This window comes from Eleutherodactylus coqui, chromosome 1 (genome assembly GCF_035609145.1).
Source record: "Eleutherodactylus coqui strain aEleCoq1 chromosome 1, aEleCoq1.hap1, whole genome shotgun sequence".
NCBI lineage: Eukaryota > Metazoa > Chordata > Amphibia > Anura > Eleutherodactylidae > Eleutherodactylus > Eleutherodactylus coqui.
This window is the reverse complement of record NC_089837.1, coordinates 369,522,468-370,095,777: the sequence shown is the minus strand read 5'-3', so window position 1 is coordinate 370,095,777 and position 573,310 is coordinate 369,522,468. Positions and strand designations below refer to the sequence as shown.

Below are 573,310 nucleotides of genomic sequence, written 5' to 3'. Positions count from 1 at the left end.
GCGTCATCAATAGTTGATCGGCAGGGAACCCCGACTGATCAGCTGACTATGCGCCCGCTGCAAGCGCCACAGTTACACAGGGAGTCGCAGTGGAAGTCTCTGCTCAGACCTCTGTCTAGTGGCCAGCTCCTGTAACTGCAGGCACCGGCAACTACACAGAGGTCAGACCAGAGACTTCCACTCCGACCCCTGCGTAACTGCGGCGCTTGTCAGCGGGCGCACAATCAGCCGGTCCTGAGCCGATCAGTGATGACGGATCCTGAGGAGAGGGCATCACTAGTTTTTTCTACAGAGATCCTCTTTAAAAGTCACTGGTGAAATATGATTTATAATCCCATATAATTTAAGGCTTGCATATCATCTGGTGTTTCCATATTTCTGTCCATCCCCGTATATACAGCCCAATACCGATATGTAGTATACATACACACACCATGTACAGACAAGCACCTGCATGTATACCCTATACAGCTACACCGCCGCTACCTCATCCAGCTGCGGCCAGTCAGCCCATAGAGCGGACTAGTGTGAACAGCGACATACAACAGTACCACAGCCTCCATTATAGCACTGACCGCCCCCAGCAGCAGGCAGAAGGCTCCTGGTACAGAGGAGACCTGGAGGTTACATCCCATGCAGCAGCATGATGGAGGACCCCAGGACCAGCCGCCTACAGCCATGTTCACACTACCCATGCCGCATCCACACATCATCCTCCTCCTGCCGCCGCCCACCTGGTCTCTTGGTTGCTGAACTTCTTGGTGACCACCTTGCCCAGCTCCAGCCCCAGGCGGTCGGCTACTTTCTGGGAGAGATCCTGGTGAGAGCTGCCGCTGAACAGCACGATGTTAGGCATGGCGGCTGCGTGCAGGAAGAGAGCTGCGGGAGGACGGCGGCGGTGCTGCGCGGCTGAGAGGCTCCGCTCGTCTCCGCCGCTACCTCGGTGTAATGTGGCTACTGCTGTGGAAGTGGCGAGGAGGGAGAGGAGGGGGAACGGGAGAGGAAGTGATGGCTGAGCGTCCTCCTGTGCCAGGACCTCCCTCTCCTCCCGGCGGCGGCACCTCCTCCATTACCTCACGCTCCCGCGCACCGTGCTGCGGGGGGCCGACGGCGGCCTCAGCCTCCTTGTTTATAGTCACAGGTCATGCCTGCCGTGTGCTGCTCGTCCATGCTGGCTGCCATCGTCATCACTGACTGAACAATGGCTCAGACGACGTTTATTACAGGGGCACTAAAGAGCCCTCAGCTTATAATGCAGTGTAGGGGGCAGATACTGGCATCACCTCGTCACCAGCCCTTACAGCGTCTGGTGGCCGTTTGTAACGCCCGCTTAAAACGCTGCCCTGCCTGAGCCTCCATTTATTTCAATGGGGCTACTCAGACGAGCGTTTCAAATGCGCGCTGAAACGAACGCTGTATGCTTTATTTTCCTGCCCTCAGTGCGTTTTGGACGCACCACCTCACCCATCGCCACCAAAAACGGCGTTCTAAAACACCTTTTTACAAACGCCTGTGTGAGAGCGGCCGGGTGTACACCCGCGTTGGAACCTCCGCTCAGCGGTACCGCCGCAGATCCGTCTCCAAATACCGGAAGAAAGCGCTGCATGCACTGCTGTTCATCTAAGCCAGGCAGCGGAGCAGAAACCGAATGGCCCCCATAATAGTCAAAGGTGCCCGTCCAGCGCGTTGGGCTGTTTGGTGAAACGGAACCGTTCAGCCACGGAGATTCCCCTCTCCTGCTCCCCGCTTGGAGCAGGAAAATGTGACCCGGCGCAGATGAGAGACCACCTCAGTCATAATAACCCGCTCAATTACCAACAGCCGCACACAGAACAAATCACAGACTCGCCTATATAACCCTGTTATAGCGTCCCTCAGGTCCTGGAGAAACAAAGATGGCTGAACTGCTTCTCCGGCTCCCTGATGTGCGCTGTGCATTAGAATGCAATATGGCTCCTTCATACTGGTGAGCACGATTTTGCAGCAAGAAAATCACATCGAAATCGCCATTTTGCTCATGAGATGTCTGAGCGTCAGTGATTCTTTTTCTTGCAAAAACATTTCTCCTAGAGATGAGCGAGTATACTCGCTAAGGCACATTACTCGAGCGAGTAGTGCCTTAGCCGAGTATCTCCCCGCTCGTCTCTAAAGATTCGGGGACCGGCGCGGGTGACAGGTGAGTTGCGTCGGGGTGCAGGGGGGGGGGGGGGGGGAAGGGAGAGAGAGATCACCCCTCAGTTCCTCCCCGCCGCCCCCCACTGGCACCCGAATCTTTAGAGACGAGCGGGGAGATACTCGGCTAAGGCACTTCTCGCACGAGTAAAGTGCCTTAGCGAGTATACTCGCTCATCTCTAATCGCTGCCACTTGCGATTTTCTCGTGATAGACAATAGGAGTTTCTAATGTTAACATCGCATCGCACGAAAATCACAAGTTCATGTTTTGCGATGCAATGAAAAGGAGGCTCCATTGGGAAACATGGGAGATTAGGGGAAAAAAGCGCAAAGCGTAGAAAGATAGGGGAGGTGTAACGTCCCATAGCAACCGCAACTCGAGGCACAACACTGAGGAGATGGTTGGGGTAGAGATGCCATTTGTCACGGTAGCTCTACCAAACTCCTCCCCAGAGGGACGCGTACGGCCTGAATCAAGGCACCACTAGGCCTCTTCCAGGCGACGCTGGGACAGCGGTTACCTGTATAGTGATGTAGTGGACTGCAGAAGTTGTCACTCGTGACGCCACCGTTTTTCTATACCGTTGGTTGTCCGGTGAAAAATAATTGAGCCCACACACAGTTATAATAAATAACTCAATCACTGGGAACGGGCAGTGACTGGAACTTTACTTCTTTAAGACAACCTTCACACACCAGTACAGGAAGAAACAATTTCAGCAAGGTCAGGGAGTAGCACAAAGGATGAGACCAGGCCTACAGTCCTAGTTATCTGTATTACGGCGCTCCTGGACAGACACACGCTCTGAGACACAGGATGAGACCAGGCCTACAGTCCTAGTTATCTGTATTACGGGGCTCCTGGACAGACACACACACTGCGAGACACAGGATGAAGCTGGGCCTACAGTCCTAGTTATCTGTATTACAGTGCTCCTGGACAGACACACACACTCTGAGACACAGGATGAGACCAGGCCTACAGTCCTAGTTATCTGTATTACGGGGCTCCTGGACAGACACACACACTCCGAGACACAGGATGAAGCCGGGCCTACAGGCTGAGTTATCTGTAAGGCTCCGCTCCTAGACAGACACACCGAAGGTGGGAAGAATACTCCGCTGACACTTACTTGTACTCAGTAGACAGAACACTGCACAGCGGGCTCCTTTCTTCCACTTACTCAAGGTAGGGGTCCTGGGATGGGAACGTCAGGATATCTCTCCTCAGCCTCCATTCTTCACCACATGAGGGTTGAAGCCCGTTACAGCCACGTACATACTGTATACAGCCCGGCTCTGGACGCCACACATCATACACAGCCTGGTACCGCCACATACATACCGTATACAGTCTTGCTTCAGGCACCACATATACCGTATACAGCCCAGGATCGACATGTACAGAGGGTGAACAAAAATATGGAAACAAAGCTGTAGTCTGCTTCTTTTTCATCACAATGGTACGCAACGCTTATCTGTCACTCTCCACACATTTCCATCCACGCTGATGTTCATTGGATGAGCTTTTTCCAGTCTCCTACACACTTGCGTTTTTAACATTAGAAAGTCCCATTGACAATCGCGTCAAAAAAATGTAGCGATATCGCAGTGTTAAAAAACGCATCGCACAAAAATCGCAAAGCACAAACTTGCGATGCGTTTTTAATAGAGATGATCGAACCTACTCGGCCACGCCCCTTTTTCGCCCGAGCGCCGTGATTTTCGAGTACTTCCGTACTCGGGCGAAAAGATTCGGGGGGCGCCGTGGGTGAGTGGGGGGTTGCAGCGGGGAGTGGGGGGGGAGAGGGAGAGAGAGAGGGCTCCCCGCTGCTACCCCACGCTCCACCACGCCTCCCCCCGAATCTTTTCACCCGAGTACAGAAGTACTCGAAAATCGCGGTGCTCGATCGAGTAATTACTCGAAACGAGTATGTTCGCTCATCTCTAGTTTTTAACATTAGAAAGTACCATTGACAGTCGCGTTAAAAAAAAACCGTAAGTGGGAGTGAGCCCTTAGAGCTAATGTGCACAGGAATAGCCCTTAAAGTACCTCCCCTTCCACCATCTCCTCAGTGTCTTCCTGTCCCTATGGTGGCCAGGTGGAGCAAGCCACGGGGGTTACTAACAAAAGGCACGCCGTGCTGAAGATCCCCTGGAGGAAAGAGGCCGGGTCCGCACACTGCTTTCCCGGCCTGTGCCGCCATGGAGCTATCAGTCACCTTGTAGTGCGGGTCTCCATATGCAGGTGTGCTTCAGATACGCGTTGCTGTTGCCTGTGTCTCCGGTAGTTCATCCTGGCGGCGGTGAGCAGCGGCGTTCCTCCCAGCATAGAGTGATGACTTCACCCAGGACAGCGCGGTTACATCACGCGCTGATATCTTTCTCGCAATCCTTCTGAAAACCCCTGGATGTGAGGCATTTTCACATGGAAACAGCCTCGCATCACTGCGGTATTGAAGGAATCCCCTGGCGCGGCTGTCACATTGATTTCAATAATGGGCGATATTGTAGATTATTTTTCATCCCAAGTTGGTTTGAGTGAAAACATCACAAATGAGAATGAAACCATTGCAATTCATTGGTTTCATAATTGTGCGTTTTCACTCACTCTCGCATCACACAGAAATTGCGCAATTTTATCGCCAATGTGAAGTCGGCCTTATAAAGTTGCAATTTCTATGTTTCTTACAGCTGACACTTGTCCACAACGGCCCCGATCATTTGTACTGCTGATCGGAGCTGTTAACCTTTAACTGCCCTGACCAATGTTCGGTGGTCCTGTACGGCCCCCCGTGATGAGAACCCTGGGTTGCTGCACTGTTGGAAGTGTGGCTTGATAGAATGCCATCCAGATGGCTGTATAATGTTATGCTATGGCACTACATCATACTGCAGGAGCGATCAAATCAGCACAAGTTCTTGTCCCCTCTGGGGATTAAAATAAAAAGTAAAAATTAAGTTTAAAAAAGTTTAGCTAATTATTTAAAAGAAAAAAAGATAGTAAAAGTAAAAAAAAAAAACACTTTTGCCATATATATATAATACAAGAATCTACCGTATTTAACGCTCTATAATACATACTTTTTTTCCCTCCAAAGTGGGGGGGGGGGGGGGGGGAAGTCGCTGCGTCTTATAGAGTAATTGTGCCGAAATTCATCATGATCACGAGTTTTACGAACGACCGCAATTTAGTTCAATCACAAATGTGCGATCAGTTAGCGGTTTTCTCTCCTCCTCATTGCCGCGCATATGTACCACTGATTGGTGGTGAGCGCTGGCGGGAACTGCTGCTGCTTCCCTGACTCCACCAAACGGCTTCTTCCCTTCCTCCTGCCGCACACAAGTGCCGCTGTGACATGGAGCTCCAGTTTTCAGACCTCTGCTGCTCCGTCGCCCGGCACTATCTCCTGCGCTGACCCTGGGTGAGTTCAAAATATTTTTTCCCTCTCTAAAACGGGGGTGCGTCCTATTGTCTGGTGCATCTTATAGAATGAAAAATACAGTAAATAATACAAATAATGAAACAAAAAAACATTTCGTATCACTACATCCGTAAAAGTCAGATCTATCAAGGTAATGCATTATTTACCCCGCACTGTGAACGTCATCAGAAAAAACAAATATGCCAGAATTGTGCTTTTTCTTGGTCACCCTGTCTCCAAGAAAAAATGTTATAAATAACGAAAAAAAGTCGTATGTACTCCAAAATATCATCAGTAGAAGCTACAGGACATCTCACAAGAAATGAGCCCTCGCACAACTATGTCGACGGAAAAATAAAAAAGTTATGGTGGCAAAAATTAATTAAAAAAAAATAAAATATTTTTGAAAAAAAATAAAAGTAGTACAGCAAAAATATATATATAAATTTGGTATCATAGTAATTGTTCTGAGCCATTGAATAAAGTTATTAGGTCATTTGTGTAGCAGTCTGCGCACCGTAGAAACCAGACGCACCGAAAGATGTTGGAATTTCGGGGTTTTTTTCCATTTCACTCCAATTAGAATTTTTTTTAGTGCCATTGAAAAATACAACTCATCCTGCAAAAAAAAACAAGCCCTCAAACATCTACATTAATGGATAAATAAAAGAGTTATGATTTTTTTAAAAAGGGCGGAGGAAAAAACGAAAATGGGAAAAAAAGCCACGTCCTCAAAGGGTTTGGGGGGTGTACCAAAATCGACTTTTATTACCTACCAACTGGATAAGTGTTAAAAGTCTGATTGGTGTGGGACTCACTGTTGACCCCCCATGGATCCCAAGAACAGGGGTCTTGCTTGCTCTCATCACTGCAGACTCACTTCATCCTCTGCACTGCGCTACAGACTGAATGGAGCTGAGGTCGTGCATTTGTGGTATCTCTTCATTCATTTCACTAGGGTGACTGAAGTAGCTGATCACTTCTATTCTGGCAATTTGTGCCAGAAAACTATTGAATTCTTGACAGTAAATCTGCCCCAGTGTGTCTAGGCATGCTTTCTGAATACACAACTTTTCATATTTCACTCTGGTAGTGATTGAGATGATCACTTGGTGAATGCAGACGGAACAGGCCGGAGATCGCTTCAGCCACTCACCTCCATTCACAGTAAACAGGTAGCATTCATAGATGTATGTAGCCAAATAGTCATTTAATTTTTATACCCTTAGAAACTGAGTGACGAAAACTAATTATCATTCGCCATTCAGTCGCTGCCAGCACTTACATTTCCTGGTTCATTCAAATTCCCACGGTTCAGCAAGAATCTGAACAATATTGTTCAGTCTAAGGGCTCCTTTCCACTGGCGAGGTAATCGCACGTTTTCAGTGCGATGCGAGAGTGCGAGCTTTCGCAAGAAAGTCCCACACATGTTGTTCTATGAAAGCCTTTCCACTAGCGATGTTTAAGGGCAAGCTGCGATGCGAGGATTACAAATCGCAGCAGGAGGATTGTTTCAGCGTTTTGCATTTTTCTGTCACCCATACAGTGCAATGGCAAAACAGATTCTCACATCGCAACGCAAAAGCTTGCGATTTTGCAGCGTTGCGATGCGATTTTAACATTGCGATTTTCTCGCAACGATATCGCTATCGCCAGTGGAAAGGAGCCCTAAGGGCGCCTTCACACTGGCAAGAAAATCTGTCGATTTTTCTCGTGCTGCGAGAGTGAGTGAGAACGCATGATTATGAAACCAATGAATTTCAATGGTTTCATTCTGATTTGCGATGTTTTCACTTTCTACGATACTGCAAGAAAAAACAAAAGCAGCATGTCCTATCTTTCTGCAACATTGCCTATTGTTTTCAATGGGGCTGCAGAGCTGGACGGGGAGCTGCTGGGGTAGGTGAGTATTTAGGTTCTCTTCATTTTAACCCTTTATAATTTTTTTTTTTTATTTCACAGAAAACCCCTTTAAATCCACTGTAGTACAGATTCCACTGCCTGGGTTTGCCAATGGTGAGTTATGATCACTGATGCCAATTTCAAAATTTGAAATATTGTGGCTATAACTTTCAAATAAGCCTTCATTCTTTGTTACTTGAGAAAGGGGCTGTAATACCCAGAAACACGTTGTTTATCGAGAGGTTTAATAACATTTCATTGCTTCTTATTGACAGGAGTCTTTTGATGATGTCTACTTATACTGCTTGGATTTCTGACTGCTCCTTGAGCTGGAGACCTGAGTAATCTGAGACAAACTGGTTGATGTGAATGTTCGATCTGCTCGGTACGTTGCTATGGACGTTCTGCTTGTCTAACAGTGTTTCTTTAGTGACCAATATCAGACAATACTCAGCTTATTAGCCTCTCAGCTTGATTGACAATGTGGCTACAGCATGACAACAGGTAAACAATGCTGTCTGATACAATTCTGGCTGCAGAATGAATCAAAATTTTCTTGGGAAAAACCTGGAGAGCATATTTAAGGGTGCGTTCACACGAAGCTGATTTGAAAGTCTGCAATTGAAAAAATCAACAGCAAATGTACACCAAAATTGGCATCAAAATGTGCACCATTTAGAGCAGGCTTGGTCACAGACTTTAGTGCGGATCCCAAACAGATTTTACCCTCTCAACTGAAATTAAATTGTACTGGTAAAATCTACTTGGCTCAAGAACCAATCAGAGCCAGCACATCCTGAAGGCAGGGTTTTTGAACCTCCTGACCAGGAAGCGCTGGCTGAAGACTACAAACAAGTGCCGCAAAACTGCCAAAGGAGAAGTGCAGCAGAGCGGACAGCGCCTGATAGGTAATGTATTGTGTTTTGGTTTCTTTTTTAATGCAGCCAGGGCTTATTTTCAGGGTAGGGCTTATATTTCAAGCCCCCCCCCCCCCCCCCCCCAAAAAAAAATCTCAGCAAAAGAGTGCTACAAAGTTACACAACATTGTAACACCAAAAAATCTTGTTATGGCCGCCAGAAAACGCAGCAATATCGCACAGAACACGGGTACGATATCTCTGCGATTTTTCTCGCGGTGATATCGCTGTCGCCCGCGTGAAAGAGGCCTAAATCTTTTTATCTTGGCAAAGCTTTGCACTCACATTATTTGTATGTAAGTGCTAATTACTATAGCCAAAGTCTTTGTGAGTATTCTTTTTTTCTCTGAAATTCAGCGTTTTTTCCTCCTTCAGACTTGTGATTGTCTGTTCATTCAAAGCCTTGAAGTGTATCAAATTTAATAGGGCTGTAATGTAATTACATTTTGGTCAAATCACTGAACATTCTTATGACATATAGTTGGAAAAAACTGTGTCATGTGGCAGCCACAAGATACTCCAATGTACTAAGCATATTGTAGCCATGAAGACAGGGAGAGCAAAGCAATTAAAATGTTCAGATAGGAAATACTGGAGAAATGCTGGCCTTTTTGTTTAAATTTACTTGGTTACTTTTAGTTACTGATAAAAAAAATGTCTCCTTGATTGATATGATAATTGGGGTTTTCTGGGGCCATAATACTGATGACCTGCATTCAGGATCATCCATATCAGATCAATGGTGATCTCTGCACAGTGTAAAGAGCTATGCTTATCCTGGCATATAGCGGCAGAATGATGGCTGTGGTTAGCACTGTTTTACATTCACGCAGGGCGCAACAGCTATGCCCTCCACGGTCATCACCAAAAGTCACACCGAAATATCATAATGTCCGAAATGGACCAACATATGCATGTATTTTATCACCAAAACAAGACAAAAACAAAATACAGGAGAGGGAACGCTCTCCGTAAACAATTTCTGTTTGGCGGACCCTGCATAAAAGCTTAACAGGGATGGCCCCGCATCTCACACCTTGGGGACCAAGCCTATCCCTATCCCTGGGGCCAAACTAATCCTAGCAACGCATCGCAAAAGTGTGCATTTTTGACATAGTGCTCTCGTGCGTTTTTTTGTTTTCTAAGCGTGAACATTTCCCCAGATGCTCTACTCATTGCTTGTAGAGTAGCTCCGCCCTCTCAGATTTCTGGGCGATTGTTTTAAAAATGACAGCCTCCAAATTCAGCTGTCAGTTTGTGAGGTAAATTTTAGCAAGCAGCCAAGAAATGTCACTACCAAGCAATGTCGTTCTCCTGAATTGGTTTGTCTCCCATATTTTTGGCGAGCAGCCTATGATGCTGGAGGAAAGAAGACGACGCAGACACAGATACTGGGTCCATCCTATTTTGGACCAAAGACCGCTAAAAGGGGACTTCCGTGCTCTATATGCAGATCTGCATCAACACCCTGACAAATTCAAGGTGTACGTGCGGCTCTCAACCACTACCTTTGATACCCTCTTAGAAAAACTGTGCCCCGACTTGACGTACCAAAATACTCATCTACGGCATTGCATCTCAGCAGAGGAACATCTTTTAGTCACACTACGGTCAGTTTGTGAGTGACGTATACTGTGTGACTGTCTGTCTCGATGCCTGTCTACCTGTCTGTCTCGACGCCTGTCTGCTGGCTCTCTGTCTATCTGTCTGGGTCTCTGTCTCGTTGTCTGTCTATCTGTCTGCCTGTCTGTCTCACCATCTGGCTGTCTCCTGGAACTCTGTCTATCTGTCTGGCTTCCTGTCTCGCCACCTGTCTGTCTCTCAGTCTGGCTTTCTGTCTCGCTGCCTGTCTGTCTCTCTGGCTCTCTGTCTACCTGTCTGGCTTCCTGTCTTCGTGCCTGTCTGTCTCGCCGTCTGTCTGGCTTCCTGTCTTGCTGCCTGTGACTGTCTCACCACCTATCTGTCTGTCTGGCTTTTTGTCTCGCTGCTTGTCTGTCTGGCTCTCTGTCTATCTGTCTGTTTGTCTGGCTTCCTGTCTCATTGCCTGTCTGTCTTGCTGTCTGGCTCTCTGTCTAGCTTCCTGTCTCGCTACCTGTCTGTCTTGTCTCCTGGCTCCCTGTCTGGCTCTCCGTCTATCTGTCTGGCTTCCTGTCTCGCCGCCTGTCTGTCTAGCTCTCTGTCTCGACGCCTGTCTGTCTTGCGACCTGTCTGTCTGTTTGTCTGGCTTCCTGTCCTGTTGCCTGTCTGTTCTGCTGTCTGGCTCTCTGTCTATCTTTCTGCCTGCCTGTCTCGCTGCCTGCTTGTCCTGCCGCCTGTCTGTCTGTCTCGCTATCTGGCTGTCTGTCTGGCTTCCTGTCTTGCCACCTGCCTGTCTATCTGTCTGGCTCTCTGCCTATCTTCCTGGCTTCCTGTCTTGCTGCCCTTCTGTCTCACCACCTGGCTGTCTGTCTGTCTGGCTTCCTGTCTCTCTGCCTGCCTGTCTTGCCTCATAGCTGTCTGTATCGCCACCTGGCTGTCTGTCTGGCTCTGTCTATCTGTCTGGCTTCCTGTCTTGCCGCCTGGCTGTCTGGCTCTGTCTGTATCTGTCTGGCTTTCTGTCTCTGTCTATCTGTCTGGCTTCCTGTCTTGCTGCCTGTCCGTCTTGTCACCTGGCTCTCTGTCTATCTGTCTGGCTTTCTGTCTCACCGCCTGTCTGTCTGTCTGGCTCTGTCTGGCTGGCTTCCTGTCTCGCCACCTGTCTGTCTCCCCATCTGGCTCTCTGTCTATCTGTCTTGCTTTCTGTCTCGCCGCCTGTCTGGCTGGCTCTCTGCCTGTCTGGCTGCCTGTCTCTCTGTCTCGCCGCCTGTCTGTCTGTCCATCTGTCTGGCTTCCTGTCTCGCCACCTGTCTGTCTCTCCATCTGGCTCTCTGTCTATCAGTCGGGCTTTCTGTCTCACCAACTGTTTGTCTGGCTCTCTGCCTGTCTGGCTGCCTGTCTCGTTGCCTGTCTCTCTGTCTCGCCGCCTGTGTCTGTCTGGCTTCCTGTCTCGCCGCCTGGCTGTCTGGCTCTCTGACTATCTGTCTGGCTTCATGTCTTGCCACCTGTCCGTCTCGTCGCCTGGCTGTCCATCTCGTCGCCTGGCTGTCCATCTCGCCGCCTGTCTCTCTGTCTGTCTACCTGTCTGGCTTTCTCTCTCACCGCCTGTCTCTCTGTCTAGCTATCTGTCTCTCTGTCTGGGTCTCTGTTTATCTGTCTGGCTTCCTGTCTTGCTTCCTGCCTGTCCGTCTCTCTGTCTATTTGGCTAGCTTCTTGTCTTGATGTCTGGTTGTCTGGCTGGCTTACTGTCTTGCTGACTGTCTGTCTGTCTCGTCACCTGTCTGTTTGTCTGGCTCTCTGTCTATCTCGCTGGCTGGCTCGCCGCCTGTCGGTCTGTCTTGCTGTGAAATAAACCCCTGCAGTGATTTGAGGCTATTTTTAATAGGAAAACACCAATTTCTGAAGCAGTTTGAGCACAATATTAGACTGTGAATCATAGCGCTATTCTGCTTTTACCGGTTTTTGTTAACTTATTGTATTGTTTTCCATGCAGATTCCTTGCAACCAGTATATCATTCTCCGCCTTACAATTTGAGTTCCTGCTGGGCCTTACACCTGTTGCCAGAATTCTCCAAGCCACCTTAAAGGCTGTATGAAGGAGAATGCAGCCTGAAGTCCTATCACAACCTACTACTTCTGATTGGCTAAAAATAGCAAAAGGCTTCTGGGAGTTAACTAGTTTCCCACATTGTATAGGTGCCTTGGATGGCAAACATGTTTGGGTCCGAAAGCCTCCAAATTCAGGATTGAGATACTTCAATTAAAAAAGATACTTTTCAGTGGTGTTGTTGGCTTTGGCCGACAGCAACAGCAAATTTATCCTTGTGGACATAGGGGCATATGGAAGCACAGCAGACTCATGGGTGTTTCTATCGTCAAGAATTGGACAACGTCTGGAGCAAGAAGCTTTACACCTACCACCTCCTCAAAATCTTCCTGGAAATACGTGTCCCGCTATACCATATTTGGTCTTGGCCGATGAGGGTTTTGCGTTAAGCCTGCACGTCATGCGGCCATATCCCCGGTGACAGCTTACTACCCCTAGGCGCATTTTTAATTATCGTCTATCGCGTGCCAGACGACATGTAGAGTGTGCTTTTGGTATATTAGTTTCACACTGGCACACATTAGATGGCGCCCTACAGTTGTCTTCCAAGGGAGCTGTTGGCGTAATCAAAGCCTGCGTTGTCCTACATAATTTTTCCAGAATGACTGATGGACCCTTTGAAGAGGAAATCCTGCAAATTCCAGCAACAGAACTTCAGCTGTGTACATTGATAACCGGCTACTTTAATTCTGCAACAACTGCAGTACCGTGGCAAGAAGGATTCATGGCTAGGGGTGTAACAATCTTTATTGTAATTAATATTCCATTTTTCAACAGTGGTTATGTAAACAAATTAGTGGTTTGTGCATCTTTAATTTTTTATGTTTTCCATATTTTTGGGGTCGGGGTGGGGGTTCAGTGTGAGCGTACAAAATCTTCTTCCTTTTTTGGCATTAAAATCATCATTATGTCTATGATTTCCGTCGTTCCCCCTTTAATTAAAAATTGTGTTTTGTGAAAAAAGTTGGTCTTTGCATTTTATACTGATTGTACCTTTCACCCCTTAGTAACCAAGCCTGTTTGCACAATTTCCTGACATGTGTCACTTTAACATAGAACTTTGTTAAGGTTTTGCATATCCAAGTGATTCTGACATTATTTTTGCCACCTATGAGACGATTTCTGTAAACCAAAGCATTTGATTGATCTGCGAATCAAACACATGCGGAATCCACTGTTCCTATCTGCTCTTGTGAGACTGCTTTGGGGCTTATTAACACAAGCGTATATTGGCCGGCGTTTTCACTAACGGCTGACATACGCTTCCATCTCAGCAGTACCCCCCCCCCCCCTTCCCTCTCCTTCACCGCTCTCTGCCTCTCTCCTCCACTCCAGCGTTTGCAATGGGAGGGGGTGAGGGGCGGAGCTAAACTATACTCTGTCCCGCTCTCATTGCAAACGGCTCGGAGTGGAGGAGAGGCGAAGAGTGGTGAGGGGAGGGGGAACTGCTTAGATGGAAGCGTATACCGGCCGTCCGTGAAAACGCTGGCCGATATACACTTGTGTAAATAAGCCCTTAGGCCTAATGTCCACGGGCATGCATGGTGGAATCCCACAGCGGTTTCTACATGTGCCCGCAGCCATGAGACAAGAAATGACAGTATAGTCATCTGTCCAGATGCTGCGGGTCCCCTCTCTGTCCCAGGCCGGATCTTCTTTCTTCTGACTGGCAGATGTGCTAGGCATGCCAGCAGTGTGCTGCTCCCATGCACCGTGCTCACTTTTAAAAAAAATCTCCAAGCTGAATGTGAAATTGTATATGGCGGAGGGCGGCCTCTGGGCCCCTTTTAAGCGCAGGGGCCTGGTCGCCATTGCAACCCAGGCGACCCCTGATAGGACACCTAGGATCATAAAAGAAAAAAAAAAAACAACATAATTTCCTTCAAGAAAAACTTTTATTAACACATTTTGGTCTTCAAAGTTTTGATCTTTTCAAAGTATGGCGAGAAAACTGCAAACAGCCGAAAACAAAAATAAAATCAACGACATTGAAACAACATACATGTATTTACATTTCTAGATTAATGTATGTGGCAGAGGTACTTGGCAAGGCCTGATCAGCCACACCTTGCCCTGGATGATGTTGCAATGGCGCTGCTTCTTGATCCTGAAGTTGATTTCTCCCTGAAATTTGCATGGGCATTTGGGAACTCTGCCCTGTGCGTGGGAGAAATGAGCTTGTGGGCTGCTGCACATAGTGGTAATGAGAATTTTGTGGCGAAGGGCCAAACTATTGAAGGGGGGGGGGGGGGGCAAGTATAAAGTCATAGACCTCGGTGTCCACATAACGGCCAGCAGGCTGCACGCCTTCTAGCTTGTCGCACAGGGAGAGCTTCCTGTGAGGTCGTTGCTCCTTGCTGGGAGGTCAATGCTGCCCCCACATTGGCTGAACCAGCTTCGCTGGCCTGCGTATATACAAATGAGCTGGCATTGCTATCTGAAGTAGCTTTCTCTTGCCCATGGATGTTATCAGCAGTCCTGAGAAAGAAAGGGTAAAAACAAAGGAAATGGGTTAAGCGGGCACACTCTAGAACAGTGGTGGCAACCCTATGGTACTGGTGCGAGAGGCAGCAAGCAGAGCCCTCTCTGCTGGCATGAGCCACCGAGAGCTGCTCACCACAGTAGTGATTACGGCTGGGGTGTCCTAGCTTCCCGGCCGTTAACCACATAGTGGTGCTGCTGTCAGCGCTGATTCCAGCACACTCTCTGACGTCAGTGTATGCAGCCAGGATCCTTCTCCCCCGAGTCCTCTCCTCCTTAGTTCTGCAGGAGAGGAAAGGGAGGAAACATTCCAGGCTCACACAGTGACGGCAGTGTGCACCGAGGATCAGCACCGAGAAGAGGGGGAGCAGCGCTGACTTTATAAGTGTATGGGGTGGGGGGATATTACTACTAGGGCTGCTGAACGGGTCACTTTTACTACTGGAGCCCAGTTGGAGCATACCGTTGTCAGCGCTCCCCGACTTCTGGTTCCCAGCGGCTAACTCAGGTTCGGTGCTGCTGGTCAGGTGAGGCCACTACAGGCCGCAGAGAACCAGAAGCAATCGCGCCCTCAAAGCATATACATAGAGACGAAAATCCTGAAGAGGTCGTAGAAACACGAGCCTCTGTGTAAAATAGTAAGGTCTTCTTTGAGACCCACCATCCTCACTTTTTTGTTGGCGTGAGATCTCTTTTTTTAAATTGATCCCTACAACTTCTCCACTTCCTTCTCAGCTCTTCCACTGCAAGAAAAAAAAATTGAAAGTTGGTTACCTTGTTTTTTTTTTTATACCTTAAAAAAGTGTGACAGCGGCATTTTAATTCCCTGATGTTCGGGTATTCCGTACAGTTTCCCCGCAATGAGATAGCCTTCTGAAAGGTCCCAGGGCTGTCATGGTCATCCCTGTGGGGTGGCTTGATAGACTGCCTGCTAAATAGCAGTATGATGTAATGTACAGATGAGCGAGCATTCTCGCTAAGGGCAATTACTCGAGCGAGCATTGTCCTTATCGAGTACCTGCACACTCGGAAGAAAAGATTCAGGTGCCGGCGGGGGGCGGGGAGAGCAGGGGGGAACGAAGGGGAGATTTATCTCTCCCCCCCGCTACCCCCTGCTCACTCCCGCAACTCACCGCTCACCTGCGCCGCTACCCGAATCTTTACTTTCGAGCGGGCAGGTACTCGCTAAGGACAATACTCGCTCGAGTAATTGTCCTTAGCGAGTATGCTTGCTCATCTCTAATGTAATGCTATGGCATTACATCATACTGAAGGAGTGATCAAAGCATCGCAAGTTGTCGTGCCCCCCGGGGACTAGAAGATAATGTAAAAAAAATAAAGTTTACAAAATATATATAATAAAAGTTAAAAAAACATATTTACAGTAAAAAAAAATCTAAGTAATAAAGCAAAAAATACATATTTGTTATCACAGCATCCATAAAAGTCCGATCTATCAAAGTAATACATTATTTACCCTGCACGGTGAATGTCGTTCGAAAAAAAAAACTAAAGAACGCCATTAATGCGCTTTTTTGGTCAACATGTCTCCAAGAAAAAATGCAATAAAAAATGATCAGAAAGTCGTATATATTCAGAAATGGTACCAATGGAAACAACAGGATGTCCTGCACAAAATGAGCCCTCACATAACCATGTCGACGGAAAAATAAAAAGGTTATGGTGCGCAGAAAATGGAGACAGAAAATAGTTTTTTTAAATTAAATATCTTAAAAAAAAAATACAAGTAGTACAGCAGGTTAATGTAAATTTGTATTTAAGCATTCTCAACGTGTACTTACTCACTGCAGTGCGTGAAGCTATTGGGGTTCGCAGCCATCGCTCCCCGAACATTTCTGCAGGCACCTCTTCCCAGCTCTTCGGTACGGCTGTCCCATATGCTAGGATGCTCCTCCACTGATGTAATGAGCCTCTCCTGATCTATACTTGGCATTTTTGATGCTAAACTGTCTGGCAACTAATAACTCCTGAGAGGATCTCACCAAAAATGGCTGCTGTCTAGAGATGAGCGAACCTACTCGTTTCGAGTAATTACTCGATCGAGCACCGCGATTTTCGAGTACTTCCGTACTCGGGTGAAAAGGTTCGGGGGGCGCCGGGGGGCGGGGGGAGGCGTGGCGGAGCGGGGGGTAGCAGCGGGGAACAGGGGGGAGCCCTCTCGCTCTCCCTCTCCCCCCCCACTCCCGGCTGCAACCCCCCACTCACCCACGGCGCCCCCCGAATCTTTTCGCCCGAGTACGGAAGTACTCGAAAATCGCAGCGCTCGGGCAAAAAAGGGGCGTGGCCGAGTAGGTTCGCTCATCTCTACTGCTGTCCCTTCCTCCATGCACTTAATGGCTCTGCTTTGTCACACTCACCAAAGAGCCAGGCACTCCCACTTCATTTACATAGCTCCACAATTTGACAGTAAAAATCGCATTGCATCGCTTCCAAAACGCAAGCTTTCGTGTTGCGATGCGAGACACCTGTCTTTCCATTGCAGTGTATGGGCGACATAAATAAGCAAAATGCTAAAACAATCTTCCTGCTGCGATTTTTAATCCTCGCATCGCAGCTTGCCCTAAAACATCGCTAATGGAAAGGTTGTCATTGAACAATATGTGGGGCACTTTCTTGTGAGAGTTCGCACTCTCGCATCGCACTAAAAACGTGCGATTTCCTTGCAAGTGGAAAGGGGCCCTAAGGGTGAATACCCACTTGCGTTTTTCTTGCGTGTTTTTTTCACACGATTGTCAATGGGACTTTCTGAAGGCAAAAACGCATCGCAAGTTGGTGCTTTGCAATTTTTGTGCGATGCGTTTTTAACATTAGAAAGTCGCATTTACAATCACGGGAAAAAATGCAGCGATATCGTGTGAAAAAAGCGTGAAAGAAAAACGCAAGTGTGCAGGAGCCCTAAGGGAATATCTGCCTGGAATTTAAATGTTGTTCTTCCTGCATTTGCATGGGTTTCCTATAGGTATTCCAGTTTCCTCCCACACTCCAAAAGCATACCAATAGGTTAATTTAGAATTTAGGTTGTGAGGAAACAAGTCTCCCTAAGCAAAATATTTTATTTTACTTTTTTGAGTAAAATTTAAAAAATAAGTTTGATGTTCGCGGTGAGATCGGGGGAGCCGTGCAGGTGTCATGGCAGCTAGGGACCTTCTGAAAGGCCCCAGGGCTGCCTTAGCAGATTGCCTATCAAGCTGTTCCCGTGGGGTGGCTTGATAGTCTGCCTGTCAGAATGCAGTATGACGTAATGCTATAGCATTACGTCATACTGCAGGAGCAGTAGCATCAAGGATCAAAGCATCGCTGGTTGTGGTGCTCTAGGAGGACTAAAAGAAAGCGTAAAAATAAGAACAAAAAATTTTACTAATTATTGAAAAAAAAATAAAGTAATAAGAGTTCAAAAAACCTCCCTTCTGCCATGTTTGCAATAAAAAAATTCAAAATAATAAACCTAAAATATGTGTTTGGTATTGCTGCGTCCGTAAAAGTCCAATCTATCAAATTAATGCATTATTTTACTCACAAGGTGAACGTGGTATGAAAAAAAGAAAGAAAGCCAGAAATGCACTTTTTTAGTCACCCTATCTCCGAGAAAAAATGTAATAAAAAGCGATCAAAACGTCAATTGTATGCAAAAATGGTACCAACGGAAACGACAGGACATACCGCACAAAATGAGCCCTCACATAACTATGTCAACAGAAAGATAGAAAAGTTATTGTGCACAGAAAATGGACACAAAAAGTAATTGTAAAATATCTTTAAAAAAAAATACAAGTATTACAGCAAAAAAAAAACTATACAATTTTGGTATCGTAGTAATCGTACTGACCCGCAGAATAACGTTATCGGGTCATTTTTGTTGTGGCTTGTGTGCTGTAGAAACAGAACACATCGAAAGATGGTGGAATGTTATTTTTTTCCATTTCTCTCCACTTGGAATTTTTTAAAAGTTTTTCAGTACATTTTATGGTGCAATAAATAGTACCATTGAAAAACACAACTCATCCCACAAAAAGCAAGCCCTCATACAGCGACGTCAATGGATAAAAAAAGGAGTTACGATTTTTTTAAAGGGAGGAGGAAAAACGAAAATGGAAAAAAGCAAAAAAGCTCTGTCACTAATGGTCAAGTCAAATTTCTTGATACCTCAGAAGAAGTCTCAATCTGGCTGGACCCCCACCTGACCTCTGCGGCCTCTACGGCCTGCTCTCCTGTAAGAAATTAACCACCAAATGCTACAGTATCACTAACGTCAGAGACATTGTGCTGAGTGACTATTAATACCCTATGTTAGCTTGTCCTCAGTTTTTCTCTTACCTTGGTGTAATATACAGGTTACCCCTCACATTTTCTGTGAGTGCCGAGGGAATGTACCCTCCTGGTGTCCTTTAGCCGTAAAGTAGATTGCATGTTTTATCTGCTGACTAACCCCCACTACTTTCTTGGTTTGGGATGTATACCTCTGCAGGTTTGGTTTGGCTGGAAAGGTGGGAAGAGGGAGGCTATTAAGACTGGTGTGCTACCTCTGATATCATTACATTACTCATAGGTATATACTCCTGTCAATGCTTTCTCTTCTGGGACCATGGCTGGGAGGGATTTATCTATGGTTACCTAGAATATGCAGTGGCTGAATGATAAGATTAAACACTCATAGTAACATAGTATGTTAGGCTGAAAAATAACATATGTCCATCTAGTTCAGCCTATTACTCTCCCCCCATGTTGATCTAGAAGAAGGCAAAAAACAAAACAAAACAAAGAGGTAGAAGCCATTTACGGGAAAAGAAATTAGAGATGAGCGAGCGTACTCGGAAAAGCACTACTCGCTCGAGTAATTTGCTTTATCCGAGTATCGCTGTGCTCGTCCCTGAAGATTCGGGTGCCGGCACGGAGCGGGGAGCTGCAGGGGAGAGCGGGGAGGAACGGAGGTAAGATCTTTCTCTCCCTCTCTCCCGCCTGCTCTCCCCTGCTCCCCGCTGCGACTCACCTGTCAGCCGCAGCGGCACCCGAATCTTCAGGGACGAGCACAGCGATACTCGGATAAAGCAAATTACTCGAGCGAGTAGTGCTTTTCCGAGTACACTCGCTCATCTCTAAAAGAAATCTTTCCTGACTCGAATTTGGCATTCAGAATAATTCCTGGATCAACAACCATTCTAAAGTAATCACTGACTATAATATGTAATATTGTATTGCTCAAGAAAGACATCTTCTATCGAATTGGTCATCACCACGTCCTCAGACAGAGACTCCTATAGTCTCACTGCTCTTACAGTAAAGAACCACTTTCTATGTTGGTGTAGAAACCTTCTTTCCTCTAGACATAGAGGATACCCCCTTGTTACTGTCACAATCCTGGGTATAAATAGATCATGGAAGAGATCTTTCTGTTGTCCCCTGATGTATTTATACATAGGTATTAGATTGCCCCTCAGCCATCCTTTTTCTAAACTAAATAATCCCAATTTTCATAATCTCTTTGAGTATTGTAGTCCGCCTATTCCACTGGTTGCTCAAGTTAAGTTTAAAGTTAACCAAAATCCCCAAAATCTTTTTCCTTATCAGTGTTTCCCAGTGGTTTCCCATTTAGTGTGTAATGGTGACATCTATTTCCTCTGCCCATATGCATAACCGTACATTTATCAGTGTTAAACCTCGCTTGCCACTTTTCTGCCCCCAATTTATCCCGATTCATTCTGTCCTCTCTTGTGTTAATTACTTTGCATATTTTTGTATTATCTGGTTTTTCGCTCAGAAAAATTAGACTACATATAAATAAAGTGGATATGGCAATTAGAATAAATTCACGGATCAACATCCAATCTGTAAAAATCTAGTACATGGAATGTTTCAAAATATTTCTTTCAAGAAAAGCATCCAGGCCCCTCGTTAACTGCTTCAAAGATTCAACCATCACAACAAGTTCCATAGTCCCACTGCTTTTACAGTAAAGACACCCTGTCTAAATGTGGAGGAAGGCCCCTTTACTTGGTTAAAAAGCAAAGTAGAATAGGTCATTAGAAATATCTCTTCATTCTAGTATTTCTACATTGTAATTAAATCACCCCCAGGTCATCCTTATTCTAAACCGAATAACCCTAAATTATGGCGACCTGTCATACCTAAGGGTGCTTTTACATGGACAATCTGTCAGACACAGATGTCCCACAGATCACACTAGCGATTATATCGTTCCTGTGCTTTTTCACAGGAATGAACATCTGTGACTGAATGGAGGTGGAGCAGGCCGGAGAACATTCCAGCCCACCGGCCTCCATTCACAGTAAGCAGGCAGTCATTCATAAGTGAACAATGGCCTGTTTACACTGAACAATCCGTCGTACAGTTTTCTGAATGCAGAAACTTAATGATGAACGAGAATTGAACGAGTTCCTATTTGTTGTTTACTCTGAATGCATCATTTAGATTCTCACTGGATCGTGGGAATCCGAATGATAATCATTTTGTTTAAAAGCACCTTAAGGCTGGGTTCACATAGGGGTGGATTCCCGGCGAAAAATCTTGCGGTTTGGCCGCAGCGAAAAACCGCGAAATTTCCGCCGGGAGAAGCGCTGCTTCAAAACCCGCGGCACTTAGCCGCGGGTTTTGAAGCGGCCTGGCCGCTCGCTCTTCCGCTGTCATTCAATAGCTGAGAGCTGCCTCTAATTGGTCCTTGCGCTCAGCCAATCAGAGGCAGCACTCACTCACTCATTCATGAATTCATGAATGGGTGAGTGAGAGCTGCCTCTGATTGGTGAGGGCTGTGACCAATCAGAGGCAGCCCATTTAGCAGGCGTGGATTTTAAATCCCCGTCTGCTGAATACTACACATAGCAGTTCAGGAGAACTGCCGGCCGGACGCGGCTGAACTCCGGCTGCAGGAAAAAGGTGAGTATACTTTTTTTTTTACACATTTTAGGATGGTTTTCAGGGAAGGGCTTATATTTTTAAGCCCTTGCCGAAAATTCATCCCGCGCTTGCCGGCAGCCCATTGCTTTCAATGGAGCCGGCTGTATTGCCGGCTCCATTGAATTCAATGGGCAAGCATCGTTCTTCCCTGCCACAGCTGTTACAGCTGTGGCAGAGGAGAAGGATCTTTAGTATATGTTCTCAATGAGGTCGGCGCTGCTGCCGCCAGCCCCATTGAGCGCATATATAGAATGCAACAAATCGCAGAACGCAGATAGGCGCGTTCTGCGAATCGTTGTGTCCTATAATTTATCGCATGTCCGCATAAAAATCGGACGTGACCGATCCCATTGCGAAGCATTGGGTCTATATCTACGCGGATCGCATGCGCATACGCAAATCGCGGGAAAAAACGCCCGTGTGAACCCAGCCATAGTCTCCCTTCTCTGCATCTTCTCTAGTCAACTATGTCCTTCATATATATATAGGTGTCTAAAATTGTGCACAATTTTCCTTGCATAGTCTGACTAGGGATTTGTAAAGAATCAACACAATGTTCTTATCTTGAGCATCTATGCCTCTTTTAATGCATCCCATTATTTTATTTGTCTTGGCAGCAACTGCCTGGCACTGGTTACTAAAATGAAGTTTGCTGTTTACCATTGTTTCCAAGTCTTTTTCAGTGGCGAGTTTACCCAGTGTTTTGCTATTTCAAGCACAGCTTTGCATTTGATTTTCTCAGCTCAAGTGCATGACCCTAAATCTATCCTTTTTACACGTCATTTATTCTTTCTCTGTTGAAACCTCCTGCTTCCTCAAATCTCTCTATAATATATCACTCTTTGTGATAATTACTTTACAGAGCTTAGTATCATCTGCAAATATTGAAATTGTACTCTAAGTCTTCTGCAAGGTAATTTATAAATATATTAGAAAGTAACGACCCCTCTAGTACCTGTGACTAAATTTGAGGATGTAGCACTATAAACCTGGTGTGGTTGTCTATCCAGAACACTTCTGAGAGCTTAGTCAGCACGGTCCTTTGAGTCTGCTGCTGCACATCCTTGGAAATTCTCCTGTTCCCTCTTTGGAACTGGTGGCCAAAGGTAATGTCGTGGTGCCGACTCAATCGATGCTGGATGGTGAGGGACAAACATCTCCATTCTCTTTCTTAACTGATATGCTGACTGGGCTGTTAATCATGCCAGCCAGCCTATCAGTCATTTGTTTCGGGTAGTTATTCTAGCTTCTCTGTGTACAGGATGCCAGTAATACCTTTGTTATACATTTATATTCAGGTCCAACTCTGAGGCTATGCTTATTCTGCCTTATTTGCCTTAAGAGTATTTAGCCTTGTACTCTTGTGTGTTTCTTTCTGTGCCTTTGTTTAGGACTTTGGTTTTTCACTATTACTATTTATTTCACATTTAGCTTCTACTTACTATCGCTTTTATACTCAGTCCTCAGTTTTGTTCATTTGGCTATCTGCTCCATTCATGCCTTACGCATCTCTCTCCAATATTCCACCTAGGGACTTGTAGGGAATCAATTTAGGTTCCTGTCGTGGGGTCGTCCTTATCAGGCTGTGCACTCTACTTTAAAGGGAGGGTTCAGACGGAGCAGATTAAAAAGAGATCTTTGGCCTCACTTCTATATCTACCCCAATCAGTTTCCTAGTTCTGTATGTCTAGCTATCTAGAAACCTACTGGGTTATACATCATTCAGCCTGTCTCTGTCATCTGTCTTTGAATCTGTTTGTCAGTCATGTCAACAGGTATGGTCGGATGTGACGGTATTACCAGAGTGAATGTAGGAAAAAAGTGGTAGTAGGCGCAATTCTTTAAAAGAGGCACGAGATGTGATGTTAAGCTTGACTCTTGTCCACGATAATCCGTCCGCGGGTAACGCAGTGAACGCTTTCCATAGCGTTGCTATGGAATATTTTGTTGAGTGAAATAATATCCATATCCATATACAATATAAAAATATCAAATAAGATTAAAATAAACCAAAATAAAAATTTGAACTAAAAATATATATAATATAAAAAAATTAAGGCCTCCCTCACACAAGTGTTTGCAGAAACACAGCGTTTTTCAACACTGTGATTACTGCACTTTCAGCAGAGTTGTCATGCATTTTTGACAATGTTTTGGCTGCTTTTTCAGCTGTGCTGAAAGTCAATACTCACCTAGCTGGCGCCATCCCTGTCCCTGTTGCTGCTCTCTGGAGCTAACAGCACTTGTCATCGCCGACAAAGGATCTTTTGCTAATGATGGTTTTTGAAGACCCTGCCCCCAGCAAGTGATTGCTCTGATTGCCTGAGCCCGCTGAGTTTCAGCAAGCTCAGCTAATCACAGCCAGCGCTGGATGCACCAATCACAAAGATTCAGTGAATTCGGTGCTTCTGAACCAATCAGAGCAATATTTCACTGAGAGGCAGGGATTTTAATGCCCATCACTAGCAACAGATGCTTGGTCGGCTTGACAAGTGGCCGGCAGCCTGCCCGGAGCTCTGTAGAACAGCTGCGGGGATCCTGACGGCGCCCGCTAGGTGAGTATTCCTTTCTTTTAGGTAGTGCATTGCGTTTAGAGCTGCAAAAAACTTGGTAACCACTGCCCTTTCATTTCAATGGGCGACGCAGGGCTAAAAATGGTCAAAGATAGAACTTGCATCACTGTCAAAGTGCAGCATTGAAGACACTGCGCTTTAACGCTTGTGTGAACACCCCCATTGAAATGAATAGGGGCATTGTACAGCATTCAGCGCAGCGCTGAAAAGGCAGTGCTAAACGCTGTACAAAAACGTCTGTGTGAGGGATTAGTATTATTGGAATTAGAATAACCATGATATATATATATTTGCAGTTAAATAGCTGTTGTTACCAATGCTTATATTAATTCTGATGTTGACTCAATGCTCTGTTGACCTGTTATTTTTTATTTCTTGCCTTTTTCACACATACTCCCTAAAAAAAACTATATCTTTTTTATTTTTCTGTCAACGTCGCTACATGATTCCTTTTTTTTGCAGAATGAGTTGTACTAATTAGTGCTATCATTTGTTGTGCTGTATTATGTAATGATGTACAAAGACAGGGCAGGCACCACCAAAACTGCTAAAGATAGCCGGTGCATAATGGGACACAAGAAAATCAATCTAATCCCATGTGAAAATGAATTTGTGGGAAAACATGAAAACACACTGTTGTAGGTATAACATATCACTCCCAGGCAGGTGCATGATAATACCGATCTGAATGCAATACATTGGCATGAATCCTGCACATGTGCAAATGAGATAGCCCAAACAGCCCTATCAACAATATACACACATAAATAAGTGCATGCTCCAAGAAAATAAGTCAATTAGGGATATGTACCAACTATGCCAAGTCCAATTTGATGCGTATCAGATGAGCGTTAGCAGTATGGAATATTTACTTATCACAGTGGTACATAAAATTCAATAAAAAAATCTAAGTTCAGAGTGGTGCGATATAGGTAGATAGCCACAATGTGAATAATGGGGACTAAATGCTGCCATACTGACAAGCAAACCAGTCAGCAGATTAGAGCTGGCAGAGAGCAAGCACAAGACAGCCAACACGTCATTCCATATACAGTGGCTATAAAAAGTCTACACACCCCTGTTAAAATGCCAGATTTTTGTCATGTTTAAAAAAGTGACAAAAAAATGAATCATTTCAGATTTATTTCCACCTTCAATGTGACCCATCATCTGTACAATTCATTTGAGAAACAAACTGAAATCTTTTAAGGTGGGAATAAAAACAAAAAAAAAAGTGGTTGCATAAATATGCACACCCTAAGGGCGGACACCTACTGGCGTTTTTTTCTCCACTGCGCTGCGTGAATAAGTGAAAACTCTCGCAGTGCGAGAAAAAAAACGAGATATCGCAAGTCGTTTCAATGGCGCCAGTGGCAGCAGCGCTAGCCCCATTGAAAAGATATGGAGAATACCGCAGACTTCTGCCACAGCTGTGGCAGAAGTGCAGCATGCTATCCCATTGCTTTCAATGGGATCGGCGCTGCTGCCGGTCCCATTGAAAGCAGTGGTTTGTAGCAAACCCTGCAGTATGATTTTCAGGGAAGGGCTTGAAATATAAGCCCTTCCCTGAAAAGCATCAATAAGTGGTAAAAAAATAATTAAAAAAATTACTCACCTCTCCGCTGCTCAGACGCGTCCTCCGGCTGGCTCCCTGACACTGCTGTCCAGCACTTTCAGCAGGCGGGGATTTAAAAATCCCCGCCTCTTGAAAGGGCTGTGCTGATTGGCTGAGTGCTCAGCCAATAGCAGCTAGTGCTTATCTATTGGCTGAGCGCTCAGCCAGTTACAGATAGTACTTAGCTATTCATGCAGGGATAGCATGCTGCACTTCTGCCACAGCTGTGACAGCTGTGGCAGAGGATTCCTTCATCCCCAGGGTCCCCACGGGGATGAAGGAAACGCCTGCCACAGCTGTCACAGCTGTGGCAGAAGTCTGCGGTATTCTCCTTATCTTTTCAATGGGACTAGCACTGCTGCCGCTGGCCCCATTGCAAAGACTGTGATATCCCGGTCTTATTTCGGCATCTTTCTTGCGCTGCAAGACGAGAATTGCCACGTGCTCTTGCAGCGCAGGAAAGAAAATATCACCAGTGGGTGTCAGCCCTCAGACTAATAGTTTGTTGATATACCGTTTGACTCTATGACAGCATTCAATCTTTTTGAATAGGTGTCTATCGTCATGGCACATCTTGACTTGGCAATCTTTGCCCACTATTCCTTCCAAGGGCGCTCCAAACGTGTGTGTACCGCCCTCTTCAAGTTAACCCACAGATTTTCAATGGGATTCAGGTCTGGGCTCTGATTGGGCCATTCCAAAACTTTGATCGTCTTTTTTTCTTTTGTTTTGGAGGGATGCTTTGGATCGTTGTCGAGCGGAATACTGAAATTCGTCTTCATCGTTTTTGCAGAGACCTGAAAGTTTTGTGCCAAAATGGACTGATTTTTGGAACTGCTCATAATTCACTCAACCTTGATTAACCCCTTAGTGATGAAGCCTGTTTGCGCCTTAGTGAAGGAGCCAAATTTTGGAAATCTGACATGCGTTATTCAACATAGCATAACTCCGTAAAGGTTTTGCATATCCAAATGATTCTGACATTGTTTTTTTCGACACATGTTGTACTTCATTTAGGTGGTAAAAATAGACCAATATAATTTGTGTATATTTATTAAAAGTACCAATATTGGAAACATTTTGAAAAAATTGTCATTTTTTCACATTTTCAACTGTAATATCTCAAATATGTCCAAACATACTGTACAAATTTTTGATAGGATATATATTTCCATCTGTTTACTTTATTCTGAATGCACATTTGAAAAACTTTTGTGTTTTTTTTTAATCATTTAGATGACGTACAAATTTAACATTACTTTTCAGCATTTTGAGGAACACTTTGTTTTCCTGCACCAAGCCAAGTTTGCAAAGGCTCATGAGTGTCAGAATAATAGATACCCCCCCCAAATGCCCCAATTTTAAAAACTGCACCCCTTAATGTATTCACTGAGGGGTGTCATGAGTATTTTGACCCCACCATTTTTTTCAGCAATTAATTCAATTTAGAGGAGAAAAAATAAAATTTCATATTTTTGCAAATATGTCATTTTAAAGATATATTTTTTCCTATAGTGCCCATGAAAATGAGGATTGACACCCCAAAATGGATACCCCTGTTTCTCCCGTGTTCAGAAATATACCCATTGTGGCCCTAATCTTATGTCTGGTTGCACAACGGGGCCTAAAACGAAAGGAGTAGTCAGTGTCTTTCAGAACATAAATTTAGCTTGAAGGCGTTTTAGGCCCCATAGCACTTTTGCAGAGCTCTTGAGCAGCCAAAACCAAAGAGAACCCCCACAAATGACACCATTTTGAAAACTAGACCCCTTAACGAATTTATCTAGGGCATGTACTACCCATTTTGACCCCACAGTTTTTGAATGAATTCAAGCAAAGCAAAAGGAAAAAATTGTGATTTTCGTTTTTTTGTCAATTCTGTCATCTTAAAAACAGCTTGTTTTGTGCAGCACACACATGAATGAAGCCTTGCACACCAAAATGGATACCCCTGTTTGTCCCATGTTCAGAGACATACCCATTGTGTCCCTAATCTTTCGTCTGGATGCACAACGGGGCCCAAAATGAAAGGAGTAGTCGGTGGTTTTTAGAACAGAAATTTAGCTTGAAAGCGTTTTAGGCCCCATAGCACACATGTAGAGCTCTTGAGCAGCCAAAACCAAAGAGAACCCCCACAAATGACCCTATTTTAAAAACTAGACCCCTTATCGAATTTATCTAGGGGTGTACTGCCCATTTTGACCCCACAGTTTTTGAATGAATTCAAGCAAAACAAAAAGGAAAAAAAATGTAATTTTCGTTTTTTTGGCAATTCTGTCATTTTAAAAACAGCTTTTTTTGTACACACATGAATGAAGACTTGCACCCCAAAATGGATACCCCTTTTTTCCTGTGTTCAGAGACATACCCATTGTGGCCCTAATCTTTTGTCTGGATGCACAACGGGGCCAAAAATGAAAGAAGTAGGGGGGCGTGGCCGGCTAATGCAGGAGTGAGTCGCACCTCAGCGCAGCTACCGCAACAGACCCCTATTTGACCGAATGTGGATGACCCAGGCCAGGTTACTCACCAGCATGACGAGAGGGAGGAGAAGAGGAGCACCGAGGACCGCACCGGACGACTCCGGGAGAGGAATCACAGCCTATTTGAGAAGAACTCCGGGTGTGGAGTCCCGCGCAATCGCACCCAACATGGCGCCCACAGCACATCCGGCACGGCAGAGGAGCTCCGATACAGAGCAGGAGCGGCCGGCCGAAGAAGAAAGGCAGGATAAGACCGGCGGGGACAGTGCGCCCACAGACACACACAGACCCGACATCAGGAGCCGTGGAGGAGCCGCCGGAGCCAGCGGGGAGAAGCCGGAAGGAAGAGAGGAGCCGATGCCTGCAGACAGCAGGGTCAGTGGGGGAAGAAGACGAGCGCCCGGCCGGGAGCAGACCACATCATCCGCGGCGGCGGGAGCGGTGAGTGGGGCGGACGGATCAGACTCCGGAGAGGGGAAAGCCGCACACAATGCAGAAGCTGAGCACACCAGAGCCCTAGCGGCCCCCCCGCATACCCCCCCTCAGAGCCACACAGCAACACACGAGCTGGAGGACTTGGCTCAACAGGGCAGAGCCCAGATACAACCCCTCATGCAGGAGGGAGCACCAAAGCTCCAAGGGACAACAGGCTCAGTCCCTACCGCCAGCATGAGGAACCCTGGAGCCCACACCATCCATGGGCCTCCACATCCCACAGTTCTAGGGGGATACCCCCACTCAGCAACACACGAGCTGGAGGTCTTGGCTCAACAGGGCAGAGCCCAGATACAACCCCTCATGCAGGAGGGAGCCCCAAAGCTCCAAGGGACAACAGGCTCAGTCCCTACCGCCAGCAAGATGAACCCTGGAGCCCACACCATCCATGGGCCTCCACATCCCACAGTTCTAGGGGGAAACCCCCACCAGCACACACTCCCTCAGGGCAGCATATCTCCACCACTGGCAGGCTGCACAACCCCGCTGCACGGCCCCATAACAACCCCCAGCTCTCCCGAAGAGCTTCCCAGACCCAAAGACACCCTTAATGGCAGTCACTTGGCCTCAGGAACCACCACAGGGACGCAGCCACACCACGGCACCCCACAGCCGCAAAGCAGTGTGACACAGAGAAGAGCTAGACAGCCCATCACCCAGGACGCGGACAAAACTACGGACCCCATCCCACAGCCACACACACAGACCCCAAAGCACAATAGCAGTGGCAGCGACAGCAACAGAGAGGGCCAACCACCCGAGCCCAGAAGCTCCCCGCGGAGTGAACCCGATAAATCTTCTCACACATCAGAGGCAGAAGACAGCTGGGATTGGAAACAGCATCTCAGGGCATTACCGACACAGAACCATATCGACGCTCTATTCCAACAGCTGGAAACTGCCCGCAAGAAGGATGTGGAGGCGCTCCAATATGAGATTCGACAAATCGGGCAGAGAGTCGAGGCAGTAGAGGAGGTTCAGGAGAAGATTACGGAGACCCTCGAGACACATAACCAAGAGTTACACCTGCACTCCCAGCAGATCCTAGAGCTATACACACACCTAGACGATCTGGAAAATCGTCATAGATGAAACAACTTGCGCATAAGAGGCCTCACAGAGGATGTCGAACCATCACAACTCAAAAACTGGGCCCAATCCTTCTTTAATAAAATCCTGAAAAGACCAGAGTCAACCACCCTGGAAATAGACAGGATTCACAGATTGCTTGGCCCGAAATCCTCTGACCCCAGCAGACCCAGGGACGTAGTTTACCGAATCCACTTCTTTAAGGACAAGGACTTAATTCTCCAAAAATTACGCCCCCTAAGAGACCTATCATTTAAGGGAGCTCCGCTCCAAATTCTTCCAGAGCTCTCGCGTCGAACTCTACAGCTACGCAAAGCTCTGAAGCCCGTATTGACACTCTTACAGGAAAGAGGGATTCCATATAGATGGGGTTTCCCCTTCCAATTGCATGCCTCCAGGAATGGCAAGTCCACCACTTTCAGAGGGCTGGGGGACCTGCCGAACTTCCTGGGCACCCTGGAGCTCCCGCCGGTCCGACTCCCGGACTGGCCCTCCCCATGTACCCTTCCAGCGATGCCCCCGACGAACACTTGGCAGCCAGCGCCCTCAAGACCTAGACGCCGCCGTAAAGAAACACGTCAGGAAGGGGGAAACAACACCAGAGACAAAGCGACAGAATGACTGTGCTGAACCTATCTACATCATACCATACAACCTCCTCCGTCTTAACTCTGTCTCTTTGGCCTACTTATCACCCTCTGCTCCCTTCCCTATGCAACACCTTTCTGGGGGAAGGTACCATCAACCCAAACTAGCAAGGGGGATAATTCGACCCAACTGGGTCTGTGAACATCCACTTCCACTGCAAAAATTCCCGGTTTTTGAACCCGGGAAAATATTACTGTAGGGGGTCGGGAGGCGGGAGGGAGCTCACCCTTCCTTGGCCCCCACTCTCCCACGTAGGGCTAACAGCCAATAAGAGCTGTTATTTACTGCCTGACCTAGGCAGGACACTAGTGAGGGGGGTCTTTAAGTACCCCCCCATTAGTCATAGTTTAGTTTCATGTTATTTGTTTCTCCCGTATATAATTCCCACCCATGTCCTTTCCTCATGTATCACTTCCCATCCCTTCCTCCCCGCCGACCCACCCGAGGGGAGACGAGAGGCACGCTCCCACCCTTGCTCCAAATTATAAATGGCAAATTTAACCTTTTGCTCATTTAACACCAAAGGCCTAAACAGCCCCCAGAAGAGAAGGCAGCTCCTTTTTCGCCTCCACAAAAAAAAGGTGATGGTGGCCCTATTGCAAGAGACCCACTTCATGGAGGGGAGCGTGCCGAACTGCTCCTCCTCACACTACCCCACATGGCTGCACAGCCCCGAACCCTTGAGAAAGGCGGGAGGGGTCTCCATTGCCCTGCATAGGACTCTCCAGAACCAACAAATCGATACCCTGATTGACTCAGGCGGCAGGTATATTTTTCTTAAAGCAGAAATTCTGGGCATAATAATTACATTTGCTAATATTTATCTCCCCAACCAGAACCAAGTCTCCTCTGCACTGAGAGTACTGAATGCTCTCGCCAACTTCGCGGACGGATCAAAAATCATTCTGGGTGGCGACCTTAACACGGTAATGGATCCTGCCATGGACTCATCATTGGGTAAGTCCTCCGTCTCCCGAACAGCAATCAGGACACTTAAGAAAAAGCTAGACACGCTTTAGTTAGTAGATCTCTGGAGAATACTGCACCCAGAAGATCGAGATTACACCTTCCACTCAGCGGCTCACAACTCCTATAGCAGGATAGACTACCTCATGATCTCACACAGCCTCTTAGATAGCTCCCCCTCATGTTCACACGGAGATCTGCTGTGGTCAGATCACTCCCCAGTTTTTGGAGGCCTGGCAGGTTGGGGATCCAGTCCAAGACAACAGTCCTGGAGACTCAATGATAACCTGCTAAGAGACCCTTTGTGTGTCTCAGCTATCAAAAAAGAGATAGAAACTTTCAAAGAGACACATCAGCTAGACCAGACGCCCGCACCAATTAAATGGGAGATGCTAAAATGCATAATAAGGGGCGTGCTGATCTCCCATGGGGCCAGAATCAAAAAAGAAAAATCGTCCGCCCTGACGGGCTTGATAGCCTCTCTGAAGACCAGGGAGTCCTCTAACAAAAGACAACAAAACGAGGTCTTGAGATTGGAGATCTCTTCAATACGACAGCAGATCCTAGAGATCTTAGACCAACGCTCCCTGGCCTTTAGGGATAAGCTTAGAAAAGGGTCCTTCGAATATGGGGATAAGTGCGGGAGACACCTAGCCAGAACCCTCCACCCCAGGTCTCCCCTCACTTATATACCCAAAATCCAGTCAACCAGAGGTCACCTGGTCCACAATACCAAAGACATACTGGAAGAATTCAAATCCTACTATAATAAACTTTACAACATTCCAACAGAGTCCCACTCCTCCACACAAACCCTAGGCAAGGAGATAGAAGCTTACCTGGCCGAACATGCCCCAAAGGGCTTGACGTCAGCAGAGGCGGAAGCCCTAGAACAAGACTTCTCCCCACAAGAACTACTGGACATAATCCAAAACCTAAAAGTAACTAAAAGCCCAGGGCCAGACGGATACACGGCCAGATTCTACAAACTATTTGTGGAGGAACTCTCCCCACTAGCAATAGAGGCATTTAACACGGTAAACAGAGAGTACCCATTCCCCAAACAATCATTACAGGCGCACATCGCGGTCATCCTCAAACCAGGGAAGGATCCCTCGGCCTGCGGGAGCTATAGACCGATTTTATTAATTAATGTTGACATTAAGATGTTTGCAAAACTGATAGCAAACAGATTACAGAATCTCATCCCCGGCCTGATCCACTTGGAGAAAGTCGGCTTCGTCCCAGGCAGAGAGGCAAGGGACAACACCATCAAAACAATGTCCCTAATAGCTAGGGCCAAAGCTACAAACAACCCGTTATGTCTCCTGGCAATAGATGCCGAAAAGGCCTTTGACAGGGTGAGTTCGACCTTCCTCTCTGCCACATTAAAGAAAATTGGACTGGGCCCGCGGATGCTCCAGTGGATCATGGCACTATACCGAGATCCTACGGCTAGAATCAGGGTGAACGGGACCCTGTCTGACCCGTTCAGAGTCAGTAACGGAACGAGACAGGGGTGCCCCCTTTCCCCCTTCCTATACATCCTAACTATGGAAGCCTTAGCCAACGCTATCCGAAGCAATAACTCAATAAAAGGCCTCAGGATAGGCTGCTCAGAACACAAAATGGCTTTATTTGCCGACGATCTGCTATTATACCTATCCAATCCCCGAATCGGTATGCCCGTGCTTTTAAAAGAATTTGAAAAATTCGGGAAAATTAACAACTATAAAATCAACGCACAGAAATCCGAAGCCCTGAATATCTCGCTCCCGCGGGCCGAGGCCTCCCATTTGAGGTCAGCACTCCCCTTTCGCTGGGTTAACTCACACATAAAATATTTAGGGACAAATATTTCAGCGGACCCGACCTCTGCCTACAAACTGAACTTCATTCCCTTTGTCGAGAGACTCGAAAAGGACCTAGGCAAATGGAACCCCCTCTACATTTCATGGAATGGACGTATCAACGCAATAAAAATGGATATACTACCCAGATTCCTTTACCTTAGCCAAACTATTCCGATCGGGCTCCCAAGAGCTTTCTTTATAAAAATCAGATCCCTAACCACAAGATTCGTTTGGAGGGGTCATAAACCGTGACTACGATACTCCCTACTGACGAGAGAAAAAGAAAGGGGGGGCCTGGGTCTGCCGGATTTCTCCCTATACCATAAGACCAACATCGCAAATTGCGCGCTAGACATCTTTAAAAACATTGATTCAAAGCTCTGGGTGGAAATAGAACACTCAGGCAGAACTGACGGGCTGTACGGAGCCATGTGGATACCACTCAAGTGGGTTAAGTCCATTCCCAACATCTCCCCCTTCAGCCTCCAACTATTCAATACTTGGGCGAGCTTCGCGCCTAGACTAGGATTGGTCACAGTCCCAGGCCCATTAACACCGCTTATAGCAAACCCCCTATTCGAAGTCCCGACAGGCCAGTCGGGGCTGCTATCCCTTCCAGTAGACCCAACTCCAAGACTAAGAGATGTGATGACACAGACAGGACTGAAGCCCATGACTGAGATATTGGGTCAGACTCCACCTCAGCCAGGTTCCTGGCTCCATTATCTACAGCTGAGGGGTTTTGTGAGCTCGCTGACGCCGAAGGTGAATCTGACGGCACCTCTTACGGAGTTTGAGCAACTCTGCCTATCAAACTTAAACCAGAGACACATGATCTCCAAGATATATAAAATGCTGTTGGGTCGGGAGACGGAGGACGAGATTCTGAAATACAAAGAGGCCTGGGAGCGGGAACTGGGTGAAAACTTCACCGAGGAGGAGTGGTGCAAAATCTGGGCCCTTACCCATAAGGTCTCTCCAGCAGGCAGAGTCCAGGATCTTAATTACAAGATAGTCTCCAGATGGTATAGGACCCCGGACCAACTACAGAGAATTTTCTGCCACTCCTCCCCGGGGTGCTGGAGATGCAGCGGGAGCAGGGGAACAATGGCTCACATCTGGTGGGAATGCCGCCCAGTGGCTGACCTCTGGAGGGAGGTGACAACCCTGTACAATTTTGTCTGCCACACAGATGTGACGATGACACCTGGACTAGCCCTGCTCTCGCTGTTCCCGTGCGCTACGAGAGTAGCCAAATCAAGTCTCCTAAAACACTTTATAATTGCAGTGAGGAGGCTTATCCCGAGGTTGTGGCGCTCCACAGCTGTCCCTACAAGGGGCATGTGGGTGGAGGAACTCCACACCCTTATGAGATTTGACGAACGTGGTGCGGATGTGCCCAAACTATGGGAAGCATATTGCAAGACATGGCAGCCATGGGTGGCATTTAGGAGCACAGACGACCTCAAAAGGTGGATAGATCAAGGCTCACTTGATTGAGATCCCTCTTCAAGAGTACAGACAACATCTGATACTGCCTCAACCGTCTCCAACCACCTAGCCCCCATACCCACCCCCAACCTTCCTGTTATCCCCATTCCCAGTACCCCTGTCTGTGGTTTAGTTTAAGAAAAATTTATTTAGTTAGGAAAAGAACAGTTTCAACAAGAGTTCAACTTAGGTGCGAGATGGGACGCCCAATCTCGCGCAACAGACTAAGGTCAAGAGGAGAGACCGAGTGGGGGGGAATGCCACGGTGAATACGCACCCCATACAATAACAGACACCCTCACAAGAGATAGCCACATTCCTATTCAAACCTCCTCCTCTCCTCTCTTTTTTTTATTTTCTACTCTTGGTAGAAGCAGTTGTTTATAGTGCTGTTAAATAGATAACTACCTTTATAGTTATCCCTTTTTCCTACTCATGTGAATTGACCATAACTTGATGTCAAACAATGACAGTTTTGCATTTAATAAAATTTATTTGAACATAAAAATGAAAGGAGTAGTCGGTGGCTTTCAGAACAGAAATTTAGCATGAAGGTGATTTAGGCCCCATAGCACACTTGTAGAGCCCTTGAGTGGCCAAAACGACAGAGAACCCCAACAAATGATCCCATTTTGAAAACTAGACCCCTTATCAAATTTATCTAGGGGTTTACTGTGTATTTTTACACTACAATCTTTGAATAAATCTAAGCAAAGCAGTAGGAAAAAAATTAAAATTTTTATTTTTTTGGCAGTTGTATCAATTTAAAAACAGATTTTTTTTTGCACAGCACACAAATGAATGAAGACTTTCACCCCAAAATGGATACCCCTGTTTGTCCCGTGTTCAGAACCATACCCCGTCTGGCCCTAATCTACTTAAATTACACATGGCTAGGCCTATAATGGAAGGAGCACCCGTTGGATTTCAGGGTACAACGGAATAAATTCCAGGCCCCATTGCCCACTTGTAGAGCCATTGAGCATCCAAAACGATAAAGAACCCCCACAAATGACCCCATTTTAAAAACTAGACCCCTTAACGAATTCATCTAGGGGTGTATTGTGTATTTTGACCCCACAGTATTTGAATAAATCTAAGCAAAGCAGAAGGAAAAAATTACGATTTTCATTTTTTGGCAATTTTGTCAATTTAAAAACTGTTTTTTTTTGTACATAGGAATGAAGACGTTCACCCCAAAATGGATCCCCCCATTTGTCCCATGTTCAAAAACATACCCCTTGTGGCCCTAATCTATTTAAAGAACACATGGCAAGGCCTGTAATGGAGGGAACACCCTTTGGATTGCAGGGCACAACTGTATACATTCCAGGCCCCATTGCCCACTTGAACGGAATAAAAATTGACACCTTAAAAAAAATCCCCCCCCTGCACCCTTTTCGGCATTCCCCAAATCTTAGATAAAAGTAATAATATGAGCTGTGTAGTATTTCCAAAGACAGGGGTAATTACGGAGGCTGGTTGGGATGGGTACATGGGGGAATAAAACCGTGTATCCCCCCTCCTCTCATGCTTTTTGGGGGGTATTTTGTGACCTCAGTAGCGGGTATGGGGTGTAAAAAGTGGCGCTCTGTGAGTCTCCGTAAGCTTGATGAGGTGCGGCGGTCTCACACAGAAGACGCTCAACAAGCTGCTCCTGGAACTGCAGGAAGGTGAGCGTTCCTGGGGCTTCTTGTAAATTACGTATTACAGGTAGCGGTCTGAATAATACCAGGCTCACGCAGCCGTAGGTGGAATCCGCTTGTGGAGGCCTGCAGCGGATCCCATCTGTGAGCCTGGCTGTGACCCTGCGTATGGCCACGTAATGTACTGCGCATAACTGCCTACTCCCACAGGCGGTCATGCGCAGTACTTTTTTTTCTGCTTGTATTTCCTGCACCGTCGTTTAGCGATGACACGGGTACCCGCAGCCCGTACACAATGTAGTTGCGTATGGGCTGCAGGCGTGTCCACGACCATGGAGCACAATGGGCTCTATGTTGCGGATATCCGCAGTAAAATAGAACATGCTGCTTTCTCTTTTCTGCGAGTGGATTACGTAATTCTGACCCGCTAATGTGAGCGGAATTGTGTAATCCAATGCGATTCATCTGCGTATTACCGCGGATCAGACGCATGTGGAATCCGGAATTCCTATCCGGTCATTTGAGACCAACCAAAGATAGATCGCTACCTTTTTATCACGTGACTGGCAACCGCTCAACAAGGTTACTGCTCCAGGCTCTCGCTGACCGTTGGTCGTTGGGGGTAAGGAGATTTTAAATTTCCTGGGCTCCCCGCCTCCTGCGCATGAGTCCGGTGTTTTGTCGGCGGTCGCATGTGCAGAATCCGGGAAAGTTCACGGAGGAAGATTGTGTCGGGGTGCAAATATGGAGGCCTCAGGTAAAAAGTTTCATCTCATCTCACCGATAGCATCGGTGAGGGGAGATGAAGCTTCACATTTTTTTTTACTTTTACGTGATCGCCATTATCCATGGGATAACGGCGAACACGTGATCAGGAACCGCTCACCGCGGCCCCCGTGAAATCTCGAGGCTCTTGGCTAAGTTTTGTAGCCAGGAGCAGGGAGATTTTAAATTACCCTGGCAATCCACGGCTTTTGCGCATGCGCCTGCCATTTTGGCGACGGGCGCGTTCACAGAAGCTGGGCTATGGTCCGTGGATAAATCCGCGGGCCTTAGGTACGTCATTTCATCCTCCCTCACGGATATGATCCATGGGGGGAGATGAAACATAAGCTTTTTAAACTTTTTTTTTACTTTTTAAAACTTTTTTTTTAAACTTTTTACTTGAAATGATCACCGGTGAAATCTCTCTGCTCCTGGCTACACATGGCAGCCAGGAGCAGAGGGATTTTAAATTTCCCGGGGCTCGAGCCCCTCTGTGCACGCGCCTGATGATTGACATCGGGCGCGCATGCGCAGACAGGGACTTCGGGTCCCGGAACACCGGGGACATCGGTGGACCTGAGGTGAGTATTTTCACCTCCCCTCATGGATCAGATCCATGAGGGGAGGTGAAACTTGTACTTTTAAAAAACTTTTTTGAACTTGACGTCTTACGTCTGGCGCGCATGCGCAGAAGAGCAGCGCCGGGTCCCGGAGGACCCATTCACCACAGGACATTGCGGACAAGCCGGGTGAGTATTTTCAGCTGCCCTGATGGATCCGATCCATCAGGGCAGCTGAATCTTTAACTTCTTTCACTGCTTCATTTACTTTATTGCGATTGCCGGGGGGGGGGGGGGGGGACTGCCCGCAGCTCAGGATGACAGCTCCATCCTGTCGGCTACCTGCGGGCACCGACAGCATGGAGCTGTCACGTCCTCAGCCAAGTGGGCATTAATCCTAAGAGGACGCATGTTTCTACGATCTCTAGGATTAAAGCCCACTTACTGAGGATGTGGAATCCCGATGGGGCCGTCACTAAGGGGTTACAGCCCCAGTTCCAGCAGCAGAAAAACAGCCCCAAAGTATAATGATGCCTCCACCATTTCATTTCCTCTAGACCAACAAGCTACATGGACATTGTCTTCATTCAGCCTAACATACTATGTACTATGTACCATACTTCACTGTAGGTATACTGTTCTTTTGGTTATGTGCAGTGTTGGCTTATATTTCAAGCTCCCCCACCTCGAAAATCCCGACAAAAGAGCACTACAAAGTTGCGCAACTTTGCAGCAACACAAAATCGCGATATCGTCAGAAATGTATGTTTATATTTTTTAAAAATTACAAAACTCTCAAAAAAATCATCTAATTAAAAAATATATATATTTGGTTTCATTGTGTCTGTAAAAGTCCAATCTATTAAAATACAGTCATACCTCTACTTTCATCGCCTTCTTTTTTCGCTGGTTTCAAGTTTCGCTGATTCAACGCAGGATTCTGACTCTTGTTTCATCGCCTGCTTCTAGTGTCGCCAGCAAGCTCTGATTGGCTGAGCCAGTCAATGCATGGTTGTGATTGGTTTTCGGCGCTGGCTCGATGCCCAATCACAGCAATCTATTGCTGGAGGCGGGGTTCTCAAACCTTGCTTACAGGAATAGATGATCTGTCAGTGCAGGGGATGCCTAGAGCAGTGCCAGAGACCAGCGGCCAGAACCCGGACGGCAACTGCAAGGTGAGTGTAGCTAGGGCTGATTTTCGGGGTAAGGCTCATATAGTAATGTAGTAACATAGTATGTTAGGCTGAATAAAAACAATGTCCATCTAGTTCACCCTCTTTCAACCCCCACCCCATTGGTCCAAGGGAAGGCAAAAAAAAAAGCCAATTGAGCTCATTTGGAGGAAAAAAAATCCTTCCCAACTCCATATGCAGTCAGAATAATCCCTGGATCAACGTTTGAGTTCCTACCTAACTCCAAGACCTGTATCAACAACCCTGCTGGTCACCTAATGTCTATTTCCTGTAATTTCATAGCGCTCTAAAAAGACATCTAGTCCCCTCTTAAACTTTTGCCATCACCACGTCCTCAGGCAGAGAGTTCCACAGTCTCACTGCTCTTACAGTAAAGAACCCCCTTCTATGTTGGTGATGAAACATGCTAGACGTAGAGGATGCTCTCTTGTTACCGTTGCAGTCCTGGGTAACAGATTATGGGAGAGATCCTTGTATTGTCCTCTAATGTATTTATACATAGTTATTTGATTGCCCCATAGCCGTCTTTTTTCCAGGGTAAATAATCCCAGTTTTGATAGCCTCTGAGTATTCCAGTCCTCTCATTCCATTTATTAGTTTAGTTGCCCGTCTTTGAACCCCCACAAGCACTGCAGCATCTTTCCTGAGCATCAGTGTCCAGAACTGTAAGCAGTATTCCATGTGAGACCTGACAAGTGCCTTGTATAGTGAAATAATAATGCTCTCGTCCCTCGCCCCTAAACCTTTTATATTTCAAGCCCTCCCCCCGAAAATCGGTGTGCAGTTAAGGCCTCCTTCCCACGAACGGATTTCCGCCGCGTAATACGCGGCGAAAATCCGCTGCGTTGCACGCAGCTATTAGGTTCTATTGAACCTAATAGCTCCATGCTCACGATGCGTAATTCCACCGCGGAATTACGCACCGCGATTTCTCCCGTCCTCACCCGCAGCATGCTCTATTTTCTGCGGGTGAGGACGGGCTGTACGCACTGACGGCTTCCATTGCAGTCAATGGAAGCCGTCCATTCACGCTATCTCCCGCTGTAACCAGCGGGAGATAGCGTGAAAAAACGCTTTCCCCGCCCACCGCCGAGCGTCATATGACGCCAAATGACGCGGTCCGGCCGCGTCACGTGACACGGCTGGTGACGCGAGAGCGGTGGGCGGTGACGAGCGGTGACGAGCGGTGACGCGGCGGTGGTGGGCGGGGAAGCGATTTCACGCTATCTCCCGCAGGTAAGTATAGGGGCTCTGGGGGGCGCCGTGACGGGCTTCACAGCGGAATATTACGCTGCGGAGCCCGTCACGCTCGTGGGAAGGAGGCCTAACGCTGCCAAAAACGCAGCATCAAGTTGTGCAGCATTTTCAGCAGTGCTGTAACCGCTGCCCATTCATTTCAATGGACAATGCAGGGCTGAAAACGCTTGTGTGAGCAGGCCCATTGAAATGAATGGGAGCATTGTACAGCGTTTAGCACTGCGCTAAAGAAGCAGCGCTAAACGCTGTACAAAAATGTGGTTTGGTGTTCTTTTTAGAATGTCTAGAACAAATTAATTGGGTTTACATTGATTCCCCTGGAAATAATTGCCTAGAGTTTCATTAGTTTCAAGTTTAACCGGTTGTTTTCGGAAGGATTACCAAAGAAACTAGAGGTTTGACTGTCATGCATTATTTATGCCGTACAGTGAGTGTCAGAAAGAAAAAATAAACAATGCCAAAATTGCAATTTTTGAACACCCCATCTACAAGAAAAAAATGGAATAAAAAGCGATCAAAAAGTATTATGTTCTTCAGAATAATACCAGTAAAAGCCACAGGATCTCCCGCAAAAGTGAGCCCTCACTCAACACTATCAACGGAAAGATAAAAGAGTTCATCAGAAATATGGCGACAGAAACTAATTTTTTATTAAAGAACATTTCTCTTTTTAAAAGTAGTACAGCAAAAAAACTATGTAAATTTGGTATTTTTGTAATCGTACTAACCCTCAGGATAAAGTTATCATGCCATATTTGCTGCAGTGTGTTCTTTCTAAAAAATAGACCATCCCTCCAAGGAGTGCAGAATTAAGTATTTATCCATTTCACTCCACTTTTTCTCATGTTTGAGTAGGCCATGTGCGTGTTTGTTTTCATAAGTACCTGCGGGTTTATATTGTAGTGTGCCGTTATATTTTCTGCTTTTCATAATGTATTACAAATAGCCCTTGTTTCATGTGATTGTGTCATTGATGCTCCAAGCCTGGTTGTGTCCTTGTACTCGCCTGTTCTCACACAAAGGATATAAATATTTAATTAACGTCTCGGCCTTGGTGAAGACGAGATGTAAATGGCAATGCTTTTATTCTTGTGAAATGGAGGAGAAAGAGAGATGATAGACACTATACAACAAATGTTATGCACGGGGGGGAATAATAATCCCATCACTGAATGTGATATTCTTGGGATGACATTCCTTTGGTGTAAAACAATTCATACTTTAAATAGTTTCCTGTCTTGTTTTCTTGAATATGAACATTTCTCTGTGACTGATTTTTACATGAGCTGTGCTTTGAAGATGAGCAATGTTTCAATCCAAGCTCCATTCAGCTAAGTGGAACCGTGCCTTTGAAATATATGGCTATTGTGAACAATTGAGAGAAAAATACTAAGCGGCAGGCAGATCAATAAAGAGCGTTCCATGCTTATTTTAGAAAGCTTTTTGAATGCGTGCCATTTGAGCAGAACTACACTCTTCTACAATAATCAGAAGACAAATACATAGAAGTCAAACATGTGAAAATGAGGTAATGTGCCAAGTCGGACATAGTTTTCATTTGCTGTGTAGATAAATATTAGATTTCTTCCCAAGCCATTTTATTCTAGGGAGAGATGGATTGCAATACTCTTCAAGAAAAATGCCACTTTCAATAATCCCTATTTCGTGAATAACAAGAAACATCTATATATGTACCTGTGAATGGCACTAGTAGCTTTATTGAAAATATTTACTTTTATAAACTCTCCTTCAGAAATATCTGTTCCATAGAGCTAAACAGGTTGTTTCTGCAACACGTACAAGGATTTCTTCAAGCCTAATTAAGATGAACGGAAAGGTAAAAGTTTCTGCAAGAAATCTCCATACCCTTAGGCTGGGCTCAAATGGGCTGTGGAGCCGGCTATGACCCTGCGTACGGCCGCTTATGTCGGCCAAATTGTACTGTTCATACACCTGTTTTTTTTGGTTTATCTTTCCCACGCCATCGTTTAGCGATGATGCGTATACCAGCCACCCATAGGCAATGTAATTACGAAATATGCAGTGAAATAGAACATGCTGTGTTCTTTTTTGTACTCACGTATTACACAATTCGAACATGCTAATGTGTGCAGAACTGCATAAGGCAATTGTTACATTCGCCCTGAGCGCAAGACAAACGCAAATAGCGACTGGAGGAAAAGGATTGAGACAGGGGAAAGTCACATACACGCTGAACACCATTATGAAGTGATCTGCAAACAGGACTTGCAAGCAGACATCCAACAACGACTGACAAACACCAAAACACTTACCTAGAATACCAACATGCATAAGCAGATGGAATAGCTAAAGTACGTACGAGGTATTGGTTCGAATTTTCGCCAGGGTACTTAAGCTCACAAGCCCATGACAAGTATCCTTGTTGTCTCCTACTCTAATAAGACAGCTACTCCATGAGTCCTGCCTGCAAGCAGGCTGATCGTCCTAATAGGGACGGCCCCACGCTGGAACCTAGGAGCCTGGCTCTCCATACATGGAAATGTTATACAAGCAGAACAGGACACTGTTTACACCAACAGACGAGGGGAACCCACCAAGAACCTTATGCATGCGGCAACACCAAGCAAAACATGCATGACTCCAAACACCCTGGACCTGAGAGGGAATGAGGAGAAAGATAAATGACTAGCGCCCTCTAGAAAGAGAGGCTGGTATTTATGTGCAGCAGACCACCGGTCATGAGCTGGCTGAAGCAATAGACACCAGCCAGCTCAATCAACACACACCTGTGGAAGTGTGCTACTGGGAACCCATAGAACTACAGGTCCCATTAGCACAACGTGACAGCAATGTTGCCTGCGAGTTACCGCGTATCACACAGGCACACAAAACCCACATACTATTTGGTAAACATACAGTTGTGCGAGTCCAGCCTTAGGATACAACCACATAGACATAATTACCACAGCAGAAAATCAACTGCAATTTTTGACGCAGATCCGCATCAAAATTATTGTCATAATCTGCATGTATTACTGACAGATTTCGGTGTGGATTTTGTTTAGATTTTACTATTTGTGTTACAAATGGTAAAGTCCATACTATATGTCAATTTCTCATGGGTTTTTCTGTATCATGTGGATAAATTTTGTTAAAGGCAACCTGTAATCACCTATGAGCATCACAAACTAAGTTGTAGTGCTCACAAGGTAGGTCCCAAGGAGTCCAGGGATGTACTTTTTATACTCACTGTTCTTATTGTTCTCTATGGGAGCGTGTGTGCACATTCTGTCGAGATGAGTTTGCTGTACTGTCTGTGTGCCGACTTCCATGGGTGATGTTGCAGGAATGGGGAGCCAGTAAGTATAAAAAGTACTTTGCTTGACTTCTAGGACCTGGCCTATGTGCATCATAACTTAGTTTATGGTTTTCATAGGAGGTGACAGGTACCTTTTAAAATGGCATTCAAAATTCTGCATGGCAAATCTGCAGTATTTTCGCCATGTGTGAACATACCCAAAGGCTCCACAATGTGACTGCATACTGGTACTGCACATACATTTTAAGATAGCAGCATTCATAAAAAGGAAAGAAAGCTGAGATAACTTCCTAATAGGCCACTACTTGGAGGGACCAGTATCTCTCTTTGAGGCATTAGAGAATATACTTTATTTGTTATTTAATTGGTATTCAAAGCAAGAACTTTTATTATCTTTCCATTCGGTATATCTATGTAGAACTGGTATCTACTAGAGATGAGCGAACGCGTTCGTCCGAGCTTGATATTCGTGCGAATATTAGGGTGTTCGGGATGTTCGTTATTCGTGACGAACACCATGCGGTGTTCTGGTTACTTTCACTTCCTTCCCTGAGACGTTAGCGCGCTTTTCTGGCCAATTGAAAGACAGGGAAGGCATTACAACTTCCCCCTGCAACGTTTAAGCCCTATACCACCCCCCTGCTGTGAGTGGCTGGCGAGATCAGGTGTTCGCCTAATATAAAAGTCGGCCCCTCCCGCGGCTCGCCTCAGATGCGGTGTGAGTTAGATGAGGGACAGTGCTGTTTATACCGGAGCTGCTGTAGGGAAAGAATTGGTAGTTAGTGTAGGCTTCAAGACCCCCCAAAGGTCCTTATTAGGGCCACTGATAGCTGTGTGTTGGCTGCTGTTAGCAGTGGGATTTTTTTATTTTTCTCAAAATCGCCTCTGCAGACCGTTGCACCTGGCATTAGGGACAGAAGTGCTGCATAGGCAGGGAGAGTGTTAGGAGTGAGTGTAGCCTTCAAGAACCTCAACGGTCCTTTCTAGGGCCATATTTATCCGTGTGCAGTACTGTCCAGGCTGCTGTTGGCTGTGCTGCATTTTTTTTGGGCTTCTCAAAATCGCCTCTGCAGAGCATTCCACCCTCCATTGATACTGCAGGGAAAGAATTGTATAGGCAGGGCCACAACACAGTTATTATTCATAGAATATACGCAGTGCTGCCTGTTGGTGGGAAAAAACTGAAAAGAAATCTATTTGTCCAGCCTGTGTCCGTCCTTACGGGCGGTGGAGACGTGTGAGCTGCGTGAAAAACATTGCTAAATCATACGCACCCAGCTACGCTTTACTGCTGGCTTCGCCATTTGCTTTCCTTAATTGGGAAAAAAAATACCTGCTCTGCCACAGTTAATAACTCTGCTACCCTCACGTTCTGTGACACATAAGCAGGGACACAGCGCAGTTATTAAACTTCTCAGGTTCATTGAATATACGCAGTGCTGCCTGTTGGTGGGAAAAAACTGAAAAGAAATCTATTTGTCCAGCCTGTGTCCGTCCTTACGCCTGTGGAGACGTGTGAGCTGCGTGAAAAACATTGCTAAATCATACGCAGCCAGCTACGCTTTACTGCTGGGTTCGCCATTTGCTTTCCTTAATTGGGAAAAAAAATACCTGCTCTGCCACAGTTAATAACTCTGCTACCCTCACGTTCTGTGACACATAAGCAGGGACACAGCGCAGTTATTAAACTTCTCAGGTTCATTGAATATACGCAGTGCTGCCTGTTGGTGGGAAAAAACTGAAAAGAAATCTATTTGTCCAGCCTGTGTCCGTCCTAAGGGCGGTGGACACGTGTGAGCTGCGTGAAAAACATTGCTAAATCATACGCAGCCAGCTACGCTTTACTGCCGGCTTCGCCATTTGCTTTCCTTAATTGGGAAAAAAAATACCTGCTCTCCAAGAGTTATAATAACTCTGCTACCCTCACGTTCTGTGACACATAAGCAGGGACACAGCGCAGTTATTAAACTTCTCAGGTTCATTGAATATACGCAGTGCTGCCTGTTGGTGGGAAAAAACTGAAAAGAAATCTATTTGTCCAGCCTGTGTCCGTCCTAAGGGCGGTGGACACGTGTGAGCTGCGTGAAAAACATTGCTAAATCATACGCAGCCAGCTACGCTTTACTGCCGGCTTCGCCATTTGCTTTCCTTAATTGGGAAAAAAAATACCTGCTCTCCAAGAGTTATAATAACTCTGCTACCCTCACGTTCTGTGACACATAAGCAGGGACACAGCGCAGTTATTAAACTTCTCAGGTTCATTGAATATACGCAGTGCTGCCTGTTGGTGGGAAAAAACTGAAAAGAAATCTATTTGTCCAGCCTGTGTCCGTCCTAAGGGCGGTGGACACGTGTGAGCTGCGTGAAAAACATTGCTAAATCATACGCAGCCAGCTACGCTTTACTGCCGGCTTCGCCATTTGCTTTCCTTAATTGGGAAAAAAAATACCTGCTCTCCAAGAGTTATAATAACTCTGCTACCCTCACGTTCTGTGACACATAAGCAGGGACACAGCGCAGTTATTAAACTTCTCAGGTTCATTGAATATACGCAGTGCTGCCTGTTGGTGGGAAAAAACTGAAAAGAAATCTATTTGTCCAGCCTGTGTCCGTCCTTACGCCTGTGGAGACGTGTGAGCTGCGTGAAAAACATTGCTAAATCATACGCACCCAGCTACGCTTTACTGCTGGCTTCGCCATTTGCTTTCCTTAATTGGGAAAAAAAAATACCTGCTCTGCCACAGTTAATAACTCTGCTACCCTCACGTTCTGTGACACATAAGCAGGGACACAGCACAGTTATTAAACTTCTCAGGTTCATTGAATATACGCAGTGCTGCCTGTTGGTGGGAAAAAACTGAAAAGAAATCTATTTGTCCAGCCTGTGTCCGTCCTTACGCCTGTGGAGACGTGTGAGCTGCGTGAAAAACATTGCTAAATCATACGCACCCAGCTACGCTTTACTGCCGGCTTCGCCATTTGCTTTCCTTAATTGGGAAAAAAAATACCTGCTCTCCAAGAGTTATAATAACTCTGCTACCCTCACGTTCTGTGACACATAAGCAGGGACACAGCGCAGTTATTAAACTTCTCAGGTTCATTGAATATACGCAGTGCTGCCTGTTGGTGGGAAAAAACTGAAAAGAAATCTATTTGTCCAGCCTGTGTCCGTCCTAAGGGCGGTGGACACGTGTGAGCTGCGTGAAAAACATTGCTAAATCATACGCAGCCAGCTACGCTTTACTGCCGGCTTCGCCATTTGCTTTCCTTAATTGGGAAAAAAAATACCTGCTCTCCAAGAGTTATAATAACTCTGCTACCCTCACGTTCTGTGACACATAAGCAGGGACACAGCGCAGTTATTAAACTTCTCAGGTTCATTGAATATACGCAGTGCTGCCTGTTGGTGGGAAAAAACTGAAAAGAAATCTATTTGTCCAGCCTGTGTCCGTCCTTACGCCTGTGGAGACGTGTGAGCTGCGTGAAAAACATTGCTAAATCATACGCAGCCAGCTACGCTTTACTGCTGGGTTCGCCATTTGCTTTCCTTAATTGGGAAAAAAAATACCTGCTCTGCCACAGTTAATAACTCTGCTACCCTCACGTTCTGTGACACATAAGCAGGGACACAGCGCAGTTATTAAACTTCTCAGGTTCATTGAATATACGCAGTGCTGCCTGTTGGTGGGAAAAAACTGAAAAGAAATCTATTTGTCCAGCCTGTGTCCGTCCTAAGGGCGGTGGACACGTGTGAGCTGCGTGAAAAACATTGCTAAATCATACGCAGCCAGCTACGCTTTACTGCCGGCTTCGCCATTTGCTTTCCTTAATTGGGAAAAAAAATACCTGCTCTCCAAGAGTTATAATAACTCTGCTACCCTCACGTTCTGTGACACATAAGCAGGGACACAGCACAGTTATTAAACTTCTCAGGTTCATTGAATATACGCAGTGCTGCCTGTTGGTGGGAAAAAACTGAAAAGAAATCTATTTGTCCAGCCTGTGTCCGTCCTTACGCCTGTGGAGACGTGTGAGCTGCGTGAAAAACATTGCTAAATCATACGCACCCAGCTACGCTTTACTGCTGGCTTCGCCATTTGCTTTCCTTAATTGGGAAAAAAAAATACCTGCTCTGCCACAGTTAATAACTCTGCTACCCTCACGTTCTGTGACACATAAGCAGGGACACAGCACAGTTATTAAACTTAGATAATTCATTCACTAGAGGCAGTGGGGCCTTTCGTTTTCCAAAAAGGGCAAAAATTATATTTGGCCTGCAGTCTTGCGCCAATTTATTTCCTGCCTGGGAAATCTAATCACTGGTAATACAGCATGCTGAGGGGTAGGGGTAAGCCTAGAGGACGTGGACGTGGACGTGGCCGAGGACGCGGAGGGCCAAGTGAGGGTGTGGGCACAGGCCAAGCTCCTGATCCAGGTGTGTCGCAGCTGTCTGCTGCGCGATTAGGAGAGAGGCACGTTTCTGGCGTCCCCACATTCATCGCCCAATTAATGGGTCCACGCGGGAGACGGTTATTAGAAAATGAGCAGTGTGAGCAGGTCCTGTCCTGGATGGCAGAAAGTGCTTCGAGCAACCTATCGTCTACCCGCAGTTCTGCGCCGTCCACTGCTGCCAATCCGAATCCTCTGTCTGCTGCTCCTCCTTCCTCCCAGCCTCCTCACTCCACTACAATGACACCTGCTCAGGAGCGGGAACACTCCCAGGAACTGTTCTCGGGCCCCTGCTTAGATTGGGCAGCAGCGGTTCCTCTCCCACCAGAGGAGTTTATCGTCACTGATGCCCAACCATTCGAAAGTTCCCGGGGTCGGGGGGAAGAGGCTGGGGACTTCCGCCAACTGTCTCAACAACTTTCTGTGGGTGAGGAGGACGATGACGATCAGACACAGTTGTCTTGCAGTGAGGTAGTAGTAAGGGCAGTACGTCCCAGGGAGCAGCGCACAGAGGATTCGGAGGAAGAGCAGCAGGACGATGAGGTGACTGACCCCACCTGGTGTGCAACGCTTACTCAGGAGGACAGGTCTTCAGAGGGGGAGTCAAGGGCATCAGCAGGGCAGGTTGCAAGAGGCAGTGCGGTGGCCAGGGCCAGGGGTAGAGGCAGGGCCAGACCGAATAATCCACCAAGTGTTTCCCAAAGCGCCCCCTCGCGCCATGCCACCCTGCGGAGGCCGAGGTGCTCTAAGGTCTGGCAGTTTTTCACAGAGACGCCTGACGACCGACGAACAGTGGTGTGCAACCTTTGTCGCGCAAAGCTCAGCCGGGGAGCCAACACCAACAGCCTCACCACCACCACCATGCGCAGACATATGATGGCCAAGCACCCCGCAAGGTGGGACAAAGGCCGTTCACCGCCTCCGGTTTGCACCCCTGCCTCTCCCCCTGTGCCCCAACCTGCCACTGAGATGCAACCCCCCTCTCAGGACACAGGCACTACCGCCTCATGGCCTGCACCCACACCCTCATCTCCGCTGTCCTCGGCCCCATCCAGCAGTGTAGTTCAGCGCACCGTTCAGCCGTCGCTTGCGCAAGTGTTCGAGCGCAAGCGCAAGTACGCCGCCACGCACCCGCACGCTCAAACGTTAACCGTCCGCATCGCAAAATTCATCAGCCTTGAGATGCTGCCGTATAGGGTTGTGGAAACGGAGTCCTTCAAAAGTATCATGGAGGCGGCGGCCCCGCGCTACTCAGTTCCCAGTCGCCACTACTTTTCCCGATGTGCCGTCCCAGCCCTGCACGACCACGTCTCCCGCAACATTGTGCGCGCCCTCACCAACGCGGTTACTGCCACGGTCCACTTAACTACAGACACGTGGACAAGCACAGGCGGGCAGGGCCACTACATCTCCCTGACGGCACATTGGGTGAATTTAGTGGAGGCTGGGACAGAGTCAGAGCCTGGGACCGCTCACGTCCTACCCACCCCCAGAATTGCGGGCCCCAGCTCGGTGCTGGTATCTGCGGAGGTGTATGCTTCCTCCACTAAAGCACCCTCCTCCTCCTCCTCCTCCTCTGTCTCACAATCAAGATGTGTTAGCAGCAGCATGTCGCCAGCAGTCGGTGTCGCGCGGTGTGGCAGCACAGCGGTGGGCAAGCGTCAGCAGGCCGTGCTGAAACTACTCAGCTTAGGCGATAAGAGGCACACGGCCCACGAACTGCTGCAGGGTCTGACACAGCAGACCGACCGCTGGCTTGCGCCGCTGAGCCTCCAACCGGGCATGGTCGTGTGTGACAACGGCCGTAACCTGGTGGCGGCTCTGCAGCTCGGCAGCCTCACGCACGTGCCATGCCTGGCCCACGTCTTTAATTTGGTGGTTCAGCGGTTTCTGAAAAGCTACCCACGCTTGTCAGACCTGCTCGTAAAGGCGCGCCGGCTCTGCGCACATTTCCGCAAGTCCCACACGGACGCTGCCACCCTGCGCACCCTGCAACATCACTTTAAGCTGCCAGTGCACCGACTGCTGTGCGACGTGCCCACACGGTGGAACTCTACGCTCCACATGTTGGCCAGGCTCTATGAACAGCGTAGAGCTATAGTCGAATACCAACTCCAACATGGGCGGCGCAGTGGGAGTCAGCCTCCTCAATTCCTTTCAGAAGAGTGGGCCTGGTTGGCAGACATCTGCCATGTCCTTGGTAATTTTGAGGAGTCTACCCAGGTGGTGAGCGGCGATGCTACAATCATTAGCGTCACCATTCCTCTGCTATGCATCTTGAGAAATTCCCTGCAAACCATAAAGGCAGCTGCTTTGCGCTCGGAAACGGGGGCGGGGGAAGACAGTATGCCGCTGGATAGTCAGGGCACCCTCCTGTCTATTTCTCAGCGCGTACAGGAGGAGGAGGAGGAGCATGAGGAGGATGAGGAGGAGGGGGAAGAGACAGCTTGGCCCGCTGCTGACGGTACACCGGCTGATTGCCTGTCATCCTTTCAGCGTGTATGGCCTGAGGAGGAGGAGGAGGAGGAGGATCCTGAAAGTGATCTTCCTAGTGAAGACAGCCATGTGTTGCGTACAGGTACCCTGGCACACATGGCTGACTTCATGTTAGGATGCCTTTCTCGTGACCCTCGCGTTGCACGCATTCTGGCCACTACGGATTACTGGGTGTACACACTGCTCGATCCACGGTATAAGGAGAACCTGCCCACTCTGATTCCCGAAGAGGAAAGGGGTTCGAGAGTGTTGCTATACCACAGGACCCTTGCGGACAAGCTGATGGTAAAATTCCCAGCCGACAGCGCTAGTGGCAGAAGGCGCAGTTCCGAGGGCCATGTTGCAGGGGATGTGCGTAGATCGAGCAGCATGTACATCCCAGGCAGTGCAACAGTCTTTAAGGGCCTGGCCAGCTTTATGGCTCCCCACCAAGACTGTGTCACCGCTCCCCAGTCACGGCTGAGTCGGCGGGAGCACTGCAAAAGGATGGTGAGGGAGTACGTAGCGGATCGCACGACCATCCTTGGTGACGCCTCTGCCCCCTACAACTACTGGGTGTCGAAGCTGGACACGTGGCCTGAACTAGCCCTGTATGCCCTTGAGGTGCTTGCTTGTCCTGCGGCTAGCGTGTTGTCGGAGAGGGTGTTTAGTGCGGCTGGGGGAATCATCACCGATAAGCGTAGCCGCTTGTCAACCGACAGTGCCGACAGGCTAACACTCATCAAGATGAACAAAGGCTGGATTTCGCCAGACTTCTGTTCTCCACCAGCGGACAGCAGCGATACGTAAGCAATACGTAGGCTGCACCCGCGGATGGAAGCTACGTTCTCTCTCACCATCCAAAACGGGGACATTTGTGCTTCATCAATCTGTGTCTAATATTCCTCCTCCTCCTCCTCCTGCTCCTCCTCCTGAAACCTCACGTAATCACGCTGAACGGGCAATTTTTCTTAGGGCCACAAGGCTCACTCAAATAATTTTTCAGAACAATTTTTATAAGTTTCAATTAGCTTAAAAGCGTTGGAACTTTAACTTGAACCAATTTTTCGTTACACTGGGCTGCCTCCAGGCCTAGTTACCACTTAAGCCACATTAACCAAAGCGATTCACCTGCCATCTTGGTTGGGCATGGCCAATTTTTACTGAGGTACATTAGTACTGTTGGTACACCAATTTTTTGGGGCCCTCACCTACAGTGTAATCATAGTAATTTCTATGTTCTTCGCCTGCACTCATGGTACAGAAAGGTGTGTGGGGTTGGCCTACAGTTTAGCTACATAAATGTCACTTGTGCCTTGGCTATACTAAGGCTACTGAAATGGAACGAAGACTGCGCTCCCGCTATACTGCTGCTTCAGAATTGTTACTGGGGCCTGTCTTGAGTGCTACTATTGCTTACATGGAACGAAGACTGCGCTCCCGCTATACTGCTGCTTCAGAATTGTTACTGGGGCCTGTCTTGAGTGCTACTATTGCTTACATGGAACGAAGACTGCGCTCCCGCTATACTGCTGCTTCAGAATTGTTACTGGGGCCTGTCTTGAGTGCTACTATTGCTTACATGGAACGAAGACTGCGCTCCCGCTATACTGCTGCTTCAGAATTGTTACTGGGGCCTGTCTTGAGTGCTACTATTGCTTACATGGAACGAAGACTGCGCTCCCGCTATACTGCTGCTTCAGAATTGTTACTGGGGCCTGTCTTGAGTGCTACTATTGCTTACATGGAACGGACACGTGGAGAGGACACGTAGTGCCTCAAAAACATCCCCCTCCTCCTCCAACAGGGAAAACATTGTTGGCAAATGCCTTTGCATTGGTTCGTCTGGCGGCAGTCCAAGAATTTCACCTTTACCGACACTACAAGAGAGCCCCCCCACCATCCCCCCGCCACGGCCCACTTAATCCTGGCCACATTCCGAAAACCAACAAAATACAACCGTGGTACTAGGTCCGCAGTCACCACCACATTACCACCAACGCGGTTACTGTTAAGGTGCATATAACCACGGACACGTGGAGAGGACACGTAGTGCCTCAAAAACATCCCCCTCCTCCTCCAACAGGGAAAACATTGTTGGCAAATGCCTTTGCATTGGTTCGTCTGGCGGCAGTCCAAGAATTTCACCTTTACCGACACTACAAGAGAGCCCCCCCACCATCCCCCCGCCACGGCCCACTTAATCCTGGCCACATTCCGAAAACCAACAAAATACAACCGTGGTACTAGGTCCGCAGTCACCACCACATTACCACCAACGCGGTTACTGTTAAGGTGCATATAACCACGGACACGTGGAGAGGACACGTAGTGCCTCAAAAACATCCCCCTCCTCCTCCAACAGGGAAAACATTGTTGGCAAATGCCTTTGCATTGGTTCGTCTGGCGGCAGTCCAAGAATTTCACCTTTACCGACACTACAAGAGAGCCCCCCCACCATCCCCCCGCCACGGCCCACTTAATCCTGGCCACATTCCGAAAACCAACAAAATACAACCGTGGTACTAGGTCCGCAGTCACCACCACATTACCACCAACGCGGTTACTGTTAAGGTGCATATAACCAGTCTGACTGGGGCATGCAGACACCTTGACAGAATGAATAGTGTGTGGCACATAGGTTCCCCATTGCTATGCCCACGTGTGCAGCTCCTGATGGCGGTGGCACAGGATTGTATTTCTCATTGCTTCTGTACAGCATTGTGGGCTATCGCCCCGCCCCTATTAAAGAGGGTCGCTACCTAGCCGTGCCAACCCTGTGCAGTGTGTGCCTGCGGTCCCTCGTCGTGGCAGACGCACTTCTAAATAGACATGAGGGTGGTGTGGCATGAGGGCAGCTGAAGGCTGCGCAGGGACAGTTTGCTGTGCGCTGTGGGGGGGAGGGGGTGCGGTTGGGCAGCATATAACTCAGGAGAAGTGGCAGTGGAGTGTCATGCAGGCAGTGATTGTGCTTTGTTGGAGGTAGTGTGGTGCTTAGCAAAGGTATGCCATGCTAATGAGCGCTTTTCAGAAGTAAAAGTTGTTGGGAGGGGGGGGGGCCCACTCTTGCCGGTATTGTGGCTTAATAGTGGGACCTGTGAACTTAGGATGCAGCCCAACATGTAGCCCCTCGCCTGCCCTATCCGTCACTGTGTCATTCCCATCACTTTCCTGAATTGCCCAGATTTTCACACATGAAAACCTTAGCGAGCATCGGCGAAATACAAAAATGTTCTGGTCGCCCATTGACTTCAATGGGGTTCGTTGTTCGAAACGAACCCTCGAGCATCACGGGAAGTTCGTTACGAATAACGAACACCCGAACATTTTGGTGTTCGCTCATCTCTAGTATCTACCACTATATGTTTACTCTAGGGGGTAATAAAAACCACTGTATAAAAATATGTTTTTATACTGTGGTTTACATTCAGTAACAGAGTGGTAATATTATTTAGTCACTGTGTAATGTTGTTTGTATTCAGTAACAGTATAGTAACATTATTCAATCACTATGTAACATACTGTAGTTCCATAGTGGTATTGTTGTTAATGTTGATTTCTTTTTATGGTGTATTTTGTTCAATAATAGGTAGATTACAGGTGGAGGTGTATTATCTGCAGATGTTCTTGGCTGTCGTAGATCTGATACACCAATTCTGGGTCCTGTTTTCAGCCATCCAAGATGGCCAACTCAGTCTTCGGACTACCAATGCACTATACTATACCTGCTTTCATATGGGCCAGGGATGCTCACATGATCAGGAATGCCCAGAGAGCAGCGCAAACTGTGCATTACATAGTTAGAAAATTGCTGCTGCTGTATTGGACAGCTGAAAATGGGGCTCAGAAAAGGAGGATTGCAGGGGCGGCAGAAAAGAACAACTGCAGATAATATACCCCTCCCACTCCTGTCCCAGGATAAAAGTTTGTTCTGAAACAGGAGGGTCACTTTAAATACTACATAAACATTTAGCATCACTGTAAATAGAAAGTGTCATCATCTTAACTAATGCTTTCTCATACAGGATAAATAAGTGAGGCCACGTTCACATGGCAGTATTCTAGTCAGCATTTTTCATCAATATTTGTAAGCCAAAGGCCCCCTGCACATGCGCGGAAATTCCAGGGACTACCCGCAGAATTTTCGTCCATGCCCGCTGCCATAGGATTGCATTAAATAATGCAATCCTATGCAGACAGCCATGATTTGACTGCGTGAAAACACGTGTCGAAAACAAATCACAGCATGTCCTATTTCTGTGCGAGCCTCGCAGAGGCCCGTTCAGAAATGTCACTAGTGAGGAGCTGGCTTGGCTCTGAGCATGCGTCGGCTGGGTGGCAGCCGGCACATAGCAGAGCAGGGAGACGTCGGGAGCAGTTGAACCGCAGCGGTCACTGCAAGGGCACTGGTCGGATCCCACTGCGAGAATTCTTGCAGCGGGATCCAACCCGGCCGTCTGCAGGAGGCCAAACAAGCAGTGGGTCCAAATAATAAAGAAGTGAACATCTTTTTAATACTTTTTCTCTATGTATGTTCCATCCTGGTCTTGACGTAGAAATACTGATAGAAAATGCTGATCAAAATACTATTGTATAAATGTGTTTCTAAACCATATTAAGCAATAAAATACAGTTGCATACAAAGCATAGACGTAAACAAGAAAAAAAATGATCGAAAGCAGTCAGACCCCAAATAGTAACACTTCTATTTTCCACCACCAATCATCCTGAAATATGAATGGTTAGTGTAGAAGAATAGCCTGCATTATATGTTACATAAAAATGCAATACCATATACTGTTACCTTGCGGCGTTTGCGGCTCCTCCCGGGGCGCTGGGTCCCGCGGTCGGGGCGTGTCCCCTCGGCTTGTGGTCTGGCCAGTGGTGTGCTGGTGGCCACCGGTGAGTGCAGCTGTCGTGCACGAGCTCCCTTTTTATGTACTGTTGGGAGTTGGCTGCCTCCCTATCGCGGCCTCTGGGCGGAGGCTTTGGTTTAAAAGTCTGGCAGTGATTGCAATCACTGCCAGTTATGGCTTTCCCTCAGTGTGCTAGCTAGTCTGCCTCTGTTGTTCTCCTGCTCTTGTCAGATTGTCTGCTTTACTTTCTGTTATGAGCCAGGTTTTTCCATCTGCCTCTGTTCTGGTTATATTGTTCGTGTTGGTTAGTGTGATCTGCCCTTTCTGTCGGTATTCTACCCTTCCATCAGGTACGCCAGCGTCCCTTTCTCAGTCCCTAGACAGCGTACGGACTGCCGCCCAGTTGCCCGTCTGGGGTTAGCCAGGAGTGGAGGCAAGTAGGCAGGGACACGGGTTGTGGGTAAGATCCAGGGCAACCCGTGCTGGCGTATCCAGGGTAGTTTACCGTAACATATACATGTTAGGGCTCTTTCAGACGAGAGTAGTTTTCATCGCTGTTAGGGGTCCTACCCACTTTCGTTTTTTTAATGCTGCGATACCGCTGCGTTTTTTTAACGCAATTGTCAATAGGACTTTCTAATGTTAAAAACACATTGCAAGTTTGTGCTTTGTGACTTTTGTGTGATGCATTTTTAACATTAGAAAGTCCCATTGACATTTGCATTTAAAAAAACGCAGCGCTATAACAGCGGGAAAAAAAATGCAAGTGGGTAGGAGCCCTTAGCAGCAAGAAAAGCTCACTGCTTACTACGCTGTAAAGATTGCGTGAACGGGCTGCTCCATGCTCTGTGAAGTAGCCAGTTCACACGATCCGAGGTGCGGGCTGAGTGCTTTCAAGGCTCCCATAGGAGCTTATGGAAAGCATTTAGCAAAGATAGAACAAAGCCCTAGGGGGCTTTCTCTTTCTGCCATTATACAATGGCAGCATCTGCTGGCTAGAGACAGTACTGCAGTATGCGACATGCTGGAGAGGCACCCGACAACAGAGTGGCCAGTAATATACAGTAAGAATACCCTGCCGGACGTCTTTCAACATCGGAGCTGTACAGCCTTCAAATCAGAATGTCTTCAAACGTCAGACAGTGGATTAGAAAGGGTTAAAGCCCTCTGTATTTGTTTTGTGTCTTTTTGGTGTGTTTTGTAAACATTGATACATTTTATTGATTTTTAGTAATTTTTGTATGGTCCATAATAAATGTGTATTTGTACATGTAAATAAGTGGTGTGCAGTATACTATACATTTATTAGTGAAAGTAGCAGACTGATGATCTAGATATGTGACCCCAAAATGTAACCTCAATAGTCTGTCTTGTTTTGACCTGTCACAATTAAAAGCAGATGATTTTCTACCTGTTGTTGCACTGACACATTACAGTCAATTCTTTCTGCTTTGCACATTGTAAAAGTTTGCATCCAAACCAGCTACAATTCTTAAAGTTTTTCTGGTTTTATGAACGCTTAATCATTGTTCCAAAATGCTCAATTTCAATGATCTTAAAGGGGTTGTCCCGCGAAACAAAGTTGGGGTAAGCACTTCTGTATGGCCATATTAATGCACTTTGTAATGTACATTGTGCATTAATTATGAGCCATACAGAAGTTATTCACTTACCTGTTCCGTTGCTAGCGTCCCCGTCTCCATGGAGCCGTCTAATTTTCAGCGTCTAATCGCCCGATTAGACGCGCTTGCGCAGTCCGGTCTTCTCCCTTCTGAATGGGGCTGCTCGTGCCAGAGAGCTGCTCCTCGTAACTCCGCCCCGTCACGTGTGCCGATTCCAGCCAATCAGGAGGCTGGAATCAGGAATGGACCGCACAGAAGACCTGCGGTCCACCGAAGGTGAAGATCCCGGCGGCCATCTTCTCAAGGTAAGTAAGAAGTCACCGGAGCGCGGGGATTCGGGTAAGTACTATGCGTTTTTTTTTTTAAACCCCTGCATCGGGTTTGTCTCGCGCCGAACGGGGGGGCTATTGAAAAAAAAACAAAAACCTGTTTCGGCGCGGGACAACCCCTTTAAGGCCTCATGCCCACGACTGTGGCGGACACAGCGCCTCTCAAAGGCAGCCTCACCTCTCCAGTTCCACCGTGCCAGTTCCGTCCGGGGAGCCAGCATTCATTAGCAGCGCAGCGCATGACGTAGCCGGCGGTGTTCACAGGGGAAGCATCGCGTGACGGACGGCTTCCATTGACTACAATGGAAGCCGGCCGTGCATTTTTCCACGCCAATTAGAACATGCCGCGGTTTCTTTCACACTGCAGAATTCCACGGTAGAATTCTGCAGCGTGAACATTGAAAGGCAGAAAGCTATTAGCTGCGGGATTGCGCCGCAGTTTTCTGCCGCAGAAATCCGTCCGTGAGCATTAGGCTTTAAAGTACAAACAATTGTATGACATTTTACAAATCAGTTCCATACGTTTACATTGAGGCATTTCCTTGTAGTGGGTATATGTCAATAACACTACTTTATTTCACACTTTTCTTTATTATAAGTATTTACTTTTCTAAGAGACCTTTGTTCTTTGCATAGCTCAGTGCTGTATTGTAATATTTACATAGTGTAGCTAACTTTGCATTTGTAAGCTTGACCTATGATCCTCTTTGGACAACTTTTGGATCTTTAAAAAGCACCTGCTATTGGGTCCAAATTTTTTTTAGTAAATTATTATACTATTCTATGAATTTTGTTCTAGGCTGCCTGTTCACGGCCATGATGGAATATCGCTTGGTGTGGAGCGGGGAGCACTGACAGGTCTCCGCGATGAGCCTATCTAATAGATAGGCTCACCATGGAGAGTCACGGCAAATAACACCATGCCGCGTTTTTAATCCCGCGAGTGGAGAATCGCTATAATTCTCCCGTTGTGGATGTCGGGCTGCACTTTCCATAGTTCTCCTATGGAAAGTGTTCACTGCATTACCTGTTGCCAGATTATCACTGCGGATAACTCAGTGACATATCGCTCGTGGACAGACAGCCTTATTGAATTTTTTTATATTCAGTATCTATATTTTTGTATTGCTTACATAGTGTTTTGTATGTAATATTGCCCTTGGAAAGTGAGCTTTGTGCTACCAGTTAGCAGGGCTGGTTATTTAGTATTTTCCTTTCTTCACCTTTAGGATAACATCACTGATGTGTTGCAGAGATTTGCATTCTGAGCTGCTTGTTTCAAACTTACTTATAATGAGAGCTCAGCTAATAGCAGAAAGTTAATAACACTGCTGTTATTGTAAGTACAGCATGTTCCCCAAAAAGAAGCTTCCCCTGCATGTTAACTAGTTGTGAACTCTAAGAAGTCATTGTTCCTTGGTGCTGCTTCACACGACCATGTTGTTACAGCACATTGTGCGCGTAGGTTTTGCGTGCGCAATATGCTGTACCAATCTGCCATAGGCTCCAATGCTGCCGATCACACATATTGCACGAAATATGCGTGCAGTAAAAATCGCAACTTGTTCTATCTTGGTGCGTATTGCGTAGGCATATACGCCAGGATGGCAATCGATACCCTGCAGCAAGCATGCAATGTCATTGCATACCTGCTGCGTGCCATGTGACTGTCATGCAGCGAATTACACTTGTGTGCTGCCGGCCTTATAGACAACCACTGCAATTAATTTGCATATTCGTTGTCATTATTTCACAAATCATCCCAGACAGATATTTGTCCAGTCTTTGTTTGAGTTCTCGTTCAATGAAAGTGTTCAAACAAAGGCCTGACAAATATCTGTGTTGGATGATCTAGTGAATCCTGCACTGAGCAGGGGTTTGGGCCAGATGACCCTGGAGGTTCCTTCCAATTCTACCAATTCTGATTGGCCAATTCATAAATCCCACCTCCACAATGTGATTGGTTCTTTAAACTCTGCTAAGCCAATCAATGCAGAGCTGGGAGAACCAATCACAGCCCTAACATTAGTTCATCGAACGCTGCATTGATTGGCTGAGTAGAACTGGATCAACCAAGCAGAGCTATCGCTTTCTGGAGGCGGGATTTTTGAACCCCTCAATCAGGAAGTGATCTTCTGTGGGCGAATGAGTATTGCCCGGCGAAGCTCTGGACAACAATAGGGGGACCCGGACTGCATCTGCTGGGTAAGTATTCCTTTTTTTTCTGGGAATGTAGCTTGGGCTTTTTTTAGGGGTAAATCGCTGGTTCATGAGAACCGATGCAATAAACAAGGAGGCTCCATAGGGAAACATGGGCTATAAAACCTCACAAATCGCGGCTGTATAGAGCACGCCGCAACTTTTTTTCTCGCAACATCGGATCAAACAAAACATTGCTAATGTGCAGGGACCCATAGGAAAGCATGGGCATCATATACATACAATTTGTAGCACTATCGAATCGCAAGAAAATCATGCGACTTTGTCGCCAGTGTGAAAGCGGCCTAAGGGCAACATGCTTGCCTGAACCATGTAAGATGGCACATGCTCTCTGTTCCTCCATGTCTGTCTGGATTGTTTTATAAAGACTAAAAGCGTTTTACCCAATGCTGGACTGTTTTGCTGTGCATCAGTTGTGGTTTTCAGCAGTCCTTGCATGGGAGCGACGCAGAGGAGCTGGTTTCTGGTTTGGATAGCCTTAAACTGGGTATACACTGTGTTTTAATGTGCGCCAAGCCTTTCTGTCTGAATGGGTAAAAACAGCATTCAGAAGGAGCCCTGGACAGAACCATAGACTTTCAAAAGTCAAAATGAGACCAACCTCCATCCATTAGAAAGAAACCGAAACCTGATTAAATGGAAAGCAAAGCTCGCATCCTTGGTTTCCATTTGCCTTATTAAAGTCTCTGGTTCTGTTCAGGATCCTGACTCTGTTAGCTTTTAGATGGAAAGGAACTGAAATGCTGTTTGAACCTAACCTTACCTATTCACATGGGACCTTAAAAATACGCAAATAAGAAGCTTCATGGCAGTGGTATGTGTAAGGGGAGCATCCCATAATGTGCCATATTCTGGCCTTCTTGGTGCCCAGGGGCATCTCCTGGTGGGCTCTACTGCATGGCTTGATCTGCTGCTTTCTTGTAAGCGGCACATACACTGAATCCTGCCAATATACAACATGACTTTCTGTTCTCCCTGTCACATTTCTCAGTCTCTGGGGGTCTCCTCTATTCTTACTTCTCAGCTACATCCACTTCTGTCAGTTGGCTGCAGTGTTCTATGGGGATTGATGAGTTGATAGTAACTTTACATTATGTGCTGAGAGAATAGGGACATGGTAGTCCTCCCTTGTATGTCCAGCTGCACATCCCAGGCCCCTCTGGGAGCGCAGGTCACATACGGTGATAGTTGCACTAGTGTTCTACATCCAGCAGCTACAAAAAGAGCTCTATCATACATATGCAAAATACAGTAAATGCAAATTTAGAAAGATCCCCCTGGTGCTGAAATGTTGGAAGTGTAATTGTATTAGACTGTTATGGTTTTAAGAAAATTGCTAATATGAATAATATTACTATTTAGCCAGAAATCACTTTTTCCTTTATGGATATGCATCCAATTCAGTTCAGCTTTAGAGAGACCCCGTAACTGTATTACCGCAGTAAATCTTTGCATTTTCCATTAAATAATTCTGGATTACCTTTTCTCATAACTCTCCGATGTTAGTACTGACTAGATAATATCAGATTGTGTAGGGACCCCCAAATGATAGTATTCAGCTTTCAATTTATTCATACATTTCTAGGTGAAGTAACAGAGTAGTGCTGTAATGCAAAGTACTAAGAAAAGAAACTTCAGAATTGTTATATTATAGGGGATAAAAGTCTTTACTAAAACACAATGTCTGGAGACCTGACAGATCCTTGTGCACACGGCAACTTTGCAGTTCTGTTTATTGAGCTGTAAAAGGCTGCCATATGGGTACGTAAGGCTTTTAATTTACCTTTGTAAGCAATGGATTTCATAGAGATGCATGCAGAGTTTCTTTCTGCCTAATTCCATATGAATCCAACAGAAGAAAACTTGTACCGCGCTCAACTGATGCTGTTTGTGTGGTGGCTTAACACTTCGTGGTTGAGCTTTTGTTACTATCAGACTTTGATTTATATATATGAAAGAATGTCTTCACATACAAATCTATATCACCAACTGACTCACTGACTGACTCACCACTAATTCTCTAACTTCCATTCTTTAGTTGCTAAATAGGAAAAGTAAAGGGGTCACAACTCGATTATTCAATGCTAAGAGCAAAAGTATTGGCACCTATGTAATGTACCTAATCTAATTCTCTAACTTCCCGCTGTCAAACAAACATGACATTTGGCAGGAATATTCTTTAGGTCCTACATAGGAAAAGTAAAGGGCTCACAACTCAAAAACTGTAATGCTAAGTGCAAAAGTATTGGCACCCCTGTGTAATGTACCCAATTTAATTCTCTAACTTCCCAGTGTCATACAAACATGACATTTGGCACAACCATTCTTTAGGTCCTAAACAGGATAAGTAAAGTTACCACAACTTGATTAATGAATGCTAACTGCAAAAGTATTGGCACCCCTATGTAATGTAACTTCCTGGTGTCGTACAAACATGAAATTTGGCAAAACCATTCTTTAGGTGCTAAATAGGAAAAGTAAAGGGGTCACAGCTTGTTTATTTAATGCTAAGTGCAAAAGTATTGGCACCTCTGTGTAATGTAGCTATTCTAATTCTCTAACTTCCCGGTGTTGTACAAACATGAAATTTGGCACAACCATTCTTTAGGTCCTAAATAGAAAAAACAATTGATTATTCAATGCTAAGTGCAAAGGTATTGGCAACCCTATATGATGCAACTTCCTGGTGTTGTACAAACATGAAATTTGGCACAACTATTCTTTAGGTCCTAAATAAGAAAAGTAAAGGGTCACAACTCCATTATTCAATGCTAATTACAAAAGTTGTCTCTATACGGATGATGCTGCATTAGTGGCTCGGCATGGGTCTCCCATGCCAGGGAGAGCAGTTGCTTGCTGTCAGACGACAGCCAAACGCTTGCTTTAATTGTGGGGACTGAAGAGACCTTTGATTCCCAGTATTTAACTCATTCTACGCTGCAGTCAATGCGTCCACGGCACGTTAAAGGCAGACAGAGGGAGGAAGCTCCCTCTGTCATCCAGCGCAGAGTTTAAAAAGCAAATTCCCCTCGTTCAGGTGCAACTATGCTCCATGGCGGCAAGCATAGTTGTGCCTACAGCCGTCTGAAACCACCCTAATGGTAGTATCATGCTTCATTCATATTTAGTTTTATTTGTGCACATATTTTGTAACTGGTTCAATGCCAAAATCCTTTTCAGAATCTGTGTCTTTTTCAATCCCATTAAGTTTAATAGAAATCTGCACCATAGTTCTCACAGAGTGGATGTTTCCACAAAACAATTTTAAATTTGTGACGTCGTAAAAAAACAAATATTACCACATTACAAGGGGCCGAATCCACACATGGATCTACATCATCTTAAAATACAAATCTGCAGCCGAAATCCGAGGGTCAGTTTTGGATTTCTGCTGTGGATTATTTGAGAAATCAACAATGGATTGTATTTAACTGAGCTTTAAACGTCTGAAAGAGTCACTGGATGGGCCATGTCATTTACACCAGAAGTGACATGATGCGGCCATAAAAACAAGGCAAATGCCTAGTGGAGCCTATAGGGAGCAGGTCTACAAAAGGGAAGGCCCATTTAAACTCGGTAAAGCCCAGTAGGGCAGCGCCATCAACCTTCCCAGCAGAGTGTGATATTCTTCATGCCAGCTACAAGAGTTCTGTTGGTGAGTGCTGAATATTTTAACTCAATGTGCCAATTCCAATCACTATTTGTGCCCAATCAGTCTTATTTTTAGCTGATAGCAGATATTTTATACTTTTTGTTAAGACTCATTTTACCAGATTATGTAGTCTTGATTTTGATCCTTTAGCCCCACCTAGTGGCCACACTTTGTTATTATTCACTCCTATATAACAGTTGACTCTGTTTTATGGCAATACAAACTTAGCTGTCATATATTGCATGGACATACCCCTTCATTGACTGTATCTTCAGTAATTTCTAAACAGGAAGGAAGTTTGTGTATTTTTGTATATATTAATCTTTAATTAAAGTATCTGCACATACTCTGATTTTCTGTGTTTTTTTGTTCTGTTTGTTTTTAGGGTTCATTCACATGGCCGTATGGCTTTGGTCTTTATATGTGTTTTTTCTGCGCATGTAAATTTTTTTATGCCCTTGTAGCATGTGTGTCTTGAGCGTTTTGAAAAAATGCAAGAAGCCCAAAGTGATGTCAGTTTTGTTACAACCCAGAGAAATCACTGCACACCCATACACACCCAAAGACTTTGATGGGCAAATTTGGTCTGTAAAATAGGACATGCCACGATTTCTTGATGCAGACCATAGGTCAGCATAAAAAAGACTCGTGTGAATACAAAGTTTAGTTCAAGGAGTCTATATTCTGTCTGTGTTCAGTCAATAGAAAATATGAACTGAATAAGGGATAATATGCCCATGTGAATTATTTCTTTGTTATCATTGTTTCTTTTGATTGCAGTGACAACTTGAGTAATGTCCAAGGGGTCGGTAACATTGATAAAAGTATTGCATTCACAATTGCTGTCTTTCAGAGACGGGATGGGCTAGGGTACAGGGAAACAGATGTTTGGGGTCGCCTCTGTTACGTCCGGCTGGCGAGCTAGGGTGCCACGCCTCCGTGCGGACGCAGGATTGTGTCCTTTTAAAACCGCAAACACTCACACAATGTTTGCCAGGACAAATTGCACCACTCCAGGCATAGATTGAAGGACCCCTTTCCCTTACTAATCAGGGAAAGTGGGGAACCCCTGACTAAAAGTAGGGTAATCGTCCCGATAAGGTCGGCCTTTATCTGGGACCTGGCTATCCCTGATCAGTAACCTGGAGAAGCAACACTTAACACATAGGACACGACAATGTTTACACACACTGAACACCGAACAGGATTGCACATAAAGCATATGTCTGGCCACTTGCACAGACATACCACACACGTCATATCACAGACATCACAGTTCACACCAACATACTAGGTTGTGCATACAACATACAAGAGGAACCCCACCCAAAGCTCACATGTATAGAGATAGTAAACCATAGCCAGCCCAAGTGTCTTCACCAGGGGAATGAAGAGTCAGCCACCGTGCTGACATAGGGAGCAGTGTCAGGCATCACCCATCTGACACACACATAGGACATCAGATGTCTGGAGGTCGTACCTGCCCAGGGATAGGGAGAAACCTTTCGGGCTACCTGCACCTGTGTGGTTACTGTACCACACACTACACAATGCACGCACCCCAGAACACAAGGAGGGGAGGGACAGCAGGTGCCCAGACCGTCTTTAGGGGAGGGGAAAGACACTTCAGCCAAAGCATGCACGACCACAATGCTCCGAGTGGGATTAACAGTGAAGAACTGAAATGACCAGCAATCTCTCCCAAGAGTTTGCTGGTAGTTATCTGCTGTAGACAAGGGGGATTGGCTGGTGGAGAATACCACACCCAGCCAGCTCAATAAACTCCTACCTGTGAAGGTGCGCACAAGGAAACCTGTAGAACCACAGGTCCCAGACACACAACCTTAACAGCCCGGTGTCCTAACTTGCACAGTGGCCGCTTTCCTTTGCTGGTATCTGTACTTGTACAGTTGCCATTATACAAATATAGACGCCAGCAGAGCAAAGCAGCAGCTGCACAAGTACAGATTCAGCAGAAGAAATCGGCTACTGTGCTTTCCTCTACTGGAGTGCTGATTTGTGCTACAGCCGCAGCACAAGTTAGAATGTCAGGCAGCCCTGCCGGCTACAGGATGTCAGAGACTGGGACCAGGACTCTCAGCATTCCGACACAGACTACGGGATGACATCACTGCCGCCTGCTAGGTAACAGGGTACTGTTACTATTAAATAGGCAATTGGGGGCGCAGTTACTACTAAGAGGGCACTTAGGGGCACTATTACTATTAAGGAGCACAATTACTACTAACGGGGCACTTACTATTTGAAGGGCATTATTACTATTAAGGGAGCCCTATCACTTTGTAAGGGTCACAAGTAGTGTTGAGCAAACTAAAACAGTAGGACCCTATTTCAGGTCGAACTTTGCTAAAAGTTTGGTTCAGCATGAACCCAAACCAAGCTTTTAACAATGTTCTTCCCGAAACAGGGTTCTACCTGTTCAATGTCTGAGAACCATAAAAGCCATGTATAACACTCTCAAACTGCTATATAATCATATATAGAAAAAACTTTTCTAATAGCTGCGCTGCACTCTCAACCCTAAATGTACTGTGGGAATAAGCTCCTAAGAACCAAGGTCAATAGTAAGCTGTAATTTTATTCCCCATATTCCACATACAGATATGTTAAAAGCAACGCGTTTCTGCGTCCACTGACGCCTTTATCAAGCTAAAAACAAGACTGTTATAACACTCATATAAATACATACATAAAATACCTTAATCATGTGTGCCGATGTAATACATCTGTTTCCTTTTCGCTGCTCCACGCTGAACGCCGGTCCGACGTGTGTAAGCAGAAGGAGGAGTTCCCCAACCTACCGGTCTACGTCATCTGACAGCAGATCCGGAGTACGTGCGTTCCACCCTGTGCGCTGCGTCTCACGTCATCACTAATGATCACTAATGTGATGGCGCTCTCCCTAACTTTTGTTTCAAACTGCTATATAGGGTTTATATGGCTCTTTAACGGTGTTATACACTAGTTTTAATGCGGCTCAGATGAGGAGGTGTTGGGACCACTGGATACATGAGGGTATGCACACAAGGTTACCGGGCTCAAGACACCCTCAACAGACCACTAGTAGAGAGGATCGTCTGATCATCGGACAAGCACAAGTAGCTCCAGCTTGTTGTCTGCCATCCAGAGACAGGTGGCCCTGTCATTACAGGCCCCTGTTTCTGTTGGAACTATTTCCAGGCACTTGGCTGAAGGATATTTGGTCTCAAAGTGCCCATTACATGTACTGCCTTTGACATTCACCCACCTCTGTCTGTAGTGGTGTCGTGAATAATGAAACTGGACTACTATGGAGTGGAACCAAGTTGTCTTCTGCAATGAATCCAGGTTTGGTTTGGGTGTTGATGATGGCGTGTTTGTGTCTGAAGACCTAGGGGTGAGCGGCTCAATCCTGCCTTTGTTGTGGATCGCCACTGCTCCCACTGCTGGTGTGATGGTCTGGTGGGCCATTGCATATGATAATCAATCACCCATAGTAGTGGCTCGATGGGTGATAACAGCTCAGCAATATGTTTAGGACTTCCTACAGTCACATATGTTGCCTCTCATGCCAAGGCTACCAAGAGGTATTTTCCATCAGAATAATGCTCGTCCGCACACACAAGGGGGTTGCAGGAATCCTCCATAACATTGCTACACTTCCATGGCTGCCCTGTTGCCAGATTTATAACTAATAGAACATGTATGGGGCTGTCTGGGATATCAACTCTGACAGCCTAAGAGTTTGCATGATCAAGAGACTCAGTTACAGCAAATGTGGACCGATATGCTGCAGGATACCTGTATGCCTCCATGCCTGCCCATATTATACATTGCATCTAAGCTAGAAGCAACCTAGCAGGGTACTAGATCCTCCTTTCAAGTGTTCAGTTTTTCACAATAAATTATGCTTTTACTCCGATGTTGTAATCACTTACTTATATCGATATTACAATCACACATAGAAAGTTTCATTCGATTCTGACAATTCCTTCTAGGTGCTTGATTTTTTTCTTGACAATGAGTGTATATAATGAGATTAGTTCTGGTGCAGTATTTATGTTAAATAGATAAACAGGATTAGGGTGTGGTTGGCTGTGTACTCTCAAATTACACCCAAACACATTGGCCATTGGCTGCACAACATTGAGAATAACTTCTGTGGCTACAGGTCAATGCATGTGGGCATGGTTTGACATTGTGCAGTCATCTGCACCATGTGTTTTCACCTATAGGATGGGTCTCTACTTACGGGCCAGTACTGGGTGCTTACCTCCCAGAATAAAATTTGCCAGACAGACCATGCTGCCTCCAAATGTTTTTCTGCTAAATACTCTTGTACTTATACATGTCAATAAAATGTCACATCAAGCAAAAGGACCTCATCTTCAGAGTCCTGTGATAGTATTTACTATTTATTCTGGGACTGGCCACCCTTTACTAGTACCTCCCTACCCTAGGTCTAGGTATAGCCCTTTCATATCTACTAAGAGACTTTTTTTCTGCCCGATATTCGGGCAAGAATGTTCATAAAAGCATTCTTTTGCCCAGTCTTTGGGCTGTGTGACAGTGGTGCCAGTCACCTGACAAACAAATAAATGTTTGCTTCTCAGTTAATCACATCATTTACGTGCACAGAAAATAATAATCGGTGGCATATTTCCACATTGTTAATAGGAGATGTGCTGCAAATAGCAATGAAACAGTCTGGGACAGTAACTATATGAACAATCATTCAACCCCATACCGTCTGAATCACCCTATATGGAGCCAGTTAAATGGGCACCACTCTCGTGGATTGGCACTCGTGACATGGTCTGGATCAGGCCACATTTAAAAGCTTAAAGGGGTTGTCCCGCGAAACAAAGTTGGGGTATACACTTCTGTATGGCCATATTAATGCACTTTGTAATGTACATTGTGCATTAATTATGAGCCATACAGAAGTTATTCACTTACCTGTTCCGTTGCTAGCGTCCTCGTCTCCATGGTGCCGTTTAATTTTCAGCGTCTAATTGCCCGATTAGACGCGCTTGCGCAGTCCGGTCTTCTCCCTTCTGAATGGGGCCGCTCGTGCCAGAGAGCTGCTCCTCGTAGCTCCGCCCCGTCACGTGTGCCGATTCCAGCCAATCAGGAGGCTGGAATCGGCAATGGACCGCACAGAAGACCTGCGGTCCACCGAGGGTAAAGATCCCGGTGGCCATCTTCGCAAGGTAAGTAAGAAGTCACCGGAGCGCGGGGATTCGGGTAAGTACTATCCGGTTTTTTTTTAAACCCCTGCATCGGGTTTGTCTCGCGCCGAACGGGGGGGCTATTGAAAAAAAAACAACCCGTTTCGGCGCGGGAAAACCCCTTTAAGGACACACAGTCAGGTCAGGATGCAGCTGTGATTTGGCCATGAGCCGGAGCAAGTCCACTTTTCCTTGCTTTCTATGGTAATGTTAATGTGCAGCACAGATGGAGCTCAGTGATGTTCTGATTTCATCAACTGAGGATTAAGCATTTGGATGCAGGTTTCTCTGCTTGTTTTCAAGCTTTCTGTTATATTTTGTGCAGAAAGCACATGTTTCAAATTATGTACAATTAATCTAAATGTAACTGGCTATCAGGCTCATTAATACATTATACTAGACACCAGTATTATCAATGTGATCCTCAAATGCACATTTAAATAAGCATCACAATCATAACGTGTTGACAAAAACAGCATGCAGTCAACCACTTCTAAATCCTGTTGTCCTAACCCTAAGAAACGGCAGTTTTTCAAGGCTGATCAATTTGATCTGAGCAATTTATTTGTGAACAATAGAGAATATGATGTTCATAAGACCTAATAGGGTGTATAAACAGGGGTTGTACTCTTGGCTCTTTAAAGAGGTTTTGCAGTTTTTTTATATGGGTACTGTGACAGTAGTCATCTTAGGGTGCATTCACACTTGTGCCCAGGGCCTCCAGTCTATTTATGCTGTTTGGCTCAATCCTTGGAGTGAGACAATGAAAATGCCAGATACGAGTGGTATCGGTCGGACTCCATTAACTATAACGGGGTCCACTGGCTTCTGGGATGCAAGCCGAAATTTTCATGGATTAAATAGCACAGCATCAAGGCTGAAAGATCTGTTTACAGAGTGTCTGCTATTTCCACAATCTCTACATCTCCTTCTGTCACAGCACATATGTATCTACATTATATTGTGTTTACTAATCATTTGGCCAGAATGTCTCTGAATGCCTGACTCACACAATTGTCCTAGAAAAGCAGAGAGGCAGAGGATCAGATACCGCCTCCCTGCTGATTGGATCAGAGACAGAACAATGCAGCATGGTAAATCAGGGAAAGGAAGTACAAGGCAGTGAACTGCTGGCAGAATGGTAGGCTTGCTACATGCTCCCTGCCTGATAGTGTATTGCACACAGCAGGGCAGAGGAAAAATGGGGAAGAACACCTGAAAATCAGAACTTGAAAATGAAAAAAACTTGAAACATGAAAGTCTGCAAACATCAGCAGCAAATTAGAGGGTAAGAAGAAGCTGTAATATTTTTGAAAACTTGTTGAAAATTCAGGTACACTTTTAATGCTTTGGAGGGCACACTTTCTTGTCCACTTCAAGCAGCAGATTCTGTAACTATTTAAAACTTTTTAATACAGGCAAAAAGATTCCTATTTTAAAATTGTATTAAAGATTTTTAATGCAGATCTTCATCTCGATACGACTTCACATGGCTCCGGTGCACCACTTCTTTAGTACAGACCAATGTTCACAATTCTCAGCTGCCTGTTAATATCACTGTGGTGCATTATTTTATAACATCTTTTAGGCTATGCTCACGTGGGATAGATATGCTGTGGAATGTCTGCTGCGGAACTTCAGCATGCAACAAATAGCAACTCTATGTCTTGCGCATTTCAGGGCGGTTTATCAACTGCCCTGTGGAAATTCCGCAGCGTATCCGTCTTGTGGGAACGGGCCTTAGGTTAGTTTCACACAGTGTATACTTTACCAAAATGCTGCAGAATTCGTGGCATTTTAGCAGAATGACTTTTCGTAAACAGAAGACAAAGCACTGCTTTAGACATGGGTTTCTTTGAGGTGTTTTGCTCCCTAGGACCTCAATAGGATTTTTGATAAATTCCAGTGCATTTTTTGTGCTGTTTTTCAAATTAGAAATTCCGTGATTTGTAGAGAAATCTTTGAATCACAGGATTTGCAATGTGAAAAATGCCACAGAAAACACCACTAACATGCCTTTTCCAATAAAAGACATCTTTTAACAAAAATAACACAACATTACACCGTAAAGATTCCATAAAAGCAAAATAAAAACACATTACATTTAAGGACTTTTTGTTTTAGGGTGCCCACCCACTAGCGTTTTTTTACTGCGAAATTCGCAGCGTTTTTTTTTTCTGCAGGGGTCTTTGGGCTGTGGGACATGCAAAGCTAAAATCGCGATCGCGCAAAATCGCGATATCGCGGTAAATCGCGATTTTGCGCGATCGCGATTTTTACATTACAAGTCCCATAGACCCCCTGCAGAAAAAAAAAACCTGCAAATTTCGCAGTGAAAAAAAACGCCAGTGGGTGGGCGCCCTTATAATGCACTTTTTTATGCATTAACTCCAGAAAAAAAACTATGTGTGATAGGGATCCAAGGCTAGTTTCACACAAACAGAGTTTTTGTGAAATACACCAATTTTTTGTGATGTTCTTCAGGGTTTTTTAATCAGTGTTTTGATTTGGCACTTCTTTGGGTCAATGCCTTTTTAATCGAAATGCAGCATGCTCTCAATGTGGTGTTTTTCCTTACTTTTTTCAATAAACTTCTCTACAAAGACCTGAACAATGCCAGAAAATGTTAGAAATGTAGCTAAATAAAAAATGCCACCAAACCTGCTTGCAAAGAATGCTGTGAAAAATTACTGAAATTCATTGCATTTTTGCAAAGGTTTTAAGAATGCTGAAAAAATAATGGGTGTCAAAGAGCACAAAATGCTCAAATCATTTTCCACAATTTGCAGATACAAACATTTCTAAATTCCTAGAAAACAATTGTTTTGCTTATTATTCTTATATTTATTCAATTCACCCAAAACAAACATCAATTCTGTGGTTATTTTGGTCAGTATTTCGCATCAGTCGTGGAGTTTTGCTGTGAAATGACAATCCAAGTCTTCACGGCACTGTACTTGTGGGAATAAACCAGAAAATGACCAATGTATTAATGGATACAGTATTTAATTACTATGCATCGATAGTAAAAAACGACAAATGTGAAGATAGGAAAATACAGTGCAAGCGATGCATTACATGTTTATATAGGGCATTTGTCCACTTCGTCATAGGTATGTTTTTTTTGCTCTATTTAATATGAATGTTAAAGACTTTACGCTAAAGTTCAAATTTCACAAGGTGACGCTGCTTATAAAATACTAATGAACGCAACAAAATGATCTATCTTTAATTGTTTCACTGTTGTCCTCACTTGTAAGCACCGTGCTTTTTGTCCTTAACGTTCAGTTTTTTTTAATCGATAATGTAATTGAATAGCCATAAACCACTTCCTACCCCAGGATGTATATATATATATATATATATATATATATATATATATGTATGTATACATATTATATATATACACATTTTATGTCCCAGGTGAAAAGGGGTTCACATAAAATGATGTACATTTATGTCATATGGATGGTGTAGCTTGTGCTATCCGCAGCTGACTGTGACTGATTGACGAGAACACCAATCCCTACCATTAACCCTATACATGCTACAATTAATGCTGATTGCAGCAGGTATCGAGGTGATAGAGGAAGGGTGACATCATTGACCCTCTGCCATGAAATCAAAATGGGATGATGCTTTACCATGGCAACTGGAGGCCTAGCTGTCGCCTTTGGGTCTGCAATGGCTTACTGGGTAAATTAATAGTGATAATGCACTGCAGTACAAAGGTACTGCAGTGTGTTATCTGAGAGATAATAATATGGTAGGTTCAAGATTCTAAAGGGACATTAAAACATCAGTGAAGAAAATATTTGCATAAAAAACATTGTTTTTGTGCACCCTTTTTTCTTTAACAAATATTTAAAAAGCTATATCTTTTGTATTGCAGCATCTGTAACGATCCATACAATAAATTAAAAACACTTTTTTTTATACCACACAGCAAACGTTAAGGAGAAAAAAGGAGTCAAAATGCTTTTTTCATTCATTTCCCAGAAAATGTAATAATAGTGATCAAAAACGTTATACGTACCCCAAAATGGTATAAAAAAAACTACAGCTCATCATAAAAAGAACAATTCCTATACATGTCTGTCCATTGAAAAACAAAAGAGGTAAAGGGTCCTTGAATGTAGCAATGCAAAAAAATATATATTTTTGTATCATCATAAGCTAACCAATGAGAAGGAAAAAGTTATGATTAAAGGTCAACTGGTGTAACCTTTTAGATCAAGCTTGCACTGCCCAGGATTACATTGATATTGATGCATGCAGGCGAGCTGTACCAGGTGACTGTGATGCACCTCTTCCACTTATCAGGACAAGAGTATTTTTACACTAGGAAGTATTTTTTTCCATTTTTTATTTTTTTTCAAGTGATTCCAAAAATCAGAATGTCCCAAAAGATGGCAGATGTGCATTATCTTCTTATCATACTTTTGCTCTGTTTATGCTTTAGTCCTGCTTCTAGCAACAAATACCGTTGCAACATACTAATCAAAATATGCAATAAATAGAGATATTCTTTCGAATGTATTTACATGCATCAGTTTTGTGGGGTTATTTTTTGCCAAGATTTTGCACAAATCTTAGCAGAAAAATTTTAGATCCCTGTCCACAGGGAAATTTGGGCCTGCATTCATTCCCTATGCAGAATCCCACAGTAGGTCCCTCCTGGCCCGCAGACATGAGGACAAGAAAATAGGTTCCACTTAACCTGTTCGAACGCTGCGGGTCTCCTCTCCATCGCAGCCGGATCTTCTTTCTTCAACCTGACGGATATGCTTGGCACGCTGGCAGCTTGCCGCACACATGCGTCGTGTACACTTTTTTAAAAAACTCCTGCTGTCCCGTGGCACAGCACAATAACAGCTGCAGGTGTGTCGCGGCACCAGACGGCTTCTATAGGCTTCAATGAAGCTGTGGGAGCTGTTCGTGTAGAAAAAACGTATGCTGTGGGTGGTTTCCTGCACGTGCGATCCGCACGCCTGCGGGTGTCCAATGATTCCTTATGGGCGTGGATCACGCATGCAGGAGACCTACGTGCTTTTATTAATTCTATTTTGCCCCTGGTCATTGGGCCAAACAGTGCTTGTGAATAAATAATTTTAAAGGGGTTGTCTCACGCCGAAAGGTTTTTTTTTTTTTTCAATAGGTCCCCCGTTCGGCACGAGACAAACCCAATGCATGTGTTAAAAAAAACAAACGTTTAGTACTTACCCGAATCCCCGCGCTGCGGCGACTTCTTCCTTACCTTACTAAGATGGCCGCCGGGACCTTCACCCACGATGCACCGCGGGTCTTCTCCCATGGTGCACCGTGGGCTCTGTGCGGTCCATTGCCGATTCCAGCCTCCTGATTGGCTGGAATCGGCACACGTGACGGGGCAGAGCTACGAGGACCAGCTCTCCGGCACGATCGGCCCCATTCACCGCACAGAAGACCGCACAGCGCAAGCGCGTTTAAAATCGCCAGAAAACAGCGATTTTAGACGGATCCATGGCGACGGGGACGCTAGCAACGGAACAGGTAAGTGAATAACTTCTGTATGGCTCATAATTAATGCACGATGTACATTACAAAGTGCATTAATATGGCCATACAGAAGTATATAACCCCACTTGATTTCATGAGACAACCCCTTTAAATTAATTTTATTGCAAAATGCTCTTACCTTTTTTTTCTTTAGAAATTACGCTCATAGACACTGTAGGATTTGAGTTGTCAGTGCAGCAGTCACATGATGTACAGGTAGCTGGGACAAGAGACAATTCAATAAATCACCATATAGGACCACTCCCCACCTACTATGTTGAGCCCTATTTACACACAATGATTGTTGTTTGAATGAATGAACGAATTAATGATTTTTTTGCTTTCAAATGCTGAAATCATTTGAAATCCTCTCCATATCCCTCATTAGCTATGTAAACACTGTATATGTTGTTTGCTCTGGTGAGCGTGTGTTTATGCGAGGAATCTCTGTCCTGAAGGTTTTAAATTAGTGTGAAGAAAAAGCCATTGTCTTTAGCTGGGCAAACAATCACCCCTCCCCTCAAGTTGTTTGAACAAACGCCATTTAAACCAAATGACAAGCAAACGAATTAAAAACTATTTTTATGCAGGCTGAAACTCAGCGATAAATGACAAGTTAACGAATAGTGCACAATGGTTTCGCGTTTACATGTAATGATTTTCACTCCAATTCATTCAAATTTTAAGGCGATAATCGTTGCGTGTACATGGGCCTTTACTTGCTGACATTTGTATGTAAATGTAAAAGCTTAGATGCCTTTGAACCCCCCACTTCAAGTAAGTGCCAATAATTCAGTTTTACAAACTACACCTTGACCTCAAGCGCCGGGATCGGTTTTTACTAGAGATGAGCGAACACCAAAATGTTCGGGTGTTCGTTATTCGGAACGAACTTCCCGCGATGTTCGAGGGTTCGTTTCGAACAACGAACCCCATTGAAGTCAATGGGCGACCAGAACATTTTTGTATTTCGCCGATGCTCGCTAAGGTTTTCATGTGTGAAAATCTGGGCAATTCAAGAAAGTGATGGGAACAACACAGCAACGGATAGGGCAGGCGAGGGGCTACATGTTGGGCTGCATCTCAAGTTCACAGGTCCCACTATTAAGCCACAATAGCGGCAAGAGTGGGCCCCCCCCCCTCCCAACAACTTTTACTTCTGAAAAGCCCTCATTAGCATGGCATACCTTTGCTAAGCACCACACTAGCTACAACAAAGCACAATCACTGCCTGGATGACACTCCAATGCCACTTCTCCTGGGTTACATGCTGCCCAACCGCCCCCCCTCCCCCCCACAGCGCACACCAAAGTGTCCCTGCGCAGCCTTCAGCTGCCCTCATGCCACGCCACACTCATGTCTATTTAGAAGTGCGTCTGCCATGAGGAGGAACCGCAGGCACACACTGCAGAGGGTTGGCACGGCTAGGCAGCGACCCTCTTTAATAGGGGCGGGGCGATAGCCCACAATGCTGTACAGAAGCAATGAGAAATAGAATCCTGTGCCACCGCCATCAGGAGCTGCACACGTAGGCATAGCAATGGGGAACCTATGTGCCACACACTATTCATTCTGTCAAGGTGTCTGCATACCCCAGTAAGACCGGGCTTTTTAATTCATAGACACAGGCAGGTACAACTCCCTATTGTGAAGTCCCTGTGGACCGACAGCATGGGTGGGTGCCAGGAAGCCACCGGCGGTACATAGAAATATCCCATTGCATTGCCCAACACAGCTGAGGTAGTAATGTCGTGCGTAATACAGGTGGGCTTCGGCCCACACTGCATGCCCCAGTCAGACTGGGGTTCTTTAGAAGTGTACAGATGTATTAAAAACTCCGTGTGCACCTACAGCATGGGTGGCTCCCTGGAACCCACCGGCGGTACATAGAAATATCCCATTGCATTGCCCAACACAGCTGAGGTAGTAATGTCATGCATAATGCAGGTGGGCTTCGGCCCACACTGCATGCCCCAGTCTGACCGGGGTTCTTTACAAGTGGACACATGTAGGTTACACTCCCTGTGGACCCACTGCCTGGGTGGGTGCCAGGAAGCCACCGGCGGTACACAATAATATCCCATTGCATTGCCCAACACAGCTGAGGTAACGTCAGCTGTAATGCAGGTGGGCTAAAAATTAATTTGATTACACTGTAGGTGAGGGCCCACAAAAATTGCTGTATCAACAGTACTAATGTACATCCCAAAAATTGGCCATGGCCAGCCAAGAGGGCAGGTGAAACCCATTAATCGCTTTGGTTAATGTGGCTTAAGTGGTAACTAGGCCTGGAGGCAGCCCAGTGTAACGAAAAATTGGTTCAAGTTAAAGTTCCAACGCTTTTAAGCGCATTGAAACTTATAAAAATTGTTCAGAAAAATTATTTGAGTGAGCCTTGTGGCCCTAAGAAAAATTGCCCGTTCAGCGTGATTACGTGAGGTTTCAGGAGGAGGAGCAGGAGGAGGAGGAGGAGGAATATTAGACACAGATTGATGAAGCAGAAATGTCCCCGTTTTGGATGGTGAGAGAGAACGTAGCTTCCATCCGCGGGTGCAGCCTACGTATTGCTTACGTATCGCTGCTGTCCGCTGGTGGAGAACAGAAGTCTGGGGAAATCCAGCCTTTGTTCATCTTGATGAGTGTTAGCCTGTCGGCACTGTCGGTTGACAAGCGGCTACGCTTATCTGTGATGATTCCCCCAGCCGCACTAAACACCCTTTCCGACAAGACGCTAGCCGCAGGACAAGCAAGCACCTCAAGGGCATACAGCGCTAGTTCAGGCCACGTGTCCAGCTTCGACACCCAGTAGTTGTAGGGGGCAGAGGCGTCACCAAGGATGGTCGTGCGATCCGCTACGTACTCCCTCACCATCCTTTTACAGTGCTCCCGCCGACTCAGCCGTGACTGGGGAGCGGTGACACAGTCTTGGTGGGGAGCCATAAAGCTGGCCAGGCCCTTAAAGACTGTTGCACTGCCTGGGATGTACATGCTGCTCGATCTACGCACATCCCCTGCTACCTTGCCCTCGGTACTGCGCCTTCTGCCACTAGCGCTGTCGGCTGGGAATTTTACCATCAGCTTGTCCGCAAGGGTCCTGTGGTATAGCATCACTCTCGAACCCCTTTCCTCTTCGGGAATCAGAGTGGGCAGGTTCTCCTTATACCGTGGATCGAGCAGTGTGTACACCCAGTAATCCGTCGTGGCCAGAATGCGTGCAACGCGAGGGTCACGAGAAAGGCATCCTAACATGAAGTCAGCCATGTGTGCCAGGGTACCAGTACGCAACACATGGCTGTCCTCACTAGGAAGATCACTTTCAGGATCCTCCTCCTCCTCCTCCTCCTCCTCAGGCCATACACGCTGAAAGGATGACAGGCAATCAGCCGGTGTACCGTCAGCAGCGGCCCAAGCTGTCTCTTCCCCCTCCTCCTCATCCTCCTCATGCTCCTCCTCCTCCTCCTGTACGCGCTGAGAAATAGACAGGAGGGTGCCCTGACTATCCAGCGGCATACTGTCTTCCCCCGCCCCCGTTTCCGAGCGCAAAGCAGCTGCCTTTATGGTTTGCAGGGAATTTCTCAAGATGCATAGCAGAGGAATGGTGACGCTAATGATTGTAGCATCGCCGCTCACCACCTGGGTAGACTCCTCAAAATTACCAAGGACATGGCAGATGTCTGCCAACCAGGCCCACTCTTCTGAAAGGAATTGAGGAGGCTGACTCCCACTGCGCCGCCCATGTTGGAGTTGGTATTCGACTATAGCTCTCCGTTGTTCATAGAGCCTGGCCAACATGTGGAGCGTAGAGTTCCACCGTGTGGGCACGTCGCACAGCAGTCGGTGCACTGGCAGCTTAAAGTGATGTTGCAGGGTGCGCAGGGTGGCAGCGTCCGTGTGGGACTTGCGGAAATGTGCGCAGAGCCGGCGCTCCTTTACGAGCAGGTCTGACAAGCGTGGGTAGCTTTTCAGAAAGCGCTGAACCACCAAATTAAAGACGTGGGCCAGGCATGGCACGTGCGTGAGGCTGCCGAGCTGCAGAGCCGCCACCAGGTTACGGCCGTTGTCACACACGACCATGCCCGGTTGGAGGCTCAGCGGCGCAAGCCAGCGGTTGGTCTGCTGTGTCAGACCCTGCAGCAGTTCGTGGGCCGTGTGCCTCTTATCGCCTAAGCTGAGTAGTTTCAGCACGGCCTGCTGACGCTTGCCCACCGCTGTGCTACCACACCGCGCGACACCGACTGCTGGCGACATGCTGCTGCTAACACATCTTGATTGCGAGACAGAGGAGGAGGAGGAGGAGGAGGGTGCTTTAGTGGAGGAAGCATACACCTCCGCAGATACCAGCACCGAGCTGGGGCCCGCAATTCTGGGGGTGGGTAGGACGTGAGCGGTCCCAGGCTCTGACTCTGTCCCAGCCTCCACTAAATTCACCCAATGTGCCGTCAGGGAGATGTAGTGGCCCTGCCCGCCTGTGCTTGTCCACGTGTCCGTAGTTAAGTGGACCGTGGCAGTAACCGCGTTGGTGAGGGCGCGTACAATGTTGCGGGAGACGTGGTCGTGCAGGGCTGGGACGGCACATCGGGAAAAGTAGTGGCGACTGGGAACTGAGTAGCGCGGGGCCGCCGCCTCCATGATACTTTTGAAGGACTCCGTTTCCACAACCCTATACGGCAGCATCTCAAGGCTGATGAATTTTGCGATGCGGACGGTTAACGTTTGAGCGTGCGGGTGCGTGGCGGCGTACTTGCGCTCGAAACACTTGCGCAAGCGACGGCTGGACGGTGCGCTGAACTACACTGCTGGATGGGGCCGAGGACAGCGGAGATGAGGGTGTGGGTGCAGGCCATGAGGCGGTAGTGCCTGTGTCCTGAGAGGGGGGTTGCATCTCAGTGGCAGGTTAAGGCACAGGGGGAGAGGCAGGGGTGCAAACCGGAGGCGCTGAACGGCCTTCGTCCCACCTTGTGGGGTGCTTGGCCATCATATGTCTGCGCATGGTGGTGGTGGTGAGGCTGTTGGTGTTGGCTCCCCGGCTGAGCTTTGCGCAACAAAGGTTGCACACCACTGTTCGTCGGTCGTCAGGCGTCTCTGTGAAAAACTGCCAGACCTTAGAGCACCTCGGCCTCTGCAGGGTGGCATGGCGCGAGGGGGCGCTTTGGGAAACACTTGGTGGATTATTCGGTCTGGCCCTGCCTCTACCCCTGGCCACCGCACTGCCTCTTGCAACCTGCCCTGCTGATGCCCTTGACTCCCCCTCTGAAGACCTGTCCTCCTGAGTAAGCGTTGCACACCAGGTGGGGTCAGTCACCTCATCGTCCTGCTGCTCTTCCTCCGAATCCTCTGTGCGCTGCTCCCTCGGACTTACTGTCCTTACTACTACCTCACTGCAAGACAACTGTGTCTGATCGTCATCGTCCTCCTCACCCACAGAAAGTTCTTGAGACAGTTGGCGGAAGTCCCCAGCCTCATCCCCCGGACCCCGGGAACTTTCGAATGGTTGGGCATCAGTGACTATAAACTCCTCTGGTGGGAGAGGAACCGCTGCTGCCCAATCTGAGCAGGGGCCCGAGAACAGTTCCTGGGAGTCTTCCCGCTCCTGAGCAGGTGTCATTGTAGTGGAGTGAGGAGGCTGGGAGGAAGGAGGAGCAGCAGACAGAGGATTCGGATTTGCAGCAGTGGACGGCGCAGAACTGCGTGTTGACGATAGGTTGCTCGAAGCACTTTCTGCCATCCAGGACAGGACCTGCTCACACTGCTCATTTTCTAATAACCGTCTCCCGCGTGGACCCATTAATTGGGCGATGAATGTGGGGACGCCAGAAACGTGCCTCTCTCCTAATCGCGCAGCAGTCGGCTGCGACACACCGGGATCAGGAGCTCGGCCTGTGCCCACACCCTGACTTGGCCCTCCGCGTCCTCGGCCGCGTCCACGTCCTCTAGGCCTACCCCTACCCCTCAGCTTGCTGTATTACCAGTGATTTGATTTCACAGGCAGGAAATAAATTGGCGCAAGACTGCAGGCCAAATATCATTTTTTCCCTTTTTGGAAAACGAAAGGCCCCACTGCCTCTAGTGAATGAATAATCTAAGTTTAATAACTGTGCTGTGTCCCTGCTTATGTGTCACAGAACGTGAGGGTAGCAGAGTTATTATAACTCTGGCAGAGCAGGTATTTTTTTCCCAATTAAGGAAAGCAAATGGCGAAGCCAGCAGTAAAGCGTAGCTGGGTGCGTCTGATTTTTCAACGTTGTTCACGCAGCTCACACGTGTCCACAGCCCTTAGGACGGACAGAGGCTGGACAAATAGATTTGTTTTCAGTTTTTTTCCACCAAAAGGCAGCACTGCGTATATTCAATGAACATGAGAAGTTTAATAACTGTGCTGTGTCCCTGCTTATGTGTCACAGAATGTGAGGGTAGCAGAGTTATTATAACTCTGGCAGAGCAGGTATTTTTTTCCCAATTAAGGAAAGCAAATGGCGAAGCCAGCAGTAAAGCGTAGCTGGGTGCGTCTGATTTTTCAACGTTGTTCACGCAGCTCACACGTGTCCACAGCCCTTAGGACGGACAGAGGCTGGACAAATAGATTTGTTTTCAGTTTTTTTCCACCAAAAGGCAGCACTGCGTATATTCAATGAACATGAGAAGTTTAATAACGTGCTGTTTTCCTGCTTATGTGTCACAGAACGTGAGGGTAGCAGAGTTATTAACTGTGGCAGAGCAGGTTTTTTTTTTCCCAATTAAGGAAAGCAAATGGCAAAGCCAGGAGTAAAACGTAGCTGGGTGCGTCTGATTTTTACAGGTTGCACACGCAGCCGACACGTGTCCACCGGCGTTAGGACGGACAGAGGCAGGACAAATTGAATTATTTTCCGTTTTTTGGCACCAAAAGGCAGCACTGCGTATATTCAATGAATAACAACTGTGTTGTGGCCCTGCCTATACAATTCTTTCCCTGCAGTATCAATGGAGGGTGCAATGCTCTGCAGAGGCGATTTTGAGAAGCAAAAAAAAAAATGCAGCACAGCTAACAGCAGCCTGGACAGTACTGCACACGGTTAAATATGGCCCTAGAAAGGACCGTTGAGGTTCTTGAAGGCTACACTCACTCCTAACACTCTCCCTGCCTATGCAGCACTTCTGTCCCTAATGCCGGGTGCAACGCTCTGCAGAGCCGATTTTGAGAAAAAAAAAATTTGCCACTGCTAACAGCAGCCAACACACAGCTATCAGTGGCCCTAATAAGGACCTTTGGGGGGTCTTGAAGCCTACACTAACTACCAATTCTTTCCCTACAGCAGCACCGGTACAAACAGCACTGTCCCTCATCTAACTCACACGGCATCTGAGGCGAACCGCGGGAGGGGCCGACTTTTATGTTCGGGTGACACCTGATCTTCCCAGCCACTCACAGCAGGGGGGTGGTATAGGGCTTGAACGTCACAGGGGGAAGTTGTAATGCCTTCCCTGTCTTTCAATTGGCCAGAAAAGCGCGCAAACGTCTCAGGGAAGTAAGTGAAAGTAACCAGAACACCGCGTGGTACTCGTTACGAATAACGAACATCCCGAACACCCTAATATTCGCACGAATATCAAGCTCGGACGAACGCGTTCGCTCATCTCTAGTTTTTACCTTATTTGTTTTCTTTTATCATATGATCATGTTGCCGAAGCTTTGTGGGCCCTTGAATCTTTTGCTTTGGTGCCCTTCTTGCAGATGTCCTGTGTGACGAGTTGTTTTGGTGGCTTCCTCTATCTTGTTTATCGCAAAACCTACCCAGGACTGTGGTGTGGACATCTGTTCCCAGGATGTGCTGGCCATACCAGGTTAGTCCTCTGCCTTTCTACCCATTCATTTGTGCACTCACACTCCCATTTTGGAGCACTGTACCATAGGTTATTGTTCTTAATTTGCAAACAGGGTGGGGGACAATGAAATAAGACAGAGTGCTGCTTTAATACAACCTTGTAATTTCAAAGTTAAAGATATGCTAGCCACATATTACATCCAAGGCTCTCTTCACATTACTGCCATGGCTATAATTTATAATGGAAAAAAATAGATGAACAGCTCCTTGTATCATCAAATTAGGGTGCATATAAGTATGTGTAGTAGTGTATAAACGCATTAATAGAAAAACCGCACTTACCTGGTGCTGGATGGGAAGTCCCTACGGGGATTAAACCCGCCAGCACCTTTGTGTCTCAGATAGCTGATCATACTTTTTATCGTCCTAATCCGGATGTCTGGAGAGATGTCCAGGAGAAATACCCACTGGTCCTCAGTGGTCATAGAAAACAAGCCAAATATTGGAAAAATGTAAAAAGCTCCGCGCTCCAAGAATCGCGATATATTGGAAATAAATATACCAGTAGCTAAATGGTTAAGTATACCACATAACTGAAATATAGCTAATAAATATGGAATACTTAACTATTTAGCTACTGGAACATTTATTTCCTATATATCCCGATCCTTGGAGCGCAGAGCATTTTTGCACATTTTTCCAATATTTGGTTTATTTTTAATGAAGAATTCATTTTCAAATATATTTGAATTTTATCAGAATTCCATTGGGGTTTTCCTTATTTTTGACAGGAAGAACAGCACTACAGAGTATGCTAATCTTGTCTTCAAAAACACAGAAACTCCAGTCCACAAACAGTGTAACATAGTAACATAGTATATAGAGCCAAACAAAGACATGTGTCCTTCCAGTTCAGCCTATTACCCCCCAATGTTGTTCCAGAGGAAGGCAAAAAAAAAATGAGGTAGAAACCCATTTTCTCCTTTGAAGGGAAAAAAAATCCTTCCTGACTCCAATCTGACAGTCAAAATAATTCCTGGATTAACAACCCTTTTGAAGTTATTAATGATTATAACATATAATATTGTATCACTCAAGAAAGGCATCCAGGACCCTCTTGAACTCTTTTATTGTGTCTGTCATCATGGTGTCCTCAGGTAGAGAGTTCCATAGTCTCACTGCTCTTACAGTAAAGAACCCCTTCTGTGACAGTGTAGAAACCTTCTTTCCTCTAGACGTAGAGGGTGCCCCCTTTGTTACAGTCACAGTCCGGGGTATAAACAGATCATGGGAAAGAGCTCTTTATTGTCCCCTGATATATTTATGCATAGTTATTAGGTCGTTCTTCAGGCATCTTTTTTCTAAACTAAATAATTTCAATTTTAATAACCTCTCTGGATATTGTAGCCCAGTCATTCCGTTTATTACTTTAGTTGCCCACCTCTGCACCCGCTCAAGCTCTGATATATCCTTCATGAGTACCTGTGCCTAAAACTGTACACAATATTCCATGTGTGGTCTGACCAGTGACTTGTAAAGTGGTAGAACAATGTTCTCATCATGTGCCCCTAGACCTCTTTGATGCACCCCACGATCCTATTTGCCTTGGCAGCAGCTGCCTGACACTGGTTGCCCCAGTTACGTTTATTGTTAACTAAAATCCCCAAGTCCTTTTCCATGTCTGTTTTACCCAGTGGTTTGCCATTTAGTAATAGTGACATATATTTCCTCTGTCCATGTGCATAACCTTCCATTTATCAGAGTTAAATCTCATTTGCCATTTTTCTGCCCAAGCCCCCAACTTATCCAGATCCTCTTGGAACCACCGTGGGTCTTCTCTTGTGTTAATTTCTTTACATAGTTTTGTGTCATCTGCAAATATTGATATTTTACTGTGCAATCCTTCTACAGGGTAATTACTAAATATATTAAAAAGAACAGGGCCCAAAATCGACCCCTATGGTACCCCACTAGTAACGGTGACCCTATCAGAGTAGGTATTATTCATAACCACCCTCTGCTTTCTGTCACTGAGCCAGTTAGTTACCCACTTATACACATTCTCGCCCACACCAAGCACTCTCATTTTATATACCAACCTTTTATGCGGCACAGTATAATATACTTTGAAAAAGACCAGATACACAAGATCAAGTGGCTCTCCTATCCAGTCTGCAACTTACCTCCTCGTAGAAGCTGATCTTGTTGGTTTGACAGGAGTGATCTCTCATAAACCCATTCTGATACAGAGTTATACAGCTACTTTCCTTGAGGTACTCTAGGATAACATCTTTTAGAAACACTTCAAATATTTTACCCACAATAGAAGTAAGACTTACTGGCCTGTAGTTTCCAGGTTCACTTTTTGGCTGATTTTTGAATATTGGCACCACGTTGCCTATGCACTAATCCAGTGGAACAGACCCCATCACTATTAAGACCTTAAATATAAGAAAAAAGGGTCTGTGTATCACATTACTTAATTCTCTTAAAACCCGGAAGTGTATGCCATCAGGATCCGGTGATTTATCTATTTTAATATTTTTAAGACAGCTCTGTACTTCCACATGGGTTAGGCTAGTGACATTTAGTGGAAAGTTTAATTTATCACTCTGCATCTCACCTAACACTTCATTCTCCTTTGTCAATACACTGCAGAAAAAGCTATTTAATAGATTTGCTTTCTCCTCATCAACCTCTACAATGTTTCCTTCATTATTTATTAAAGGGATGACACTCAGTATTAATCTTTTTATTATTTATATAATTAAAAAACAGTCTAGGGTTAGTTTTAATCTCTTTGGTAATGAGCCTCTCTGTCTCCATCTTTGCTGCTTTTATCTGATTATTACATAATTTATTTCTCTATAAGTTTTTAGTGTTTCTTTACTGTCTTCTTGTTTTAGTAGATTAAACAGTTTCTTTTTGCTGTATATTGCCCCTTCACATCATTATTGAGCCACATGTTTTTTTTTTTCCTATTCTTAACTCTTTTATTCCTATAAGGTATCAAGCACTCTCAGTAAGTAATTAGGATGTTTTTAAACATTACCCATTTATTGTTCGCACTCTTTTATTTTTGAGGACATTATCCCAGTCAATAAGGTTAAGGGCATCTCTGATCTGATTGAACTTGGGCTTCCTAAAGTTTAGTATTTTCTTAGTTCCCTATAAAACTCTCTCTTGAAAGACAAGTGGGAATTTTATATATTATGGTCACTATTTGCCAGGTGCCCCCCCCCCCCAACCTATGCCCCTGTTATTCTGTCAGGTCTGTTGGTTAATATTAAGTCCAAAATGGCCGTCTCTCTAGTCGGGTCCTGTACAAGTTGAGTAAGGTAATTATCTTTAGTGATTGACAGGAAGTTGTTACCTTTATGAGATCTGTAGGTTTCGGCTGCACAGTTTATATCTGGATAAAGTTACCAAAAATAATTACCTCATTGTGATTCGCTGCTTCATCTATTTGCCTCAATAATAGATTTTCAGTGGCTTCTGCTATATTTGGTGGTCTATAGAAAACCCCTATGAGGATTTTATTGTTGTTTTTGCCTCCATGTATTTCTACCTATATAAAAAAAAGGTTTGGTACAGTTTCTACGTATAGTGATTCCACATGTTCATCTCCTTCCCATATATCTTCCCGTAATGTGGGCTTTAAACAGCATTTTACATAAAGACAAAACCCCTCCCCTTTCTGGGTTTTATGATCCCTTTTGAACAGGCTGTAACCCTGAAAGTTCACCACCCAGTTTTCATCCAACCAGCTCTCAGTTATTCCCACTGTGTTGTAGTTTTCCTCAGACATTATTACTTCCAGTGTGTCTTCTTTATTTTTCAGACTCCAACATTGTTCACCATACAATTTAGAAGGTTACGTGATGAAAGTCTGATCGGTAGGAGTTTTACCGCTGAGATCCCCACTCATCCTGGAAATGGGGGTGTAGTGTTCTCCTCTCCTCCTCACGGCAGTCTTGCTGCATTCCTGCAGTGAGGAGATTGAATGGAGTGTCGGTAACACATCCTTTATGCTGCTCCATTCATTTTCAATGGAACTAATGAAGATAGCCAACCCCATTAAAAAAAATGGAGCGGCAGCTGCACATGTGTGACCATCGCTCCATTCAATCTGACATCACTGCAGTGGGAGAAGCTCCCTCATATCGATGAGAAAAGGGGGACATGGGTTACCGCTTCTCGGGAGGAGTGTGAAACCCAGCAGTGATACCCCCATTGATCAGACATCTATCATCTATTCTATGGACAGGTGATAAAAAGTTAATCCTGGTACAACCTTTAACGTAATTATAAGTATATGATTAATTTGTACTCTATCCTGTAAATAATGACAATAGACAGCATGAACAAAAAAATTAATTTATTATATATATATATATATATATTCTCTAGTAAATCATAATACCTTCTTGGATTTGAAACATAGTTCAACATTTTCAGAGCTTAAAAATTATAATTTAAAATATTAAATACTGTTTATTTACATTATGATTTCATTTGCTATTTCTAATGTGACTGGGCTGGAAGGAAAAGAGGAAGATGCAGCAGGGGTTAACTGCTAAAGTAGTAAGCCTGCAGATAATGCAAGATAAGTAACTGAGGTTCATTAGGCTCTTAGATGCTTAATTTTTACAAGAGGCTGCATCACATCAGCATTTTTGCTAATGAGTAATGCCATTCTCTCAGTATGGTGTCTGGAGGAGGGATAGATGGGATGTGTTAGATAGGAGGTTACAAGGAAGTAATGCAATTTACATTGGTCTATACATATGTAAAGAAAAAGGATTATGTATGGCTTTGTTAAGGTAGTTTATGACGTGACTATCTTAGCTTATTTGTTCAAAAGCATTTTAAGAGAACGGGTTAGTGTGCTTACAACGGCAGCCATAGTACTAGAGTGTCGAGCCATAAGTTTAACGCTGGGATCACTGAACATCTTTGCAGATGTCGATTCTGCAGCTTTCAACAAACAAATGTAGTTCAACACCACCTCACCGATTTTTGCTACAATTTCCTGTTGTTGTAATTCTGAGTTCACCGCTTTTACTAATCGCATGCAAGCTTCTGTTAAACAACAGAGAATTTGAAAACTAGAGGTCATTGCTGACAGCATTTCTTCCGGGCCCTTGTCTGCGGTGGCCATCTTCCTACAGGCACTTCCGAGCTGTCTTGATTCAACAGACAGTCGTTGTTTATATTGAGCCAGTTCCTGGTCATGGGTGTCTAAGCTGGCATCTTCCCCCTTTCCAGTGTGGTTTGATCGTATTAGGCAGAGTAACTCATTTGCATCTCTTTGAGCAGCATGAAACCCATCAGGTATTGCATAAACTTTTTCTTTTAGTGCATTTAGTCTAGTAATCTTCTCGTCAAAGTCCATGTTCTGGACACTCAACTCAGTTTGCCCAGCAACATGTTCCCCCTCGGTATGTTTTGTGGCCATAACTATACTGGCTCTTGGAGATTCTGTATCTTTACTTACACTCTGTGTGAATGGAAGCTCTCCTTTTTGAGCTTCCACTGGTGATTGGGGTAGATACACACATGATACTTCTTTAGTTTCATTATTATTACCATGGTCTACCTCTTCAAACTCATCTTCTTCATCATCGGCATTCTTTCCCCTGTTTTGGAAGCAGTAACTAAAGGGGCCCCGACATTTCCAATTGCTTGCATCTAGTTTCAACAAAGGCAACGATCTAGACTGTTTTTGTACCTTTTGCATAGAACCAGTTGAAGTAGACCTTTTATTATCTTTGCTTTCACTGAGTGAATTTACAGAACTATGGGAACAACTTTTGGATATTCTTTTTCCTAATGGAAGTTCAAGTCTCTTTTCAGACCTGAAGGGTCCTGTCTCTACCCCGTCCAAGCACAAGCTTATTGAAGAGATTTTCTTGTCTGTTGCCTCCATGCCTGAGGATCTGGTTATGACACTGCTGCTCCTTCTTAGTACCTTTCTATTATGTGGCATTTTCAAACTCCCTCCCATTATGTTGTACTGGGGTGAACTTATTTCTGCAGCACAGGCCGGGTTACCTTGATGAAAATGGAGAGAGTCTTGATTCTGAGTTGGCACATTTGATTCTGAGCAAACGCTTGATGATGCAATTGGGTCACCTTTTGGGTGTTTAATAGTAGCTGCAGGCATGCCATCTCTTCTTCCTTTTGCAGGCTCTGTCAAAGCTACACTAGGGGTAGTAGAAAAGCAGAGATTTTTGTTAAGCATTTCTGAAAAAATACATCGGAAATTTGCAAATATATGAGTCTGATCAACAAATACTGTATGGTGCTACACTTGATGCCCTATTCCTTTGTCCATGACTATTAAGCTTGTTTCACGCAAGACTATTACTGATGAATAGTAATAGTCAACAATGGGTATCCTAATGGGAAGTCAGAGCATTGTAGATCCCTACGATGTTCTGAGTTTGGGTCAGGAGACCGTGGTCAGTTTGAGACACTTGTCAGTGTTACAGAAGCATAAAAGCGACTGTAGTATGCTTGTGTGAAACTGGCCTTAGCAGTGTTAATTAGGGTGCATTTACACTGCAAAGATGATCATTCAAAAGATGACTTTTGAGCGATCATTTTGCATAAACTACTACTTGGTACTGATGCCTATTACTACCAAGTAGCAATGTGTGAGCCATCAGGAGTTGTAATCAGGGAACAGACCTCCTGCTGTTTCCTGATTACTTTTGCTTTGATATGCCAGTAGGGTTGACAGCTGAAAACAGCTGATACAATGTTATCAGCTGTAATCAGTTCTCCGAGGGCAGAGCACAGCATGCAGTCCTGCTTATCAGCTCTTCTGCTGAAGGATGGTTTTCAAGCAGAACTGAAAACCATAGTTCAGCAGAAGCCTGAAAGATGGGCACATTTAGACACAGCGATTATTGCTCAAAAGACTGCTTTTGAGTGAATTTTGAGCAATAATTGTTGTGTCTAGATTGACCTTTAGGCAGGATTGCAACTCTCAAATACGTGCAATTAAGAATAGTTTTCTCAGACAATTAAAAATGATACATGTTTTCAAACATTCAAATAATACCTCATCAGATTTACTAATCCTGTCTAATAGTGTAAACCTAACCAGCCAGTCTAAAATTGCTATATACCATCTATTCGTTTTGGCACAAATTTGGTGCATGTTGGCATATTAAACTATACCAGCTTCCCAAAAAGTCACCCCCCTTTTCCACCTCATGTTCAGAAACGCACCGTAGATTAGCCTTTTTAGTGCATTTCCTCTACAAGGATTCTTTCACATAGGATGGAATTATCAGTGGAATTTGCCATACTGCGGAAAAATTCCACACTAAAAACCACATATTCAATATGTGGCTTTTGATAAAAAATTGAAAATGGCTTAGTTCTGCCAGCCATTTAGCAGCAAATTCCACTGCGTTTTGCGGAACAATTCCATCCCACATGAAAGAGCCTTAACTAAGTCTAAACTTTGATGGAATATTATGCATCAGAAAGTTTTATGACAAGGTCTATGCTCAATCACATTAGTAAATTTGTCAGACAGTGTTTAAGATGGAAGATGTGACAAGTGCGCTCCAATATTTTCGACATACTGTAACCTACTACTTACTCTCTTTACTTCTGTAGAATGTAACAAGCATAATCTGAAATGATTTGCATTTATTTTTTTTACGTCAGCTTGTTGATATGTATAAAGAAGCCCCTAGAGGTTTTCTTCGCTCCTTCTAAATTCTGTCAATTTAAGTCAATGTTTAACAATGCAAAGAATATCAATTTATTACCTACCCACTCTTTCCTTTATACATTTGCATTCATTTACTATGTTTGAAAGCAAAGGAATGGGAGAAGATACAGGAAAGGGCATCCTACATTATAGTGTTTAGGCATTTTCTTTAAAGGAATGTAAAAACAGAATAAGAAAGTGGATTGAAAGCGGTTTCGCCACCGTAGAATCAATTTCTGCTTAGTAGGGGTCTAACTATATGTACTCCCACAATCCTCAGAATGAATGCTTATGTAGCTCTGCAGCTTCTTCATCGTTTTTCCCTACACAATAATGCTCCCAACTCCCAACAACACAGCCCCATTCACTAACAGGTCACTTTCACATGGCAATATTTTGGTGGCAGTATCTTTACATCAGTATTTGTAAGCCGGGAGTGGGTCCAAAATACAGAGGAGGTGCGTATCTTTCCATTGCACTTTTTTTCTGTAGGTCCCTACTGTAGTGAGGCACAGATTGTCATGTCATCTGGGGACTATTCACAACCAAGTGATGTTTTTCCATATTGTTTTATTGCTGCCATTGTTTCTTGGTGTCTGAGCGCCACCTTGTGGCTATTATGTAATAATGTTTCCCCTGTGCTTGCTATAATTAATGCAAAGGTCTCTTTGATTGGCTGGTGGGATGCTGGACGGTGAGGAGGCTGGAAAAAGGTAGGTGCTGGGACAGGAAATTTCAGTGTCTGTATGCCTTACATGGCTACCATCCCACCTCAATTAATGATCAAATCACCAAATCCACCAGGATACCCAGAAATTAACTACTCCAATACACAGAGAAGGAAGAAAACAATTGTGTACCTCTAGTAGTGACCTACAACTCACAGTTAGAGATACTCAAGAAAACTGCATAGAAACTCCACCATACTCTACACAAGGATAACCGTCTGAAAACCATATTCCTGAACCCTCCTCTTCTATGCTACAGGCAACCTCCAAATTTCAGGAACTTTATAATCAGGAGTACATTGCCCTCTGACACACAAAAAAAGAACTTTTCCCTGGAATATAAAGAGCTGTAAGACCTGCTCACATGTAATGACAATGGACAGAATACAAATCCCCAATACACAGCAGCACTATAAGATCCCCGGGACATTCACATGTTCCACATCCCATGTTGTGTACCTGATCCTGTGTAGTAATTGTCTTGTTGGGAGGCTTTATGTTGGAGAAACAGGACAAAAACTGAAAGCTAGAATGAGATCTGATCGCCACACAAACAAAGAAGAACTGAATTACCTGTTGCGGAGCATTTATCTAGTGACTGACATAACTAGAACTTATTACATATTACTATTTTAAAAGTCAACTTCAAATCTCAACGTCATAGAAGAATTTGGGAATACAAGTTTATAACTATGTTTGACACTCTCAACACAGGCATCAATATCTCAAGAGGCTTCATGCTAGAGTGGAGCATATGAGAAATCTGGAGCAGATAGCACACAGACCTGGTGACCCCCTAACACCAATTTAGAGACCATAAAACTTTCACAACCTTCATCAGTGGACTAATTCAGTATTTGCTCCTCTGCTCATCCTATTCTGGTATTGTTTAAATTGCAAATTAATCACATCATGTCTGTGCCTTTTTCTATATATGTATGTGTGTCTGCATATATACGACTATCTATCTATCTATCTATCTATCTATCTATCTATCTATCTATCTATCTATCTATCTATCTATCCAGCTCACTATAACATCATGTCTGTTTGTTAGCCATTAAAAGGTATCATATCTAAAAGATTACTTGGTTTCTCTTACTGAGGACAATCAACATAGTACCGAATTTTTTACCTTGCAGCCTGAAAAGCACTCAATCAGTACGCTCCAGTTTGAGTCATGCCAAGCTTACAGGGATTCGCCCTACAGCCTCCAGATACGTTAACCCTTGGCAAGGATTTAAGGAATTATGTGGAAACCATTCTGCTAACTGGTCTTCTCCTTGTTGGAGGCTTCTGCCAGTGTTATCAGCTACTCAGGACACTGAAGCCTGTGTTTGGCAGTGCTACTAACTGCCTTTCCTCAGTGTACAGAGGGACAGTTTACAGATCCCTACGGTCTCTAACAAGAGACATTCTGCATACCACAGAACTGGATTCAGGTGAGATGAACCCAGTTGGCTGAAAAACGTTCAGCGTTTTTCTGTACACTGTCTTGGAACTATATGCTCTTTTAATAATATGGAAGATTACAAGTTGTTGCAGCTGTCCTCCTCCTACCATATATTGAGATGAACCCTGAGCCATTCCTTGATAAACTGTATTCGTTTTGTTACACAAGCTATGTTATATTTGTTAAGCAACGTTTCATGAACTCATGCCTCTGTTGTATCAGAAGTTTAAAGGACTTTCTTATGTTCACAATAAAATTAATTCCTTCAGCAATGCAGCATCTCTGACCTCTTTCCCTGCTACTACAACCAGGTCCATCATAGAGCATATGGCCCGTTTGTGCCGCAACATGTTATGATTCCTTAGACTCTGCCTTGGGAATAAGATGCAAAACTGCTGTTACTCTTCACCTAGATCAGGGCCAATGATTATTGCTCTTGTGCTTTCACACAGCAGCGATGATCGCTCACTAAATGGAGGCACAGCGCAGCAAAGATCTCTTTTGGCCAACCGTCTCCATTAAAAATAAGCAGGCAGTCATTCATAGATGAACGACTGCCTGTTTAAATGAGCTGACAGTTGCTTAGTTTTTAAGTGAGTTAAAAACCAAATGACTCCAACAAATGAGTGATTCTTGCACACTCGCCCTATTAAGTCCTGTGTTTACATAGAACAACAGTTGCCCGTAATTGCTTTTTTGAGCAATTACTCAGGGGACTATCGGCCCATGTAAGAGTACCTAACATAGAAGGACCTGCCAGTCAACATCCGGAGGGAGCAGGCGGTGGAAGGAGTGTGCTTATATGAATATGCATGAGCTTCATTGGACTCATCCCCAGTCCCCAGTCCCAAAGTGCTGAAATCAACATAACTATCACTAAACCCTACTGCCCACAGCCCATGTGTGAAATGCTGTCTAAGATCATGTATCATTTGCATGATTTCACCAAATCAATGAAAATATATATCTGTAAAACAATTAGTGATGTACCTGTAGTTTCTTTTATTTTAGAAATCCGATGACATCCCTCTCTCAAGGTTCCAAACAATGGGTCTGCATTCACTGCTGTATGTGCAACAGGCATATTCATCTTATGACAGGCAGTGTCACCTTGTGGATGCAGTTCAGGATATGTTGTCCCATGATTTGAAAGCATTGCTTGTCTTTCATCAGGATTCATATTACTCCCACTCTTTACCGATGCTTCAGAAAGAATAAGTTTAGCATCAGAGGTACACAAAGGAGACTCTACAGGAGTTGCACATGAACTGCTACCAGTACTACAACCTGCATCCACAGAAGAACACTGGGAACTCTGCAGAGAAAAATGTCCTTCGCTTTGAAATGATGACATGTTCTTGGCGATGTGGTACTCACAAATCCGATTTATGTTCTGATCAGTGTCTGTTAATTTAGAAATGTGCTCAGTAGAAGTACCATCAGCTTCAGAGTCACCAAGTTCTTTGGAAGAAGAAGACGAAATAAAAGCTGCATTGGAAATAAATATATCCTCCTGTTCTGAAAGAGAAGTTTCCATATTTGTGTCATCCTTATTATCAGCTTCAGTTTTTCCTACCCCGGAAAACCTTGGTAATGTCTTTACATACACTGAACCTGTTGGTATTTTCTCTATTGCCCCTTTCTCAGTGGTATTATACCATCGTTGATTGTCTTTTCGAAATGCAGTTCTTTCTAAGTTAAAATGACTCAGGAGCTGACAGTCTTTTGAAGGGAGTGTTTCAAACTTTGTTTTTGGTTCACCCTCATTTTCTGTTCTTTTACCTAATTGTTTTTTTACTGTAACGTTTACATCAAAATGTGTTTTTATATCTGTTTCCGGTTTACTTTTTCTTTTACAAGCATACACCAAAGAGCCCATTTGCATTTTGTTAAAATATTCCGTAACAGATTTTGTCTCCATGGTTTCTGGCTCCATTTCTATATTATCAGAATGAAGTATCTGTTTTGAAGGCACAGCTTTTGACTGGAGTTCCGCAGCCTGCCGATTTGCTAAGGAAGAATTAGACTTCAGAGAAATACATCCAGATTGATTCTTAGCTAGTGACATTTCAGCCTGCTCGGGAATCAGAGTATGGTACCCTTCATTGTTGGGTAGTATTGCACGTGCTAAACTTTCCGATTGCTTCTGTGCTGAGGCGAGTTCAGAACTCTCTGTCATTTCTGAGGAATTGGTTTCATTTCCGGAATCTGAAGATGATTCAGGACTATATGCTCTTAATATTGTTACACCTGTTAAAGAGAGAAGAAAATGATCAAAAAATGAGTAAACTGAATATTTTTATTATCTGTTCTGTATCACACCGCAACCATACCTTTCTAAATAAAATGAGTGTTTCATATAAAATGTAAAAAAATATTTAAAAAATAAAAACGGCAGGTCCAATGGATAAAATGAAAAGATGGATTGATTATGATGAACTGTAATACAAATATAAAAATAATGTGATGTCTCAAAGGGAAGATATGATGGATTTGGTACACTAATGAATGAATGTCACAATGGTGAAAGAACCTGAGGTGTCATCTGCTTGACTGTCTTCTGACACAGCCAACTCTTGCATCGCCTGAAGATTTGAAACCTCCGTCTCTTCTAGGATTGTCTCACATTTTTCATCGGCACTTGTTGGTACGGCATCAATGAGCGACACAGGGATGTCATCATTAGACGCACCGACAGCTGAAGCAGACTGATTCTGACAGTCTTCTTCATCAGAGCTATCTCTAAATCCAGGAGGAGGAGCAGCAATAGCCATATTCAAGGAATGTAATAAAAAGTCATCCTCATTATCGTCCCCTTCAGGTGGTGGAAGTGAGGTCAAATCTATGATATCATCACTGGATCCTGACATATTAAGAATATCTGTTCTGGTGTCCTCTGGCACTATTATATCTTCTTCGCAACTGGCCTCATCTTCATCTTCGACATCGTCTGTGGTTTCAGAGTAACATATGTCATGTAAAAGTGGTTCTTCAATTCCTTCTGCGGTGCCAAACATTTTACTTTCAGATATATTTGCATAAACAGCATTAGCAGCAAAATGGATACTTTCAGTATCCGATGTCAAGTCTAGGTCCTTAATGTCGTTGGCATTATTTAAGTAAATTACATTTTGTTTATCCAACATTTCAGGACTTTCATCCAACAATCTTTCATAGCCAAGTGTCTGTGGGTTTATGGTGTCTAGGTTATGGTCACCAAATATGAAAGAAACCTTTGCACTCCTTGGAGAGTCTTGTGCTGTATCAGTGTGTTCCAGTCCCGACAGAGATAGCAATGCTGGCTGAGTTACACTAAGGCTGTTCTCTAAATCTATATGATCACATTGTTTGGTTAGTTGCTGATCAAGTTCTCCTGAATTAAAAGTAGTCTCTATGTATAAACTCCGATGGTCTTTATGACATAGTGGACTTTCTGAAACTTCAATGTTACGTTGTTTCAAGTCTGTGAATATTTGTTGAGCTTCCTGATTTTCTTCATAAGCAAAGATGGTTGATTTTGGTAAATAATTCCAATCACAATCATGATAGTTCATTTTAGTACGAATTTCATTTCCTAAAGAAAGAAAAATAAAAAAAAAGAATAAATATAATTGTAATAATGCTTCTATGCTTAAAAATGCATGTCTTCAAAGGAATATTCACTTAAAATAACATGTACTTAAGACTTTATGAAGCAACCCAAATGCTGTCTTACCTGATTCTCGATTGGCTGTGTTTTTATTTGCCACATTAAAAATCGACCTCCTGGAATCAACTAATAGACGATAGTAACCTGCTGTTAAGCAGGCAAGATTCATGGCATCAGATGATTCCATAAGCAGGGTGATAGGCTGTCAAGATTGAGAACACATTAAGATAGAGAACATAGATTACAAAATAATTATCTTCATTGATGTATTAGATCTGATTGCTGTCAAAGTAAACTAACCTTTGTGAAATATGGTCTACTTTTATGCTATGACTGATGTCCAAATATCTCAGCTCATGCCAACATTTCAATCCACTGACCTTTACAAGAAATATGACTGTCCAAAGAATTGTGGTTCTGGTTCTATAAATCTTAACTTGAATACTTTGATTTTAAATTATCATATTATAGCAATACGTTGCTTTATTATCTGAATGACCTTTATGAGGCATGATGGAAAAAGAGAGAAAGCCTTTTTCACTTTATCCATATAGTCATCCACAAAGGTACAATAAGTTGGCCCTCAAATGATCTTCTGCCCGAAAAGTTTTTGTTTGAAATGGCAAGAATCAAATTTCATCCCAAACTAAACTTTTATATTTAAATTATTTTCACATATGTCAAAAAAAAAAATATATGGCATATAATGTGTACTTCTTCTTGTAATTTTGTTGCATTCATTTGCCTGTAGTTGATATCTCCTCCCCAATGCTGTCCTATCTTAAGATAGTTGGAGGCAGGCTAAATTTTACAAAAAATATCGGGAACTTTTTTTTACTTTTCCAATGACCATTATGGTTTTTATAATGCATCCAAAATCCTGAATGAATGCATCACATATGGCATTTTACTAATACATTGATCACAATATTTAAAGTGGCTTTCCTATGACTTTAAATTGTCTCACAACCACTCTGTCCATCCTGGTTACTGCTGGCCAGGACATGTGACTGCTGCTCTGACTAACTGGTCATAGCAGTGAACTTCTGTAGCCAGTGATTGTCTGCAGCAATCATATGACCAAGTCAGCAGCAACCAGGAAGGACAGAGTGGCTGTGAGACAATTTTAAGTTATGGGAAACCCCTTTAATGTTTTCACCATGTAAAGTTAATGCTATTTATCTGTTCTTTCTATTGCTTAGGGCTTATTTACATGAGCATATATCGGCCGGCGTTTTCACAGCCAGCCGATATACACTTCCATTTGAGCAGTCCCCCCCTTCCCTCCTCCTCCTCAGCTCTCTGCTAATCTCCTCCCCTCTGAGCGGTTTGCAATGGGAGTGGGCGAGATGGGAGTTGTAGCTAAGCTCCCTCTCCCTCCCCACCCCTTGTTCATAGCCAGCATTTGGAGTGGGTGGGGCCAAGTGGAGCTGAGCTCCACCCCATCCCACCCCCTTCCATTGCAAACACCGGAGTGGAGGAGAGAGGCAGAGAGCCGCTTAAGGGGAGGGAAGGGGGGAACTGCTTAGATAAAAGTGTATATCGGCTGGCCGTAAAAACATCGACTGATATACACTCGTGTAAATAAGCCCTCAGGTTGCTGGATCTATCAAAATAATGGAACCCAGTAGCGCCTGACAATAAACCTTGACTATACTTCCAGTTATTTCCAGTTGCACTATTTTTTAAGACCCAACAACTAGATGGAACAAGCTGCTAGAAATCTGAAGAGAACTTCAGAAAAAGAACTTCCAAGATCGTTTAGAGATAAGTCAAAGTGAACACAAATTTGTGTTGTTAGTCTGAAAACATGAAGAATTTCACTTACTTTCACATCAAGAACATGAAGCTCTACTCTAACAGTTACATCATCCTCTGTATACATTTCAATCCGGTTGACATGACTGAAGTCCGCCAGCAGGGCAACTAGATTTGTTTTTGTGTTAATTACGTGGCTGATTCCATATCGTGGACCAACTAACAAGGTCACATCTGAATGTTTTTCTCCCTGCTGTAAATACAAGGAAATGAAAGTGTTAAGTGTTTCTGGTTTTTCGCTGGCCAATCTTTCAAGGCAAGGCTAAAAATATATTGCAACCTGTGGCAAGCATTAGTTGAAATGCATTTGTTGATTAAATGAATATGTATAAGAATAAATGTATTTGAATTTCAAGCAGGCAGGCAACATCTATATTTGTGCAGCTGTGAAAATTAATTCCATAATTTCCATGTATATTTTTTGTAGAAGATGAAGTTAAAATTGCCCAGGAAATATTGATAACCCATTTCCTAGCTTTCGAAATTAATTTCACATTGATTTCAGGCAATAAGCCTTTTGCTGGAGTAACAATTAATTACAGACAACCCAGAAATCTGGATATATTAAATGAATTGTTTCATAAACGTAACTTACCACCAATTTTGCTTTAAAAACACGCCCACCATATAAGCGTAAGTCACTAAGAAACTTCAGATAGTGCACTTTGGCTTGTAGAGCAGACAGCTGAGAAGAGAAAAGAACATTTGCTTTTTCCTAAATCCATTTTATTTAAACAGCCATTCATCCCAAAAAAAAACACTAGTCCGCATTACTATTTGCATTAAGCACTTCTGTCATGTTGACTTTTTCTAAAATCTACTTATGCAGTGATACAGGAAAAGAGGGGGGACTCTATCACTACATCAATAGGTTGTGTATTGAATCCGGTTGGTAATCATTGTGTTTCAAAACCATGGTTTTTATTTTTTTTGTACAAAGTTTTTGTGTCCCTTAGGCCTCATGTCCACGGGGAAAATCAGGCCCGCTACGGATTCTACAAGGAGAATCTGCAGCGGGTCCCTCCTGCCCCGCGGACATGAGCGCTGAAAATAGGAATTTAAAAGAATTAACTCACCCGCAGCGCACCGGGAAGGTCTTCTCTTCCTCACAGCCGGATCTTCTTTTTCGGCCGGCGGATGAACTCGTCACGCTGGCGGCACATCCCCGACGTGCCGCGCGCATGCGCCGGGCACATCCGCTGAGCCGAAGCAAGAAAGATCCGGCCGTGAGGAAGAAAAGACCTTCCCGGTCCACTGCGGGTGAGTTAATTCTTTTAAATTCCTATTTTAGGTCTCCCGCGGATCCGGACGGCTTCCATAGGCTTCAATAGAAGCCCGCGGGAGCCGTCCCCGCAGGAGACCCGCACGAAAATAGAGCATGGTCCAGATTTTTTCATGCTCCATTTTTTTTTAAATCCCTTTTATTGACCATCCGCGGGTATTTATCTACCCGCGGGTGGTCAATGCATCCCTATGGGATGCGGATCCGCGTGCGGGAGAAGAGTTAAAATCCGCTGCGGATTTTAATTCTTCTTTTGCCCGTGGACATGAGGCCAGAGTTTTGGGTGCTGATTCCAAAATTGTGCTCAGATTTTGACAGTCAGGAACAGATTTAGGCCACTCTCACACATAGCGTTAGCAAAACCCCGCGATTTCGATCGCAGAGTTTTACCGCCCTTTTTTAATGTGCATCCGGCCACGGTTTTTTAATGCACCCCATCATTATGATGGGTGATGAGGTGCATTAAAAAGTGCAAAAACGTGGTAAAATAGAGCAGACAGCATTTGAAAATCGCGGCGTTCGAGTGCATGTCTGCGAGGCCCCATTGAAAACAACAGGAGCATTTTACCATGACGTTAAAAACGCTGCGGTAATCACGGTAAAAAGCAGATAAATATAATTTAGAAATGTACTTAGAAACCGGAAATCCCATAGAAAGTAACATACTGATATAAGTATGATAACGGATCACCAAGTGGCAGATATATAATAACAAAGAACTTCCAGAAGTGCCATGAAAATATAGGAATTTAGATGCAATGTTTGCATAAGTCACTTATTTTGTTTATATCCGCTGGTGTTCTCCCTTGGAATATTCCAGAAGTCATCAGCCGGCCTCCACTTTTCTTCAAACCATTTTATACAGTTTTTCACATAGTTTCAGAAATGAAAGCTGAGCTGTGATTGGTTGCTATGAGCAACAAAGACAGTTTTACTGTAAGCACGTTTTGATAAATAAGGCCCATAGTTTTAATAGTCAATATACTCTAACAAAATGGTACAAAACTGAATATCCTACTGTCTTATAATGTCTATACCATCATTATTTTGCCTGACAGACAATTTTGGTTGCCATATTTGGATTCAACACCCTGAATATAGGTAAGAACAGATTTTTAAACAGGAAAATATACTCTTGTAACACTTAAAGGGGTTGTCTATTTTCTGTACAAGTTGGAGCAGTGGGAGGGAATGTTATAAAATAAGTTTTAAAAATGCAGAACTTACCTAGTAACTTGCCCACTGATCTTTGCATACATTGGATGCAGCAGTGACGTGTCTTTACAGTCATGTGACGGGTGCAGCCAATCTCCTGCAGTGTGCCCACCCCAAATGGAACATCAGCAGTGACGTTCTCTATACAGAGCAAGGACTATTATGTCCTAGCGCATGCGATCTGTTTACGGGATAACACAAGCCACTTATCCAGAACAACATGCGCATCTGCAACATTTTGATTAATTTACATAGTTGCTATGGGCAGCAAGGGGGGTAATTAAAATAATAAAAAAATAAATCTGACAACCTCTTTATTCAATTTATATAACCCCAAAAGAAGAAGGAAAAAGGGGGAATTTGACCAAAACCTTTAAATATATTAAATAAGGTTTAGGACGGAAGCGTTCCTATTAGGAGGCTAAACACTAGAACAAGGGGCACAGTCTGAGATTAGTTGTGGGGAAGATTAAAAATTATTATTTAACTAGGTAGTAGATGCTTGGAACAAACTTCCAGCAGACAAGATTGAAACATCAATAGTAAGTGAATGTGAACATGCCTGGGATAAGCATATCTATCCTAAGGGCTTAGTCACACAGGCGCATCTGCGCTCGTGTTACTGCAGGTAGAAGATGGACGCACTTCAGGACGGACGTCTCACTTCATTGCCGGTCATGTGTTCTTTCTTCAGCACTGCGGGGAGTCGTCCGTCTTGAAGTACGGCCGTCTTCTTCCTGCAGTGAGGACTCAGTCGCATGGGCGCATCAGCGCCCGTGTATGGGTGCTGATGCACCCGTGTGACTAAGCCCTAAGAAATAAGTAAAAGGGAAATGATGTAACGCAGACAAGATGGACCATGTGCTCTCTTTCTGCTTTCAATCTTCATTGTTTCTATAGGAGTAAAATATGCCGTTAGTTGGGTGTAAAGGGGCTTTTGGGATGTAAATCAATGGCCTTAGACTAAGCCATCAATATTTAAGCAGTATCCAACCCCTGGGAACCCCACTGATGAGCTCAATAGCAAGGCTGCAGTACTTCTGGGAGCTGCACTTCCCCTTCATTGCTTACATAGCACAGCAACTTGTCTGCACGCCTAACACCTGGTATATGTTTTTTATTCTTAACCCTTTCCAATCCAATTTGTATCCTGGTTTTTCCTAGGGGGCTTACTCTTTTTCTGCTGTTATACAATGGCACTATATGCTGGCTAAAGCGAGTACTGCATGAGGTGACACATTGGATAGGCTCCGAAAGCAGAGAGGCCGGCAATATACAGTAAGAGAACCCAGACGGATGTCTTCCAATATCAGAGCTGTACAGGCTTAAATCATAATGTCTTCACAGGACAGGCAGTGGATTGGAAAGGGTTAAAGTCAATGACAGACATTTACAGATGCATAAAGAAACAAACATTTGGTCAAACTTTTCAAATGGTTCTCTGCTATATTCTAATAGCAATATGATTTAGGATATTTCAATAGGAAATATCATGTTGCTTGCAAGATAAACTATCTGTAGTATAGCCTGCTATTATATGTTAGGTCTTTAATATCGTCTTACTAAAAAGAAAAAGAAACAACATCTTTAGTTTTTCTTTTATGCTTTCTATCAATCTTTCTTTTATTTTAGCTTGATTCACACATTCGGCTTTGGGGGTCTGTTTTCGTACTGGATGGAAAAAAACCTCTTGATGTATATGTCAAGGTGACCAAGGTCAAATGTATGCCAGAAGGCTGACTATATGTTTCAGTAGAACTGTGTAGAAAACAAAGTATACCATAGGGTCATGCACATATACAATATGCGATAATCAGCAAGCACTGTGAATGTTGACCTTACCTCTGGTGCCACAAAGTTTTTATTCAATATAATAGAAGACAGTAGAAAGTTTTGCTTTAGCAAAAAGACAACTTTCATCAGTCAAGAAAGTATCAGGAGATACGTGCAGTGTATCATGGGAAATGTACAGTAGCAAAGCCTAAAATGTCAAAGGTAGTTTGGATCTATTTTCAGGCAATTATGGCAGAACAAGGTATTTCAGTACATTTTATAATACAGACATGTCCAAATCTAAAGCATGAAAATGGATTATTGGCTTCACTTCCTTATAGCCCAAGAGAGAAAGGTGTATCACACAATTTGCAAATACTGCATTTTACTAATTATTGCACACTCCCAGTTGTACAGTTTATTTTCCTTACATGTAAATCTTTTTACCTTTTTGCCCGGAGGAACCAGGTTTTGATTGGCTTTGACAAGGTGTGAGAGCGCCTTCTTTATGTTCTTTTCTTTCATGCTTTGTAGAACGGCAGATGGAAGGAAAGTCTCGAGTCCCCATTCCTTTCTGTTGAGAAAAATAATTATTTCTCCTCCATATTTATATCTAAGCCGGGTAGATCTATAAAGTAAAGCCGTTGTTATATGAACTACAAATGTTTTACCTTCACCCACAGGTAGTTTATAAAATGACTTTATCTGGCCATACATGCTGGGCATTAAAATGAATAATGAAATAATGCATGGATGGGCTGGCTTCATTCTGGCTTATGCAGGGAGATCTCAACTAGCAGGGGCTTAACTATAGAGGATGCAGAGAATGTGCTTGTACCCTGGCCCAGGTGCCTTAGGGAGCCCATATGGCCTCTAATCTCAATATAAGGAGCCCAGTACTATGAATAACGCATTATAGTTGGGGGCCCTGCTACAGGTTTGAGCCTTAGGGGGCCCATAAGTCCTCTCTTCTCCATATAGAGAGCCCAGTACTATGAATAAAGCATTATAGTTGGGGGCCCTGTTACAGGTTTGAGCCTTAGGGGGCCCATAAGGCCTCTCTTCTCCATATAGAGAGCCCAGTACTATGAACAAAAGCATTAAAATTGGGGGCCCCATTACATATTTTGCATTGGGCCTAGAAGCTTCAAGTTAAGCCTCTGCCAACTAGGTGATGACAACCATATGGTCTAATATGGCCATTTAGAAATAGGTTGTGAATATAAGGATACCCAATTTATTAGATATTATCCTGAAAGAGTCTTTTTCTTAATATTGATTTATTCTACATGTAGTCAATATCAACAGATTACAACTGCTTGCATTGACAGCTGTAAACTAGAAAGACAGCATAGTTTATCATATTAATCATGGTACTAGTGACGATAAATTAAAATATTTATTCACCAAAAAGATAAAACCGGCCAAGAGAAATATGATATCCTAGTGACTATATAAAATGGCTATGTACTATGAGAAGTGACTGACATGGATATTCTGAATTTCTGTTCTATTACATGATAGGCTTAGAACAATATAAAAAGTACAGTGGAAACACAAACACATTTCTTATTGATACTTACTCAATATATTTTAATGAGATTTTTTGTGTTTGCTTTGTGGTAACTGTTGCAATATACATCTGCAAGGCTGCCAATCTCAGTGCAATGTCATATTTCAGCTCTGGCCCAAATCGTTCTTGGACTACATCATTGCAGCTCTGTAAGTGACCAACAGATGGGGCATTAGGCTTAGAATTCCAGACAATATTGTGCAGTATTTTAAAATAGATGTGCTTAAGCTGTTGTTCACATGAGCATATTTGCGCAATGTATTACACACCCAAATTTTGCACATGTGATATGCAGTGAACAGAAGCCATTAGTTTCAATGGGTTTGTTCACATGAGCGTTTCTTTTCACATGATGCGCTATTGCGTAAAAGAATACATGGAATGACCTATCTTGGTGCGCAGTGTGTTTTTGTGTGCATTTTTTTTTTGTGTGTACACAAACTAGCAGTGCATTTGCGCACACAGAAATACGCCTGAACGGCAAAAATGTAGGTGATTTTTGGTCGTCCTTGTAAGAGAGACCTCAAAAAGACAAAAAGCAGAATAAATAGAATCGCTGTCAAAGTTCTACATCAAGAAGGCTTTCAGGTTAAGAATCATTAAAACATCAATGTCATACAGCAGTTTTTATGAAAGCGGAGCACAATGTAATGGATAGGAACAAAATCTACTAAGATCACATCCAGTGTGATAGTGCATCCATTTTTAATGATTTACCTTAGAAGCTTGGCATTTCGGAAGCTCCTCTACACAGTAACAAGAACATACTGTAGTGCTGTTTTTTCTAATTGCTAATAAATAGAGATGAGCGAACGTGCTCGTTTAGGACAATTACTCGATCGAGCATCGCTTTTTTAGAGTAACTGCCTACTCGGGCAAAAAGATTCGGGGGGCGGCGGGGTGGAGCGGGGAATAGCAGGGGGGAACAGGAGGGAGCTCTCTCTCGCTTCCCCCCCACTCCCCACCGCAACTCCCCGCTCACCCCCGGCGCCCCCCAAATCTTTTCGCCCAATTAGGCAGTTACTCGAAAAAAGCAATGCTCGATCGAGTAATTGCTCTAAACGAGCACGTTCGCTCATCTCTACTAATGAACAGTATACCATGAAGAGCATATAATGTAGGGCTCACAATGCTGAAAGTTTCCTTCTTTAGATGTAGTGCACACAGGATCTGGGACATGTGCTAGTATAGCGAAGATTATCTCTTACCTGCACATATAAATATTCAAAGGCAACAGGATCCTTCCGAAGTAAGTCAATTGGATCCTTTGGAACAAAGCTAATTCTAAACAGACATCTCATCATATGCGAGCTGGGTCTTTGAGTCACCTAAACATTACAATACGATATTAGTAGAATTCAGAGTACGATATAAGAAAGTATGTACAGTACACCATTGCAACCATTTATTTATGTCTCGGATGCATCAAAATAATAATAATAGATGAAAATGAAGCAGCTTTCAAAAAATTCTTAAATATGTCTGTCTGTTTAGCTCCTATACAAGTCTATGTGCAACAAAGTTGCTGCTGTTAACACGGAACGGTTATCGTTCGGATTTCCACGATGCAGCAAGAATGTGAATGCAGCAAGAATGTGAATGATTTCCTTCGGTGTAAATGCATTCAACGACTGAATGATGAGCGAGAACTTATTCGCTTCTTGTTCGGCGTTCAGTTTTTGCATGTAGAAAACTGAATGACTTATCGTTCCATGTAAACAGGCGGTAATTCACTTATGAACTGCCCGCTTGCTGTGAATGGAGGTAGGTGAGCCAAAATGATCTCTGGCCCGCTCCACCTCCATTCAGTCAGCGATGCTCAGTTCTGCGTAAAAGCACAGGTATGATTATCGCTGGGTTGTCATGTCAGACAGATCGCCAGATCTAAAAGCACCCTTAGGCCAGCTGCACGCGGATGGATTTGGATTGCGGAATCCAGAGTGGGCGTCCGCCTCCAGATTCTGCAGCAAATACCGCCCATAGCATGCTATGGCAAACGCATTTTCCTCTACATGAGTGAAAATTAATTGCTATTTTCCATGTGTGGAGGAGAAATCGCAGCATGTTCTATTTCTATGTGGATTCCGCACATACAGCTTCTATTGTAGTCAATGGAAGCCGTCCGATCCGCAGCCCTTCCACAATAACATTGCGGAAAGGTCACGGATTTTGCGTCATCACCTAGCAACAATGTGGGAAAAGCAAGAATTAAAAAAAAAACTGTACTGCACATGTCTGACGTCTCGTCGTGCCGACCATCCGCAGTACAGCTGGCACAGATGCCGGCTGGGCACAGGGTCGGATTCTGCTACAGGCTCCCACATGCGAAATCCGACCCGGTCATGTGCAGCCGGCCTTACTCAATGGCTACAGATGACAGAACACTCAGTGTGAAGTCTAATATTCCAGCCATGTATTACTCTTCACAATCTGCCTCTTCTTCTTACTAAACAATGTAGGGTGGGGTAATACAGTGGTTGTATATGTATAGCATACCATGCAAATTATATTTTCTGACATATTTGTTTCATTGTTTTTCCTTTATACATTAGCCTGATTGTACTGCTATGGTCTGTAACTGTCACTTGACACAAGAAGAGTACTGAGACTATGGAACTCTCTGCCTGAGGACATGGTGATGGCGAACTCGCTTAAAGAGTTCAACAGTGGCCTGAACGTCTTTCTGGAATGCAACAATTGTACGTGTTAGGCTGCCTGTCCACAGGCGTTGCGATATCCCGTGGTGGAGATCGGTCGCGGGAGCCGCTGCCCGGGAGCAGGAGCCCGAAGACGGATCTCTGCAGTGAGCCCATCTGACAGATAGGCTCACCGCCGAGAATTGCGGCAGTTCGCAGAGTGCTGCGATTTGCCAGCCGTGAGTGGAGAATCGCTATGATTCTCTGCTCGTGGACAGGGGGGGCTGTGCTTTCCATAGCAATGCTATAGAAAGCATGCACTGCGTTCCCCTCAGCCGGATTATCACCGCGGGGAACGCAATGCAAAAATGCCGGTGGACAGACAGCCTTAGGGCGCCCACCCACTGGCGATTTTTTTTTCCCTGCGAAATTCGCTGCATTTTTTTCTCTGCAGTGGTCTATGGGACTTGTAATGTTAAAATCGCGATCGCGCAAAATCGCAATTTACCGCGAAATCGCGATTTTGCGCGATCGCGATTTTAACATTACAAGTCCCATAGACCCCTGCAGAGAAAAAAATGCTGCGAATTTCGCAGGGAAAAAAAAATCGCCAGTGGGTGGGCGCCCTTAGAGTCACTAGATTACTTCAGAAGGATCATTGATCGAGGGAGTTGTTCTGATTGCCTGATTTGGAGACGGGAAGGTTTTTTTTTTCCTTGATGGCTTCTGCCTCATGAGTGTTTTTTGCCTCTGGATCAACACTGCAGGCTAATAGGCTGAACTGCATAGACATATATATTTTTTCAGCCTTCCATAGTATTTTGCTATGTCACACCCGAGCCTGAGCAGCACCAGTATGTATGTCACCAAACAGATATGTAAAGCTATTAGCTGACATTTGTAATTTCATAGGAAGCAAAATATGAAACATGTATTTCTTGTGATTCTGCTTTCATTGTCTTAAGGTTTAGTAAGGTAAATAAACCTGAGTTAGTGTCTCCTGTTCATGTAACAAAAGGAGTTTGATTCCAGCTCCCTCGGTTCTTTGTTCCAGCATCAAGGAGAAGTGTTCAATGCACTTTATTGAAAGCTTTTCTTGGAGTGTTAATATAACATCCTATAAGAAAATCATAATATTTCAATGGAAAACATCTAAACATCTGTCTAGGACTTAAAACATGTTTATCAGTTCACTTTCTTAGGCTGGACTCACAGGAATGGATTTGAATTACGGATTCTGCGATCGCCGTCCACATGGAAGATCCGTGGTAAAATGCGGGCATTGAAAGGCATGTATTTTTGAATTTTTATTCACACTCGTGGAAACAAATTGTGTATTCCGCGAGCGGAAGAAAAATCGCGGCATTCTCTAATTTAGCACGGATTCCGCTCAGACAGCCTCCGTTGAAGTGAAAGGATGCGTGTGTTCCGTCACCCATATGCAATTAACATTGGGTATGAGCAGCGGAATCGCTTAGGTATGAGAATACAGAGAAAAGCCTGAAGAGAGAGAAAGAGAGAGATGTTCTACGACTTTCCAGTGTTGTTTCCCTGTCTGCTCTCTTTTTTTTTTTTGCATGGATGATACGCTGTGCATATGTGTACGTCCACACGGAAAAATGCTTGCATCCGTGATGTTCCGCGAGCATTCAGTATTACTCTCGGCGATGTATCGCAGGTCTTCTGCTGCAGAAACCGCATGTGGAATCCAACCTGTTCGTGTGAGCCCGGCCGTACTCTTTAAACACATGATTTTTGAGGTTATAACATTAATTCATTCTTCTCCATGTAGAGACAAACATGAAAAAGTAACAGTTTTAAATCTTTCCAATCCACTGTCTGACGTCTTCCTACATACTGATTGATACTTATACAGCTCTAATGTCAGAAGACGTCCGACAGGGTATTCTTACCATCTATTGCCAGCCACTCCACTGCCGGAGCCTCTCTGGCGCACACACACACTGACTGTAGCCAGTAGATGGCACCGTTGTATAACAGCACAAAGAGAAAGCCTTTTAGGAAACCCTGAATCCAAAATTGGATTGGAAAGGGTTAAATGTTATGATAAATTAATATTTAAAGATACAGTGTAACATTTCATGACAAGCAGCACAGACTCAATCAGTTGTTCAAAATCATTTGTTAAAGATAAAGATATTAGTAACAATATGCTACTCATTACTACGGGCCTTTTCACATTAGTGTTTTGCTTTCCGTTTAGTAGTTCTGTCGTGGGGACGGTAAAACAGGAAGAGAACATTTCAGTTTTCCAGTCCATAAAAATTCAATTTCAATCCATTTCTACATTTGCCATCTCCATTCCGTTTTTCACACTGGAAGAATGCGGACTACTATGCTTTTGGTTCCAGTTCAAAGAACGGAACCAAAGCAGATCACAATGGATCCAGTTTTTTTTATATTACTGTCAATGGGAAACGGAAGCAAACAGGAAGCTATCCGTTTACTTCCACTTTTTATTTTCGTTTTGTTTCCATTTAGCTGCTCCCTCGATGGAACAGCTAGATGTTAACAAAACATGCTAGTGTGAACTTAGCCTAAGAATATGCTGCAGCATTTTATGACATCAACTAAGCAGCCTATTCATTCTGATAAATCGTTATAAAATCTATATTTTGATAGATCCATATTTTGTTCAGACTTCCATTGCTATTGAATGGTGGGTGATGCCATTGGACAATATACCCTGCAGAATATCATCCTCTGTAGCCTAGTGTGTGCAGTCTTGACTAAGCTCTGTGCAAAATATTGAGTCAACACTATCTCTTTAATTTTTTGGAAGAGAGCAAGTTCACCATGCGGAGTCTCACTGACAGGAACTAGAGTTACTATAATAAGTTTAATGGCATTCACAAGTGATAGTCATTGATTCTATTGAGCTTTTTGAGGTCCTCTTCTGAGAGTCACAGTTGATGCACCATTATGTTCAAGGCTCATAGAAAGTTGACTAAATCTGGATACCACAATCACAGAAAATGGCCGTTACTTACTAGTGAGGAGTGCATATAGATGCATCCTCCTCTCACCATGCAGGTAGCTGACTACCAAATGGAGGAGTGAATTACACCTGTGAGGGCACCGATGAGACACCCACTCACACTGCCTCCTGATAATGAGGGGGGTGGATGCTTGGTGTAAACTCCCACACATAGTGGATACAGGGTGCCAGACCATTCTTATATATGTAGATATATATCCAAATCTGGATACCACCTCTATAAGAGCATTTAGGAATGGGTTCTCTGTAGAAGACAATGGGGTGGAGTTACTATTAACCAGTGTTCTTGCACAAATTGAACAAGAAAAATGTCCTATATGCGTTGCAGCACATTTATGAGTTTTACAAACGTTTGAGACATTGGGGATATTTATGAAACTGTCTAAAAGAAAAACTGTCATAGTCAATCATAGTGCAGCTTTCATTTTGCATTCTGCTCTGGAAAAATGAAACCTGAACTTTGATTGGTTGCTAGAGACAACTAAGACAGTTTTGCTTTTAGACAGTTTTATAAATCTGCCCCATTAGGCCTCATTTATCAAAACTGTCTAAAAGAACAACTGTTTTTGTGGCCAATCGCAACCAATCCAAACGCAGCTTTCATTTTTACATTTTGAGCATGCTGAGAATGCAGAACACATGCTCTGGTTCTTCATTATGAAATGGAAGTAGAAACTGCAAGGATGTACCTGTGAAGTAGGTATAAAGTCAGTTCTCAGTTTGATAATTATTTATGGTGTGATCCCACTGATCTGTACTGATCAGGCTAGAATAGAGAGGGGTGAAGGATATCCTTCCACTACAGACTGTACATGATTGCATCAGCTTAATCATGAGCACTGTGCACTCCAGCAGGTCACATGATTCACTATGATGTCACAGATCACTCTGAGAGTAATCCAACAATGTGAAAATGCCTCTGATAAAATGAAAGCTGAACTGTGATTGGTTGCTATGGTCAACAAAGACAGTTGTTCTTTTAGACAGTTTTGATAAACAAGGCCCATTATTATTCACATGTTGTAGATAATTCCGGACACTTTTTTTTTGCGTATCTCATAAAGGGGCAAGGCTTAATAAAAAGGAGGCTTGGCCTGAATGCAACATCATTTTTGGCACAAATCTGATGTAAATGTCAAGTCTATCTCCTGAGATCTGTTGTACGACAAGTTCTCTAGAGCTTTCCTATTCAGGTGTTGGAGGGTTGTGCTGGGTGTGTGTGTGTCTCCAGTCAGCCATTCACCCTAGGTCAGTACACATAAAGCTGTCTTTCCAGGTGTGGGTGTGGTCAGCTTTCTCTGTTCTCATTATCTCTCTATGTATTGTGTGAGCAGGTTCTATGTGTGGTGGATGCAAGAAAGGTTTGTGTTTGGTTGTGTCGCTGGAGTTCTGGTTAGTGTAGGGACTAGCGGTATTTCTAGGAGCCATGACCTGCTAGCTTCCATATGTTAGCCAAAATGTCAACAAATACCTGGCATTGATAGCATTAACATCTGCTCCTAGTGTTTGCATATGGGCTGCTGTATGGTGTTATTATGGCTCTGTGTGTCTTCTTACTCTGTCTAGTTGTCCCTGTCGGTGGTGGCATGTGTATGCGTCCTAGCCTGGGTGTGTGGGTTCCTAGGGGCAACTGGGGCCCAGATACGAAGACCGCTGGGCTGCCCACTATTGGGGCGATGTCCCACACTCAGGTAGGTTCTTGGTTATCTTCCTTTGTAGAAGATAGGGAGAGGTGTTAATCGGTGGTTGTTTCACCTGGTGTTCCTTATCAATGGTAACGTCCATGTGGGCCCGATGCTCACTTGCCAACATAAGCATAACAGTAAATTAAGCCAATTAATACATGGTGTAGGGTCTAAAAATGCATCAGATTTATCATCCCATAAAGTCACTCTCATAAATTTGGTGTACTTTAAGACTGTCTTATCTAAGTCTGCACTGTTAAACTATCAGACAATATTAGTAAATTTGCCCTAATGCAAACTTACTGAAAGTTGTCAAACCATTTACAGTATCTTTGCTGGGTTTGCAAGGAGAATAAGGGTGTATATACTGTATCATAGCAGCAGCCTAAGTAGTTTCTGTAGGGCCTTTGGAAAGAAGAGGCCCAGTCTTCTTTATTGGTTCTATCCCCATTAATATTAGATAATGAGAACTTATTTAGGACACAGGAGAATGGAGGGGCAGACAAAAACCCGTCACTTTTGTTCTACATGGAAACACCTGGCACTATAATAGGAAACTCAGTTTGATCATTGCTATGAGGCCCTCTCTTCTGCAAATGTCACTGATGGAAAGAAATTTGAAAATGATCATGAGAAATTACCTAATACCTCATTTGTTCAACAGGGCAATAGCACAAGCAAGCAATAAAATTCTATAAATCAGACCTGCACATGAGTTTATGGGCTTCCGACACGCAAAGAAGATGGAGAAAGGCTTCTTTGTAAACAGCCTACATTGTATTTCCTTCATCTAATGTCTGTCAGAGCTGCTCATAGATCACCTTTAGTGTATCCAGTGGAGAAAACACAGAAATGCTACAGATACTGACAACAAAACCAAAATTCTACAACTTGAGCCAAACTCAAACCATATTGCATAAGTAAATTGCTTAGTACAGATTCCTTTAATGACTGACTCCCAATAGTTAATATGTAGTTGCAAAAGCATAAGCAAGAACACATAAATGTACTGTAAATAATAAATTACATTACTGTATCTGTCATCCATCAATTTCTAAAAATACGAATACCTATGTAAATAAATGACCATGATTTTAATCTGTGCTACGGAGCTTTGCTTCTGCATGTGGCATAGACAGATGGCATGGATTGTTAAACAGGAAATGTTAAGCACAATGAGAGGAGTAATGGGAAAGCAGATAGACATATTTTGGATTAGGTAGATTACGGCACCAATTAAACATTGCTGCTGCAATATCACAGCTTAGAGACTCATTGGTCTCCTTAATGAGACAGGGGGAGCGGCAGAGGACCAAACTACTTTAATGTCAATGACAAATCCAAGTGTTGAAAGTTGATCAGAAATGTGATTCCCTCTGATAGGAGGATATTAACACATAATCTACTTATAATGGCATTTCTAATTACGGCCTGACACAAAGGAGGAGAGAGTAGCTGCTGCTAAGTCTGGTGTATGTTTTGTTATGTATCATGCAGCTTGCCATTATGATGAAAATCACATTGCATAATAGCAGTGCTATTCTGAGATTAAATTGTGCTCTAGGTTCTAGAATAAACACAGAAGGAAAGCAGTATCGAATGCACACATAGTATGTCTCTGCCAGGTAGGACTTTCTTTATTGAAATCAGCTATATATGACACTTGTATAGGCTATATTGCATCCTAACAGCCTTGAAAACTATGGACAGTTAACATATACTAGGCCTACTTATCCATTTGAAAGAATAAGACTTGCTATTGTCAGCCACAGGGCAAAATAATATCCTTTTGGGCCCATTTGGCCTACACATATCAGTATATCACTAAAAAAAGGGGGAAAAAAGCATTGTAGACTACACTATTCCAACCTGTGGAGTTGTATGCTTTATTAGCCTAAGGGAGATGGATGTCACTGTATGGTATCCATCATAGGCATCCATCTTACGTCATGAGCTTTCTATATAGCTTTGCATGACATATCTTTTAAATAGTTGCCATTATAGTTTATGGTTGACAGATCCGTTCTTTGGATACCTAACTGTGGCATCTGTCATGCAAAAACTCACAATGTATCAGTTAAAATTAGAGATGAGCGAACGTACTCGTAACGAGTACTTACGCACCCGAGTACCGCCATTTTCGAGTACATCAGTACTCGGGTGAAAAGATTCGGGGGGCGCCGCGGCGGCACGGGGGGTAGCAGTGGGGAGTGGGGGGGAGAGGGAGAGAGAGAGGGCTCCCCCCTGTTCCCCGCTGCTACCCCCCGCACCGCCACGCCTCTCCCCTCCCCCGGCGCCCCCCGAATCTTTGCGCCCGAGTACTGAAGTACTCGAAAATGGCGGTACTCGGGTGCGTAAGTACTCGTTACGAGTACGTTCGCTCATCTCTAGTTAAAATCATCCCATATTCATCTATGTCATACACCAAGAGTTTCAACAAGCTTAGCCATGATAGCATTCAGTTAGAAATTGTGCATGCCTGGAGATGTTGGTCCATCATAATTATGGAAGTTGAAGGAAGATCCAGCACTGTGATAGTTCCAATATAAAATGGAACTTTTATTTTAACGTGGTTTACGCATTTCAAGCTTAACACACTCTAAATCATTGCATTAATGTATTAATTCCCCGGCAGTGATGCTGTAGGTGAATTAAACACATGCTGCTGGGTTCCACCACAGATTACACCGGTTTGCTGGGGTGCCAATAGTACGACCCCCCCCCCCCTTCCCCAAGGATTAATTTATCACCTGGGAAGCCTTCTAGCACAAGGTGACTGTCCAAAGTGGCCAACCTTTTTCAGAATAGGAGCATGCATAAGTGTGCAGAAATCTCCTAGAGCATGCTAAGGGGTTAGGCCTAATAGTACGAATGTTTTTTTTTTGTGAGTTATTAGCTTCATTTTTGTCTTAGCCCTTGTTTTGTCAGTGCAGTGACTCAGTTGTGCCATTATCTATATGGATGCTTGTGTGCAGCAATGTGCTTGTCTAGGTAGTCAGTTCCCTGTCTTACGGTGTCTAATGTCAGTCTGAGTTATTATTGGGTGCAGTAGTGAAGCTGTGTAGGCTGAGGGAATTGGATTGAGTATTACAGATAAAGTGTGCTCTAAAAAATTCAGAGGGTATTCCCCTGTGATAAAGTTACACCCCTACTTAACAAGTCCCTATTGTTTAGGAATTGCTAGAAGATATGTCCATGTTAAATTAGTAACTGGACATAAATAATTTATAAGTATCCAACAAAGTAAATCAAAATACAAGCATTGATCCGCACTCCCTGAAGACGGTTGAGCTAATTTTATGCTTTTTGAGGGGTGAAGGGGATGTCCATTCAACAAGGTCACCATAAATACCTTTTTACTGCTTTGGTCATACAACTAAAGCTATACTACAGAGGCTATGTTTTGAAGACCTGTCTATACAGGTGATGTGGTAACCACATGGTCGCCATGGGTCCAGCTTCAGAATCCTACAGCAATCAGCTATTATCACTAATGGAAACTGCAGCTGTCCATATATTTCTCCCTACATAAGCCGCATGTAGTATTAAATTCTAGTTACTTGACCAGAGTAAGACAAGCTCTTTCTGATGGACATATGACATTCATATGTTCTAACAGGGCAAATGCAAGGGCTGTCCTCATGATAGTAATAATTAATGCAGTTTGGAGGGTCTAACATTATGTAATTTTCTGCATTGATGTATGTCCCTGGTTTTGGTGACACTATATAATTAAAGGGTTTTTTTCCACTATAGGAAGTGAGGGCATATTGCTAGATTATGCCACCTCTCACTAATCGTTAGGGGTCCCATTATAGTGACCCCCACTGATCCTCAGAATGAAGGGGCCGCAGTGCCAGTTAACTACTGCAGGTCCTGCTGGTTTTTCTGCACAGCGGTGCCGCTGGTCACAAGCTGTGCATGGGAATTACAACATAATCCCTTTCACTTGAAAGTAGCCGATCTGCAGTTCCTGGCTGAGAGCGCTGCTGTAGTGGAGAATTGCTGAAAGGAACATTTGACATAATTCAAAATTGAGGTCGAACATACGGCCAAGTGATATACTGATATGCAATAATATTATTACATTGGAATACTTCTTTAATGCAATTTAAACTTCTCTACATAATGAATGTAGTCCTGGGAAACATATTTCTCATCTTCCTTTTTCAGAATACTTTATAAATAAGGCCTACTGAAATCCACCGCCTGCGTTGACATATCTGGTGTAAACTATATACAATCCTTTTTTTATTTATCTGTAATAAATAGGTCCCTTTTACAATATGATTAGAATAGCCTTGTCAATTTGTGGCGTTTGGGTTAAGCAATGTTTCATATGAGAGATAAAACATATGGACAGACTCTGTAAATCATTATTACAAGGTCAAGCTGTGGCAGGCTGAAAACCACATATTTGGTGCAGAACAGATATAACAGTATGTTATTACAACGCTTTATTGAGGCATGTATGAGCCTCAAAACCGTTAAAACAATGAGTGCAGCCGAGTACAAAAGGTTACCAACTGGGTCACAAAGAAAATTAGAGAGGAGCGACAGTCTCAGATAAAACCTGTAAAATACAAGCTGTTGTTTAAAGGTCTGGATACACTTGACTATGAAACTTCGGGAATGATTTTCTTCCTCTAAATTGATCATTGAATAAATGTATATTTTAATATTCTGACTATGTCTTATATGATTGCATGGACAGTGCATAATATATGCTAATTCCCATGTATAAACTACTCAAGTACTGAAGCAATTGTCACTGCTATTTTCTTAAAGCGCTTCCAGTTCTCCATAGGAATTTCACATTAAATACTTAATGTAAAGTTAAAATACCTGATGCTCCCCCTTTTTCATCTACTGCAGTTCTTCTGATTCAGCATCACCTCTTCATTAAGGAACAGTAGAATGGCTGTCCGATTCTCAGACTACACTATGCACTTGCTATGATGATGGGTGGGGGGTTAAAATGTTGTTTTCTCAGTGCAGCATACAGTAAATGCCAGCCCAAAGGTATAGTTAAACCCCGCTCCCCTGCCTCTACCTACAGCTGTCAGCAATTTAGCATCAGCAACTGACATGCTTCCTTTAAAGCCTATTTTATGATACAAAGTTTTACCTGAACATATTACAGAGTTTCTATAATAAGTTAGGCTTGAGGAGTGGAGGTCAATTTTAAAGGTGGTGTACCAAAGTGGTATATCGAATGCATTGTACTGTATACTACAGAAAATGGGATTCTATCCAATCCTCAGTAGAGAACAATAGGGATATTTACTAACTAATCTATGCCAGGACCAGGTGTACATTTCTGTGAATGGGGATGCACTGAATACATGAAGAGTAAATTTCCCCAATATGTGTTGCACACGTTATTCTCTCCCAGACAGGTAGCTGCTACCACTACAAAGACCTAAAGAAGCTGCCTGGGATTGCCTTTGTGATTGCATAGGCATTAAATCTGTCTGTTTTCATGAACCATTTGTTCCATAAAGAAACAGATTGGATAATCTAATGTAAAAAAGCCTACCAGCTTTTTCGTGCACCACACTGTGACCCCTTTGCATGACTTTTGGTAGATGATTTTGGTGCCATTAGATTTGGTCCATCATCACCACCGCCGTAAAAATCATAAAATGTGAGTTTGATACATTGAGTGACCTGTCAGACAAGGTCAAAGTTTCTATGTTAAATCTAGCGGCGCTGTTGTGTTTCAGCCAACAGCGCTGCTAGGGAGAGTCAAGCATTGCTAAGTGACGTTCATATCAAGTACTTACCAGTTTGACTGTTGCCATGTCCCCAAACATGGAAGACCAAGCCGTGGAGTGTGAACAGTTCAAGCCGAATCCTCGGCTCGACAGTTCTTAAAACATTTACCATTTTCCAAAATATTTTATGTTCGCATAGTAAACATTGGGTCAACCTAGTTTAGTAAGAATATGTACAATCCTGTCTAGATAGGATTAGTCATAGGGACAGTTATACAGTAAACACACAAAACACTGTAATCATTATCTTTGATCTTACCTTTATAGAAGTACCACTGTCAAAACGAAAGGATTTGGTTTGCCCATTTTCTAAATATACTTTTAGGACATTTGGCATGAACAGAAGTGAATTGTCTTTGACTGTTTCCTATGAAATGTAAGGAAGAAACTGGTTAATCTAGCATTTCTTCTTTTCCATTATATTTCTTAGGTAGTAAGAAGTATTGTAGTCTTATGATAGACATGATAGTGAGATATCAGATAAGTACCATTGTGAACAGTAAAGCAAATTTGATCTGAGATACCATTGTTAGGCCAGTTTCATATCCACGTTGGAACTCCCGGACGAAATGTCCCGTCACAGATCCGGCTCAAAGTACCGGAAGAAAAAGCGCTGCTTGAAATGTGAGAAAGAAAGAGCCCTATTTGCTGTGCTTTTTCTTCCATCCAAAACCGAGGTAGTTGGGCGGAAAGCAGATGGACACCATTATAGTCAATGGGGTCCATAAGGCGCTGTTCAGTTCAATTCAGTGACAGATCCATTCGACGGTGAGAATCTTGGGCACAACTTTTTAATTGCCCGTGTGCATGTACCCTGATGCTTACAGGTTCTCACAATCATAAAAGCAAATAGCCAAATAAATATACACACCACTTCCAGCAGCACTCCTTTAACCGATCACTTGGGAGGTGTCAATATGATGCGCGCCTCTAAGTGGACCAGGACCATGATCCAAATAGATCCAATACGTAAGGAATTTCAGGCAGCATCAAACAGGTGCAGGTCAAAACTCTCCCATGTGGAAGAGATTCTTTACAGCACACAATTCCTGCATAGCAGCAATGTTTCGACCATCTGAACAGACGGGTCGAAACGTTGCTGCTGTGCAGGAATTGTATGCAATAAAGCATCTCTTCCACATGGGAGAGTTTTGACCTGCACCTGTTTGATGCTGCCTGAAATTCCTTACATAAAAGCAAATAGCAAGATTTTTCCATACTAAGAAAATAGACTCAGCTTTTAGATTAATAGTAGAAAGAAATGTGTCATTAGAAAATGACCTATTGTTTAAAATGAGTTTGTATGTTAAACATTAGAGATGAGCGAGCGTACTCGCTAAGGCAAACTACTAGAGCGAGTAGTGCCTTATGCGAGTACCTGCCCGCTTGTCTCAAAAGATTCGGGTGCCGTCGGGGAGCGGCGGGGGAGAGCGGAGAGGAACGGGGGGGAGATCTCTCTCTCACTCTCTCCCCCCCGCTCCACCCTGCTCACTCCCGCAACTCACCGCTCTTCCCCGCCGGCACCCAAATCTTTTGAGACGAGCGGGCAGGTACTCGCATAAAGCACTGCTCGCTCGAGTAGTTTGCCATAGCGAGTACGCTTGCTCATCTCTATTAAACGTGCTTTTTTAAATCGTGGTGATTTCTTTTCCTTAATTTTCCATGTTATTTTATACTTTAAAACAAAATACTAAAATTGTGCAGTTTTCACTCCAGCCACAGAGCTACATAATAATCTGACACGTCTTGTTCTCTAGAGATGGCTTCTTAGCAGTTATTATCATCGCAGGTAGAAATACAATGAAAGTTAACGTCTATATATGCATAACAGAAGTTCCACCATTCACAATAGGGGATGGTCACCGTTCACCTCCTCCCCCTCCCTGCACATTGACCAATGCATATGCCACAGAGCATGCCCATAACGCATTCCCACAGACGTTAATAATTTCTTTCCAGTCTATTGTTTTTCAGCTTGCAGTATCACACTGGCAACTACACAATATACAGAGCTGTCTGCTTCCAGCAACAAAGCAGCTCCTGAGGATAGGTCATCAATCTTAGAAGTGCAACAACTTTACACCAATCCGTGGCAAAGCTATAGGGGTCGCAGGGGTCACAGATGTAACCTGGTCCCTAAGCCAGGGTGGCACAGAGGCCCCTCTTGTCACTGTAGCACAGCACCCATGAAAAGCCTCCCCTCCCAGTGCGCGGTTTCCCTATCTGCACTAAAATTATCACGCCTCCTGGTTGCAGGCCTCACACTGTTGTTTGACTCCTTCTCCAGCAGCGTGTTCTCAGTGCAGAATGAGTTGATGGGTAAGTCAGCCGAGCAGCAGCAACATGAGGCCCAGAACCGGAAGATGTGATAACCTGCAGATAGGCCGGAGTTACGGTGCACAGGGGCGATATGGATCATGCTGGTGTAACCTGTGTATCTTCTGTATATAATTATATATGTACAGCTGGTATATGTTAATCTATTCCTTTGTATAGTGACATAGACCATGCTGGTATAACCTGGGTGTCTTCTGTATATAATTATGTACAGCTGGTATAAGTTATACATCTTCTGTATATAGTGATATGGAGCATTCTGGTATACCCATGCCATCTTCTGTACATAATTCTATATGTAAAGCTGGAATAAATATTATGCATCTCCATGTATATAGTGATATGGGATATGCCTAAGGAGCTACAAACTAATTTTCATGTAATCCAGGAACGAGTCATGTTTGCAAAGCTTATGCCAAGGGGCTAGATCTTCTATGTAAAATTGATCTGTAGCTCTACCTAGCATAGGTATGTGTACAGGTCCAGATGACTGCAAGCTTATGGTCTAGGTATGAGTACAGGTACAGATGACTGCATGCTGTATAATTTAGGTATGTGTACAGGTGAGGTGACGGCAGGCTGTATGGTTTAGGTATAAGTACAGGTACAGATGACTGCAGGCTGTATGGTGTAGATAGGGGTACAGGTACAGATGACTGCAGGCTGTATCATTTAGGTATGGGTACAGGTGAGATGACCGCAGGCTGTATGCTTTAGGTATGTGCACAGGTGCAGATGACTGCAAGCTGCATGGTCTAGTTATGGGTACAAGTACAGATGACTGCACACTGTATCATTTAGGTGTGGGTACAGATGAGATGACTGCAGGCTGTATGATTTAGGTATGAGTACAGGTACAGATGACTGCAGGCTGTATGGTATAGATACAGGTGCAGATAACTGCAGGATTTATTGTTTAGGTATGGGTTTTGATGCAGATGACTGCAGGCTGTATCATTTATGTATGGGTACAGGTGAGATGACTGCAGGCTGTATGGTTTAGGTATGGGTACAGGTGCAGACTACTGCAAGCTATATGATTAAGGTATGGGTACAGCTACAGATGACTGCAGGCTTTATGGTCTAGGTATTGATACAGGTGCAGATAACTGCAGGCTGTATGGTTTAGGTATGGGTACTGGTGCATATGACGGCAGGCTGTATGGTTTAGGTATGGGTACAGATGACTGCAGGCTTTATGGTCTAGGTATTGGTACAGGTGCAGATAACTGCAGGCTGTATGGTTTAGGTATGGGTACTAGTGCATATGACGGCAGGCTGTATGGTTTAGGTATGGGTACAGATGACTGCAGACTTTATGGTCCAGGTGCAGATAACTGCAGGCTATACGGTTTAGGAATTCGTACAAGTGCAAATGACTCCAGGCTGTATGGTACAGGTACAAGTGCAGATAACTGCAGGTTGTATGGTTTAGGTGTGAGTTTGGGTGCAGATGACTGCAGGCTGTGTGGTTTAGGCATGGGTACAGGTACAGATAACTGTAGGCTCTATGGTTTAGGTATGCAGATGACTGCAGGCTTTATGACCTAGGTATGGATACAGGTGCAGATGACTAGAGTTGCATGTGTGGGCCTCCTAAGAAACTCAGTGATGCTGCAGAAAGCTCCAAGCAGACCACGGTCTGCAGTCATCAAGTGCGCTAAAGAGGGGTGGGGGCCCCAAGCTGAACTTCTGCACCTGGGTCCTTGAGCCTTTAGGCCTCATGTCCACGGGGAAAATCAGATCTGCTGCGGATTTGGGCTGCGAATGCAGTGCGGATGCACTGTAATTGTCTTTTAATTCTTTTTAAATCCGCAGCGGTCCTCCTGCACGCGTATCCGCACCCCATAGGGATGCATTAGACACCCGCAGGTAGTTAAATACCTGCGGATGTCATTTTTCCCGTCAGGCACGGATCCGCGTGCGGGAAAAAAAATGGACATGCTCCATTTTAGTGCGGGTCTCCCGTACCAGAATTAAACTCACCTACTCCGGGCGATGCGGGTCTTCCCTTCTCCGCGGCCGGATCTTCTTTCTTCGGCCCGGCGGATATGCCCGGCGCATGCGCGTGGCACGCTGCCGGTGTGCCGAGCACATCCGCTGGGCCGAAGAAAGAAGATACAGCCGCGAAGAAGGGGAGACAAGCATCGCCCGGAGCAGGTGAGTTTATTCTTATTTTTAGGCATCATGTCCGCGGGGCAGGAGGGACCTGCTCCAGATTCTACATATAGAATCCGCGGCGGGCCTGATTTTCCCCGTGGACATGAGGCCTTAATGTTTAAATCTTTTTAATAAGTTTTTTACACATACCAATTAACAAACTTATAAAATAAAATATATAATAACAGGTATAAGTAACAAATAAAGCATAAACATCCAGATACAACCACATGGTAATCATAGACTCCCGCTGGCTGAATCCTGCATGGTGTACATGGTCCCCATCCTCTAATATACATACACAAATCATCTCTATTGCAAACTTCCTTTGATGTTCGGCTTTCCCCTGGCTGGCCAACCGTTCCAGTCATCATAGCATGGCCGAAATGGTGCCCACAGGACACCAATCAGCCCTTGAGCCTTTAGTTTCACCCCTGACACTAAGCCTTTCCCTATCTCGCATATTAACCACATTGTTGTAAAATATAAAATTAGTGGAGAACCTCTTGAATTTTACCTGTCAGTACTGCTAAATACTTGCCCAATTGCATGAGCTAAATGTCTATTTCCATCCGATGCATTTTTTTGGTCCAATGCACTGTATGCTGTAAGGAGTCTGTGGGTGTCTTTTCTTGTTTTAAAAATGTGTAGGATGAAGTTTATTAGCATTTCTTGGCTCATTATCAATCACAACACTGCGAATTGTATTAAAGTTGGTGATTCACTAATTAATGGCAGATTTCTTTGTGCTGTGACTCAGATAAGCCCAAGAAAAGCTTCCAACAGACAACTCCCTGTTCTCCTTGGCGATTATTTTTCTTATTGAAGCACTAAACAAGCTTTCTATTCTTGTCAATAAGGCATCACATGGTTCTGTGCCTTAAAAAGGTCTAAAAATATTTGTATGAGCTGATGTGAAAGGAAAAGAACCAGATCATGTTCTTCTTGAATGTCCATTGACCTTATCTTTCCACATCTCTTAACATTAGTTGTTTTAGCACTATTTCCCGTTATACTGTATAGAGGTAAAGTAATTGACACTATAAACATTGCTGACCTTATGAATGTGCTATTAAGTCTAAATGGGTCATCTACAGCTTGCTGCAAAATAACACTGCAATCTGCAGTTTTTCCACTCTCTTGATGAAATTATGATTATGCCATTAAGATTTTTTCCCCAGAACAACCAGTGATAGCCAAGGCAGTATATCTGATCGAGTCAGTGAATATAATGACAACTCGATCACTGTACTTCATGAAAAAGCAAACTGAGTACTGAACTCTCTCTTATCTTATAATATACCCTCATTAATGTTTGGCTGTATATAAATGTCATGCACCTAGCAAACAGCTTATATGCATCTGCATAGGGGGCAGTGAATTCAGTGATGTGACATTAAATATACTCGTAAAAAAAAATCAAGCACCTAGAAGGAGTTGTAAGAATTAAATGAAACTTTATATGTGCGATTGTGATCTCAATATCAGAACAAAAAGATAATTTTTTGCAGAAAACGGAACACTTCAAGGGAGGCTCTAGTACCCGGTTAAGCTGCCTTTAGCTTGCATGCAAGATGTGATTCGGGTGAGCATGGAGGTATACAGATTCCATATGGTATTTGCAACATATCCACATTTGTTGTAACTAAGCCTCTAAATCGTGCAAACTCGAAGTTTGCGTCCCAGATGGTCCCGTACATGTTTGATTGGTGATAAATCTACCACAGGATGTCCTGAACATATTGCTGAATTATTAGTGTCCCTCTTACTACTACTAGGGATGACCAACTGTTATATGCAATGGCCCTCCAGATTATCAAACCAGCAGTGGGGGCAGTATGCCACTCTACAGCAAAGGCAGGATTGAGGCACTCAACCCTAGATCTCAAGATACAAACACAGCTATTGTCAGTGCCCAAGCTAAACCTGGATTTGTTGCTGAAGACAACCCAGTTTTGTAGCAGTCCAGTTTCGTAGTTCACGATACAATTGCAAACGGAGACAATGGTGGGTTGGTGTCAAAGGCAGTGCATGGAATGGGCACCATCAGAACTAATGTCCTTCAACCAAGTGCCTGGAAATGGCTCAGACTGACACAGGGGCCTGTAAAAAATTGTGCTGCCTGTCTTTAGATGGCGGACAACGAAACAGTTGCAGCTGCTCGTGGTTGTTGGATGATCATGCAATCCTCTCTACTGGTGGTCTGTTGATGGTGTCCTGAAGCTGGGTTGCCTTGTGTGTCCTGACACATCCACTAGTCCCAATGCCTCCTAACAGTCTGGTAAGAACGGCCCAGGTGGCGGGCAATTTATTGATATAACTATCTAGCTTCTCACATTTCAATAATGCGTCTCTCAAACTCTGTTAACTGGGCTAAATCTCTTTGATCACATCATAGAGATGTCTAGTAATGAACAAGATCTACAAAAGCGGAAAAAGATGTCCCCTACACACAAGTGGCCTCTGAATGCCTTTTTATAGGTCAAGGGTGGAGCCACTTTTAGGGCCTCAAGATCGTTCATCTAATCACACCACTCTCCTATCAATTGTAACTGCAAGCCTAGTTTTGCAGCAAAACAACAATTCCTTCTAGAGGCTTGATTTTTTTGACAAAGAGTGTACATGACAACATATTGCAAAATGTGAGTACGCTAAATATTTAACTATGTATTAAATTAGGAGAACAGTGATAATGTGGGTCCTCCTTCCTAGAACTCAGCAGCAGAACTGAGCTTTCGCTTTGAATAACCCTTGAGTGACTATTCCTAGCCTACTCCAGCTGCAGGTACTGCTTAAACTTTACTCTCCATCTTTCTTCTTCTTCCTCCTTTCCTCACTCAGTCTGCTGGATCCTGTCTCCATTCCCCAGCACACAAGCAATCTTTGACAGTGAAATGAGGCTGAATTCATAGGCAGACCATTGAAGTCATGGGAGGAAGCCATGCTGTTTAATAATGTGCAGTTATTGGAGCTGAAGCATGGCTGAGAGGGGTTTCAGCACCTAGAGATGATGTGCAAGACTCAGTATAGCGGATAACTTGCTGATCAGTCAGGATCTCACCACTGAAACCCCTGCCGATCTTGAGAACGGTAAACGTATGTGCAATATGTTAATTCACAACTTGATTGTACTGTTTATTTACAGTTGTCAGTGAAGAGGACAATCACTATTTCGACAGCTAGGAACTAGCTGTCGAAATAGTGATACATCTGAAGAAAAAAGTGATGATCAGCTTGGTTAAATGCGATCTGGCATATAGCAGAGATGGAGGAGGAACATCGATGCAAGCATCAGCAGAGACTTTGGTCCAAACAGTGGCTCCAGCAAAGAGACAGCTTGTCACACAAGGAGCTTTTGACAGAGTTACATGAGAACAACCCAGAGGATTTCAGGAAATACTTGTGCATGTCTGAGGAGTCCTTTTCTGCATTAACTGAGAAGCAAAACACAGTTATGCGTAAAGCTATCTCAGCAGAGCAGCAGTTGGCGGTGACTTAATGCTTCTTGGCTCCCGCATATCCCTGCAAGACCTGAAATTCACAGCTGCTGTCTCTGTTCCTTCCTTGAGTGCCATAATTCCTGAGACTTGTGATGCAGTAGTGAGAAGCCTAAAAGCAAATTATATCAAGGTAGGTTGTTGTTGTTCCTATTGGTCTTGTCTGAAGAACACTTGCCAACTTGAAGCAGGTTTGCCATTATGAGGCAAATTAACTTGGAGTGGCATTTACAATGGCACATGTTGCGCCTAATATATGAAGAGGTACACACCTCTTCATGTCTCATACACATCTTAGCACCTCCATGTGCCTACACGAAATGCCAGGTTTGGCATAAATTATACTAAACGTGTCAGTCCAGGGTGGATTATTCAAAAAGCCACAAATGTATGTGCAAATCCCTAGTTGCGTAAAAATTTCCAGCTTTAAGTCAGAAGCTTGTGGATGTGAGGCCTTTTCCACTGTAGAAACATCTACTAAAACCTTTCCCTCAGAAACTACTAGATCTGGCAAGGAGAATATTTAATTATTGGCTGTCAAGGGCCAGATTTGTGGACAGGGGACATCACTGCTCCAATATGTCAGGAAGGCAGTTGTCCAGTTTCACAGTCAACTCTCAGTACACAGAGATGCCACAATGGAATGTACAAGTGTGCAGGAAGATATATACCAGTCTGTAGTTCTTCAGCACCATTGAAATTTAAAAACATTTATTAGAACATCTGGCTAAAAACATAGGATTATCATGCCTAGAGAAAATTCATATGGACACTTCATCAGTGCTGAGAAATACATAAGGATAATTCAGAGAGGTGGTTTGTTGTGCCCCTTCCTTCCCTTTTATTATTGCAGATTACAATACCTGTCAGGATTCGAACCTGGGACCTCCGGTGCTCTGGATAGTGTTTCTCCCCAGTGAGCTACCAGCTTTCTGGACAAGCTCCCCTGCTGAGCCTAGCCGTGTTTCATGCACCCGTTCAACTAGTTCCTGCCTCCCTGTCCTCGCCCCGCCTTGCTTCTAATCAGGCTCATTATAAAATCCTGACCCTGCCACTGCACCAGCGTGCGATTATTGCACTTACAATCATGATCAAACTCCTCTTCTCCTTCTTTACAACAAGCGACCTGAGACTTCTGATAACGACTCCTGGCTTTCCTCCCGACAACGCTACCCGCCTCCTCCATCTGGACTGCAATCTGAGACTTCCCTATTATGAATCCTAGCTTTCCTCCTGATAATGTTACCCATCTCATCCATCTGAACCATGACCTGAGACTTCCCAGTAAAGACTTCTGGCTATCCTGACTACTCTTTAGTGACCTGTAAGGCTACTACACCCGTGGCTCCTATCTAATACCATAATAAAATATCAACCACTATGACACTGCAACACCAAAAAACTGACATGACTCTGAACAAGTTAATGACATTAGTATAAAATATTTTTTCCTATTTTCTGTTGTCTAAAGTCTGGATGTGTCCTATAGTTATGTGCATCTTATGTGGTAATTATAAGGAATAATGTACATATACGTCAAGTTACAAGAATATTAATTATTAAATGTCATTGAGGAGTTCAATAACAATATAAAAGAATGCAGGCCTATTGTCACCATTTGGTTGTGGAACGCTTATCGCACTGCCTTCTCTACTGTCCATATAGTATATGCCGTGTATTATAAATGCTGGTATGAAAACATACACAGCTGTGTTATTTATATTCTATTGTCCATATAAACTACAAAACAATACATTGTTTTCATACAACCAAAGTGTATTGTTATTATATTGCTATATTAGAACATGTTCAAAGCTTAGTTACTATAGTGTCATATAAATGTATGCTTCCCATATTTTAAGCTAATCATCCCTTCATTGATTGCATAACATGCATTTGTCACCATTTTCATTGGTTACTATGAAGTTCTATTTAATCACTTCTCTCAATATTAGTGTGGCTTCTATCTTACATAATTTTCTCTATTTTTTATAGTTTGCACTGTCTTGTAATTACACACAGCAGCCAATCTAAGTATACAGAAATTGAAAGTAATGTGAAAGTATGAGGAAGTTGTAGATGTACAGCCTGAGACAAGAATTAGGTATTTAACAACCTACCTCAGATTTTTTTTAAAGGGGTTGTCCCAAGATCAACACTTACCATGTATTCACTGTATAGGTGATAAGTGTCTTATCACTAGGGGCCAGACCACCGGGACTGGGACTGATCAGGGGAACAGGGGTTCCATGTCCTCCATTTCAATAGACAGTGGCGTACTATGCACATTGTAGGTCCATCCAAAGTCTATGTGACTAATGAAAATAGTCCAACACTGTACACTGTCAGTCCCACACATGTTGAATGGAGAGGCAGTGCACATGCTAGGCCACTGTTACATTCAAACGAGCGAAATGGAATACCCGTTCTCTTAGTGAGATCCTCAGTGGTCAAAAAGTTATCAACTATCACTGTCTGATTCCTGGAGGTTGATCTAAAGGCAGTGCCTTTAAGGGCTAACTGCAGTTATACATGGCTGTACTCTAAATGAATTTTCCAATTGTTTCAAGTGATAGCATATCACTTCGTGTTCAGTGAAGATCTGATGCTAAGACCCTACCAATCCTCAAAATCAACCTGTACCCATTCACCTGTTTTGCTCGGGACTCCATTGCAGTCACATTCATGTGATTGCCCCTATGCATTCTTGGGATCAGTGGGGGTTCCAGATGTTGAACCCCACCAATCACAATGCCATAAAATATTTGAGTTATATGACTTATCATTATGTGATGTGAATACCTTTTTAATACATCAAAACTTAACAGCAGTCAACACCAAATTAAAAAAGTAGGGGTAAGCATCACCCATGGGGTAGTGGTTTGAATGTAATTATTTGGACCTCGACTGAAGTTTAATGAGCCATCATAGCAGTCTCGATGATACAACGGACATCACACAAGCTTAAACTAAAATGTTGCAATTCAATCTAATATTTTAAAATGGAGCTATGACAAAATGCAAAATCCATTTTTATCTTAAAACAATCAAAAACTGCTATTTTTCAGAAGGGAAAGCAGCTTTCTTCTTCACGTTGCTATAGCATTGTCTTACAAATGTAAGATTACATAATCAAGTATGCTATAAATATAATGTAATATTACGGAGAACTTGACAGAACTGGATCAAGTTTGATAATTAAATACAGTTAGAAAGATTAATGTTGATTATAACAATATTACATCTGAGTAGCTAGCGATATTCTTACTCCATTGTGTCTCTATTTTATTGTAATATAGAGTGTTGAGCCTACAGTACAGTACAGTGTTATGGTGCCATTGTGTATAAGTCAGGGGAAAAAAGATGTGTACATACGACATGTAATGGAGATGCAAGAATTTTCCAGCTAGATTTGTACGAAATATGAAAAAAATCCCTTGTATAAAATCAGAGGCATGCAGTAGAGCCCTTTTACACGCGACGACTGTTGGACACAGCTCACAGGGGCAATCATAACTCAGTAAATGGATATGAAGCGGGCCCACCTCCATCGACAGTAAACAGGCCATCGTTTATAGATAAACACCGGCCTGTTTACACGAGCCGATCGTCGTTTGATATTTATACCTGCAGAAACTGAAAGACCAATGAATGTTCTGTGTAAAAGGAACGTAAGATAGTAAGAGTCTAGGTGAACATTTAGTAGGTACTAATAATGCCAATAATTAACAACTACCCCCAAAACCTTGCGGTAAATATTAGTTGCATGTAACACTTACGGAGACCTGTCCGTTGATGATCACTTCCTCTGAAAATCGAACTTTAACTGGATTGGACTTCAATCTTGCCTTCTTTGCTGCACTAATAAATGCTGATTTTGGTGACTATAGAAAAGAAAGACACAACATAAACCAGTAATATTGAATCAAGTGATTATTTAATAAGACAAATTGAATTAATTAGTAGAAAATTTATACAAAATATATAAAGAATAGAAGATAGCGGATATGCAGTTTATATTTTTGTAAAAAAAATATAGCAATGTGCAATGTATATATATATATGTATGTATATATATATTTTTTTTAAATCACACACAATGCTTTTAATGTGAGCCTTGACAGTTGACTTTTGCGGGGGAGGTTGCCATCAGCAGCTCAGTTCCCTTGCAGCTCTCCTACAGGGAAATATAGTGTTACATGCAGCTACTCAATTTAATGTCTGTCCAAGTAATATATAAGTGGACTGGAGCCAGCACAGCAAGAGTCATTTCTTGTTAGCAAGTGTCAGTTCTTAGAGAGGAGTATGGTACACAACTTACTGGGTATGGTTGCACAACTGTAAGAAGGATTGACTCCTTGCAGCTTCTGTAACAAAACAAATAAATGTACGATATGTTAAAAGTTAATACACAATTTAAAAGTTTTGAAACAAAATATAGACATTCATTGAGAAAATTTGTAATAACATAAAAATGATAGGCCCCCTGTCCACGGGAGATACGCCGCCGGAGCCGCCGCCCGGCAGCAAGAGCCGCCACCGAATCTTCGCCAGTCAGCCCTATCTGATAGATAGGCTGACGGCGGAGAATCGGGGCAATTTGCAGCATGCTGCGAATTGCCCACCACGAACGGAGAATTGCAATGATTCTCCACTCGTGGACAATGTACCGGCGCTTTCCATAGCAGTGCTATGGAAAGCTTCAGAGGGCGTGATGCACCGGCGAAATCACACCCGTGGATAGGCACCCATAATGAGAAGAATTGTAATGTTGAAAAAGTCAGAGACAAAAAAATACATTGTACAATAATAATATAACAGGAAGGAAAAACAATTTCCAATAACAATATGTTAAAGTGTACTTGCTTCAGCTGTCATGTGCATGTACATGAAGAGTAGAGTTACTTCTGGCAATTATATGACTAGTATGTGGAATTTATCATCAGTTTTCCCCTCTGCAGGCCACATGTCTGATTCTCCGGTTTCCCTAAGCTGGTGGATGTAGAATAGCTGCTGTAATTTCACCCATACACTGCACACACAGAGAAGAGCAACTCCTGCTCCCTGCTCTCTATAACACACACAAGCAGCATGGAGTACATTATGCAGCAGCATTAAACAGTGTATCTGTGTACAGTGCCTTATAAAAGCATTCACCCACACCCCGACCCAACTTGGCGTTTTTCATGCTTTGTTTTTGTTTTTTTTTGGGGGGGGGGGGGGGAGTTGTACAATTTTCTTAATACAGCATGCCTACAGCTTTGAAGGTGCAAAATTATTTTAACTATGATACAAACATTAATTAAGACAAAACAGAGAACTTTAATGTGCAGAACTATTTACCCCTTGAAAGTCAATACTTTGTGGAGCCTTCTTTTGTTGCCCTTACAGTTACAAGTCTATTGGGTATGTTTCTATTAGCTTAGCACATCTTGGACACTTGGATTTTTGCCTATTTTCCAGGCAAAATTGCTTCAACTCTTTCAATTTAGATGTGTTTTGGTGTGCAGCAGTCTTAAAGTCATGCCACAGATTCTTAATTAGATTTAGATTGATGTCTGAGCTTTGACTAGTCCATTCCAAAACATTGAAATAGTTCCCCTTAAACTGCTCCAGTGTAGCTTTAGCAGTATGTTTGGGGTCATTGTCCTGCTGAAGGTGATTCTCCACCCCAGTTTGAAGTATCTAAAGGACTAAAACAGGTTTTCCTCAAGAATTGCCCTATATTTATTTCCTTCACTCCTGGCCAATGAAAAGTCTCCCCACAGTATGATGCTGCCAATGGTATTCTTTAGGTGATAGTAAGTGTTGGGTTTGCATCACACTTAATGGCGAAAAAATTAGGTTTTAGTCTCATCTAATCAGAGAACCTTCTTCCATTTGTTTGAGGAGTCTACCACATGTTATTTGGGTAACTCCAAACATATCTTCTTCTGATATTTTTTAAGCAGTAGCTTTTTTCTGGCCACTCTTCCACAAAATCTCACTCTGTGGAATATATGGTTGTGCCATATTCTTTCCATTGTGTTATAATGGATTTAGTGGTGCCCCAATGGGATGTTAAAGATATTTTTTATCACCCAACCCTGATTTACAACATTGTCTCTGACCTGCTTGGAGAGCTCCTTAGTCTTGCTGAGTGTCTTCCCAAATAATAAACTCCTGCCCAGTGTGGTCACTTATGTGCTTGGTCAAGATGAACCCTAAGGCTACTTTCAACACAGAAGAAAACCATCCACTGTATTTCTACATTAAAAATCTGCATCAAAATACGCAATGAAATTTGCACATTATTTTGTTGCAGATTTGGTAAAGATTTAGCCATAAGATTTCACTCATTACACTGAAATGAATGAAATGTTTTGCAAATTTTCCACAACAAATAGAGCATTCTGCAGATTTGCAACATAACTTAAATCCACAATGGATTTTTTTCTGCTGTTAGTGAATGGTATTTGTACTGTACAGAGTAGCAGAGTTGGAGGCAGAAACATTCTGCAACTAGTATGTGATATGTGATATGTGACATCAGTCTAACCCTATATGTCTATAGCTAGGCAGCAAAAAGGAAACTAGCACCTGTTAAGAACAACACCTGTAAAATAGAATATTGGCAGGGAAATCGTACACACAAAATTTAACAAAAGCTTTTACAATTTTGATAATAATTTCCCTTTAAGATATATTTTGCAATTATGAGAAATCTTCTAGTGACATTGTTCCAGGGTTTACTGACATATTGTGCTTGTCTTTTGAACCAAATAATCAGCAAGATGCATTCATACCGTATATACCGGCGTATAAGGCGACGGGGCGTATAAGACGACCCCCCAACTGTCACCTTATACGCCGGTATACAGTGGAGAAAAAAAAAATAAATTCATTACTCACCTGCCCCGGCGTTCTGTCGCGCTCCGGCAGGATGTCGCTCGCTCCGGCAGGATGTCGCTCGCTCCGGCAGGCTGTCGCTCGCTCCTCGTCCCCGGCGCAGCATAGCTTTCTGAATGCGGGGCTTGAAATCCCCGCTTCCAGAAAGCTAATACACACGCCGGCAGCCATGACATCATTGAATGGCTGTGATTGGCTAAAGCACACGTGGCTTCAGCCAATCACACTATTCAATGACATCATTGAATGGGTGTGATTGCTAACACGTGCGCCTTCAGCCAATCACAGCCATTCAATGCTGTCATGGCTGCCGGCGTGTGTATTAGCTTTCTGGAAGCGGGGATTTCAAGCCCCGCATTCAGAAAGCTATGCTGCGCTGGGGACGAGGAGCGAGCGACAGCCTGCCGGAGCGAGCGACATCCTGCCGGAGCGCGACAGAACGCCGGGGCAGGTGAGTAATGAATTATTTTTTTTTACACTTTTTTTTTTTTTGTATTACCGGCGCATAAGACGACCCCCGACTGCACAGCAGATTTTTCGGGGTTCAAAAGTCGTCTTATACGCCGGTATATACGGTAAGTTACTTTAATTTTGAGTATTAGATCAGAATATGCCATGGGCTTAAATTGACTAAGCTAAGTAAATCTTCTTTCATTCTTTAATGTCTTTCATTAATGTGAAAATTATGGAACACGGGCATTTGAGCAATGATTTGTGTTGCTAATGTAGTCTGAAATACAAAGGCATTGCATTCTGTTATAAATGAGCTTCTTGTGGTGCATTTTAAGAGGCATACTAAAAATATCAATGGCAATTGAATCTGCTTTAAAAAACAAACGGAAGATGCCTAGTCAAGGACATTATATATATATATATATATATATATATATATATATAGTATATGAAACAAGGATGGCCAAAGTATGGCCTAGAATTCAGTGAGATGGTGTTCCCATAATAACAAACATCTGATAAAAGACATCAATCATGATAGATCACTACTGCCAAATGGATTTCTGTGATTCTAATTTCTGACTGCTAAGATTGGCACAGGAAAAGAAAGCTATATTCAAGTGTCTGCTGATTACCTAACATGTAAAGGCTCTTTTGCATGGCCGGATTACTAGACACAAATGTTCAACCGATTATCGGGCTGTGTAAAAGTGACAATGATCAGCCAATGGATGAACGGATGGACACTTGTTTGTCAACTGATCATTGCCTTTTAGCAAGCAGAGAAATGCTCACTGCTCATGTGTCAGTGGTGAAATGCACAGCTGGTTACAGGAGGATGAAGCAATTGTTCATACCTATACCAGGGATTTTTGGTCCATATAAAAGAAATGTAAACGAGCACTAATCAACATGCCTTGTTGAACAACACTCATTATGTTGAACTGAGAATCAGGAAAAAGTGGAAAGATGTGTATTGTTTTATAGAAGCACTGGGGCAGATTTACTAATCCTGTATAATATTTAGACAGTTTGACATTAGACCAGGCAATCTGAAGATGTGACACATTTATCATAGTGGCTAATGCTGTATGATAAATTTGGTTCATCTTGCATCAAGTTTTAGACACTTTAGCCTAACTTTACACCACCTATAATTTGACTTTCTCTGCACCAAAACTTTGGCATGCATTGTTGCAATTTAGTCAAGGAAACATAAAAAAATGATGGCAGTAATAGACCACATTGTCAATTTAGCCCATCCTTAAATCATTTTTTCCATATATATATATATATATATATATACTTATCCCAGGCATGTTAGAATGCATTTACCATTAATTTTCCAACCACATCTGCTGGAAGTTTGTTCCAATCATCTACTACTCTTTCAGTAAAAAAAAAATATCCTAACGTAGCTTCAGATTTATCCCTCAACTAATCTCAGATTGAGCCCTCTTGTTCTACTGTTTAGTTTAGCGTCTTAAAAAACACTTCCCTCCTGAACCTTATTTATACCTTTAAGGGAGGTTCCATCGCAGGTCCAGCAAAAAATACGGGAATAAAAAGTGCTGCATGCAGCACTTTTTTCTTCTGGCTAAAAGCCAGGCAGCTGAGTGGAAAGTGACTCCATTATAGACAATGGGGTCTGTTCATCGCTATTCAGTTCCATCCTAAGATAGAGCCATTCGGCCACAGGATTTCTGAGTCGCCGTACAAATGAATAGGGGTTTAACTACATTCAACCATTGCAAATGGTGAACATTGTACATTGCAAATACTACTACATACATAACCATATTATATATACATATATAATAACATAAAAATAACACCATAATGGATCAAGAATCGACTCAAAAATATGTTAGGGAATTGAGAAGGGTCATCAGAAGCCTGTCTGTGGGTTTCACAAAACCTTTAGACTTGATACCGGAGTACCCCAGGGTTGGAATATTCTACTTGCTTCCAAAACTACACAAAGCTGGCAACCCAGCAAGGCTAATTATCTTAGGTGTGGGAACCCTCACTAAAGGAATCTCAGGATGGGTAGAAGGTGTCCTCAAACCACTGATGGGAAACACAACCAGCTATTTGCAGGACACCATGGACCTACTGAACAAACTGTCAACTATAAGTGCCTCCCTGATGACACCATCCTGGCCACTATGGATGTGGAATCCTAATATTCCAACATCCCGCATGAAGATGGACTGACTGCCTGCCAGGTACACCTTGAGGCAAATGGGGTTGCATCTAAATCCATGTTACAACTGACAACATTCATCCTCACACACAATTATTTCTCCTTTGGCAAAGAGATATTCCTGCAACTCACCAGAATCACCATGGGCAGTAAAATGGCACCGCAACATGCCAACTTTTTCATGGCAAAACTGGAGAGTGAATTTCTGGACTCCTGCTCCAGCAAACCATTTGCCTACTTCCGCTACATTGATGACATGATAATCAGAACTAATAAAATTCCATGGGAGATTCAATGTATCCCACCCCACCATAAACCTGTCATTAAGCTACTCATATACTGAAATCATCTTTTTGGACACCACCATAAAAATTTCCAACAACTCAATACAGACATCCCTATACCGAAAACTGATTGATCGGCCCACATACGCTCAGATGGGACAGTTTCTATCCTAAACACATCAAAAAGTCCATTGTCTACAGCCTGGCCAAAAATGCAACCGGATCTGCTCCAACCCAACAGACAGAGAGGAACATCTATACCATCTTAAAGTGACATTTAAATCAGGGCTACCATCCCACCTCCATTGATGACCGAATCACCAGAGCCACCAGGATACCCAGGAATCAACTACTCCAATACACAGAGAAAGAAGGCAACAATTGTGTACCTCTAGTAGTGACCTACAATTCACAGCTAAAGGTACTAAGGAAAACTGCAAAGAAACTCCATCAAACCCTACACAAGAATGACCGTCTGAAAACCATATTCCCGAACCCTCCCCTTCTATGCTACAGGCATCCTTCAAATTTGAGGAACTTTATAGTCAGGAGTGCATTGCCCTCTGACACACAAAAAGGAACTTTCCCTGCAATGTAGGGAGCTGTAAGACCTGCTCACATGTACTGACCGCAGACAGAATACAAATCCCCAACATGTACAAATTTATAACCACCTTTAACCCCTTTAACAGAAGCCTACATTTTTTAAGTAAGTTCATGCGTGATCGGAAAGTATGAGAAATCTATAGCACATATAACACGCTGGCCTGGTGACCCCCTAACACCAATTCAGAGACCATAAAACTTTCACACCCCTTATCAGTGGACTAATTAAGTATTTACTTTCTCTACTCATCCTGTTCTGGTATTTTTTAAGTGCTAATTAATCACACCATGTCTATGCCTTTTCATATGTATGCATATATACATGCATGTGTCTTCAGATCTATTTAATAAGCCTGAGGAAGAACCCGAAGTAGGTTTCAAAGTTCACTATAACATCATGTATTTTTGTTAACCATTAAAAGGTATCATGTCTACAAGATAACTTGGTTTCTCTTGCCGAGAACAATCACATTTTATAAAAACATTGTTTGATTCAAACTCACAGGTAGTGAAGTACAATTTGGAGAATAGGGTGAAGAGCTTGTCCTAAGTAGTGATGGGGAAGCAGCTTAAGGGAAGAGAACGCAAAGTAGTCATGCAGAGAGCTTGTGGGAACTGTAGTTTTCTCTAATGTTGTCAATCTTATCTTCGAAGTGTGTGGCAAAGTTCTTTGAGAGGAGATATGGGGGGGGGGGGGGTGGCTTCAGGGGAAGGAGAGCGTAGTTAAACGTGTTAAATAGTTGCCGGGGTTGTGGGAGAGGGAGGATATGAGAGTGGTATGCTTATTACCCCTTAGTGACTTGTGCTTTGTAATGCAACATTAATACAGACATGTCAGGAGTTGTAAGAGTTCCTCTTTAAACTAGTTTATGTTGCAAACATATTTATTGAATTTCAAATAAAAAAAATATGGCAACAAACTACCTAAAGTACCCCACGCAGGGGGATATAGATAGCGACATAGTTAAAGGCATTTGTAAAATGCAATATAAAACATTGAAAAGAATAAAACAACACTAAAGGTCACATTGTACAGAGTATTATACACCACTGAATCTAAAGGATTTCGCAAAAGTTGGTAGTTGAGGTATGGTTCTGGATCAATGAGATAGGTCATTATGGTCAATGAAGAACCCTGGGGATGTTCGTTTATTCTTGCTATGAACATATGGGTTTTTAAAATTTGAATATAGTAATGTAGGTTTGGTACTTTGACAAAAGGTAACCATGGATCCCAGATTTTTTCAAACTGGATCACCCTGTCGAGGGGTATGGCCATCAATTTCTCATAGACAAATATCCTATTGATACGTTGAATGAGTGGATCAAAAGGGAGTTGTTGTTTTTTTTCCACTGCTGTGCTATATGAATATGGGTGGCCATGGTGATATATTGTAGGAGTTTGAAAGGAGCGTTGTGAATACCAGCAGGTTTATTACCCAGTAACAGGTTAAAGGGGTTTAGTCCTAGGGAGATGCCAACTACAAAGGCAATGAGGTGAGCTACCTTTTTCCAGAATCTTTGCGCTAATGGGCGATCCAACAATTTCACAACCTCTGAAACATAGATTAGAAACTTCAGGATGAATGACATGGGTTCAAGTTGGGACAAGGTATGCTCTATGCAATACTTTCAGTGAAGATTCAGTTAGGGTACCCTGCTAGCTATTCTTGCTTTATGTTTCACAACAATGATGCCTTCTCTCCAGTGTCCAAGTGGAGTTCAAGTCTTTCCCCCATTGGAGCATATATGGTCATTTTTTATTTTGTAACGTTCCATTCAAGATGTAATAATGTTGTGGAAGAATACATGGGGGAATATTAACATATGTCTTCTAGAGGATTCAGTTCTAGTTTGGTTGAGGGGGGAATGATGGACGAAAAAGAGTGGAAGGTTTGAGTTTTTCTCTGCCATTCCTCCAAAGGAGGCTTAAACTAGTTCAATGGCATCATGGGTTAATTTCAATTTTTATACCGGTTCTTTCAAAACTATTTCAAATATTTTATTGTTTTGTGATTCTAAACTTTTGTATGCTAGTTCAGATAAATGCAAACTAATGTTGTATGTACCAATCTAGTATTAGGTTCTTTATGCTTAAGTTGTATGCAAAGGTGTTTTCTTGCTTTTTTTCTCTGTTACTGACCTGGCTAATATTTTTGACCATGTCCTCTTGTTTGCTATTTGTCCGGATCAATCAAGAAGCCACTGTGAGAACACAGTATGGGGACACGGAATGGTTTGGGATCGACAAAGGTGTACGACACCCTTCTTGTTTAACTTGCGGAAGTGATCATGCAGAAAATGAACTAGATGAATTGGAAATCGGGATGAAAATAGGTGGCAGAAACATCAACAGTCTCCGTTATGCAGATGACACAACTCTGCTTGCAGAAACAGAAGCAGGTGCGAAGCAGCTGATATGTAAGATTAACACTGAAAGTGAAAAAAAGGGCCTTCACCTGAATTTAAAGAAGACTAAAACTATGACAACTGCAAAAAAGGCCAAATTCAAATAAAAATGAACAATGAGGTCATAGAAAGTTTGCGAGACTTCATCTTCCTTGCTTCAAAAATTGACCAGGCTAGAGAATCTATGCCAGAAATAAAACATAGGATAGCACTGGGGCAAAGCGCAATGCTAAACATGGACAAAATCTGGAAAAGCAGGGATATCGTTAGAGCAACTAAACACAGGATAGTGCAAACCACCATTTTCCCCATAGCCATGTATGGGTGGGAAAGCTGGACTGTGAAAAAAGCTGATAGGAGGATTGATGCATTTGAGCTGTAGTCCTGGCGAAAGCTGCTACGTATACCCTGGACGGTGAGAGTAACAAACAGAGAAGTCCTGAATCATATAAGACCTGATATATCACTGGAGGGCAAGATAACCAGACTCAGGCTCACGTATTTTGGCCATGTAATGTAAGCAGAGTTGCTAGAAAAATCTATAATGCTTGGACAGATCAGCAGCAAAAGAAGACCTGGCCGCCAAAGAACACGATGGCTGATACTGTCAAAGCTGATACTGGCATGGATATCACACAACTGAAAGAAGCAGTGCAAAACCAAGCATTGAGGGAGGAGCAATAAGGGTCGCCGAGGGTCGTGAATGACTAAACAGCTAACAACAACAACAACCTGACATCTGCCTGCCTACAATTATACTCTGCCTGCATGTGCTTTGTCTGACAATGTTTCCTGTCCACTACTGCCCTACTAGGTATTAAAGTCTTCAGTCTATCCAAATGTCAGGTGATGCTATCGGAGAGTATTTCTGGGTAGCAAACTGGGTATTCCCTTTGGAAAGCCATATCTCCTTGTGGGGGTTAAGAGTGAAGATCTCACAATCCCTTAGACTCCAGCCTAGCCAAATCTATTAGAGCCCAAAGGATCTAGCTCTCCTGTAAGTCTTAGTATAGCTAACATGATCAATATAAGTATTTGCAAAGGTAAGGGTATATTTTTAATAACAATGATTAATAAACAATCTATTGTGTAATGTCTTTTCCATTTACTATATAGTTCATTCCTCGTGGTTGGCAGTCATGTACAGCAACTAAAATCAATAAGCATGTTTTTTATGATCAAACCATACGTGAGTTTTACAAGTAGCTTGTTCTGTGATATTTGTTGAAACATGAACAACTGCAGTGCCTCAAGACATTATTATAACTTGTGCACATTGGGTACTTTTTGTTAAATTAGCAAATAATCAATAAAACTGCATTCTCAAACAAGGCCCTGGGAAATAAGCTAGAACTTTTGAAAGACAAATCACAAGTGATATCTAAGACATGATGATTGATTTTTGCTGCAATGAGAAATACAGAATTTTCCAAGCAGTGGCAGAAGAAATGCAATGATAGCTGTAGAGCAAGCTTGTGCTTTGCATAGCTGAAAGGGTGCTTAATGTTGCCCACTGTGCAGTGTGAACAGATGGCAAATATTTCCCCTCCCTTCTTTCAACCTGTTTAAAACTATGCATGGTACATAAGCTTTGCGTATTCATTCAGATCGACATTGTTTTGCCAGGCTCTGGCATGCATTTTACATTTCCAATTATTATAAATAACAGTAAAAAAACACTTGTTATCAAGTTAATACGGAATTGAGATCACTAGATTAATAAATCAGAGAGTAATACAGAAATCTGATTCTATATTGGAAAAGTGAAGAATACTGCTGAGAAGAATAAAAAATAAAACACGACATTTCTTATCATTTTCAGTACACTTTCAGTAAAATAAATAAGAACTTATATGCATACTTCCTTGACACACACACTTTTTTTGTTGGTTTTTACCCCTAAAAAGCCGACAGCAATAAAAAAAAACAAAAAACTGACATATGTGTTTATTAAGAGGGTTTCTTGTACGAATTTTTGAAAATTCACACTTATTTTACATGCGCTTTTTCTGCCATTCTTTTTTTAAACCTATAGAGAGGTCATTGTAAAAACACCAGAAAAAATGTCAATGCTAGAGCCTGCTCCAAAAGAAGACCTCCACTGGCCCAAAAAACATGATAAAAAAGCCACCAAAATGTATTGTTTGTAGTGCATTTCTCTACTTAACTTCCGTTAGCATCTGGCCCCAATGGTTTTTGCCAAACAGAAGATGGCAACAAATTCTCTTTTAGGACTATTTAAAAAAAATAACTGCTGTGTGTGAAGTCACCCTTAAAGGAGAAGTAAGGTGACAACTAGAGATGAGCGAACGTACTCGTCCGAGCTTGATACTCGTTCGAGTATTAGCGTGTTCGAGATGCTCGTTACTCGTAACGAGTACCACGCGATGTTCGGGTTACTTTCACTTTCATCTCTGAGACGTTAGCGCGCTTTTCTGGCCAATTGAAAGACAGGGAAGGCATTACAACTTCCCCCTGCGACATTCAAGACCTATACCACCCCCCTGCAGTGAGTGGCTGGCGAGATCAGGTGTCACCCGAGTATAAAAATCGGCCCCTCCCGCGGCTCGCCTCAGATGCGCTGTGACATAGCTGAGGGACAGTGCTATCGTGTTGGAGCTGCTGTAGGGAGAGTGTTAGGAGTTAGTGTAGGCTTCAAGAACCCCAACGGTCCTTCTTAGGGCCACATCTAACCGTGTGCAGTAGTGTGGAGGCTGCTTTTTGCAGTGTTGCACATTTTTTTTTTGGTATATCGGCCGTGCAGAGCATTGCGCCCTGCAGTAATAGTCCAGGGACAGAAGTGTGGAGGCAGGGAGAGCGTTAGGAGTTATTGTAGGCTTCAAAAACCCCAACGGTCCTTCTTAGGGCCACATCTAACCGTGTGCAGTAGTGTGGAGGCTGCTTTTAGCAGTGTTGCACTTTTTTGTTTTTTTGGTATATCAGCCGTGCAGAGCATTGCGCCCTGCAGTAATACTCCAGGGACAGAATTGTGTAGGTAGGGCCAGAAGACATATATTATTGATTGAATATACGCAGTGGTCCTTTTCCAAAAAATATTGGGCAAAAAATCTATTTGGCCTGCCTGTCACTGTGCTCAGTGTTCTGGGTCCGTGTGTGCTGGGGGTAGTAGTTCTCCAAAATCATACGCAGCCAGCTAAGTGTTACAGCAGGCTTGCGCCCAATTATTTCCTGGCTCTGAAATCACCGCTCTGTTGCAGTTAATAACAGTGCAACACTGCAGTTCCGTGACACACTCCAGGGACAGAATTGTGTAGGCAGGGCCAGAAGACATATATTATTGATTGAATATACGCAGTGGTCCTTTTCCAAAAAATATTGGGCAAAAAATCTATTTGGCCTGCCTGTCACTGTGCTCAGTGTTCTGGGTCCGTATGTGCTGGGGGTAGTAGTTCTCCAAAATCATACGCAGCCAGCTAAGTGTTACAGCAGGCTTGCGCCCAATTATTTCCTGGGGTTCCGTAAACGAAGTCAGCCTCCAACCACAGGCCAATAAGCGGCACATTTAATTACAGCGTTCTGTTTCTGCACTACTGCTAATACACCATGCTGAGGGGTAGGGGTAGGCCTATAGGACGTGGACGCGGGCGAGGACGCGGAGGCCCAAGTCAGGGTGTGGGCACAGGCCGAGCCAGTGCGGTGGCCAGGGGTAGAGGCAGGGCCAGACCGAATAATCCACCAACTGGTTCCCAAAGCGCCCCCTCGCGCCATGCCACCCTGCAGAGGTCAAGGTGCTCTATGGTGTGGCAGTTTTTCACAGAGACGCCTGACGACCGACGAACAGTGGTGTGCAACCTTTGTCGCGCCAAGATCAGCTGGGGAGGCACCACCACCAGCATGCGCAGGCATATGATGGCCAAGCACCCCACAAGGTGGGACGATGCCCGTTCACCGCCTCCGGTTTGCACCACTGCCTCTCCCCCTGTGCCCCAACCTGCCACTGAGATCCAACCCCCCTCTGAGGACACAGGCACTACCGTCTCCTGGCCTGCACCCACACCCTCACCTCCGCTGTCCTCGGCCCCATCCAGCAATGTCTCTCAGCGTAGCGTCCAGACGTCGCTAGCGCCACAGTTTGAGCGCAAGTACGCCGCCACGCGCCCGCACGCTCAAGCGTTAAACGTGCACATTGCAAAATTGATCAGCCTAGAGATGCTGCCGTATAGGCTTGTGGAAACGGAGGCTTTGAAAAGCATGATGGTGGCGGCGGCCCCGCGCTACTCGGTTCCCAGTCGCCACTACTTTTCCCGATGTGCCGTCCCAGGCCTGCACGACCACGTCTCTCGCAACATTGTACGCGCCCTCACCAACGCGGTTACTGCCAAGGTCCACTTAACAACAGACACGTGGACAAGCACAGGCGGGCAGGGCCACTATATCTCCCTGACTGCACATTGGGTGAATTTAGTGGAGGCTGGGACAGAGTCAGAGCCTGGGACCGCTCACGTCCTACCCACCCTCCGAATTGCGTGCCCCAGCTCGGTGGTGGTATCTGCGGGGGTGTATGCTTCCTCCACTAAACCACCCTCCTCCTTCTCCTACGCAACCTCTGTCTCGCAATCAAGATGTGTCAGCAGCAGCACACGCCAGCAGTCGGTGTCACGCGGCGTGGCAGCACAGCGGTGGGCAAGCGTCAGCAGGCCGTGCTGAAACTACTCAGCTTAGGAGAGAAGAGCCACACGGCCCACGAACTGCTGCAAGGTCTGACAGAGCAGACCGACCGCTGGCTTGCGCCGCTGAGCCTCCAACCGGGCATGGTCGTGTGTGACAACGGCCGTAACCTGGTGGCGGCTCTGCAGCTCGGCAGCCTCACGCACGTGCCATGCCTGGCCCATGTCTTTAATTTGGTGGTTCAGCGCTTTCTGAAAAGCTACCCACGCTTGTCATACCTGCTCGGAAAGGTGCACCAGCTCTGCGCACATTCCCGCAAATCACACACGCACGCTGCCACCCTGCGGACACTGCAACATCGGTTTAATCTGCCAGTGCACCGACTGCTGTGCGACGTGCCCACACAGTGGAACTCTACGCTCCACATGTTGGCCAGACTCTATGAGCAGCGTAGAGCTATAGTGGAATACCAACTCCAACATGCGCGGCGCAGTGGGAGTCAGCCTCCTCAATTATTTACAGAAGAGTGGGCCTGGTTGGCAGCCATCTGCCAGGTCCTTGGAAACTTTGAGGAGTCTACCCAGATGGTGAGCGGGGATGCTGCAATCATTAGCGTCACCATTCCTCTGCTATGCCTCTTGAGAAGTTCCCTGCAAAGCATAAAGGCAGACGCTTTGGAATCAGAAACGGAGGCGGGGGAAGACAGTATGTCGCTGGATAGTCAGAGCAACCTCATGTCTATATCTCAGCGCGTTGATGAGGAGGGGGAGGAGCATGAGGAGGAGGGGGAAGAGACAGCTTGGCCCACTGCTGAGGGGACAGATGCTGCTTGCCTGTCATCCTTTCAGCGTGTATGGCCAGAGGAGGAGGAGGAGGAGGGGGAGGAGCATGAGGAGGAGGGGGAAGAGACAGCTTGGCCCACTGCTGAGGGTACAGATGCTGCTTGCCTGTCATCCTTTCAGCGTGTATGGCCAGAGGAGGAGGAGGAGGAGCCTGAAAGTGATCTTCCTAGTGAGGACAGCCATGTGTTGCGTACAGGTACCCTGGCACACATGGCTGACTTCATGTTAGGATGCCTTTCTCGTGACCCTCGCGTTACACGCATTCTGGCCACTACGGATTACTGGGTGTACACACTGCTCGACCCACGGTATAAGGAGAGCCTTTCCACTCTCATTCCCGAAGAGGAAAGGGGTTCGAGAATGATGCTATACCACAGGGCGCTGGTGGACAAACTGATGGTAAACTTCCCATCCGACAGCGCTAGTGGCCGAAGGCGCATTTCCGCAGCCCAGGTAGCAGGGGAGGCGCAGAGATCAGGCAGCATGTACAGCGCAGGCAGGGGAACACTCTCTAAGGCCTTTGACAGCTTTATGGCTCCCCAGCAAGACTGTGTCACCGGTCCCCAGTCAAGGCTGAGTTGGCGGGAGCACTGTAAAAGGTTGGTGAGGGAGTACGTAGCCGATTGCACGACCGTCCTCGGTGACGCCTCTGCCCCCTACAACTACTGGGTGTTGAAGCTGGACACGTGGCCTGAACTCGCGCTGTATGCCCTGGAGGTGCTTGCTTGTCCTGCGGCTAGCGTCTTGTCAGAGAGTGTGTTTAGTGTGGCTGGGGGAATCATCACGGATAAGCGTACCCACCTGTCAACCGACAGTGCCGACAGGCTTACACTCATCAAGATGAACAAAGCCTGGATTTCCCCAGACTTCTCTTCTCCACCAGCGGACAGCAGCGATACCTAAACAATACGTAGGCTGCACCCACGGATGGAAGCATCGTTCTCTATCACCATCCAAAACGGGGACCTTTTTGCTTCATCAATCTGTGTATAATATTCATCCTCCTCCTCCTGCTCCTCCTCCTGAAACCTGACGTAATCACGCCGAACGTGCAATTTTTCTTAGGCCCACAAGGCTCGGTCATATAATTTTTCTAAACAATTTTTATACGTTTCAATGCTCATTAAAGCGTTGAAACTTTCGCCTCAACCAATTTTTATTTTAACTGGGCTGCCTCCAGGCCTAGTTACCAATTAAGCCACATTAACCAAAGCGATTAATGGGTTTCACCTGCCCTCTCGGTTGGGCATGGGCAATTTTTCTCAGGTACATTAGTACTGTTGGTACACCAATTTTTGTGGGCCCTCGCCTACAGTGTAATCAAATTAATTTTTTGCCCACCTGCATTACAGCTGATGTACCATCAGCTGTGATGGGCAATGCAATGGGATATTTTTATGTACCGCCGGTGGGTTCCTGGCACCCACCCATGCTGTGGGTCCACAGGGAGTTGTAAATGCATCTGTTTCCACTTCTAAAGAACCCCAGTCTGACTGGGGCATGCAGTGTGGGCCGAAGCCCACCTGCATTAAACATGACATTACTACCTCAGCTGTGTTGGGCAATGCAATGGGATATTTTTATGTACCGCCGGTGGCTTCCTGGCACCCACCCATGCTGTGGGTCCACAGGGAGTTGTAACTACATGTGTCCACTTCTAAAGAACCCCAGTCTGACTGGGGCATGCAGTGTGGGCCGAAGCCCACCTGCATTAAACATGACATTATTACCTCAGCTGTGATGGGCAATGCAATGGGATATTTTTATGTACCGCCGGTGGGTTCCAGGGAGCCACCCATGCTGTGGGTCCACAGGGAGTTGTAAATGCATCTGTGTCCACTTCTAAAGAACCCCAGTCTGACTGGGGCATGCAGTGTGGGACGAAGCCCACCTGCATTAAGCACGACATTACTACCTCAGCTGTGTTGCGCAATGCAATGGGATATTTTTATGTACCGCTGGTGGGTTCCAGGGAGCCACCCATGCTGTGGGTCCACAGGGAATTATAAATGCATCTGTTTCCACTTCTAAAGAACCCCAGTCTGACTGGGGCATGCAGTGTGGGCCGAAGCCCACCTGCATTTCATCTGACGTTAGCTCTGCTGTCCAGGGCACTGCAATGGGATACATTTATGTACAGCGGGTGGGTTCCAAGGAGCCACCCATGCTGTGGGTGCACACGGAATTCCCATTGCGGAGTTGGGGATTCCCAGTTGTACCTGCCTGTGACTATTTATAAAAAAACGCGGTCTGACTGGGGCATGCAGACACCTTGACAGAATGAATAGTGTGTGGCACATAGGTTCCCTATTGCTATGCCCACGTGTGCAGCTCCTGATGGCGGTGGCACAGAATTATATTTCTCATTGCTTCTGTACAGCATTGTGGGCTATCGCCCCGCCCCTTTTAAAGAGGGTCGCTGCCTAGCTGTGCCAACCCTCTGCAGTGTGTGCCTGCGGTTCCTCATGGCAGACGCACTTATAAATAGACATGAGGGTGGCGTGGCATGAGGGCAGCTGAAGGCTGTGCAGGGACAATTTGGTGTGCGCTGTGGACACTGGGTCGTGCGGGGGGGGGGGGGTTGGCCAGCATGTAACCCAGGAGAAGTGGCAGCGGAGTGTCATGCAGGCAGTGATTGTGCTTTGTTGGAGGTAGTGTGGTGCTTAGCTAAGGTATGCATTGCTAATGAGGGCTTTTCAGAAGTAAAAGTTGTTGGGGGGGGGGCCCACTCTTGCCGCTATTGTGGCTTAATAGTGGGACCTGTGAACTTGAGATGCAGCTCAACATGTAGCCCCTCGCCTGCCCTATCCGTTGCTGTGTCGTTCCCATCACTTTCTTGAATTGCCCCGATTTTCACAAATGAAAACCTTAGCGAGCATCGGCGATATACAAAAATGCTCGGGTCGCCCATTGACTTCAATGGGGTTCGTTACTCGAAACGAACCCTCGAGCATCGCGAAAAGTTCGTCTCGAGTAACGAGCACCCGAGCATTTTGGTGCTCGCTCATCTCTAGTGACAACATATCAAGGTTATTCATTGTACAGTGAAAAGCTATTTCAATTTTTTATGTACTTTGTATTGATTCCTCGCTATTTCCAAAATCTCAACTTATACTTATTTAATAAAAACCTGAAAGGCTATGTTCACACAGGGTGGAAACATTGCAGAATGTCTGCTGCAGAAACTTCTGTGGCAAATTCCACTGGGGGGGGGGGGGGGGGTGCTGTGCCAGGGTGCGCTGACAGCGCCATACATTCATAGGTGAGGGGAAATGATGTAGCTACTAAAATTAGCTGAGGATAAGGTGCAGATGTTGACACTGGTTTTTATACAGAAATGGGTTAAATAATATATTTATTGACTATTTATGCACTGGCACTTTATACATAACTTATATAGACATGATTTGGTAATGCATATATGGTAATTTTTGTATGACTTGCTCTTTTCAATGTTTTAAAGCATATCCAATAAAGAGTATTTTTGATTATATTGATGTTTTGCACATTTTTAGCTTTGATTTTGCATTTTTTGTGTACTCAGTTATAAATGGACTTACAAATGTTCTGCTAAGCATATAGGTCTAATTAAACTTATGGCTAATAGAGTAATTGCAGAATGGCAAGAAAATGAACTGAAGTGTATAATTGATGTAATTCACTGTCAGACAGGAATTATATGTAATTTTAACCAAGTTAGTGAAAATTCTGGTTTATCTATAAATAATTTTCATCATTATTTTCAATGGAGAAGTTCGATGTCTAGGATATGTGAAGGACTTGGTCATTTATGGTCACCTACATATTTCTACAAAATGTTTTCCCAAAAAGGCAAATAATTTATCAAGTAACCCATTACCAGAAAATAGTAAATTCCTTGTTACATTTAATGCATAAAAGAGTTAGACAAACATCTCACTTAGATATAAATGATACAGAAAAGTAAATAATAAACGGATGGGGTATGATCCATTCTTTAATAAAATCAGAATTGTTAAGAGAGATGTTCTGGAACATACTTTTTTAGAGTCTACAGGGCTTTTGACATTAAGTTCAAAACTGTAACTAATGTCAATGGTAATACTTCCACAAATGTCAAAAAGCAATGTCCAAAGTGTAATTTGGTCAATACTGGCTTGATGAGGTTTATAACTTCATTTACACAATGGGCCGAACACTTGAACGCGATCCTTGATATCAATCTATCATGTAGACCTACTGTAGAAAATTTCTATTTTAGCTCAAATCATAACAGCATAATACAACCTATATTATTGGCAGCTAAAAAACACAATGGATCACTAAAAACCCACCCACATATTCACAATGTATATATCTATTAAAATGGTTCTCCACAATGGAATGACTCGAAGTACACATGCAAGGTCACCAACAAAGAGAAATATAGGATAAACTCACGTGTTGTTTATGTGAGAGACAAGACATTGATACTTTAATTACATTTTAGTTGCATGTCGAGGGGTTGGGTAGGAGGAGTTAGATAAGGATTAATGCAATGCTTATTGTTATGATTTGTCTGTGATGGTTTTATTGGTTTTGAGAGGCTTTAAATAATATACATAGAAAAGTGATTCCTGCCATCCAAGCCCTAAAACATATCAAAGCCTAAGGTCAGGGAGAAAATAAATGACTTTTGTGACAGATAGAACATTGCCATGAAACGTGACTGCAGTCATTCTCTTGTATTTTTTCCTTTTCAGGTCCAAATGACATTTGCCAACGTGACCATGCTGTATAGTCTCTTAACAGATCGAACTATATTGGTCACAGTCAAAAATGTAAACAGGGAGAAAACTAGACAGGGAGGCTTCACTAATGAAGCCAGAAGCAGTTATTGAAGATAGCTCCCAGTCCTGGTACAAGTTGGAAGGATGTATGCCTACTCAAAGAATAGGATACAGGTCATTAACAAAAACGGTAATGTTAATAGAGCTAGGGTTCTGGTAAATTGGTAAAGTCAAATTTTGGGTTATAATTAGAGATGAGCGAGCGTACTCGGATAAGCACTACTCGCTCGAGTAATTGGCTTTATCCGAGTATCGCTGTGCTCGGGGCTAAAGATTCAGGTGCCGCTGCAGCTGACAGGTGAGTCGCAGCGGGGAGCAGGGAAGAGCGGGCGGGAGAGAAGGAGAGAAAGATCTTACCTCCGTTCCTCCCCGCTCTCCCCTGCAGCTCCCCGCTCCGTCCCGGCACCCGAATCTTCAGGGACGAGCACAGCGATACTCGGATAAAGCAAATTACTCGAGCGAGTAGTGCTTATCCGAGTACGCTCGCTCATCTCTAGTTATAATTAATCTTTAAAGGCTATGTACTCTTGCATGGCCAACTTTTTTTGTGTATTTATTTCTTATTACAGACAAACCTTGTATACAGCAGCCCGATCCTGTAGTCACACTTCTTTCAGTCTGTTCACTATTTTATGCTAACATATTTACATTCAGAATGTAAGACGTAAAGGACAGATGGAAGAGGGTGGGATTGCAGGATCAGACTACACAGAGTTTATATTGTATGTTCTCTATTAGCATTAAGAAGTACAGATTTACATAGGAGCTGTAGAAACAAAACCATAGGGATTTTTAATCACGACCTATTATAAACCTGCTTTGCTTTTCATTTTTAATGCACGTGGACAATAAAGAAAATTGCTTGGAAGGTAGACATAGCCTTTAAGAAAAATACTGTAGTAAAATAGTTTATGAAATTCATTTACAATGCTGATTACTCCAATACTCACTTTCAGGGCTCAGTCACACGAGCGCATCGGCGCCTGTGTTACTGCAGGAGGCCTCAGTCACACGGGTGCATTGGCACCCAGACACAGACGCCGATGCGCCTGTGTGACTGAGCCCTCATAATTATAGATCAAAATTGCTTAAATTAGCTGCAGCCATACTGTTGATTAGATAATAGTCATCAAGTTGTATATTTTTACCTGAATACATTAAAATGAACAAATAAATTTAGCAAAATCAATAATACCTCTGATTAGAATGGGTTCAAGAATAAGTGCCTTTTGTAAAGTGATGTTCAGGTTACTGATAATTTCCTATTAGAGATACACTAAATATAGACCCCTTTCACTCTGTTCACACACATCCATGACTAAGTGCACTATCACTTAGAATATAATAATTTCTATGAGTGGGTGGCAAGTCAAATCATTTGAAACAAACAGGATTTTTCATCTTTAAGCTTTATAATGACAATGGAGAAGCTGTTTGAAACTAGATCTGTGTATTTTCTTTCCCGTGGCATTACAGCAAAACTCATGGAAGGCACTGTCCTTGGGTGACTCCATGTACTTGAGTTCGTCACTGTCCTCCCTCCTGATTGATCCTCATCACTTATATTTAGAGCTTGTTTGATATGGAAACATATTTCATAAAATAAACTGTAAATTCTCTGTAAACCAAAGTATTTTAATATTTTGTGTTCTTACTTACACATCTGTTTTCTCATTAAGGGAAATGTAGTTGGATGGTTTAGTAATTATGAAAAGCTCATGGAAACAAGAGAACTTTGTTCAACTCAACATTGTCTACCTAAGGCTAGCTTCACACGGGCGAACCGGATTCCGCATGTGAGCTTGACTGGTCACCCTGTGTACCTGTGGTTTCTTGTATTGCGGATGACCGTGGCGGCTCGCCATTAGTCATGCGCAGTATAGTTTTTTTTCAATGTTTGAATTTCCCGCGTTGACGCTTAGCAGTGACGTAGGTGCCCATATGCAGTGTTAATAGGCAATGACGCGGGTGCCCTCGGCATATCCGCAATGTCTATTGCGGACAGGCTGCGGGTCGGACGGCCTCCATTGACTTCAATGAAGGCTGTCCGCATGGAGTCCACAGCAAAATAGAGCATGCCGTAATTTTTCCTCCACTTGCAGCATGCGCAATACCTATCCGCAAGTGTGAACAAAAAAGCAAATTAACGTGCTTTGCAATCGCTGCGTTTGCTGCGGATCCTCTGCACGGATTCCACAATTAGAATCTGCCTGTGTGAAGCCGGCCTTAGATTGGTTTCACATCTGCATTGGAACCTCCAGTTGGACGTTCCACTGCAGATCGAGCTCAAAATACTGGAAGAAGTGCTGCATGCAGTGCTTTTTTTCATCCAAAAGCTGGACAGCTGAGCATAAACCGAATGGGCCACATTATAGTCAATGGGGTCCGTTAGGCATTGTTCTGAGATGGAGCCATTCAGCCAAAGGTACTTTTCTGTTTCCCGAACAGAGCAGGAAAGTGGAACCCGGGGCACCAGTGTGAAATCACTTTTAGCCCTTTTCACTTGTTCTTTTACTTTTATGATCTTTTCATTTGGAATGTAATTACTTATTTTATTATACTCTTGAATTATTTAATCTTATTTTCATATGATTTTTTAATTCCTCCTAAAATTGCTTTGTCCATTTTAAGGGGGTCTCACACGAACAGACTCTAATTGCAGAATCCGCGATCGCCATCTGCGTGGACTGTCTGTGGCAAAACACAGGCATTGAAAGGCATGTAGTTTTGATTTGTTCTTCACACTCGTGGATACGAATTGCGTATCCCGCAAGCAGAAGAAAAATTGCAGCTTGCCCTAGTTTGCCACAGACTCCGCATGGACAGCCTCCATTGAAGTCAACAGAGGCATCCGACCTGCAGCCTGTATGCAATTAATATTGCATAGGGGCTGCAGGTACCCATACTTCATTTTTGTGCAGATTCCGCTCAGACGGCTTCCATTGAAGTCAATAGAAGCCGTCCGAACTGCGGCCCTTACGCAATTGACATTGCAGAAAGGTCACGGATTCCACGTCATTGCTAGGCTAGGTGATTACATGGGGAGAGCAGAAGTTTAAAAAAAAATCTGTACTGTGCATGTCCGAAGGCGGTCTGTGCGGACCATCCACAATACAGAAAAAGAAGAGAAACTACAGGTACACGTGGACTCTTTCTGCTGCCAGGGTCGAAATTCGCTATGGGCTCCCGTATGCGGAATCCAGCTCTGTCGTGTGAAGGCGGCCAAAAATTCTTGACTTTCTTCATTAGTTACTATAAAATAATCCAAAATGATGGAAATCCATGAAATTTATGGAGCCATATCTAGTAGTTTATGTGAATGACTGTGTCTCCAGAATCACTTGGATACCAATAATTCTTTGCAGTCAGTTAGACTGTATTTAGGTTTCATTATACTGCTTCAAAAATGAACAATATCATCAGACCTTCAGTTGTGAGCTGGATATTCAACCATTCTGTAGTAGTTGAATTCTGTGGGAGAACTGAACACCTATAGGTTGTCTTGATTGGTCTTGAACTCTAAGGTGTATTCCTATCTTACACATGTGACATATCCACGGGATAAGTTATGATATGCATCATATGGAAACTCCATCTACAGCATCAGGAACACAGAGGGCCAGCTACTTGCACAACTCTTTCCATAAGGACAGTGGCCACTCTCAATGGGTGAACAGGAGTCCTGAGAGTACCATACTTCAGATTGCTAGGACACTTACCTATGATACATTTGTTATGTCATACATGTGTACGATGGGAAGAAGAATTTTGGAAAACTATAATATTATTTTTCAAATTAATTGAATACATGATAAAGAAATACATTTATTCTTTAACAATAACTTAAATGTTAGTCATGCTGAAATTTTGAGGCAGTATACTATTAAATGCATTTAATGGCAATCAATATATGTTTTCACTTTTTTTTACTGCCGCAGAGGAATCCAATTTTAACTAGAAATTAGTTAAAGAGACAGGAACTTTAATTTAGCAATGAGACATTAGACTTCTGTAGCCCTCACATAAGAGGACATATTTGGCTTAGAGAAAATGTTTTTCCATCATTTAGCATTGGCACTTTTTCATTAGCACGTCAATTACGATGAATATTGGTTCACTGAGGTTCCTGAGGAGTCGGTTATTCGACAGAAACACGTTGAGCCAGTGAACTGTAGAATAGAATTTCTGATTATGGTCATCTTTTATCATTTTTTTTCTCAGAATTTATGCTGATTATTGAGTGCTTGTTGATAGAGGAATCACCTGACAAGTGCATCTCCTGACAGGCGTACCATCTGTATCAAATAGACATAGTAAAATCTACACCTGTACCATTTTTGTTATTGGGATGTGGTCCTTCTAAGGACCGTGGTAATACTAGAGGGGGTAATTCACCTGTGGTATCCTATTTTGGCTCCGTATTTTAGAAATCCCATATGCCAATTCTTTTTTTTTGGGGGGGGGGGGGGGACCTGGGTCACACCTAAATAGGGGATAGAGAGTCAGTTTGTGACTTCAACCACATCTCTAGTCTCAACGATTACAAGGTGCCTGGGAGCCCAGATAGGGATATTTCTTTATTCATGTTTTTGTCTGTCTTTTGAGCCTTCTCATTTTATCTTATTCAGGGGAATATTAAAGTTAAAGGGGTTGTCTCGCGGCAGCAAGTGGGGTTATACACTTCTGTATGGCCATATTAATGCACTTTGTAATATACATCGTGCATTAAATATGAGTCATACAGAAGCTATACACTTACCGCCTCCGGTGCTGGCATCCCCGTCTCCATGGCGCCGACTAAAGATGCCTTCTCCTTCCATTAGACGCGCTTGCGCTGTCCGGTCTTATGCTCTGTTGAATGGAGCTACTCCGGCGTACTTGCGCCGCACATGTCTTCTGCGCATGCGCAGACCAGCTCTCCGGCGCGAGCACGTCAGAGCGGCCCCATTGAACAGAGCAGAAGACCGGACAGCGCAAGCGCGTCTAATGGAAGGAGAAGGCAGCTTTAGTCGGCGCCATGGAGACGGGGACGCCAGCACCGGAGGCGGTAAGTGTATAACTTCTGTATGGCTCATATTTAATGCATGATGTATATTACAAAGTGCATTAATATGGCCATACAGAAGTGCATAACCCCACTTGCTGCAGCGGGACAACCTCTTTAAGTTTTAAGGAATCGTGCAGTGAGGGTGTTTTCACTTTTTGTTGAGAAATACATAGTTAAAACATTATATTAAATCAGTGAATGTATTTTAATGTACACGTTTAGTTTTTGTCATTCCATTTTACTTAATCAAATATACAAATATTATTGCTATATCTAATTAGATAAAGTACATCTGATGCCTTGGTTACATATTCTTTATAATTGGGCTGTTATTGTGTTCAGAAATGTATGAATAATATCAATATGTTATTCCAATTAAGCCCACCTAGTAAGAAGTATGCACAATGTGGTTTATCTGCCTGTTTCAGTTCATTAAGAGCAGGAATTTAAAAACAACCTGTCAGTTCTCTTGACATGTCTGTTTTAATAAATGCTCGCATTTCCTGTGAAATGACAATTCTGGAGCATCCTTTCTTTGAACTCTGCATTGTGCCAATCCTCTGTCATTCCTGCTAGAAATTTATGGTCTAACATTGCTCAAAGTTTGGTTCGACCTGAACTCGAACCTTGAGCGGTTCATCTCAGCCAAACTCAATAGAGTGGTGTCTGCGACATGGCAGAAAGGAGAAAGAGCAAAGTTTTTACATTTAAAAAACCAACTTGATACACATAATCATCATCATCACCAAAGGGATGTTTACCACCACCACCTGAACAAGCAGGTTCAGTCATCCTAGACTGTACCCTTTCTCCAGCAGGTACCCTGAGCCCAGACCCCATGGACTTCTCAGTTAGCAGATTGGAGCATTGGCAAGAACTGGCCTAGTTTTCCATTGGTATACTATCTTGTCCACCCTTCAGTGCGGCATCAGAGAGCGTATTCATACCTACACAACCACAGATCAACCTGATGAACCCAGATCTCTTCTCCTGTCTGCCTGTTTGCCTGTTAAATGCTGTGGCACTGCTAATGCAGCCACTTCTGCTATCATCATTGCTGCTGCTACTACCAGGCCTACACAACTACAGATCAAGCAGATGTCCCCCCCCCCCCCCCCAAAAAAAAAATGTTGTCAGCTTTTTTATTTATAGAAAAAAAGCCAATTTCTTTTTTAATTTCCAGGACACTAATCCTATTATTATTATTCCCTAAAATGGGATATTTTTTCACAGCTTGTAAAAAGCCATTGATTCTTTCATTAACAATGCATATTTATAACAAAAAAACAGCAGAGGGCATCTGCTACTAAAGAGGGTTAATTTTTGGACCTTTTTTTAACTTTTAAGAAGCATAGAAATATGCAAGTGCAGTATGTTTTTAAACATCAGTCTTCATCGGTATTCTGGTGACCGAAGGGGCTAAGCATTGTGACCAATCAGAGGCAGCGCTCAGCTGTCATTCAATGAATGGCTGAGCACTGTCTGTGATTGGCTGAGTGCTCAGCCAATCAGATGCAGCCCTTTCAGCAGGCGGGGATTTTAAATCTATTGAAAGTACTTCACTACAGTGCAGGGAGAACAAGCGCCTAGATGCGCTTGAGCCCCGGCAGCGGGGTACAGGTGAGTATATAGTTTTTTTTATTTTTTACTACAGGTAGGGATGATTTTCATGGAAGGGCTTATATTTAAAACCCTTCCCCTTTGCAGGGGTTGCTAACAGGTCATTGCTTTCAATGGAACAACTGGCAGCAGCGGCGGCCCCATTGAGAGCAATGCTGCAAAGAGCTTAATTCATGTGTGTTTTGGCACATGCGTGGATGCGCGGATTAGTACGCAGCTATGCACGTGTAAATGCACGCTCGTGTGAATGAGACCTACGTTTTAAGCTATGGTATACATTCATGTTTGGCAACAATATGTTATAATCACTTGGGGAATTTCCCCTTTCATGCCCATCATTATTATTCAGTGAGCCATTCAATTGATTGTAAAAAATAAGTAATGGAATGAAGTTGGAGACAATGGTATACAAATGGGTAACTGAAACGCCCAATCGCCGGCATTTGAGGGCAGTATAGCTACCTGCAATAGGATCAAGCCTCTACTTATAACGTTATGTAGAGTACATATATTCTTGGAGAGTTTTTTAATTCACATTAGATCTCATACTTAGGGCTCAGTCACACGGGTGCATCGGCGCCCGTGTTACTGCAGGTAGCAAACGGCCGTACCTCAAGACGGACGTCTCTCTGCAGTGACCGGCTTCATTGCCGGTCATGTGTTCTTTCATCAGCGCTGCAGAGAGACGTCCGTCTTGAGGTACGGCCGTCTTTCTCCTGCAGTGAGGGCTCAGTCACACGGGCACTTTGGCACTTGTGTACGGATGCCGATGCTCCCGTGTGACTGAGCCCTTATACTTAATATTAGCAAATATCTGAAAACAAGAAACAATTAAAAGGACCTATATCCTAAAGTACCCTAAAAGAACCTTTTTATTGACAGCTTATTTTTTACAGATCTGAGGAAACTGCAGATGCAATAAATACATGGCTGGTTATTCTGGGCATGAAATATAAAATATCCAAATAGTTCAGTGTAGAGTTTACTGAAAAAGGATCTTATAATTCAGAAAATGTTTCTTTATAAACAACCCTATAAAAGACATAACTGGCAGCTATATAAATAGATACCTAGCTGCTGTCACCAGGAAAACTACAAATGAGTAGAACGTGCAAGAAGTAGTGTGCTGTCTGACTCTGAACATGCATAAAAATAGCATAAAATACTTAAACTAAATGTTTTATAGTCATATTATATTTTTTTCTATTGATTGCTGTTTCCAGAACTGAGAAAGTTTAAAACACAGAGACAGAAAGGACAGGGAAGTGATTAGTACCTAGATGAGATAAGATGAAAGGTTAATTCTTCAACGTCAAATACAACGTCTACTTTAATCTGGATGTTTTATTCTTTTGCATGTTCCTGTTTACAGCAGTCTCTGTATAAACGTATCATTATGCAAGGCATCGCTTGTCTACATTTTATGGGTATAGATGAATGTAATATGTTGTTCCCTGTAAGCAGTCATTATAGGCTGGGAAGAATTAACTGTAGTGTTCTTCAACAGGAATACTGATGGGAAAAATGTCAGACCCATGATCATTACTTTAACACACATATGTTCCTCAATATTCTCAGTTAGGCAAGTCATTATTGATTATAAATTGATACATTTATGTACTTTGCTGATCATACCTGAAGCTATTTGGAGTCCTATTCATGCGTATGCCCTATCTCTTTTCTCAGGATCTTCTTACTAATGGTCTGTCACTGTATTGTCTCTTAGAATCCAAGATATGAGACCGAAGAAGATTTATTATCTCTCTAGTTGATTAATGAAACACTGCCTGGGTTGAAGCAAGATTCAGGAACTGCAGGTCCTGGAACAGGCACTTGTCTTATGTCAGATCTTGACTGGCGGATGCCACAAGTATGACAAGAAAGTTTGCTAATGGGAAGTAAAGACTGTTATGCACACATCTTGAAACACAAAGAATAGAGCATGACCAAGGTGGAAAAGAGCTGGAAATAATCATGGACATGATATATGGGGCTCTTCATATCATTATTACAATCATGGCTTACCAAAGAAAAATAACATGGGTGAAACTGACAGCTTTTAACCCCTTAAGGACCAGGCTGTTTTCTACCTTAAGGACCAGACACTTTTTAGGGATTTTACCCATGTGGCGGTTTATACTGCCCTATTCTTCTGTCCTTTAGCTATCAAAATTATTTTTGCTGCGTTTTTTTCACCGTGACATATAGGGCTATTTTTTAAATATGTTTTTCACTGATTTTTTTTCCGCTTTTTAGTTTTATTCGGGGTAAAATGCTAAAAAAATTATTTTTTAAATATTTCTAGTTATTCTTTTTTTAATAGTATATTTACACTAAAATCAAGTAATGGTATGGGTTCCTCATTTTGTTTTGGACGTTTTGATATATCATATGTATGGTATTGGATTACAGGGCGCTTATAGTGACGGGTTATTTTCTTTCCTATGTAGATATTGTTGTTTTAGGCCTTAGTCACACGGGCGTTTTTTCACACAATTTGCGGATCGCATGACGGATGCGCATCCGCAAATTGCGTGACCGGTGCGCGCAAATCGCCCGCAAATTGCCCAAAAATCTGCTGTCCAGTGCATTGCATTCAATGGAGACGGCAATAGAGACGGCTCCATTTAAAGCAATGCGCTGCGGGCGAGCCCGGGATGAATTGTCGGGAAGGGCTTAAATATATGAGCCCTTCCCTGCAATTCATCCTAAAATGTGTAAAAATAAAAAATATATATATGCTCACCTTCTCCCGGCAGCCGGAGCTCCGCGCGGCCGTCCTGCAGTGGGTGTGAAGGGGGTGTGAGTCAGACCTGCCCCCTGATTGGCTCAGCGCTGAGCCAATCAGAGGCATGTCTCACTCACACCCATTCATGAATTCATGAATGGATGTGAGTCAGACCTGCCCCTGATTGGCGCAGCGCTGAGAGGCAGCAGTCACTCACCCTTTCATGAATTCATGAATGGGTGTGTGAGTGAAACCTGCCTCTGATTGGTCAGGGCTGTGACCAATCAGAGGCAGATCATTCAGCAGGCGGGGATTTTAAAGCCCCGCCGGCTGAATAGTGCCGAGAAGCAGTTCAGGAGAACTGACAGCGGCTGCGGCTGGACTCCGGCTGCAGCGGAAAGGTGAGTATCCAATTTTTTTTTATTTTAACACATTTTAGGATGAATTGCAGGGAAGGGCTTATATATTTAAGCCCTTCCCGACAATTCACCCCGCGCACGCCGGCAGCCCATTGCTTTCAATGGAGCGGCTGTATTGCCGGCTCCATTGAATTCAATGGGCAAACATCGTTCTTCTCTGTCACAGCTGTTACAGCTGTGGCAGAGAAGAATGATTTGTCTTCTATATGTTCTCAATGGGGTCGGCGCTGTTGCCGCCGGCCCCATTGAGCGCATATAGAGAAGAGAACAGGAATCGCAGATCGCAGATAGGTGCAATCTGCGATTTCTGTTCTATAATTTATCGGACGAGCGCATAAAAAGCGCTCATGTGTCCGATACCATTGCAAAGCAATGGTTTTATAAAATCGCCGGACGCATGCGCAAATCGCGGCTAAAAATGCCCGTCTGACTAAGGCCTTACTCTGAAATTTTATTTTACTTATTTATGTAATTATGTTTTTCACTATCTATGTCCCCCAATGACATCATGTAAGACCTTTGGGGGACATTCACATGTTTTATTTATTTTTATTTGACACTTTACTACTGTAGCTGGGGCATCCATAGGAGCCCCAGTTACAGGAGAAAACAACCCTGTAGTGACATTAGTCACTGGCAGAGCTGGCCAGGCTCTAGTATGACCCTGCAACTCTGCTATAGCAGGGAATCCCAGCGGTCACGTGATCCCCCCGGCTCCCGTAGTGAAAGTTACACTTCCACATTCACTTTTCAGTACACAGTGCTCACTGAGCACTGTGTACTCGGGGAAGGAAAAAGCAAAAAGGATTAAAAACATCTCCGGGTTACAAGCTGTTACTGACAGCCCGTCCTGCCTCTGATTGATTGCAGAGGCAAGAGGCTTGAATCCCCGCCGTAATTTTACATACTGCTGGGCTTTAAGCCTGAAACCAGGTGCCGAATATTTAATGTGCCTGGTCCTAAACGGGTTAAGGATAATGTATCTGCTGATCAACATGAAGTCCCCAAATGCTGCCACAGCTGTAAATAAATATGGATGTGATGCATCTGTGTAGTAAACAGTTATTGACTGTACTAATTACAGAATACTACATTTAAACTGCTCAACCTTAGAAATTAAATGTCAATATTCTTGGAGATTGACTGCACATGCCAATAGACACATTCTGCATCAATATACTCCTTAAAATATTTTTCTAATGCACATAAATACATCAGCGATGCACCTGCTATGGTGCCTTTCCTATAATTCCATGAAACCTTTATGGGAATAAGCCATTTAAAAAAAAGTTGCATTCATGTTCTAGTTTTCTAATCCCTAGATAGCTTTAGGTAGAACATTATGCAAGAGATCCAAGGTCTTGTAATTAGGTCTGTAAATTGGTCTCAGAGAGAGACCTTTTCCATGTCATTCAGCAGACAAATATGAAGAACATTCACAAATAAACAAACTAGTTGGATCCACAAATAGAAGTAAAAGTTGCAACAAACAGCAAATATTTATGCTGCAGAATTTTGCTGAAGTAGAAATACAAAATTGCAAAAACTATTTGTAACTTAAATGGTACACTTGTGACCTTTTTTAGATGCAGCATATTGTTATTTACGCTATACGGTATTACTGTATATATAATTTCCTGCTGATGTTTTGTGTTTCATTACCAAAAGCAGCAATTTCCTCCTACATCACCCTGCCCACCTGATCAGCACAAAGGTGACTTTTTGAAATAAAGAAAACTATAGGAAAAAATAAAAAATTCTGACTTTATTTAGTTGAGATACTTGTACAAAATCAAAAGCGTTTGCTTTCACATAACAGACACAATTACATTGTCATGCTCATTCTTTAATCTATCATAAGTCCACAAGAAATACTCCACTGACATCCAGGGAATGTTATCTTACAAAGGAGATTAAATTAAATGTTTTTAAATTTTCTATTTCACGACCTATATTTTAAAAAATCATAATATCCTGTAGTTTTCACAGCGACTACTAAGCCTTATAATAGTCTGTTATGTCATGTTATACAGAGAAAACTTTTCAATAGCCATTCATTATCATAACAGGCAGGATTAACACCTATATATAGATAACACAGGATTCATCATTCACAATAAGTGATGGTCAAAGCTCATCTGCTCCCTCTCCCTCCACCATGACCAGTCACATAACATGCCTAGAGCAAGCTACGTAAAAGTCAATAGGCCCTTCTCTGTCCATTGTGTAAATGACCCATGATATCTGCTGTCAAGCATATTTCTAAATGCTACCATACAGCATATATCTGCAATAAAGGCAAGATGGCTGCCCTCATAGTCAGATACAGGCAATAGAATAAAAAAAATATCTACAATTAGATAGTGGGAAATGTTTCTCTATATGGTTTTAATTAGTAAAAAATATAGGTGATACAATCCCTTTAAGAACATCTGAAATGAAAAATATGCCATTAAGTAGATCAAAACAAATAATGCATCCTTTCCCAGGGCAAAAATAATAATTCTTAAAGTCCACATGCACAAGACATACCCCATGAGGAAACTACTGCAAAATATATAAGCAACGGCAACAATTAGAATACGCTCTATAAAATTATTTTAAAAAAATCTATAGTAGAGAAAAAGGAGAAAGCACAGAATCACTTCAAGAAGTATTACCATTATGCTATATCTATTGAGTGGTTCTCATATTCAAGCCCTTCATTCAAACCTAGCAGGGATACAGACTTAGAACAACATATCCAATACATCTCACGCCGGCATAATCATTTGAAATTATCATTTACTAACTCCAAAGAGATACAGTAAATCCTTATGGGTCTTCACTATGCACAACCTTAACCCCTCAATGCCATTTTTTTGTCATTGTTGCATTCTTAGAGCCATAGCTTTTTAACGTTTCAGTCTAAATAGCTATAGGAGTGCTTTTTTGGTGGGAAAAGTTGTATTTTTTAGTGGCATCATTTTGGGCCACATTGATTCTATAACTTTTATTAATCACTTTTGCAGGGGATTGGGAAAAAAACAATTTTGCTATAATTTTTTATGGTGCTCAGCATGCAGAATAAATAATATAGTAATATTTTTCTCTTGGTCGGTATGATTATGGTGATACCAGGTTTGTACAGTTTCTGTAATATTTTGCTATTTTTGTACACTATAAACATTTAAAAAATATTTGCCTTTATGTCACCATATCCTAAGAGTCATTCTAATATTCTAATAAATTTTGCAAAGGACAAATACTACCAAAAGCACAGGCGTTCTCCAAGGCAAAGCTGTAGAGCAACAGCTATTTCTTGTGCTTTTTGGGAAAATGGGAAGAGGGGGAGGTTACATGGCGAAAGCTGGACTAGGAGAGCAGCAGCTGTTCCACCACGATCCCTTTAAGGGCAGAGTGTGCTCCTTGTGGCAACACGAGAGCTGTAGTATTATATTGGGGACAAAGTAGAAGGAGGAAACATGGTAGATTTTGAAGGGGAGCAGGAGTTGCACCACCAGCAAATGCACACTGTGGGCAGAGTGCGCTACTTGTGGAAATATGAGAGTTGTAGCTCCGTATTTCAATATTGACATATTTTTATTTGGGCAGGGAAGTAAGAGGGGAAAACATGGCAGAAGCTGGAAAAGGAGAGCAGCAGCAACATCACAGGACTTGACTTAATGGAACCCTGAATTCTGCTCTCTTCCAGAAAATCCTGCAGAAGAATGTCTGCCCGTCAGTTTGTGACCTAAAGCGCAAGTGCAGTTGGGTATTGCATAAAACTAATGACCTGAAGCCCACAAGCAAATCTACCTTTGAATAGCTCACAAGAAACAAGATTAAGTTTTTTGGAGTGGATGAGTCAAAGTTCTGATTGAATCCTTTTGAGATGTAGAGGCAAAACCTGAAGCAGGCAATTCAGGTTTTGGCTAACTATGGAAACCTCAGCCCGATGCCTACAAGCAGAGAATCATAGCGATTCTCTACTCTTGGGATTCAAATCGCGGCATGCTGCGATTTGAATCCCACATTTTTCTGCAGTGAGCCTATCTATTAGGTAAGCTCACCGTGGAGACCTGTCAGTTCTGCCCCCTGCTCCCCTGTGGCGGAATAGAAGAAGGCAGTCTGATCTGATCAAGCATGTTTTCCTTTTAATATCCTTTGGATAGTTGGGTATATGTGCGTTACCTAGAGAAGTAATGTCACTAGGGTGTACTATAGGAAGAAGGCAAGCCAATGGAAGTTGTGTGATGCTCTGGGTCATTTTCTCTTGAGAAGCCTTGAGTTCTGGCATTCATGTGTGTTACTTTGACACATACCACCTACCTAGACTTTGTTGCACACCAAATGCATCCTTTCATGGCAGTAGTATTTCATAATGGCCTCTTTTAGGAGGATAATATACCCTACCACATTGTAAAAATTGTTCTGCAATGGTCCGAAGAACATTTACAGAGTTCAAGGTATTGATTTGGCCTGAAGATTCGCCGGATTTCAATTCAACCGAGTATCTGGAAAAACAACTCCAATCTATGGAAGCCTCAGTTTGCAACTGATAGGACTTAAAGGATCTACTGCTAACATTTTGATGCCAGATACCAAAGGACACCTTCAGTGGTCTTTTAGCGTTTTATGCCCACAAGGTCAAAGCTGTTTTGGCGGTACAAGGGGCCCTAAGCAATGTTAGGCAGACAAGTTTTAATGTCATAGCAATCAGTGTATATACTTACTGCTTTTTGATAGCTCACTAAATATTTTATATGATACATGGTTTTCATTTTTAGGAATGTAATTACTCATAACATGTCAGAATTGTGATATTGAATATATTGTCCTAAATCCACAGTGTTCCTTCTACTGTAAATTCCATGTCACAAATCACAGAGCAATAGAGACAGGTAATGTTCCTTTTACCCCTCAGACAGTTAAGTATTCTCTTTACAGAGTTCTATTTTAAGAAAAGAAAGAAATGTTCTTTTCACGTATTAACCCATTAAAAATGCATAGACTGGAGCAGCTCTATGGGCTCAGTAAATCAGATTTTTTAATAATAGCCAGAACACCTTTTTTATTTATTACAGAACAGTGAATAGCAAAGGTCTACAAGCTATTCTGATTGTTTTCTCAGTTTTCCTAGGAAAACAAGCTGATGATGTACTAGGTAACAAAACGGCAAAGGAAAAAGTCATTTCTTACGGTTTTTGCCCCAAGCAGTTGTGGAGGAATAAACAGAAATATATTATGGCAATTCAATATTTCAAATAAATATCTGCATTTTATAGAGACGCCTGCATACAGACCACTTACCTCACTATAGAATTATTATTATACCTAGTAAATGTTATACTGTGATAGGCTTTCAGGAAATGGATGGATTATTTTGTAAGCTTCATCAAGTATTGCCTTAATATCTTTAGCTATGGTCACAATTCTATTGCATCTACTGTGACACCGGTGCTCAGGAAAGATGTAACAGTGCTTGGGGGGGTTCAAAGCAGGGCAACTAAATTAATAAACAGAATGGTAGGACTGGAATACCCAGAGAGGCTATCAAAATTGGGATTATTTACCCTGGAAAAAAGACGGCTAAGGGGCGATCAAATAACTATGTATAAATACATTAGGGGACAATACAAGGATCTCTCCCATGATCTGTTTATACGCAGGACTGCGACGGTAACAAGAGGGTATACGCTACGTCTAGAGGAAAGAACGTTTCATCACCAACACAGAAGGGGTTCTTTACTGTAAGAGCCGGGAGACTGTGGAACTCTTTGCCTGAGGATGTGGTGATGGCAAAATTAAAAGGGGACTGGATGCCTTTCTAGAGCACTATGATATTACAGGATATAGACACTACCAGTGGGGTTGTTGACCTGGGTGTTGGACTCAGGTAGGAACTTTCAAAAAAGTTCATAAACTGCATTATGGGGCTCAAAAGTCAGGGATTGGGGAGACTGGGGAGTGATGTTTGATAGTCACCAGATGCCCCTTTCCAGCACTGTGTCCCCATGTAAACCCAAAGTGACTTTTTTCAGTTTGCTGTATACACAGGCTCTCCCACAGTGATGAATTGGGAGAGCACATGCACAGAGCAGACTGAAAAGAGTCACACAATGCTGCAATGGGGTGCCCAGTGAGTACCAAACACAATTTCCTGGGCTCCCCGTTTCCTGACCTTTGAACCCCATAATGTAGTTTATGGGGCTCAAAGTTCATGACAGGTTCCATTTAAAGTCCCAAAAGGTTCCCTTTAAATTGTCCTCTGCACCTAAGAACACAGCAGTATTATATATGTCCAATGGCAGGTTGGGGCCTGTTACAGATACTACATTGTGGGCAAGAAGCATCAAGTCTATGGAGACCTCAATCCTTGCATAATGTTAGAGAAATTGCATAAAGAACAATTTCTAATCCACTTAGAAATGAGAAGCAATAAAATATGCCAAAACAAGTTTTACATTTCCCATGGTTACCCTTAGCATCTGTCGGCAAGTAAAAGACTGAAACATAAACCATATGGTTTGGAAAGCATTGAAGCATTGAAATCTTTTGACTGACTATACTACTTTTGCCCTTGCTTGAAATGAAGTGGAAAAAAACATTTTATATACATGTTGGGAGAAATAGGACTTATGCATACCTGTCTTAAGAGGAGAGATTTGCATGTCTTCACCCACTCTCCTTAAATAAGGTTTAGGCTTTGCAAACATGCATGGCGCATGTACAGCACCATATTTCCATAATATAGCAACAGTTTTTTTCATCAAACATGGTGAAACATGTTTTCTTCCTTTTGGATTCTATAAGAATCTAGTTCCAGCCTTAGGCACCTTGTGCAAAACCCTTCATGTGCCTTATTATGAATTATGAAGCATATGGAAGTATTGCATGGGCCCATACACATCTGTGGATGTCGTATTAAAGTTCTATATAAATCAAAACCATATAAAGCCATTATACAAGGATGCTCTTGAGACCTTAAAGGGGTTCTGTCATTTAAAAAAAAAAAATCTACACTTATCTATTCCTCCCCAGCCAGTCTACTCACCTCATCTTCTCCCCGCCGATCTTTTCCTGTCTGCTACACTCCCGGGGTGAGGCGGTGGGTGGTGGGTAGGGGTCACCTGCTGGATTCTTCTGCTTCCTTTGACAAAGTGTCTATTCATAGGCATTCTTCTTCCTGCCCGGCAATGTACGCTCTGTCAATAGTGATGTAGCTTTCATAGCCTAGCAGGGAGTGCCGAGCTATTGCCTAGACTTTGCATGTGCGCTGTCTCTGCAATAGATCAGCACTCCTTCCTAGCCAGTGAACGCTATGTCACAGTGACATAGAGCACATTGCCAAGCAGGAAGGAGAATGCCTGCGAATGGACGCTTCATAACAAGAAGACGAGGATTTGGCCAGCTGGAGGTGAGGTGAGCAGGAGGAATGGAGAAGATCAGCAATGAGAAGATACGCTAAGTACACTCCCTGGGGAGGAGTAGGTGAGTATAGAATTTTTTTTTTTAAATAACAAAACCCCTTGTACTCTTTGTTCTTTGGATATATGATGAAACTGATCTACACAATCAAATTTTGTTAGAAGAATTCTTATTGTTTATAAAGTACTTCCAAAATGGATATGCTTAAAGGGTGTGTGCACCTTTAACTGTGTTTATCTTTCAACACCTTAATTCTACATTATATCTATATTTAAACTATATTAAAAACGTTGACTGATCTAGAGCTGCGTTCAGTAGTCTACAGAATACAAAGCTGAAATCTCCCAGTATTCCTTGCTGACTGTACAGAGTTTGCTCTGGTGATTTAAACAAAAGTGTTGTTTATCTAATGTAAAGCCTTGTACATCAAAGGAAAATGCAGCAGGATTAACCTAATACTGAAATCTGCTGGACATGTTATCCTAGTCATTTTAGGCTTCAGAATATTTTCTATCTGTTACCAGTGAGATTTCTTTCATTTCTACTTCCAATGAAATTTGTACCGAGATCAGAAAAACAAGTTGATTTCTAATTACCCAAGTATTACAATGAGGAATGATCCACAATGTAAGAGCTTTTATGTATTTAGTCATAGAATGAAATCAAGTATGTTAGCTGCATTTATTATATAACTTCATTATTGAGAACTGAGGTATACAGAGCTGTATTCTATAATAGTGGGTTAGTTGACTTGGCTCAAGGGCCGATTACTCATAACTGTTTGGACTAGGGTTCACAAAACACGCTGATGTTAACAGCCGGGTCAATAAAGTTGCCCTATTTGAATTTTTTTTTTTAATACTGAATTGTACTTGGCAACTTTAACCCTTTACGTTCATTGGTCTTGTCAATAGAAAAAAAATGTTTATTAGAAATGAATAAGTAACAGAAAAATTAAATTATCAAAGACGTAATATTTGAATAAACAAATGGCTAGAGCTTCATTATTATGCTAGAACAACACAAAAATGTCTAAAGCCCTGAATTTGTTCTATTTTGAACATTTCATGCTTATATGCTAAACTTCAGAATATAAATGTAGGACATCTGCTCCAGTACAGAAGTTGTAAGAATCAAACTTCAGTTCTCTGCTTTCAACTGATTTAACTCAACCTCATTTTTCAAAAGGCATGTGGATGGATTTCTATGGCAGCTAGAGGCCTAACAATGGCCCCCAGGTCTGCCGTGTATGTAAGCCAATTATGCACTGCCAGAGGCACGATCTAATAGCCTGCCTATCACTATAACATTGACAGACAATACACTGCAATGCAGAATTATTGCAATGCATTATGGAAGCCATCAGAGGATCACGTGTTTAAAGCCCCTTTTACACACAAAGATGGCTTTTGAGCGATCATTTTGCATAAACTACTAATTGGTACTAATGCCTATTAGTACCAATTAGTAGCATGTGAGCCGCCCAGAGCTATATTCAGAGAACAGTGGGTGGTCTGTTCTCTGAACACATTTGCCTTGTTCTGTTGCTGGGCTGACAGCTGAGACAATTTCATGCCAAACTGAAAATCATCATTCGGCAGAAAAGGGAAAGATGGGCACATTTACACACAGCGATCATCGCTCAAAAGATGGCTTTTGAGTGAAAGGGCCTTTAGACTGGGATTAATTAATATTATACCACATGGATAACATCTAAGAAAACAATGGTAGTATTAGGGCTTAGTCACACGGGCGCATCGGCAGTTACTGCAGGAAGAAGACAGACGCACTTTAGGACGGACGTCTCTCTACAGCGCTGGAAGAAAGAACATGTGACCAGCTTCATTGCTGGTCATGTATTCTTTCTTCGGCGCTGCAGAGAGACGTCCGTCCTAAAGTGCGGCCGTCTACTTCCTGCAGTAAGTTCTCAGTTAATCAATAAGTTATATGTACCCTTACAAGGCATCCTAAATAAAATGAGCCCACATGAAACGCCATCCAAAAAAATTCGGACACCTGGAATGCAGTGAAACAAAAATAATTAATAAGTAATTTAACCTGATAATGACCAAGCGATGTAAATATTGTAAAAGTACGGCATGGGATTAAAACCCCTGCTCCTACAATCTCGCAGCAGTAGCTTGGGTCCTCAGATGTCAATGACAACCGAGGACCTGGAGTAGAAGGCATGTGCATGCCCCAGTTACAGTGGAAAAGTGTGAAGAAAAAAACATTGTGAATAACCCCCAGAGATCTTATATGACATCATAGCGGACGTAGATGTTAAAATAATATTTACAAAAATAAGTAAAACAAAATACAGAATAAAAAACAATATATATAAAAAAACAACAACAACTGACTGTCAATACCAACCTAAGCTGTCGCTACGTCTGTCCTGAAATCTGAGACTATACAAATTATATAACAAAATGGGAAACCTGTTGCTGTACTTTATTTTAGCGTAAATATACTAATTTTAAAAACTAAAATTTAAATACATGTAAAAAAATATTTTTTTTTAGCTTTTACCCATAATGAAACAAAAAAAACTGAAAAAAATATATGCCCTTAAAAAAATGCAACAAAAATAATTTTGCTACCTGAAGAAAAAAAAATAGGGCCGTAAAACCACCACATGGGTAAAATCCCTAAAAAGTGTCTGGTCCTCTAGGACCGAAACACCCTGGTCCTTAATAGGGTTAAAAATGTGTTTTTATTTTGTAAAATAGTAAAATCTATATTTAGTATGTTTGCCAGAAAACTGTCATATTTTTAATAGTAAATCTGTCCCAGTGTGTCTTGTGAAGTGCTGTGAATGAAGATGGCTAAAGTCAGACTTGAAAAGAAACTGCAGTGTCTAAGTGAATTACTTTGTGTGTCATCTGTTAAATGCTGGAAGATGGTGATCTTGAGAATTGACTAATTCCCAAGTTGTCACTCTATGTTGCAGGCATTGTGTAGAATGCCTGGGCAATCTATATACTGTGTAAGGTTTTAAGGCCAAGTACAAAATTTGTGCTTTTTTTATAATATGCTATATACGTTTCCTTGGCATTATATAGAATACCTAGGCGTTATACAAAATGACAAGTACTACACTATGTTAACAAAAAGATTGGGACCCATAGATGGTGATGAAATTCGATTTTACTCACATTTTTTATACAATGTTGAGCCACAATGACTGCAGTAACCCTCCTATGCATGCTTTCAACCAGTTTCAAATAGATGTGTTGACAGATTTGCTTTGATGAGAGGTTCAGATAGTGATGCGAGGGATGATGGGTGTGTTGGGCGTACACAGATACGGCATTCTAGTTCGACCCAAAGATGCTTGATGGAATTGAGATCCATACTTTGGGCTGGTCAGTGAAATTTGCAGATGTTCTGCTCTTCAAACCAAGCTGCAACACTGCGTGCTGTATGACATGGTGCTCGGTCATGTTGGTAGAGACAAGGAGCTGTACCAAAGTATTGCCACAGAGTAGGTAATGCCACGTTGTCCAGAGTGTCTCTGTAACTATTGGTGTTGAGGGTGGACTTCACTATAATTAATGGCCCTAGTTTTTCCCAGAATCACCATCACACCATAAAAGAACTGCCTCCAAACTGATACAATACCACCTGATACAACAAAGAGATTTCAATCCCTAAGAAGTATGGAACAATGGAACAATAAATATAATATACGACAGTTAATTTTTCTATGTAAGTTGTTTTATTTCCTCTCCCTTAGAGATGAGCGAACGTACTCGGATAAGCACTACTCGTCCGAGTAATGTGCTTTATCCGAGTATCGCTGTACTCGTCTTGAAAGATTCGGGGAGCGCCGCGGAGCGGGGAGCTGCAGGGGAGAGCCGGGAGGAACGGAGGGGAGATCTTTCTCTCCTTCTCTCCCGCCCGCTCTCCCCTGCTCCCCACCGCAACTCACCTGTCAGCAGCGGCGCTCCCCGAATCTTTCAAGACGAGCACAGCGATACTCGGATAAAGCACATTACTCGGACGAGTAGTGCTTATCCGAGTACGTTCGCTCATCTCTACTCTCCCTCTCTCCCCCCACACACCGTTTCTTTCTCCTCCTTTTATACCACCCTTCATATTGCAGCCACTTCATCCCAACATCTTACATACATTTTTTGTATACTACATGCTATACCTTCATCTATAGTACTCATAATCTTATCCATCAAGAAACCTCATGACCATAACAAATGTTCTGTAGCATAAAATCTCCCAAATTGATCATTCCAATTACATTTTTAGTCTGCATTAATAGTTCACAAATTTCATCCCGATTCACCACCAAGTCTATTATTTTAGTTATTGTTTATAAATATTATTGTTTATAGTTTTGGGCACCGATACTCAAGAAGGACATACCAGAGTTTCAGTGGGTTCAGGTTAATAAGTAGCAACTAAATTAATAAATGGCTAGACTACAATACCCAGAGAGGTTATCAAAATTGGGGTTATTTAGTTTAGAAAAAAAAATGGCTGAGGGGCGACCTGATAACACCATAAATATATCAAAGGTCAATACAGATATCTCTCCCATCATCTATAACCAAGGACTCTGACTGTAACAAGGGCACATTTTTTACATCTCGAAAAAAGGTTCTGTACCAATATGGAAAGGGCTTCCTTACTGTAAGAGCAGTGAGACTATGGAACTCTCTGCCCGAAGGACATGGTGATGGCAAACTCACTAAAAGATTTCAAGAGGGGCCTGGATGTCTTTCTCAAATGTAAAAATATTACATGTTATAATCACTAATTCAGAAGAGTCAGTGATCTAGGGGTTATTCTGATTGCCAAATTGAAGTCATGAAATAATTTTGCCCCTAAAATGAGTAAAATTGGCTTCTACCTCATGATTTTTCTGCCTTCCTCTGGATCAAAGTTGTGGTGTAATAAGCTGTATTACATGTATGTGTGCTTTTTTCAGCCTAAGGCCTTAGTCAGACGGGTGTTTTTAGCCGCGATTTGCGGATGCGTCCGGCGATTTTATAAAACCATTGCTTTGCAATGGTATCGGACACATGAGCGCTTTTTATGCGCTCGTCCGATAAATTATAGAACAAAAAATCGCAGATCGCACCTATCTGCGATCTGCGATTCCTGTTCTCTTCTGTATATGCGCTCAATGGGGCCGGCGGCAGCAGCGCCGACCCCATTGAGAAAATATAGAAGACAAATATATACTCACCTTGTCCCGCCAAAACGATGTTTGCCCATTGAATTCAATGGAGCCGGCAATACAGCCGCTCCATTGAAAGCAATGGGCTGCCGGCGTGCGCGGGGTGAATTGTCGGGAAGGGCTTAAATATATAAGCCCTTCCCTGCAATTCATCCTAAAATGTGTTAAAATAGAAAAAAATTGTATACTCACCTTTCCGCTGCAGCCGGAGTCCAGCCGCGGCCGCTGTCAGTTCTCCTGAACTGCTTCTCGGCACTATTCAGCCGGCGGGGCTTTAAAATCCCCGCCTGCTGAATGATCTGCCTCTGATTGGTCACAGCCCTGACCAATCAGAGGCAGGTTTCACTCACACACCCATTCATGAATTCATGAATGGGTGAGTGACTGCTGCCTCTCAGCGCTGAGCCAATCAGGGGCAGGTCTGACTCACATCCATTCATGAATTCATGAATGGGTGTGAGTGAGACATGCCTCTGATTGGCTCAGCGCTGAGCCAATCAGGGGGCAGGTCTGACTCACACCCCCTTCACACCCACTGCAGGACGGCCGCGTGGAGCTCCGGCTGCCGGGAGAAGGTGAGTACATATATATTTTTTATTTTTACACATTTTAGGATGAATTGCAGGGAAGGGCTTATATATTTAAGCCCTTCCTGACAATTTATCCCGGGCTCGCCCGCAGCGCATTGCTTTCAATGGAGACGGCTGTATTGCCGTCTCCATTGAATGCAATGCGCTGGACAGCTCCGGCCCGTTTCTAATGAAACGCGGCTAGGAGCAGATTTTCGGGGTGACTTGCGCGCACCGGTCACGCGATTTGCGGATGCGCATCCGTCATGCGATCCGCAAATCGCGCGAAAAAACGCCCGTCTGACTAAGGCCTAAGGGCTCATTCACATGAACGTGATTTTGGCATTTATTACGGCCGCGATGCACGGCCATGTGACATGTGGTGAATGGAGTCAATGACAGTAAATAGACTTTTATTGATCCCTTCACATTGGCGTGTAAACACTGCGTGTTGTTATGCAAGAGAAATAGATCACAACATACACTTATGTCTGCGTACCATGCAGCGTAAGCCCTATACTTTTGTATGGGCACGTATGCAAACGCAATTCATTGCATATGGAAAGAGATTCATACACAACCCCATTATGAGACAGAGTGGGGAATTAAAAATAAAAGATAGCGTTACACTGAACATGGCTGTGTGCATGAGATACACGGTCATGCGCAATACACTCGCTGCCATATATGGTCTCTGCCGGCTCTCTGCCAGCAAAGCCGTCATGACACAGACCAGTATAACACTGTGGGACACCGACAACGTTTTACACATACGGTTGTGGGAATGAGGCCTTAAACACCATGTTACCATATTTGCATATACTTTTAACTATAATGATCCATCCACACCTGTAAGTGCAGATTTTAATCTCCAAGGCTCTCCATGTAGATACAAGGGACGTGCAGCCTCTGGCCCTGGGCATGCGCTGTTTATGACACAGCGGACACTGTCACTCTAGTGGGGGAATCCCAGGTTTTGACAGCTCACGTCCCTTTTACCCAAACAAGCATGCTTGGGATGAAGGAACAGGTGAGCATACAAGTGTGCTAGTTTCTCTGGCTTCATTACTTGGAGTTTATCAATTTTTAATCTACTGTTTTCCTGAATTGTTTCCCACCAGTTTTTTAAGGGCATTTGTCACACTGTGCTCCTGGGACCTGGTGTTTTGTGGGTTTCCTGGAGCACACTGCTGCAGATGTGGTTGATTTGGCTGACTGATGGTGTGGAGTTCTCAAACCAGCAAATCACCACTGGTCTGCTGCATATAAATACCAGCCCCTTTTACTAGGGGATGCTGGTCATTTATTCACCCTATCTCATTCCCACTCCCTATTCCTTAATATGAGTTACCAGTTCAGGGTGAATATCCCTTGTCTGTTGGTGCGTGTAAATAGTGTCCTGTCTCTTACCATCTAGGGTGAGCCAGGCCCCTAGGTTCCAATGTAGGGCTGTACCTATTGAGTCAATCACACTGATCGTAGACATGACTGGAGTTAAGTTGTCTTGCTAGAGTAGGGACTCATTAGACGAGGACCCTTGTCATGGGCTCGTGGGCTTAAGTATCTAAGGCAAAATACAAACCAATATCTTGTACGTGCTTTAGCTATTCGATCTGCTTATGCATGTTAGTATTGATTGATATATTGATTTCTCTGGACCAAATTTTATGTACTGTGTACTTGGTATATCTAATGGATTATTGCAGTAATAAAGAAAATCAAGTTCTTGCCCTCCTCCATCAAAAGACTTCTCAGCCCAACTTTTTTTCAAGTAAATTATATATGCAAAAATATAAAAGCTGTACATATAAAATTAAATAAATACCCTGCCACCCCTTCCCCACGTATTCTACTTATGTTTTTTAATTATGCTTTTATACTAGCTTTCATTCATAAAATTTTACTCCCATTAATAAAGGTTATTCTTATTCAGAATCAATTATATTTATTACTATTTCATAACTCAATTTCACTTTTATGAGTTTTATATGGGTTTCATTTGATTCTACTCGAGGCACACAAGAATGTTTCAGCCATATATTGATTTCTTTTCTTCTTGGATTAATTGCCATCATTTGTTCATTCATTGATTTGATATTTTATTTTTTCTATTTTTATGTCTCTCTTTTTCACTTGTTTCTCATACTTACAAATCTTGCAATCTCTTCTTCTTGCGTATACATTCATGCCACAATGAGTGTGTCCCCAACTAAGCTAAAGAAAGTGTGCTTTTTGCTGGGTAATATTAAAAGAGAAATTTCAAATGGCATAATTGGAAGTTTGCACCATTACCAGATTTTGTCCTCAGCTTTCTATAGACTATACACAAGCTCTCCCTTAGGGTGCATTCAGACGAGCGTGTTTATGTGCGTACATCCGTGTGCACATAATCACACGTCTATTAGAACCATTAGTTCCCTATGGTGTGTTCACATGTCCGTGTTGTACAGGTGTGCAAATGCACGTACCTGCAAAACATAGGACATGCGTGCACCATAGGTCCGTGCTGCGTGTCAATATTCCCTGCGGGGAGTCTGCTAATCACTGAACACTGCGACAGCACGGTCACAGTGTTCAGTGACAAGGGGACTCCACGAAGGGAATAAATAATCCTCTGCCACAGATGTGACAGCTGTGGCAGAGGATCGCAAAGCTCTCCCATTGAAAGCAATAGGATGCTGCCCCCCTCCGCAGTGATTTTTGGCGAAGGGCTTTAAATATAAGCCCTTTCCTGAAAATCATTCCAATCTGGTGTAAAAAAAAAATTATATATATATATAAATTCACCTCTCCGCTGCTGTCAGCGCTCAGGCGTTTCTAGCCACTTGGGTCCCGCCACTGTAATGAATTTCTTTAAGCAGGTGGGTATTTAAAATCCCCTCCTGCTGAAAGAGCTGCTTCTGATTGGCTGAGTGCTCAGCTAATCACAGCAGCGCTCAGCCATTTATTGAATGACAGCTGAGCGCTACCTGTGATTTGCCACAGCGCTCAGCCAAACACAGGCAGCGCTTGGCCATTCAATGAATTCACGCATATGTACGCACCAGCACAGGCTCGTCTGAATGCACCCTAAGTGATTGTGGCACACAATCTGGTTGGCAGCGCCGACCCCATTGAGAACATATAGAAGACAAATCATTCTTCTCTGCCACAGCTGTATCAGCTGTGGCAGAGAAGAACGATGTTTGCCCATTGAATTCAATGGAGCTGGCAATACAGCCGGCTCCATTGAAAGCAATGCGCTGCTGGCGAGTGTGGGATGAATTGTCGGGAAGGGCTTAAATGTATAAGCCCTTCCCTGCAATTCATCCAGAAAAGTGTTAAAATAAAAAAAATATACATACTCACCAGCTCCCGGCAGCCGGAGTTCCCCGCGGCCAGCCTGCAGTGGGTGTGAAGGGGGTGTGAGTCAAACCTGCCCCCTGATTGGCTCAGCGCTGAGCCAATCAGAGGCAGGTCTGACTCACACCCATTCATGAATTCATGAATAGGTGAGTGAGTCAGACCTGCCTCTGATTGGGTCAGCGCTGAGCCAATCAGGGGGCAGGTCTGACTCACACCCCCTTCACACCCACTGCAGGCCGGCCGTGCGGAACTCCGGCTGCCGGGAGCAGGTGAGTATATATATATTTTTTATTTTAACACTTTTCTGGATGAATTGCAGGGAAAGGCTTATATATTTAAGCCCTTCCCGACAATTCATCCCGCGCATGCCGGCAGCCCATTGCTTTCAATGGAGCCAGCTGTATTGCCAGCTCCATTGAATTCAATGGGCAAACATCGTTCTTCTCTGCCACAGCTGATACAGCTGTGGCAGAGAAGAATGATTTGTCTTCTATATGTTCTCAATGGGGTCGGCGCTGCTGCCGCCGGCCCCATTGAGCACATATAGAGAAGAGAACAGGAATCGCAGATCGCAGATAGGTGCGATCTGCGATTTTTGTTCTATAATTTATCGGACGAGCGCATAAAAAGCGCTCATGTGTCCGATACCATTGCAAAGCAATGGTTTTAAAAAATCGCCGGACGCATGCGCATGCGCAAATTGCGCGGAAAAATTATCTGTACAATTCTTTTGAAAAACAAACTAAAATCTTTTAGGGTGGAGAAATTAAAAACAATTATAATAATGTGGTTTCATAAGTGTGAACACCCTCCTATATTTGAGGATGTGATTGTGTTCAGAATTAGCCAATCACACTTAAACTCATGTTAAGTAGTAGGCAGTACTCCGCTGCCATAATTGAAAGTAACTCTGATTTACACCGTATAAAGTTCAGCTCTTCTAGTAGGATTTTCCAGAAATTTTCTAAGCAAAATCCATGGCCCATAAAGAGCTTACAACTAGAGATGAGCGAGCGTACTCGGAAAAGCACTACTCGCTCGAGTAATTTGCTTTATCCGAGTATCGCTGTGCTCGTCCCTGAAGATTCGGGTGCCGCTGCGGCTGACAGGTGAGTCGCAGCGGGGAGCAGGGGAGAGCGGGCGGGAGAGAGGGAGAGAAAGATCTCCCCTCCGTTCCTCCCCGCTGTCCCCTGCAGCTCCCCGCTCCGTGCCGGCACCCGAATCTTCAGGGACGAGCACAGCGATACTCGGATAAAGCAAATTACTCGAGCGAGTAGTGCTTTTCCGAGTATGCTCGCTCATCTCTACTTACAACACATCAATGGTATCGGAAATAAATATGCACACTCAAAAACTAATAATTTGTTGATGTACCCTTTAATTTCATAACAGCATTCAGTCTTTTGTGGTAGGTGTCTATCAGTTACATCTTGACATGGCAATCTTTACCTACTCTTCCTTGCAAAACAGCTCCAAATCTGCAGGTCAACACACAGATTTTCAATGGGATTCAGGTCTGGACTCTGACTGGGCCATTGCAAAACTTTAATTTTCTTCTGCCAAAGCCCTTTTTTTGCTCATTTGGAGGTATGCTTTGGGTCGTTGTCATGCTGAAAGGTGAAACTCAGTTTTATCTGCTTCACTATAGCTATGATGTTTTTTCAGTTTGAATAATCCACCTGAAATATTTATTGGAATATCACAAGGTTTCTGTCCTGTTCTTATCTTTAGATAATTCTTGCCAAAACTTACTAACAAGCTTACAGGAATGTATCTCCAGATTAACACCTGCAGAGAGGAGGATGTACTGATAAGAAGCTGATATGTTTTAAATTACTATATGTGCTTATTAATTTTAATTGTATTTGGCATAAAGCCACTCGCTTTGTAAAATCTTATAAAGATTGAGTATATGAGAGAATAAACCAAAATGCTACACAGATACCACCATCTCTGTGTGTCCCTGACCGGTCATATCACTTTAATTTGGAGCCCAGCAGCATATAAGCATTCCTTTGAATGTCCCTAACAATAATGCAGCCAGAACTAACACAAAATATCTTGAACAACACCTGTAGGAGTGAATGCAATTATGTCACTGCTTCCATTAAAGCAATGAAATAGCAAAAAGGTGGAAAATTACTGCATTGGAAGAAATGTCTATATATAAAACTGGATGTTCCTGCTGTAAATATTTGTCATCTGTGTAAGCCTGGAGTTTTTTCTCGTACCATCCTATTATGATTCATCTGTATAGGGGACAGGATTGGTAAATGACAGCTTTCGACTGCTGTGTGTAAGAATAATCTTGGAGCTATGGTCCTACATCTCCTTGCTCATAATAAGCAGTAGATGGCAATTATTACAAATACTTTGTGTCCTAATGAGAATCTTTCCTTTCCATTATGGAAAATCATTGCTATCCTTGTAGACCAGGAACTACTTTAGTTTCTTAACCTAAAACTTTTGACAGTTCCAGAAATTGTTACCTTATATAAATGACTGAAAGGTTCATCTCTCAGACATTCCAATTTGAATTCACAGCTGTTCAGTATTCTGTTTGCATATGCAAGAAAATATACTTCCTGCTGTGTATTAATGTTTTAGTACTGGTGGCAACAGACTCAAGGCTATTGCTGGATACAGTGAATTAAAAGAGGAAACATTTCACTTACCTGACAAGGTCGATCACTCGCTCCCTTGGGGCACTGCTGACTGGCTCCTCATTTATCATAATGATCTGGTCTCCTGGGACTAATTTCCCTTCCGAGGGTCCACCTGTACCAGAAAGAAGGAAAGAGGAAGTATAAACATTTAGGAACGTACAAGATACTGTATATGGATGTAAGTAATTGATTAATTCATATTAACAGTATATCATCTGCTAGTCTTCTGTGCTGTGGTTATGGTAAGATTGTATGTAGAAGTTCAAAAATCACAATAACTACAGTAATAATTGTTAGTCATATTTCATTCAATACAGATACATAGTTTGTGAAATAAAATGGGAGCTCCCATGTGAATGAGATGATCTATGTTGTGAATTTCATAATAATTAGAGATGAGCGAGCATACTCGTCCGAGCTTGATACTCGTTCGAGTATTAGCGTGTTCGAGATGCTCGTTACTCGAGACGAGTACCACGCGGTGTTCGGGTCACTTTCATTTTCTTCCCTGAGAAATTTGCGCGCTTTTCTGGCCAAGAGAAAGACAGGGAAGGCATTACAACTTCCCCCTGCGACGTTCAAGCCCTATACCACCCCCCTGCAGTGAGTGGCTGGTGAGATCAGCTGTCACCCGAGTATATAAATCAGCCCCTCCCGCGGCTCGCCACAGATGCATTCTGACATAGTTCAGGGAAAGTGCTGCTGGTGCCGGAGCTGCTATAGGGAGAGTGTTAGGGGTGATTTTAGGCTTCAAGAACCCCAACGGTCCTTCTCAGGCCATAGAAATCGCAGATCGCACCTATGTGCGATCTGCGATTCCTGTTCTCTTCTCTATATGCGCTCAATGGGGCCGGCGACAGCAGCGCCGACCCCATTGAGAATATATAGAAGACAAATCATTCTTCTCTGCCACAGCTGTAACAGCTGTGGCAGAGAAGAACGATGTTTGCCCATTGAATTCAATGGAGCCGGCAATACAGCAGGTTCCACTGAAAGCAATGGGCTGCCGGCGATCGCGGGATAAATTGTCGGGAAGGGCTTAAATATATAAGCCCTTCCCTGTAATTCATCCAGAAATGTGTTACAATAAAAATATATACCGGCGTATAAGGCGACGGGGCGTATAAGACGACCCCCCAACTGTCACCTTATACGCCGGCAATACAGCAGAGCAAAGAATAAAATTCATTACTCACTTCCCCTGGCGTTCTGCGGCGCTGCTGCAGGCTGTCGCTCCCTCCTGGTCCCTGGCAGAGCATTGCTTTCTGGACGCAGGGATTGAAATCCCCGCCTCCAGAAAACACACGTGCCTTCAGCCAATCACAGCGAAAATTTCGTCCCGAGTAACGAGCACCCGAGCATTTTGGTGCTCGCTCATCTCTAATAATAATATAATGCTTTACTTTTTTATAGGCAGTTACAAAGTTTGAGCTAGTGTCCCCAGCTACTTGTTGGAGTATGCCTTCATGAGCCACAGTACAATATAGCTATTCAAACAAGGCAGTCTTGTTGCAGAAATTTCTGCAAATGAATATTAATTCCATTTATTTGAATTTATCTGATTTAGTGACAAGGGCATGGACTTATGTAAGTGAGGTGAATGGGCAGTCAGAGAAATGGCTGCTGCATGTGAATATACCCTTTCACAGCTCACATGACTATGAATGTGCAGGTATTTGCGCACGTAAAATCTGTGTGCCAAACACAGAGAATAGAACCCACTGATTTCAATGGGTTTGTTCTCATAAGGACATTTTGCACGCACGTAAGAAAGTAGGACCTGCTCTATTTTTCTGCGTTTTGCACAGCAGAAATCTCATAGAAATCCATTGGAGGTGCGAAAATATGCAAGGGGAAGGGTGTGACACTGTGCAAAACACAGGGGAAAGAACACACGTGGAGTTTATTAGGCTTTAAATAGCCATGAAATCCATAGAAAGAGTCTGTCTTAAAGGGGTTGTCTCGCGAAATCAAGTGGGGTTATACACTTCTGTATGGCCATATTAATGCACTTTGTAATATACATCGTGCATTAAATATGAGCCATACAGAAGTTATTCACTTACCTGCTCCGTTGCTAGCGTCCCCGTCGCCATGGTTCCGTCTAATTTCGGTGTCTTCTTGCTTTTTTAGACGCGCTTGCGCAGATGGATCTTTTCCCTTCGGCTCGGCAGCATCGGCGTTTTGGCTCCGCCCCCTTGTACGCGTCATCGCGTAGCTCCGCCCCCGTCACGTGCCGATTCCAGCCAATCAGGAGGCTGGAACCGGCACATGTCATGGGGCGGAGCTACGCGATGACGCGTACAAGGGGGCGGAGCCAAAACACAGATGCTGCCGAGCGGAGCCGAAGGGAGAAGACCCATCTGCGCAAGCGCGTCTAAAAAAGCAAGAAGACACCGAAATTAGACGGAACCATGGCGACGGGGACGCTAGCAACGGAGCAGGTAAGTGAATAACTTCTGTATGGCTCATATTTAATGCACGATGTATATTACAAAGTGCATTAATATGGCCATACAGAAGTGTATAACCCCACTTGATTTCGCGAGACAACCCCTTTAAGGGCCATGTGAACTGGCCCTGCGTGCACTAACAGTACAGTACTATGTGCAGACACATGCAACACAAATATTACATACCTCTTCAAACCCCGTCCATGCACAAATACGCTGCGCAGCGGTGAGTGTTTTGCGCATAGCCTCATGTGAAGGCACCCTAAAATATTTTTTTAGATCCCGTCTAGAGATGAGCGAGCATACTCGCTAAGGCAAACTACTCGAACGAGTAGTGCCTTATTCGAGTACCTGCCCGCTCGTCTCTAAAGATTCGGCTGTCGGTGGGCGGCGGGGAGCGGTGGGGGAGAGTGGGGAGGAATGGAGGGGAGATCTCTCTCTCCCCCCACTCCCCACTGCTCACCGCCGCAACTCACCTTTCACCCGCGCCGGCAGCTGAATCTTTAGAGACCAGCGGGCAGGTACTCGCATAAGGAACTACTCGCTCAAGTAGTTTGCCTTAGAAAGTATGCTCGCTCATCTCTAATCCCGTCCATTAGTAGTGTGCAAGTACATAGCAACATAGTTCAAATACCTTCCAAGACATCGTTTCCAAGCAATATTTACATTTACAGTTATATTTATTTAAAGAGTTTCACCTTCAGATAGTTATTTACTAGAGATGAGCGAGCACCAAAATGCTCGAGTGTTCGTTACTCGAGTCGAACTTTCAGTGATGCTCGAGAGTTCGTTTCGAGTAACGAACCCCATAGAAGTCAATGGGCGACTCGAGCATTTTTGTATATGACTGTTACTCCGCTAAGGTTTTCATTTGTGAAAATCTTAGCAAATCACCAAAGTCATGTAAAAAACACAGAAATGGATAGGGCAGGCGAGGAGCAACATGCAGGGCTGCATTTCGGGCTCCAAGGTCTCACTATTAAGCCACAATAGTGGCAAGAGTGAGACCCTCCCCCCCCCCGCACTGTCAGCATAACGATCGTTCTCCTCTGCCACAGCTGTCATTCAGCTGAGAGCTGCACTGAGCCAATCAGAGGCAGCACTCACTCACCCATTCATGAATTCATGAATGGGTGTGAGTGAGAGCTGCCTCTGATTGGTCAGGCTGTGACCAATCAGAGGCAGCTCATTCAGCAGGCGGGGATTTTAAATCCCCGGCTGCTGAATACTACAGAGAGCAGTTCAGGAGAACTGCCAGCTGGCCGCAGCTGAACTCCGTCTGCCGGGACTAGGTGAGTATATATATATTTTTTATTTTTACACATTTCTGGATAAATTGCAGGGAAGGGCTTATATATTTAAGCCCTTCTCGAAAATTCATTGCGCGAACGCCGGCAGCCCATTGCTTTCAATGGAGCCGGCTGTATTGCCGGCTCCATTGAATTCAATGGGCTAACATCGTTTTGCCGGGACTAGGTGAGTATATATTTTTTTTTACTTTTTACACATTTTAGGATGATTTTCAGGTAAGGGCTTATATTTTTAAGCCCTTCCCGAAAATTCGTCCCGCGCTCGCCGGCAGCCCATTGCTTTCAATGGAGCCGGCTGTATTGCCGGCTCCATTGAATTCAATGGGCTAACATCGTTTTGCCGGGACAAGGTGAGTATATATTTTTTTTTACTTTTTACACATTTTAGGATGATTTTCAGGTAAGGGCTTATATTTTTAAGCCCTTCCCGAAAATTCATCCCACGCTCGCCGGCAGCCCATTGCTTTCAATGGAGCTGGCTGTATTGCCGGCTCCATTGAATTCAATGGGCTAACATCGTTCTGCCGGGAGAAGGTGAGTATATTTTTTTTTACTTTTTACACATTTCTGGATGAATTTCAGGTAAGGGCTTATATTTTTAAGGCCTTCCCGAAAATTCATCCCGTGCTAGCCGGCAGCCCATTGCTTTCAATGGAGCCGGCTGTATTGCCGGCTCCATTGAATTCAATGGTCAGTGCTCGTTTAATCGAGACGAGCACCGCGTGGTGCTCGTCTCGAGTAACGAGCATCTCGAGCACCCTAATACTCGAACGAGCATCAAGCTCGGACGAGTATGCTAGCCCATCTCTATTATTTACAAGCAGAGCTTTAGAAATCCACACTGAAATCGAAGCAAGGGGTCCTGGGCTTAACTCAGATCAAAGGCAACATACAACATCTGTATTTAGTTTTCATGTACAACCTGAGTTTGTGGGTTTTCTACCACAATCGAAAAACATTGATAGATTAATGTGGAATTGAGCTTGTGAACCCCAATAGTGAATATTAAGCCATAACGATCTCTGTCTAGTTTTGTAGAACATTTTGGCATCATATAAATTAATTAAATATATTGTTTTGAATATTTTGATCTTGCGTTCATAACGGTTTCTTCACATACATTATTTTTTAGAAAATGCACTTACAGTTCTTGATGCAGTTTTTTGAGCCTAAGCCAGAAATGGATCCAACAAGAAGGAGAAGCATAAGTCCTTCCGTTATAGTTCTTATTCTTTTGTAATCCGCTTCTGTCTTTCCCTTAAAAAAGTGCATCAAAATCTGCAAGTGTATTTTTCAAAAACTGCTGTTTGTCAAGTCACTATTGTTATTCATAAAGCAGAGGAATGAATCCCTGACAATGGCAGAAGGGAAACAAATCACTAAGGTGCTTTTATTTCTATCTGGAATCTGTTCTTTTTTGGGGAATAATGATAGACATTATGGGCATAGCTAAAGGGCTCATGGGCCTGGGTGAAAAAGTTTATGTTGGGGCCCCCAAACTTCTCTTAACTTCTTAACACAGAGGCGTAACTTGAAGTTCCTTGGCCCCAATGCAAAACCTGTAACAGAGCCCCCAACTATAATGCTTTATTCATAGTACTGGGCTCCCTATATGGAGAAGAGAAGTCTTATGGGCCCCCCACGCTTCTGGGCCCGGGTGAAACCGCATCCCCTATAGTTACGCCAGTGGTCCTATCTATTGTGCACCCCTACAATGCAAGGAAAATGTAATAATTAACAGGAAAATAAAAATGACCTAATATAAGAACAACACAAAATGATAGATTTCTAAGAAAAAATTTACATAACCTCCTAGAGGTCATTCCAGTCTTTATCAAACTCATTTGACTTCTGTCAGGACTTTTTTTTATCTTGCGGCACTCATGCAAAAAAAATGATGCCTTTTTCTCTCCTTCTCTCTCTCCCTCTGTCTCTCTTTCTCTGTCTCCTTCTGTCTCTCTTTATCCTTCCTGCCTCACACCCTAGGAGCGTAATATGATTGCTCTCAGTAAGAGAAACCAAGTATTCTTGGAAATATGATATATTTTAGTGGCTAACAAAAATACATGATGATATAGCGAGCTTTCAGACCTACATAGGTTTCTTCCTCAGGCCTAAGAGCTTCTCACGGCACACCAGGGTGCCATGGAACCATGATTGGGAATCACTAGGTTACACCATGGTCTGAAAATTCTAAAAAGGAAAGTGTTCTAGATGTTCTGCTTCATACTTGGTAGGTTCAAGGCTTCCTTCGCACAGACTTTTTTGTGGCTCTTTTGTTTGGCTTGTAAATGTTCAAAAGAAATGGGAAATACAAAGGAATGACTTATACTTTGCCTTCATGCTAGCTTTGATTCAAAAATCTCAATTAAAAACTGCACCAAAACTTGCAGGTGTATCTCCGGTTTAAAGCCAGTGTCGCATATTAGTATTCTGGTTGTTAATTTGCATCAGTATTTGTAAACCAAAATGAAAAGTGGGTCCAAAAAAACAGACGTAGTGGAAATCTTTTCATTACACTTGTTCTCTGTTCATATTCAATCTCTGGCTTGGCTTCTAAATGTGCCAGTTGTTTAGCTCAAAGTACATTGTCTAGTCTGGTTGTAGCTTTCTATTGGCTGAGATGTATCACGTCTATTTTTTGTAAAATATTTAGCCGTTGATTGTAAACAATGTTTATATCCACTGACAACTGACAAAAAATGGGGAAAAACTGGGATAAACAAATTAAAGAGTTACAGAACTTTTCATTTTATAATGATCAAGTTTTATTTACATTAAAGATGAAAACTATTTAATGAGCATTTCCACCAAAATGGAAAAAAAACTAATTAAAATCATAAATCCTTGAGCTGTCCTCTTCTGTCAGATTGCTAAGGATTTAATGCAGAGGTTTCATAATTATGCCTGCTTGTTCTCTTGTTGCTTGCCAAAATGTGACAAGAAATCTCTGTCTACACAGCTTCCATAGGGGTTGTTTCCAATATTGCCCAGATTCCTGAATTACAAATCTGCCTAGTTCTTCAGAGTTATAACCCCCTTCCTTCATCAACGCATAATTACTATCCAGGAATTTGGTAAAGCTAAAAAAAACAACTTCTAAGGAAGTTGTATTGTAAAAATTGAAATTGTTTTGAAGGATTTTTACACAAATAGGATCAAAAGTCTTGTTCACAATTCACATTCTAACTCATTAAATGGGCTGTCTGAAATTACTAAAAAGAAAGTATGCTTTTTTTTCTGAAAACACAACAATATCTGTCCATAGGTTATGGCACTGTTTCTCTGTTTTTGGAAAATCCCGGGCAACCCCCTTCAAGGCTTCATTCACAAACATTTATGTCTGTTTTGGTGGGGTATTTTGGTCATGCGTATTATTGATGCATTTTTGATACAATCCATGGGAAAACACCTTGAAAAAAGCCCATACATACAGCATGTTGCGTTTTCAAAAGTGTCCAGTTAAAACCATAAAACAACTACAGACTAGAGATGAGCGAGCATACTCGCTAAGGCAAGCTACTCGAGCGAGTAGTGGCTTATGCTTGTACCTGCCCGCTTGTCTCTAAAGATTCGGGTGCCGGCAGGGGGGCGGGGAGCGGCGGGGGAGAGTGGGGAGGAACGGGGGGGAGATCTCTCTCTCACTCTCTCTACCCCCCCCCCCCCTGCTTCTCCCTGCTCACTCCCGCAACTCACCGCTCTCCCCCGCCGGCACCTGAATCTTTAGAGACGAGCGGGCAGGTACTCGCATAAGGCACTACTCGCTCGAGTAGTTTGCCTTTGCGAGTACGCTCGCTCATTTCTACTACAGACCCCTTTTTCTTCTCCATCAAAGCTTCCTGAAAGTACTATTATTGTAATGCAAACCACCAAACCCAGAGATGGCCAACAGACTTCCAACTAAGCACGGTAGATATAACAGTACAAGAATGAGGACGATAGACTGTGACTGTGTTGGGCCACTAAACGCTCTATGATAAAATCAATGGCTAATGTATGTCTATACTAAATTGTCTGGCTTTCATTTTATACGGTTTTTAGCAAGGAATGAGTATGAAGCTAAAATGCTGAGTTGATGCACATAAAAGTTTGTTTGTGCAGTATAGGTAGAGATCCTCTAGTAAGACACTTCAACAAAAATAATGATGTCGCTCAAAAATAGACATTTTATACCGTGGAGATTTTTAATTTCGTATATCTTAAATTTATGCTTAGATTCTTTTAAGATTCTGCATTATCAGACAGTATTACTTTAAATAAAATAGCATTTCTAAATCAAAAATATGTGTAGTTGATAAACTGATAGCATCAGCTATAGTTTTTGTGCTAAGTACAACCAGATAGTGAAACATATTCCATTTTTCATATCTGCTTTGATTTACTGATCGTAGATTTTTGTACATACTGTAACCATGGAAGCAGACCATCTTGCCTGACCAGTTAACAGCATTTAGAAATTTGATATGCTTTACAGTAGAACTCATGTGCCATAAACATAGTGGATAGGAGCTGACCAACTGACCCCTAAGGGAGAGTATTTTAGGCATGCTCTGTGATCTGTGCAGAGGTCATTTTGCAGGGAGGGGGAGTAGATAAGCTGTGACTATAATGTATTGTGAATGGTGGATCCAGTGTTATCTATATAATAGTGTCTACTTTTCATTGTAAGTCTGTCTGTGATGATAATGTGATGACTGCTGAAAGGTTTTCTCTATAGTACACAAAGTGTCAGACTACTATTATGCTTAGTGATCACTGTGAAAACTGCATGATATTTGGATTTTTAGAAAAAAAAATGGATTGTAACATTGAAAATTAAGAAAAATCTTAACGAAAATTATTTAAAAAAATATTTCACATAAAATCCTGATTTATATAATAGCTTATTTTCTGATGACACATTTCCTTTAGGTTATTGTATTGTCTGACTAAGCCAGTCTACCTATAAACATATTCTTCTCAGTTGAGCAGGCATGTTCATTCTACAGGTAGACAAGCTTCCATTAGACACTACTGGTATCGATTTATCTCAAGGAGGAACAAAAGTTACAGAATACCCAAGATGTCTCTGTTAACCTACAATTAGGAGACAGTTGAAAATCCCCCATACAAAATCAAGTCAGTACATACTGCTGAATCTACATGACAGTTCGACAATATTCTAATGTTTACAAACAGCTTAAAGGAACTTTCATATGGAGTATAAAAATGCACCCCAGACACATCTACACCAAAATCTGCATGTTGCACATGAGAATCTTCAAAAGGCACGTAAGTTGTACATTTGTCAGTGACGTATTTTCAAATCTCATATGAAAGCACTTTAAGACTCCAGTGTATTGCCTTGTTAGTGTCAGTATCCTGTATTCCCATCTATTCCAAACTTCCCTTTTTCTATGGTATATACTTGTTTGGTCAGTAAGTATGCTGTAAGACAAACTTAAGAAGGAAAGAATAAGAATAATGTCAATGAAAGTCTATATTTCAAGTGTATACTGCATAAAAATACTGTAATTGTCCATACAGGATAATTGTATATATAATCACAGCTAAATAACCCATACTACATCTACAAAGCACACAGTTCTTCAACAGATCACATTGTGCTCAAACTGACAAATGTCAGAAAAAGAACCTTCCTGGAGCTAATAAGGTACTATAAGAAACAGAAGACATGCCATTATATGTCTATACATGTGTTTACCCTACAGACTGTGCACAACATTATAGGACAAAGACAAGCAGTATTTTCTCTAGGATAGTTTTACATTTATTTATTAAAATAAAGACCAAACATGTTAAAAAGGTCTTAAATTCACAATGACCCCTTTAGCATTTTTATTTCTCATTGCCAACTCCCTATTTGCAGTAGATGCGAAAAGGTCCAATACCGGAAAATGTTACAATAACATAAAACAGAGTTCTAATCATTATTCGATATGCAATAACAGTATGATTGAGCATGTCCGACCTCTGGGACCCTTCTCTTCTCAAGAGTAAAGGGGGAGAAAAAAATCTCTTAGCTTTGCTTTCTTTGCTTTAACCCCTTCCCGCTCTAGGACATACATTTACGTACTGGAGTGTCAGGGTATGTATGAAGAGAGGTCGCGGGGCAACCTCTCTTCATACAGTGCGGGCGCCAGCTGTTTATTACAGCTGACACCCGTGGGCAATAGCTGTGATTGGCCACACGGCCGATCGTGGCTATTAACCTTTTAAATGCTGCTGTCAGTTCTGACAGCAGCATTTAAATCCCCCTAACCATGTTCCTGGGTCTCGTACGCCCCCCCCCCCCACGGTGAGATTGGGGGAGCCATGCAGGTGTCATGGCTGCCAGGGGCCTTCTGAAAGGCCCCAGGGCTGCCTTGAGAGACTGCCTATCAAGCCATCCCCATGGGGTGGCTTGATAGGCTGCCTGTCAGAATGCAGTATGACGTTATGCTATAGCATCGCATATTGTAGTCCCCTGGGAGGACTTAAAAGAAAAGTAAAAAAAAAAAAGCAATGAAGTTTTATTAATTGTAAAAAAAAAATGTAATAAAAGTTTAAATCACCCCCTTTTGCCATATCTATATTAAAAAAAATCTAAATCATAAAATAAAAATACATATTTGGTATTGCCGCGTCCGTAAAAGTAGTGCATTATTTTCCCCATACAGTGAATGTTGTTCGAAGAAAAAAATCAAGAACGCCAAAAATGCACTTTTTCAGTCACCCTGTCTTCCAGAAAAAACACAATAAAAAGCGATCGAAAAGTCATATCCAAATTGTTACTATCGGAAACTACAGGACATCCTGCAAAAAATGAGCCATCGCTCAACCACGTCGACAGAAAAATAAAAAAGTTATTGCATGCACAAGATGACCGCAGAAAATAATTGAAAGAAATCAAATGTCTTTGAAAAAAAAAGAGTAGTACAGTAAACAAAACCTACACAAGTTTGGTATCGTAGCAATCATACCGACCTATAGAATAAAGTTATCATGTCGCTTTTGTTGCAGTTTGTGCGCCGTAGAAACAAGACGCACTGAAAGATAGCGGAATGTCGTTTTGTTTTTCATTTTACTCCACTTGGAATTTTTTTAAAGTTTTTCAGTACATTATATGGTACTTTAAATAGCACCATTGAAAAATACAACTCGTCCCGCAAAAAACAAGCACTCATACAGCGACGTTGATGGATAAATAAAGATTTTTTTAAAGGGAGGAGAAAAAAACAAAAATGGGAAAAAAAGAGGCCGCGTCATGAAGGGGTTAATAAACATACATTTTTTTCCCCCAAAATAAGTCCTACTCCAATAATAAGCCCTACCACTATCTGAAGGGGGAGCCTTGAAATATAAACCCTCCCCAAAAATAAGCCCTAGCTACACTAGATTAAAGAAAAAAAAAGCAATACTCACATAGCCACCGGTGCCTGTGTCCCTCACGCTGGTCTCCAGCACTGTGGTAGGCTGCAGTCCTCAGCGCTGACAGGATTCTCTTCTGATGACGGGGCTTTGAATACCCCGCCTCCAGTAAGAGAGTGCTGTGATTGGATCGAGCGCCAGCTTTGATTAGCCATCATAATGACATCACTGAATGGCTGTGATAGGTTCATTGAGTTCCGGCTCTGATTGACTGGCACTCGATCCAATCACAGCACTTACGGAAGACGGGATATTTAAAGCACCATCACCAGAAGAAAATCCTGTCAGCGCTCAGAACTGCAGCAGCGTGGGGACCCATGCGAGGGACACAGACAACGGCAGCTAGGTAATTATTGCTTTTTTTTACCTTATTGTCTATACTCACCTAGCCGCCATCATCTGTGTCCCTCACGCTGGTCCCCACGCTGCTGCTTGCTGCAGTTCTCAGTGCTGACAGGATTCTCTTCTCTTGGTAACTGGGCTTTGAATACCCTGACTCCGGTAAGCACTGTGATTGGATCGAGCACTAGCCAATCAGAGCCGGCGCTCAATGAATGAATCACAGCGCTTACCAGAGGCAGGGTATTCAAAGCCCCATTACCAGGAGAAGAGGATCCTGTCAGCGCTGAGGACTGCAGCAGCGGGGGGACCAGTGCAAGGGACACAGATGCCAGCAGCTGTGTAAGTATAAGACACCCACAGTATAAGACATTGTGCCTCTTTTGAGGCAAAAATTAATACTGTCTTCAATGTTATGGTAAGAAGCACGTATAGCACTGCCATAGGGCTGAAGTAAAAATATCCTCCAAAAATCTAACTAAAATAAATGAAAAACACAGCTCGCGCTTCACATCTTCCTTAGAAATATAAGTCTTTTACATGGAATTAAATTTACTTTAATGATATTTTAATGACCAGGCAACATCTCGAAAGAATTGTTGGGAAACAAAAACAAGGCTTGAAACTTGTGAATTATTTAAATGATTATCTGCCTGTTAATGAATCTTTTATCAGCTAAGCTGACTTTTCTTTAGTTCAATGTCACCCATTTATTGTCTGCAGTATTTAACCATGTCCACAGAGAAGAACAGCGACAATCATGAATAAATATTTGAAGTGTGAATCATTGAATGCAATGATTTTAACCATGCTAAATTAACTCTGAAAGGAATGGAGTCCTCATGATTGAATAGGAAGATGTAGTTGGAAACCCAAGCTTCCAGGACGCTTGCTTCCCCGTTTAAGCATTGTCAGGGTTTGCATTCAGCATGCGTAATAGAAGCAGCTTTCTACAGTGACATATGATCAGTTATCATGACTGCTAAAAATGGCCAAATCCTGCAGTTGCTGACTATATCTTTGTACAATCACAGCAGCATACAGAGGCTATGTATCAGATGCACATTATGTCAAACATCGATTTGTTCCAAACTTAGCACTGCAAACATTGTTCAAATTCATGAGATTTGTAACAATAAAAGTATGAAACGCTACCACTGACACATCTATTGCTGCCTCGGCTGCCTGACAAATGGTGGTGTTGAAGCGGTAAGAGAATGCATGTCACTTATTTTGTATAGTACATTTAAAGGAACCCAATAAGTAATGGAGATGGGAAACTATTTAGAAAGGGAAAATGTTTCGCATTCAAGACAAGCCTCATTTAATAGTTTGTTACAACAACAGTTATTCTTTTTATGGGACTTTGTCGGTTCAGCTTGGGATCTCATTTTCTCAACACCCCACTTCCTACCTCATCAGTCCAGTAAGAGTTAATGTCGCCGACTACAACTGAGGCTGCTGTAGACTATCTCCGGTGCCAGTGCGAAGAAGGCATGAACAAAAACATACCAATTACTTCCTACAATAGGATAGTAGTCTTATTGTGGAACTACAGTTGTCACATTAAGGCATTTTTACTATTGATTAGACTGATGTAATGTGACCAATTAATATGACTTTTACCAGAGGTGTGAGGAAAGGTAATAGGATGTGGGGTATGTTCAGGGGCATAACTAAGGGGGTGCAATGGCTGGGCCTTAGAGCCAGAGGGTGCTAAAAAGGGCCCTCTGTCTAATGGGATGAGACCAGCAGTATAACTGATGCATGATAGCTGGAGGTGTCTGGTGGGCCCAACAGCTTCAAGTTACAGCTTGCTTAGATGTATGGAATAACAGTACAGTGAAATTGGGTTTTTATTTTATATATGCTTAGTTCAATTAATTTGTAGCTATGGAACTTGGAGAAGCTGATTGCATTGTTCTTCATACTTTATACCGTTTGGTAGATGTTAATATTTTTCATACAGACAACTTAGTGGATATTGTTAGGTTTGGCTGTGGTTGTGTTAAAACCAGTTTAGACACATGGGTGACTTTAACTTTGATTTCCAGATATTGTAGCTAACATTAGTCATTATTTTCATGGAATATTATTATTATACTGAGTACCATTGCTGTTCAATTGTTTCTTGTTATATATGATACCTCTGTTTGATCTAATCTCCTATTTTCATTTTATTGAGTTTAATAGGGGTTTTCTAGAGGGTTCCAATTGGAATCTCCTTTCTCAGGTCAGCTATTTCTTTGTCAGTCAGGGTTGTGATTGTAGGGCTTTGTAGGGAGAGTGTTTTCATCACCTAAATGCAACTGCCTGTTTGTAGAGATGCTTTATCTGTGGGTTTATCATTACATTTAGTTTCTTCATATGACTTGTGGTGACTTTTAGCTTGCTTGATATTAAAAGTTATGTTTCAATGGTGGTTCTACTATGATTCATGACATGGCCTGGATAGATTTCTATCCACTGGAATTAAACAATGAAGGTTCCAAATGTAAGACAGCGGGTAAAGGTTTTGAAATTCATGAGGAATTGATACATAGAACATATAAGAAAACTGGATAACTTTTTATTATATAAAGAGTATCTTTATTTGCTGAAACTAGAATATACCTTTAACCCCTTTAGTGGCACACCCGGAAAATCTCCGGGGCTTGCTGCACTGAGCATGCAGTTAAACCCTGGAAGATTTCAGTGGATAGCTCCAGTGCTGAAATGTGCAGAGCACTGAGCTGTCATCTGAAATCTTCTGGGGTTTTTACTGCATACTCAGCGCAGCAAGCCCCGGAGATTTCTCTGCCATAATACCAACTGTCAGAGTAGTACAGTACTTTCAAATACTTGTGAGATTAAATTGCATTGTTGACTCATTTAAAAAAAAACTGTCCTGTGAGGCATGACATGGTAATAATAAACCTGCCACTGAAGGGGTTAAGTGACAGAGGAGAGGTACTTTGAAAAATTAATCTCTATGCATTTAAAGTCCAGTCACAACTCAAAATTTGATGATGAAACAAGATGGGTTCCAACACTGATTAACACAACACCTCTGTCATTAAACTAAGTGATTATTAGGCACCAAGTGCATCAGTTCCCTGCTGTGCCAGAGTCCTCAAGATTTGCTTGCTGCTTTCCGACAATAATCCAAAGAATTCAAATTATTATCACAGAAGAAAATGTAGTAAAAGTGTCAAATCTGAAACATATCATTAGCTACGGTAGTGACTGAAAATGGAGGTTGCACATTTGCTGCATAGTAAGCTAAATGTCACAAATATTAATGGATTATTTGAGGTCTCTATTTTTTCACCTTAAAGCAGACCTGTCATATCCTCATGCAGTCGCGGCTCCACTGACTCTATCACAACTATTCTTCTGTTCACACTTTCACCCATTCCTCCATACCAGCTCTCCTTAGTTTTGGCTCTCAAAGCTTTAAATCTGTCAAGTGGGTGGTCTCCCCTGCTCATTGTCAATCAACTTATGTCACCTATTGACAATAAATGGTGAGGACCTCCCACTTGACACATTCAAAGTGACCAAACCAAAGGAATGCTGGTATGAGGAACAGGGCTGATGAGTATGAACAAAACAAAGGCTTTGATAGGGAACATAACAGCTCCTCTTTAAATTAGTTTGTCTAGTTTTCATGCTAACTTTAAAAAAAAGGAGAACTTAAAAAAATGTGATTCACTGCTTTAAAGCTATAATAGTCACATAGCCCTATTGTATTAATAAAATAGTATGTTCAAATTAAGATGCCTAATCACTGAAAATATCCAGACAGTGGGTCTTTTTTGCTGTTGTAAATAAGACAGTTTTCTGCTGCACATTATGCCAAAAAACAGTCATACATGATTTGCACCAGATTTACTACGTGTTTTTGACACTTTCAGAGAGTTTTTCAGACTTATCAAAAAAAAGTAATGGCCTAGACTGCACCAAAAAGTGCGCCAAATTATGCAAAAATTTTGGTGCAATTTTTGGAGTAATCTAAGCCAACTAATAGGTATTCTAAATTTAGACTAGACAGTCTTAAGATTTAACAGATTTATCATTCAGCAAAGCCACTGTGATAAATCTGGCACATTTTAAGACTATCTAACTATTAAACAATATTTGTAAATAAGCCCTAGCGTGTCTAAATTATAAGTACAATATTAACAAAGCAAGCAATATGAAAATTAGGTTTTAGTTATGGTCCCAAGTATTTGTGATAGTTCAGTGATTTTACATTAAGATGCATCCACACTGCACTGCATACCGGTGTTACTGAACCAGTGACTCAGGAGTTACATATGGGCTCTTCCGCTCATGCAAGTGGCTCCTCAGTGGCTCCTCCGCTGCAGATACTATTGTGCCAGTAGGGGCACCAGGGATGTTATAGCCTTACTAAACGTTTATAGATCAAGATTCCAAATTAACCTATTAGTATGTTTTTGATGTGAAGAAGGAAACTGGAATACCATGAGGAAACTTGCACAAACACCAGGAGAACATAGAAACTCAAGGCAGATATCACCCTTGGTCAGATTGGACCTAGGAGTCCTGATCTGTAAGGCAACAGTGCTAACCTTCAAGGCAATATTTAAAGTAGAACGTGGTTAACTAAAGGCAAACCATGCTGTTACATTTCTAAATAAAATGTTCTCAGATCCATAACATTTGGCGCCATAAATGATTAGAAAATTATCTTAAAACAATGATGAGTGTTACATTAAAGGGGTTTTCAATGACCTCTCCTCAGCATAGATCATCAATAGTTGATTGGCTGGAGGCCTACCACTCTGGACCCCAGCCGACCAGCTGATCCAGCTCCCACTGACAGCGCTGGTATACACTAGGATGGCAGCCAAAGCCACTGTTGTGACCCCTGTGTGGTGTTCGGCGCTTGTAACTGCAGCTGTAGCTCTCATTGAAATCCACTCCCACCCCAGTGTATAGTTGTATTGTTAGCGGTCACCCGATCTAATCGGCCGGGGTCCCAAGCAGCGGGCCCCGGACGACCAACTATTGGTGACCTGTCCTGAGGAGAGGTCATAAATAGTATTTCCATAGAAAACCCCTTCAAAATAAACTATATAGGATTAATGTTGAATGTAAGCTGTTAGAACTTAATGGGCAAAGCTGACAATTCATAGAATTTGAAGTGAACAAATTATAGGGGGTTAACTGTCCCCAATAACATTATATGTGGTCAGCTTTATACTTTAATGAATATATGTGCAATAGCAATAGATCTTTTCCTCTAACTGCATCATAGGTATGTTTCTATAAGCTATAGCTATTAGCTAATATAATGCCCTCATTATGATCTGTTACATCTGTGTTGTAGAAAGAAATACATGAGCCTCCAGTTGTGTTCCTATGTAAGTGTTTGTCTATTTGTATTCTCTCATCGCAGTACTTTATGTCAGCTGTGTCCCAAAATGTGTGACGTCTATCCTCCTGGAACAGTCTGTTACAGGCTACATGCCGCATACGAATGAGGTTTGCTCCAAGAGCCAAGTAAAGTGAAATAAAATGTCTCTGCATGCATTGGCTCATTTATCAGATGTTTCATTTATATTAGTATTTCAGTTCCAAAAATAATACCTGTAAGGAAATGAACGAATTATTTCATTCAAATATTACTTGTTGTGAATTGTATTCCAAGAAGTGTATGTTTAATCTATGATTGACTGCATTCCCTCCCTTACATTCTAATTAATCTCCTAAATGCACTATCGCTCAACGGTAGCAGGATGGCTATTTGGTAAGCATAACAAATATGCACCCAAAAGCAACTAATTACAGTTGTGTGCCAGCTCACTCAGCTAAGTATTGGATAAGAGGTTAAATTACTACCTGGCTATAATCTTACACCACTTTCAAACGGAAGGGTAAATTTTCATAATGCCAGAAACCATATGGGGCTACTTGTAGGATGGAACTGATGTAGAAAAACAATTAGTAAATTCACTATACAAAGGTATACAGTATATCTATTGACCCTGTAGGGAATAGGCTCCCTGGCCCCTTAAAGCATGACAAAAAGGGAATTAACCCTTTCTAATCCAATTGGTATCCTGGTTTTCCTAGGGGGCTTACTCTTTTTGTGCCGTTATACAACGGCACTATATGCTGGCTAAAGCCAGAACTGCATGAGGTGACACGTTGTATAGGCTCCGACAGCAGAGAGGCTGGCAATATACAGCAAGAGAACCCCGATGGATGTCTTCCAACATTGGAGCTGTACAGCCTTAAATCATAATGTCTTTAGACGTCAGACAGTGGATTGGAAAGGGTTAAAGGGTTTATCTGATTAACAAAATCCCTTTTTAGCCAGATCATGTCCATATGATTTTGCAAGTTCAGAGAATGGTCAGACCAACATCTGTACGTGAAACTGATTGTGCAGAAAAGAGAGCAGTTGGGCTCTTAGTATGTTTTTGGAATGTAGGAAGAAACGGGAGTACCCGCAAACAAGAGGAAAACATACTTACAAAACCTATGCAGATGTTATCCTTGGTGGGATTTGAAGCCAGTGTTGTGTAATGCTTCAGTTTTTTTGTGGTGGCATTATAGGAAATTGAACACTTGATGTTGAGTTCCCCAACAGAATACAGCTATTTGCAACTTAATGTTGAACAACCCTTCTAAGAATAATGGATTGCACAAATACTGTACAACCCTTGTATGCTTCTGCACAATTAATCAAAGTATATGCACTCTAATTGGACAAAAAATGACTAAACATTTTGTGTTTAAAGGCAAGTTTCCCTTTTGGTCACTGAACTCATACTCTGGACCATACAATCATTTAACAACACATATAACTATTGTCTGCCAAAAGCCATGTTTTTGGAAACAAATCTAATCATATCTATATTATCTGTCCTCTAATCATTTATCGAAGGATAGAAGAGATGACTTGTGTAATGAAAAGAGCTGAGCTCTCAGCCGATATGGTCTGATTCCCAGGGACTAAGCAAACATGAATATATTATTCTCACTTTGGTCTTAAGTAAAACCAGGCATATAAGAGAATGGTTCTACTACTGTCTGGCCATGATCTTTGGCTTGCAGGGCACCCACCTGCTGGATGGAAAAGGAAGACCAAAACAATTCTACAGTCAAACCAGCTGCGGAGAGCAGCCAGCTCCTGTAAGTCATACTATGCTATTTGCATTGTGCGTCCACTGCCATTCGCTTTGAATGGCAGTTGCGCTATGCAGATGGCATAGCTGCGCCGAGTTGCACTGAGCTGTGACTCATTAACTCAGTGGTGCACTAACATAAAATGCATTGGCACGCCTACACTGGTATTGGTATACTCCAATAAGAAAATAGTTCTATCACAGCAGATATGGCACCCACGACATGACAGTATACCTATGAGTGCATGCATTTCCACTGCTTTGATAAGTGCACACTTCAGCACTCAGCAGAAGTAATGCACATACTAAAAACAGCACATGCAGTGGGATTAAAAGAGTAGCATTTTCCCTCAGGAAGAGAATGGATCAGCATTGAATCTTGTGGGTTGGATAGAGAACAGAGCAAGTATCTCAAAAGGTTTTAACTCTGGGAATCAAGGCTCAATGGTGGTCCAGAAAATAGCTTACCGGTATAATCAAGCTCTGTAAAAAGTAAATGACACTGAATTGTTACATTGAGCCCTAGAGTTCAGTTGGTGCTTTGAAATGTCACTTCATACTATATGTAAACTATATGGCACATTTTTATAGGAAATGTTCATTGGGAGGAACTATCCAACAATGTATGCCACCCAAGTTTCCTACCATTGAGAGCAATTTTGGCAATCTCTGCTCCTGTGTTCAATTTAACCGAATAAGGACCAAGCACCATAAATATACAGTGCTTGGCCCTGGCCTTTAATCCCATGCCACAGTATGAATACCATGGGGGATTAAAGCTCCTACTCCTGTATTCTCATGGGAGCAGGTTGGTTCCTCAGATTTCAACGACAATTGAGGATCTGGAGGAGAAGACAGAAACGTTTTTCAACCACTTCTGCCTACTCTTTTGTGGGCTACATAATGCTCAATGAGCACTATGTAGTGAATATAGACAGCAGAAGTGCCGCTTCTGCTATTTGACTCAGTGATCATGTGATCGCTGAGTGCCCCCTGGCACATCAGCGCTGCAGGTTCCTAGCTGACCCAGATCAGCTCTGCCAGGGATTATTGTCACTACTGGGGGATGTTTTTTCTTGTAACTGGGACTCCTATGGAAGCACCAGTTATAGTGTAAAAGTGTAAAATAGTTAAAAAAAAATGACAGTGTGAATATCTTAAATAGGTCTTATACTATGTCACGGGTACATGGATATTAAAATGAATAGTTACAAACATCAGTTTAAAAAAATTACTGAATAAAATAAAAATATATATTAAAAAAAAAGAAAACAACCTGAAAACAACTGTGGACTTATCTGTCCAGTAATCTAAGACTCTACAAATTATATATCTAAATGTCAGAAACAAAATGGGTAGCCAATCCCTGTACTTTAGTGTTAATATACTAATTTTAGAAATACACAACTATAAAGTTTAAAGCATTTCGGGCCAATTATAAAACAAAAAGAAGAAAAAATATTCAGTGAAAAAAGTTAATAAAAAATAGTCCTATATGTCACTAAAAAAAGGGTCTTAAAACTACCACACGGGTAAAATTCCTAAAAAAGTGTCTGGTCCTTTAGGACCAAAACACTTTGGTCCATAAAGGGCTAAATAAAGAACGCATGAGATTAATTGTGAGATCTAGGAAACATTATGGTAACTAGCTAAATCAAATAATTTCAAAACACTCGAATGGAATTTGTGTACATATTTGCGAATTAAAACAATTTCATCTTTTGATGATCACCACAGAACCCAAGCAATAGACTTTCTTAATTTGGGATTACACTTTTGGTCATATTCCCCATTGGAGTATATGAACGTCAAAAAAGGAGATCTATTACAAGATGTGATACGGACGGGTGTGGAGGCATATGGGTTCTGTATGGTGTCCTGCGGCATATTGGTCCACATTTGCTGTAATTGTGCCTCTAGATCGTACAAACTTGTAGCCTGTCGAAGCTGGCATCCTAGATAGTGATCTACATCTCGCAACCGGGCAGGCCAAAAAAAGTGTGGTAATGTTATGGAAGAATTTAAGGGCATCCTGAGGCTGGTCTCCTTGTGTGCACGCCCTATCACATTCACTGGTCCCAACATCTCCTAACAGCTTAGTAAGAATGGCCCAGGTGGTGGGCAATTCGTTTATATGACCATCAAACTCTGTTAAGTGGGCAAAATCGTTTTGATTGCATTGTAGAGGCGTCTAGTGATCAACAAGCTCTACACAAGCTGAAAAAGAGGTCCAATACACACAAGTAGCCTCTGAGAGCTTTTTTATAGGTGAAGGGTGGAACCACTTTTAGAGCCATTGTCTTATTTCACCACAACTTTAACCATTTACATATCTGCCTGAGATGTAACTAAATGCTGAGTTTTACTGCAAAACAACAATAACTTCTAGGGGCTGGATTTTTTTGAACCGAGGGTGGATATATTTATACAAACACACACACATATATATATGTATAGACATGATGCTGACATATTTCTTTGAACCAGAAGTGCCACTGGCACACCTACCCAGCATCCTATTCCTTAAATGATGCTGTCTACTGCTCCCCACATCACGTTTCCCTGTAATTAGCTAAGGGATTGTGGCATTACCATGGTTTGCTAATGTTACAAGCCAGCACAAGGTCAAAAACAAAAAAGGGTGCCTATTGTATTTCAGTAGGGGACAGCTCCCCCTTCTAAGTGAATGTTTATAGCTGTATAAAACAGGCCTCAGGAAAATGGAAAATATATTCCTGAATGTTGACTCATCACATCATTGTTGATTAAGAACATAACTCATCATATGCAAAAATAGAGGGCCTCGTGTGGCGCAGAGTTAAGACAACAAAATGCAGCCCTAAGCTCTCACTCACGACCTGAAGGTTGCGTGTTCAATCAGGCTCCAAATTGACTCAGCCTTCCATCCTTCCGGTAAAATGAGTTGCCAGCTTTAACCATATTACCTGAAAGCGCTGCAAAATAAGTTGGTGCTATACAAAAACAAGTCCCTTCCCTTATTAAATGGAGTCACTCACCTGGTGTTACAGAACGGACAACAACTGGTTTTTCACTCCCTGCAACAAATCCAAAACCAAGAACTGGATCTCTCCTCATTTCCACATTTCTCGGTGTGGGAGGGTTAATTTGGCAGCCTTCAATTCGGGGGTCTTCAAATGTCGAAGTTTGTGTCAAGTGACTGTGGAAAAAACATATCATACTGTTCAGCTCTTTTGTTTGTAGACCGATAGAACAGAGATCACTCACAATCCTATAGTACATTGTAAAGTAGCCATATTATTCCCATTAGTGGCTTGCTCATTATTTGTGTTCTAGAATTACACATTTAGCATCCAGGACATGACAGAAAGTGTTAATTATCTGAATACATTTAGCTCTGAAGAAACTGTGCGTTATACTTCATTAAAGAGAATCTGTTGGTGTGGAAAAAGCTATACAATTAGCAATTAAGATTAGAAACTTATACCATGTCTTAAAACTACAGTACACTCACAATTCTCTCTAGCTCATATGCAGTGACTGGCTGCTATGTATTAAGTCAAAATAAGCAAACAACGGTCATAAATGCTAAATTTTTATTTGGCTTTAATATAGCAATTGATACCATTATAAAGACTATGTAGACTTGCATATATCTCAATTCCCTACTATCGTCAAGATAAAGGCCCATTTAGACATAATAATTATCACTCAAACACCATCTTTTGAGCAATAATTCTTGTGTCTGAATGTGCCCATCTTTCCCTGTTCGGCTGAACGACAGTTTTCAGTTCTGCTTGAAAATCATCATTCAGCAGAACAGCTGATAAGCAGAACCGCACGCTGTGTCTGCTGTCCATGGTGTTGAATTTTTCACGGGGAACCCGTGGCTGAATAATGGATCTAATTACAGAGTTCAGACCTCCTGCTGAGTTCTGTAACAGCTCCCAGAAGCTCCTTTGTATGCAAATTAAGCTAATAAAGTACTAATAGCAATTAGTGCCTTTTAATACTTTATGCAAAATGATCGCTGATCTTTCAATCTTTTGAAAGATATCTGTGTGTATAAATGGGACTTAACAAACCTGAAAATTAAGTCAACGCAAACACAAATGAGAGAAATGTTAATGTTCGTGAGTTAATGTTTGGTTTTTGTTTGAGATGTCTTTACAAAGGCAGAACCAGAGTGTATGGGGGATGAGCAATTATTAAAGGGGTTCCACGAAAATCAACTTTTATAACCTATGCCATTAAAAGTCTGATCGGCAAGTGTCTAACGAATGATCCCAAGAATGGGGGTCCCATGTCTACCTCTCCCCCTCACTGCTGGCTCAATGCACCCCTGCAGGGAGAAGGAGATTGAGTGGAGTAGCGATCATGCATGTGCAGTGCTCCTCTATTCATCTTCAGTGGGGCTGATGGAAATAGCTGAATACAAGTGCTTGAATATCTCCAGCAGTCCCAGTGAAAATTAAGGGGGAAGCACCACTTATGCTCGACTTCCACTCCATTCAATCTCCTCCTCACTGCAGGGGCTGGAGGATTTTAAATCCCCGCATCCTGATAGATCAGCAGCGCTACAGGGCCGGGGACAGTGCCAGAAGTCGCCGCTAAGCCCCGGCAGCCGTCAATGGATTTCAGGGAAGGGCTTAAGCTGTGTGTATGGGTGTTCATCTAGAAAATGTAGTTGCAACGCTTGATTTAGCCCTTAAGATAAAATAATTGCACGTGTTCTCAGAACTCAGTATGTACAACGTTACCTTGCTTTCCTTTATATTATCTCAGATTTCTGGGGATATTTTTTTTTATCAGTGAATCTACTTGTGGCCATGCATTGCTTCCCATAAATGCATATAAGCTGTTACTTGTATGCTTTTATTTTTTAGATTTGTCTCTAATTATTGATGAACATGGGATGAACAGAATTCTCATGTCATAGACAGCTTTGATAAATCATTCTAAGATAAAAAAAAGGTAATTGAGCTACAAAATTAAGATAATGCATCACAGAAGGGGAAATAAAAAATTAAAAACAATCACAGAAAATGCCCGTTACTTACTGACTGAGGAGTGAATATGGATGCATCCTCCTCTCACCATGCAGGTAGCTGACTACCAAATGGAGGCGCCAATAACACCTGTACTGACTGAGGAGTGCATATAGATGCATCCTCCTCTCACCATGCAGGTAGCTGACTACCAAATGGAGGAGCCAATAACACCTGTGCAGGACACCGATAAGACAGCCACTCACACTGCCTCTTGATAATGAGGGGGGTGGATGCTTGGCGTAGTCAGCTACCTGCATGGTGAGAGGAGGATGCATCTATATGGACAAAATTAAGAAAGGAATTGGCTTCTGTAGGAATAATACCGCTGATACCACTGCAGGCCAATTTATGAATATAGATGAAATTAAGAATTTCTCCTACTACAATCTTCATGAAGACAAGAAATGTAAACTATCTAACTACTTTGAGAATTCTTTCATTTTGAATGCTGTTTTAGATCATCAGCAGAGTATGAAAAGGCAGCAGATATGAACCTGTTTATCATTGTGGAAAGCCAAATGAAAGCATACACATCTTTTATCAGATGGATATTGGTGGTACAAAGGATTCTGCAGAGTGCACTTCAATTATATAGAAATGTTGAAGTAGTATTGTTCGTCTGCAGCAACGCATATTATGAAAGTGAAGCATTAGCGAATCAAAACATACTGGGTCTTTCCATTTCCAAATGGAATAGATTGTATGGTCTGCCTGCTTCTGTCTAGGCAATGTTTTACTGGTACATTTCTAATTACTGGTATGTTGTTAATATTATGGCTGTTCATGTCATGAAGGAACACACAGCAAGGTGAATTTGAAACACTTCGTACAGACATACAGAGGCATAGCTACTAAAATCTCTACCAAGCAGCAGTTTAATGTAGATTATATATTTTTTTCCTATTTTTTATAATGGGGGAAAAAGAGTAATCGCTGAAACAAATATAAGGTTGCATTTTCTGCATATCTGATGTGACTTAAAATTTCTTCTAAAAATTGCTTTCAAAATAAAATCTCTTAGGATTTTTTAAATCCTGCGACTAAAAATCAGCCATGCAGCAGATGCTCACATTTTGCAATATAATGTATTCAGCAATTAGTTTCTCTATGTGCTTCATTATTTTTGCACAGGGTATCATCACAAGGTGAATGTGCTCATTGGATTTTATATATATATGTGCTTCATCCAAGCATGTGCCCATGTATATAAATAGTAGAGGGCCTGTAGATGCGCTTGGTAACCAAATCTCTACTGTATATTCATTTCTTAATCCTAGACTTCCTTTGAATAGTAGCATATAGTATCCAGTGCTAAAGAATACTCCTAGTCTTTTATTTTGTGATTAAATATCTATAGACATGTTTTACATAGGATATATTTTGAATTAGTCATTGGATGAGGAAACAGAGAAACTAAAGAGAACCCATTTATAAGAGACAGCGCTCCAGCTCAAAAACCCACAGAGGTATAGCCAAACTTAGAGAAAAGGTAGGACTTACCCGGTGCCAGTGGGATAACCCAGGGGAAGGTTTCCCACCAACACCTCCACGTCCCGGTCAGCGTGTAACAAATCCACAAATCAGATGGTCCATGGGTATAGTTCCAATATCCCGACTTATAGACAGGAGAGCTTGCCCAGCCAATCGTACCTCTAAGTGGGGTCCGACCATTAAACAGAACATCAGAAGAAAAATAAGTAAAAAGGGGCTCAGTGCTCTAGCAGGAAAAAACCCAATGGGAAGCTGAAGATCAAATTAATGATCTTTAATATCATAAAATCTTGTACAATGCGTTTCGTCGTGAACACCACAACTTTTTCATGTACAATAGACATAAATTACATCGTTCAACATATAAGTAAAATCAGGGACTTACATCCTCAGCATGCCAATGGTCGATAGTCGGGAGGCGTCCGGAGTGTGTGCAGACCACTTCCGGGTGTCGTGACTAGCCGCGTGACGTTGGCACGCACGCCTGACACGCACGTTACGTCCTGATGGAACGCATACATCGGACCCTCTGGATATCATGCCAGTATAATTGATTTCAACAAAAGTTGCTGATCGTCTGGGCAGAGCATAGGTTTCACTGGACCCGATGCACACCCTTAGGGCCCGTTCAGACGTGCGTATGCGCTAATGCGCGTGCACATGCGCGCGTTTTAACGTGCGCACAAAAATGCGCGTGAACGAAGGTCCGTGCTTTACATATGCGTGTTAGCAAATGTGATGTTGGCTGCATGGAGCGCATGGAGCGCATGAAGATGCGCTTCATACCTTGAGCTGTATCAGCATCCCAGCCAATATACACGGCGCCAGTATTTTAAGTATTGATAGTTGTAAGACACACGATTTCTTTGGCGCCCCAGCGAACTTTGGATTACTAAGTTTCTGCCTTTATATAACAGGCTACACATCGTTTATTGGTGTTTACAACCAAACACATCCGGAACACAACATGGAGTGCTTTATGCAAAGGGAAAGACACAAAAGCATTTAGCTTTAGCATTAAAAAAAAAAATTTACATTGCTGTCTATTGGGTAGTTCACACGAGCGGACTCGCGTGCAGCGTGTCCCATAGGAGCCAATGTTAAGAGCAGCGCAGTACAGAGCAAACTGGTACGCATGTCCATTATTCGTTGCTGCGCGCGTTCGCACGCACTAAAAACACGCCCATGTGAACACTTCATAGGATCCATAGTTTTATATAGGAGCGCAGTTTTGTGCGCGCGTATATGCGCGCGAAAACACGCTCGTCTGAACGGGCCCTTAATGTCTACATTGTATTGCATTGGAAATTAATAAGATAATAAAATATTCAAATATTGTTGCACTTAATGAAATTGTCTATAATAAATGTTTAAATATTTAGGTGCGTCCTTCCAGTTGTTTTACTACACATATAGACATAGTGAAATGAACACTAAGGCCTCCTTCCCACGAACGGATTTCCGCCGCGTAATTCGCGGCGAAAATCCGCTGCGTTGCACGCAGCTATTAGGTTCTATTGAACCTAATAGCTCAATGCTCACGATGCGTAATTCCACCGCGGAATTACGCACCGCGATTTCTCCCGTCCTCACCCGCAGCATGCTCTATTTTCTGCGGGTGAGGACGGGCTGTACGCACTGACGGCTTCCATTGCAGTCAATGGAAGCCGTCCATTCACGCTATCTCCCGCTGTAACCAGCGGGAGATAGCGTGAAAAAACGCTTTCCCGCCCACCGCCGAGCGTCATATGACGCCAAATGACGCGGTCCGGCCGCGTCACGTGACACGGCCGGCCGTGCACGTGACACGGCTGGTGACGCGAGAGCGGTGGGCGGTGACGAGCGGTGACGAGCGGTGACGAGCGGTGACGCGGCGGTGGTGGGCGGGGAAGCGATTTCACGCTATCTCCCGCAGGTAAGTATAGGGGCTCTGGGGGGCGCCGTGACGGGCTTCACTGCGTAATATTACGCTGCGGAGCCCGTCACGCTCGTGGGAAGGAGGCCTAAGGCAAACATTGCCCTTATGATTATTATAAAAATACTTGCGGAAAGCATACAAATATATAAAAATATAAATAAATAAATATCACGGTATCAGAATGTATAGCTACAATGGTGATTATAGAGTGGAGATCATAAAATAATTATAGTGATAATAATAATGATTAGGGATGAGCGAGTATACTCGCTAAGGCACTACTCGCTCGAGTAATGTGCCTTAGACGAGTATCTCCCTGCTCGTCCTTTAAGATTCGGGGGCCACCGCGGGGCGGGGAGCTGGGGGGGAGAGCGGGGAGGAACGGAGGGGAGATCTCTCTCTCCCGCCCGCTCTCCCCTGCTCCCCACCGCAACTCACCTGTCAGCTGCGGCGGCCCCCGAATCTTTAGGGACGGGCAGGGAGATACTCGGCTAAGGCACATTACTCGAGCGAGTAGTGCTTCAGCGAGTATACTCGCTCATCCCTAATAATGATCAATGGGTCAATATATAAATTTATAGATTTTTAGACCCCACGTATAACATTGACTATATATATATATATATATATATATATATATATACATAATATATATATATTATATATATAATATATATATGCATATATATGCATTGCGGAATATGTTGGCGCTATACAAATAAAGTTTATTATTATTATATGTTTTCCAACACTTTTGGAGGTTTCCTAGGAGCCCTTTAATTGATCAGTAATTGATCAACGAAACGCGTTGTACAAGATTTTATGATATTAAAGATAATTAATTTGATCTTCAGCTTCCCATTGGGTTTTTTCCTGCTAGAGCGCTGTGGGAGATGGCCGATAGGTTCACCATTTTGCATGTATTTTCTGTACTTTTGTCAACTGTAAAGATACTATATTTGTCTATAATGTAAACCTCTGGGGGAAGGGAATATCGCCCCCCCACCTCCACAAGAATTTAAGGAGCAGTGCTTATTGTCCATAAACTGGTCAAGCCGGTTCTAACTGGCAGAAACCTTTCTAGGAATGTCTTTGTCTTGGTCAAGCAGAGAGGAGAAACAGGATGTTCTTCTCATGAGACCAAATTCAAGAATGAACTGAGCGTGCTCACCGAAGTTCCTCCCAGTTGGATGACATCACAAGCTACCTCACAAATACCTCCCTCTGAGAATGACCTATCAGCTCACTACATAATGTAACTGTATCTTAAATTACTTCACTTCCTGTGTTGAAACTTATTTAAGTTTTACCCACGCTTAATAAAGGCAGAGTCTTTTGGGACACATGATGGTCAGACGTGTGGTCTTTGAAAGGCTCTCCAGGCCTGCAAATTATTTTTATCTAATTTGGACCACACAGTATATCGAATAGCGATAAATTGCGCCAACAGCACCGAGTCCCTTTTTACTTAGAAACTAAAGAGAAGTTTACTATTCCAGGATAATAAATAATTTGCATATATCAAATTTCAGTTCCCCTTCCATTAGCATTAGCTTAGCCTTTAAGCCTTAAGGCCCTTTTACATGGGCCAATTGCACAAGTGCTGACATCACTGTTAAAGTTGTTAGCGCTTGTGCAGAGCATTCAATCTGAAAGACTTGCTGCTGACTTGTGGGCTTCTCGCTCAGCGCTTCACCTCCTATTGGAAACATTTACATGGAATGAGAAGCCAGCAAGCCAACAAGGTTTTTAAAGCTGATTGAAATGTCAACTTAAACAACTGCAAACAACACATAAGCAATTTTTTTGCTTTCACACTGAACGATTATTGCAGAATATTATTTATTATTTAAGAAATTTTGAGCAATAGTCGTTGCGTGTAAATGGGCCTTTAGGATCTATTTACACTGTGTTTCCAGTGTACATTGGCAGTATACATCAGGGGGACTTCCAATATATACCCCCAACAAATGCCTCACACATATGCCACTGGGCTTCAGTGTTAAAAGAATGTATATTGTGTCATATTCTTTTTTTATGGGATGCCTCTGAATGGAATAACACATGTATTCCATACTGTTGAAAAAGGTATACCAATGTTTTCCAGCCTGACAGATGCCAAGAGTATATTTAAACACACATTTTCATGCATAAGCCAAATGGAGGGGGAGTACAGTGTGAATAGACCAATAGAACCCAATGCAAAAGCTACACTAGGGCCCTCTAAACCACTGTTGTCACACGTTACTGTAGCTAGGACATTGTTATTTCATTGCCTCACTTCTTGAGATCAGTAAACTCAACCTATAGAACCTGAATTTTGGTTGAACATTTTTAAAAATTTGGTTCGGCAAAAACCCAAAACTCAGGCAGAACCATAAATTAATTTAGAAAAAATCTTGGTAGTGGTAGTTCCTCGTTAACAGATGAGTGGTTAGCATGTTGCCTTGCAGTGCTGGGAACCTATGTTCAAATCTGACCAAGGACAACAGCTGTATGGCATTGGGAAACTCCATACAGATGTTGTCTTTGGTCAGATTTGAACCTAGGCTTCCATTACTGCAAGGCAACATGCTAAATACTGAGCCACCATGCTTTTTTCTTCTCTGGAGGAGGAGGAGAAGAAGAAAAATAACAACAAGACATAAAGGGAACATACAAGCTCTATGTAAATGTTGTCCTTAAATTTGAACCTAGGACCCCAGCACTGCACTGCAAGGCAACAGTGCTAACCACTAGGATACATACATTGAATAGGATACACCACCACATCACTGTTAGAAAGTGATCAGTACTTGTTTTAGGGGGTTTTAAGAACTTCAGGTTCAATTCAAACTAATTTGTCCTGAACCAAAGTTTTGCCAAGATTCAGCGAACTGGCTGAACTGAACTTTTGCAAAGTTTGCTCATCTCTCTTTTTCTCTCTTATGTGGTTGGGTGACATATAGACTTCCATGATGTTTGGGTCTAGTTGTGGTTGCTATCTTTGCAATCCCAATAGTGTTGGCACTTTGCATTAAGTGTATTGGCATGTTCTTTTCACATTTTTGAAAGTGTCACTATTCAAACAAAGTCATTTCTTCTTTGTAACCTCATCCCAATCAGTAATGACTGCAAATATGACTTTTTTTTACAGTGGCCATTCAGAAGCCTTGTTGTAGAGTGCTATGTTTCAAAGGCGCTCTAGAATAAGTGCTTCCCTGAAATGTACTTACCTAATATAAAATACATTTTATTGCACATAATTTACATTAAAACAAAAAAAACGTCCTTATTAGATATCCACATGACTGTCATACAGTAACTTGAAGAGTTAATTTACCAGTTAACATTATGAAATGTGAATAGTATAAAAATAAACTAACAAAAGAACAATGCAAAATATAGCTGTTTTCTATGTTTGAACAGCAAGAACATTTTAATCCGACTGTAATTTATATTTACCCCAAATAGAGCCAAAAAATGCCAAATTCTCACGCATAAAACAAAGCCTCATACAGCCAGCTAAATGAAAAAATAAAGAACTTGGCTGCTAAAATGAAAAAAAAAATGGCTGGTTTAAATGACCCCGAATGCATCCAGGAGAAGGGATACAATATACAATATACTAATTTTTAACAGTCAGTTTTCAAAGAAAACACATTTGTAATCCCTTCTTTGCTAAACTTTATCATACAATATATGGTTTTAAAATAACTAATATCTATTTATCTATCTATCTATCTATCTATCTATCTATCTATCTATCTATCTATCTATCTATCTAACCTACAAGTAGAGGAGTCTTTTAAAAATTCCACAGTAATTGTTACAGAATATTATTCATCGTATCATTGATATAGCCAAAATATGAAACTGAACACCCTCTATAATAGTGGTATCTTCTCATGTGGCAGAGAAACCTTTGGAGCTTTTCAGGCACCGTGGCCCATTTGTGAGTCCTACTGCTAGTGTATACGCATAGCAGTCTAGTGCTGACATCACACTCTTATGAAAGCTGCCTGTGCTGTAATTGGTTGCGATGGGCAACAAAAACAGATTTTATTTTAGGTTACATTCACATAGGGCGTAAATACTGCAGAATGTTCGCTGCATATAAACCTGCATCAACATCCACACTGTAGGTGCAGATTTTACTAGGAATCAACTGCATATCCACAGCTGATTCTAGTTGTTGCATCTCCCCCTCACCTAGAAATGCATGGCGTGGTCAGCGCACCCCAGCACAGACTCCTCAGCAGTCTGTAGTGAGCGCTGAACTGCTATCAGGTGATTCCACGTCCATATAACTTCAACAACAAGTTCATATCCTGGTTCATATCTGCATTAATGGTGCAGATTGTGACGCACCAAAAATACATAATGTTACAGCCAGCTTTCAGACCCTGCGCAGGTCCAAAAGCTTGCATTAACATGATGTATTTTTGTTAGCCATTAAAAGGTATCATACCTACAAGATTACTTGATTTCTCTTACTGAGAACAAGAGCAGTACATGTTATGGGCGCCGAAAGACCAAATATCCTTTAGCCAAGTGCCCGGAAATAGTTCTGACAGACACAGAGTCCTATAAAGCTGGTGCCACCTGTCTTTATATAGCAGACAATTAAACAGTTGGAGCTGCCCATACTTTTTAGATGATACTCTCTCCTGGTGGTCTGTCAAAAGCATTCTGAGCCCGATCCCCTTGTGTGCATGTTTTTGCATATCTACTTGAGATGTAACTGCATGCCACATTTTGAAGCAAAAGACAACTCCTTAAAGGTGCTTGATTTTTTTTACAAAGAGTGTTAAGTGGTTTTATGCATCATCTTTTTGCATAAAAACTATTGTAGATTAAATAAGGCATATAGAAACAATTAGCACACTCTGTATTTCATTCTTTTGTACTGCTATTTTCTCCAACGCACCATTATATTTTGTGATAGGCCTATTTAGTTTGGCAATCAATCGAAGGTCATTTTTCAGCACCCTGGGAGAATTTGGTTGACACCATCTGGAAGAGCATATGCTGGAGAAAAATGACTATTTGGCTTTGAAAAATGCATCACAGTTTAAGGTAATGTCAAGGAGTGTATTTCTAAGCGATTTAGACTACTTCAAGATACAAGACATATTTTGGAATGACATTTTTGAAGTGAACATAGCTTAGTGTGTGTTCATTTTACTAATCACCATGCTGAGCATAAACTCATTTACTTTTAGCTTCATTTTTAATTATCTAATATGAGAAGTAAGCCAAATGGAACCAAACTATGCAAATATATTATTTTGCACATAGTGGAAGAAAAACAAATGTGCAGATAACAGATAGCAGAAATATGTATTTTTTCCATCTACAGCTGACATATATTGTCAAGAAGAATATCAGGATGCTTTATATTACACTTTGGGTGATATTACACACAGGTCTTTTAAAGGGAAAAAAAACCTGCAGTTTTTTTGGGAGGTTTTTGATGTCATTTTTTAGGTCAATATATAAAATAATGATTTTACCAATTATACTATACACCCTCCATACAGTGACGATTTCCCTCCACCCTGTTTCCTTCTAAAGCTACAAAGATTACTACTGTTTTTATATGGAGGGCTCATAAATATTCTCAATTGGATAACATTGCCCCTTACATGTCTAGCTACTTTCTTACTAGAGGAGGAAAACACGCACTTAAAAATAGTCATTGGTTTTGTACCCAACTATGTAGTGGCCCTTCGATTAGTTCCCTATTAGTGTTGATTGAACCAAACCAGTTTTGGTTCGAACTTTGCTAAGACTTTGGTTTGGCATGAACCTGAGCAGAGCTTTTAGAAATGTTCTACCCAAAACAGGGTTCTATTGGTTTGGTTCACTCAACACTGGTGTATAACACTGTCATAAGAGCCATTAAAGCCCTGCATGATACTCTCAAGGTGTTGTCCATGGCTTTTATGGCTCTTAGACAGTGTTCTACACTAGTTTTTGAGTATTGGGAAACCTCTGGCTCACTTCAAACTAATTCAGTCCGAACTGAACTTTTTGCAGAAGTTCAACAAACCGGCCCAACCAAACTTTTCAAAAGTTCACTCATTACTATTCCCTATTCTTTGGCTTCCTGTGCATTGATTTCCCAGTTTGCTCCTGATTTTCATTATTGGTTGTATCGGTTTGTCCTTGGTTTCTAGAGCCCGTTCACCTGAATTATCCATTAAAAGTATTTATGTTTTCAATGCAAGATGGTGAAAAAAGCTATTGTCAGTTGACAAATACTTTCCAAGGCAAGGCATTATGTTGGAGGCAGGCTTATGCTATTTTTTTCAGACAGACTATGAGCCTTCCTTAGGTCCCTTCCATGAGCAAGCCCAACATTTGACTCTTAGCAAATATCAAATTGTCTTATATTAAATTTCGCCTCAAAAGAGGCACGGTGTCTTATTTGTTTGTTTTTGTTAACATGTAGCCTAGCTAGGGCTTATTTTCAGGGCATTGCTTATATTCAAACCTCCCTCAAAAAATGGAGTAGGTCTTGTTATCAGGGTAGGTCTTATTATCGGGGAGACATGGTATAACTATAGACCTCTGTGTTTCATACTACCTTGTATGCCAAGCACTTTGTGATGCTTACGTTTAATTTCATAAATTTGGAATATAGTAAGTTTCTATTAAATATTATTGCATTTTTTATTTATAATTGTCATTATATTAAATGTACACCTTATTTAGGTATTTATTATTTAGGTATTAATAATATTTGCTTTAAAAAAAAAGTAAGAATTTGGAATACCTAGCATTCTAATATCTGGTAAGTGAACTGGAAACGGATTTGTTAGATATAATTAATATACTGGTACATTGTGCCTTAACAGAGTAACACTCATTGATTAATTACTCTGTCTTCTGCATTTGCTGGAACTGTTAATCTTGATGATTTTAAGATTGGAGCAATTAACTAGACTTTTGTTCGAAAAACAAATCTACTGGGATATAGAGTCTAGATTAGGATCATCAATACATTTCAACTAAAAACGTGCATTTAGATAAATTTGACTATTGCTGAGATTTTCTTATTTTCAGGAATACCTGCTTTGCATGCACCATGAACAAACAAAAATTCAGCATCTTACGGTGCAGGTAGACGAGTGATTTTTCAATGCATGTATAGGCGCTGGGGGAAAAAATCACACATCGCGTGTAGAAAAAATCGCGTGACCGGGTGCATATGTCCTAGCTTTTGCAGGTGTGAGTTTTTAGCGCATGTAAAATTGGACATGTGACTGCTTTCAATGGAAAGCATTGGTTCTAATAGAGCCGATTTTAAATACATGCACTAAAAAACTGCACCCTTATCGGCGCCTGTGTTACTGCAGGAAGAAGACGGCCATACCTCAAGACGGACGTCTCTCTGCAGCGCCGGGAGAAAGAACATGTGACCGGCTTCATTGCAGGTCATGTGTTCTTTCTTCGGTGCTGCAGAGAGACGTCCATCTTGAGGTACGGCCGTCTTCTTCTGGCAGTGAGGGCTCAGTCACACGGGCGAATTAAATGAGTCATCTAGGCTTCTTTCACACACAGACTTTTTGTGGCGTTTATTTTGCCCCTAAGAGATGCATACAAAAAAGGCAACCATTTTTTAACATTTTAGAGTGGCATTTTTTTTCTTCACCGAGACAGAAAAAAATTCCCTAGAGGAATAACTGGATCACCGAGGGAACCACTAACTAAGAAATAAAATATAGCCTTTATTAATTAAATTAAAAAGTGTAACAAATATTAAAAGGGCGTGTTTTGTCTCTTTATACGTAGCGTGCCTGTCACGACCAATAGGCACTTTACCAATGATGTAATACCTTGAACCGGTCTTATTAGAAAAAACCACTAATAGTGTATCCTGATAGTACCTTTAAGCTATATACACCTGGGGGGTGAGTACCCGAGTATATGCTCAAATGGATATGATAACACTATTATCACCATATCATCTATCCCATTGGGGATAACGCAAAAGGTAAGATATGTATCCTTTATGGTGAGATGTAGACAAAAAATCGTCTTTCAATAAAGCCCACACGATTTCGTCAAAACACTTGTTCAAGGTATACGTTCATCTAGTATGCGATTGGTGGTTAAAGTATACTGCTCACCATCTGCATACAAGAGAATTGCTGCTTAGTGCTTATTAACAAAATGCACTAAGTACTTATAACCCCAACAGTGGCACCCAAAGGTCATAATTAGACCCGGTACCACTAACAATTTATAAGTTATAAGTGACTATAAGAAGAACCAATACAGAGGACAGGACTAGATGTTAGTCCACAGCAAATTGCCCAATGATTGGACTTCTGTACGGTGCTAAACCCGTGTAGATAGCACATATGGAATCAGTGTCCAGGAGCAGGACTGGTTAAATAGCGTCACAAACACTCCTGACACTTGATATTAACAAGCTGATTAGCTCTCCAAACGCTCGAGAAGGATGAAAATATAATCATTAAGCCCTCCGATAAGGGGGGCAATATAGTATTGATGGATCGTGAGACCTATAGAGCAATGTGCCTTCGGATACTATTAGATAAATCCAACTATCAGATCCTGAAAGAGGATCCTACAGACATCTTTCTCACGGAACTTAGAAATATTCTGATGCAAGCTAAAATGGATGACTTGATTGATGCCAAAGAATTTCAGTATCTATTCTCCTCAACACCTCAAATAGCGACATTCTATGGCCTACCTAAGGTTCACAAGGGCCTGACTCCGTTAAAAGGCCGGCCCATCGTTGCAGGCAATGACAGCCTGACACAAGGAATCAGTACTTACCTAGATGTCGCCCTAAGACCATTTGTTGAATCGTTACCGGCTTATATTAAAGACACAACGGATGTCCTTAAAAAACTGGAGGACGTTGTGTTGTCCCCGGGTACCAAACTGGCTAGCCTCGACGTAGAGGCTCTGTACAGCTCGATACCTCATAGCGGGGGACTCAAAGCCGTAGAATACTACCTGAACCAGAGGGGCACACACCTTAAACAGCACAACAATCTGTTAATGACCCTGTTGTCCTTTGTCCTCACAAAAAATTACTTCCTCTTCGAGGGGAGGTACTTCCACCAGCTCAGGGGTACGGCTATGGGGAGCCCTTGTGCCCCCAGCTATGCCAACTTGTACCTGGGCTGGTGGGAGGAGACCACCGTGTTTAGTGAGGACAATGAGACCTGGACCCCATTTATAGATCTCTGGGTCCGGTTCATTGACGATGTGCTCATTCTCTGGACAGGGGAGATTGATGACTTCCATCGTTTCGTCAATCACTTGAATACCAACGACCTAGGACTGTACTTTACGGCCGAAATTGATTCCTCAAAAATTACATTCTTGGACCTTGCCATAACCAAGATGCCGGACGGATCTCTGCAGACATCCATATTTCGAAAAACTACGGCAACCAACACTCTGTTGCACTGGGAGAGTCATCATCCCACCTCCCTTAAGTGCGGGATACCAAAGGGACAATTGATTCGCACGCGGCGGAACTGTTCCTCTGACAACGACTTTTCGATTAAATCTCAGGAGATGAGTAGGAGATTTAGTAATCGTGGCTATCCTGCAGAGGTAATAGAGAAAGCTAATATCCATGCTAAAAACCTAAAACGAGAAGATTGTCTAAGACCGAAGAATAGAGTTGAGGGTGATGCAAAGATCCGGATTATTGGCACTTATGACGATCAGTCCAATGAAGTCAGATATATTTTGAACAAATATTGGCATATACTGTGTAAAGATTCGGACATTATTGAACATCTTCCGAATAAACCCCTGATTACGTACAAGCGAGGACGCAATTTGAGGGACCGATTGGTCCATAGCCATTTTTCAGCTCAGATACCAACAAAAACATGGCTTGGTTCGGATCTCCCTAAGGGCACATTTAGATGTACAGGATGCAAGGCATGTAGGTATATCAAACGAGGTGATAGTTTTTCCAGCTCCTCCACCGGCATGACGTACCAAATAAAGGATTTCATTAATTGTAGATCCAGCGGCGTCGTATATAAAGCCACTTGTCCATGCCCACTGGACTACGTAGGCAAAACCATCCGCCAACTACGTAGACGTGTACTGGAACACATTGGGAATGTCAATCGTGGGGACAAGACAAGTCTTGCAGTCCATATAAGGGATGTACACAACAATGATCCTGATTGCATCCAGTTTCAGGGAGTTGAAATTATTAGACCAAATGGAAGAAGAGGCAACATAGATAAAATGTTGCTACAAAAGGAGACTCGGTGGATCCACCGTTTAGATTGTTGTAGTCCGAAGGGGTTAAACGACCAACTATCGTTTTCTGCATTTATATAACCGCTTGATGTAGTGTAGCAGACATGCAGTATTCTGCTTTTAGTGGAACAATTGATCTGGTTTATGGTATATATTATGCCTTTGAGCTATGTTACCAATGATTACTAGTATATTATGGTATCGCACCATTATTTCCACCACTGGTATGTGTGGGGCATATAATGTATGTGTGCTTGCTTTGATGCATATATTGTACACTATTTTCTACATTTTGGTTTTCTACTGTCACCCTCTACTTGTATCATATATCAGGGTGGCAATATGGTAGACTGGTCGTAACTAAATAATCCGGGGACAATGCTTGGACGCCAATATAGGGGTCCCAGGTCCATAATTATATTCATCATGTCTAATGGAGTGTATTTGTTATTAGCTGTATACTATAATACTTACCTTCTTCCATGCACTGGTATATGCCTTTAATTGTTCATTTATGCATAATCCATACAGTAATGGTTGCTGGTCGTTACAAAAAAATCTGGGACCATGGTAATATGTGAATATATAGGTCCCAGATCCATAAGTAATTCCATCATGCTGTAATGATTTGTATTGAGTATCATCTATATGCACCAATACTTACCTGCTTCCATGCATCAGTATATGCTGTTTATGCTGCTAATATAATTAACTGCAGCTACTGTATCCATTTCCCGTTTTACACCTGTACTATTATTGTCCTGTTTGGGGCTGTATTGTGACCCGCTTTCCCCTGTGCACGATGTGCGCCGGCTCTGCATAGTGTCTGGGTGCCGCTGCGTCTGCCGGAGTCCTGGTTGGCGCTGGTTGGCATCCATGAACGCTGTGCGGTCCTGCGCATGCGCGGGATCTCCGTTATCGCGAGATCCCGGTCTGATAAGTGACAGGAGAGGAAACACAGCAGATTGGCTGAGCGGAGACGAGCCCCGTTACAGGGGGGCGTGGTTTGGTCTTCTTAAGCCCTGTCATCTGGGCTACGGACCATTGCTGCTCATTTGTATACAGCCGGTCAGGCTGTTCACTTCGCTACCCGTTCATAGAGGCTAGTGTTGCATTGCAGTCACATCCATCAATGGCTGCTGCAACACTTGGCTAAATTTGTGATGCAATTTCTTTATCTTGTTATTGCAATCCAATAGACCATCCTGATGATACAGCTTATGTGTTATAAGCTGTTGAAACGCGTAGATGGTATTGTGCATAAAATTAAGTGATCAGTAGTGTGACTGTATGTTGTGGTCACTTACTACTATATGACCAAGTGGGCTAATCAGCTTGTTAATATCAAGTGTCAGGAGTGTTTGTGACGCTATTTAACCAGTCCTGCTCCTGGACACTGATTCCATATGTGCTATCTACACGGGTTTAGCACCGTACAGAAGTCCAATCATTGGGCAATTTGCTGTGGACTAACATCTAGTCCTGTCCTCTGTATTGGTTCTTCTTATAGTCACTTATAACTTATAAATTGTTAGTGGTACCGGGTCTAATTATGACCTTTGGGTGCCACTGTTGGGGTTATAAGTACTTAGTGCATTTTGTTAATAAGCACTAAGCAGCAATTCTCTTGTATGCAGATGGTGAGCAGTATACTTTAACCACCAATCGCATACTAGATGAACGTATACCTTGAACAAGTGATTTGACGAAATCGTGTGGGCTTTATTGAAAGACGATTTTTTGTCTACATCTCACCATAAAGGATACATATCTTACCTTTTGCGTTATCCCCAATGGGATAGATGATATGGTGATAATAGTGTTATCATATCCATTTGAGCATATACTCGGGTACTCACCCCCCAGGTGTATATAGCTTAAAGGTACTATCAGGATACACTATTAGTGGTTTTTTCTAATAAGACCGGTTCAAGGTATTACATCATTGGTAAAGTGCCTATTGGTCGTGACAGGCACGCTACGTATAAAGAGACAAAACACGCCCTTTTAATATTTGTTACACTTTTTAATTTAATTAATAAAGGCTATATTTTATTTCTTAGTTAGTGGTTCCCTCGGTGATCCAGTTATTCCTCTAGGGAATTTTTTTCTGTCTCGGTGACGAACTTTTTGCAAATATGACAGGCTTTCTATCTAGTTCTATTAACACGGCCTCCTGGCTTATGGAGGCCAAAATGGTATTTTCAGACAGGGAAATGGATACTACATCACAAATCACCTCTTTGAATCAGGCTTTTAAAAATATAACGAGAACCTATAAAGACTTTGTTAGAGTCTGGTGGGAAGTGCAGGCTCTCACTAATTACCTGGAGAACAAAATTGTTCCCAGGGGCCTCAGAATTCACATCATGCCCCCCCCCAAACTGAGGAATACAGAATTCATGAGTAGATGGGAGAAAGAATCGACGGACAGCTCACTAAGATTGATGAATCTCCTCCTTGAAGAGGAGAAGATCAACCTAGAGAAAACAGGTAAAACTCTTGAAGAATTAATTAAAGAAGGAAAGAAGTTTTCTGCTGAGGCGGACTATGAGAAAAGGGAGAACTCCTTAAAACTGACCATCGAGAGATACACTGGATTCCTTAAGGAGCGCAAACATAGTCAGTACCAAAGAGACTTGCGTGACTTTACCGAAAATAGGGCTTACGAAGCTAGACCACCTACTGAAAGTGAACTTAGTTCATCAGAAAGTGACCATTCCGCGAGTGATTATTCGAAGAGAGGCGGCTATGGTGATAAAAGAAGGGGCAGAGGAGGTCATAGAATGAGAACAAGGGGTAGAGGAAGAGGTAATAACAATGAGAGTCAGCATCATTTTTTAGGGCAACCCATCACACATTACATGACGCGAAATCGGGGCCTGTTAGAAACGTCATCATACCACCAGACCTAGTTATACCATCAACGTCTGTTAGGGATAATGCCGAGAATGTCGCTGAGCTAACCACTAAGGAGAATGAGTTACAAGTCATAAATCTGTCATCCAGGAACTTGACCAGACAAGAAGAATCCGTGATTAAGAAGGGTTTGTCGTTCATCCCCACTAATAAATTTTGTCTGTTCGAATGGACAAAAGACATCGCTTTATTCTTAAGAAAATTGCGATGGAAAAAGCACTTTGCCATTCGTGATAGAAAAAAATGTTCTGAATTAGGCTTGGACCATCAAGATCTGGAAGCCATTTTAGCCCTGGAAGCCCTGGAGAACGAAAATATGAAAGACCCAAGTAAGGGCCCCTTCACCAACTTAAAATCCAAGAACACGAGTTTACCTCCATCTGGTGATTCTCCTTATATAGAGATATTTGAAACAATGGTGATTGAGGATCTTGAGAGGCTTTCTAAAAGTAAAAAGTATAAACATCAAAATCTTACTTTTGGGGAAAAAAAGGCTCTCCAAACGCTCGAGAAGGATGAAAATATAATCATTAAGCCCTCCGATAAGGGGGGCAATATAGTATTGATGGATCGTGAGACCTATAGAGCAATGTGCCTTCGGATACTATTAGATAAATCCAACTATCAGATCCTGAAAGAGGATCCTACAGACATCTTTCTCACGGAACTTAGAAATATTCTGATGCAAGCTAAAATGGATGACTTGATTGATGCCAAAGAATTTCAGTATCTATTCTCCTCAACACCTCAAATAGCGACATTCTATGGCCTACCTAAGGTTCACAAGGGCCTGACTCCGTTAAAAGGCCGGCCCATCGTTGCAGGCAATGACAGCCTGACACAAGGAATCAGTACTTACCTAGATGTCGCCCTAAGACCATTTGTTGAATCGTTACCGGCTTATATTAAAGACACAACGGATGTCCTTAAAAAACTGGAGGACGTTGTGTTGTCCCCGGGTACCAAACTGGCTAGCCTCGACGTAGAGGCTCTGTACAGCTCGATACCTCATAGCGGGGGACTCAAAGCCGTAGAATACTACCTGAACCAGAGGGGCACACACCTTAAACAGCACAACAATCTGTTAATGACCCTGTTGTCCTTTGTCCTCACAAAAAATTACTTCCTCTTCGAGGGGAGGTACTTCCACCAGCTCAGGGGTACGGCTATGGGGAGCCCTTGTGCCCCCAGCTATGCCAACTTGTACCTGGGCTGGTGGGAGGAGACCACCGTGTTTAGTGAGGACAATGAGACCTGGACCCCATTTATAGATCTCTGGGTCCGGTTCATTGACGATGTGCTCATTCTCTGGACAGGGGAGATTGATGACTTCCATCGTTTCGTCAATCACTTGAATACCAACGACCTAGGACTGTACTTTACGGCCGAAATTGATTCCTCAAAAATTACATTCTTGGACCTTGCCATAACCAAGATGCCGGACGGATCTCTGCAGACATCCATATTTCGAAAAACTACGGCAACCAACACTCTGTTGCACTGGGAGAGTCATCATCCCACCTCCCTTAAGTGCGGGATACCAAAGGGACAATTGATTCGCACGCGGCGGAACTGTTCCTCTGACAACGACTTTTCGATTAAATCTCAGGAGATGAGTAGGAGATTTAGTAATCGTGGCTATCCTGCAGAGGTAATAGAGAAAGCTAATATCCATGCTAAAAACCTAAAACGAGAAGATTGTCTAAGACCGAAGAATAGAGTTGAGGGTGATGCAAAGATCCGGATTATTGGCACTTATGACGATCAGTCCAATGAAGTCAGATATATTTTGAACAAATATTGGCATATACTGTGTAAAGATTCGGACATTATTGAACATCTTCCGAATAAACCCCTGATTACGTACAAGCGAGGACGCAATTTGAGGGACCGATTGGTCCATAGCCATTTTTCAGCTCAGATACCAACAAAAACATGGCTTGGTTCGGATCTCCCTAAGGGCACATTTAGATGTACAGGATGCAAGGCATGTAGGTATATCAAACGAGGTGATAGTTTTTCCAGCTCCTCCACCGGCATGACGTACCAAATAAAGGATTTCATTAATTGTAGATCCAGCGGCGTCGTATATAAAGCCACTTGTCCATGCCCACTGGACTACGTAGGCAAAACCATCCGCCAACTACGTAGACGTGTACTGGAACACATTGGGAATGTCAATCGTGGGGACAAGACAAGTCTTGCAGTCCATATAAGGGATGTACACAACAATGATCCTGATTGCATCCAGTTTCAGGGAGTTGAAATTATTAGACCAAATGGAAGAAGAGGCAACATAGATAAAATGTTGCTACAAAAGGAGACTCGGTGGATCCACCGTTTAGATTGTTGTAGTCCGAAGGGGTTAAACGACCAACTATCGTTTTCTGCATTTATATAACCGCTTGATGTAGTGTAGCAGACATGCAGTATTCTGCTTTTAGTGGAACAATTGATCTGGTTTATGGTATATATTATGCCTTTGAGCTATGTTACCAATGATTACTAGTATATTATGGTATCGCACCATTATTTCCACCACTGGTATGTGTGGGGCATATAATGTATGTGTGCTTGCTTTGATGCATATATTGTACACTATTTTCTACATTTTGGTTTTCTACTGTCACCCTCTACTTGTATCATATATCAGGGTGGCAATATGGTAGACTGGTCGTAACTAAATAATCCGGGGACAATGCTTGGACGCCAATATAGGGGTCCCAGGTCCATAATTATATTCATCATGTCTAATGGAGTGTATTTGTTATTAGCTGTATACTATAATACTTACCTTCTTCCATGCACTGGTATATGCCTTTAATTGTTCATTTATGCATAATCCATACAGTAATGGTTGCTGGTCGTTACAAAAAAATCTGGGACCATGGTAATATGTGAATATATAGGTCCCAGATCCATAAGTAATTCCATCATGCTGTAATGATTTGTATTGAGTATCATCTATATGCACCAATACTTACCTGCTTCCATGCATCAGTATATGCTGTTTATGCTGCTAATATAATTAACTGCAGCTACTGTATCCATTTCCCGTTTTACACCTGTACTATTATTGTCCTGTTTGGGGCTGTATTGTGACCCGCTTTCCCCTGTGCACGATGTGCGCCGGCTCTGCATAGTGTCTGGGTGCCGCTGCGTCTGCCGGAGTCCTGGTTGGCGCTGGTTGGCATCCATGAACGCTGTGCGGTCCTGCGCATGCGCGGGATCTCCGTTATCGCGAGATCCCGGTCTGATAAGTGACAGGAGAGGAAACACAGCAGATTGGCTGAGCGGAGACGAGCCCCGTTACAGGGGGGCGTGGTTTGGTCTTCTTAAGCCCTGTCATCTGGGCTACGGACCATTGCTGCTCATTTGTATACAGCCGGTCAGGCTGTTCACTTCGCTACCCGTTCATAGAGGCTAGTGTTGCATTGCAGTCACATCCATCAATGGCTGCTGCAACACTTGGCTAAATTTGTGATGCAATTTCTTTATCTTGTTATTGCAATCCAATAGACCATCCTGATGATACAGCTTATGTGTTATAAGCTGTTGAAACGCGTAGATGGTATTGTGCATAAAATTAAGTGATCAGTAGTGTGACTGTATGTTGTGGTCACTTACTACTATATGACCAAGTGGGCTAATCAGCTTGTTAATATCAAGTGTCAGGAGTGTTTGTGACGCTATTTAACCAGTCCTGCTCCTGGACACTGATTCCATATGTGCTATCTACACGGGTTTAGCACCGTACAGAAGTCCAATCATTGGGCAATTTGCTGTGGACTAACATCTAGTCCTGTCCTCTGTATTGGTTCTTCTTATAGTCACTTATAACTTATAAATTGTTAGTGGTACCGGGTCTAATTATGACCTTTGGGTGCCACTGTTGGGGTTATAAGTACTTAGTGCATTTTGTTAATAAGCACTAAGCAGCAATTCTCTTGTATGCAGATGGTGAGCAGTATACTTTAACCACCAATCGCATACTAGATGAACGTATACCTTGAACAAGTGATTTGACGAAATCGTGTGGGCTTTATTGAAAGACGATTTTTTGTCTACATCTCACCATAAAGGATACATATCTTACCTTTTGCGTTATCCCCAATGGGATAGATGATATGGTGATAATAGTGTTATCATATCCATTTGAGCATATACTCGGGTACTCACCCCCCAGGTGTATATAGCTTAAAGGTACTATCAGGATACACTATTAGTGGTTTTTTCTAATAAGACCGGTTCAAGGTATTACATCATTGGTAAAGTGCCTATTGGTCGTGACAGGCACGCTACGTATAAAGAGACAAAACACGCCCTTTTAATATTTGTTACACTTTTTAATTTAATTAATAAAGGCTATATTTTATTTCTTAGTTAGTGGTTCCCTCGGTGATCCAGTTATTCCTCTAGGGAATTTTTTTCTGTCTCGGTGACGAACTTTTTGCAAATATGACAGGCTTTCTATCTAGTTCTATTAACACGGCCTCCTGGCTTATGGAGGCCAAAATGGTATTTTCAGACAGGGAAATGGATACTACATCACAAATCACCTCTTTGAATCAGGCTTTTAAAAATATAACGAGAACCTATAAAGACTTTGTTAGAGTCTGGTGGGAAGTGCAGGCTCTCACTAATTACCTGGAGAACAAAATTGTTCCCAGGGGCCTCAGAATTCACATCATGCCCCCCCCCAAACTGAGGAATACAGAATTCATGAGTAGATGGGAGAAAGAATCGACGGACAGCTCACTAAGATTGATGAATCTCCTCCTTGAAGAGGAGAAGATCAACCTAGAGAAAACAGGTAAAACTCTTGAAGAATTAATTAAAGAAGGAAAGAAGTTTTCTGCTGAGGCGGACTATGAGAAAAGGGAGAACTCCTTAAAACTGACCATCGAGAGATACACTGGATTCCTTAAGGAGCGCAAACATAGTCAGTACCAAAGAGACTTGCGTGACTTTACCGAAAATAGGGCTTACGAAGCTAGACCACCTACTGAAAGTGAACTTAGTTCATCAGAAAGTGACCATTCCGCGAGTGATTATTCGAAGAGAGGCGGCTATGGTGATAAAAGAAGGGGCAGAGGAGGTCATAGAATGAGAACAAGGGGTAGAGGAAGAGGTAATAACAATGAGAGTCAGCATCATTTTTTAGGGCAACCCATCACACATTACATGACGCGAAATCGGGGCCTGTTAGAAACGTCATCATACCACCAGACCTAGTTATACCATCAACGTCTGTTAGGGATAATGCCGAGAATGTCGCTGAGCTAACCACTAAGGAGAATGAGTTACAAGTCATAAATCTGTCATCCAGGAACTTGACCAGACAAGAAGAATCCGTGATTAAGAAGGGTTTGTCGTTCATCCCCACTAATAAATTTTGTCTGTTCGAATGGACAAAAGACATCGCTTTATTCTTAAGAAAATTGCGATGGAAAAAGCACTTTGCCATTCGTGATAGAAAAAAATGTTCTGAATTAGGCTTGGACCATCAAGATCTGGAAGCCATTTTAGCCCTGGAAGCCCTGGAGAACGAAAATATGAAAGACCCAAGTAAGGGCCCCTTCACCAACTTAAAATCCAAGAACACGAGTTTACCTCCATCTGGTGATTCTCCTTATATAGAGATATTTGAAACAATGGTGATTGAGGATCTTGAGAGGCTTTCTAAAAGTAAAAAGTATAAACATCAAAATCTTACTTTTGGGGAAAAAAAGGCTCTCCAAACGCTCGAGAAGGATGAAAATATAATCATTAAGCCCTCCGATAAGGGGGGCAATATAGTATTGATGGATCGTGAGACCTATAGAGCAATGTGCCTTCGGATACTATTAGATAAATCCAACTATCAGATCCTGAAAGAGGATCCTACAGACATCTTTCTCACGGAACTTAGAAATATTCTGATGCAAGCTAAAATGGATGACTTGATTGATGCCAAAGAATTTCAGTATCTATTCTCCTCAACACCTCAAATAGCGACATTCTATGGCCTACCTAAGGTTCACAAGGGCCTGACTCCGTTAAAAGGCCGGCCCATCGTTGCAGGCAATGACAGCCTGACACAAGGAATCAGTACTTACCTAGATGTCGCCCTAAGACCATTTGTTGAATCGTTACCGGCTTATATTAAAGACACAACGGATGTCCTTAAAAAACTGGAGGACGTTGTGTTGTCCCCGGGTACCAAACTGGCTAGCCTCGACGTAGAGGCTCTGTACAGCTCGATACCTCATAGCGGGGGACTCAAAGCCGTAGAATACTACCTGAACCAGAGGGGCACACACCTTAAACAGCACAACAATCTGTTAATGACCCTGTTGTCCTTTGTCCTCACAAAAAATTACTTCCTCTTCGAGGGGAGGTACTTCCACCAGCTCAGGGGTACGGCTATGGGGAGCCCTTGTGCCCCCAGCTATGCCAACTTGTACCTGGGCTGGTGGGAGGAGACCACCGTGTTTAGTGAGGACAATGAGACCTGGACCCCATTTATAGATCTCTGGGTCCGGTTCATTGACGATGTGCTCATTCTCTGGACAGGGGAGATTGATGACTTCCATCGTTTCGTCAATCACTTGAATACCAACGACCTAGGACTGTACTTTACGGCCGAAATTGATTCCTCAAAAATTACATTCTTGGACCTTGCCATAACCAAGATGCCGGACGGATCTCTGCAGACATCCATATTTCGAAAAACTACGGCAACCAACACTCTGTTGCACTGGGAGAGTCATCATCCCACCTCCCTTAAGTGCGGGATACCAAAGGGACAATTGATTCGCACGCGGCGGAACTGTTCCTCTGACAACGACTTTTCGATTAAATCTCAGGAGATGAGTAGGAGATTTAGTAATCGTGGCTATCCTGCAGAGGTAATAGAGAAAGCTAATATCCATGCTAAAAACCTAAAACGAGAAGATTGTCTAAGACCGAAGAATAGAGTTGAGGGTGATGCAAAGATCCGGATTATTGGCACTTATGACGATCAGTCCAATGAAGTCAGATATATTTTGAACAAATATTGGCATATACTGTGTAAAGATTCGGACATTATTGAACATCTTCCGAATAAACCCCTGATTACGTACAAGCGAGGACGCAATTTGAGGGACCGATTGGTCCATAGCCATTTTTCAGCTCAGATACCAACAAAAACATGGCTTGGTTCGGATCTCCCTAAGGGCACATTTAGATGTACAGGATGCAAGGCATGTAGGTATATCAAACGAGGTGATAGTTTTTCCAGCTCCTCCACCGGCATGACGTACCAAATAAAGGATTTCATTAATTGTAGATCCAGCGGCGTCGTATATAAAGCCACTTGTCCATGCCCACTGGACTACGTAGGCAAAACCATCCGCCAACTACGTAGACGTGTACTGGAACACATTGGGAATGTCAATCGTGGGGACAAGACAAGTCTTGCAGTCCATATAAGGGATGTACACAACAATGATCCTGATTGCATCCAGTTTCAGGGAGTTGAAATTATTAGACCAAATGGAAGAAGAGGCAACATAGATAAAATGTTGCTACAAAAGGAGACTCGGTGGATCCACCGTTTAGATTGTTGTAGTCCGAAGGGGTTAAACGACCAACTATCGTTTTCTGCATTTATATAACCGCTTGATGTAGTGTAGCAGACATGCAGTATTCTGCTTTTAGTGGAACAATTGATCTGGTTTATGGTATATATTATGCCTTTGAGCTATGTTACCAATGATTACTAGTATATTATGGTATCGCACCATTATTTCCACCACTGGTATGTGTGGGGCATATAATGTATGTGTGCTTGCTTTGATGCATATATTGTACACTATTTTCTACATTTTGGTTTTCTACTGTCACCCTCTACTTGTATCATATATCAGGGTGGCAATATGGTAGACTGGTCGTAACTAAATAATCCGGGGACAATGCTTGGACGCCAATATAGGGGTCCCAGGTCCATAATTATATTCATCATGTCTAATGGAGTGTATTTGTTATTAGCTGTATACTATAATACTTACCTTCTTCCATGCACTGGTATATGCCTTTAATTGTTCATTTATGCATAATCCATACAGTAATGGTTGCTGGTCGTTACAAAAAAATCTGGGACCATGGTAATATGTGAATATATAGGTCCCAGATCCATAAGTAATTCCATCATGCTGTAATGATTTGTATTGAGTATCATCTATATGCACCAATACTTACCTGCTTCCATGCATCAGTATATGCTGTTTATGCTGCTAATATAATTAACTGCAGCTACTGTATCCATTTCCCGTTTTACACCTTTACTATTATTGTCCTGTTTGGGGCTGTATTGTGACCCGCTTTCCCCTGTGCACGATGTGCGCCGGCTCTGCATAGTGTCTGGGTGCCGCTGCGTCTGCCGGAGTCCTGGTTGGCGCTGGTTGGCATCCATGAACGCTGTGCGGTCCTGCGCATGCGCGGGATCTCCGTTATCGCGAGATCCCGGTCTGATAAGTGACAGGAGAGGAAACACAGCAGATTGGCTGAGCGGAGACGAGCCCCGTTACAGGGGGGCGTGGTTTGGTCTTCTTAAGCCCTGTCATCTGGGCTACGGACCATTGCTGCTCATTTGTATACAGCCGGTCAGGCTGTTCACTTCGCTACCCGTTCATAGAGGCTAGTGTTGCATTGCAGTCACATCCATCAATGGCTGCTGCAACACTTGGCTAAATTTGTGATGCAATTTCTTTATCTTGTTATTGCAATCCAATAGACCATCCTGATGATACAGCTTATGTGTTATAAGCTGTTGAAACGCGTAGATGGTATTGTGCATAAAATTAAGTGATCAGTAGTGTGACTGTATGTTGTGGTCACTTACTACTATATGACCATGTGGGCTAATCAGCTTGTTAATATCAAGTGTCAGGAGTGTTTGTGACGCTATTTAACCAGTCCTGCTCCTGGACACTGATTCCATATGTGCTATCTACACGGGTTTAGCACCGTACAGAAGTCCAATCATTGGGCAATTTGCTGTGGACTAACATCTAGTCCTGTCCTCTGTATTGGTTCTTCTTATAGTCACTTATAACTTATAAATTGTTAGTGGTACCGGGTCTAATTATGACCTTTGGGTGCCACTGTTGGGGTTATAAGTACTTAGTGCATTTTGTTAATAAGCACTAAGCAGCAATTCTCTTGTATGCAGATGGTGAGCAGTATACTTTAACCACCAATCGCATACTAGATGAACGTATACCTTGAACAAGTGATTTGACGAAATCGTGTGGGCTTTATTGAAAGACGATTTTTTGTCTACATCTCACCATAAAGGATACATATCTTACCTTTTGCGTTATCCCCAATGGGATAGATGATATGGTGATAATAGTGTTATCATATCCATTTGAGCATATACTCGGGTACTCACCCCCCAGGTGTATATAGCTTAAAGGTACTATCAGGATACACTATTAGTGGTTTTTTCTAATAAGACCGGTTCAAGGTATTACATCATTGGTAAAGTGCCTATTGGTCGTGACAGGCACGCTACGTATAAAGAGACAAAACACGCCCTTTTAATATTTGTTACACTTTTTAATTTAATTAATAAAGGCTATATTTTATTTCTTAGTTAGTGGTTCCCTCGGTGATCCGGCATTTTTTTTCTAAATGCACGTCTTTTTATTGTCCTTTTTTCCTTAGTGCTCTTCATTATGTTCATGTGTTCAGTGGTCTATTCAGTGATCCATTCAATGTGAGTTGCACATCAAACCGTAACTTACAGACCACTGAAATCAGCATGTCTATCACTACTCAATATTGCCCACAATGAGGACCATGAGAGGTTCCCTTTTAGGCTACCTTCACACACGACATCTGGGCTTCGGAAATTCTACTGCAGAATTTCTGTTACTTTTCTGCAGATGGGCAGAATTAACGAGCTGTGCAGAATTTATGTGTTTTTGTTGTGGATTTTGTACATTGAGTTGCATTTAAATGTGCGGATTCTCAACAATGCAAAGTCTACGGTATGTGTGATACTTCTCTCTTAGTAAAACATTAAAAAGTTAATTATGACAAAGCTGCATGCTCAACATCTGGGACCCTGGTAATAAAACTGCATGTCTTTTGCACACATACTTCTTAGTATGCATACAACACAAATATTATGCAAACGATACTACTGCATAAAATATAATTCAACAATTTTGAACACTCAGGTCTCTTTCACACGACCGTTTTTACATTCACCCGTACGCACTTTAAAATTGCATGAATGAAGAATAGCTGTGATCAAGTCCTGATCTTAATTAGCGTATTATCGGTTATTCAAACGGGTGCATTCTGGAAATCCCTTGTTTGGAATCCCTCATCCTCAGAATGACTACTTAATGCTTAAATAGAGCCAGCTGTCTTCTTTTCCCAGTGTTAGACGCAGCTAAACTCTCTCCGCCTCTTTTTTTTTCAGGCATTGAAGTCTATGGGAGCTTGCTGTATATTTCGTCAAAAGATAGGGCAAGACCTATCCCCTGACACAGTGTATAGGATCGGCGACGATCAAGGACGTGCTCATCTGCTTACTTCCAAACTTCATGGACAGTCTCATATAAATACTATACTTATAACTCACCAAATGTCATCATTACCATTAAATCAGCTTCTTTGGGCTACATACGGTAGTAGTTACGGTTTATACCAAATATATGTCCATCAAGTTCAGTTTGGTAAGAGTCGTATTCTACTGCATACCATATTTGGTGGAAAATATAAAAGAGTGTATTGATGCAAATAAATGTATAGAGATACCTATAAGGAAAACCCAGAGTAGGAAATGTTTAGCTGTACTGTAAGGACTGGGAAGACTGGCAGATTCACTTTAACCCTTTGCAATCCAATTTTAGATTCAGGGTTTCCTAAGGGGGCTTTCTCTTTCTGCCATTATACAATGGCGCCATCTGCTGGCTAGAGCCAGTACTGCAGTATGGGACATGCTGAAGAGGCCCCCGACAACAGAGCGGCCAGTAATATACAGTAAAAATACCCTGCCGGACATTGGAGCTATACAGCCTTCAATCAGAATGTCTTTAGATGTCAGACAGTGGATTAGAAACGGTTAATATACAGTTCATTCATAACCTGTCTTCTATCTTTCTAACTCCTTTGTACTAATACTGAAAACTAAATCCCGTCAAATAGCTGCAAAGCTAAAATTTAACAACTAAGAAAAAGAACAGAAAAAAACACCGAACAATGTAACTTATTTCAGTGTTCTGCAGTTTAGCTTTATAGCCAGCCACACAGATGGTATATTAAAACTATTCATTATAATGATATACTGCATTTAAATATTTAACTGCAGTTGTTTGCGCTTTAGTTGCACAAATCTGAATCGCTACAATGCTATTTTGTCCTTCGACTATTAATTTAATAAGAGAAACACCCATCATTTAAAAATATCAATCAAACTTTCTCAGTGTTCATATGCCGGACTCCAACATTTACCAGTTCTTTATGGGTTCAGTCAGATGCGCAAATTTTTCACGCATGTATAGGTATGGGAAAAAAATCGTGCGACCGGGTACATTTGCACGCACATGTTCATCTTTTGCAGGTGCGAATTTTAGAATTTTAAGCGCTTGTAAAAAACGGACATGTGACCACTTTCATTGGAAAGTATTGGTTCTAATTAGAGATGAGCGCCCATGTGACTGAGCCCTCATGCTGCACGTTGATTACCATTAAAAAAATCTAGGTCAGAATTGTTGCTTTTCATTTATCTGCTTCCAGAAAAATACAATAAAAAGTGACTAAAAGTCACATGTACCACAAAATTATGCCAATGGAAACTACAAATTATCCCGCAAATTATAAGACCTTGTACAGCTTCATTGTCAAAAAATGTAAATGTTATGAGTTTTGGGATGCAGCAATACAATTATTTTTTAAAGTATTTTTATTGAGAAAAAGTAGTAACGCATAAAAATATATATAAATTCGGTATTGCTGTAATCGCTTTGACCTACAGAATAAGGGCTTACTCACACGAGAGTATATCGGCTGGCCGATATACGCTTCCATCTTATGCATTGGATTCCAATGCATCAGATCACACAGGCCATTCCTGCGACATAAAAGTGCCCGGCCGGGCAGGAAGTATAGTCATGGAACTATCTTCTTGGCCTGACTACGGCTGCTGCCATAAACTCCTATGGGAGCCAATGACAGCGGCCAGAGAAGGGAGGTGGAAGGGAGTTTAGCAGCGTGACTTGTAAACTCCCTCCTCCTTCTCTTCTCCTCTCTGCCCCTTGCCGCTGTTTGCAATGGGAGGGGATGGGGCACAGCTAAGCTCCACCCACCCCTCCCATTGCTTGCTGTGGACAAGGGGCGTGGAAGGGTTGAGAACTTAGCTCCTCCCCTGTCATGCCCCCTTTCATTGCAAACAGCTGGAGAGAAGGAGAGAGGAGGTGAGCGGGTGAGGGGGAGGGAAGTGAAAACGTCGGCCGATATACACTTGTGTGAATAAGCCCTAAAAGTAACATGTAATTTATACTCCGTGCTGAAGTCCGTAAAACACAGATCTGCCCTTGAGACACCATGCTGCTCGGCTACTCACTGAAGACTGCACAATCTGCTGCCCAGAATGTGAAACATGTTCCCTCCAGATCCAGGAGAGTGCAGGGGAGCTAGTGCAGACAATAGGCAGAAAGAGGCATGTAACATGTACTAATTCAGGGAGGTGGACTGGGTGTGACACATATAGGAGAATATAGCAGGGACATGGTTATGTACATGTGAAATGCCTATATTATGGCATTTCAGCTGCAATTAGCTGCAGACAGTACATTAGTATGGGAACATCATGCTGCACTTAAATCATTTGCATCTAATTTTAATGATCAGAAAATTCCTTGAATAAACTCTACAGAATTTTTCCACAAAACTAAACTTTAATTTGCTCAGCTACTTCTGCTCCATAACAGGCTGCAAGCAGACAAGTCTTCTATACATAATATATGGCTAATCAAATACTACAGTATGTAACATTAATTCTGAACTGTATCTCCTACAAATACTGCACAACACTACAAAAATCCCAAAACATTCCAAAATGTATTGTTACAAGGCAAATAGTGGCTATAAACACACAAGACAAATGAGACCCCAGGACAGCTACCATATAGATTTCTTTTTTTTTGTATATATTCTTTTTTTGTGATTGGTAAAAGGAAATGTGTGTGTGTGTGTGTGTGTGTGGGGGGGGGGTTTACAGAAAGCAAAAGGAAACAGGGGGAACAAAGGATAATCACAAAAACAATCATCAATCAAATACATAGCAGATATGAAAATGGTGACAGCTCTGTTGGAAGTACAATGCGTAATGGTTTATGAGTTGTGAAGGCCGGATGGGACTTCGGGGGTAGGGTGTGATGGGCTGATGTGTTGACTTGAAGAGACTTCAATAGTCAAGGGGTAGCAGAGGGTTGAGAAAGTGAGCTATGTGTGAAAGAGAGCCACATGTTCCAGATGTTGTCGAATCTCGTTGGGTCCCCAACTCGTTTGGCCTTGACCCTCTCGAACGAACAAATCGTGTTCACCTCTTTGTACCATTCTGATATAGAGGGAACGGTGCTGTCTCTCCAGTACCTTGGAATTAATATCTTAGCTGCATTTAGAAAAAATGGGAGAGAGGATTTGTGTTCTGATGCAAGGCCTGGGGTGTCTAAGTTTAGGAGGACAGCCTCAGGAGTAAGGGAAATGTTGGATTTGAAGATGGTGCTTAGCTGCTTCTGAATCTCCAACCAGAAGGGTTGTAGAAGTGGGCATGAGAACCATATGTGGGAGTACGATCCGATGTCATCTGAACATCTCCAGCATAGCGGGGAATAATCAGGGTCTATTTTGTTTACCATATAGATTTCTAGTAACTCGTCAGCACCATATAATAAATAACAATTAAATACATAAATAAATATGAATCCTGGAATATAAATTATATACCCATGTGGAAGGATTTAAGGGGATATTCCGGGCACAGGCTAACATTTTGAAATCGAATGTACATCTTCATGATAAGTAATTTTGCAATACTTTCTTCATGTTCTACCTATGTCACATGACCCTCCGACTGATATATCTCCACTTCCTCTGACATCTTGTCCACATTTGCTACTCCCTCCCATCCATAGCCTCCAACTTCCTGTGAGCACTGCATGATGGGAGGGCAGGAGCGGAAGCTCATGTGCAGTTCAGAGTGCCGGACGGTACTGTCTGTCGGCTTCAGTGGGGTTTTTCTGGCTCTCAGTTAGAGGGAGGTTGGTGCCCAGAAAACCCCTTTAAAGGAAATCTGTCACCAATTTTTTGGCCTACAAATCGACTATACTATGCAATGTTTGCTCTATGTGAAATCCAGAGATACCACTCTCAGCGATGTCTCCAGCTCCTCCTGCTGGAGCTGTCATTCATTCCACGGTCACTGTGCTTGCTCAGTGCGGTGCAAGCGCAGTGACGGTGGATCACATGACATCTCCAGCAGGAGGAGCTGGAGTGCCACTAAGCATTGAATGGGGGTTTTCAAACAATGGGGAGGGAGAGAGCCCAGACCTCAGGCAGTGGTGGATGACCTACTGAGCAGCTCATTTGCATTAGGTGTGGGATAAATCTTAAAACTGATATCTGAAAAGTGGAGCCATGTTGCAAAGAAATAAAGGTATCTAGGGATTACACACAGTGCACATCGTATAGTATAGTCTGTTGGAAGGTCAAACAATAGGTTAACAGACGTTCTTTAAGACCAGCATACATATTAATCTATGTACAATTCTATTAGCAACAAATAGCCCAGTCTACAGTGTGTATTAATGGTTCATTATTTTACACTACGGGGGACCTGTAGAGATGGCGTCACATGTCCGTGTTATGTGAGGGGAATCCCAACAGGTTCCCCATAGTGTAATATGCTGCTTTAAAGTTGCAGGCAGACGACAGGAATACCCAGGATTTCATTCTATATTAGATGTATTTACTGTTAAATGAGCACTCCTCCTTCATTTGATTAAGAGCTTATTCACACGGGCGATCGCGATATTGTGCTTGCCACTGTGCATTTTTCATGGCGATGCAAAGTGTTTTTGATTCAAAATCGCATAGTTTTTCTGAAATTGCAATCCCCCCGAGTCTGTTTTACGCACGTTATAAGATCACAATTGTTAACCACCGATTTCGATGGGAAACTTTACATCACACTCGCATGCACATCGTGCTATGTGATGACTTTTAACCCTTTCCAATCCAATTTGTATCCTGGTTTTTCTAGGGGGCTTACTCTTTTTCTGCCATTATACAATGGCGCTACATGCTGGCGAAATCTAGTACTACATGAGGTGACACGTTGGATAGCCTCCGACAGCAGAGAGGCTGGCAATATACAGTAAGAGAACCCCCACGGACGTCTTCCAACATCAGAGCTGTACAGCCTTAAATCATAATTTCTTCAGACGTCAGACAGTGGATTGGAAAGGGTTAAGGTCCCATTGAAAACAATGGGTGAGCTGTTCCAAGAGAATGCCCAAAGATAGAACATGCTGTGTAGATGAATCCATTTCATTTACAAAGCATGTCCATTCATTAGTAGAGATGAGCGAACGTGTTCGTCCGAACTTGATATCCGTGCGGATATTAGGGTGTTCGGGATGTTCGTTATTCGTAACGAACACCATGCGGTGTTCTGGTTACTTTCACTTCCTTCCCTGAGACGTTAGCGCGCTTTTCTGGCCAATTGAAAGACAGGGAAGGCATTACAACTTCCCCCTGCGTCGTTCAAGCCCTATACCACCCCCCTGCAGTGAGTGGCTGGGGAGATCAGGTGTCCGCCTAATATAAAAGTCGGCCCCTCCCGCGGCTCGACTCAGAAGCCTTGTGAGTTAGTGAGGGACAGTGCTGTTTGTACCGGAGCTGCTGTAGGGAAAGAATTGGTAGTTAGTGTAGGCTTCAAGACCCCCAAAGGTCCTTATTAGGGCCACTGATAGCTGTGTGTTGGCTGCTGTTAGCAGTGGCAATTTTTTTTTTCCTCAAAATCGCCTCTGCAGAGCGTTGCACCCGGCATTAGGGACAGAAGTGTTGCATAGGCAGGGAGAGTGTTAGGAGTGAGTGTAGCCTTCAAGAACCTCAACGGTCCTTTCTAGGGCCATATTTAACCGTGTGCAGTACTGTGCTGGCTGCTGTTAGCTGTGCTGCATATGTTTTTTCTTCTCAAAATCGCCTCTGCAGAGCATTGCACCCTCCATTGATACTGCAGGGAAAGAATTGTGTAGGCAGGGCCACAACACAGTTATTATTCATTGAATATACGCAGTGCGGCCTTTTGCTTGTAAAACAAGTGAAAATAATTCTATTTGTCCTGCCTCTGTCCGTCCTAAGGGCGGTGGACACGTGTCGGCTGCGTGTGCAACGTTTAAAAATCAGACGCACCCAGCTACGGTTTACTCCTGGCTTCGCCATTTGCTTTCCTTAATTGGAAAAAAAATACCTGCTCTGCCAGAGTTATAATAACTCTGCTACCCTCAAGTTCTGTGCCACATTAGCAGGGCCACAGCACAGTTATTAAACTTCTCATGTTCATTGAATATACGCAGTGCTGCCTTTTGGTGGAAAAAAACTGAAAATAATTCTATTTGTCCTGCCTCTGTCCGTCCTAAGGGCGGTGGACACGTGTCGGCTGCGTGTGCAACGTTTAAAAATCAGACGCACCCAGCTACGTTTTACTCCTGGCTTCGCCATTTGCTTTCCTTAATTGGAAAAAAAAATACCTGCTCTGCCAGAGTTAATAACTCTGCTACCCTCAAGTTCTGTGCCACATTAGCAGGGCCACAGCACAGTTATTAAACTTCTCATGTTCATTGAATATACGCAGTGCTGCCTTTTGGTGGAAAAAAACTGAAAATAATTCTATTTGTCCTGCCTCTGTCCGTCCTAAGGGCGGTGGACACGTGTCGGCTGCGTGTGCAACGTTTAAAAATCAGACGCACCCAGCTACGTTTTACTCCTGGCTTCGCCATTTGCTTTCCTTAATTGGAAAAAAAAATACCTGCTCTGCCAGAGTTAATAACTCTGCTACCCTCACGTTCTGTGACACATTAGCAGGGCCACAGCACAGTTATTAAACTTAGATTATTCATTCACTAGAGGCAGTGGGGCCTTTCGTTTTCAAAAAAGGGAAAAAATTATATTTGGCCTGCAGTCTTGCGCCAATTTATTTCCTGCCTGTGAAATCAAATTACTGGTAATACAGCATGCTGAGGGGTAGGGGTAGGCCTAGAGGACGTGGACGCGGCCGAGGACGCGGAGGGCCAAGTCAGGGTGTGGGCACAGGCCGAGCTCCTGATCCAGGTGTGTCGCAGCCGACTGCTGCGCGATTAGGAGAGAGGCACGTTTCTGGCGTCCCCACATTCATCGCCCAATTAATGGGTCCACGCGGGAGACGGTTATTAGAAAATGAGCAGTGTGAGCAGGTCCTGTCCTGGATGGCAGAAAGTGCTTCGAGCAACCTATCGTCAACACGCAGTTCTGCGCCGTCCACTGCTGCAAATCCGAATCCTCTGTCTGCTGCTCCTCCTTCCTCCCAGCCTCCTCACTCCACTACAATGACACCTGCTCAGGAGCGGGAACACTCCCAGGAACTGTTCTCGGGCCCCTGCTTAGATTGGGCAGCAGCGGTTCCTCTCCCACCAGAGGAGTTTATCGTCACTGATGCCCAACCATTGGAAAGTTCCCGGGGTCCGGGGGAAGAGGCTGGGGACTTCCGCCAACTGTCTCAACAACTTTCTGTGGGTGAGGAGGACGATGACGATCAGACACAGTTGTCTTGCAGTGAGGTAGTAGTAAGGGCAGTAAGTCCGAGGGAGCAGCGCACAGAGGATTCGGAGGAAGAGCAGCAGGACGATGAGGTGACTGACCCCACCTGGTGTGCAATGCTTACTCAGGAGGACAGGTCTTCAGAGGGGGAGTCAAGGGCATCAGCAGGGCAGGTTGCAAGAGGCAGTGCGGTGGCCAGGGGTAGAGGCAGGGCCAGACCGAATAATCCACCAACTGTTTCCCAAAGCGCCCCCTCGCGCCATGCCACCCTGCAGAGGCCGAGGTGCTCTAAGGTCTGGCAGTTTTTCACAGAGACGCCTGACGACCGACGAACAGTGGTGTGCAACCTTTGTCGCGCAAAGCTCAGCCGGGGAGCCAACACCAACAGCCTCACCACCACCACCATGCGCAGACATATGATGGCCAAGCACCCCACAAGGTGGGACGCAGGCCGTTCAGCGCCTCCGGTTTGCACCCCTGCCTCTCCCCCTGTGCCCCAACCTGCCACTGAGATCCAACCCCCCTCTCAGGACACGGGCACTACCGCCTCATGGCCTGCACCCACACCCTCATCTCCGCTGTCCTCGGCCCCATCCAGCAGTGTAGTTCAGCGCACCGTCCAGCCGTCGCTTGCGCAACTGTTGGAGCGCAAGCGCAAGTACGCCGCCACGCACCCGCACGCTCAAACGTTAACCGTCCGCATAGCAAAATTCATCAGCCTTGAGATGCTGCCGTATAGGGTTGTGGAAACTGAGTCCTTCAAAAGTATCATGGAGGCGGCGGCCCCGCGCTACTCAGTTCCCAGTCGCCACTACTTTTCCCGATGTGCCGTCCCAGCCCTGCACGACCACGTCTCCCGCAACATTGTACGCGCCCTCACCAACGTGGTTACTGCCACGGTCCACTTAACAACGGACACGTGGACAAGCACAGGCGGGCAGGGCCACTACATCTCCCTGACGGCACATTGGGTGAATTTAGTGGAGGCTGGGACAGAGTCAGAGCCTGGGACCGCTCACGTCCTACCCACCCCCAGAATTGCGGGCCCCAGCTCGGTGGTGGTATCTGCGGAGGTGTATGCTTCCTCCACTAAAGCACCCTCCTCCTCCTCCTCTGTCTCGCAATCAAGATGTGTTAGCAGCAGCATGTCGCCAGCAGTCGGTGTCGCGCGGTGTGGCAGCACAGCGGTGGGCAAGCGTCAGCAGGCCGTGCTGAAACTACTCAGCTTAGGCGATAAGAGGCACACGGCCCACGAACTGCTGCAGGGTCTGACACAGCACAGCTTGCGCCGCTGAGCCTCCAACCGGGCATGGTCGTGTGTGACAATGGCCGTAACCTGGTGGCGGCTCTGCAGCTCGGCAGCCTCACGCACGTGCCATGCCTGGCCCACGTCTTTAATTTGGTGGTTCAGCGCTTTCTGAAAAGCTACCCACGCTTGTCAGACCTGCTCATAAAGGCGCGCCGGCTCTGCGCACATTTCCGCAAATCCCACACGGACGCTGCCACCCTGCGCACCCTGCAACATCACTTTAAGCTGCCAGTGCACCGACTGCTGTGCGACGTGCCCACACGGTGGAACTCTACGCTCCACATGTTGGCCAGGCTCTATGAACAGCGTAGAGCTATAGTCGAATACCAACTCCAACATGGGCGGCGCAGTGGGAGTCAGCCTCCTCAATTCCTTTCAGAAGAGTGGGCCTGGTTGGCAGATATCTGCCATGTCCTTGGTAATTTTGAGGAGTCTACCCAGGTGGTGAGAGGCGATGCTACAATCATTAGCGTCACCATTCCTCTGCTATGCATATTGAGAAATTCCCTGCAAACCATAAAGGCAGCTGCTTTGCGCTCGGAAACGGGGGCGGTGGAAGACAGTATGCCGCTGGATAGTCAGGGCACCCTCCTGTCTATTTCTCAGCGCGTACAGGAGGAGGAGGAGGAGCATGAGGAGGATGAGGAGGAGGGGGAAGAGACAGCTTGGCCCGCTGCTGACGGTACACCGGCTGATTGCCTGTCATCCTTTCAGCGTGTATGGCCTGAGGAGGAGGAGGAGGAGGAGGAGGAGGATCCTGAAAGTGATCTTCCTAGTGAAGACAGCCATGTGTTGCGTACTGGTACCCTGGCACACATGGCTGACTTCATGTTAGGATGCCTTTCTCGTGACCCTCGCGTTGCACGCATTCTGGCCACAACGGATTACTGGGTGTACACACTGCTCGACCCACGCTATAAGGAGAACCTGCCCACTCTCATTCCCGAAGAGGAAAGGGGTTCGAGAGTGTTGCTATACCACAGGACCCTTGCGGACAAGCTGATGGTAAAATTCCCAGCCGACAGCGCTAGTGGCAGAAGGCGCAGTACCGAGGGCCAGGTAGCAGGGGATGTGCGTAGATCGAGCAGCATGTACATCCCAGGCAGTGCAACAGTCTTTAAGGGCCTGGCCAGCTTTATGGCTCCCCAGCAAGACTGTTTCACCGCTCCCCAGTCAAGGCTGAGTCGGCGGGAGCACTGTAAAAGGATGGTGAGGGAGTACGTAGCCGATCGCACGACCATCCTCGGTGACGCCTCTGCCCCCTACAACTACTGGGTGTCGAAGCTGGACACGTGGCCTGAACTAGCGCTGTATGCCCTGGAGGTGCTTGCTTGTCCTGCGGCTAGCGTCTTGTCGGAGAGGGTGTTTAGTGCGGCTGGGGGAATCATCACAGATAAGCGTAGCCGCTTGTCAACCGACAGTGCCGACAGGCTAACACTCATCAAGATGAACAAAGGCTGGATTTCCCCAGACTTCTGTTCTCCACCAGCGGACAGCAGCGATACGTAAGCAATACGTAGGCTGCACCCGCGGATGGAAGCTACGTTCTCTCTCACCATCCAAAACGGGGACATTTCTGCTTCTTCAATCTGTGTCTAATATTCCTCCTCCTCCTCCTGCTCCTCCTCCTGAAACCTCACGTAATCACGCTGAACGGGCAATTTTTCTTAGGGCCACAAGGCTCACTCAAATAATTTTTCTGAACAATTTTTATAAGTTTCAATGCGCTTAAAAGCGTTGAAACTTTAACTTGAACCAATTTTTCGTTAAACTGGGCTGCCTCCCACTATACTGCTGCTTCAGAATTGTTACTGGGGCCTGTCTTGAGTGCTACTATTGCTGACATGGAACAAAGACTGCGCTCCCGCTATACTGCTGCTTCGGAATTGTTACTGGGGCCTGTCTTGAGTGCTACTATTGCTGACATGGAACGAAGACTGCGCTCCCGCTATACTGCTGCTTCGGAATTGTTACTGGGGCCTGTCTTGAGTGCTACTATTGCTGACATGGAACGAAGACTGCGCTCCCGCTATACTGCTGCTTCGGAATTGTTACTGGGGCCTGTCTTGAGTGCTACTATTGCTGACATGGAACGAAGACTGCGCTCCTCCTATAATGCTGCTACTGATATGTTAGTGGGGCCTGTCCTAATGCTACAGCTGAAATGTTACGAATTCTGGGCTCTGCCTATACCGCTGCTAATGGTATGTCTCTGGGGTGTGGAAACAGAGGCTTCCCAAAGATATGATGGCGGCGAGGCCATTTCCCACCAACGCGGTTACTGTTAAGGTGCATATAACCACGGACACGTGGAGAGGACACGTAGTGCCTCAAAAACATCCCCCTCCTCCTCCAACAGGGAAAACATTCTTGGCAAATGCCTTTACATTGGTTCGTCTGGTGGCAGTCCAAGAATTTCACCTTTACCGACACAACAAGAGAGCCCCCACACCATCCCACCGCCACGGCCCACTTAATCCTAGCCGCATTCCGAAAACCAACAAAATACAACCGTGCTACTAGGTCCGCAGTCACCACCACATTACCACCAACGCGGTTACTGTTAAGGTGCATATAACCACGGACACGTGGAGAGGACACGTAGTGCCTCAAAAACATCCCCCTCCTCCTCCAACAGGGAAAACATTCTTGGCAAATGCCTTTGCATTGGTTCGTCTGGTGGCAGTCCAAGAATTTCACCTTTACCGACACAACAAGAGAGCCCCCGCACCATCCCCCCGCCACGGCCCACTTAATCCTGGCCGCATTCCGAAAACCAACAAAATACAACCGTGCTACTAGGTCCGCAGTCACCACCACATTACCACCAACGCGGTTACTGTTAAGGTACATATTACCAGTCTGACTGGGGCATGCAGACACCTTGACAGAATGAATAGTGTGTGGCACATAGGTTCCCCATTGCTATGCCCACGTGTGCAGCTCCTGATGGCGGTGGCACAGGATTATATTTCTCATTGCTTCTGTACAGCATTGTGGGCTATCGCCCCGCCCTTTTTAAAGAGGGTCGCTGCCTAGCCGTGCCAACCCTCTGCAGTGTGTGCCTGCGGTTCCTCCTCATGGCAGACGCACTTCTAAATAGACATGAGGGTGGTGTGGCATGAGGGCAGCTGAAGGCTGCGCAGGGACACTTTGGTGTGCGCTGTGGGGGGGAGGGGGGGAGGGGGGGCGGTTGGTCAGCATGTAACCCAGGAGAAGTGGCAGCGGAGTGTCATCCAGGCAGTGATTGTGCTTTGTTGTAGCTAGTGTGGTGCTTAGCAAAGGTATGCCATGCTAATGAGGGCTTTTCAGAAGTAAAAGTTGTTGGGAGGGGGGGGCCCACTCTTGCCGGTATTGTGGCTTAATAGTGGGACCTGTGAACTTGAGATGCAGCCCAACATGTAGCCCCTCGCCTGCCCTATCCGTTTCTGTGTCATTCCCATCACTTTCTTGAATTGCCCAGATTTTCACACATGAAAACCTTAGCGAGCATCGGCGAAATACAAAAATGCTCTGGTCGCCCATTGACTTCAATGGGGTTCGTTATTCGAAACGAACCCTCGAACATCGCGGGAAGTTCGTTTCGAATAATGAACACCCGAACATTTTGGTGTTCGCTCATCTCTATTCATTAGTTAATAATACAAGATTCTCTCCCATGATCTGTTTATACGCAGGACTGGGACAGTAACAAGAGGGCATCCGCTACGGTTAGAGGAAAGAAGGTTCCATCACCAACATGGATGGGGTTCTTTTCTGTAAGAGCAGTGAGACTATGGAACTCTCTGCCTGAGGACGTGGTGATGGCCAAATTGATAGAGTAATTTACGAGAGGACTAGAGGTCTTTTTCAGAGTGCCATGATATTACAGGATATAGACATAATAACCAGTGGGGTTGTTGATCCGGGTCTTGGAGTGATGTGGGAACTTTCAAAAAGTTGATCCAGGGATTACTTTGAGCACCATTATGGAATTTTTTCCCCCATATGGGCTAAATTGGCTTCTGCCTCTTTGTATTTTTTTTTGCTTTCCTCTGGATCAACAAGAAGAGGTGGTGGGGGGTGGAAACAGGCGGAACTAGATGGACATTGTTTCCTTTCAGCCTAACATACTAGGTTACTATGTAAAGAATGGATTTCATATTCATGTGCATTTTGTGTACCTTGCATTGTATAGCACAAAACCCACACGAGAATAAAGCTTGTGTGAATAAGCCTTCTGGTTAAGGCAATGGAACCTTAAAACCTGTGATAGTTAAACTAGTTTAACCCCTTCCCGCTCCTGGACGTACCTGGTACGTCATGGCAGCCTGGTACTTCCCGCAACATGACGTACCTGGTACGTCCTGGAGATAGCACGGGATCACATGTGATCCCGCGCTATCCCGCAGCGGGAGCCGGCTGTCAGTCACAGCCGGCGTCCCGCTCCAACAGCGGGGGGGCATCGGAGATGCGCCCGCCGCTGTTAACCCCTTCCCTGCCGCGATCTAAGTAGATCGCGGCAGGGAAAGAGTTCACAGAGGGATCGCGATCCCTGTGTGTCTCCGGCCGGAACTCGCGATGTTATCGCGAGAGCCCGGCCTGTCACCATGGCAACAGGACGCCAGACACTGGCGTCCTGTATTGCCTGTGCCTATTATCGCTGTACAAGCGATAAGGCATGGCAGAGCAGTAGCTCTGCCATGCCTTATGACAGCGATCATAGGCACAGTGATGTAAGTCCCTCAGAGGGACTCAAATAGTATTAAAAAAAAGAAAAGAAAAGTGTAAAAAAAATAAAAATGTAAAAAAAAAAATGTAAAAAACCCCTTTTTTATGCTTTTTCTAATATTAGCATAAAAAAAGGGAAAAAAAACTAAAACCCCACATATTGGGTATTGACGCGTCCGTAACGACGTGTACAAAAAGTTGAACACGCTTTTTATTTTGTACGACAAAAAGCGTAAAAAAAAACGCTAAAAAACAGAGGCAAAATGCTAATATTTAGCATTTTGCCTCACAAAAAATGCAATAAAAGTGATCAAAAAAGCCGTACATTTCCCAAAATGGTACCAATAAAAACTACAGCTCGTCTCGCAAAAAATAAGCCCTCATAGAGCTCCGTACATAGAAAAATAAAAAAGTTACAGGACTTTGAATGCAGCTATAGAGAAAAAAAAAAGATTTCCAAAAAAAGGGGGTTTTATTGCAAAAAAGTGTAAAAACCTAAAAAAAATATAACAATTTTGGTATCGTTGTTACCGTACCGACCCGCAGAAAAATTTTAGTGTGTCATTTATGCTGCATGATTAACGCTGTAAAAAAAAAAAAAAATCTATGGCAGAATTGATGCGTTTTCTCTCCCTGTTATCATTAAAAAAAAAAAAAAAAAAATTTACGATATTGTCTATATACCCAAAAGTGGCACCGATAAAAACTACAGATCGCCACGCAAAAAACAAGCCCTTACACGGCCGTGTCCACGGAAAAATAAAAAAGTTATGGCTTTTGAAAAATGGAGATGGAAAAATACCAAAAAATCGCTTGGTCCTCAACGCCAAAATAGGCCATGTCATTAAGGGGTTAAAATTTAGAATATTTTACTGTGATTGAAAGTTGGTCTGTAAGTGAGTGAAACCACAGAAGGAGTCAAACACTTCAGTCAAGTGTCTCAGTAGTGCAGCCTCCATTTAACTTCTCAATAAAGCTGCCATTCTAAAGTCAACGATGATAATTACAATAGAAATGACTACAATTAACTTTTCTCTAACATGAGATACACACAATATCACCATGCACTTAAATAAGAAGGGAAATAATGATGGTATTTGCGGCTAAGTCAAACAGAATGGTTGCTGCTTACCTTATTACTAGCTAAGGAAGGCTTGTGCCAGGTTTTCTAGCCGGTTTAGCAGCAATTGACAGATCCGCACTCAATACGATAATTTATATAACTATATAGACATCCAGCATGATACCAGAGCACAGAAGCGAGTCTCACCTCCCTGCACCAGTTACTGGGAAAATCATGTGTTTTAAATTTGATTCTTATTATTGGCTTTTAATCAACTCATTTTCTCAGAACTGCAGTGGCATAAAACTCTTAGTTATAGTTGTTGCCTGCAGCAAAGTATTTAAACAAACAGTATTAAGGAACATCATATGACAGGACATGACTGAATCTGATGAGCATGAAACAAGCGCCATGGTTCTATATTGTTGTCTAATAGCTATGCCATGTACTGCAGCAAACAGGCTGAATAGATGGAAGTCAAATCCTCTAATGCCTATTACATATTATCTTTAATTGAATACCAATAGAGATGAGCGAGCATACTCGTCCGAGCTTGATGCTCGTTCGAGTATTAGGGTGCTCGAGATGCTTGTTACTCGAGACGAGCACCACGCGTACTCGTCTCGATTAAACGAGCACTGACCATTGAATTCAATGGAGCCGGCAATACAGCCGACTCTATTGAAAGCAATGGGCTGCCAGTGATTGCGGGATGAATTGTCGGGAAGAGCTTAAATATATAAGCCCTTCCCTGCAATTCATCTAGAAATGTGTAAAAATAAAAAATATATATATACTCACCTGGTCCCGGCAGAACGATGTTAGCCCATTGAATTCAATGGAGCCGGCAATACAGCCGACTCCATTGAAAGCAATGGGCTGCCGGCGATCGCGGGATGAATTGTCGGGAAGGGCTTAAATATATAAGCCCTTCCCTGCAATTCATCCAGAAATGTGCAAAAATAAAAAATATATATATACTTACCTGGTCCCGGCAGACGGAGTTCAGCGCGGCAGGCTGCAGTTCTCCTTAACTGCTCTGAACAGCTGTGAGTAGTATTCAGCAGCCGGGGATTTAAAATCCCCGCCTGCTGAATAAGATGCCTCTGATTGGTCACAGCCTGACCAATCAGAGGCATCCCTCACTCACACCCATTCATGAATTCATGAATGGGTGAGTGAGGGCTGCCTCTGATTGGCTCAGGGGCAGCTCTCAGCTGTCCCTGCGCTGAGCCAATCAGAGGCAGCCCTCACTCACCCATTCATGAATTCATGAATGGGTGTGAGTGAGGGATGCCTCTGATTGGTCAGGCTGTGACCAATCAGAGGCATCTTATTCAGCAGGCGGGGATTTTAAATCCCCGGCTGCTGAATACTACTCACAGCTGTTCAGAGCAGTTAAGGAGAACTGCAGCCTGCCGCGCTAAACTCCGTCTGCCGGGACCAGGTAAGTATATATATATATTTTATTTTTACACATTTCTGGATGAATTGCAGGGAAGGGCTTATATATTTAAGCCCTTCCCGACAATTCATCCCGCGATCGCCGGCAGCCCATTGCTTTCAATGGAGTCGGATGTATTGCCGGCTCCATTGAATTCAATGGGCTAACATCGTTCTGCCGGGACCAGGTGAGTATATATATATTTTTTATTTTTACACATTTCTGGATGAATTGTAGGGAAGGGCTTATATATTTAAGCCCTTCCCGACAATTCATCCCGCGTACGCCGGCAGCCCATTGCTTTCAATGGAGCCGGCTGTATTGCCGGCTCCATTGAATTCAATGGGCTAACATCGTTCTTCTCTGCCACAGCTGTTACAGCTGTGGCAGAGGAGAACGATCTTTACGCTGACAGTGGGGGGGGGGGGGGGGGGGTCTCACTCTTGCCGCTATTGTGGCTTAATAGTGGGACCTGGGAACTTGAGATGCAGCCCAAAATGTAGCTCCTCGCCTGCCCTATTAGTTTCTGTGTAGTTTCCATCACTTTCTTGTGTTTTGCAGATTTTCACAAATGAAAACCTTAGCGAGCATCGGCGATATACAAAAATGCTCGAGTCACCCATTGACTTCAATGGGGTTCGTTACTCGAAACGAACTCTCGAGCATCACTGAAAGTTCGACTCGAGTAACGAGCACCCGAGCATTTTGGTGCTCGCTCATCTCTAAATACCAACTAATCATTAGGGTGCATGTACGCTCTGTGGACCTCCACTGTAATGACCCATTTAGACACAATGAGAATCGCTCAAAAAAAACCTCAAAGCTGTCTTTTGAGCAATTCTCGTTCTGTCTAAATGCAGGGACATTGTGCAGTTTCCGTGCATGAGTCATTGATCGCTCAATTCTAGTTTGCTAGAATTGAGCGATCAGCTGTTATCAGTGGAGCAGGCGGTTATCACAGCCAGCTGCGCTGATAAGATTCTTTCTGCTAGTTTCATGCTGTGAGTTTGCAGCGGGGACACTGGCAGTCAGAGCAGAGAAAAATACAGCTGTTTGCTTATGCAAAACAGCTGTATTGTTCTATTAGAGGCCGTAGACGTGTCCCGCTCCAGTTGCATATTCTATAGTAGCTACTTAGCTACTATAAAGTATGCAAAGATGATTGCTCAAAACTGTCACTCAAACTATTATTTGAGCAAGTTTTGAGCGATTATCTTTAAGGGCTCGGTCACACGGGCGTTTTTTGGTCCGATCTGCAGACGCGCTTGCGATCTGCAGATCTATAGACCCAATGTATCCTAATGGGAGCAGGCACATGTCCGTTTTTTATGCGGATGTGCGATAAATTATAGGACACAACGATTCGCAGAACGTGCCTATCTGCATTCTGCGAATCGTTGTGTTCTATATATACGCTCAATGGGGCCGGCGGCAGCAGCGCCGACCCTATTGAAAACATATACTTAAAGATCGTTCTCCTCTGCCACAGCTGTAACAGCTGTGGCAGAGAAGAATGATGTTCGCCCATTGAAGTCAATGGAGCCGGCAATACAGCCGGCTCCATTGAAAGCAATGGGCTGCCGGCAAGCGCTGGATGAATTTTCGTGGAAGGGCTTAAAGTATAAGCCCTTCTCTGAAAAGCATCCTGCAAATGTGTAAAAAGAAAAAAAAAGTATACTCACCTTTTTCCTGCAGCCGGAGCTCAGCCGCGTCCGGCTGGCAGTTCTCCTGAACTGGTCTCTGTAGTATTCAGCAGGCGGGGATTTAAAATCCCCGCCTGCTGAATGGGCTGCCTCTGATTGGTCACAGCCCTCACCAATCAGAGGCAGCTCTCACTCACCCATTCATGAATTCATGAATGGGTGAGTGAGTGCTGCCTCTGATTGGCTGAGTGCAGGGACCAATCAGAGGCAGCTCTCAGCAGTCATTCAGAATCAGGACCATCTGAAGCATTGGATTTCAATGCGTTCATTCAGATGGGCGATATTTAACCCTGTAAAATCATCCGGCCAGAAAAGATAGCACATACGCTGCCGAATCCGGATGGACGATTTTATACGTGGCTGGAAAAGATAGGTCTTGTCTTATCTTTTGACCACGATTAGCCGGCAACTCCTATAGAAGCCTAGGGAAGCTGACGGCAAAGTGAGGGGAAAGGATTTTAGCAGTGGCTAGCGCTGCTATACTCCCTCCCCCTTCCCTTGCAGGCAGCTCCCACAGGCTTCTATGTCGGCAAAGGAAGGGGGAGGGAGTTTAGCTAGCTAGCACTGCTAAGCCATGCCAGCTGGCTCTGTTAAGCCAGTTGAAGGATTTCTCCCCAGCTGACAGAATTCCGAGACCCAGCCGTGTGAATAGGCGAGAAAACGCGAGATTTAGCCGCGCCCTGGTCGCAGCTTTCTCTCACTCATGCATTTTTCGACTGTGATGTGGACAGAAGAAAAACGCATTGCTCGTGTGAAAGAGGCGTAAGTCTCATTTCAGTCAGAAAATTAGGGGTGTTTATTATATCAGAAAAAAGGATCTAATTACTTCCCAAAAAGGATATCAATCTTGACCATAGGTTGCATTGAGTATTGCAGCTCAGTTGCATTCACTTGATTGGGGAAAATCCCATAGAACTCTAGTATTTTACTTATTTTACAGCAGTATGAATATTACAGTATAATGCAAAATTAAACATACCTTTAATTTGAAGAAGAGAACATTAGACTAAAGGCCCCTTCAGGGGCTAACCACATTTCTGTATTTTGCCTCTGTCTTACGTATGGAATACGGAAGTGTGTCCCACCTGACTGTCTGTCTTCTGACCCAAACTCCAAGTACCATAGGAGCATATAATGCTCGGAATTCAGAATGAAAGGGATGAAAATGATCTCAAACTAAATGAAATGTAACAATGAACAATCGTTTCAGCTGACTAATAGCAGCCTATCATTGTCTGGGAAGAAGTCGGCCGTGTTTGAAATGTTGACCTTCCATCTACAACAGATCTTTGTTTGAAAGGATATTCCCAGACAGATCTTTCCAGAACATTGCAGAAAAATCGTTTATTAATTGCCCATTATGATTGAATATGTATGGCCTGTTTAAACAACTGCAATGGCCAATTCAAGGTCTAGAATACATATGGCTGCATTGTCGTAGCAATCATTCCCCAGGCGATTGTTTAACAGCTGTTCAACCATCAACCTATTTCTATCTAATTATGATTTGTAAAGTGCTGTGGAATAAAGATTATTATGTGTATGGCCAGAGGCGTAACTTAAAGCTCCTGGGCCGCAATGCAAAACTTGCAACAGGGCCCCAAATTATAATGCTTTATTCATAGTACTAGGTTCCCTATATGGAGAAGAGAGGCCTTATGGGCCCCCAAGGCTCCTGGGCCCGGGTGCAACTGCATCCCCTGCATCCTCTATAGCTACACCCCTGTGTATGGCTACCTTTTTTTCCCTACTATACGGTACATGGTAAGCTCAAATATTGATAAAATAACGGAAATATTAATTTAAATATTATTATGTCATGAAATTAGAGTCAAAGTCACAGTCTCTCCTGCCGGGATGCCTTTGGGTCTTAGTTAAGGGGATGTTTTCCTTCCCAACCAATGTTTATTTTTATTTTTTTGCTCCATTGCATCTGAAATGACAAATGAAGCAACTTTGTCTACTGCTCCTAGGCAGTTTTATGTGCCATCATTGTTACAGACTGCAAACAAACCCTGCTCAGTCTGTTTCTGAAGTTATATGTCTTCCATCTGTCCCCTTTTCTTTCTAGCCTATCAAATACATACCATCAAGAAGTATGAAACAGATGGAAGGAGTATGACTGCAGGATCGAACTATACACTTGGTTTGCTTATAGTTTGTAACCATGAACACAGAGCTGTAGAAAATGGTAAAAATTGTCATTTTATATGTTTTGGAGCAAAGTCATGTAGTTGTTTTATTTTTATTGAAGAGAATCAGAAACACAATACATGTGTACATACGGTATTACATTTCACATTTTCTTCAATAGAATAAAATACAAACAATAGTTGCTAAAGGGAAAGTCTAGCTAATGGCAATTCTACATTTGTACAGTTATTGCTGTAAAAAGATGGCGGCAGGAAATAACCTAATTTTTTTCCAAAGACTTTTCAGTTCACAGCTTAAAGGGGTTGTCTCGCGAAAGCAAGTGGGGTTATACATTTCTGTATGGCCATATTAATGCACTTTGTAATGTACATCGTGCATTAAATATGAGCCATACAGAAGTTATTCACTTACCTGCTCTGTTGCTAGCGTCCCCGTCTCCATGGATCCGTCTAATTCTGATGTCTTCTTGCTTTTTTAGACGCACTTGCGCTGTGCGGTCTTCTGCCTGGTGAATGGGGCCGCTCGTGCCGGAGAGCTGGTCACCGCGTCGTCATCGTAGCTCCGCCCCGCCACGTGTGCCGATTCCAGCCAATCAGGAGGCTGGAATCGGCAATGGAACGCACAGAGCCCATGGTGCACCATGGGAGAAGACCCACGGTGCACCATGGGAGAAAACCGCAGTGCATCCCTGGGAAAGGATCGGCGGCCATCTTTGGGAGAAGATTTTTTAAAGTCCTTATTTCGTCGGATCGGTGAGTAGCAAGCGGCTTAAAAACCGCTTTAATTTGCTATTTTATGCCAGGGGGGTAACAGGGGGAATGGGGTAAGGTAAAATTTTGAGGTTTGCCGCGAGACAACCCCTTGAAGTAAAACTATATAAATCTGGGTTCTTCCTAATCATACTGACCCATAGAATAAAGTTGTGTAATTTTGGCTGCAATCTGTTCACTGTAGAAACATCAACCCTCCCCCCCCCCCCAAAAAAAAAGATGGCGCAATCGCATTTTTTCGATTGTACTCCACTTAGAAATTTTTAAAAGTTCTCCAGTAATGTGGTAATTTTAAGTAGTACCATTGAAAAATACAATTCATCCCGCCAAAAAACAAGCCCTCATTTAGCTATGTATATGGAAAAATAAAAAAGTTATTTTTTGAAAGTGAAGAGGAAGAAATTAAATCCAAAAAGGTAGTATCCTTAAGGGGTTAAAGTTAAAGTCTGAAGTGTAGTTACATAGCTATATGGGTTACAGAAGTTACAATTGTGACAGGGCCCCTAAATCAGGGAGGTCCACAGGCCCCTCACTACACTAACTGCACAATTTAAAAATCGTACTAGATCTTCCACACAACACTGTCAGCTTTCTTCTTGATAAATCCATAATTCCCGCCCATGGATCGGTCTCCTCTCCTGTTTCTATTTCCTCTACTGACTTAGAACCATGGAGGAGATTGGACGTGGAACCATGGATGTATAACCACTCTGAAAAATCTGCCGACAGCTTGTAGTTAAAGTAGCAAAATTATTACATTGTGCAATAAAAAATGAAATTTAGGAGGGGAACACTATTAACTTTTCAGGGTAATGTTAGTTTAACCCCTTAAGGTACAATCACGGTAAATATATGGCGCTTGGTCCTGGACTTTAATCCCGGTTGATAGCAAAAATATGACGCCGGATTTAAGCCTCTGCTCCTGCAATCAAGCAGAAGCAGGTCAGGTTCTCAGCTGTTAGTAACAGTTGAAGACCTAGAGGAGGAGGTAGAAGCCGTTTTTAACTGCTTCCGCCTTCTGTTTTCCCGGGCACAGGAAAAGCGGTAGTGTTTCTTCCACTATCAGACCCCGTAATCGCATAACCACCAGGTGCCCCCTGCTACAGCAGAGCAGCAGGGTCCTATCAGACCCTGATCAACTGTGTTAGTGGCTATTATCACAGCTGCAATGGAAAAGTGTGAAATAAAAAAAAAAAATGTAAATGACCCCCAAAGTTCTTATATGTTTTCATGGGGGTCATGGATGTTAAATAAAATAGTTACAAAAATAAGAAAAAAAATTACTGAATAAAGTAAAAATATATACATAAAAAGAAAAATGGTTGCAAGCAAATTCCCCGGTAATGCCAGATATATTACGGCAACTAAAACGCCTTCTGAAAGTGGAGAGACTGGAGACAGAAAAGCGGGCAGAATCTCAAGCATCAAAATTTTTTGGGAAATGGCAGGTATTCATAGAAAGATTCCTGGACCCGGATCAGATCGTGGAATGCATGCATCCATTTAGTAACACATCTTGGTATTTCACTCAGGCAGCAGACTAGGAAGACTAAAAATAACATAAAGGAATATTATTAAGCCACATAGAAGATAAGGTGATGGTATATCCAAGTGATAAATAGAAATCCTACATATTCATACGACGAAATATATAGTAAATTAATGAGAGGAAAAATCAAAGAAGAGGCTTAAGATCATACTCTTATATCCACCTTCTTTCATTTGTTTGTTTATTTATTTGATTAATGTTGACAGTTAATGGTTTATATATGTATATAGATGTTAACTAGAGACGAGCGAGCATCGCTCTTCTCAAGTAACTGCATTCTTGTCCGAGCAGGCTCAGGGGGGTTGCGAGGGTGAGCGGAGGGTGGCAGGGGGTAGTGCGGGGGAGAGAGATCTCTCTCACTCTCCCCTCCGCTACCCCCCGCCGCCCCCCTTGAGGCTGCTCGGATGAGAATGCAGTTACTCAAGAAGAGCTTTGCTCACTCGAGTAACTGCCTTATCCGAGCGTGCTCACTCATCTCTAATGTTAATGACTGCGGTAAAATTACTCAAAGATATTGAATATACAAGACACATTGCATTTACGCTAACACTTTTTTTTCTTTCTTGTAAATAATAGTTTAAATGCACACATGGGCACAATATACATTGAGGGCATTAATTGGTGTTTAACTGAGGTATATGAGTAAGCTAACAAGGGAATCTCCCCTGGTAGATTATGCTTTCCCAGTGGGAATATGTGATTGTGTTCAAGATGCAAATGTAACCTGACTATGCAAACCTCCTGTATCGTAATGTGATTTGGCAATATGTATTTGTTTTGATTATGAGAAAATTGTAATAAAAAGAGTTTAAGAGTGTTAAATGTATAAAGCTTATCTCCCACCAGTGCTGTAGCTCCGCCCACAGCTCACAGGTCCTACAACTTACCAACACCAACCTCCTTCTCACTGAGAGCCAGAGAAACCCTGCTGAAGCAGTCAGACAGAACCATCCGGCACTCTGAACAATGCAGTGCAGTTCTTCTGCTCTTGTCCTCCTATGTTTACAGGATGTTGGAGGCTATGGACAGGGAAGGAAATAGCAAATATCGACAAGATGTCAGAGGAAGTGGAGATATATCCGGTGGAGGGTCATGTGACTTAGTCAGAAAATGAAGAAAGCAGGAAGACCGGGTACAGTTAATCTATTACAAAATGTCCTATAGTGATAATGTACATTAGATTTTAAAATGTTAATCTGTGCCCGGAATACCACTTTAAGAGAGCTAGCAATGCTCCTAGGGGAGCGCAGACTTTTTATATCATCTGTATGCCCCTGATGAAATAGTATATAATTATAGACACATGTACAGTAACTTTCTCTTCCTGAGATCGGCCCACAAAAGAAATCAAATCCATGGGTGGATTTGAATTACGGAATCTGAGCAAGGCACCCGCTTGGAAGATCCGCAGTTCCAGCCTCCGATAGGGAAGCATGGGGCGTCCGCACCTCAATTAACACATGCAGAAAAGAAATTGTAGCATACTCCATTTTAGCGCTGATTCTGTGCGGATGGGCTCCATTAATCTTTATGGAAGCGAGTGATCTGTAGGCTGATACCTTTCCGCTTGCTTGGAGACCAAGCAGGGAGGTGGGGTGGAAGGGGAAGGCCATCACTTTGGGCTTGCCATTTTTTAATTCTGCACAAGCGGTCCGCAGTGCATCCGCGTAAAAAAATTACATCCGTGTGCAGAATCCGCGCATGCCATAGACATGAGGTCTTCTGCCTAGAGAGTAGAACCTGGGCTACAAAGGATACGCACAAAGGCCAAGAGGCATGTATAGTGAATAGGAGAGCCAGTATAAAAAGCTTCTTTAACTGAAAGCAAACAATAACCTTTAGTTTAAACATAGATTGACGGGTGACTCTTAGTTGTCTCAGGCTTATCTCACCTGCTTGTCCAGAAGTATCTGCTTATTTATGCCACTGCATGTAAGTACTATATATAATCGTTCACAGTTGAAGATTTAATATTTTGAGGACACTAAAAACCCTCTGCTGGTATCTCACAATCTATTGAAATATTTTTCGTAGCGTTGAAAAAATAATTCAGGAGTCGATAATTTATGGTTGTTGTTATTTTCTATATTCAGATGTTGTGTATTCAGCTTCATTTGTATTTTCAGGACTCATTTTCTTCTCTTTGGGTTTTAAGATATTTTGAAAGAAACGTAAAAAAAAGACAGTAAACCAAATTAGTGAGGATGGGTCTGTAGGCTATGTGAGGTCTGAAGGCAAACTACTATATAATAAGTAGAAAGCATATCTACAAGCAATATTCTGAGCCAAAAACTTTCTACTGTGAGCTGAAGTATCTAGTATGGTTTCAGTGGACAGTGGTACTGATATAAACCTATAAGACATGAAAGCTAAAATGTAAAAGCTGTTTTTGCCTCAGGAGTGGAACCAGTCACATGAAAGAAAGAAAAGCAATAAAATAACCAAAATAAGAGCCTGAGAGTAGTATGATTTACCATTTGCTGCTGTTCTTTTTATGTTCTGCTCATAGTATGTACATGGATGAATAACTAGAGCTCACGGACTCAAGATAATTGAAAGATGCATTGGATATGTAGGATGCTGTCTGTCTGAAGAATGTCTTGCTGAAAACATTAAAACTTGGGCAGGACAACTATGTTATATTAGTGGGAATTCCGATCAATCTTTGATATGACCTTGGTACACTACAGCTCATTCATTTCACTACACCATAAATAAGGCAAATAAACATGCTAGGGGGAATTTAGCACCAGGGCAACTTTTGATGCCACTTTCCTGGCACACGTTTGTTCCCCTTTCCAGTTTAAAATGCAACAAATTTACCAAATGTTGCACTGTGATGATAAATTTGTTGCATCTTCGAATATGGTTAGAGATTTTGTGTCATTTTGAATACCACCCAGATACTGGAATGAGATTGCAAAACATTTACCAAGTTTTTTAAGAAGTCGCATTTCAGAAATGTAAAGACAAAGCAAATTGAAAGAGAATCCTGCGCTCCCAGGATGACCTATTGAAAGGCAGCATTCCTTCAAGCCAAAGTCAGACTTTTTATTCAAGCCTTGTCTGACTTTGGCTTGAAGCAATGTTGCCTTTCACTAGGTGGCACTGTGGAGGATTTATTCCATCTCCCTTATTTGCATATTACCCAGAGGAGCGTGCGTGGCCATTTAAGTCTCCTCACTTAGTTTATAGTATAGTTGCTCTCCCTAAGGAGAAAAGATAGCGTTTCTGACCCCAGGATGATCGTGACAAGGTTAAGATACTATATTGCAAAGTGCACCATATAGATACTTGTGACACTTACTTTCAAGGAGGGGGATATGTGTCACAGAAGCCCCCTCCTGATAGTGATATCTCGTGCAATTTCTGCCATACAATGAAGTCCTCTGACCAGAGTGTAGTTATTGGGTATTCTTTATATAAATGTGATATGCATTTGGCTTGAAAAAGGTGCCTGCGTGCACCGAAACGTGTTGCCAGCTTCTTGACATAAAAAAGTGCCCTATAACTACACTCTGGTCAGAGGACTTCATATCACTATCAGGAGGGGGCTTCTGTGACACATATCCCCCTCCTTCAAAGTAAATGTCACAAGTATCTACATAGTGCATTGGCAATATAGTTTCTTAACTTTGTCACGGTCATCCTGGGAGTGCAGAATTCTCTTTCAATTTGCTTAGTCTTTTCATTTTATATACTGAGGATTGATCCTCTAACCAGAGGTCCCCCAGTATTCCTGCAGCTCTCCCCTTAACCAAAGTGGACCAATCAGACTTTTACTAAAGGACTTTAGGTGAGGCACCTGGAGACCTCTAGGGTCTCAGGGGCCCACACAAGGGTGAGAACAGACCATTGTTCTTATAGGTGCTTTCCATACACTCCTTTTTATCTTTATGCATTTCAGACATGTCTCTAAATTCTGGCCAAGTGGACAACTTTGAAATTTCGTTTTCACATGGCTGAGAAAATATTGTGAGATGCACAACTCTCGCACAAATATGAACCGGATTCTTTTGAATGGGGTCATACAAATGAGTAATTTTTTTTTCCTGCATTGTGTCACACCACAATGCGATGTGGGAAGCATATCACAACATTTCCTATCTTTGGGCGTGCCCTTGCATCACATCACCCATTGTTTTCAATGGGGCCAGAGGCAGCATTGCACTACATGCTAGGTGCACGTGGTACGATGCAAGGTCGCTCCATTGAAAACAATGATAGAAACTCCGCAATCCTGACACCCATGGTGGAGGATCACTACTTACCTAAGTAATTACTTAAGTCATGCATGGCGGTTTTGAGATAAAAACGCCTCGCAACCGTGGGGAAATCGCATGTTGACAAACGCAATATCGGGCCGTGATGCACAATAAAAGCATTTTTCATTGAGATTTTTCTTGCATGACTGTATTCAGGGAGACATTTTATTTTTTTTTATCTGCAAAGCTATTTGGCAATTTGTTTTTTTCAGGATCAGTTGAGGCTTTCATTTGTACTATTCTGGTGTGCATAGGCTTTTTTTCTCACTTTTTATTGGGACACTGCATAATCCAAATCAGCAATTCTAATACAGTTTTTTACTTTTTTATGGTGTGCACCATAAGGGGCAATTACTTTATAGTATGGGTCGCTATGAACGTAGCAATGCTAATTTTGAAGTATTCTCCCATAGTAAAACATGGTTTATTGGAAAACTGTACAATTTCTTTGAGTAAAAATATTTTTTCTAACCACATTTGTGTGTGCCACAAGGGAACTTGAAGATGCAATGATTTGATCATTTAGATAATGCACTATACTACGTATGTAGTACAGTGCATTCTGACATAGTGTCATTTTCTTCACTGATAGTAAGGCCTATTACTATCAGTGAAGAACTGACTCTCACAGGCCTCCATACATGGCAGACCTGTAGGCCTATAATTTGGCTTCTGGCTGCCATGGCAAAAATCCGTGGCCATGATACGATTGCAGGGATGCGGATGGCGTGGAGGGGGAGCCCCTCTTTCTTCAAACCCCGCAGATGTCAGTGTTTGCATTGATAGCGGCATCTATAGGGTTGAATCACCGAGAATGGAGCTAAGCTGTCAATTACAACCGTGGTGCTGCTACGGGTATTGGGGGTTCCACTTATATCCCGCTGGACTGTATATGTAAGAAGTATGGTGGGAAGGGGTTAAGAGGCTACTCACATCACATTTTTAATTATGTTCACAAATACGTTAAAGTGACCCTCTGGGCCTGGAAAAAACAAAGATGGCCAAACGGCTTCTTTGACTACCTAATGCACACTGTGCATTATTATTAGAGATGAGCGAGCATATTTGCTAAGGGCAATTACTCGAGCGAGCATTGCCCTTAGCGAGTACCCGACTGCTCGGAAGAAAAGATTTGGGTGCCGGCGGGGGTCAGGGAGCGGCAGGGGAGAGCAGGGGGGAACGGAGGGGAGATCCCTCTCTCCCCCCCGCTCCCTCCTGCTCACTGCCGCAACTGACCGCTCCCCCGCGCCGGCAGTTGAATCTTTTCTTCCGAGCAGGCAGGTACTCACTAAGGGCAATGCTCGCTCGAGTAATTGCCCTTAGCGAGTATACTCGCTCATCCCTAATTATTATGCATTGGGTTACTTTAACCCTTTCCAGTCCACTGTCTGACCTGTGAAGACATTATGGTTTAAGGCTGTACAGCTCCGATGTTGGAAGACATCCGCCGGGGTTCTCTTACTGTGTATTGCCAGCCTCTCCTGTTGGAGCCTATCCAACGTGTCACCTCATGCAGTACTGGCTTTAGCCAGCATATAGTGCCATTGTAGAAAGGCAGAAAAAGAGTAAGCCCCCTAGGAAAACCAGGATGCAAATTGGATTGGAAATGGTTAAACATACATGAGAAAACCTATACAAACATATACAATTTTAAGCATACATGTATTTTTTTTAGCTAATACGTTAAACATATAACTCTACATTTCCATGTATTTATGTTTGTCTTTACCCAAACCAGTATACATTTTTCACTGTAAAGTCTTTCTTTTTAATAAAGTAATTGATCACTTGTTTTCTTGTTTTAGGCATTTACAAACAAAAAGATATATGTTAAATGTATGGAAATGTACAGCTTGATGTTTCCATACATTTCCTATTGACTCTAATGTAAAAAAAGAATCAAATCCCAGAAGTGCAGAGGAGAAAAGAAAAAAGCTAAATGACTGAAAGTTCTCCTGTAACAATGTCAATGCATGATGCATTTAGAAGGAGCCATGGTTAGTGTAACACAGCAATATATCTCATAGATACGTTACAGTAATGGAGACATAATATTCTTGTCCAATCACCCTGAGTTGAAATGTAGAGGTATAAGTGACGCCAAATAAACTACTTTAATCAAGAACTCATACATGAAAATTGATTATCAATAATAGGGTGAAAGAAACATAAGCAGTAGAGATGAGCGAACGCGTTCGTCCGAGCTTGATATTCGTGCGAATATTAGGGTGTTCGGGATGTTCGTTATTCGTAACGAACACCATGCGGTGTTCTGGTTACTTTCACTTCCTTCCCTGAGACGTTAGCGCGCTTTTCTGGCCAATTGAAAGACAGGGAAGGCATTACAATTTCCCCCTGCAACGTTTAAGCCCTATACCACCCCCCTGCTGTGAGTGGCTGGCGAGATCAGGTGTTCGCCTAATATAAAAGTCGGCCCCTCCCGCGGCTCGCCTCAGATGCCTGGTGAGTTAGATGAGGGACAGTGCTGTTTATACCGGAGCTGCTGTAGGGAAAGAATTGGTAGTTAGTGTAGGCTTCAAGACCCCCCAAAGGTCCTTATTAGGGCCACTGATAGCTGTGTGTTGGCTGCTGTTAGCAGTGGCATTTTTTTTTTCTCAAAATCGCCTCTGCAGAGCGTTGCACCTGGCATTAGGGACAGAAGTGCTGCATAGGCAGGGAGAGTGTTAGGAGTGAGTGTAGCCTTCAAGAACCTCAACGGTCCTTTCTAGGGCCATATTTATCCGTGTGCAGTACTGTCCAGGCTGCTGTTAGCTGTGCTGCATTTTTTTTGGGCTTCTCAAAATCGCCTCTGCAGAGCATTCCACCCTCCATTGATACTGCAGGGAAAGAATTGTATAGGCAGGGCCACAACACAGTTATTATTCATAGAATATACGCAGTGCTGCCTTTTGGTGGAAAAACAAGTGAAAACAAATCTATTTGTCCAGCCTCTGTCCGTCCTTACGGGCGGTGGACACGTGTGAGCTGCGTGAAAAACATTGCTAAATCATACGCACCCAGCTACGCTTTACTGCTGGCTTCGCCATTTGCGTTCCTTAATTGGGAAAAAAAATACCTGCTCTGCCAGAGTTATAATAACTCTGCTACCCTCACGTTCTGTGACACATTAGCAGGGACACAGCACAGTTATTAAACTTCTCATGTTCATTGAATATACGCAGTGCTGCCTTTTGGTGGAAAAACAAGTGAAAACAAATCTATTTGTCCAGCCTCTGTCCGTCCTTACGGGCGGTGGACACGTGTGAGCTGCGTGAAAAACATTGCTAAATCATACTCACCCAGCTACGCTTTACTGCTGGCTTCGCCATTTGCTTTCCTTAATTGGGAAAAAAAATACCTGCTCTGCCAGAGTTATAATAACTCTGCTACCCTCACGTTCTGTGACACATTAGCAGGGACACAGCACAGTTATTAAACTTCTCATGTTCATTGAATATACGCAGTGCTGCCTTTTGGTGGAAAAACAAGTGGAAACAAATCTATTTGTCCAGCCTCTGTCCGTCCTTACGGGCGGTGGACACGTGTGAGCTGCGTGAAAAACATTGCTAAATCATACGCACCCAGCTATGCTTTACTGCTGGCTTCGCCATTTGCTTTCCTTAATTGGGAAAAAAAATACCTGCTCTGCCAGAGTTATAATAACTCTGCTACCCTCACGTTCTGTGACACATTAGCAGGGACACAGCACAGTTATTAAACTTCTCATGTTCATTGAATATACGCAGTGCTGCCTTTTGGTGGAAAAACAAGTGAAAACAAATCTATTTGTCCAGCCTCTGTCCGTCCTTACGGGCGGTGGACACGTGTGAGCTGCGTGAAAAACATTGCTAAATCATACGCACCCAGCTACGCTTTACTGCTGGCTTCGCCATTTGCTTTCCTTAATTGGGAAAAAAAATACCTGCTCTGCCAGAGTTATAATAACTCTGCTACCCTCACGTTCTGTGACACATTAGCAGGGACACAGCACAGTTATTAAACTTAGATTATTCAATCACTAGAGGCAGTGGGGCCTTTCGTTTTCCAAAAAGGGAAAAAATTATATTTGGCCTGCAGTCTTGCGCCAATTTATTTCCTGCCTGTGAAATCAAATCACTGGTAATACAGCATGCTGAGGGGTAGGGGTAGGCCTAGAGGACGTGGACGCGGCCGAGGACGCGGAGGGCCAAGTCAGGGTGTGGGCACAGGCCGAGCTCCTGATCCCGGTGTGTCGCAGCCGACTGCTGCGCGATTAGGAGAGAGGCACGTTTCTGGCGTCCCCACATTCATCGCCCAATTAATGGGTCCACGCGGGAGACGGTTATTAGAAAATGAGCAGTGTGAGCAGGTCCTGTCCTGGATGGCAGAAAGTGCTTCGAGCAACCTATCGTCAACACGCAGTTCTGCGCCGTCCACTGCTGCAAATCCGAATCCTCTGTCTGCTGCTCCTCCTTCCTCCCAGCCTCCTCACTCCACTACAATGACACCTGCTCAGGAGCGGGAACACTCCCAGGAACTGTTCTCGGGCCCCTGCTTAGATTGGGCAGCAGCGGTTCCTCTCCCACCAGAGGAGTTTATCGTCACTGATGCCCAACCATTCGAAAGTTCCCGGGGTCCGAGGGAAGAGGCTGGGGACTTCCGCCAACTGTCTCAACAACTTTCTGTGGGTGAGGAGGACGATGACGATCAGACACAGTTGTCTTGCAGTGAGGTAGTAGTAAGGGCAGTAAGTCCAAGGGAGCAGCGCACAGAGGATTCGGAGGAAGAGCAGCAGGACGATGAGGTGACTGACCCCACCTGGTGTGCAACGCTTACTCAGGAGGACAGGTCTTCAGAGGGGGAGTCAAGGGCATCAGCAGGGCAGGTTGCAAGAGGCAGTGCGGTGGCCAGGGCCAGGGGTAGAGGCAGGGCCAGACCGAATAATCCACCAAGTGTTTCCCAAAGCGCCCCCTCGCGCCATGCCACCCTGCAGAGGCCGAGGTGCTCTAAGGTCTGGCAGTTTTTCACAGAGACGCCTGACGACCGACGAACAGTGGTGTGCAACCTTTGTTGCGCAAAGCTCAGCCGGGGAGCCAACACCAACAGCCTCACCACCACCACCATGCGCAGACATATGATGGCCAAGCACCCCACAAGGTGGGACGAAGGCCGTTCACCGCCTCCGGTTTGCACCCCTGCCTCTCCCCCTGTGCCCCAACCTGCCACTGAGATGCAACCCCCCTCTCAGGACACAGGCACTACCGCCTCATGGCCTGCACCCACACCCTCATCTCCGCTGTCCTCGGCCCCATCCAGCAGTGTAGTTCAGCGCACCGTTCAGCCGTCGCTTGCGCAAGTGTTCGAGCGCAAGCGCAAGTACGCCGCCACGCACCCGCACGCTCAAACGTTAACCGTCCGCATAGCAAAATTCATCAGCCTTGAGATGCTGCCGTATAGGGTTGTGGAAACTGAGTCCTTCAAAAGTATCATGGAGGCGGCGGCCCCGCGCTACTCAGTTCCCAGTCGCCACTACTTTTCCCGATGTGCCGTCCCAGCCCTGCACGACCACGTCTCCCGCAACATTGTGCGCGCCCTCACCAACGCGGTTACTGCCACGGTCCACTTAACTACGGACACGTGGACAAGCACAGGCGGGCAGGGCCACTACATCTCCCTGACGGCACATTGGGTGAATTTAGTGGAGGCTGGGACAGAGTCAGAGCCTGGGACCGCTCACGTCCTACCCACCCCCAGAATTGCGGGCCCCAGCTCGGTGCTGGTATCTGCGGAGGTGTATGCTTCCTCCACTAAAGCACCCTCCTCCTCCTCCTCCTCCTCTGTCTCGCAATCAAGATGTGTTAGCAGCAGCATGTCGCCAGCAGTCGGTGTCGCGCGGTGTGGCAGCACAGCGGTGGGCAAGCGTCAGCAGGCCGTGCTGAAACTACTCAGCTTAGGCGATAAGAGGCACACGGCCCACGAACTGCTGCAGGGTCTGACAGAGCAGACCGACCGCTGGCTTGCGCCGCTGAGCCTCCAACCGGGCATGGTCGTGTGTGACAACGGCCGTAACCTGGTGGCGGCTCTGCAGCTCGGCAGCCTCACGCACGTGCCATGCCTGGCCCACGTCTTTAATTTGGTGGTTCAGCGCTTTCTGAAAAGCTACCCACGCTTGTCAGACCTGCTCGTAAAGGCGCGCCGGCTCTGCGCACATTTCCGCAAGTCCCACACGGACGCTGCCACCCTGCGCACCCTGCAACATCACTTTAAGCTGCCAGTGCACCGACTGCTGTGCGACGTGCCCACACGGTGGAACTCTACGCTCCACATGTTGGCCAGGCTCTATGAACAACGTAGAGCTATAGTCGAATACCAACTCCAACATGGGCGGCGCAGTGGGAGTTAGCCTCCTCAATTCCTTTCAGAAGAGTGGGCCTGGTTGGCAGACATCTGCCATGTCCTTGGTAATTTTGAGGAGTCTACCCAGGTGGTGAGCGGCGATGCTACAATCATTAGCGTCACCATTCCTCTGCTATGCATCTTGAGAAATTCCCTGCAAAGCATAAAGGCAGCTGCTTTGCGCTCGGAAACGGGGGCGGGGGAAGACAGTATGCCGCTGGATAGTCAGGGCACCCTCCTGTCTATTTCTCAGCACGTACAGGAGGAGGAGGAGGAGCATGAGGAGGATGAGGAGGAGGGGGAAGAGACAGCTTGGGCCGCTGCTGACGGTACACCGGCTGATTGCCTGTCATCCTTTCAGCGTGTATGGCCTGAGGAGGAGGAGGAGGAGGAGGAGGAGGAGGAGGATCCTGAAAGTGATCTTCCTAGTGAAGACAGCCATGTGTTGCGTACAGGTACCCTGGCACACATGGCTGACTTCATGTTAGGATGCCTTTCTCGTGACCCTCGCGTTGCACGCATTCTGGCCACTACGGATTACTGGGTGTACACACTGCTCGATCCACGGTATAAGGAGAACCTGCCCACTCTGATTCCCGAAGAGGAAAGGGGTTCGAGAGTGTTGCTATACCACAGGACTCTTGCGGACAAGCTGATGGTAAAATTCCCAGCCGACAGCGCTAGTGGCAGAAGGCGCAGTACCGAGGGCAAGGTAGCAGGGGATGTGCGTAGATCGAGCAGCATGTACATCCCAGGCAGTGCAACAGTCTTTAAGGGCCTGGCCAGCTTTATGGCTCCCCACCAAGACTGTGTCACCGCTCCCCAGTCACGGCTGAGTCGGCGGGAGCACTGTAAAAGGATGGTGAGGGAGTACGTAGCGGATCGCACGACCATCCTTGGTGACGCCTCTGCCCCCTACAACTACTGGGTGTCGAAGCTGGACATGTGGCCTGAACTAGCGCTGTATGCCCTGGAGGTGCTTGCTTGTCCTGCGGCTAGCGTGTTGTCGGAGAGGGTGTTTAGTGCGGCTGGGGGAATCATCACAGATAAGCGTAGCCGCTTGTCAACCGACAGTGCCGACAGGCTAACACTCATCAAGATGAACAAAGGCTGGATTTCCCCAGACTTCTGTTCTCCACCAGCGGACAGCAGCGATACGTAAGCAATACGTAGGCTGCACCCGCGGATGGAAGCTACGTTCTCTCTCACCATCCAAAACGGGGACATTTCTGCTTCATCAATCTGTGTCTAATATTCCTCCTCCTCCTCCTCCTGCTCCTCCTCCTGAAACCTCACGTAATCACGCTGAACGGGCAATTTTTCTTAGGGCCACAAGGCTCACTCAAATAATTTTTCAGAACAATTTTTATAAGTTTCAATGCACTTAAAAGCATTGGAACTTTAACTTGAACCAATTTTTCGTTACACTGGGCTGCCTCCAGGCCTAGTTACCACTTAAGCCACATTAACCAAAGCGATTAATGGGTTTCACCTGCCCTCTTGGCTGGCCATGGCCAATTTTTGGGATGTACATTAGTACTGTTGATACAGCAATTTTTGTGGGCCCTCGCCTACAGTGTAATCAAATTAATTTTTAGCCCACCTGCATTACAGCTGACATTACCTCAGCTGTGTTGGGCAATGCAATGGGATATTTTTATGTACCGCCGGTGGGTTCCAGGGAGCCACCCATGCTGTAGGTGAACACTGAGTTTTTAATACATCTGTACACTTCTAAAGAACCCGTCTGACTGGGGCATGCAGTGTGGGCCGAAGCCCACCTGTATTACGCACGACATTACTACCTCAGCTGTGTTGGGCAATGCAATGGGATATTTCTATGTACCGCCGGTGGCTTCCTGGCACCCACCCAGGCAGTGGGTCCACAGGGAGTTTAACCTACATGTGTCCACTTGTAAAGAACCCCAGTCTGACTGGGGCATGCAGTGTGGGCCGAAGCCCACCTGCATTAACCCTTTCCAGTCCACTGTGTGACCTGTGAAGACATTAGGGTTTAAGGCTGTACAGCTCCGTTGTTGGTAGACGTCCGTCGGGGTTCTCTTACTGTATATTGCCAGCCTCTCTGCTGTCGGAGCCTATCCTACGTGTCAGCTCATGCAGTACTGGCTTTAGCCAGCATATAGCGCCGTTGTATAACAGCAGAAAAAGAGTAAGCCCCCTAGGAAAACCATATACAAATTGGATTGGAAAGGGTTAAGCACAACATTACTACCTCAGCTGTGTTGGGCAATGCAATGGGATATTTCTATGTACCGCCGGTGGCTTCCTGGCACCCACCCATGCTGTAGGTGCACACGGAGTTTTTACTACATCTGTACACTTATAAAGAACCCCAGTCAGACTGGGGCATGCAGTGTGGGCCGAAGCCCACCTGCATTAAGCACGACATTACTACCTCAGCTGTGTTGGGCAATGCAATGGGATATTTCTGTGTACCGCCGGTGGGTTCCAGGGAGCCACCCATGCTGTGGGTCGACAGGGACTTCACAATAGGGAGTTGTACCTGCCTGTGTCTATGAATTAAAAAGCCCGGTCTGACTGGGGCATGCAGACACCTTGACAGAATGAATAGTGTGTGGCACATAGGTTCCCCATTGCTATGCCCACGTGTGCAGCTCCTGATGGCGGTGGCACAGGATTCTATTTCTCATTGCTTCTGTACAGCATTGTGGGCTATCGCTCCGCCGCTTTTAAAGAGGGTCGCTGCCTAGCCGTGCCAACCTCTGCAGTGTGTGCCTGCGGTCCCTCGTCATGGCAGACGCAATTCTAAATAGACATGAGCGTGGTGTGGCATGAGGGCAGCTGAAGGCTGCCCAGGGACACTTTGGTGTGCGCTGTGGGGGGGGAGGGGGGGCGGTTGGGCAGCATGTAACCCAGGAGAAGTGTCAGTGGAGTGTCATGCAGGCAGTGATTGTGCTTTGTTGGAGGTAGTGTGGTGCTTAGCAAAGGTATGCCATGCTAATGAGGGCTTTTCAGAAGTAAAAGTTGTTGGGAGGGGGGGGGGCCCACTCTTGCCGGTATTGTGGCTTAATAGTGGGACCTGTGAACTTGAGATGCAGCCCAACACGTAGCCCCTCGCCTGCCCTATCCGTCACTGTGTCATTCCCATCACTTTCCTGAATTGCCCAGATTTTCACACATGAAAACCTTAGCGAGCATCGGCGAAATACAAAAATGTTCTGGTCGCCCATTGACTTCAATGGGGTTCGTTGTTCGAAACGAACCCTCGAGCATCACGGGAAGTTCGTTACGAATAACGAACACCCGAACATTTTGGTGTTCGCTCATCTCTAATAAGCAGTAATTCACAATGGAACAACTGCCACACTAAAGGGGAGTGAAACTCCAGTAGTACTAGCTGATCAGAAAGTAAGTGATCACTCTATTGCTGTGATGTCCAGTCAGGGAATAATGAAAACGGCTCTCATCCGCCTGTACAGTAACTGAACAATAGATCATAGATGCTGATGGTAAAACTAATATATATATATATATATATATATATATATATATATATATATATATATATATATATATATATATATATATATATATAAACTCTGTGTGCAAATACTCCAAATAAATAACCCTCAACCAATGATAAACTCATGTGTAGTCGGGGAATGGTGATGAGTGCTCCAATCAGATCATTAGTTAGTGTACACTGGTGATATCAACAACCTGGAAACTAGAGAAGTTAAATAATAAGGCCTCTTTTAAATGAGCATCATTTTGACGCTTCGATAGCCGCGCGAACAAATCACGGCTAACGGAGCAGAAAATAGCATGAACAAAGATTAGCCGCAACCAAGTCGCAGCTATTCTTTGGGATTTTTCACAGCTTGCAGTGAACTAACGCCGCAGCCTTGAAATTCCTTGGTCTGCAAACCTACTTTAATCAATTTAAATGCCTCACTAGAGGCACCTGATATTGTTTAACAATGCTAGCCACTGTTAAACTCCCTCCCCCTTCCTTTTTTAAATGGCTCACATAGACTTCCATAGGAGTCTATAGAGCCTCTAGCGTTTTGCCGTCAAAAGATAGGGCAAGACGCGATAGAAATTTTCGTTGTTAAAATAACGCACCTATTTTCTACCTTTTGACACGCAATGTTTTAGGCGCATCATTCATCTGAAGAAACTAGAGATGAGCAAGCCTTTTCATCTGAGCGTGCTCGGGGGGTGTGGGGCTTTGGCAGAGGGGAGAGAGAGAGATCTCTCTTACTCTCCCCTCCACTCTCCCCTGTTGCCCCCCCGAGCATGCTGGAATGAGAAGGTAGTTACTCAAGAAGAGCGATGCTCGCTCAAGTAACTGACCTTACTGAGTGTGCTCACTCATCTGTAGTAGGAACCCATAGGAAACTATTGGTTCCAATAGGCGAGATTTTTTTGATGCGCCTACTTGGCGTCAAAATAATGCTCGTGTGAAAGAGACCTGAGTGAAACTCTCTGCTAGCTTAATCAAATTCTATAGTGTATACTCAGGAAATGGTGATGAAAGCTCCCATCCACCTGTGTATGATGACAGATTGTTAGTGGCAATGTGCATATTAAACTTTTACGTAAAGAAGCTAATTGGATCTATAGGGTGTAATGTTTTAAATTTAAGGGATTAAATGACCAACTTTTACCTATAATGTGAGGCCACACATTGTTGTTGGGGGAGGGCGGTGGCAGTGACACCAAAAATTACTGTTTGGGAAGGTGTGGAGGGGCATTTTTGGGGCACCTGAGACTGGCACTACTGGGAAAACTGAGATTGGGGCAGCCAGGCACCATGGGAGCATACAAAAGAAGATTTGGGTGTCTCTGTCATGAATTATGGGGCATCAGAGACCTTGGGACAAGGGTCCTTCAGGGACATCTTTGACAGACTATTACTACAAGGGTAACTAAGGGGTGCACTCTTACTACTGGGACCACTGAGATGAGGATTGTTACTACTGTGGCCACTGAGGGGAAGAGGTTGTTACTCTAGGGGCCACTGGAATAACAGAGGTAAAATCATATGTCATGGTAAGCTCCACATCTAGCTACGCTCCCTGACCACACCCTGATTTTTTGGTAGGGGTGGCTCGCTAGACAAGAGACTGAAAAGGTTGGGAAAAACTGTTTTACGGGCATCTACGGCAGCGAGACATTATGGAACCATATGAAAAAAGATGTGGGTGTCTGTGGCATGCACTATGGGGCATCGGAGACCTTGAGGTCAGAGTCCTTCAGGGACCGAAAAAGGTTGGGAAACACTGATCTATGAGTACGTCAAGCAATATATTTTCATACTTTTTAAATAACACATAAATGCTCCACTGATGGCTGAACCATTATGTGAACAGCCCCTAAGTTATTGTCCTTAACTGCCATTGTAGATTTTAGTGCTACCTATAGAAGAAGAAAAATAAACCACGGACTGTGCTTGGCTCTGTCCTGTCAAAATAAATGCTATTTTATACTTACCATATCTGATATTTCTACATGAGTCAACACCTGCCAGCGTTCACTTCTCTCCTACTACCGTGTTTTCTCGAAATGAGCCCTATCCCGATAATAAGCTCTACCCCGCTTTTTTGGGAGGCTTGAAATATAAGCCCTCTCCTGAAAATAAGGCCTAGCTCAACTACATTTAAAAAAAACCCCTAGCAATACTTATCTAGCCGGCCTGGTCTGAGTCCCTCGCGTTGGACTCCAGCACTGCGGCAGGCTTTCGTGTCCTCAGCATTGACACAGCACTCTATTTCTGGTGATGGGGCTTTGAGTGGTGTGTCAACGCTAAGGATATGGAAGCCTTCTGCAGCGCCGGTGACCAGCGTGAGTGACTCAGACGCCACAGGCCAGGTGATTGTAAGACCCCCTACTCCTCAAAAATCAGACACTGTGTTTCTTTTGGGGCAAAAATTAATATAAGACTGGGTCTTATCTTTGGGGACACGCAGTAGCACTAAAACAAATCCAATCAGTCTCAGCACTGCTGAGATGGCAGAAGGACTCTTCCTTCCTACAAGCTCTCACCTTGACAAGCACAGCAAGCAAAAGTGAGCATAAAACTACAGTATCTGAGGCTCTCTAACAAGTAATGCACATATAGCACTATATATATATATATATATATATATATATATATATATATATATATATATAGACAATGTTTTCCCTCTCTTGAAATGTTTTACTATATGAAACTGCAAATATATATCTCATATTTATCTCCTATCTATGTATCCATCTCCTATCTATCTCTATCTATCTCATATCTATCTCTCTCATATCTATATCTATCTTCTATCTATCTCATATCTATATCTATCTTCTATCTATCTCATATCTATCTATTTATCTATCTATCATCTATCTATCTCATATCTATCTATTTAACTATCTATATATGTATCTCATATCTATCTATCTCTCTATCTATCTTCTATCTATCTCATATCTATCTCTATCTATCTTCTATCTATCTCATATCTATCTCTATCTATCTTCTATCTATCTCATATTTATCTCATATCTATCTATTTATCTATCTATCTATCTATCTATCTATCTATCTATCTATCATCTATCTATCTCATATCTATCTATCTATCTATCTATCTATCTATCTATCATCTATCTGTCTCTCATATCTATCTATCATCTATCTATCTATCTATCTATCTATCTATCTATCTCATATCTATCTATCTATTTATCTATCTCATATCTATCTATCTATCTCATATCTATCTATCTATCTATCTATCTCCTATCTATCTCATATCTATCATCTATCTATCTATCTATCTATCTATCTATCTATCTATCTATCTATCTATCTATCTATCTATCTATCATCTATCTATCTCATATCTATCTGTCTCTCATATCTATCTATCATCTATCTATCTATCTATCTATCTATCTATCTCATATCTATCTATCTATTTATCTATCTCATATCTATCTATCTCATATCTATCTATCTATCTATCTCCTATCTATCTCATATCTATCTCATATCTATCTATCTATCTATCTCGCATCTATCTATCTATCTATCTATCTATCTCATATCTATCTCATATCTATCTATCTATCTCATATCTATCATCTATCTATCTATCTATCTAGCTATCTATCTTCTATCTATCTCCTATCTATCCATCTATCTTTCTCAACATGTTTGTTGACTAAGACCAAAAGAGAAGATTAGATCTGACATGGGAACCTTAATTTGGAAGGCCCTGAGCAGCTAAGCAGCTAAGCTCTGAATTCTTGAAAAACACATAATTCTTTGTAAATATACATTTACATCAGCTGTACATGCTGCCAAGTCACCAGATGTCTCTCATGTCACAGCTTGCAAGGATTTTCCCTAGAAATGACCATGTTTTTTTTTTTTTTACAAATAACACAAAATTATCCCGATTTGTTTTAGATCCAGTTAGCACCACCAAATGCTGTTTTCTGGATCTTGTATTCTTCCATCATATAATACAAATTATTGAAACTGAGAAAAATTTAACATTTTAGTAAACGTTATTACCAGTATCCTGGCTTATACGCTCATTACTTTTCACTATCTGGTGTGTTGAAGATGTTGGAGGGTGGGAAGGAAACAGTTGGAAGGTCAAGTTACAGAAATAGCGTAGCATTATGTGTTATGCTGTTTCCACAGCTACCATTCACTTCAATGGTGGCCGGTAACTTTAACACTAGTTCTCCATCCCTGCTATAAAAAGCCAAGATGGGAATACCCCTTTCAGGGTATATTCACGGGTAGTAGAAACTTCTGCAATCCATTTCATATCTCTAAACAGGGTTGTTTTTGCAGCATGTGCATGGATTTCTGCAAACCACATTTGGATGAATGGGACAGTTACTGAAATTTCTGCAACAGATCTACCTCATGTGAACATACCATAAATTTCAACAAATTCTACATTCCAACGAGAATAGATGAAACTAATGAGTACCAAAATACCCATAGAGGAGGTAACTAGCAAACCTGTAAGTCAGGAATACTCCATTTTTTCATTCATAGCGCAACATTACTTGCTGCTCTACATTTTGAATTCAGACACCCCTATAAACTGTTAACAATCTAGTATTTTAATTTTTTACTGAACTCACCATTACACAATGTTTATTAAGATCATCTAAATCACTCCACATTCTATTCAGCCTATCAACATTGGGACTTTTGGTAAGATGTTTTAGGGCTAGTTAATAGAGATGAGCGAACGTACTCGGATAGGCACTACTCGTCCGAGTAATGTGCCTTATCCGAGTACCGCTGTGCTCGTGCTCAAAGATTCGGGACGCGCTGCGGAGCGGGGAGCTGCAGGGGAGAGCGGGGAGGAACGGAGGGGAGATCTTTCTCTCCTTCTCTCCCGGCCGCTCTGCCCCGCTCCCCGCTCCGACTCACCTGTCAGCAGCGGAGCGCCCCGAATCTTTGAGCACGAGTACAGCGATACTCGGATAAGGCACATTACTCGGACGAGTAGTGCCTATCCGAGTACGTTCGCTCATCTCTACTAGTTAATGAATAGCAATGCAACTACTAGGCTACACTATGTCTAGAGGAATAGTCCAATAAAGAAAGTCCAAAGAGTCAGGAGAAGAACAATTGAACTCACACTTGCCTCCTCAATATGCTTGGTGGTTACAGGTATTTAAATGGAGATACAGTTCTTTAACAGTTTCTCACAGGCGGTACTAATTGTGGCTAATTCTCTTAGAATTCTCTTAAAATCCTTCCTCGACCTCTGAGGTATCCTCACGACCCTGGAGTCTCTAGCCTCTTTTTAAGGAGCTTTTCCATCAATGGTGCCATTTTCTGTTTTTTTTACCTGGACAGGTCTAGCAGGCTGCAGGAACCAGCTTTGCGTGGCTTTGTGGTCATCTACTCAAGAGCAGCCTCAAAACTTGTTTCGACCTTGGAGAAGGGTAGGATTAGTTGCAGAAAAATAGTGAAGCAAGTGTTCCTCAAACAAGCAGAATTCTGATTCAATAAATGTGCTGGGCTTTTTGTAAACTAATTTCCACCCACCAGCCTAGCTCTGATTGGCTATGTGTGCATCACTACAAATGGGGCTGAAAAAAAACCTTTTTGTGCTGTGTGGGTCAGGAAAGCTATCAATCACTAATAAGACCACCCACTGGACTCCTAAGTCCATAATGAGCAAAGACAAATAAATAAAATACAAGTATTCTCAATCTTTCCCAATAGAATTATATATAAATTAGCTAAGCTCCTCCTGTAACATGATACTGATATATTAGATAGCTTTTTTAAGGTTTAGCAGGGGGTAACGGGGGAGAGAGTGAAAGAGATATCCCCTCGCTCACCCCCGCCACCCCCCAAGCACACTCGCACAAGAATGCAGTTACTCGAGAAGAGCGAGGCTCAATCGAGTAACTGACTTATCCGAGCATGCTCGCTCATCTCTAGTCATGAACCATTCTATATCATTGCTAGGGTTTTGCAATTTAACACAATCTGTGCTGTTTTGTAGATCGTGAAAGATGTTAGAAAAGAGGGAGAGTAGTTACCAGGGGCAGAACACCAATGACCCAATTACCAATTGTAACCTAAAATAGGTGCTTCAATGTTCCAGGCTGGGTCCCATAGCAGTATTATTCCTTGCCTTATTCTTACCTTTATTTTCTTTTATTTCTCTCAGTTTTTCTTACCTTTATGCTTTATACATGCTCCTTTTTACAGACCTACTTGTGTGTTTACACTGCTGTGAATTTCAGTTTATATTCATGAACAGTGGGATTCTTACTTATTATCTAGTTTTATGTGTATTGGCCAACCTGTGAATTGCATTACCAATTTTCTAGTAGGTCAGGGGCATATCACCCTTAATACTATACATACTCTCAATTCATAGTGTGCAATGTGAACGTACTGCTCCTTATTATGGCTTTTTCTTTGTTGCTTTGATGTGTTAAAGAAATTTTGCAACAAAATAGATTTGATAAAAGAAATATTTTATGCTCAAGTTCAGTGGCCATTTCCTGATAGTAGAGCTGTAGAGCAATATCACGCATCATAGGCTTCAATACAGCAGATCAGCAGCAAAGTGTTCCTGTAGATTACTTAATACGATACAAGCAATTTTTTTCAGTTACAGATAGTTTTTGTATCTATTCTACTCCATTTTTGCCATTACATTGTTCTACTGCTGTGTAATTAAATGAATGGCATGTTTTCTAGTGTTTTCTGTGTTCATGAAGAATCAGTACTGAATTAAATTTTAATGGCCAATTTGTGTTTCAGGCTCTGTGAATTTTCTCTGGTCACCTTTTTTTTTCATCTTGTTAAAGAGGTTGTAAACTATTAATGGCCTATTCTTAGAATAAGTAATCAATAGTAGATCATCAGGTGTCTGCCACCTGGGACTCCCACTGATCAACGGTTTGCTGGGCCAATGTACTCGTACATGGAGCTGATTTCTGCAGGAAGCAGACAGCTCTGTTCCCGCTGCAGTGGCCAAATTTGGCATTAGACCTATTCACTTCAATGGAAAATTTGCCTGTAATACCAAGCTTGGCCACTGCAGTGAAAACAGAGCTGAGAGCTGTCTGCTTCCTGCAGAAAACAACTCAATGCATAAGCACACCAGCCTAGCAAACAGCTGATCAGCAATGTTTCTGGTCGGCAGACCCCTGTTAATCTGCTATTGAAAGCGTACCCAGTTTATTGGTCATCAATAGTTTTTCAACTGGACAACCCCTTTAAAGGGATTGTTTCATCAGATTACTTGAATTGAATTTAATGAATGGCTGAGTGCTGCCTGTGATTGGCTGAGCACTGTGACCAGACACAGGCAGCGCTCAGCTGTCATTCAATGACGATTGGATGCTGCCTCTGATTGTCACAGCACTCATTGAAAGCAATGCGCTGCAGGCGATCGCAGGATGAATTGTCGGGAAGGGGTTAAATATATAAGCCCTTCCCTGCAATTCATCCAGAAATGTGTAAAAATAAAAAAAAAGTATATACTCACCCGGTCCTGGCAGACGGAGTTCAGCGGCGGCCGGCGGCAGTTCTCTAAACTGCTCTCTGTAGTATTCAGCAGCCGGGGATTTAAAATCCCCGCCTGCTGAATGAGCTGCCTCTGATTGGTCACAGCCTGACCAATCAGAGGAGGTCTCACTCACACACCCATTCATGAATTCATGAATGGGTGTGTGAGTGAGACCTGCCTCTGATTGGTCAGGCTGTGACCAATTAGAGGCAGCTCATTCAGCAGGCGGGGATTTTAAAGCCCCGGCTGCTGAATAGTATAGAGAAGCAGTTCAGGAGAACTGCCGGCGGCCGCAGCTGAACTCCAGCTGCAGCGGAAAGGTGAGTATATATATTTTTTTTATTTTTACACATTTCAGGATGAATTGCAGGGAAGGGCTTATATATTTAACCCCTTCCCGACAATTCATCCCTCGCTCGCCCGCAGCGCATTGCTTTCAATGGAGCCGGCTGTATTGCCGGCTCCATTGAATTCAATGGTCAGTGCTCGTTTAATCGAGACAAGTACCGCGTGGTGCTCATCTCGAGTAACGAGCATCTCGAGCACCCTAATACTGGAACGAGCATCAAGCTCGGACGAGTATGCTCGCTCATCTCTACTGGGGAGTCAATCCAGAATTTTGTACTTCTATATTCGATTGGTATATTTTATATTTTATAGCTTTTAGCCCCAACTTGTCCAAAGGACTACATGAAAGTTTAACAAGGAATGTTCAGTACACCAAACTCATAGATACACTGCGGTCTGTGGACTGTCCTCTTCCTTCAATGCCAGTGAATATATTGTGTCCATGAGACAGTCATTGACAGAATACAGACTTCTGTAAGTGCTGAATTTATTCTGTGGGCAATGTATTGATTGTTTGACCATTTCCAATCCACTGTCTGAGGTATGAAGACATTCTGATTGAAGCCTGTGCAGCTCCGATGTCAGAAGACGTCTGACAGGGTATTCTTACTGTATATTACTGGCCTCTCTGTTGTCGGGGGCCTCTCTGGCATGTCACATACTTCAGTACTGGCTCTAGCCAGCAGATGGCGCCATTGTAAAATGGCAGAATGAGAAAGCCGCCTAGGAAACCCTGAATCCAAAATTGGATTGCAAAGGGTTAAGACATTTGCTGTTAATGAAATTCCTTAAGGTACTTAAGGGCATCATATTTAATATTTTTAGGAACTTCGAGAGGCACATTTTATCTGACTATTACAAAAAAAGGTTGCATGTATAATTGATGGTAAGGGCTCGTTCACACTAGTATACTTGTGTATGTAATATGTAGTAAGTAGGCAAACACGCACTGTATTTCCATGCACAAAAGTCCGCAGGAGGAAAAAAATTGTAAAGTGACTTAAAAACAATCTGATTAATTGATCAGCAAATTGAAAACCATAAACAAGTAAATGCAGTGTGCTGTAATGACTTTTTGTTATGCATATGATGAAATCTCCTTCATTCTCTCCACTATAATAGATAAATCCTTTTCAGTATGAGGAAGCAAACCACATTTCCTTAGCTTCTGGTGTTTACCATGAGTCATATCGGTAAATTGGGTAAATGTAGCATGGGGAGTGAACTTTATGATCTCATCTAGGTTATTCTACAATACATGTTGTAAAAGACTTCTCAATAGTTATGGTTAAATAAACTGTCATATAAGGCGAGTGGCTTGTAAGTTCTTGAAAACAAGCCACTCGCCTCATAAAACTCTTTGTAAATTGCTATAAGGAAACTGAGACATTCATAATATATACTGATCAGCGATGAGATTAAAACTACTGACAGGTAAAGTGTATAACATTGATTTTTATGACATTGATTGATATTGTGACACGGCAGCTGTCGTAAAGTTCAATATATTAGGCAGAAAGGGAACAGTCAGTTCTTGAACTTTATATGTTAAAAGCAGAAACAATTTACATAAGACTCTAAGTGACTTTGACAAGGGCCAAACTATGATGGCTAAAAGTCTGGGTCTGAGATGAGATGTTTCCAGTATGCAGTGGTTATTATCTACTAAGGACAACCAGGGAACCAGTGACAGGAACATGGGCACCCAATTGTCACAAGTGTTATTTAAAGTTACATGTATGGGATTCAGAGTGTCCCGCCCAAGCATGTTTTTGTACTTCCTTGTGCAGTTATGCTCCTCTTACTTTTAGTGTTAATGCAATGTACTGCAGGTATTGCATATAGTTATTTGGTGACACAACTTGCATAGTATGGCATAACATGACACGGGAAGGATATACCTGTGTGTCATGTTATGTAAGGGTAATGCAATGTAATGTAATATACTGAAGGCGATGATTAGTACAGTGATGTTGAAGCAAGTGTCACTACATGCAGGTGGAGCTAAGGTCTAGATAAAATAGAAGTTCCCACTGGACCAGTAGTTGTTGACAAGGTTCTATTAGGTTGTGCTGCTGGGATCTTTTGTTCTATATGGGTTTCCAGCAGCACAACTTCACAGTTGTGGGATAGTTGAACTCGCTGAGTGTGGAGTTTCTCCAGCCAGTCAATCTGCACATAAATGCCAGCTCCTCTGCTAGAGGATGCTGGTCATTTTATTCATTCTGTCTTATCCCCACTCAGAGCTTTGCGTTGTACATGTTTAGTCTGAAGTGTATCTCTCACCTTCCCTCAGGACGGTCTGAACACCTGTATTCCTGGTCTGCATCTTATGCAGAGTCCCTCTCCCCTTCCCTTTGACAGGTGCGACCTCCAGACAGCGGTTCCCTTTACATCAGTTTGGTGTCTGACTCTTTCCCCTTGGTGTAAGGACACTTGCACCAGCTTTGGTTTACTAGCTGTATGCATGTGAGTTCTGAGTGGGGTTACTCTTCTGAATGGTTTGCATTACCTGGTGTGTTGGTGTGAACAGCGATGTGTTCTGTTGGGTCTGTGCAGCTGGCCAGACATGCAGTATATGGACCGTCCTGTTCTGTGTGGTATGCTGTACCTGGTGTGCTGATGTGAACAGTGACGTGTTCTGTTGGGTCTTTGCAGGTGGCCAGACATGTGCTCTATAAACAGCTCTGTTCTGTATGGTATGCAATACCTGGTGTGTTGGTGTGAACAGCGACGTGTGCATTGGATCTCTGTAGGTGGCCAGACATGTTGTGTATGAACCGTCCAGTTCTGTGTGTAGGTTTGAATGGTAGTGTGTCCTGTATTTGGTGCATCTCTCCGGATTCTTAATCAGAAATAGCCAGGTCAGAGATGAAGATGGTGGGGCCGTCCTTATTAGGACGCTTGTCCCGCTTGTATACAGGGGTTTCCAACTTCCCCTGATTAGTGAGGGACAGGTGTTTCCTTCTTTCTTTGCCTGGAATGGTGTAATCTGTCCTAGCGAATACTGTGAGTGTGTTTGCTGTTTTACAGGGACGCCTCTCTATGTCCGTGCTGGGTATGGTGCTCTCATACCCTGGGATGTGTGCAGACCACTTCTGGATGTAGTGAGCAGCCGGGTGACGTAGGTACGCTCACCCGACATCCGAATGGGGTCCGTACACATCCCAGACACCTCCCGACTATCGACCATTGGCGGTTTGATAATGTAAGCCCCTGTTTTACCTATATATTAAATGATGTAATTCATGTTTGTTGTACTTGAAAAAGTTGCGGTGTTCGTGACGAAACACGTTGTACAAGATTTTATAATATTAAAGATTATTAATTTGATCTTTAGCTTCCCGTTGGGTTTTTTCCTACTGGAGCACCGAGCCTTCCTTTTTCTATTGACGATTTGTTTAATGGTCAGACCCCATATAGGAGTACAACTGGCTGGGCAAGCTCTCCTGTCTACAAGTCGGGATTGCGGAACTATACCCGTGGACCATCCAATTTGTGGATTTTCTACACGCTGACCAGGACGTGGAGGTGTTGGTGGGTGACCGTCCCCTAAGTTATCCCACTGGCACCGGGTAAGTCCTGGCTTTTCTTCAAATTTGGCTATACCTCTGTGTTTTTTTTGAGCTGGAGCACTGTCCCTTACACTTAGTTTTATTGTTATGACTGATTGGTGTATACTTATTACTTTATTTATTTAACCATCCTCCTTTTGAAACATTTCAGAGCTGATAGAGTCAGCAGCTGGAAAAGAGATAAACTTCTTATGGTACATCATCCATTAACTACTGTATATACTCGAGTATAAGCCTAGTTTTTTAGGACATTTTTTTTGTGCTGAAAAGGCCCCCCTCCACTTATACTCAAGGCAGGGAAGGCTTAAAAAAAAACAAACTCTATACTCACCTCCCAACCGGCGTCTGTGTCTCCGGCGGCGGTGCGGCAGACTCCTTGAATTCTCTCTGCTGTCAACCCGCACCGTCCTCTTTGCTCAGCTCTGACATCCGCCGCCATCAGCGCTGTGTAAGTAGATGCTGTGATTGGATTGCCAATCACAGCCGGTGCTCAATTATTCATAGCCAATCCAGCTGCTTTAAAATTCTCCCTGCTCGGCTTTCAAATCCCCTGCCGTCAGTGCTGTGTAAGTAAGCGTTGTGACTGGATCGAGCGCCAGCTGTAATTGGCTGGTGCTCAATCCAATCACAGCGCTTACTTACACAACACTGACAGAGCCAAGCAGAGAGGACGGTGGGGGATTACAGCAGGGAGAATTCAAGCAGCTTGTCACACAGACACCGGCTGGGAGGTGAGTATGGAGTGTGTTTTTTTTTTACCTAGCATATACTCAAGTATAGCTCAGCTTATACTCAAGTCAATAAGTTTTCCCAGTTTTTTGTGGGGAAACTTATTGTCTCGGCTTATACTCGGGTCGGCTAATACTCGAGTATATATGGTAATTTTGACAGTATCCTGTACTTTGTTGGACAAGTATTTTTACACAACATAACAGTTCTAGTGAGCTGTGACTTTTAATTTTACCATATTGGATGCATACATACGGTTCTACGGATTAAGGTTGGTAAAGGCCCCTAGACAAAAAGTTTGTTAGAGACTCTCAATCCTTCTAAGGGATCCAGACATGGCCTAACTCTTTACTGCAGCCATAAATAGGAGAATAGACCAGAATACACCACCTATGTACTTGGCTCTCTTCACTGAACTCTATGATAGTTATAGAGTTAGCCTACAACCCCATTACCTTCTACTTACATGCCTATCCACACCTCCACCTCTTTTGGCTCCCCAGTTTCATGAGTGGTGGAGATTCCAGGCCAGGATATATATATATATATATATATATATATTTATTTATTTAAATGTTGATTGTCAGGGCTATAAGTAGAAAATGCTACAGCAAAATTTTGGAAGGTCATCTAAAATTACAACTCCTATTATTCCCTGTAGAATGGTAAGGATACAATAGGAGTTGCTATCTCACAAACTGATCTGGTTGTGATTTTCACAACCATGTAGTAAAACTAATCTTGGCAGGGACTTGGCATTTGTGTGCCCTCCATATAAATAGGCCCTGGTTCCAAAGATACAATACTTACACACATTAGAATAGGGTGGGGGAGTGTGCAGGAGGTAGGATTTTACTATAAATGACAATTCTAAAGAAAAGCCAGAAGACAAGTATGTGGCTGTATGGCTATAATGGCAGCACTTGACAGCTTTAAAATTTCTAATCCTTACAGTATACAAAAACAGTGCACCATTTATATTAAACAAGGCATTGAGGAAGAGAAATTCATGTTGCTTTCTACTTGGTGAGTTTTAGCTATTGAGAATAAATAGATTAAAAATTGAATCCATGGTAAAACAAGTGCCTCAATGTTACATTTAACTGTCTGTTTTAGCACTTCTATTGTGTCCACTGATTTAGGAGAACAGCACCCCAACATGTGGTGTAAAATATGCAAATGCTAGTAAATGTGACTATTCAAGAGCAATGACCCTGAAAATTATATTTCACTGTTCAACTCTACATTGTTATAGATAAAGTACAGATATTTAACAGAGAACAACAATTCATGTTAGCACTTAGAAGATATTAGTCTCTATAGCAACAGTCTTCAGTGTCTAAATCATTTTACACATATCATAACATTCTTTCTGAACTAGTATAATTAGCCCTTGTTAAACAGACTCATGTTTGTATTATAAAAAGTGACTTTTATTTTACTGCAAATTCGTTTGTTTCTATTCTTAAAGTGAACCTAACTTTTCAAATGACTTTTCAGAACATGCTGTCATTGATGTAACTTTATTATGGCATTTTTCACAATTTTTCACAGTTCTCTCTGAGTTGGTGGGAAGAAACTGCTGTTATTCTGTGTTCTATGCACTGCACAAGGATAAAACAGCAGATTCTGTTCTCTGTAACACATTCACATTACTAAATGCATCGGGAGGTCACTAGAAAAGTACTGAATAGTGTAGATGCAATTCCAGTAGCTGTGGTACTGTAAATAACTCACTAGCAGAACCACATTTATGTGAGTCTTTCTCAAGCAGCTTCCTTCCTCTCTCAGCTCTCCATAGACTTCTATAGGCAGCATGAGGCATTACCCTCCTCCCTATCCTGCTCTCCATCTTGCTATTTATGTTTTTAGAGACAGGCATGACTTAACAACAGATGATGGACAGCAGATTGGAAATAAGAGAGACCCCTAGTAGGCAGCAGGTTAGAGGGATTTTCAGGACAAAAATGTCACTTTAGGCAAATAAAGTGATATGCACTTTTGCTATTTATCACATTGGATATCACATAAGAACAAGTTACTTGAAAAGTTAGTTAGAGACCATTTAGAAGAAAAATTTCAAACTGAGTGTTGCACAATCTGCTCTGCGCCTAGAGGTAGTCAGTGTGCCTCCTCATCATGGCAGTAAAAGGAATCCAACCAAACATCTACCCAACTTATGCTAGGTGCACACTAGCCATGTCTGCGAGTTGCGCCTGAGAGACTTGGGTACAACTCACATTATTCGCTTGCTGGCTGATAAAAATGGACACAGAACATTTCCATGCATTATGTCCTATTTCTCGCCCGTGAAAGGGACAGGAATAGGACATGCCATGAGTTTTTCACGCGGACCATGGGTCCATGTGAAAAGCCACATATATCTATAGCCTCATAGGCTAGGATGAGGCTGTGTGCTGTCTATATAATTACACGGACAACACATGGCTCCAAAATATGCTCGTGTACATCTAGCTTTAAGAGGTGGATTTCAACTTGTGCGTAAAACAGCATTCTAAAAATATTCCCAATATTTGAACATGGAAGCCTTATTCATCCATGTGTAAATGATTCAGTATCTCAATGAAATGGAATGTAGATATTAGTGTTTATTAAAATATTTGGGTTGGGAGTACCTGACCCGATTTTTAAATGATTTTGAATCCGACTCCCATTGATTTCAATGGGAATATAAAGAGTGTTAGTGTGTGTTTTCTTCTATTAATGTAGCTCAGTTGTTAGCACTGTTGCCTTTCAGTGCTGGGGTTCTAGATTCAAATCCCATCAAGAGTAACATCTGCATGGATCAGATTTTAACCTACAACTCCAGCACTGCAAAGCAGCAGAACTAACAACTGAGCCACCACACGTATCTGTGATGCTCAAACGGAAAAGAACAACAGCAAGAATAAACACTAAGAGAACATAAAATCCACCCAGATGTTCCCATTGGAAGGTTTTAAACATTTAAAAAATATATATATACACACCTATAAGAGCCGACCGACTCTTCTGTATGACCCCAGCAGTTGTCTTCTGGAGGCCAGGGATTGAAAAATCCCCACCCCCAGAAAGTGCTGGTCTCATGAATGGCTTCTCACTGAATTCATGAATGGCTGAGCGCTGCCTGTGATTGGCTGAGCGCTCAGCCAATGAGACCAGTGCTTTCTGGAGGCGGAGATTTTTCAATCCCTGACCTTCAGAAGACAGAAGATGACTGCTGGGGCTGGACAGAAGAGTCGGACAGCTCTTCTAGGTGAGTATAATTTTTTTTCACTTTTTTTTACAGCTAGAAATGATTTTCAGGGAATGGCTTATATTTTAAGCCCTTCCCCGAAAATCATTGCTGTGGAGGTTGCCTGCAATCTACTGCTTTCAATGGGGCCGCAGCAGTGCTGACCCCATTGAAAGCAATGGGACAGCATCACGGATTTCTGTAACAGCTGTGTCAGCTGTGTCAGAGGATTCCTTCATCCCTGCGGTACTCACGGGGATGAAGGAATTCTCTGCCATAGTCTGTCACAGCTGTCACAGCTGTGGCAGAAATCCACAATGTACTCCCTATGTTTTTAATGGGGCTGGCGCTGCTGCCAGCGGCCCCAGTAAAAAGACTGAGCGATATTGCAGATTTTTTTCGCTGCACTGCGAGGCTTGAGAGTAAAAATCGCAAATGAGTTTGAAACCGGTGAAAATCATTGGTTTCATAATCATGTGTTTTGACTCGCTCTTGCATCGCAAGAAAATATATCGTTAGTGGGTAGGCACTCTTAGTTACAAACAATACCAATTATGTGTACTTTTTATTTTTAACATAATTTTTTATGGGCAAAATGTGTTTTTTTTTCTTTTTTTAAATACTTTGGAATATTTTATTCTTATTTCTTTTCCATTTTTTCAGTTCCACAAGTAGATTAAATCATAGGATTGTTCAATCTTTGATATATTACACCGCAATACACAAGTATTGCAATGTATTTTGCCTGTAAAGCTGGCAGGCATACTGTTAGGCACTATAGGTGTACAAAAATGGCAGACCTGGGGCCTTCATTAAACCCTTGGCTTCCATGACAGTCCATTGGCACCCCACAATCGCGATCTAAGGGGAAACTGATGAAGGGGACAATCCTCAGCTCCTGGGCCTGCACCAACACTGTGCACTAAATATGTGGTTCTTTGCTGAAATGATCCTTTTATTTTTTAATTCTCTTTTTATTGAAAATTATTGCAGGAAAAGCAATTTAAAACAGTTGGGTCATGCAGGACCTAAATAGAATCTACACAAAAACATAATCATTCAGCCAGTAGGACGAGAAAACAAGTTATATAGATCCTCTAGCAGCATTTCTAAGAGTAAAGAAAACACAGTTGAAAAGGTAAGACTAGGAAAGGACAAGAAGAAACCTTGGGGTAGGGAAGGGGGGGAGGGTAAAAGAAAGGGTGAGTAAGGGGGAATAACATTCAGCGAGCGTGTTTGCTTACTCTTCAAGTGAGGGCAGAGAAGCGTAAGTCTAGTAATTCTTGTACAATACTAGGCAACTAAGAAGGTTGTCAGGGAGGGTTGTCCCTTTTACCTCGGTATCCGATCCAAGGCGCCCATAGGGCTGAAAATTCATCTCTTGAGCCCACTTCCCAAGCCAGAACCTCCTTGAAACTGAAAATTTGTTCAACCCTTTCCAACCAATGGGAAATTTGTGGGGGTTCCTTTTCTTTCCAACAGAGGGGAATGAGGAGCTTAGCTGCTGAGATTAGGATTGTCGGTTGGCATTTTCTTGATGGTTTGAACCAATTTGTGGGTAGCCAAATCAAAATCTCCTAAGGCGAGAAGGAAAAGGAAGTGTTGCAAATGATATTGATGAGATTAGTGATCGAGTCCCAGAAGGGTCTGATCTTGGGACACTGCCACCACAGGTGTAAGAAGGTTCACCTTTCTGACTCACATTTCCAGCATTTGTCTGGGATACCTGCGTTTACTTTTGACATTGCTGCTGGTGTCCCGTACCACCTAGTCAAGATTTTATATGAGTTCTCCTAAATGCGAACACATCTAGAGAAACCATGTGAATTCCGTAGCACCTGAAGGGTTTCGACTTTATTGAGATCAACTCCTAGGTCTCTCTCCCAGTCCCTAAGGACAAAGGTTTCTCAGATGAGGACTGCAAGAGGAGGCCTTTGCATAAATGTTTTACCATTTTCCTGGGGCAGGAGGGGAGCACAAGGTAGGTCTCAAACCATAGGGGGTCCCTCAGAACACTAAAACAGGAGCTCTGGAAGCTCATCAAGGAGTGATAAAGCCCCATCCTGCTAAGAAAATCCAGCTGGGTGTTGGCAAAAAGGGTGTCAATCTAGGCCGAGTTTTCTACCGTCTGATCTTTGACAATATTATATATAGTGGGATCACTGAGTTTGTCCCAAATCCCTTCTACTCTAAGAGGTCTGTTTGCTAGGATGGCTGGAATCAGGTAGGCGGGGGTCATTGGAGGGATTGGCTTTTTATCTATTGTCTCTAATCGCAATGCCCCGAGCACTTTAATTGTTATTGAAATGATCCTTCAGATGTGCTGTACATTAATTCTGCAGAGCAGGAAGGGGTTAACCAACAATGATGAAGTTTAAGGATAACAGTTGAAGTGGCCCAAAGGTTCCTTTGCTACCTAAGAAGATACCAGCACTATAAATGGCACACAGTAGGTGGAAGCCCTTTTACAGATTTTGCATTGTGGCCCAGAAGCTTTAGGTTATGTCTCTGTTAACCAGTTAATATCCTATATCAGTCTAGGGTTTCATGCAGATTATGAATAATCTAGTTATGGAAAGATACTTCAATCTAGTAGGCCAGAACACTTTAACATAATGTATTAAAAATTTACTGTAAATTAGTAAACGTACCATTGCCAGAGGGCCACTAATCCATTCCTCACTAATGCATTGCTGACCTTTTGACCAGAAATAAATTTGTAGATGTCTCTGTGGAATTAACTTAACCTTCTCTCTGCTACTATATATGCATATTTATATAGCTAAAGCTTTTAATGGACCAAGGTCTAGTCATGGTTACATGCTATACATATTAAAGGACAATTTATTTAGCTTTCATAAACTGCATGCAATAGTCTGCTAAATCGGCCTCTGGAGTTGTGGATTTCAGTCTGAGATGTGCCATGTCCTAGTAGATTTAAATGTAACTTCAAATCAAATAGTAATTCTAGGATGATGTGAAGCAGTTTTATTTGATTCCAATACGTACCAGAATACTTCATATCTTTGACACCTGTAAATGTGACAATTCTATGTAGTGCAGCTAAAAATGTGGCATTTACCTGCATACTTTTTTGGGTCTTTTTCTGTCTCTATTCTTGACACTCTGTAGGCAGGAATGGGAGAAGCTCTTTTGATACCCAAGAAGAGTTTTCAAAATGTCCTGCCAATCATTTGCCTACTGGGTCCCCCACAGTGATAACTGTATACAATAAGACAGGAGTCACTCTAATGAGTGTTTCTCTCTAATGCTAGGAAATTATTAATTGGCTTCCTGCATCTACAGCAGTACTTGCCCCTCGCACATGGCACCTGATTGACCATACAAGGCAATTTGTTTTCTTCTAAATCCATAAAATGATGTACTATGCAGCTCCTACCCATAACTCTCTCTGTAAAGGGTTGTATCTTTATTCATTTATATTTCTATCATATTATATTTCTGTGTGTTGCAAGGTTCACCGAAACTGCATGTGAAAAGAACCCATTGTGTTCAATGGGTTAATTTTCATGAGCGATTTTGCAGTTGCAACTATAGTGCGAGAAAGAAGAATCGCAGCATTTACTATTTTTAGGCAATTCTATTGAAGAAGCAGCCATTGTTTGCATTGCATGTAAATACAAATTTTCATGCAAGTGCGATTTTCTATTTATACTAATGGAATAACATGCGATTGTCACATACATAAAAAAGGCACATAGAAGTCACAAGTGCAACAATATGATATTTTTCCTATAAAACATGCTAAAATCATGCCTAAAATCACAGGTTTATGAATGTGATATCTGTTTAAATACAGCTTCATCCTGACACTCATCTGTATTTCTTGAAGAGTACTTATCACTTCATTTTTGAACAGAAATGCACAGAAACAAATAGTGATTTCATGAATATTCTAATAACTTCTTTAAAAGGGGTTCTGTCATTAGAAAACAAAAATTCTATACTCACCTATTCCTCCCCTGTTGGTCTTCTTACTGGATCTCCTCCTCGCTGATTTTCTCCTGTCTCCTACAGTCCCCCCCTCCCCGGGATCACCTCATCTCCAGCTGGCCGATTCTTCGTCTTCCAGTGACGCAGTGTTTATTGCCAGCATTCCCCTTCCTGCCGGGCAATGTACCCAATCAATAGTGACGTAGCGTTCACAGCCTAGCAGGGAGTGCTGAGCTATTGCCAAGACTGTGCATGTGCGCTGTCTCTCTGCAATAGTATATGAACTCTCGCGGCGAGACAGTGCACATGTGCTGTCTCTGCAATAGATCAGCATTCCTTCCTAGGCAGTTAATGTTACATCACTAGTGACGTAACCTATAATTACCTGCCAGAATAAGAATGCAGAGAAGGGATGCAGCATAACAAGAAGAGGATCTGGCCGGCTGGAGGTGAGGTGACCCGGGGGACTGTAGAAGATCAGCAAGGAGAAGATGCAGTAAGAAGACTGACGGGGAGGAATAGGTAAGTATTGATTTTTTTAAATGACAAAACCCCTTTAATGCACTTCTACAGGGGTAACAGAGAAAAAAGCTCCAAGCTGCCACCTATTCTGCATTTAGCTGCTTCTGTAAATGCTGATGTCCCGGCAGCTGCTGGCCGCTACTATATGACATCGATTATGTTACGTTTATGGAAGCAGATGCATGCTGAGCATCAGAAGATTTAAACCTCTATATCAAGGAAACAGGGCTCCAACTTCTATGTAAAGCTAATACGGAGTTATTGTTATTATTTGTACTATTATTATTTATCTTTATTCATAAAGCACCAACATGTTATGCAGCTCTTTCCAATTTAGAGAAGTAACAAGCTAACTATTTGTGCTAAAACATTTATAAAACTCAAACAAGAGGAAGAGAGGACACTTGCCAAAACCATATAATCTGAGTAGATTAGGAAGCAATACAATAATAGCGCTTATATTGTGTAGTAAACCAGCTACATGTAGCGAAGCGCAGAAAATAAGTATTTGGTCACCTACAAACAAGCAAGATTTCTGGGTCTCACAGACCTGTAACTTCTTCTTTAAGAGGCTCCTCTGTCCTTCACTCATTACCTGTAGTAATGGCACCTGTTTGATCTTGTTATCAGTATAAAAGACACCTGTCCACAACCTTAAGCAGTCACACTCCAAACTCCCCTATGGTGAAGACCAAAGAGCTGTCGAAGGACACCAGAAACAAAATTGTAGCCCTGCACCAGCCTGGGAAGACTGAATCTGCAATAGGCAAGCAGCTTAGTGTGAAGAAATCAACTGTGGGAGCAATAATTAGAAAATGGAAGAGATACAAGACCACTGATAATCTACCTTGATCTGAGGCTTCACGCAAGATCTCACCCCATTGGGTCAAAATGATCACAGGAACAGCGAGCAAAAATTCCAGAACCACACGGGCGAACCTAATGAATGACCTGCAGAGAGCTGGAACCAATTTCTGTTACACCCTTTGCATACAGCTGTTAGGGTAAAAAGGCCCTCTTGTATGTACAGTGGTCAGTTTGTGTTCTCCAGTCAGTGTGATAGTCATGATTGTTTGCAAAGTATATGATTCTCAGAGCAAACTACTAATGTCCCTTTTACATGGGCCAACAGTCTGTCAAACGACTTCTCGATTGCTGATGTCACTGCTAAGGTCATCAGCGCTTGTGCAGAGCGTTTACACAGAGAAACTTGCCACTAGATTGTGAGCTTCTTACCAGCTTTCCGCCTAGCGCTTCACCTCCCATGTGAAGCGCTGAGTAGGGAGTGTTAAGACAAGATGAGAAGCCAGCAACCCAACAAGGTTTCTTAGGCTGACAGAAAAGTCAGCTTAACAAAGCGCGAACGGATAGTGAGCGATTTTTGTGCAATAACACTGAATGATTATTGCTTGTTACATGTAAATGAGCCTTAAGATGTTAACATTTGTAGTATTTGCAGTATGTGCAAGCTAAGTGTGGGTAAATGTTTTTTCTCCCAGTAATATTTAGATTAGCCTTAACACTGTTGCCATCTCACAAGGTCTGGTCATAAACAAATACCAGATGACATGAGAGTCTTGAGCTGAAATATTTGCTGAGAACACACAAACAACAATAGATTGATATGGATACAAGTTACAAGTGGTTGTATGTTATCCCAAATCTTGCTATTCTTGAGATTGTCTCACTATAGGACGTTGTTTCTCCTCAAAATACTATATTAACCGCTGAACAATGAACATGTGTGGTGGGATCATCTTGTGAACACATCTCATGTGTTACGTGTATTGATTCTCCGAGCTTGTAGCAACCACACTCAATTTGGCACCCACATTATATTCAGCAGCACAGTGATAACAGGCAGAAAATGGGCATTATTAATAATTACTAGTGGAGCAGTATTATAGTAGTTATATTCTTGTACATAGGGGACAGTATTATAGCAGTTATATTTTTGTACATAGAGGACAGTATTATAGTAGTTATGTTCTTGTACATAGGCGGCAGTATTATAGTAGTTATATTCTTGCACATGGGAGGCAGTATTCTAGTAGTTATATTCTTGTACATAGGGAGCAGTATTATAGTAGTTATATTCTTGTACATAGGGAGCAGTATTATAGTAGTTATATTATTGTAAATAGGAGGCAGTATTATAGTAGTTGTATTCTTGTATATAGGGGACAGTATTTTAGTAGTTATATTCCTGTACATAGAGGGCAGTACTAGTAATTATTATGAAATTACAGTAGCAGAGTTTCTGGTGGTGCAATGCCCCACACAGCTCTGCTACATGCATGTCACACACACAGCTCTGCTACGTTCCTTTCGTATATGAGCTGCATGTGATTTGCGAACTTCAGCAGCTCACTGAGGAGACATGTTCTCTCATAGCTTTCGCATATGAGCTGGATGTGTTTTACAAACTTCAGCTAGTGGCTGAGGTGAAATCGTGGCTTGTTGCTGTGTCATGTAAGCTGCCTTAGCTTCACAGCGGCATTGAACCCTCTGGGGGATGTACTTCACCCATAATCCCTCATTCAGCTCAGAGACCATGTAACTGATCACATGGTGGTGACATGATCACAAGTCCTCTCAGCGCATGAGCTATGTATGTGTAAACTTGTGAGGTGTCATTTAGTGGAGTCTCCACACAGGTGTCCAGATGTCTCACAACCAGGTACAAACTTCCAGACTGAGTACTACTATTTCCATAGCAACTGAGGCTGCAGAGGTTTGTGGGGGATGTAGTCTACCCATAATTCCTCATTCAGTGCAGAAGGGGAATAAAGGACCTGTAATGACCCCATCATGTAATCAGGGGCGCGAAGCTAGGAGCCGATAACTGACATCACAAGTGCTGTCAGGCTCTCCATGTAATTTACACATCACACACACACGGATTGACGTACAAGTGGTGATTAGAACTTTGATGGATGCAGAAAAGATGACATTATTACCTGCAGGGGCAGAAAAGGCAACATTATTACTGATTGGCCATAAGAGGGCATTATTACTATTTTTATTGGAGTCATAAAATGGGACACTTTGCTGTATAAAGGGCACTAAAGACAGCTCTTACTCTGTTAGGCCTAATTGCTACCTTGGACACTATGGATAGTGAGATTGTGTAAAGTCAAAAATAAGGTGAAATCTGCAGTGTGAACGTGGTCTCAGGATGCTGTCACATGAGCATTAACCGCCACTGTTGATGCTCTTATTTGAAAATAAAGTTCCGGAATGCACAGCAAGTATTGGTATATAACGATTTTTAATGGCACCAGTTAACACTTGTGTACGAGCACCCTAACAGTATGTTCATACATAGTGGAAATTATGTGGATTTTGGCAGCAGAATTGGCTGCAGAACATCCACAGCATTTCATAGTGCCAGCATTGTGGATGAGATTTTTTGCCTTTAAACTAGAAAAGGTTTGTACTTATTTATTTTTTTCCCATAATTACCTTCAATACCAAACACTTCTTATAAATCATAGCTAGAAAACCAAAGAGTTAAAAACAATATATGTTAAAAACTCTGTATCCTATCTCACAAATTCTGAGATGGATTAAGTGTAGAGATGAGCGAACACCAAAATGTTCGGGTGTTCGTTATTCGTAACGAACTTCCCGTGATGCTCGAGGGTTCGTTTCGAACAACGAACCCCATTGAAGTCAATGGGCGACCAGAACATTTTTGTATTTCGCCGATGCTCGCTAAGGTTTTCATGTGTGAAAATCTGGGCAATTCAGGAAAGTGATGGGAATGACACAGTGACGGATAGGGCAGGCGAGGGGCTACATGTTGGGCTGCATCTCAAGTTCCCAGGTCCCACTATTAAGCCACAATACCGGCAAGAGTGGGCCCCCCCCCTCCCAACAACTTTTACTTCTGAAAAGCCCTCATTAGCATGGCATACCTTTGCTAAGCACCACACTACCTCCAACAAAGCACAATCACTGCCTGCATGACACTCCACTGACACTTCTCCTGGGTTACATGCTGCCCAACCGCCCCCCCTCCCCCCCACAGCGCACACCAAAGTGTCCCTGCGCAGCCTTCAGCTGCCCTCATGCCACACCACGCTCATGTCTATTTAGAATTGCGTCTGCCATGACGAGGGACCGCAGGCACACACTGCAGAGGTTGGCACGGCTAGGCAGCGACCCTCTTTAAAAGTGGCGGAGCGATAGCCCACAATGCTGTACAGAAGCAATGAGAAATAGAATCCTGTGCCACCGCCATCAGGAGCTGCACACGTGGGCATAGCAATGGGGAACCTATGTGCCACACACTATTCATTCTGTCAAGGTGTCTGCATGCCCCAGTCAGACCGGGCTTTTTAATTCATAGACACAGGCAGGTACAACTCCCTATTGTGAAGTCCCTGTCGACCCACAGCATGGGTGGCTCCCTGGAACCCACTGGCGGTACACAGAAATATCCCATTGCATTGCCCAACACAGCTGAGGTAGTAATGTCGTGCTTAATGCAGGTGGGCTTCGGCCCACACTGCATGCCCCAGTCTGACTGGGGTTCTTTATAAGTGTACAGATGTAGTAAAAACTCCGTGTGCACCTACAGCATGGGTGGGTGCCAGGAAGCCACCGGCGGTACATAGAAATATCCCATTGCATTGCCCAACACAGCTGAGGTAGTAATGTTGTGCTTAACCCTTTCCAATCCAATTTGTATATGGTTTTCCTAGGGGGCTTACTCTTTTTCTGCTGTTATACAACGGCGCTATATGCTGGCTAAAGCCAGTACTGCATGAGCTGACACGTAGGATAGGCTCCGACAGCAGAGAGGCTGGCAATATACAGTAAGAGAACCCCGACGGACGTCTACCAACAACGGAGCTGTACAGCCTTAAACCCTAATGTCTTCACAGGTCACACAGTGGACTGGAAAGGGTTAATGCAGGTGGGCTTCGGCCCACACTGCATGCCCCAGTCAGACTGGGGTTCTTTACAAGTGGACACATGTAGGTTTAACTCCCTGTGGACCCACTGCCTGGGTGGGTGCCAGGAAGCCACCGGCGGTACATAGAAATATCCCATTGCATTGCCCAACACAGCTGAGGTAGTAATGTCGTGCGTAATACAGGTGGGCTTCGGCCCACACTGCATGCCCCAGTCAGACGGGTTCTTTAGAAGTGTACAGAAGTATTAAAAACTCAGTGTGCACCTACAGCATGGGTGGCTCCCTGGAACCCACCGGCGGTACACAAAAATATCCCATTGCATTGCCCAACACAGCTGAGGTAGTAATGTCGTGCGTAATGCAGGTGGGCTTCGGCCCACACTGCATGCCCCAGTCAGACTGGGGTTCTTTACAAGTGGACACATGTAGGTTTAACTCCCTGTGGACCCACTGCCTGGGTGGGTGCCAGGAAGCCACCGGCGGTACATAGAAATATCCCATTGCATTGCCCAACACAGCTGAGGTAGTAATGTCGTGCGTAATACAGGTGGGCTTCGGCCCACACTGCATGCCCCAGTCAGACGGGTTCTTTAGAAGTGTACAGAAGTATTAAAAACTCAGTGTGCACCTACAGCATGGGTGGCTCCCTGGAACCCACCGGCGGTACACAAAAATATCCCATTGCATTGCCCAACACAGCTGAGGTAGTAATGTCGTGCGTAATGCAGGTGGGCTTCGGCCCACACTGCATGCCCCAGTCAGACTGGGGTTCTTTACAAGTGGACACATGTAGGTTTAACTCCCTGTGGACCCACTGCCTGGGTGGGTGCCAGGAAGCCACCGGCGGTACATAGAAATATCCCATTGCATTGCCCAACACAGCTGAGGTAGTAATGTCGTGCGTAATACAGGTGGGCTTCGGCCCACACTGCATGCCCCAGTCAGACGGGTTCTTTAGAAGTGTACAGAAGTATTAAAAACTCAGTGTGCACCTACAGCATGGGTGGCTCCCTGGAACCCACCGGCGGTACACAAAAATATCCCATTGCATTGCCCAACACAGCTGAGGTAACGTCAGCTGTAATGCAGGTGGGCTAAAAATTAATTTGATTACACTGTAGGCGAGGGCCCACAAAAATTGCTGTATCAACAGTACTAATGTACATCCCAAAAATTGGCCATGGCCAGCCAAGAGGGCAGGTGAAACCCATTAATCGCTTTGGTTAATGTGGCTTAAGTGGTAACTAGGCCTGGAGGCAGCCCAGTGTAACGAAAAATTGGTTCAAGTTAAAGTTCCAATGCTTTTAAGCGCATTGAAACTTATAAAAATTGTTCAGAAAAATTATTTGAGTGAGCCTTGTGGCCCTAAGAAAAATTGCCCGTTCAGCGTGATTACGTGAGGTTTCAGGAGGAGGAGCAGGAGGAGGAGGAGGAGGAATATTAGACACAGATTGATGAAGCAGAAATGTCCCCGTTTTGGATGGTGAGAGAGAACGTAGCTTCCATCCGCGGGTGCAGCCTACGTATTGCTTACGTATCGCTGCTGTCCGCTGGTGGAGAACAGAAGTCTGGCGAAATCCAGCCTTTGTTCATCTTGATGAGTGTTAGCCTGTCGGCACTGTCGGTTGACAAGCGGCTACGCTTATCTGTGATGATTCCCCCAGCCGCACTAAACACCCTCTCCGACAACACGCTAGCCGCAGGACAAGCAAGCACCTCAAGGGCATACAGGGCTAGTTCAGGCCACGTGTCCAGCTTCGACACCCAGTAGTTGTAGGGGGCAGAGGCGTCACCAAGGATGGTCGTGCGATCCGCTACGTACTCCCTCACCATCCTTTTGCAGTGCTCCCGCCGACTCAGCCGTGACTGGGGAGCGGTGACACAGTCTTGGTGGGGAGCCATAAAGCTGGCCAGGCCCTTAAAGACTGTTGCACTGCCTGGGATGTACATGCTGCTCGATCTACGCACATCCCCTGCAACATGGCCCTCGGAACTGCGCCTTCTGCCACTAGCGCTGTCGGCTGGGAATTTTACCATCAGCTTGTCCGCAAGGGTCCTGTGGTATAGCAACACTCTCGAACCCCTTTCCTCTTCGGGAATGAGAGTGGGCAGGTTCTCCTTATACCGTGGATCGAGCAGTGTGTACACCCAGTAATCCGTAGTGGCCAGAATGCGTGCAACGCGAGGGTCACGAGAAAGGCATCCTAACATGAAGTCAGCCATGTGTGCCAGGGTACCTGTACGCAACACATGGCTGTCTTCACTAGGAAGATCACTTTCAGGATCCTCCTCCTCCTCCTCCTCCTCAGGCCATACACGCTGAAAGGATGACAGGCAATCAGCCGGTGTACCGTCAGCAGCGGGCCAAGCTGTCTCTTCCCCCTCCTCCTCATGCTCCTCCTCCTCCTCCTGTACGCGCTGAGAAATAGACAGGAGGGTGCCCTGACTATCCAGCGGCATACTGTCTTCCCCCGCCCCCGTTTCCGAGCGCAAAGCAGCTGCCTTTATGGTTTGCAGGGAATTTCTCAAGATGCATAGCAGAGGAATGGTGACGCTAATGATTGTAGCATCGCCGCTCACCACCTGGGTAGACTCCTCAAAATTACCAAGGACATGGCAGATGTCTGCCAACCAGGCCCACTCTTCTGAAAGGAATTGAGGAGGCTGACTCCCACTGCGCCGCCCATGTTGGAGTTGGTATTCGACTATAGCTCTCCGTTGTTCATAGAGCCTGGCCAACATGTGGAGCGTAGAGTTCCACCGTGTGGGCACGTCGCACAGCAGTCGGTGCACTGGCAGCTTAAAGTGATGTTGCAGGGTGCGCAGGGTGGCAGCGTCCGTGTGGGACTTGCGGAAATGTGCGCAGAGCCGGCGCGCCTTTACGAGCAGGTCTGACAAGCGTGGGTAGCTTTTCAGAAACCGCTGAACCACCAAATTAAAGACGTGGGCCAGGCATGGCACGTGCGTGAGGCTGCCAAGCTGCAGAGCCGCCACCAGGTTACGGCCGTTGTCACACACGACCATGCCCGGTTGGAGGCTCAGCGGCGCAAGCCAGCGGTCGGTCTGCTGTGTCAGACCCTGCAGCAGTTCGTGGGCCGTGTGCCTCTTATCGCCTAAGCTGAGTAGTTTCAGCACGGCCTGCTGACGCTTGCCCACCGCTGTGCTGCCACACCGCGCGACACCGACTGCTGGCGACATGCTGCTGCTAACACATCTTGATTGTGAGACAGAGGAGGAGGAGGAGGAGGAGGGTGCTTTAGTGGAGGAAGCATACACCTCCGCAGATACCAGCACCGAGCTGGGGCCCGCAATTCTGGGGGTGGGTAGGACGTGAGCGGTCCCAGGCTCTGACTCTGTCCCAGCCTCCACTAAATTCACCCAATGTGCCGTCAGGGAGATGTAGTGGCCCTGCCCGCCTGTGCTTGTCCACGTGTCCGTAGTTAAGTGGACCGTGGCAGTAACCGCGTTGGTGAGGGCGCGCACAATGTTGCGGGAGACGTGGTCGTGCAGGGCTGGGACGGCACATCGGGAAAAGTAGTGGCGACTGGGAACTGAGTAGCGCGGGGCCGCCGCCTCCATGATACTTTTGAAGGACTCCGTTTCCACAACCCTATACGGCAGCATCTCAAGGCTGATGAATTTTGCGATGCGGACGGTTAACGTTTGAGCGTGCGGGTGCGTGGCGGCGTACTTGCGCTTGCGCTCGAACACTTGCGCAAGCGACGGCTGAACGGTGCGCTGAACTACACTGCTGGATGGGGCCGAGGACAGCGGAGATGAGGGTGTGGGTGCAGGCCATGAGGCGGTAGTGCCTGTGTCCTGAGAGGGGGGTTGCATCTCAGTGGCAGGTTGGGGCACAGGGGGAGAGGCAGGGGTGCAAACCGGAGACGGTGAACGGCCTTTGTCCCACCTTGCGGGGTGCTTGGCCATCATATGTCTGCGCATGGTGGTGGTGGTGAGGCTGTTGGTGTTGGCTCCCCGGCTGAGCTTTGCGCGACAAAGGTTGCACACCACTGTTCGTCGGTCGTCAGGCGTCTCTGTGAAAAACTGCCAGACCTTAGAGCACCTCGGCCTACGCAGGGTGGCATGGCGCGAGGGGGCGCTTTGGGAAACACTTGGTGGATTATTCGGTCTGGCCCTGCCTCTACCCCTGGCCACCGCACTGCCTCTTGCAACCTGCCCTGCTGATGCCCTTGACTCCCCCTCTGAAGACCTGTCCTCCTGAGTAAGCGTTGCACACCAGGTGGGGTCAGTCACCTCATCGTCCTGCTGCTCTTCCTCCGAATCCTCTGTGCGCTGCTCCCTGGGACTTACTGCCCTTACTACTACCTCACTGCAAGACAACTGTGTCTGATCGTCATCGTCCTCCTCACCCACAGAAAGTTGTTGAGACAGTTGGCGGAAGTCCCCAGCCTCTTCCCCCGGACCCCGGGAACTTTCGAATGGTTGGGCATCAGTGACGATAAACTCCTCTGGTGGGAGAGGAACCGCTGCTGCCCAATCTAAGCAGGGGCCCGAGAACAGTTCCTGGGAGTGTTCCCGCTCCTGAGCAGGTGTCATTGTAGTGGACTGAGGAGGCTGGGAGGAAGGAGGAGCAGCAGACAGAGGATTCGGATTGGCAGCAGTGGACGGCGCAGAACTGCGGGTAGACGATAGGTTGCTCGAAGCACTTTCTGCCATCCAGGACAGGACCTGCTCACACTGCTCATTTTCTAATAACCGTCTCCCGCGTGGACCCATTAATTGGGCGATGAATGTGGGGACGCCAGAAACGTGCCTCTCTCCTAATCGCGCAGCAGACAGCTGCGACACACCTGGATCAGGAGCTTGGCCTGTGCCCACACCCTCACTTGGCCCTCCGCGTCCTCGGCCACGTCCACGTCCACGTCCTCTAGGCTTACCCCTACCCCTCAGCATGCTGTATTACCAGTGATTAGATTTCCCAGGCAGGAAATAAATTGGCGCAAGACTGCAGGCCAAATATAATTTTTGCCCTTTTTGGAAAACGAAAGGCCCCACTGCCTCTAGTGAATGAATTATCTAAGTTTAATAACTGTGCTGTGTCCCTGCTTATGTGTCACAGAACGTGAGGGTAGCAGAGTTATTATAACTCTTGGAGAGCAGGTATTTTTTTTTCCCAATTAAGGAAAGCAAATGGCGAACCCAGCAGTAAAGCGTAGCTGGCTGCGTATGATTTAGCAATGTTTTTCACGCAGCTCACACGTCTACACAGGCGTAAGGACGGACACAGGCTGGACAAATAGATTTGTTTTCAGTTTTTTCCCACCAACAGGCAGCACTGCGTATATTCAATGAACCTGCGAAGTTTAATAACTGCGCTGTGTCCCTGCTTATGTGTCACAGAACGTGAGGGTAGCAGAGTTATTATAACTCTTGGAGAGCAGGTATTTTTTTTTCCCAATTAAGGAAAGCAAATGGCGAACCCAGCAGTAAAGCGTAGCTGGCTGCGTATGATTTAGCAATGTTTTTCACGCAGCTCACACGTCTACACAGGCGTAAGGACGGACACAGGCTGGACAAATAGATTTGTTTTCAGTTTTTTCCCACCAACAGGCAGCACTGCGTATATTCAATGAACCTGCGAAGTTTAATAACTGCGCTGTGTCCCTGCTTATGTGTCACAGAACGTGAGGGTAGCAGAGTTATTATAACTCTTGGAGAGCAGGTATTTTTTTTTCCCAATTAAGGAAAGCAAATGGCGAACCCAGCAGTAAAGCGTAGCTGGGTGCGTATGATTTAGCAATGTTTTTCACGCAGCTCACACGTCTACACAGGCGTAAGGACGGACACAGGCTGGACAAATAGATTTGTTTTCAGTTTTTTCCCACCAACAGGCAGCACTGCGTATATTCAATGAACCTGCGAAGTTTAATAACTGCGCTGTGTCCCTGCTTATGTGTCACAGAACGTGAGGGTAGCAGAGTTATTATAACTCTTGGAGAGCAGGTATTTTTTTTTCCCAATTAAGGAAAGCAAATGGCGAACCCAGCAGTAAAGCGTAGCTGGCTGCGTATGATTTAGCAATGTTTTTCACGCAGCTCACACGTCTACACAGGCGTAAGGACGGACACAGGCTGGACAAATAGATTTGTTTTCAGTTTTTTCCCACCAACAGGCAGCACTGCGTATATTCAATGAACCTGCGAAGTTTAATAACTGCGCTGTGTCCCTGCTTATGTGTCACAGAACGTGAGGGTAGCAGAGTTATTATAACTCTTGGAGAGCAGGTATTTTTTTTTCCCAATTAAGGAAAGCAAATGGCGAACCCAGCAGTAAAGCGTAGCTGGCTGCGTATGATTTAGCAATGTTTTTCACGCAGCTCACACGTCTACACAGGCGTAAGGACGGACACAGGCTGGACAAATAGATTTGTTTTCAGTTTTTTCCCACCAACAGGCAGCACTGCGTATATTCTATGAATAATAACTGTGTTGTGGCCCTGCCTATACAATTCTTTCCCTGCAGTATCAATGGAGGGTGCAATGCTCTGCAGAGGCGATTTTGAGAAGCCCAAAAAAAATGCAGCACAGCCAACAGCAGCCTGGACAGTACTGCACACGGATAAATATGGCCCTAGAAAGGACCGTTGAGGTTCTTGAAGGCTACACTCACTCCTAACACTCTCCCTGCCTATGCAGCACTTCTGTCCCTAATGCCAGGTGCAACGGTCTGCAGAGGCGATTTTGAGAAAAAAAAAAAAATCCCACTGCTAACAGCAGCCAACACACAGCTATCAGTGGCCCTAATAAGGACCTTTGGGGGGTCTTGAAGCCTACACTAACTACCAATTCTTTCCCTACAGCAGCTCCGGTATAAACAGCACTGTCCCTCATCTAACTCACACCGCATCTGAGGCGAGCCGCGGGAGGGGCCGACTTTTATATTAGGCGAACACCTGATCTCGCCAGCCACTCACAGCAGGGGGGTGGTATAGGGCTTAAACGTTGCAGGGGGAAGTTGTAATGCCTTCCCTGTCTTTCAATTGGCCAGAAAAGCGCGCTAACGTCTCAGGGAAGGAAGTGAAAGTAACCAGAACACCGCATGGTGTTCGTCACGAATAACGAACATCCCGAACACCCTAATATTCGCACGAATATCAAGCTCGGACGAACGCGTTCGCTCATCTCTAATTAAGTGCCAGAGCTTCATTTGCTGAGTTAATTGCTGCTGGGATGAGAATCAATTTGTCTTCTGTGAACAGGCAAGCAAGAACTAGCAACTATGGCAACGTACACATGGTTGAAAATAATACTTAATTGTTGTTGTTTCAAATATAGTTTCCACAGCATTTTTGGGAGAAAAACTTCATGTTTTTAGGAATGTTCTTCCTGGTTTTTTTTTGCTTCGTTTGTTCTTCATTTGTTGTGGTCTGATGTTATATGGAAATCAATAGGGAAATATTACAAGCGCAAACAGCATGCTTTTTCTGGCTTTTTGCGCTTGGGCATTTTTTGATTTAGTGACTTTTTTTTTTTACAAATACAGCAGACTGTAGTTTTGTCATTTTCTCAGGCATATCTCTATCTGCTTCTTGATAGGAAAAAGAAGCCTGAAAAAAACATGTCAAATATATGTCAACAATAAAAGGCCACCCATGCACTTCAAGCAAAAATGTGGACACAAAAAGAAGTGTGCTTAAAGGAAACCTAACGGAAGCCAAAAAAGGCAATCCTGTGTTACAGGCCTCTTCTGGTGATAGGTGTAGGCCTTAGCTCAAAAGACCCCACCCCGCCCCCCTTGACATGTCAACAGGTATTGAAAGTTACCTTAACAGTAAATCTTTACAAGAACTATATGTTCTTGTTCTAGCTTAGGGTGATAGACTTTTATGTAATGTTCAACATTATGTTTTATCTAGACCAGATCCATATCTGTCAGATAGCTGATTATAAGAAACAGGCCATGTATGCTATTAAACAAAATAACATTTCCCAAAAAACTCTCTTGAAAAGCATTTTCTTCAAGATTGATGTTAACTTTTGAAATTCCAGGTCAGGAAATCTGCCCTGATAAAAGGAATATAGCTGTATGACTCTAAGGACATTTAAGGTTAAGACCACTATCCAATGTTAACGTGTAGAAAATGGCTCAGAGGTGTTGAGGGAAAAAAGAATATTCACTTCATTGATGCAAATGGCCCATAGGTGTATTTTGTCAATGCACCTTAGATCAAATGAAGTACATTGCTGGATGCAGAAATGTTCCTTCAAAAGACATAAGATTTGTTGCAGACATGCCTCATTTTGAACTAAGTCATAACACATCTGTATAAATATCAGCACAGGGTGTAGACTAGCATTTTCTCAACATTTCTGAACTAATTTTAATTTTGAGCAATGCACAATCCCATGACCAATAATAATGTAGTTTGTCAAATGTAAGTGTATATGTGTGTGTGTGTGTGTATATATATATATATATATATATATATATATATATATATATATACACTACCGTTCAAAAGTTTGTGGTCACATTGAAATGTCCTTATTTTTGAAGGAAAAGCACTGTACTTTTCAATGAAGATAACTTTAAACTAGTCCTAACTTTAAACAAATGCACTCTATACATTGCTAATGTGGTAAATGACTATTCTAGCTGCAAATGCCTGTTTTTTTGTGCAATATCTATAAGGTGAATAGAGGCCCATTTCCAGCAACTATCACTCCAGTGTTCTAATGGTACAATGTGTTTGCTCATTGGCTCAGAAGGCTAATTGATGATTAGAAAACCCTTGTGCAATCATGTTCACACATCTGAAAACAGTCTAGCTCGTTACAGAAGCTACAAAACTGACCTTCCTGTGAGCAGATTGAGTTTCTGGAGCATCACATTTGTGGGGTCAATTAAACGCTCAAAATGGCCAGAAAAAGAGAACTTTCATCTGAAACTCGACAGTCTATTCTTGTTCTTAGAAATGAAGGCTATTCCATGCGAGAAATTGCTAAGAAATTGAAGATTTCCTACAACGGTGTGTACTACTCCCTTCAGAGGACAGCACAAACAGGCTCTAACCAGAGTAGAAAAAGAAGTGGGAGGCCGCGTTGCACAACTAAGCAAGAAGATAAGCACATTATAGTCTCTAGTTTGAGAAACAGACGCCTCACAGGTACCCAACTGGCATCTTCATTAAATAGTACCCGCAAAACACCAGTGTCAACATCTACAGTGAAGAGGCGGCTGCGGGATTTTGGGCTTCAGGGCAGAGTGGCAAAGAAAAAGCCATATCTGAGACTGGCCAATAAAAGAAAAAGATTAAGATGGGCAAAAGAACACAGACATTGGACAGAGGAAGACTGGAAAAAAGTGTTGTGGACGGATGAATCCAAGTTTGAGGTGTTTGGATCACAAAGAAGAACGTTTGTGAGACGCAGAACAAATGAAAAGATGCTGGAAGAATGCCTGACGCCATCTGTTAAGCATGGTGGAGGTAATGTGATGGTCTGGGGTTGCTTTGGTGCTGGTAAGGTGGGAGATTTGTACAGGGTAAAAGGGATTCTGAATAAGGAAGGCTATCACTCCATTTTGCAACGCCATGCCATACCCAGTGGACAGCGCTTGATTGGAACCAATTTCATCCTACAACAGGACAATGACCCTAAACACACCTCCAAATTGTGCAAGAACTATTTACAGCAGAAGCAGGCAGCTGGTATTCTATCGGTAATGGAGTGGCTAGCGCAGTCACCAGATCTGAACCCCATTGAGCTGTTGTGGGAGCAGCTTGACCGTATGATACGCCAGAAGTGCCCATCCAACCAATCCAACTTGTGGGAGATGCTTCTAGAAGCGTGGGGTGCAATTTCACAAGCTTACCTCAACAAATTAACAGCTAGAATGTCAAAGGTGTGCAATGCTGTAGTTGCTGCAAAAGGAGGATTCTTTGACGAAAGCAAAGTTTGATGTAAAAACAATGTTATTTCAAATACAAATCATTATTTCTAACCTTGTCAAGGTCTTGACTCTATTTTCTATTCATTTCACAACGCATGGTGGTGAATAAGTGTGACTTTTCATGGAAAACACAAAATTGTTTGGGTGACCCCAAACTTTTGAACGGTAGTGTGTGTATATATATATATATATATATATATATATATATATATGTAAATTCCACACACGGAATGTGCTCATTCACAAAGTTAGATTCGCATGGATCAGTAGTAAAGAAATAATATAAATTCACGGTTTAAATGCGGATTACTGCCCCCAAAATTACTTATCAATACTATATGTAAGGGCTTATTCCCGCGAGCGTATATCGGCCGGCGTTTTCATGGCCGACCAATATGCGCTTCCATCTAAACAGTCTCCTCTTCCCACCCACTCTCTGCTTCTCTCCTCCACTCCTGCGTTTGTAATGTGAGGGGCCAGGATGGGGGTGAGAGGGTGGGGGTGGTGCTAAGCTCCGCTCTGTCTCGGCCACTCCCATTGCTGGCTATAGATAAGGGGTGAAGGGGCGGAAGCCCTTACTGTAATGTAGCGTGAATTGTATTGCATTGAATTATCAACATACAGTGGTGAATTATGAAGAAGCATTTGCCTCTTGCATGCCATGGCCTCTTTTATGATAAGTAACCCCTTAAGGACCAGGCTGTTTTGTACCTTAACCCCTTCCCTCCCCATGACGTAAGGGTACGTCATGGGAGCGGGGTACTTCCCACAAAATGACGTACCCTTACGTCATAGGGATAGTGGGAGATCATAGCAGATCTCGCGCTATCCCGCAGCGGGAGCCGGCTGTCAGTGATAGACGGCCTCCCGCTGCAACAACAGGGGTGCATTGGAGATTCCCCCCCTCCGCTGTTAACCCCTTCCCTGCCACATTGGATATAATCGCAGAGAGCCCGGCTGGCTGCTATCGCAACAGGATGCCAGATACCGGCGTCCTGTATTGCCATAGCCTGTGATCGCTGTATAAGTGATAAGGCATGGCAGGACAGAAGTCCTGCCATGCCTTATCACAGCGTACATCAGTGCTGTGCTTTAAGTCCCCCAGAGGGACACAAACAGTGTAAAAAAAATAAGAAAAATGTACAAAAAAGAAAAATGTAAAAAAAATGTTTAAAAAACCAGAGTAGAAAAAGAAGTGGGAGGCCGCGTTGCACAACTAAGCAAGAAGATAAGCACATTATAGTCTCTAGTTTGAGAAACAGACGCCTCACAGGTACCCAACTGGCATCTTCATTAAATAGTACCCGCAAAACACCAGTGTCAACATCTACAGTGAAGAGGCGGCTGCGGGATTTTGGGCTTCAGGGCAGAGTGGCAAAGAAAAAGCCATATCTGAGACTGGCCAATAAAAGAAAAAGATTAAGATGGGCAAAAGAACACAGACATTGGACAGAGGAAGACTGGAAAAAAGTGTTGTGGACGGATGAATCCAAGTTTGAGGTGTTTGGATCACAAAGAAGAACGTTTGTGAGACGCAGAACAAATGAAAAGATGCTGGAAGAATGCCTGACGCCATCTGTTAAGCATGGTGGAGGTAATGTGATGGTCTGGGGTTGCTTTGGTGCTGGTAAGGTGGGAGATTTGTACAGGGTAAAAGGGATTCTGAATAAGGAAGGCTATCACTCCATTTTGCAACGCCATGCCATACCCAGTGGACAGCGCTTGATTGGAACCAATTTCATCCTACAACAGGACAATGACCCTAAACACACCTCCAAATTGTGCAAGAACTATTTACAGCAGAAGCAGGCAGCTGGTATTCTATCGGTAATGGAGTGGCTAGCGCAGTCACCAGATCTGAACCCCATTGAGCTGTTGTGGGAGCAGCTTGACCGTATGATACGCCAGAAGTGCCCATCCAACCAATCCAACTTGTGGGAGATGCTTCTAGAAGCGTGGGGTGCAATTTCACAAGCTTACCTCAACAAATTAACAGCTAGAATGTCAAAGGTGTGCAATGCTGTAGTTGCTGCAAAAGGAGGATTCTTTGACGAAAGCAAAGTTTGATGTAAAAACAATGTTATTTCAAATACAAATCATTATTTCTAACCTTGTCAAGGTCTTGACTCTATTTTCTATTCATTTCACAACGCATGGTGGTGAATAAGTGTGACTTTTCATGGAAAACACAAAATTGTTTGGGTGACCCCAAACTTTTGAACGGTAGTGTGTGTATATATATATATATATATATATATATATATATATGTAAATTCCACACACGGAATGTGCTCATTCACAAAGTTAGATTCGCATGGATCAGTAGTAAAGAAATAATATAAATTCACGGTTTAAATGCGGATTACTGCCCCCAAAATTACTTATCAATACTATATGTAAGGGCTTATTCCCGCGAGCGTATATCGGCCGGCGTTTTCATGGCCGACCAATATGCGCTTCCATCTAAACAGTCTCCTCTTCCCACCCACTCTCTGCTTCTCTCCTCCACTCCTGCGTTTGTAATGTGAGGGGCCAGGATGGGGGTGAGAGGGTGGGGGTGGTGCTAAGCTCCGCTCTGTCTCGGCCACTCCCATTGCTGGCTATAGATAAGGGGTGAAGGGGCGGAAGCCCTTACTGTAATGTAGCGTGAATTGTATTGCATTGAATTATCAACATACAGTGGTGAATTATGAAGAAGCATTTGCCTCTTGCATGCCATGGCCTCTTTTATGATAAGTAACCCCTTAAGGACCAGGCTGTTTTGTACCTTAACCCCTTCCCTCCCCATGACGTAAGGGTACGTCATGGGAGCGGGGTACTTCCCACAAAATGACGTACCCTTACGTCATAGGGATAGTGGGAGATCATAGCAGATCTCGCGCTATCCCGCAGCGGGAGCCGGCTGTCAGTGATAGACGGCCTCCCGCTGCAACAACAGGGGTGCATTGGAGATTCCCCCCCTCCGCTGTTAACCCCTTCCCTGCCACATTGGATATAATCGCAGAGAGCCCGGCTGGCTGCTATCGCAACAGGATGCCAGATACCGGCGTCCTGTATTGCCATAGCCTGTGATCGCTGTATAAGTGATAAGGCATGGCAGGACAGAAGTCCTGCCATGCCTTATCACAGCGTACATCAGTGCTGTGCTTTAAGTCCCCCAGAGGGACACAAACAGTGTAAAAAAAATAAGAAAAATGTACAAAAAAGAAAAATGTAAAAAAAATGTTTAAAAAACCAGAGTAGAAAAAGAAGTGGGAGGCCGCGTTGCACAACTAAGCAAGAAGATAAGCACATTATAGTCTCTAGTTTGAGAAACAGACGCCTCACAGGTACCCAACTGGCATCTTCATTAAATAGTACCCGCAAAACACCAGTGTCAACATCTACAGTGAAGAGGCGGCTGCGGGATTTTGGGCTTCAGGGCAGAGTGGCAAAGAAAAAGCCATATCTGAGACTGGCCAATAAAAGAAAAAGATTAAGATGGGCAAAAGAACACAGACATTGGACAGAGGAAGACTGGAAAAAAGTGTTGTGGACGGATGAATCCAAGTTTGAGGTGTTTGGATCACAAAGAAGAACGTTTGTGAGACGCAGAACAAATGAAAAGATGCTGGAAGAATGCCTGACGCCATCTGTTAAGCATGGTGGAGGTAATGTGATGGTCTGGGGTTGCTTTGGTGCTGGTAAGGTGGGAGATTTGTACAGGGTAAAAGGGATTCTGAATAAGGAAGGCTATCACTCCATTTTGCAACGCCATGCCATACCCAGTGGACAGCGCTTGATTGGAACCAATTTCATCCTACAACAGGACAATGACCCTAAACACACCTCCAAATTGTGCAAGAACTATTTACAGCTGAAGCAGGCAGCTGGTATTCTATCGGTAATGGAGTGGCTAGCGCAGTCACCAGATCTGAACCCCATTGAGCTGTTGTGGGAGCAGCTTGACCGTATGATACGCCAGAAGTGCCCATCCAACCAATCCAACTTGTGGGAGATGCTTCTAGAAGCGTGGGGTGCAATTTCACAAGCTTACCTCAACAAATTAACAGCTAGAATGTCAAAGGTGTGCAATGCTGTAGTTGCTGCAAAAGGAGGATTCTTTGACGAAAGCAAAGTTTGATGTAAAAACAATGTTATTTCAAATACAAATCATTATTTCTAACCTTGTCAAGGTCTTGACTCTATTTTCTATTCATTTCACAACGCATGGTGGTGAATAAGTGTGACTTTTCATGGAAAACACAAAATTGTTTGGGTGACCCCAAACTTTTGAACGGTAGTGTGTGTATATATATATATATATATATATATATATATATATAAATTCCACACACGGAATGTGCTCATTCACAAAGTTAGATTCGCATGGATCAGTAGTAAAGAAATAATATAAATTCACGGTTTAAATGCGGATTACTGCCCCCAAAATTACTTATCAATACTATATGTAAGGGCTTATTCCCGCGAGCGTATATCGGCCGGCGTTTTCATGGCCGACCAATATGCGCTTCCATCTAAACAGTCTCCTCTTCCCACCCACTCTCTGCTTCTCTCCTCCACTCCTGCGTTTGTAATGTGAGGGGCCAGGATGGGGGTGAGAGGGTGGGGGTGGTGCTAAGCTCCGCTCTGTCTCGGCCACTCCCATTGCTGGCTATAGATAAGGGGTGAAGGGGCGGAAGCCCTTACTGTAATGTAGCGTGAATTGTATTGCATTGAATTATCAACATACAGTGGTGAATTATGAAGAAGCATTTGCCTCTTGCATGCCATGGCCTCTTTTATGATAAGTAACCCCTTAAGGACCAGGCTGTTTTGTACCTTAACCCCTTCCCTCCCCATGACGTAAGGGTACGTCATGGGAGCGGGGTACTTCCCACAAAATGACGTACCCTTACGTCATAGGGATAGTGGGAGATCATAGCAGATCTCGCGCTATCCCGCAGCGGGAGCCGGCTGTCAGTGATAGACGGCCTCCCGCTGCAACAACAGGGGTGCATTGGAGATTCCCCCCCTCCGCTGTTAACCCCTTCCCTGCCACATTGGATATAATCGCAGAGAGCCCGGCTGGCTGCTATCGCAACAGGATGCCAGATACCGGCGTCCTGTATTGCCATAGCCTGTGATCGCTGTATAAGTGATAAGGCATGGCAGGACAGAAGTCCTGCCATGCCTTATCACAGCGTACATCAGTGCTGTGCTTTAAGTCCCCCAGAGGGACACAAACAGTGTAAAAAAAATAAGAAAAATGTACAAAAAAGAAAAATGTAAAAAAAATGTTTAAAAAACCAGAGTAGAAAAAGAAGTGGGAGGCCGCGTTGCACAACTAAGCAAGAAGATAAGCACATTATAGTCTCTAGTTTGAGAAACAGACGCCTCACAGGTACCCAACTGGCATCTTCATTAAATAGTACCCGCAAAACACCAGTGTCAACATCTACAGTGAAGAGGCGGCTGCGGGATTTTGGGCTTCAGGGCAGAGTGGCAAAGAAAAAGCCATATCTGAGACTGGCCAATAAAAGAAAAAGATTAAGATGGGCAAAAGAACACAGACATTGGACAGAGGAAGACTGGAAAAAAGTGTTGTGGACGGATGAATCCAAGTTTGAGGTGTTTGGATCACAAAGAAGAACGTTTGTGAGACGCAGAACAAATGAAAAGATGCTGGAAGAATGCCTGACGCCATCTGTTAAGCATGGTGGAGGTAATGTGATGGTCTGGGGTTGCTTTGGTGCTGGTAAGGTGGGAGATTTGTACAGGGTAAAAGGGATTCTGAATAAGGAAGGCTATCACTCCATTTTGCAACGCCATGCCATACCCAGTGGACAGCGCTTGATTGGAACCAATTTCATCCTACAACAGGACAATGACCCTAAACACACCTCCAAATTGTGCAAGAACTATTTACAGCAGAAGCAGGCAGCTGGTATTCTATCGGTAATGGAGTGGCTAGCGCAGTCACCAGATCTGAACCCCATTGAGCTGTTGTGGGAGCAGCTTGACCGTATGATACGCCAGAAGTGCCCATCCAACCAATCCAACTTGTGGGAGATGCTTCTAGAAGCGTGGGGTGCAATTTCACAAGCTTACCTCAACAAATTAACAGCTAGAATGTCAAAGGTGTGCAATGCTGTAGTTGCTGCAAAAGGAGGATTCTTTGACGAAAGCAAAGTTTGATGTAAAAACAATGTTATTTCAAATACAAATCATTATTTCTAACCTTGTCAAGGTCTTGACTCTATTTTCTATTCATTTCACAACGCATGGTGGTGAATAAGTGTGACTTTTCATGGAAAACACAAAATTGTTTGGGTGACCCCAAACTTTTGAACGGTAGTGTGTGTATATATATATATATATATATATATATATATATATGTAAATTCCACACACGGAATGTGCTCATTCACAAAGTTAGATTCGCATGGATCAGTAGTAAAGAAATAATATAAATTCACGGTTTAAATGCGGATTACTGCCCCCAAAATTACTTATCAATACTATATGTAAGGGCTTATTCCCGCGAGCGTATATCGGCCGGCGTTTTCATGGCCGACCAATATGCGCTTCCATCTAAACAGTCTCCTCTTCCCACCCACTCTCTGCTTCTCTCCTCCACTCCTGCGTTTGTAATGTGAGGGGCCAGGATGGGGGTGAGAGGGTGGGGGTGGTGCTAAGCTCCGCTCTGTCTCGGCCACTCCCATTGCTGGCTATAGATAAGGGGTGAAGGGGCGGAAGCCCTTACTGTAATGTAGCGTGAATTGTATTGCATTGAATTATCAACATACAGTGGTGAATTATGAAGAAGCATTTGCCTCTTGCATGCCATGGCCTCTTTTATGATAAGTAACCCCTTAAGGACCAGGCTGTTTTGTACCTTAACCCCTTCCCTCCCCATGACGTAAGGGTACGTCATGGGAGCGGGGTACTTCCCACAAAATGACGTACCCTTACGTCATAGGGATAGTGGGAGATCATAGCAGATCTCGCGCTATCCCGCAGCGGGAGCCGGCTGTCAGTGATAGACGGCCTCCCGCTGCAACAACAGGGGTGCATTGGAGATTCCCCCCCTCCGCTGTTAACCCCTTCCCTGCCACATTGGATATAATCGCAGAGAGCCCGGCTGGCTGCTATCGCAACAGGATGCCAGATACCGGCGTCCTGTATTGCCATAGCCTGTGATCGCTGTATAAGTGATAAGGCATGGCAGGACAGAAGTCCTGCCATGCCTTATCACAGCGTACATCAGTGCTGTGCTTTAAGTCCCCCAGAGGGACACAAACAGTGTAAAAAAAATAAGAAAAATGTACAAAAAAGAAAAATGTAAAAAAAATGTTTAAAAAACCAGAGTAGAAAAAGAAGTGGGAGGCCGCGTTGCACAACTAAGCAAGAAGATAAGCACATTATAGTCTCTAGTTTGAGAAACAGACGCCTCACAGGTACCCAACTGGCATCTTCATTAAATAGTACCCGCAAAACACCAGTGTCAACATCTACAGTGAAGAGGCGGCTGCGGGATTTTGGGCTTCAGGGCAGAGTGGCAAAGAAAAAGCCATATCTGAGACTGGCCAATAAAAGAAAAAGATTAAGATGGGCAAAAGAACACAGACATTGGACAGAGGAAGACTGGAAAAAAGTGTTGTGGACGGATGAATCCAAGTTTGAGGTGTTTGGATCACAAAGAAGAACGTTTGTGAGACGCAGAACAAATGAAAAGATGCTGGAAGAATGCCTGACGCCATCTGTTAAGCATGGTGGAGGTAATGTGATGGTCTGGGGTTGCTTTGGTGCTGGTAAGGTGGGAGATTTGTACAGGGTAAAAGGGATTCTGAATAAGGAAGGCTATCACTCCATTTTGCAACGCCATGCCATACCCAGTGGACAGCGCTTGATTGGAACCAATTTCATCCTACAACAGGACAATGACCCTAAACACACCTCCAAATTGTGCAAGAACTATTTACAGCTGAAGCAGGCAGCTGGTATTCTATCGGTAATGGAGTGGCTAGCGCAGTCACCAGATCTGAACCCCATTGAGCTGTTGTGGGAGCAGCTTGACCGTATGATACGCCAGAAGTGCCCATCCAACCAATCCAACTTGTGGGAGATGCTTCTAGAAGCGTGGGGTGCAATTTCACAAGCTTACCTCAACAAATTAACAGCTAGAATGTCAAAGGTGTGCAATGCTGTAGTTGCTGCAAAAGGAGGATTCTTTGACGAAAGCAAAGTTTGATGTAAAAACAATGTTATTTCAAATACAAATCATTATTTCTAACCTTGTCAAGGTCTTGACTCTATTTTCTATTCATTTCACAACGCATGGTGGTGAATAAGTGTGACTTTTCATGGAAAACACAAAATTGTTTGGGTGACCCCAAACTTTTGAACGGTAGTGTGTGTATATATATATATATATATATATATATATATATATATATAAATTCCACACACGGAATGTGCTCATTCACAAAGTTAGATTCGCATGGATCAGTAGTAAAGAAATAATATAAATTCACGGTTTAAATGCGGATTACTGCCCCCAAAATTACTTATCAATACTATATGTAAGGGCTTATTCCCGCGAGCGTATATCGGCCGGCGTTTTCATGGCCGACCAATATGCGCTTCCATCTAAACAGTCTCCTCTTCCCACCCACTCTCTGCTTCTCTCCTCCACTCCTGCGTTTGTAATGTGAGGGGCCAGGATGGGGGTGAGAGGGTGGGGGTGGTGCTAAGCTCCGCTCTGTCTCGGCCACTCCCATTGCTGGCTATAGATAAGGGGTGAAGGGGCGGAAGCCCTTACTGTAATGTAGCGTGAATTGTATTGCATTGAATTATCAACATACAGTGGTGAATTATGAAGAAGCATTTGCCTCTTGCATGCCATGGCCTCTTTTATGATAAGTAACCCCTTAAGGACCAGGCTGTTTTGTACCTTAACCCCTTCCCTCCCCATGACGTAAGGGTACGTCATGGGAGCGGGGTACTTCCCACAAAATGACGTACCCTTACGTCATAGGGATAGTGGGAGATCATAGCAGATCTCGCGCTATCCCGCAGCGGGAGCCGGCTGTCAGTGATAGACGGCCTCCCGCTGCAACAACAGGGGTGCATTGGAGATTCCCCCCCTCCGCTGTTAACCCCTTCCCTGCCACATTGGATATAATCGCAGAGAGCCCGGCTGGCTGCTATCGCAACAGGATGCCAGATACCGGCGTCCTGTATTGCCATAGCCTGTGATCGCTGTATAAGTGATAAGGCATGGCAGGACAGAAGTCCTGCCATGCCTTATCACAGCGTACATCAGTGCTGTGCTTTAAGTCCCCCAGAGGGACACAAACAGTGTAAAAAAAATAAGAAAAATGTACAAAAAAGAAAAATGTAAAAAAAATGTTTAAAAAACCAGAGTAGAAAAAGAAGTGGGAGGCCGCGTTGCACAACTAAGCAAGAAGATAAGCACATTATAGTCTCTAGTTTGAGAAACAGACGCCTCACAGGTACCCAACTGGCATCTTCATTAAATAGTACCCGCAAAACACCAGTGTCAACATCTACAGTGAAGAGGCGGCTGCGGGATTTTGGGCTTCAGGGCAGAGTGGCAAAGAAAAAGCCATATCTGAGACTGGCCAATAAAAGAAAAAGATTAAGATGGGCAAAAGAACACAGACATTGGACAGAGGAAGACTGGAAAAAAGTGTTGTGGACGGATGAATCCAAGTTTGAGGTGTTTGGATCACAAAGAAGAACGTTTGTGAGACGCAGAACAAATGAAAAGATGCTGGAAGAATGCCTGACGCCATCTGTTAAGCATGGTGGAGGTAATGTGATGGTCTGGGGTTGCTTTGGTGCTGGTAAGGTGGGAGATTTGTACAGGGTAAAAGGGATTCTGAATAAGGAAGGCTATCACTCCATTTTGCAACGCCATGCCATACCCAGTGGACAGCGCTTGATTGGAACCAATTTCATCCTACAACAGGACAATGACCCTAAACACACCTCCAAATTGTGCAAGAACTATTTACAGCTGAAGCAGGCAGCTGGTATTCTATCGGTAATGGAGTGGCTAGCGCAGTCACCAGATCTGAACCCCATTGAGCTGTTGTGGGAGCAGCTTGACCGTATGATACGCCAGAAGTGCCCATCCAACCAATCCAACTTGTGGGAGATGCTTCTAGAAGCGTGGGGTGCAATTTCACAAGCTTACCTCAACAAATTAACAGCTAGAATGTCAAAGGTGTGCAATGCTGTAATTGCTGCAAAAGGAGGATTCTTTGACGAAAGCAAAGTTTGATGTAAAAACAATGTTATTTCAAATACAAATCATTATTTCTAACCTTGTCAAGGTCTTGACTCTATTTTCTATTCATTTCACAACGCATGGTGGTGAATAAGTGTGACTTTTCATGGAAAACACAAAATTGTTTGGGTGACCCCAAACTTTTGAACGGTAGTGTGTGTATATATATATATATATATATATATATATATATATATATATATATAAATTCCACACACGGAATGTGCTCATTCACAAAGTTAGATTCGCATGGATCAGTAGTAAAGAAATAATATAAATTCACGGTTTAAATGCGGATTACTGCCCCCAAAATTACTTATCAATACTATATGTAAGGGCTTATTCCCGCGAGCGTATATCGGCCGGCGTTTTCATGGCCGACCAATATGCGCTTCCATCTAAACAGTCTCCTCTTCCCACCCACTCTCTGCTTCTCTCCTCCACTCCTGCGTTTGTAATGTGAGGGGCCAGGATGGGGGTGAGAGGGTGGGGGTGGTGCTAAGCTCCGCTCTGTCTCGGCCACTCCCATTGCTGGCTATAGATAAGGGGTGAAGGGGCGGAAGCCCTTACTGTAATGTAGCGTGAATTGTATTGCATTGAATTATCAACATACAGTGGTGAATTATGAAGAAGCATTTGCCTCTTGCATGCCATGGCCTCTTTTATGATAAGTAACCCCTTAAGGACCAGGCTGTTTTGTACCTTAACCCCTTCCCTCCCCATGACGTAAGGGTACGTCATGGGAGCGGGGTACTTCCCACAAAATGACGTACCCTTACGTCATAGGGATAGTGGGAGATCATAGCAGATCTCGCGCTATCCCGCAGCGGGAGCCGGCTGTCAGTGATAGACGGCCTCCCGCTGCAACAACAGGGGTGCATTGGAGATTCCCCCCCTCCGCTGTTAACCCCTTCCCTGCCACATTGGATATAATCGCAGAGAGCCCGGCTGGCTGCTATCGCAACAGGATGCCAGATACCGGCGTCCTGTATTGCCATAGCCTGTGATCGCTGTATAAGTGATAAGGCATGGCAGGACAGAAGTCCTGCCATGCCTTATCACAGCGTACATCAGTGCTGTGCTTTAAGTCCCCCAGAGGGACACAAACAGTGTAAAAAAAAATAAGAAAAATGTACAAAAAAGAAAAATGTAAAAAAAATGTTAAAAAAACTCTTTTTTGTGCTGTTTGTCATATTAGCATAAAAAAAGTAAAAAAAATTAAAATCCCACATATTTAGTATTGTCGCGTCCGTAACGACACGTACAATAAGCTGCACATGCTTTTGACTCTGCACGGAAAAAAAGCGTTTTAAAAAACGCAAAAAAACTGAGGCAAAACGCAAAAAATTAGCATTTAGCACTAAAAACGCAAACAAAGTGATCAAAAAAGTCGTATGTACGCCAACATGGTACCAATAAAAACTATAGCTCGTCTCTCAAAAAATAAGCCATCACAGTGCTCCGTACATAAAAAACTAAAAATGTTACAGGACTTTGAATGCAACGATTTAGAAAAAAAAAATCCAAAAAAAGGGGTTTTATTGCAGAAAAAAAAGTAAGAATTTTGGTGTCATTGTTACCGTACCGGCCCGCAGAAAAAAAGGATTGTGTCATTTATGCTGCATGATTAACGCTGTAAAAAAATAATCTATGGCAGAATTGATGTGTTTTCTCTCACTGTTATCATAAAAAAAAATAATAAAAGTTTTACAATGTAGTCTATGTAGCCAAAAATAGCACCATTAAAAACTACAGTTCGCCACGCAAAAAGCAAGCCCTTATTTGGCCGCGTCGATGGAAAAATAAAAAAGTTATGACTTTTGAAAAATGGAGATGAATATCCGCCAAAAATCATTGCGCCTAAGGGCTTAAGAGCCCAAAATAGGCCATATCCTTAAGGGGTTAAGGACCAGACACTTTTTTGGGATTTTACCAATGTGGTGATTTAACTACTCAATTTTTTTTCCTTCGGCTACCAAAATTATTTTTGCTGTGCTTTTTTCCCCAAGACATGTAGGGCCATTTTTTAAATATCTTTTTCACTGAATTTTTTTTCACTTCTTTTTATTTTATTAAGGGGTATAAAGCTAAAAAAAAATTTTAACATTTACAATTGTTTTTTTTTTTAAATTAGTATATTTACGCTAAAATAAAATATTGAAATGGGTTCCTCATTTTGTTTCAGATGTTTTAATATATAATATGTATGGTTTTGGATTACAGGGCGCATACGGCAACGGTTTTGGTTGGCCTTGGCTTTGGGTCATTTTCTTTTTTATGTAAATAAAAATATATACATTTATTCTGTAATTTTTTTAAACTTATTTTTGTAACTATTTTTTTTACCATCTATGTCCCCCATGACATCATATAAGACCTCTGGGGCTCATTCACATTGTCTTTTTTTTGTTTCACACTTTCCCACTGTAACTGGAGCATCCATGGGAGCCCTAGTTACAGGGGAAAGCATCCTGCTGTTGGGACAATAGTCAGTAACAGAGCTGATCTGGGTCTGCTAGGACCCTGTACTTCTGCTGTAACAGGGAGCAGCCGGCGTCACTTGATCACTGGGTCGCATAGTGGAAGCAAATGCGCAATTGGTCCTTAGGGGGTTAAGCAATACAATGATTAGGCTATAAATACAGCCCTGTATGGGATTTGCAGAAGGACCCTCAGTTTAAAAAACTCAAAAGATACATCCTTTTTATTCGGCACTGGCCAAAAGTCCACTAGTTTTACAGACTGTCTGAAAAATAGTTGGCAGCCAGGAAGTATATAGATGTGCAATCTGTGAGCTGCCTAACTTACAGTTTTCTAAAACTGTTTAACAATGTAATTTCAGTGCAATTTAATGACAATGACAATGGCACCTAAATCAAAGAAATTCTAAACAGATGACTAATCCCACTGCTGATAGTCAGCCAGTGTTTAATGATCACATTTCATTTCAATAAATTGGCATGGTATGCAAAGAAAATTGTGACGAAAAATGATAAAATAGGAAATCTGTCTTTGGCGTCGTTAGGATTTACTTGTGGGTAGTAATGTAATTTCTAGCAAAACAACATATTGGGCTGGTGTAATAGCCCTGCGGTGCTGCCTTGTGAAATTAGGCTTTTTTCTTTATTCTGGATAAAATTGAAGTGCTATGAAAGGGCAATACACCCGTGGAAGAGCGGAAGAGACATTTGTAAATATATACAGAAAAGGAACAGTTCACTGAACTTGGATTCTAAGCATTTCATAAGTTTTTAAACTTTCATTGACAAATGTGTCATGTTAAGGAACAGACTTCGATATTTACAGTGTTGACCCCTTTTTTAAAAACTTCTGCAGTTTGCCCTGGCATGCTGTATATAAGGCCAAACCTGACTCATGGAAACCCATTCTTGCCTTATCAGTTTATCACAATTTGTGTTTTTGCTTGTCTAGCCGCTTTTTGAGGATTGACCCCAGGTTTCCAATCGCATTGAGATTTGTGGAGTTTCTTGGCCATGGACCAAAAGTTTCAACAATTTGTTCACCGAGCCATTTAGTTATCACATTTGCCTTGTGACATAGTGCCCGGTCATGCTGGAAAAAGCATTGTTCATCATCAACTTGTTTAGATACCATTCATGGCAGTGTTTTTAGGCAAAATTTTGAGTGAGCTCACTACCTTAGATGAAAAGCAACCCCATATATGAATGGTCTTAGGATGCTTTACTGTTGGCATGACATAGGACTCATGGTGGCGCTCACGTTTTTTTCTCCGAACAATCGTTTTTCCAGATTTCCCAAAGACTCTAAAGGGGGCTTCATCAGAGAAAATATTCTAGAGGGATAAGACTGCAGAGGACTGGGGTAAAGTTATTTTCTCCGATGAAGACCTCTTCACTTCGTGGAAACCAAAATTTGTGTCAGTCTCAAAACTTTTGGCCACAGCTTAAGGGCGGCTTTAGACGGACGTTTTTGCATGCATTTTTGCGCACACAATATGCATGCGTACAACACCCAGAGTAGAGCCTATTGATGTCAATTGGTACTTTCACATGAATGATTTTCTTGCGTGTATTGTGGTTTTGTGCAAAAAAAAAAAAATAGGAGCTGCTCTATTTTGTGTGCATTTGTGCATCATAGAGCCCCATAGAGATCTATGGGAGGTGTGCAAATACACTTGTGTATATGTGCAGGTATGCACTATACGCTACACAGACCAGTGCACACCATCACTTCCTTTGGCTTAATAGTCAATTCTCTTCTCTATATGCGCTCGATGGGGCCGGCGGCAGCAGCGCCGACCCCATTGAGAACATATACTAGACAAATCATTCTCCTCTGCCACAGCTGTAACAGCTTGAAAGCAATGGGCTGCCGGCGAGCGCGGGATGAATTTTCGGGAAGAGCTTAAAAATATAAGCCCTTCCGTGCAATCATCCAGAAATGAATTCATGAATGGGTGAGTGAGTGCTGCCTCTGATTGGCTCAGCGCAGGGACCAATTAGGGGCAGCTCTCACTCACACCCATTCATGAATTCATGAATGGGTGTGAGTGAGAGCTGCCTCTGATTGGTCAGGCTGTGACCAATCAGAGGCAGCTCATTCAGCAGGTGGGGATTTTAAATCCCCGGCTGCTGAATACTACTCTGAGCAGTTCAGGAGAACTGCCGCCGGCCGCGGCTGAACTCCGTCTGCCGGGACAAGGTGAGTGTATATATTTTTTTGTTGTTTTTACACATTTCTGGATGAATTTCAGGGAAGGGCTTAAATATTTAAGCCCTTCCTGAAAATTCATCCTGCGATCGCCCGCAGTGCATTGCTTTCAATGGAGCCGGCTGTATTGCCGGCTCCATTGAATTCAATGCACTGGACAGCTCCGGCCCATTTCTATTGAAACGCGGCTAGGAGCAGTATTTTCGGGCGATTTTTCGGCCCCGGTCACGCGATTTGCGGATGCGCATCCGTCATGCGATCCGCAAATCGCGGGAAAAAACGCCCGTGTGACTAAGGCCTTAATCAGATTTTGCAAATTCATATGAAAAGCTCTAAATAACTTATGTTATTACTTTTCTGTTTTTCAACAAATTTTATTTACATATGAATGAGTTTATGAATGAGAGTGTAGGACCGACCTATTAGACTTGTTAAGTGAGACCAGTCATGATCCATAGTTTACTGAATGTGAGGCTAGTGTGACCGGTCAGTCACTTGTCAGTAAGTGAAAGAAGCTAGGAGAAAATAAACTGCCTAATGAATATTGATGAGCAGCTACTTGGAGACTCACAAATGACATCCAAAAATTTCAAAATTAAGTTTATTTAACCCTTAAGTACAAGCCCATTTTTGTCTTAAGGATTTTTTTGTGTTGTTTTAAAGTATTTTATCAGCTATCACTCTTTTATTCTTATATCTAAATCACTATTTAGGCCAATCAGTGGTCGCAGTGGTCACACGCCATAATCCTGGCATTACCATTTGGTGGTAGAAGCCATGATCCCCGGAGTGTGGCATATGACCACCGCCACCACTTAGTTTTTTAAAGGTCAGTTGACCTTTTTAATGTTTAACTTAATCCATTTTTAGATGCATGGAAAATACAATTCTAACAGTTTTTTGTGTGCTCTCTACCAAAATTGACAGAATAACTACATGTCATTATGAGTTCATGGATATCAAATGATTTACAAAAAATTGGTACTCATTGTATTTTTGCTTTTTTAATTTCTATTTTATTTAATCATAAACTTTATTGAGTTATGTCTAACAATTTCCCTAGTCTTCTTAGAGGATTTTTACTTTAATTTTTTTTTTTTAAACTAAAATTTAATGTGACGTCTACATGATATTACATTACACCCTATGTGGGTAAAATTGCATTGGCAACTGCTAAGGCATTTTTAAAAGCATTTTTAATTTTTTTGTTTTATCGGGCTAGCCATACCCAAAAATATTATCATAATCTATACTCACCTGTTTGGGATCATCACAGATCCACAACTTCAGGCATCTGGGATGGGTAAGTGTAGGTTAATTTATTTTTAAGCAAGGGCAGCATGATTTAAAAAATAAATGAATAAATTATTTAAATTATTTGGAAAACCACTTTAAAGAGAACCTGTTATGTGCTCATTTTATCAGAGCCAGCTTCATAGCTGTGTGTCCACAGCCCCACTGACTCCAACAATGTGTTTCTTTTGGTCATAAACACCTCGGTTCCCCCGTATGAGCACTTCTCAAATTCTGCTCCTGGCACTCTGAATGTGTCAAGTTCGTGGTCCTAATTGCTCACACCATACCCAACCCTTAGGGTCCTCCTAGACTGGACAATTGACAGTTGTTCCAATGATTATTGCTACTGTGCTTTCACACAGGAGTGACAATCATTCCATGAATGGAGGTGGAGCACACTGGAGACCACTTCGCTCCAGGTTCTTGATTTTTATGCCTGCTTAAACTACACAATAAGCAAACAAATTATAATTTGTCATTCAGTTGCTAGTAGCATTTACACTGAACAATTATCTTTTTGTTTTGCACCAGAGGCGTAACTTCAAGCTTCTGGGCCCCGGTGCAAAATCTGTAACAGGGCCCCCTACTATAATGCTTTTTTTATAGTACTGGTCTACCAGTATAGAGAAGAGAGGCTTTATGGGCCCCCTAAGGCTCCTGGGCCCGGGTGCAACCGCATCCCCTGCACCCACTATAGTTACACTTCTGTTTTGCACTATTCAACAAGAAGCTGAACAAAAAACATTCCATGTAGCAGGACCCTTAAGGACAGGTCAGTTCTTCTTTAAGGTATGCCGTAACTGGGGTTTATATTGGACATCTCAGGCACCTTTCTTAAGGCCCATTTACATGTAAAGATAACCTGTCAAAAGATTGAAAAATTTAGCGATCTATTTGCATGAAGTGTTAATGGACATTAATGGACATTAACACTTTATCATCTTCGTTTGCATGTAAAAGGGCCTCCAGTAGCTGTTTGCAGAGCCCAGTGTGTGATTAATCACACGCCTAGTTGTGCATACAATTGCATTGTTCTCCTGGTGGCTGCAAATTACAAGAGTATCTGCAGACTCCCGCTGAGATAACAGCGTGCGGTCTATTGAGAGATACTTTATCTCTTACTAACTGAAGGATGGATTTTAAGTTCACCTTAAAATCATTGTTGAAATGAAAAGTGCACAATACCGGTGTTTACATGTAACGCTTATCGCTCAATTGCAATCCCGAGACTGGTATTGTGGTGACAAAAGGAAGCTCCCTACCTTTGTCAGCACCAGGATCTTATTGTTCATAGTGCAGAAAGGGTTTTAAATAGCTAGGATCTGAGTTTTCACTAATTCTGGCCTTTAGTGTTGGAGCATGACTGTCTTGTTTTCCAACAGATGATCACGTGGGCATAGCTTCTGGGGGGAACCCTTCCCATGAAGTATATATACATAATAATGTTGGAAGGGATTAAAAAAAAATAATTGAAACATTGTACAAAACTTGTTTCTAACAACTTTCTTAAGAAATTCGTCCAAAAATATACGAAAGAGTAAATACTTAAAAAAATTATCAAATGAATTAGTAAACGAATTTACAGAGCCTCAAAATCTGCCGCATAGCCTTATTATGTCTATCATTAGTCCTGTACTATCTTTGACACTTATTTTTGCAGGTCTTTTTCTGCCAAAGTTTTATTTCCAATTGGCAAATAGCTATTAAATTGATGTTGCTTTTACTATTTCAGTTGTGTCCATTTAAGATATATTTTTCCTGGCATTAAAAGCGAGAATACTGGAGCAAATATGAGATTTACTCATGTTTAATGTCACTGTTAATAGAACATTTTGACATTAGGTTGTTATGACAGTTATTCTTAAAATTGAAAAAGAAATATTGTTCAGTTCTGGAAATATCTAATTTTGAAACGGTTATGGAGAAACCAACATAACAGTAAATTATAATACTTGTAGTTAAAGGGTTTCTTTCTTCTACAATGTATCAGCTGATCTCCATATCCAGGTATCTATTATTAGATCCTAGTAGTAGTAGAAGTGACAACAATCCATGCTCTAATCTAGTGTGCAAGGTATGGATTCAAGTGGTCAGGTTTTATATCTAGCTCCATAGGATTCTGATGTCTTAATGAAAAGCTAACATTTAAAATTAAATTAGAATGATCAGTATTTGCAAGACATTAATGCATTGGTATTAAGAATTCACGCATTGGCCAATGTTAACGTTCTCACTAAATAAACTGTGTTCCCTTACAATTACCTTGTATAGCAGGACTTATACAACACCATTAGAGATGAGCGAACGTACTCGTTTAGGGCTATTTCGCAATCGAGCATCGCTTTTTTCGAGTAACTGCCTATTCGGGTGAAAAGATTCGGGGGGCGGTGTGGTGGAGCGGGGGGTAGCAGTGGGGAACAGGGGAGAGCTCTCTCTCTCTCCCCCCCCCCCACTCCCCTCTGCAACCCCCCGCTCCCCCCTGGCGCCCCCCGAATCTTTTCGCCCGAGTAGGCAGTTACTCGAAAAAAGCGATGCTCGATTGCGAAATAGCCCTAAACGAGTACGTTCGCTCATCTCTATACAGAATGCATAGTTGTAAAAATAATCTAGGGTATTAAAAGGGAACCCGAACCACGTGCAGCATGAACTCGGGAGAGACATGCCCATCCGGCATAAGTATGTTTGATTCTGAAATGCAAAACTTAATTCAAAGTTTGACTTGGAGCTCTTGCAGCTCTGGTGTCGAAAAGGCAGGCTGTTCCAGGTTCTACCTGCCCACAGCATCAAGACTGCTTATGTATAGGGAGAGAGCTGTGAGTCTTGATGATCTCTTGATCACTCAGAGGTCTGTTTCATACTTCTGGAAAACATATATAGACTGAATGGGCATATCTGTCCAAGGTTAATGCTGCTGTGGTTCCGGCTGCAAGAACTTAGTGGCAGGTTCACTTTAAGTTCATCCTGGAACTGCCCCACAGATGCCCTGGAGTAACCACAAACAGCTGATTTTGGAATAAATTTGCACAAATCCCATCCTCTTTGCAGACTGCTGGCAACAATGCAGAGTGAAGAGCTTGTAAGTGTTTTTGTTTGTACCAATATGAATGTAGTTTATACTGAAAGATAGTGAACGTAGGCCAGCTGCACACGGGTGATTTGCATTGCAGAATCCAGAGCGGACGTCCACCTCCGGATTCCGCAGCAAATACCGCCCCAATAGCATGCTATGGCAAAGCGCGCTTTCCTCCACATGAGTGGAAATCAATTTCTGTACAGATTCCACATGCACGGCTTCCATTGACCTGGCCCTTCTGCAATGCCATTGCGGAAAGCTCGTGGATTCTGCATCATCGCCTAGAGACGACGTGGGAAAATAAAAGAAAAACAAACTGTACTGCACATGTCCAATGGCTTGCGGATGCGGCTGGGCACAGGGTCGGGACCCGCTGAGGGCTCAACCCGGCCGTGTACAGTTGGCCATACACCGTACCATGCTTATAGAAAATTTCCCAAAACACAAGCAAGCATTTGATCATTTCCCCAAGCTCTTATCAATTTTTAATACACAAAGCAATGTCTGTATGAAATAAATAAAACATGAAAACTCTAAAGGTGTAAGGAAAAAAGCAACATCTCCCAAACAATTTGTTCTGAAGGCCAACTATTCTAAGTGCCCAAGTTATACTTTGTAGATCTCTTTTGTACAGTAAAGTCTGATCAACACTATATTCATGTTTTACTTATAAATTTTGAAACTTCATAAAAAGTTAATGTCTCATAAAGTACCATAGACCTAAAAAAAAAAGTAAGGTGAAAAACTCTAGCAAGGCAGGTTCACTCCTGTTACCAGTCGAGGGGTGTCCCTATACAGTCTGACATTGTCCAATCAATTCTGACAATGCTAGGCTGTGTAAGGAAGCATGCCTTTGACAAAAGGAATGCTGTCACCCAGTTGTCTATAATAGAGAAATTGCAAAATGCAGAGTTCTAAAAAACATGTTCCAGAATGGTTATTTCATGGGAAATATATGTATATACTAAAACAGACATGTCAGGGGACTTAACACATTCCCTTTAAATGATGCAATACTGTCAATTTAATCAATTTTGATATTCATACATTATAAAAATGGACATGCTTCTTTAGCCCATGAAAAACTTTTATTTTATAATTTCTTCCCCTTAATTTAAATTTTATCACCTTTTGTGATTTTTTTGAGGATATTGATCCATTTAGGAACTCTCTGGCTTCTCTTAGTGTATAAAAGCTCACTTTTTTAAAATTTTTGAGTCGAACTTAATCAAAAATGTTATTGAAACACCAGATTCCAAGGATGTAATTCCTAACTCTGAATTCCCTTTTACTTCTTGACAATAATCCAGAAAATGGGCCATGCTCTGCGTGTCGATGCATCCCCAGGATTCCTAAACTCAGAGAAATAATACAGCAGGACCCTTACATGTTTATTAGCACACAAAGGCTTTCTGTCAGGGAGTGAAAGTAAGTTCAGTGATATGAATTGCTGTACGTCCTTAGAATCTGTGTCTCTTCAGATATCCACATATTATAGTAGCTGAGGGTAGTCTTCAATAGTAACAGATTCCATTTAATAATAGAAAAAACTTAAAGGGGTTGTCCCGCGGCAGCAAGTGGGGTTATACACTTCTGTATGGCCATATTAATGCACTTTGTAATGTACATTGTGCATTAATTATGAGCCATACAGAAGTTATCAAAAGTTTTATACTTACCTGCTCCGTTGCTGGCGTCCTCGTCTCCATGGTGCCGACTAATTTTCGGCCTCCGATGGCCAAATTAGCCGCGCTTGCGCAGTCCGGGTCCTCTGCTGTCTTCAATGGGGCCGCTCGTGCAGAATGCCGCCTCCGTGTAGCTCCGCCCCGTCACGTGCCGATTCCAGCCAATCAGGAGGCTGGAATCGGCAATGGACCGCACAGAAGAGCTGCGGTCCACGGAGGGAGCAGACCCCGGCGGCCATCTTCAGCAGGTGAGTATGAAGACGCCGGACCGCCGGGATTCAGGTAAGCACTCTCCGGTTTGTTTTTTTAACCCCTGCATCGGGGTTGTCTCGCGCCGAACGGGGGGGTTAAAAAAAGAAAAAAAAACGTTTCGGCGCGGGACAACCCCTTTAATATGCAACAGTAACTAATGTTGACCATTGCAAGTACTGCTGTTTATAATTGAAATGAATCTCCAGATGTGAAGGGCAGTTATTTGTAATCACTATAAAAAACCCTGCTTTTTTGAAATATCACGTAAGGCCCTATTTACATGGGCGAGTGTGATATCGGTCTGAGTGCAATGTGTTTTGGAGACACATGCATCACTTGACTGCACATGTGATTCCCTTGTGCATTTTTTAAGTGAGTGAAAAACTTATGTTGGTTCAATAGTAAAATCGCATCGTACTCGCAAAAAACTCACATTCACATGTGTTTGTGACACAATTTTTTTTTGTGCTCTCATTGGAAATGCTGTGATCTTTTTATCTTGCGGCACTGCTGCGAAAAAAAGAACGCCCATGTAAATAAAACGATTTAAAATAATGGTTATATTCACAAGCAATTTCTGCGCATCTCACAAACCACAGAAATCCCCTATGAAAATGAATTGTGTAAATACACCCTATGGAGGATTTCACACGGGGCGTAAAATTAAGCCATGGGCCAATTCACACCAAAATCCATCTATCTTACATAGAGATTTTACTCGGGATTGTCGTAAAATTGCTGTGTAGTTCACCCTTTGCATCCTAAAGTACCTATTTTTGTATTAGTCTATGATACTTTGATATATTATACAGTATGTCCACCACTGAACGCCATTTCTCTAAATATATGTATAAACATAGAATTAATTTACATAAAGAATCTAAATAATCTAGTAACTTTGTAAATGCATTCCATTACTCATCATTATAGACTATTCATCTTGTATTGATCATGACTGACAGTCTGTATTAGAGCCCAGAGTTCCATTCAGTGTCAGCAGACAGTTACTTAGTAGTTTAGCTGAGCTCCTATAACGCAGTATGACAGATAGTTTTTCCTATATCAGATTACTGTACAGCGCCTGGTGTAAAGATGACACTTCCCAGAATCCAAATCATTAGAGAAAGTCTTGTACTGACGTTGAGTCAGCAATAAGTGTTGGAAGAGTTCATCTCTGCAGCCAAATGAATTGTGAATGCAGCTTTGTTCTAAAATACTTGCTGTAACACCAGATCAAAATACAGTAAGTATTGTAATGTCTTTATAAAAATCACTCTTTGTTTTCTGAACTTTTATTCTATAGGATAGTGTTTTCACATGCATATATGCTTTCACAAACACATGACAACTAAATTGAAGCCTATACCAGATATAGAATTATTTTTGCTCTTTGATGTCTTAGGGTGGCTTCACACGAGTGTGTTTTTGTGCGTGCATATGCGCGCACAAAAACACGTTCCTATTAGAACCAATGCATTCACTATGGTGTGTTCACATGTCCGTGTTTTACAGGTACGGGCCTGTAAAGATAGGACCTGCGTGCACCATAGGGAATGCACGCATTGTTTTCAATGGGGCCACGGCTGCTGCTGGCGGCTCCATTGAAGACAATGCTCTGCCGGCACCCCTGAATTGTTTTTCAGGGAAGGGCTTTACATGTAAGCCCTTTCCTGAAAAACATGAATTTTAGTGTAAAAAAAAATACCTGTCCACCGCTGCCATGTCCCCGCAGGGATGAAGAACACATCTGCCACATGCGGTATATGTTTCTGTCATCCCTGTGAAGAAAAAGAATTCCCTGCTGCACCTGCCACATCTGTGACAGATGCAGCAAAGGAATTCTTCATCCATGCGGGGAATAAAGAATTCTCTACCACACCTATCACAGATGACAGCTGCGGTATGGGATCCAGCTGCCGGCATTCTGTAATTGTTTTTTAGGGAAGGGCTTTAAGCATAAACCCTTCCCTGAAAAACAAGAAAAAATGGTGATAAAAATAAAAAATAAAAAATACTCACCTTTCTTCAGCTGCCAGGGCTTAGCCACATCCAGCCGACTCTTCTCCTGCAGTGCTGTGAGGAGTATTCAGCAGGCGGGGATTTAAATTCCTGCCTGCTGAATAGGATGCCTCTGATTGGCTGAGCACTGTGACCAATCACAGGCAGCTCTCAGGTATTGAATGACAGCTGAGAGCTGCCTCTGATTGGTCCCTGTGCTTAGCCAATCAAAGGCAGCACTCACCCATTCAGGAATTCAGGAATTTTTTTTTACACTAAAATTCTTGTTTTTCAGAAAAAGGGCTTATATGTAAAGCCCTTCCCTGAAAAAGAATTCAGGGGTGCCAGCAGACCATTGCCTTCAATGGAGCCGCTGGCAGCTCCATTGAAGGCAATGCACGGACCTGCATACATGCGTGTTTTTGCACGTACATAGGAGCACATGTATGTATGCACCTATGTACGCACAAAAACATGCTCGTGTGAAGCCACCCTTAGACTTAGGGGAAGAATTAGGTAAAAGGTAATTTAAGATTAAGGAGCTATCCAATGATATGAAGTAGATCATTCACTAAAATGAGTCTGATGTTAAAATTGTCACGAGAAAAGCTAAATGTGGAGGATTACTCCTGTCCATTTCTGCTCAACTGAGTGTGAATTTGTTCTCAATGGGGAGAGGTGAATAAGCCACTACTAAACACCTCTGATGGCAGCTTAGCTCCATGAGAACAAAGGATCAGGCATGTTGAATTTCAACATGCCCAATCCATCTTTCCCGTAAAATCTGCAATTGGAGAGAGAGTAGCGATACCCCCATACACATTAGATGATCAGTGGGTTTCGTCAAGTTCATCTGAGATCTATGGCTATCTTAAAAATAAATGAGCTCCAAAACTTCCCACGATGCTTTGCAAGGCTCAGGTTTCAGCGCATGCACATTACTTAGTCGAGATGCAGACACCTCTACTTCAGTATGCATATCCATAGCCAGGATCAGAGAGCCATACAGTGCAAGTACAGAATTTCACTGATGAATGTGCTGACTTCAGCAGCAGAGGGAGATGACACAGCGATGGAGGGGGAGGGAAAGGCCAGACAGCATGACGTAGGACTTAGACCTCCGTGGCTTGGCGTGGGCCAATTTGCATACATGGTGGAAAGTTATGAATATGAGTTTTTACTAAAATGCTTTATTTGCTTGTTTTGTTAAAAATGTGTGTGTCATGTGGCAGGGAGCGTTGTGGGGCCAGTTTAAGATGCTGGTGATAGAATCCCTTTAAATCAACTATTTTGATTCCCCAAAATTGATCAGAAATTTGAAACCTGAATTTGGGCTAAACCGCATTGGCGCAATGTTTTACTACCTGAACGGAGATCACTTCTTATTGATCGCAGATCCATTATTGGTAATATTTGTGCAACCGGCCCTAGATCAAATGTCTACATGGCACTTTTCCATTGTTTTTAGCAATTTTTACATTTATGTTACAATATGTTTTGAATCTGCAGGAGAGTTACATTATAGCATACTATCAATGGTGATTTGTTACTTGTTAGCAAATTGATATACTGTATGTATATTTACTGCACATTTTAAAGATTGCTATGGTTACTCTGAAGTTCTGCCACAGTTTGACTCAGAGTTGGATTGACCCCTGAAGAATGCAGCCTAGTTTTGTATTTAATGAAGTGGAGGTCTTCGGAATTTTTTCATCTCCACTTTAAACAAAACATAACGGTTTTTTTTCTTTTTCACCATAAGGGCTCATTCACACGGGCGTGGCATGCATGCAGCTCTTAGCTGCGTGAAAAAAATTGTAACTATAGCTGCTGAAAATCATATTAATGGACAACTTTTACACACCTAATGTGAGGTACTGAAAATATGCGCTGCTGGAGACAGACGAAGGGAAGCCCCGAGAATTCCCTTCATCTCCCCGGGGCTTTCCTTTATTGCGCCCACCTCTACCTACTGCTTCAGTGTACAGAGCAAGTGAATATCTACTTTTAATACCTCTGTAACCCCTGCTCTATATGTGATTGTCTACTCAGAGAAATCCTTTTGGAATGCAATTAGCTGGGTCATGCTCCTGGTATCGTGGCATAGCTAATTTTTGGTGACTGTTGCAGGGCTAATATCTAGTGCATATCTAGCTGAATGGCCATCTATGTAATATAAGGACCTATTGAGTCTATCGGAAGGAGAGCCACTGTCACAGAGCAACTCTGCTCACATAGGAAGCCTCAATGACCTTATGCCATTCATGCTGGAGACAACCCTTTTAACGTTACACATAAAAGTCATATGATCACTAAAAACTAATAGGCTATTTGCTAATAATAAAAGGTGTCCAAAGTCAGCTTCAGACAAAGAAGAGAAAAAAGAATTAGAACGGAATGCTTTAAAATTGGCCTTTCTATGTGATTTTTATTCTCATCTCCCCCCCCCCCCCCAAAAAAAATCATAAGAAAAAGTGGAGATGGGACCCCATATTTTCACTTTCTAAAGTAGTTTACATATTCGAAACACAAGGGTTCTGTGCTTTACAAAATGCTACCAATGAAATCCGAATACAGGGTGTCTTGTTTCTGAGACCCTAAAACATCAGTTATAATCTATAAGGTTATTTCAGCAGTTAGTTGTTTAGCCTTTTATTGGATTCATTGATATAAAATAAACCAAAATGATGGATAATCCAAAAAAAGGGAAAACCCATCACTCTCATCCCCCTCATAACCTCTTCAATTTTTCACTCTGACTTCTCTTTATATACCATTTTTTCATACTCCATTACCTGTTTCATCAACTTCAAGAGCTGTCAGATACCTGCGACTTCATCACACAATCATAATCTTATTATTAATAATCTGGCCACAAAAAGAATTCTGGTAATTGCATTTCTAGCTTCAGTTGAGCACTTTAAATATTGTTGGATTTCCAAGAACACACTAATAGGATTTGGAGAGACTTCTAATGAATATGTATTGCTGATTAAACCATATACTTGTTTCCAGTAAGATTCAATATTTAGACAGTGTCATATAACTTGAAAGAAAGTTGCAATTGGGATATATGTGATAATAAAAAGAGAATTCTGGGTAAACCAAACTGCTCCCTGGGACTTTCCCACTCTGGATAGTTACCCTTCACAAATAACTGTTACCCCATCCATACCATCAATACCATTATTGTGCCAAATAGGTGAATACACAGTGGATCCACTTAACCCCTAAAAATTCTTTATCCAAATCCATGTTATATTGAGTGCATAAAATAGTGAACAGATTTTGAAATGATCTCTAAAGATTCGGGGGCCGGTGCGGGTGACAGGTGAGTTGCGGCGGAGAGCGGGGGGGAGAGAGGGAGAAAGAGATCTCCCCTCCGTTTCGCCCACTCTCCCCCGACGCTCCCCGCCCCCCCCCCCCCCGCCTCTCCAATTTCTGGCTAATTGACGCAAGAATTTGAAAACTATTTTTAGATCCCCCAAATTACTCTATGATATGTCTTAAAAAGGGGGGTTGTAACATTATCATTTATTTGAATCTATAATTGATTTTCCTGTACATCAACTGAACCCACTTAATATAATTAAGACTCCAAGAAATACCGATGGCAGAATACTCTGCACAACGGCACTTTTATCAGCACCACCCCAACCCAGTCTTTAGGAAGTTAGTTTTCCCTAGTGGCACCTCTAAGCTGCCAGAATTTGTACCTATAGAAAAAGGGAATTCTCAGGTCAATATTAGAGAAACCATGATTCTTACAAAAATATATTATGAAATTATTAAGTACAGAAATTTCAAAACATGGTGGTGACCTCCCTTGACCATCCAGTCTCTGAGCAGCTACACATCTAGTATGTCCAGGCTTTATTTCTATGTATTAAATATACATATATAGCCCCACACATCAGATTACTGTGTTTATCAGCTAAAATAAGGGTTAACTTTGTCTTAGTATAAAAGTTACTGCATTCCCGATGGAGAAAAGTAAACTCCCTGCGGTTTGCTTCAGCAAGCTATCTGTCTATCAAGGCAAAGGTCCTATTCTCACCTAAACACTGAATGTAGCCATGGGCTGTAGCTGGAAGTAATTCTATTACAAGGTGCACCCGGTGATAATAATGCATTTGTTACGTTTCAGTAACAAATTGCTCCTTTCCCTTATAATTCATATTGTTTACTCTGTTATTTACTCTATTTTTGTAAGACCTGCAAATACCAAAAATGTGTGGAATATTCCATGCAAAATAATAAATATGGAAATATCACTCCTGCCAAAACAAGTAGCTATGTTCCACTAATAAATGTTACATAATGTGTATGCTAATATTTACTTTATTAACAAGATGTATGCTCAGAGGAACTTTCCAATAGTGTAATATTGATGACCTATCCTCAGGATACATCATCAATATCAGACTGGCACGGGCCCACATCCACGACCCCTGCCAATTAGCTGATGTTTAGCAACTGTGGAAGGCCAGAAGACACAAAACTCCACCTCTTGTGCAGTGGCCCAGAATGGTACTGCAGCTTTCTTCTATTCACTTTATTACCAGGAGGCAGACCTGCAAATCTGATACTGTGGACCTATCAAAATTATAGAATTGGGAAACCCTTTTATATCAACATAGTTATATCCCAAAAAAATGTGCATCCCATGCTGCAAGTGGTCTGACCTAAATCCCATTTTGATTTCCATATTTATGTGTGATTAACCCTTTCCAATCCACTGTCTGACCTCTGAAGACATTATGATTTAAGACTGTACTGCTTTGATGTTGGAAGAAGCTCGTCAGGGTACTCTTACTGTATATTGCCAGCCTCTCTGCTGTCGGAGCCTATCCAACGCGTCACCACATGCAGTACTGGCTTTAGCCAGCAGATAGCGCTGTTGTGTAACAGCAGAAAATGAGTAAGCCCCCTAGGAAAACCAGAGTACAAATTGGATTGGAAATGGTTAATATATGTAGTAATATGGATCTAATGACTACTGCTTCTCCAGCACCATATTATTATAGAGAATAATGTTCACTTACATTAATAGAAATAATACCAATTAAGTAGGACAGATAAGAGAATATATCTTGTACCTGATGAAGAAGTCTCTCCCATCTCTGTTTGTCGCCATCTCCCATCCATAAGGTGGTCCCTGAGACAAGTTCCAGGTCCCAGTGGGTGGAGGCCACCCTGAAGACTTTGTTCTGTGACTGAAAAAAAGCAAACAAACAATACAAATTCAACTCTTTTATTCATTGAAAGCCACTATACAGTAACGCACAACACATATACCACTTAAAAAAAAAGAAGTCAAGAACAGTGTAGCAGCTACTAAAAATGGACAAAGAGAACTGCAGTTGTTGGAGGAAGTGAGAAGTCCTCTTTAAAGGCTAGGTCCACCTTCACAAACCATTAAATCTTTTTCTCACCTTCTAAAATGGAAAACTCCAACAACATTGCAAATCCTAAAAATATAGTCTACCGTTATGTGTCTACAGTTCCTATGCAGACCTACTCATCTCCATGGTAACAAACTACAAACAACACTGTGTAGTCTGATCCTGCAGTCATACTCTCTTCTTTCTTTCTACTATGTCTCTCTAACATAAATTTGATATGTAAGCAAGAAATTGGGGATGGAAGAGAGTTTGACTGCAGGAATAGACTATGCAGCATTTGTTTACAGTCTGTTACCATGGAGATGCATAGATATGCTTAGCATCTGTATTTGCTTATTTTTTTTTAGGATTGGATGCATTGTAAAAAAAAAATATTAGTTGCAAAGATGGACAAATAGTAGCCATTAATTTTACCCATAAAGTAATGCTAAGTTATCAGACACGGGATTTGGACAAAAGGTGTCTGTCCTTCAATAGGAGTCTATAAATTAATGTTTTGCAAGGTTGCCTTGACAAAGTTACTGCTATCTTCCTCAGATGTGTAATCTTTCATCATGAATTTTTTTACAACCATTAACGTAAATTGATTTTATAATGAAATATGCACTGTAGGTGGATTGCCTAAACATAAGCATTAACAGTTAAATAAATCACAATATAATTGGTTGGATCAGATAATGACTGGTCAGTGGTCACCTATGTATACTTAGTTACCCTCACTTTTAGGGCGCCCACCCACTGGCGATTTTTTTTTCTTTGCGTTTTGCGTTTTTCCTGCAGAGCCATTAGAATTGAATGTACTCCTGTCCACTGGCGTTTTGCGTTGCGTTGCGTTTTTTAACATAGGAACTGTCAGTTACATATGTGTCCTTATTTTTCTCCTAATGCACCCATGAAAGTCAATGGAAATTAATGGAAAAGCCGCGAAAACGCAGCGAAAAACGCAGGGAAAAACGCCGCGAAAACGCGGCGTTTTTCACGCACGACAATCGCAAACGCCAGTGGGTGGGCGCCCTAAGTATTCAGCTTTATATACTAACAAATAGCTATAAAAGATTAAGACGAGTTATTTTATTTATTTCACTGATGGCTATTCTTATACTAAAGTTACAGATGTGTCAATCGTTAGCATGACTGATGCATTATGCTAATTAAATTAACAGCATTGTAGTGCATTGTAGGTAAGTTATCATGCTGCATTAAATGCTAAGTCAGCGTTTGCTACATCTGTATCTAACATTAAATGTTCTCCACAAAGTCAGTGTTCTGGCAATTTTACTTCTGTTTGTTTCCCAATATAAAGCCTTACCCCGATAATAAGCCCTACCCTGATTTTCAGGTGGTGGGGGGGGGGGGGTCAGTGAATGCCTGTGATTGGTTAATAGAGCGCCGGCTCTCACTGGCTGATGTGGCACTCAATTAACCAATTAGAGCATTAGCTTGCTGTAGGCGGGGTATTCAAACCCCGCTACAAAAAAAAACCTGCTCTGTTGGTGTGCAGAAGAACACGGAAGCCTGCAGCAGTGATGGAGACCAGCACGCCGGATGCTGAGTATTATAAGACACCTCCTAAAATAAGACACTGCGCCTCTTTTGAGGCAAACATTTATATAAGACAGTGTCTTATTTTGGGGGGAAGCACAATAATATGTTCTATGAGGTGAAGCAGACCTACCTGACCATAACTTAAAATCTGTAGATGATAGAAAACATATTTCCTCCATAACTCATGTTACCATTTTTCACATACGGTATAATACCTGATTTCATGCAAGAGCACAGCTCTTTTATATGTTAAAACCTGCCTCACCATGCTGTCTTATTAGCTATACGGCACCTTCCAAAGCAATCTGGCACACAGTGCACCAAGTGTTTTCCAAGTCTACTTTGTCAGACCACTACTTCCAGGACTACTTACATCTCTTTACATGAGTATATGACTGTTTATTGACCTTGTCTACGGGGGTGTCACATGCCTGTAATATGTGATACTTTTGTTTGTTTTTCAGTATATTAGTGTGTGTTTATATGATCAATAATATTCTGGTATACTTTTTTAAAATAACATAGTAACATAGTATGTTAGGCTGAAGGGGGACAATATCCATCTAGTTCAGCTTGTTTCCACCCAAAGGAAGGCAAAAAACCAGTCTTATACTCCTTCCAATTTGGTTTCGCAAGTTATGCAAATTGATGCAGTTTTAGGCTAATCAAATGATCTGGTGATTGCCCGATATGGTGGTCCCACTACTTATTGATTCATTTGTTTATGGGCCACAGGAGATGTGTAATTTTTTGAAATAAAAATTGAGTGTTCCAAACTTAATTCTATATCTGTGCGTTCAGTTCCTTTTCGTTTCTTCATGGTGTGGCATTTTCTCTGTGAGGTGGTATAATACAGTAAATAATATTTTTCAGGCCTGCTGTCCATGGGCGATATATCATTGCATTATCTGCGATGATAATCCGCACACGGCAAACGCAATGAACACTTTCCATAGGATAACTATGTAAAGCGCAGCCCAAAGTACATGAGTGGAAAATTGCGGTGACTTTAGCGTTCTAACGCTACGCCCGTGGACAGGCGGCCTAATGTTTTCTTAATATTGAATTTAAGAAGATTTGCACTTGATCACCATACTACTGAAGATAACTCCTACTAGAGAGACTCAAGGGAGGGGGATTGTAACACTTTTTGTTTTGTTTTTTATTTATGTTTTTGTTAAAAAAGGAAACTGATGAAAATCCAAAAAAAATATATTGATTATAAAAAAAATGAAGATAACTCCTCTGAAAGAGGTTCCTGAAAAATATTAGTTCTAACAATTATCTATATTGTACTGGAGTGCATAATCCTGAGCTCTCTACAGAAAATCCATCACTCATATCCTGTCTATACAGTATTTAGTGAAGTAGTGCTTACTAAACCATGCTCTGCAATGAACTAGCAGAGCAGCAATTTTTGACTACGCAAGATCAAAGAGAATATCTCATAGGTTGCTACGGCATAGACTATCCAACTCTAACATAAATCTCCTTAGTGTTCCGTGATGTACTCTGCATTCTGTCACTTATGAAATATGTACAAATGGCAAGTAGTTAAGTGCATTTGTACCTCAAATCACCTCCTGGAATGGCAACATAAAGTGAACAATTTGCCAGTAGGGCTTATTGTCCTAAACTGGGTCACCTCTTTTTTTCTCAGCTAGTGATTTATTATGTATTGATGTCTTGATGCAGCATATGGCATGTTAAACTCCACCGAGTAACAAATTCTTTTTTTTGGCTGGTGTTCAGCAAGAGTTTTGTATTTGCAGCTTATGATGTACTTTAAAGCCTTTGGCATATTGGCTGAAATGTCCACAGATTTTATGAAATAGGACCAAGAAGATTTGTACAGTGAACAATACTTATAGTGTTCTCCCAGATGCCTTCTTTATTACTGTAGCTGGCATCCGAGTCAGTTAATTTACAGTACATATCAGCCAATTAAGCAAGGTGGTTACTACTTGCAACAGAGAGAATGTGTTCTTTTCACTTGTCTTTACTGCATTTTGTATGAAATTCTGAGCATTTGGTTTTCTAGCTACTCTGAAGCTCCCTTAGTAAACCTACTTAAATGCTAGCAACAAGACAACATTCTAGTTGGTGGAACACATACCCTGTTTCTCTGAAAATAAAACCTACTCCAAAAATAAGGACTAGCAGGATTTTTTAGGATATAGGATGATTTTTCAGGATGTTTGAGGAAGCTTGAATTATAAGCCCTACTCCAAAATTAAGCCCTGCTAACAGTTAATTAAAAAAGTCAATTTAAATAGTGTCCAGGCAGCTATACATGTAAAAAAGTAGAATCTTTTAGAGCAAAATTAATATAAGACCCTGTCTTATTTTTGGAGAAGTAGGGTAATAAAATGAGTCGCAGAAAAAATGTCTCTGTTTTAGCTCTCTTGAATAGTACATGATCAGTTCTGTATATTTTATGGTGGTTTCACGTAGGGTTTTTTTCCGGGAAAAGAGCGAAAGCAAGAAATGTAGTTTACAGGAGGTACAAGTAATTAAAAATACCACATAGATTGTACTCCAATTAGTATGTTGTTTAATTGTGTTAATTTGACCAGTTGCAACTGATGGAAACACCCTAGAGACTTAGAACTGTGCAACAAATGCATCTATTATGCCTTAAAAATAATCTTGACTGGTAAATCTGAACATAAATCAAAATTAACGTTAAATAACATTAAGGGCTTTATGATCTGTTAGTTTGTATCTTCACAGGGATGCTACTATTCTGTAGAAAATGTTTTAAGTAAAATTCTTCTTATCTTTCTGTAACATATAATTATTCTGCACTGCAACACTAATAGCAATAATGATATTCAGTGGAACTTGATTCATATGCATGTAATATACCACTCTACTAGCTCATAAAGTCCCAAAGGGGCCTTTCAGACAGCTCGGAATATTCAGCAAAAGTGTTGCAGATTATACACTCCTGCAGGATATTCAGCACCAAAACCGCATTGCTAATATGCGGATTTTGATGCGGAATTGAAAATGGCAAAATTTTGCCAGCAATTCCGCATCAAAATTAGTTGTTAGCAGTTGTGCAGATTTTAGTGCGGAATACCAGAGTGGCATATTCTGCAAGGCTGTTGCGAAATATTCCATCCTGACTGAAAGCACCCTTAGGGTGGCTTTAGACGAGCATGTATTTTGTGTGTGCATACGCACACACAAAAACACGTGTCTATTAGCCCCAATGCATTCACTATGGTGTGTGCACATGTCCATGCTTTACAGGTGTGTGCCTGCAAAGATAGGACATACGTGCACCATAGTGAATACACGCATTGTTTTCAATAGAGCTGCGGCTGCTGCCGGCGGCTTCATTGAAAACAATGGTCTGCCGGCATCCCTGCATTGTTTTTCAGGGAAGGGCTTTACATACAAGCCCTTCCCTGAAAAACAAAAATTTTAGTGTAAAAAAAATAACTTAAAAAAAAAAAAAAACGCTGCTGTGTCCCCTGCGGGGATGAAGAACACATCTGCCACATGCAGCAGATATTTCCTTTAACCCCACTAGTAAACAGAATTCCCTGCTGCTACATCTGCCACATCTGTGACAGTTCCAGCAGAGGAATTCTTCCATTCTCTACCGCAGCTGTCACACATGACAGCTGTGGTAGAGGATTCTGCTGGCACCCTGTCCATTGATTTCAGGGAAGGGCTTGAAAATCCAGTAAAAGTGCTGCAAAAAACAAAAAAAAAATAGATACTCACCTTGCTTCAGCTGCCGGGGCCCAGCCGCGTCTTCTCCTGCTGTCCCCTGCTCTGTAGTGTTGATCTATTAGCAGGCCAAATGAATGACAGGTGAGAGCCGCCTGCTGATAGATCAGCACCACAGAGCAGGGGACAGCAGGAGAAGACGCTGCTAAGCCCCTGCAGCTGAAAGCAAGGTGAGTATTTTTTTTTGTTTTTTACAGCACTTTAACTGTATTTTCAGGGAAGGGCTTATATTTAAAGCCCTTCCCTGAAATTAATTGACGAGGTGCCAGCAGAATCCTCTACCGCAGCTGTCATGTGTAACAGCTGCGGTAGAGAATTGAAGAATTCCTTTGCTGTATCTGTCACAGACGCATGCGGCAGATGTGTTCTTCATCCCCACAGGGGACACAGCAGCGGCAGACAGGTAAGTTTATTTTTTATTTTTTTATTTTATTACACTAAAATATTTGTTTTTCAGGTAAGGGCTTGTATGTAAAGCCCTTCCCTGAAAAACAATGCAGGGGTGCCGGCAGACCATTGTTTTCAAGCAGCCGCAGCTCCATTGAAAACAATGCACGGACCTGCATTCATGCGTGTTTTTGCACGTACTTGGGTGCGCACTTATGTATGCACAAAAACACGCTTGTGTGAAGCCACCCTAAAACATCATAGTACAAAGAGACGGCAGTCCCTTGAGCTTTTTTCCTACATAGTAACCCCCCCTTTCCCTAACTTTGCAGGGAACTGCCACACAGCTCCACTAAAGTGAATGGCGCTCTAGTGTAGCTCCTCACCTAACAGGAGTTTCACTATGCAGGCAAAAACTGTGAAGAAGTCACAGAACTTAAACATTGCTGCTCCCTCTTTATTGTAATGACTGTGGGGTTCTTTTAATTACATAACACCTCATCTGTAATTGCATATCCTGGCAATATACCAGCACATCCCATGATGAGAGAACCTCCTTAAGTCTAAGACAATTGGCTGGCTTCAGCCCAGCCACTATAATCTGTGCTGCATTGAAGATGTATTAGGTTGACTTAAAGTACCTTTTTTACACGGGAAATTGTTGCCCAAATTATTTCTTGAAACAGCAAATCTGGGTGATAATTGTTCCATCTACACATGGCCGCCGACAGAAATCACTCACCTCTTGGATTCTTTGGGTTTTAACCGGACCAAAAAACCAAACGACTGTCGGGCCATGTCTGCTCAATCTTTGAGCCACTGCTCTTTACTGTGAATGCAGGTGGGCAGTCGGAATGATCCATGGCCCGCTATGCCTCTATTCACTTGAATGACTTTCACCACTGTGTAAAGCACATGCGCGATAGTTGGACGGTAGCCCTTGGGACGGGTGTCGGGGACTTATGTGCTTGACAGTTCTCTGGTGTAAAGGCACCTTAGTGAATTTCGCACATAGAACCATGGTTTACACCATTGTCATAGCCGGTCAACTACAATATAAATCACATTCATCATAAAATCTGTCATTTCTAACACAAAGAAGAGGCTGTTTCTAATTAATGATACAGTGAGCATTACATCACCTTGATAACTTATAGTAAATGAAATTGTCAATCATTTTTCGTTAACCTCTAAGATGCAGTTGGATTTCATAGGATCTCAGCTGGATCCCTTTAATCAGCATCAGACTTTTAGTTTTGCCTGTCAATGTCATGAATGAGGATAATCTCCCAGCACCCTTTAACTATAGAATACAAATTCCTCCCTATAATGTATAGGCGTCAATGAAAAAGGCCTAATCTATTTTAATATCTGATACATTATGCAGAATGTGTTCACAATGCACTCAATGTATGCTATTCTGAGTCCTTGTATCTGTTACATATTTCCTCCTGACTACAAACAGGCAGATTTTCATTTCTCTCCCTTCATATTTGTGCTGACAGCTTACTTCGGAACATTTACTGAATCTCTTTTCCGTGAAAATAGTCTGTTGTACTGAAAGTTGTTCGATGTGTCTTCAGCCTGTAGACACAAGCCGTGATGGACAACTGCCGCCCTAGGAGAAAGTCTATTCTGGTAATGTCCATATGTCAAACACTACTCAATCTGATTAGTAAAAAAAGGCTGCCTGGTTTGCAGGAGAAGCTTTTGTTTTTCAATAGCTGCATTCTCGCTAAATGATTTCTTTGGCTTCCATACCAATTTAAATCAGCTTTATATTTATTTAGACTAAACTAGACCATTAAAAAGATTAATAGTCTGATCACTGTTACAGTGAATAAACACTGAAATGAATTTCAGCCTTTCCACGTATATGCATTTGGAAAATTATTCTTCCATTTATATGTATCAAGGGCCGCTAAATACTAAGAATCCTTTGTCAGAATTGTGGAGAAGGAAGGTTCTCACCTCTCCCAGCCTAGACAGAAGTTTCATGAAATCTATTTCCATGACCAAGCTGCTAGACTGAAGTCTGAGATGACTATGTGCAATGCCAAGCATCGGCTGCACTGGTGAAGTGTTTGGTGTGATAGAAATGAAGTGCCCTGCACTTTGTCCTGATCTCAACCCCATTAAATACCATTGGATTGAATTGGAATGCCCATTGTGAGCCAACCTCATCCACCATCAGTCTCTGACCATATAAATGTTCTTTTCAATGAATGGGGCCAAATTCCAACACACACACTCCAAAATATTGTGACAAACCTTCTCAGAAGAGTAGAGGCTGTTATAGTATCAAAAAGAAGCCCAACTCCCCATTAAAGCCCATAGTTTTGAAATGAGATGTCCCACAAACTCATATAGGTGTTAAGGCCACTTTCGCATTTTCTCGCGATGCGACAGTGCTACAAATAGCATGTATGTGAAGCCCATGCTTTCCAATGGGTTCCTTCACATTAGTGATGTTTTGTAGGCTGCTACATTGTGAAAAAAAAATCATGGCATGCTCTATACAGCTGCGATTTGCAATGTTTTGTAGCCCATGCTTCCCTGAGAACCTTCCTTTGTGTTGCATCGCATCGCACAAAATCGTGGTTTTCGTGCAGTACGATACAACTTTTACAGTAGGAAGTCTTACTATTTTTACCTAAAATAAGCCCTAGCTGCATTAAAAAAAAATAAAAAAATACATTAACTAACAGCCGCTGTCCGCTCCACCACACTCTTCTTCTGGCAGTTCCCCGGCACTTGTTTGTAGTCTTCAGCCAGCGCTTCCTGGTCAGGGGGTTTAAAATTCCTGCCTCCAGGAAGCGCTGGCTCTGATTGGTTCTCGAGCGCCACAGCTCAGCTAATCAATACAGCACTCAATGAACCAATCGCAGCCATCACATTGAAAGTCTGTGATTGGTTCATCGAGATCTGTAGTAATTGGCTGGACCGCAGAACTCGAGAACCAATCAAAGTGAACGCTTCCAGGTGGTGGGAATTTTGAACTTGCTGACCAGGAAGCGCTGGCTAAAGCGCTTGTTTTGTTTTTTAATGCAGCTAGGGCTTATTTTCAGGTTAGGGCTTATATTTCAAGCTCCCCAGAAAATCCTGGCAAAAAAACGCTAGAAAGTCATGCGACTTTGTAGCGCCACAAAACTGCGATATCACCACAAGAAAATGCTGTAATATCGCACAGAACATAGCTGTGATATCTCTGCGATTTTCACACAGCAATATCACTGTCGCCTTTGTGAAAGAGACCTTAAAATCATATTTATATCCTTTTGGCTATATAGTGTAATTCTCTGTGAATTTTCTTGATGATATCAGTGCTCATTAGGGTACTATGTTACCTCATTAGTTACTTTAGAGAAATGAAGGATACAAATTAAAAGGGGAAAAGTAAACTAGGATCAGTGAAATGAGGGAAAGGGAAATTATAAAATGAAAAGCTGTTTTTTCATTAAATGGTAACGTTAAGAATGATGCATAATACTTATATAAATATCAATGAACTAATGAGACAATTTAAATGGTCGAAATGTGTAAGTGCAATTTATTGACAATAAACATGCCAATCCTTCAAATCTTGACAGGCAAAAGGCGGCTAAAAAATGGATTGTCAGCTTGTAAATGCACTGTTACAGCATCCTGGTTTGCCATGAAAAAACTGGCTTCTACAATCTGTGTAAGTGCCAGAAAAAATATATTAACTTATTAACTAATGAATACTTTTATAAGGCACAGCAAGGTTTTTTTTTGTTAATTTTGCCATTTACTTCCAGAATAAACTCTGAAAACTTGACAGTTTGTGTATTCCAATTCTATTCTTAAATTACCACTAGTTACCTTTTACAGTATTGAACTGCACACATATGAATGGTTGTCTTAACTATATAAGCTACATTATGTAAAACCGTGAGAATACTAAGGATTTGTAAGGGCCAGTCTTTTAATGCTGTGCCGTGAAATGCCTTTGTAAGTGATTTACAGTCATTGAAGTGCACCTGCTAGGAACACTTATTTTGTTTCTATTTTGATTACTGGCTTCTTTTCATTCTATTATGTGTTAGTTCTTCTGTAGACTTCGGCCAATGTGAAATACTTATTAGCGCACAATTCAAAACCCCATGGTAACAGCTTGAAACTTCCATTATTTGCTTGTTTAGAAATGTTCACTTCAATCAATGATAAAGAAAACATTAATACTTAACATCAGGTGCTATGTCCTATATGCATTACTTGAGTTTTTAGACTGTAATAAGTTCCAGCATGTACTGAGCAAACAATTTCTTAAAGTGGTATACAAAGATGATTGAGCTTATAGATGGATGCAGTCTATGGGAGATCAGATTATTGGCAAATTGGAGAGGAAACTGATAAAATACATGTACAACATCAAATTCCATTATTTGTTTTTAGTCGTGTTGCTATATGTCCCGTAAGATTTTGGAATCAAGTCCATTCTCACTGCCATTCTTAATGTTCTTCCTACAGTGTTCCAACATTAGTGTCCAATTGTAGCTGCTATGCAATTTCAGGGGTCTTGAGTTGGTTGCTTATAGTCAAGCTGTTATAAACACAGTATATAAGTTTTGCCGTTCTCCCCATTGCGAATTAAACCTTTACTTTATTCTTCATTTTAGTATGCAAAATAAAATAAAATGGGACCAATAATGTATTTACTGTATATGAGAAATTCTACTTCCTTTTTAAAGAGAATCTGTCGCCAGGTTCATGCTGGCCGAACTATAGGCAGCATGAACTCAGGAAAAGTTCCTACAGTGCAGCCATACATATTTTATTCTGAGATGCTGTAGTGTTTCAGAAAAAAACATACTTTGAAAATCCACTTGAAAAGAGAAGCTTTAGATTGTACAGTACAGTGAGATGACTGTGTCCAATTACAAAGAAAGGTCCCTGGACCTCTGTTCTGCCCCTTTACACCCATTACGACCTACGGGACTATTAACATGGGCGAGTTTTATGTGGACCGATGGAACATGTGAAAAGAATCACTGCATGTCCTATTCTGTTAGGATGGAACACAAATGGTTGTTGATGTGTTGTCTGATGTGTTTTGCGCCCAAGATTCTCACGCACAACTTGCATAAGGCTGTCTGAATATAGCCATAGAGTGTTTTTTTTTATCTGAATACTTACTAGTCTATCATCCTCATAATATACATTTAGTAATAAGTAAGTGGTATATAGTTGTAAGCAGGATTTATAATATCACACGTCCTTGGAACCTAGATATAAATTATATATAACCAGTACATAGGTGATATATGTTTTAGTCTAGAACACATCCTTTAGGCCTCCTGCACATGGGCGGGTCAAACCCTATATGTGAAATTCCCACAGCGAAGTACGTCCCTGTGCCCAGCCGGTGACCCCTGCGTACCTATCAGGTGTCTTCTGTTCAGCGCTGTGGATGTGCCGGCCGGCACTCTGCGATGATGTGGATCCTACGATACTTCCGCAGTGCTCACTGCGAAAGTGCTGCAGGACGGATGGCTTCCATTGACTTCAATGGATGCTGGCTGTGCATAGCATGCACAAAATCGTAGCATGGAAATCACGGATTGTCATTGCATGCTATGGGCTGGATATGCTGCGGAATCTGGAGACGGAATCCCGCTCCGGATTTGGCAATGCAAATCCACCCGTGTGCAGGAGGCCTTAATGGCCTCATTAAGGCCTTAATAAGAGGGGATATATTTATAGGTGGTAGATTGCTTGCAGAGATTCCTGCAACATTTTGACTTGTTTGAATAGGATTTGCAGAAATCTGTGCACTTTCTGCTAAAAAAAAATCCTACTCAGATATGTGAAATGAGTTTTCCAGTCAAAAACGTTTCTTCAACAAATATGCTATGTGAATCCATATGCCGTATTCAGATAGCAGTATGAAAACTGCATCTGAGATTCTCAGGTTCAATTCATATTGGACAGCAGATGGACACAAGTCCGTATGCTGTCCAATCTCCACGGACAGTAGTAGATATTGCATCTTCAATTCCTACCTGTGATACAAACCAGAATAGGACATCATGTGATTCTCATCTATGTGAATAGCCTGATAGGGTATAATGGGTCCGTATACTGTCTGTGAAATACACAGAAAGCACACAGATAGGAAATATGGCAGTGTGAATGGGTCCTTATACAGTAGAATTGCTGCTTTCTTTTTTGGCATGGGGAATTATGTGCAGGTACAATCATTTCCATCCACTGTAGCTATACCATTGCAATACCTATAAAAGGAACTCAGAAACTCTTAAACGTATATTAAAGGAGTATTATATACTACAACATATATCACTTATGTACTAGTTTTATGGAATTTAGGTCTAGGTTCCCCGCCTGCTGAATTTATGTCTAGGTTCCCCGCCTGCTGAATGGTCTGCCTCTGATTGGCTGAGCACTGTGACAATCAGAGGCAGCTCTCAGCTATTGAATGACAGCTGAGAGCTGCCTCTGATTGGTCCCTGCGCTTAGCCAATAAGAGGCAGCACTCATCTATTCATGAATTCATGAATGGGTCAGTGAGTGCTGCCTCTGATTGGCTGAGTGCTGGGACCAATCAGAGGCAGCTCTCAGCTATTGAATGACAGCTGAGAGCTGCCTCTGATTGGTCCCTGCGCTCAGCCAATCAGAGGCAGCCCATTCAACAGGCAGGGATTTTAAATCATTGGCTGCTGAATACTCCTCAGAGCAGTGCAGGAGAAGAGCCAGCTGGATGCAGCTAAGCCCCAGCAGCTGAAAAAAGGTGAGCATGTTTTTTTTTTTAAATTTTTATAACTTTTTTTCATGTTTTTCACTAAATTATTGCTTATATTTAAAGCCCTTCCCTGGAAAACACTTAGAGGATGCTGGCAGCTGGATCCCCTACCGCAGCTGTCATCTGTGACAGCTGTGGTAGGGAAATCTTTATCCCCCGCAGGGATGAAGAATTCCTTTGCTGCATCTGTCACTGATGTGGCAGGTGCAGCAGAGAATTCTTTTTCCCCGCAGGGATAAAGGAAACATCTGCTGCATGCGGCAGATGTGTTCTTCATCCCTGCAGGGACACGGCAGCGGCGGACAGGTAAGTATTTTTTTTTACACTTAAATTTTTGTTTTTCAGGAAAGAGCTTATATGTAAAGCTCCTCCCTGAAAAACAATTCAGGGGTGCTGGCAGACCATTGTCCTCAATGGAGCTGCGAGCAGCAGCTGCGCCTCCATTGAAGGCAATGCACGGACTGGGATTCAGGCGTGTTTTTGCATGAACATGGGTGCGCACTTATGTACACACCTATGTACACACAAAAACACGCTCGTGTGAAGCCACCCTTATAGATTGATCAACAGTATGTCTCTGTCTATCGACCACAGTGTATGTCAGTGATGATTTCGACAAAATATAGAACATTGTGAAATCTTATTATAAATTGTTCAATAAGCTTAAAATTTAATATGCGCCATTATTTATATTTAGCACATATAATGACATAATAAAAATTGAATTTGATAGAAAATACAATACTAGACAATACTAAAAATAAATGGCGATCATCCAGCAAATTGTAGTAAGCTAAAATGACAGTATAAACAGATTGAGCTTCAAGAACAAAGATTAATTATATTAATATAATTAATTATTTCCCTCATTTAAATGTCTTGGTTTACAATTTAACGAGGGTTTTCCCTTTGAGACTTTGGCCTTTAATGAACTAATTACACGTTAAGAACTAACCATTTTTGTTCAGATTATCTCTGAAATAATCAAAATTATAATTATCGCTCAAGAAGGAAAAATTAGACCTTTTAACATACATCAGCATTTAAGCCTGAAAAAGATTTCACTTTACTAGAAATAATTTTGAATTCTCTGGGTAGCGAAGGCGAATTTTTTCAGTGACTGAAATGATTGTTTTTATCACTGAAACTGTGAAATCATCTTCTAGACGTGGATAAACTATATGCAACACAAATATCACTGCATCCCTGTGTTAAATGGACGAACACAGCAGAACTATTGTTTATTACTTATGTATAAGACGGGAAAGAGTAATAGCAAAACGTATTGATTGGGTTTAAACAAGTATTTGTCTTATTATAGACAAACTGTTATATGATGATGAAATTAAAAGCCTGTCAGCTACTTAGAGCCCATTAAAGGGGTTGTCCCGCGAGAGCAAGTGGGGTTATGCACTTCTGTATGGCCATATTAATGCACTTTGTAATGTACATCGTGCATTAAATATGAGCCATACAGAAGTTATACACTTATCCCTTCCTGGTGCTGGCGTCCCCGTCTCCATGGCGACGAGCAAACTGCTGCTCTGATCGCCGGAACAGTCGCGCTTGCGCAGACAGGAATCCCCTTCTGGAAAGTCCTTGCTCACGAGCTGCGTCCTGGCTCCTCCCCTTCTCAGTGTCATCGCGTAGCTCCGCCCCCGTCACATGGTGTTGATCAGCCAATGGAGAAGAACATCCATGGTGCACCATGGGAGAATACCCGCAGTGCACCATGGGAGAAGACCAGCGGTGCACCTTGGGAAATGACGGCGGCCATCTTGGAAGAAGAATTTTTATAACTTTATGAAACGATCTAATGGTGAGTAGAAACTCTCTTTAAAATCGCTTTCCACGGGTAGATTATCATGTTTGCTTTAGGAGGGGGACTGGGCAGAGAAAAAATTTACAATTTTGCCACGGGACAACGCCTTTAAGTTTATCAGTCCAGAGATGTTTTAGAGTTGCCTTCCTTGCCATTCCTTTGCTGACAGCTCTCAAACCTGCCATTGAAATGCATTCTGCGGACTACATAAGTGTGTACGATATAGTCCTCTTATTTTAAGTAATTTAGCAGTGGATTTGCATCAAGGGAATGACGAGGAAGGTAAGTTGTGAGAAAATCTTTCAGCTACACTGAGCCCTATAAGCTATGCTTATGAGTTACTTTGCAAGCTGAGGGCTCAGTCACACGGGCGCAATGGCGCCCGTGTTACTGCAGGTAGCAGACGGCCGTACCTGAAGACGGACGTCTCTCTGCAGCGCCGGAGGAAAGAGCATGTGACCGGCTTCATTGCCGGTCATGTGTTCTTTCATCAGCGCTGCAAACAGACGTCCATCTTCAGGTACGGCCGTCTTCCAACTGTCAGTCACACGGGCGCATCGACGCCGGTGTACGGGTGCCGATGCGCCCGTGTGACTGAGCCCTTAGTTTATAGGGTTCAAAGTATCTGCAAATGTTGCGGCGTTTCTGGGATCTGTTGCTTTCTAGTATTTTGGATCAGGTCTTGTATTTGTTTCTCTACATCTTCTGGATCTGGTGGGAGTGGTTTTAGGTGAGACTTACTTGGTTTCACCTGTGGGTAATTTGGGAGGAATATTTAACCTGGCCTAGCGCTTAGCTCATTGCTGTTTAATTCAGTCTCCCTCTGACTGCGGTGGAAGTCAGAGGTTGGTGCACTACTCCTGTCCATAGACTCTGCCTGGTATTACACATAATCCTTTCAAGGGGATGGAACTGAGCTATGATAGCAGACACAGACTATGAAGAATGAGGGCTCTTTCACATAAGCGCATAAGCGACAACAGCGTTTTTCCGTTTTCATGCCCGCTCTGTATACGTGCCTCAATGGGCATTTTTCCGCGATCACGGACAGCGTTTTCTAACCCATTCACATGACTGTGAGCGTCGTTTTTGGCGAAAAAATACGCCGCGCCCTAGAAATTCCTCACTCTGCCAAAATCCTCGGGATGCCTTCCAATGTCTATATAGAGGCACCTGTAAGCTTTTCACAGCATTCGACGCTGCATAAATGCCTCCTCCACTCTTCTCTTTCCCTGCTCCCATAGGAGTCTATGGGACCCGCCGGCGTATATTGGCCAAAACATAGTTCCAGAACTATCTTTTGGCTGTGCGTATATACGCTGGCCACATATATGTTCTAATTTTCACGCTGCCGGTGTATTTACGTGCTGTATACTGTATTCGCCCATGTTAACGGATGCAATGAAAATCAATCTTATGGCGTGAAAAAGCGCCGTATATGCGCTCGTGTGAAAGAGCCCTGAAGGTGTTGTTTCTCATAAAACAAAGACTTCTTTTCAAATCCTCTTTAAAATTCCATTAAAATATGAATGTCTAATCAAATAAGGTCATTTGACCCTCTTGAAAATGTCTTCAGATAGTTTTAACTTGAAACCTTTGATATGGTTCATCAATTCATATTAAACTAATGCATATGAAAAAAATTAATTTTTAAAGGGCTACTCCAGTGAAAACACATTTTTTCATCCCCGTCTCTCTAACTTGATTGCCTGTTACACTGTGGAGGTATCCTCTGTGCAGTGTAGCCCCTGTCTGACACCATCTGAAGACTCAGATTTTTTACTTTCACTTTTAATTAACCCTATTATTCATCAACGCATCATTAGTAGAGATGAGCGAGCGTACTCGGAAAAGCACTACTTGCTCGAGTAATTTGCTTTATCCGAGTATCGCTGTGCTCGTCCCTGAAGATTCGGGTGCCGCTGCGGCTGACAGGTGAGTCGCAGCGGGGAGCAGGGGAGAGCGGGCAGGAGAGAGGGAGAGAAAGTTCTCCCCTCCATTCCTCCCCGCTCTCCCCTGCAGCTCCCCCCTCCGTGCCGGCACCCGAATCTTCAGAGACGAGCACAGCAATACTCGGATAAAGCAAATTACTCGAGCGAGTAGTGCTTTTCCGAGTACGCTCGCTCATCCCTAATCATTAGTTATTCAATATTTTTACTGCAGGAGGAACTATTTAATTATCATTAGCGTTTATATTCACCCAAATAAAGTCCGGCTCACATGATTGGGTTGTGTTCCATGGGTGTATATCCGCAAAGAATGACCTGCGTATGACTGCCATTTTTCCGCACGAATATGCAGTGTATAGACTGCATATAGTATGTGCGGAAGAACAAACACAAGCAGGGAATGACATTAAAAAGTTGCCCAGGCCCCTGGAAACACCCTTCTATCACTCAGGCAACTGCCCAGGTGACATTTTCTTGTACTTGTGGTGAGAGCTTTTATCTTTGCTCTGAAAACCATGCCTTCAGACCAAAATACCGCTCTCTAGGCATGGCTGGTTTATACTACTTTTCTGAACAAGTTGTAGTGAGAAGACTGAATGGTGGTGTTGCTCCCCAGACAGCGAAGCGAGATGAACAAAAAACAGCTATTTCAGCTTTTCCTCTTTTAGTTTATGTTTTAACAGAATTTACCATGCTAGAGATATAATGCAATATTTTATAGCATGGGTTGTTATGAATGTGGCGATACCAATTTTGTATAGCGTATTTTGGTTCTCTTTATTTTTAAATATTTAAAGCCTTTTGTAAGCGGGAAAAGGGTTTTAATTTTTTTTTTCAGTGAAAACGTTGAGATGCCACTATCAGCAATGACTTCAGCATCTTCACGGTTAAAGAGTGTAGAGCAGTGATTAGATGAGCAAGCACTCATCTTTTTATTCCTTTTTTTAAAAAAAAAGACCCTTTAATGTGGCAAACAGAGAGCAAATATGCTCTCTGATTGATGAACAAAATTTATAACCCATGTTCCAGGCACAGAAGAATATACAGGAAAATTCCAGACCTTCTCTACCGCCATCATTTCCTCCTCCCTGACAGCAACGCACACACTGACAAGTGTTACCGGTATTCTTTTAGTATCATTTTGAAGCCAAGATTCTTGGCTTTAACAAGGACCAGAGTTTTGCAGAAAGAACATAGCCGCTTCTAAGGGGTAGGGGTTTTAAAGCTTTTATAATATAGATAAACTCCCAGGAGCCCGTTTAGGACACCCGAAATTAGCTACCCTCCTGCCAGCATTATAAATAGGTCTATGTGACATCATGTGAGCACTCTCAGTACTTTTAATTGGATTGGAGGGCTGAGTTCAAAAACACAATAAAATGTAAAAGGGTAATGTATTTCTGCAAATATAAGGCCAAGTTATTTCAACATTCAGTTTTGTAGATTTGTTCTATGGGAGATTCAGAACACTGTGTTGTAAATGCTGTAGAAAAAACAACCCACTATATGAATAAAAAAATGCATCTGTCTAAAATCTCCTATTCTATGGGATTTTACGGAAATATTCAAGAAGACATTTAGGAACATTTGTATAAAATTATACACACATCATGAATTATGGCTGCTAAATGATTCCTACTGTACTATTTTATATCCTGCAGTGGTATTCTGCATTGAATTTAAGTTATGACTATGTAATGAATGATTCTTTATAGAATTTATTGCTAGCCACATTCTTTGAACAGATGACTGTACAAAAGAAAAATATAAAGTACAACAAATAAAGTTGACGTGAGAGGCTGTAAAAGCAAACTGATGTGCGGGCTCACACGTTTCAGCCAATTAATACCTGCAATCAGCATTAAAACTGGCACAAGGTGCCCTGTCAGCTGTTGAATGCTTGGTATATTATTCATAGTAATGGCCATTGTTATACATCTTATAATAGACTGTTATAAATCTAAGTCTATTACTGAGGCTGAAACACAAACAGCTTCTTCGTATTTATGCTTTGTTTTACTGTTGATGAGTAAAACTGGCTTATTTGCCTCATTGAGACAACTTTAGTCAATTCCTGTAATCTTAGTGACAGAGAGTCGAGATAACAGGCAATCAAGCTTTATAGGTACATGGAATTAGTTTAGTGAGTCTTTCTAGCTTTTTGATCCCTAAATCTAGTAGTACTATGAGAAAAATGTCTGTAATTGTTTATTTTTTTTCACATTGACTAGTGGTGCACAAATAATACACTGACAACTGACTGTTGTTCACTTGTCAGCTTTTCTGTGTACACTTGAACATAGTGAACAGAGTCATGTCATTATTAGAAGATGTGCGATTTAATAACAAAAGACAGCTGTATCATACTGATAGTGTCAAATATAAAGCCGGATAGTAGCACTATACACATTCTATAGGAATCTCCGCATTCATTTACATGGGAACAAGAATGTGCTTTATTACTTTTATGCACATGAGGGCTCATTCACATGAGCACATATACGCCGCATATTAAGGCCTTAGTCACACGGGCGTTTTTTCCCGCGATTTGTGGATCACATGACGGATGCGCATCCGCAAATCGCGTGACCGGGCCGAAAAATCGCCCAAAAAAACTGCTCCTAGCCGCGTTTCAATAGAAATGGGCCGGAGCTGTCCAGCGCATTGCATTCAATGGAGCCGGCAATACAGCCGGCTCAATTGAAAGCAATGGGCTGCGGGCGATACCACGATGAATTATCAGGAAGGGCTTAAAAATATAAGCCCTTCCCGGAAATTCATCCAGAAATGTGTAAAAACAAACAAAAAATATATACTCCCCTGGTCCCGCCAGACGGAGTTCAGCCGCGGCTGGCGGCAGTTCTCCTGAACTGCTCTGAGTAGTATTCAGCAGCCGGGGATTTAAAATCCCTGCCTGCTGAATGAGCTGCCTCTGATTGGTCACAGCCTCACCAATCAGAGGCAGCTCTCACTTACCCATTCATGAATTCATGTTTTTACACATTTCTGGATGAATTTCCAGGAAGGGCTTATATTTTTAAGCCCTTCCCGAAAATTCATCGTGCGATCGCCGGCAGCTGTTACAGCTGTGGCAGAGGAGAATGATTTGTCTACTATATGTTCTCAATGGGGTCGGCGCTGCTGCCGCCGGCCCCATTGAGCGCATATAGAGAAGAGAACAGGAATCGCAGATTGCAGATAGGTGCGATCTGCGATTTCTGTTCTATAATTTATCGGACGAGCGCATAAAAAGCGCTCATGTGTCCGATACCATTGCAAAGCAATGGTTTTATAAAATCGCCAGACGCATGCGCATGCGCAAATCGCGTGAAAAAACGCCCGTCTGACTGAGCCATAACAGTGGTGTATATACGTTCATACGCCAACGGCGTATAATTGCCCGAACGGGCATTTTTACGTTCTCCACTAAAGCTAGTTTACGCTTTTTCACCCTTGCACATGAAGAGTGACGTATGAGCAAAAATACCACAAAGTGTTACGGAAAAGCTGCGGTGAAAGTGGGGGAAAAGCTTAATTGTAACGGCCCCGCCCGCAAAGCATAGCTGATAAAAGTGCATGCTAGCTTAATTTACTTTTTCTTGTCCATAAACCCAGAGCTGTTTTTTTTACTTTTGAGCGTATATGCGCCACCGGCAGATGTTCTTTTTTTTCGCACTGCCGGCGTATTTATGCGTCGTATATTCGCCCATGTGAACGCTTGCATTGAAGAGCTAGGGCTCTAATCTGTACGTAAAATCGCCCGGGCGTAAATATGCGGCGTATATGCGCTCGTGTAAAGTGAACCCTTAGGGAGATAGAGCAATACCTCCACAATTGCACCTATTGGAAGACTGCATTCCTTCAAGTCAATGTCAGACTCTTTATACAAGCCTTGTAACAATGACCAGGAATTGAAAGCAAAGCCAGACTCCATGTATAGACAGCTGTTTCAGGGTGTTTGCCCTTCCTCAGCAGGTAGCAGGATTCTGGCTTTGAAGGTAGGATACCATTGATATGGTCCAATAGGAGGGACATAAGGAAAATGGGTGGGTGTGCACAATCAGGTGGAGGCAGCCACAACTCCACAATATTTGTAGAAAAAAAATAGACTAGCACTTCTTAATAGGAATCCATTGGTGCATGTTAAATGATTTGATCAAATTATATACCAAGACCCTCGCATTGTTTAATGTGATTAGTGTATTTATTATAGGTATGTATACCTCTGATAGCAAATGTATTTTGCGTGCTGTTGCCACTTTTTGGTTTCAGCTTCTATTGCATGTTGCAGCCATGGTTTAACGTGCACCGATGGATTTCTATTGCGAAGTGCTGACCTATTTTATTGTTTTTTGTACAAATATTGTGGAGTTGTGGCTGCTTCTACCTGGACGTACACGTCCACTGGCCATTTACCTTCTGTCCCTCCTATTGGACCATATAAATGGTATCCTACCTTCCCTGGTTTTATTTGTAGGCTTAGCTCCAAGAGAGAAGCATTCTTTCCCAGGTTAAGATTAAACCACCTGGTATTAGCGTTAGGACTAGAGATGAGCGAGCGTACTCGGAAAAGCACTACTCGCTCGAGTAATTTGCTTTATCCGAGTATCGCTGTGCTCGTCCCTGAAGATTCGGGGGCCGCCGCAGCTGACAGGTGAGTCGCAGCGGGGAGCAGGGGAGAGCGGGCGGGAGAGAGGGAGAGAAAGATCTCCCCTCCGTTCCTCCCCCTCTCCCCTGCAGCTCCCCGCTCCGTGCCGGCACCCGAATCTTCAGGGACGAGCACAGCGATACTCGGATAAAGCAAATTACTCGAGCGAGTAGTGCTTTTCCGAGTACGCTCGCTCATCTCTAGTTAGGACCCATCTGAAAGCATGGTCACCTGGACGTTGGTAGATGGGCCAATATGATTTGATAAAAATTATATACCAAGAACCTTGCATTATTTAATGTGGTTAGTGTATTTACTACTGGTACCATATTTTTCGTTCTATAAGACGTACGGAACGATAGGACGGGCCCCCATTTTAGAGGGGTAAGTTGGGAAAAAACATTTTGAACTCACTGCAGCGCAGGGAATAGTGCCGAGTGAAGCAGCAAAAGAAGCAGCAGAGGTCTGAAAAACCGGAGATCCATGTCACAGCGGTGCTTGTGTGTGGCAGGAGAAAGGGAAGAAGCCGTTAGGTGGAGGTGGGGAAGCAGCAGCACTTCTCTTCAGCGCTCACTACCAATCAGTGGTACGTATAGGCGGCAGTGAATAGGAGAGAAAACTGCTAACTGATCCCACATTTGTTCGGGCGATCGTGAGTTTAAAAAGTAATTGCGCTACCTAAATCGCGGTTCTGTGTTTAACTCATGATCACACGAACAATTGTCGATTGTGATGAATTTTTGCAAAGTCGCTCTATAAGATGCAGCGACTTTTCCCCCCTGCTTTGGAGAGAAAAAAAGTGCATCTGAGGGCTCCGTCACACGGGCGACGATCTGCGCGTATTTTCGCGCAGAAAAATGGCTGCACCGCGTGGGGACGAAAATCTGCATGACCAGCTCCATTACCACCCAGATGTTCTTTTTTTGGCAAGTGCGGACGTCGGTGGCGTGGATGTTTTTCCGTTCGGAAATACGGATGGATCGCCGCTGATACGTGCGTAGAAACGCCTGTGTGACTGAGCCCTTAAAGAGCAAAAAGTAGGGTATGTATATTTCTGATAGCAAAGGTATTTTGAGGGCTGTTGGCCCTTTTTGGTTTCAGCTCGTAAGGCAATAGTGACCAAAGTGTTAATAAATCGCAAAAGCTTTTCCCTGGTTGTAGTAATCTTTGCTTTGGCAACATCATTTATGTATTTTGTCTTTATTTTAGAAGCTGACTATTGATGGCTGAGAGTGACTACATCTCCATCTAGTCTGATATTTATTTTTATCTTAGGATAAATACATGTTGATCCCGGTGATGCTTGAATTAATTTATTGTTGATTTTCCAATATTTTAATGTTCTACTTGGAATAGAAGCTACAGTTGAAGACAAATTGAGGTAATTTGTGTATTTTGTTTGAGCATGTACTACAATCAATGATGAAGCTTAGGCATCATCATATTCTGGCTGTTGGTAGAAAAAGATGAACAAGCTTTGCAATAAAGGACTCTACAAAGTATGAACAAAAATGAACAAAAGACATTATTGCATTCCCTGACATGAAGCTATTGGTAAATAATTTGTAGATACATTCTTCTACTTTGTGAACTATATGTATTCTTCCTAGCCAGGAGTGTATTCGTTGTGTAAATGGGCAACCTGCATACAGCACCTGAGAGACTGCTCAGTGAAATAATTACACTCTTTGTCCCATGGCCTATAAAAAGGCTCTCAGAGGCTACTTGCGTGTATTGGAGCTCTTTTCTGCTTGTGTAGAGTTTGTTGATGACTAGACATGAGCTTTCGCCCAGATAACAAAGTTTGAGAGGGGGCACATAATTCGAATGCAATAAGCTGGATTTTCATGTCAACGAATTGCCCACTACCTAGGCCGTTTTGACCAGACTATTAGAAGGTGTTGGGACCAGTGGATGCATGAGGGCACACACACAAGGCAACTGGGCTTAGGATGTACTCGACAGACCACCAAAAGAGAGGATCGTTCGGTCATCCAGAGACAGATGGCACCATTGTTACAGGTCCCTGTGTATGTTGGAACCATTTCCAGGTGTTTGGGTGAGAGACATTTGGCACCCAGCCACCATCACCTATGTTTACAGTGGTGCCATGAATGGCAAAACTAGACTGCTAAAAAGTGGAAATGGGTTGTCTCCAGTGACTAATACAGGTTTATATTGGGCACTGATGATAGCAGTGTTCATGTCTATTGACTTAGGCGTGAGCACCTCAATCCTGCTTTTGCTGTGGAGTGGCACGTTGCCCCCACTGCTGGTGTGATGGTCTGGGGGGCCATCACATATGACAGTCGATCACCCGAGTAGAGGTACGAGGGACAAGGACATTCAGTACATCCTGCAGCCATATGTTTTGCCTCTCATGGCAGGGCTTCCAAGAAGCATTTTTCAGCAGCCTGATTTCACGCTTCTCAATTTTTCATGCAAAAATGCCATGCATGACTTCTGGAGAATTGCGATCCTCCGATGCTTGTTACTCATGTTGGAGGATCGGCAAGCGTTTCTAATTGATTTCAATGGGATATATCACTTTGCACAGCATGAAATCTATTTGATTGTTCCATTGAAAACAATGGGCGATGCGTTCCAAGGGATGCAAAAAAATAGAACATGCAGTGATTCTTTAACGGAGTTCATCTTCGCACAAAATTTACGCGAGATTTACACTCATATGAATTTAGCCTAATGCTCAGCTGCACACAGCAAGGGTGTCAAAGGGATGCTTCAACAACATTGGCATGCCCAGTCATCAGATTTATCACCAGTAGAACATGTATAGGACCATCTGGGATGCCAACATTGACAGCCTACATGTTTGCATGATGTAGCAGCTCAGTTGCAACAAATGTGGACCGATATGCCACAGGGTACCGTACAGAACCTAAATGCCTCCAAGCCCATTTGTATGACCTCTTGTATCCAAGCTAGAGGTGGCCCAACAGGGTAATAGAGCCTTCCTTCAAGGGCTCAGTTTTCCGCAATAAATTATCCTTTTGTTCTGATATTAATATTGACTAGTAAATATTGACTAGTAATTATTATGAAATTATAGTACTAGTTTTTCTGGTGGCACTATGCTAGTTGTGCTACATAGTACATCCATTATGATCCCTACACATCACACACATAGCTCTACTACTTCCATCCTGATCTCCACACATCACACACAGCTCTACTACATCCATCCTGACCCCACACATTACACACACAACACATTACACACACAGCTCTACTACATGCAACACACAGCTATAGTACATCCATTCCCATACATAACCCACAGCTCTGCTACATTGTACATTCATTATAATTCCCACACATCACACACACAGCTCTACTACATCCATTTTGATTCCTACATATTACACACACAGCACGTTACACACATAGCTCTACTACATGCATGCTGACCCAACACATCACACATACAGCACACTACACACACCGCTCTGCTATATTGTACATCTAATCACATTCATCCTGACCCCACCTATCACACACACAACACAAGACACATACAGCTTTGCTACATCCTGATTCACACACATCACATACACAGCTCTGCTGTTCCACACATCACCAGACTCCTACATACAGTGATCACCCCATGTCATGTGATTCCTGACTCCACCCCCACAGGTAATCAAATGACAGCGACATCATCAAAGGACCTGATGGCTACTGTTGGCTCATACAGTATACAGTACTTTCTATCAAACTGCACAATATCTCCTCCCACAGCAGTGATGTCACCACAGGTCATTCAGCGCACTGGATCTCTGTGGTGGCAGTAGGTCAGTGTCTTCTGTCAGGTCTGCTGAGTTGTGTCTGAGATAATAACAGCTTAGTTGTATTCTCATTTTGTTATTTTTGTCCTCCCCTTTTCAAGAGTGTTGTTCTTCTGTCAGTCAGGCTCTGTGTTTTATATATGTTGTAGAAACTTCAATGACGTTACCAGGGGGCCGAGCGATGACATCGCCAGGGGCGGAGCATAAGAAGCACTCACATCTTAACTGACAAGTGGTCGTTAGTAGTTTGATAGTAATCACTTACTTATATCAACTTACTAGGTGCTTGATTTTTTTTGACAATGAGTGTAGTTGTATATATAAAAAATATACTACATTGAACATCATAAAACCCCACAGATTTATTTGTATTAACACTTCACAGAGCTTTGCAAGAATTAATACAAATAGCATATATTACCCATACAACAAGTGTCACTAGAGTAAAACAAAATATCTGTACATAAAATAAACATTCCACAGAACAGAACTGGAAAATAAGATTTTGAAAAGTTAATATCTTATATCAGCAGAGCTTTGTCAAGATTTGTGGAGGACAATATAAATTAGCTGCTACTGCGACTACAATATCTACATAAGCATGTAGAAGATAGTAATAAAACCCTGCAGGAGTTAACTTTACACCATAATGTTAATAAATCACTGTACAGGATTTTATTGAGTTCATGAGCTTAGAAATGAAAGTTTGCCTACTCCATATAATTTCTAGCATATTTAAAGATCAGCGTAAATAACAGTTTACAGCTAAATGCAAGACTGATTGTCTATCCCACATAAATTATAATAAAAAGAACTGCCATGATTTAATATATCAGCTAAAACCATCATACCAAGCATCATACATCAATGTGAGATTGCACTGTCATGTGCACCATATTGCCAATCATGCCTGCTGGAGAGTATGGCTAACATCACTGAACAATGCCAGACTGGAACTGCAGTCATTTACTAGCACTTCTCTGTACGTAACAGAGCTTAGACGCTTTAGGCCGGCTGCACACAGGCAGATTTGCATTACAGATTCCACAGCAAATACCGCTCATTACATGCTATAGAAAAGCACTCTTTCCTGCACACAAGTGGAAATCCATTGCGTTTTTCCGTTCGCAGAGAAAAAATCGCAGCATGCTCTATTTAGGTGTGGTTTCTGCACGGACGACTTCCATTGAAGTCAATGGAAGCCATCCAACCTGAGGTCCGTCCTCAATTAACATTGCGGATTGGTGACGAATTCTGCGTCATTGCCTAGCGACGGCGTGGGAAAATCTGTACTGCGCATGTGTGCCGGCTCGCCAGCACAGGGTCGGATTCCGCTACGTGATCCCACAATCGGAATCCAGTCTGGTCGTGTGCAGCTGGCCTTAAAGAGGACCTGTCAGCTTTAGGCTGAGCTCACACGAACGTGACTACACAACAAGCATGCAATGACATGCATGCCGCCAATCCCCATACTCTATCGTGGTGTGTATTTCTGCACAATATGTGCCAAGATAGTGCATGTTGTGATTTTTTTCTTATGCAAATAATGTGTGCGCGAAAAAAAATCGCAGGTGTGAGTGGCCCAATACAAATCAATGGGCTGTTAGCAATCGCATATTGTGTGCGGGAAAATTGAGACCGGCCTTAATAATATGTCTTTTTAGTAAATAATTGTATTTCCCAAAAAGCAACAATTCTAGAGCATCTTTAGTAATAACTCTGCATTGTGTTGTTACTAGACATGAGCGAGCATACTCGCTAAGGACAATTACTCGATCGAGCATTGTCCTTAGCGAGTACCTGCCCGCTCGGAAAAAAAGGTTCGGCTGCCGGCGCGGGTGAGAGGTGAGTTGCGGCAGTGAGCAGGGGGGAGCGGGGGGGGGGAGAGGGAGAGAGAGATCTCCCCTCCATTCCTCCCCGCTCTCCCCCGCGGCCCTCCGCCCACCGCCGGCAGCCGAACCTTTTCTTCCGAGTGGGCAGGTACTCGCTAAGGGCAATGCTTGATCGAGTAATTGCCCTTAGTAAGTATGCTCGCTCATCTCTAGTTGTTACTTGTTACTCATAGAAATGTAAGAATAAATTGACAGCTGGGTGTTACCATTTAGGGGTGTGTCACTACATAGTCTGACATTGTCCAATCAGGACTGACTGCCAAACTGTGAAGGGACTTTACCTTTTGACACAGGGCAAAGTAATAACCAGATGGCAATTCATTCAGAAATTCCGAGGATGATTAACAGATTAACCGCACAACATAAAGCTCTATAAAACCATGATGCAAAATTGTTATTCCATGGACAATGATAGCCGACAGAACCTGTTTCAGTTCTGCTCAGAGAGCTGCCAATATATTATTCCGCTGCTTTATAAATGAAGCATAGTAATTAGTAGAGATGAGCGAACACCAAAATGTTCGGGTGTTCGTTATTCGGAACGAACTTCCCGCGATGCTCGAGGGTTCGTTTCGAACAACGAACCCCATTGAAGTCAATGGGCGACCAGAGCATTTTTGTATTTCGCCGATGCTCGCTAAGGTTTTCATGTGTGAAAATCTGGGCAATTCAAGAAAGTGATGGGAATGACACAGTGACGGATAGGGCAGGCGAGGGGCTACATGGTGGGCTGCATCTCAAGTTCACAGGTCCCACTATTAAGCCACAATAGCGGCAAGAGTGCCCCCCCCCCCACTGTCAGCATAAAGATCATTCTCCTCTGCCACAGCTGTAACAGCTGTAGCAGAGAAGAACGATGTTTGCCCATTGAATTCAATGGAGCGGCAATACAGCAGGTTCCACTGAATGCAATGGGCTGCCCGCGATCGCAGGATGAATGGTCGGAAAGGGGTTAAATATATAACCCCTTTCCTGCAATTCATCCAGAAATGTGTTACACTAAAAATATATACCGGCGTATAAGGCGACGGGGCGTATAAGACGACCCCCCAACTGTCACCTTATACGCCGGTAATACAGTGGAGCAAAGAATAAAAAGCATTACTTACGTTTTTAGATGATCTGCGGCGCTCCTGCAGGCTGTCACTCCCTCCTAATCCACGGCAGACAAGCTTTCTCTATGAAAGGCTTTAAATCCCTGCCTCCAGAAAGACACGTGCCTTCAGCCAATCACAGCCAATGACAATGATGTCATTGAATGGCTGTGATTGGCTGTGTTTCTGGAGGCGGGGATTTCAAGCCTTTCGTGGAGAAAGGAATACTTTGCCGTGGATTAGGAGGGAGCGACAGCCTGCAGGAGCGCCGCAGATCATCTAAAAACGTAAGTAATGCTTTTTATTCTTTGCTCCACTGTATTACCGGCGTATAAGGTGACAGTTGGGGGGTCGTCTTATACGCCCGGTCGCCTTATACGCCGGTATATATTTTTAGTGTAACACATTTCTGGATGAATTGCAGGAAAGGGGTTATATATTTAACCCCTTTCCGACCATTCATCCTGCTATCGCCGGCAGCCCATTGCATTCAGTGGAACATGCTGTATTGCCGCTCCATTGAATTCAATGGGCAAACATCGTTCTTCTCTGCTACAGCTGTTACAGCTGTGCCAGAGAAGAAGGATTTGTCTTCTATATGTTCTCAATGGGGTCGGCGCTGCTGCCGCTGGCCCCATTGAGCGCATATAGAATGCATCCATAGCGAACCGCGGGAGGGGCAGACTTTTATATCAGGCGGACACCTTATCTCCCCAGCCACTCACAGCAGGGGGGTGGTATAGGGCTTAAACGTTGCAGGGGGAAGTTGTAATGCCTTCCCTGTCTATATTGGCCAAAAAAAAGCGCTAACATCTCAGGGAAGAAAGTTAAAGTAACCCGGACACCGCATGGTGTTCGTTACGGATAACGAACATACCGAACACCCTAATATTCGCACGAATATCAAGCTCGGAAGAACACGTTCGCTCATCTCTAGTAATTAGAGATGAGCGAGCACCAAAATGCTCGGGTGCTCGTTACTCGGGACGAAATTTTCGCAATGCTCGAGGGTTCGTTTCGAGTAACGAACCCCATTGAAGTCAATGGGCGACCCGAGCATTTTTGTATATCGCCGATGCTCGCTAAGGTTTTCGTTTGTGAAAATCTGGGCAATTCAACAAAGGTATGGGAACGACACAGCAACGGATAGGGCAGGCGAGGGGCTACATGTTGGGCTGCATCTCAAGTTCCCAGGTCCCACTATTAAGCCACAATAGCGGCAAGAGTGCCCCCCCCCGCACTGTCAGCGTAAAGATCGTTCTCCTCTGCCACAGCTGTAACAGCTGTGCCAGAGAAGAACGATGTTTGCCCATTGAATTCAATGGAGCAAGCAATACAGCAGGTTCCACTGAAAGCAATGGGCTGCCGGCGATTGCAGGATGAATTGTCGGGAAGGGCTTAAATATATAAGCCCTTCCCTGCAATTCATCCAGAAATGTGTTACAATAAAAATATATACCGGCGTATAAGGCGACGGGGCGTATAAGACGACCCCCCCAACTGTCACCTTATACGCCGGCAATACAGTGGAGCAAAGAATAAAAATCATTACTCACTTCTTCTGACGTTCTGCGGTGCTCCTGCAGGCTGTCGCTCCCTCCTGGTCCACGGCAGAGCATTGCTTTCTGGACACAGGGCTTGAAATCCCCGCCTCCAGAAACACAGCCAATCACAGCCATTCAATGACATTATTGTCATTGGCTGTGATTGGCTGAAGGCACGTGTGTTTCTGGAGGCGGGGATTTAAAGCCCTTCGTAGAGAAAGCAATGGTCTGCCGGGAACCAGGAGGGAGCGACAGCCTGCAGCAGCGGCGCAGAACACCAGAAGAAATGAGTAATGATTTTTATTCATTGCTCCACTGTATTGCCGGCGTATAAGGTGACAGTTGGGGGGTCGTCTTATACGCCCCGTCGCCTTATACGACGGTATATATTTTTATTGTAACACATTTCTGGATGAATTGCAGGGAAGGGCTTATATATTTAAGCCCTTCCCGACAATTCATCCCCGCGCACGCCGGCAGCCCATTGCTTTCAGTGGAACCTGCTGTATTGCTGGCTCCATTGAATTCAATGGGCAAACATCGTTCTTCTCTGCCACAGCTGTTACAGCTGTGGCAGAGAAGAATGATTTGTCTTCTATATGTTCCCAATGGGGTCGGCGCTGCTGCCGCCGGCCCCATTGAGCGCATATAGAGAAGAGATCACATAGGTGCGATCTGCGATTTATATGGCCTTAAGAAGGACCGTTGGGGTTCTTGAAACCTAAAATACTCCTAACGGTCTCCCTATAGCAGCTCCACCAAGATACCACTTTCCCTGAACTAATGTCAGAATGCATCTGTGGCGAGCCGCGGGAGGGGCAGATTTTAATACTCGGGTGACACCTAATCTCGCCAGCCACTCACTGCAGGGGGGTGGTATAGGGCTTGAACGTTGCAGGGGGAAGTTGTAATGCCTTCCCTTTCTTTCTATTGGCCAGAAAAGCGCGCAAATTTCTCAGGGAAGAAAATGAAAGTATCCCGAACACCGCGTGGTACTCGTTACGAGTAACGAGCATTTCGAACACCCTAATACTCGAACGAGTATCAAGCTCGGACGAGTATGCTCGCTCATCTCTAATAGTAATACATATACCAGGTAATAATATCTAACTTGAATTGGTAATTTTCTATATACTTGTCTATGAAATAGGTCTAATTACAGATCTCAGTAGTTTCTGATTACATTATTGTCATCTTCTACCAGCAGAGGCAAAATGCATTTTTCCAAAAGTTTGCATTGCCTGTTTTATTGAAGTTCTAGTGTGCCTAGACTATGGCACTAAATTAAAATGGAATAATATGCTACATGTCAGTGCAGAAATATAGACGTATCTTCTGCGTTCTCTACTGGTGCATTAGATTTAGATGGTTAATGTGATATACGATTGTAGCCCTTGTAAGCACAACATTATTTGCAGTTCTTCCACTACACTAAATATATACTGCAGTTGCATTGCACAATGCTAATACCCAATATGTATTTCTCAGTCTCTGATAATATTCTCTTCCTTTACTAAAACTTTACAACTAAACATTAATGTTCACACAATTTTTTTGAGATGTGAAACATATTTCCTGTACACTCTTTAGCCCTCATTTATCAAAGTATTTGTGCTTTTTTTAATCAATTTTCCTCCAAACTAATGTCTAATCTGCCATCATACACATTTATTAACTCCTTTTAGGCCTAGTTTGGTAATCAATGATAGGACTATTTTTCAGATTCTTTTCCTCTCCCCATTTCAAAAGCGATAGCTTTTTATTTTTCTGTCGACATAACCTTATGAGGGTTTTTTTTAATGTGGAATCAGTTGTATTTTTTTCATGAAAGCATTTCGGAATATTTATAATGTATTGTATAACTTGTATACATTTTTGGAGGGATGAAGTGAAAAAGCACTGCGATTTCACCATTGTTTTTTTTAATGGCGTTCCCATCTATATATATAAAGGTGAAAGCCCTGACTGACTCACTTACTCATTGACTCGCCAGTAATTCTCTAACTTCCCAATGTTGTTCAAACATAAAATTTTGAACGACCATTCTTTAGGTCCTAAATAGGAAGAGTAAGGGCTTTTACCCACTAGTATTTTTTCTAACGCTACGATACTGCTGCATTTTTTTCAATGGGACTTTCTAATGTTAAAATCGCATTGCACTAAAATCACAAAAGCACAAACTTGCTATTTTTAACATTAGAAAGTCCGATATCACAATGTAAAAAAAAAAAACGGTATTGGGTAAAAGCTCTAAAGGGGTCACAACTCGATTATTTACTGCTAATTGCAAAAGTAAATGCAACCCTATGTAATGAACCTAATCTAATTCTCTAACTTCCCAATGTCGTACAAACATGAAATTTTGCAAGAGCATTCTTTAGGTCCTAAATAGGAAAAGTAAAGTGGTCACAACTCGAATATTCAGTGCTAATTGTAAAAGTAAGTGCACCCCTGTGTAATGTAACCTCCTGGAGTCATACAAGCATGAAATTTGGCAGGAGCATTCTTTAGGTCCTAAATAGAAAAAATTAAAGAGCTCACAACTCGATTATTCAATGCTAATTGCAAAAGTATGTGCAGCTTTATGTAATGTAATTTCCACGTGTTGTACAAGTGTGAAATTTGGCACAACAATCTAACTGACCTCTGTATGCATATACTGAGGAGAATTTACCTCACCTCTGTGTATATACTGAGAACAATCTAACTGACCTCTGTGTGCATATACTTAAAGGCTGTAAAGTTCATAAGGAAGCGCTCATGGGCTGCAGGGATGGAGCATGCCTTTAAGGGGCAATAAAAGGGTAAAGAGTGAGGAGAATAATGGGGTGGCACATTCTGCAGAGGGACATCGGTACATGCAGCCTGAAGAGAATCTAATGCTCCTCTATGTGTATACATATTTTATTCCTCGGTTCCTCTGAAGTAACAATGACTTCCTGAAAAATTTTCATGCGAACAACACAAACACCTGTACCAAATTTACTCAGGTGAAGCTGGGTATATCAGCAAGTACAGTATTAAAGACGTGATAACTGTTTTCTGTAGCTCAGCATGATTATGACGATTCACAAATTATGTATATTTCTTTAGGCTTTTCTACTTTACACAATAAAACCATTTTATTTTCAAAAATTATTTATTTTTGGCATTACTGCATACAAAGAGCCATACATTTTGGATTTTTACATTGATGGAGCTGTGCAAAGGCTTTTTTGAGCTGTAGTTTTTGTTGGCACTATTTAGGTGTACATACAACTTTTTGATCACTTTTTATAGTATTGCTAGTAAGTGAAAAAAAGGAAAAAATAGCATTTACATTATTTTTTTTTTACATTTATTCTGCAATGTATACTCTCCAGGATAAACAACACATTCATTTTATTCTATGGAGTTCTTATGAATGCGGCAATACCAATTATGTTTTTTAATTTTTCTTTTATTTTGTAAAAAAAATGTAAACAAGAGAGTTTTTAAAAAACTTTTAAGGGGGGCTTCACACGAGCATGTGCGTGTGTGTACATAGGTGCGCTCCCCTGTACGTGCAAAAACACGCGTGAATGCAGGTACCCATTGTCTTCAATGGAGCCGCGGCTGCTGCCGGTGTCTCCATTGAAGACAATGGTCTGCTGGCACCCCGTAATTATTTTTCAGGAAAGTGCTTTAAATATAAGCTTTTCCTTGAAAAACAACAATTTTAGTGTAAAAAAAAAAAAGTATACATACTTACCTGTCCGCCGCTGCCGTGTCTCCCATGGGGATGAAGAACACATCTGCCGCATGCGGCAGATGTATTCTTCATGCCAGCGGGTAAAAATAATTCCCTGCTGTACCTGCTACATCTGACAGATGCAGGAAAGGCATTCCAAATCCCCACAGGGAATAAAGAATTCTCTATCACAGCTGTCACAGATGACAGCTGTGGTAGAGGATCCAGCTGACGGCATCCTGTAACTGTTTTTCAGGGAAGGGCTTCCCTGAAAGCCCTTCCCTGAAAAACAAAGCAAAGTAGTATTAAAAATAAAAAAAATACTCACCTTCCTTCAGCTGCCGGGGCTCAGCCATGTTCTCTCTGCTCTGTTCCCGACTCAACAATGCAGTTCTTTGAGCAGGTGGGGATTTTAAATCCTTGCCTGCTCAAAGAACTGCATTGCCTGCTGAAAGAGCTGCTTCTGATTGGCTGAGGTGCTCAGCCAATCACAGGCAGCTCTCGCCTGTCATTCATTCAGCGAGAGCTGCCTGTGATTGGCTGAGGTGCTCAGCCAATCAGAAGCAACTGTCTGTGATTGGCTGAGCACCTCAGGGAATTCTTTTTATCCGCGGGAATGAAGAAAACATCTGCTGCATGCAGCAGATGTGTTCTTAACCCCTGCCATGACATGGCAATGGCCGACAGGTAAGTATTTTTTTTTTACACTAACATTTTTTATTTAAAGCTCTTCCCTGAAAAAAATTACGGGGTGCCGGCAGACCATTGTCTTCAATGGGGCCGCCGTCAGCAGCCGCGGCTCCATTGAAGACAGTGCGTGCATTCACTATGGTGCACGCATGTCGTATCTTTGCAGGCGCACGCCTGTAAAGCATGGACATGTGAACACACCATAGGGAAAGCACTGGTCCTAATAGAAGTGAGTTTTTGTGCGCGCGTATGCACGCACAAAAACACGCTCGTGTGAAGCCACCCTGAGTCCAGGACAAATCATTCAACGGGGTAAAACCCACCATCTCTGAATTTTAAGAAACTTTGCACATTTGTTTGTTACTAGAATGTATATAAAAGTCTCAATTTTAAGGCCCATTGGGTCATGGGGTCAAGAAATACAGGGGGTCAATTTTCCAATTTTCAGAAACTATTGGGCATATGAGAATGAACAAGGTGTCATTTCCTTTGTAATAGTATGTAGATGTATAACATATTTTTCATAACTCTGTAATTCTAATATAGCGAAAGTAAAATTATAACAAAATTGTCAAAATAGTTTTGGGAACTAAGCCACTCTGAACACAAAGCTGAAAAAAACTGATATGTATATATGCCCATACATTGAAGTTTCTTACCACAAAATTTCAGAAAGACATTCTCGAAGTTTCTGAGAAAATAATTTTGACAATAAAATAATGCATAATTAATGATACTATTAGGTCATAGGTCAATAAGGTGCTGTAGGAAATATTTGAATTTCTGCATTATATATATATGAAGTATTTGGGAAGTCTTAACATCTTCATGTTTTTTTAACATTTTGATATCGATTTAATATGCTGCTCGCATTCGAAGCACCAGTTGTGACAGGATTAGCTTGAGATCGCCTTTGTTGGGGTCAAAGGACACGTATCTTCTCCGAAATCACAGTGTCAGCAGCAAAGAGTATTCTTAAAGCCTGACACTCGGGCAGCCTTATTAACTCAGATGTCAAAATAACACAGAAACAAACAGCCTGGCCTTTCCTAATGCACGTAGGTTTCATTCTCAGTGACCTCACTCACACTGTAGCTGCTGGTATATATATATATATATATATATATATATATATATATATTCTATAGAACAAGCACAGCAGTATACAAAGAATAGTTTATCAATAAACTATTGATAAAATCCCTCCCTGTGCCCAGCCGGCATCCACGCGTACCTGTCTTTCTGAAATCTTCTCTATACTGCAGATGGTCCGCTTGGCGAGCCGTTGGACATGCGCTGTACAGATTTTTTTTTTTAAAGTTCTGCTTTTTCCGCATCTTTGCTTAGTGATGATGCGGAATCTGTGAACTTTCTGCAATGTCATTGCAGAAGGGCAGTGAATCAGACAGCTTCCATTGACTTCAATGGAAGCTGACCGCGCGGAATTGGCACAAAAATAGAACATGCTGTAATTATTCCTCCGCGAGCAGAAAATCACAATTGATTTCCGCTCGTGTGCAGGAAAAAGCGATTCTCAATAGCATGTTATACCTGGCATTTGCTGCGGAATCCGGAGACAGATGCATGCTTCGAATTCTGCAGTGCAAAGCTGCCTGTGTGCAGCCGGACTAATACTACTACAGGAGTTATGTAAAGAAAAACCATCCTGTGCTGCATATGGCTTCTCCCCCACACATTGCTCTTACTCTTCGCTGGGAATGGTACACTTGATGCACTGCGACATAGAAAGAGTAATACTGAAACACACAACTGATGCCCTTGGGGTACTTTTACATGGAGCAGAAATGCTGAGGCAAAATTGGGAGCATTTCCGCATCAAAAACCATGTCAAAATCCACATCATTGGTGCATTTTAGCCTACACATGACACTCATCTGCAAATACTGAGCGGTCATTGCCAGCACTTGGCAACTGCTACACCCATGGTGCGTATTTTGGGGGGGTTTTTGATGTGTAAGGCCTTAGTCACACGGGCGTTTTTTCACGCGATTTGCGGATCGCATGACGGATGCCCATCCGCAAATCGAGTGACCGGTGCGCGCAAGTCGCCCGCAAATCGCCCGAAAATCTGCTCCTAGCCGCGTTTCATTAGAAACGGGCCGGAGCTGTCCAGCGCATTGCATTCAATGGAGACGGCAATAGAGCCGGCTCCATTTAAAGCAATGCGCTGCGGGCGAGCCCGGGATGAATTGTCGGGAAGGGCTTAAATATATAAGCCCTTCCCTGCAATTCATCCTAAAATGTGTAAAAATAAAAAATATATATATACTCACCTTCTCCCGGCAGCCGGAGCTCCGTGCGGCCGTCCTGCAGTGGGTGTGAAGGGGGTGTGAGTCAGACCTGCCCCCTGATTGGCTCAGCGCTGAGCCAATCAGAGGCATGTCTCACTCACACCCATTCATGAATTCATGAATGGATGTGAGTCAGACCTACCCCTGATTGGCTCAGCGCTGAGAGGCAGCAGTCACTCACCCATTCATGAATTCATGAATGGGTGTGTGAGTGAAACCTGCCTCTGATTGGTCAGGGCTGTGACCAATCAGAGGCAGATCATTCAGCAGGCGGGGATTTTAAAGCCCCGCCGGCTGAATAGTGCCGAGAAGCAGTTCAGGAGAACTGACAGCGGCCGCGGCTGGACTCCGGCTGCATCGGAAAGGTGAGTATACAATTTTTTTTTATTTTAACACATTTTAGGATGAATTGCAGGGAAGGGCTTATATATTTAAGCCCTTCCCGACAATTCACCCCGCGCACGCTGGCAGCCCATTGCTTTCAATGGAGCGGCTGTATTGCCGGCTCCATTGAATTCAATGGGCAAACATCGTTCTTCTCTGTCACAGCTGTTACATAATTCTTAAACGAGTTGGAATTCTAAGGCTGGTCCTCTGTCTGATAGGATTTGGTCAGGGCATCCATAGTTGAGGGCGAAATGCTTCCACACAATGGTGGCTGTGGTTCTGGCGGTAAGGTCTTTTACAGGAACGGCGACTGTGAATTTGGTGTAATGGTCAATAAAAGTGAGTAAATAGCTATACCCAGACTTACTTGTTTCTATTTTTAGGTGATCAATGGCGAGAATTTCTAAAGGCTTGGTTGTGACAATGGGGTGATCCTTTTGGGCTCTTCTCTTCTTTCACATACTGTGCATTCCTGGCACAATTTTTCAATGTCATTTCTCATGCCAATCCAGTAGAAACGCTGGCGGATTACAGCTTCTGTTTTATGTACGACAAAATGTCCAGAGAGTAGAACTTGGTTAGCGCCTCTGCGTAGAATTACCATTTGGTGTAAACGGTTTGCAGATGCAGGGTCAATAGCAGCATTTAAACGGTTAACAGCTCCGATAAGCCGCGCAACTTATCAGAGCTGTTGCAGGCAGCTGCCGGCTATTTCTGAGATGTATGGAGGGTGTTCACCCCGCAATCTCCCTCCATACATATCCCCAACGTACAGGACGTAATCCTATGTCCTGTGTTGTTATGGAGTTAATGTCTTATTGTCTAGTTTTAGTATGTAACCCAGCTGAACTGATAAAGGGGTTTTGCCCTGAAATGCATTTTCCAATGCTGGTTGTCTATTTGACTAGTTAAAGCAGAAATTTCTCTAAATAATCTAAATTGTTCCAATTGTTCAATCATATTTGGAGTGCTGCACTGAGCCACCAGTTTTTTTTTTACACCCCTCCATACACTCATGCCCACTTAGGTGGCGCATCTTCTGGTTAGCAGCATCTCCAGAATTTCTTGCACACTCCAAACCTCTGGGCTCATCATTCCATACGGGTTTTAAATTAACCCCTTTAGTGTTCCCCAGGCATCCTCCGCAGCCAGATACATCAATTTGATGTGAAGACAGAGTAGTGTGATTCCATTGACCAACTCTCCAATGACAAGACTCTTTGAACCATTGTAGATAGGCTAGTCCATCTTCTTTGAGAGAACTCATGGAACGTTTGCAGGATCAATGGAGGAAAATACCAGCTGAAGAGTATCAATCATTAGTAGAAAGTATGCCATGCAGAGTATCCAATGTCATTAGGACCAAAGGAGGCCCCATTATGTATTAACATATGTAAACAAAAATACTGCTTTTGATTCTTCCTGAGGTATCCAATTACTTTTAGTACTATTTATTGAGTAGATTATTTTCCCGTGGATGGTGGGGTGTGTGGGGGGGGAGGGCATATACTTTTTTTCAGGAAGCGGACATACTATTTCAATGAGTACGCATACCATTTTAGGGGTGTCATAATTTTTCAGAGGGCACATACTTTTCTGTGAGTTGGCATGCAAACTTTTCAGTGCCCAGTCAATGGCAGCTTTCCCATAAGTCTTGGCTTGATTGTCTGCTATCCACTCTGCTGCAGATTTTTGTGTGGATCTGCATGAAAATCCGCATGCAATATGTGCATTTAGACTTTGTAAATTCTAGTGCAAAATCGGCTTGAAGTTTACATCAAAATCCAGATGTAACATACCACAAAACCTACTCCAAAAATGTGCAGGGAGTCATGAGCAGGCAATCACATGACTTAAGAAATTAGCTATGTAGCAAAATACGCATATATACACCTCTTCTAAGATCTGGTTCCTAATTGGGATTGTAAAGGTGTTATATCATTTAAGCCATGTATTGCACATAAATGTAAAATGATTTTCCATAACTGTTCATAGGTTATACCTTAGCTAGTGAAATAAATGTGTCTTCTTACTATGATAAAGTACAGTGTCTATTTCTGTATTGCTACAAAAAGCCTGTCAAAAAAGTAAAAGAATAAAAATAATCTAATAATATAAAGTATAATAAATAGAGATGAGCGAGCATACTCGTCCGAGATTGATGCTCGTTCGAGTATTAGGGTGCTCGAGATGCTCGTTACTCGAGACGAGCACCACGCGGTACTCGTCTCGATTAAACGAGCACTGACCATTGAATTCAATGGAGCCGGCAATACAGCCGGCTCCATTGAAAGCAATGGGCTGCCGGCGATCTCAGGATGAATTTTCGGGAAGGGCTTAAAAATATAAGCCCTTCCCCGAAAATCATCCAAAACTGTGTAAAAATTATAAAAATATATATACTCACCTTGTCCAGCTATCATTCAGCTGAGAGCTGCCCCTGATTGGTCCCTGCGCTGAGCCAATCAGAGGCAGCACTCACTCACCCATTCATGAATTCATGAATGGGTGAGTGAGAGCTGCCTCTGATTGGTGAGGCTGTGACCAATTAGAGGCAGCTCATTCAGCAGGCGGGGATTTTAAATCCCCGGCTGCTGAATACTACTCAAAGCAGTTCAGGAGAACTGCCGGCCGGCCGCGGCTGAACTCCGTCTGCCGGGACAAGGTGAGTATATATTTTTTTTAAAATTTTTACACAGTTTTGGATGATTTTCAGGGAAGGGCTTATATTTTTAAGCCCTTCCCGAAAATTCATCCCGCGCTCGCCGGCAGCCCATTGCTTTCAATGGAGCCGGCTGTATTGCCGACTCCATTGAATTCAATGGGCTAACATCGTTCTTCTCTGCCACAGCTGTTACAGCTGTGGCAGAGGAGAACGATCTTTATGCTGACAGTGCAGGGGGGGGTCTCACTCTTGCCACTATTGTGGCTTAATAGTGAGACCTCAGAGCCCGAAATGCAGCCCTGCATGTTGCTCCTCGCCTGCCCTATCCATTTCTGTGTTTTTTACATGACTTTGGTGATTTGCTAAGATTTTCACAAATGAAAAGCTTAGCGGAGCACCAGTCATATACAAAAATGCTCGAGTAGCCCATTGACTTCAATGGGGTTCGTTACTCGAAACGAACTCTCGAGCATCACTGAAAGTTCGACTCGAGTAACGAGCACTCGAGCATTTTGGTGCTCGCTCATCTCTAATAATAAACCTTGAAAAGGCAGACTGTTATGATGCGGCTAATCCGCATTGTAAAAGTAATTTAACACAACCCAATGTGTTAAATGGTTTGAATGGGGCACGGTGTGAACTCAATTCCTTTTAAAGAAATGATTTAATGTTGTGACCTTAGTCTGAAAGTAATCACTGTGACAAGCAGACCCCACACTCATGTGTACTATACACAGGGATATCGTTATGCGGCTGGCAACTGCTACAGATGATTACAGAATATACAGGACGGGTCCTCAGTGATGCTATTAATTAGGTTTCTTTTATATAGAAATGTTGATTTCAATAAAACAAAAAAGAAAACAGAATTTACAAGACAGTTTGGAGATTATTTCTGTTGTAGTACTATATGCTATTCTATGATATCACTATTTTTGCTTATTTCTATAATGATATTACATGCTTGAACATACATAGAACCACGATATATACTGCAGCTATAGATTTACCGCTGCTCACTGATGATAATCTCATGTTTTATTAAAAGTTGTACTGATTAAAATTCCCTCTTAGTCACACACAGAGCACTGCCATTAATTACACACAGAGTAGAAGTAAGAAGGAAATGGAAGGATGTAACTACATTCATCCAGTTCCAGCTTTTTGTAAATTTACCAATAACAAAATATTATTAGTTTATATGCTGTTCAGTTCCTGTGTAAAGCTGTATGATAAGCCACATGGGCACTGCTATCACTGCCAATTAGAGATGAGCGAGCATGCTCGGTAAGGTCAGTTACTCGAGCGAGCACCGCTCTTCTTGAGTAACTGCCTTCTCGTCCGAGCATGCTCGGGGGGGCAGCAAGGGGAAGCGGAGGGGAGAGAGGGATCTCTCCCCCCCCCTCCCGCCCCCCCAAGCATGCTTGGATGAGAAGGCAGTTACTCGAGAAGAGCAATGCTCGCTCAAGTAACTGACCTTGCCAAGCGTGCTCGCTCATCTCTACTGCCAATATTGGTGGTCACCAATACTAAATACTTCAGCTGAATAGAATCTTAAAAGATGCTACATGATAGAAAAATGAAAAAAGTTTGGTGCCATGTTAGCCAGTAAAGCAAAATATGATTGTTCCCAGATAGAAAAAGCAAGTAATCTTGTAGATACGATACTCTTTAATGGCGAACATGTATTTATGCTAGCCATTAAAAGGTATCATATCTACAAGATTTCTTGGTTTCTCTTGCTTGGAACAATCACATGATAGAAAAACCTATGAATTGGCAATGTCTATTACTAACAGTTTTTAAATAGCACATGACAGATGTGGATTCAGTATTCCCGACCCTACTTCAAATGGCTGTAGCTCCAGTTCTATTAGTGCTATGGACAAGCTTTTGGTCTCATTTTAAATCCAAGAGTGTGTCGATAGAATTGATAGGACTTGAGTGACAGACATTAGAAGCAGAACAAGCTCTGTTCATTTAAAAATGTAATTTCCTTTTGCATGAACAGAGGTCAGGGTAATCAGAAGGGGGTTATTTTAATCACAAATATGTATTCAAATGTTTCTTCTTCTCAGACCTGGAGATGCTCGAACTAAAATAGTGATCGTGGAGGCAGGCAGGTTTTTGGACTTCCTTTCAAAACCCATTACAGTTAGCCTCTCCTATAATTTATATTTGTCTGTGCAGCCCATCCGAGACAAACGTTTTAATTACCTTATTCTAGCTTTACTATACAAACAGTGGATAGGAGAGTAACTATAAAGACTGCAGAGAAAGCAGTCACCAGGGCTGCCATCAGAAGTATCCAGGCCTGAGATGGGCAAATGGTCAGGACCTGTGAATTCTCTATTATGTGCATTAGCCGCAATCTTGTACTCTATCGCATATACAGTATTTAATCAGCATCCAAAAAATGCTGTTATTCTTCTTCTCAATCACAGTGACTCATTAATTTTGAATAAAATAATACTAATATGATCTTTATGCAACCTTTCAAATTTATGTCATATATTTAATTGGTACATGAGGGAGGTGAAAGATAATGCTAATTGGAGTCTATACTTTAATACTTATGCAAAATGAAGGGCACCATGTTGGTCACCAAGTATGCCCTTCATTACCTTTAAGTGTTGAACGAGCCAAAACAGTTGAACTCTGTTTCAGAAAGAACTTTGCTAAAAGTTTGATTTGGTGTAAAACTGAACCTCAGACTTTTCCTCTTAGCCTAAACCACTAAACTGGCATCTGCCACATGGTTAGAAAGGAGATGGAGAAAGGATCACATGTCAAGGTGGATACCCAACATGATGACAGTGATGATGGCAACAAAGACCATAATGATGACTATGGCAGTATGGAGCGGACCTGGAACCAACCGGATCCTTGGAAATGATGGTGAGAATGGTGAGTTGTATGCTTGTTGCTTGTACACTGATAGCCATATTGTTAGCATGAAGCTAAGAGAAGTTTACTGCATAGCCACATTTTTGACCCTGGGTATAAAACCAAAATGGGCAAATTGTTTGCAAAATTGGCTTATTATTAAGAGAAGCTATTCAGGCAGTTTGCAATGGTTTTCAAATGGCAGACACTTGCCACAAGCATGTCTGACTGAAGGGTCACTCTTCGGTCCCTGTTGAGTCAACACTAACAGAAAAACTCACATTTGTGAAACACAGTCAGACATGCATCACTGAGGATTTTAAAAGCCATGATGCCACTAATTAAATCAACCACTGCTGCTGTTGACGCACTACTAATACCACCACCACACCTGCTGTCAACTCGCTGCTACCACCAGTACACCACAACCTATAGCCGCCCACAACTACCAGCCCTATACAATCACAGATCAACCAGATGATCTACAAAAAAGGGATAATTTTTGTTGACTTTTCATTAGTTAAAAAGTAATTTCTTCTTCACTGTCTAGGACAGCAATCCTGCTGGTACTCTCCAAAATGGGATAATTTTTTGACAGCTTGTAAAAAGCTATTACTTCATCTTCCCTTTTCCAAGTGCAAAACATATGGCTACTCCCAAAAATGGATAATTCTGGGCCACTTGTTTTGTGTTACCACTGTGTATATTAAAAAACGCTGGCAGGCATCTGCCACCCAAAAGGGTTAATTTTTGAAACTTTTTTTACTTTTTAAAAGCTTATAATATCCACTAGTTCAATGTGTTTTTAGCTGTTAGTTACCACTATGTAGGATCCATTTATCCATAGATATAAATATTGTTGTAACTTTGACATCAACTTTGCCTCAAAAGTATTTAGATACACTTCTCGGTGACCTAAGAGCATTATACAGGGATTTTATGGCTCTTAGATGGTGGTATACCCCAGTTATAGGGGTACTGGGGAAGTCCAGAATTAGCCCAAACTAATTCAGGCCACACCAAACCTTTTGTCAATATTGGGTGAACCAGAGAAACCAAACATTTGAAAAGTTCACGCCTTAACATGACAGAATTACTTGTACTGCCTTAATGGGGGCCCTGGCAGTGGTACCTAGGTCCTAGTGCCAGAGTGTGCCCAACAGAAAAACAAGACAATAGTATTATAAATGACCCATGGTAGATTGGGGGACCTGATAAAGATTTTGCTTTGGGCCATAGCAGTTTCAAGTTACACTTCCAGCAATGGATATAAAGTAGCAGACAAAATAGAATTTTAGGAGCAAAACGACAAAAATGTATAATAAAGAACACTTTTTTTTTAGAAATCCCTAATCAATTACTACAAGTATCCATGAAGGAATTAGCCAACCTGAATGACTCAGTACCTTTTAGTATCTAATCTACAGCCTTTGTCTCTAATCTGTTATTTACTTCATGGCCGACCTCAAATAATGATAGAATACATATCCATAACCAACATTTAGGCTGGGAATGGACCCTACTAATGTGAGACAATAAATCACTGCTATTAAATTCCTTACAATTACTTGGAGATTAGCGTATTTTGGCAATAGTGTTCATATATCATTTTGCAATATGAGAATGTGCTCAAAAGTTGTATTTTTCTATCCAGCAACTTTGTGCTGCACTTTTGGTTACCTTGATTTATTGAAGATGACAGGATCTACTGTTTTTTTTAACATTGCACGGCTAGAAACTGCTAACTGTAGGTTTTACCAACAAAGTATCCCATCAATTATTTATACAGTTTATAATCTTACAGTTTTTGGAAACAAATGAGAGTACAAAACGAGCAAGTATGCCCTTAAACAGCGCCTCCTTGATCTGTAAATGTAAATCTAATTACCAGAATCAAGCAAAAAGGCATTCTGAAAATTGACAAAATCCACATGTAAACACATTCATACATCAACATAAATCTTCAAATTGAACAGGGAATTAAAGGTGCCACATCTTACACATCTAATTTACTTACTCCTGCAATTACTTAACCTGATCACATACAGGACGAGGTCTTGCGGATGGGTAATTTTATGGGTAAGGCAATATTTCCCTATCTCTAGACATGGCATGTGTTTTGTCAAGTGTAGTATTAAACTCTGAAGTGGAAGGAATTTGGGGATTTTCCCATTTTCTAGTAGTAGTTTCATGGATTTGAATAAATGTGCTGTCAAACTTTTGAATTGGGGAGCGAAGGTATGTGGTTGAAATCTGTAAGCATCTCAAGTGTTAATTTAATAATGCAATTTAATGTAGCATTGAAGACTTGTTATATTGCTTAATACAATAGTGCAAAATATATGCAGCCTCAGAAGGTGTGATTAAAGGCCATTTTACACGCAAATATAATCTTTCAACAATTGATCTGTTTGCATAACGCGTTAATGGCCATTTGCATGTAAAAGAACCTGCATGAGTTGTTTGCAGAGCCCAGAGTGTGTTTATACACACTCCCAGCTGTGCCAAAAGCTGCATTGTTCTTCTCGCGGCTAGTGTAAACATGCCGTGGGGAGAACATCCTGCAGTCTATTGAAAGATGAGAGAAATACATTCAAATCGAATATATTTGCTCAGTCTTTGGCCTCATGTCCACGGGCTTTAAATCCACAGTGTTTCTCCCGCACGCGGTTCCGCGCCCCATAGAGATGCATTGGACACCCGCAGGTAGTTAAATACCTTCGGATGTCATTTTACCCGTCAGGCGCGGATCCGCGTGCGAGAAAAAAATGGACATGCTCCATTTTCGTGCGGGTCACCAGAATTAAACTCACCTGCTCCGGACGATGCGGTTCTTCCCTTCTTCACGGCCGGATCTTCTTTCTTCGGCCCGGCGGATGTACCCGGCGCATGCGTGCGACATGCTTCCGGCGTCCCGAGCACATCCGCCGGGCCGAAGAAAGAAGATCCGGCCGCGAAGGAAGGAAGATCCGCATCGTCCGGAGCAGGTGAGTTTATTCTGATTTTTAGGCCTCATGTCCGCAGAGCAGGAGGGACCCGCTATGGATTCTACATGAAGAATCCGTAGCGGGCCTGATTTTCCTCGTGAACATGAGGCCTTTTAGCGGCTGAACGAGGGATTTTAAGTGAACTAAAATCTATTGTTTAAATGAAAAGTACACGATACCCACGTTTAGATGTAACGATTATTGCTAGTTTTTGGCCGTTTGGATGAATTTTGAGCCATAATCATTGCGTGTAAAAGGGTCTTAAGAGTGGCTGATTGTCAGAGGAGATAAATGTCTCTCATGCATGGGTCCATTTCCAGACTGATTATTGGATACAGATAAGGTATGTGACTTTCACCTATATTTTATCATGACAATAAAAGGGTTATACCACAATTGACTATTTCATCTATCCACAGCATAGGTACTAAACATCTGATCTCCCTGCAATGAGGAAGAGCTTGAATGGAGCAGTGACTGAGTATGTGTGCTTCTGCTCAATACACAAGACATTTTGATTCAAATCTTGCAAGCTTCCAGTTTTGGGCTTGAGATTCCAATACGACATATATAAGAGATATTTTGTGTTATCCATACTGAAGAAATCGTTGTATCTTTGCATTATCCCACTCGTATTTTTTAATGAGCGGAACTGAATTTGCTGGCCCAACTTTCATCTATATATTTGATCTTAGGTTAAACTCATTACTGACATAACTTGAGCAGTCATCAATGCACCCTGCGAAGCAGTTTCCTTTTATGTTGCTCAGATATTTAAAAATTTAATAAGTCCCACAAAACTGCTAAATTTCAGTCAAATATGATGGCGTAATATAAACACATCTCTTATAAATCAACGGTCTGACTATCTGTGAAACATATTTATGGGGCCCCATTCACCTGGCATATACCAGAAGAGTGGCTAGTATGGAACAGTATAGCAGACCACACTATTCCATGCACAAACAAATTATTGAGTTCTATAGGCAATGTATACCAATGTATGCCTATATATATCTAATACAGTAGTCCGATAATCCTCCTGCTGTGTACCTCAAAGAAATAGAAAGAATACATTGTGAACAGAGATTAATACCTCTATATACTGCACATAAAAACAGGAGTGTAAGCAGGAATTTGTCAAGGTGGAGGTTTAACAGGCATGGACATGTAACTGTGAAAAACATGCTAGATACAGTCTGCAATGGATCAGTCTGACATGAATATTACTTTAGTAGCATTTACCACTAGCAACCAGGAAAAAAAAATGAGAAAATGGAATAGATGTTCTGACCAATGGAGAAGATTTTCATTTGCCAGAAATAACTATTTTGCAACATACATACAGCAGTGACTGCTAATGGTCTTCTTTTCTTGTCATATTCTTAATTATTATCTTTACCCAGCATACTTTTATTTGACAATGCATATTAGATGTTGGCAAATCCAATCGAAACTTTTATGTGTATGGAGGCTTCCCACCTATTCTCCAATTCAACCTGCTCAATCCTATTCCTATTCTTTTGCCAGGACATAAGCTATTGTTGGAAAGTCTGGCAGAGGCTTGTCTCCATCTATACACAGAAATAAAGGCTGATTTACACGCAACGATTATCGCTCAAAATTTGTACAAATGACGTCTTTTGAGCAATATCCGCTGTGTGTCAACGTGTGGCCATCGTGCACTTACCGTGCACTCTTTGTCCATTGCTGAGTTCAGCTTAGCATAAAAGCCGGCGTCCCTGATAAGAGGGACGTCATGCTGCATTCTCTGCGGGCGGCGCTGATAGCATTGTATGCAGCCGGCAGCCAGCGGGAGAACAAAAGTGATGTATTTAGAGAACAGACCACACACTGTTCCCTAAATACATGCAAATGACGCTAGTGAGTTAATGCAAAATGATCGCTCAAAACTGTCAGTTTCTGATTAATTTTGACTTTTGAGCGATCATTTTTGCATGTAAATGGACCTTAAGCATGCACGTTTAACCATTTAATATGCATGTTAATGAGGGGGGCCAGGGACAAAAACAGTCAGCTAAATGAGCATTTGGCCATCTTGTGTTCATAGCCATTCTACACAATCGTATAAAGCTCTGATTGATCATTCAAATCCATATCAAACGGTCTGAGAAAAGTTATGCATTTCATATAGTAAACCATAATATAAAGCTTTACATATTTTATATATAGGGCTCAGTCAGACGAACAGATATTCAAGCATTTTTCTGCACGGAAAAAAAACCACGGCGTGCAAGGCAGAGAAAAATATGCACCTATAAAAGATAGAACATATGGGTGGCAATGGACGTAGTCACATGGATTCTTTTCCGCACGCAGTGCGTTTTTTTCCCGCGCAGAAAAACGTGCAAATATCCGCTCGTCTGACCGAGCCCATATAAAGTGCTCTTACATAACTCATAGATGAGATTGAAAAGTCATCAAAACAGCCCTAGTCCCGCAGACCAAGGAAATGAATAATTAAAATGAAGTGCTTTATTAAGAGTGTCATATAATTAAATTCTGAGGTTAAAAATTGTACAACAATCTTTCACCGCTTTCCATCATATTTGCATTTGCTTTATTTTACTTTATGCATAATACATTCCTCACGCAAATATTGTCATGCACAAGGCATACTCAATATTACTACACCAATTGGACAGCTTCTTCTTACAAAGTCAAAATAATTAATTCTGCTTGTAGCAGAAGGACAGATAATGAAATGCTCGATCTTAAGTCTTGCAGCTTAAAGCCGCTATCTTCTGCTGACCATGCAAGCGACGGTAGTTGAATGCTTTATGTGATTATTTGCAGTCACATCACCACGCACAGTACCTACTTGCCATATAAATTCACAACTGAAGAAGGAAGAGCACAGTCTGTGCCCTGAGGCAACCAGTTTCTGAATTATTACAATGTCTTTATATGTCACAGAGTAAAATCTTATATATAAAGGAATAAAGTAAAGGACATAAATTACAACATAAATATGCAGACAATATTATAGATTAATGGCTTTGGGACAGTTAAATTGCAGAAAAAGAAGCTTTCAGTGCAGGTAATAATTTAGGAGCAAGGAAAGAACAAAATTAACTAAAATGATACAGTAGTATTGACTGAAATGAACATGTGGAATATTGCATATTGCTTTTCTAAATCTGTCTAGGTGATTGATAATCTTTGTGTGTAGCCCCCTGGAGATGTTCACTCAATGGTTGGAAAAAAAGACAACATAGCAAAAAACAAATATTTGAAGACATCTCTAATATATCATTGATTTTAACTCTGCTACAAGAGAGTGAAAAGAGTTTTAAGCTCAACTGGTTCAGAAAACAAATAATTTTTATATAATGCATTATTCTTGATTGCTTTTTAACAGTATTTGTGAAGGTACAACAATTAAATACACTGATCTATCTATCTATCTGTCTGTCTGTCTGTCTATCGGCTCTACAGAATAGAAGTGCTTTACCTGCAAGAGCAACTTTTCTAACTACCAGTTCACTTAACAAAGGGTAGTTATGCTGGACGTCATTTTATACAAAGAGGGAGTCAAGATAGGGAACTAAATAGTTAATGGGGATTAGACTGTTCACGGTCGTAAATCATGTAGCTAGAGCCGAGCTGTGACAAGCCCTGAAGGGAGGGGGTTTCCCGCTCATTTCGTCTTGCGCAATTAAAAATTATAACAGTGTTGGGTGGTGGAAGTCAGGGGAGAGTACAGAGGGAGTATGGAGTGAGTTGGTGAGAAGTTCAATCGTAATGGAGAAAGATAGAGAGCGAGAAGCAAGGGGGGCAGAATGGCCACAGCCATGCTATCCTCTCCTCTGTCCTGCTGTAATTAGAGATGTGTTATGTAAACTTTCAAGCAATCCTGTGTGCAACAGCTAATAAATGCCCTTGAGACTGAGAGAAACTGTTGTTTCTTCAAAACCTTGCAGCTCTGCTTTCTACCGGACAGCAACACAGACACAATCTTCGGACAAGCAACAGAGAAGCTTCATAGGAATTTTGTGAGTACTGGAGAAAATTTGAGCACAGTGTTTCATGGTGGGCAATTTACTTTTCATCAGTTCTCTCTCTATAGCTCCCCCTTAGCTCAGATGCTGCCTCCCAGTGCTTGTTTATCCATGTATAAAGTGTTAAACCATGTATATGCAAGTTGTTTATGCAATTTCTGGAGTTTAATATTAGTGCAGACAACCACGTGCTTGAAAGTAAATGGTGTGCCTGTAGTTTACTTACAAACATGTGTTAGTCTTATTTCTCTACCAAAATCTTTTAATCCAAGCACTGGTGTCATGATCACCAAATTCCATTACTAATCCAGATCCTGTTGTATACCTTCAACGGTGCACAAGATTACAAAGAGCATGCTGCACTTATCGCCACCATGACATGGCTGCTCAGCCAGAGAGTGCAGGCCTCTTCCCGCTTCTCATACATTGCATATCTATCTGCCCATCTGCCTATCTGCCTGTCTATAGTGAATATAAAAAGTCTACACGCCCCTGTTAAAATGCAATTTTTTGTCATGTTAAAAAATCTGACAAAGATGAATATTTTCAGATTTATTCCCACTTTCAATGTGACCCATTATCTGTACAATCCCATTGGAAAACCAGCTGAGATCTTTTAGGTTGGAAAACTAAAAAAACAAAACTAAAATAATGTGGTTGCATAAGTGTGAATATCTTCTTATATTGGGTATATAGAAATGTGATTGTGTTTAGAATTAGCCAATCACATTTAAACTCATGTTAAATAGTAGTCAGTACTCCACTGCCCCTATTTAAAGTGATTCTAATTTGCCCCATATAAAGATCAGCTCTTCTAGTAGGATTTTCCTGACACTTTCTTAGTGGCATTTGTCATAAAAAGCCATGGTCTGCAAAGACGCATCAAAGGGATTTGATTGTTAAAAGGTATCAGTCAGGGTAAGGGTACCAAAAATGTTTCAAGACATTACATATATCATGGATCCAAGTGGATTAAATTTGGCACAAGAACTGGATGTCCCTCAAAAATTAATGAAAAGGCAATAAGAAAATTGGTCTGGGAGGCTGCCAAAAGGCCTACGGCAGGGGCGTAACTATAATGGATGCAGTGGATGCGGTTGCACCCGGGACCAGGAACCTTAGGGGGCCAATAAGGCCTCACTTCTCCATATAGGTAGCCCAGTACTATGAATAAAGCATTATAATTGGAGGGCCCTGTTACAGGTTTTGCATTGGGGCCCAGAAGCTTATTCAATGCCTATGGCATTCCTATGGCAACATTAAAGGGGCTGCAGGAATTTTTGGCAAGTACTGATTAGAGATGAGCGAACGTACTCGTCCGAGCTTGATATTCGTGCGAATATTAGGGTGTTCGGGATGCTCGTTACTCGTAACGAGCACCACGCGGTGTTCCGGTTACTTTCAGTTTCCTCTCTGAGACGTTAGCGCGCTTTTCTGGCCAATTGAAAGACAGGGAAGGCATTACAACTTCCCCCTGTGACGTTCAAGCCCTATACCACCCCCCTGCTGTGAGTGGCTGGGGCGATCAGATGTCACCCGAGTATAAAAATCGGCCCCTCCCGCGGCTCGCCACACATGCCTTGTGACTTAGCTGAGGGAAAGTGCTGCTGCTGGTGCTGCTGTAGGGGAAGCGTTAGGCGTCAGTGTAGGCTTCAAGAACCCCAACGGCCCTTCTCAGGGCCACATCTACTAGTGTGCAGTACTGTGTTAGCACTGTATTTTTTTTTTTTTGTCCAAAATTGGATCTGCAGAGCATTGCGCCCAGCAATAGGGACAGAAGTGGGGGTTAGGCAGGGAGAGTGTTAGGAGTTAGTGTAGGCTTCAAGAACCCCAACGGTCCTTTCTAGGGCCACTTCTATCCGTGTGCAGTACTGTCCAGGCTGCTGTTAGCAGTGTTGCATTTTTTTTTTTTTTCTCAAAACCGGCTGTGCAGAGCATTGCACCCGGCATTAATACTACAGGGATAGAATTGTGTAGGCAGGGCCAGAAGACATTTATTATTCATTGAATACATGCAGTGGGGTCTTCCCTTTGCTAAAAAGGAAAAAAATTATATTTGGCCAGCCTGTGTCAGTCCTAAGGTCTCCGTGTACGTGTGTGCTGCGTGTACAACATACAAAAATCAGACGCAACCAGCTACGCTTTACTGCAGGCTTGCGCCATTGTCTTTCCTGACTGGCAAATACCTGCTCTGCTAGAGTTAATAACTCTGCTACACTATACTTGTGTGACACTTTTTGAGGGCCACACTACAGTTCTAAAAGTTATTGTTCATTGAATATACGCAGTGGGTCCTTCCCTTTGCCAAAAAGGAAAATAAATTATATTTGGCCTGCCTGTGTCAGTCCTAAGGTCTGCGTGTACAACGTACAAAAATCAGACGCAACCAGCTACGCTTTACTGCAGCCTAGCGCCATTGTCTTTCCTGACTGGCAAATACCTGCTCTGCTAGAGTTAATAACTCTGCTACACTATACTTGTGTGACACTTTTTGAGGGCCACACCACAGATATTAAACTTCTTGTTCATTGAATATACGCAGTGGGGTCTTCCCTAAGCTAAAAAGGAAAAGAAATTATATTTTGCCTGCCTGTGTCAGTCCTAAGGTCTGCGTGTACGTGTGTGCTGCGTGTACAACGTACAAAAATCAGACGCAACCAGCTACGCTTTACTGCAGCCTAGCGCCATTGTCTTTCCTGACTGGCAAATACCTGCTCTGCTAGAGTTAATAACTCTGCTACACTATACTTGTGTGACACTTTTTGAGGGCCACACCACAGATATTAAACTTCTTGTTCATTGAATATACGCAGTGGGGTCTTCCCTAAGCTAAAAAGGAAAAGAAATTATATTTTGCCTGCCTGTGTCAGTCCTAAGGTCTGCGTGTACGTGTGTGCTGCGTGTACAACGTACAAAAATCAGACGCAACCAGCTACGCTTTACTGCAGCCTAGCGCCATTGTCTTTCCTGACTGGCAAATACCTGCTCTGCTAGAGTTAATAACTCTGCTACACTATACTTGTGTGACACTTTTTGAGGGCCACACCACAGATATTAAACTTCTTGTTCATTGAATATACGCAGTGGGTGCTTCCCTAAGCTAAAAAGGAAAAGAAATTATATTTGGCCTGCCTGTGTCAGTCCTAAGGTCTGCGTGTACGTGTGTGCTGCGTGTACAATGTACAAAAATCAGACGCAACCAGCTACGCTTTACTGCAGCCTAGCGCCATTGTCTTTCCTGACTGGCAAATACCTGCTCTGCTAGAGTTAATGACTCTGCTACACTATACTTGTGTGACACTTTTTGAGGGCCACACCACAGATATTAAACTTCTTGTTCATTGAATATACGCAGTGGGGTCTTCCCTAAGCTAAAAAGGAAAAGAAATTATATTTGGCCTGCCTGTGTCAGTCCTAAGGTCTCCGTGTACGTGTGTGCTGCGTGTACAACGTACAAAAATCAGACGCAACCAGCTACGGTTTACTGCAGCCTAGCGCCATTGTCTTTCCTGACTGGCAAATACCTGCTCTGCTAGAGTTAATAACTCTGCTACACTATACTTGTGTGACACTTTTTGAGGGCCACACCACAGATATTAAACTTCTTGTTCATTGAATATACGCAGTGGGTGCTTCCCTAAGCTAAAAAGGAAAAGAAATTATATTTGGCCTGCCTGTGTCAGTCCTAAGGTCTGCGTGTACGTGTGTGCTGCGTGTACAACGTACAAAAATCAGACGCAACCAGCTACGCTTTACTGCAGCCTAGCGCCATTGTCTTTCCTGACTGGCAAATACCTGCTCTGCTAGAGTTAATAACTCTGCTACACTATACTTGTGTGACACTTTTTGAGGGCCACACCACAGATATTAAACTTCTTGTTTTTCATTGAATACACGCAGTGGGGTCTTCCCTTTGCAAAAAAGCGAAAACATTATATTTGGCCTGCAGGCTTGCGCCAATTTATTTCCTGCCTGGGAAATCAAATCACTGGTAATACAGCATGCTGAGGGGTAGGGGTAAGCCTAGAGGACGTGGACGTGGCCGAGGACGCGGAGGGCCAAGTGAGGGTGTGGGCACAGGCCGAGCTCCTGATCCAGGTGTGTCGCAGCCGACTGCTGCGCGATTAGGAGAGAGGCACGTTTCTGGCGTCCCCACATTCATCGCCCAATTAATGGGTCCACGCGGGAGACCTTTATTAGAAAATGAGCAGTGTGAGCAGGTCCTGTCCTGGATGGCAGAAAGTGCTTCGAGCAAGCTATCATCCACCCACAGTTCTGCGCCGTCCAGTGCTGCAAATCCGAATCCTCTGTCTGCTGCTCCTCCTTCCTCCCAGCCTCCTCACTCCACTACAATGACGCCTGCTCAGGAGCGGGAACACTCCCAGGAACTGTTCTCGGGCCCCTGCTTAGATTGGGCAGCAGCGGTTCCTCTCCGACCAGAGGAGTTTATCGTCACTGATGCCCAACCATTCGAAAGTTCCCGGGGTCCGGGGGAAGAGGCTGGGGACTTCCGCCAACTGTCTCAAGAACTTTCTGTGGGTGAGGAGGACGATGACGATGAGACACAGTTGTCTTGCAGTGAGGTAGTAGTAAGGGCAGTAAGTCCAAGGGAGCAGCGCACAGAGGATTCGGAGGAAGAGCAGCAGGACGATGAGGTGACTGACCCCACCTGGTGTGCAACGCCTACTCAGGACAGGTCTTCAGAGGAGGAGGCAAGGGCATCAGCAGGGCAGGTTGCAAGAGGCAGTGCGGTGGCCAGGGGTAGAGGCAGGGCCAGACCGAATAATCCACCAAGTGTTTCCCAAAGCACACCCTCGCGCCATGCCACCCTGCAGAGGGCGAGGTGCTCTAAGGTCTGGCAGTTTTTCACAGAGACGCCTGACGACCGACGAACAGTGGTGTGCAACCTTTGTCGCGCCAAGATCAGCCGGGGAGCCACCACCAACAGCCTCACCACCACCAGCATGCGCAGACATATGATGGCCAAGCACCCCACAAGGTGGGACGAAGGCCGTTCACCGCCTCCGGTTTGCACCGCTGCCTCTCCCCCTGTGCCCCAACCTGCCACTGAGATACAACCTCCCTCTCAGGACACAGGCACAACCGTCTCATGGCCTGCACCCACACCCTCACCTCCGCTGTCCTCGGCCCCATCCACCAATGTCTCGCACCGCACAGTCCAGCCGTCGCTAGCGCAAGTGTTGGAGCGCAAGCGCAAGTACGCCACCACGCACCCGCACGCTCAATCGTTAACCGTCCACATAGCCAAATTTATCAGCCTTGAGATGCTGCCGTATAGGGTTGTGGAAACGGAGTCCTTCAAAGCTATGATGGCGGCAGCGGCCCCGCGCTACTCAGTTCCCAGTCGCCACTACTTTTCCCGATGTGCCGTCCCAGCCCTGCACGACCACGCCTCCCGCAACATTGTACGCGCCCTCACCAATGCGGTTAGTGGCAAGGTCCACTTAACTACGGACACGTGGACAAGCACAGGCGGGCAGGGCCACTACATCTCCCTGACGGCACATTGGGTGAATTTAGTGGAGGCTGGGACAGAGTCAGAGCCTGGGACCGCTTACGTCCTACCCACCCCCAGAATTGCGGGCCCCAGCTCGGTGGTGGTATCTGCGGCGGTGTATGCTTCTTCCACTAAAGCACCCTCCTCCTCCTCCTCCTCCTCAACCTCTGTCTCGCAATCTAGATGTGTCAGCAGCAGCAGGACGCCAGCAGTCGGTGTCGCGCGGCGTGGCAGCACAGCGGTGGGCAAGCGTCAGCAGGCCGTGCTAAAACTACTCAGCTTAGGAGATAGGAGGCACACGGCCCACGAACTGCTGCAGGGTCTGACAGAGCAGACGGACCGTTGGCTTGCGCCGCTGAGCCTCCAACCGGGCATGGTCGTGTGTGACAACGGGCGTAACCTGGTGGCGGCTCTGCAGCTCGGCAGCCTCACGCACGTGCCATGCCTGGCCCACGTCTTTAATTTGGTGGTTCAGCGCTTTCTGAAAAGCTACCCACGCTTGTCAGACCTGCTCGTAAAGGTGCGCCGGCTCTGCGCACATTTCCGCAAGTCCCACACGGACGCTGCCACCCTGCGCACCCTGCAACATCGCTTTAATCTGCCAGTGCACCGACTGCTGTGCGACGTGCCCACACGGTGGAACTCTACGCTCCACATGTTGGCTAGGCTCTATGAGCAGCGTAGAGCTATACTGGAATACCAACTCCAACATGGGCGGCGCAGTGGGAGTCAGCCTCCTCAATTCTTTTCAGAAGAGTGGGCCTGGTTGGCAGACATCTGCCAGGTCCTTCGAAACTTTGATCAGTCTACCCAGGTGGTGAGCGGCGATGCTGCAATCATTAGCGTCACCATTCCTCTGCTATGCATCTTGAGAAGTTCCCTGCAAACCATAAAGGCAGCCGCTTTGCGCTCGGAAACAGAGCCGGGGGAAGACAGTATGTCGCTGGATAGTCAGAGCACCCTCCTGTCTATATCTCAGCGCGTTCAGGAGGAGGAGGAGGATGAGGAGGATGAGGAGGAGGGGGAAGAGACAGCTTGGCCCACTGCTGACGGTACCCATGCTGGTTGCCTGTCATCATTTCAGCGTGTATGGCCTGAGGAGGAGGAGGAGGAGGAGGAGGATCCTGAAAGTGATCTTCCTAGTGCGGACAGCCATGTGTTGCGTGCAGGTACCCTGGCACACATGGCTGACTTCATGTTAGGATGCCTTTCTCGTGACCCTCGCATTCAACGCATTCTGACCACTACGGATTACTGGGTGTACACACTGCTCGACCCACGCTATAAGGAGAACCTTCCCAGTCTCATTCCCGAAGAGGAAAGGGGTTCGAGAGTGTTGCTATACCACAGGACCCTGGCGGACAAGCTGATGGTAAAATTCCCATCCGACAGCGCTAGTGGCAGAAGGCGCAGTCCCGAGGGCTATGTAGCAGGGGAGGTGCGTAGATCGAGCAGCATGTACAGCCCAGACAGTGCAACAGTCTTTAAGGGCCTGGCCAGCTTTATGGCTCCCCAGCAAGACTGTGTCACCGCTCCCCAGTCAAGGCTGAGTCGGCGGGAGCACTGTAAAAGGATGGTGAGGGAGTACGTAGCCGATCGCACGACCATCCTCGGTGACGCCTCTGCCCCCTACAACTACTGGGTGTCGAAGCTGGACACGTGGCCTGAACTAGCGCTGTATGCCCTGGAGGTGCTTGCTTGTCCTGCGGCTAGCGTCTTGTCGGAGAGGGTGTTTAGTGCGGCTGGGGGAATCATCACAGATAAGCGTACCCGCCTGTCAACCGACAGTGCCGACAGGCTAACACTCATCAAGATGAACAAAGCCTGGATTTCCCCAGACTTCTCTTCTCCACCAGCAAACAGCAGCGATACGTAAGCAATACGTAGGCTGCACCCGCGGATGGAAGCTACGTTCTCTCTCACCATCCAAAACGGGGACATTTCTGCTTCATCAATCTGTGTCTAATATTCCTCCTCCTCCTGCTCCTCCTCCTGAAACCTCACGTAATCACGCTGAACGGGCAATTTTTCTTAGGGCCACAAGGCTCACTCATAATTTTTCTAAACAATTTTTAGATGTTTCAATGCTCCGAAAAGCGTTGGAACTTTAACTTGAACCAATTTTTCGTTAAACTGGGCTGCCTCCAGGCCTAGTTACCATTTAAGCCACATTAACCAAAGCGATTAATGGGTTTCACCTGCCCTCTTGGTTGGCCATGGCCAATTTTTTTCAGGTACATTAGTACTGTTGATACAGCAATTTTTGTGGGCCCTCGCCTACAGTGTAATCAAATAAATTTTTAGCCTACCTGCATTAAGCACGACATTACTACCTCAGCTGTGTTGGGCAATGCAATGGGATATTTCTATGTACCGCCGGTGGCTTCCTGGCACCCACCCATGCTGTAGGTGCACACAGAGTTTTTACTACATCTGTACACTTGAAAAGAACCCCAGTCTGACTGGGGCATGCAGTGTGGGCCGAAGCCCACCTGCATTAAGCACGACATTACTACCTCAGCTGTGTTGGGCAATGCAATGGGATATTTCTATGTACCGCCGGTGGCTTCCTGGCACCCACCCATGCTGTAGGTGCACACGGAGTTTTTACTACATCTGTACACTTGAAAAGAACCCCAGTCTGACTGGGGCATGCAGTGTGGGCCGAAGCCCACCTGCATTAAGCACGACATTACTACCTCAGCTGTGTTGGGCAATGCAATGGGATATTTCTATGTACCGCCGGTGGGTTCCAGGGAGCCACCCATGCTGTAGGTGCACACGGAGTTTTTACTACATCTGTACACTTGAAAAGAACCCCAGTCAGACTGGGGCATGCAGTGTGGGCCGAAGCCCACCTGCATTAAGCACGACATTACTACCTCAGCTGTGTTGGGCACTGCAATGGGATATTTTTATGTACCGCTGGTGGGTTCCAGGAAGCCACCCATGCTGTCGGTCGACAGGGACTTCACAATAGGGAGTTGTACCTGCCTGTGTCTATGAATTAAAAAGCCCGGTCTGACTGGGGCATGCAGAGACACCTTGACAGAATGAATAGTGTGTGACACATAGGTTCCCCATTGCTATGCCCACGTGTGCAGCTCCTGATGGCGGTGGCACAGGATTCTATTTCTCATTGCTTCTGTACAGCATTGTGGGCTATCGCCCCGCCACTTTTAAAGAGGGTCGCTGCCTAGCCGTGCCAACCTCTGCAGTGTGTGCCTGCGGTTCCTCCTCATGGCAGAGGCACTTCTAAATAGACATGAGGGTGGTGAGGCATTAGGGCAGCTGAAGGCTGCGCAGGGACACTTTGGTGTGCGCTGTGGGGGGGAGGGGGGGCGGTTGGGCAGCATGTAACCCAGGAAAAGTGGCAGTGGAGTGTCATGCAGGCAGTGATTGTGCTTTGTTGGAGGTAGTGTGGTGCTTAGCTAAGGTATGCCATGCTAATGAGGGCTTTTCAGAAGTAAAAGTTTTTGGGAGGGGGGGGGGCCCACTCTTGCCGCTATTGTGGCTTAATAGTGGGACCTGTGAACTTGAGATGCAGCCCAACATGTAGCCCCTCGCCTGCCCTATCCGTTGCTGTGTCGTTCCCATCACTTTCTTGAATTGCCCAGATTTTCACACAAGGAAACCTTAGCGAGCATCGGCGAAATACAAAAATGCTCGGGTCGCCCATTGACTTCAATGGGGTTCGTTACTCGAAACGAACCCTCGAGCATCGCGAAAAGTTCGTCCCAAATAACGAGCACCCGAGCATTTTGGTGCTCGCTCATCTCTAGTACTGATTGTGTAGTGCATATTCTTCATATGTTTAGGTTGTGGAGTAGGGTGGTAAAATAGAAGCCTTTTCTAACAAATAAAAACATATGAGCCCAACAATCTTTTTCCAAAACCTACATCAAGTCTGCCAAAAGTATGTGGGAGAAAATGTTATGGTTTGATGACATCAAGATTGGTCATGACTTTTTGGTCATATTTCCAAAAGGTATGTTTGGCACGAAGCCAACACTGAACATCACCAAAATAACACCATGCCAACAGTGAATCATGGAATCATTATTCTTTGGAGCTATTTTTTGTTGCTGGAAATGGGTGTTTTAGTCAAGGTGGAGGGAATTATGTTATTAACAGTTCCAAATATCAGTTCATTTTGGCACAAAACCTTCAGGTCTCTGCTAAAAAGGTGAAGCACAACAAGGACCTAAAGCACAACAAGGACCCAAAGCATACCTCTAAATTAACAAAGGAATTGCTTCTCCAGAAGTTTTGGAATGGCCTAGCCAGAGCCTAGACCTAAATTCCATTGAAAATCAGTTGGGTGACCTGAAGAAGGCAGTATACACAAGATGCCCTCGCAATCTGACTCACTTGGAGCACTCTTGTGAGAGATCCGCAAATCCACCCATAGGGAGGCATGGGCATCCACAAATAATTTAAGCATGCGGATTTGTTTTGCGAACCTTTTGGTCCAAAAAAAAACGCATCATGCTCCACTTTTGTGCGAATCCAGCACTGACAGCTTCCATTGAAGTCAATGGAAGCCATTCGATCCACGGCAGGTCCACGGCTGACACTGTGAATGTGCCGTGGGTCCTATGGGAAAGCAGGAGATTTAAAAAAAGCTGTACTGCGCATGTCCGATGGTGAACCGTGAGGACCATGCGCATTAAAGAACAGAGAACCCAGAAGTGGAGAGATCTGGGCGAACGCCGCTGCCGGGGAAATACACGTAAGCATGGGTCACTGGCCATGGACATGAAGCTTGACTGTAGCATCATTCTACTCAATGAGTGGATGTCTAGACCCATGTTTGGTTGAAGCAGTCACCTGCCAGTATAGTACATCTTAGTTCCAGCCTGTTTTTGACTAATTTATATCATATGCAGGTAAAAGTACTTTTTTTTAAGTTTAGAAATCCTTTTTAGCTTTATACCCTAAATGTGGTGTTTTCTAATACTCGTTTTATTGAAGAACTAGCGTACCCGTCGCGCGTTGCTGCGAAGACAGACATACATACATACTTCGTTTTTATATATCTAGATGACGGCAGCAGCGACCACTGAGGTTTTGTAGGCCGCTGCTTCCCCCTTCCAGGCTGAATAAAATAGGCGTTGTGTGAGAGAATCGCTGGCGGGGGAGCGGAGGCATGACTGCTGGGAGAATCGTTGGGGGGAGGGGGGCATGGTGACTGCCAAGAAAATCTCTGTGGGGGAAGGGGGGCATGATGACTGCCAGGAGAACCGCTGGGGGGGAGCCATTATGACTGCTGGGGGAACCACTTGGGGGGAGGGGGGCATTATTATTGCTGGCGGACAGCTGGGGGTGGCATTGTGACTGCTGGTGGACCACTGGGGGGGGGGTATTATGACTGCTGGGGGAACCGCTGGGGGGGGGGGAGCGGGCATTATTACTGCTGGGGGACCGCTGGGGTATGTCACTCTTATTACTAATGGGGGGAGTGTCACTATTATTACTGCTGTGGGATGTCACTATTATCGCTGGGGTGAAGGTGTCACTATTACCGCTGGGGTATGTGTACATGTGGCAGAAATGGGCAGGGCTCTTTCAGAATAGACCGGGTGCAGATTTTGACTGCTTTTTAGATGCGGAAATGCTGCAGAATTTTCCACAGAAATCTCCGCTGAGGACATTCTGCAGTATTTCCGCGTCCAAAAAGCAGTCAGAATCTGCACCCGGTCTATTCTGAAACAGCCTTGTCCTTTTTAGAACGACGGGGGTAAAATCATACGTTGTGATAAGCCCCGCCCCCTGACGTGTTGGCACTTTGCGATACATAAGTGGGTTTTGGGTTGTAGTTTGGGCACTCGGTCCCTAAAAGGTTCGCCATCACTGGCCGAGTACATGTTTGCCCACTTCCAACTCCAATGGAGACTGACTGTAAATGGCTGGCATGCTCTAGTATTTATGGTTTCAAGCTGTACGTGTCATTGCATACAGTCTATCTATCTATCTATCTATCTATCTATCTATCTATCAGGGTTATTGCATAGTCTATCTATCTATCTATCTATCTATCTATCAGGGTTATTGCATACAGTCTATCTATCTATCTATCTATCTATCTATCTATGACATCAGGAAATGAGAGAATTAGATTTTGTAGGCCGCTGCTTCCCCCTTGCGGGCTGAATAAAATAGCCGTTGGGTGGAACATACAATTTATCCGGCTGCTGTGGCTTCTTAGGAAGATATCCTAGTACTTGTTTACCCACTTCCAACTCCAATGGTAATTGGCTGGCGTGCTCTAGTGGTTCCAAGCTGTACGTGTCATAATAGAGCCTTAATGACATCACAATGCAGCTTTATAGAACATGTTGGGGCATGTTCAAGGGCGTCCGATGTTGATGACATCAGTGATGACATCACAATAGCAGGTGGCTTACTTATTCGATCTACGTGGGGGGGAGGGCGTAACTTTCGACGACGCTCGCGCGCCATTTATCGTAGGATATTTGTACTATGCCTATAATCTTCCCAGGAGTGTACTTAACAACTTCCCAAAGTTTCATGGCGATCGGATGAATGGTGTAGTAGCGCATAAAGGACAAACAGACACGCACGCAGACACGCAGACACGCACGCACGCAGACAGACATACATTCAATTTTATATATATAGATAACATTACATTTGTAAAAACAGGATTATTCTCAATGCTTTGTTCCAATCATTGAATAAAAACAGATGTGTATAAAACAATACAAATTTTTGGTGTGATTTATTATAGTTTGTGAACAGAGGATTGCCAATTATGCATGCTGATAGTCCCTAATGAGAAGAATACACAGGAGGGTAATGAGAAGTCTGGAATGATATCAACCATATGGAAGGCAGGACATAGGAAACTATATAACTGTAACAATAGTGTATCCAATGTGACTGTAGGTCCTCTCACAAACTGACCTGTATTACCTAACAAAATGTGTGGCTGCAGTTGATCTAATAGGTACTGAAAGACGTTTTGTGTATCGATCATACTTGAATTACAACATACATCCTAAATCTTATGGACCGGTATAAAAGTAAGGAAAAAAAAAAACTTTCCCCGTACTCCAAGGGTTAAAAATTGAAGATATAGACCCCAAGGTCCGTAAGTTAATTCAAACCAGAATTTATTAGTGCTACGCGTTTCGGCGTTACATCTTACGCCGTTTTCAAGCAAAAAGAGTATATCTGCAATCTTAAAAACTTGCATATATATATATATATATATACACATACATAGTATCATTAGAAATGGACTTACACGTGTAATGCTCGCTGCGGACAACAATCTAGTTCCGGTCAGCTGTCCTCTCATGGGAGGAGTTTTTGGATCACATGACCAGGTCATGTGACCTTTGGTAATGGGACCCAATGCATTATGCGCTCCACTCCCCTCATCTTCATTCATAAATTATAGGGAGCCCAGCTTGCGTGTCATTGTGGATGTAGCTAAGTGATGAACGTTCCATCATATTAGGTCAAACATGGGTCAATGCCGTAAATATAAACATTCATTAATCAGAATGTGGCTACATCATATACCCTTAGGTCATAAGACCCAAGTTTTTTCTAGACAGAACTTAACTCAGCTTTCCACTCCTATCTCCTTCATTCATATATTGCGTGGAGCTTAATCTCTGCTCCATTAAGGACGTCTTGACGTCTTGCCGTTCCACCACAGTGGGTCCGCGGTGCTCAATATTATAATATATAAATTCATTCATAAGAATCAAATCAAATTAAATTCACATATAGATAAACAGATTAATATAACAATAAAAAGCTCCTCCCTATTATACAACAGAGGGAATTCCATTAAAATTTAGACATATATACGCCCACTTGTTAACTTAATACCATTGTTCATCAAACAACTTCATTGTCGTTATGACATATATGAAGTATATATAAATATCTAATAATACACACAAAGAACTATATACTTTGTAGAGAATTAGCAGCTATTATATGACAAAATTCATAAACCTATTCTAATATGATCTTTATTATAAATGTCAATAAATCTGTAAATTACTAAAATAATTTATATTACTGTTAGACCAAATGAATCCTTCTGTAAAGATGCCTAATCCAAGGTCAATATTAATAGTATAGTATAGGGGGGGAACTTCCCCAATATATACAAAAGTATATACATAAATTGTCATGTGGTCAAGTGATCCAAAAAACATCTCCCATGAGAGGACAACTGACTGGAACCTGATTGGCGTCGGCAGCATTATACGTATAAGTCCATTTCTAATGATACTATGTATGTGTATATATATGCAAGTTTTTAAGATTATCAAGATACTTTTTTTGCTTGAAAAAGGTGTAACATGTAACGCCGAAACGCGTAGCACTAATAAATTCTGGTTTGAATTAAAGTATGGAACTTGGGGTCTATATCTTCAATCTTTAACCCTTGGAGTGTGGGGAAAGTTTTTTTTTTCCTTACTTTTATACTGGCTTTTACTAAGCTTCACCTCCCGGGTACCTCTCCAGACGGCTGGATACAAAAGGGAAAAAGAGGATGATGAGCTTTCTTGGACAATAGGTGCCGGTGGATCCCCTATCCAGGGTGATCCGCCAAGCACCAGGTGAGTGTGTACATTCTACACCATCTAATTATTATTCCTGGATGAGGCGCTGATCTACTGTCGATTGATTATTCTAAATCTTATGGAATTTTTCAAGACATTTCCTATGTTGAAAATAATTCTCACATATGGAATAATGGTATTAACCAAGTTGCGCCATTGAGCCATAGTTGGAGGTCACCTGTTCATCCATCTCATTGCCACTGCCTTACGTGCAAGAAAGAGCATTTCACGCAATATAATTTGTACATGGTGTTGCCACTGTTTGGTTACCAAAAGGCCTAATGGAGAAACCAATGGGGTCCTCTGGACTGGGATCCTGACCACCTGACTAAGTCCGTCAACTCAGATCAAATAGCCTGAATCTCATTGCATCTCCACATTAGATGTAAAAAATCAACATCTGGTGCTATGCCCCTATGACACTAAGGGGTAGGACATCTACCCATATGGCATAGTCAAATGAGGTGTTTTTACAGCCTAACAAAAAGAGGGTGTTAAAGTATTACTGAAATAATTAATTAAAGGGTTGACTGCCATTTTTTTCACTACTGACCTTCCTCTAAATAGGTCATCAGTAGTTGATGGACGGGCGTCCACTACTCAGGATCCCCATCCATGAGCCAATCAGCAGATGTTGTCATAAGCTCACAGGGGAGGAAGTGCAGGCTGTAGCTTCACTCCCATTGGAATCAATGGAAGAGCCGTGCTGCTATGACACTTCCTGCTACTCTGCAGGTCAGGACCTGACACCCAGTTGTCACAAGGAATGGCACTTAGGAGCGATGAAATGATATTGGCATGTTAGACAACATGTTCTAACCACATTAAGCTATCCCATTTTTTTTCCCTACAAGTGAATTAAATATGATTGACGCTACTACAGTTATCCAAGTAACATCACTCAATAGAAGACTTAATTTTAAGAGTTTCAATTATTTGAAATACACAGTAGGTTACTTTCCAAGGTTGTCTACTTTTCAGCTTGAATCTTTTTTGCTGTTTTAGCAAAAGCATGAAAGCTTCAACATATAAGAAAAAGTGTGTCTAATCTAGCAAGAAAGTCATGACGACTATAGTTCACATTTTGCTAATATCAAGACTAGTCTTACTTTCTCATTGCTTGACCTCTATAACAGTGAAGTTCGACTTTGTTAAAACTTGAGTTATTAGTGCTTTCAGGTCAGTAGAATTTGTTGCTATGTTACTGTACTTGATAACATGAAAGAGATTTTGGTGAAAGAATATATCCTTCTCAAAATGATCATTTAAAAAAATCCGCTGGTTTATGTTCTGGATTTCCAGAAACCCTACAGTGTATTGAAAGTAACACTGTTCTATAGAGTAGCACCACAACTAGAGATGAGCGAGCATACTCTATAAGGCAAACTACTCGAGTGAGTAGTGCCTTATCCGAGTACATGTCCGCTCGTCTCTAAAGATTCGCCTGCCTGCGCAGGTGACAGGTGAGTTGCGGCGGTGAGCAGGGGGGAGTGGGGGGGAGAGAGGGAGAGAGATCTTCCCTCCGTTCTTCCCCGCTCTCCCCCGCTGCTCCCCACCCCCTGCCGGCACCCGAATCTTTAGAGACGAGCGGGCAGGTACTCAAATAAGGCACTACTCGCTCGAGTAGTTTGCCTTAGCGAGTATGCTCTCATCTCTAACCACAACCTTTTCTTATCCTCTAACCCTACAAATGAAGTAGTAAATAAAAAATACTTGCGCTCATAAGTAACGTATATAGATAAAGTAAAAAGTACTTACTAGTAAAGGAGGGGATCTACACCTAGAAACCCCCTCCTTGGAAATACCAACAGCAGCTTGACGAGGAAATTATATTGATACAAGATTTGTTTCATAGAACAGACGTGAAGCTACAACAAATGCAATGCGTTTCGGCAACTGGCGGTCTGCCATTTTCTTCTCTTACCCTACAAAGTCTATGTCGAAGTGCCAGAGTAGTCTTAGCATTTCTGGCACGAATTAAAAATTACTTATGAGATATAGTAGTCTTGTAAGCCAGAACAAGATTAGGTCTGTGGAATGTGGGAAGGCTTTTGCATACTGCAACTCTGCTGTTGATTACTGTGGATTGTATTGTACTATCTGTGATTAAGTATGCCTTGACTAAGTCTTTTCACTTTGTTCCTGTCCAATAGGATATTGACTGAGTCTAAAAATACTCTATCTCACTTCGAGAGCTGGTTATGACAGGAATGCATTTGATAACTGTATAACTGTATTCATGTCAACTAGAACTCCTCCGAAGAAAAAAATTAAGTATAAATAATATTAATTTATTAAACTGAGAGAGTATGATTATTACTAGTATACTTATTATTAATTTACTTAAAAATCTATAAGAGCAGACAGTATATAGTGTATATCAAAGTTTTTAGTTTGAGGTAGGATGCTGACTCCTATACTTTACCTAGGAATCCAGTCTGCAGCTAGTTTCCCTAGTGTTGAGTGTCTTTGAGTAATTAGAGATACATCTAGATCTCTATTTAGTACATGTGCCTGTTTGGTGGCATATAAGGACACTCTGTGACTTCCATTTACACACTTATACCTTTACCAGAATATTCCTTTAATGTTAAAGAAAGTTAGATAAACTGGCTGCTGAGTCAAATCTTTGGTGAATGAATGCCTCTAGGGCATCGTAAAATGGTTAGTTATGCATACAATAAGTTAGAAAGATTTCCAGCTCTTAAAACTGTGAGCCATCAACAGGATAGGTAATCAATAGCTGATCGACTGTCGTGGACCCCAGCTGTTTCTGTGGACATTGTCCCCGTCTATGGAGAAGGAAGCAGGTAGCTGTACCTGCAAAAGTATGCCAGATCACTGTTAAATGCATGGAGCCATATGCTTCTTGCTCTGTACACTGTGACAGCAACCCAGCGAGCACCTAATCAGCCAAGATTCCGAGCAGCGAACCCCTGCGGATCAGCAATTGATTACCTATGCTGTTGGTAGGTCATCAATTCTTAAGAGCTAGAAAGCCACATTAAAATGAATGCAACTGGAGATCCCAAAAAGAGAAGGACTTGAGTGTACTGGTTGCCTATAGACTAAGTGGCAATACTTAAAGGGGTTGTCTCATGAAAGCATGTGGGGTTATACACTTCTGTATGGCCATATTAATGCACTTTGTAATGTACATTGTGCATTAATTATGAGCCATACAGAAGTTATTCACTTACCTGTTCCGTTGCTGGCGTCCTCGTCTCCATGGATCCGTCTAAAATCGCCTCTTCTGGCGATTTTAGACGCGCTTGCGCTGTGCGGTCTTCTCTCTTCTGAATGGGACCGCTCGTGCCGGAGAGCTGCTCCTTGTAGCTCCGCCCCGTCACGTGTGCCGATTCCAGCCAATCAGGAGGCTGGAATCGGCAATGGACCTCACAGTGAAGATCCCGGCGGCCATCTTACTAAGGTAAGTAAGAAGAAGGAAGAAGTCGCCGCAGCGCGGGGATTCGGGTAAGTACTACCCGTTTTTTTTTTTTTAACACATGTATCGGGTTTGTCTCACGCCGAACGGGGGGCCTATTGAATAAAAAGAAAACCCGTTTCGGCGTGAGGCAACCCCTTTAATGGAAAAGTAACAGTTGCAAAAAAACAAGACTTGGGGGTGTACAAAACATACAAGAAGGGAACACTGTAAAACTTGATATGGTGTTGAATCTTGAATGTGGGGTATAGTGTTGGGCTCAATGTTGTAAAACATGTAGTACAGCTAGAGAAGGTTTACTGTAGCAGTAGGTGATTAGAGTAAGAAATAGAATAGATGGCCTGTCACAATGGGCTGGAAAAATTGAGCTTGTTTAGCTTCGAAAAGGATATATATGCAAGTATAATACAATGAAACCCTCACCTGATTTATTCATTCCAAGAGCTGTACAAGGAGCCAGGGGACATTCCTTATGCATGGGGGAAAGGCGATTCAGACATTAAAATGGGAACGAGTTCTTTACAGTTAGAGTAACCAACTTTCGAAACTTAGTTGCTCTACTCAATTAGATAGTAAGTGTAGATACATTAATAGCATTTAAAAGGTGCACACATTTTTAATCTCAAAACTAATGGTATTCTGAGTAATAAAAAATATAGCGAGGAATGATATTCCATTAATATTACTTATTCTGAATTCTGTTGGTGTTAGTGTCTTTGCCAAAGGTAATTTGATCCATATCTGGTGGAAATGTCCCATAATACTGAAATTCTTGCATTACATATGTGGACTCATTTCTAAGTTATGCCATAAAATATTTTCTTCTATCTTAGCTGGCTCTACTGAATCTTTCATTTCATAGTATGCCGTATGAATATACATGGGTTACCAACAGAGTTTTTATGGCAGAAGCATCAGAGTTGGTTGCTTATTGGAAAGTTAAAATGTGTCCAAGGTTCGATAATAGCAAAAGTCAATCTCACTCCTTCTATTTCATCTCTTTTCCTTGTCTTACTTTTTCTTTTATTGGTCTGACTAGAGTGCAGAATGGCTACAGATTGACATTATTAAGTCGTATTATTGTGCAAAGGGTTCTTTTTTCTATTTGTGTAATGTTGCTTGTTTTTTTGGAAGTATAATGTAAAGAATACGACAAAAACATTTCTTTTGATATAATTGCATACCGGGATTTATCTGACTGCCATAAAGGGAGGAATTTTTTTCCCCCTAAAGTTTTTTGTTGCCTTGCTCTGGATCAAACACCTATGCCTAAGAAAGGTAAAAATTCATGGCCATTCGTCTTTTTTTTCCATCTAAGATTGAACTAATGAGACAATATTTACTTTGTGGCCTAGCAATATTTTCCCATATTTCCTATAGAAAGTTGTTTCTACAACTCTTTTGCTATAAAACCAATTATTAAGTCTTTCGATTGTTAAAGATTCTATATGTTGAGCTCTATAGGACAATTCTATACTTTATGAATGATAACATACAATTTTTTTCAAATTTGTCTTATGAAACACTAAATGTGGGGAATAAGTGATACAAGATGTTAGACAGATCTGGATACTATACAGTGGAATTTTAAGTGTCCCTATAAAATATTTATTGCATGCCAGATTTAATGAACCGATTCACATGACATTAATCTACCGTAATTGGATGAAGGTAGATACTGCAGTCACTGATATATATATTTGTTGTATATACCAAAGATAAAGGCTAGTACAGCTGCTGTAGTAAGGATATGGGAAATTAGCATCTGGTATATGATCTCCATAGATAAACAAACGGACAGACTGATAGTCAGATAGATAGATAGATGCTATATATTTGGTTAATCTGTAACGCAATGCTATATAGGCTTAAATATGTATATTCTATTTCCTACTATAAATTATAAAGCTGTATTTCCCAGATTAGATAAGGAATTGGTAATGTTTTCAATGAAAAGGAAAATAATGCCAAAAACTCTACTATCAAGTACCATGAGTGCTATGTAACCGAGATCAAGCTAACACGTAAGTATTGCAGTATTTCAGGGCCGTATCTCCTCTAAAGTTCCAGTTTTGGCTTCTCGCCTTCCAATAAACATGAACATAACTATTTGACACTAATATACGAGGTACGGGTAAACATTCTATGATAAAGCGGTATCAACCCCATATCCTGAAGCAACTCTATGAAATATCCAACTGCTATAAAAGGGATGACAGCCAAATGGACATTTTGGGATGCAATTTCACTATTCATTCCAGTAGTTCAGCAGTCCAGAAATGAAATTGTTAAATGCAGCACACTACCACAAGTCCTACCAAGAATGAGGCTTATGAGTCAGCACATTCTAGAGCCATTCACAACAGTTTGCTTGATCTATAACAAGCAAATATTGTCCATTATATTCGTTATAGACTGTTGCTTGTACCAATACATAGATAGATATGAGATAGATAGATAGATAGATAGATAGATAGATAGATAGATATGAGATAGATAGATAGATAGATAGATAGATAGATAGATATTAGATAGATAGATAGATAGATATAAGATAGATAGATAGATATGAGATAGATAGATATGAGATAGATAGATAGAAGATAGATATGAGATAGATAGATAGATAGATAGATAGATAGATAGATAGATAGGAAGGTTTGTGACATATTACTAATTTCACTTATGACATTTTCTCCATGCAGTTGAGTTTTAGACACAATAGTTATACACTAAGTTAAAAAGACTTGCACATATAAAAACCCACACAATATACATATCATACCGATAAAGACTTGACAGATAGCACAGCATTAAGCATCAGCTCTATGGCAGAATTTCATCATGATGAACATTAGATTTCCGCTGTATACTGCAGTTCATAATGTCACGGAGGAAAAAAGAACTACTATTTTTGATAAACTGCCCTCATCAACTTATACGTCAAGCAGCCCATATTCTGCTAGTAAGAAAATGTTCAGCGCTATATAAGCAGCCAGCGAGAAGCTATTGGAATAATTCATCACTGTATCCTGAGATCTATAACCCAGGACTATTTATCTTGTGCTTGTTTTGCACCTTGCATGAAAGGATGTCCACATTCTTCAGGATACAGCCAATGTAAATATAGAAGAACATGCTCGAATTAAAAGCAGCAACATCCAATTAACAAGAGCAGAGCCTGGTCATTTAATTCTTTAACACTATGGTTTATTCATTACTATAGCTCTTTGGGCTTAGATCATGCAGTAGATTTACCTGCCACCCCGTGTTAAACCTCAAAGAATGTATTGCTCATATATGCTGTGTGTTACGTCAAACGAAGAATTTGCAAACCTGCTACATCAGACTAACTCAACTCTGCTACATCTGCATACTTAAAATACCATAGGAAAAAAGCAAGTAAACATGCACAAGACATTCAAGAAATAATACCTTATAGTAGTGCAAGGTTTCATCACAGAGACAACAACATTGTTTATTTACCTAATGCTTTACCAAGAGCAAATGCCATTACTGTCACAGTGACAAATTGTCATTCTTTCCCTTTGAAATGCACTGCCTAACCATAAAAATGAAGGCGCTTGAGAATAATTGTAAATCTTACCTTCCCCTTGCTTTTTGTAGCGTGTCCCCCAAGAGTATAATGGTAAAGTGACAGCTCACAGGGAGAGGGGTAGCTGTGTCTGAACTCTGCAGCTCCCTTTGAATACATTGTGGATAAACATGTCAAGTTCACATTCAAGAATCTCCTCTGGCTCCCCTCTCTGATAGTGCTGCTGATGCTTCTCCCCATTCATACTAAATAAAATGGTTCATGGACTGTGACAAAGTCACAGCTTCTGCTTTCAGACTTGTTTACCAAACACAATAGTCTAAATTAAGGGCTACTGCTGTGCAGTAGATGGTGTGAAAGCAGAACTGGCAAAATATCAGTTTGCAAGAAAAACTGTCTTCCCATCTTCAATACCTAAACACAAGCAAAGCAGCAGACAACAGGTGAAGATACTAAATCCAGTGATATAAGCTTCATCTGCAGGTGGGATCCGGGGCTGCTGTCCTCCGGCAGGTAGCTCACGCAATACTGCAGTCCATAGTGCTAGCAAAAGAGAAACTGCCTATATATTTAGATGGCATTCAATAGATAAAATAGTCAAACGACTTGATCTTTTTCTTAAAGCTTGGAAATACTAAGGCTGACCTGTATTAGCTAATTCTTTCCTTTTGCTAACATTCACTTTGAATGAGGAAGGGAAATGCACTGCCCATCCTCTCATGAGGACAGGATGCATTTGTGTGAAACATGAGGAGAATGCCTAATGCTGAAACAGCCTAAGACTGCATTCCCAATGAGCTCTCATTACAGGCATGCTGTAGAGTTACACCGCCTGGTATTACCTTCCCCAATTACTCCGTCTCACATTCTTTACGATACACAAGGCTGTTGGATCATTAAAAACAAAGGAAACATACATTAAAGCATTTCGGTGGTCTGTACATACTGCTCTCCAACTGCTAACGCTGCTCCCAAACAAGGAGGACGGAATGTGTGTTGAATGTTGATCCAAACTTTTAGGAATGAAATAATAATGTAAAACCTCCATTGCTCCTTACACTAATGTCGTATAGATATACTTAACCGAGGATCACTGTCTGCTGTCGATAGAAAAAAAACAAGAAGAACTTAGGGGAAAAAACACATAAAAGAAAAGGGAAGAGAGAATAATGCGGACGCTATCTGGTGCAGTAAATCCCATAAAATCAATGCAAAAGTCAACAATACTCTTAAGGTCCTTTCAGACAAGCCGATATCGTTTAAATGAGCGAGTGACGTCAACGACAGCTTGTAGGCTGCTTAGACAAGCAGATACATCATTGGTTCGTTCAAATGAGACTCGTTCAATCTTTCACATTCGCCATATATGCAAGTGAGAACAACCGAATAAACGCTGTTTAAACCGCATGATAAGCGAACGAGGCAATGATGATTTTTATGTCAGCATAAAATGAACGACGAAAGAAAAGTGAACAATTCTCGTTCATCGTTTAATCGTTGGCTCTCGTTTAGACTGAACAATTATCATTCACTTTTGCTCATTTGAGCGATAATTGTTCCGTCTCAAAGCACCTTTACCTGATGAGTTGGTGCCAGAATGTGCACAACAACATAGAAACACCCCAAAACTAGAAAGGTAGAAGGCCAGATATATAAAGGAGTTGCAAGCCTCTATTAGACCACCGCAGGACTTTTCCAGAGCTGAAACCAGGTTTCAGCAGAGAGAGATCCATTTTCAGCTGCTACTCCTCAACTACCGACATTTAAAATGTCAGACTTGCTTCTGATTAAAACTTCACTTTTTATTAACAAAAACAACCCTCGCATAAAATTACGCATTTCAACCCTTCAGCTGTCTGTCCACGGGCATTTTTGCATTGCGTTCCCCGTGGTGATAATCCGGCCGTGGGGAGCGCAGTGAACGCTTTCCATAGCGTTGCTATGGAAAGCGCAGCCCCCCTGTCCATGAGCGGAGAATCATAGCGATTCTCCGCTCGCAGGCGGCAAATTGCAGCAAATAGGCTCACCACGGAGATACGTCAGCTGGCTCCTGCTTCCAGGCGGCGGCTCCCATGGCGGAGATCCGTCGCGGGATATTACAACGCCTGTGGACACGCAGCCTTACTCAGATATACAATCACAAGAAAAAAACACATATTTATAAGCTCAAAGAGACATAAACCACCCCTACCAAATGGGCGGTGGAGTAACACCCCTAGCGTATTTGCGGTTCTCCATCCCCTATTTGGTAGGAGCAGTTTATGTCTATTCAAACTTATAGATATCTGGTTTTGTCTTGTGCTTGTATACCCAAGGAAGACCCCATTCTGGGGGAGAATCATGTAGTTTTATGTTTCTTTTTTGTTAATAAAAATTAAACTTTTAATCAGCAAGTTTAATGTTTTAATTGTCAGTACATTTGGAGCAGAACCTAAAATAGTTGGATATCTTTCTGCTGCAATAGAAAAACAAGATAAAGTCCTTTCTTTGGCCTTCCTTTAGCCTTAAAACCATCTAATAAGAAATTGCAAGACAGCGAGGGGGTATTCAAATTCTTTGTGGACTTTTTACAGCCCAGTCAATATCATACAGGTTTTTTTAATCTTATAAACACAGCCCATGACTGGTAAATTTCAGTGTATTCATATTCCATGATGAATATTCCAGCCATGTAGGTTATTATCAGAATACTCACTAAACGAAGCAGTTTTAATATTAATTTAATACTTAAATACTTTGATATTAAGAAAAAGTAATATATGAAATTCCTAATTCTTATTCTAAGAATTCTAATAGTATTTAAATTGCATCTCCAATTTGTCTTAAAGGATATGTATCATCTGTATTTCTATTTACTAATTAAAACCAAAAACTGACAGTCTTTGTATAGCATATTTCTGAAAAATAGTATATTTTTATACTATTTTCTGTATATGATTATGAGGGTGACCATCTTGCCTGAGCCTCTGTTACCAACATTCAGAGAGATTGTTTACAGCAGCCATGGACCCAGTCAATCTTTCAGACAACTCTAAAGGGGTGCACCACACCCCCAGAGGAGATCTACCACTCACCAGGAAAGATAAGAGCAACAATAAGTGAAATTTAAATTTTTTAAACTGTAAATGTTAGATCAGTTAGATCCTTCCCTGCAGCTGCCAGGTTGCGTGATAATCTGCAATCATCTTCTCCTGTCTGCTCTACTCAGTGATTTACAGGCCTGCATTGGCCGACAGAATAATAGTTGAATCCCGCGCTGGGCCCTGAGCAGGAGTGGGCCAATGGCTTTCCACCCACTTGCAGCATACACCATTGCAACCAAACGATATTTCCACATAAGAAATTGCTAGTTAACTTATTTATATAGATACCTTAGCTAGCTGAGATGACAGCTAGACAAACTGACAGAACAGTCAGTATCCTTCCTTCTCCCCCTATGCCACATCTTCTTGAGGTTGCTGTGGGAGCCCTCATCACTAAACATCTTGCAGCTTCTTACTACTGTCTGTAGCCTAACACTGCCTGAGCATGTATTACTAACTCACAGAGTTGAAAGGGCCATTAGTCCAAGGCAAGAGCCAGGCACCACTCTAGAGGACTCCCATGACAGAAAAAGTCTGAGGCAAGGGCTAGGCAGCAGCTACTACTGAAAAAAACATGTTTCCTTTCTCCTGCTTGGTAATTTAAATTCCTTCATTTTCATATTACTGTCATCCTTTCTGCCTCCATAAGGAGCTGTAAGTCCCAGCATGCCCTGAAAGCTACAGATCAACAGGACTACAAGGAACCTTCTTAAGGGTGAGGTCTCTTAGAAACCAAATACACACAAATGCAGCCACTTTCCCATTGATGTGTAAGGAGAATACAGTGACTAGGAATATGTGAAAAGAAATCAGATAAAATTTGCATGTATATAAACAATGGGCCCCAAAAGCTAATTTTGCAGGTGGACCCAGGGAACCCCAATCTGACACTGGTGATCTCTGCAATCATCTGACCTGTGTTCTTAAAGGCCCATTTAGACACATCGATTATCACTCAAAATTCGCTCAAAAGACATTTTTTGAGCGATAGTCATTCTGTCTAAATGTGCCTATCTTTTAGTTTTCTGCCAAATGACAGTTTTCAGTTTAGCTTGAAAACCGTCGTTTAGCAGAACTGATAAGATGGACTGAATGCTGTGCTCTGCCCAAGGAGAGCTGATTACAGCTGATTGCATTGTCTCAGCTGTTCTCAGCTGTCAGCCCTGCAGGCAGAACAAAAGGAATTTATTCAGAGAACAGTGGGCGGTCCTCTAAATAAATTCAGCTCCCAGTGGCTCACACACTGCTAATTGGTACTAATAGGCATTAGTACCAATTAGCAGATTATGAAAAATGATCACTCAAAAGCCATCTTTTGATCAATTATCTGTGTGTCAAAATGGGCCATAACTCTGTGATCTTTTGCATATCACAAAGTACAGCAGAAGGTAGAAGACAATTGAAAAGATTTCAATTGTCTTCTTCTGTCTGCCACATTCTCTGATAATACATTCTTCACTCTTCAGTGACAAAATCAAGATGCGCCGATGCGCCCGTGTGACTGACAGTTAGAAGACGGCTGTACCTCAAGACGGACGTCTCTCTGCAGCGCTGATTAAAGAACACAAGACCAGCAATGAAGCCGGTCACATGTTCTTTCTCCTGGCGCTGCAGAGAGACGTCCGTCTTGAGGTAAGGCCGTCTGCTACCTGCAGTAACACGGCGCCGATGTGCCTGTGTGACTGAGCCCTGATCGATTTACAGCAGCAAGGACACAGCTTGTGAACACCTGTGTATACGTGACGTTTTTGAGAAATGAGTTGAAAAAAATATTGAAAAACAAAAAATTCTCCATTCTCCAAATGAAAGTACTTCTTTCAGTAATGAAACGGAACTGAGTCTACTGTTCAGAGTTGTGGTAGATTAAGTCCCCATTGAGAAGTTCTTTGCATTAGTAAATATCCCTTATGGAGAGGCAGAAGCTATTGCAGATTCTACTGACAAGAACTGCTCTAAACTATGACAATATTGTTGCCTTTGGATTTCATAATTCTTCCAATATGGCTGGGAATATCGGAAGTGTGACAAAAAAAGCTTTCAAAAAATGCAAACAAATACGTTTTCTACATACACTGTAGAGCACACATCTTGCCCCGAAGCAGCTTTGCAAAAGAAGAACTTGAGTCTGGCAAAAGTCATCCCCGTATATACTACAACAAAATTGCAATTGCAGTATTGTAAACCTGTGTGGAGATGTCAGTAGTGACTTGCCAAAAAATGTTTGGTGCAAAATAACGGAGAAGTTCAGATCTAAAGTGTGCCTAATGGGCAATGAAGATGTGAGGAAAGCATTCAAATAGATGAAGGAATACTGTGAAAGTGTAATCGAAGAAATTGAAAGATTCCTTTTGATGCCCCACCTTCAATCCTAAATTGAACTCTGTTGGCTGCGCTCTTCCACCAATAAGTGTAATATAAAAATCACACGTTGGATCGGGAGTCCTTCAGATATGGGGAACGTTTGACCAGAGAGATGGTTCTACGGTTCTATCTCTTCCCGGGGACCCGATCCCGCAAACCAGGGACGTGGTAACCCAGTCGGGGATTAAGCCTCTGAGGGACCTCTACAGAGACACTAGACCTCCACCGGGGGCCTGGCTGAGCTATTTTCAGGTGAGGGCGTTTGTCGAGTCCCTCAATTGATTGAACATAAAAATCACATGTTGGAACCCTCAACAATGTGACATTTATCATCTATCCGGTGGACAGATAATAAATATTGATTCTGGGAATACCATTCAAATGTGGTGTGCTTTTCTTTACTTTGTCATATCATTAAATGTACCTTTAGGAATCTTTACAAGAGACGACTATTGGCTCGAAAAAGGAAATTCAAATAATAGTCGTTCGCTGTAAACACAACCACCAACAAGGTGACAAGTAATAAATTGCCAGTCGTTTTCTTCAACTCACCTAAAAATAGCTGCTGGTTGATCAAAAGTCGTCTGGTATAAAATTGCTGTTGTTCAAATATGAAAGACATGCAAATTAATTGGCATGGATATCCCCTCTACGAACGATGTCTCTGCAAATGACTAATGAACAATCTTCGCTCTGTGTAAATGCAAACGAACAACTGTTGTTTGTATGCTTCAGCGACTTTTCTTAGCAACTCTCTGAACTATAGTTGCTTAGTGTAAAGGTAACTTCAGCCTTCATTTATACTGCATTTTAGCACCTGCACAGTTTTTTTTGTTGGTGCGTTCCATCTGACAAGCCGAAAATGGCATATAGACAGAAAACTGAATGGTTCCGTAGGCTATCCCTTATAAAAAGGAGACAAAAGCTTTGGTTTCTGTTTCAGTAAATTCCAACTGCCCAATTCTGCGCCACATATTTTTAATCTGTTAAGTAACCTTACTGTTATTAAATAAAACACAGTACGAAGATCAGTATTACCAATGATAAGACTATACAATGTCACATTAAGATATAATGCCACGTTTAACACTATCACGTATAATGCTATCTTCAGCCCCAGTAATACCACTGTTTTTCATTATATATGATGATACATGTAACCTCCATTATATATAATTACACTTTTTTGCCTGCTGTTAGACATATGATGTCACATTTAGCCATCTTTCTCTCCTTTAGCTATAATGCCACCTTTTGCCCCGTTAGATATATGATGCCACCTTTAGCCATCCTGTTCCCCTTTTAGTTATAATGCTACTTTTCCCCCCTTTTAGTTGTGCCAGCTTTTGCCTCTAAGTATGTGATGAAATACAAACAGGCCATATTCACCTTGTGTGTCCTTCCCCGCTGTCTCCCGCTGGCTTCTACATTGTACAATCACGTTACACACATGATCTCTACAGTCAATTGATATCATGATATTTGCAAGTCACTTTCAAATCTTTCAGTCATTAAAGGGGTTCTGACACGAATAAGGTTTTTATGCTTTATCAGCCATTGTTCCCTGGTCTGCCTAATGGACACAGGGAACCCACGTTTTTTGGCATGCTAAAGCATAAAAACCAAATGCCTGCCTTTTCTTCTGTGGTTGTTGTGCAGCGGGGGTCATCTGCCAGTAGGCTTTCTTCTTCCTCCGACGAGCTAGGACGGGCCGCCCCCCCTTGGGATTGCGCGCAGGCATAGAAGACAGGTGCCCTCTGACAGGACTCAGGATAGGCCACCTCTCCACTGCGCATGCGCAGACCTTCCAGCTCAGCCAGGACAGACGGACCGCCCACAACAAGCACTGCTTGTGACGTGGCGCCCATACGTTCACCTCGGCAGTGGCTGACGGACGGAGCAAAGCAGGAAGCGGTCATTTTGACCACTCCAGCTCTGCTTTAAGAAGCTAAAGAAGAAGATGCCCGATGGAGGTGACATGCTTAACGATTGGTCCTGGCCAGGCAAGGTAAGTAAAATTTTTTTTTTGTCATGTCAGAACCCCTTTAATAGATTTTAAAGACACTGAAATGAGAAAGTTTTGTGGCAACTTTTCGATATTTAATGAAAAGGTATACACGCAGATTTGAAATCCTTCAAATGTTTCATCAAATCCATGCTTGATGGTGGAGCATGCAAATTAAATGAAAGTCCATTGACCAAATATTGGAATCTGACGTGGAGTACTGTACGTTACAAAAACTCTGCGGAATCCTTCTTATCATTCACGCAATGACAAGCTTGTTGTAAAGATCTTTCAGCATGATGTACAGAAAACTAAGTAATGGACCATTTACACGGGACGATTATCACTCAAAATTTGTTCAAACACGCAATTTTGAGCAATAATCGTGCAATGTAGATGCACATGTGGGTGAAGCACTGAGTGAGAAGCCAGCGATGCAGCGGTGACGATCTTCTTGGTGACGTCAGCTCTTGTGGAGTCGTTTTTTCAATTGTCAGCCTATGTAAAATGGCAATTAGACAAGAAATAGAATGCTAACAGGAAGCTCAATGCATAGTATGATAATAAGCATTGAGGGACCTGAGATGAGGAATGAGGAATGTCTAGAGAAAATAGTAGACTTGTATGCGATGAATAAAACTCTTGGTATACGATGATATATACCAAACCAGGTTTGGTTTATTTTAGTTTCTTATCATTGTCATTTTCTATACTTAATATAATGTTAAAAATATCAAAGTTAATTTTCATGAACTAACAAACAATATGATTTTCCTTTAACTCTATATACCCCTCCCTGAAGTTCTCAAATGCACCCCTCAAGCAAACTGTCTGAAAACCAGCTTACATAGATCATAAGAACCTGTAGTTTGGAGATAGCAGATTGTGGTAGAGTTTTCTAGGCATGCTCTGTGACCTGTGCAGAGGTTGTTGTGCGGGAAGAGGAATGCGGGGCATTGTGTCCATTACCTAGTGCGAATCATATGATCTTGTGTTATCTGTAATGCTACCTTTCATTGTAATTCTGTCTGTGATGACAAGGATATGACTATTGAAAAGTGATCTCTACAGAATTAGAGTCAGACTTATGCTTAGTGGCTTGAGTGAAAATTGTGGAATTTCAGGATTTCTTTGCAATATATTGTAGACAGTGATACGGACATTTTTTTTTTGTAATCACCAAAAAAATTTTTAAATTCTTTAACATAAAAATGGTCACTATTTATGATAGATCCCTTTAAAGAATAAACCACAAATTAGGACAGGACATACAGTTAACTTTTAATCCTGTGACTGCATTATTATTTGAAAGCCATACGCTTCTGCCAAACTCTAATTTCAGGAAATATACTGCGATGGCATTTGGTAATGTGGATATAATTAACAAAGGGTCTTCCATCTTCCTTAAAAGGATTCTTCCCACAACTTCAAATTGCTTCACAATCACTCTGTCCTTCCCGTTTGCTGCTGACCAGGACCTGTCAATCACTGGCCACAACAGTGATCTTCTATAGCCAGTGATTGGCAGCAGCAGTCACCTGCCCTGGTCAGTAGCAAACGGGAAGGACAGAGTGATTATAAAGCAGTTTGAAGTTGTGCAAAAAACCTCTTTAAGAACCACAACATATAAGATTACTGGTATAAATGTAAAGTGCTAATTTACAAATCTCTCCAATGGGGGGTCAGGAGTAAATTTTTCAATACTATGGTAAATTGGTCTATTCCAAGTTTATCACCTTCCTCTGGATCAATTCTTGTGTATTTACGTCTTTTTTCAACCCACTAAGTATATAATTATGTAAATATAAGATATATGTAAACTCAGCAAATATTATGATACAATCATGGTTCTTGCTGAGATGTGGCTGGGGGGAACTAACGATTTAAGAACTATATTCAATATACTGTATAATACTATCACTTTCTTCGGAATGCATGGCTTTTATGTTTTTTATGACATTATAAATGTTCATATAGGATGTTATTTAGAGTCAATATGCAAAATGTAAAAACAAAGGATAGAGTAGAAGCTTGATACTCGTTCGAGTATTAGGGTGTTTGAGATGCTCGTTACTCGTAACGAGCACCACGCGGTGTTCGGGTTACTTTCATTTTCTTCCCTGAGAAATTTGCGCGCTTTTCTGGCCAATAGAAAGACAATGAAGGCATTACAACTTCCCCCTGCAGCGTTCAAGCCCTATACCACCCCCCTGCAGTGAGTGGCTGGCGAGATCAGGTGACACCCGAGTATTAAAATCTGCCCCTCCCGCGGCTTGCCACAGATGCATTCTGACATTAGTTCAGGGAAAGTGGTATCTTGGTGGAGCTGCTATAGGGAGACCGTTAGGAGTATTTTAGGTTTCAAGAACCCCAACGGTCCTTCTTAAGCCCATAGAAATCGCAGATCGCACCTATGTGCGATCTGCGATTTCTGTTCTCTTCTCTATATGCGCTCAATGGGGCCGGCAGCAGCAGCGCCGACCCCATTGAGAACATATAGAAGACAAATCATTCTTCTCTGCCACAGCTGTAACAGCTGTGGCAGAGAAGAACGATGTTTGCCCATTGAATTCAATGGAGCCAGCAATACAGCCGGTTCCACTGAAAGCAATGGGCTGCCGGCGTGCGCGGGGATGAATTGTCGGGAAGGGCTTAAATATATAAGCCCTTCCCTGCAATTCATCCAGAAATGTGTTACAATAAAAATATATACCGGCGTATAAGGCGACGGGGCGTATAAGACTACCCCCCAACTGTCACCTTATACGCCGGGAATACAGCGGAGCAAAGAATAAAAATCATTACTCACTTCTTCTGACGTTCTGCAGTGCTGCTGCAGGCTGTCGCTCCCTCCTGGTTCCCGGCAGACCATTGCTTTCTCTACGAAGGGCTTTAAATCCCCGCCTCCAGAAACACACGTGCCTTCAGCCAATCACAGCCAATGACAATGATGTCATTGAATGGCTGTGATTGGCTGTGTTTCTGGAGGCGGGGATTTCAAGCCCTGCGTCCAGAAAGCAATGCTCTGCCGGGAACCAGGAGGGAGCGACAGCCTGCAGGAGCGGCGCAGAACGTCAGAAGAAGTGAGTAATGATTTTTATTCTTTGCTCCACTGTATTGCCGGCGTATAAGGTGACAGTTGGGGGGTCGTCTTATACGCCCCGTCGCCTTATATGCCGGTATATATTTTTATTGTAACACATTTCTGGATGAATTGCAGGGAAGGGCTTATATATTTAAGCCCTTCCCGACAATTCATCCTGCGATCGCCGGCAGCCCATTGCTTTCAGTGGAACCTGCTGTATTGCTGGTTCCATTGAATTCAATGGGCAAACATCGTTCTTCTCTGCCACAGCTGTTACAGCTATGGCAGAGGAGAATGATCTTTACGCTGACAGTGCGGGGGGGGGGCACTCTTGCCGCTATTGTGGCTTAATAGTGGGACCTGGGAACTTGAGATGCAGCCCAACATGTAGCCCCTCGCCTGCCCTATCCGTTGCTGTGTCGTTCCCATCACTTTCTTGAATTGCCCAGATTTTCACAAACGAAAACCTTAGCGAGCATCGGTGATATACAAAAATGCTCGGGTCGCCCATTGACTTCAATGGGGTTCGTTACTCGAAACGAACCCTCGAGCATTGCGAAAATTTCGTCCCGAGTAACGAGCACCCGAGCATTTTGGTGCTCGCTCATCTCTACTATTTAACCCAAATACAGTACTGATTAATTAATTAAGTTAATCAATAATAACTCATTTATAAGAACAATAATGTTTTTGGTTAAAGTACTATCTCTATATATCTTATTTACCAATAATTTTATCAATTTGTCTACCTATATCAAGCTAGTAACTTTCTGAATGACTTGTATAATTGAGTAAGCTAGGTAAGTCACATACAAGGTGAGTCATTCTAGTAGCCAATCATTTCTATTTCCACAAGAAAAATCACAATAATCCTATCAGGAGACAAAATGTCCTTAACTTGTTATCCTTAGTATCAAGTTTATTTGGTGATACCCAATATGGCTGCTATCATGGCTCACAAAAGGGTGGTCAACCAGATTTAATCCTATGTCACAACATATGTAGGCAGATTTTAATTTAAGGCTGTAATAAAGTGAACTGCCAATTCTTATGGGCACTATAGTGGATCTATACACTCTGTTTTGGAGGCGCCGGGGTTGGCTTGCTCTTAAGTAGGGGGGAAACTGTAGTGGCCCAGTACATCATCCTGGTCCCCTCCATAAATGTCATACATGTTTGTCTTATATTGATGCACGGTGCAAAGCTGTCTTGTCATTTCCAGTATGTGCTGCACAGTTGCAATGCTGGAGAGGTTAACTTGAATAAAATCCAAGCCTGCATGTAAATTTATCAAGTATGTCATGTCATGTGGTATGAGAGAAGGTAAAAAATGTGAGTAATTGAGAGCGGGAAAGGGTTCCATCTTCTGAAGTTAAGAGAGTTTAAAGCACAGAGCCACATGGAGGCACCTTCAGCCTCCTTGTGGTGAAGATGGAAGTGGAGGAGAGATATCCTGTGCTGATTGTGTTCTGAATGTGAGTGGAATGAGACCCCAAGAAAGAGAGAGCAAATATTAAGTAACTAGGCCAGTGCAGAGGTACTACTTTACTGTCTAATTGTCCTACATGGCCGTCTTGAAGCTAGATCACTGCGTAAAGGGACACCCTTTAATTGACACACCTGCGCATCCCCAAGGCTGGGTGGAGGTACTGCAAAAGAAATAATCACTGTTCACACATGTGCATCTTTGAGCCTATGAGAGCCGTGTAGAGGTACTGTAGAAGTTTTGAGGACTAGCTTGTTTACCTGCACTGTAAAGTCTATGAGTGATCTGGCTTGTAATAATTGTTTCAAGTTTTCAAGTAAAGTTTGCCAGGCTCCAACTGTTCCTATGTACCCGTGGTACTAAGAAACTGTCTGAGACTGCATTTATTCTCTGCTGAGAGTCATACCGGTGTGAAGAAACGGTAGCGTCACCTGTGACAACTACAACCCCCATTCTCTTGTGTGATTGGCATTCCCTATCCTAGGGGTGTCTTTGGTGGCCTGCAGTGATACTCTGGCCTTAGCTGCGTGTGTCCCTCAGGGAAATAAGTCTGGTAAGTGCCGCCGTGACAAGCCAGCACTATACCCTCCCAGCTCCCCACATATGTCAGGTGTCCGGGGTCTCCCTATAAGACGCTGCATTTGTACTGTATAAAAACTGCATAAGATTACTCTTTTTATACAGTGGACCACCACAAGAAACATATACTGCACAGTATACATTTAGTATGGAATTTGAATCAATGTGTGACATACTGATGTTGTAAGCCTTAGCTTTGCTATCGCAGCAGGCTAGATAGATATTATAATGTGTCTATACCATTTGCACAGCCTGGCAGTCAACAACAGTCAATGGCCTCCGCAAATAGAGTCAAGTGTCAAACGAGCGTTCGGTGCGATAAGCAGATGAGGTGTTCTGCAACTTTGTTTGGCACCTGATAAATCTGTAAGCAACTGTTTGCCTACATAGTGGCATATGTTGGAGCCTTCTATCGGAGGTGTGCGTTGGGAAACCATCCTAACATTTACCACTAACTGAAGGCTCAGACGCAATGTGCGCAGAGGCTACTAAAAGATCTAGATTACAGCTTATTGTTGTGATGCAATAATTCAGCAATTATAAAAAAGTATCTCAATTGACATCTTTTTTATGTTTTATTTTGTAACAACTTTGAATCACAGTGAATCAGTTGTGATCAACAGGAAATGCCCATTTAAGTATTAATAAATCTATACCAAGTGATGTAGGTTTATTGTAAGGATAAAAATAAATGAATGTATAAGTACTACAATACATGTAATTAGCATCCCCTTCATCCTCAAATTGGAGATGGGAAAGTGCATGGGTGCTCAGTACACATACCTAGGAATATTGCAGTGTTACCTGAGGGGAAGGACTGACTACAGCTATAAAAACTGATATGACAGCTTGATTTCCATTTGTCAAAAGATACAAGGGGCTGCTGATAAGTCTTTGGCTTTGTGTTATTTTTTTGTTTCTATGGTAACGAATGTTACATCACATGAAAGCCTTATGTGTCTAATATATGTTTTCAAAATTTTGTGTTTGTAGCTTTTGGCAACAGTGATCTAGGCATGCAGGAAAACAAAATGGCGGAGTCTAAGGCGATATTCACAGCAAATGACAGCAGACGAGTGATAAAATTCTTGTTTCTGCAAGGAAAGTCCGTGAAGGATATTCATGGTGATATGTCGCAGACATTGGGGGATCAATGCCCTTCATATTCTACAGTTAGGAACTGGGTTGCCAAATTTAAATTGGGCCACTTCAGCTCCAATGATGAGGAACGTCCTGGACGACGGAGAGAGGTTGTTGCTTCGGAGATCATCAATGCTGTGCACAACCTCATACTGGAGAATTGGCGAATTTCAGCTAAAGGAATAGCAGACATCATGGGGATTTCTCGTGAACGTGTTTTGTGTCATTATCCATGAACATTTGAGCATGAGGAAGCTATTTACAAAGTGGGTCCCCAAATGTTTGACAACAGATCAGAAAAGCATGCGAGTGAAAACTTCCCGGTCCATTTGTCAGCGTTTCCAGACTGATAAGAACTTCCTGGATCGACTGGTCACTATGGATGAGACCTGGATTTATTTGTATGACCCTGAAACCAAGGAGCAGTCAAAAGAGTGGAGGCACAGTGGTTCAGGGTGCCAAAATCAGCCACTAAGGTGATGGCGTCTGTGTTCTGGGATAAGGAGGGAGTGCTGCTAGTGGACTACCTTCAAAATGGTTCCACCATCAATGCAAGGTATTACATTGAACTTTTGGACCAATTGAAGGCAGCTCTGAAGGCCAAAAGGAGCGGCAAGCTGTCCAAAGGAATTTTGTTCCTGCAAGACAGTGCCTCCGCTCACACTGCACAAGCAACCACGGCAAAACTGGTGGAGCTAGGCTTCCAGTTGGTTGACCACCCACCTTATTCATGAGTTCCAGCTCCCTCTGACTATGATCTGTTTCCAAACCTGAAGAAACACCTCATGGGTACCAAATGTCACACCATTTCTGATGCCATGGCTGCTACAGATGACTGGTTTGAGGCACAACCGAAATCCTTCTTTTTGCAAGGCTTACAGAACTTGGAATACTGATGTAAGGAGTGTGTTGACATCAGTGGAGAGTATGTGGAATAAATGTAAAGCATCACCTTCCTATCTCGTTTTTTTCTGGGTAAAGCCAAAGACTAACAGCAGCCCCTCGTATATGAAAGAATGAGTTCAAGTGAAAAAATACCGTATTGTGTAAGCCAAATGTTGTATACTATCAAAAAACACATATTTGTAGTCCCCACTATGAATCATAAACATGGCAGCATTATGCTACTTTGATGTTTCTTTTCACTCAGTCCTTAAAGCCTTTTTCATCGTAGAGAAAGGGTAAATGAATATAGGAAAATTCTGAATGAAAACCTTCAAAGGGCTCAGTCAGACAAGCATTTTTTTTCACGCATGATAGGTGTGTTTGCGATTCGCATCTATTAGAACCAATGCTTTCCATTGAAAGCAGTCACATGTCCGTTTTTTACAAGCGAATAAAATTCGCACCTGCAAAAAATAGGACAGTGTTTTGCGATTTGCGCAAAAGGTGTTTTTTGTGCGAATTGATTCAACTTGACAGTAGGAAATCCTATTGTGACAGTAGGAAATCCTACTGCATAAGCCCTTAAATAAGCTGGAAAATAAATTTATAGATCACCTAGAAGTGGTGTCCAGCTCTGGCGCTGAGCTGTCACAGTGTTCAGTGATGAGGGAACTCCCCACGGGGATGAAGGAATCCTCTGCAACAGCTGTGGCAGAGGATCACAATGCTATCCCATTGCTTTCAATGGGGCCGGTGCTGCTGCCGCCGGCCCCACTGCCAGCAAGGTGAAACCCCTGTCACAGCCGCAGCAGGGGATAGCGATGGGACCGCACTTTTATGTGCGAATTTTGCCATTGTGTCAACGCACACAAGTGCGAATTTAAAAATGCGTCTAAAGCTACCGTCACACAAATGTTAAACATGTGTTTTGCAAATTCGTTTCTCGCGCCTAACATGTGTGAAAAAAATCACTCGTCTGACCAAGCCCTAAATATGGCAAAAGGGTTTTTAAAAAACTTTTATGACCTTTTATTTTTTTTACTTTTTTTTAGTCCCCAAAGGGTACAAGAACTTGCATTCCTTTGATCACTTATGCAGTATGATATAATGCCATAGCATTACATTATACCACGATCTGACAGGCATTCTGCTATGACAGCAATGAGGCCTTTAAGCAGGCCCCCAGCTGCCATGATACTCACAGGCAACCCGCTGTACAGGACCCCGGAACATCGGTTTGGGGATTTAAATGCCGCTGTCAAAATTTAAAGGGTTAACAGTTCCTATGAACCACGCGGTTTATCGGAGCTGTTGCAGGCAGGTGTCAGCTGTAGTAAACAGCCGGCAGCCGTGCTGCATGGAGCAAAGTTGCCCCACGATCTCTCTTCATACATACTCCGAACATGCAGGATGTAACTATACATCCTATAGCGTTAAGGGGTTAATGAATATAGATCATTTTGTGCAGTTATGCCTTACCTTTGTTATTGTACTATTGATTGTAAAAAAAATGTAAAAAAACTGTGACCCCAATGCTGTATGTAGGTTTATAAGGACAATGGACATATCAGAATTAATGTTAACCAATATTACATTATAACATACTTATATAACATAGGTTTAGAAGTATGGCAATTATTAAGCTACCATACCCCACTATACTGCCACAAAGTGACTTCAGGAATGTCTAAAACTGATTCTTCTATGGCTGGCATAATGACGTGTACATTATTAAGCTTCAGCAAAAAATATCTTCGGCGCTCTGGAACAATTTATCACTTTACAAAGTCTCCAATTTGTCATATGTCAAAAAGTCTTCTAAAATATGCACTGTATCACTTTACATTTTACTGATTTATTATGAGAAACTCTGTCAAAAAGCAATCTTTTTTCATCATTCTACAACAAGCTTACTTGCAGGGTAGTCTATAAAAGTTTGAAAGGTATATGCAAACCTGAGACATTCGACAGCAAAGTAATGGGTAATGGAGAATGCGCCAATGGCTTTAACAATCATTTTATTTAAACACAACCATATGGGTTTAATTAGAAATTTATTCCTGCCTTTACATTTGTGCATGTGTTGCTAAATGACTAGTACTGACATTTGACCACTTCTCACTACATATATAAAAAATTACAGAAAGAGTGTAAGAAAAACACACTGTATATGCTAATCTGTATAACCATATGTTAATAAATATACAGATAATCTTCCTGTCCTGTAGTGATCACTCTTGACTAGGGATGATTGAACTTTTGTAAAGCTCTAAGGCCTTAGTCAGATGGGCGTTTTTAGCCGCGATTTGCGCATGCGCATGCGTCCGGCGATTTTATAAAACCATTGCTTTGCAATGGTATCGGACACATGAGCGCTTTTTATGCGCTCGTCCGATAAATTATAGAACAAAAAATCGCAGATCGCACCTATCTGCGATCTGCGATTCCTGTTCTCTTCTGTATATGCGCTCAATGGGGCCGGCGGCAGCAGCGCCGACCCCATTGAGAACATATAGAAGACAAATCATTCTTCTCTGCCACAGCTGTAACAGCTGTGGCAGAGAAGAACGATGTTTGCCCATTGAATTCAATGGAGCCGGCAATACAGCCGCTCCATTGAAAGCAATGGGCTGCCGGCGTGCGCGGGGTGAATTGTCGGGAAGGGGTTAAATATATAAGCCCTTCCCTGCAATTCATCCTAAAATGTGTTAAAATAAAAAAAATTTGTATACTCACCTTTCCGCTGCAGCCGGAGTCTAGCCGCGGCCGCTGTCAGTTCTCCTGAACTGCTTCTCGGCACTATTCAGCCGGCGGGGCTTTAAAATCCCCACCTGCTGAATAATCTGCCTCTGATTGGTCACAGCCCTGAGCAATCAGAGGCCGGTTTCACTCACACACCCATTCATGAATTCATGAATGGGTGAGTGACTGCTGCCTCTCAGCACTGAGCCAATCAGGGGCAGGTCTGACTCACTTCCATTCATGAATTCATGAATGGGTGTGAGTGAGGCATGCCTCTGATTGGCTCAGCGCTGAGCCAATCAGGGGGCAGGTCTGACTCACACCCCCTTCACACCCACTGCAGGACGGCCACGCGGAGCTCTGGCTGCCGGGAGAAGGTGAGTATACAATTTTTTTTTATTTTAACACATTTTAGGATGAATTGCAGGGAAGGGCTTATATATTTAAGCCCTTACCGACAAGTCATCCCGGGCTCGCCCGCTGCGCATTGCTTTAAATGGAGGCGGCTCTATTGCCGTCTCCATTGAATGCAATGCGCTGGACAGCTCCGGCCCGTTTCTAATGAAACGCGGCTAGGAGCAGATTTTCGGGCGATTTGCGGGCGACTTGCGCGCACCGGTCACGCGATTTGCGGATGCGCATCCGTCATGCGATCCGCAAATCGCGCGAAAAAACGCCCGTCTGCCTAAGGCCTAAGATTGTAAAGGCCCATTTAGACACAACAATTATCTCTCAAAAATCTTTTAAGCGATTTTTGAGCGATACTCGTTATGTAATATTTGCGCATGGTGATCGCTCAAATGTGGAGGATGAAGAAGACAAGCGGGGTAGCCCTGTTTGTTTTCTGCATCCAGCTGTTTTCTGCATGGAGCACCCGGCTGTTATACAGCCAAGCGTTCCGAGCGGGGTATGGAGAACAGAGCTGGACCGCTCTGTTCTTCATACCCCGCCTGTCATCAGGGAGCTGGATACAGCTGAAACAATAGTATCAGCTGTATCCCGCTGTGAATTCCTGATTATTGATCGCTGATCTTTCAGCATGCTAAAAGGCTTAACGAAAACTGCACGATGTCAGTGCAACTAGACACGATTATCGCTCAAAAGATGGCTTTGAGCGATTTTTGAGCGATAATCGTTGTGTCTAAATGGGCCCTTATGCAGGGGTTTTATGGGTCTTAGATAGTTTTATACACCAGTGTTTAGGACTAGTGTTCAACCTGAAACTGGTTCAGTTCGCTCAACATTAGTTTTCACTAATCAGTAGTTTCATACGAGACCATGCAGTGGATATAAAAAGTCTACACACCATTGTTAAAATATAAACGTCTTTATTATGTTCCATGGTGTTTGTAATGCCTTGGAAAATTTTTGGTCCCCATTTCTTGACTGACACCTTTTAACAATGAAATCCCTTTATGGATCATGGCTTTTGCTGAAAATGCAACAAAGAAAATCCTACTAGAACAGCCCAACTTTATATGGAGCAAATCAAAATCACAGTTAAAATATGATTGGCTAATTCTGAACACAACCACATCCCCAAATATAAGAGGGTGTTCACACTTATGCAACCACGTAATTTTAGTTTTGTTATTTCTATGTATCCACCTTAAAAGATCTCAGTTTCTTTTCAATGGAATTATGAATCCCGAGCGACGGACCCCGGCTGATCAACTATTGATGACCTATCCTGATGATAGGTCATCAATAGTATTTCACTGGAAAACCCCTTAAGGGTTGAGTCCGATGAGCACATTTTTTACACATGTATAGATGCGGGGGAAAAATTGCACATTACATGTAGAAAAAAATCGTGTTATTGAGTGTATTTGCACTCACATGTCCTATCTTTTACAGGAGTGAATTTTAAGCTCTTGTAAAAAACGGACATGTGACCTCATTCATTGGAAAGCATTGGTTCTAATAGATCCGTTTTGAAAACGTACTTATACATGCGTGAAAATTTCGCTTGTCTGACTGAGCCCTTAATTTAATATTTTTTAGACATATTTTTTTAAAGTTAAAAATGAAAAAATATTGAAAATTGCAAAAAACATTGTTTTCCAATTTTTACCACAAAACAATTTAACCCCCTAGTGATGAAGCCTGTTTGCTCCTTAATGACCAACTAATTTTTTCAGCTTTTTCATCTTGCATTCTAGGAGCCATGAATTTTTAATTTTTCTGTCGACATATAAAGCTTGTTTTTTGCAGGACAAGTTGTATTTTTTAGTGGCATCATTTCTGGGTACATATAAGGTATTACAAAACTTTTATTCATTTTTTTATGAATATTATATTTTTAAATGGTACTATTTTGGAGTACATATAATAAATTACTTTTTTTGGGTGAGTGGATATTTTGAAAAAAAAATTCAGTCAATGTTTTTTTGAATTTCAGTTTTACTGCTTTCAGTATGCAGAATAAATAATGTGATTTTTTTTATAAGTAATGTGAACATATTCTCTGGGAAAGCACGATTCCAGCATAAACTAAGTTTATAGAATTTTTTTATGTTTTACTATACTTGTACACTAAAAACACTTTTTCTTTTTAAAGGATTGGCTTTTGTATTGCTGCCTTTCAAGAGCCATCACATTTTTATTTTTCCATCAACTGAGTTCTATGAGAGCTTGTTTTTTGCAGGATGAGCTCTAGTATTCGTTTATCCCATTTTTGAGAACATATAACATTTTGATCACTTTTAATTCCATTTTTTCTAGAGGCAAGATTAACAGAATCTGGGATTTTTTGTTATTTTTAAAGACATTCACCTTGCAGTATTAAAATTATGTTAAATTAACTCCATGGGTCAGTACAACTATGCCAATACCAAATTTATATAGTTTTTTTAAATGTGCACCTTCTTCTTATTTAAAAAAAGATGTGTTTTTCCTATTGAGGCATTCAAAGATCCCTAACACTTTTTCTTCCTGTGCTTTGTGGGGGAGGGGGTGGTGGGGTAGCGGGGGTTACAAGATGAGTTGTACTTTTTGATTGTACCATTTGCTGATCCATATGACTTTTGATCACTTTCTGTTCCATTTTTTGCAAGGTGAAATATATAAAATTAGCTATTTTCACCATGATTTTTTTCATTACTTAAACTATGTGGGTTAACCCCTTGAGTGGCGGGTTTCCTACCACCCTGTCGTGCCCACCAGGGCAGGTTTTTTAAAATGGTCTAATCATTGAATTTCAACTAATTTTGCAGTTGCGTCTCAAGAGCCATAACTTTTTCATTTTTCCATTGACATGGCCATATAAGGGCTTGTTTTTTGCGGGACAAGTTGTGATTTTTTAAACAGGGGGGAGGAAAAAAAGAAATGGGGAAAAAAGAAAAAAAGTGGCCATGTCATTAAGAAGTTAAATAATGTATTAACTTCCTTCTCTGGGTCATTACAACGCATGGATACCACATGTGTGATTGTATTTTTGATTTTTTTACAAAGTAAAGAGAGACAAGTGTTTTTATAATTTTTTAAATAATTTTTTTTCTTTTTTCTGGCACTTCCACGGGGACCCATCAGGACCCCTGATCACATTCCAGGGGTCCGATGGTGACAGCCCTTTACATGCTGCAGTGACAGCCCTTTACATGCTGCAGTCACATAGACTGCCGCATGTAAAGGGTTAACACAGCAGAGATCGGAGGTTTTCTCTCATCTCTGCTGTAAGAGCAGGTACCTAGCTGTCCTCTCACAGCCAAGCACCAGCTCTCCCTGCCAAGGAGACCGTTGGCTTGCTTCTGACAAGCCGATGGTCTCTATGGCAAACTGTAAACAAAGCAGGAGATTGCCGGCATATCGGCAATATCTTCTGCTGGATTTTCAAAGCCCTTGCTTTGTTCTCTGTGGGTCTGTGCAGGCAGAGCACACTGTCACAGCTTGTGGCATTGTGCTCTACAGCTCCCATAGTGATACATAGCCCGGAAATCTTCCGGGCTATGTCGCTATGAGCAGTGGAGCTCGTCCCGGAAAATTTCCGGGCGTGCCACTCAAGGGGTTAAACAATTTATTAACTTTACATGGGTCATTACAAATTTGTAGGGATTTTTTTTCTGTATTTTGTCCCACTGGACGACTTGAAGCTCACAACTTTTGTTCATTCATACAGTTCATTACAATACTTCAGTATTGCAGTGTATTAGATTTCCTGTGAAGCTCAGCAAGAGGCTGAGGCTCATAGGCCACTCTGGATGGCAGATACTGATGCCATCTTTAAGCGTCCAGATGCCACAGCAGCCCATTTGGGCTCCATGATCACATTTATCACATTGACTATGGCAAGTAAAAGTTTAAACGACTGGATTCAGTGGTTTCTCCAGTCCTCGTCATTACAGCTGGAGCCCGACTGTTTCCAGACAGTTGAGCCCCCATTCCCCCTGATATGAGAGATCTGTGCCAGGATTCTAATGAAGTAAAAAGGAGTATGCATCAGAATGGAGCACCTCAAGGCTTCCATAAAAAAGGCACATGAGCAGTTGTTAAGGGTTTGACTAATTTGGAAAGGCATGCTTTTGAGAAGGATGTTATGGTTACCACAACCACTTGCTAAGACCCCAGATCGCTAAAAAATATATTACTATTGATTACAAGAGATTGTAAAACTCCCATCAAGTGATCATATGAAATTCATCCATTCGTAGTCAAAGCCCCCTAATCTCACTGTAATTACTGTAGGACAATTCTGCTCCTTAGCATATTAACAACACAATATATTAAGGAGACAGATAATTAAGTGTGAAAAAACACAAAAGCTTTTTTAAAAAATATTTCCCAACTAACTCAGGATGTATAAACTGGTAGTGTGGGTGGTAGGTGGGCTCCTTACTAGAGATGAGCGAGCATACTCGGCCACGCCCCTTTTTCGCCCGAGTACCGCGATTTTCGAGTACTTCCGTACTCGGGCAAAAAGATTCGGAGGGCGCCGTGGGTGAGTAGGGGGTTGCAGCAGGGAGTGGGGGGCGGGGGGAGAGGGAGAGAGAGAGGGCTCCCCCCTGTTCCCCGCTGCTACCCCCCGCGCCGCCACGTTTCCCCCGGCGCCCCCCGAATCTTTTCACCCGAGTACTGAAGTACTCGAAAATCGCGGTGCTCGATCGAGTAATTACTCGAAACGAGTACGTTCGCTCATCTCTACTCCTTACATCTGTAATGCCCCTACTTCTCTGCACTGGTGAAGAGAAAATCTGGCTGACAATTTAAATACTAGAATTATTGTAAAAGTCAACACATTTTATTGTACTTTTACCACTATATTTATGCAGTTATTAAGATAAACAAAGGCAATTGGATCTTTGGTACTTAGCCATGTAGTAGTTGTAGTTTGTATTTTAACTCTTTCTGTGTAGACTATTTACATGTTTCCACAATATTTTGTCTATAATACAGTGTATCCATGTTCAGAATGAGAATAATTAATGTTTTATATAAATATTAATGTATTTTGGTGTTACTGTATATGGACTTATTTGCCAATTATCTCTCATAACAGCTGCACGCACACCCATAATAATCTAATTGAAATGAAAGCAGCTGCACAGTGACATTAAAGCAATTAAATCAGTTTTCCAATCTATTCTAATTGTAATTAATATGTATTTTGAAATATCTTATAATAAGCTTTGTAATTTTTGTTTTGGGGGACTGATAAATACACCCTTCCAAAAATAAAAATCCACAGAAATTCTAGATCTTGTGAGATCAAAGCCATAACTAAATCACACATTTATGAGCTTTCTCAAAGCATGTATTTATTGCTCCTGAATATGTTAATAGTAGATAATAGCATGTCTATAATAAAACAATATTGCCCAGTGGCGGTACTGTAAACTTAAAAGAACTGTTCTAATAAAATTGTACACTTTTAATAGTATACTATGTTTCATAAGGTTGAAAGAAAGTTGAAGTTCAGTTGTAAAACACATTCAAACTATGTTCACACTTGCATTTTTTTTTCTGTCCTGCTGTTCCGTTATGGGAGGAGCTAAATAGAAAGAAAACGCTTTTGCGTCCAGTTCAAAGAAGGTACCAACATGCTTCAATGTAAAATGAAAGCAAAAGGAAGGCTATCAGTTTGCTTTCGTTTTTCATTTCTACTTCCCTTTCGTTTAGCTGCTCCCACAATAGAACAATTAGACGGAAACAAAAACGCTAGTGTGAACTTGGCCTAAACATGTTACACGTTATAATACACCCACTCCCTGTAAAATTACCTATTAAAACATAGCCTTATTTTACTGATTGAAATTGTTATACAGAGCAGATAGCATTAAAAAGAAATACAATAATATTATTATCCCCAAATCACCTTATTAGCACAAAACACCTGGTATGAATCTATTTCACTAATGAGGAGTCACTAACAATATTCAAAATTGAAAAAGGCGAAAGGAGCAGCAAGATCAACCCCCACCCCCCACCCCACCCGCAAAACACCCCTCCCCCCCCCCCCCCCCAGCTTTCACAGGGTGCCGGTACAGAGATGATATTGTCAATGGGGACTCCTCTATATAAAAATCAAGATAGCAACAAACTAACTCAACAAATAGGACTCATATTAATGATCCTGGATAAAGATATATTAAAGGAGGGAGCTAAAAACTCATACATTGGACTTGCCAGACTCAAACTGGCTAAATCCCTAACTCCAGCCACCCTTCCATAATGAAAATTGAAAATAAAGACAACCATATTAGAAGGCATAAGAAATAAAAAAATGTAAATGACATGGCTACAACAGCCATAATCATGATCATGACAATCGAAGATAAACAAAGGTAGGAGGACATTAAATCACAGTCAGAGGCTATCAGACATGCAAATGATGCAACTATAATGGAATATATAGCAAACCAGCCTTAGCCATCATAGAAGGCTATTAATAGCAATCACAGATGTAAAAAGGTGCCAAAAATAGTCAAACAAACCCTCCAAATCAATAACAATCCATAGAGATGACAAGGTTAGATATTGCTGGCTCACATAAGTTACTAAGCATGTACAGGAACTCAGATTTAAAGAAACGAAGCAAAGGACAATGTTAGGATAATTGGGGGGGTATATGGTCCTCTAAAACAAATATAAATAAATGCTGATGGGGAATATATCTGATGATAGACGTCATATGATTGCAGTCCATTGAAAATACTCTGAGTGATAATGACTATTTGGGGTATATCAACCAGTCCTGGGATATGTTCACATGAGCTACATGAGCTACAACTGAGGTTGTTTCTGTGCTTGCATATTACCTCATTCACATATGTGATCTTACCCTTCCCAATTCTGAAGATGACTATATAATATATATATAAAGCATGAGTCGTACCTATAGAGCCTAGGATGGGATCAATTCTCAACCCAAAGAGAAACTTTTGTAAAGGCTTTCTGAATCTCCGATGAAGGAATCTATTGCTGTCATTGGCACTAAAGTACGGAGCCATAGCAGTAAAACTGATTTAGCATCTACAAGGGGCATTCAACTTCATATGCATGAGCTGAGATGTGCATTAACCTACTTATTAATCATTTCAGCTAACTGCTTGTAGAGTACTTCACTGTTGTGTGTAGGAGCTGTGATTCACCATTTGACACTACTAAATTAATGAGCATTCTGCTTCCTATACAACAGAACCAGTGGGTGAGTTTAGATCTTTGCTATTAACCTGAACACTCGTCAAGATAGGAATTTTTGTTTGGTGAAAAAATGTCTTGATATACTTTGAATGCGAGTTTGCATGAGACACATAAGGAGAAAATAGCATTCGCCTTACATACAGTATTCGCTGACAGTGATAAAGGAAAAATAAAGTTCATGATCATCATTGTCACCATCACGATGTTGAACTGCTGAAAATGAACGTTGCTTAGAAATTCTAAGTAACACTTGTGAAACAAAGGCGCTGAGGGTAGGATGAGGCAAAGTAGTAGCTGGAAATTCGTACCAGCTTTCGGGCAATTCCAGACAATTGTATGTGCAGTTGCGCAGTCAATGAGGTTTGATGAGATAGATTTACGAGTGTATCAGCAGATAGTACTGTACTTTTTGCGCACACAGGGTCAGATGACATGTGTGCGCAACACAACGCTTCCGTAATTTAAAAGGCTATTTAGCCTTATGAGGTCCAGATGTGTTCTTTTTCCCACATAATTGTGCAGTGCATTGCACATTTACGCGCATATTGATTGCATGTTTGCGCACCTTTCATAGGCCTCTATGGGGCCTTCGGTGCGCAAGTATGCAAGAAAATAGAGCAGGACATAGTTGTTTGCTCGTGCATGAAATGTTCAGTGAGAATGAATCCATTGACATCAATGGATCCTATATTCGTCGCATTGTGCGCATATATTTTACACGTGCAAAACACGCATAAATATGGTCGTCTGAAGTCACCATTAATGTGAAATCAAAATTGCAAAGAATATTGGAATGAATTTTGAATGTACACTTAAGGCTGCTCTCTCATGGCCCGCTTTTTACAGCGTTTAGTGCGATGTTTCAAACGCTGTAAAACGCTCCCATTGATTTCAATGGGGACTTGCAGACTAGCCTTCCAGCACTGTCTGCTCTATTTTCGTGAAAATGTTCTCGCTTTTTAAAGAACCTTATCACCAATCACAGTGATAGGGTGCATAAAAAAATACTATCGCATGCTGTACAATGCATTTGAAAACGCTGAGATTTTCGGACGTGGCATTTTGCTAATGCCTGTGTGAGAGCAGCCTAAGGCTTCTTCAGACGACTATATAAGCACGCAAATATATTTGCAATATACAGAGAATAGAAGCCATTGATATCAAAGGGCTCTTTACCATGAATGTGAAGCCTATGGGAGGTGCGCAAATCCATATGCATGTAAATGCACAATACGCTATGCAAGTCTTTATAAAGAGAACACATTCAAATCTCATTACACTAAATAGTGTTTTTAAAAAAGAGTGAATTTACCAATAATTTAAAAAGATTGTGTAAATTATTTTAAAGGTACAGTGGATGTAAAAAGTCTCCCCCAACCCGTACCTCCCTCCCCCTCCCTCCCCCCCCCACCTCTGTTAAAATGCCAGGTTTTTGTCAAGTTAAACAATCCAACAAAGATGAATCATTTCAGATTTATTTCCACATTCATTGATTTACCCTTTGACTTTATGACAGCATGTAATCTTTTTGGATGGATCAGCATGGCACATCTTGACTTGGCAATCTTTGCCCACTCTTCCTTGCAAAAGTGATCCAAATCTATCAGATTGTGAGGCTATCTCGTATGTACTGCGCTCTTCAGGTCAACTCACAGAGTTTTAATGGTATTTAGATCTGGGCTCTGGCTGGGCCATTCCAAAACTGTGACCTTCTTGTGACGCAATTCTTTGGGTTGCTTTGGAGGTATGCATTAGATTATGGCTGAAAAGTGAAATTCCTCTTCATCTTCAGCTTTTTAGCAGAGGCCTGAAGGTTTTGGGCCAAAATGGACTGATATTTGGAGCTGTTCTTAATTCCCTCAACCGTGATAAAAGTTCCAGTTCCAGCAGCAGAAAAACATCCCCAGAGCATAATGTTGCCTCTACCATCTTCACTGTGGATATGGTGTTCTTTTAGTGCTACCCATTGTTGGCTTTGCACCAAACATAGCTTTTGGAATTATGGACAAAAAGTTCAACCTTGGTCTCATCCGACCATAACACGTTCTCCCTTATACTTTTGGCAAACTTGATGTAGGTTTTGGCAAAACATAGCCTTGGCTGTTTTTTTTTTGTTAGAAAGGGCTTCCATCCTACCACTTTACCCCACAGCCCAGACATCTGAAGAATACGGGATATGGTTGTCATATGCACTAGACAACAAGTACTTGCCAAAAATTCCTGCAGCTCCTTTAATGTTGCTGCAAGCCTCTTGTCAGCCTCCCGGACCAATTTTCCTCTGGTCATTTTTGAGGGACGTCCAGTTCTTGGTAATGTCATGGTTGTGCTAGACTTAATCCACTTCTTGGTGACCATCTTCACTATGTTCCATGGTACATGTAATGCCTTTTTTTACCTTTCTCCTGACTGATACCTTTCATCAGTCAGATCCCTTTGATGTGTGGTAAGCTCTTTACAGATCGTGGCTTTTGCTGAAAAAAACAACTAAGAAAATGTCAGGATAATCGTCTTAGAATAGCTGAACTTTATATGGGGTAAATCAGAATCACTGTAAATAATGGCAGCCATTAAACATGAGTTTAATTGATTGGCTAATTCTGAACACAATATCATCCCCAAATATAAGAGGGTTTTCACACATATGCAACCACATTATTTTAGCTTTGTTATTTTTATTTTTCCATCCTAAATGATTTCAGATTGTTTTCCTATGGAATTCTACAGATAATGGGTCACATTGAAGGTGGAAATACATCCGAAATGATTCATTTTTGTTGGATTTTTTAACATGACAAAAACCTGGCATTTTAACAGGAGTGTGTAGATTTTTCTATCCACTGTATATAAGCACACAGTGTTTTATTATATCTATCAACAATTGCACGGGACACGTCGGCTAATGAGCCTGCATACTGCATGTTCTATTTACTAGAGGCATTAGCATTGACAGTATATCTGTTTCTTTGCAACTTTCACACTGCAATAGGAACTTTAACCTTGTTACATTTTATACCTCTGGGAAGTTATTATTACTCTTATTTTTCCCCTGACAGCCCTCAAAGACTGTAAACTGGCACTTCTGCTCCATCTGTGCACTATCACAGTAGCTCTAAGTATGTGAAAAGAAGCTGAAAAGGGATGCTGAAAGTGGTATAAGCAATCAGTGCATATAAATGATGACTCTAATTTCCAATGTGCTAGGAAACCAACATTCAGCTGTGGGCTATAGGAAAACTTATAAGATACAAGGTAGCTGAATCTATCCATTACACTATTTTTGTTTCAAAATATATTATTGGACTACTTGCGTTTTAACATATTGGAAAGCTTTAATAAATTCCCCATGCTGTGGAGTTATCTAAAAAACATTGAAATAAACTAAACATTTAGAATCCACACCTTTTGTCAAAGCATACTATGTTAGTCAGAAAACTTTTTTTCCTCCCTCTTCCCTTCCCTCTCCCAATCCCTCCTCTCCCCTATTTTAATATGTAATAAATGCGCTATAAATCCCATTTCCCTCTTCCCTCCCCTGTCTTTTCCCACTGGGCTTCAATCTCTGGTTATGTCCTTCCTGGCTTCTCTTTCTCTGTTTTTTTCCCCTTTAAGTGTTTTAGAGAGTCTAGTGATCATTCCTGGTCTGGTTCCTCATATGCTGAGAAGTCGGTTAAGGCCAGGTATTACTACGAAAGCGGCCTATGGTTGCCAGGTTTTGAGGAATAGCTCCATGTTATCTTCCCTCATGGCCAACAGTTTTTCGTACAACATCATTCTCGATACTCTTGTAAGAAAGAGTAAAGTGAAAGAGTGGGTAACAGCCATTGGGAAGCGATGTATATTCTAGCAGTCATGCAGATATGCTATGAAAGTTTATGTTGTTGGTTATTGAAGCCCAGGGGTTTGTCTGCTAAGAGACAAGTCAACGGAGAAAGGGGGAATGTTTTACCCAGGACTTTAGATATAAGCTTAGTCACTCATCTCCAGAGAGACCTCAGCACTGAGCACATCCACCACATATGGGCTTTCGATCCCAAGCTATTACGATGGAGCGATTACATTGTATATATCACCAAAGGAATTCTTAAACACAAAGGGTACCACCAAATTTTGCAGGAAAAAAACTGATTGGCTGTGGATTCAATATGCAGCTAGGTAATTAAGAAAGCATCTCAAAGCTTTGCTAGAAATACCTGGTGAAGAAAGAAAAAGAGAATACACTGAAAATAATGGAATGACCACCACAATCACTTGTTCTAAACCCAATCAAACTTTTTTGGGGAAGAACAAAATATGGTCAATAGGATGTCTAGAGAAGTCAAAACTGTTTTAAAGACTAAGGGCTCAATCACACGGGCACATCGGCGCCCGTGTCTCTGCAGGAGGAAGACGGCCGTACCTCAAGACCTTAAGGCCTCATGTCCACGGGCAAAAGAAGAATTAATATCCGCAGCGGATTTTAACTCTTCTCCCGCACGCGGATCCGCACCCCATAGGGATGCATTGACCACCCGTGGGTAGATAAATACCCGCGGATGGTCAATAAAAGGGATTTTAAAAAAAAATGGAGCATGAAAAAATCTGGACCATGCTCCATTTTCCTGCGGGTCTCCCGCGGGGACGGCTCCCGCGGGCTTCTATTGAAGCCTATGGAAGCCGTCCGGATCCGCGGGAGACCTAAAATAGGAATTTAAAAGAATTAACTCACCCGCAGCGGACCGGGAAGGTCTTCTCTTCCTCACGGCCAGATCTTTCTTGCTTCGGCTCGGCGGATGTGCCCGGCTCATGCGCGCGGCACGTCGGCAATGTGCCGCCGGCGTGACGAGTTCATCCGCCGGCCGAAAAAGAAGATCCGGCCGTGAGGAAGAGAAGACCTTCCCGGTCCGCTGCGGGTGAGTTAATTCTTTTAAATTCCTATTTTAAGCGCTCATGTCCGTGGGGCAGGAGGGACCCGCTGCAGATTCTCCATGTAGAATCCGTAGCGGGCCTGATTTTCCCCGTGGACATGAGGCCTAAGGTGGTTTATTTGGGTAGAAAGAAAGTTTTGTTTTTTTTCAATAATAAAGATCTCTAATGACAATGGTTGTGTTCTGTTTGTTATACTCTCTAAATAAATACACTCATTATCAAAAAATCAAGCACCGAGGGGGAGTTGTCAGAATGGAATTACATTTTCAATGTATAATTGTAACGTTGATATAAGTAAATGTTTACAATATCAGAGTAAAAGGATAATGTATTACAGAAGGTGAACACTTGAAGGGAGGCTCTAGTACGGTGTTAGTCTGTCTTTAGCTTAGATGCAAAATGTGATACAAGTGGGCATAGAGGCATACAGGTTCTATATGGTATCCTGGGGTGTATTGGTCCACACTTGCAGTAACTTGGCCTTTAGATTGTGCAAACTTGTAGGCAGCCAATGTTGGCATCCCAGATGGTCCCATACATATTTTATCGACAATAAATCTGCTTACAGGGCAGGCCATGGAAGTGTGGCAATGTTGTGGAGGCATTCCTGTGACAAAAGTGCATATGAAAGGAGCTAAAGCACTCAGTTACTTGTAGACTTAGTGGAATACCCAGTTATACAATGTTTCACCTCCATGAGGTCAAAATTTTATACACAGGATAGCAAAACTCCACTGGAATTGCCACTGACTGAGTGGTGTCTAATTGTTCATATTGACTACTAGTTCTGTTTGAGATGGATTAGACAAGCCCATTTAGAGATTTGCCCCTCCCATTATAGTATTTGTAGACTTTTTGATAGTGTTTTAGGCATTTCTAATTTGTCGAAACAAATCACAAGAGCAAAGCGAATTCAAAAGAACAGTTGACTACATACACTCACAGTATTAAAAAAAGTTCATGCTTATTGTTCTTGCTTATCTGTGACATTTTTATTAGTTTTTGTACATTTGAAAGGCTATAAATAATATAAAAAAGCATCACACTTTCTGTCCTTCCCACAAGCATTGGTGGCCATTTGTGATGTTGTACTGAAAAGCAACATTTCTGGTAAATTATAAAAATATCTTTTGCCTCCCATTTACTATGCATTTTATTTTCTGAAATGTATTTCATTACTAGATAAAGAATATATGAAACACTTATTACACATGGAATCAGTGTCTTTCTCGCTTCTTTTTTTAATGACGTACCTGTTCTGGACCAAATGGATATCTGAATTATCTTATAATGCGTGATTTCTGCTTGCTTATTTACCTGTCAAGGGAGTTTTATTTCATCATGTGCAAATATGAGCGGTGAAAGGTTCAAGGAATTGCTGGAGGAGAGTTCCTTGCTGTAAAATGTAGGCTGACTGCTTTGCTTATTTCTTTGTTCACAGGGCAAGAACACATTTTAACACTTCCATATTTTGCCTTCAGTTCCCATAACAAGACTTGTCTAAAAGACTTTTTCATAGTTTATTAGTTAGAAAAGTACCTGATTCCTTTAGAATAATGTAGCAAATTAATATCTTCATGCTGGCTCCAACTTAAACACACATGTCATAATCATATTGAACAGCTTGTAAATCTACTCACGGCGCAAATAAAGAAAGATTTGAAAACAGTTTTGCTAATGTCTAATTCTATTTTAAAATAATTTAACCCTTTCCAATCCAATTTGTATCCTGGCTTTCCTAGGGGCTTACTCTTTTTCTGCCATTATAAAATGGCGCTATCTGCTGGCTAAAGCCAGTACTGCATGAGGTGACACCCTGGATAGGCTCCAACAGCAGAGAGGCTGGCAATATACAGTAAGAGTACCCCGACGGATGTCTTCCAACATCGGAGCTGTACAGCCTTAAATCATAATGTCTTTAGACGTCAGACAGTGGATTTGAAAGGGTTAAGCATCTTTTAAAATATGCAATAAGTGTTTCAATGGTGGAGGTCCAACCGCTAAAACCCCCACCAATCCCGAGAATGATCGTGGTCTTTTAAGTTTAAAGGGAGCCTGTCCTCAAACCAAACCACTGGTAGTGTTAAACCAAGTCAGATATATACACTGCAGGCATGTATTGGGCTCTGGTCCCTCTCCGCCTGGATGACCTAAAATGACAGCTCTCTCCCTGTTTGTATATCCCATTCTAGGTGATGTGGGCAGGGAGATTCTGGGGCAGCACCACTTCTATGACTCCAAGGTCTACTCTCAAAGGATTTTCAAAGTATATATATCCTGAAATGCCACCACATTTTTTTTTTGAAAATCAGTTTTATTAGATTTTTTTTGTTGCATTATAAAAACATACATGTAACTTGGCATATATAAGAATCAGTTTGAAGCCTAGTCCCACTGGGCTAGGAGCTGTATGGCAGCCATAACAAATAACAACTGTAAATAAACATAATGTTTAGCACCATCTTTTACCCTTACGCCGGGTATTCTAATGTCTCTCGTATATAGTTCTTGGTGCATATTAGACTGTTAGGCAAGATAGTGGGGGGGGGGGGCGGGAGGGTACGTGGGAGTGGAGGGGACCGCGGGGATGGGGTAGACAGGAGCGGGTAAGGGATGTGGGAGGAGTGGGGTGATTGGCATCAGAGTTTTTTGCTTGGTTGTCTGTTCTGTGGGACTCTTGGTGCTTCCTGTAAGCAGTCTTAGCTCGGCAATCAGATCATCTCTTCTATACATCAGATCTCTCTATAGGTGCATTTTGGTTTGTTTGCTTATGTTAGTTCATCTGTATGTGTATGGGGTAATCCGTCTGGGGGGGGGTCCTCTGAGAAGGTACAGCACAAACCATCTTCATATGTCCCTCATCAATCCCTCCACACCAGGGCCTTCCACGGGCTCCACCTCTGGATAAATTCGTCATGTTTTCCTCTTCCCCAGCTTGCTAGTTCTTCTATGTTGCAGATTAGGTCAACTTTTTCCCTCCACTGATTCAGTGAGGGGGGAAACTCCTTTAGCCACAATAGGGGGATCAGAGCCTTTGCTGCATCAATGGTTAGGGCGACTAGTTTGTTCCTCATAGGATGGAAGGCTGCAGAGGGTCTCCAGAGAAAGATCAGATCAGCACTGAGTTTTAAGTTTGAAGATATACCTTTTAGTATTTTTTCTACTCCCTTCCAGAATGGGATAATAAGAGGGCATTCCCACCATATATGGAGGTATGAGCCCACTCCCTGATTGCACCTCCAGCATTTGTCTTGGGTGGCTAGTTTATAGGCGGCTAACCATTGGGGGTTTTTATACCACCGTACCAAGAGCTTATAGTGGCATTCTTGCATTAGTACACATAGGGAAAGGCCAAATGCCATGTTTAATATAAGTTTTACTTCCGCTGGGGAAAGTGATATATTTAGTTCCTTTTCCCATGATGCTAAGAATGCAGTCTTGGTGGCTGTGGCTGGGGAGATAAACTTTCTCCTTAAATTAGAAATTTTTCTTGGTACAGTGGACCCCTCGCCCAGGATCTTTTCGAAGGGGGTTTTAGGTCTTGTAGATTTGTAAGTATTCAGGAATTTCCCTATAGAGCTGATTATGTGGGCTGTCTGTAGGTAGGAGAATTTGTGATTGGAAAGTAGGTTCTGGAGGATCTCTTCAGGTTTTTTGTGAGCTTGAAGTTGTATCTCCTCCACTTTCCTTGTGGAAAAGCTTTTCCAAAGGCTCTCCGTTGCAGGGTCTGGGGGGACCCCTATCAACTTATGTAAGACTCTCAGTGGGGAGAGCAGGGAGGGTGTAGGAGCTAGGGAATCCCTAAGGTCGTCCCAGGCCTCGCAGGGGCCCCCAAGGAGGGGATTGAAGTTTGTTGCTTTATATTTGGATTTCGTGGGGTACCATAAGTCCTCCATTATAGATGGGCCGTGTGATTTCTCTGCAAGGTTAAATAGCAGACAATCTTTCATAGGGTGAGCCAGCTCCATCCAGTAGCTTAACTGGGTTGCCTTATGGTATTCCCTTACGCAGGGTAAGTCAATTCCTCCTTCCGATCATCGCTTTACCATCAGACTATATGCCAAGCGCGGTCTCCTCTGTCTCCAAACATAGCTGGAGAAAGCTCTCCTTATGCTTTTTAAAGAAGGTTCTAGGTAGAGAAATCGGGATCATGCGTATTTTGTACAAGATTATTGGTAAAACGTATGATTTTATAATGTTTTTTCTACCGAACCACAATAAAAAAGGGAGGTCATAGGCGGATAACTTGCTTTTTATGTGTGATATGAGAGTGCCACCACATTTTTTACAATAAAGTATACATGCCTGCAATTTACTGTCCCAGGTTCATGTTGTCCATGGTTCCGACAGTATTTTTATATCAGAAGTTTATCATTATATGTGAACTTCACCTTAATAGGAAATGCTTTGACTAACGTACTAATATTTTAATTTAATAACTCCAAAAATATATATTGTATATATTACTCTAATGTAACACAATTACTAAATAGGAAAAAATATATTTTACTGTAATTTATTTATTATCACTGAAAGACAGCAGGATTCTTCAATGTAAGTTCAAAACAACTGCCTAACTAATTCTTAGATTTATGTTATATAAGAGTGTCAAAATGATATATAAGCACCATCAGCAATCTATAACTATTTCCAATTCTGCTTTCATCTCAGACTACAAGTTTAGGGGACAAATGTAAGAATAGATTGGATTACAACCCTACAGCCTCCATTAGTAAAATGATACTGTAGCCTAAAGGTAGACTTCACAACGGAGCATTAATAATATGAGAAAACTATTCCTTCCTCTATGGCCTGACACCTACACCTTCAGCAGATGGAATGAACCAGTATTTAAACACATATATGTATCAATAGATTTCTTATACACAACCTTAATATAGGTACGACCATTCTGGTAACACAACATAAGGACACTTACTCATCATTTGTCAGGGTTACAAACCTGAATTTTGATTTAGTCTAGACAACGTATCCAAAAATCATGGACAGCCAAAATGTTTGCAGACATATTGGAAAACCATACTGAAGATTATAAGTGATATATGCCTATAGATCAGATAATGATATGAACTCATTACCAACATTTGCTGTGAATGATGACAAATTACAGTCAAAATATCCTGCCCAAGTACCACCAGCCTCAAAGAAATCATGGACATATCTATTTTTTAAGACACTGAAGAAAAGTGCCCTATTTTTATGGACTGTCTAAGAAGTTCTGTACGGTTGGCCACGCTGTTATTTGTATCTGCAGCTTATTTAACTAACTTATTAAATGCTTATATTTGCTAGCTTGTTGTAACGTTACTCCTATGCCCCACGTGGAGTACTATCTAATCTATCTTCTGTTTGAATAATCCTTCATTTTATTTTGCTATGGTTTATCCTTATAAACCAGAATTGATGGTCACTTGAAAGGTAAATCATGCAAAGTAACTTACTTGGCCTGAGATGGCTGAGGAACCAAATCTTCTACCTTATGGCCCATTTACACGGTACGAAGCTCACTCCTGAACCGTTACAGACAGGCGAGTATTGCTGGATTGCTCACAGTGCGGCCAGCAGGGAGGCGGTGTGGCTGGGGAAGATTTCACTCCTCGCTCTCCCCCACCCCTCTCCATTCACTGTAAGCAGCGGCCGTTCAGAACTGAACGACGGCTGTTTACACTGAAAGGCTAGTTGTTCAGTTATCTACCAGCAGACGTTAAACAACCGAACGATAATTATAATCATCCAATGTAAAAGGGCCTTTAGTAAAGTCTGCTTAAAAATTATACAAAATAATGTGACTAGACATCCCGATTTAGGTGGGACAGTTCAGCTTAGAGACCTTGTGTTCTGCTTTTCCCTGGGACCCCAGCGGAACAGCCAATAACTCAATGGGGTTATTTGTATGGAAAAAGACATATATATTAAACAGCATCTGTTAAAAGTTCGAGATACAATAGGTCTTATGATTGAGGACACTGAAATGTCCAGCCTTCTTTCACATGTGAGGTGCCTGACACTCGTTCCGTGTATACTCGCTCCTGTGCTGTTATACAGGAGCGAGTTTTCCTGGATCGCTCAGAGCGCAGGCAGCAGGGAGGCGGGGGTGCTGGAGGAGAGTCTCTTCCTGCTCTCCACCTGCCCCTCTCCATTCACTGTAAGCAGCGTCTGTTTAGTACTGAATGGCTGCTGTTTACACTGCACAATCGTCATTCAGGATTTTAGGCTGCTTAAAAGTGAGCGACTGAATGATTCTCATCCAGTCATTCACTTTCTGCAAGCTTTTACACGGGACGATTATCGTTCAAAACCCCGCGGGAGCCTGAACAACCAGAACAATAATCGTTCCATGTAAAAGGGCCTCCAGTACTGAAATATGCATAAAATACTGACAGGTTAGCCACATGCAGAATAACCCCATGCAATGTACATTCATAGCAAAAATTCAAAAAATCCAAATGCCTGCTTTATTAAATAAGTATATCTATATATATAATGATTAAACAAGTGTCTATGCAAATATATAGTACATATAACTATACACATATACACATGGTGGCTGAACCATCCAAAGAATATATTCACACAGACAGTCCTAGAGAGAATAGAGTATTGCACTACGAGGGAGATTATAGTTTGGAGAGTCTAATGCTTTCATGGGTCATTATAAGGGTTAAATGATTGCCCTGGTGAAAGCACGGGCACTACAGAATCTCTTCTAGCAGTTTCGGTGTCAGCATGCTGCCTGCTGTGGTGCGGTATATCAGCTCTGCAGACGCGCTGCATATGCTCTCACTACACTTTGCAAGGCAAATTCCATGCTTCAATGACAATGTGTCAGATCTCCTCAGTTGTTAAAATGGATGCCTGATAGAAAACCTTCCGGCTTTGGTTTATTTTCGCTTTTTCCTACAAACAAACCACCATCAATAATAATTTTCTATGAGGAAACTGGAAATCTTATGTATTTCCAGTTTCACTAAAATATAAACATTGAAATAATAATTTCACAAATGACTGCACAGTGACAAATACTGTGGAAGATGGAGAGATCTGACTCAGCAGACTGTAGGATTGAAGATGTATGGCTTTTTGCTGCTGAAAATAAACTTTGTTGACTGCTTTACTAAATCTCTATTTAAGAATTATGGGACAATGCATCGACTATTGAAGTGCACCTCCAATTATTTAGAGAACGATTAGAGAGCAGAAGTGTGCAGGATAATAGTTTTGAAATAATTTGCATTGTAGACTTTGTCGCTATATATTAGCATACAATGACTGTTGTTCGCACTAGGGGTTGCTCATTTTTATGCATTAAGAGGCCATCCTGCTCTGTCTCCTAGCTTCCCATCTCCAGTACCCTACACCCAGCACCAGAGGCGTAACTTGAAGCTCCTGGGCCCCAATGCAAAACCTATAACAGAGCCGCGAACTATAATGCTTTATTCATAGTACAGGGCTCCCTATATGGAGAAGGGAGGCCTTATGGGCCCCCTAAGGCTCCTGGGCCCGGGTGCAACCGCATCCCCTGCATCCTCTATAGTAACGCCCCTGCCCTGCACCCTGTATCCTACTGGACGCGGGAGCCTAGGAGACAGAACAGAACTAACTGTCTCCTAGTACATACATATGAGCAGCCCCAGGCACGGACCATGGCTGGACCAAGCTGCAATTTAGATACAGAATATACAATGCAAACCGTTTAGATAAATAATTATTGTGCACACTTCTGCACTATAATTCTATTGCCCTATATTAGAGCAAAAAAACATGGCTGTACGTGCAACTACGGAGTATTTAAACTCTGCACTATAGTGCGTGAGTTTGAATAAAAAAACGGAAAGCTAAGTCTAGTCCTATAATTCCCACACATAGTATTAACTACATGTGTGAAAGATAGGGCAAGGCCTATCTTTTCTCGCCCATACTATTGATAGGCGAGAATACCACTAGTGAAAACAAAACCATTGAAATCAATGGTTACATTTTGTCCCGTTATGCGGCCGTGATTAACACGGCCGCATAACGGGATTAAAACATGCCCATGTGAAGAAGCCCTTATTGTGGGTACACTTTACATAATTTATCTGGTTCTTTAAAATTTAAGGTGGCATTCTGGGGATGGGCGCTTTTGCCAGTTTACACCCATCCACTGGATAGGTGAAAACTGATTGATTATTGCGGGTTCAACCACTGGGACCCAACCAATCCCAAGAAAGGGAGTCATATTGCACCTTCTTTTGGTCACTGTTGAATCGCTAGTCCAACCACTATGATGTCATATTGAGTGAAGCACTGGCCGTGCATGTGCGATGCTGCTCCATTCATTTTAATGGGGCTGACAAAAATAGGCGAGTGCAAAACGCAATTTGACATCAAAGTAGTCAGCGCTGCAATCCAGCAGTGACCACAAGAGGGGAATATTGGACTCCACATTGTCAGTTATGGTGGGGGTTCCAGCAGTCAAACCTTCACAGATCAGTCAATTTTCACCTTTCTAGTGGGTGGGTGAAAACAGGGAAAAAAGCATTGTCTCCAACAGGTTACCACGGGAAGGGGTGAGTTCTCCTTCAATGGAAGTGTTCAAACAAAGGCTGGACAAATATCTGTCTGGGATGATTTAGTGAATCCTGCACTGAGCAGGGGGTTGGACCTGATGACCCTGGAGGTCCCTTCCAACTCTACCATTCTGGGATTCTATGATTCCAAATACCGCGAAATGGCCTATTCTTAGGATGATTGGTGAAGGTGCATGGAGCCAAACCGCCACTAATCTAACATTGATAACCTATCCTAGTATAGGGCATCAATTTTAAAGAGCCACATAACCCTTTTAACTTCCTCTAGCTCTGTGGCATATTTGTACCAGACAATAGACGAGTCGTTCTTCCAAACCACATGTATGGTGAAGTCATGGTATTGGTGTAGGAGATACTACCTCCTGCTGCAACAGGCAGGATCAGAGATAACTCTGATGCCAGTCATTTAACTCCATAGAAATGGCTGCATTTAAGGGATTTGACAAAGGGACTGACACCCATATTGACACGTCCACCACACTATTCTGTGCGAACGGGTTCTCATAGCAGAGCATGTTACCCTGACAAAAATAAAACACCCTACAAAGAAATCCAGAAGTATTGTGATGTATTATGTCAAAAGGTTATACAGTCTAGTCACCTCATGGGGCTGATAAAATAAAAATACTAAAAATAAAAATAGAAATTTTAAAAATATAAAAAAGAAGCACAAAAATACTAATTTTTCTCCATGAAAAAGTGCTATATGTTGTAAAAATTACAATAAAAAAACAAGACATAATTGGTATTGCAGTATCCCTACTGACCTGTACTATAAAGCTAATGCATTATTTACCCTGCTGAAATAAATGTGTCTGTAAGTATACTGTGCTGCAAACAGCGAGGCCACCATAACATCCAGGTTCTCTTTTAGGCCTTAGTCAGATGGGCGTTTTTTCGCGCGATTTGCGCATCGCATGTCGCATGCGCATGTGCAAATCGCGTGACCGGAGGCGAAAAATCGCGGGAAAAATCTGCACCTAGCCGCGTTAATCGTCGCAGCAAAACGCCCGTCTGACCGGAGAAAAATCGCCGTGCGCATCAAAATGCGCATGAAACTTAGACTGACCGGCAAAAAAAAAAGATTTTGGTGCGCACATAAAACGCCGAACGCAGATAGGCGCGATCTGCGAATCGTCGTGTCCTATAATTTATCGCATATCTGCATAAAAAGCGGACATGTGACCGATACCATAGCGAACCATTGGTTCTATATATGCGCGAATCGCATGCACAAATCGCGCGAAAAAACGCCCGTCTGACTAAGGCCTAAGGGGTACACATATTATGTGGTGAAAATATGTTCGGTGGGAATGAGCCATAACTGTATATACTGTATTTGTCAATATGCCAATTTTCATAAATATTTTATATGATTAAATTGTATTCTTTCAAAGGCTGACACAAATGCTGCATTTAATTTATGAGGGCATATGGGAAATTAAATAATGCTTTCATGTCATACGTCAATGAAGGATGATACATTCTGTTCAGCTCCCAGTGATTCATTGACACCAATTGTGAACAATCAGTTTGCCAAATAAAACTGGAAACTTATGCTCTAATTTCTGGCTAATAATGATATGCTACATTAGTTAGAGAATTACAATCAACATTTGTGCTTCTATCTGTCATATTGTGTTTTTCAAACCCTTATAAAATTCTTTATAGGCCTCACATGGAATACTGCGCACAGTTCTGGACACCGGTGCTCAGGAAAGATGTTGCAGTGCTTGAGGGGGTTCAGAGAAGGGCAACTAAACTAATACACGGAATGAGAGGGCTAGAATACCCAGAGAGGCTATCCAAATTGGGATTATTTACCCTGGAAAAAAGACGGATAAGGGGCGACCAAATAACCATGTATAAGTACATGAGGGGACAATACAAGGATCAATCCCATGATCTATTTATATGCAGGACTGCAACGATAACAAGAGGGCATCCGCTACGTCTAGAGAAACAAAGGTTTCTACACAGACATAGAAGGGGGTTCTTTGCTGTAAGAGCAGTGAGACTGTGGAACTCTGCCTGAGGACGTAGTGATGGCAAAATCTATAGAGGAGTTTAAGATGGGACTAGATGCCTTTCTAGAGTGCTATCATACCCTGTTCCCTGAAAATAAGACAGGTTCTAATATTACTTTTCGCTCAAAAAGATTTAACTTTTTTACATGTATAGCTGCCTGGACACTATTTAAATTCACTTTCTTTATTAACTGTAACTAGTTCTTATTTTTGGGATAGGGCTTATATTTCAAGCATCCTCAAAAATCCTGTAAAATCATGCTGCATCCTCAAAATTCATGAAAAATTTAGGGTAGGTCTTATTTTCGGGGAAACCAGGTGTTACAGGTCATAGACATTAATTAACCAGCGGGTAGGAACTTTCAAAACGTTGATCCAGGGATTATTCTGACTGCCATTATGGAGTTGGGAAGCAATTTTTTCCCCCAAATGGGCTTAATTGGTTTCTGCCTCATTTGGGTTTCTTTTTGTCTTCCTCTGGATCAACAAGGGGGGGGGGGGGGGAGACGGGCTGAACTAGATGGATATTGACTTCTTTCAGACTAACATACTGTGTTACTATATTTTTTTTACCTGAAATAGAGATACTGGTATTGTTTCTCTTATTCAGAATGCATTACCACTTTTTCATTTAGGAATTATGTTATTGTACAGCCCTCCAGGCATCCTCTCTACTTCCTTGAGCTAAACATACCATTTTATAACTCCCTAGACACTTCCCTACTGTTGGCATAGTTCATTGACCACTGTCCAATTGAGTTCATCCACTGCCCACTTTAAGTGACAGCAAAGCTATTCCATGGCCAGGAGTTTCCACTAACTCCTGCTCCCATAGAAGTCAATGGAAACTCCGGCAAAATGTGCACCCATCTCCTATCTTTTTTAGGTGCATGCTGTTTTGCGCTTCAAATTCCGCAGATATGAACGCTTCTAGAGAACCCATTGGTTAATTTAGAAGCTTGCATTATGCACGTGCAAAACACACACTTGTCTGAATGAGACCTAATGAACAACTAATTTTTTTGTTTTTTCATCGTCGCATTCCTATAATGTTTTAATTTTTCCACTGACATACCGTATTTCCCTGAAAATAAGTCACTGTTTTATATTAATTTTTGCCTCGAAAAGAGGCACAGTGTCTTATTTTGGGGGGGGGGTCTTATACTTCCCTAGCCGCCTGCATCTGTGTCCCTCGAGCTGGTCCAGTCCTCAGCGCTGACAGGATTCTCTTCTCCTGGTAACTGGGCTTTGAATACCCCACCTCCGTTGTGCACTGTGACTGGTTCATCGAGAGCCAGATCTGATTGGCTGGCGCTCGATCCAACCACAGCGCTTACCGGAGGTAGGGTATTCAAAGCCTAGTTACTGGGGGAAAAAAATCACACCTGCATGCTTTAAATTGTTTTGCGGATTCCCATGCATCCCAATGGGCAGCTTGATTTGCGGATCTCCCACGTGGGTTCCACAAATCAAATCCGCCCGTGGACATTTGGCCTTACTTGAATTAATACTGTGCCATGATAATAAATGTGCTTTATTTACAACAGAGAGCACATATACACTTTCTACTCAAACGAGTTACTGTTCCAGCATTTATTTACTAATTTATGAATTCAAATAAACTTAAAACATTATTTGCAAAAATACAGCGGCTATAGAACATTTTAAGCAGTGGCTAGCATAAACTGACTTAATTATCTAATGCTGGTGCGTGATGCAAATGTAAATGATCTTTTTACTGCCTAGTTTTAATTGTTATTATTTTTTATACATTCAGACAAATATACATGTAAGAAAATTCTAATGAATCATATTTAGAGGGTCAGCTCTATAAAGTACTGCATAATATTTATTAATTGCAGTCTTCGTTACTGTTCTTTACTCATGCTGAAAAAAACGGAATTACTAGAATCATGGGACATACTAATGGGTTATTCTCCTAAATGCAAGTTTTTAAGATGCTCTCCACAATATAAGTCGATAAGGCCTCATGGCCACGGTTGGATCGAATTATGTGGGAGCCCGCAGCAGAATCTAACCCCGCCTGCAGCCGGGGACTGTGCATACCTGTCTGGGTCTTCACTGTGGATGTGTGCGGAAGCGCTGGCCGGCGTACTGTCGCCCATGAGCAGTAGAGTTTATCTTTCTTAAAACTCCTGCTTTCCCGTGGAATCCGCGGCCCATCTGCAGTGACAATAGCAGAAAGGCTGTGGATAGGACGGCTACCTTTGACTTTAATGGAAGTCATCTGTGCGAGAACCGCACTGAAATGAAGCATGCTGCAATTTGTTTTCCAGACCAAAAGGTCCGCAAATCAAATCCGCATGCTTTAATTCAGCTGCCCATGTTTTTTTTATGGGCGGCTTAAAGTGTGGATTCTGCAATTTAAGTCTGCCCGTGGACATTGGCCCTTATTGCATGCATATACAATACTACGAGCAGTATATTCTCTTTTACCTGCTTCATCTTGCATTTCGATCGGAAAGCAAGGCAAAATTATATGACTATGGATAAAACTAAATGAGAATTTGCCCAGGATTTCACTTAAAAAAAAACTTTAATGCATATTATTAGCAGCACTGCACCCTAAGTGTTGGTCGAGCTATGTTTGGATCAATGCTTAGCAACAGAAGGTGCACTTGTAAAGGGACAAATCCAGGCTACTAGGACTGTTAGAGATACAATGTTGTCATTGTCTGCAAGAATGCTGATGTAAGGGAATATTGTTGCTGCTGACTGTTAAATCATTCATTTGATGTTCTGTTAAGTCAGAGATTTATAAACTACTGTAAGTTTAAAGACGGGAGGGAATGAGGACAAAACTGAGCAGGAAGAAGAGACAGAAAGTTGTTAGTCTGTGCAGCTGGGCTGCATAGTGATGAGCTGGGGATGCTCCTCTGTGTCAGTGCAACTATGCTGCGCTGTGGGCTGCTGAGGATACTCCCTTGTGTTTCTGCAGCCAAGCTGTGGAGTAAGAATCAAGGGATACACCCTGGTGTAAGAGAAACTGTGGTCCGCAATGGTGAAATTGGTCCTTGGTCCATGCAGACAGAGTGGGTCCCTTGAGGTAGCATACCATCACATTAGTTGATGCCTTCCATAGTTCTGTGTTTTTTTGGGAAATTATAATTATTTTTACATTACTGCATTCAAAGTCCCATAACCTTTTTTATTTTTCCATGGACAGAACTCTGTGTGGACTTCTTTTTGCATGACGAGCTGTAGCCTTTATTTGTATCATTTTGGGGTACATATGGCTTTTTTGATTACTTTTATTGCATTTTTTGTGAGGTAAAACAAACAAAATAAGCATTTTATGGTTTTAGCTGTGCATGATAAATAGTGGGTTCAATTTATAGTACAGGTCATTATAAATACAACGAAAAAAGTTTAGTATCATGTTAGCCAGTAGAGCAAATTGTGCTTGTTCTCAGTAAGAGAAACCAAGCAATCCTGTAGATATGATAGCTTTTAATGGCTAAGAAAAATACCTGATTTTATAGCGAGCTTTTAAACCTACTCAGGGTTCTTCCTCGGGCTATGGAAGAACCCTGAGTAGATTTGAAAGCTAGCTATAACATCATGTATTTTTGTTAGCCATTAAAAGGTATCATATCTATAAGATTACTTGGTTTCTCTTACTGAGGACAATCACATGATGGATACAATGATATCAAATATGTGGGGGTTTTCTTACTTTTTAAAAAAATTTATACAAATTGGGGAAAATTGGCAAAAAGGGTTTCTTTTTGTTTTTATATTTTTACATGTTTTTTTACACTATTTTTCTTTTACACTCTTTATGCCCCTGTAGGGGATCTGAACCATAGCAGTTATGATCACTATGATAAAGCATTGCAGAAGTTCTGTACTGCAATGCCTTATCACTTGTTATAGCGATCATAGGAAATAGCAAGCCCCGGCTCTCCGCGATTACATCATGGAGATCCAATGACATTAAAGAGGGAGTGCCCTCCCTCTGTTAACCCATTACATGTCACAATCTACATAGATCGCAGCATGTATGGAGTTAACAGCGGGGGTTGCTGTCCTAATGTACCCCTGCTGTGGCAGCGGGAGGCCAGTTATCAGTAACCACCGACTCCCACTGTAAGATAGCATGGGCTCACTACTGATCCCGGACCATCCACAGGAATGTAGCCAGGACGTAAACGTACACTATGTGGCTTTAAAGGGTTAATGTTTATTGTTGAAAATGGATATGCTGACTCCTGGACTCTATGTGAGTTATCCCTGGAGTCTCTGTGCTAACAACACCATCCCAGATCATAGAGGGAACCCCAAACCAGATTCTATAGCCCCCTCACAATGACATAATATAAATATACAATTAACTGTGACAGAAAGGCAAATAGTTAAACAATGTGCTGAAGAAAATAACCATGATAATGGAGGATGTCAGATGAGACATATGACTTGTAAAAAAATGGGCATAGATCTTTAGTCAGCGTATATGAAAATCCCTGAAAATTATAGTGCAGCAACAGTAAGAAATGGGTTGGAATTGGAGCAGTTGGAATTTCTGGACATGGGTAGGGCAGCAGATGTGCCTGGTTTATAATTGTCAAAAAACAAAAGATTTCAAATCAGGCCTTAGTCAGACGGGCGTTTTTTCGCGCGATTTGCGCATGCGCATGCGTCCGGCGATTTTTTAAAACCATTGCTTTGCAATGGTATCGGACACATGAGCGCTTTTTATGCGCTCGTCCGATAAATTATGGAACAGAAATCGCAGATCGCACCTATCTGCGATCTGCGATTCCTGTTCTCTTCTCTATATGCGCTCAATGGGGCCGGCGGCAGCAGTGCCGACCACATTGAGAACATATAGAAGACAAATCATTCTTCTCTGCCACAGCTGTAACAGCTGTGGCAGAGAAGAATGATGTTTGCCCATTGAATTCAATGGAGCCGGCAATACAGCCGGCTCCATTGAAAGCAATGGGCTGCCGGCGAGCGCAGGATGAATTGTCCGGAAGGGCTTAAATATATAAGCCCTTCCCTGCAATTCATCCAGAAAAGTGTAAAAATAAAAAATATATATATACTCTCCTTGTCCCGGCAAGTTGAATTTATGAATGGGTGTGAGTGAGACCTGCCTCTGATTGGCTCAGCGCTGAGCCAATCAGGGGCAGGTCTGACTCACACCCCCTTAACACCCACTGCAGGCCGGCCGTGCTGAACTCCGTCTGCCGGGACAAGGTGAGTATATATATTTTTTTTATTTTTACACTTTTCCTGATGAATTGTAGGGAAGGGCTTATATATTTAAGCCCTTCCCGACAATTCATCCCGCGCTCGCCCGCAGCGCATTGCTTTCAATGGAGCTGGCTGTATTGCCGGCTCCATTGAATTCAATGCGCTGGACAGCTTCAGCCCGTTTCTAATGAAACGCGGCCAGGAGCAGATTTTTCGGGCGATTTTTTGGCCCCGGTCACGCGATTTGCGGATGCGCATCCGTCATGCGATCCGCAAATCGCGCGAAAAAATGCCTGTGTGACTAAGGCCTCAGGTGGTAGTTTTTATAGTGGGTATGTGTGAGGGTATTGAGTATTGTATAAAGAATAAAGAAATATACTACCTTGGGATCGTTTTTAGACTTAAAAGAAGTTATCAGTGATAAGTACCAATTGATTGTACCGAATTTACTCAGAACTGTACAGTGTTAAAAGAAATCCAGAAAGTCTAAGAAAGATACATTAATTAATGGTGCCTATGCTGGAGAGAAAACTCAGCTAAAGATACCGCTTAGGCTGTGATAGCTGAGAGTGGTGCCATTGAAGTGAAACATTGTTCTGATATATAGTAAGATAACTGCCTTCTAATGATTCTTGGCAACTAACCAGAAGAAAACAGCTATATGTTAGACTTTGTAACATGAATTCGCTGCACAAACTGAAGGACTTATAAGAGATACAGACAACAGGAAGTTGATTATCTCTTAATAAAATTTCTATTTAAATAGAAAAGCTCCCAGAGTTCTATAATGAGATACGCCTCAGCAATATAATGTAGACAATTAATTTCTCTGTAAGTATACCAGGTCAATTAATTATTTCTCGCAAAGCATAAAAACCAAAGACAATACATTCAAGGGAAAACTGAGAATTAGAGACAAAGCCTGCAGATGGAAAAACTGCTAACGTATGCAATACACAAGTCATATAACAGCAGAATGTAGTGCCCCTGTTCATGTAGATACACATAACACATTCTGAAAAGTCATCGGAAAAGACATGTGTTTTTTAAAAACAAACAATCAATATTATTTGAAAAACTATGTAAAGCTTTCCTTGGAAACATTTCCATCTATATTTTGAAAATGATTTTCTGTATGTATATGCTTATAATTGCATTTTTTATATTCTGACCTAGTAGTAAACCTCACACTATTTGAACGATTATGCATGGCGATGGATGCCCCTAAGCATGTGATATTACCAGTGTACGCACTTCTGCTGGAGGAATGGACGAGGAACTCCGACCCCAGCTGGACTGGGAGATGGCAGGAGGCATTGGGAAGACCTGTTCCTGGAGAGCACTGGTCAAAATCTTATGCCTTGGCACATAAAATCAGTATATCACTTAGATTACAAGAGCTCAATTTTAAAATAATTTCTCATTGGTATAGAACCCCGGTCAAATTACATAAAATATACCCCTCAGTTTCTGATCAGTGCAGGAGGTGTGTAGCAGACAGAGTCTCCGTGCTGCACATATGGTGGGACTGCTCTCTCATTACCCCCTTGTTACAAGATGTTTCCCGATCATACCAAGCATTTGTGCTTCATTACTGCAGTTCACACCAGAGTTGACATTCTTATATATTCCGCCAGGCCCAGTCTCTCAGCTCAAAAAGGGTCTGCTCAGGGACTTTATTATGGATATGTGGCAGATTATCCATAGGTATTGGAGACAGCGTGTCAAAATCCCAAGAGTAGTGTGGCTGGAGGCCATAAACCCCTTAAAATATTTGGAGGAGCTTAGTTGTAACAACCTGGAAGCAAATACAAAATTCTATGCTACTTGAGCCATCTGGATAGAGTTCCAAGACTCTCTCTCATGTCATGGCTGAAGAGTGGAGCGATACCATGAGAGATACCAGGTGATTGAATATAGAAATTCGAAGGAATTCTATGATCAATTTTGGTCTTTGGACCCAGGGCACCTTCTTTTCCTTAACTTCCCGAACTGTCCCCTTTTCACGTTTTCTCCTTTCTCACTTTCTTTTGATTTATCACCCAAATTCTACAAATATAGGGATAAATAGAAGTTGACTAAATGGGACAAGAAGGAAAAAGGTGGCGCTTAATAAGCTTTTCATGGGGGTCTCCCTAGGCCAGATGACTGGGATACGAGGACCCGCTAGGGGAGGAATCACTGGGCGAGCTGTAGAAAAGGTTGAAATGTTTATTCATGTTATATACAAGCAAATTAAGAGACGAAAGAAGACACAAAAACTAGCAATGTCAATAAGTATGTGGAAAATGTTTCTGTATCTTTAAATTGTTGAGTGTAATTTATGTATGAAAGTTCAAAAAAATCTTTTTGAACATAATTGTATTTTTTACATATTTATTTATTTAATGGACTTACAAATGATTGCAGGCATAATTTAGATGCAAAGAACTTTACTTTCATTAATTTACAGATTATAGCCAAATTTCTTTCAAATGCTCCACCTGCACCCAATTACTGGCAATTATAGGCAATGTTATGCCAAGAGCATTAATTACTTGGAGCGATAATGTTAATTTTTCTCTGGCAATTCTTAACGGAAATGGGTTCTATACAATACATCTATCCCTGCTGTTAGCATATATTTAGTTTTAGTATTCCTTCAGAAATCAGCATTTTCCCTCTACTTAATTATAGTAAATCCCACATATTCATGAAAATGTTCATTCGTATGAGCAAATGTAGAAGTCAAGCTATAGTACTCCACAAAAACAGTAATAGATCAGCTTTTTGTGAGCTATTCATTTCTTTCTTCCCATCATCCTAAACAATGCATCTGCATTTAAAAATCCTAAGGAAACTTCTTAAGGGCGCGGTCACACGAGCGTAGGCGTATTTACGTTCGCACGTGCGCAGCGTTTAATCGCCGGAAAGAACGTTTTTCGGCAATCATGACCAGAGGTAGAAAGCGTATTATCGTTTGTTCCTACTTTGCAAACTATCTTTTCGGCCATCGAATATGCGTTGGCGCGTATTTCGGTCGCGTATGTTCCGTCTTTTTTTCGGGTTGCCGTTTTTACGCGCCGTAAAATCGCCCGTGCGAACGAATACATTGGAAACCAACACCTCAGATGGTCGCGTTTATACGCTCGTGTGAACGCACCCTAAGAGTCATTTTAACTCATCAATCATGGTAATATTGAAAGGATTACCCTACTCAAAGCATTAATTTCCGTAAATACAGCTGAGTCCAGGCTCACATGGGCGGATTCCAATTTCGGAATCCATAATCAAGGTCCGCATGGAGAATCTGTAGCAAAACGTGGGCATTGAAAATCATGTAAAATCGCTTTTTCACTCACACTCACGGATACGAATTGCAAATTCCACGAGTGGGGGGAAAATTGCAGCTTGCTCTATTTTGCCACGGATGTGGTGCGGACAGCTTCCAGTGAAGTCAATAGAGGCCGTCCGACCCACAGCCCATATGCAATTAACATTGTGTATTGGCCGCGAGTACCCGCATTATCACTAAGCGACTATGCAGGAAATACAAACATTAAAAAAACAAAACTGTACTGCTCATGAACGAAAGCGATCCGCCGCGGTCATCCACAATACAGAGAAAATAAAGTACGCAGGGTTGCCGTCCAGGCTCACAGACGGAATCCGTTGTAGGCCTCCCGCATGCGGAATCCAGTCTGCCCGTGTAAGCCCAGCTTAAGTTTTTATTGAAAGTGTATAAAAATATAAATATTGATTTTCATTCTTAAAGTGATTCTCATACTCTAATTGGCAACACTTGTCAGGAAGTTCTCAATCAGCATCGGGAGATGCAGCATCAGACATTGTGGTTCAGTTGTGAAGACAAGCAGGTAATACCCAAAGCTGGTCCAACAGAGCTCTTGGCAAATGGAACTTCCTACGTAATGCTAAAGCTCCAGTTGCCAATTCCCAGTGTAATTGGTAGGGGTAATAGAAGGGTAGTTCTGCTAATGTGGAGTGCATAGAGAACTCCCAAAGTACCTGTTTGTGATTTGTATGTTTTCAGTCTTTTTTGATCCAGAGAAAGCCAAAAAGAAAGATCATCTATTCAGTAGATAGTCATACATTCGTCTTTCCTCACAGAACACAATCAAGAAAATTAATCAAAGCTAGTGCAAGAGAAAAGTTAATCATGTTCTCATAACAACCAAGCTAGTATTTTTTTTTTTATTTTATGAAGGGTTTCTGAAAATTGAGACATACAGCCTGATCTAACTGGCTGTGGACAGCTATGAGATCAGCAGTACTTTCCTGTACATTAGTATTGATCGATTTCCCCCAATAACATTTCACTGCATATAAAATAAGGTGCTTATGATAACAGTACAGCATAATGACAAGTAATGTGAAGAGCAAAACTGAATCTATGACGTAAATAGTTCTCTCTTGATGAAAATATGACAAAGCACCTACTGGAACGAAGGTACATTTGGCATAACCCTCTAATTCTGAGAATTGCTATTAAGAGTATGGATTATTGAATTTTTGTTTATTTGATGTAATTGCCGCATGGTAGCTCTCTCTTACTTTTGATGATTAGATTTGATCTTAAATCTAAAGTTAATATTGCTTTGGAAGTTTAATTTGACCTTCTAAAGAATAGATGTATAAGTATTCTTATGTTTCTTGGTCTAGGTTATACATATATACTTGTATATTTTGTCACGTTGTGGGGATTTACAGTTTTTTGTAGACTTATATGTCTGAAAATCATTATTCTATTTTGGTTGCACAATATTAGCTAAATTTGAGTATGACTTTAGCGGGCCATTCTGTTTAGCTCTAATAGGAATTTTCAAATTTTTTTTAATAACTCTTTTTATTAGGTTTTATAAATAGTACAAAGTACAAATTACAATAACCAAAGAAGATTTCCCAGCATATTGAAGACAGGCATGTGACAATCAGTATCACTTTCTTGTACAGTCATACAATTCTCCATAATTGTATCAAGCCAACTAGGACCGGTACATTCCATTAGACTATAGAGAGACTTGTAAGTAGAAGTAGGTTATATCATGTCACTCCCGTTATAGTCTCATGCCGCTATGAAATATTCATAAACTTAAAGGGGTTGTCCCGTGAAAGCAAGTGGGGTTAAACACTTCTGTATTGCCATATTAATGCACATTGTAATATACATCGTGCATTAAATATTGGCCATACAGAAGTTATACACTTACTCCCTCCGGTGCTGGCGTCCCCGTCTCCATGGCGCCGACCAAAGCCGCCTTCTGCCTGGATTAGACGCGCTTGCGCTGAAGGGGCCGCTCCGGCATGCTCGCGCAACACAGGTCTTCTGCGCATGCACCGGAGGGGGTAAGTGTATAACTTCTGTATGGCCAATATTTAATGCACGATGTATATTACAAAGTGCATTAATATGGCCATACAGATGTGCTTAACCCCACTTGCTTTCGCGGGACAACCCCTTTAAGGAATTTTCAAGTTTTGAATTGCAAGAGACCTCAAAGTGTTTGCAAAGAAATCACAAATTGAGATTATAGGTATAAAATTATGCTTATAAACTCAGATTGGGCTGTTTACACAGTTGCTGACTATGAACATGGGTCCATTGGCATATCTTGAAACCTGTCTCTGTTCTTCCTGTTTTTATGTTACCTAAATATTTTTTAAAACAAAAAAGTTTAATACCATGTTTGCCAGTAGAGCAAAATGTGATTGTTCTCAGTAAGGGAAACCATGTAATCTTCTAGATATGATACCTTTTAATGGCTAGCAAAAATACATCATGTTATAGTGAGCTTTTGAACCTACTCAGGGTCCTTCCTCAGGCTAAAATAAATAGATCAAAATACACACACACACATATATATATATATATATAAATAAAGGCACAGACATTGTGTGATTAATTTGCATTTAACAAAATATCAGAACAGGCCGAGTGGAGGAGTTAATACTTAACTAGTCCGCTGATATGGGATCTGAAAGTTCTATGGTCTCTAAATTGGTGTTAGGGGGTCACTAGGCCAGCGTGTTTTCTCTGCTCCAGATTTATCATATTCTCCAGTGATGCAAAAAGCCACCTCCAAGGTTCATTTCATTCTTAAGAGTATCAAGGATGGTTATAAACTTGTCCTCCCAAATTCTTCTATGACGTTGAGATTTTAAATTGCTTTAAGTGCAATAACTTTCATATCTTGTATTGTACCGTGACTATAAAATACTCTGCCACAGGTAATTCTTTCTTTAATTGTGTAGCGATGAGAGCTCATCTTTGCTTTACGTTTTTGTCCTGTTTCTCCAAAATAAGGCCCCCAACAGGACATTTACTACACAGGATCAGGTACACAACATTAGCACTTATAGTCCTGCTATGTGTTGGTGGTTTGTGTCCTATGTGTTGTCAGTACATGTGAGCAGGTCTTGCAGCTCCTTACATTACAGGGATTTGTCTGCCAGAGGGCAATGCACTCCTGATTAAACTGTTCCTCAAATTTGGAGGTTGCCTGTAAAAACAGAAGGGGAGGGTCTGGGAATATGTCATCCTTGTGTAGGGTATGATGGAGTTTCTTTGCTGTTTTAGTACCTCGCGCTGTGAATTGTAGGTCACTACTAGAGATACATGACCATTTTATTCTCTGTGTATTGGAGTAGTTGATTTCTGGATATCCTTGGTGCTCTAGTAATTTGGTCAATTGTTTTTTGTGGGACAAGTTATATTTTTTAACAACATCATTTTGTGGTACCTATAATGTATTGTATAACTTTTATTAAATTTTTTTATGGGGATTGGGAAAAAAAGAAGTTCCACCATTTGTATTTTCGATTTTATTTTTATGGTGTCCAGTGTGCAAAATAAATAAGATGATAATATTATTCTCTAGGTCAGCATGATTACAACAATAGCAAATTTATACAGTTTTTTAGGTTTTACTATTTTTGTACACAATTTTATTTTTAACTCCAAGTAGTTCCACCAGCTATGGGGAACAGCGATGGGGATGGCCTGTGCTACATCGTACGCCAATCTATACCTGGGCTGGTGGAAGTAAATGCACGTTTTTTCCGCAGATAATGACACCTGGTCTACACATATCCTCAACTGGGTGAGATACATTGATGACATTCTGATACTATGGACAGGGAGTAAACTTCAATTTAAGGAGTTTGTGGAGCACATCAATCAGAATGACCTAAACCTGCGATTTACCTCAGAAATAAGTACCACCTCTATAGAGTTTCTGAATGTCACCATTACTTTACAACCAGGTGGCACTATATCTTCCAACCCATTCTGCAAACCAACAGCAACAAACAGTTTGATGTTATGGAATAGCTTTCATCCTTTTGCACTTAGAAAAGGAATCCCTAAAGGACGATTTCTGTGCACAAGACGCAACTGCTCTGAGGAACCACTCTTCCGTAGAGAGGGTGTAAAACTACGTCAGAGGTTTGAGCATAGAAATTATCCCACTAATATTTTGGATAAGGTTTTTGAATTTGCTAAAAAACAGAACAGGTCTGATTTATTAATCCCAAAAACAGTGAATGCTCAAATGAGTTACGTATCATAGGGACTTACGATAATGGCCATACACAAGTTAGTGACATTTGGGGTAAATACTGGGACATCCTAATGAATGACAAGGAATTACAAACTATGCTTTCACAGTCTCCTACTATAACCTACATAAGGGGATGCAATATTCACGATCACCTGGTGAAGAGCCACCTCAAGCCTGGTGCTGGACAAGGTGACTGGCTGACAAGATCTAAGCCCAAAGGCACCTACGCATGCTCCAACTGCACGGTGTGCACCTATATACACAAAAGCGAATCGTTCACTTCAGCCATCACAAAGAAATGCTATTAATGAGAGATTTCATTAACTGTTTAACCAAGAATGTAGTTTATCTCATCACTTCTCTGTGCCCAAAACAATATGTCGTGGAAACAAGACAATAACTAAGAAGGCAGATCTTGGGCCACATAGGCAATGTATGCATGAGAGAAAGTATTTCCCTGTCCAACCATGTCTAGGAGAAATATAGGGGTGATCCGGACTGTCTCAAAGTTCAAGGCATTGAACTGCTCAGAAGAGATATGAGAAAGGGTTACATTGATCCATTACTGCTTCAAGAAGAGACAGCTTTGATATATAGACTAGAAACCCTCCAACCCAAAGGAATTAATGAAAGCTTATCGTTTCATTGCTTTCTCTGAAAAGACTTTGAACTAGTGGTACTTCCAATTCTCCTTGTGCGTCTCAACCATGTGTTACCTTTATCCTCAAAAAGATAACTGTCTTGGACATCGTTTTTGAACTTAAGATGGGTGCAAATTAGGGATGGTCAATACCCTTTCTGAACAGTTGTTCACCTTATAGATATGCTATTACTACACCTATGACCCTAACATCACATATTGATATTTATATATGATTCCAGTGATACAATTAACCTCTTTGAAAGGTTGGTTATTCAAGAATTTATTTTATTACAATATTATTATCCCCTTATTCAGCCTTTCATAACATCTAATAGTTCCCAGAACCTCTTCTGTTATCCACTGGTATCCTCAACTGTGCTGCAATACTGCAGCACTTTTTTGCCAGTTACCAAGATGGCGCCACCACTACTTGCCCTCTCCATGCGTCATCACGTCCTGACGCCTCATGGTGGCACGCTTATGTCAGACGCAATGCTTTGGTAGCTGTGACCGTGTGCTCTTAATACAGTTTGCCTCAGCCAATTAGTGGGCAATGTTCCACCCTAAGTGGCGGGACCTTGTGTCTGCAGTCCCTGTCACCCTGAAGACAGGTACGACACTGGACTACCATCATACAGCGATACAGAGTGTTCCGGTCTGAATTACTAGTATCGACTACTGCAACAATAAAACCTATGTGTTTACCTTCCTCTCCTAATCCTCAATTGGTTAATAGATGCACAAGAAGCACCCAGCAGATGGGCATTATTACACTATATTGCCTGGGCTCTGACTGGAGTCCTTCATATGCCCTGGTCTACCATCTAGGCCATGGGTGATTACTTTCAGTTTTTGTTATTTTTGCTTTTACTCTTGGGGGGAGACTCTGCAGGGTGCAGCTACCATGCTTTATCTAGCACTCTTGTAGCTATCAGAGGCATATTAGCCAAGATTCCAGCCAGTTAGCGCATAGCCCAGGCTTTACAAAACTCTGTAGTATACCAATAGGAAATAGTATCTACATATCCTAAGAGATCCTATACCCCTGGAATTTGGGGAAGGTTGAGGTGGCAGAGCAATTTGTTTGTCGGACAGGCTGGAAAAGGGCTTTCTCCTTGTCGAGTGCTCTAGAGGGGTTGTTCTCCCCACCAATCCCTACTGTGTAGTATAGTGTGCCCTATTGTATGAATGTTTTTAACTATTCTGGATTAAAGGTTTGCTTTTTATTTTTTAGTCTATTCTGTGAAGGGCCGTTTTTCTTAAATATAGACTATACTGCTTCTGTGATTTTACTGTACTGCTCAATTTTATTTTACTCTAATCTTACGAAGAGTTGTCAATGTTTGAGTCATGGCCATACACGGTACAGTGGTATAGGTTAGTTGCAATTCAATGACAAACATTCATATCTAAATCAATAAGATTATTATTCACACTGTCCTATATATTTGTATTCTATTCAGTACTGTACAATTATTTTCTATTGCATACAATAAACCATGTTTTTCATTTGTTTCTCCTTGCCTTATGCAATTATTATTATCAGTAGGCAGACTATGCAGTTATTGATTAAACTGTGTGTGGTCATAAATGCAACTAGAAAGTAGATACAATTATGTAAGCTGCAACAATGGCTTAACATTGCCTTCTATTGTGTATATCAATAATTGTATGTGCTGTAGGAAAAAATCGTGAGGGATTTCTACAATATAGCCAGTTCTTCTCTGAAAACACCAGATTGTCTGAGATTCACTTTGAATCCTTTGAGAGACATATTGAAAAACAAATATTAGGAAACGTTCCTCTACAAATTATTTTTAGCAACAAACAACAGATGTTTCCTTTGCCCAGATGCAAACCAATTATTAGAATTCCAAAATTAGCAAAGTGTTAATCTGCCAGGGCTACATTAATCAAAATAATATTGCAAAAGTCCTCCACTTTTTTAGATTTCAACCAAAGATTTTTTATCCTCCCTCTTAGGGGCATGGAAATAAGCAGAAGGACAAAGAAGGAAAGATAATAGAAAATAAATCAACCTGGTTAAAGAATAGTGATGAGCAAACTTTTTCAAAGTTCCGTTTTGGTCGGTTTGTCAGAATCCAGTCCAAATTAGTTCAAATCGACCGGAAGTTCAAAAAAAATCTCCTAAAACTGGTGTATAACACTGTCAAAGACCCATAAAAGCCCTGCATAGCACTTTCAGAGTACTGCACAGGACTTTTGTGTCTCTTAGGCCTTAGTCACACGGGCGTTTTTTCACGCGATTTGCACATCGCATGATGGATGCGCATGCGCAAATCACGTGACCGGCGCCGAAAAATCGCCCGAAAATCTGCTCCTAGCCGCGTTTCGTTAGAAACGGGCCGGAGCTGTCCAGCGCATTGCATTCAATGGAGCCGGCAATACAGCCGCCTCCATTGAAAGCAATGCGCTGCGGGCGAGTCCGGGATGAATTGTCGGGAAGGGCTGAAATATATAAGCCCTTCCCTGCAATTCATCCTAAAATGTGTTAAAATAAAAAAAAATTGTATACTCACCTTTCCGCTGCAGCCGGAGTCCTGCTGCAGCCGCTGTCAGTTCTCCTGAACTGCTTCTCGGCACTATTCAGCCGGCGGGGCTTTAAAATCCCCGCCTGCTGAATGATCTGCCTCTGATTGGTCACAGCCTGACCAATCAGAGGCAGGGCTCACTCACACACCCATTCATGAATTCATGAATGGGTGAGTGACTGCTGCCTCTCATTGGCTCAGCGGGAGCCAATGTTTGGGTTCTGTTTGGGTTCATGCCAAACTAAGCTTTTATCAAAGTTCAACCCGAAACAGGGTTCCACTGGTTCAGTTCGCTCAATACTATTAAAGAATATTGCTCAGTTTTCCTTAGTATTCGAGTGTGCTGTAGCCCAGTGATCTGTAGCCTACAGTATTCTACATGTATACAAATTCTGGTATTTTTGAACCAAAAGCTGCTTAAACATTACAATCACTATAAGACATGGCAAGGCTTTAAAGCAAATCAGATATTTCCATCAATCCAAACTGATAATGCTAGCACCATGGATAGAGATTATGATAAACATTGAAATTACAAATAAAAAAAATCATATGCTTCAGTATTTACTATAAGCTTTAACTGTGTTCTGCACGAAATTAGCTTTTTATCATTTACGTACTTCCTAAACAAAATTAAGCAACTTTCTAAATAGTCTTCATTAAAAATGTCTTACCGTTTTGCTGCTGTAGAGTTTGTAAAACTCTTGTTTACACAGTAGCTGTCTGTTGCTGTTTCCACCACACATTGATGAGACATAACATTATAACTAATGACAGGTAAAGTAAATACATTCATTATCTAGTTACAATGGTACCTACAAAGGGGCGGGATATGTTAGGCAACAAGTGAACAGTCAGTTCTTGATGTTGATGTGTTGGAAGCAGAAAAAACTGGCAAACTTGAGGGCCTGAATTGCTTTGATAAGAGCCAAACTGAGATGACTAGACAACTAGGTCAGAACATCTCCAAAATGGCAGGTATTATGGAGTGTTCCTAGTATTCAGTAGTTAATACCTACCAAATATAGTCCAATGAAGGACAACTAGTGAATTGGTGACTGGACCATGGGTGCCCAATACACGTTGATGCCCATAGGGATGAAGGCTAGCTCACCTGGTCTGATTCCACATAAGAATTACTGTAGCAGAAATTGCTGGAAATGTTAATGTTGTGCTATGTACAAACTACTGAGATTGCCTATGCTGGTCCCTGCCAACCTCTGAAAGCACCTACAGGGTGCTTGTCATAATCAGATCTGGACCATGGAATGAAAGAATAAGGAATCTTGGTCTAATTAAAAATCTTTTCTTCGATGTCATGTGGATGGCTGGGTGCATGTGCATTCCTTACTTGTGGAAGAGATGGCAGCTGGATGCACCATGGCTTACAGAGGTAATGTTCTTTGACACATACCATCTACCAAAACATTGTTTAAGTAAGTTGTACCACCTACCAAGTACACCTCTTCAAGGAAGCGTTATTCCCTGGTCTCTTTCAGTGGGGTAATGCGGCTTGCCACACTACAAAAATAGTGCTGCTGATTGTGATGGTCCTATCATAACTACTGTTGGGCAATTTTTAGAATAATCAGGTCAGGGTAACCGACTCACTTAAAAAAAAAAAGTGAATTGTGACTCTCGATTCTGATTTCCATTATAATCAATAGGAGTGAAAATCGCGTTCTCTAGTTTGGTCTCCTTGAACAACAACGGGGGTGGTGACAGTGGCCCCAGGTTCAAATCTCCATCAAGGTCAGACTCAAACCTAGAACTCAAGCACTGCAAAGCAGCAGTGCTAAGTCAACACAGCTGTCATATTGAATCTAAGCAAAGAGCCAATATTTTGGTGACTTTTGCTAAAAATTGGATCGTGATGTTCTGATTTAGCAAAACTCAGCATTATTTTATCGCCTAGCTGATCATGATGAGCAACACTAATTGTAACATACAGAAGCTTTGCAGATACCCTTACTGTGCTTTTTCTATCGTAACCAAAAACAGCTTCATACCAGAAACTTTTTGTTGGACCCATATGACTAGAAGGCACGGCATAGGGCTCTATCTTCTGGAGCTTCACAGTCAATCGCAAGATTTACAGCACAGTTGTATTTGCGGTTATAGCTGAGAAAGAACGCGGACTTTCCTAATCTATTAAATTACTAAATTAAAGTTCATAGGAGGTTCTACACGATATAATTTTTCCATTTATAACTGGAGGTATACTTTAATGGCCAGCTTTGACTATATAAATGTACATACGATTATTGTAGGATTGCAGTTAATTTTATTTATTCAGTAACTACATTATCTCAGTTATTCTACAATAAGCCATTATAAATTTTGTGAATATGCTAAAGAGCTTTCAAGGTGTCCATATCTCCATCCACTAATTAATACTGCTATCTGAAAGTAAAGGAAAATTTCCAACCTTCACACATATCGTACTTTTCAAAGCCAATAAGATGATAGTTCTAAGTATAGTAGAGCAATATTGTTTCTTGACAACCTGAGTTCCTTTTTTATTTTAGACTCATGCCTTGGATGTTATAGGACTCAAGTCGGATTTGACATATAGGACTCAAGTCAGATTTGACATATTTATATAACTATAGAGCATCATTAAGGCACATAAAAGATGTAAGTGGAGAATGTTCTTATCAGCTACAGTGCTATTATCTCAATATATCATGACAGTTGATCTGACCTCTGTACCCCCAGGGAACTTGTCATTTTAGAAACCTAGTTCTGTGACATTGCAAACTGTTAGTTGGAAATTCTTAACACTGGATATATACCTGACAGGGGAGTGACAGAATTTAAACTAGGAGGATAGATAAATAGATAGATAAATATATAGATATAGTTTCATTTAGTCTCAAACAGGACAAAATCATGGAAAAAATCAACTCAGAGATCAACTTGTTTGTAAATGTAAGAGTAGGGGCTCACAAGATATGTCGTGAGCTTGCAAGCTTACATATTTTGGCCAAAATATTACCTAATGCCTCCTATTTACTGGTATTTATCATTGTTTTTTGTAGCAAGCAGTCCAACTTTAGAAGCTGGAGGAGCCCAGGGTGTCAGTTAAGTGTGGCTCACTTTGAGATGCAGGACAACTCACCAGGCTGAATCAGATATGGCGTTGTAAGTATATGTTGAAAGCCTTCATAGTGCACTACATGTATGAATGGAACTTGGCATCCTTTGTATAATACTATGCAGCTAGTCTTCCCCATCAATATGTAGCAGGTGTATGTTCATCAGTTTCCAGCACTTGTGCAATGCTTCTTCATGTACAGATGGGTCTTTCTTTAGCTTGACTCTTAAAGGAGATGTCCCGCGCCGAAACGGGTTTTTTTTTTTTTAACCCCCCCCCCCGTTCGGCGCGAGACAACCCCGATGCAGGGGTTAAAAAAACCACCCGCACAGCGCTTACCTGAATCCCGGCGGTCCGGTGACTTCAATACTTACCGCTGAAGATGGCCGCCGGGATCCTCTATCTTCGTGGACCGCAGCTCTTCTGTGCGGTCCACTGCCGATTCCAGCCTCCTGATTGGCTGGAATCGGCACGTGACGGGGCGGAGCTACACGGAGCCCCTCTCTGGCACGAGCGGCTCCATAGAAGAAAGCTGAAGACCCGGACTGCGCAAGCGCGGCTAATTTGGCCATCGGAGGCCAAAAATTAGTCGGCTCCATGGAGACGAGGACGCCAGCAACGGAGCAGGTAAGTATAAAACTTTTTATAACTTCTGTATGGCTCATAATTAATGCACAATGTACATTACAAAGTGCATTATTATGGCCATACAGAAGTGTATAGACCCACTTGCTGCCTCGGGACATCTCCTTTAATGAAAACTGATATCAGAGTGTGCCATGCTGCCAGGTTAACATTTTGAATTGCTTTACAATGTGTATTGTTGTATTAAGATAAGAGAACAATAGCTTTTTAATACGTTAAGATAAGATAACTTGATAGTACAATCAAGGTAAAATGTGTCTCATCTGTAGCAATCTGCCTCAGCATTCTTCTGTGAAGTGGTGTTTTCTCTCCTTTGTATATCTTTGTATTAGTATGTGGGTAAATATGGTTGCTGAAAGTAATATTTGGATTTGCAGGAAGCAGGGAGAGGTGAGTATTACTTTTGTGTTACTTTTTACACATGGGATAAATGTTTTTACAATAAAAAGTTATGCTGAGTGGCCCCCTTAAATAGTTATTGTCTTAATTTTGCCTCTTCAGATGTTTTAGTATGTATGTAAAGCCTAATTGTTTGTATTAGCTTAGATTTGTGTTCCCCTACTACACTACAGTACATCAAATCAGACAGCTTTACGGCTTTATTTTTCACTAGTAAATATTTCTTATAGCATCAATGTATATACGTAGTTCATCCTAACTACTAACAACTGCTGCATAGTGTTTTAAAGTTTTACAAAGAACACCTCCTACATGTTTCAGAATTTATTTAGTTTTTAAAATAGTTCTTAGGTAAAAAAAAATATTTAACACTGTCACAATCACAGCAACTCTTATAATAAAGTTGATTTATTATCTTTACTGCATGGTAAAGTGGGTAAAAAGTAAAAAAAAAACAATCACAAAACCTAAATAATAAAATAGATTCTGCCAAAAACTTCAAGGTGCCTCAACATATGGCTATGCTAAATGTGGTGACAAAAATGACGATTTTCCAAAACACAATTTTTATTATGTGAAAGTAATAAAGCGTGAAGGAGTATACACTTATTTTCTATCACCATATTCAAACCAACCTACAGAATGATAGTGGATACATGGGAATACGGACACATCAGATGATTTTTCTTTATTCCTTCGTTATGCTTGTACAATCAGGTACATAATACAAACAAGAACGCGTTTCGGCGCAATGCCTTGTTCACCTCAATCTGTGTTGTATAACTTCCTGATTTATAAGTTAAAAACAATTATCTCTAATTACAAACTACCTGATTCATTAACTCCATCACATTTGGTTCGTTACTAGTTCTCTTCCCTCAGAACCTGTTACTTAACCCTTACTAGATAATTGATCTGTACAGATCATTATATATCAGTCATAAGACCCTTGTGGCACTTATAAATCTTCCATTAATATATTATTATTATGCACCAAAAATCCTACATAATATGGTATATATTCATCAATAGTTTATACCTAAAACCATCTTATAAGATTCCGCTGTATGCGATAGTAATGCGATTTTCATTAACAAACTTTCATAGTACATAAGTGTGTTTTACACTCATATTGTATGTTATGATTTCCTTACGACCAACCTTTATCTGAAAAATCCATTAATTATTTGATTTTTTGGATTCCCGCTTATCGCAATATAATCACATTATAATCGCATAGAAAACGCATAAAAATTCAATGTGATGGGATTCCCCAAAATTTTTCCTTGCAACACTTTGCATGTCTCAATTTATTAATAGACATTTGTCTTTTGTATTTAATTTGCTGCTTGCCGTAATATAATCGCATTACAGTCACATAGAAATCACACAAAAGTGAAAACTCCCTGGATCTTCTCTGAAACCATCTCCATGTCTTAGTTCATAAATAGACACTTATTTCCTGCTAATTCTATGTACATTGCATTATAACCGCAATAAAATCGCATAAAAAACGCATGAAAGTGAAAATTCTCAGAATCTTCTCTGAAACCATCTCCATATCTTGGTTCATAAGTAGACACTTATTTTCTGCTGTTTTTATGTTTATCATATTATAACCGCAATATTATCGCATTACGATTGCATAGAAATCGCATGGAAGTGAAAAATTTCAGAATCTCTTTTCCTGAACCATCTCCATATCTTAGTTCATAAATAGACATTTGTCTTCTGCTGATTTTGTGTTTATCGCACTATAAACACATTATAATCGCATGTAAGTTACGTGAGGATTATATATGATAAAATTTATCAGACTCTTAATATGTTGTTTCTCTTGAAGTATGTACCGTAATACATTATTATATTAATTCTCAATTTTTTAAGAGCCCTAATACAAATATAATAGATCTGTTTTTACATTTAAACCTTCTGGTTGTCTTGTATTTAAAGTGAGTATCCAATAACCCTCTCGTTTTAGTACTGCTGAGCGATCCACTTTCTGTTTTCTTCTTCTAGTTATCCTTTCTATCCCAAAATATACCAAGTCTCTCATACTTCCACCATGGACTTCTATGAAGTGTTTCGCTACTCCTGAATGGTTTTTGTTGCCCTTTTCTATATTCCTAATGTGTTCTGTCATGCGCGTTCGTAGTTTACGTATAGTACAACCCACGTACATGAGTTTGCATTCTGTGCACATCACCATATAGATTATATTAAAGGAATTACAATTCATATATCCCTTTATCTGGAATTGTTTTTCACCAGATCTATCACAAAAACTATTGCATTTATGTGCATATTTACATGTGCTACATTTTACACTTCCACATTTCACGAATCCATTGTGTGTTAGCCAGTTTTTATTGGTACTTGTTGTTTTTGAAGAGAATGAACTGGAGGATAACGTATCACGTAACCTACAGAATAAAGTTGTTATCTTTACTGCATGATAAACAACAAAGAAAAACATGCAAAAAAATGCGTAACTGACTTTTTTTGCATTTACCCCACAAATTAATAAAAGTTAATCAATGAATTGTATGAATCAAAATGGGACCATTGAAACCTATAACTCATCCTGCAAAAAAACAAGTTTTTGATAGTTGTATCAGCAGAATTAAATCTTAAAATGCAGCAATAAAAATCTGGAAAAAAAAAACGGCTCAAGATGTTGAAAACACATGCTGTATTAAGGGTGAATAGTAAACATGCGTTATATGTTGGAGGAGAAGTATCTTGACGGTAATAGTATTTTCAAGCAAACCGAATAAATAATAAACCAGCAGTCAATAATATATCTATTTCCCACTTTAAAAATACTCAAGTATAAAGGCCCATTTACACGAAGCGATAATCGCTCAAAAATTGCTCAGTTGTCAGTTTGAGTGATAGCTTTTTAGCAAATGAAGCCTTTAGCTGAATGCAGTCAATAGCCGAAGGGCTCTTAACTCCATTCAACTTCTTTGTTCTCTGACGGGTTAAATAGCTGAAACAATGCTATCAGCACTACCCGCAGAGAACTCAGCGTGCCGTCCTGATAAGACCACACAACAATTTTTAGTCTGGCTTGATTTTATGTTTCAAAAGGTTTTATTGAATTTAAAATTTCAATTTGGCAGCACTCTGCCGCATATGCCCCTCGCAGGGGGATAGAGCGTATTTTTGCTGGAGTGCAGAGATTTCAGGTTAGAGAAAGCTAAGATGAGTAAGAGGAAAAATAAAAAGGAGAAATAAAAAGGAAAAAAGAAACAAACTATTAAACAATAAACAGGGTAAATATCTTGACTGTTAGTTATTTGTTGTAATTAGTCAAGCATTCTCCATGAAATTCACTAATAGGTGAGACATACCAATATCTCTATTAATTTCAGTGTTTTAAGACCTCTAAAGCGTCGGGGTGGAAGGTTGTTTTGAGTATCAAACCCATTCTTCAGACATGGTGTCGGTTTTCTATCTCCTTATAGATTAGTCTGGCTTGATTTTAACGATCAACTAGCAGTGCACGAAAAGTGCACAACGGCCGCGCATTTAGACGCCACAATTATCGTTTAAACTAACGCTTTTGAGCGATTTTTGAGCGATCATCGCTCCGTGTAATAGGCTTTAAGGATCACAACAGTTTACTGAAATTGATTATACTGTTTAAGGTCCCTCACATTTGGGCTACTTGACTTATCTTGGGGTTGCATACTGTAAACAGGAAATGCTATCACAACCCTAGCCCCAGACAGACACAGACAGCAATCTCCTTATGAAACTATAACTCTGGCATTCTTATCTTCAGGGTCTAGTTGATATCAGTATAGAAAACAATGCTGACACTTTCAGGCCTTAGTCACACGGGCGTTTTTTCGCGCGATTTGCGCATCACATGACGGATGCGCATGTGCAAATCGCGTGACCGGCGCCGAAAAATCGGCCAAAAAAACGCCCGAAAATCTGCTCCTAGCCGCGTTTCATTAGAAACGGGCCGGAGCTGTCCAGCGCATTGCATTCAATGGAGCCGGCAATACAGACCAATCAGGGGCAGCTCCCGCTTAGCCAATGAGAGGCAGCAGTCACTCACCCATTCATGAATTCATGAATGGGTGTGTGAGTGAAACCTGCCTCTGATTGGTCAGGCTGTGACCAATCAGAGGCAGATCATTCAGCAGGCGGGGATTTTAAAGCCCCGCCGGCTGAATAGTGCCGAGAAGCAGTTCAGGAGAACTGACAGCGGCCGCGGCAGAACTCCGGCCGCAGCGGAAAGGTGAGTATACAATTTTTTTTTATTTTAACACATTTTAGGATGAATTGCAGGGAAGGGCTTATATATTTAAGCCCTTCCCGACAATGCATCCAGCGCTCACTGGCAGCTCATTGCTTTCAATGGAGACGGTTGTATTGCCGGCTCCATTGAATTCAATGGGCAAACATCGTTCTTCTCTGCCACAGCTGTTACAGCTGTGGCAGAGAAGAATGATTTGTATTCTATATGTTCTCAATGGGGTCGGCGCTGCTGCCGCCGGCCCCATTGAGCGCATATAGAGAAGAGAACAGGAATCGCAGATCGCACATAGGTGCGATCTGTGATTTCTGTTCTATAATTTATCGGACGAGCGCATAAAAAGCGCTCATGTGTCCGATACCATTGCAAAGCAATGGTTTTATAAAATCGCCGGACGCATGCGCATGCGCAAATCGCGGCTAAAAACGCCCGTCTGACTAAGCCCTCAATGTAAAGGTTGCACTTTGTGGTGAAACTAGATGATATGGAACATAGTAACATAGTATTCTAAGCTGAAAAAAGACAAATGTCTATCCAGTTCAGAATAATTCCTGGATCAACATTTGAAAAGTTCCTACCTGACTCCAAGTCCAGCACTCGGAAGATCCCTGAATCAATAACCCTTCTGGTTATCTAATGTTTATATATCCCTGGATCAACAACCTTCCTGGGTATTTAATTTTTATATCCTGTAATGTTGTAGTGCCCTAAGAAGACATCTAGTCCCCTCTTGAACTCCTCTATTGATTTTGCCATTACTACAGCCACAGAGAGTTTCACAGTCTCACTGCTCTTACAGTAAAGAACCCCTTTCTGTGTTGGTGATGAAACCTTTTTTTCTCTAAACAAAGAGGATGCCCCCTTGTTACCGTCACAATCCTGGATATAAACAGATCATGGGAGAGATCCTTGTATTTTCTCCTAATGTATTTAGTACATAGTTATTTGGTCGCCCCATAACCATCTTTTTTCTAGGGTGAATAATCCCAATTTTGATAGCCTCTCTGGGTATTCCAGTCCTCCTATTCTGTTTAGTAATTTAGCTGCCCTTCTTTGAACCCCTTCAAGCACTGCAACATCTTTGCTGAGTACTGGTGTTCAGAACTAGATACAGTATTCCATGTGAGACCTAACAAGTACCTTATATAGTGGAAGAATAATGTTCTCATCCCTCGCCCCTATACCACCTTTAATGCACCCCAAGACTAAATTTGCCTTTGCAGCAGCTGACGGGCATTGATTGCTCCAGTTATGTCTACAGTCCGCTAGTACCCCCAGGTCTTTTTCTATCTCACTTTTTCCTAGCAGTATTTAGTGTATATTGGTGACATCTGTTTCTCCTGTCCATGTGCATAACCTAACATCTTGAACTTCGTTAGCCATTTGCAGCCATACATAGTCCTCTGTTGTATTAATTATCTGGTATAATTTTGTATCCTCTGGAAATATAGATATTTTACTGTGCAGTCCCTCTATCAGGTCATTGATTAATATATTGAACAGAATGGGGCCCAATACTGAACCCTGTGGCACCACACTAGCAATGGTAACCCAATCAGAGTACGAACCATTTATTACCATCCTCTGCTTTCTATCTCTAAGCCAGTTCTTTACCCAGATACACACGTTTTCGCCCAGACCGAGCTGTCTCATCTTATATATCAACCTATTATGTGGCACAGTGTCAAATGCTTTAGAAAAATCTAGATATACGAGATCAATAGACTCTCCCAGGTCCAGCCTAGAACTTACTGCATTGTACAAGCTGATCAAGTTGGTTTGACATGATTGACCCCTTATGAACCCGTGCTGATGAGGGGTTTTACCGTTGTTCTCCTTGAGGTATTCCAGGCTGGCATCTCTCAGAAGCCCTCTTGAAAATGTTTCTAATTATTGAAGTGAGACTTACCGGCCTGTAGTTACCAGGCTCCCTTCTTGACCCTTTTTTGTATACTGGAACCACATTGGCAATGCGCCAATCCAGTGAAATAACCCCAGACTCAATAGAGTCCCTAAATATAAGAACTAACAGTCTGTCTATCACGTCACTGAATTCCCTTAGAACCGTTCGGTGTATTCCATCTGGGCCCATTGATTTGTCAATTTTAATCTTTTTATGCCAGCTGTGCACTTCCTCCTGTGTCAGACAGGTGATATTTAGTGGGGGGTTCATTTTATCCCCTTGCAGCTCATGTGACATTTCTTGGAAGCATGGATATTTAGAGATGTAGAAATAGTTAGCAATGGATGGGAACATTTGCCCTTGAACCAAGCAGAATTTCAATATTTTTCACTGTCCTTGCATGACCAGAATGGTTTTATATATTTAAAATTGTTGCTACTTATGGCAATATCATTTTATTTCATATTAATTATATGAAAACCAGTGTGTTTTACTATAATATACAATTATTTTAATCCTTTATACTGGCTCCTGTTCCCAGTGGGGTTTATAATCTAATCTTGCTAGCTCAAGCATACATACAGTAGATATGCTAACTACAACGTAATTAGAAGCCAATTAATCTAAAATGTCATTTAAAATAAGGGAGAGGAATGGCTTCTTAAATTCAAATAGACATTACTAATCACCACTGCAATAATATAAAATTTCCAAAAAATGGTGCAAATGGGGATCAACAAATTATAACAGGTTTAACCGTGTATGATATTACTAGGTATGCAGATCTAGTGCCATCACTAATCCTTTGGTTATACATTAGAGATGAGCGAATGTACTCGTCCGAGCTTGATACTCGTTCGAGTATTAGCGTGTTCGAGATGCTCGTTACTCGAGGCGAGCACCACGCGATGTTCGAGTTACTTTCACTTTCATCTCTGAGACGTTAGCGCGCTTTTCTGGCCAATAGAAAGACAGGGAAGGCATTACAACTTCCCCCTGCGACGTTCAAGCCCTATACCACCCCCCTGCAGTGAGTGGCTGGGGAGATCAGGTGTCACCCGAGTATTTAAATCGGCCCCTCCCGCGGCTCGCCACAGATGCATTCTGACTGAGATCAGGGACAGTGCTGCTGATGCTAGAGCTGCTATAGGGAGAGTGTTAGGAGTTATTTTCGGCTTTAAGAACCCCAACGGTCCTTCTTAGGGCCACATCTGACCGTGTGCAGTACTGTTGAGGCTGCTTTTAGCAGTGTTGCACTTTTTTTTTTTTGTATATCGGCCTGCAGAGCATTGCGTCCTCAGTCTGCAGTCATCGTACATAGTATAGGGCCAGTACTGGTGAGGCAGGGACAGTGGGAAAGGTGAAAGAGATATACTGTCTATATAGGCAGTGGGCTTTTTCAAACAAATTTGGGAAAAAAAAAAATATTTGGGCTGCCTGTGACAGTCCTCAGTGTACTGCGTGTCTGCTGGGGGTAGTAGTCCTAATTAATACGCAGCTAAGTGTTACAGCAGGCTTGCGCAAAAGTGTTTCCTGGCTCTGCGTTGCCCATTACATCACCGCCATCATCCCGTCCAGAGGCAAACAGTCTGTAGTAATTTTACATAGTATAGGGCCAGTAGTGGTGAGGCAGGGACAGTGGGAAAGGTGAAAGAGATATACTGTCTATATAGGCAGTGGGCTTTTTCAAAAAAATTTGGGAAAAATACTATCTTTGGGCTGCCTGTGACTGTCCTGAGTGTACTGCGTCTCTGCTGGAGGTAGTAGTCCTAATTAATACGCAGCTAAGTGTTACAGCAGGCTTGCGCAAAATTCTTTCCTGGCTCTGCGTTGCCCGTTACATCACCGCCGTCATCCCGTCCAGAGGGAAACAGTCTGCAGTAATTTTACATAGTATAGGGCCAGTAGTGGTGAGGCAGGGACAGTGGGAAAGGTGAAAGAGAAATACTGTCTATATAGGCAGTGGGCTTTTTCAAAAAAATTTGGGAAAAATACTATCTTTGGGCTGCCTGTGACCGTCTTGAGTGTACTGCGTCTCTGCTGGGGGTAGTAGTCCTAATTAATACGCAGCTAAGTGTTACAGCAGGCTTGTGCAAAATTCTTTCCTGGCTCTGCGTTGTCCGTTACATCACTGCCGTCATCCCGTCCAGAGAGAAACAGTCTGCAGTAATTTTACATAGTATAGGGCCAGTAGTGGTGAGGCAGGGACAGTGGGAAAGGTGAAAGAGATATACTGTCTATATAGGCAGTGGGCTTTTTCGAAAAAATTTGGGAAAAATACTATCTTTGGGCTGCCTGTGACCGTCTTGAGTGTACTGCGTCTCTGCTGGGGGTAGTGGTCCTAATTAATACGCAGCTAAGTGTTACAGCAGCCTTGCGCAAAATTCTTTCCTGGCTCTGCGTTGCCCGTTACATCACCGCCGTCATCCCATCCAGAGGGAAACAGTACACATATATATGCTGCCTACAGTATCTGTCTGCTGTCTCTGCTCAGCCTTTAAAAAAATAGAAGCAAAACACTTAAAGGGGTTGTCTCGCGAAAGCAAGTGGGGTTAAGCACTTCTGTATGGCCATATTAATGCACTTTGTAATATACATCGTGCATTAAATATGAGCCATACAGAAGTTATTCACTTACCTTCCCTGCGCTGGCGTCCCCGTCTCCATGGCTCCGTCTAACTTCAGTGTCTAATCACCCGATTAGACGCCCTTACGCAGAAGGGTCTTCTGCCTTTGGCTCGGTCTGGCACGAGCGGCGTTCTGGCTCCGCCCCCTTCTACGCGTCATCGCGTAGCTCCGCCCCGTCACGTGTGCCGATTCCAGCCAATCAGGAGGCTGGAATCGGCACACGTGATGGGGCGGACCTACGCGATGATGCGTAGAAGGGGGCGGAGCCAGAACACCGCTGCTGTCGGACAGAGCCGAAGGCAGAAGACCCTTCTGCGCAAGCGCGTCTAATCGGGCGATTAGACGCTGAAGTTAGACGGAGCCATGGAGACGGGGACGCCAGCGCAGGGAAGGTTAGTGAATAACTTCTGTATGGCTCATATTTAATGCACGATATATATTAAAAAGTGCATTTATATGGCCATACAGAAGTGCTTAACCCCACTTGCTTTCGCGAGACAACCCCTTTAAGGCCTACTAGTGGCCTTTGGACACTTGACTGCTTCTGCACTGTGAATTCCACTAGCTCAGTCATACGCACCTACGTCTCACTACAGGCTTGCGCAAAATTCTTTCCTGGCTCTGTTGTGCGTTCCATAAGTGAAGTCAGCCTCTAATCACAGGCCAATAAGCGGCACATTTAATTACAGCGTTCTGTTTCTGCACTACTGGTAATACACCATGCTGAGGGGTAGGGGTAGGCCTAGAGGACGTGGACGCGGGTGAGGACGCGGAGGCCCAAGTCAGGGTGTGGGCACAGGCCGAGCTCCTGATCCAGGTGTATCGCAGCCAACTGCTGCAGGATTAGGAGAGAGGCACGTTTCTGGCGTCCCAAGATTAATCTCACAATTAATGGGTCCACGAGGTAGACCTTTATTAGAAAATGAGCAGTGTGAGCAGGTCCTGTCGTGGATGGCAGAAAGTGCATCCAGCAATCTATCGGCCACCCAGAGTTCTGCGCTGTCCACTGCTGCAACTCTGAATCCTCTGGCTGCTGCTCCTCCTTCCTCCCAGCCTCCTCACTCCATTACAATGACACATTCTGAGGAGCAGGCAGACTCCCAGGAACTGTTCTCGGGCCCCTGCCCAGAATGGGCAGCAATGGTTCCTATCCCACCGGAGGAGTTTGTCGTGACCGATGCCCAACCTTTGGAAAGTTCCCGGGGTCCGGGGGATGAGGCTGGGGACTTCCGGCAACTGTCTCAAGAGCTTTCAGTGGGTGAGTAGGACGACGACGATGAGACACAGTTGTCTTTCACTCAGGTAGTAGTAATTGCAGTAAGTCCGAGGGAGGAGCGCACAGAGGATTCGGAGGAAGAGCAGCAGGACGATGAGGTGACAGACCCCACCTGGTTTGCTAAGCCTACTGAGGACAGGTCTTCAGAGGGGGAGGCAAGTGCAGCAGCAGGGCAGGTTGGAAGAGGCAGTGCGGTGGCCAGGGGTAGAGGCAGGGCCAGACCGAATAATCCACCAACTGCTTCCCAAAGTGCCCCCTTGCGCCATGCCACCCTGCAGAGGCCGAGGTGCTCAAAGGTCTGGCAGTTTTTCACTGAGAGTGCAGACGACCGACGAACAGTGGTGTGCAACCTTTGTCGCGCCAAGATCAGCCGGGGAGCCAACACCACCAGCCTCACCACCACCAGCATGCGCAGGCATATGATGGCCAAGCACCCCACAAGGTGGGACGAAGGCCGTTCAATGCCTCTGGTTTGCACCACTGCCTCTCCCCCTGTGCCCCAACCTGCCACTGAGATCCAACCCCCCTCTGAGGACATAGACACGACGGTCTCCCAGCCTGCACCCACACCCTCACCTCCGCTGTCCTCGGCCCCATCCACCAATGTCTCTCAGCGCACCGTCCAGCCATCGCTAGCGCAAGTGTTTGAGCGCAAGCGCAAGTACGCTGCCGCGCACCCGCACGCTCAAGTGTTAAACGTGCACATAGCCAAATTGATCAGCCTGGAGATGCTGCCGTATAGGCTTGTGAAAAAGGAAGCTTTCAAAAACATGATGACGGCGGCGGCCCCGCCCTATTCGGTTCCCAGTCGCCACTACTTTTCCCGATGTGCCGTCCCAACCCTGCACGACCACGTCTCCCGCAACATTGTACGCGCCCTCACCAACGCGGTTACTGCCAAGGTCCACTTAACAACGGACATGTGGACAAGCAAAGGCAGGCAGGGCCACTATATCTCCCTGACGGCACATTGGGTGAATTTAGTGGAGGCTGGGACCGAGTCAGAGCCTGGGACCGCTCACGTCCTACCCACGCCCAGAATTGCGGGCCCCAGCTCAGTGCTGGTATCTGCGGTGGTGTATGCTTCCTCCACTAAACCACCCTCCTCCTCCTCCTCCTCCTACGCAACCTTTGTCTCGCAATCAAGATGTGTCAGCAGCAGCACGTCGCCAGCAGTCGGTGTCGCGCGGCGTGGCAGCACAGCGGTGGCCAAGCGTCAGCAGGCCGTGCTGAAACTACTCAGCTTAGAAGAGAAGAGGCCCACAGCCCACGAACTGCTGCAGGGTCTGACAGAGCAAACCGACCACTGGCTTTCGCCGCAGAGCCTCCAACCGGGCATGGTTGTGTGTGACAACGGCCGTAACCTGGTGGCGGCTCTGCAGCTCGGCAGCCTCACGCACGTGCCATGCCTGGCCCACATCTTTAATTTGGTAGTTCAGCGCTTTCTGAAAAGCTACCCACGCTTGTCAGACCTGCTCGGAAAGGTGCGCCGGCTCAGCGCACATTTCCGCAAGTCCAACACGGACGCTGCCACCCTGCGCACCCTGCAACATTGGTTTAATCTGCCAGTGCACCGACTGCTGTGCGACGTGCCCACACGGTGAAACTCTACGCTCCACATGTTGGCCAGGCTCTATGAGCAGCGTAGAGCTATAGTGGAATACCAACTCCAACATGGGCAGCGTAGTGAGAGTCAGCCTCCTCAATTATTTACAGAAGAGTGGGCCTGGTTGGCAGACATCTGCCAGGTCCTTGGAAACTTTGAGGAGTCTACCCAGATGGTGAGCGGCGATGCTGCAATCATTAGCGCCACCATTCCTCTGCTATGAAGAAGTTCCCTGCAAAGCATAAAGGCAGACGCTTTGCGCTCGGAAACGGAGGCGGGGGAAGACAGTATGTCGCTGGATAGTCAGAGCACCCTCCTGTCTATATCTCAGCACATTGAAGAGGAGGAGGAGGAGGTGGAGGAGCATGAGGAGGAGGGGGAAGAGACAGCTTGGCCCACAGCTGAGGGTACCCATGCTGCTTGCCTATCATCCTTTCAGCGTGTATGGCCTGAGGAGGAGGAGGATCCTGAAAGTGATCTTCCTAGTGAGGCCAGCCATGTGTTGCGTACAGGTACCCTGGCACACATGGCTGACTTCATGTTAGGATGCCTTTCTCGTGACCCTCGCATTCAACGCATTCTAGCCACTATGGATTACTGGGTGTACAGACTGCTCGACCCACGGTATAAGGAGAACCTTTCCACTCTCATACCCGAAGAGGAAAGGGGTTCGAGAGTGATGCTATACCACAGGAACCTGGCGGACAAACTGATGGTAAAATTCCCATCCGACAGCACTAGTGGCAGAAGACGCAGTTCCGAGGGCCAGGTAGCAGGGGAGGCGCGGAGATCAGGCAGCATGTACAGCACAGGCAGGGGAACACTGTCCAAGACCTTTGGCAGCTTTATGGCTCCCCAGCAAGACTGTGTCACCGCTCCCCAGTCAAGGCTGAGTCGGCGGGAGCACTGTAAAAGGATGGTGAGGGAGTACATAGCCGATCGCACGACCGTCATCCGTGACGCCTCTGCCCCCTACAACTACTGGGTGTCGAAGCTGGACACAAGGCCTGAACTCGCGCTGTATACCCTGGAGGTGCTTGCTTGTCCTGCGGCTAGCGTCTTGTCAGAGAGGGTGTTTAGTGCGGCTGGGGGAATCATCACGGATAAGCGTACCCGCCTGTCAACCAACAGGCTTACAATCATAAAGATGAACAAAGCCTGGATTTCCCCAGACTTCTCTTCTCCACCAGCGGACAGCAGCGGTACCTAAACAATACGTAGGCTGCACCCGCGGATGGAAGCATCATTCTCTATCACCATAAAAAACGGTGACCTTTTAGCTTCATCAATCTGTGTATTATATTCATCCTCCTCCTCCTGCTCCTCTTCCTGAAACCTCACGTAATCACGCTGAACGGGCAATTTTTCTGAGGCCCACAAGGCTCAGTCATATAACTTTTGTAAACAATGTTTATACGTTTCAATTCTCAATTCAATAAAGCATTGAAACTTGCACCTGAACCAATTTATATTTTAACTGGGCCACCTACAGGCCTAGTTACAAATTAAGCCACATTAACCAAAGCGATTAATGGGTTTCACCTGCCCTCTTGGTTGGGCATGGGCGATTTTTCTGAAGTACATTTGTACTGTTGGTACACCAATTTTTTTGGGCCCTCGCCTACATTGTAATCCTAGTAATTTTTAGCCCACCTGCATTAAAGCTGACGTTACCTCAGCTGTGCTGGGCACTGCAATGGGATATATTTATGTACCGCCGGTGGGTTCCAGGGAGCCACCCATGCTGTCGGTCCACACAGAGTTGTAACTGCATGTGTCCACTTCTAAAGAACCCCAGTCTGACTGGGGCATGCAGTGTGGGCCGAAGACCACCTGCATTAAACCTGACGTTACCTCAGCTGTGATGGGCAATGCAATGGGATATATTTATGTACCGCCTGTGGCTTCCTGGGACCCACCCATGCTGTCGGTCCACACGGAGTTGTAACTGCATGTGTCCACTTCTAAAGAACTCCAGTCTGACTGGAGAATGCAGTGTGGGCCGAAGACCACCTGCATTTAATCAGACGTTACCTCAGCTGTGATGGGAAATGCAATGGGATATATTTATGTACCGCCGGTGGCTTCCTGGGACCCACCCATGCTGTCGGTCCACACGGAGTTGTAACTGCATGTGTCCACTTCTAAAGAACCCCAGTCTGACTGGGGAATGCAGTGTGGGCCGAAGACCACCTGCATTTAATCAGACGTTACCTCAGCTGTGATGGGCAATGCAATGGGATATATTTATGTACCGCCGGTGGCTTCCTGGGATCCACCCATGCTGTCGGTCCACACGGAGTTGTAACTGCATGTGTCCACTTCTAAAGAACCCCAGTCTGACTGGGGCATGCAGTGTGGGCCGAAGCCCACCTGCATTAAACCTGACGTTACCTCAGCTGTGATGGGCAATGGGATTTATTTATGTACAGCCGGTGGGTTCCAGGGAGCCACCCATGCTGTAGGTGCACACGGAATTCCCATTGCGGAGTTGTACCTGCCTGTGACTATTTATAAAAAACCCTGGTCTGACTGGGGCATGCAGACACCTTGACAGAATGAATAGTGTGTGGCACATGGGTTCTCCATTGCTATGCCCACGTGTGCAGCTCCTGATGGAGGTGGCACAGGATTGGATTTCTCAGTGCTTCTGTACAGCATTATGGGCTATCGCCCCGCCCCTTTTAAAGAGGGTCGCTGCCTAGCCGTGCCAACCCTCTGCAGTGTGTGCCTGCGGTTCCTCCTCATGGCAGACGCGCTTATAAATAGACATGAGGGTGGTGTGGCATGAGGGCAGCTGAAGGTTGCGCAGGGACACTTTGGTGTGCGCTGTGGACACTGGGTCGTGCGCGGGGGGGTAGGGGGTGGGGCAGCATGTAACCCAGGAGACGTGGCAGCGGAGTGTCATGCAGGCAGTGATTGTGCTTTGTTGGAGGTAGTGTGGTGCTTAGCTAAGGTATGCATTGCTAATGAGGGCTTTTCAGAAGTAAAAATTGTTGGGAGGGGGGGCCACTCTTGCCGCTATTGTGGCTTAATAGTGGGACCTGGGACCTTGAGATGCAGCCCAACATGTAGCCCCTCGCCTGCCCTATCCGTTGCTGTGTCGTTCCCATCACTTTCTTGAATTGCCCAGATTTTCACAAATGGAAACCTTAGCGAGCATCGGCGATATACAAAAATGCTCGAGTCGCCCATTGACTTCAATGGGGTTCGTTACTTGAAACGAACCCTCAAGCATCGCGAACATTTCGTCTCGAGTAACGAGCACCCGAGCATTTTGGTGCTTGCTTATCTCTATTATACATCCTCTGTATTCCACAGTTGCTCCATCTGTATAAAACTATTTCCATGGGCCAGTTCATGAGATGTACGACCTATGCTTTACAGCTGCCATGCATGTAAAGGCTACTACTCTTAAAACAAAAAAACTCCTGTTGCTGCAGAATAATTGTTCTGCAATGGACGATTATATTCTGATGGATTTTCCTAACATGTCCTAAAATGCTGCTAATCCATTTTTACACTTTTACCATGGTACCTGGAGAAGAAAATTAATACTGAGGATAAGGTTGTAGCAATTGATGATAATCTGAATGTAAAGCAGTGGGCAAGCAATTGGCACTAAATAACCAGTCCAATTTACAGCACAACCGCACCTGCTGTCCTTTGAGATCAAATGTACAGTATATGTTGAAGATAATTGGATTACCAGATGAAATTTACTCAAGCTTGTAGAGAACATACAAACACAGATTTCCTGCTAGCAAGTTCAAACGGGCAACAGAACTAACCACTGAAGCATCATTCTGGCCTATATTTTGGTAATCACTTTCTATCATCATAGTGTTTAACCTTTAATCAGTTGCATACCTGTATGCAGTTACTATAGGGCCCATGGAGCATGAGAGCAAACTTAAAAGCCAGATAGTAGTGCTCTAATGGCCTTACAGCAGGAAGAAACTGCTTCATCTGCTTGCAGTAGGGTCCCCTCGCCAGTCCTGGGCCCCTCTCAAAAGCAGGCTGGCTGAGACTGAAATGGGTTGTAGCCCCTTCAATCCTCTACACTGCGGCAGGACCTGGACAGATTCAGCATCCTCTCCCATGATACAATGGTGGGAAGATGCAGGCTGTCAGTCCCGTGCCCCCAATTTCGTCTAGCTGCCTTTTTACTAAGTCAACACTCCAGACTCTCCTCCACTATTGTCCTGGGAATGATAGAATGAAGCGGTAATTACATCATTGCCTGGCTGACAGATGTCCAAATATTTGCAGAGCATGCAATAAGTATATATGAGCCTGTACACGTGTCTCATGTGTATACATGTGTCTGTATACATGTGTCCAATGTGCATAAGGGCTTATTCCAACGAGCATGGGAGCAACTCTGCTCGGCAGCATGGAGCGTAATTGTGCCTGAATGAGAGAGATTTCTTCCCCTTCGCTGGCTTTTCAAATTCTGTGTCAGAAAGCAAGAATTTGGAAATAATCGCAGGAAGATCCGATCTTTCCCGCACAATGTATTGACTACGTGTGGGGAAGATAGAGCAAGTCTTATCTTTTCTCAGCTGTACAAAAAATTGGCAAGAAAAGAGCTAATAAAAAACAAAACCACTGAAATCCAATTGAAATCAATTGTTTAGTTTTGTCCCTTTATACAGCCATGATAATCACGGCCACATAAGGGGAAAAAGCAACATTTGTTTGAATCAGCTCATAATCTGTAAATATGTATATGGGTTTGTGTGTAGAAGATTTCTATGTGTGCTATGTTTATGTATATGTTTTCTGATTTCTGTATTCATGTGTGTAAATATATAGCAGTAATTTACTTTTTAGCATTCTATATATTGCATTATGTCTATCTGTACATCTACATACATACTGCATATTCCGCCACTGCTTGCTCACTTCCAGTATCCAGCCAGTCAATTAGCACTGATTGCCTGCTAGAAGCCTGGAGCCAGGGTTAAGCACACACAAATGGGAGCCAAGCCTGTGGTGTAGTAGGACATCTCAGTGAAGACTTTTTTAAAAGTTTGTTGATATCTATTACTTTTGATTTGCAACTCGCAAATCAAATTCAGTCAATAGAAGCTAGCATAACAGGCAAACCTCACTCTCAGGTTTCTTTCAGCTCCAATAGTCATCATACTAGATCCTGATGTGCCAAGGCCCTGTGTAGGGCAGCTCCTGCAGCTGAAGAAAACCTGACAGCTAGGGCATTCTAAGTAAAAAGTGATTTGCAATAGGATTAAATATAGGATCATGATTAGTTACAGTACAATAATTGATTTTTTTTTTATGGGGTGGGAGGTTGATTAATTCCGATTCTTGCTATTAGGTTCCATAATTTGTATGGAGGTCTCTGCCCATAACGATTAAAGAAAATGTTCCATCCAATGGAGTAATAATGCTAACAATTCATCAATCATGGTTACATTGTTAGGCCTTAGTCAGACGGGCGTTTTTTCGCGCGATTTGGGGATCGCATGACGGATGCGCATCTGCAAATCGCGTGACCGGTGCCCGAAAATCGCCTGAAAATCTGCTCCTAGCCGCGTTTCATTAGAAACGGGCCGGAGCTGTCCAGCGCATTGCATTCAATGGAGCCGGCAATACAGCGACTCCATTGAAAGCAATGCGCTGCGGGCGAGTGTGGGATGAATTGTCGGGAAGGGCTTACATATATAAGCCCTTCCCTGCAATTCATCCAGAAATGTGTTAAAATAAAAAAAATATACATACTCACCTGCTCCCGGCAGTCGGAGTTCCCCGCGGCCGGCCTGCAGTGGGTGTGAAGGGGGTGTGAGTCAGACCTGCCCCCTGATTGGCTCAGCGCTGAGATCGGGGGATCCGTGAATGGCCCCAGGGCTGCCTTAGCAGACTGCCTATCAAGCTATCCACACAGGGTGGCTTGATAGACTGCCTGTAAAAAAGCAGTATGATGTCATACTGCAGGAGCGATCAAAGCATTGCATGTTAAAGTCCCCCAGGGGGACTTTAAAGTTTTTTAAATTGTAAAAAAAAAGTTATAAAAGTTTAAATCACCCCCCTTTTGCCATATCAATTACTAAAAAATCTAAATCATAAAATAAAAATATGTATTCGGTATCGCCGCGTCCGTAAAAGTCCGATCTATCAAAGTAGTGCATTATTTTTCCTGCACGGTGAACATTGTCCGAAAAAAAAATAAAGAACATCAGAAATACACTTTTTTAGTTACCCTGTCTTCCAGAAAAAATGCAATGAAAAACGATCAAAAAGTTGTATGTATTCCAAATTGATACTATCGGAAACTACAGGACATCCCGCAAAAATTGAGCCCTTGCACAACTACGTCGACAGAAAAATAAAAAAGTTATTGCGCGCACAAAATGACCGCAGAAAATAATTGAAAAAAATTAAATATCTTCAAAAAAAATACAAGTACTACAGCAAAAAAAAAAACTATATAAGTTTGGTATCGTAGTAATCATACTGACCCATAGAATAAAAATATCAGGTCGTTTTTGTTGCAGTTTGTGCGCCGTAGAAACAGGACGCACCAAAAGATGGTGGAATGTCATTTTTTTTCCATTTCTCTCCGCTAAGAATTTTTAAAAAGTTTTTCAGTACATTATATGGTACAATAAATAGTGCCATTGAAAAATACAACTCGTCCCGCAAGAAACAAGCCCTTATACAGCGACGGCGATGGATAAATAAAGGAGTTACGATTTTTTAAAAGGGAGTAGGAAAAAACAAAAAAAGCCTGGTCACTAAGGGGTTAATATAACAAAAAAAATTTAAAACATTATGGATTATTTGCATTATTGTACATGCAAAATATGTTATTGGTCCAGTAGTCATATGAATCTGACATTTAAGTAGATTGCTTAAAAGTAATCAAAATGCAGTGAAATTATAATAATGTACATATACTGCTAAAGAGTTTGCCCTGCAAGATATTCTCTTAAAGGTATACAAATAAATTAGTACATATACAGGGACGTAGCTAAAGGCTCATGGGCCCTGGTACAAAAATTTATCTTGGGGTCCCCCATTTTCTCTTAACTCCTTAACGCAGAGGCGTAACTTGAAGCTTCTGGTCCCCAATGCAAAACCTGTAACAGGGCCCCCAACTATAATGCTTTAGTCATAGTACTGGGCTTCCTATATGGAGAAGAGAGGCCTTATGGGCCCCATAAGGCTCCAGGGCCCTGGTGCAACCACATCCCCTATAATTACGCCAGTGCATATGGACATATGAATGTCAAATAGGTGATCCCCCAGTCAGAACTCCACTCCATTAGTTAGAGTGGAGAGCTGCTAACAAAGCGAAGTCTTTGCTCAGGCAAACGAGGCCCATCCATGTATTACATAGATAGCCATATAATCTAACAATTAGTTGTCCTGATTAGGCAACCCCTTTACAATATTGCCCCATTCTACTATAATTGAGACATCTCAGTAAGATCATTGTATAAAATGGTGTAACATTTCTTATTGAGAGGCTCAGGTAACTGGTCTTAGGCCTCCTTCCCACGAGCGTGACGGGCTCCGCCGCGTAATATTACGCTGTGAAGCCCGTCACGGCGCCCCCCAGAGCCCCTATACTTACCTGCGGGAGATAGCGTGAAATCGCTTCCCCGCCCACCGCCGACGCGTCACCGCCCGTCACCGCCCACCGCCGACGCGTCACCGAGCGTGTCACGTGACGCGGCCGGCCGTGTCACGTGACGCGGCCGGCAGCGTCATATGGCTTCATATGACGCGCGGCGGTGGGCGGGAAAGCGTTTTTTCACGCTATCTCCCGCTGGTTACAGCGGGAGATAGCGTGAACGGACGGCTTCCATTGACTGCAATGGAAGCCGTGAGTGCGTACAGCCCGTCCTCACCCGCAGAAAATAGAGCATGCTGCGGGTGAGGACGGGAGAAATCGCGGTGCGTAATTCCGCGGTGGAATTACGCATCGTGAGCATTGTGCTATTAGGTTCAATAGAACCTAATAGCTGCAGGCAACGCAGCGGATTTTCGCCGCGAATTACGCGGCAGAAATCCGTTCGTGGGAAGGAGGCCTTAGAGATATAAAACCTTCACACCAGATATAAATTATTTATTTCTATGTTTTTATACCTAATTCTGTTTTATGTTGGTTTATTTCTATTTCACGTGTGTAGTTTAATCTTCGGTGTAAGGTTTACTTCTTGTGGCTTTAATTTAAAGGAGGAGTTGCATTAAAAGGATGATTGTTACTTACTTGGGCATTAAAATAAACCTCAGGCAAATGTCGACATAATTTAATGTTTTCCTGTATTTTTCTCTTAGAACTTCTGCTCCCCATGTACCCTTAGCAAAATCCATACTCTGTATTTTTTCTCAACTTTTCTATTTCCTTTCCTGCTTTTGTATGATAACAATAGGACATATGAACTAAAAGTGTTTTCGGAGAAAGAAATGCTATAAGAGCATTAGCGAAGAAAAGGAAGGGTTGAAGCAATTGTCGAACATGAATTTGATTCAGAAAAGAGCGTGTACCGTAAAATCAGAATCGGAGTGCTTTTTATACATGGTACTTTTTTTTAAATATTAAAGTGAGTTTATTCATTAGACAACAGTGATAAAGGTTGCTGCCAAACATGTACTGACAACTTAATAATTCCAGGTGGTGGTAGGTTATGTGCATGTTCGTGTTTAGTGTGGTACGAGTTATCATGTCTGCTTTATTCTATTTTCCAAAGAGGTGTACCACAGCAATGCCATAAATACTCAATGGAGAAAGCCACTGACTATATTGTAATAAATGGACCCTTCATATCACTGCTGGTGGAACTTATGGTAAGTTTCATGCAGTAGTCAATGACCTTATTAATGTCTCTGACCTGATAATTTCCTGCCCCGCTTGGAAATAATGAGTGGAGGAGTCAAGTATTACCATACACTAAGCACAGACAATCCAGACCACGACAGAAACATTGTAGAATATCTACATACAGGGGTGAAACTATAGGGGATGCAGGGAATGCGGCTGCACCCAGACCCACGAGCCTTAGGGTGCCCATAAGGCCTCTCTTCTCCATATAAGTGCCCCAGTACTATAAACAAAGTATTATAGTTGAAGACCTTGTTATAGATTTTACATTGGGGCCCAGGAGCTTCAAGTTACACCTTTGTCTATATATATGAAATACTGTATTCAGTTTATTGTACCATAGCTCAATATTTTTAGGACTTGCACTACTTTCTCCAGAACAGGTAAGGAATAGAGATGAGCGAACACGTTCGGCTCCGCCCCTTTTTCGCCCGAACACCGAACTTTGCGAACACTTCAGTGTTCGGGCGAAAAAGTTCGGGGGCCGCCGTGGCAGCGCGGGGGGGTGCGGCGGGGAGTGGGGGGGAGAGGGAGAGAGAGAGGGCTCCCCCCTGTTCCCCGCTACTGCCGCCCGCGCCGCCGCGCATCTCCCCGCCCCCCGGCGGCACCCGGACACTTACGCGCGAACACTGCAGTGTTCGGCAAAGCCGGTGTCCGGGTGCGGATGTGTCCGTAACGGACACGTTCGCTCATCCCTAGTAAGGAACTCAATATTTGATGTTCTATTCTACAATCAAACTGCTTCATGGTTAAGGCATTGAGGCCATGATTTGTATCTACATTTTGCCTGCCAGCAAATCTACAAATGTATTGATCAGGATGTACAAAGGAAATGGTTAAATGACAAACTTAGCCCAATTACTACAGCATATGATTTCTCATCAGCTTCCATTATTGCAGTGAACTGTAAGTATATAGTGTAGTCTTTTGTGTAGAACTATGCTTTAAGGCAAGATTTCTTAATCTTTTACTAGGGCTTTGCCTTCCAGAATTTGGTGATGCCTGGGCCTCACCATTGTTCAGAGTTCACGCCAAAATTAAACAAACTCGCTTTATCTTTTAATTTTCTCCAGAATTCACAGTAACATTAAATTAAACACAACAAGAGTCACTGAGAAGTTGTTTCAGCCAGAAAAAAAGTTTGTACATCATCTACTCACTTCTGTCAAATCTGCTTCCTCAGTATTCCCTCACCAACAACTGGGAGGCACTTCACTATTGAGGTTTGCTTACAATTGAGAAGCACTGCTTTAAGTACTACATTTAATAGTCTACAAAAGCAGACAATTCATAAAATACCACAAGTAGTTCACACCTGCACTTTAGGGTTCTGTTGTTCGGCCCTATCCTAAAAGCCAAACTACGGTAAAAGCAGGTACCGGATCTGCCACATGCCAGACCTGAATGGCACCAAGTAAATGCCATTCACTATAATGCGGTCTGTCTAGCTTCTGACATGTCATCCGGTAATTTCCTAACTCAAATAATGGCAGCATACTGCGCTATTTTTTAGTACAGATGTGAACAAACTGACAGTTTGTATTTAATAGGCAATTCAAAAAAGCAACATCGGGTGCATATAATCAAAACAATTCATATACTATCATGTAGTATGTTAAAAAGGCATATCATGCAAGCAGAGGAGAAACTCTCTTAGTAAAATCCAATAACTCTGACCAGGCAAAAGTGCGCTGTGTAAGTGCGGACTTTTACTGTGCTGTTTTACCTATGCACCTGAATTGCAACTTTTGATAACAGGTATCAATTATTACAATGCTTCTGGGATCTGATAAGACAGTTAAAGGCCCAATTACACTGGATGAATGTCGGGCAACTGATCTAAATGTGATTGTTCCCAGCAACTGATCTTTGACACTTGTCTCCATTTGTACTTGTTCACTTGTTCCCGTGGTGTTGCACAGGAGAGATTATCACTGGCTTGCTCAGCAGTGAGGCAGAGTTGCTGGAGGAGATTTCTCTCCTTGCTCTCCCCCGCCCCTCTCCATTCACTTAACATAGCGGCGGTTCATTACTGAATGGCTGCTGTTTACACTGAACAATCATCGTTCAGGATTTTATGCAGCTTAAATGATGAAAGATGATCGCTCAGTGTAAATATCAGTTGTTGAGTACTGAACGGCCGCTGTTAAAGTGAATGAAGAGGGGTGGGGGAGAGCCAGGATAGAAATCTCCTCAGCAGCCCACCTGTCTTCTACTTCCCCTCAATGAGCGCTGTGTACTGAAAAGTGAAAGTGGAAGTGTAACTTCCACTACAGGAGCCGAGGGGTCACTGGGATTCCCTGCTACAGCAGAGCTACAGGGTCCCAGAAGACCCTGATGACCACTGCCAGTGACTAATGTCACTACGGTGGATGTTTATCCCTGTAACTGGGGCTCCTATGGATGCCCCAGCTACAGTGGAAAAATGTCAAATAAAAAAACCCAAAAAACATGTGAATGTCCCCCAGGGGGTCTTATATGACGTCACGAGGGGACATAGATAGTAAAAAAATGACAGAATAAAACAACAATATATACATAAGAAATAAAATGACCCAAGGCCGACGCCAACAAAAACCATCAATGTATACGCCCTGTAAACCAAAGCCATACATATTACATATCAAAATGTCTGAAACAAAATGAAGAACCCATTCCCATACTTTATTTTAGAGTAAATGTATTAATTAAAAAAATAACCATAAATGTTTAAAAAAAAAATCATTTTTAACAGGAAAAAAACTGCAAAAATAATTTTGGTATCTGAAGGGAAAAAAAATAGGACAGTAAAACCACCACATGGGTAAAATCCCTAAAAAGTGTCTGGTCCTTAAGGGGTAAATCTATTCATTTCCACTTTGCTGTATTACAATAATTTTTTTGCCACATAATTTTAGAATTCAAGCAATATTGGGAGAATAGTGTTAGATTAACTTTTAAACATATTACGATTTAAGGCCTTAGTCAGACGGCCGTTTTTTCGCGTGATTTGCGGATCGCATGACGGATGCGCATCCGCAAATCGCGTGACCGGTGCCCGAAAATCGCCCGAAAATCTGCTCCTAGCCGCGTTTCATTAGAAACGGGCCGGAGCTGTCCAGCGCATTGCATTCAATGGAGCGGCAATACAGCCCGCTCCATTGAAAGCAATGCGCTGCGGGCGAGTGTGGGATGAATTGTCGGGAAGGGCTTAAATATATAAGCCCTTCCCTGCAATTCATCCAGAAAAGTGTTAAAATAAAGAATATATATATACTTACCTGCTCCCGGCAGCCGGAGTTCCGCGCGGCCGGCCTGCAGTGGGTGTGAAGGGGGTGTGAGTCAGACCTGCCCCCTGATTGGCTCAGCGCTGAGCCAATTAGGGGACAGGTCTGACTCACACCACTGCAGTACGGCCGCACGGAACTCTGGCTGTCGGGAGCAGGTGAGTATGTATATATTTTTTATTTTAACACTTTTCTGGATGAATTGCAGGGAAGGGCTTATATATTTAAGCCCTTCCTGACAATTCATCCCGCGCTCGCTGGCAGCCCATTGCTTTCAATGGAGCGGGCTGTATTGCCGGCTCCATTGAATTCAATGGGCAAACATCGTTCTTCTCTGCCACAGCTACAGCTGTGGCAGAGAAGAATGATTTGTCTTCTATATGTTCTCAATGGGGTCGGCGCTGCTGCCGCCGGCCCCATGAAGCGCATATAGAGAAGAGAACAGGAATCGCAGATAGCAGATAGGTGCGATCTGCGATTTCTGTTCTATAATTTATCGGACGAGCGCATAAAAAGCGCTCATGTGTCCGTTACCATTGCAAAGCAATGGTTTTATAAAATCGCCGGACGCATGCGCATGCGCAAATCGCGGCAAAAAACGCCCGTCTGACTAAGGCCTAAGCATTCTACTAATTAGGACACTGTATTAAGGCCACAACAAAATCTCATCTACTTGTTTGAAAAAGAGCAGTTGCCATAGTTAGCAGATTGAATACTTTTAAAATATTGTAGTATAATATTATACTCTGTGGTGCAGAGTGTTAAGGCAGCAGAAATGCAGTCCTAAACTCTTACTCATGACCTGAAGGTTGCAGGTTCAACCCCTGCTTGGTTCAGGTAGCCGGCTCAAGGTTGACTCAGCCTTCCATCCTTCCAAGGTCGATTAAAGGAGTGCCCAACTTGTTGGGGGTTAAAAAAGATGACTGGGGAAGGCAATGGCAAACCACCCCACAAAAACAGACTGCCTAGAAAATGTCACGATGTGACATTACCCAAATGAAATGCGAGGTAGACAAGTCTACATTTTAGCAGGAAGTTCTTTTCACAACATATTAGTAGTTTATAGTTTGTGTGAATTAACTTTTAAAGTTATTTTGTCATGAAATGGAAAAGCCAAATTGTAATATCAACTTACTATATGTTCTATTTTGTAAGATTGTTTCATTTAAATAGATGCAGCTAGCAATGTAAACAAAGCATGTTTTATTTGGTTTACCATGGCTATTGCTATTATTTATATGGGCAATATGGGCAATTCTTATATGGGCCATTTCTAGTTCTTGTCCTGTCTGTACAAGTTACACTTCTGTATAAATACAGTATATTCTATTCTGAGGTTATGTAAACGTATAATTTTTTTCTTGCTTTTTTCACAAGAAATAGAAATAAAAAGGATCATGAATGACAGAAAGACAAGGAAGTTTTGAATGTTATGCAAATATGACTCATCCTTTGCTGCACATTTCTGTCTTGTTTAATCAATATGTATACAGTACTGTGCAAAGTTTTAGGCAGGTGTGGAAAAATGTTGCAAAGTAAAGGCCAATTTACACGGGATGAACTGTCAGGCAAACGATGCTCGAAAAGCATCGTTACACAGGAGCGAGTAACGCTGGTGTCGCTCAGAGCATGGCTAGACCGTTCTCCACACAGCCGCCTCCATTCACTGTAATCAGTGGTCGTTCAGAACTGAACTGCTAGTAGTTCAGGTTTCTGCATGCAAAAACTGAACAACTCTTGACCAGTAGTTCAGTCTCTGCATATATTTACACGGGACAACTATAATTCAATCAAGGTATCAGCATACCTGCGGGAGCACGGGTATTTGAACAATATTTGTCCAGTGTAAGAGGGTCTTAAGGATGCTTTCAAAAACAGAAGTCTTAGTTTTTTAGACAATTAAAAAAATGCAAAGTGAATAAACAAAAGAGAAGTCTAAATGAAACCAATATTTCTATGCCTTCAAAACAGCATCAATTCTTCTCAGTGCACTTGCACACAGTTTTTGCGGCACAGAGGCGCTGAGATTTTTTCTATGAATTAACGTTAGATCTTCTGTGAACGTATGCTTGCTCAAATCCCTCTGTCTCTTGATGTAATCCCAGACAGACTGGATGATGTTGAGATCAGGGCTCTCTGGGGACTATATCATCACTTTCAGGAAACCCTGTTCTTTAGGCTGCATTCAGACGAACGTATATGGGCTCGGTTTTCACACCGAGCCGATATACGTTGTCCTTGTGTGCAGGGGGGGAAGGATGGAAGAGCCAGGAGCAGGAACTGAGCTCCCGCCCTCTCTCTGCCTCCTCTCCGCCCCTCTGCACTATTTGCAATGGGGAGAGGCGGGGCGGGGGCGGGGCTAAGTTCTGCGATTTAGCCCCGCCCCCGCCTCTGAGGAAAAAAAACAAATAAAAAACAAAAACACACTGAATCTAAAAGAAGAACAAAAAAATAAGAAATACAAGCAAAAAATCTAAAACAAAAAAGGGCAGACTGATGGACCTGTGATCTTCTGCAATCATATAGAGATGAGCGAGCACCAAAATGCTCGGGTGCTCGTTACTCCAGTCAAACTTTCAGTGAACAATCAGATTGGTCCCTGCGCTGAGCCAATCAGAGGCAGCAGTCACTCACCCATTCATGAATTCATGAATGGGTGTGTGAGTGAGATCTGCCTCTGATTGGTCAGGCTGTGACCAATTAGAGGCAGCTCATTCAGCAGGCAGGGATTTTAAATCCCCGGCTGCTGAATACTACTCACAGCTGTTCAGAGCAGTTCAGGAGGACTGCCGCCGGCCGCGCTGAACTCCGTCTGCCGGGACCAGGTGAGTAATTATCTTTTTTTTATTTTACACATTTTAGGATGATTTTCAGGTAAGGGCTTATATATTTAAGCCCTTCCCGACAATTCATCCCGCGCTCGCTGGCAGCCCATTGCTTTCAATGAAGCCGGCTGTATTGCCGGCTCCATTGAATTCAATGGTCAGTGCTCGTTTAATCGAGACGAGTACCGCTTGGTGCTCGTCTCGAGTAACGAGCATCTTGAGCACCCTAATACTCGAACGAGCATCAAGCTCGGACGAGTATGCTCGCTCATCTCTACAATCATACATAAATTATATAGGTCCATTATCCAATATTCAATGCTCAACTGTCCAAAGTGAATGCTCCTGGTACCATTGTAGAGGGGCCAATGCATCTTCTTTGAAAGAACTTGCCAGACGTTTGCAGGATGAATGGAGTGTATCACAAGTTAGTAGAAAATATGCCATGGAAAGTATACAATGTCATGAGGGCTAAATGAAGCCCTGCTAACTATTAACATATGTAAATCATTACTAGTTTTGATTTTGTTTTAAGTGTCGAATAACTTGTGGTAGGAGTATTTTAGGCAGGTGATAAACTTGAAATTTGGGTTTGGTTTCTAATAAGCCTGAAGGATTTAAAATGTAATGCAGTAATGTCTTCCTATAAAACCCGGTCTTGTTTACCCAGTAATTGGGTCTTAAGGCACAGAAATCACAGTCCTACGAGTATTAATGGACTACTTGGCGATTTCATTTTCCTCTGTGGCCTCAAGACAATAAATGGGAAAAAAATAATAAACTAAATACACAATACATATTAATATTGTTTTTTGCATTTACCATCATTTAATATGAGACTATTCTTTCTGCACTAAACTATTAACAAAGTTAGAACAAAGACTTTAAAGCAGGAATATTCTCCACAGAAACAAGGCTGATCTTATTCTATATTCGATTTTTTTCTTGCATTGCAGCATAGAACATCAATCGATTCCCTCGCTAAAAGGCCTTATTGGTGGCTACAGTCAATAGATGAGCATATCACTGTCTTAATCAGCAAACTGTAGCTTGACCTCTGTTTGACAGTATAGCTCAAACTCTTCTGCTGAGTAGAAATTAAAAGCTGAAGAAAGAAAATTAAGCAAATTATCATCACAATATAACTAAATTGCACTTTACTCTGCAGAGATAATCTGTTTTAAATATGGCAACAATATTTGCAAGCTCGATTTTTAAAGCGAGTTAATTATGGCTTTTTTTTCCCACAACTATTAAAGTCAGCTGAATTTCCTATTTCAGTTTACCATCATATTTAGCTTACCTCCTAACCTAAGCAAACATTGGTGGTAGCTGCTACAGCTTAATAATCTTAACAATTTGCCACATTGATTTATGGTAATGTAGCATATTATTTAATTAAGGCAACAGGCCTTTCATATATTGGGCCTTTGGGGATTATTCTCACTTGGGTTGACATTCATCGTAACTTATTAGTGTAAACTATCATTTATATGTATACTTTCATATAATTTATTGCAAAAGATACGGTGCATTGATGAAAAGTATAACACACTAAATGATTTTATTTTATAGCTCTGTCGTGCATAAAAAAAGTTATGTTTTATTAAGTTTATTTATTGCATGTTGCTATGATTTTTGCATTAACTGAGGTTTTTATTCCAGTGAGGTCTCCTTTAATAGCTCATATATATCAATGCACATTTATATTCCTGTTATGACAGTGATGATGATATTGATGATGCTGCTAATGACAATTAATTGAATGTATATAAGTTCCAAAAACTTAAACACTCTATTGGTTTAATGATGCTACTCAATTTTCTTATGAAATAGAAGAAAATGAATGCATTTGGTTCAAGAATAATCCTGCAGAATTTATTCATAAGGAATCAGAACACAACATTCACTTTCAGCTCATTCATTTTTATTATACTTGACTGGCCAAGAGATGGATTCGCACTGTTCCTTGTACAAAAAGGCATGTAAAACAATAACTTTCGAACATAAACACAACATCCAAGAGCTTGGAAGGATTCAACACTGCTGGGACAGGTTTTACTGAATATCATGAGAAAAGCTGCCAGTATTCGATGAACAACATTGGTACCTGGATCTTTGAAGTGTAGAGAGATCAAGGCTTTCTTCGTCACAGTGATGCCAACCAGGAAAGTGAGAATGTAGATCACGCTGATACTTCTGTGTTTTGGTGATTGCTGCGTCTTGTATAACTCCTGAGCTGTGAAACATGCATTTCACTTTATTGGAATTGTTAAAAGTCATACTCTTCTGGCAAAGAAATGCATTTTAATATAAACTGTACGTTCATAATATATACCATACACCTCTGATGGAAATCATACATGTTACATGTATCGTGTGTTAGTATTCCGTTGTATTCTGTGCTTACTGCACATTTAAATATAAAGTGTTTACAACTTCTTTATCCAGAGATCAGTACTGCAACACCATATGAAAAAAAATAATAATTCATACTATACTATTTTATCACCTAATTAGAATTTATTCATCCCTGATTTAATAACCTCCAGAACCAAGTTCACTAATTTGAAGGGTGTTAAAGAACGCACTTGTGGGCCTTGGCTCTGACCCAACAATGAGCCCTAATGATCCAGAAGAGGAAAAACAATTTTGGGAGCTAACTTTGGAGCCAAAGATTTGCCATTAAGGGTTAGTTGTTAATTAAATTGCATATAGCCTCTTTTACCTTATGCATGATATGACCTATGTGTGCAATAATAACAGCAAAATTTATAATGCAATTAATATTTGAGTTTATTCATAAACTAAGTTCTATTTTAAGGATGTTACAACAGTGTGTAACTTTATTCCAAGGCTGTGTTATATTGTCATTATTAGTGGTGGATTAAGGGGACCACGAGCTGGGGCTGCTGTTCACACAACTTGAGTCCCTCCTCACACACAATGCCCCCAGTAAAATATTATTTAGCAAAGCATTAAATAAGCAGCCACAAAAATACACTGCATGATGGCACCATACCATTTGGTGTAGATTTCCGTGTGGATTTGCACTACATTTTTGACTCCTTCAGTTGTATGGATTGGTACCAAAATGCACATTAAAATCTACACCAAATGGTATGGATTTCAGGTGCGGAACATCTGCAACAAAAGTGTTCCATGTGAATTAGCCACCCCCCCCCCCCCCCTCCACAAAAAAAAAAAAAATTAAAAATCATAAATATTCTGTAAAACAACCTTTCTAATGATAATCCTAAGGAGTGAAAAAAACAACATTCAGAATTTTTCCCATAAAAATGCTTATTTATTCCAAGCATAGCAAATTAGGACATAGGGGAGAGTGATCGTGCATGCAACAGCTGTTTTGAGTTCACAGACGCTTCGTCAAGATAAAAAGCTTTGCTAGCTTTTTAATGTTTGGGGGAACTTTGTTTGCTTTTTACTATGCAAATATGCCACTAACTGCGCAAATCAATCTGGGGTTCTCCTATCTCCAGTGTAGGGATTATTTTACTTACATTCTGCTTATAATGTACTGGAGTTAAGGACCAGTTACACAGAGCGATGATCACTCAAAAATGACAGTTTGAGTGACAGTTTTGAGCGATCATCTTTGCATAACACTAAGTAGCTAATTAGCTACTTAAGAGTTATGCAGGCGGAGCGGGATACTGCTGCAATAGCGTGGAGAATAATTCAGCTGTTTTGAACATTCAAACAGCTGCATTGTTCTCGGCGCTTTCAGCTGGTGTCCCGCTGAGAACTGCCAGTGGGATTACAGCTGAAAGAATGATGTCAGCACTGCCCGCTGAGATATCAGCATGCGGTGCTGATAAGGCTCATCGCTCATTTCTAGCTGGCTAGAAATGAGCGATGAATGAACAGTGCATAAATACTGCATGATGGCTGCGAGTTTAGACACAACGATTATCGATTAAAAGACAGCTTTTGAGCAAATTCTGAGCGATAATTGTTGTGTCTAAATGGGCCTATATGAATAAATTCTTAGTTTACTATTCATTTCTAGCACAGTTGATAAGAGTTAATCCATGTTCAACAGATGTTTAAGCTGTGTATAGTCCAGAGTAGTCTGGTGGGGTTTTTTTTCTCCATTCCTTTAAAATATTTAGAAATGTAAGTTATATTTTTTATTATGACAAAATATTTAGTTGGTGATGTATATGATGGGGTTTATTTGCCTGCCCTAGGCACTCTTGGAAATAGAATTAAACCAAATAACATAGAGCCGCTCTTTGGCCCATGGTAGAGTGCCTGGCCTCCCTGCTAAATCTCTGGCCACAGAGAGAGGAAAGGGTTCAACTCCTTACTACTCTCACAGTTTTCCTTCTCTGCCTGGCGATACTACAGGCACACAGCAGGACATTATCACTCCTTACCTAGCACCAAGGAGTACTGGAGCTGGGGGGGGGAGAGGCCTGATGATGTCCTTCTGTTGTTGACAACTCTGAGGCCCTGGGGTAGAGAAGGAAAGCTGTGAGTGCAGTAAGTAGTTTTGACCTCTTCCTCTTTCCGTGGCCACGAGTTTAGTAGCACAGATTATAATAGCGGCACTAGGGACAGCCATGGGCCGCCCTAGAGCCTCGGGCCATGAGTGGTCACCCCAATTGCCCCTATTATAATTCACCATTGGTCATTATGTAAAAGTAGCCTCTGTCTTTATAAGCTGTGCTCTAATATGATGTGCAGATATGCTAGTGCTAACTCCAACTTGCTGGCATATCTATGCTATTTGCATAGTACGGCCACCATGTCTTTATTTATAAGCAGATTTCTATTATGACTAGGTCATAAGGTTCTGTTTCTTATTTTTAAGTCTTGCTTTACACAGGCCGTAAATGCTGTGGAAATACTGCAGGTGCAATTGCTGTTGAAATTCTACAGCATTTTCACTACAAGCCATATGGACAACACTTCAAAAATCTCCTTCACATGGTGCTGAATTAAAAAAAAAAACACTGCAGATTCTAAATCCACAGCATGTCTATTTATGCTGAAGATTTCTGTTGTGGAATTTAATCCTTGAAATATGAGGGTTAAATCCCACAGCAGATCTGCAAGAAAAAACACCACCAAATCCACACCAGTTAGGTGCTGATTTGGCTTCTATCATTATGTCCCATGTCCTCGTTTTTAAGCTGTTTTCTCTCTTCATTTATAGGTTTCAGCTTAAAGAAGTACATGCTTATATACATGTATTCTTTTCTACCACTTAAACCTATAATATAGTTTGAGACTATAAAGGCAATTTTCGAGGTACTGTACCTAAATTGCCATTTATTGGTCTATCACTTCTAGTGTAATTAATGGATAACAGACTTTTTAGGCTGCCTTCACACTCGACGTACAGGAGGTAGATACAAATTTGGAAACATCATACAAAATGCATGGGATTTTACCCATTAGCACCGAGCTGCCCTTTTGACACCTGCTTAGCTGAGAGCTTTCCCGCCAAATTTGTGTCTACTTCACCTCTTGCCCTGCTCTGGGTAGTTTTGGGAGCCAGCTGGTAACAGCAGCTGAGTGGCTCAAACCCCTGACCAATGGAACCTTGTTACTCATGTTCACTTCAAGCAGATGTTCACTCCACTTAAGTTTTTGGGGATTATAAATCATATTTCATGTATTTACCAATTTTAAAACATGCATTTCACACAGTCTTTCCATATTTTTGTCCACTCCCTCTATTCACAGCAGACATTCCATGGGGGAAAACCCACAGCAAATACATTGCAAAGCCAGTGGCAAAGTCCGCATCTGAGGGCTTAAGCATACCCACTATCACCAGCACCACGTTAGGCTAATTAGCTATTTAAATCCCCTGCCCGTCTGAATGAGCGGTGCCTGCACAAAAATACTCAGTATTTGGCCAGGCATGAACACAAAATACACTCATTCACTGCGCAAAAAAAATTGCACATAACACACTCATCTCTCGAAGCCCTAAATGGTTTTTGTAGTGGATCTACCACAGATTTTAATCCTTGTATTTCAATGATTGAAATCCTCAGCATAAATAGGCAATTTACAATCTTCAGTGGTTTTCAAAAACGATGTGGATTCATTATGGAAAGTCTTCGAAATTTCCTCCATATTGATTGTACTGTAAATGCTGTGGAATTTCCACAGCAAAAGCTGCTGCAGAAATTTCGCAGCATTTGCAAAACCTAAAAAGGAGCAAACAACACCTCTGATTTGCAATATTACAACATGCTCTATGTGAGCAAAACTCATCTGTTTGTAGGTCAGCCCAAATACCACTAGTCATATCCAAAAGACCATGCAAGAGATGTCAGTTTAGATTCTTGTGTACAAACAAGCAACATTTCAAAACTCATCCTGATCTGCTATCAGGGTACGCAGGTAATATGGACTGCAAGAGCATCAGATGTAACAAGAGATGTGGTTTGGAACATCACACTCTCATAGAATCATATAAAGGCCACAAATGGAGTTTAATTGAAATTCTATATATTTAGGTAAAATAACAATCTATGCACATTGCTTTAAATTCTTATTATTTTTAATTAAAAATCTTTTCTTTACTACAAAAAGTTGGCTATAAAAGGCACTCAGTTCTCATCATTGCATACAGATATGATATTATTTCAATTAGATTAGTCACGCAGTTTCATAACTAGATCTTGAATAGTATAGTATCTAGACCCGTTTTTCTCTGTTAAAGAGGCAAACTAAGATATTCTGTACTTCCAACCAAATTAATATAATCACGTAGATGAAACCTTTACTTTGTAGGTATAGGTTTTTATATTCTGAAATATCTCAGCTTCAGGCAGTTTGAATGTTAAACACATTATTGGCAGTGGAATTTAATTAATTGATCCATCCAGAGGCCATTAATTAAAAGCCCACTATACTATATGATACTCAGAAATGCCATCTGCTCATTCACTTGGCAGAGTCCGTAATGCTTTGGCATACACGCTGAATACTTCATGATCTTATATAGCAGAGTACACATGGAAAGATAAGATTACATAATCACATGACTAAAATTTTTGTAGCTTCTAATCTATGTTTCAAGCCTTGGGCACAGCAAGATTAAGTGATCTGTCCATACCACAAGACATGGACACTTGTATTTATACTGGGATCTCTTTGACAATGCCATAAAATTCTATTCAGATGACCTAATCTTTCAGCAAGCTAGGTTGATTTATTAAAACATTGGAGAAAATGTATGAAACTGTCTAAAAGAAAAACTGTCTTTCTTACTCATAGCAACCAATTACAACACAGCTTTCATGACAAATAAAGGCTGTGCTGTGATTGACTACTATGGGCAACCAAGACAGTTTTTCTTTTAGACAGTTTAATAAATCTGCCACATTGTTTACATAACATCAATAAATCATGACTTAAGGCCTCATGCTCACGGCCGGGTCAGATTCCGACTGCGAAATATCGCAGCAGAATCAGACCCAGTGCCCCCCAGAGACCCTATGCTCACCTCTTCGGAGCCACGGCGAGAGTCTCGGCCGACGAGCATGTGCAGTGCAGCGCATGATGCGCTGGCGCTGGGCGGTGACACTGATTCTCGTGGTACTTCCGCCGTGCTCACAGCAGAAGTATCGCAGGACGGACAGCTTCCATTGGCTGCAATGGAAGCCGTCTGTGTGATTTTCCACATGATATAGATGGCACGATTCTCCCCCGTGAGCGGAAAATCGCAGTTGATTTCTGCTTGTGGGCAGGGGAGAATCGATTACCACAGCATGTCTATGGATGGTTATTGCTGCGGAATTTGCGTGAGGCATCTGGCTGTGAATTCCGCAGCAATAATCCATCCGTGGGCATTAGCCCTAAAAGGGTTGTACAGGAATGCCACAAAATGACTGCCATCCATGCAGCTTGTGGAAACGTATCCTAAGATTGGAGAAGGGAACAGAGTTCAAGGCTGCAAGTGGCAGCAAAGCCTAAAGCCACACTGTTTAGAACAATGTAGCATCACATTACTCTTTGTTCCAAACTGTGGCCCTATCCCCTGGCTCTACTCCTTCTCCATCTACTCTGCAGATGCATTCTCCTATCTTCGGACTTCCTAGTATTTTGTGGCATTTTGGGACAATTATTTTAAAGTAGTTACTAGGTTTTTGGATTTTCATATTTCGGATTTTCATATATAGAAATGAACAAAAAGTTACTCCATTAAGGAGTAATAGTGACAGTATAGAATAGTTACAAAGGGCATCTATTTCTCTGTAGCTCCTCTGACACCTGCGCATTATATTAACAGTCCATTTCTTTCAACAGGTATTATATAATGCATCAATCCCCTATAATTTACATACACTCAGTGGTACATCCAGCAGAGGGACACCGTGTGATAAGTTCAATGTTAAGGAAAAGGATTGTTCAATGTGGTGCAAACAATTGACAGTTCTTCAAAATCACTGTGACATGTGGCTTCATGAAGACAACCCCTATCTATATGCTCTATTAGAACATAGGGACTTCACATAGGGGGTCCCCCGCACAGGACCCCTCTATGGCCAGAATGAAGAACCACTCTATAAAACTGGCTCCCTGTCTGGCAAACTCAAGTGATTTTTGTATTACATTGACAGTCAATCCTCTGTTGAAATGCCTGGTTGGACAGAGCTTATCCCTCACAAAATCAGCTGTCTGCTCGAGTTGCCAGGAGCAGGACCCAAGAAGATCAGCTGATCTCTATTGCAGCTGCATTCTGAAAGGGTTATCTGCAATGAGACAAACCTTTTAACTTTTTCCAATCTAGTGTTGGATTTCGTCCAACGTTCAAGTTTCCCTGCATAGCTCCAATGTCGGAGGAGATCCAACACATCGATTTACAGTGTACCAGGCAGCACTCTGATGTTGGAGGCTATCTGGCACATGTACTTACAGTCAGTTGTTCCTGGCGCTGTGATGCCGGAGGCTGACCAACACAAAGACGTAATGTATTATATCATCACATCTGTGGTGTCTTCAAGCAGCGCTATGAATTCTTGCGCTGGTAATTCAAAACTTGAGAGGGAAAGATGGCAGCGATGGAGAGAGTAAAAAATGGAGCTAGAATATTTCCATCTGTTTTTCACTGATGAACTTTTTGGCGAAATTGTGGCTGCGGCAAATTTGTATATAGCAGAAAAAATCCAAAAGGTGACTCCACTACCAAAATATTTAATGTGGCACTACTGGAAGGATGTTTCACCCGAAGAAATGAAGGCGTTCATTGATGTCAACATGGATCTGAATGTGCAGCTGCAATTAGTGGACTATTTTACCAATTAATTGCTAGACTGGACCCCATTCTCCAAGGAAGTTTTCTCCCGCCTCTGTTTTCTACAAATATTTTGGATGCTGCATTTAGTTCCTCCTGACGTTGTGCTAGGGAGTGTGCAACCCAATGGGGCAAGCCGAAGAACATCACTGACAAGAAATGTAAAGAGCTGTATGTCCCAGGAAGCAATGTGGTTATAGATGAGAACACAGTAGGCTTCAAAAGAAGGGTTCAATTCAAGTGCCACTTTCCAAAGAAGCCTACAAAGCGGAGGCTACAAATATTTTGCCTATGCGATTCTAAAAATGGATATATATTTTCGAACACTCACTATTATGGCAAGACCACTTTGAAAACAGTCAGATTTTTAGACTGCCTGTGGACTTTACTGGCGGACAGTGCAAGAGCGGGGGAGCGGATGAATATACAAAATACATCCCCTGGATCCTGCTCACCTCCCTGAACAGCACTATAACTTAGTTTATAGTGGTGTTTGGTGATGACAGGTTTCATTTAAATATAAGCAACACAATTTAAAGTGAATCTTTACCTTTTATTGCCATGTTGTTTTTAGCTCCAAAATTGCTGATTAATTTCTCGATCAGGGTCTTGCTTTTCTGATACTAAGCTTCAAATCCTCTGCAGCCACCACTAGAGGGAGCTTAAGGGCCTACTCAATACCACGATTATAATATATTTCTAAACTCCATTAAGTGGTAGCTGCAAACAGTCAGACTTATATTTGATGTCTTAGCAGGGGATTTGGAGTTCGCTATGAGAAAAAGAGCCAGTATGAAGTTATATAATGATATTAATCTGTATAAAATTTTAAATCTACGGTATCTAGACTGAAAAGGAAGACTATCTAGTATACAAATGTAGACTTTCACTTTAAGGTGACTTATGCACCTGACCACCCATGCATATTCATTAGAGAATGTCTGAATTAGTGACCTATATTTCAGCTTCATACTAATGCACTCTGCATTAATCTATTAATTAATGCAGTCACTGTATATGCCGGTGTGGATTTTCATAGATAGACTTATTATTTAATAATAGCAACATGACAGTAAAATATAGTAATACTATACATCAGCCATAATGAACACTTATGTAAGTCATCTATCAATATATATATAGAAATTCGCCCTTTCCATAATACTTTTATCCCATATTTCCTGACAACTTATGACATTATTCACTCATGCTTAATGCAGTCGATTTTTTGTGGCCTTTCAAATACTATTCATAGGAAACTAGGTAATGATTAAACCAAGTCAAAGTAGTTTTATTGCCTTAGGCACCTCCATACTTCACTTTAAAGAAAGCATCACTGGAAGCATTCCTATCTTGATGTAATTAAAAGCATATATACAATGCAGAGAACAGAGACAAATGCTGCTAAATTTAATTTAGCCGATCAAATGTTGATACAAATGGATGAAGTTATTTTGGTAAATATGCCATTAGCCGAATACATTTGTTTCCTGTATTCATTCTTTGTCAATAGTGTTTCAAGGCATTTTAGCTGTGCAGAAGTTATGTAACTATAATGTAAACCTTTCATCCCCTGAGATTAAGTGCTGAATGCCTCATTTATCTACAAATATAAGACAACTTGAATGTATGCAAAAAGATATTCGTACCACAGTCTAATCTAGTCCTGCAGCCAGCTATCTGTCTGTCCATCCATCCATCTGTCCATCTATTCATCTATCTCAACTGACAACTTGACTTTTTAATAGCAAAGTAGAAAATTTTGACCTACTGAACTTATGCCATATTCATGAACAGAAGATAACATTTATAGCAGATACGCTCCACTGAAAGAATATGTGCATAACTGCAGAACAAGTTCATGGCAGGGTTATTTTACTTTTCATTATGTTCACCGTTGGCAGAAATCCTCTCATTGTTACTCTTACAAGATTTTTTAAATATTAACTGCTTACTGACCATCCATATGACTTTTTACAATGGTCACCAATGGGCCTTATTCTATGTCATAAACCCTTTAATTGTGCTGGACCAGAATGCTGACACAGGTGCTGGTAAAAACATTTGAAAAAAAAAGTCAAAACTCCACCTTTCTACTGTTACTATATACAAGAAAAAAAAACATCACAAATTTGATACCACCTTATTTGTGATGACCCACATAAAAAAACGTATTATTTAACCCGCACAGTGAACACTGTTAAAAAAAAAATATTAAAACGTATTAAAAAAAGCTCATTTCACATATGTTTCCCCGAAATTAAGACCTGCCCTGATAATAAGCCCTACCCTTTTCAGGGGGTGGGGGTAGAAATATAAGCCCTCCCCTGAAAGTAACCCATGTAGCTTATGAAGCCTTTCCCTGAAAAGCCGTTGATAGCTGCCGGGGCTCAGCGGCGACTTCTGCCGCTGTCCCCAGCTTGGTAGCACTGCGGATCTATCCGCAGCCGGGGATTTAAAATCCCTGCCTGCTGGTAGCCCGGCGGGGGGGGGGGGGGGGGGTGGGCTGCTGATAGCTCAGTACTACAGAGACGGGGACAGCGGCAGAAGTCGCGGCTGAGCCCCGGCAGGTAAGTATAATTTTTTCTTCACTCTGAATTAAAAGGCTTTTCAGGGAAGGGCTTATGAAACCCTTCCCTGAAAAGCCATTGACGGCTGCCGGGACTCAGCAGCGACTTCTGCTACCGTCCCCGGCTCTATAGTTCAGCCAATCACAATCAGAGCTACTAGCAGGCGGGGATTTTAAATCCCCGACTGCTGATAGCTCAGAACTATGGAGCCGGGGACCGCGCCAGAAGTCGCGGCTGAGCCCCGGCAACTGAAGCAAGGTGAGTATTTTTTTTTATTCACTTTTTTAAACTGCTTTTCAGGATGGGCTTATGAAGCCCTTCCCTGAAAAGCCATTGACGGGGATGCCGGCAGCAGGATTCTATACGCAGCTGCGGTTGAGAATTAAAGAATTTCCTCCGCTGCATCTGATGTAGCCCCAGGGAATTCTTTTAACTAGCGTGGGTGAAGGAAACATCTGCCGCATGCGGCAGATGTGTTCTTTATGCCCGCGGGGGTCACGGCAGCAGCAGAGAAGTGTGTTTTTTTTTTCCACTAAAATGTTTCTTTTTTAGGGAAGGGCTTATATGTAAAGACTGCAGGGGGCTGGCAGAGCATTGTTTTCAATGGAGCCGCTAGCAGCAGCCGCTGCTCCATTGACAAGCACGCAGCTGTGTTCACGCGTATTTTTGCTCGTACCTAGGTGCGGACGTATGTACACACCTAAGTACGCACAAAAACACGCTCGTGTGAAAGCACCCTTATAGAGCTTCAGCAATGGGAAAATAGAAACATTATGGCTCCTGGAATGCAGCGACACAAAAGCATATAGTGTAGTGCATTTAGCGTACAAAAATAGCAAAACATAAAAAACTATAAACTTGGTATCGCCAGAATTGTGCTGACCTAGAAAATAATATTATTGCATTTATTCTGCATGCTAAGTACAGTAAAAATTAAATCCAAAAAACAATTGCAATCCCCCCCCCAAATCCCTCACCATAAAGCAATTAATAGAAGTCATATAACACATCATACATACCCCAAAATTATGCATTAATATTGTGCATAATATAAATACAACAAAAAACAAGCTATGTTGGTGGAAAAATTAAAAACTAACGGCTCTAGGAATATAATGATTAAAAAAATAAAAAATTAATTTGTCATTAGGCTTAAAATAGGCTGATCATTAAGGGGTTAACATTGAATCATTCTTTCATGTTAACTGATGTAACTATTACAGTATATTTCCATTAAAAAGTAGTGCTAGTTATTCTCATAATTAAATTGGTTTAAGCTAGTAAGAGAAGTCCTAGTAAAGATTGAGGACTTTGACAAGCCCCTCCTTCCCGCTCTATCAATTTTTCTGTGAAGACATAAAATCCATGATTAGAAGAATAAAAGTTGATATAGATATCTATAAACCGATAATTTCTTAAGTTTAACATGTCCAACAAATCTCACTCTGTATCTCCTTATCATATATTATTAGATACTTACCTCTAATTAATTTCTATGCTCACTAAATATAATCTAAGTAGATGAATAGTGCTAATCCAGACAGCATCATTGGAACCAATATATTCCAGTGATTGCCTTAAGTATTTTTAAGTATTCTGAGTCCAAATCAAGAGACTTATTTAACATTCTGTTTAGCAGATTTAAAGTTCATTATCTGGACTTTTTTCCGCTGACAGGATAAGCACTGTTGATGCTTTTTTTCCCCCTTTCAAATGACATTGCTTATCAGTAGAAATGAAAGAATGCTCTTAATACAGCATATGCACATAACTCACTCCATAGAATAATACTCCAATGATTTTTGACTAAATAACTTCCTTTTAACCCAACCCCTAATTGCTGTCAAATTCTAAATAAAACTCAAATTCACATCTGGCCCGTAATAGCAAATTATTCTCTAAAATTGGAAGATGATTTTGTAAACCAAACTTTGCTGACCTATCTGAAAAATACCATAACATAAAATAATTACAATCTTTCAACAGAAACAATTAACCAACAGATGGCACAGTTCCGTGGCACTACTTTCAAGTAAGACTTCAAGACAAATCAGCAAAAGAATCTAATCTTCAAACTTTTAAGGGATTCTGTCATTGGGTTCTTCTGTAGTATTCTCCATGCTAATGTTGTATAAATGTGTGTGCTACAGAGCGTTAGAGAGCAAAATCTGCTATTTTCTTCAGGTGCAGTATATAAAATAAATCATGGCATTAGTCTACTCCCTCCAGTTCAGAGAGGACTGAAAATTAGAGAAACAGTTCAGCAGGCAAATCATATAATAGCCAGAATAAGTGTTATTACTCATACATACACACATAGTAGCCTTTTCTGAAAAGTTGAAGAAAGTGCAGGTATGCTTTAACTTCTATTTCCCAATAATATGCTTTTCATGCTAGGGTAGTATTACTTTTATGTCCTTTCTGTCAAGAAATAGTAGACATGTATCCTGTCAAGCTTTCTTGCACAACTATGAAATGTCCAAACATTTTAAAAAAGATATAATGTGCAGACAAGATGTGAAAATTCTAAAGTTAGGGCTATGCTTAGACTTTTATCTCTCAGAAATGAAGAGAGACAGAATTGGCACATTCATTGTAAATGATGGATTCGGTGTTGAGTGAGATCATATTACAACCCCAATTTCAAAGCAAGTTGAGACGCTGCGCAAAAAGTAAATAAATATAAGGAAAATAAAAATGTAATGATTTGGAAATCTCATATAACCATATTTTATTCACAATAGAACATAGAACACATCAGAAGTTGGAAGGGATACATTTTTCCATTTCATTTTTTTTTTTAATTACTTATTTAGAAATTGATGGCATCAACACATCTCTAAAAAGTTGGGACAGGATTAATAAAAGGCTGGAATAGTAAGTGGCAATAATAAAAAACAGTTGGAGAGTCAATTTTCTACTAGGTCACATGACTGTGTATAAAAAGAGAGGCAGAGTCTCTCATGAGCAAAGCTTGAAGAGAAAACAAGGGGATCTGCTATTTTGGACCTAATTCTTACCAACAGGGAGGAAATGGTTGAGGAAGTAAGGGTGGCTGGGTTCTAGGAGGCAGTGATCATGCTATCCTTGAATTTTGGCTAAAAAGGGGAGGAAGACCTGAGAAAACTCAGACCTCAAGGTTGGATTTCAGAAAGGCAGATTTCAATGAACTCAGAAAGAGGGTAGGAGGAATCCAATGGCTGGATGTTCGTAAGGACAGAAATGTCCGAGAAGGTTGGGAAATATTGCGAAATGAGATTCTCAAAGCACAATTGTTAACAATCCCTAAAAGAAGGAAGAATGGGAAGCATTTAAAGAGACCAGGATGGATTAACGCAGAACTTGCACACATGTTAAAAACAAAGAAAAATATGTTTATCAAATGAAAAGAGGGGGATATAACTAAAGAAGAATATAATAGAGTCTGCAGAAACTGTAGGGCAAGTGTCAGAAAAGCTAAAGCTAATAATGAATTGAAGCTTGCAACAGAGGCCAAAAGCAACAAAAAAAAGGATTTGGGTGTATGTCAAAAGCAAAAGAAAAGTCACAGATGCTATTGGATGCTTACAAGATGAAAATGGTGAATTGGTTAAGAATGATGTTGAGAAGGGCAAACTTTTAAATTCCTATTTTGTATCTGTTTTCTCTCAGAAAGTAGATGGAACATCAGCTGATCTTCCCTGTGCTATTGGGGGAATAAAAGAATGCAGGCTATCTGTAAGCAGAGAGATGGTGAGGGAACACTTAGCTAACTTAAATGAATTCAAGTCTCAAGGTCCAGATGAATTACATCCTAGGATACTAAAGGAAGCAGCAGAGGTAATTGCTGAACCACTCGCCATAATCTTTGAAAATTCCTGGAGAACAGGAAAAGTCCCAGAAGATTGGAAAAGGGCAAATGTTGTCCCTATCTTTAAAAAAGGGAAGAAGGTGGATCCATGAAACTACAGGCCTGTGAGCCTGACTTCTATACCGGGAAAGATCTTTGAACAAATTATTAAACAGCATGTATGCAAGTACTTGGATGAACATGGAGTAATTAACCAGAACCAGAATAGGTTTGTAACAAACAAGTCATGCAAGACTAATCTAATTTCCTTCTATGACAATATCACTGACTGGGTTGATCAGGGTAATGCGGTAGATATAGTTTTTCTTGACCTTAGTAAAGCATTTGACAAAGTATTTCATACTATACTTATTGAAAAAAAAACCAAATATGGGATTGACAAGGCAACTGTTAGGTGGATTCTGAACTGGCTAAGTGATCGTACTCAAAGAGTGGTCATAAATGGCAAGCATCCAAGTGGAAGAATGCATCAAGTGGGGTACCACAAGGCTCTGTCCTAGGAGCAGTGTTGTTCAACCTTTTTATAAATGATCTGGAGAAGGGAATTGATGGGAAACTGATCAAATTTGCTAATGACACAAAGCTAGGAGGATTAGCTAACACTAGGGAAGAACCAGAGAGTATTCAAAAAGATCTAGAAAAGCTTGTCCAGTGGGCAGTGACTAACAGAATGGTACTTAACAAGAAGAAATGCAAGAAAAATGAAAAAAACACATACAGAATGGGAGGAATTAGGCTAAGCAGCAGATGTGAAAAAGACTTGGGTATACTAATAGATCATAGACTGAACATGAGTTAACAATGTGATGCAGCAGCCAAAAAGGCAAACACAATTCTGGGATGTATTAAGAGAGACATAGAGTCTAGATCATGTGAGGTCATTATCCCCCTCTACTCTTCCTTAGTCAGACCTCATCTGGAATACTGTGTCCAGTTTTGGGCACCCGACTTTAAAAAAGATGTAGACAAACTGGAGCATGTTCAGTGAAGAGTTACCAAGATGGTGAGCGGTCTGCAAATCATGTTCTATGAAAAACGGTTAAAGGATCTGGGAATATTTAGCTTGCAAAAAAAGAAGGCTGAGAGGAGACTTAATAGCTGTCTACAAATATCTGAAGGGCTGTCATACTGCAGAGGGATCAGCCCTATTCTCATTTGCACAAGGAAAGACTAGAAGCAATGGGATAAAACTGAAAGGGAGGAGAAACAGATTAGATATTAGAAAAATCTTTCTGACGGTGAGGGTGATCAATGAGTGGAACAGGTTACCACGGGAGGTGGTGAGTTCTCCTTCAATGGAAGTGTTCAAACGAAGGTTGGGCAAATATCTGTCTGGGATGATTTAGTAAATTCGGCACTGAGCAGAGGGTTGGACCAGATGACCCTGGAGGTCCCTTTCAACTCTACCATTCTATGATTCTACGATTCTTTGGTCAGAGGTTCACCAATCTGTGAAAAACTACCTCTGTAAATTGTGAAAAATGTTCAAATTGTGAAGACTTTCAATATCCCACCATCTACAGTACATAATTTCATTAGAAAATTCAGAGAATCACAAGGGACAAGGCCGATGGTCAATATTGGATGCTCTAGATCTTTGGGCGCCCAGGCATTACAGCATTAAAAACAGGCATGATTTTGTAATGCAAATCACTGCATGGGCTCAGGAAAACTTACAGAAATCATTGCTTCTGAACAAAGTTTGTACAATCCAAAAATACAAGGTAAAGCTGTATCATGTAAAGAAGAAGCCATATGTCAACACAATCCAGAAATGCCGGAGTCTAGCTGGGCCAAATCTCATTTAAAATAGACTGAGGCAAAATGGAAAACTGTTCTGTGGTCAGATGAGGCAAACTTGAAATTCTTGTTGGAAACCACAGCCGTCGTGTCCTGCGAACTCCAGAGGAAAGGAACCATCCAGCTTGTTATCAGCTCACAGTTCAAAATCCTGCATCTCTGATGGTATAGGATTGCATTAGTACCTATTGCATGAGCAGCTTACACATGCTGAAAGGCACTATCAATGCTGAGAAGTAAATAGACATTTTAGAACAAAGTATGCTCGATCCGGACAATGTTTCTTTCAGGGAAAGCTTTGTATATTTTAGCAAAGCAATGCTAATCCACATACTGCACCCATCACAACAGCAAGACTTCGCACAAGAAGAATTTGGTGCTGAACTGGCCTGCCATCTACACCAATCACCAGTAGAAAACATTTGGCTCATTGTGAAATGAAGAATCTGGCAAAGATGACCCAGAACTGTTGAGTAGCTAGAATCCTACATCAGACAAGTACGGGACCAAAATACTCTCTCAAAACTGCAGTAATTGGTCTCCTCACTTCCCAGACTGTTGTAAAAAGAAGAGGGAATGCAACAAAATAGTAGACATGGCCCTGTCCTAACTTTTGTGAGATGTGTTGCTGCCATAAATTTATAAATGAATAATTATTTTACATGAAATTTAAAAATATCTCCCTTTCACCTCCTGAGGTTCTATGTTCTATTGTGAATAAAATATGGTTTCATTCACATTTATTTACATTTTACACAGCATCTCAACTGGAATTGGGGTTGTATCATACCATCCAACACTTAAGGCATTCACATCTGCATGAGAGGCTGCATTTGGAGCCTCTCACACAGAGCCATTACAAAATAGCCCAGCATGCTGGGCTATTTTGTTTAGGAAAATTTTGGCAAGCATGCCAGAAGCCGGACAGACCCCATTATAGTCAATGGAGTCCGTCTAGCGTTGCTCAGGTCTGCTTTATGTTGGATCCAGCGGTTCCTGTATTTCATTGTTCAAATCACAGAATGCAGATGAAAAATGAAAATAACACCAGAGGCTGGGCACAGGTGTGAATGGGTCCTTATGAAAATATTAACTTTCCTTTCAAGAATATATACAAGTGCTTGGCCAACAATCATAGTACATGCCCGCTCGTGTTAAAAGATTTGGGGGCCGTCAGGGGGGAGTGGTGAGTTGCAGGAGTGAGCATGGGAAAGCGGGGGGAAGAGAGAGAGAGATCTCCCCCCGTTCCTCCCCGCTCTCCCCGGCCACCCCCGCCAGCCCCCGAATCTTTTGGCACGAGCGGGCATGTACTCGAAAATGGCAATACTCGCTCGAGTAATTTGCCTTAGCGAGTACACTTGCTCATCTCTAACTAAAACCCCTCTCATTAAAAGTTTTTTTTTTAAATTGTACGCTATAATAAATTAATTTTTTTGTAATGTTGAGTATTAATAGAAGAATACAGTAAATCTAGTGAAACCATAACTGCTATCAAGTATCTTGATAAAACATCTTAGAGAATATTTAAAGTACTCTGGGACATCACACTAATGCCCAATTCAATATCATTTCTCTTTACCTGTAGTCCACACCACAGATTTATAGTCGTATAAAAAAAACTAAATAAGTTTAGTTTTCAGATTTCAAAAAATTAGTTCAACTAATACTTCAACAATAATCATTGTTGTCCCTTGAAACGCTCTCAAATATTGGGTAAAACCTCTGTCAGAAATTGTTAGCTTACAAAATTCTTTAATACATGTTCACTTTTCTATCACAAGGAAGCAGAAATGTAATAGCAACAATTTTACAGCATTTTGTTCCCAAACAGGGAATACAAATTGTTAAAAAAGGTCACCCTTCCGCTTCTAGAAAGAACTGTGAATTTTGAAGTAGCAGTAGAGAATATTTAAAGAAGGCTTTGCTGGCATTCACAGACTGCTGCTTAAAAGTGGAGAATTTTGTTCAATAGAAACATGTTAAGACAGACAGTTCATCAATACAGAGAAACTGAGTCGAGCTGCAAAGTAGGGATCTACAAGAGTTTCTTATGTGTTTGGTTTGAAAAGTACAAATACATTTGTACACTTAGTGGGCAGCTTTATTATGACCAGTAGGACATTTCATGTCTGTGCAGTCGTTATCATGCAGTTACCAGAGTTCAAGACCTAATTGGTAAAATACACGATCTTACAAACACTGAATATAGGATAAGGGTCGATAAAGCAATAGCAGCAAAGAGTTTTCAGAGGTTGGAGGAAAAGCCAAAAAGAGGGATTTAAAGCTATGTCTATGGTGGTCAATGGCCATTCATTCCCAGAGTTGAGGGTAGGGTTGCTATACTATAACTAACAACTAAATCTAGTAACTATTTGTAAAAATGCGTTTTGTAGTAGACTGTTTATGGACTTTTTATTTGGACTAGCAGCTATTTTTCAAGATAAGCTTTTGAGCAGTTTTATGTTTTCCACTGATCCTCGTAGTACCTGTAATACCTAGACATGAGGAACATCTATGGAAAGCTTGAATACTGAATAGTGTAGATTGTTATGATATTTTTTATTGAGCTTAACAGTTCATTTTTCATGAAACACTCTAGTCTCAGGTCTATAATATTTAGACCTGAGGAAGAGATTACAGTATGTCTGTTGGACATTTGCCTTGGAAGTTGAGTACTGTAAGTTATGAGGATATCTTTATTTAGCTCATTTTTCTGGACAAGCTGTCAAAATGTCATGAAATAACCCTTAAGAGAAAAAGAACATTTCTCTTGGCTTTCCTCAATAGGCAGGCAAAGTCTTTGAGAAGCTGCACATTTTATTTGGGTATACTTTAAGGCACAATTGCACCCACCAGGCACACCATACGGCCTTGTTCACGCAAGCTTTTTTTTAGCATGAATAGGCGTGTGAAAAGAGCACTTTTAAAAAACCAATGGGTTCCTATAGAAGTGTTCACATGAATGATTTTTAGACGCGCAAAATACTCACACCTGCCAAAAAAAGGACGTTTGGAGTGTGCTTTCCATAAACTCCTAAGGGAGCCTTGAAAACGTGCACCTTCGATCGTGTTAACAGGCTACTTCAAATAGCTCGAATTCACACATCCACGTGATCTTTTTCACATGCGAGGGGCAATCTTTTTGCAAGCCTATTCCTGCACGGAAAAAAACGCTCGTGTGACCGAGGTTTAAACAAGAAAAACTTCCAGCACCTCAGAAACATGAAAACAGGTTTATTTTTCTTGCATTATTATAATGTATAAACTGTGCATAGAATATATATCTGGTTTACATATTTTGAACAGAGGTCTCAGTCATGGCATATCGACTTATTCCAAGAATAAGAGCTCTGCTTGATATATGTTTCTACTTTTTGATAGTACACAAAGAATAAAGCTATTTTCATGTTTATGAGGTGCTGGAACGTATTCTCATTTATGGTCATTAACAGGGACTTTCTGCATCCCTGCATTGAGCGGAAGAAGACAGTGATTTTGAGTAAACTAGTGTTATTTCCTGGTAATAACCTTCACAAAAGAAGACAACTCCCTAAAGACTGATTTTATTAATAAATTTAAAATGGGGGCTACATAACAACAACATATATATCGAACTGAGGACGCCCAGTATGATAATTCAACTTCTAGGTAAGGGGAAGAGACAGATCCAAAAACCAGCAGTAGATGTCAGTTAAGGGTAATATTTAAATCTCTACCAAAATTGGACTCATCATAGGGCTAATGGGCATAGGTTGTTTTTTTTTAGCCCTATGATGAGTTCAATTTTGGTAGAGATTTAAAAATAAAATACTCTGCCTCCATTCCCCTTTCTTCCAGCAGACTACTTCAGAATGAAGTGGGCAAGTTTTCGCATGTGGCATCGCCAGCTGTGCCCATCTGTTTCATTCACTTCAACTCTGCTGGTATATTGCCTCAGAAAGTAAGCAGTAGTCTGCTAGTTCTAGGAACAATCGTAGCCTGCTACTATAGGGGTCATGTCAGCAGCTCACTGCCCCCCAGCCCGATCCTACTGAAAACAGGAAGTCATGGCTTTAAGCAGACTGAGATCAAATAAGCAACATGAAAATGCTAGATTTTTTTTTGCAGTCTAACCCTTCCCCGTCCTTTTATCTGCATCTTCTCCATCCACCCGGATGAACTGGATGGACATGTGTATTTCTTCAACTGTACTAATCAAATAAGTATGCTTACATTTCATGCTTAGATTTAAGAAAGATCATCTACAGAAATGATACAAAGAAGTAGTCAAATGAAATCCAATGTTTTGCAATGTAGAGTCGTCTCAATCATGCAAGCATCTCTGTGCTGAAGTATAATTTAGTTTTATAAGCATGCAATGAGGAACAAAAGTCTTTAAAGAAAAAACTGAATTTCCAATATAAGTAAATAAATAAAACGGTAGAATCAATATACGATTATGACTTTCTGTTCCAATGAATATCTAAAAGTGGCAAACCTGTGAACACAGAGCAGCACACTATTGGAGAATCACTGCATTATTAGAGACAAGGAAACAAAGATTAAAGCAACTAGTACTCTAATGAAGGTCATCGTGTTACATGGTCTCTATTTTCAAGGACTAAATAAATAGATCCTGCACATTTTGGCATGCGAGGTGTGAAAACAAAGTTGGTGTCTCTGCAAGCGTAAAGCTGATTGATCTTCAAGCTATAAAACATAACCATAATCTCAAAATATTACTCTTCATATAATGATACAGTATAAATGAGTTAATATATGCATGTTTGAAGCCAAGCATTACACCTTTTTAACTACACATCCAAAATCTAAAATTAGATTTAATTAAGTAATATATCAGTTTGCAGCAATAGCTTAGTTTAGAGGAAAAAAAAGTCCTTAGCCTTCACAAAACACCCCTTTACGAAGGAGTAAAAGATTAATGTCAGTGCTGTCAATTTTTTATTACCTTTGATCAAGAAACCTCTGAAGCAGAACTTGAAAACGTATATCAACATAGGTTAAAAAAGTGTCAGTGTAATGCCTACAAAGCGGTTCCATTACTTTTCAAACAATAAAATATGAGGTCATTAAAAACTAATTTATTTTCTTCTTTAGCATGTTTGCACTAGGAAATAAATCTTAAAATATCAAGAGCTGATTTGCTATTAACTTGGTGCTACAATGATAATATGTGCACTCTTTAGCTGAAACTGCATTTGTCTTATTTTATGACCCCGCTATGCATGCGTTGTTGTTATGTGGACATATGTGGTCGGGGCTCACTCAGCATAAATAAGTCATTACTGTGAATGGTAGCTACATACATTATGCAACGTTAGTTTATCTAGTAGTATTCACTATGTATATTAAATTAATTATGTTTAGAATCTTTATTCACATAATTGAAAACTGCTGTTCCGGGTTGTTCCATTTGAAGTCTTTCGCATCATGGTCTGTAACTAAAACCAAGTACGGAGTGGTTAAAAGACTATGGATATAGAATGGAATTACACAGAGATATGGAACATACAATAGTGATGTTGGGGGCTATAAGAGGACCCTCAGGGTAGACTGGCCACCCCTGGACCAGGGCCATAAGCTAAGTAGTTTGAAAGACGTTGAAGACGTGTTCCAGAGTCATGACCAAACGGTGCACTGAATCAGTGGGATTGGGTTTCCACTGAACACATATTTTCTGACTAGTAAGCATATTTAGCTTCATTTGGCTGGACATTGATCTGAAGAATTTTATTTACAGTACTTATTATGTACATTGTGTGTGCACTTGTTCATGTTTGTACAGTATGTCACTAGGATTGACCAGAAAATACTTACGGGATGTCCCTTTGGAAGACCTAATTATTTGCACCATCTCATTGGCCCTTCCATCTTGGGCAGCTACTTAGTTCAAAGCTAGGTAGGATTCTTAGGTGAAAGCCAGACACGGTTACACATTGCACATAATTTGCCTCTAAGATTTAGGTGGGGTGTCACGGATCGACTAATCTGAGCGCTCTCACCGCTATGACCACGTGTCATGGCAGAGCCTTGATCGATCACTCTAGTGGGGTTGCAAGCACGGAGTCGTGAGAGTACAGGTGGATTTGTACCCAGCTTTCCGAAGCTTCTACATGCATGCAGAACGAAAGTTCGAATCACCGCCTAATACGGTCTAACACCTCCAGCACTCTACACACTCGCTGGCACCACCAGCTTTTGTTTCCCAGGTAAGCTGGAACCTGGACTATGAACTAGTAACATGACATGGAAATTATAACCAGGTATGCGGATTTGTCGGTTGATGGTGTTCTGGGGTTCGCAGATCAATGAGTTTAGATGCGTTTTAATCATCTGGCTCGCCTGATTCCGAAAATATAATTTACATTGGGTTAGGATCTTCACATGACCAATAATACTTATTAGGAGATTTTCCTCTAATTTGAATCTCGGAGCCAGGATGTCTGTGAGAAATACCATAGGTGTCAATCCTCTTTGGCATAGGGGTAATCAACATCCCCTTTTCACTTGCTAACTTTATTGCCATCTGGACACAGGACTTTCTGAGGCCAAATTTACATTAGAGACATATGCAGGGAAGGAGAGGGAAATTAATATTGAGGAGTTCACTCAACTTTTCCCTAGTCCAGAATGGTGGGCAGTTGACAGGGAAAGCAGGGTGAGACTTTACTAATATTATTATACCACAGGGGGAAATAAGTACTGGTCCTTGACCATTGCTGGTATTCTGCTCAGAGGGTTAGGGAGGGTTGAAAGTCTTTTATTTCCTTTTAAAGAGAGCCTGTGATAGATCACTTGTAGGGGTTGTTTCTGGTAAATTCCAGTCCATAATTCTAATCATTTTTTGTATTCAAGCTTATTATAATCTCAGGACTAATGTCAGAATAGTAATGTCTACTGTTTTAGTGTCTGGTCCACCTCAGTACATGTTCTAAGGTGGTCACACAGACTCAGTCTTGCTGCTCTGCACTCAACTTATCACTTACTCAGCATCACTTCTGATGTCAAAGAAGACACAGCAACTTCAGAAGCAGCCCTTCCCAACACCAGGGATCCCTAGACATACCCAGTGGAGCAGAGAGCGAAAAAAAAACACCTTGGAACAATTACTGAGGTGGACACAGAATACAAACAACAGGTGACACTATTCTAACATTAGTCCTAGAGTATCTGAGGTTATAATCTTTTTTAAACAAGTTAAAATACAAAAAATGTTTATAAATATTGGCTAGATTTAACTATAAGCAATATTTTTCATGTGACAACCCCTTTATTGCTTATTTTTGCATTTCTGGATTTCAAAGAGAACTATGGCCTTGAAGGTGAAACTAACCACAGACATAATTCCTGCATTATCAATATAATTACATAATCTTAATATGATTGTCATCTCAGAAATGTACATTTTTCATTACTTAGACATTAATGTATTTTCTTAATTCAACCATTGAAGTATAGCCAGCGTAAAACTTCACCAGGTACAAAGATCATATGAGATCATGCAATGTTAAAATATTGAAACTTCACATATTAGCCCATTTTTGGGTTTTACAAGTGCAATGTAATTAAAGGTTTACTAATATTCTTTTCTGTATATAAGCTGTAAAGAAAAAAACTAGGGCTGATAACAATAAAAGTGTGTGTGAAAACAACATATACCTAGAGAGGGAAATTTGGTGTCACTGTACCCATTACATATTCCTGCCATAACACCCAAACACCATCATCCTTGTTTGCAGTGGTGCTGTTAATAAGAAACCTGGAATGCTAGACATTGAAGCCATATCATCTTTAGTGATAAATCCAGGTTCTTTTTGGGAGCCGACGATAGTTCTGTTATAGTATGGAGGCCTCTTGTTGGCACTTCAATCCTGCTTTTACTGTGGAGTGGCATACTGCCCCAACTGCTGGTATATGACAGCTTATATCTTAAACAGCTTAAATCTTAATTCCTTTTCCATGACTTGCCAGTAAAAGTAATGGCCCTAAAGGCCCATTTACACGTACCATTGTCGAACAAATTTCATTGAAACAAGAAAAATGCTGAATAATCATTATATCCAAATGTAAAGCCATCGTGCACTATTCATTTACTTTTCACTTGTCGCTCAATTTAAACCAATATAAATAAATAATAGCTGACTTGCTTACTTCTTGCTATGTCTAATTGCTCCCCTTTCAGTGTTACACAAAGAATATGAAACATTGAGCGAGAAGTTAGCGATTCTCAGAGATAATCTGTCTGTCTAAATATTTAGCATGAGCGCGAGTGCAATGGCCGAGCTGATAACAGGGCTCTGCTCAGCTGTCATACAGTGGCAAGGTTAATGTGTAAGGACACATTTAAAATAAACTGTTGTTTTGTCATGGGTGACGCCAGTACTCCAACCTAAACTCCCAAGTGTAGTGATGGTGAAATAACTTGAGACAAGTCCAGTAGCTTGTTCTAATAAACTGGGAGCACGCAGGTTTACTGAAGCTTTTGTGAATACAGATGAAGTACAATGAACTTTTTTTAGCGTTGAGGATATAGCAGAGCTGGTAATGATGCAGTAATTAAACACATTGAAAACAGTAGATTTGTACTTTAAACTACAATTTCTTTAACGCTCTGTGTCTATTCTCATAGAGGTTACTCAGTAATGATTCCCCTCAGTATTGAATAAGTTGTGGGCTTACTGGACTTGTATGATCCAGGTGTTGGATGTTAGTTGAAAATGGCCACTGAACTAATCCAGGCTTTAAATTCACTGGGTAGTTTAACTCACTGGTTTGTGGAATGCTGGCTTCTAATTCAGATCTCCTCACTGCAGGATGGACAAGGGAGCGGAAAGGGACCTCACTACCATTCCTGGCTTTGTAAAACTTTGCACTCCCGGCTGACTTACTAACACACCTCCTCTCCAACCATGACTTACTACAGACACCTTCTCCTCCAACTGCTCTCTCTCTCCCTCTCATTCTGACTCCTCCTTCACTTTATGTCCACTCAGCACACTAAAGCACCATGCCTCCATGCGGATGCAGGACTGTGTCCTTTTAAAACCCCAATCACTCACAGTTTTGCACAGACCATTTTCACCTCTCCAGGCAATGATGGAAGGACCCCTGTCCCTTACTAATGAGGAAACGTGGGGTACCCCTGCCTAAAAGCAGGGTAGTTGTCCTGTTATGGTTGGACCCTTTGTCTTCATGTGGGACCTAGCTATCCCTGATCAGGAACTTGAAGAGATGCACTAGACACACATAGGACACAACACTGTTCACACACACTGAACACAGAACAGGACTGCACATAGAGCTGTTCACACCAACATACCAGGTTACACATACCACATAGAACACAGAACAGGACTACACATAAAGCACATGTCTGGCCACTAGCACAGACATAATATACATCGCTGTTTACACCAACACACAGAGTAACACAACCACACAGAAGAGAACTGCACATAAAGCACATGTCTGGACACCTGCACAGACATAACACACATTGCTGTTCATACCAACCTACAGAGTAACACAAAGCACACAGAACAGGACTACACATAAAGCACATGCCTAGCCACTTGCACAGAAATACCACACACCTCACCAACAAACATGGCTGTGCATACAACATAGAACAAGAACCCCACCCAGAGCTCACATGCATACAAATGGTAAACCATAGCCAGTCCAAGTGTCCTCACACCAGGGGAATAGAAAGTCAGCCACCATGCTGACATAGGGAACAGTATCAGGCATCACCCATCTGACACACACATAGGACATCATACATCTGGAGACCGCACCTGCCCGGGGATAGAGAGAAACCTGCGGGCCACCTGCACCTGTGTTGTTACCATACCACACACTACACAATGCATGCAATCTAGAACGTAAGGAGGGGAGGGACTACAGGTGCCCAGACCCTCTTCAGTGGAGGAGAGAGGGACACTACAGACAAGCATGCACCACAGCAGCTCCGAGTGGGATTAACAATGAAGAAGTAAAATGACCATCAATCTCTCACCAGAGTTTGCTGGTATTTATCTGCAGCAGACAAGGGGAATTGGCTGATGGAGAATACCACACTCAGCCAGCTCAATTAACCCCTAACTGTGAAGGTGTACACAAGGAAGCTTGTAGAACCACAGGTCCCAGATGCACAACCTTAACACACTTCCTCTCTCTCTTCCCACACTTTTTCTTCTCCCCACCCACTCTGCATAGGGACTCATGTTAATGTTTCCCACCTTGGACTCACTTACCAATCAGTGGAAGCATGACATATAGCCAATAGGTAACCAGCTATCGCCAGCACTAAGCTCTCAGCTTAGGAAGGGGAGAAACAGGGTTCTCTAACGCGCAGCACCTTCTATGCCTAAGGAAAGCACATAGACAGGCATGCCAGGACAAAAGTTGATGTGACTATTCTGGAGGACCCTCCGGGCCACTAGAAGAACCACTAACTGTGACCTCACCTTTTAGTGTGCCCGTTTAGCCGACAGTCATCCCATGTAAATGGAGCATTAGCCTCCGAGATCACTTTCTCTATACAAGAAGATTCAGCCCCTGCTGGTGATTCTTCTCACAAGAGAAAAGTGAAAATGAAAGGATTCTTTCAGGTAGCATGCAACATCAATAGACTACAGGTTCTGGAAAAATCTGTTCTCTTTTTTCAGAGATAAAGTCCATCCTGCTTCTGCTTCCTTAAATAGTTTCCTAATATCGTCATAGAATTCTTCTTTGATTTTCAGTATTTACCCAGTAGAAAATAAAATATACAGAGGCAAAAAAAGCTCAAATATTGCTGAAATACTGATGACACATGGTTATAATGTCATCTGTAACATGTCTGTAGTATGACAAACTTCAAGAGTACAAAATTGCATTCAGGAATATCTCGTGTGTCTGTAGGTGCGTAGTTCAGTGTCTGTTAGTTGGTGTACAGACGTCTGTTGTGAACAATGACTTGTTCAGTGTCTTTCTGTTTGTGTGCAGATACTTGGTGTGAACAATGACTTGTTTAGTGTCTGTTAGTTGGTTTGCAGATACTTGGTGCATACAGTGTTTCATTCAGTGTCTGTTTGTAGGTGTGCAGATACTTGGTGTGTACAGTGTTTCATTCAGTGTCTGTTTGTAGGTGTGTAGATGTCTGGCATGTATTATGTCCTACACTAGTGTTCCTGCCTATTCCTATCTAGGTCAAGCCAGGTGGTTTCTAGGTTCCAGTGTGGGGTCGTCCTTATTGGGACGATTACCCCACTTGTAGGCAGCATTTCCTTTCCTGGGTTTAGATATCTTGTTAGCGTAGGCACTCACAAGACAGCGAAGACCCTTGACATGGGCTTGTAAACTTTCGTACTTTGGGCAAAATACTAACTAATACCTTGTACGTATTTATATTTCCATCTGCTTGTTGTGTTAGTACTTTGATAAGTATTTGACAATCTGGTGTTGTTGTAGGGACTATGTCCCTGTTTTCCCTTTGTTGTTTGCAAGTTTGGTTTATGTTTAGTGTAAACAGTGTCTGATCCTGTGTATATCCATATATCCTTTCCTTCCATCCTTAAATACATTATGCTTATGCAGGCAAGGTGAAGACATGCACAAATGTAACAAAATTGATATAAATATATAAATTTATTCAAAAATAATGTAGGGACTTATCTCTCCTAATATTTAACTCTGTGGGTATAGGGCTTTGTAATAAAAATATCCACCCGGCTAAATATTCATGTATTTGAATATTTAAATCTATATGCAGTGTTATCATGTGACTACTCCATGTGACCTGCTCTGGTGTTTTTACGCAGACAGGGCAGTGTGTTTTTTTCATGCCATGAAGTAGGCTTATGCCGAATTATGTAGCTGTCTTGTTTGTCCTTAATGGATGTTGGATATACGATTTAAGTTTTTGCTATAGAAACCAGAAGTTTTTTATCCTCATAGTCCTGGATGCTGGATTGTTTTTATAATTGAAGTTTGTCAGCTGTTTATCCCTTGCACCTTAGATTGGATCCGTGCATGGAATGGAGGAGGATTCTTCGGAATCTATGAGCTGGTAGATTCTGAGGCTTGTTGTTATATCTGTAATATGGATCTGTATTATGGACATGTTCCAATATGCTCATCTGAAACTAGCTTCATGCTTGTGAAAAAATAGCTACAAAATATCTATAAGCAGTACAGACCTTGAACATCCTTAAAACATGACTCTTATGATGCAGACAAATTCCAAATACAAAAGTACGGCCATAAGATGTCAAGATACAAATGTTGTGCTTGGTAGATCATAAAAAGAATAATGCTTATAGAAGACACAGGTCAGTTGTTCAAGTAACAATTAGAGGAACATCATTTTACTTATCCGTTAGCAATGATCTGAATAAATTAGCAGTAAAATAATGTAGCTTACTTTTAAGATGAAAAACGTAAAAAGGCAAAATATAGAAGCTTTTGGCAATAAGATACTTTATTATGTGTTAAAATAACTATTTACTATGTGATTTTAAAAAGATGATTACTCTACAGTAATTAACTGTTAAAAGCAACACATTTTGGTAAGTAGCATAACAGCAAAGCATTTTATACATACTGTTAAAACCTTGCAATTTACTGCATTGATGTGGTAATTTTAACTTTGCCATGCTTACACTGCCACTCACTGCTGGATCTCACTGTTATTACTTTTATATGATACTATTACTGTTTTGTCATTTCTATTCTTGTACTTAATTTTCTAAATGGAACCCATTTTAAATAACTAGGCGGGAGACATACGTATGCATTTCCATCAATCATAGAATGGTAAAATTCGAAGGGATTTCCAGGGTCTTCGGGTCCAACCCCCTGTTCCGTGCAGGATTCACTAAATTATCCCAAACAGATGTCTATCCAGCCTTTATTTGAACACTTCCATTGAAGGAGAACTCCCCACCTCCCATGGTAACCTGTTCCACTCATTGATCACCCTCACTGTCAGAAAGTTTTTTCTAATATCTAATTTGTGTATCCTCCCTTTCAGTTTCATCCCATTGCTTCTAGTCTTTCCTTGTGCAGATGAGAATAGGGCTGATCCCTCTGCACTGTAACAGCCCTTCAGATATTTGTAGACAGCTATTAAGTCTTCACTCAGCCTTCTTTTTTGCAAGCTAAACATTCCAAGATCCTTTAACCGTTCCTCATAGGACATGATTTGCAGACCGCTTACCATCTTGGTAACTCTTCTCTGAACTTGCTCCAGTTTGTCTTTTGTAAAGTGGGGTGCCCAGAACTGGACACGGTATTCCAGATGAGGTCTGACTAAGGAAGAGTAGAGGGGGATAATGACCTCACGTGATCTAAACTCCATGCTTCTCTTAATTCATCCCAGAATTGTGTTTGCCATCAATATTGAATCCAAAATCATCATCCTACCTTTATTGCATCATATACTACTCACATAATCCAAATAAAACATCATTCATTTTGTGGTCTGCATTCTTTATTTTTATGAAAGCGAATTCAAAACATTTGCTGTCCCTACATGTATGTTCTATTGGTGCAAACGGACATTTTGGAGAAAAGTTTCCTGCTCTATAAGCTACTAGCCAGAGTGAAGAAATGCTCCCATGAGCAGCGTCCATTCTGTAGACTACAGCATGACTACATACTAATTAGTCGACCATGTATTTAAATTGACAGCATGTAATACTTCATTTCTGAAGAAGCCGAATAAATTGTGTTAACACTCACAGCTGATAACCAGTACTGAATGAGCTTTATAGCCTGATTACATGAAACAGTATTGGCATGAAATTCAATAGAAATAGATATAACACCCGGATTACAATGAGCATAATTTCCTACACACTTTAAAAAGCAAATAAAAGATAGATATTGACCCTCTAAAATGTATACTTCAAAAAGCAAAGCCAATTGAACTACTACTGATGTTAGGAACTAGAACGGGTTAATTTACGAAAAGACATTGCACGCCGTTTTAGGCACCAGTACACAAAAAGCCATATAGAAGCTTGAATAGGTTCCAAGGTGGGCAACTAAAGTAATAAATGGGATGGATGGACTACAATACCCAGAGAGGTTATTAAAATTAGGGTTACTGGTTTAGAAAAAAGATGGCTGAGGAGCAACCTAATCACTACGTATACATATATATATATATATATATATATATATATATATATATATATATATATATATATATATACATAAGGGAATAATACAGAGATCTCTCCCATCATCTACTTATACTCAGGACTGTGACAGTAACAAGGGGGCATCCTCTACAAAAACATAGAAGAGGGTCCTTTACTGTAAGAGCAGTGAAACTATGGAACTCTCTGCCTGAGGACGTGGGGATGGCAAACTCACTAAAAGAGTTTAAGAAGGGCCTGGACGCCTTTCTTGAGCGATACAATATTATGTTATAGTCACTTAATACTTCAGAAGGGTTGGTGATCCAGGAAGTTATTCTGATTTTTCCCCTTGAGAGAAGGAAAATTCCTCTTCAACCACATGGGTTTATTTCCCTTCCTATAGATCAACATTGCAGGATAATAAACTGAACTGGATGGACATATGTTTTTTTCAACCATAGAAACTATGTTACTTTCATTTCTATGAAGTTCATGATTATCATATCAATCCTCTGTGTGGTAATATGTGTGTTATGTCTCATCACTCTGTTATCTGCTCCAAATCATTACTCTGCTCGCTATCACGGTTTTGTCAAAATGAGAGATCAGTCAACCAATGTATGCCAAAATACAGCAGTCTACATTTCTCTTCTTACTGTAATTTTGGTCATGATCCGTTTTTTCATAATTAAGGTTGTCAACTTATGGATTCAAAAACTCTTAAGCCTTATGCACATGACCGTATTTACGCAGGTATTTAGCCATGTAAAAAAATTGCAAAAAATTGCAACCATCTGAATGACTGGATTCGAAAGTAATCATTTAGATGAACAATTTTTGGGCGTGTAAAAAAATTGGGTCATGAAAAATAGCACATACAAAGCCATTTTTGGGGCACGGATTTTATACGCCTCATCTTGCTTTATCTTTTGCAGGCAGTGGAAGCTCCCATAGATTTTAATGGAAGCAAAAAAAAAGTCAGGGGGAGGGACTTACCTCGCGTATAATGCTGTAAAAAACACAGCTGGCCCGATTTAGGCATTATTAGTCATTCCGAGCATTTTACAGCAATCAATGGTTTTCCGCACGTCTGCGTATTTTTTGTCTGATACTCATTCATGCAATACTACGGTGCGTATGGGCGAATGTAAAAACTCATACGGTCGTGTGAAGGAGGCCTTATTGTGATGTCATTCTTTTTGTTATTTTTCTAATTAATCTAAAAACATAAGTGTGAACCCAGCCTTTAAATAATACAATTTCAGTTAAGCCACACTGACACCATCAATCTTTTTTATCTGTCTGTGAATAATTGGGAGAATTTTATGGCATAATGAAATGTAATGATGTCTTGTACAGATCTATTCATCAGCAATTAAATAGCTGTAACAGACGTCTAAACAGAAGAGATATTACATGGACATTCTGGCGTCTTGTGTTAACCAGACTTCCTGAAGGAACACCCATTTATTATTTATTCCTAATAGTCATGCATTGAATACATTGCATCTGCTAAACTGTATATTTAATGTATATTCTCCCTGTTGGGATTTCACTTGTTTACCGCTACATAACTTATCATACCGGCATTTTTCAAGACAATCAGTAACTTCAGGTTGCAACAAATCGAAGACTTGACTATATTCCCTGGAATGCCCCCTTTCATTAAACTCTTTATTGGCTAGTTCATTGTTTATTGACAAATTTGTAACCTCATTGCAATTAAAATAATTTTATTCTTTAAAGAACTCTGATTATTTCTTTATTAGTCTGGATTGACATGTGGCGTAAACATATGTGCCAAAATGTATATTTAAATTCCTCTTGTATTTTATTTACCATAGAACTGCAGTTCTAGTTTCTGAGGCATATTTGCTGAGGGTTTGTTACTAGAGATGAGCGAACCTACTCGGCCACGCCCCCTTTTCGCCCGAGCGCCGCGATTTTCGAGTACTTCCGTACTCGGGCGAAAAGATTCGGGGGGCGCCGTGGGTGAGTGGGGGGTTGCAGCGGGGAGTGGGGGGGAGAGGGAGAGAGAGAGGGCTCCCCCCTGTTCCCTGCTGCTACCCCCCGCTCCGCCACGCCTAGCCCCGCCCCCCGGCGCCCCCCGAATCTTTTCACCCGAGTACGGAAGTACTCGAAAATCGCGGTGCTCGATCGAGTAATTACTCGAAACGAGTATGTTCGCTCATCTCTATTTGTTAGATATCTTAGAGCTTAATCACACAATCGTATATACGCAGTCATGTAGATGCGTCCAAATATCGGGCAAAAATCGCGACTATCTAAAGCATTGGATTCAAATGTATTCATTCAGATGAGCGATTTTGAGCTGCGCCAAAAAATCATGCTGGCAAATATTGAAAATCAGCGTCCGTTTTCGGTTGATGATTTTATATGCTGCGTACAAAGATAGGTCTTGCCCTATCTTTGGCTGAGATATGATGGAAGCTCCCATAGACTTCTATGGTAGCTCAAAAAAAAAAGGGAGAGGAATGGAGTTTAGCTGCATCCAATGCAGGCAAAAGAAGGCAGCTGGCCGTATTTAAGCATTAGCAGTCATTTCGAGGATTTCTGCCAATCAATTGCAGCATGTTTTTTTGCAAATACACTGCAACTGCCTATGTGAATGGCAAAAAATACACGGCTAAAGATTGGGACTTGACTGCGGCTATTCTTCATTCATGTGATTTTTTTTAAGCGCCTACGGCCGAACATAAAGACACATACAGTCATGTGAAAGAGGCTTTAGTGTGGCATTTCACATAGCATTGAAGTCTATGATAAAATTCTCCAACCAAAATCTGCAACACAAAGAGTATGCTGTGGAAACTATTTAACTATTTACGCATAGACATTTGCACAGTGTATTTGTTGCATATTTTCCCTCATAGAAATGACATGGTGGTAATTTTCGCAGCCGATTTTTACTCTATGAAAATATGCCACATATGATTCCAGCTTTGAGCGTAAGTCCGAACATGGTGGATATGCTGTGGATTTGCGCTACAGATTCCACATTGCAAATCTGCAGCAATTTACAATGTAGTATAAGTGGATGGAGTTTTTGAAATTCCACATGTACTGAAAAATTTCCAAACAAAGAAAAGCATGCTATGAATTTTCATTTTCTGCAGCATGCTCCTTCTTGTGCTGATAAGGAAGATAGAACAATACCTCTGCAGCGCCACCTATTAGAAGGCAGCATTACTGCAAGTTAATGTTTGACTCCTAATACAAGCCTTGTAAGAATGACTGGGAATTGAAAGCCAAGACAGAATCCATACACAGACAGCTGTTTCAGGGTGTTTGCCCCTCATCAGTGTGCAGTAAGTTTCTGGCTTGGCTAGCGAGAGGCCTGTGATGTGGGTCAGGAACTCTATATTTTTTTCTTAGGGAGAGCACATAAAAGGTGAGTGAGGAAATTTATAAGGCCATTCATGTAAGCCTGTATGGATTCTGGCTTGCTTTTCAATTCCCAGTCATTCTTACAAGGCTTGTATAAAGAGTCTAACATTGACTTGCAGGAATGCTGCCTTCCAATAGGTGACGCTGTAGAGGTATTGTTCCATCTCTCTTATTTGCATATTACCCAGAGGAGCATGAATGGCCTTATAAGTCTCCACCTTCTAGGTGATCTCCCTAAGGAGAAAAGATAGCGTTCCTGACCTTCTTGTGCTGAAATGCAGGATCACCATAGGTCTCACCCTTTAAAGTGTGGTAAGGTGAAATCCACAGGGAGTTTGCAAACACATGCAGATTTTGCCACGTTCTCATTGTGAATTTGCGGTGGATTTGTTTTTAAATCCACAGCTGAAATTATGCCCCACGTCTGGACTTACCCTCATAGGAGGAAATATACTTATTTATTAGAAGCAAGATCTTCATAGTATTCTCTAAAGTCTCTAGGACCCAATAGAATATGAATATGATGATAGTAAAAACATTGCTAACATCACTTTCTTCTGCATTACTACACAGTTAACATCTGTGTTGGCATTTCCATTTTTCTCTTTGGCTCTAATGGGGCTCATTGGGTTTCCATCATGGTGTCTGTCATTGCTGAATCTGCATCGGGAGCTTTTACATTATGTGATTCTAGCCTAAGCAATATTATGCAATAAAAATATCACTTTGTAAAGTATTTAGAGAAGAAAAAATAACTTCTCTATTCACAATCACTTTATGGCTTCCCTATTTGGCAAGAGCTATGATGGATTCAAGATATCCAATATGATCCCTAATCAGTTCCATTTATTTATAAGAAGTCTGTTAGGTTTCAGTTTTTTTACTGGATAGGAAGTTGGCACGTACTAACATATTCTGGCTACCATTAAACAGGTACTCAGTAGAGATGAGCGAGTATACTCGCTAAGGGCAATTACTTGATCGATCATTGGCCTTAGCGAGTACCTGCCCGCTCGTAAGAAAAGCCGGCGGTGGGGGAGAGCGGGGAGGAACGGAGGGGAGATCTCTCTCTCCCTCTCTCCCCCCCGCTCCACCCTGCTCACTGCCACAACTCACCTCTCACCTGCGTCGGCAGCCGAACCTTTTCTTTTGAGCGGGAAGATACTCGCTAAGGACAATGCTCGATCGAGTAGTGGTCCTTAGCGAGTATGCTCGCTCATCTCTAGTACTCAGCACTCCAGTAATTTGCTATTTAGAGACTATTTATTATTTTCAGTCCACAAAATCATATGTGATGTTTTGATCAGTAATTTTGACCTTTCCTAAACTGTGAGATTGTTGAAAATTACTAGGACTAATGGTTCGGAAATGTAGCGCTTATGTTCAGCAACATCTATCTCAATAATAAAGGCGCCCTTACATTCAGTGGGAACTGTGCCTGCATTATCAACATGAGTTGTCAGCTTCTGGCTCCATCCACACTGACCAGGGGTCTTGAGCAGTGGACTTCTTTCAATCAACTATTAATGTCCGATCCTGAAGATGGTCATCATTATTTCATTCCTGGACAGCCCCTTTAAATGTATGATGCAATGTATGGACATCAGATCATGTGCCAAGATATGAATACAAAGCAATAAAAAATATCCAGTAGGTCAAATTTATTCCATTAACCCCTTAATACCCCTTAATAAAACAGGGCGAAAAATGTATGTCCTGTGCGTCTGGGGTCTGTATGGTGGGGGTTCTGGAGCGAATCCTGGAGCAAGTGGCACCCACCAGCAACAGCAACATTGTGGCTGTTAACTCTGTAAATGCCACTATCAGTTCTGACAACAGTATATACATTCTTCAATCGGTTATGCAAGGTCCAAGACAGCCGCCCCCAATAAATGAGATTGTGGGGTGTCATTAGGTTGCCATGACAGCTTAGGGTCTTCTTCTGAAGGTCCCAAAGCGCTGCTATGGCTGATTGCCTATCAACACATGCCTGTGGCGTGGCTTGATAGAATGCCTGTCTAAATGGTATAATGTAAAACTATGGTATTACATTAGACTTGTATGAGCGATCAAATGATCACAAGTTCAAGTCCCCTATAGGGACTTTAAAGACAAGTGAAAATGAGTCTAAAAAAGTTTTATTATTAGAAAATAATAAAAGGTATTAAAAGTTAAAAAAAACACATTATTTATCTTGCATGGTGAATGTAATCCAGAAAAAAAAACAACAAGCTCTCAGACAACTATGCTGATGGATAAATAAAAGAGTTATCATTTTTAAAAAGTGGGGATGAAAAACTGAAAAAAAAGGATCATGGGTTAAAGGACGACTTTAAAAGACTATTTTACACTTTCTACTATTCCAAAGGCAGTTGAACCTTTCAAACCTTTGCAAAAAACTGAATGTATTGTCAAGTATTTTTATATTTCACAGAAAGGTTTATATAAATGAGCAAGATGGTGACACAAGTAGGATTGAAAAGTAAGATATGAGCAAGAAATACCAGTAATATCTAAATATAAATTGTTTTAATGAGAGTCTGCTTCTTGCTATGCTCTCTAAAGGCCTTTTCACATGGACGGAACACACTCACTGTGAAAAAAAATCAGGCACCTAGAAGAAGTTGTGGGGAACAAATGCAACTTTCTCTGTGCAACTGTAACATTGATATAAGTTAGTGATTACAATATCAGAGCAAAAGGATAAACTGAGCCTTCGAGGGAAGGCTCTAGTACCCTGTTGTACCGCCTCTAGCTTGGATACAAGATGTGATACAGGTGGGTATGGAGTCTCTAGTACCCTGTTGTACCGCCTCTAGCTTGGATACAAGATGTGATACAGGTGGGCATGGAGGCTCTAGTACCCTGTTGTACCGCCTCTAGCTTGGATACAAGATGTGATACAGGTGGGCATGGAGGCTCTAGTACCCTGTTGTACCGCCTCTAGCTTGTATACAAGATGTGATACAGGCAGGCATTGAGGCTCTAGTACCCTGTTGTACCGCCTCTAGCTTGGATACAAGATGTGATACAGGTGGGCATGGAGGCTCTAGTACCCTGTTGTACCGCCTCTAGCTTGGATACAAGATGTGATACAGGTGGGCATGGAGGCTCTAGTACCCTGTTGTACCGCCTCTAGCTTGTATACAAGATGTGATACAGGTGGGCATGGAGGCTCTAGTACCCTGTTGTACCACCTCTAGCTTGTATACAAGATGTGATACAGGTGGGCATAGAGGCTCTAGTACCCTGTTGGTCCGCCTCTAGCTTGGATACAAGATGTGATACAGGTGGGCATGGAGGCTCTAGTACACTGTTGGTCCGCCTCTAGCTTTGATACAAGATATGATACAAGAGGGCATAGAGGCTTTAGTCCCCTGTTGGTCCGCCCTCTAGCTTGGATACAAGATGTGATACAGGAGGGCATAGAGGCTTTAGTACCCTGATGGTCCGCCCCAAGCTTGGATACAAGATGTGATATAGGCAGGCATGGAAGCATGCAGGTTCTGTATGGTATCCTGCAGCATAACAGTTCACATTTTCTGTAACTGAGCTGGTAGATTGTGCAAACTTGTAGGCTGTTGAAGTTGGCATCCCAGATCGTCCCATATATAGTGTAATCGTGATAAATCTGGTGACCGGGCAGGCCACTGAAGTGTGGCAACTTTGTAGAGGCATTCCTGTCACACCATTACTGTGTGTGGGAAAGCATTATCCTGCTGTAACACAAGTAGCCTGTGAGAGTCTTTAAAGCCCAAGGGTGGAACCAATTTTAGGGTTTCAGATGGCAAGCCCCTTCATCTAATCACGCCACAACTCTAATCACTTACATATTTGACTGACTTACTGCAGGCTGAGTTTAGCTGCAAAGCAGCAACTCCTTCTAGGTGTTTTTTTGAGAATGAGTGCATATCCACTAGCTAAAAACACATCTAAATCTGCTGCTGTGGATTTCCACTCCCTTTACTGACATGTATACATGCACATCCTGGGGCCTAATTTTCTGTGTTTTTAGCTGTGGAATGCGGAAATATTATGCAGAAAGTGCCATAAAAGTATATGAACATAAGTACTCCAGAAGCTAAGAATACCCCACCACCACCATCAGTATTTCCTTGAAATTCTTACGCTATATTTTCTTGTTATTCTATAGCACATCCTTTCACCTTCAGTATTATCTATCATGATTAATAGCCATGTTTTATTTGTTTCCACAGTCTGCATTCTTTCCTCTTTTAAAACGATCCACACCAGCTTACTGTTCATCATCTGGGCTTATTCAGAGGTAAAGTGGATTTCGTCTTAATGTGATCGCTGTGCACATCCCATCTATATTTTTCACCAAGTACCAATCAAAACTATAACATTCTGGTGCTTAGTAAACTATATTCAGCTCCTCAGATCTATCAGTCTCCTGAATAGACTAGCAGAGTTAGATAGCTTCCCTCATATAACAAATGAACGCTCTGCACCTCCAACTTTCCTGCATTTAAATAGATCACTGCAATATGTGAAGAGCTTGAGACATTGCAATACAGCCCAATGTATACCATCTATTGCAAAGTATTAATGCCTGTCAATAAAGGGGTTGTTTAATGGTTTAAAAAATAAATAAAAGAGCCTCGGATATTATAAAATAGCAAAAATCAAAACTACTAGTCGTCTATGTAACTCTTCACTGACTCCCCAATGGCCTAGTTAGCTTTATGGCTGTAGATCTCTTCCATGAAATGCTTTCCAACAGAAAAAAAGCTCTAGATTGATAGGTTTATTGGAGTGGCATTGCAGACTTGGCTTCTCAGATAGAGTCACATTTTTTCTACTTTTAGAATATTCTTACAAATCATTCAGACATTTCCAACCCAGTCATTAACAGGCAAAATTAAGAATAAAAATGAATTTATGCTTACAAGTAGTCTAATACACAAAAGGATACATTCTACCTAGAAAACACTTTTTAATATAATGTGATGACAATTTGGAAGTTTCTTTATTCCATATATGAAGCTCAGAAAACAAAAATGTAAGAATATTTCTCTAGTTAATCACAATTAAATATAGAAATAGCAACTATGTCTGCATTGTGTAAAATTTAGTGGCTTAGCATTTAATTGCATGAGAGGCTATTGTGTGCCTAGAAGGCCAATGTAAATATAAATTGATGTACTGATACATAGTGAGGTTAATTGAAATTTACTCAATCTGAAGAGAAAACGTCCGTGTAAACTTCAATAATAATTTTCACAGTATTAAGCAAATTTGATTCTTTGGATGTAAGTGTTCAGTACCAGAGGGTTTCTCTTTAACAAGGGTATGATAACAGACTGATTTGCTTTTGTGCTTTTTCTAGATCAAAGCTATGCAGTCTACAGTTTTTTACCATAATTGAAGAGTAAAAGTACTATATTATAACTGTTTATTTAGATTTTTTCAACAATGGTCATTAGCCAATGTATATAACTTAATACGATTATGGTGATACTACTTTTATAATTTTTGCTACGTTTTACTACTTTAAAAAAATTGAAAACCTTTTGCGGCTCTGTGCTCATTCATTTGGGGAGAACTGCCTGTGATTGACTGAGCACCTCAGCCAATCACATTCATCTCTTTCAGCAGGCGAGGATTTAAAATCCCCACCAGCTGATAGATCAGCACCACAGAACAGGGTACAGCAGGAGAAGACGTGGCTGTGCCCCGGCAGCTGAAGCAAGGTGAGTATCTATTTTTTTTTTGTTTTTAACAGCACTTTTACTGGATTTTAAGGGAAGAGCTTATATTTAAAGCCCTTCCCTAAAATCAATTGACAGGGTGCCAGCAGCAGAATCCTCTATCACAGCTGTCATGTGTGACAGTTGCGGTAGAGAATTGAAAAATTTCTCTGCTACATCTGTCACAGATGTGGCAGATGTAGCAGCAGGGAATTCTTTTTACTAGCGGGGATGAAGGAAACATCTGCTGCATGCGGCAGATGTGTTCTTCATCCCCGCAGGGGACACAGCAGCAGCGGACAGGCAGGTTTATTTTTTATTTTTTTTTACACTAAAATTTTTGTTTTCCAAGGAAGGGCTTATATGTAAAGCCCTTCCCTGAAAAACAATGCAGGGGTGCCAGCAAACCATTGTTTTCAATGGAGCCACCGGCAGCAGCCGTGGCTCCATTGAAAACAATGCACGGACCTGCATTCACGCGTTTTTTTTTGCACGTACATGGGTGCACACCTATGTACGCACCCATGTACGCACAAAAACACGCTCGTGTGAAGCCACCCTTACGTGTCCCCTTTTTTTAACTTGTTAAATCAACATACTGTTACTAAATGAAGACCAGTACAAATATGAGTATTATCAATATTAACATTATTTTAGGGTCAAAAAATCATAGGTCATAGTTTACAGGGAGATGTACAGCTGACTAGCGAGCATTTAAATGCTTGCTAAAAATCCACATTTAGGCAAGTATCAGCTGAATATTGTCTTTTACACCGCCCGGGGATTGGGAAACGATTATGCCCAATAATCGGGCCGTGTACCAAGCCCCCAAGAGAATAAATGGTTGTGATTGGAGCCACTGATCCCAGCCATTGTATGTGGGTGTTGACAAAGCCCACATAGGTCGAAACCTCATCATTTAATGGGGGAATAAAAAGGAAATTACAATTTTTGCACCACTCATGCAGCCACTTCTCTGGATTATTTCTTGAATTGCTATTTTGGAGGCACTGGCTCTGACTTCCTGGTGGCTTGGTATGTATGTTTTTAACTCCAGCCATTTAGGTTAATGTGAATTGTGTGCTGCTGACTACAAGTGGAAATTGGAATTGTGTGCGGGTGTTAGCTGTATAACACAGCCTGCACCGCTGTTAAATATAGTACCGAATGATGATGTGGTATTACATTTTTCATGCAGTGTTTGTCATAAACAATAGCTTGTTCATTATTGTACATGGTACATTGATATAAGAGTAAATGAAAGTAATATAACTAACGAATGACAAAAAAAAGTTTCATTTAAGGAATGGAGAAGAGCGAGAATCTGGACAAACTTCAGCAGTGGGCAGCGACTAACAGAATGGTATTTAACAAGGAGAAATATAAACTCCTACATCTGGGCAAGAAAAATGAAAAAAGCACATACGGAATGGGAGGAATTGAGCTAAGCAGCAGCATGTGAAAAATACTTGGGTATACTAACAGATCCCAGACTGAACATGAGTCAACAATATGATGTAGCAGCGACAAAGACAAACACAATTCTAGGATGTATTAAGAGAAGCATAGAGTCTAGATCATGTGTGGTAATTATTCCCCTTCACCTTTCCTTGGTCAGACCTCATGTGCAGTTCTGTGTCCAGTTCTGGGCACCCCAATTAAAAAAAGACCCGACAAACTAGAGCAAGTTCAGAGAAGGTCTCTTCCAACTCTGCCATTCTACGAATGTCAAATATGCAGGATGGGCCATGGATACGTAGCCCTGCACCACACTCTTATGAAAGCTGTCTAGAAGGAAAATCTGTCTTTGTTGCTCATAGTAACCAATCACAGCACAGGTTTCATCTCTTATACTGCTGAGGTAAAGTGAAAGCTGTGCTGTAATTGGTTGCTATGACTTTAGACAACTTTCATAAGAGTGTGGTGTTGTGCTTCTTTTTCGTGGCCCATTCAGTAGTTGCCAATCAGCGAGCAGCGAGAGATATGACTTTGAAAATGGCAACTGACATTCTCCTACAGAAGATTATTTGCCTAGTTGTTATTTTCAGAGTAAAGCCAGACTAAGAAACTAACATGACCCTATGCATGGAGGGAACTGTTGAGGAAGTCTGACGGGAAGATACATGCAAGCGACACAGCTTGGTTCTTTTTCCTACACAGACTATAGCAACTGCAAATGAGTCTGGGCCTCAAAGCTATTCATAAAAGAAAAAAATAGTAATAAATATATAGTTTCTTCCCAACTTAAAATTTACCATAAATCAATATTCTATTGAATTAGATTTTATAGAATTCTATGTATTAGAGGCAAATGGAACCCCCCCCCCCCAAAATACATAATGGACACCCATAAAAAATGGCAGCTAACCAGAAGATACAGCTGAATAACGTTTAAGAAAATCTTCAAGAGCTGGTGTGGTCATCAATGTTCCCCCTAAGCTGTGCGCTTGGGAAATGATAAAGTTAAAAAAAATTACCGTCTGCAGACACGTACACCTGTAATTGCACTTATCGACCTCATTAATTTGTTGTTTTAAGTCTTTCCTTTCCAGATTGCCCAATTTAGAGGGAATGCTGGTTTGTCATCATAACCTTGTCTGCCATGTATCTCAGCCAATGGCTAAAGATGAGCTTTTTGTCAATTAAAACTGAACTTCGCATTTATTAATCAAACTTCATGTGGAGGTGAAAAAAAATCACATTTCTAATTGGAAAATAGTCTCAGTAGGATTCACATAGTTGAGGTTCCAATATTAAAATCTCATTCTCGCATGAATTACGTATTATTAACTATAGGAGATAGAATGATATTACTTGAAATTTCAAGAGAGAGAGACGCTTGAGGCAATGTTTCCCTTGTGAATAATAGGATGGATAATACTTAAATACTTAAATATGTAAGCAGCCACTTTCAATGTCGAAATGATGTTGCATGTTTTGTTGCTGTTAGCTGCAGCGCCCATATTTCTAGCGAAGCACAATAATTTGCAGCGATCTAGGTGCTCAAATGAACTATACATATTTTAGTGGGCTTGCTGTAAACCCTAGTACAGATGACAACAGTTAAAGGGCATCTGTCACTGTAAACATATAAAGACATCCTGAGGACAGGTCATCAATAGATAAGTCCTGGAAAACCCTTTAATAGAAATTTAGATTGGACTGATCTCTATTTTTCTGTTACAGAGTTCCAAACACCATGGATAACATAAATTTACATGATAAAAATTTGGCGGCAGCCAATATTAGGGGGCGTTTAGGAGCTTACAGCATACTGTGCTATTATTGAGTTTAATGTAAAATTATGCAGCAATTTCCCCTAGTGATGGCTAAAGAAAGCCAATCATTTAACTCCATGTTAAAATGGTTGTCCAAGTTATAAGAAAATTGAGAGAGGGCAAAAAAAGGTAAAAAACAACTTACCTTCAGCTCCCACCTCCAAGATTTTTCCCAAATAGCACTAGTTCTCTAGAATGCACTAACTTAGACAATCAAATCACTGAAAGTGGTCAAATACTAACCAATGTACTAATACTATAGGGCAGGTAAACATACCACATCCCTCAACATGCAGACAGCCAAACTGCTAACATGGAGGAGCAATTGCACAGGCGCAGAATACTGATGAACAGCCACTCACACATCTTCCTTTTACTGAAGGGGGAGCTGACAAGCATAATCCTTTGACATAAATAAAGTATACCAAGGGTGTCAGTCCACATAGTACATGCAGTGCACCATGCAGGCTTACAATCAATTAGTAATGCCATATTTCAGTCTAGCAGTCTGACCCACACTGGCACTGGCACCATGGGCAGCCCCAGCGTTCAAAGCCACACTGCATGTTACTGATATGTATTAATAAATACTGATAAATACAGGGTATTGGTTAATAATAATTTGACCAAAGTACACAAGCTCACAACCCACGTCAAGGGTCCTCATCTACTTGTAAGTCCCTACACTAACATCAATCAAAATCACATTTTGATTTTGACCTCAGACAATCAAGTTAATTCCAAATGCCCACAACTATCCTCCATTTACAGTCCTACTTGGCTAACCCCCTTCTTCCCATTGCACCTTTTATCTGTTTATTCACAAACATGGCTGGTGTTCAACTTACACAGCAAAATATATATTGTGGGAGGACAGCTCGGTAGAGTGCCAGTTGGCGGCAGTCAAAGGCGGAAACTAGTGGATAAAGTCCAAGAGCAGGCGTGACCTGCGTTTATTTCAGTCTAGAATAGTTAACACAAATGGAGCCTTAGCTTCAGGCACAAAAATAACAGTCCAGCAATCGGTCAATAGGCAGTCCCTGCCTGACCAGGTCACGCTCCGCAGGTGCACACACAGCAGGGTTTTCAGCTCTAGCAGATATCACAGGCTGCCTGGGTCCAGCAGCCATCTCATTCTCCCCCTGTGTCCATGCACATTGCTATTTATATCTACCCCCTAGCCTGGTTCAGCCTCAGCACCTGTGCTGATTGACCTCGCCCATAACCTGGAGTGGAGGAAGTGGAATGGATGGCCCAATCCCAACCTGACATCCATTCCAAAAAAAACAGGCCCAGATACTTTTAAAGAAAAGACCTCCAGCAAGTACTTGCCGGAGATTACATTGCACTCCTGGCTTTTCACGTCTCAAACAGCGGGGCATGCACTTCCTTCAGCCCTACTAGGCATAATAACGGAACCTATCTCCCTGGTCTTCTTTATAAGGCTTTGTTTGCCTGTCGCAGCAACACTTCCTGCCCTTTCTCAATTTTCTTATAATTTGGACAACCCCTTTAAGGAGGCAAATTTGGAGCTTTGCATAAGAATAATGAAGCTTCAACCACTTTTAACATATATTACAAAAGCAATCAGCACAGAATGTTGGACTTTTTTATATCAGCCATTCACTTTTTGCCTACATCTTACAATGTGTGTATAGCTCTTACAACCATCTGTTTTTTAATACTAATGCTTAATGGCACCTTGCAAAACAGACACATTATTGGATAATTGTAATGTTTGGTTCAGATATAGTGTGGTATATTGCTTATATTGCTCTTTGTTAAAATTACAAAGGTTCTGGTCCTACTGAGCGCTGTATCAGTATTTACAAAAGAATAAGACAGCTAATTGTTCTAAAGAGAAGGTGTTCATACAGAAAAAGTACTGTCATTGTAGAACATACTACAATATACCTGATATCAATAGATAAAGAGCATAATTGCCATTTGTATAGTAGTACATTAAAATATTTTTCAAAGGAGCTACAGTAACATACGGCTATGAGAGCCATTTACAGTAAAGTAGTTTATCACTATCGTTATAAAGAACACGAATGCCTATGTAGCAGTACATATAAATTGGTTTTCAAGGACTTTACATGGGCTATCCTTTGGTCGTATGTCTTGTTAATGGCCTCATTCAGCTGATTGGCGGCATTGAGCATCAAACCCCCACCAATCAAATATTGTTGTCCTATCCTAACGATAGTCCCTTAATATTTAATGGGTGATAAATAATTACTGAGTCTCATGTCACAGCTTTTGCCTTTACTGCTAGTTTCATGATATCTGTTTATAGAGTATCAATAGGAAAATGTCTTTTTGTTCCTGACAGAAGGTAACAGATGGCTTGGGAACAAGTAGAAATGGGAGGTTTTGTGATATTAATGATATAACAATTAAAAAGTTATTCCAAGCACATTAATTGCAGATTTTGATGTGGAGTTGCAGGCAGGTTTTAAGCCATTTTCAATTCTGCATTAAAAGCGGCAAGTAGTCTGCAGATTTCGGCATGGAACTTACGTGGCTTGCAGTGTGTCCTGGGCCTTATTCTGACCCAAGTGAAAGGTCCCTTAGACACAGGGGAAATTAGCAATAAAAAAATATTTTAGTGTTAAAATATCCCCTAATCTTCTTTGGAATTATTTGGATTTCTGCTAAATTTCAACTGCATTTTTCATTGAAATCCACATTAGATGAAAACTGCTACAGAAATCTGCATTTTTTAGTGTGGATATTTGCCACGGATTTGCATTACAGGGGCGATGGATCTTTACAATGTCATTCGATGTATAGATTTCATTTAATAGGGTTAATCAGTGTGCAGAAAACACAAGATGGAATCCATGTCAAGAAGTGACACAGATTGCAAATCCGACAGAATAAAAAATCTGCACCGCAGAGACTACAGCAGGGATTCACATTCAAATGAATGGGGTGCTTATTTGATGTGATTTTAATGCTAAGGCTCAATTCAGACGGGGGCAGTTCGGTTGCAATAAAAAAACGCAACAAAAAGTGCCTTGGTGAAACCATATATGTTTTACTATGTTTGTAGTAAAATGTGGCAAAAAAATTGTGCAATTTTGCAAATGCACTTTTTGGTGTGTTTTTATTGCAACCAAACTACCCTGTGTGAATGGAGTCTAAATCTGTGTGAAATCAGTTTGAATTCTGCATTCAATCTATGGCAAAATACACTGTGGGGGCAACAATGTGTAAAACAAAGAAATGCAGAATAAATCAATGCAAAAAATAAATAAAGACAGAGGAGAAAAAAACAAAGAACACAAAAACCACAGCAAAACCCAATGACTCCGGCCAATCTCACACATTCGTTTTTTACCACGATTACTGCGGCGTTTTGAGCACTGTGATAATCAGGGTATAACACTCCTATTGATTTCAATGGGACCTCACAGACATGCGCTCGATCGCGGCGCTGGAAGGCGCTTCCCAGTTCTGCAATTTTTGAGTGCTGTCTGCTCTATTCTTTTACATCTAGTGCACCTCATCATCCATGGTGTGCTAAAACACGCTGTTGGCCGCAAGAACCTGCGTCCAAAAATATAAGTAAAATTGCGGTAAAGCATGAAGATCGAAATCGCTGCATTTTACCGACGGTATGTGTGAGAGTGGCCTTAACCTAATTACTTGTAGTATATTGGCACTTTGTGCTGTGTAAAAAAATGGACATTTATTTGCTTTTTTATATTTCGGCCTGATTTCAGCCAAAAATTAAAAAATACTAATATAAAAATATCTTAACCACTTATGAAGCATTTCTGCTGCAGAAACACACTCAGTCCACAGGAAAATCTTAATTTGTTGCTGTTTAAAATTAAAGTTTGCCAGTGTGAACTACCACTAACATCACATAAATCCAACACATAAAAACGGCAAGTACATATACAAAATATGCAACAAAAAAACACAAATTCCATAAAGCTCGTTAACCCTGCTCATCTGCAGAAAAGCAACAGAAATTCCGCAGCTCAGATGTCATATGTAGAGGTATCCTAAAAACACAACTATGCCTGGTCATTAACAAGTTAAACTAAACAAGTTGTTAAAAACTAACAAAATGAAAGTTTCTTCTGCTAATGAATAAATGGTTCTAACTGTCTAATTTACAAAGTTAAAAACAGTTAAGGATTAGAGATGAGCGAGCACCAAAATGCTCGGGTGCTCGTTACTCGAGTCGAACTTTCAGTGATGCTCGAGAGTTCGTATCGAGTAACGAACCCCATTGAAGTCAATGGGCGACTCGAGCATTTTTGCATATGACTGGTGCTCCGCTAAGGTTTTCATTTGTGAAAATCTTAGCAAATCACCAAAGTCATGTAAAAAACACAGAAATGGATAGGGCAGGCGAGGAGCAACATGCAGGGCTGCATTTCGGGCTCCGAGGTCTCACTATTAAGCTACAATAGTGGCAAGAGTGAGACCCCCCCGCACTGTCAGCATAACGATCGTTCTCCTCTGCCACAGCTGTAACAGCTGTGGCAGAGAAGAACGATGTTAGCCCATTGAATTCAATGGAGCCGGCAATACAGCGGGCTCCATTGAAAGCAATGGGCTGCCGGCGAGCGCAGGATGAATTTTCGGGAAGGGCTTAAAAATATAATCTCTTACCTGAAAAAGAAAGATTTTAGTGTAAAAAAGAATAAAAATGCGGGCATTCTCTTCAATGGAGCCGATGCTGCTGCCGGCGACTCCATTGAAGACAATGGTCCGCTGGCACACCTGAATTCTTTTCCAGGGAAGGGCTTTACATATAAGCCATTCCCTGGAAATGAATTAAAAGTGATTTAAAAAACAAAAAAAATCGATACTCACCTCCCTTCAGCTGCCGGGGCACAGCCGCGTCTTCTCCTGCTGTCCCCTGCACTGTGGTGCTGAACTTATGTCATTCAGCTGAGAGCTGCGCTGAGCCAATCAGAGGCAGCATTCACTCACCCATTCATGAATTCATGAATGGGTGTGAGTGACATCTGCCTCTGATTGGCCAGGCTGTGACCAATCAGAGGCAGCTCATTCAGCAGGCGGGGATTTTAAATCCCGGGCTGCTGAATACTACTCACAGCTGTTCAGAGCAGTTCAGGAGAACTGCCAGCTGGCCGCAGCTGAACTCCGTCTGCCCGGACCAGGTGAGTATATATATATTTTTTTATTTTTACACATTTCTGGATGAATTGCAGGGAAGGGCTTATATATTTAAGCCCTTCCCGAAAATTCATTGTGCGATCGCTGGCAGCCCATTGCTTTTAATGGAGCCGGCTGTATTGCAGGCTCCATTGAATTTAATGGGCTAACATCGTTTTCCCGGGACAAGGTGAGTATATTTTTTTTTTTACTTTTTACACATTTTAGGATGATTTTCAGGTAAGGGCTTATATTTTTAAGCCCTTCCCGAAAATTCATCCCTCGCTAGCCGGCAGCCCATTGCTTTCAATGGAGCCGCTGTATTGCCGGCTCCATTGAATTCAATGGTCAGTGTTCGTTTAATCGAGACGAGCACCACGTGGTGCTCGTCTCGAGTAACGAGCATCTCGAGCACCCTAATACTCGAACGAGCATCAAGCTCGGACGAGTATGCTCGCTCATCTCTATTAAGGATCTTTCACACATGTGGAATGTTTCTGCGAGACGCACCTAAGAGTACATGCACATGGACGTTTAAAAAGTTACACCTGAAATTCCCAGGCACAATTCAATAGAATAGCACATGGACATCCCATTTATGTGCTGTCTATCGTGCTGGACACAGCATGTTGACATGTATTATTTTTGACCAGACTGACTTTCCGACAGTGTAAAAAAAAGCCCATGTGAATACACCTATTCATATGAATGGGCCCCATTTTTGTCAGATTTCGGTCCGAAAAATGCTCATGTGCATGTAAACTAAGGGTACATGCACATGGGCGTTTGAAAGGTTTTTTCAGGCACAATCCACTTTGAATGGCACTTGGATATCTCATCAGTGTGCTTTCCGATGTGCTGAATACAGCACATTGACATATGCTTAGCATAAGGATCATATGTGAGTATAGTTCGAATAATATACTTAGGGATTACATAAGTACCCAAACACCAAATTATAAAAGAATGCAATAATTTTTAAATAGCCCCCCCAAAGAGATAACTAGGGCCTTGGTCACCAGACTGTTGATCACTATTTTCCACTCAAGCTGGTCAAGCTGCAATTATTGATTTTTTTTACTATTTTTATTCCTATGTACAAGGAGGTTCTAATTTATTGTTTATTATATGTTCCTCCAAAGGTGAGAAAACAGTTTTCGGAAGTTTGTTTATTTTTTTCACATTACGCTGTTACCATGGATCTGATATAGCTATTGGTCAAGAGACCAGCCTCTCATAAAATGGAGGCTGGGAGAACAAGTAAATTACTGTTTCTTACATTTTTTTTAGGGCTAAGTCACACGGGCGCATCGGCGCTCGTGTTACGGCAGGTAGCAGACGGTCGTCTCTCTGCAGCGCCGGAAGAAAGAACATGTGACCGGCTTCATTGCCGCTCATGTGTTCTTTCTTCAGCGCTGCGGGAAGTCGTCCATCCTGAAGTACAGCCGTCTTCTTCCTGCAGTAAGGGCTCAGTCACATGGGCGCATCGGCCGATGCGCCCGTGTGACTAAGCCCTTAAGGTGAGTTCACACATTACAGAATTGCTGTGGAATTTAGGCTGAGGATTTCCCAATGAAGTCCTGCAGCAAGGTACAGAACAATGTAAGTGAACAGGTTTTTCACAAACCCTGTTCAGCTGAAAAAATCTGCAACGGAGTACTGATGCGCATTTTGAAATCTGGAGCTCTAATTGTTGCTGAAATGCAGCAGGTTTTCACAAAACAACTCAATCATTACAATACAGTGAGTGAATTCCGCAATCAAAATCCACATCAAAATCCAGACGCAAATTCTATCATAGATTTTTTCTGCCATGTGTAAATATACCCTTATTGACCTTTCATATGGGAATGAATTATGCTGCAGGACACGGCCAAATCTGCAGCTGCGGAATTCCACAGTATAATCTGCCGGTCTAATTATGGATTTTAATGCAGAATTTTTAGGCAGCTTTTAGGTCATTTTTAATTCTTCATTAAAATCCAAAGGTAGTCCAGATGTTCCCATACATGTTCTATTGGCGATAAATGTGGCAATAGGACATGCCACGGAAGTGGGACAATGTTATGGAGGATTCCTGTGATATCCTGGCTTTGTGTGGCTGGCATTATCCTGCTGGAACCTGAGAGGCAATACATGTGGCTACAGGATGTCCGGAACATATCCCTGAGCTGGCATTGTCCTTTGTTCCACTACTATGCAATGGCTGCCCAGACTTGATTGATCCTTCAATTACATATTAATTGATTGATTCTCTCATAATACTTTTAGAATTAGTTCATAATGAACAGTCAGAAGGTAACAGAAAGCTGTATGTCTAACTTCCCAACACCTATTTAATATTCAAGTTGGATAGTCCATAGGCAGCAGGTAATAATAGTGAATGTTAAATTACTTCCATAAGTAGACTTAAAGGACATGGCCCCATTTCAACAATCATCAAAAACTTTTTAACATATATTGAGTCTGGTTTAGTGCACAGCTACATTAACGGTTCCGCTGGTTGTCATAGCAAACATTTAACAACCTCAATTTCATAACCATCCCTATCAGCTTTGCTGAGCTCCTAAAATGCAGTGAAAAGTTGGTATACATCAGATTACTGTATAGTGTATTCTGTACAGACTGCCCTGCCAGGGATGTGAGCCATCAGAACAAGTTCAGTGCAGACTAGAGATGAGCGAACGTACTCGGTAAGGGCGATTTCGCAATCGAGCACCGCGATTTTCGAGTACTTCACTACTCGGGTGAAAAGTACTCGGGTGCGCTGTGGGGCACGGGGGTTGCAGAGGGGAACAGGGGGGAGCCCTCTCTCTCCCCCTCTCCCCCCCCACTTCCCGCTGCAAACCCCCGCTCACCCACAGCGCACCCGAGTACTTTTCACCCGAGTAGTGAAGTACTCGAAAATCGCAGTGCTCGATTGCGAAATCACCCTTACCGAGTATGTTCGCTCATCTCTAGTGCAGACGTGTCCCACCAAAATAGGTTATTCTCTATCTACAAGTATAGTTTACTGGTTGATGGGGGTCTGACACTGAAACCTCCACTTATCCTGAGAAAAACCATCCGGAGCGTCCCTGAATAAGCAGAGCAGCGATCACATACTGCCCTCCAGTTATGTCAATGTACTGTGGAGATAGCCAAATTCAAGCACTTGGTTATCTCCGGCAGATCTCGTCAAAATTAATGCATCATGCATGCTCTGTTCATTGGGGGACACTGCAGATTGCCATTCTCAAGTTTGGTGGTGGTCCCAGGAATCAGACCATAACAATCAGTAAGTTACCTGCCGTCTTGTAGACAGGAGGTAAGTTACAGTATTTTTGTGGGACAACCTCTTTAACAAACAGAGAATACTGGAAGATCTCAATCCTGAAGGCTGCTGAGATGTAAATGTAGCACTTGCCTGCAATACATGTTGAAATGTGGAGTCTGCTCACAATAAATAAACTAACATGCATTATTTACAAAGTTACTCAACTTTGTATGTGTAATATTTGTTTTACACCATAGTCATGTGCCATTGTCTTTCTACCTCTGATAAATTATATATACCGTACTATATAAATAATTTCTAAAGTAAACGGTTTGTGGCTCAAGAATAACTGATAGACAGTAAGACACTAGTAAATACCTGCATAGTACAAGGTGAAGTTATAAACCCATCGTAGCCTCCTAAGAATAATGTTTTTAAATGCCCTTGACCTCCTCAAAGCATAACTGAATTGCTGTTTTGACCAAGAAAAGTTTATGGCTTCTTGAGATAATACAGAGCTACTTTATTCTGTTTCCTAGCTCCTCAGATTGTACAGCACATCCATTAGACCAGAACATTTGGTAGGAAAAGCATCAAGAAACATAAATGATCTGGATGACGAAACCTAAGTTTTCTGAGTGCCTGGCATCAGTTAAAAGAGGTCATTGCTGTTCCAATCCATATGATACCCAGTTACTGTTAGCAACACAGTTATGAAAAAAAAACCATTAAGTTCCAACATTTTCTCTTGAAATATTACGTTTTTCTTTTAGTTTTAGGCATCTTCAGTAGAGTTGAGCGAACATACTCTGCCGAGCTTGATGCTCGTTCGAGTATTAGCGTACTCAATGGTGCTCGTTACTCGAATGAGCATGAAGCCATGTTTTTGGCTCCTCCCTGCTGTGACGTGCCTGTTTTGGACCCTCCCCGCTGCGACGCAGCGCGCGTCAATGAGAGAGAGATAGAGAGAGAGAGAGAAAGAGAGAGAGACGAACCTAGAAAAGAAAAAAAAAACTCGGGACCCGGCGTCCCACATACAAAAATGCTTGAGTCTCCCATTGTGGTCAATGGAGTTCGTTACTCAAGTAGAGCTCTCGAATTTTACGAAAAGCTCGACTCGAATAACGCGGACCCGAGCATTTGGGTGCTCACTCATCTCTAATCTTCAGCTGTCAATTCTAGATAAAATGCTAAGACTTGGCAGACTTGGACTTGTTATACTGTAAACACACTACAAACCTTGGTATACTTAACTTCCACAAATAAGCGTCATGTTGAATTACGGCAAGACGTGGACTATTACAATGTTCCCAAATTAAATATGAATTTCATATGAAAAATCCTTTTGAATTTATTTCAATATTCTGATGGAAAAAATAATTTCCTAGGCCTAATTGCTGAAAGCATGCGGATTCATAATGGAGTCTTTCTTCGACAAATGTTGTCAAAGACCAAACATTTGCTCTGTGCAGAGTGTTGATTATGAAGGAATACAGGCAAGTGGAATTAGAAGCACTTCTTCATAAATGTTGTGATCAGAGCTAAATCCTTTAGGAAGATTATCCACACAGAAATCAGGAAATCCTGCAACTAAAGCACTTTTATTCCCCACATTTCAGAACAACATCAATATAACTATTGCTTCCTTGACAGCAAATCTTAAGGAGTTGTAAATAGCCTCAGATGATGATTTTAATTAGTGTCCTTTAAACATCTTTTAATAACTGTTTTCAAGACTGTCAAAATCATATCTCGTTAGGAATTGATGAGTGAACTACACAGACCTACAATCTGTGCATACAAATAATTAAATGCACTATCCATAAGCACTGATTACATCCCTATTTTGGGACCTTTCACACGGGATGGAATGGTTAGCAGGATGCAGCTCAGTTGCAGATTTTGGCAAAGGCTGTATTTTTCATCAATATTTTGTGAGCCAAAACCAGAAGTGGAACGTACAGAGAAAATAATGGAAAGATTTGCATTTCTTCCATATTTTGGACCGGCTCCTGGTTTTGGCTCACAAAATACTGATGAAATATACGCCCGTTTAAAGGAGCCCTAAGTGCAAATTTTGTTGCGTTTTTAACTGCAGAATGTGTTCTGAGGAACGTCTTGAGGAATTTTTTGTGTTTTTTTTCCCACTGCCCTTAATTAAGGAATCACATCTCCTGTATCTTAGAAATCCGCAACAACAATTCCACAAGATGTGCGTAATTCCGCAGCAGAAAGCTTTTCCACAGTGGAATTTAATCTCGTGATTTTTTAAGTAAAGACACGCGGATTTTAACAGATGCGGAATGCAATCCCTATAGGTATAACATAATGACACAGAGATGTCTGCACAGACAAATTCTGTCCCATGTGAAAGGTCCCTTTATCCTTTAAGGTTCTTTCTAAGACAGGGGACATGTGTGCAAGGGGAGAGAAGAGGAAGGGGTCACATACCGTAGGAATATATTCTTGGTTCTTAATATACCATATACTCTAGTATAATAGCTATTGCAGATTAAATAGAGAATACTAAAGTATTGGAGACCTTTTTATATATTTATAACTAGAATCCTACACATAGAGTAGATTGTGTACATCATATACTACTGTGTCTCGTCAAACTACATGGTTTTTATCATTCATTTATTACCATGTGTGCAGAAAATGTTTCTGCTAAATTTGTCAATATCAACTCAATGACCCTAATATGGTAGAATAATTAGAATGAAATGTAACTAAAATACATATTATGTTTCTGTGTTCTAAAAGGGTTTTTTTTGCCATTAGCACTTAAGTTGACAATAGGGCTGTTTACAGTGTAAATGACAATTCTGAATATGTGAAAATCCAGGGAAAGTGTGAACAAAATAAAAACTGTTAATATCCTCATTGCTTCCCCAATTGAAATACACTCATAGTTCAATCTCTGCGAGTGCTAGGCATTCTTAATATGAATAATAGCCACAAGCAAAGGTTATTATAGATCACTGGTTAAAAGTGAAGTGTTTGTGAAGAAGCAAGTTTCGTAATTGTACACAAGTGCACGCAATTACACAATACAAAATACAGTAAGTAGGCCGGTACTGTTCACTCTTCTGGAATTATCTTGTAGCAACTGTTGCAAAATGAGACTTTTAAAAAATGTGTTCCTGTAGAAGTAGAACAGCAGATTATTCCCATATTTTAATTCCAGGCAATGGATCCAAGAGTGTGCTTTTACAATGAATGATCAGCTAACCTTTACTCTACAGCACAGATGTTGGTCATATTGATCGAGGCCTGAACAAGTATCGAGTAAAGTAATTTATCTGTATTATATCAGCTGGAATGTGTCTATATTTATTTATATTTTATATATTTATTTGTTATCTATTTATCAATCAAAGTATTTCAGATTATTCTAAGGGTTATATGTTCTAGTTGCTGTAACATACTTTACATTCATAGCAGTTAGCAACCAGTGGTATAGCACAGTCTGATCTCTGGACATGTCCATTGTTAACAGCATTGTGAAGATTCACCCCCTCCAGCATGAAGATGCTAGACAGTAGAACGTAGTGTGGCTAGCTTCCGTTTGTGCTAGCATCTAACGTAATATAGTGTTTGGAAGAAGGGTCACAAAAATGCAAAAAATCTAATCCATAGGAAATAGGTCATAGGAATGAGATGACAACTTTGATTTATCGTAAATGTGAGACCTTGATTGATACAACGCTAGTCATGTGAATGCAGATTGCATGCCTTGGCTTATCCCCCCTCCCCCTTCTGCTCTTTAAGGAGGTACAGTAGCACTGGTCACACATGCTCCCCATCCATACTATGTGACAGCGGTAAACTTACCTGGATAGCTTAGCAATCTTTGCAAAGCCGAACACATCCATGCATGCAGCTGTGCTCTCTTCTCCCCTTTCTTCAGTCAAGCAGCATCCTGCTGTTATCACAGGTTTCAACAAATATTGGATGTCTTCTACATCAGAATGCAGCGCAGTATCATCCTAGGTCTGCAGTTTGGGAATGAATCACTCAGAAAGACCATTGATTCTATTTTTTGCATCCAGCCAACATGACTGTTGAGAAATGCCAATATGACAGTATCCAGTCTTCAGGCTCCTTTCTGCATGTCTAATTTACAGCGTGCTATTGTATATTGTTCAGCCTGTGTCCATGTAGCTCTTTTAAGCATCTTTGCTGTGCTTTCTTCATTGAAGACTGCTGATCCCAGGCAGTGAAAGAGAAACAAAAGGGGAGGAGGTAGGAGCAGCCAGTGTGCATGCAGTGAAGCAGCACAGAGAGAGGAAGGAGAGCTTCAGAGATGCAGTAAATCACCCCTGCCTCTGCATAATGCTCACACTATTACCTTCTGCTCTACAAGCCCACTGACATCACTCAGCAGCCTTATCCTTCACCGGTATTCAACATACACCTTTACCCATTTGTATATGGCCACTGTCGGCTAACCCAATGCCCTGAATAAATCTGAACAGTCTTCCTTTAAAAGTGATCAAAGCCAGATACATAGCAATTTCCAGAAAATTACTATGTATAAAAGGTGAAAATTAACTACAATGAAACAACATGTTAACATCAACATATGATGCAAGAGTGAATATTGACGTAGGTGGAACACAAGTGAAAGCCTTTACAGGTTCGGAAGATCCTTCAACCAGAAAGGATAATTATAAGGAAGTTTGGATGGAAGACTACCTGTAAACTGCAACGTTACTTTACGTCATACATTTGTGATTCTAGAATTAGGTCTGAAAGAATCACATATTAGAGAAGAGATGTGTGAGATATCTACTTATCACACTCTCATCTCAGTAAAGCACCATCACACATCTACACTGCTATTTCGAAAGAACAGTTAACCAAGTCTAAACCTATACAAGTGCAATACAATAATTTCCTCTCTTCTAAATGCCATGTCCCCTTTACCTACTACTTTGGTGCCTCTAATTAGGGTAATTTGGCTCATAGAGTATGTTTAGGATTTTCTGAGTCATTTAAAGAAACATTCTACCCCAAACTAAGCAACCAGTTTTGGATGGAAGGTGTGAGCTTTGCCGATTCTCATAACTTCTGATTCTTCATTCATTTCATGTCTGGAGTAGGCTGTGCTCACACTTACTGTACATTCTGCACATACTTTGGTATTCATAATTAATGAATGGATGCCAAAATGACACTTGGGCCCATTAAACCCTTTGGACACTTTTGGCATATATATGTCATGAGAATTTCCCTTAGTATACATTGGCTGTATACAAAAAATACGTTTAAATATCATGGAGCTGATTAATCATTGACAAGTTTGTGCATAAATGTTTATCTTTTTGAAAAAGTCCCAATGATAAATATGCTTAGAATAATTACTCCATCCAAACTCTGCCCCCATTTCCAGACAAAAAAACAAAACTGACACACATGATGCAAAAGCACCAGAATATGTTGTAAAAGTATGATAAATAAAGCGAAAAGAGAAAAAATATATAAATCACACCAAAAAAAGTCATAAAGTCAATGACAAGTTTCCCTAGAATGTCAGTTTCAAAATGAGACATACACAGTTCTTTGCACACAGGCACGCATAATGAAAAACGCTTGGTACCGTGTTAGCAAGTAGAGCAAAATCTGATTGTTCCCAGCAAGAGAAACCAAGTAATCTTGTAGATATAATACCTTTTAATAGCTAACAAAAATACATGATGTTATAGTGAGCCTTTGAACTTCTCAGGGTCCTTCCTCAGGCATAATGAAATAGATCTGATATATGCATGCCTGTTCGGATCTATTTCATTTTTGCCTGAGGAAGGACCCTGAGAGGTTTGAAAGCTTGCTATAACATTGTTTCTTTTTGTTAGCCGTTAAAATGTATCAGACTACTGATATCACATGCTACCATCTTTGGCACTAAACACTGTTTATCATCAAGTTCATGCAGCCTAAACCACAGGCAGCATGACCCGGGACAGGGATGCCAATTGCCCCGAGGGTGTTTTATTCTTAAATGCTATAGTGTTTCAGAATATATTTTGAAATTTGACTCAGAACTGAGCTCTAAATCACAAGGGCGGGCCGCGCAATGTCTTTCCCTGCCCACAAAAAGAAGACTGACAGCTCTGTCCCCTTTTGTGTATAGGAAGAGAGCTGTCAGCCATCACACAGTGCCAAGTTGTTGGTGAAACATGTTTGATGGGGCTATATGTGTTTTTATAGGTGGTGATCTCTACAGCTGTAGACTCATGGAGATTATGGAGTAGCTGTGTTTTTATTCAAGCCCTATACAGCGTATTTTTATAGTGTACCAATAAAGATATTGTTTTATGTATTTAAATGCTTTATGTTGGTCTTTTCTGCCAACAGCTAATTTTTTCCTCGATAGTTATTATGCCCTGACTTTCCCTAGGGTCTTGTATATTATGTTAAATTTATCACAGCGGCACACTGTGTGACTCATCTTTCTAGAAGCTGAACACTTTTCTCTTTCTTAGTTCAGCTCAAGACTGGCTTACCTTACATCTTTATTTTGTGGCAAGAAAGTGGCACAGGCCATTAATAAATCTGAATAATTTTATGACCCAAACCACACCCACTTTGATAAAAACTGTGGAAAAAAGTATCTGAAGCAAATAATAAATGTAGTGCATAACGTGATATTGAGAGGCACATTTTGGAACTAGGATACAGATATTTTACCAACAAATCAGACACTATCAGCAACGTCGTACAACCTAGTATGTATCCATAACTGGGCACAATGGGAGGAGGGGGAGGGGGAAATCATAGTTATGCCAAAATTCAGGTGTAAAAAAGTCACAATTTCTGATACAATTCCGTTGCCCTTGGTAATTTTGTCAAAAACGGGTTGAGGGAGGTGGCAGGGTTTAGAAAGTGTAACCTGGGAAAATGACTGAACTTTATGACAGAAACTGGGATAAATTATAGCTGAAATCTACACCAGTTATTACCTAGTGTGGACTTCAGGAGAAGGTACATGACCAGCTTAAGGTGTGGATAATGTATTAAGAGGCTTGCCATATAAAGGTCAGACTTAGATAAATGTGCCCCAATGATTCCATGTGGTTGAGAACCACTGTATATTCTAAATGTGGAGCTATATAAATGTGGCTATGTAGATATATAACAAAAACTAAAATCATTATGTCTATGTATTTCAGTATAGGCATCAAAATACTAACGACCACCTGTCTGTGAGTGACTGTGTGACTGTGTGAGTTACATAAAATAATGTTATCATCATGTGATCAAAGCAGAAGGAGTGTAGAGAGCAGCACACAGGAATCTTTGGTAAAAATACTGTGCATTAAAGATGCCTACTTTATTATATCTCCATTAAAAGAATGCAACATTTCAGAATGCTTGACAAAGGCCACGGACGTGGCTGAAAAGTCGCATTCTTTTAATGGAGATACAATAAACTAAGCATCTTTGATACGCAGTATTTTTACCAAAGATTCCTGTGTGCTGCTCTCTACACTCCTTCTGCTTTGACTTGAGGATTCAAGAAGTTTGGATCCATCCAGGAGCGTGCACTCTAATGGCTCCCGAAGGTGACTTCATTTTGAGTTGTGCTGCTGGATACTTTCTATTCTGATATCATGATGTGATCAGTCACCAGGGCTCTGAGCTCTGCCCCTGATCACATGACTGACATCCTCACAGGTCCTAAATCATGCAGAGCCTGACAGCAGCTGTGTGCTTACAGGACCTGTGATGATGTCACCATCATGTGATCAGAGGTAGAGCTCAGAGCCTCAGTGACTGATCACATGACACTGACATTATCCCTGGTCCTGTAAGCACACAGCTGCTGTCCGGCTCTGTTGGTTTAAGACCTGTGACCAACTTCAATCCCTTTCACTATATTATATTTATTAGTAAGTGGTGCAATGCGCCACCAGAAACACTGGTATTAATATCTTATTAATTGTGACTCTACTCATTATTTATGTGATCTATTGTCAGGAGTGTCAACTTGTTTGACATTTAGAAGCCTAAATCTAAAAATTCTTATAAGGTCTGTTTAGATAATCATATTGTCAGAAAGGAGGGGACAATTGCCCTTAAAGTCTTAAACTTTAAGGCCTTGTGAGTGTTGTGGCCTCTTCAGATACCCACTTGCACAAAAATATGTGACTTTTTCCACCAAAAAACTGGCATAAAAGTAGTAGTAAATCTGCCGATATGTTCATACTTTGAGATGTAGTTTATGCTGTAGCCTTAAAATAAAATCTTGGAGGCATTCGCTAGTCACTTAGGAGGAATCTAGAAGGCTATTCTGCATTGAGGGGTCCATGAATCAAGGAGGCCATCTGGCACTACTCTTCCAAGTCACCCCTTTATTGATCAAAGTCTTCATACAATGCGTTTACCAATTATAATGACAACTTGACAACTGTAGAGCTGTTAAATGACAGATCAACCATCAGTTCACTAGTTACTAGTCTGGCAACAAACAGTGTTCAATGAGGTCTGTTGGCTAAATCATTTCAATAGCAGAAAGATTTGTGTGAAGCACTACTATATAAACTGAACTGATACGTTGGGAGAAGGATATTCAAATATATTATCACAGGTCCTGGAGCCACCGAGAGCAAATACAACCCTTGTCTAGCTTTACAGCTGAGAGAACTAGGAGTGATGTGACCTGTCACCTGCGGCTAGAAGAGAGGAGTTCTTGGCGACAGGAAGCAGAGTCTGCAGCAAGAGGAGCTTAGTAGAGGAATGGAGCTATTCTCCTCTACGATACGGTTTTCTGTTCTAGCGATGTGCTAGTGAGAGGAGCATTCTCTCAATGATAGCATCAGCAGAAATAGACAGAGAGATTGAAGCTGAACTCACTTTACCCAAAGCAGTGCAGGAAAGAATAGGCTAGTAGATTAATGCCGACTATGACGACATGCTTACAACCTGCTACCAGGGGAGTGTCTGCAATTACTTTTGATTCCTGTACCCGAGGTACAACAACCTCTTGGTTTAGCTGCAGCGTAGCGCTCTCCCATAATTTCACCATAATACTGTGATCAGTAAAGGACCCCTATATATAGAGTGACCTGTAGACACTAGTCAGCGGCTCTAAAACTGTTCAGTTTTGACCAATGGGACATCCTGGATTTAAACCCAGCATTCTTTTGTTACCAAACCCCTGGCTAGGGCAGATCATGGTAGGGACATCCATAAGCAAACTTAAAGTGCTTTATAAGGGATTAAAGAGAGAGTACTCTTTTGTTTTCCTTGTGGTGTTTTGAAACATAATCAGAGCATAGCCTTGCTTGGGTTCTTTTATGGATAGTGCGCTGTAGAAACTGTTTATTATAATGATCTTATAAGTAACTATTTACCCAATAGTTAGAAGTGAAATATTTGTTTTTTATACTATACCTGCTCACTTATCTTTTCTCTATACATATATAGTACCCCAGAGCGTTTATACTCTGGAAAAAATGTAGAAATTGTTTTGTGCTACATTTTTAAAATTATGAAACCACAAGAATAACTGATTGATTAGGGGTTAATTTCTAGTGTTCTTATTTTCTAACTCTGCATGATTCAGTAGAACTTCAACTAACCCCCTCTCACTCCCGTCAATCATCCTTAGGTAGCTTGAGGATTGGACAGTTACTTGGGCCATAGCTCAGAATTGGTAGACACAGAGAGTATAAAAGATAGTGAGAGGGTGGGGTTTGGGAGTTCCATCTAAGTCCAGCCAGCTCGATACAATCTAAAGGAGACCGGGGAGAATAAGGAGATTATCTATTCTCAATCAGTGTGGTCAGAAGAAGAATGCAAAGTGTGAGTGCGAGCCAAAAGGAATTATGGAAAGAGAGAGAGGTCAGAAACTAAAGAAACAGAAGTTGAGTTTTACTAAAGTGAGAACAGAAGAGAGAGAGATTAAAGAGGAAGAGAGAAGCAGACAAAAGAGGGGAGCAGAATTGAGTTAGTGATGTGTCCATGCCACGTTAGTCAAAGCCAGGGATGAAAGCTGGAAGTGTTTTACTGCAATGTGTTGCTACAGACTCCCTGAGAAGGTGTTTCCATGCCATTTCTACTAATGTAATTTCAAGTGTTCAAATACTACAAATCAATGTGATGTAACAGTTATTGCAAGAAAATCTAAACTGTGGTTGTCTGCTGGAAAGTTGCACTATTCCCTCTCTTCCCTGCATTAAAAAGTTGAAGATTGTTTTTATCTAAAGGCTGTCTGTTGAGTTACTTCCCACCGTCTGCAACAGCTACACTGAGGTACCACACAACCAAGGAATGTAAGGACTGCTACCCTCATTTTTCTTTGCTTTCTATTATCCCCTTTTATCCTCTATTTGTTTGTTTTCGTCCGGAATAGGTCCCTGCCGATATACGGACTGGCGTTGCGACAGATTAAATTTTATTTTATGCTGTTTTTTAAAATGACATGTGACTATTTGTTTATTGTTACCTGCTGCTTACCCATGTCGCAGGTCTCAACTCGCTTGTGACTGCTACCCATATCACACCACAATACAGCTTTGAACTAAAATATAGGATAAACTATGACTGTCAGTCTGGTCAATAGGAATACATTACCCAACAACCACAGTCTTTTAGGTGTTGCTAGCGTTTTCCACAGCAGCCTGTCTCAGGTTATGCTATTCCTCAGCTAAAGATAGAATTACTACCAAAGTTGGTAATTCCCGAATTCTGGCAACTAACATCATTCCTTGTATTACTGTACAATGTATAGATATATACAGGGTGACCCAAAAATGTATACATATGTTGAATGATTACAAAGTCAGTGTTTTAAGTACAGTTCATTCAATCATCCAGATGAGTGATTTTTTTTAATCTACTTCTTTTTGCCTCTTCGTCAACGCCTGTTTTAAACTGATGACAGTTCTGATCCAGGCGCTACAGGTAAGCAACAGAATCGCAAACATCAAGAATAATTTAATTTGGTATTTGTGTGCATTCATGTTCAATAGCTGCCCTCAATACATATATATTATTTTTTTCAGAAGCTTAACATCTTGAAACATTTTTGTCTCTACTTCCATGGAGTGTGTTAACTTTCAGATCAGTACTGAACAGTACATAGGAATTTACTATCACCCTTAAGGTGTTCTTCATATTTTCACAGTGCAGGACTTTCATGTTGACGAAATAACAGAAAGTGTTAATGAATTCACCGGCTATAAAAATGTCATTCTTGTCTTTAACATCTGAGTGGAAGCATAAAGCTTGAATTATAGATGAGGTTATATTTAGATTAAACAGTAGACAATCATTCTGCACATGATCCAATGTTTTATTAGTAATACTTTAAGATGCAAGAAAATAATGCAAGTTTTGTGCGTTGCGAGACTCACATGAACATACAACCCATTATTTTTAATAGGTCTATTTACATGGGCGATTTTTCTTATGCAGCTATGCTGCCAGACGTAAAAGTTGCAGCATGTGGGATTTTCGTCCGAGTCTCTGCTGAGAATAGAACATGCAGAAGTGCGGTCTCCGACACATCGCACAGCACATGGACAGGGTGTCCATGTGCTGTTAGATGACGAGAATATAGGGCATGACTCGCTCTCACCTTTGTGAATGCACCCATTATATTTAAAGGAAATAGGATGTTACCATTTATATATTTTTTTGAGCAATCCCTGGATAAATGGATACGTGTAGAGGTCTAATATACAAGACTAAAATATGTGGTATATTTGTAAATACATAACAATTTTAAGCATAGTGGAAGTGATTCCGTTGTTTATGACTTGGATAAATTACTCTGAAGAGATTGTTGTCTCATAAAAATGATATAGTTCTGTACACGGGTTTCAAAGTGGGCAGCTAGTACAACTGATATAGTATATTGGATATTGTTGTGGGTGCAGAATCTCTAAAATAGATTAAAATGAACTTATGAAGTGCTTGCAGCAAGCTTTGAAACTAAACTACATAGAAAGCTAAACCTGTATAGAAGCAATATGTATTCAATAGACAGAAATTGAGAAAGACCTTCATAGATTTAAATTGAAGTCTATAACATCAGAAAGGAATTTTATATGATTCCTTCTGAACATTTGTATTTATATGATTCCATCTGGATAGCTGTAAATAGAGCACTGAGTTTGTATCATTTATGATTCTTCAAGTGCTCCATAATGTTCTCAAAGCTCATTAAAACTTCCTTCTCATCCAGTCAATCTATCTTACAAGCGATTAATTGGGAAACCATCAAAGCAGTGATGGAGCCTTATAAATAATTAGTGATAAACTGGCGAGGTAAAGGCAGAATTAAAGAGTTATTCTCATCTTGGCCAGTCATGTCTGCAATGGGAATACTCTTCTGTACGAGGTGGGGTGGTCAGGAGTTAGAGAAACAGCTAAGCAGGCTGTCTTATACTGTTTCTGCAACTTGGGAGCTACAGAAACAGAGTGGCTTGCTGTGCTACTCTACTTTCGTAATCTCCCATTGTCTGCTATGGGAGTTGCGGAAACAGTGTAGTGCATGCTGCTCCAACTACTCTCAGCCACAGCATTCAGCCTTGCCAGGTAAAGTGGGGTCAGAACTTGAGATAGCTGTGGGTCCTAGAGGTGGAAGTATAAGATGGGAATACCCATAGGGCTGTCTGTTATGTAGGATTTTGTTAATGGGAAGGTCATGGACTTAAATATGTGGGAGGTATTTGGATAAGAAACACTGCGCAAAAATGACAATGGATGAAAACATATAGTCTGTGCCTTCACACAAAAGGACACTGATAATAAACCCATACAGCACATCAAAACATAGCCACCATTGCCACTGTATTGTACAAATAAACAGTATTGCTATACTGTATAAATACAAATATGTTTACATATGGTAATCTACAAAGTACTGTACTAACATAATGCAGTTAAAGTGTAACTGTTATTTAGCATTTTTATTTAAAGTAGATGATTTTAAGATTTTTTTCAATAAATTTATTTTCGTGCATTGAGTATTTACTAATGTGCACCGAGAGCATGTGTGATACTTGGCTGGTTCGGGACAGTTCTCTTTGCCCACTTGTTAAAATCACAAATGGATTGCATAACTAGTTGTTGGCTATATATCAATCCAGTGCTCTATGTCAATTTTTGATAGCAGTATAAAGCACATCTGACATGCTGCCCTGTCGAAGCTTTCCTGCATCTTGCCTCTTTCCACTATGTAGCTGCAGCAGGGAAGGTGGGTGTGGGACCGCACACAAGACTGACACCCCTTTGCCAGAATCATACATTAACCATTAGCCAACTGCATAGCCAATCAGCAGCTGTTGTCTTTTAAATGAGCCACTACTGTGCGCCCCAGGACACACCAGCACCCCCCTCTGTGCCTGAGTCCACCTGCTAGCACTTGCGTTTCCCATCTCAAGCATATAGTGGGGAATACAGTATATTTGGTTTGGTCAAACACCCAGGGCTTCCATGTCCAACAAAACCACCCACCAGCTTTAAAAACTGTTGCATATTTACTTAGCTGCCAGGACTCTAGCACGTAAGGGTGGTGCAAAGGGCAACCAAAAAGCAGCATGCAGTCTTCTCTTTTTCTGGGCTTGGCTGCCATGCTTCACAGGCAGAAGAGTAAGTTGTGAGCACCGATTGAAGGTAGCAATCACAGCCGCCTCATTGTGGAAGCGGCATTTATAAATTGATCAATCAATGCCGTGACTCAGCCAATTCACAAATGCCTCCACAATGTGCCGCTCAGCCAATCAATGCAGTGGTCAAAGAACCAATCACAGCCATCATGTTGGTTTAGCGAGCGCTACATTGATTGGCTGAGTAGTGCTCACTGAACAAATCAGAGCCATTGCTTCCAGGAGATGGGATTTAAGAATGCTGCAACCAGGAAGTGATCTTCTGTCAGCGGCCCGAGGAGTGCAAGAAGCGCGGGGGAGCTACAAAGAGCAGTGGGAGGGACCCAGACTGTGCCTGCCAGGTAAGTAAAATAAGACATTCCCAAAAATAAGACCTAGTGCCTCTTTTGGTGCAAAATTAATATAAGACAGGGTCTTATTTTTGGGGAAACATGGTAGTAGTATCATAGTTTGGGTCTGTTTTGGGGCAACTGGCCCAGGATAGCTTGCCATCATTGATGAAACAATGAATTCTGAATTATACCAGCAAATTCTGGAAGAGACCTGCCAAATTAACACTGCATAGGAGTATTCTGGGAAGTGGTACATGAGACCCATGCGCCACGGTGTGGAGGTATGTCCATGGAACTCAAAAAAAATATACCCAAAAAAATATACCCAAAGATCATTTTGGCATCAAACAGGTTTATTGTTATTGGTTACCAGAGGCCTAGTTAAAAGCCTTTGTTGTTACCCCCTAGCCCACCATAACTCGCCCCCCATCTTCTACCCCAATAAAGGAAGAAATATCTCTTTCCCATTTTTCCTGTACCCCTTTCCCAATACCTTCCTAATGAAATCTATGTGGGTAGATGTTTTAAATGTCTGCATCAGAGTTGGATTAGATGAGCTATATGGAATAATTCACAGAAATGTCTGATATCATCTTTTACTGACCTATCAGCAATCACAGAAAACGGCCATATACTTATTGACTAGGGAATGCATATAGCTGCGTCCTCTCACCATGCAGGTACTGACCTATCATATTCAAAATGTCTCTGTAAAACAACAAATACATTACCAGTTTATCCTTTGTAAAGTGGAAAAGAGTTTAATAAAAAAACATTTAAACATATGCAAGCAAATTCTAAAGGACAATGTCAGGAAATCTGTCTGTGAGCCGAATACCAAGAGAACGTGGGTTATGCAGCAGAACAATGACCCAAAGCACACAAGCTGTTTTATGAAGGGACGGTTAAAGGAAAACAAAATTAAAGTGTTGGAATGGCCAAGTGAAAGATCTCCCCTTAATCCTATAAAAATGTTTTGGACGGATCTGAAGCAAGCAGTTCATGTTTAGGAAACCCACCAACATAACAGAGTCAAAACGGTTTTGTACAGAGGAATGGGCTACGATTCCTCCAAGCCAATGTGCAGGACTAATCAACAATTACCAGAAATGTTTAAATACAGTTATTGATGCACAAGGTTCGCATGACTCAGAGTCATGTGATTTTAGAAAATGTTCCTCAATAAATAAATGACCAAGTCTAATATTTTTTTGATATTTGATTTGATTGTCTTTCTCTACTTTTATGACTTGTGTGAAAATCTGATGAGGTCTTAGGTCAAATATGAGCAGAAATATGAAAAATTCTAAACAGCTCACAAGCTTTCAAGCACCACTGTAGATACATTAACAGAACCAAGCATACTACATAGTTATGGTAGCAGAGCCAAGCTTACTGCATAGATTCGGTACCAAAACCAAGCCAGCTTTGCCTCTATTCGAAGAATAATATACTTTAATAATATACTATATATGACCACTGTTGTCGTTTTAGGTCAAATATAAGCAGAAATATGGCAGTCTGAAGGGTTCACAAACTATCAAGCGCCAATGTATGTACTAAAATTGGTTCTGTTACCAGAAAATTCACTATATATATATATATACTTGTGCTGCATGTATATGTATCAAGCATGTAATATATTTGTGGTATATTTAACAGTGAGTAGCGCAAGAGGAAAAATAATAGCACACGTGGTCTAACATTTTTGTGTTCATATCTATGTGGGTCGTGAATGTGTGCGCTGTATGGTGGTATTAATTGACCAATGTATTTAGATGTATTTATGTGCAGGGGTATTGAGTACTGTATTGTGGTCTAGAATATAATATGGGGGTATTAATAAATAATGGAATCAATAAAGGAAAAACCTGCTGCACCATGTCCTGGGTGATACCACTAAATCATTGCCAACAGGTAAGAAACTAATGGCATAACTATAGGGGTCGTGGAGGTTGCAATTACGACAGGGCGCCTAAGCTGACGGGGACTGACATCTGAGTTACACTCTCTCTGGTATAGGACAACCTCTCTCTTCAGTAGCTCTGGGACAGCTCACTCCAAACAAGGCTGTCTGCTCTTGGTGAAAACTGCTGAATCACCACCCAGCCTGCGAACAGGACCTGCCTTTTATATTTATCACATCAACCAATCAATGGGTAGCTCACTCCCTCTCAATCCTCAGCAGCAAAATTAGAGTTAAAAAAAAAAGTTAAGAATCCAGCTATAATATACATAGATACAAATGCATGGGTATTTAACCCCTTACAACACACACCAGTCTCACAGTGGATGCGTGCCCCACCCACACAGCTCATACAATTGACCAAAGCTCACACACTGGACACATGCACAGCTGACAAGAAATTTGTGGCAGCATACCATGTGAATAAAACCAATCTTTAGTCCTCCATTATTCCAAAATGCAACATTTCGACCGGGTAATGATCTTTCTGAAGCTTGAGAAAGACCATTACTAGGTCGAAACGTCGCATTTCGGATAACGGAGGAATAAAGATTTGTTTTATTTACATCGTGTGCTGCCACAAATTTGCTATCAACTCTGGATGTCTTCTGGATCAAGGTTCAGATCTATTTTGTGACGTTACAACAGTACCTCCTCACCCTGTGGGGTTTATTCACTAATATTGCTGCTGGAAAATCCTTCTGTACACTGGACATATGCATCACACACTGGACACGCACAGCACACGTAGCACACACAGAGAATACATGCCATACACGAACAGGTCACACAGTGGACATATGATATACGCATACACATACACAGTGATCCTGCACCCACTATAGCATTCAATATAGCAGCTGTACTAGAATCCCACTTTGAGTCTTGAGTAAAATTCATCATTTTTAATTGCAGGATAGAAAATGTAACCAATCAAGTTGTTCTCGCTTAGGCCTGTTGTCCATGTTCAAATAACTCGATTGTGCTGAAGTATTAAACCTGACTACTTCAGCATATTCTTATCTTGCTCCTCTTCCCATCTGTTCTATTTTTAATGTTACACTAATAGAACAAAGTCTCCTTGAGAATAAGTAAATGTAAGCAAGTGTTTGAAAGCTGTGTCAAAACCAACAAAAACCTTTTGGAGTCCAACTATACATTTTACTCCCCCCCCCCCTTCCTTCCCTCACTTGCTCACCTATCAGCTACCACTGGAATGTTAGAATTTAGAAATATGAGAAAACCTCCAGAGATTCTAGAAAACAGTATTCAGTGAGCATGCATAAAAAATAGCATTGAACTTTTAGTAATTCTGTGTTTAACCCATGGATATACTAAAGGTATATCCAAAGATAAAGTATCTACAGTTCAGTGAAAATTACTATATAGACATTCCCCATTGGGACTGGCTTTATATTGCTTGTCAAGCTTGGGCTTGTATAACAAGATGCGAAATCGGTATAAAAGATTCTTCATCTGTTTACTGAAATGAGTAACATCAGGAACGGATCAATACATGTAGGAAATAGGGATCATTAATAGAAGAAATTGTACACTATGTGCAAATGCATTCTTTGCTTTTTGGACATGTACAATGGACTAGGGCAATGGAAAACATTACACAAGCCAAAGACTGTAGATGTGGGTTGGTTTGCATAAAAATGTACCGTACTGTATGTCAAGAAGTATATCTTATAGGGATGTCTGGGATTAAAAGAAGCTGTGGAGAGGTATTCCCAGAACATGTGACAAAATGTGCATTAGGTGTAAATTGGTTGGCTGCCGCGCATTTTCAAAGCATATTTGGTTTGGGTCTGTAGCTAATGATTATTACTATTTTCTTCAGTGCTTATGTTAAGCGTTCGTTGTGGCTGACCGTTAAGGCTGATTTAGACACAATGATAATCTCTCAAAATTGGCTCAAAACAATCTTTTGAGCGATTCTCACTCTGTCTAAATGCACTGCAGTTTTCGTGCACGAGTCATTGATTGCTCACTTCAAGTTTTCTTGAATTGAGCGATCAACTGTTATCCTCGCAGCCGGCTGTTATCACAGCCGGCTGTGCTGATAAGATTCTTTCTGCTGTGTCCCACTGTGAATTCACAGCAGGGCACGGGCAGTAAATGTGGAGAACACTACAGCTCTTTGCTTATGCAAAACAGCTGTATTGTTCGCGAGAGATAGCAGCGGTGTCCTGCTCTGCCTGCATAGCTCTATACTAACTACTTAGCTACTGGAGAGTATGCAAAGATGATCGCTCAAAACTGTAACTCAAACTGTCGTTTGAGCGACTTTTAAGCAAACATCTGTCAGTGTAAATGGGACATTACAGTCATGTATGTATCTACTGGTTGTTATGGATGAATCTGTCTTTAAAAGTTTTTTGGGGATGATACACTATCAGATTGTTGCTCCATATTGTCCTGTTTTATATTATGTATGCTATTACTCATGATTCATGAAGTATGGTTTTAAATTATTTTGGGTTGTTTTAGGAATGTTTTATGAGTATTATATCGGCCTATGTGTTCTTTTCATTATATATTGCATGTTTGAGTTATATATTGCATGTTTCTCTCTATGGACTACATTAGTTTGGGAATGCTTTGCATTGTATAGTGTAGGGGTGTGCTACAGAGAATGGCCTGTAGGGGGCAACAGACAGGCAGTCTGGTGTCTGAGACAAGGGAAAACACCCACAGGTGTGGTCAGGAAGTAGGATATAGCTGTTCATTCCTACTACAGTCAGAGGTGAAGTGGGCTGCACGTCACAGACAGGTCCAGTGAGAGGGACCTGAGTTGTGAGCCAGAGAGGTCCAGTGAGAGGGACCTGGGTTGTGAGAGCCCAAGACAGATCCAGGGGGAGACCTGGACACTGGAGAGATTGTTCGTGTACCCCAGGAAGGTTGGAGTGAAACTGTCCTGAGGGAAAGCAGAGTGAGTCCTGAAGGCAACTGTATGAAGCTGCTCTGGAGAGTGGGTGAGAAACACAGATGGACTATATATTGAACTTTATGAAACAAAAGGACATTTAAGTTTATATGCTGAAACAAGCTGATATTGCTGAGAATTGTGAAAATAAATCAGAATTTGGAGTTTAACCCATTGGTGTTTACCTTGATGTGAGCAAATGATCCCTGGATTGCTACAATAGGTTGAATTAGAAAAACCAGCTCTTGTCCATGGGTTGTTTGGTATTGCAGACTAACATTAAAACATTTTGTTATAATTTGAAAGGGTTTTTACTATGAAAACTAATAATTCCCTCTCCACAGAATAGGGGATGACTTGCTGATACCAATAATGGAGTCCAGGAGCATCCCCAAATAAATTGTTGCACATGCACACTGCTGCACCAATCATTTACATAGGACCTCTGAAGATAGCTGAGTACATAAGTAATGCTGTGTACTATGTGTACGAATAAGCAATTAGATCTTCAAATCTCCTTGTGGGTCTAATAAATGTAGTGAAAAAAATATTTACAATGTTTCCAAATTTTAAAAAAATGTAAGTAAGAGACAAAAAGGTTTGCCATTTTACCAGTAAAATGTAATTTATTATTTGAAAAACCCACCAAAAACCATCTACAAAACTGGCATGACCACATTTATAGCAACCAGAACTATAAAATGATTACATAAAAAAATTAAACAAATAAAAATGCCAAAATTGCTGTTTTTATTCATCTCCTAAACAAACACGAAAAAAGTGAAGTAGTATGCACCCAAAAAGGAAAATGTCAGCTCATCTCATTAAAAAAGTCACATAAGTTCATCAATGGAAAAATAAAAAGGTTATGTTCTCAGAGTAGAGTGATGCAGCTGATGTAGATTACCGGCATACTCATATCAGTTTCCAGTAAATAATATGATAAATTTAAACGATACATAAATGTGTCAGTCTGGGGGAGCCATTCACATTTCTGGCAAGCCATGCCCCTGGGAAAGTGGAGTAGAGTGACATACAGAAGGGACAAATTTTACCTTGATTGTGATAGCACGGCGCAGAATGTTATCTTATGTTAACTCATTTAGTGTAAATAAACTACCACTGATAGCAGAGCACATGTTAAAAGTCATGCTAAAGAATAACTGATCTGTACCTGTCAAAAAGTTATACCAATTTGCACAAGAGGGACTTGCGCAAAATTTTGAGACTTTTTATGTCAGAATCTGGTGTAAACTGTTGTATAAATTTCCCCCCAATATATTATAAAGAAAAAGTTTCAAAATCACTTACTTACTTCTGCAGAATTCGGGGTGGAGTCCGGCAATTGCGAGTTAGACCACGGGGTTTTCAAGATAGTTGTTACATGTGGCTCTGTGATCTCTCTTCAACAATAGTGTAACATGGCCCAGCTCAGCCACGCACAATGCAAAATGAACACACAGATGTAAACTATGGTAATTAGTCTTAACGGTGTTGCCACGTGACGCCAATACCTCTTTTCCAGAAAAACAGTTACTCGTTGTTAAATAAAAGAGTCCACAGACAAAGAAATAGTTTTCAAACCAAAGGTACACAGTGTTCTTTTCTCACATAGTCCAACTTTGATTTTCCAAGTATAAAGCAAGATGACAGTCTTAGACACAACACTTCTGTCAGGCTTCCTTCTGATTCAACTCTGTCACGTTCACATGTGTTCCTTCAAGAAGACACTTTTTTTCCCCATAATCTAAGTGTCCTCAGTCAAAGTTATTTGTAAGATGATCCCTGGGGGTACACTCCTGACATGGTGTGTTAACAAACAACTCTTGCCTGGTTTGCTTGCTAGTTACTCCTCCCGACTTGTCATAGCAGGAACTGTTACTCTGATCTTCAATCCATGGAGGGGAAATATCCCACGGCAAATGAGATAGGCCCATGGCTCTGCTCAGGCAGAAGATAAAGCGAGCTTCGGGCTCCTGCTGACACGTCCTCCTCCACCGACTACATCTCTGCACACTCCTCACTCTCACTACTTCAGACTCCACCTCCCAACTTAATCTAAACTCCCACAATGCCACACACAACCAACAAGTTAGGGGATTCAGATTTTGCCACAACAAAGCTTGTTAGCGCTTACATAGAATATAGATCAACACAAGTACACACAAGACAGTTGAACATACACCTACTCTAAAGACACCCCAACTCTGGGCCACTACACTTTACAAAGAACCTTTGTACTTAATGAGGTTGAAGGTATTTTCCGGGATTCCAATATTGATAATGCATCCTTGGGCTAAGTCATCAATATTCGATAACTTTATAACCAATCAAAGTTCTGTACATTTTGCAGCTGTGGTGCCTGGTATAGCAGTTAGTCACATTCATTTAAATGGAACTGAGCTCCTTTCAGGCCCCATGATGAATAAACGTGATGTCACTAGTGGTTCATAAGCAGCAGACCTCCACCAATCTGATATTGATCGTCTATTCTGATGCTACATCATAATATTTTAGTCCTTTAAACCCCCTTAATAAAACATTTTAGGAGAAAAAAACTTTGATCATTGCGCATAAGGAACTCACAATAGTGCAAGTGCCAGATATTCCACACCCAAACAACATTAATATAGTGCCCATTCAAGCTTTAGCAGCTGTCAGTTGGAAGAAAGAAATCTGTCAGGAATCTTTCACCAATCAGGATGGCAATGGATGTTTTGTTTGTACATGAAATATACATTTTACTTTCACAGTTAGGCTAAAGGAAGCAAACGGGAAAAAAAATCTGCTTCCTATGGGGGAAAATTAAAGTGTTTTGTATTTTTTTACTCAGATGTATATGATAATTTGATGCTCGATCTGCACATACAGCAGTAATCTTAAATGAAACGGGGTGGGAGTCTTGGATCATATGAGGTCAGCACACACTTTTTTGCTTAAAACTCTTAATGAAGCACATTCAGCTACTTTGTCCTTTCTCTACATTTCCTTTTCCTTTCAGGTCAACTGAACTCATGTAATTTACGCATTACTTCTTTTGCTCTAATTAGTAACACTTTGCACACATCTTAACTTTAATGCTATGATTCTTCAGTGGACTAGTCCAGTCCATTGCTGAATATACGGCCCATGTAAATAGACGTCTTATCCTAAAAAATAGACTCAGATTTAAAACAACTGAACTTTTATATTGTTCATGCACAAGTTATCTTCTTCATTAGGGTGCATTTACACTAAAAAGATGATCACTCAAAAATCGCTGAAACAAAGTTTAAATGACAGTTTTGAGTGATCATCTTTGCATAACGCTTGAGTAGCTAATTAGCTACTTAAAGAGTTAAATGCAGGCGGAGCAGGATACCACTGATAACTCCGAAAAAAAGCAGCTGTTTTGTATATGCAAACAGCTGCTTTGTTCTCGGAGTTATCAACGGTGTCCCGCTGAGCTGATAGCCCCGAGAAACAGCAGCAGGGGTTTCACAGAGGCTGTTGCTGTTAGCCCACCATCAGGGCTGACATGCTGCATCTCTGCTCATTTATTTTTCCTCACTATTGCTGTTAGCCCACCATCAGGGCTGACATGCTGCATCTCTGTTCATTTATTTTTCCTCACTATTGCTGTTAGCCCACCATCAGGGCTGACATGCTGTATCTCTGTTCATTTATTTTCTGATATCTGCTTTTAAACGCTGTCTCTTATCTTAGAAACAGAGGGTGAATAACCGATTGTGGGTTGTCACTATTGACTCCTGAGAGAAGGTTAGGTAGATGCATTAGATATCCAAGGAGAACAACTGCTCGTTGGATGCTACTACCTTCCCTGCAGTGAGTCACCAGTGAGGGATTAGCTCCTTAGAGGACAAGGCAGTGGAAACCATAGAGGGACGTATTCATATCTATTGGGGTTTCCCTGCCTATAATAACAATACCCCTGAGGGTAACTCCCAAAAAGATAATTTTTTTGTCCACGATTGTTTTTGTGGGAAGATTATACCAGCTAATCACTAACAAATAATTTTGAAACATACTAGCCGATCACTAACGAATACGTACGTGAGGGAGGTGATTTGACCTGCGTACGACATTCTTGTTCTCCATAACCACTTGCCAGAAACTGATTCCTGGTACAACTATTGGCCCCTGAGGAGACCCTGTGTGGTTGGGGGTGAAACGCGTAGGGAACTTATTAAACACTTGTTGCGGTCAAAATATATCATACAAATCGACCGCCACTGGTGTGTTTTTGGCCGGGAGAGCCTGTGAATTATTCAAAATTGCCACTCTACCTGAGGGCACGCGTAAAATATACGCACTATATTAGCTTGCTAGTAATTGGACACACTAGTTGTCCGAAATCTTCAACTGAGGGATTGAGATCTCTAAGTGAGACAGTATCCACTACATATATGTGTATGTTTGTCTATTTCTTACTTTTTAAGTGAATAAATAAAAGTTAAATTTTAATTTTAAGCTTATTAGTCTGCCGGTCCAAAAGAGTCAGTCGAGAAACAGCAGCAGCACTAACAGCTGCTTTGTTCTTGGAGCTTTCAGCTGGTATCCAACTGAGAAGTCCCAGCGGCGTACCAGCTGAAAGAATGCTATCAGTGCCGCCCAGCTGAGAAAATCAGCACTGATAACAGTCATCAGTAATTTCTATCTTGCTAGAAATCACAGGTGAATGGATAGTGCATGAACAGTGCACCATGGCAGCACGTTTAGAAACAACGATTATCACTCAAAAGATGGCTTTTGAGCAAATTTTGAGCGTTAATCATGAGTCTAAATGGGCCTTTACTTTAGGTAGCCCACAATTCATATATACAGCATTGTCTCTAGTACTTAATATACAAACTCCACTTATAGTAGAAGGGAATTACAAACATGTTTAGTTAACACACATTTACTGACCATATGGGACATAATACAGAATATTCATTAAATTAATATATTTTTTTCACCTGTTTATCTCCCTACAGAATAAAGAATCACAAACCATTAAGCTCATTTAAAAGAAAAAAATTGCACATTAGGTCTGACATCTTTTTGGCAGAGTATGTTCAAGAAGAAGATCCCTTCATGCCAAGCAGTGGGTGTAACCATCGAGAAAGAACACCAATGTATCTTAGCATTATGCTTCATTGTCTATGAATATTCATTGAATATGACGGTTTCCTCCTCTCATTCTGGTTGCTATAAGCAGCATAAATGTGTTCTCAGTTAATAGGTGTAGGATATAGATTGAATGTGAACATGGCCATACTTTCCGTAATTGTTCCTAATGAAAAATAGTACACAGAGAAGTGATTCATTTATTTTTCTCAACTATGGATTTGAAATTCCCAGCAAACAAATGAACTAATTAGTGGGAACAGGGAAGACTACATTTAATCACCTGGTAGGAAAATGTTGTCCCCTAAGCCAAAAATTCAACTTAAACAAATTACTGTGCATCAATGTAAAAGGAGCTCTAATGCTCTACCAAGAAATGAGCACTGTCTGGGCTGAGTTTAGAGATTTCCATATTTGAGAAAACTGTCTATGGATGTTGAATGCACAGCACAATTCCAATGAACTTAGCAAAATGTTTATCAATGGTTTGGCTAATAATGATTTATTTATGCCTCCTGTCCTTAGCTCTATTCATTAATGCAGCGCTGGAGGTATGGACTTCTGCTATAAAAAGTGAAGTACTGCACAAAAAAAAAAGCACAAGAGCACATAAGTTTTATTAACCGGCGGATCACAGCCATGCGTCCATTTTAATAAAGCCACAACCATTCCAAAAGAACCTGCAGCTGCCCATGCAATATATTTCCTCTTCAGTGCATGGGAAATGTAGTATTACATGATAGCAAATCATGTAACTACAGGAACTGACTAGCATCAGACAATTATCCATTCTTAAGGTGGCCATACACATTAGAACACTGGAGGAACCTACTGACTTCTGAGGGACTACCCAGCTATCTAATATAATGTGCATGCGAATATCCCAACTTTCCTTTCCTATCAAAAAAAGAAGGATTTGTCATGTTTGATTTCAGCATGCCCCATCCCCTGTTCTTGTTACATTACATTATTAAGCGATTTTCTCATTGCTGCTGAGAATTTTCGAAGCATACAAGCAGGCAACAGTATCAAACAGGCCAGTGGTCAATACCAGGAAGTCAGAGAAAATGCCATTTGGTAATGATATCATAACCAGGAATAGAGTAGCATCAAATACCAGGAAGACTACAGGTACCATAATAGCAGGCAAATGGGTGGTCAGATAAATACAAGATCATAATCCAGGTATAGAACAAAACAGGGAGTATGGGACAAACAGGATGGAAAATAGGTCAGATACATGATAATCAGAACAGGCAGGGTTGGACCAGGTGCAGAACACGTTAGATGGATCAGATACAAATTCACCAGGTTGTATAATCTACAAGAACTGCCAAGGCCTGAATGGAAAGGAGTAGATTACATAGGGAGCAGAGTGCATTAATTGGCTGCTAGAGACAAACATAGATTGGTCTACTGGCAGAGACAGATTGACAAGTGAAAAGAACCAGGAAACATAGAGCTCAGAATTAAAGACATAGACACACAGAAATAGTACAGAATTGCTCAGCAGACATGGACAACATTTTAAAATTTAATGTACATCATTACAATGAAGCATTTTGTAAGAGGGTTACTGTACCCGGTCTAGCTACTTTTTTCATTTTCTAACTCACGTGATCCTCTGTCTGATATATCTCTACTTCCTCTGACATTTTGTCCACATTTGCTACCCCCTCCCATGTCCATAGCCTCCAACTTCCTGTGAGCAGTGCATGATCGGAGGACAGGGGTGGAAGCACTGCCCCGTATTGCTCATGTGCAGTTGAGAGTGCCGGATGGTCCTGTCTGTCGCCTTCAGCATCTTTCTATGGCACTGGGAGAGGGAGGTTGATGCTGGTAAGTTGTAGGACCTGTGAGCTGTGGGCGGAGCTACAGCACTGGTGGGAGATAAGCTCTATACATGCTGGAAGTTATAGGTAACCGTGTGTTGCTGTGTTTAATGCAGAAGCGGCGGCTATACAGCGCAAAGAGGGTCCAGAGTAGCAGATCAAAGGTACAGGTTAGCGCTACTTAGCTGTACCTACTAGATGTCGGCATTTTCAGAATTTACATCTTGTGCCTTGGATACCCCTTTGAATGAGTGTGAGCAAGGATCTCATCTGAATTGGTCATTTTGTGGTTATTCTGGATCCTGCTGCTCTGCATAGAGGGTAATATAAGCTCACACACAGTCACTTCATCATAATTGTCGAATTGCACATTATAAAAAAAGCTAATTAACCCCTTCATGACGCAGCCCTTTTTTTTCCATTTTCGTTTTTTCCTCCCCCCTTTAAAAAAATCAAACTCCTTTATTTATCTATTGATGTCGCTGTATGAGGGCTTGTTTTTTGTGGGACAAGTTGTAGTTTTAAATGGTACTATTTAAAGTACCATACAATGTACTGAAAAACTTAAAAAAAATTCTAAGTGGAGTAAAATGAAAAAAAAAAAACATTCCGCCATCTTTCAATGCGTCTTGTTTCTACACCACACAAATTGCAACAAAAACGACATGATAACTTTTTTTCATAGACACTTAATTTTTTTCAATTATTTTCTGCGGTCATTTTGTGCGCGCAATAACTTTTTAATTTTTCCATCGATGTAGCGAGGGCTCATTTTTTGCAAGATGTCCTGAAGTTTCCGTTAGTACTAATTTGGAATACATACGACTTTTTGACTGCTTTTTATTGCGTTTTTTCTGGGAGACAGGGTGACTGAAAAAGTGCATTTCTGGCATTCTTTATTTTTTTTTTGGACAATGTTCACCATGCGTGGTAAATAATGTGCTACTTTCATAGAGCGGATTTTTACGGACGTGGCGATACCAGATATGTATTTTTATTTTATTATTTAGATTTTTTAATAATAGATATGGCAAAAGGGGGGTGATTTAAACTTTTATTACTTTTTTTTTTTACAACTAAAAAAACTTCATTGATCTTTTTTTCACTTTACTTTTAAGTGCCCCTGGGGGACTACAATATGCGATGCTTTGATCGCTCCTGCAGTATGATGTAATGCTACAGCATTACGTCATACAGCAATTTCACAGGCAGCCTATCAAGCCACCCCCAGGGGGATGGCTTGATAGGCAGTCTCTCAAGGCAGCCCTGGGGCTTTTCAGAAGGCCCCTGGCTGCCATGAAACCTGCACGGTTCCCCCGATCTCACCGCTGGAGGGGGATTTAAATGCCGCTGTCAGAATTGACAGCGGCATTTAAAGGGTTAATAGCCGTGATCGCCTGCTATTGCCCACGGGTGTCAGCTGCCCCGCGACCTCTCTTCATACATACCCCGACGCTCCAGGACGTAAATGTACGTCCTGGAGCGGGAAGGGGTTAATTAGTGATTATATTAGTTGGTATTATTAAATAATCTGTATAACTAAAGTTAGCTTTAAAAAAAAATTATGATTCCAGTTTTACCACTTATACAGCCTAAATGTGAAGGACACAGGGACTCTTTTGGCTAAAGGGGGGCTTGGGGTGGTGAGGCATAGGGGTCTCTCCTTTTATGGCTTTAATACTAAAAATTTGGGATGGATTTGCACAGCGACATCATCTAGTAGCATCACCGGGCCCATTGACACCCCTTGTGGGGAACCCGGACTTCCCTCAGGGAGACATGGGATTACCTCTACTGGACAGAATGGGTTTATGACCACCCAGAATAAGGGACCTGGTAGGGGGGACGGTCTGCTACCACTGAGTGAGGGGGGCCCCCTGGCGGGCACGTGGTTCCAATATCTTCACATAGGCCACTTTACACAAGCTATGGGGCCAATCTCGGATTTGACTACACCACCCACACTCTTTGAGGTGCTTTGTGAGGAGCCTCGACGGACGAAGGGTGAGATTTCAGCTGTCTATGACATCTTGGTCACTGGGGGGGACAGGGACGTGGTGAGGATGCTTCAGAGATCTTGGGAAAAGGAGTTGGGTCGGTCTCTGACAGAGGATAAATGGGATAAGGCTTGGCAAATGACTCATAAGATGTCAGTCTCAGGTAATCACCAAGAGCTGAATTATAAACTTATAACGAGGTGATATCGCACCCCAGCAACATTGGCTAGATTTTACCCAGGACTCTCGGATGTGTGCTGGAGATGTTTGAGAGAGATGGGCACGCTCACTCACATTTGGTGGTCTTGTTCCCAACTCTCCAGACTGTGGTTGGAAATAGAGGGCCTATACAACACCTTGAACAGGAGAGCTATAACTCTGATGCCGGATATTGTTTTACTATATGTACTGCCGGGGCCCATTAGTACTAACAAGAGCAATATTTTAAGATTCTTCCTCCAGGCCATGAGGATAGTGATCCCTAGGTGTTGGAGATCACAGGATCCTCCGACTCGATTGAATTGGGTGACACCAATGGATGAAACTGGCCGTATGGAGGAGATGAGGGCTAGAGACGACGCTCAATATGCATCTTATTATGCCACTTGGGAGGTATGGATGACATTTCACAAGTCTACTGGGTTGGCAAACGAGATTATATCTCAGTGATGGCCGGGATGGGTCGGTTCGGTGGCACGGGCAAGAGGCACACATCTTCCTTCTTTCTTTTTTTTTCTCTTATTTTTCTGTCTTCTACCTTTTTCTTTCACAACTTTCCTTTTCGTTCCCCTACCCCTATTTGGGGCTACATTGATATTGGAAATGTCATTAGCTATGTTAGGGAATAGATATTCCCACTATTCTCTTATCGCAGTTTATTTCAATGTTTCATAGTTTGAGGATATTAAATGAAGTAACGATAGAGACATTTTTAGGAAACACTTTATTAAACATATGTTTATTACATCCACTAAAATGTTTTTCCTGATATTGTTTTGAATATAATGCATGGATGAATAACATTGAGATTGATACTTTAATTCCAGTCTGTATTATACAAGTCTCTAATAAAAGACATTTTTGACATTAAAAAACACAACCTGCTCCGCAAAAAACAAGCCCTCATATGGCTATCTCATTAGTAAAATTAAAAAGCTATGGCTCTAGAAATGTGACAATGAAAAAAACTAAAAAAAGTTTGGTCATTAGGGTATAAAATGGACACCTCACTAAGGGGCTAAGGAGCTAGTCTCTTGGAGAAGTTTCACCGTGTTGTTAAATTAAAAAAAAAACAAACTACGATTTAAGTATATTTAGCCATTTTACATTACAGCCATAATGGTTACTTGACCCATGAAACTTGATTTTATGCATCTATACTATGTTATTTTTCTGGCAGTATAGAAATGTATGAAAATGATGTTGATATCTGTACAGCTCTGTTCTTGTTATCAAAGCTTAGTCTATTGGATACAGTGCGTGGAAATGTAGTTTTCAGAAACCTGAGAGGATTAACATTTTGTAGCTTGCTCTAAATCTTCAGATGAAAAGAGAATATTAGCTGAATCCAAGAATCATGTGCACCAGCAATCATTTCAGATTTTAAAAAGTCTACATTTAACACATTACAAATAATATCTTAAAACTGTTAATATGTTTACTTAGCCTCATTTTATTACAGTATACAAAGTAACTATAGGAATTTAAAAAGGGTTGGCCACATCCCTTTACAATGTGGTAGTAATTATTAGGAAATTATAGTACCAGTGTTTCTGGTGGCGTAATACATCAGACAGCTGTGCTAAATAGTACATCTATTATATCCCCACATATCACACACACAGCTCTAGTACATCAATCCTGATCCCCACACATTACACACACAGCACATCACACACACACAGCTCTACTACATCCATTTTGACCCCACGCATTGCATGCACAGCACATTACACACACAGCTCTGCTACAACCATCCTGACCCCACACATCACACACACAGCACATGACACTCACAGCTCTAGTACATCCTGATTCACACACAGCTTTGCTACATGTTACATCCATTATGATCCCCATACATTACACACACAGCTCTACTACATCCATTTTGATTTCCACACATTACACACATAGCTCTGCTACATGGTACATCCACTATCATCCCCACACATCACCGACACAGCTCTACTACATCCATCCTGATCCCACACATTACACACACAGCACATGACATACACAGCTTTGCTACATTCTGATTCACACACATCATACACACACACACAGCTTTGCTACATCCACATTCATCCTGATTTCCACACACCACCAGACTCCTGGATACAATGATGTGATTCCTGACTCCACCCACACGGGTGATTACATGACGGTTACGTCATCACAGGTCCTGGTAGTAACTGCTGTCGGCTTATCCAGTATACAGTACTTTCTATCAAACAACACAATGACTCCTCCCACAACAGTGATGTCACCACAGGTCCTTCAGCCCACTGGATCTCTGATGTGACGATAGGTTGGTGTCTTCTGTCAGGACCGCTGAGTTGTGTCTGAGATAATAACGACTTAGTTGTATTCTTATTTTGTTATTTTTGTCCTCCCCTTTTCAAGAGCCCTAACTGTGTTGTTCTTCTGTTGGTCAGGCTCTGTGTTTTATATATGTTATAGGACCTTCGATGATGTCACCAGGGGCAGAGCGATGATGTCACCAGGGGTGAAGCATGAGAAGCATTCACATACTAACTGACAAGTGGCCATTAGTAGTTTGATTGCTCTGGGAATCCACCATGATCAGTTATAATCCCTTCATGACCACCTAATGTAAGTTTACATCATGCAGTCGTGAAGGGTGTATTGGCTCGGATGTTAGCTCTGAACGTGGAAGTTAACTGTTAAGATGCCACAGTCAAAGCTAACCACATGCTTACACAACCAGTGGGAGAGGGGACCCCTTTCCAGCACCCCATCAGACCCTTTGTGACACAATCAGGGGGTTCTGATGAGCTAGCATGGCAGCCTGGAGCCTACTGAAGGCCCCCAGGATTGCCATGCATAGACGCCTATCAAGCAGAAGTATTGCAATTTATAGTAAAAGCAATCAAATGATCGTAAGTTCAAATTCCCTGTGGGAACTAAGTGTAAAAAAAAAATAATAAAACGTTTATTAACAGTAAAAAAAAATCAAAAATATTAAATTCAAAAAGACACACGGTGGATATAAAAAGTCTATTAAAATGCCAGGTTTTTGTCATATTAAAAAAATCTGACAAACATGAATCATTTCAGATTTATTTCCACCTTCAATGGGACCCATTATCGGTTCAATTCCAATGAAAAACAAACTGAAATCTTTTAGGGTAGAAAAATAAAAATACTAGAGATGAGCGAGCACCAAAATGCTCGGGTGCTCGTTACTCGGGACGAAATTATCGCGAGTAACGAACCCCAGTGAAGTCAATGGGCGACCCGAGCATTTTTGTATATCGCCGATGCTCTCTAACCTTTTCATTTGTGAAAATCTGGGCAATTCAAGAAAGTGATGGGAACGACACAGCAACGGATAGGGCAGGCAAGGGGCTACATGTTGGGCTGCATCTCAAGTTCCCAGGTCCCACTATTAAGCCACAATAGCGGCAAGAGTGGGCCCCCCCCCCAACAACTTTTACTTCTGAAAAGCCCTCATTAGCAATGCATACCTTAGCTAAGCACCACACTACCTCCAACAAAGCACAATCACTGCCTGCATGACACTCCGCTGCCACTTCTCCTGGGTTACATGCTGCCCAACCCCCCCCCACGACCCAGTGTCCACAGCGCACACAAAAGTGTCCCTGCGCAGCCTTCAGCTGCCCTCATGCCACACCACCCTCATGTCTATTTATAAGTGCGTCTGCCATGACGAGGAACCGCAGGCACACACTGCAGAGGGTTGGCACGGTTAGGCAGCGACCCTCTTTAAAAGGGGCGGGGCGATAGCCCACAATGCTGTACAGAAGCAATGGGAAATATAATCCTGTGTCACCGCCATCAGGAGCTGCACACGTGGGCATAGCAATGGGGAACCTATGTGCCACACACTATTCATTCTGTCAAGGTGTCTGCATGCCCCAGTCAGACCGCGGTTTTTTATAAATAGTCACAGGCAGGTACAACTCCGCAATGGGAATTCCGTGTGCACCCACAGCATGGGTGGCTCCCTGAAAACCCACCGGCTGTACATAAATGTATCCCATTGCAGTGCCCATCACAGCTGAGGTAACGTCCGATTAAATGCAGGTGGGCTTCGGCCCACACTGCATGCCCCAGTCTGACTGGGGTTCTTTAGAAGTGGACACCTGCAGTTACAACTCCCTGTGGACCCACAGCATGGGTGGGTGCCAGGAAGCCACCGGCGGTACATAAATATATCCCATTGCATTGCCCATCACAGCTGATGTAACGTCAGCTTTAATGCAGGTGGGCAAAAAATTAATTGGATTACACTGTAGGCGAGGGCCCCAAAAAATTGGTGTACCAACAGTACTAATGTACCTCAGAAAAATTGCCCATGCCCAACCAAGAGGGCAGGTGAAACCCATTAATCGCTTTTGTTAATGTGTCTTAAAGGGGTTGTCTCGCGGCAGCAAGTGGGGTTATACACTTCTGTATGGCCATATTAATGCACTTTGTAATATACATCGTGCATTAATTATGAGCCATACAGAAGTTATTCACTTACCTGCTCCGTTGCTAGCGTCCCCGTCGCCATGGTTCCGTCTAATTTCGGTGTCTTCTTGCCTTTTTAGACGCGCTTGCGCAGATCCGTCTTCTCCCTTCTTCTCCCTTCGGCTCCGCTCGGCAGCATCGGCATTTTGGCTCCGCCCCCTTGTACGCATCATCGCGTAGCTCCGCCCCATGATGTGTGCTGGTTCCAGCCTCCTGATTGGCTGGAATCGGCACGTGTCGGGGGCGGAGCTACGCGATGATGCGTACAAGGGGGCGGAGCCAAAATGCCGATGCTGCCGAGCGGAGCCGAAGGGAGAAGAAGGGAGAAGACGGATCTGCGCAAGCGCGTCTAAAAAGGCAAGAAGACACCGAAATTAGACGGAACCATGGCGACGGGGATGCTAGCAACGGAGCAGGTAAGTGAATAACTTCTGTATGGCTCATATTTAATGCACGATGTACATTACAAAGTGCATTAATATGGCCATACAGAAGTGTATAGACCCACTTGATTTCGCGAGACAACCCCTTTAATTGGTAACTAGGCATGGAGGCAGCCCAGTTAAAATAAAAATTGGTTGAGGTGAAAGTTTCAATGCTTTAATGAGCATTGAAACGTATAAAAATTGTTTACAAAAATTATATGACTGAGCCTTGTGGGCCTAAGAAAAATTGCCCGTTCGGCGTGATTACGTGAGGTTTCAGGAGGAGGAGCAGGAGGAGGAGGAAAAATAGAATACACAGATTGATGAAGCAAAAATGTTCCCGTTTTTGATGGTGATAGAGAACGATGCTTCCATCCGCGGGTGCAGCCTACGTATTGCTTAGGTATCGCTGCTGTCCGCTGGTGGAGAAGAGAAGTCTGGGGAAATCCAGGCTTTGTTCATCTTGATGAGTGTAAGCCTGTTGGCACTGTCGGTTAACAGGCGGGTACGCTTATCCGTGATGATTCCCCCAGCCGCACTAAACACCCTCTCTGACAAGACGCTAGCCGCAGGACAAGCAAGCACCTTCAGGGCATACAGCGCGAGTTCAGGCCACGTGTCCAGCTTCGACACCCAGTAGTTGTAGGGGGCAGAGGCGTCACCGAGGACAGTCATGCGATCGGCTACGTACTCCCTCACCATCCTTTTACAGTGCTCCCGCCAACTCAGCCTTGACTGGGGACCGGTGACACAGTCTTGCTGGGGAGCCATAAAGCTGGCAAGGGCCTTGGAGAATGTTCCCCTGCCTGCGCTGTACATGCTGCCTGATCTCTGCGCCTCCCCTGCTACCTGGCCCTCGGAACTGCACCTTCTGCCACTAGCGCTGTCGGATGGGAATGTTACCATCAGTTTGTCCGCCAGGGTCCTGTGGTATAGCATCACTCTCGAACCCCTTTCCTCTTCGGGTATGAGATTGGAAAGGTTCTCCTTATATCGCGGGTCGAGCAGTGTGTACACCCAGTAATCCGTAGTGGCCAGAATGCGTGTAACGCGAGGGTCTCGAGAAAGGCATCCTAACATGAAGTCAGCCATGTGTGCCAGGGTACCTGTACGCAACACATGGCTGTCCTCACTAGGAAGATCACTTTCAGGATCCTCCTCCTCCTCCGGCCATACACGCTGAAAGGATGACAGGCCAGCAGCATGGGTACCCTCAGCAGTGGGCCAAGCTGTCTCTTCCCCCTCCTCCTCATGCTCCTCCCCCTCCTCCTCAACGCGCTGAGATATAGACATGAGGGTGCTCTGACTATCCAGCGACATACTGTCTTCCCCCGCCTCCGTTTCCAAGCGCAAAGCATCTGCCTTTATGCTTTGCAGGGAACTTCTCAAGAGGCATAGCAGAGGAATGGTGATGCTAATGATTGCAGCATCCCCGCTCACCATCTGGGTAGACTCCTCAAAGTTTCCAAGGACCTGGCAGATGTCTGCCAACCAGGCCCACTCTTCTGTAAAGAATTGAGGAGGCTGACTCACACTACGCCGCCCATGTTGGAGTTGGTATTCCACTATAGCTCTACGCTGCTCATAGAGTCTGGCCAACATGTGGAGCGTAGAGTTCCACCGTGTGGGCACGTCGCACAGCAGTCGGTGCACTGGCAGATTAAACCGATGTTGCAGGGTCCGCAGGGTGGCAGCGTCCGTCTTGGACTTGCGGAAATGTGCGCTGACCCGGCGCACCTTTCCAAGCAGGTATGACAAGTGTGGGTAGCTTTTCAGAAAGCGCTGAACCACCAAATTAAAGACATGGGCCAGGCATGGCACGTGCGTGAGGCTGCCGAGCTGCAGAGCCGCCACCAGGTTACGGCCGTTGTCACACACGACCATGCCCAGTTGGAGGCTCAGCGGCGAAAGCCAGCGGTCGGTCTGCTCTGTCAGACCCTGCAGCAGTTCGTGGGCCGTGTGCCTCTTCTCTCCTAAGCTGAGTAGTTTCAGCACGGCCTGCTGACGCTTGCCCACCGCTGTGCTGCCACGCTGCGCGACACCGACTGCTGGCGACGTGCTGCTGCTGCTGACACATCTTGATTGCGAGACAGAAGTTGCGTTGGAGGAGGAGGAGGAGGGTGGTTTAGTGGAGGAAGCATACACCGCCGCAGATACCACCACCGAGCTGGGGCCCGCAATTCGGGGGGTGGGTAGGACGTGAGCGGTCCCAGGCTCTGACTCTGTGTCAGCCTTCACTAAATTCACCCAATGTGCCGTCAGGGAGATATAGTGGCCCTGCCCGCCTGTGCTTGTCCACATGTCCGTTGTTAAGTGGACCTTGGCAGTAACCGCGTTGGTGAGAGCGTGTACAATGTTGCGGGAGACGTGGTCGTGCAGGGCTGGGACGGCACATCGGGAAAAGTAGTGGCGACTGAGAAGCGAGTAGCGCGGGGCCGCCGCCGCCATCATGCTTTTGAAAGCCTCCATTTCCACAAGCCTATACGGCAGCATCTCCAGGCTGATCAATTTGGCTATGTGCACGTTTAACGCTTGAGCGTGCGGGTGCGTGGCGGCGTACTTGCGCTTGCACTCCAACACTTGCGCTAGCGACGTCTGGACGCTGCGCTGAGAGACATTGCTGGATGGGGCCGAGGACAGCGGAGGTGAGGGTATGGGTGCAGGCCGGTAGGCACTCGTGCCTGTGTCCTCAGAGGGGGGTTGGATCTCAGTGGCAGGTTGGGGCACAGGGGGAGAGGCAGTGGTGCAAACCGGAGGCGGTGAATGGCCTTCGTCCCATCTTGTGGGGTGCTTGGCCATCATATGCCTGCGCATGCTGGTGGTGGTGGCTCCCCAGCTGATCTTGGCGCGACAAAGGTTGCACACCACTGTTCGTCGGTCGTCAGGCGTCTCTGTGAAAAACTGCCACACCTTAGAGCACCTTGGCCTCTGCAGGGTGGCATGGCGCGAGGGGGCGCTTTGGGAAACAATTGGTGGATTATTCGGTCTGGCCCTGCCTCTACCCCTGGCCACCGCACTGGCTCGGCCTGTGCCCACACCCTGACTTGGGCCTCCGCGTCCTCGCCCGCGTCCACGTCCTATAGGCCTACCCCTACCCCTCAGCATGCTGTATTACCAGTAGTGCAGAAACAGAACGCTGTAATTAAATGTGCCGCTTATTGGCCTGTGGTTGGAGGCTGACTTCGCTTACGGAATGCACAGCAGAAGCAGGAAAGAATTTTGCGCAAGCCTGCTGTAACACTTAGCTGGCTGCGTATGAATTAGGACAACTACCCCCAACAGAGACCCAGTACACTTGTGGACAGGAATACAGCGGTGATGTAAGAGGCAACACAGAGGCAGGAAAGAATTTTGCGCAAGCCTGCTGTAACACTTAGCTGGCTGCGTATGAATTAGGACAACTACCCCCAGCAGAGACCCAGTACACTTGTGGACAGGAATACAGCGGTGATGTAAGAGGCAACACAGAGGCAGGAAAGAATTTTGCGCAAGCCTGCTGTAACACTTAGCTGGCTGCGTATGAATTAGGACAACTACGCCCAGCAGAGACCGAGTACACTGAGGACGGTCACAGGCAGCCCAAATAGATTTTTTTTCCCAAATGTTTTTGGAAAGGCCCACTGCCTATATACACTAAATATGTCTTCTGTCCCTGCCTCACCACTACTGGCCCTGGACAATGTAAAATTACTGCAGGACGCAATGCTCTGCACGGCCGATATACAAAAAAAAATAAAAATGTACAACACTGCAAAAAGCAGCCTCCACACTACTGCACACTGTTAGTTGTGGCCCTAAGAAGGACCGTTGGGGTTCTTGAAGCCTAAAATAACTCCTAACGCTCTCCCTATAGCAGCTCCGGCACCAGCAGCACTGTCCCTGATCTCTGTCAGAATGCATCTGTGGCGAGCCGCGGGAGGGGCCGATTTATATACTCGGGTGACACTTGATCTCGCCAGCCACTCACTGCAGGGGGGGGGTTTAGGGTTTGAACGTCGCAGGGGGAAGTTGTAATGCTTTCCCTGTCTTTCTATTGGCCAGAAAAGCGCGCTAACGTCTCAGAGATGAAAGTGAAAGTAACTCGAACATCGCGTGGTACTCGTCTCGAGTAACGAGCATCTCGAACACGCTAATACTCGAACGAGTATCAAGCTCGGACAAGTACGTTCGCTCATCTCTAAAAAATACCAAAACTAAAATAATGTG

The 573,310-nt window shown here is 42.5% G+C and overlaps 2 protein-coding genes across 3 annotated transcripts in view; both read right to left on the bottom strand.

The window, feature by feature from the left end:
* The window catches only part of PRPS2 (phosphoribosyl pyrophosphate synthetase 2), a 48,393-nt gene extending 47,380 nt beyond the window's left edge, over window positions 1-1,013 (bottom strand). The window contains exon 1 of one of the 2 annotated variants that reach the window (XM_066578029.1): window positions 735-1,013. In XM_066578029.1, the coding sequence (XP_066434126.1) occupies window positions 735-856 (122 nt within the window). In that variant the 5' untranslated portion in view covers window positions 857-1,013. The remainder of the gene's footprint in view (window positions 1-734) is intronic. The other variant, XM_066578030.1, reaches the window with a different exon arrangement.
* Window positions 1,014-86,031: 85,018 nt separating this feature from the next.
* Window positions 86,032-540,081, bottom strand: FRMPD4 (FERM and PDZ domain containing 4). Its single transcript, XM_066578028.1, has 18 exons — window positions 540,008-540,081; window positions 485,851-485,979; window positions 326,167-326,283; window positions 197,753-197,913; window positions 176,094-176,196; window positions 128,277-128,322; window positions 127,735-127,839; window positions 116,221-116,328; window positions 106,466-106,597; window positions 104,053-104,172; window positions 102,855-102,991; window positions 101,719-101,845; window positions 97,597-97,686; window positions 97,012-97,194; window positions 95,250-95,385; window positions 94,068-95,108; window positions 92,525-93,784; window positions 86,032-87,822 (listed from the first exon to the last, which is right to left on the bottom strand). The coding sequence occupies exons 1-18, from the start codon at window positions 540,046-540,048 to the stop codon at window positions 86,471-86,473; spliced, it is 5,388 nt and encodes a 1,795-aa protein (XP_066434125.1). The 5' UTR covers window positions 540,049-540,081; the 3' UTR covers window positions 86,032-86,470.
* Between the last annotated feature and the right edge of the window lie 33,229 nt (window positions 540,082-573,310).

Coding starts and splice junctions, on each gene's coding strand:
- FRMPD4 (XM_066578028.1), bottom strand. CDS start 540,048: ATGGATGTGTTCGGCTTTGCAAAGATTGCTAAGCTATCCAG. Junction 95,386..97,011: donor TTCATGTTCTTGATGTGAAA/GTAAGTGAAATT, acceptor CAATCTTGACAG/CCTATCACCCTGCTTATGGA. Junction 95,109..95,249: donor CACAGCCAATCGAGAATCAG/GTAAGACAGCAT, acceptor TTCTTTCTTTAG/GAAATGAAATTCGTACTAAA.